This window comes from Tachypleus tridentatus, chromosome 4 (assembly GCF_004210375.1).
Source record: "Tachypleus tridentatus isolate NWPU-2018 chromosome 4, ASM421037v1, whole genome shotgun sequence".
Taxonomy (NCBI): Eukaryota; Metazoa; Arthropoda; class Merostomata; order Xiphosura; family Limulidae; genus Tachypleus; species Tachypleus tridentatus.
The window spans coordinates 25,347,169-25,807,085 of NC_134828.1; the positions used below are offsets into that span (position 1 = coordinate 25,347,169).

Below are 459,917 nucleotides of genomic sequence, written 5' to 3' on the forward strand. Positions count from 1 at the left end.
ATCACTGATTATTAGAGTAATAACTATTGAATAATATCACTAGATAAGATAGCCGTTTCAAATACATATGAGAGACAAATAAACTATACTACAAGTTAAAGAACTGAAATGACCTTTATGTATATCTTGCACATACACAATCAGCAGAATCCATCCACATAATGACCAAAAATCGTATTTACTGTCAACCATGTTATTTTAGCAATATAACCAATGTTTGTTTTTGAATTTCACACAAAGCTACTCGAGGGCTATCTGCGCTAGCCGTCCCTAATTTTGCAGTGTAAGACTAGAGGGAAAGCAGCTAGTCATCACCACCCACCGCCAACTCTTGGGCTACTCTTTTACCAACGAATAGTGGGATTAATCGTAACATTATAACGCCCTCACGGCTGAAAGGGCGAGCATGTTTGGTGCGACGGGAATTTGAACCCGCGACCTTCAGATTACGAGTCGCATACTTTAACCCACTTGGCCATGCCGAGCCCCCTAATTTAGTAGTGTAAAACTAGAGGAAAGGCAGCTAGTCATCACCACCCACCGCCAATTCCTGGGCTACTTTTTTACCAACGAATAGTAGGATTGATAGTGACATTATAATGCCCCAACAGCTGAAAGGGCAAGCAAATATGGTGGAATGGGGATTCGACCCCTCCAACCCTTAGACTGTGAACTTGGCCCAAATTTTGATTGATTTAAATTAAGCACAAAGCTACACAATAAACTATCTATGCTCTGCCTACCATCGGTTTATGACGTTTTTAATCCGTAAACATGCTACTGTGTCATGGGGGGTTGGGGGCATATAACCAGTGATAGCGCTGATAAACTAGTAACGGTGCAACAAAAAATCGTAAATACATTTAAGTTGTTTTAACATACGTAATTTTAAAACAAGTGGATTGTATGCTGTTTGTTTACTGTTGAAATTTATTGCCAACAAGGCACAAACACCTACTGTAAAGAATGTGATCCATACATATGTACATAAAAATATTCTAACACCTACAAATACAAATGATAAATACTTATATTTATTAATCCAAAATAGTTCAACACAAATATAATTTCAATTTGATGTCTTTGTATCTCATTAAACATTAAGAGCATTTTTACACAAAATTACACGTCTAAAAAGTAACCATGCTCAGTTGAAATGTTCACACTAACATGACAAGAGTTATACATTTTAACAAAGTGGAATATTAACAAAGTTGATATTATAATATTACTCAAGGGAAATTTTCCAATCAATGTCATACATTTTTCAGATTTACCAAAAGTTATACATGTATTAAATATATATCATAAAAATTAATCCATGTTATACAACAATAAACACTACATGTTTAGCAAAGAACCATTAGACTGTGCCAGAACCACCAAGATCTTTTATACTGATTCACTTGGATAGAAAATCTGTGACCAGATGGGCAGTAAACATGCTATAATAAAAATTCAACTTTCTAATTGTTGGGCTTTGGGACATTCTAGAGACATGTTCTCACCATATCAATTAAAAGGTTTGGGATATATTGTTTTGATAGTGGAACCAGACATAACTTCAAGTGTTTCACAGAGTTGCTCACCTAAAGGGAAAGGGAAAAAAATCATGAGGTGAGCTTAAGAAATAACATGCTATATACTATGACTAGAACACATGTACTACTGATCGGCACCTATGAAATACACACATTAAATATCCTTCAGAAATAAAAGTTTCTTCATGAAGAATACAACAAAGCAAAATTCATAAACATAAATACATAATAAATATAATTTTCAATTAAGTCCACTAAACACATAGTTGGCAAACACAGAAAATACTGTCATAAAGACTATAATATATTGTACAGTTACTCAAACATTCATGTGCAATATGTGTGTGTGAAAACATGATGGTTGTACTCCTACCCTGGACTAACTGTCTTAATTACATATTGTTATAATTATGTATATGTAGTTTTACAGTCTCATTCTGTAAACATCTGAAATACTGGTTTTTGTTGTTGTTTTCTAGTTCTAACTGGTTGAGTAATGTTTTAAAAACAAATATATCTCTGTAAAATGCTTTAATTTTACAGATTCATTACTTCAGACACATAAATGCCCTTTTTGATTAATCAAATATTATTATTATAATTCATTTATCAGTTCATATAGATCATTTGTATTTAGAAACAAAAGACTTTTCCAAAATGGTTCAAGCCTTTACCTTATGTACATGTTTTATAGATAATACGCTCCAACATACAAATGAAAACCTTTGTCATAAAAACATGTCAGCTGTACTTTGTAAAATGAGCAAGCTTATATATATATATTTCACTAAATTACAACTTTAGAGTTCACCAAACACATACAATGTTAGGAATACTAGATAATGTGTTATTTAGGGTTAGTTTCCAATGTTTAAATAAATATCCGCATTATTCATAACGTTCTATACTGAACAAAAAATGTCGAAACATTTAACACAAGGTGTTCAATTATACATTTCTGAAGTGTAGTAAAAACTGGAATACTACTGCAACAAAGCAAATATCCAGTATTTATATACATTTAAAAAACACATAAATGGGACACACTCTGGTGAAGACATCAGCAATCTTTGTCCAATAGGGAACAAAAAAAAACTGTGGATAAAGCTTGTGTTATTAATTAGAAAATTGTAAAAAAGCAGATGTGGCATCTGTTTATCTTTTCCAAAACAAACATTTTAACTTTAAAATGCATGCAGGGTTACTGAAAATATGTTAATTAAAAGTCTAAACTCTCAGTGTCTTTGGAAGATGAACCTCTCCTCTTTGTAGTTAAGGAAAGTCCACCATCTGAAATACATCAGTTTAGAGTTGCTCTTTCTCTCATGATATCGTGACATGTTTCTCACAATGTTAAATGGCTGGATGTTGGAAATAAAAACAAAAATAAGATAAACAAATCAATTTGTATTGTCACTTAAACTCTAGGTTCATTCAAAACAGAAATTCAAAATCTTTATGTGTTGAGAATAATATAAACTTTAACAACATAAGGCAACATACACTTTAGTAAAAAGACGACAAATAACAAGTGTATCTGTCTATTTAGGATAAAGTTATAATAATGATACTTATATATTTAAAAACGGCTGGTATGGGTAGAGAAAGCACTAATAGAGGAGCAAACAACATTTTGACCTTCTCAGGTCATTGTCAGGTTCACAAAGAAAGAAAGGGTTACTGACCGGTAGCTGACCACATGTTTGATCCACTTGCATGATTACAATAATCTTTAAAAGCACATTTTAAACTCAAGGAATGAAAATCAAGAAGTTTCACTTAAGAGTTCTCGTTGGTTTGGAGCAGCTAGTAGAAGTAGCTATGAAACCAAGCTTTATTAGTCCTCCCAATATATTCTGTGTGTTTTCTTATAACAAAGCCACATCAGGCTATCTGCTGAGCCCACCAAGGGGAATTCAACCCCTGATTTTAGCGTTGTACTAGAGATGGGCCCCAATATATTGTCACAGATGAAATGAGCAGATAGATTTCTATTGGAATTATTGTACATTTACTGAACAGGTTACATTCAGAAAAACTATTAAGAAGTTAAAGCATTATTGTTAATGTAACTTACTTCTTCTCAATGTATCTTTAACCTAACAACTCTAGCAATAATAGCTTATTATATGTAAAAACGGCTCATTTGGGTTGAGAAAATATTTTACGTAGAGGAACGAACAATGTTTCAACCTTCTTTGGTTATCGTCAGGTTCACACAAAGAAAGAAGAATCTGACGATGACCGAAGAAGGTCGAAAATGTTGTTCGCTCCTCTACATAAAATATTTTCTCAACCAAAATGAGCTGTTTTTACATATATATTTTTCTCTACAAGTGGGTTTTCTCGACATCACTGAATAATAGCTTATTATTTTTATATGATATGCATGTTGTTATAAATTAGACAACAAAAGTTGGGCATGATACCAAAAGGTAATTAATTTAATATCAAAGCTTACCTTTCTTTGCTCAGAATGACAGTTAAAGTAAGTATTCTCATTGGGATGATGGCTAGATGCCCGAACTACAGATGGTCTGCTTCCAACATGCCAAAACATTGGAGGGTTGAAAAGTCTATAATGATCCGGAAACGTTAATCAGTTAATATTTTAATACAAGTTGGTACTTGATTCAAGTAGTTTTAAATCCTAATTTCAGGAAGGTATTTTCACTCTGTATGAATTATATAAACTCTTTTGAATCCTTCTATGATTTGTAAATATCTCTGTGTCACAATTTAAATACACTTGTCATAACTCTATATTCATTCATGGTTTTAACATTTAAAATATAATAAACACTATTTCGTTCTAAACAGGAAAGTAAAAAAATCCATGTTTCATAATTGCTCTTTCTCAGTAAAAGCTGATACCAAAGTTTTCAGGCATAAAACCCATACGTCTTGAGGGAAAACTTATGTGGGTTTGGTGTTTGCCAACACCAATTCAGCTTTATTCATTTGAAAGACAGATATTACTTCCATACTGCAAGTGGCTAAAATAAAAGCTTGCACAACTATAATTGACCACAAACACAGAAGTATATATAAACATCTCATCTCTATCTTTGAACAAACAGATTACATGTCAAAAAGTATGTTCCCCTGATTACCTCCCAAATATCAGAAATAACAATAAACCTAAAAATACTGTTGTTCATTATGCACATGTATCAGTGAAAAACTATGGAGGAGCACTTTAAATATAATGTTGTAATCTATATTTTCAATATTATAACTAAGTTGTTTTCTAGAGGGAGCTGCTACATAGGATGATGGTGATACTAGATTTAGAGTATTATTAAAAATTATTCTAAAATACTGAGTTCATAATGATGTAATGATCTAGAGATGAATTTAGAGAAATGATATAACATTACGAGGTCTGTTCAAAAAATACGCGGACTGTTTGAATTGTGCGGCTCCAGTTGGTTCCAGGGGAATCCGCTTGGTGTCGCTAGGTTCACACAGATCAGCTGATTACGATGCCATTTCCCGATTGCAGATATCTTCATTTGTGTATTAGCTACGTGGTTTTAAGTGAAGTGCGATTTTTTCGTTTGGCGGATTTCAGAATGAATGACCTGAAGGAGCAACAACTTGCTGTGAAATTTTGTGTTAAACTTGGAAAATCTGCGACTGAAACATTTGCTATGCTTAACACGGCTTACGGTGATGTTGCTATGAAGCGTACGGCATGTTTCAAGTGGCATGAACGTTTTAAGGATGGTCGACAGTCCATTAAAGATGATGAGCGTCCTGGACGTCCTTCCACATCAACTGACGACCCACACGTCGACAAAATCAACACCCTGGTGCAGGCAAATCGACGTCTGACTGTCAGGGAGCTTGCTGAAGAGTGTGGGATATCAGTTGGATCTTGTTACGAGATTTTGACCGAAAAATTGAAGATGCACTGCGTTGCTGCGAAATTCAGCCCTCAGAACTCGTGAGTTTTTGGCCAAACACTCGATCACTGTTCTTCCCCCCCACCCCCTACTCACCTGACCTTGCTCGTTGCGATTTTTTCTTGTTCCCCAAACTCAAAAGACCCTTGAAAGGAAGAAGATTTGAGACGATTCCCAAGATTAAGGCAAATGCGACGAAGGAGCTGGAGGACATTACAAAAGAAGCGTACCAGGACTGTTTCAACCGTTGGGACAAGTGTGTGCGTTGGGGAGGAGAGTACTTTGAAGGGGTCCCAGACCTGTAACTTCTAAATAAAGTACATTTTGTTTTATGACGTCAGTCTGCGTATTTTTGCTCTTTGACTTATCAGCATCTAACTGATGCTATTAATTGCCACATTCCGAGTATAAATATTTTCGTAACACATCTGATTTTTTGTGTACAGCAGACGTATATCAATTACTAAAAGCTTGACACATTTTGTGTAGGTACACGAGGTATATTTGAAACTATTCAACATTCTTTGTTCAGTATGGATCTGCTCTAATGGACCAGCTCAACAAACAAATATTACTGCAATTAACATCACATGATACAAAAAATTAACAAACTTATATGAAATTGAACATTTACATTTGGTAAGTAATACACTTTGCCATTAAGAAGTTTAAAACATTGTACATTGAAAACATCAGCAGAGACGTAGTTAGGGTTTTCCGCACCCGGGGACAAAGTCAGTTTTCACTCCCCTCGTGACAAAATGTAATCCATAATTCCTAATTATGTAACATCAATTTGGCACCCCCAACCCCTGATGCTGCACCCAGGGACAGATGTACCCCCTTGCTCCCCCTAGCTACACCACTGAACATTACTAAATTTGATGGATTTATTAAGTTTTCTGATAATTGTATTGACATTTTCAAAATAAATCTTCGATTAATTTTTAAAATAAAATATAATAAATTTTTATTTTATAAGTATTGCTAAATTCTTTGATGTTCATTTCAAATTTGAATATCTTACATTAATAATTCCACTGATGTAAATTTTATTTTACAAGAGACAAGTAAAGAGTTAGAAAAATATGTCCAGAAATAATCTTTATTGGCAGTACAAGTGGACTTTAATGAAAACAAAAACAAACTATTAACAAACATGAAAGAAGGCAAATTACGAATATAATAAAAAAAAGTACAATGAAGTCATTTTGAACGAAAATATGTCTGTGATACAAGGACAGAAGTTATGGTGACTATAATTTAAGACACTTTGAAATATACAGTTTCAATGGCTTTAAAGTTGGACTGATTTTTGTCCTTAAAAACAAACTTGTTTGCAATCTTTAGTTTTACTTCTATATTAGTGATTTACTACTAAGATACAAAATTCAACACAATGTAAGGTATAAAAAATTAATTCAAATTATTTTAAACTTAATATCAATAAATACATAACAGTTTTAACCCTAAGATACAAAAGAAACAAAAACTACCTGTTACCTTTTCTTAAGTAATTTTTCTTCCTACCCTATGTAGGTAACCATAAATTCCTGTTGCAAAATTAAAGGAAAGTTTTGTTATGAAAACAATTGTCAAATATGAAAAAGTACATATAGACATCCTTATATGTTTATACACTAACAATCTCATTTCACATTATTTCAAGCTCAAAGATTTAACTTGTAGATAACTATCTGTAAAAGTCTACATCAAATGGTGAATATGAATGTTTGCTTTGCTTTTAATTAGGTATTTATTTAATGAAGTTTAAAATGGATTGTTTGTAATACTTTGTAAACAATGTATGACTTGTGTTTAAAAAAAATAACAGGAGACACATTTTGTAGAGAATATAATAATCTAATGTAATGAAGGTAACCAGGGCCAAATAAAATATTAACCTTGATAAAAAAAGAAAATGGTGATTGTTGATCAAAGTACCTTCCAGATATATACACACACAACAGATATATCAAACTACCATAGCTGGCCAAACATCGACATTCTGTCTGCACCAACAGACACGCTGTTAAAGCAAGACCTTTACATCATAGACATTGTGACAATGCTAGAAATAGTTCTATGAAACAAAATCTCACAACAAATTGAACAGCACAACTGTCAACACAAAATTCCAAATTATGGTGCAAAAGCAGATTTAATGTAAGGTCTTCTGACCCTTGCACAATGAAAGGTGGGAGGGTGGAGAAACATGGATGATGCATGCTCTGCAATGCCTACAGGATATTCTGAAAGGATAACAAGGATAAGCTTCAAATAGTTTAGAGCAGTGTTTCCCAAAGTGGGAGACATGGTTATCTGATGGACATGTAGCTTTTTGTAGGGGCTCTCCAAAAACAGGTAAAAAACAAAGATGTTGAATGAATTAAATGATACAGTATATTGAAAGGGAAGTTACTGTTTTTACTATAGCACTGGTTTTCAATCACCATGCTAAAGTTATAGGTTGGTGGGGCCTTAAACTTTTTTATCCTTATCAAAAGAAGCCTAAGAATAAATAAATTTGGGAACCATAGATTTAGAGATAAGTAAACATCATACTTAAATCTCACATTCACCTAAATCAAAAACCATACCAATCAATGACACCTAAGCAAAAGCTGCTTTACTTAAGAAAGTACATTTCAATTCAGAAGTATAAATGTTTTGTACTTTAAAATATGTTTAAAAATTTGCTTTACAAAATATTTAAGATAAAAATAAATTTTAACATGGTATGTAAGGGAAAATGAACTGTAACACTCTTTCTTGTAATACCTACTTAAATCAAGTTTCCAAACCATATGGGTAGAACACATATAATATTCACATACAGACATCCCCAATTTAGACAACAGAAGGGAAGGTGGACAGTCAATTAACATCCACTCACTGATACATGGATATTATCTGACTCTTAACCAAATAATGAAGGTAACTGTCATTTTTTATAATGCACCCAGATGAATGCAAGGTCTGCATCACCTCTTCAACATTTTCAATCTGTAATCTGAAATGCTAAATCCCTAAGCACAATCCAGTCCTTTAATAGTTAATATCAAACTAATCCCGTTGGTTTTTAATTTACTGCTTCCCTCATAATGTTAGCTCATTCTCACTAGCAGTCTTGACTTATTCTGCATCAATTTCATAGTTTGCTATCTCTGAAATCACCCTGACAAGGTAACAAAAATATTTTAATGCACACACATGTATATATATATCTCAGTTAAAAACCAGTGAAATTACAATAGTTTTAGAATATTATTTTCTATTAAATATTAATAATTTCTAAGTTGCATCTATAAAATAAACAAAGATTAGGTGAAGCACAACCAACATCCCTATAAAAAAAAAAAGGTCATTAACCTTGATTGAGCTTTTGAAAGGAAAAACGTACAAGACCCACATATAAGAACTAAATTCCTTCTTTATAATGTATTTTTCAGTTATTGTTATAAAAATGACTAAAATGTAAAAATTATAAGTTTATTAGGTTAGATAAGAAAAATTACATAAATAACCTTTACCCCAATAGCACATATTATGCACATGAAGCAACTTATTATTTGGTGAAGTGTGCTAGTAACTCAATGTTGCATTTACCATAGCTTTCCCACTGTGACAGGTTAAGTTGGCACTATGTAAGAGACTGAAAAGCAATAAATCTCAATGTCCATGAGATCTGAGCTGTAATAGTTTTAGCTGTTAGAATAAGTAGTGTATAATTGTCTGTAACAATATGGAGTCATTCAAGGTAGAAGTTAGTTTGTTTAAATTTATTCCTGTTTTTATTGTGTGGTGGTTACAAGGTCAGTCAAACGAACAGAGTAAGTACACAACATTAAGACAGAAAAACTAACAGAAAAAATATAAAGTTTTACTAGGGGGTTTTAGAAGTTAAATAAATGAAATTTGTAAAATATAAAATAAAAAAGTAGTTTTAACCTCAATATGAAACTCACCTTGCACACTAAACAAGGCACACTCTAATTCCATAAATCTGAAGAAACATTTTAATAGAAAAACTTTATTAAAAAAAAAATCTGACTTTTGTGTACATAAGACTTGAAATGTTCACTAAAAACTTGCCAAGTGTTGTAGAGGTAGAGTTATTATATTAAAATTATATATATGTAGTTTCACAGATCGATCAAAATGACCAAGTCCATATGTGAAGAGTTAAAGGGTTAATGTGAAAACTGAGAAAAAACAAAGAAACTAATTGCACTACATCATGTGACTTACCTAGGCTTCCAAAAAACAAAGTACCACTTGAAACTGCCAATACCAATCCCAATTGTACTGAAGGAAACAAATCATGGATTCTATGTTCAGGATCAAAAAATGGCTAGGAAAGAAAACAAAGATGAAATTTTAAAAATATATAGTATGAAGACATATAAAAGAAGATTGTTTCAGCTATTCTTATATATATATTATAGGGTGTCATGAGATATACCAAACATAAAGTAGAATAACTATTATTTAATACAACAACACAATTCAAAACAAAATATCCTCTGAAGGCTTGTAAATTATATCAAAGCTAATTGTTATTGTTATTCCTTCAATTACTTATCATTATTATTCATGAATGTATTTTACTTCAGATTTCAAAACTGACCCAGTTTTTGAGTTAAATAACAACTTGTGGATAGTTCTCCAAATTTAACCCATTTAAACTTTTTGAAACCAGAAGTCTACTATAACAAAACAAGAAGATCTCGAGAAATTGAAACTTTGTATCCATGATGTTGTTTTATAAATCCTTGTTGCTGTATTGGAAAATGTGTTTGCAAATGTGAACCTATAATTAGACTGATTATAGTTAATAATGGAAGACATGTGGAAATTTATTAATTACATAAAAGTTACAAGTCTTCAGAAAATACCTTGTTTTCAATGTTGTTGTTATATCAAATAATACAAATATTAGTCATCTTTCTTTTGGTATAAGTATTTTGGGACACCCTGCATATAAACCTAGAATTGCTTACAATGAACCCTAGAATTCTAAGAACTTATGAGTGACAGAAAATAATATGTAATAATGTCAACCACATTAAATCTGTCATGTACAATGCCAACAAGACCTTTCAACAAATGTGATAATGTAATTGTTAAATTATCTCATGCAAAAAAAAAACAGATTGGTTATGACAGGGGTTCCCAACCTTTTGGCACTCGCGACCCCTTACCTAAAAGTTTGAAACCCATGTGACCCCCTACTTAGGGCTTACTATCAACAGCTTAATTTTTCTTTTATTTTCTGTGAAGGAGAGGGAAAGAAACATCTAAAAAAAATATTTAAAAATTCTGTAATTATTTATTAGCAAATTAAATCACATTGGTCCAACTTGAATTCACAAAAAAACATATATTTCTCAAAATAATATTAACATAGGTTTGAACAGCTATCCAACCCAGCTAGTGAGATGCCTGATGTTGCATTTCAGCAGCAAGCTTTGAAATTCGTGGCCGAGCGTTTGTTAGAGCCAGTCTCATGTCATCTCCAACATCCAATCTGTTCCTATTCTTTGTTTTTATATTGACAAGAGTGGAAAATCCTGCCTCACACAAGCAGGTAGAAGCAAATGGAACAAGGACACATAAAGCTATCATGCTGACTTTGGAGTATGACTGATACATAGCGCATCAGAACTGAGTCACGGATTTTACCTTGAAGAGATCACGAGCTGAAAAGTCGTTCCTTAGATCCAGAAATTCATCTTGGATATCATCTGGGATGCTGGATACATCAAGTTCAGTACAAAATGGGTTCCTTACCAGGGCCTCCTGTTCCTGTGATAGCTCAGGAAGTAACGCCGACTTCCTTTTCTAGAGACTGAAGATGTTCGGTAATCTCATCCTTGAGGAACTGATCCAGTTGGATCCGAGACTCATCCGTCACTCCACAAAGTTTTTCAAACATAGCGATGTTTCCAAGATTGGTTTTCCGATGCCAGTTCTGCAGTTTGGAAACAAAGGCCCGAAGACTATCTTGAAAAAGGAGAACATGTGTTTCCCTTCCTTGAAGCTTCAAATTGAGCTTGTTCAGCTGGACAAAAATGTCAGCTAGGTACGCAACCCTTTTATTCCATGTTTCATCTTCGAAGTGAGCTACAAGATCTTTCCTTTCTTGAGTCTCCAGGAATAGCTTCATTTCATCTTTCATTTCAGAGACACGATTAATAACGTTTCCTTTCGACAACCAACGTACTGCTGTGTAGAAGAGAAGGACTTCGTGGTCAGCATTCATGTCTTTGCATAGTTCTTTGAATAGGCGAGTGTTGAGTGCTTGAGTCTTCACATAACTTACAATTTTGATTACAGATTAAAGCACTTCCTGCAGAGAGGCAGGGAGAGTCTTACTGGTGAGAGCATATCGGTGAATCATGCAGTGGATGCCCTTTGCTTGAGGTGCTAGCTTCTTCACTCTCGACTCGAATCCTGATTTCGATCCCAGCATAGCCGATGCCCCATCCGTACAAACCCCATACACGTTTTCCCATTGAAGATCTTCATCTTGAAAATAGTTGAAACTTTTTCCATGACATCATCAGCTTTTGTTGTGGTTTCAAGTGCACTGCAGAATAAGAATTCGTCTTTGATGTCACCTGAATTAATGTATCTCACAAAGACAAGCAACTGAGAACATGAACTTACATCTGTTGACTCGTCGAGCTGAAAGGAGAACAAAGGGGAACCCTTGATTTCAGTCAAAACCTGTTCCTTCACATCCATAGACATTTTAGAAATGCGCCTCTGTATAGTATTATTTGACAGGGATACTTGCTGCATCTTCTTTGCACTGGCTTCTCCAAGAATAAGATTTACTGCTTTCATCATGCAGGGTTTCTCAAATCGTTTGAGGCTTTTTTGTTTAGCAATTTCGAATGCAATCTCATATGAAGCTTCCACTACGGCTGCACTCTGCTGCTGAAACGACCCATCTATCGATTCTTTGGCTTTTAAGACACCGTTCATGCCGTTTGAAGAAATCCAAACCCTTCTTTGAGTGTTCTGGATGTTTCGTCTCGAGATGACTCTTGAGTTTTGATGGTTTCATTGACTCTGCACTCAGGACAGCATGGCACAAAACACACTGTGGTTTCTCGATGCCGTCGTTGGCGAGCACAGTGGTGAAGCCAATGTTGAGGTAGCATTCTGAATATCTGCGCCGTTTAGCCATGGACACAACTCACCTCTACTGATTACTTATCTCCTTGTTAAAATAAAATAAAAATGTTGAATAATGAACACTTTGGCAACTGTAGATCTTACACTGACTACTTGTGGGGGGTGCAGGTAGAGTAATGATGGGGTAAGTATTGGGAGGGAAGGGAACGTGGCCAGTCGCGTGATTCGTCATCCACCAGTCAGCAACGAACATGTGACTCACGTGTCGACAGCGAGCACACACACACTTAATCACAGCTAAACAGGCACACAAGCATACGTACATGCGCGTGCACTCACATACTCGCTACTAACTAGTACACACATACATACAGTTGCAGACACATACACATTCACTCACAGGCACGCATACATACACCCATAATATCACCTAATGACATTGAACTAACATAGCACACATTTTGCTTTGCACCGAAACAAAAAAATGTAAGAGCATGAAAATGTAATTAATGAAATAAAATTAATGTTATCCCAAGCTACTTCTAACAAGGCTACGCGACTCCCCTGCCAAGGCTTCCCGACACACCAGTTGGGAACCCCTGGGTTATGAGGTAACCACTTGAGTGTTATTGTTGAAAATAAAATGTATAGCTACTCTTTGCTCATTACATTGTCTCTGAACAGGATTATACAGAGTACATTTACAAGAACACTTATAAAGTATTTTCAAAATATATTAATGACGGTTTGTGAAGTAAATTATTCCCATGACATTGTCATTACATAAGTTTTACACTTACAACTTACAATTTTCACATCATACTTACTGAAACAGTTTAAATCTTCAGCAAAAGGAAAAAAAAAAAAGAACAGATGACATGTTAACTCAAGAGACTATACTATTTTCACATGCAAATTTGTATATTCTATGCCTTTTATTCAAACAAAAATGACCAGTTCACAGTTTAGATTTCATGGTTTCCAACTGATGCAACAAAGCTGAAACTTAAAGAAAAGGCCTACTGAATAACATAATTCACTTAACAGCATCAGTACCATTTGAAACTTTAATACATTTCCAGGTCTGTAATAAGAAACATAATACATACAAAGATTAGCACAAAGTGCAAATTTCAATAGGTTCTCATGTTATTCCAAGTCACCCACATAAATACAACTTTCATTTATCACATCTTATCATTTTAACACTTGTTTTATGATGAATGCAAAGTCCACACATATCAGAGGAAAACTTATTCCAAACAAAATGTAAAAGATAAAATAAAAACATTTTGTCACAGCATGATGACACGACAATTATTTTATATTACGAGTATCAGCAAACTTCTTACCAATAGATGTTGGTTACACTTTATGCATGCTAGAATATCAACTGTGTTAAATGAGAATGTGGTAAATAATCTAAAATTTGTGCATGTGTGTGTGTATAGTGGTAGAAATGTACTAAATAAGGATCACTACTTGGGCTTAAACATTTCTTGAAATATCACAAGTCAGTCGCAGCTAAATATTATTAAAATGATTTAACACATTTTTTGTACTATACATAAAGATTATGACATTTAATCTTGGAGCAATGAATGATAGTTTTAAGTTTGGTTATAACAATTATCATAAATACCAATACACTGCCCATTGCTAGATCAGATCTACTAGATATGAAATACTAGCTTTCATGTATTTTTATTATTTTATTTGAGTTTTCAGTGCTGATTGAAAAATGAAGTATTTTCAATGAAGACAACAAACAACTCCAGATAAATGTATTTTTTTCTTTTTCGAGGGCCTTTGAATATCACATTTTGTAACTTTGACATCCATAACCTCTTATGAAAAGCATAAACCAAAACAATGAGTGGAATAAAGACCTTTTACTTGAAATTGTTTTTGTCTTCATTGAAAACACTTTAACACTTCTCTTTTCACCAGATAAATAATGCTCCATTCATACAAGTAGTTTATACCATTCATAAATTTAGAAATATTAGTGTTCAAAACCTGTTAAAATAATTAGCATATATATGTATATATATACACACACTGAACAAAAATCATAAATATTACAAAGTTATAATTTTCCTATACTGAATATGTATTTCTAATAGGCACTTTTATTCCCTTACAAGCTTATTGTTGCCCTCTTTATGTGAGCTTTTTTACCATGTATGCCACAAGCCTTCCACACCTTCTTTCTGAATCAAAGGATTCCAATGTGTCTCTCATGCAAATCATCATATGTCACTTCTCCACCAATGAGAGCATAGTACACTCGTGATGCACGACTCCCTCTGTGAGCCTTTACCAAAGAAATATGAAGTTTGGTAGATGACAGAAGCACAAGAAATAAAGAGGGAGAAAGTGTGAGAAGAGGGAAGTAGCTTCGAAACTACATTTTCAATATGAGAAAATTATAACTTCTGATACAGTACTCACAAGATGAGCTAGATTCCCACATTTATTAGGAGGAGGGCAAAAAACATCAGAAGGATGCCTCCACAGAAAGAAAGTCAGATAAAGACCTGAAGAGGGGAACTGCACCATTTCTGATCCATATATACTCTCTACTAATTTGTGTAATGTCTAAGAAAACAAGATGGAAAATGAGAGAAGTACATCTGAGTGGGAAAGAACATGGTAAAAAAGTGATTCTTACTGGATAAAGATATAGCAACTCAATCCCACAGTAAGAAAAGTGGGTAAAAATGGATGGGTCATATGGTGTTGCAGATCAAACTTGACAAGTCAACTACATTAAAAACTTCCTTGTGGGTTATCAACATTTGAGTTAGGGTAGGACAAGGATCATACCCTCTTCATCTCAAACTCAAGAACCAGAGAATGGGAAATCACTCAGATTCCTGAGCATGACACAGGATTTGCTCTGAGCTATCGATCCTGGAACTTCACATATGGTATCTAAAGGAAGTTTATTGCATGCAATCAACTTCCACAACTGTGACACAAGTTGGAACCAACCAAAGGGCAATAACATTCACATAATAAGAGAGAATGAGAGAGAGAGACAAAGATAGAACTTCAAGCCCTAAAATTGGAGATGTGAGGAAACAACATAGTTCAGGGCATAACATTGAGCCAGGGATCCATGAATTTGTTATCCCATATGAGAAAGAAGTCCAACAGATGCAATCAACCCTTGTAACTATGAGACTGGTCTGAAATTTCCAAATACCAATAACATCACCATTGCAAGAGAAAATGAAGGAATACCCAAGACAGAGACAGAAACTGCCCAAATATACCCTCTGTGACTCATCACACAGTGGGAAGAATCAAGGGAGGAAGAAAGACAACCTGAAACCTACATGAGGACTTACGTTGACTGGTTCATTCTTAATACAAATGCAGTCAGCAGGGTGTCGATATCCATGCAAGGGTAGGACAATGGCTCTCACTCAAAGGGTGAACTGCATTTTTGACATCTTACTGCAGTGTTTGATTAATTGCAGATCTGAGAATATTATACCACCTACACTGACAGAACATCACTGCTTTACTCTGAAATGAATGGTTCCAGCTTCTTGTGTGAAACCTATCCAGCAGGGTGCCTCCATGATTGACCATCCCAGTGACTTGGAACTGATAAATAATAGGGACTCCCAAACTAAACTAAGACAAATGGGGGGGACTTACAATGCATTAGAGAGCCTGGAGGAGTGCCAACACTCAAAACTGTGCAGTAAGTGATCACAAAATGCTATTTTGAAAAGAAGACAATACAGATTTATTCAATCAAAAAATTGCAGGGATGGGCACCTATTCCTTTCTGCTTTACCCATGAAGTCCATGGGTGGGGTGAGTCTATTTATGACAAAAATCTTGAAAGGTTATTCAGCTACAAGCAATCTTGTGAAATACCCCATTTCAAAGGTGAATGTGAGAAGCCATGGAAAGGAATGTGCTAGTCAACATGTCATACAATTCAGAATTTGTATCAAGGAGTACCTCGTAAAGCACCATTTACCCCAGAGAAAGATCCAAGTATTGAAGGTATAAAGCATAAGCCCCTGAAAGAAAGGAAAGCATTAATAAAGACTTACCAATTGTCAGAGCCACACCAAAGTCTGAAGCACAGCCACAAGTGGAAGGCAAAAACTCAAGGAAGCTGAAACCAATACAGTGTAAATAATGGGAGATGAACATGTTAGGGTTAATCCACATGCCTGATTGTAGATATTTCTCCAATGGATGATGAAGATGAAAAGCTAGGGAAAAGATGAGATGTCAGATTTGGTGAGATGCAACATGAAACAATGTACGTTGGGAAGGAGACAAGAAGGAATAACCCAACTTGATCAAATAATAAACCTAACTGGTGAGAAATGAAGGAAAAGGTCTCTGGATGAAGATAATTTCCATAGGGTTGAGGAAAGAATGAAAATCACAGACAGAAGCTGTTAGGCAATATAACAATAAAGACTATACACAGAACACAGAAGCCTATCTTGATCAGTACAGGGTAAACATGAGAAATAGAGGAAAGGGAACTGGCTGAAAAGAAGGAGTTACCCTCATGAGTCAAAGAGGTTTTAGGAAGGAAGGATTGATCCAGATAAAGAAGGAGACATGTATAGTAGTAAAATGTGCATGCCAATGGCTAACAAATCAGACTGTCAATACCTACAGGTCAAAAGGAGAAGGAAATAAGAACAGAGGAAGCAAATAACATGAGGAAATAGGTTAAAATATATGTAAATTAAGGGAATGGAGGATCACATTAATATCCCAATTCAGAAGAGCAAGTTACCAAATCTGGAAGGAATGAATTAACATGCTAAGTACAGGTGAGAGAAAAACCTTGCAGTGATGGGAAGGACAAAAGGCACAGGATAAAGCTGCCCAATAACCAGAAATTGAGGAGACTGAATGACCCTGGTTGAAAAGCCACACAAGAACTTTGGACATACCAGCAATAGTTTAACAAGCAACAGGAAATCCCCAAGCCTGGGTCACAGGTGAAAGACCTTCCATTTTTGCTGATACACATTGACAGAGGAAGGATGGATGGATTTAGCCAAATGAAAAGCTACATAACAGGAGAAACCAGACTTCCTCACCTAGGACTAGAAATAAAGCCAGGTGTGAAAACAGAGGATGCAGAACTGGTGATTATAGTTGACAAGGGATGTCAGGTAATAAGGAAAGTGGCATAGGAGGAAATGACTGTAGTTGGAATAAATAAGGAAACCATGCAGAAAGTAATCAGAAGGACCTGGCACAGAATGGCATGGATAGAAGGATAAACATATAGGAATTTGTGTAACCAATCCTGACTGAAGGCATCTTTTGTCAAAGGCTGAGAATGAGGTATTGGGGACCAAAGGAGGGGTAACTGGTGGTTGAAGGCAGTGGTGAATGCATCAATACGAGGAAAACCCCACAGATTGTGAAACTACCTGAAAATGATAGGATGAAACGACCACTTCATCGAATAAACCTTGCCTGGGTGGGTTGAAAGCACCTGGAACATAATAGGCAATTAAAAAATGTGCTGCACATAACCCAATATAAAAGATCCAATAGATGAAAACAGAGATCATGACTGAGTGGCTCCTTGGTGATTGATATAAGCTACAGCTGTTAAAGTGTCAGAATGGATCATTATTAAAAAACATCTGGTAACAGGAAGAAAGTAATTCAAAGCCCAGTAAATGGCAAGGAGCTCTAGGATGTTGATAAATAAGACTATTCTTCAACAGACCAATAACCCAAAACTTTCTGGTGATATATGTGAGAACCCTAGTCCTAAAAGGATGCATATGTAAAGACATGAAAATCCAGATGAGAAGGAGGAAGTAGTACACCTGTCAATGTTTGAGTATTGTCCAACCACCAAAGGAGATCACCTACAAGAGAGGAAGGAATGGTGATGGGAGCACCAAAGTGATCCAAAGAAAGGTTCCACTGATTGTACTGAGTCCACTGCAGGGAGTGCATATGTACATGACTGACGGGGATTAGCAGGGTCGTAGAAGACCACATCTCCAAAAGTGACAGAACTTCGCAGGGAGCAGATAGGACATGGCAAACTGATAATTCCATTGAACTAAGTTGAAGAGGATAAGGTTGGACCCACCTGAGGTGAGTGGTGAAGAAGACACCCAGATGCACAAAGTATTGGGTAGGACACAGAAAGAACTTCTCTAATTTAGCCCACCAGCCTACCCAAGCAGCTTTGAGAAGAAGTTGACAACTCTGTCTCACTGACTTCTGTTCAGAATGGGCAAGAAGTAGTCAGTTGTCCATGTAAAAATGGAAACACAGTCACAGAGCATCAAGATAAAGAAAAAAATATCTCACCAAAAAAAAAAAAAAAGAGTTGAAGTCAGCCTGAAGGGGGTGGCACGAAATTGGTACACCACCACTTGATCGATAAACTGAAGATAAGGACAAGGATATACAGACATGTGAATATGCAAAAACACATCGGAGATACCCATTTTGGTCATCCACAGACCCAGAGAAAATACCCACCAAAAAAGTAAGGTAGAACTTCATGGTGAAACGTGGGAGGTGAACAAAATGATTGAGGTTGGAGAGATCAATGACAGACCTCCATTCCTGTCTTTTTTGGAACAAACACACAAAAGTAAAATCCCACTAAATGATATGGAACAGGTTCAAGAGCCAATTGGGTGAATAGGTCCTAAACCACCTCTAGACACTGACAAGTTATGGGATCCTGAGGAGACAGAAACAAATACCTGGGACAAAGGAGGTGGGACAAGAAATAGAATTTTGAGTTCCTTTGAAAATATCTGAAGAACACAAACACTGGTGGTGAAAGGAGTATATGAAAAAGTCACATGCATAATGTGTGTGTACTATGCTCCTATTGGTGGAGAAACATAATACATAATGTGTATGAACTATGCTCCTGTTGGTGGGGAAGTGATGCACACTGGAATCATTTGATTCCAATAATAAGGTACAAAAAGATTGTAGCACGTGTAATAAAGAAGTTCACATATAGAGATCAACAACGAACAAGAACAGATAATCTCGAGAGGGGAGAAAAGTTCCGTATTGGTAAGCCACATAATCTTATGAGCTCAGAGACTCCTTCATACACACTGAAGTAACCAAATAAATCATCAAAACAAAATCTACATATACTTCTTAAAGTCCCCATACCCACCTGATGAACAATTAAATGATACTTCTTAAAGTCCCCATACCCACCTGATGAACAATTAAATGATACTTCTTAAAGTCCCCATACCCACCTGATGAACAATTAAATGATACTTCTTAAAGTCCCCATACCCACCTGATGAACAATTAAATGATACTTCTTAAAGTCCCCATACCCACCTGATGAACAATTAAATGATACTTCTTAAAGTCCCCATACCTACCTGATGAACAATTAAATGATACTTCTTAAAGTCCCCATACCTACCTGATGAACAATTAAATGATACTTCTTAAAGTCCCCATACCCACCTGATGAACAATTAAATGATACTTCTTAAAGTCCCCATACCTACCTGATGAACAATTAAATGATACTTCTTAAAGTCCCCATACCTACCTGATGAACAATTAAATGATACTTCTTAAAGTCCCCATACCTACCTGATGAACAATTAAATGATACTTCTTAAAGTCCCCATACCTACCTGATGAACAATTAAATGATACTTCTTAAAGTCCCCATACCCACCTGATGAACAATTAAATGATACTTCTTAAAGTCCCCATACCTACCTGATGAACAATTAAATGATACTTCTTAAAGTCCCCATACCTACCTGATGAACAATTAAATGATACTTCTTAAAGTCCCCATACCTACCTGATGAACAATTAAATGATACTTCTTAAAGTCCCCATACCTACCTGATGAACAATTAAATGATACTTCTTAAAGTCCCCATACCCACCTGATGAACAATTAAATGATACTTCTTAAAGTCCCCATACCCACCTGATGAACAATTAAATGATACTTCTTAAAGTCCCCATACCCACCTGATGAACAATTAAATGATACTTCTTAAAGTCCCCATACCCACCTGATGAACAATTAAATGATACTTCTTAAAGTCCCCATACCCACCTGATGAACAATTAAATGATACTTCTTAAAGTCCCCATACCCACCTGATGAACAATTAAATGATACTTCTTAAAGTCCCCATACCTACCTGATGAACAATTAAATGATACTTCTTAAAGTCCCCATACCTACCTGATGAACAATTAAATGATACTTCTTAAAGTCTCCATACCCACCTGATGAACAATTAAATGATACTTCTTAAAGTCTCCATACCCACCTGATGAACAATTAAATGATAATTCTTAAAGTCTCCATACCCACCTGATGAACAATTAAATGATACTTCTTAAAGTCCCCATACCCACCTGATGAACAATTAAATGATACTTCTTAAAGTCCCCATACCCACCTGATGAACAATTAAATGATACTTCTTAAAGTCCCCATACCCACCTGATGAACAATTAAATGATACTTCTTAAAGTCCCCATACCCACCTGATGAACAATTAAATGATACTTCTTAAAGTCCCCATACCTACCTGATGAACAATTAAATGATACTTCTTAAAGTCCCCATACCCACCTGATGAACAATTAAATGATACTTCTTAAAGTCCCCATACCCACCTGATGAACAATTAAATGATACTTCTTAAAGTCCCTATACCTATCTGATGAACAATTAAATGATACTTCTTAAAGTCCCCATACCTACCTGATGAACAATTAAATGAACTTAAGCTAGCACAGTATTAAACTAGACACCACATTCGCAGGCAAACATTAAAAAGTTTAACTGTAACAAAAAGAGAGAGACATTTCTGTCAAAAGAAAAGGATATGAATCTGATGTTATAAGGACTAAACTTGTACTACCTTAAATAATCCAATCAGAAATTTCAACTTTTGCCATACAATATAAGACTAAAATTTGTTGGAGAGTTCATAAACTTTGTACAAAACTTATTAAAGAATAAATGGCACAAGTGACAAAATCTTAAAATGACAGTACAATGCCTAGTGATTATTCAAGGCAGCTAATGCATATAAATTGTCTAGATTACACTTTTTCCATTTCCACAGGATTTTCCCAAGCACATCACACCTGATATATTTGGAAACCATGAGTTATAAGACAAATATGATGGTTTCTTCTCTTTATTTAGTTCAGTAGTGGTTTGTACCTTTTAAGTACCCCAAATTTTCTTCTGAAATGCAGAAGCTTAATTCTGTGAAACATTTAAGCATGTACATAATACTCACCAACAGCAGAAACCATACAGTGAAGTACAACATTGTGGTGGTTCCTAAAATCACAAGTAATACCCCAACCAGTCGATCATTTCCAATCATGCTGCAATCTAAACAAACATTAAAATATTAGTAAAAATATAAATTTTGCATTTTCTATTCAGTATTACATCACAAATTATCTTTTTAAATATAGGATTAATCATAACTTTAGCATGTTGTATGTAAGCACTTTAACACATTATTTTATATTAGAAAAAATTACAACCAAACTTTATAGCATTGTTATAGTGTTCTCATTACAATACAGTACATTGAATGAATTAACTTTTTTTACTCATATTTTCTATAAAACAAGTTTTAAATACTATAACTATAGACAATCTTCTAATGATGATTTAAAGTAATGTATAGATGACACACCTTTCAAGAATATGTCTGAGGAAACATTTCTAAACTTGAATGTTAAAAAAAAAGCTTGTTTTCAAATTTTGCCACAAAATATTACTAAATAAGGCTTAGAGTTCCAAAATGAAATGAAAGAAAAAACCAAACAAACCATAAATATGGTTTATTTTTTAATTTTGTGCAAAGCTACACGAAGCCTATCTGTGCTAGCCGTCCCTAATTTAGCAGTGTAAGACTAGAGGGAAAGCAGCTAGTCATCACCATCCACTGCCAACTCTTGGGCTACTCTTTCACAAAAAATAGTGTGATTGACCATAACATTATAATGCCCTTATGGCTGGAAGGGTGAACATGTTTGGTATGACAGGAATTCGAACCCATGGCTTTCGGATTATGAGTCGAGTGCCTTAACCACTTGGCCACATCGGGCTGCCCTAAATATGGAAAAACATTCTATGTATGCACTTTAGAACTTCTTTGGAACACTACCAATATTGAAAAACTTGCTACTTATTGATATAAACAGACATGTAAAAAGTAACTAATAAGCATATTTAGGGGAATCAGGTCCCACTGAATAAAATAAATTTGTAATTTTATGATGTTTTTTTATAATCCACTGTAATACAAGATTCAATAGAAAATATAGCTGATTAATTAAGAAAATTGCTCTCCACTGATAAACACATTTGAACAGACGCACTGGCAATATTTTATGTTTGATTCTGTAACAGTGATACCACAGAGCCTCCATCATTTTGTTATACAATTTTACAAAAAAAACACTACAACTTCTACAAAATTATGAAAACAGGTATCACAAGCCTTAAAATACATTTTGGCTACTTCTTTCTAGTATCATGTACTACCTTAACTTAATTAATAAACTTCCAGTACATTTGTTTTGTGTACCTTATATATTTCATAATCCTTATAAATAATAAAAGATATGGCATGGTGTACAGTATTTAACACATCTTTTTCTATAACATGCCCCCTTTGAGACTAGTTTTTATCAGTCTTTTCGATTTTTCCTCATATTAGATACTTAGCATGAATGCCGAGGTATCCATTATTTTAGTGTTAGATTACAGCAAGTAGCATACCAATATTAGCCTACATATGAACTTTTTTACTTTAAAAATGCATACTGTAAAAATGAAAACTTCACCAGCTGGCCTATGGTAAAATTAGCTGTTTAGTGTGTAGATAAATTTAATTGGTGTGCCATGACAGACCTCTGGATCATCAAAGGAGAAAAAACTTGGAGCCAGAGTGCCAAAAACAACCAAACTTAGGTTGTTAACATTAGACTTTGCCAGAGCAGTTTTGTTCTTATTTACTGAATACATTTCCTTAGTTGGTGACTTGAATTATGATTCAATTAATTGATTGAATTAAGAAACAATTAGTGTTAAGTATTACAAAAAGATTATAAAATTTAAAAATGGTCCAATTTAAAGCTGAACCTAAATTTGTAATCAGTCTGATTTGTTAGTTGTTGGAAAATGGCAAATTATTTGCTTTTTTGGCATGCTACCTGACACCTACACAGATTAGTCTATTACAACGCAAGCTATACCTTAACTGCAAAATCGTAATTCACTGCGAGATTGATACCAACTGCATGAAATATAAACTATAATAAAAGTTATCTCACTAATAAGTAACATGACATATGATAAAAATATAATTGCTTATTCTTTTTATTGGTGACCAGTTAGAAACTCGAGAATAATTTCACATATCTTACAAAATAATACGTTATTTGATTTATATGTTAAATACTCACGTGGCTTTAAGTCAGGCTTTTGGGTGATATAAATCATATATTTACAAAGGAATCCCATAAATTTCTTTTTTCATTGTAGTTTAGTTACACTTGTCTTTTCCTGAATTTTAACCACTGAAGAAGTGAACTCCTTAAACCTTGAACTTCAAATTAAAAGAATACACTGATGACAGAGCGTGGAATTGAGAACAAAGATAACTCAAATATATAATAAACTAGCAGACTCACAAAACATTTACTGCCAATTTAGTATCTTTATTCTAACACAGTGCTTCTTTAAATACAGGATTTTTAACATATATTTACAAAATTCTTATCGTAAACTGAAATATGTAAATCTAGTTCTTTAGACCTAACATAAGTTGAACATATATTTAATAACATGGATACGCTTTTTGTTTTGGTTTTTATTTACTGTATTTACAAGTTACAATCAATACTGCCACATGCATTATTATTAATTGTTTGTTTGTTTGTTTTTTGAATTTCGCACAAAGCTACTCGAGGGCTATCTGTGCTAGCCGTCCCTAATTTAGCAGTGTAAGACTAGAGGGAAGGCAGCTAGTCATCACCACCCACCGCCAACTCTTGGGCTATTCTTTTACCAATGAATAGTGGGATTGATCGTCACATTATAATGCCCCCACAGCTGAAAGGGCGAGCATGTTTGGCGCGACGGGGATGCGAACCCGCGACCCAGGATTACGAGTCGCACGCCTTAACGCGCTTGGCCATGCCGGACCATATTATTATTAATACCAATACACTTATGTTATCTTACGACCTGACGTTGGAAAATTTCAAAACTTTAATAAGTTTTTAATATGTGTACAAAATCTCTCATTAAAATGTGGTTATATCCGTCTTTTGTTTACGCCATTAGAAATAAGTGCTCGTGTATGTATATTGAAATAATAAAGTGCACACATATTTTCATTTTTCGGACACACATAAACAGAGATAAAACGACGACGATATTACGTATCTTAGAATAATGTTTCGAATGAAGAATAACAAACTTGTCAACAGAATATACGTGCATCAGTTACTTAATTGTAATTAATTTACGCGATGTTATACACGCTTTTATCAAATAACTTAATAAATCATCTTACTCTAAAAATCAAACGTTAATGTGCTCATTAACACATGTTAAGCAAAACTAATTATGGCGTTTCTTGTTTAGATAAAATACAGTTGAGACATTTGAATCAGCTTCAATGATTTTGTTGTATAAGTATCAGTAATGTCAGCTGAGTACGACCGTATTAAAATATGAACGCACTGCCACTTATAAAATCAATATATCAAACTGTTGCTGGTTGCCTATTTGCTTTTAAGTGCAAAACCCTATAGAATGAGAAGTAGTTCCTTTGCACTTTCCATTTTGCACTGAAAAAATAAATCAAACGTCAGTAGTAAATTCGAATATTTGATAAATCGGACCATTATAAAACGTGCGCATGTGGATTAATATACTGTATCTAAAACGTTACTTCAACCAAACATCCAACGAATGGAAACTGCTTCTCAAACTTACTCTAAAACAGTACATCTCAGTGGCAAAGCGGTATGCCTGAGAACGTACACTGCTAGAAACCGAGTTTCAATACCATTGGTGAGAAGAGCACAGATAGTCCATTGTGTAGCTTTGTGCGTAATTTCAAATAGACACTGATACAGTTTGGACAAAGGTTAAAAAATATTTTTTCATGTAGTGTCACCCATACCATCAATTCATGCGTCACGTTTATCAATATTAGTACATATATTATTATTAAGAAGCGATCCCGGTGACAAAATGTCGAGCTTGTACGTTATAAATTGCGACTGGACATCAGGAGAACACAGCGGAAATCACCCATTGGGCATCTTTGTGCATAAAAACAAAGAGATTATTACGAATTTCTGGCCGAAAGTAAATTTACTACGTGTGGTCCTACAATGCCCTTGCTTACTTTGTAGTAAGCTGAAAGACATATAATATTAAAACCGAAGGTTTGAAACCTTTGCCATACAGAGCATGTGTTACCTGTATATGCTATATTCCCCTCTACTTCAGTTTAAAGTAATTGTCCCAACTGTCAGTGGCAAGTTGAAGGACTTTAAAAATTCAGAATTTGATTCCCCACGGCAAACAGATTACAAATAGTTCGTTGTGTAGCTTTACACTAAAAATACAATAATAATAGCATCAGATAGTTAAGCTGTTTAGTTTAACAAAATTATCAAAACAATTATTTTTGAGCACGTGTAGACTTCCACATATTGGGAATCAGCCTTTTGCAGTACTTATTTTGAGTGCTAGTTATTTATGTTCAAGGCTAGTGATCAAATATAATGGACCCGACTAGATGGTTAAGGCACTCGACTCGTAATCTGAGGGTCGCGAGTTTGAATCCCTCTGACACCAAACATGCTCGCCCTTTCAGTCATGGGGGCGTTATAAAGTGAAGGTCAATCCCACTATTTGTTGGTAAAAGAGTAGCCCAAGAGTTGGCGGTAAGTGGTGATAACTACCTGCCATTCCTGTAGTCTTACACTGCTAAATTGGGAACGGCTAGCGCAGATAACCTTCTTGTAACCTTGTGCAAAATTAAAAAAATAAACAAATAAATATAATGTTTTTATACGTTTCTTGGTCCGGCATGGTTAGGACGTTCGACTCGTAGTCTGAGGGTCACGATTTCGAATCTCCAACGCACCAAACATGTCTGTTCTTTCATCTGTGCGCCATTGTGAAGGTTAATTTCACTCATCGTTGGTAAAAGAGTAGCTAATAGTTGGTGGTGGGTGGTGATGACTAGCTGCCTTCCTTGTTGTCTTGCATTACTAACTTAAGGACGGCTAGCGCAAATAGCTCTCGAGAAGCTTTACGCGAAATTCAGAAAAACAAACGAACAAATTACACGTTTCTAACAAACAATGCTGCAATTTACACTTGGGATAGCCATTAATGCTGGTGACGCTTGTGCTTTAAGAGAGAGAAGACGTTTGTTCTCCTGTATATAAAATGCTTTACTCTTTCAACACACGATTGATTAATAAGTAAAAAATTATATCGTTTTTCTGAGGTAACACATCTGTGAGTATAATTATCGATGCTGAACATGAACCTTCTTTTTCATTATAACAATTATATTGTCGTACATATATGGTTTCAATAAACTCTCACTTGCTAATTTATTTGTATTCAGATTTCGTAGAAATTGTACAATAAATAAATTTCAGGTAACTATAATTTCGTAGAGGGCTCTAGAGGATTAGAGGAGGTGGCTTAAGTCAGCCGTAACCTGTAATAAATGTAATTAGTAGGTTAGAAGAATTGGTAAGTTTATTCATGATTTTTTTTTTTTTTTTACTTACTTTGTTGCAAACATTTACAATATAATTTTGAACAAGCCGATTTTGTTAAATATTTCTATGCGGTGTAAAAATGTTGTACAGGCATTGTCTTGTTACATTCACACGGAGATTTTGAGAGAGTGATATTGAGTTGACTAAATTTGCTACAGACTAGCCTGTATTACTGGCAAAAGCAGTAGTAGTACAGAGTATAGAAGCTCCAGTAGTAGGGTTGATAAGTGTAGCAACCGTACCAGTAGAGCTAAGCGTACACTACATTTCCAGAAAGTAAAACTTAAGATTATTAGAGACAGTACTTCTACCAATTATACTTACACAGGCTACATTATTACAATATATAACTATTTTGTATTTATCTTCTCTATTCATGTTTCAGTTTAAATGTTAGAAAAATAGTTTAAAATATATTGGCTGTATGATTCTCTGGGCTTCCACTAGAAAAATATCTCTTAGCTATTGTTGTTAAACAAAGTAATTTTTCATTTAGCCACAGTGACAGTTGTTTAGCCATAATTTTAGGTTGCCAAAAACTGTGTGGTGCTTGACTTTTAATATGCATCAGTTCCATTCAATAAAAAATAGTTGTAATTATGTGAAAATCTACAAGACATTAAGTTTTGTACTATTTTTTTATTCCCCAGCATTCTTCCCTGCCAAAAAAAACAAAATAACAAAATAAACATGATAAAGAGGAAAATAAAGAGATACATTTTTCAAAATAACACAGAAACAAAAAATGACTTAAAACTACAATACGGTAGCATGACTAGTAAGTAGATAAATCCAATGGCAGCTCTTCAGCCAAATCACTTTTAACAGATGTGGTAGAAGTTGATGCCTGAGGTTTCGAAGCACATTTCTTCAACAGGGAATGGTACCCACATCTGTCTTTGTCAGTGACCCAGTATCTGAATGCAGAGTTGAAGTTAAAATGATCTAAAGGTTTGAACTCCTTGGATAAGTTCAGTAACATTTCTGTTTTGGCCACAAACAGACTGCTCCTGGCATCTGTTTTGATGCTGTTGTACTTGCTAATTCCCTGCCCACAGTCAACAGATGTAACTGGAATTATTAATCCAATTTCTGCAAGCTGAGACAGATTTGGAAAAGTTTGACAGGTCTGGTGGATGTATTCCTTGTGGAAGCTCTTCATGTTTCTGTTTTTATGAGCATCCTGTTCCATTATGTTCCTTAGTAGCAGCCATTCAGTCAGTGCCTTAACCTCATTGACAAAAGAACAGAAGTGCTGCATGAGTTTCTTCAGATCATCCTCATCAGATTCTGCTCTGCTGTGACATGGGCTAAATATTGAAAACAATGACATGATGTTAGTGTCTGGGAATGCTACTTGTAGTCTTGTGACCACCTCTTCAACAAATGACTCAGCTGCTGATCTGTACTTTTCACATTGTTTATCAATATCTTTGATGTCATGGTCTCTGTAAGAAGTGTAACCACTAGCATCAGGAGCTTGTGGGAGTTCCTTCAGTGCAGTCCATGTGTAAAGACCAGAGATGTGTATCAGCGACTGAATTGACAGAATTGACCCATCAATAATTGCTTTTGCCTGATCATAAGATAAATCAGCTCTTTGTAGAGATCTTGACAAAAGTCCAAGAATGCCAACAGCGTCAGCCAAAAAAAATGTGTCATCATGACAAAGCTGTAACATGACATTTACTGAACTAGACCATGTCTCAAGGCTAGGCCTGGAGTACCACGTTCCATTGCTATGACCTGCAGACAGCTTATCACAGATGTAATACAGTTGACTAGTGTTTGGACAGAATTATTAAAAGAGAGCCATTATGTGAAGAACACTTGCTTGATTTTGTTGCTTTTATCTCCATGCAATGCTTTGCTCTCTTCCAGAACACGACACAACTTGGGAGAATATTTCAGGCTTTTTGCAAACTGGTTCAAAACTGAAATGTACTTCACAAGGTATGGCATCTGGTTTGCTGCCTTTTCAGCTGCCAACTGTAATCTGTGTGCCACACAATAACTTCTTAATATCCAGGGGCATTCTTCCTTAAATTTTGTAGCAACACCTGTTTTTATTCCCACCATGACATTTGCACCATCAGTTGCAAGTCCAACCAAGTCAACATCAGACAATCCTCGATCTGCCATGACTGTGTGCATTGTGTTGTAGATAGAATCAGCCCCAGTGTTGGTCAGCTCACATACGGCAAGGAATCGACTTGTAACCTCACTTAATGATGAAAGATACCTGATATAAATTATCAGTATAGAGGTGTTTCCTGCATCAGTTGCTTCATCTGCTTCAAGAGCAAAAAATGGAAAAGGCGATGCCCAAAAGTCTGCCTGTATTTCATCTTTAATTACATGATTTAAGGCACTGTACACATAATCCAGAGACTGGCTGTGGGTGTATATGAAGCTCTCTGTTCCACTTTGTGACTGAGTCTGTAGTTTCTTTAGAGAGGTCACTCCCTGTTAAAAATATATAATAACTTGTGTTTTGAAATAACACCACCAATTAAAGTAATAAACAAATATATTTGGAATAGTTGGCTAGCTACTTAATTTTTGATAGATATTTTCAAAATGTTTCACTTTTAGAAAATTGTCAAATTGCCTTTTATTTTAAGAAAATACTATAGAAAACAGAAAGTATCTTATTAATACTAGAATGAATAATATTCTTACATTGAATACTTGTAGTGAAAGGAGGGAATGAAACTTCACAGTTGGGATGGCTTCCTTTGTTTGTACAAGTAATGTGGCCATCTGTGCCTGAATGCCACCTTTACACCCCACATACACATTCACAGCAGCAGTTGACATGTCCTTCTTCAAAACTTGTGATGCTACTGCACTACAATGATCTTCTGACTGTGCATCTTCACCAAGTAGTCTTTTTTTAGGCTTAGTAGCAGTTTTCCCAGTGGTAGCATAAATATTTGTCTTCTTGTTGTCCGTGCATAATTTGCAATGAAATGTATTTTTTGGGAAACTGTGAAAACCAAGTTTCTTGAACAACTCTGTGAAAATCGTGGGTATATTTTTTTTTGCACCGACAGTCTGATCATTGCTGTAAGCTTCAGTTTCTTCAGAGCTGTCTTTTCTTTTGGAAGTGGATTTCCCACTATCAGTTGATGTTGTTGCTTCAACCTTCTTTTGAAAAAACTTGATATATCTAACTGTTTAGATGTCTTTTTATCTGATCTAGGAGTTGTCATGATCTCAATTCAAACACATGTCAAACGAAACTTAGGATTTCTACTTTGATACAGATCATATGTTGGTTTGACGAAAGTCAGTTTTTCTCTGATTACTGTTTGTGTACCACGGGCAGAATCAAACATGTAGCATAAGAAATGAAAATAAAAGAAATCATTAGCACAGCTAAGTAATAACTAAAAAAAAATAATTTGTTAGTTGTCATATCTCAGAAATAATAAAAATACATATATAAAGAAAATATAGATTAGTCAGTGGTAGTTTTTAAAGTCGTTTCTCGTTTCTTCAACTCACTGGGGGGCGCCTCTGGTCATTTGTCATCATTAATGGCGTGGATGGCAATAAAAACCACGAAAGCTGTTAAGACTGAAACTTGAGCAGAATAAATAAAGGAAAACCATTCAAGACCAAAAAGGTATTATTTTTTGCCACTGTGGTGAAACCAACACTAGATTTTTTAGCCACAGGCTGTTTCATTTCGCCAATAGTGATGTGGCTAATGGCTAGCGGAAGCCTAGATTATGGTTATATTAGAAATTCCATTCTCCCCTTCATGTTGCTGGCTAATGGAAATTGTAAGATGTCTTCAAAATCTGAACTTAGTAATGAGCAAGTTGTTCTACTCTGCACTATACCAGAATTTTAAAACAAGTGTTTATGTAAAAACTAATTCATTGGTTTCGTAACAGAACTTATGGCTTCTGGTGAGAGGTTGAAGGAGAGGCTATAGATTCCTATTGTTATAAACATGGAAGTTTAGTTAATATAATTTTTTTTAAATACAGATGGATTATGGGAAAAAGTCCCTTGAAATTTGGTCTAATATGGTTTATAGGGGTAACTATATATAAGATGTAGCAAAGTAAGTGTCTTGGGTAGAATTATTTAACAGTTTGAATTTTCAACTTTTGAAACATGTTTGTTTGTTGCTATGGTGTCTGCTAGTGTTTTATTTTATATTGTTGAATTAATGTATAATATTTCCCTAAGTTAGATGTGCTAAAATGTTTCCTCCCCTCATTTGGAATTTCTTATGTTCTTCAAACATTGGAATTTAGTTGTTTGATAACTAGAATCATTTAACCGTTTTTTTTTTCTTTTTAGACAGGGAATTTAAGAAATTTTATAAGTCTGTGTAAGTTGGATAAAAAACTGAAGGATTATCTGGAGAAACTGAATCATGGAGAATACAACAGAAAGTCTAATAAAGTGGGTAAGTTAGAGGTGTTTATATTCACAGTATAATAAAGATGTGATGTTTCTTTCATCGTGCAAAAGTTTTGAAGAATTAAAAGTTTGTCACTTAATGTATTAAAAATATACACTTAAATGATAAGTTGGCATTGGTACTCATAAACTCAACACTGTCCAGGTTTTTAATTACCCTTCCAAGCTTGGGAGTGGTTTTACTACTCATGTAAATTTAAATCTGACAATTTGAAAATAATTTAGAATTTATAGCAAAATTGCTGTAATTTTAAGTCCTAAAAGAGGCTTAAAAATGTCTGCATATCTGAAGACAGAAAATGTGTCTATATAGTATGCATGTATATAATGAATTCAAAATTAACATTTGTGATACATTTCATGTGGGTTTTTGTACTTTGTTTTATTTACTGGGTTCCCAGAAATATTTCACAGTGCATATACAGCACCAGATTTTCTGTGCTGACCTCTAATTTAAGCATCTTTGGTCTGACAATTCTCATTAGCTCAGAGCTTTGTAGAATACTACTGCTGGACATGTAAGGAAAGAAACTCAATAAATCAGCATTGTTATAGGTTTTTAAACTACCGACTTTTTTAATTATCTAAATAGAAAAATATAAGTGAAAACACTTGTGTAAGTTAGGACTTTGGGAGTTAAAACTATATCCATATGAATGAATGGAATTTACATGTTTATCTGAAGTCAAGAATCACCAAACAGATGTGTTATTTGATTTGAAATGTGAAAGTCAATGAGGCATTCAATGGTGAACACTTTGATTTTGGGACTTCTCACTGACATAATTATTCACCTTGGTTCCTAACTCATACATGACATAAACTGCAAACGTATGCTGTTCACCCATAAATTTAGAATACTATAAAATGTCTAGTAGAAACATATGACTGCATTGAAGTTGTACCTTGTTTGTAAATAAAATGAATGGTTATCAAGATATTAAAAAATTTATTATAATGAGTTTTATTGATCCAGACAATAAACTTTGTATATCATTAGTTTTTTGATAAACATATTCCTTGTAATAGTTGCAGTGATTAGTAGTTTACGAGTTATGATTCATGTATTGTGTCTCTCATTTTTGATTTTTTATTAGTACATTTTTGTTGAGTTTAATTTTTACTAGTTGGTTGTACATTTCAAACACTTATTGTTCAGGTTATAGTGAGTACGTAGTGCTTGTAATTTTTGGTAGCTCTTTATCTCTTGGTAATTCTAAACATCACATTTATGTTGTACTACAGAAAATGAACTTAAGTATTTTTTGACAATAAATAAATGAATTGGTTAGTAATATGACTGCATTTATTTGCACAAGGCACAAGAGCTGAGAAATTGAATTGGTTAGTGGTAACATTGGTTAGCATCATATAAACTAATTGACTAATCAAAATTATGAATCAACCTGCACAAAATACACATATGGTGCAAGATTTTTTCATGATAAATTTCTTTCATCCATAGTTAAAGACGTTTGATTTGGAAGGAAACCACAAAACTGCTGAAGATCTATGTGATGGTGTGGTAATGGCTCAAGCTTTGGCTCAGATGTAAGTATCCAAATTCTCTGATACATGTTGGTCGTGTTTGGTTCATATTCTAATAATTGTGATAATTGCAGTATGTTGAGTAACATACATACAACTAGGTGTCATCTTCTAAGGATGACCTTTCACACTCACCTTTAACACGCCGGCTCCCATATGATGCATCAGTGAGTTGTGCTCTATTTAGTTTTTAAAGACCTGACATGGCCAGGTGGTTAAGGCACTCGACTCGTAATCCAAGGGTTGCAGGTTCGAATCCCCATCACACCAAACATGCTCGCCCTTTCAGCCTTGGGGCATTATAAATGTGACGATCAATCCCACTATTCGTTGGTAAAAGAGTAGCCCAAGAGTTGGTGGTGGGTGGTGATGACTAGCTGCCTTCTCTCTATAGTCTTACGCTGCAAAATGAGGGACAGCTAGCCCAGATGGCCCTCGTGTAGCTTTGTGCAAAATTCAAAACAAACAAACCAAACCATTCTTTTTAAAGGGACACTTATTGACTGGAACACAATAGCTACATATACACTCTTCCTAAAATTACTAGTGGGACTCTGGAAAGTATCAACAAAATAGGCTTGGGGCTCAACATGCTGAGAAAGAGAAGAGTGAAAAGTTGAAACTCACAATTCACTATTTCACAAAATCATCAATTTTTCTTTCATAAATTTACTGTCATTTATTCCATGAGTCAAACACTCTGCTAGAAAAAATAACTTAACTGGAGCTTAACCTGTTTTATCTCAATTATACACTTATATCCTGTTGTTTTGTGAACCATGGTAGTGAGTTCATAATAAAGATTCCCAATTTGTTCTTCTTAAATATTATATACTATTGTTCTGCCAGTCTGTAGAAAAATATCTGCACTTATTGTAATAAAACCTGGGCAGTATTAACAAATGCATCATTGCACATTGTGCAGGGTGGTTTTAAAGTTTAATTGACTACCTAGCAAATACCTTCCTGTGTATTTGTTGACACTAAATCATTATAATGTAGCCTGTGGTTCATATGGAGCCTCATAATCTGTTATATCTATATAGTCACATGCAGGCTGTGGATGTAATTTAATGTCTATATAGCAAGCACGATGCATGTACCATAGTGATTATTAACTTATTGTTGAAACTGTATTTCTGAACAGCTGGTATGGGTGTGGGTTTTAACACTAGGTTAAGAAAAGATGACCTAGGAAGGTCGAAATGTTGTTCTCTCCTTATCAATAAAAGTGTTAATACACATACCAGCCATTCTGAGATACATTTTTTATTTCAAGTGGGTTTCTCGTTATCAAGTGTTGTTGCAACTGTTATTAATGTCATGTATCATGTATATAGGGTTCCTGCCCTTTGGAGAACTTACAGAATCAGTTTTCTACCACTACGTGATTGATTTTGGCCATTTTACACAAACGTCTAAAACGTTATACAAATGCGTAGCCTGTCTCGCACAACATAAATATTTTAAGTCATAGTTTAAAAGATAACATGTGGATATGCATATAAAACTCATGCTGTTCCAAAATGTGGTTCAGGCATCTTTCTGTATAGTTCAGTAATCCCATGTAGCTACAGGGTACAAGTGTAGTTGCCATATATATTTTGTAAGAGTGTACGTAACGTGATGTGTTGATCACTGTGCATCGCAGAGATTACACATACAGTACCACTACCAATGATAATATTGAGGAGACATTATTAGGAACAATAACTATCATTTTGCTTGAAGCCAGTCCAGAGGTTGTCAATGTTTCCTGAAAAAGCATCATACACTATGTTTTCATTAAACAAAAATGTTTCAAATAGATCAGTACTGCTATTATACAGGTATATATATCCATAATGGACACAAGAAAGCTAAAGAATCAACATTGTTAAAAATTGTTAATTTAGGAAGGAGGAATTAGGGACCTTAAACATAATACCAATACAAGATAGGTATCTTAAAGTGAAAATGCAATCTCAAAATAAGTAAACAAACAGGCTTAAGGTTTGAGACATAGTGTTGGCATTATTTAGCTTAAGAAAATAACGTCAGCACTGTGTCATATCTTAACCTGTTCAGTGCTATAGATGAGATAACTCGTCCAAGCCAATCGGTAACACAGTGCCACGGACGAGTTAATTCGTTCTCAATAATACCAAATTTCAACGCTAGATGTCAGCACCATACAAACATTGACCTACTTGCAAATTGTTTCACTTTTGATCCAAAATGGCGTCACGAAAAAAGTTACAAAATGAAGAAGCATTAGAGTTGTATTGTAGCAGCTGTAATAATTGGCAGTCAACAGGTTAAGCCTGTTTGTTTACTTATTTAGGATTGTATTTTCACTTTAAGCTACCTGTCTTTTTTGTGTATCTTTCCAAAGATCTCTATTCCTCTTTTTTAAGTTAACAGTTTTTAAAAGTCTTGTTTAGAATACAGTACAAAGAAATATAGTATGGGATAGTGAGGTGTAATGACTTGCTGGATTTATTCTAGTACCTTTTACATCTCAGAACCAGTTCCACCTTACAAAATAAAACCTGCAGTATCTCATGTTTGGTCTCCATTAGCAAAGATGATGTAGAAGGAAATTATCTGTTCCAAGTTTTTAGGTTTTTCACCATGAGAAAATATTCTGTCACAGTTGTTACATAAGCGTCAGTATTATTTGATTGTATTAATGTCATCTGTTTCGTAGATTAGTTCTGAAAAATAATATATTTAGACAGTTACTTAAGGGTGTTATGTTACATTTCTAAATACAATTTTATTATGTGTTGAAATCTGAAACTTCCCTACTTTTCCAAATGGTAATTAATTTTAAGTTTTAAAATTAAAATAATCAACACCAGCTGAAAAGATATTACAAAACTCGTAAATACTTGTAACAAGATTTCTATGTGAAAATATGTTGGTATAATATTAAGCCAATTTGTTTAGTGATTATTAGTGTTTTGAAACTTTGCAAGAATTAAAAAATATTGAAAGAAACAGAAGTCATTCTTAAAGAATGTGGAGGTAGTTCTGATTAAATTGGATTTCTAACTTTTTTTACATAAATTATTATTCTTTCTCTTCAATTTATGTTTTAATGTCTTGTGTTTGTTTTTTCAGAGCACCAGAATATTTTAATAGTGGATGGTTAGCTAAGATAAAGTCTGGCACAGGGAGTAACTGGAGGCTTAAGGTTGTGTATTATATTGTCTAAAAACAGTTTTGTACGAGTTTTAGGCTGAGTTGTTATTTACCATATTTTATACTTATTTTATGTTGTTTTGCATAATAGTAATAGTTTTCATAATATCTATTAACAAAGTGAAGTAAGTTTTTTTTAAAAAGTAATATAAACAATGGAAACAAGTGGTTAATTTCATTTAACTATGTTTTATTTCTGTAGGCTAATATTTCACAAGGATTGGATGGTGATAATGTTAGTTTAATCCACTGGACATATGAAAGTGATATAGCTTAAAATTATAGTTCTTAGTTGGTTATGGAATTTTGAAATGTCTTTTACTCACACACTAATTTTATTTTTATATAAATAGAACTTTGTGATTAAAAACATTTCAAGACTTGTATATTTCACCATAATATTATTTTGACTTGCCCTTTTAGGATTACTGATGACAACAAGTTGGCGATGGTTTAGGTTTTGTTATTTACAGTAACATGAACTAGTGTGCTTTATATTGTAAAGAAATTCAATTCGTGTGAAGTTTGTGATTTTTACTATTTTCTATGAAAAAAAAATGTCAAATTCTAGATTATTTTCTCAAAGTTCTAAACTTTACTTTTGTTGCTTAACATTTGGTACTTGCATTTTGCCCCCCAGTGGCTCAGCGATATGTCTGCAGACTTACAATGCTAAAAAAAACGGGTTTCGATACCTGTGGTGGGCAGAGCACAGATAGCCTATTGTGTAACTTTGTGCTTAATACAAAGCAACAATACCTGCATTTTTGAAACATTTAACGCATGTGCACTAACATGATTCTGAGTAGCCCACATGTTTAATTTCTTCTCTGTATATAAAGTTGTAAGGAAACATTTATTTCTTGTTCATGTTTGATTTTCTTATATTTTTTGTACAGGAAGTTTAATGTTTGGTCTTTCAAATTTAAAACCACAGGTATTTTGTTTTACAGATATAAAAATTATTTCACTCTACAGATCAACAGTAGTTATTAGTTAAAGTAGTTGTGCAATATTGTAATGCTATGTATGTTTGTACAGGTTGGTCCAAATGTTAGTTGTCTCACACTTAAGTTTCTTCTATGGAAAAATTACTTGAAGCATTTAAACGTGTTGGTGCTTTGACATTCATTATTCTGTGCTTATTTGCTGCCAATACAGATTCTTAAAAAGGAAACAGTATAAATATTTTTATTAATATATCTGTACCATAAGCATACAATGGTGTAGAGTCCACTTCTAAGTGCTTTTCTATATTTGACTGATTAGTTTTAATACAAGCATTAAAGTTAACTTATTGATGTTACCACAGGTCAGCAATCTAAGGAAGATACTTAAAGGAATTTTAGACTACTATAATGAGGTAAGTTTTTTCTTTTTGTGTGCAAAAATATATATATACATATCTTTGTTTTATTTAACTTTAAAATAGTATATATTTAAAAATGGCTGCTATGGATCGATAAAATTTTTATGTAGAGGAGCGAACAATGCTTCCATCTTTTTCGGTCATCATCAGGTTCACAAAGAAAGAAAGAGGTAACTGACCGATAGCTGACCACATGTTTGAAGGGGTTGTGTAATTGAGTGTAGGAATGTGAAGGGTGTGCTTAGATGTTTGATTATATTTATTAATATAGGTATAAAGGTGTTTCTTTGTATTGGTTTATTTTGGTCTTGAGTTGTTGTGTAAGTAAGGCTTCTTTAATTTTGTGTTTGTTTATGTTTGTTTCTTTATTTAGTATTTGGGTGTTTTCTATGGTTATGTTGTGTTTATTTGACTTGCAGTGTTCGAAAACTTGTGAAGGTGACTTTTTGTGTTCTTTGAATCTGGTTTCCCTTTTTCTACTTGTTTCTCCAGTATAGAAGTCGTGGCAGTTATCACATTGTATTTTATTCAAATAAGATCAAAATATAAAAACATTTGTGTTTAACCCAGTTTTGTATCAAAAATGTTCACTTTATATATAAGTAACATTTATTTTTTACATTAATATGGTTTGTTAGAGTTATTGTGACTGATGATATATGAAGGATAATAAAAAAAAGTTACTTTATTATTTCAGAAAGGAAACCGTTTTATTTCAGACAGTCCAATAATTACTAAATTAATGTAATTTCTTTTTTATACTTCATGCTACTGGGAATCACTAAGATATTTAGTTAAAGTTTTGAAGTTGAAATCAGTGTTAACTTCAGTTGAACATACCACAGTGGTTTGATTCATTAAAATTATGAACATGAACTCAGTATTAACTTGAGTTGAACATAATACAGTGGTTTGATTCATTAAAATTTTAAATATCAGTATTAACTTCAGTTGAACATACCACAGTGGTTTGGTTCCTCTCTTTATCTTGTTATCACTTGAATTTCACATTTTATGCACTTAGTGCATTGTAATGGAAATGTGATTTCATTTTTATTTTGAAGGCACTTGGGCAACAGATAATAGGTTTTAAAATGCCTGATGTAAATGCCATAGGAGAAAATAGCAATCCAGTAGAGTTGGGACGTATGTTACAATTGGTATTAGGCTGTGCAGTTAACTGTGACAGGAAACAAGGTATGTTATTTTGTGTGTGTGTGTGTGTGTGTGTGTGTGTGAAGATATGTGACATGTAATTATAAGGTGGTTATGATCTTAGGGAAAAGAGAATGAAAACAATTTCATTCTGAGAAGCTCAGTGTGTTGTTAAGAAATGGCTTGCTATTAAATTTTGTTTGGTTTTTTTTTAATTATCTATGTGTAGTCAAAAAAAAATTTTTTTATTTAGTGAATAAACATTACTTTGAATAATTATGAATTTTATTATGTATATTTGTGTAAAGAATTTTTTTTTTACAAGTGTTGTATAATTAAGGAGAACATTTCAATTCATTGAAAAACATGGAAACTCCTATCTCATCTACTATTAGAATCTGGTAGGAATGTATTACAGAAGTAGTGAAGTATGTCTTATCATAAGTTGTAAAAATAACATGAGAAATTATATAAGTTATATATATTTACACATTCGTACATAGACACACACAGTTATAATTTTGTGATAATCTACAGCAGTGACTTTTCCAGATTGTTTTTATTTTAATTAATATCATAATGTTGTTCAGTTAGGGTATTTTAATATGTATTACTAAAGATTAAGATAATTTAGTAGACACTTGTAGCTGTATTTGTTTTACTTGTTTGTAGAATATATAGAAGCAATTATGGAATTAGAGGAAGATGTTCAGCATGTCGTGATGAATGTCATACAAGAGGTACGTTTTACCACAATCATTCTGTTTACTTTCTGCATATGTTTTACCACAATCATTCTGTTTACTTTCTGCATAAACCTTTTCTTTTAAACTATTAAAGCAAAAGCTGTTCAGTGGTACAGAAGTTGTTTTAAAGGAGAATTTCATCTGTAAAAAAAGATAGTTGTGTCTTAAGTTGCTACAGATGTGAAACCAAAAATCATATCAAAACTACACACAGCTATCTATGACTAGTAGTTGTTTCAATTTATTTCTGGCCATTAGAACACATGCTTTCTTTATTCAACCAGACTGAGTTTAAGACGATTTTTTATCAGGATGAAAGATACAAAGTTATGCTTTTAAATATCACATAGCAACTAGGATTTTCTTTTAAATAATATATATATATATATATATATATACTATATTTATGATTTAAGTTACATTTATAGGTAAGCTAGTGCATAATGTTTGTTTTTCCATTTGTTTAATAGATTAATTTTACTAATAATTTTTATTTATTTTTAACCAACTTAGAGTTGTTTTTTTTTAATGATTACAATTTCAAACACTTTTATGGTTATAAACAGGTTGTCCATCTCATGTGAATTTTTTTATTTCTTTTTCAAAATTTTTGTGCCAAGCTTTAATAGATTTAACTTTCATATTAAACTTTGTATTAATTTATAGAAATGTTTAATGAATATTAAATTTTTAATTTCGTCTTTTGAAGTTTATATGCCAAGATGAAATGATTTAACTTCTTTGACGATATTAAACTTGAGATTAATGTGTTGAAAAATTCAAAAAATATATTTTTGATTTTTTTTTAAATATCCTTTTTGAAATTTTTACACCAAAGTGAAATACTTTTCTTTTCTGATGATATTAAACTTTAGACTGATTTGTGTAAAAAAATCAATGAATAAAAATATTTTTATTATTATTATTTAAAGCATTGAAATAACATGTATGGTTAAAAGAAAAATTTGCTGTAGTTTGATCATGTTACTGAACTTGATTTTTATCTTTATTTAATGATGCTGTTTATTAGTGTAATGGATAAAGTTACCCGTTATTTATTGTGCCAAACTGTAGACCTAAGATTCTGTGGTTTATGTTCCATTGTTACAAAATAAAATGTTTCTCTGTAGTTTGAGACTTGTGAATGCATTATAATAAGAGTGTGATGGCCAAATATTAGTATTTGGTTTAACAAGAGTAACCTAAGAGTTGACAGTAGTTAATCAGTTGCCTTTCCTCTATTTTATTATTTTGAAATTAAGAATCAGTGATGTATGTAGCTTGGAAGTGGTTTTGTATGAAATTAAAAAAATATGAAAAGTATTACAATTTGTAATATGTTAATCATATTATAAAATGTCCATGTTGTTGAGTCTGAAGATAAATCAACAAAACCTGAAATTGTGTTTTAATGTAAATTAGACATCATTTTTAGATAATTCTGTTTTTATAGTTATTTCCTTAAGTTTTCTGAAAGTTTTGTTTCTTTGTTTTTAAGTTACAACAAAATATTAATTAACAGTGTAACATAAATGTCCTTCGTGTTAGCTAATTACCAAGGAAATACCTACCAGCTACTCAGGAGACTCTTATGCTGAGCTCAATGAACAACTAAAAAAAACTACAGAAGAACTCCAAGCAGCATCAGAAGCCAAGGAACAAATTAGCCAACGTTGTCATGAATTAGATATGCAAGTAAGAAACATTTAAAAATATTTAAACAGAATTCTTTTAAAAAGATGTTTCGTCATAATTTTTTTTTCCCTGAAACAATTCTATTATTGTGCTTGATGTATTGACTCTCATGTCAGGCAGATATTTTGATAACGTGTTGTGTGACAGAGGATAAAATGAGAAAGCTTTGATTTGTACATTAGAAATATGAATATGATTCTTATTTCTGAACGTTTAATTTTTCTCATATTCCCGAACAAAATGAATCACTGTTAACTTAGGTTGTTTTATACATATATATATATATATATATATATATATAAACAACCTTTAAAATAATATATTTGGATATTGTATTATCTATGGTTATCGTCATAAGCGTGTGCAAGTATCTTTTACTGGTGATTTTAACTTAAGGCATAAAGATAAATTATTAAATATTCAAGATAAACATATTTCTATGATGCCTTAAGTTAAAATTACCAGTAAAAGGTTGTTTTATATATATATATATATATTATTTTAAAGGTTGTTATATTATTTTACAGGTTGTTTTATATATATTATAAATTTAGATTAACAGCATTAAGAGTATAATTTCATTTGCTTTGGTTTTGGTTTTGTTGTCCAGGTGGCAGCATTACAGGATGAGAAGGCAACTTTAATACAGGAAAATGAAAAACTTTTAGAAAGATTAAACAATTCTGAGAGTTTAGAAGATCCAAGGTAAAATTAATTAATTATTTTTAATGTCCATGTTCTTCTGGTTAGTTATGGGTAGCACTGGTGGGCAAAATACAAGTTACAGTAAAATTCCAAATGCATGGAAAATTTTCTTGTATTTGTAATTGTTCCTATTAACTACTGTTATTCAAAAAACTTTATCAAAATGGTAATCAGATTGAAAGTGAAGCGATTAATGATTTATTACAAATAACAAGGAATAAAAGTACATATATATGTTTTTGTATTATGTTTAAATATATGCACATGCACAGAAAGGAGCTTAGTGTGTTGTTTTACTTCTAGAGATTTGAATGAATATTTTGCTAATCAAATTATTAGAGTGATCAACATCACAGTTTTATAACTTTGTTAACACTTAGCAGTAGTCAGTTATGTTACATTTAATGTTTTTAGACTTGAAATTTAAATTCTAAGAGTTAATGTGTGTGTACATATATTTCTTCAGTTGAACTCCCAACTTATAAATTTGCTTTAGTATCCTTTATTTAACTTGTGCTTCGCAAACTCTCGCTTTAATTTTGACACTTAGTATTCACTACTTAACATGGTTTAAAATTATTCATTATTTCCCACAGGAAAATAAATATTAATTGGTATTCTTGAATCTTTACTAGAATAAATGTGTTATGTGAAGTAGATTAGATGTTTGGACACTAACTACTAATTAGATAACTCAAAAATAAATTTTGTGTCCAAAGTATATTTTTAGTAGAATTACTTCATTTCAAACTAAACACATTTTATTCTCAATTTGTAGCACGGTAGCAGGAAAAAGATTTCAACAGATGCAACATAAGTTGGAAATACTGCAGGATGAAGTATATAAACTTGAAACAGGTAAAGTTTTAAATTATATTTAATATTTTTGGCCCGTCCTATACTTTCATGCCTTTTGTGCATTATACTCAACTGCAGTTTTTAGTCTTCAGATTCAATACTGTTGTAGCTAACTAAATAAAAAAAAACATTTTGTGTAACTGTGAAGCTTGTATATAGCAATAATAGTTTTAATGATAAATGTATGTTTGGGATAAAGTAACAGTATAACAACATCAGTTCTTGTATGTCAAGTACAAGTGTGTAATTCTTATGGCTAAATAATTTTTGGAAGTTCTGTTGGGTAGGGTGTAGCCTAGTTGCTACTTTAAAGGACTGTGAATCTGAAGATCTATGACTCATAACCCATTGCTACAGAAATTGTACTTTACATTTTAGGGCTGCAGATGCATTGTAAAATAGTATGTTCAAATCCCACATCTTGATTAGATTAGCCAAATAGTTGACAGTACCTACTGTTTGCTAGCTGCCTTCCTCCATGTTTTAACGTCGGGATAAGCAAACACGTGATAAGGAAATAACTGTAATTGTATATTGTATGACATTGATTGTTAGAGTGTTTTAATATTTTGGCTGACCAGATGTTTTTAACATCTTCTCCTTTCTCTTCTCCTGTTTTTAACATGAACATGCATGTATTCCTCATTATCATGATGACAGAAATATGATAAAACATTTGTATTTTTTGCAATGGCACTTTTTTTTTTCCACAAAACAACTTAATATGATTCCATGTCAAAAACTTTGTTGTACGTATTTCTGTATTACAGCGTATAAAACTGTTGTACATACTTGTGTACTGCAACATATAAAACTGTGTTGTACATGTTTCTGTATTACAGCATATAAAACTGTTGTACATACTTGTGTACTGCAACATATAAAACTGTGTTGTACATGTTTCTGTATTACAGCTCGTGATGAGTTTAAGATCAAAGTTGATCTTCAAGAAAAAGAGATATTAGATCTTCAACAAAAGGTAAGTAGTGGTCTTTCTCACATAAATTAAGTTGTGCAGCTGTAAGTGCTAATGTTTCTTTTATATTTAAACTATCAGTGAAGAAGACAATTTTATACAGGAACTATTGAAAAGTAGCTTCAAACCATACCAGTAAGTAACACATTGCCTGCTGATTCACTGTGTAGAGTATGGCCTACTTCCAGCAGTTGAACGTGTGTGTGCCGTACATAGTGAGCCTCACAAATATTCAGTGTACTTTTAAAGCAGCTGCAATCATGGGGTTAATTGTAGGTACTGAGCAGTTTTTAAAATTATGGTTAACTTTTGTTTTGTCCTTCAGTTAACATTGATGTAAACCTAGATATAGTCTTGTTCATTGTAACTTTTGTGTCTGTAATCACAACTTTTATTCATAGTTTCAGTTATTAGTGTGAAAATGAGATAATTTTCAAATTATTCAATAAGATGAAATTTTAAAACCCATTTATTCCTTTTTTGGATTGGCTAGAGTGGTGACATTGTTTAACATGTATAAACAACATATCTGTACTTTATTTTTCATATGGTAGGTTAATAAGTAAGATATATATATATATATATATCAGGCAGGTGGCAGCACTGCCTCTGTAGTGCTGGCTTGGATTATTCATTGAAATGGTATTTTAAATATCACCTCAATAGTTCATCAGAACCCTACAATACCATAGAGTGTTTCTTTTTATAACAACCTCTATGTAATAGCTGAGTTACGAATTCTGGTAGTATCCATAAATATCATAACAAAAAACGTTTAAGTACAGTGTGAATCAAGAATTACAAGCCAACCAGTAATAGATAAACAGTAAATATTACAGTTGAAACCTTACTATATACAGAACTTGGTTATAAGTACAACCTTCCTATGTCTATTGAAATGCTGCATTAAATAAATTGAAGAAAGAAATGTTTCAAAAAAAAAGGAAGTAAAGGTAGGGGGAGCTAAAATCAATCCTTTACAAACGATATAGTTGGAATGGTAATGACACAAGCAATAATTAACATATAGCATCTATCGAAGTTTTCTCTGTTAACATTTTACTAAACTGTTTACCTGTGATATTATGTAGGTATGATGCAAAAGTCATCCCTGATATCATGTTTGTTGTATTTTTAAAGGATTGATATTTGCCATCACTACATTTACTCCCCTTTTTTTTTAATGGTTAGTTTACTTTGCACAAACAAGCATTTTTTGTTTATAAAGTAAAAATAGCACATTAAGTGACCATGTTAGAAACTGTATATGTACACGTGTGTATTATGTTTGTGAAAGCTTCCAAAGACCTTTTTATAGTGCCTGTAGCCGAACTTTTATCCAGTGAACACTGTAGATAAACATTAATCACTATAAGTAATTATAAAGTTTTTGTAGTATATATGTGCTATTGAATTAAGGAAACCTTAAGGTATGATTTAGCAATCAAAAATAAGTTGGCAAAATATTATCTTTAAAGTGCCTTATAGCACTTGACCTATTAGAATATGAAAGAAGGAATGTGAAAGATACAATGTGCTTTGTGATGACGTATCTTTCATTTCTTCTGAAATAATAACTAAAATTCTATGTTTAGAATAAAAGAACTTTTAAAAATAAACATCGAATGGAACAGAATAAAACAAGTATTGTGGATACTTATCATATTCTTGTTCTGAAACTATTTTATTACTATGATTCATTTGTATTTTGTTTTATATGTTTTTCTTGTGAAATTATCACAAGATTTTGGGATATTTTTATTGAAGTGTGAAGAGAAAGTTTCCTCTGTTTCTGTTTTTCTTCTACATTTTCAAGATTTCCTTTGTTGTTTCTGTGTTTTTATGTATTTCATGAGTAACTAGAAAATTAGATTTAAAAAAAAAAACAAAGACACTAATTTTACCAACTTTAAACTTGTCAGGTTTTAATAATGTTTATACTTTCTCAGAATGAAGACTTGCAGAGGTTAGCAGAGGAGGCACGTACTCTAAAAGATGAATTGGATGTCCTAAGACACAACTCTGATAAAGTCGTAGGTGTTTTTAAAATACTTATTGTCTGTTTCATTAGTTTCCTTAAAATGATTGTATGGTAGTTTAGTTAAATAAAACAAGAAGGAATTGTGTCAAAGTTTAATCATGGGTAACTCCAGAATTGATGGTTTTTTTTACTGTCCTCAATGATATTTCATTGTTGTCAGAATATTTTCTTAACTCTTATCCTAATATAACTACAAAGTTTAGCTAAAGCAGTTTGGACATAGTCATAAGGAAAGTGTGGTTCAAGAAAGTGTGTCAGTTAATCTCATAATATTTAGAAAGATAAGAAGGAACTGAGTAAATTATTTCTCTTCAAATGTGTTATACAGTCTTTTAACATGTTCTAGAAAGCTTTAATAGCATCACATATAAGCACAGATTAGTTACTGGACTATTAAAAATTTGTCAGTTTTGTTGTTTAATCCAATTTTATACTGAAATGTTTCTCATGTAGAACTTGAAATAAAATGCGATTTTTCCATTTATATTATAAAAAAAAATTGAAATATAATTTTTTCTTTGCTGCTACTTCAGGTTTGAATACAGTTTGCATGTTGATCTGATAAACAAGTATTGATATTTCTTGATGTGATGGGCTTTGATAAAGCTGTTGTGAATTTTACTTTATTTCTCTTCCATGTTTTTTCGTAACTTCATATTTATTACACTTTAATAAAAAGGTCTAATATAATGTGAACATTTATGTGTAAATAAATATTGTATTAATTAATGGTTTTTTGAATTTCTTAGTTATAAATAATTTTTGTAATTTATAAAAAAATTCTTTTTTGGGAATACAAATGTTTCATTTCTATGGTAAGGTGTAGATACAAAAAAAGTTAATTTAATGCTAACTCCATAAAATAAGTTTAATATTTTTTTGGTTTTTTATTGATATTTTAAGGTATCAATACCTGTTGTTGTCACATGATGTTTTTAAGTTTTATTCTAAACTCTCCATTTTTCCACTGATAAAATTTTATGCACTTGAAGGTTAACATGTACAATAATTTATTTGTTTAATGACCAGTTATTGGCCTTTCTGTTATACAGGAACAGTATGAAACAACAATTGAAACATATAAAAAGAAATTTGGTAAGTAAATATAGTATTTAAACGTTTTTGTTGTTTTTTTCTTCTGTAGTTCTCTAGGTAAAACGAGTCAATATGCAACATGAAATATCTTTTAAGATTCTCTCTTTCTATAAAATCACGTTGTTGTTTCTTCAGTTATTTTGTATTTTTGTAAAGAAAAATCAAGTACTAAAGATAGTTAAAGATATAATTATAATGGACATATGTGAAACAACTGTATTGAGTGACAAAATAAATGTTGCATACATGAAAAGGCAATTTGATAGCTAGAATTATTTCTATGAAATGATAATCTAATATTGGCTGTTTGTTGCCTGTATTATAATGCATGCATGATCTGTGTATTTGTTAACTGGAACCCATGATTGGATTCAAAGTTCTATGGCAGTTTTGATGATATATATAAATGGTTGCATATGAGTGAGTTTCTTTTTACTTTCAGAGGATTTAGTTGTTCTTAAGAAACAGTTAAAAGTGTTGGAGGACAAGAACACTTCTTATATGCAACAGAACATGGAGTTGGAAGAGGTAAGATGTGTTGAATTATTCAGGCCTACAATGGTTATATGGTCTTGATATTTTTACATGTTCTACAATAATTCCTGTAAGTTGAATCCAAAATCATATCCATTTTTCTCCATCACGTATGGGTTTCTAACAAATGATCATATGTACTTTTACGTCAGTGAATCATTTTCATTGAAATGGATCACGTTTGGTTATGTTTAAGGTACTGACAGCCTCTGGCTATAGATTTCTCTAGACCAATCACAATGTGAAAGTCTTATTGATTGTTTTAGAACCCAAAGATAATAATAAAAAATTTTCATTGTGGTAAACAAAGTAATAATTCAATTGAAGTAAGAGTTTTTTTTTCTTCCCAATTTATAAAACAAATTCTTGTGTGATACGAATTAGTGAATGTTATTTTTAAAATCTGTACAGCTGAATTATGTAAATTCTGTTATAAAAACAAAACAACTTTTATGAAATTTAAATTCACAGCCCTGTGTTATCGAGGTGGTTTCCTGTATGTGGGGAGGGGACCTCCCAGAGAAGGTACTGTACATTTAGTCTAACTCTTCTGAGATCTCAACATCCACCCACATGTTTGCTGTATGTGGTGACCCATGAGGGGTCCAACTCCAACACACCACTTTGGCCTTGAATTCCTATGGATGAGCAACCTGAGGTGCTTCCCATCCTCCCTTCCAGAGTCAATGAGCTGGACCACTTGGGCTAGGGTCAACCAAGTACCAGTGTTGGATGTTCTCAGTGGGTGCTGTGGACATTACGTTTGATACTGGTTTTCGGGTATAGTGCTCACAAAACCCTGGCATTGCAGTAATGTCCTTGTTTGGCATTGTAGTGTGCCCCTTTGTAATGCTCTATGATGGGTGGAGTCAGTGGGCACTGAAATGTAATGTCTTTATTATGGATACCCTCATTTATAAAAAAAAATAAAAAATGAAAAACAATATCGGAATCAACCATGCATGGATGACTGTTTTACAGGCAACATCACAGTCAGATTCTATACTTCAATTTCTAATTATCCATTCCTTATCCAATAAATCCTTAGTACAGATGTTCCCCCTTTTGAATAAAAAAGGGGTTTACTGGCTCCCCTAAGTCAGTGAAGAAATTGTGCTCTGGAGACATTTTGGTGGAAACATCTTCACCAAAACATATGAAACTCCTCTTGAAATCAAAGATCACTGGGGATATACTCATTGAGGTTACTCCTCATGCAACTTTGAATTCTTCCAGAGGAGTTACAGTGGAGAGGGATTTAAAGAACATTCCTGAGTTGGAGATCCTCGCTGGTTTCTCCATCTAATGAGTATCTGTGGTGCTCTGAATCTCCACTTGCAAAGACATAATTATGGTGTGTTCTGATAATGGTCTGATATTGGTGCTTACATCTCATCCTCCTGCCACAGTCAAAGCAGGTTATATGAACTTTAAGGTACAGCCATACATTCTCAACTCTCTTGGGTATTTCCAATGTCAGTGGTTTGGCCAATCAAAAATATCATGTTGTGGTTCTTTAACATGTCCTCCTTGTGGTGGCAAAGACCATGACGCTAGAACCTTACTCTGTTAACTGTAGCGGTCAACACTCCTCTTACTCTATATTTCTTACCCTAAATGGGTGGAGGAAAAAGAGGTGCAACACATGAAGACTATAAATACTATCTCCTACCCAGATGCACAGAAATTGTCCCCAAATCTATCTTGGACACATACTGCTGCACTCCATTCCACTGCCACAGTGCGAGTGCAGACAGATCTCTCTGTGCCTTTAGCAGAGTCATTTACAAAAATCTGGAAAATCTTTTGCCCTCCGTGATTAAGAGAGTTGATGAATCTATGTCTACTTCCATCTCTGTCCTTACCATTCCTTCTATTGACTGCCTGGTTTGACTTACTTTGTCTTCAGTTCAGGTGTTTCCTTGGGTCCATCCTCTTCTGCAGCCCATAGATGTAAAATGACCATTTGTTTATGCCCTCAGTTGCTGGAATCTTTGTCTATAGACAGAGACCTGCCAACTCTTCCCAGGGCAGGATCAATGGAGGTTTATAGACTTTCATCCAATGTGGTCAAAGACAGAAGAGCTCCACGTAAGTAAAAATGGCCACTCTGATCCAGTGGAACTGTTAGGATGTTTGTTCAAATATAGATTACATTCAGGATTTGATTTATTCTTACCATCCCCTGTGTTTCTGCTTACAAGAAATGTTTCTGAAACTTGCCATACAGTTACTCTTAGGCATTTTTCTTTGTATAGAAATGACAGATTGCATGAAGGATGAATGCATGGTGATGTGGCATTGCTGGTTGATCAGTATGTGCCCTCCCCTGTTTTTTCCATTTGATACACCCTTGGAGGCTGTAGTCATCTGTGCTTTTTTTGGGTTGTACCATCACTATTTGTTCTCTCTACCTGGTTCCTGAAGAGACCTATGATCAGTTAGACCTCGATGCCTTCATTGAACAGTTACCATCTCCCTTTTTAATACTGGGGGAACTTAATGGACATAATCTACCCCTCTGAGTTGTGCTGATATTGATGGGAGGGGTTGATCCACAGAGCATGTGCTCTCAGATCACAACCTTTCTCTCTTCAGTACTGGTTCTTATACTTATTTTCATGCATCTCTTCAGTCTTTTACTGCTATTGATATCTCTGTCTGGAGGGTTGACAGTAACCCATTGGGCAGTGATCATTTTCCTATCATTTTGAGAGAGACTGGCTGTGGTCGATGCCATCTGACCCACGTGCCTTGACAGAAGTTGGACCAGGTCAACTGGTCCTCTTTCAGTGCTCTCACAGAACTTGATCCTCCCATTGTCTATAAGCCATCAATAGATGATTGTGTGGCAACAGTGACTGACTGTATTGTTCAAACAGCTGCTCAGTGTATCCCTAAAATCTTGACACGTTTCCCACAGTATCCTTGTCCTTGGTGGAATCCTGCCTGCCACATGGCAAGGAAAGCTCTAAAGTGGGCTTGGGATACTTTTCTTGGGTATCCCACACTTTTAAACCACATTGCATTTGAGTGGGCCTGTACACATGCTTAGTAAGTCAAACATCAAACCAAGAAGGAATCTGTGATTAAATACACCTCTAGCATCTCTTCTACCATTAGTTCCAAAGTTATGTGCAAAATTTGAAAGGTTAGTGGACAGTATACTTCTGCCCCCTTTTGATTTTGCTCTCTGACGGCTAGGAAGTGTTTGGTGAAAGCTTTTCTTGTGCATCTAGCACTTCTGCTTTATCCTCCACCTTCTTAGCTATCAAGACATGGGCAAAGTGATCACCCTTTTCCTTTTGGGCTGATCATCTCTATGACTATAATTGCCCCTTTACAATGGTTGAACTGAAGCTTGCTCTTCATTGGTCTAGCAGTTCATCAGTCATACTTGATGATATTCATTATGAGATGCTATACCATCTCTCTCCTGCCTCTCTTGCTATTTTTCTGGTTGTTTTTAACTGGATCTTGCAGGAGAATGTTTTTCATGGTGCTTGGCATCATGCTATTGCACTCTCTTTTCCTAAGCCTGAGAAGGGTGCAAAGATTCCTTTGAACTATTGTCCAGTTGCTTTAACAAGCTATCTTTGTAAGATCTTAGAGAGGATGGTTAATACTCATCTTGTTTGGTTCCTCAAATCAAACAACCTCCTCCCTTCCATTCGGTATGGGTTTCAAAGATAGTGCTCCACGATGGACCACCTGATTCAACTTTACACATCAATCAGGGAAGCCTTTCTCATGTGACATCTCATTTCTGTATTTTTTTACCTTGAGAAGGTTTATAATACGACATGAAGGTATGGCATTTTACGAGACCTCCATAATACAGGTTATGGGGCCATTTACCCATTTTTATTAAACATTTTTTTAATGAACTGATGATTCTGAATCTATGTGGGTTTGACACTTTTCCATTCTTTCCCACAGGAACTTGGAGTCCCTCAGTGCTGTATCTTGAGTGTTGAACTTTTCATTATAAAGATTAATGCCATCAGTGGACAACTCCACCCTACAGTTACAAATGGTATCTATGTTGATGACTTTCACATTTCATGTCAGTTGTCGAGCAGATGGTTTATGGAATGGCAGCTACAGACTGCCCTCAATCGCTAATTGAAGTGGATCACAGCAAATGGTTTTACCTTTTTTTGACCTTAAGCTGACCTTTATTCCACACATTAAGCAGCTACATGTCAAGTGTACAAGGGCATTGAACATCCTGTCCTCTCTTTAACCTCTTGGGGAGTGGGTCGATGTTCTATGCCAAAAATCTATCATACCCTAATTTAATCAAAACTGGACTACAGATTTCTGGTCTATGGCTCTGCCTTGAAGATGGTGGACCCTGTTTACCATCAGGGGCTTAGGCTCTGCACAGGGGCCTTCTGCACTTCTCCAGTCCAGTGTTTATGCACTGAGTCTCATGAACCTCCTCTCTACATTTGCCACTGTCTTCACTGTATGCATCAAAACTTTGATCCTCACCACAGCATCTCACCTGGGGTTGTGCTTTCCTTCCTCAGTGGGTCATGCTTTTTTAAATTAGATGGTATGTCGTTGTTCCTTTTGGCTTTTGTATCCAGGCACAGTTGAATGAATTGGGTGTGTCCTTGGTTAACATAGTTGTGTCCATTGATCAGGCCATCCCACCATGGTTAATTACAATTTACAAATGTGATCTTTATTTGAGTCATCTGAAGCAGTCAAATGCCCCCAATTGGAATTATTTGTCAAACGTCTTTCAAACCATCCTTTCATATACATTTATACGTATGAGTTGAAATTAAGTGACTCTGTGGACTCTGTCATGGTTTGTTGTGATTCAGTTGTTGCACAAAGAATCCCCTCTACAATATCTTTGCTCACTGCTGAATTGTACTCCATTTCTCTTTCCCTGGAACACATAGAAGCTGTGCAGTACACAAATTGTACTATTTATACCAACTTGCTTAGCTCTCTGTTGGCCCTGGAATTGCTTCACATTATATCTCGCCCTGTTCTTGTTGATATTCAAAACCGACTGGCACATTTCTCTCTATCATCTATGTCTATCCAATTTTTCTGGATACCAGCCCATGTCAGTATTCAGGGGAACACATTTGCTGAAATCACAGCCAAGTCTGTCTGCTCTGGTGCTATCACAGCCGTGTCTGTCCCATACATGGACTACAGTCCTGTATTCGAGGCTTGGCTCTGCAACAGTTGACCGTTGACTTGGAGTGAGCAACGGAGGGAGCAAGTTTTTTTCAGATCAAACCTTCTTTTGCTCTTTAGTTGTCTTCCTTGCATAAGAATCAGAAGGAGGAAGTTTTTCTGACTAGGCAACACATTATTTACAGTTTTTTAACTGATTACTTTCTTTGATCTGGTACTGATGCACCTATGGGGATACTTGTGTCAATATAGTCCACATTTCACTGTCATGTTGTTATTATGATTGAGATGACGGCACCATTTTCAAGATATTTTTACCATTGGTTCACTTTTGATGTTGGACATTGGCATTGGTGACACTGTCCACCTCAGTTGTGTTTTTAAATTTTTAAGGGCCATTGGTCTTTTTAACTCTAAGATTTTAATATGAATATTAGACTATTTTGTTTTAGCATGACTCCTTTTTACATATTTTAATGATTTGACCTTTTAACTGGTTGTTTGGTACAGATAGCCCAGTTGTTTTGTATCAATAAACACTAAACAACTGACCAACCAACATGGTTTTTTTGGGGTTTTTTCCATGTCCAAATATCACTTTGTAATTTTGAGTAATCTGAATTTTGTAAGGAACTGATTAAAAGAAATTAAACTATTTTAAATGTAAGAGAACCATGAATAAAGCTTGTTTTGAATTTTTTACTACAGTTCATTTGTGTTTGACCTTAGACTTGTCTGGTATTTAAAAATGTATTTCAGAAAGGCTGGTATGGGTATTAACACTTTTATTGATAAGGAGAGAACAACTTGTCAATAAAAGCGTTAATACCCATACCAGCCATTCAGAGATACATTTTTATTTCAAATGGGTTTCTTATCATCAAGAATTGTCTAGTATTTAGATGACAATAAATCATGGTTGTCTCCAACAGGAACTAAAAAAAACTCAGACACTCAAGTCACAGGTGGACATGTACAAGAAACGAGTTCAAGAACTTCACAGTAAGCTTAGTGAGGAGACGAGAAAGGCTGACAAAGCTGGATTTGAAAACAGTAGACTGTCAGAAAAGCTTTCATCTATCCAGAGGGAAAAAGAGGTCTTTCTTTTTTCCTTTCATGTAACATGTGAAATTTGTGACATTGTGAATATAAGCTTTCAAAAATGTGTTTGTTTGTAAATGGTTAAAATCAAGGGTACTTGTTAAAATATATATATATATATATATGTGTGTGTGTGTGTGTGCATGTGTAAATAAAATGAACTGATAGCTTTTACACTTGAATCAAACTTAGATTGCTAGTGATACAAAGAAATTCTGCTGACATCAGCTCTGTATCATACACTTTAATGATGAAATGTGGAAATTGTTTTAATTTTTTTTGCCAGCTTTGAACATTTAAAAATGGAAAGCGAATTAAGTTTGTTGTACAAAAGTTCTCTGGTGGTTTTTGGTAATTTCAGTTTTTATTTTAAAATAAAACTTTACCTTTCATTATCTGTTTAATCCTTCCTCTGAAGAAAAATAAAACCCAAGAGATTAGGACATTACCAGTATTATATCTTACAGTTGTACAAGTGATAGAATAGTGATTTAACTAGTTATGGTTTAGCAAAATTAATTCATATTACTGGATAAAATAATTGTATTATTGGAGTGTTGTAATAACCTTCAAATATTTATTATATTGATTTAACTAGTTATGGTTTAGCAAAATTAATTCATATTACTGGATGAAATAATTGTGTTATTGGAGTGTTGTAATAACCTTCAAATATTTATTATATTGATTTAACTAGTTATGGTTTAGCAAAATTAATTCATATTACTGGATGAAATAATTGTGTTATTGGAGTGTTGTAATAACCTTCAAATATTTATTATATTGATTTAACTAGTTATGGTTTAGCAAAATTAATTCATATTACTGGATAAAATAATTGTGTTATTGGAGTGTTGTAATAACCTTCAAATATTTATTATATTGATTTAACTAGTTATGGTTTAGCAAAATTAATTCATATTACTGGATGAAATAATTGTATTATTGGAGTGTTGTAATAACCTTCAAATATTTATTATATTGATTTAACTAGTTATGGTTTAGCAAAATTAATTCATATTACTGGATAAAATAATTGTATTATTGGAGTGTTGTAATAACCTTCAAATATTTATTATATTGATTTAACTAGTTATGGTTTAGCAAAATTAATTCATATTACTAGACAAAATAATTGTATTTTTGGAGTGTTGTAATTACCTTCAAATATTTATTATATTTTGCATAATTCAACCAAGCTTGGGAAAGCTAAAAAATAAATGTATATAAAGTAAATGTACATTTAAACTAATGGACTTCTCAAACCTAGTCTTAATCATAGAAAAAAAAATTTTAATGATGTTTTTTAATTGTTAAAAAATAACTAAGAGAATGCTTGGAATAAAAGATATAATTTTCTTTTTAAATCTCTAATTGGAGAAAGTAAGGAACTGAATATGTCAAATTATACTTCACACAAAAATATACAAATTATTTCTTAGTTTACTTGTAAAAAGGAAAGGGAGTCATCTTTACTTTTAGACTACACCTGGAAAAATGTTAGAAATGAAAAATTTAGGCTTGAGAAGCATATACAGATTTTGTAAAGTGTGGTTGTGAAAATATGTTGTCTCTAATTAGAATTGATGCAGCCATTGTCATAAAAAATCTGTAAAGTTTTTGTGATAAGAATTTTTATGTTTGTGTTAATACTTTTAATTGATATTTTAACAAAGAGAAACTCGTTGTTAGGGCTCAATGAATAAACCAACCTTGTGGCAAAGTAAGCTAGGCAATTGCTTTTGGTCCCAAAAATTGAAATTTGAAATCCAATAAAATATCCTGAGTTATATGCTATAACCAATTGAAGAGGATATAATTTGGTTATACATGCTCGAGTTGATATGATAAATTTGACAAGTGCATGATAGCCTTTAAAAAAAAGCTTGTATATTTGTTTTAACCAACCAGAAAATGGTATCATGAGCTGTTCTGCTTCTGGATTTCTCAAACCTTAAGCTGAGATCTTATTGATAATTATCCAACACCCCTTCATGAATAATCATTCTTGTTGCCCAATACTACTTTAGTATATTAATGACAAAGTTGTTTTGTGGTACTCTTACTGAATCATACAGCTGTATAATAGTTAACTTAGAGTCTTGAGAATAGGTGTAATTTGATTGAAAAAACAAAACAGAATACTGTCTTCCCTGTGTCTGAAGTACTTAAACTTAACGTGTAAAACGTAGGGAGTCTTCCACACATCTAATGTGCAAAATGTATCAGTCTTCTGCCGAGATAGGCCATTGTGTTTCTTTTTACTTGACAAATGAACATAAGTCATTTTGTTTTTGAAGTTGTGTTATCATTGTTGTTTTTTTTACCTGTTTTGAACCTTATGGGAGCATTTTAAAAAGTTGTTCCAAAGAAAGAAGGCCTGTTAGTATTGTGCTGTCTCAAAAATGTGATATTTTAAAATATAATATATTTATAATATTACTTCAGAGTTTATTTTATACTAAGAATTGACAAAGCAGCACATACATGATATTTTTAGTCAGATAAATCTTGCTTAAGTATCAAAACTATTTCACTGAAATTGTGCCTTTTGTTTTGTTTTACTATCATCAGAGGTTAGTGGCCGAAAGAGATTCGCTGAAAGAGACAATAGAAGAACTTCGATGTATGCAGCTACAGAAAGGTAGGTGGTTTTAAAGAATGAAGATTTTTATTATTTTTCATCATAAGTTATCCCTAGACTCAAGATTAGCTGAAGATTTTATTCAAGGAAGAAGGAAATGTTTCAGTTCAAAGTGAAGAAGTATTGAACAACTTTTCAGTTATTTATTTTCATACTTTTTAGAAAAAATAAGTGTAAATTTAAAATAACAGTTTTTTAACAATTAAAAATAAACTTTTGTTTCCACAAGTCCATTCAAAGGTTTTCTAATGTAACTGAGTGTGTGCATATGAGAAAAAAAACAAAAAAAAGTTTATTTATTTTTGAAGTAGATGGCGCTAAAATTTAACCAAAGCAGTCTTCAACAATACATAAAACATAAGTACAGGACCATCGTTATTTGATGTAGAACATTCTTAATAAAATTACCATGATTTATTTATGGTTAAGGTTTTTATGTGATTAAAGTTTTGGCCTGAAACACCATGTGGTAAAAGTAATCTTATGAAGGTTTACTATTTTGTAATTATGTTCAAAATAAAAATTGTTATATGTTTTTTTAAGGGAAGTTTAATTACTTTTAATTTTTGTACATATTTTTACTTGAAGTTCATTTTTTACTGATGCTGTTAAAACATTGTTTTAAAGATCTAACCCTCCTCGATTGTAATAAATTAGTTTCGAGATATAATTTTTCTTGTATCATTTCAATCATGGTATTTACTGTTAAATAAAACATGAGCTTTCAAATATGTAAATATATATATTCAGTAGTTTAACCCTATCTGGACCACATTTTAAAATTGAAGTAAAGATCATAATTTTATCTCTATTACACTAATTAAAATATTTCAGACTTGGTATTTTAGGAATTACTTATGTTGAGAAACATAAATTCCTTGAAACTATGACAAATTCTTCTCTGTTGGTAGTTTTATTACTATAACCTTTTATTTCAACCTTTTTATTTTGTCACAGCATATGGTCTGAACAGATACTAATAAAGTACAGCTTTAACAGTAACTACAGGCAACTTTTAAATATGATTGTACCTCATACATAATAAACTATTTGTGTCAAAACAGTCAGTAAAGTGGTTTGGGCAATGATTTATGGGTTCTATAAAAAGTTACTTGCCATTGTTTCTGTAGCATGAACAAAGGAAATGATGTTTAGAAATCTTGGGGTTAAAAAAAAATTACACATCTGGAAATTTTTGTATAGTTCCTTTATTGTTTTTTTTTTGTATTGGTCCTTTGTTTTTGTTTTCTTTTGTTCTTTTTATTCCTGGTTTAGTGATTGGTGACAATAAAATATTAGATGTGAATTAATCTTTGCAAAGAATATTTTGAACAACAATAAATAATGTGATATTTTAGATAAAAGGAAGTATTTTTCATGTTTTTTTAAAACTGTGTATCACAGAATAATTTTGGGAATTCAAAATTATAAAAAAGTGACAGTTTTGTTAAAGAAACTTGTAATAGTACTTTTAACTCTTCTTTAGCATGGGTGGCCCAGCTCAGCCCAGTGGATAAGGCACTCAATTTATAATCTGAGGGCTGCAGGTTCAAATCCCTGTCGCATCAAATATGCTCACCCTTTCAGCTGTGGGGGCATTATAATGTGACAGTCAATCCCACTATTCAAAAGAGAGTAGCCCAAGAGTTGGCAGTTGGTGGTGATGATTAGCTGCCTTCCCTCTAGTCTTACACTGGTAAATTAGGGACAGTTGGTGCAGGTAGCCCTTGAGTAGGTTTGCGTGAAATTCAAAGCAAATCAATCAGCATGTGCTTGGTCCCTGGGACTGACCTTGTAACCATTTCCTGCTTGTTGTAGTTTTCATTCTATTACTTTTAAATTAGTAAGCATGTGTTCACAAACTTTAGCAGATTATCAATAAATGTCAGTTTTTTTTATTCAGTCTTAAGGTTTGTCAAGCAATGACTTTCTCATGCTCTTGTTTAGTTTCACATGTTGCATATCTAACATTTTGTATTCAGTTGCTGATTGTTGTAGCTTGCTAAGCTCACAGTCTTTGTATTCAGTTGCTGATTGTTGTAGCTTGCTAAGCCTCGATAAATTTCACATTTTGGAGGATGTGAAACAAAAGTAATTTTTTAGGTTTTATATATGCCTTTGAGTAACCAAAAATCATAAATTGCTTCATCAGTGCCACAGAATTCAATTATAATTTATCAACTTTAGTAACTAAGCTGTATTTGGGTCTAAATAAATATGAAACTTTGAACAGGCTAAAGACTGAACTTACTAGCACTAAGGTTTATCTTGAAAGAAAGAGAGGGCACTGTTCTATTTGAAAATGGCTGAGGAAGCTACTAGGAGGACATTCTGATCTTTCGATTGGTTATTCACATAACATATGTATGTATATATAATAAGTGTATGCAAGAGACCGTTTCAAAAAATAGAGGTGAATGGAGATAGTGTGTTTGATTTAGTATATGAGTGATATCTCAGCAAATAGAAAAAATAGAAGGTTTTTATTTAATTTTAATACAAAACAATAAATTTTGTATTTTGACATCACAAGTTTTTAATTTGAACCAGTTCTGCATTCAGCATACCACACGATACACAAAAATCAGTGTTTAGGTGTGTTTTTTTAATATTTACTTTTAAGTTAAAAAATTAAGTAATGTATAATACAAAAACCTATGTTATAATAATCTTTAGTTTGATACCATACATAATGACATAAGTTCATAAAATTGTAATTCAATAACATGTTTAATGCGAAGCAACAAGCAAATTACATGGCCTTTGACCTGAGACCTGTTAGGGTTAAAGCTAAAACTAGATGCTATTCAGTAACTTTTAACTACGTTTCATGCAGTTTAATTAAATATTCCCACTGTGAGAAGGAAGAAAATTGGAGTACACGAGTGACACCCCTCAAGTTCGGGAAAGGTTAATCTTTTGTCAGCTGTTTACTTTTTAAAATAAATTAATGTAGTATAATTACTCAGATTGTAATAGCTACGACACTGTGTGTTATATTAATATATTTTAAATATTATCCATGGCTGTAATCTATATGTTGCTTTCTTTTAACACTATTTGAGTATTGTTGAACAAATGTTTTTTAGACGTGCCTTCAAGTTTGATAAAAAAAAACAACCCAAAACTACTTTGCATTCACAAATCCAGACTACATTATTGAAAAAATACAGAAAGCTAGAAATGATCTAACAGATTCATAGGTTCATACTGATTTTTTTAATAATCAGTTTTATTTTTATGCTTGGATATCAGTGTAATACCCTGATGATGAATCATTATGTGGCTACTCTTCTTGATGGTTTTCTTCAGATCAGAAACAATAAAATATGTTATTATTGTAACGTGAATCCTGCTGTTTGTTTAACATCATAAAAGATAGGCAGTGGGTGCTGATAACTGATAACACTATGTAACAACAAATTTTGTTTCTGGATAGTATGTGTTATTTCATAGTCGCTTATGTTGTAAAACTACAGAAAATGTCCATTATTCCCTTTAAACTTTGCTTTTGTGACCTGGATAATGAAATTTAGAAATTAACCTATTTTCTATATAAAAACGGGCAAATCTGCACATTTTCATTTACATAAGGTCTGAATAAAACAACATATGAATCAATATGTACATGTATTTACACTAAAGTTATACAAAAATGAACAAAGTTGTTTAGAAATGAGTAGTGTTTCGAGATTTGTGACTATAATATAAATCACTTTCACGTATCAACCCCCAAATATAATCTCTCATCATGTTTTCATTATATACTCCCAGATCATAAAAACAAAATTTGAAGAGAAAAATAGGTCTTTTCCATTTACTTTAGGCATAAGCAATTGGGAAATAACACTTTCTGCCCAGGAACAAGAAAAAGTAAACATTTTCTTACATAGTGTTATCCTTTCTCTGGTAAGCAGGTTTATATTAGAAATGGCTTTGTTTGAATCTTAAGAGTTTCTAACAAAGCTATTTAGCCATGTATCTAAACATGGAAATTCGGAAAAGATTGTATATTCAAGTTGAACAGACATCTTATTTTACAGTGTGTGAATGATATAATCAGTGTTAAGACTGAATACAGAACTTATTTTCTTACTTTTAAACCACTTTGTGCTTTTATTAACAGATTATTTCTTTGTGATTTCATTTTTCTCCTCTCACCTATCTAGAAGAAACTGTAAGTCCACATGGAGTCAGTTCAAACAGACCATCTGGTGCCTTTTCCGATACTGATATGCTGGAATCTGTTCCACCAGAAATAAGGTGAGCATCCTACCAAAGACTGTCAAAGTAATGCTTTAAAAATAATTTGTAATATAAGAAAAATGTGATATTTACATAAAAAAATGTTTGAAGCAGTGTTGTCATAATTACATTGTAAATGGTCCGAATTTTAAGAGTACTTGAATAGCAATGGGATGTAAATAACTGCATTATAAAAAGGTTGGTTGTACAAAATGTTCTGAGTTTTACACTGAATTTATCAGGGAAAAGTTGATACGTCTTCAACACGAGAATAAGATGCTGAAGTTAAAGCAGAATGGGTCCGATGAAGAACAAACAGCTTTATTGAAGACCTTGTTGGATGATGCGAAAGCTCGTCAGAATGAGTTAGAAACTGAAAATAGGTGAGTTGGTACAGTATCTTTGTTCTCTTTTCTTTTCTGTGCTGTTTTTTTTTTTGTCTTAATGGTTTTCTTTACTTGGATTAAATAATGTTTCAGTCACACAGACAACAGGATAGGAGCTTAAGCCACCATGATGTCTTTGAGTTTTGTGTTAGTTCAGAAGGGCTATAAAAGATGTTGCTCAATGACTAGTGGAGATCTGAAGTACCACAAAAATTTCTTCAACTTGGTTAAGTTGGACATTAGAAAATATTGTCCAGTTGAGTTTCATCATGTGTTTTACTCTCATATTAGGACTTGTTCAACCATAAATGCTAAATGAAAGTGAACTGAATTTCAAACATGCTTGTATGTAGTATAAAGTTAAATCTTTGTGTATGCACATATATATGGATATTTGATTTCCTTGAACTGGGTGTGGCTTAACAGTTAGTGTGTCACACTACACATGAGAAGATCCATGATTGATGCTGTAAAATCCTCTTCATCTTGGAGCAATGGGTGCATTATAAAAGAAATGACCAAATCCCATAATTTGATCAGAGCATCCCATGAGTTAGTGGTAGATAGTGTTGCGTGGCTGCTTTTCCTCTTCTCTATCGATTCAAAATTCGAGGTGGACAGCATAGGTAATCCTTGTATATCTTTGTACAAGTATCTGAAATAAATAAACTGTAATTTCAATGAAAGAAATTTGTAAGTGAAATATTAACATTTGAGATGGAAATAAAAATATTTTATTCAGTATATTTTTTAAGACCTTGTGAACAAGTTCTACAACTGTAAGCCATTTATCAGTCAGCTATGTATGTAAATCAGTGGATTTTTTTACACATGTGTAGATTAGCCAATCAGAGAATACTGGAATTAGAAGGTCAGCTTCAAGATCTACAAGAAAATCATTCTCAAGTAAGTAGCCAAGAAGGAAAAGAACTTCGCTGGAAACTAAACATGATGGGAAAGAAGCAGAAGGAAATAGAAGCTGAACTTCAGAAAGGAAAAGTTTCCGAAGAAGCCTTGCAGAGTCAACTAGAAGCATCTGGTAACATGTATTCTTTAAGTATCATGCAAATAATTTCACAAATAGTTGTTGGAAGAAAATATCTCAGAAAGGCTGGTATGGGTATTAACACTTTCACTGATAAGCAGAGAACAACGTTTTGGTCTAGGAAGGTTGAAACATTGTTCTCTGCCTATCAGTGAAAGTGTTAATATCCATACCAGCTGTCCTGAGACGCATTTTTATTTCAAGTGGATTTCTTGTCATCAAGAAATATCTTTGTAGATCTACTTAAAATCTCGTGTTTTCTTTCTCACAGAAATATTCTTACTAAGTGATTCCAGTCATTCTTAATGAGTTAAACATTTTCTTCTTTTAAAAGATAAACATAACTCCAATAAAACTAAATGTTATCTTCTCACTCTTGCTAGTACAAAAAGCTCACCAACTACAGGAACTCCTGAGTAAGAAGGAAGGAGAAATGAGAGCAATGGAAGAAAGATACAAGAAATACTTGGAGAAAGCTAAAAATGTGAGTATAACTAAAACATTCTCTGTCATAAGTGTAATGCAATAAAATATTACTTTTTTAAAAGTTGCACTATTCATTGTAATTTTGTTATGCAAACCTTTAGCTAAACGTACAACTTGCAGCAGCCTGTGTCATACACTGTGACAGACTGTTAAATATTGTGTGATCATAAAAGATGGAGGGAAAAAAAACAACAGTCAAATTTATATAGTGGCTTCATCATACCTCCTGTGACAAGTCTTAAAAAAATATTCACTGATTTTTTTTGTGGTTTAAGTTCAAAGCTACATAATTAGCTGTTGGAACAATGCCCACCAAGAGTGTTTGAAGCCCAGTTTTTAACATTATAAACCCAGAAACTTACCACTGAGTTATGTTTATTATCTGAGTTTAACATTTGTGTGTAACCACAGTTGAGTTTTTAGTTGTAGCAAACTTTTTATTAATATTTATTTTAATCTACTTCTTCTGTTACTGTGATTTTGGTCAGCCTTTCTTCACAAAAGCTTATTTAAGTATTAATAGGTACTAAAGTATTAAAATAGTTTCTACTATCAATAAATTAATAATAGGTCTTCAAAATATTGAAGATGCCTCACAGTGGGTTATTCTACCATATTTACATGGTTAGTTAATAAGTCTTGTAAATGTTAAACTGATTTTTTTATATTAATGAATTTAAACTAGATTACCTTGAGATCTTAATTAGGTAAGTAATAAATGATAAATTGTGATATAAGCCTTTTGTACATTTATTGATTAACCTTCAGGTTATCCACAGTTCATGAACTTTTATTGTACTGTCACAATTACCTATTAATATACATATAATATTTTACCATAATTTCAGTTTTATGTATCGATATGAAGTAAAATCTTTCTTGTGATTATATTAATTCTTTTTTTATTGTGTAGAAACTAAAGGTTCTAAAGAAATTAGAGAGAATTTGTTAGAAATTTTAGCTTTAAAATTAAATATTTATTCTTAGGTGATACGGACTCTGGATCCTAAGCAAAGCACGGGCTCGGGACAAGAGGTTTTAGCTCTTCGTAATCAACTTCAAGAGAAGGAGAAGATTATTGCCAAGCTGGAGGTATAAGTCATGTATAGATTCCATGTTCTAAACACTTGTATTGAAATTCATTTCCTCTAAGTGTTATAACATAACATATCTATTACTAAACCCTGAAATTGATCTTAGTATAATATTTTCTGCCCCTACTATGTTTATTTTGTGGATAATTTATTAAATGCTCCATTAGGATATGTGTTAATGTAGTTTGTGTAAGGTGGGTCTATGCAAAAATATTTTACATACATTGTTTTGAACAACCTTTTACCAGTTGTGTTGTGAACCAGAGGAACCAGTAATTTTTAAGATCTAAATGTATTTATCTTAGTTGTTCAAGTGTTTTGATACTAAAATTTGTATAAAAATATAGACTAAATCCTGAGAGCTTACTTGTGTGTTGGCTCAGAATTTCCTGAACATTTACTTAGATTGTCTGCTGATATTTTTTTCAAGTAAATTGGTTCCATAAAACATGAGAAATTTCAAAATCTATAAGGTCATATCAATTATTTTTTTTCTGCCTGTGTTCTTTATCAGTCAAAAGTCTACACAAAAAAATATTGAACATTTTGTCAAAATTTGGGGTAGAAGTTTAGCAGCCAATTAAACTCTTCTTTTTGTTGTTCTAAAGAAACTTTTTGTTTTAGGAATATAAAATTTTATTATTTGTTCATGCAACTTTAATCTAGTATCTGATGTTCTGTGTTGCTGATTAAAATAACACTATGTAACACAAATTTTGTTCCTGGATAGTATGTGTTATTTCTTAATTTCTTATGTTGTAAAAGTACAGAAAATGGCCATTATTCCCTTCAAACTTTGCTTTTGTGACCTGGATAATGAAATTTAGAAATTAACCTATTTTCTATGTAAAAATGGGCAAATTCGCACATTTTCATTTACATAAGGTCTTAAAAATCAAGATTTATGTGTATTTATACTAAAGTCATACAAAAATGTTTAGAAGTGAGTAGTTTTTCGAGATTTGCAATTGTAATGTAAATCACTTTCACGTATCAGCCTCCAAATATAGTCAAGTTTTCATTATACGTTCCTTGGTAGCGGCATTCAATATCCAGTATATCTTGGTGGAAGTGCTCACCTTGCTCCTCTGAGTATGCTCCCATGTTCTCCTTGAATTTATGAAGGTGAGCGTCAAGGATGTAAACTCTCAGGGACATCCTGCAGCCCATATTTCTGTAGTTCTTCACCAGAGCCTCAACTGGTTCCAAATAATTTTCAGCCTTCTGATTGCCCAATAAACTCTGAACCACTGCAACAAACTACCTCATACTATTTTCCTTCCTACTGAGGTTGTTGGGGAATTCTATGTACTACAGGATCTTCTTTATTTGTGGTCCAAGGAAGACACTAGCTTTGACCTTTGCTTCAGACAGCTTGACGAGTGAAGAAGTGTGAAAAATGTTGGTGATCCTTCTTCTGACTTGTGACTTGCACACTTTTATCTAACAAATCCCAATCATTGAGCCTAGATGTCAAAAGCTCGGCAGTTGAGTTTGTTAGACCGATATCTCTGATTAAGTCATTGAGGTCTCTTTGGTTGGGGTGGTATGGGTTTCTCTCACCAGCTGCACCTCTGAAATTATAATCTGGATCTTCAATACCTACCTCCTTTTCTGATTTGCTGCTTTCTTCTGAGGATGGCTGCTTTCTTTCTGGTGGAGTGGGTACAGGGAGCTAAGAGCAGTGTGGCACTGGGGGGTGATAAATGATGGAGCATCTGGATATATGATAGCAGATGCATTTTTGCCAGCCCAACGTTTGGAAGGATCCACTGTTCAGAAGTAGCAGTTGCTTGAATGGTCAGTGGGTTCACACCAAATTCTTGGAATACTGAACTTCATGGCTCTCTTTTTCCCCTCTGTACCATCCTGCAAAAGAGCAATATAAAATTGTTATTATGAAGAATAACTTTATTTCATCAACAACTAATGTGTAAGACGTTCATGCAAAATATTTCAAATGTGATATTTTTTCTCTACTATTGGAAATTAAAAAACAAAGTAGAAGATATTTAAATTTGAAAAGTTCTAAAATTTGTGAACTATAAAATCTTAATATTCAAACAAGCAAAAATTGTTCATCTTACCTTCTAGTTTTTTGTTTTTTTTTTTTCAGTGCTTGCAGGTAAAATGAGGTGCCCAGGGTTTGTCTTCATCCCTGGCAAGCATGCCAAAATATGCCTTGTAGGCTTCATACATTTTAGCAGATGCTGTCACAGAGTACTTTTTTGCTCTTGTCTTGATAAATTGGCCACATACATAGCAGAATGCATCTGGAGAATGCTTGCAGCTTCTTGATGCCATCTCTGATAAAATCAGATAAGTCTGTGTGTTCAGTTAGGCAAGCAGTACTAAACTAAAGTGGTGAGTGATGAGCCCTTGTATATATATTACTATGGAAAGTTCTAGAAAATTCTAAAAGATTTTTTGATAATTCTCATAAGTTCTACAACATTCTAGGAATTTCTTGGATGTTCTACAGCATTCTAGAAAGTTCTTGAAAATTCTTGTAAGTTTGAGAAAATCATCTATCAGCTGCTCAGCACTGAATATATGTGGAATGTTCTGCAAAATGGGTAAATTTGGAAATTTCATTACCCAAGTCACAAAAGCAAAGTTTGAAGAGAAAAATAGGTCTTTTCCATTTACTTTAGGCATAAGCAATTGGGAAATGATACTTTCTGCCCAGTAAGAAGAAAGTAAAACTTTTGTTACATGATGTAATTTATTACCTAGTTAGTGCATTTTGACCATTTGTTAAATATTAAAATCTAGGGAACAGAATGTTATAAACTGTAGACATGAAAGTCTAAGGTTTGTGTTGTGATGATGCTGCACTTTCAGCCATGGGTGCATTATAAGTAGTTAGTTAATCCTATTATTTGTTTCAAAGCCAGAGAAAGCCTTAGTGGTGATAGGTGTTGAGGAACTTCCTCTCATCTGGTCAGTAGTTTAAGATTAAAGATGGTTGTATCTGAATGGTAAAGGTGTCTCAGTTTGCATAAGATGTCATTCATATTGAAAGTAGCAATATAAGTTTGGAATGATCAGTGTCTTATGTGTTACACTTTCTTGGTACAAATCTGAAAGTAATACTGTTAGTGAATTATATTCAAAAATATTTTTCGTTTAAAACAATTATTATTGTTATAGCAGATGAAGTTTGTTAAAATGTGTTATTTCATGAATACGTTAATGCTACAAGTTGTAGAAGATTGTTAAAATGTATTATTTCACGAATATGTTAACGCTACAAGTTGTTGAAGATAATTAGCTGATGTACACTTACAGTTGATGCATACAACTGTGTGAAGATGTGCGAGTTTCAGCTTAATTTGTATAGATGTGTGGATTTATTATGAAAAGATTAAATACGGAACAACCACATTTGTTTTTTGAACATCATTTGTTATGCATGTTAATTGTTTTTTATTTTTTTTCAAATTTGGAAATGATAAACCAATCATGAAACGTCCTTCTCTCTAACATTTTAGTTGGTAAGACATATAATTGACATCTTTTGAGAGACATTCAATAACCATCTCGAAGTTTGAATTCTAGCCTAAAATCTGTCCTTTGGAATTGGAAATGATTTTTTTCTGCTTAGTTAATTAGCCTTTTGTGGATGACCAGATTAGTACAACATTGCTGCACAAAGTTTATTATTTGTTTAAAAAAAATCTATCTAAACTTTGCTCCATCTTTATATCAGGAATAACAAAGAAATCAGAAGACAGAAAGTCAAAGTTTATGAACATTTAGTTATTTTTAATTTTCAGGTTTCTCTACTGATTGGAAGTCTGATGAAGAGAAATTATTGGCTTTTCTTTTTGTCAATATTAAAAATTGTCTTTTCGTGATAATATAGCCTGAGAATCTTGTGAATGGTAGTTCTTTTGTGGTCTCCTCTTGCAGACAAATCTTACTTGAAAATGAGCTGTTTGGTCTATTTGTGATAAGATTCTTTTGCAAAGTAATATGTGTATTAAAGACACATTTTTAGTATTAAACTAATCAATATACATCAGAAGTCTTGGTTGTAAGTACAAGGTTAGAAGGTGTGATGTTAAGCATTGTGGATGCAGTCATGATGGATTTTTGTTGAAGGTAAAGAGATTAGAAAGATAACACTATGTAACAAAATTTTTACTTTCTTGTTCCTTGGCAGAAAGTGTTATTTCCCAATTGCTTATGCCTAAAGTAAATGGAAAAGACCTATTTTTTTTTCAAACTTTGCATTTTGTGACCTACATATAACAAAACATGATGGTTAATTTCTATAATTATATTCATTGGAGTCAGGTCACAACTTTTAAGCATTTTGTTCATTTTGTATAACTTTAGTAAAATAATGGCTCTTGATTTATATGTTGTTTTATTCAGACCTTATGCAAATGAAAATAAGAAATAGGTTAATTTCTAAATATATATCCAGGAACAAAATGGCCATTTTCTGTACTTTGTTACATAGTTTGTAATTGTAATTCATCTAAAAACATAAGAATCCAATTATAAATGGATAAAAAAAACTATGAAGCAGAAGGAAATGAAAGAATAAAATGTTGTAATTATAACCACACTCATTATTGCAGAAGGTTGAGATCATTGTTTTAATTCTAACCACACTCATTGTCTTAGAAGGTTCAGATCATTGTTTTAATTCTAACCACACTCATTGTCTTAGAAGGTTCAGATCATTCTGTTCTAATTCTAACCACACTCATTGTCTTAGAAGGTTCAGATCATTCTGTTCTAATCATTGTCTTAACAGATCATCCTGTTCTAATTCTCATCATGTTTTAGAAGGTTCAGATCATTCTGTTCTAATTCTAACCACACTCATTGTCTTAGAAGGTTCAGATCATTCTGTTTTAATTCTAACCACACTCATTTTTTAGAAGGTTCAGATCATTCTGTTCTAATTCTAACCACACTCATTGTCTTAGAAGTTTCAGATCATTCTGGTGTAATTCTAACCACACTCATTGTCTAAGAAGGTTCAGATCGTTCTGTTCTTATCTGAGGGTGGCCCAGCTGTAGCGTTTAAGGCATCCCTGTCACGCCAAACATGCTTGCCCTTTCAGCCATGGGGGCGTTATAATGTGACGGTCAATCCCACTATTCGTTGGTAAAAGAGTAGCCCAAGAGTTAGCGGTGGGTGGTGATGACTAGCTGCCTTCCCTCTAGTCTTACACTGCTAAATTAGGGATGGCTAGCACAGATAGCCCTCGAGTAGCTTTGTGCAAAATTAAAAAAACAAAAAAACAACAACAAACATTGTCTTAGAAGGTTCAGATCGTTCAGTGATATACATTAGATGTACCTAGGTTTGATTGATCAGACCTCAATCAATCTAAAAGAAATAGTTAGTGTTTCTACTAACTGTGTGGATGCTCTAGATGTTGTGAACATTTTAAAACTTTCTTACATGGCAAATCAATGTCAAAATAGAATGGTCCTAACAAACACACACTTAGAAAGACTCAACACTAAAAAGTAACACAAAAGTATTGGGAGTTTCATTCCATTTTTGAAAGTTAGAAATTAAATCCAAAACTTGTACAAAATTATATTTGAGAACACTAACAGATCTCTTGTTGAAATTTCTGTATGATCAAATCACAATTTTAGGGTTAAATGGTGTACAAATATTAAAGTTCTGTTAGGCCATAGTTGTTTTTTTAAACCTCCATTACTGCATGTATTCAGAGGAAAGTCATTTTCATTATTCAATGTTATAAAACATGTTACAAGAGGCAAATGAAACAAATGAGTAATACACATTAAGTAAAAATAAATTTTTATCTGTTATGTATAATTTTGCTTAGAGTTCCTGATAATTGGCAACATTTTTTAAAACATAATTCGTTCATTTTTTCCACCCATTTCTTGAAAGAAACTAAAGACACATTCTTATAAACATGAATTTGTGTATTTTCTTAATGGAATAAAATTATTTTTAATGCAGATTTTTTATTTTCTGTAATTAGAAAGATGCTGAAAAATCAAAAGTGGTACAGGAAATGGAAGAGAAACTTCTGTCAACGGCTTTTTATAACTTGGTATGTTGAAGAGTTAAGACTTTTTATAATTTGGTATGTTGAAGAGTTAAGACTTTTTTTATAATTTGGTATGTTGAAGAGTTAGGACTCTTTTCTAGAGTTACACCAAATTTTCATTTGTTTTATCCATTTATTGCAGTAAAATGATCTTTTAATTGTTTAAAACAGATGTCTGTATTGTGCTTTGTCTTTTCAATTAATATACATTTTTGGTACATAATGATAATTCTGATTTCATGGTGCAGGTTTTACTTTTGTTTTATTGAGAAACATTTCAATGTAGCAGAAAATGATAAAGCTATTGGCCATGATATTTAGCAACTTCATTAGAAGTTTATATAATAGAGACTATCTAATTTTTCAAGTTCAAGACAAAGTGTGAGGTTAAATCATCTTATCAGAAAATTAAAAATATTGTGATTTGTGATGACTTCAGAATGACTAGATAAATTTGTGTAACTAATCTGAGAGTTGAATGTAATAAGATCATTGTAACATTTATCATTTTATTTAATTTCTGAATTCAAGCTAAACTCATTAATGAAATTAAAAATCAGCTATGCCCTGCTGTGTGATATGTCAACACAATAGCTGAAGGAAGTAAACGTTAGAATCTCAAGAACCTTTGTAGTAATTTTGATTTTGGATGACATTTAATCGATATAAGTAAATCTAGAATGTGAGTTTGAGTGATATAGGTTGTGGAAGATGATTTTACCTTTTATCTTTTTAAGTAAGAAGATCTTTTAAAAGTTAGGACTTAAATACCAAAAGCTTGTTAAGTAATGGAAATCAAGCCCAAAAATTGTTATAAAAACAGGTTAAAATGTAGATTTTTGTTTTTTCACATTTCTCTTAATTTGACCATTGTGGCTCAAAATCAGGAGGGTGTAAAAAAAATCTATTTCTTGCACAGCTGTTTTTATAGCTTTCAGATTTTGAGGGCAATTGATAAATTAAGAACAACAGGCAGAAAAAGAAATCGATACTTGTTTTATAACAAGAAGTTCCTTCAAGTGTGAAGGTACATTTACACTTATTACATGTTTTGCTAAATTTTTGATTAATGGTTATGAAATTCAGTTTCAGTACTGCACGTAAGAAGTGGTGTTATCTTCTACTCTGAAGTTTTGGTATAGAATGTCAGAGTTAATGTTATTTATGTTTTACAGATGACCTGTTTGCAGGTTTCATTTGAGTAAATAAATAAGAAAAGGTGAATTTGAAAACCCAAATAATGTGTATGATTGTCATTAACACTATTCTCTTATTATCGGTGAGAAAACTGATGTTATACAGCACCCTTTAATGTCTCAAGACCAAAAATTTATCTTTACGTATGTTTAGGTATGTCTACCTAGAAAAGTTTGCTCTGGTTAGTACCGAACCAGATGAGAGTATAGAGATCACACAGTCCCATGTTGATAAACTTATACAAGTTTCTAGACGTTTTAACTTTCTTAGAATTTTTGTTTGTTTGTTTGTTTACAATAGGGAGCTCAATTGCAACGGAAAACAGCAGAAGAAAGATTGTTACAAAACCCGACTACACAGTCTTTCCTTACGAGACAGCGACAAGCCACAACGAGACGACTTACTAATCCTGGGGTATCAACCAGGTAAGCTACAAAGGTTGTTGGTTAACTGTAAAAACATGTTAACTAGAAAGTAAAATAATTTTCAAAGAAAAAATTTGAGAAGAAATTGTTTTAATTTGCTCTTCATAGGATGTCATTGCACATTCAATCATTTGTAATGATTAAAAAAAAAGGAAATTATTAAACACCATCATGCATGTATAAAGTAAAACAAAACACATGCTTATTATAATTTTTGTTCATTGAAATTTTTATTGCTATCACTTTGAGATAGAGTACACGATTTTGGTCAAAGTAAATGGCCAGTAGGGAATTCTTTTACAGTAAAGGAATGGTGGAAGGGTGCATATTGATTAAAGTCAGTCATGCTTAGGAAGATTTGCTCTGTTTATTACAGTATTTAAGTGTTTGAACTAGTTGAGGGTTGGGATTTTTACTGCAGTCCCATGATGAAAAACATTTGAAGTAGCAGGTGAGGGTATAAATTATTACAGTTCTATGACAGGATTATTTTGAAGTAGTTGGTGAGGATATGGGTTACTGCAGTTACATGACAGAGGATTATTTTGAAGTAGTTAGTGAGGATATAGGTTACTGCAGTCCTGTGATAGAATATTATTTTTAAGTTATGTTAATATATTTGTAAAATAAGTTTGTTATTTTGAGATTTTATAGTGTTTGAAATTTAATAATAATTAACAAGGAATGTAGAGATACAGTATTCATAAAAATCATGACTGGAAATAGAAAATGTGTTTATTAACCCTAACTACCCTAGTGTTTTAATGTCTTACATTCAAACTTTTATTAACTTTTTATTTATGTTATTTCAATTAGAACAGCAGAAAATCTTAGCTAATAATTGATATTCTAATAACATGTACATTTTAAATTCTTAATTCTACAAGGCAATAATTTAAATTGTGAATAGTGTTAACACATTTACTCATAATATGTCATCATTCCTATATTATCCACCACCCCTTAAAAAAGTATGAAATTAAACATTAAATACTGTATATAAAATCATCACTGCTCAGATAAACCACATTTATTATAGGTTTCAACTTTGATTACAGAGCTATCAAATAGAAAATCACTCTCTCCTGTCACATCCTCTTTCATGATTTGTTAATAGTTCACCCTTACATTTAATTATATCTTACCTATAACCAATAGGATCTCAAGGTTTTCCTATATCAAATGACGTGCTATATAAAGTTATTTTCTTAACGGTTATATGTCAGTTTCGCTCTAAGTACAAACAGCGTTCCTGTGACAAATATAATATAATGGCTAGCTTGGATGAATTTGTAACAAGTGTTGTCACAGAGCTAGGAAGCCAGAAAATTTTTAGGAGTAAGGTAATTTGTCCACCTTTTGCAAGTTATTAGTTTATATTGTTTGAAATATTATTTATTTCTTGTTTTTCAAGTTTATTTATGTATAATTATAAAAGCAACTAAAATATAAATATAAGGATATTTTTAGGTTTGTTGGAATCAGATTAAGTGAAATAAATAATAATAAAAAACTAAGAATGTTTCATGAGGCACATACGCGAGTTTCTTGTACTAATTATAGTGTAAATTGAGCTGCAAATTCTTTGAGTGACTTACAACTTTATAATATAAGTGCATGGACTCCAGTTAATCATGGTTCAAAGGGTAATAAAATCTCATAAAAATATATGTATAATGTTGTGAACTTAGAGATAATTAGGACAATTGAATGTGGTTTTATATTGTAATATGAAGTCATTATAGAAAGCTAAAAAGGTTAATTTAAATTCATTTTGATTTTTTGTTTTCGTGGTCACAAGGTCAGTCAGATTTATCATTCCTGTTGTGGGTTAGGTGAGTAAAAATGACATAACAGATAAGTTTTTCTGCAAAAAAGCATCTTAAATGTATTTAGGAGGTCTTAGGGATCACTCAAAGGAAGTTTGAGATTTCTAAGATAAGGAAAAGTATTTTTAATATCAAGATGAAAATTAGTTTGCACATTGACTATTCAAAACAAATACTCAGTATATTTATAAACAAATCTATATTTCTTTTGTTATAAATGCTTCACAAAAAATATTTTTTCTGTGTTTGTGAAGATGTAGACACTATATTGAAAGTTTAGAAGTATTAAATGTACAAAGACTTTAAATGTGTGAAAAAAGGTCACATGGGCAGTCATATAAACTGACCCATATTGAAAGAGTTAATATGAATTACAGTTTTTTTGCTTTTGAGTCACCATCATCCTTTTTCAGGAATGTTAATCATAAATTTGAGTAACATCTTTAGGTCACTGTTTGATCATAAATATAGTTAACTGTGAGACAGTTCCCTATTTGCCCAGAAACTTAGTAGTACATATTTCAATAATAATAATAATCTTTGGCATGATTATGTAGATTTATTACCAACTTTGATTACTTCTGTCATGTTATGTGTACATAAATACTTTAAATAATTTCATGAAATGAAGATTTGAATTATTTTATATTTTTCAGTAGTTGTGATAGAAATATAAAAACTTGCATTAGAATTTAAAATTACCATTAAAATGTAGATACAGGTGAATAAGTGCTCATGATAAACATGACATGACTATAGTGATTTATATCTTTTTCATCAGAAAGTTCACAAGTTATTGTTTCTTGCTTACAAAGCTTTACATAAATCAAACATTGCTTATTGTCATGTGGATAGAGTGGTGTTTCACTTGAAAAGACAAACGAAACGTGATATATCCTCCTCAAAAAGACAGACAAAACCTGATATATCCTCCTCAAAAAGACAAACAAAACCTGATATATCCTCCTCAAAAAGACAAACAAAACGTGATATATCCTCCTCAAAAAGACAAATGAAACGTGATATATCCTCCTCAAAAAGACAAACGAAACGTCAAAAGACAAATCCTCCCTCCTCAAAAGACAAACGAAACGTGATATATCCTCCTCAAAAGACAAACGAAACGATATATCCTCCTCAAAAGACAAACGAAACGTGATATATCCTCCTCAAAAGACAAACGAAACGTCCTCCTCAAAAGACAAACGAAACGTGATATATCCTCCTCAAAAAGACAAACGAAACGTGATATATCCTCCTCAAAAAGACAAACGAAACGTGATATATCCTCCTCAAAAAGACAAACGAAACGTGATATATCCTCCTCAAAAAGACAAACAAAACGTGATATATCCTCCTCAAAAAGACAAACAAAACGTGATATATCCTCCTCAAAAAGACAAACAAAACCTGATATATCCTCCTCAAAAAGACAAACGAAACCTGATATATCCTCCTCAAAAAGACAAACGAAACGTGATATATCCTCCTCAAAAAGACAAACAAAACCTGATATATCCTCCTCATAGTCTCTAGGGAAAAGAAAATCCAATTTTATAAAAAAATAAGAAGAACATACATTCTGTGTAACATTACGTAGTTCCTGTAAGCATTTGTCAACCTTCAATAAGGTATAGCTTAGTACACTGGTTTTATGTATATGATAAACACTTTTTCTAAAACACATGTTTTCTGACAATTGAGTAATTATAGCTTATCTAAATAGCATAGTCTGTCAGTTAAATGTAACGTTTGTACTTTTCATTAACAATTATCAGTGGTCTTAAGATATTTAACAAAAACTTTTTACCATTATTTAAAAAAATATTTTTCCCATTTAATGTTTACTGAGGGACCCACTGAACTTGTTAAGTTATGGTAAAATAGAATAACAGCAACTTTTACAGTAAGCAAGTTCTGACTTTAATAGTTGTAATGTTTTATCGAGGGACTCTAGTAACCTATGATCTTCTGAACCATGGTACTGAATCATCATTCTGAAAGGGTATAGATTACCAGAGTCCTCTGACAAAATATTATAATAATTAAAATCAGAATGTGCCTCCTGTAAAAGTTGCTGTTACTTTATTTTTGAATTAATTATCAACTTCTTGCTGTTTGATTTTTGGCAAGTACACTGTTAATGTGGTATCATGTTCTGAACAAGTAACTATTCTGTTGAAGGTTTTTTTCCCATGACTTCTTATTGTACTGAGTGTGTGTATATGAAACAGTTTATCATATATATGCTGTAATTTTTCCACTGAACAAATTACTTAAGGTTTTGTAGTTGACAGGTATCTTTCAACTACAGTGTGGGTTTTCTTCTGATATTTATCCAACTGTCTCTTTACAATATTTATGTGTGAAAGAATAGTTTTCTTCTCGATAGGCAAATATTTTTTGAAAGTGCTAACTGCAGTATCGAAAAGATCGGCTACATCTTGAAAATTATTCTCTATAGGCTCACACACTAACAGTTTATTATAGGTGTGAACAGATTCAGTGTGTTTCCAGCATGGGAACTTACAGCTCAAACTCAGTTCATGCATGTGTCAAACAGTGTTTACTGACTGCAGTTAATTAAGTTATTTTTTGCATGCTCAGTTTTATGTTTTTAGTTTGTTTTTTTTCAGTCCTGATATTACTTTATCAAAATACAATTTTGAAACTTTAATAGTTTGTTCTTTTCGCATGCACTAGAATTGGCTGATGTTTGATATATAATTTTATTTATTTATTTTTCACTTAAAGTGAATGAATGTGTTAAACATACAAGAAGCTGTTGTATCATGCTTGAATCAGTAAATGCTTTGTATTAGATAAACTAACTTACTCCATTAGTAGTTGTTAGTTATGTAATTAAAAGAACATAATTATTGTGAAGGTAAATCATTAGCTGGCGAGTTGTAAGTTTAGGGTTAATGAACAAACACATACACATGTGTGTTCATTAGTTGTGAACTTAAAACTCACTAGCCATATGTGTATATAATTTTTTTTTATGATTTCACTATCAACTTAGCACTTTAAAAAGAAATGTTGCATTTATAAATCTTCTGTTGTTTTAGACATCAGGCTGTTTTACATCATGGTAATATAATTACTGAACTTTTATTTTTTGGTTCTGAATGTAATCTTGTGTTTTTTGTTTTTTCTTTCAGTGAATTTTTTGACTGCTAATCCTTTGCATGCAGACACAACACTCGAAGTCCTGACTATATGTTTCAATACAACACTTGTGTTTTTAGAATACTTGTGTGGTGTTTTCAGACAAGCATCTAATATTTATGTGCATCTTTAACCAGTGGCAACTACACTGACATTTTAAATGTTTTGTTTTTAAGAGTACTTTGTAAAACTCAGTTTTATAGTCTCAAGGTGTAACAATTAATGTTCCTTTGATGGGTTGTTAATTTTAGTTGTTTATGGGTATTCTTCTTTATTATTACAGGTTTGTTTTTCAGGGATTGTTAACATTCTTTAATTCTTTTGTTTTAGCTGTTAGTAAAAAAAAATCGTACTTTTATAGATAAGTTCCCAAGATTGAAGAAAAGCTTTACTTGTGAACAGCTTTTAATTATTTAATGTAGGTTATTTATATATATATGGGGTGGGGGGCAATGCACGAAATACAGTTTTATCGAAAATTATTATAAAAGATGGTTTTTTGTGTAAGGACTTAGGCTTACAAAGCATTTTGTTCGTAGAGTTGAACTGAGCTTCACACTGCATGACTATACATTACTAACTTGTTGTGAGATAACTATTAGTTGCTGTTTTTTGTTTATTTGTCCTTGTATTCATAATGTACATCAGATCAAAGTAACTTTATTTTATCATTTGCATACACTGTAACATCTGTTTGTTCTATTAGCTATACATATATTACCACAGTTATTGGTTAAATTTCCATTTTATAATGATCAGTTACATTGGTTAGTTGTGGTTTTATTTTTTTATTTTATGTTGTTTTTGTGTGAAAGCTTTGGGTATCCTTGTTTTTATGACGTCAGAGATGACCGCGCTTGTGAAAGCCACGTCACTAAGTTCATTATGAATATTATCAGTAATTTATAAACAAACAAACACCAGCATCTGAAAACGTATTACCAATTAATATTTAAAACATGTTTACTTTAATGAATACCCCTTGTTTGTATTGTTTTCTCTGTGTTGTAACCACACTTAATCATCTCTTAACTGAGTGAGTTTACAGGACTAACCAGAAAGTGATATATTTTAACTCTCTTTTATCTTATTTTATAAAGGAATAATACTGAATCAGATGACAGTTACATTTAAGTAAGGGGCCAATCTTTATTTTTGAAATTTAGGAAAAAAACAGACTTTGACAGACAGATCTCAGGATTAAAATAACAGTAAAAACAACAGTTTGTTTGAATTATTTATAACATTTAGTAACCACCTTTCTTTAGATAACAATAAAAAATATTAGTGGTAGTTTATAGAAGTTATATGTTTTTGCTAGGTATTAGCATAAGATGGTTAGATTTTTGCTGTGATATTCAATATAGGGAAATTAATCTTAGCACAATGCTAAGAAAAAGTTGTATAGACTGAAAAAAAATATATATGGATAGCAAGATATGTCATAAAGAACAGTGCACAGTGACCTTTATGAAAAACTGTGGATATGAAACTCCCTAAAAGACAATCAACAGAACATATAATACATGTTTTTAAGAGAACTGCTTAACTTGCGTAGAAGTGTCTTTGGATGTGTTTAATTAACATTTGTCTAAAACCAGCATTTCAAATATCTTCTGTTCTTAGATTTGATAGTTCACACAAACTTGTATTCTTGAATAAGGATTTTGTTTTAAGATATAGGAACAACTTATTTATTTACAGTGTTTTGTGGAATGTATTTGACAATAACACATTGTTTACTTCAACCACTGAGAGATAAAAGTATATCATTGTGAAAAGTGCTGCAGTCCTGTGGTATTGTGAGGGGGAGGTGATAATCCTCTCGCTTCACGTGCAAGGGGAACCCCATTCCCATACTTCAGAAGCATATTGTCTACTATGTAACTTTCTTATACATTTCAGATGTGGATCAGTAAAGTAGTAATAAGGTTGCTAATATTGGAACACAAAATGAAAAGTTTTATCATGACCTGAAAGCTTTCTGGCTTTGCATTAATGTGTGTTAAGTGATGTTTTTCTGAATTTTCTTTTTATTAGCAAATATTGTAGCCACATCAAATAATCAACTAATTATGAGAATGAAACTAATTTCAATCTATTTTACAGCATTTTTGTGAGCCAAAAATAGAAGACCATTGAATGTTAATTTTAAACAAATTGTAAACATTTTCAGAAACCAATATTTTTTCAAAACATATTTACCATCCACTGACACTGTAGTTATTTCTCAATATCCAGAGTTTCCTTTTTTTTTTTTTCTCAATGCTTGCTCTAGTGGGGTATAAAGGACTGTAAGTTTCTCCATCAACTTCAGTTTGCCCTCTATCTAAGTACTGTATACAAGCACCTCATTCTGATAATGTAATTGCTTTTTCTTGACAAAGCATTCTTGTGATTATTTACTATTTACATTGTGATTTTGGATGTGGTTATCTTTTTGTTTATACTTATACATTATTTAACCAAAAAAACAAACTTACTGATGGGTCTGAATTCTTAAGTTAACATTTCTACAACAGCAGTCACACAGACCTCTTCTTTTGCACCTCTGCTATCTGGTGTTTGTCAACAGCTGGGAGAGGGGTCACTCTCAGTCGAAACGGATCATGGGTGTCTCTCTGGGGAAGTTCTGAGGTGACTTTTATAAATAACCCAGGAACGACTAGTGAGAATTTAACTTATTTTTCCAGCTCCTTCTTTTACCAGATCAGCCTCAACAGAGGATCATTTTAATCAGTCACCTCCAGCCCCTTTTTGTCACTTGGTTACTTGGATTTATAAAGTTTTGGGGTCTCTCCAATTGCATTTGACTCTGTTACTTCCTTCCTTGTTAGTAGAACAAACAAGTGACTACATTGTTTTTTCCTTCATCTTCTGATATTACTGTTCATGCTAGGAGATTTGCCACTCAGTTTCACAATGGGGTAGCTATGCCATGTCCCCTATGTCTATCAAATCAGCATACATTTAATTATCACCACTAGAGGGTCCTGTTTAGATTCTCAATGGATGAGTGCTTCTTTGGACCTTTGTGGATCAAGATTGGAACATAGTATCACATTAAACAGATCACAGTTTTCCTATTTTTGTTACTCTCATGACTGTTCTGAGATATTTATCTTCAATATAATTTTTATCTGAATCTTATTAATGTTCCCAGTTTGGGGGCAAGTTGGGGATTTTGCTGATGTATATCTCAGTTAGATTATCATCTTCTGTTCCTTTGGTTTACTGGCTGACTTGTTGTTGGGATTTTTTGGATAGAAACACTTGGCTAGAAGGAGTTTGTTTATTGTCCTCTGCCCTCAGGGAATTATGGAAGATTCCTTTTCTCCATCCCTTCTTATTTGTTTGAGTTTCAGATATATTAAAACCCTGAATTGATGCAGCCCATTTATATTCTTTGTTATCATCAGTGACTTCTTATATACCAGCTCTAACTTGGGAGTATTGACCCATGTTATTTCCCAAACTTTTCTTTGGTTCCCCTAATAGGGTCCATCAATATTCTCTAGGATTTTTGGCTTGGGCAGACCCACAACAATGGCATCGGTGACTGTCTCGGGAGTAGGGGAGCATGATTACATCACTTCCTGGATATCTGGAGTTCTTTCACCCAGGTATCCCAGGTTTCTCCGTATTGTGGCTTTAGGATTCGTCATTCAGTTTATTTTACCTCCATTATTGTGTGCTTAGCTTGTTGCCATTACAACTCCAACAGATCCATGATGAGTGTAGCTTTGTTTCCAGGCCATTTTTCAGAAGCATATTATCTACTGTGTTTACTTTCTTATACATTCGAATGTGGATCAGTAAAGTGGTAATGAGGTCTCTAATATTGGAATGTCGAATACAAAATGAAAATTTTTATCATGAGCTGAAAGCTTTCTGACAAAAAGACAGTAAGAGAGGATTGAGTCCTTTTTTCTGGAATATTATTCCCATTTATGTGCAGTACCCAAGAAGACATGAGATTGGCATACAATCGTTTATCTATCTCACCTCAAACAGTTTTTAGATCCTCCTCACTTCATAATGGGATTTTTTCCATCAGGGCTCTGGATGACCAACTTCCTTGTTGCTGATGCTTAACTCCATATTCCCATAGCAGAATCTTTCCAGCTATTTTTCATGTTTGTGCACAATGGTCATGTGCTAGAGTTCTGGGATCTTCCTTTTGGTTTTGTATCAGCACCTTATGTCTTCTACAGAGTTGTTTGAGTTTTTTCTCATCACCTGTTGTCCTTGGGTCTGTGTACACATCATTATATGGACAATTGGCTCCATCCTGTCAATTAGCATAACAAGATTCTCAGTTCCTCTTTTCAGAAGCTACAAAAGTGAGCTTACTTATCAGATTAGAGAAATCTATTTTTTCATTGACATAGTATCTTGCCCATTTGGTTGTTTTCTCAATACTCACTAAAGTTACCCCAACTAACCCCTATCAGGCTCCAAGCCATGGAAAGAGCCATCAGGCTTTTAATACTGTCTCCTTCTTTTACTGTGCAAATAGTTCTATCTCTTTTGGGGATGTGGGCATTCCTTGAGTCTTTCATTCCTTTGGGACAAGAACATATGAGGTCTCTTCAGTAGTTACAGCATGCTAATGGAGTATTCATTCCAATCCCTTGTATGATCCTGTCTCACTACTCAGGACCAACATTGTAAATGGCTGTGGGATCAGAGCAACACTAATATTGGGGTATCCATTCCTCTCACCTTATCTCAAGATGCATCTCTTCAGAGATGGGGAACTTAAGAACTTGGACAGCAAACAAGTCTACCCTCCATATCAACGTTCTCAAACTTTTTGCAATACACTGGGCAATGGTTTAAAATCTGTCTCTCTTGGGGAGGGGGGGTAATTGTCATAATAAATTCTGGTAATTCCATGGTAGTATCTTAAGATCTGTCTCTCTTGGGGGGGGAAATTGTCATAATACATTCTGGTAATTCCATGGTAGTATCTTAAGATCTGTCTCTTGGAGGGGTAATTGTCATAATACATTCTGGTAATTCCATGGTAGTATCTTAAGATCTGTCTCTTGGAGGGGTAATTGTCATAATACATTCTGGTAATTCCATGGTAGTATCACAGGTTACTCATCAACAAGGCACTCATTCTCAAGACCCTTATTTTCATACCTTTTATCTTCTTCACTGGGCTCATTCCCACTGTTGGTGGATAAATTTGTGTCTTTTAGCATGTCATGTTCCAGGAATGATGAACTTAATTGCATATCACTTGTCTTGACCCAACTGTATTTTCCAATGGAGTGTATGCTATATTATGAGGTTTTCAGTGGATTTGCTCTTAGTTCTGGTCTCACCATATTTATTGGATCAGCATGCTATGGATTATTTTTGCCAGGATATTAAAAGGAATTATCATTACTTACCCAATTGAATTTCTAAAGGTTGCAACAGGCTTTATTGAAGTGGTGTGTTACATAAGACCATCTAGTCACCCATTGTCTAGTTTCCAGTCACTTGGGTGGTGAACAAAGGCTTTTCCTCCAGTGTGTTCAAATGTGTTCCATCACTCTTAGATAAGAGGGTGAAGTTGAGGATCTTCTCACCAGAATTTCCAGGGTGTTTTTTTACCAGATGTCAGTGGGAGTGACACCAGCTTCCAAGGGAGCCCATTAATATTTCTGGTACAGATTTTAGATGAAGCTATCTGGTTGAGGGGTACATGGCCCTTCTTTTTGATCAGAGTTGTTTGCATATAATGAGATATTGGTACTATGACCCCTTAATTCCAACCCCAAGTTATGGAACCTTTGCTGTGTGGTTGGGGCTAGCCTGTACTGATGATTACTCATATTCTAGTCATTAATATAGGCCATGTTCCAGGTGAAGAATATACGTGTTCTGGATGTATTGTAGTTACCCACTATTGTACCATTTTGTCTCATATGACACTCCTGTTCTATACAGACACTTCCTGTATAGATCACGTCTGTACTGTCCTCTCCACCTTCTCAGTGTGAGATTCTAGCTATACTGTCAGCAGATGGTAAGTATGTTTTGGAAATTAACATTTTTCTAAACTGCAAATATATTTCCAATAATACTTACTTCCCCTACACTCTCCCACCCTGCCTTCACACTAAAGAGCCAGTTTATGTCTTGAAAAAGTGATTACATTATGAGGATGGGATGCTTATATAGAAGACACATTGAAGTTGGTGGATAAATTTGAAAATTAGATTTTCCCTGAGGCATTTGAGTGAGGTATAAAAGACTGGAACAAACTTTTTCAATAATTTCATGGGCAAAGAGTGGAAACCCTGGAGACAGAAGTAGCTATAGTATCACAGGAGGTAGGTATTTTTGGAAATACAGTTTCAGTTTAGGAGGATGTTAACATATTTACACTTGTATAAAATATATGCTGCTTTTTAAGATTCTCACATGTAATGCTTTGTTGGCACTTTCTTTTTAATTAAAAATTTGTCAATGTCATACCCAAGTTTGATATTGTAAATAATAGGTTGTAGATATTTTTTAGAATAAATGTATGTTGAAGTATATGGTATCATTGGACTTTTGATATATGCAATTGAAGTGAATGAAAGCTGTACACTCTAAATGTTTAGATTTTGAAGTTTAGGGCAGTTAGTAGTGTTTTTGTATTGTAACTTTTTACAAAGGTTTGTTTGTGTCATGTTAGAAATGGATCATATAAATCATTATCTCTAAGCACTTCCTTGCTTTATGGATGAGCTCAAGCTTAATTTGAGGGTTAGTTTTATTTTGTGCTTTATTATAGACTTTTACAAGCATCTTTCAATTAAAGTTTCTTTAGTTTATGGTAACTTTAAATAACAGAAGTCTTAACTTACAAGGTACCTCATTTTCCTGGTCTTTATATTCCCACTATGAAGCAGAGAGGGTGATTATATCAGAGAGGGTGGTTGTGTTGGTTTACTCCTCTTCATTTACCCCAATCTTTCAAATAAGATATCTCGAGATTGGATGTAGGGATTTTGACCAAACTTGTGCAATAAGTACTACATACAAAGTTATAGGCCTAACAAACTTTTGAAGGTCATGGATTTAAGATGTTAAGGGTAGAAGTTTGTAACTTAAATGTGACTTCACTTGGCTGATTTTTATGCTTCCAGTGTAAAGCAGATTGGGCATATTTGTTTACTTTTATCTGTTTATTTGTCTGTCTGTCATGATTTTGTAGACAGGATATCTCGACATTGGATGAATAGATTTGAACTACATATGTACGGAAAGTACTACATACAAAGTTCTAGGCCTTTTTGGCTGTTGGAGGTTGTGGGTCAGAAGTCAGTGATAGAAGTTTTAACTTGCAAGTTATATGGCTGATTTTTAACTTTTTATTTTTTTTCTTATTCTTTGATTTCAAGAAGCTTCTCATTTACATAATATCACCAGGAAATATTTTTTTAAAGTAACTTATAACATTTTTTTCCAAAGTATATTTTAATCTTGTACTTCCTTATAATGCCTTAAATTTCTAAACCATCCTCAAGTTTCAAAGAACGCTTCCCTGATGTTTGGCATGAAGGTTTATTCCTGTCATTGCACATATTTTTTGTTTGCTCAAGTTTACTTGCAGGTCTGATAATGAAGATGAAGACAGTTTATAAAACATTTTTATTTACAAAGTTCGAACTTTTTGGAATAAACTCATTCCATCTTCAGCGAAATCTGAAAATCGTATTATGAAGATGGTTATTCAATAAAAGTATAATATCACAATCACTAGTTTACTTAACTATTTTAAAAAAATTATAAACAGAAAAATAAGACAAAAAATTAGATATATTTGACAATGGTTGAGTTTAAGTGTGAAATTTTAAAGACCTTTGTGAATCAGGTGTTTAGCTATGAGTAAGCTTTTGTTAGCATAGAGGTCAAGCTCTGAAGATCCTGTGGTTATAAGAGAGAAATAATTAAATGAAATATTGTGATCTGTGGTTTCAAAATGTGAATGAATGATTGAGTGGTTAGGTTTTGAGTACTGAACAGTTGTTTCTGTTAGATACTGCTAAATGCTCACAGACTCTAATATTTAAGTGATGTTTTATTTTGCCAATGTACATGATTTTACAGTCAGTGTGTGTATTTATAGAAAAGCTGTGAATGTAGAAGTTTAGGTAGTTTATTTTTGTATTGAAATAAGTTTTTAATGTGAGGTCTAGATTTGTGAATCAATAAAAGGAAAGGAGATAATGAGAGAAAATTTGTAGACAGTGTGGCAGGCAGTGGAAATTTGTTGTTTAAAAAGTTGCAGTGGAAATTTGTTGTTTAAAAAGTTGCATGCTATCTTTGTTAGAAAATCAACTGGATGGCCATTACTTAACATGTTTGTATAGAAAGGTAACATTTGTGGGAAAAATAAAATAATTCAAACAAGGATTTAAAATTCTGTTTAACAATGATGTGACCTGATTATGTTTGAAGAAATTGGGATAAAACTATTAAAATTAGTGTAGAGGCCATTAAAAGTTCTTTTCGATAAACAGTGTGTTTACCCTTTCTTTGGTATCTCTGAGGTTTAGGTATGGAAGGGAATTATTCTCCTCAAGTTTGGACCTCAACTTGATGTTCACAGTTAAAATCAAATCAACTGTAATCCTTTGTATTTGTGTTTCATTATGCCATTGACTGCTTCTCTTCAAAACTAACCAAACTAGTTATTGTAATATTTCTTCAAAACTAACCAAACTAGTTATTGTAATATTTCTTCAAAACTAACCAAACTAGTTATTGTAATATTTCTTCAAAACTAACCAAACTAGTTATTGTAATATTTCTTCAAAACTAACCAAACTAGTTATTGTAATATTTCTTCAAAACTAACCAAACTAGTTATTGTAATATTTCTTCAAAACTAACCAAACTAGTTATTGTAATATTTCTACAAAACTAACCAAACTAGTTATTGTAATATTTCTTCAAAACTAACCAAACTAGTTATTGTAATATTATAGTTATTACTCATCGTCATAACACAATTTTCAGATTTGACTGAAGATGGAACGAATGTATTCCAAATTGTTCAGATCTTATTAAACTTCATTTTCCCCATCACAAATCCGTTACTTGCATGTAGCCTTGAAGTTACAGATTTGTAGTTCTCACATGCAGTGTAGCTGTCTTTTTTTTTTGCAAGATAAGATATGCTTTTATTATTATGATTTTTACGTGTGTTTTACATTATGTTCATTGCCTTCAATTGTTATGAAGAATTTCTTCTGTCCTTTTTTTTTTTCTTTACTCTTTCTCATGGCCATGTATCTTAAAACATGTTTGATAACTGTCTTCTCCTGATGAACCTTACAGTATTGTGTCCAGTTGAAATGAATGAAAGTTCTATTATCAAAATGAATTGCCTTTCTAGTTTTGCAAGGTACGTTTACTAATTTTCTCATATCTTGGCTATCCAGTTGTTGTTTTATATTCAGACTTTTTTATTGTATTTATTATTTACTTGATTTGTTTTATTTATTCTTGCACAAAAATATTGTCTGATGTGGTTTTGCTTCTCTCTTCCTTTCACCATCTGATCGTTGTTCTAGCAGTTATATGTTTATTTACCTCTGTTGTTTGAATAGTGTGAACTGGAACCAACTGATGTGACACAATTGTGTCACCTATTAAATCTTCTCATTTCCAGGTTTCTCATTCCATAACTGCAGTAGTTCCACTGATATTACTTAGGCTAAGTGTGACCTAATGAATAACTTTTCAGGCTGTGGATCAGAAGATCCAAGCTCACACTACACACTTTCAGATGTTTGTACATTATTATATTGACAGTCAATCTTGGTATTCACTGTGGAGTTCAAGTGGTAACAGGTGTTGCTGATTTTCTGCCTTCTTTATAATTAGAAGTTTAAAATAATGAATTGGTGTACCAGAATCTTAAGGGTCTCTGACCTGACTGTTTTTCCAATATGTGTATTAAAGTACTTTCCATGTTGAAATTACTACAGTCAGTTACCACATTGCTTAAATGCACATAATTAATAACAAGTCCTGTCTTCAGTCAAGTTTCGGCTTGTCATTTTCTACTGTCAAGCTATGAACATTCCTTTTTTAAACCCATTTCTTTAGTATTTTGGAACTTTTTTTTTTTCCAGTATTCACTGGATTATAGACCATCAGTCATTCTCAATATATATGTTCCACAGTAGATTAATCCCCAATTTATACCAACTTGTACAAATCTCTATTCTACTTCTTGAAATTATTCTACCCTCACTCCAGTAGGGCATGACACTGAGTCAGAGCCAAACAATACAAGTCTTATGGAATGACCAGTCAAAGAATTAATTGAAGCATACAACCTTCTTGCATCAAACTTTATAATAATTTACTGACGACATCAGAACACCTGCATGAAAAGTGAATTATAGATATTTTTTATTGTGATGTCAGAAAAACATGTAGGTTCAAGAAGGTTTAATAGAAGATGATGAAACCCCATAACATGAACACTTTTAAAAGATGGACTTTCTTCTGTGTGGAATGATGGTTTAATTCTTCAAGTTGTATCATCATTCTCAGTTTATCCTTGCAAAAGAAAGGTTCACCTTTCAAAAGTGCTCAAGTTACAGGATATTTCTAACCATCGTTCAGTTATCTGTAGTTGCTTATCAAGTTCTTCAAAGTTGTTTCAAAGTCTGTTGAAAATACCTTTCTCTTTGCTCTCTTATAAATGAAAGAAAATGTTATCTACAAGCCCATGGTAGCTTTTAACACTCCTACGAAAAGACGTTTCTAGTCCTGATTTCTCCAAGCCTGTTCCCCTGGCTGTGGTTTCGCTAGATAGTAGATAGGGACAGTGGGAATCTCGTTAATCCATTCATTAATGGATTTAAATGGCAATTTCATTTAAATACAAAATTATTAGCCTAATATTAATAACCTTTCAAGTTGCTCTGGGGCCTATTAGGTCCCACTTTTCATAGGAGTGTTAATCAGCTAGGTATATTAACTGTACAAGAACATTTCTCCACTTTATTTGGTATCTTTATGTTTTAGCTTTTTTGTTTATAAGTTATTTGCACTTTGTGTCTTGAAATTTGAAATGAGAGACAAGAGAGAATGTAAACATCACCTATCAACAAATCTTTAGCTACTCTAACAAATAGTTGGATGTCATAGTTACTCTTATAATACAGCCCAAAAGTGCAAAATGTGATTTTGTCGCAATGGAACACAAACAATGGACATTTAGATTTACAACTCTGGCAGCTTACCACAAAACTTCACCTGGCCTAATTTTATGGTCAAATGCTGACAGGCAATTCCTTTTTATGCATGGATTTTCTTTGTGGCTCAATCACGTATACATCTTAGTTGAACATGTGTTACTATCACGTGTACCTATTTTTAGTTAGTTGTAGTTTTTTTTATTGGTATTTGAATGTCCTAGTTAGTTGGAAATGTGTATTATTCATGAAATTGTTTTTAGTAAGTGGCAAGACTATTTTTCTACACAAATATTTTATTTTGTTTTTAGTTGTGGTTCTTCACTAGCCAACCTTATACTTGTTTTGTTTTTTACAAATTAATTCATGTTTATTTCTTGTTAGGTAATTCTTAAACAATCCTTTACACCCAGAATCCTGGACCTTTTCTGTTTATTTCTGCTCCTGCACCTAATATTATTTCTACTCTCTTTCTAATTTTGACTTTCAACTAATTTATTTTTAATATTTTCTTTGTTCATTTTTGCACAAGTTTAAACTGTCACTTGAACAAAATTGATATTTTAAGTTCTTAACTAGACTTACTACTTTTTGAGAACAGCTGTTTAATGAGATAGTGTTATAATCTTTCCTTTCACCAGAACTTCTTGTATGCCATCTCTAGTTCAAAATGCTTCTTATTTTATGCTTGTTGAAACTGTGGCTTTTATCCAAATTCTATAAGTTTAGAATCTTCCATGTGTTAGGTTACAACATTAGTAGGACTAGCAAATTACCTGTGGTGCAAGTGCATTAGATCTGCATGCAATGTATTCAGGCCTTCATATGGCAAAATGGGAAAATCATGACCGCTATTGCAAATCTACATGCACACAATATAAAAATTTTACTAAGTTGGGGGTTGCATATTGCATAATAAAAACGTTTTTCCAGTATCATGCATATAAGCAAGAGCTTCATCATTGTATGATGTTTATCAGTTTCTTTCCTTTCTGGTTGACATCAGTAAAACAAAAAACTGAATTTCTCATGCTGCCTTATTTGTTGTTTACTACATTATAAAATCATCCACTCCAGATTCATCAAGTGTCTGCTTCTCTTACAGTAATCAACAGTAGATTTCTAGAATAAAGTTATCTTCTTTAACCTTCCCAATGGCTCAGCTATGTCTACGGACTAACAATGTTAGAAACCGGGCTTCAATGCCCATGGTAGGCAGAGCACAGACAGCTTATTGTGTAGGTTTGTGCTCAACTTCAAACAAACTTCTTTAATGACAAAAAGAGCAACAACTAGTATCAGAAGTGGACATAATTTTAAGTGATCTTTCCATTCCTACTCCAGGTGATGCATGACCAAAACCCTCTACTTTCTTTTTTATTCAGTTAAATGAATGAGTTTGTTACGTAAATAAAGCTGTGCATTGGCTTGTGTATTTTAAATCACACCCTCTTTCCTTTAAATGAGGGGGAAAGAAATGATCTTAAGTAATATCGTTGTCATTTATAAAGAATGAATTGTAAAATAATGTGAAGTGACAGCTAAGATGAAAAATAGGAAAATTGCTTATGATATGAAAGTTTGGATGCTTATTTTCAGTTCCATTTCTGCTGGTGACAGTAGCCAAACTAAAACTGAAAAAGGAAGTTTTTTTTTGTGGCAACATCATTAAAACTTCCACTTGCAAACTAATATAGTGACAATATGAAATATGTGTTAAAACATTTTGTGTTGAAAACAATAAGTTTTATTATGAAATGTAATTGATTTAGTTGATATTTTAGTTCAAAAGTCTTATTATGTTCTAGACCTTATTTTAACTTGATTTCCATAATTGTTAAAATGTTTGTGATCTTAACAATATTGAGTGTCCACGGAAATCTGTTTCTTTTTTTGACCATGTAAATTTTTTTTTCTATTTTATTTCATTTTCTTTAGTTGTGTGCTAATGTTAATGATTCTTAATGTGAATAAAAAATTATTGAGTGAAATATTCTTTCATTATAATTGAAGTTAGAGAAACTGATAGTTTTCATTCTTTTTTTTGGCATTTTATAATGTTTAGTTTACCCTCTAAAAGACTTAAGCTTGGTGGTTACACTTCTCGCATTTTTAAGCCTACTGTTAAATATGTTTGGAAAGAAAATGCAAATAGAAATGTTGGGTAAAAGCAAACTTTTCAGGAGAAATATTTTGTATGAATTATACACCTGTGATCTACTATAGTTCATTGTAATCTTTACTGTGGTTTTCAAAAGTGCATGTGATTACAGAGTTTAAGGTTTCATTCATTCAGAATGCATGATTTTTAATGACCAAACAGAAAGGGAAGTTATTTTATTTAGATAAGGAAGATTTCTACAGTTTTGTAATTCATACAGGTGTGGTTTGAGAAAGAAATAATCTGGCTGGTCAGCTTTTGGTCTTCCATTCTCACCTCTTCAGTGGATCTCAAATTTTTATAAACTCCTGCCAGCTCAGACATATTTACCATAACATTTGGACTATAACAACTTTCCAGCCATGAGCTGAAAATGTCAAACAAATCATGTTCGAGTTAACAAAGTGTAGAGGTATATTTTAAAACCTTTATTATAATATTAAAATTATAAAACAATAAAATTGTATATTTTAAAACATTTTATTCTTTATAAACAGTTCCACTCTTGTTGACATAGACTGTATTTCCTTGTTTATTTATGTAAATAAAATTATGGTATGTATGTTAAGAAATTAAAATCTTTCCCTGACATAACCATTCTCTTTGGGAGTGATTTGGTGAAAGTCCAGTTTGCTTCACTAAGATACAAGTTTCATATTTTCCCCATTTTTAAATTTTACTCTGCAAACTTTATGAGAATATTATTATTTTCTCTGTGAGATGGAACTGTGAGAATAGGTATGTGTTTTATGAGAAATATAATAAAAGTTTATGAAAATTATTGATTTACCTGACTATTTTCACCTTACGAAGGTCACTGACTGTTATGTATAAAAATCATTACTTTTGACATACTATTTATGGGTAAAACATTTGTAGTTTCAGTCACTAACTACTAAATAATGGTAATCATAAGGTTGATGTGTCATTTTTATCTGCAAACTTTCACTATACCACGCATAATGTCATAAAAAAAAACTGATAAAAGTCCACAGTAATGCAATACAAGAATATAACTTGAAAAATGCATACAGTATAAAGCCCTATAGTTGGTAGTTATTAATAGTTACCGATAAAGTAAATAATCAGGTAGGCATTAGCACTGCCTATGTAGGGATGTTGGAATTTTTTATTCAAATGGTATTTTAAATATCTCCTCAAATAGGTCATCAGAACCCTACAATGGCCAAGCATGTTAAGGCGTGCGACTCGTAATCTGAGGGTCGCTTGTTCTCGAATCCACATGACACCAAACATGCTCGCCCTTTCAGCCGTGAGGGGCGTTATAATATGACGGTCAATCCCACTATTCGTTAGTAAAAGAGTAGCCCAAGAGTTGGCGGTGGGTGGTGATGACTAGCTGCCTTCCCTCTAGTCTTACACTGCTAAATTAGGGACGGCTAGCACAGATAGCCCTCGAGTAGCTTTGTGCGAAATTCAAAAACAAACAGAACCCTACAATACCATACAGTTTCTTTTTATAACAATCGCTACGTAATCTCCGAGTTACGAATTCTGGTAATATCCATAAATATCATAACAGAAGTTTGAATTTTTGGTTCTCGTCTCTTCTCTTTATCTTTTATTACATGATAATTCAAAAAGCAAAACAATGGCACCAACTAATTTCACCGAGGTGGCAGTTTTAAATGGAGTATCTGTTTTTATGAGTATTATTAACTAGTAATTTTAAAAAAAATCATAGTACTAGTGTAAACGATGTTACCATTACCCCTTGAAGTTAGCTTTCTTACAGAAATTGGTTGTTTCTTTAAAAAGCTCAAGTACAGGGTGAAATGAGAATTACAAGCCAACCAGTTATAGATAAACAATAAATATTACAGTTGAAACTTCAATGTATTAGAACGCGGTAGGGACGATGCAAACGCCACCTCTACACATACTTCCTTTTTTGAAAAGTTTTTTCTTAACATTTTCAGAAGATAAAAACTACGCGTTGATGGAGTCAGTCCTAGATAACAAGCTAAGTCTACTCACATGAGAGAAAAACCCGTAAAACTGCATTAAATTGTCAGATGCCTTATAAGTTCGGTACCATTAACAGTATCGTTGTCTGTAATATTTAATATTTTCTACCTTTAACAGCCGAGGATGTACTTTTTATGAAGGCTCATTTATAACCAAAAATCGAAGGCAGTCGAGAAGGCCCCTTGTGTAGCTATGCGCTTAACAAAAAAAAAACTTTCTGAAAGTACTTACAAAGATGTGACTGGCCTCTTACTGAACAGTTGTATGTTAATAAAAATTATTTTAAATAATTTCATGTTAATACTAAAACCTGTACGCAATTAAGATTATTGTATTCTAATTTCTTATAAATTGAGGTATTAGTAAGTGCCCTTTAGAATTGGAATTTCAAAAGACCTTTGGTACTGAGTTCTGGAATTTCACACTTGAATCTATTTAATCATGTTAATAATAATTGTCTAAAATTTTGTCGACAGCCAGGTTACCCAAATGATGATCAGTATAGGTTACATTTATTTTGGTTTATTGATATAACATTGTGTTAACTGATTCTTTATTGTGGTAGAAACTGAAATTGCAAGGAGAAACAGCTGTATATTCAATAAAACTAAAATGAAATTTGACTTAACTAGTTAAAGATATGAGGCTTTACATAGTCTTAACTTAAAGTAAAATCACCATTTAGTTATCAAACAAAACAAGTCGAAGGATGAATTCATATCCACTCAGATACTATTTTCTATAATAAGGAAGAAAAAAAAAACGAGGCTCGAATTCTTTATCTTAATTTGAAGATATATTTTGTAGATATTTTTTCCTACACTAAAAGCACGTGGTATTTCCAGGTAAAACGAAATTAATTCCAGAACAATATGATAGGTCTACTTTATGAAGAATACTCAGACAAGATACGGATTATGAAATATTTAATATTATATCTCTAAGAAACTGAATCGTGATAATGAAGGAAAACACGAGATTGGGCACGTGGTGAAACGTAAAAAACAATGTATATTTAAAGAGACTTGACATAAATACGGTGTAGGCATTTGTTTTTATTTACAAGGAATAATAACTTTTACACGATCTTCTGTTTGCAACCAGTTAGGTGAAATTCACATACCAGACTGTCTACATCCAGCATTCTTTACTTTATACTAAAAATATTTTTGTACCTAGAGTTTATTATATTATTCATGTATTTTATCGTCTTTATTCAAACGTAGATGGTGCAATAGCCACCTGGGTGACGCTACTATTGACAACCTGGAATAATATGCAGTCCTGCCGAAATAACCCACTTTTTTGGCAAAACTGCTTTGTTCTTGTAAGAATATCCCGGTTGCACCAAGCATGCTCGACCTTTCAGCCGTGGGGGCGTTATAATGTTACGGTCAATCCCACTATTTGTTGGTAAAAGAGTAGCCCAAGAGTTGGCGGTGGGTGGTGATGAGTAGCTGCCTTCCCTCTTGTCTTACACTGCTAAATTAGGGACGGCTAGCGCAGATAGCCCTCGGGTTGCTTTGCGCGAAATTAAAAAACAAACAAACTTGTAAGAATAATAATAAAAAAGTACAAAGACACTTAGAATTAAATCAGCTAAACGGCTTTCTCAAATATGCGTTATATTAAACCCGCACTCATAAAGAATAAACGATAAATGTAGGATATATATATGATATTAATTCAATAAAAAAAACGTGCTGCAATTTCCTCGCTTTTGCACTCCAGATTTGTTCACATAAATCAATAAACTTTTAATTCACATTATGACCAACGAATGCACTAATTTTCTCTATGTTGAAAACGCATATCACACATACGTTACGATTCTTGAACAAAGAAAAGTTAAGTAAAAATATCATTAGCCATTCAAATATTATGGCCAGGTGGTTTAAGGCGTTCGACTTGTAATCTGAGGGTCGCGGGTTCGAATCCCCCTTGCACCAAACATGCTCGCCCTTTCAGCCGTGGGGGCGTTATAATGTTACGGTCAATCCCACTATTCGTTGGTAAAAGAGTAGCCCAAGATATAGCAGTGGGTGGTGATGACTAGCTGCCTTCCCTCTAGTCTTATACTGCTAAATTAGGGACGGCTAGCGCAGAAGAAGAAGAACGGCTAGTTGAAGAACATATATTGTAATACCTTTCAACTGAGTTTCAAACTCTTTTTGTCAACAGCTTCAGTTGTTCAAATTGTTGATGCACTAAATAACCATCCTAATTACATTAATCAATCAATTATAAGTATAATCAAAATCCTATGGATATCTCGTATAGTGAAACTCTTTTCTGTAGCTAAGAAACAAAGGTTCAATTTCGCACAAAGCTACTCGAGGGCTATCTGTGCTAGCTGTCCCTAATTTAGCAGTGTAAGACTAGAGGAAAGACAGCTAGTCATCACCACCCACCATAATTCTTGAGCTACTCTTTTACCAACGAATAGTGGGATTGACCGTCACATTATAACGCCCCACACGGCTGAAAGGGCGAGCATGTTTGGCGACCCTCAGATTACGAGTCGCACGTCTTAGCACGTTTGGTCATGCCGGGGCCCGAATGGAATAGTAGTCCTGTAATTTTGAGAAAATTTCCAGAATCAAATTAAATATTGTGCACCACCATTATAATGTTACGGTCAATCCCACTATTCGTTGGTAAAAGAGTAGCCCAAGATATAGCAGTGGGTGGTGATGACTAGCTGCCTTCCCTCTAGTCTTATACTGCTAAATTAGGGACGGCTAGCGCAGAAGAAGAAGAACGGCTAGTTGAAGAACATATATTGTAATACCTTTCAACTGAGTTTCAAACTCTTTTTGTCAACAGCTTCAGTTGTTCAAATTGTTGATGCACTAAATAACCATCCTAATTACATTAATCAATCAATTATAAGTATAATCAAAATCCTATGGATATCTCGTATAGTGAAACTCTTTTCTGTAGCTAAGAAACAAAGGTTCACAAAACCCTTTTGACCTCATTCATCTTGCAATTATAAATCATCCATAGATAATCAAATGGCAATCATACAATATATCTTACAATACCAACCAATAACTCAGAAAACAAGGGTTGTAAAATCCTTTCAGCTAAAGTTTTGAGTTCCCAGCTATCATTTCCAGTTCCACAAATTGATGATACATGAGGCATTTACATCTACTGCCACCAGCTATTCTAGCTTTAGGATTCATAAGTGGAAACCCCGTAATATAATGTATACATTGTATGGTGAACACCATTTGATAACTGAGAAAGAAGGAATTATTACTTCTTTCAATTAGTGTTTTTAGAACCTAGTAGAACTAAGAAAAAAATATAAACTGAATTTTTTTGGCCAGTCAATAGTGTCACCTCGGGCCTATATCTTCTCTCAGTACTGATTTAATGTATCGTACACACATTATCAATTTGGCAAATCAAAGTACATTACAGTTGGTGATCCTTTCAACATGGATATACCATGTTTCTACAGTATCCCTCAAGTAAAATTTACATAATATACTATAGAGAAGAAAGAAATAAAGCAAGTAGAGCAAGAAAGTATGAAAGATTTCTGGATTATATTTTTATGACAGCTGCATAGAAACTAAATAAACGAAAAAAAAAACACTTTCTATGCACTACATGGTATAGTTACTGCTTAATTATTGACAGTTAGGAAAATTACTCATCTGTATGATCATGGACTGAAAAGAAGTAGCGCTTCTTTCTTCCTAAGCTAACAAGTGGTACTGAAATGCAACGTATGAAGTACTTTGTAGAATTACCACTCGATAACTGACAGAACGATCATTTGATTGAAAATTAATAATGGAAAGGTCACTCTGACTCCTTGCTGTCCAAGTCACTGAGTGAATTTTATAAAAGGAAGCACTGTCTGATGTTTTTAGAACATCACCCCAGTAATCTAGCTGAGTAGTGAGAACTATATGGAGCATATCAGTTGGTACATTTTAGATTATTCATCAATATTCACTGAAAATATGGTAGATTATGATGAATGAGTGAGTCCACATTTATTTGAAGAGTACAGTAGTAACAGCACGAAGTTTGATCATGATAAATAAATTTTAACTCAAAAATATTGATTCACCTGCATTTTGCAATTAATTGTTTATTTCATGAAGCCCAAATAAAAATGAGTTGATTTTAGGAACTCCTGGTAAGCATAACTTCGACAGGTAACTTTAACATTACTGAAATAATTCATGAAGTAATCTATACTAAGTACTAAAGCACACGATATATGTATAAACTATTAGAGCACTTGATGTCTGTAAAAACTATTAAAGTACTTAACTTTGTGGAGACAAATAAACGAATACACTTGCGTAGAAAATACAACATGGATCTATTCATGGGTGTTTTAAAGATAGATTCACATACAGAATTAATTAGAGAAAGAGAATGATGATAAATAAGAAAAAATATTGAACGCATTGGAAAAAGGAATTTGAACCCAACGTTCAGAATCGATGAATAAGAGATTAATTAAAATGAATAACCTTGAAAGCATTGTTGGAAAAATGCAGTGTACCTGTGATTTTCATCAGTACCTACCTAGCAAATGTTTCAACTTTGATATGGAGATATTTTGCAGGTAATGAGTTTTTTTTTCATAGAAGTAACAATAGCAACAAAGAGATTCAAGTTATGGCAAGAGAAATAAAAAAACGTTTTACACCAAACTGAAACATTAATGAGCAAACAAAATTGTCAATAGTCATGAAATTTGTTGATAATGGTTCATTTATTATAACGAATGTATACATGTGGTGTAACTGGTGTTTTATTTTTTGTTGAATATTTCAGCTATAAAAGTTGAGCTATGTTTCATAAAAACACATTTCCTTAACATTGTTTCAAAGGAAACTACATTTTGAAGCATGAAAATGTATGCTCTACATGTAATGAGAACTGTTACAATTTTTTTAAATGGAAGAAAACCCCGAGTAAAGACAATAAAAGTGTGGGCAAAAATTAGAGGTCAAAGGTGAGATCAGTGTTAGCTAACTCAAGGCAGATAAACTGCACAGGACCTGATCAGCGTCAAACCCAGTTTCTTCCTACTGGAACTGGGTTTTATCTACATGACAATCCATAGTAGACTAGGGATGAAAATGAAATGGAGAGTTTGCATGTTTTAGTTGTCTGGAAGAGGAATCAGAGGGCAGCAAAGCTGTAGATAGTTGATCAAATTAAACCCAGGGAACTCATGGATTTCAAAAAGTTCTCATATTCCCTGAGCACATTTTTTACGGATGAGAATGGACGTCAGTACACGTTAAACCTATAGATATGTTGTTTGATCAACATCTTGTTCACAGTTGTAACCGAGCTTTACAACCACACCTAACCTATGAAATTGTCCGAACCTTTGACCAATTAAAATTCAGCCAGCCTTTGCATTTGAATCCAGACTTTCAAGATCTAAAGTCAAGTTTCAACCATAGTCCTCTTTCATCGAGTCGCCAGCGTTTTTCTGTGCTGCTTTATTCCAATAAACAATTTTATTACCAAGATAGACCTTTCAAATTCTTCTAGCTATGAAGCTCATGAGTTCCTAAAGAATGCAAAAGACGTCTTAAGTGAGTGATCGAATGACATTGCCAAAGATGGAATGTTCAGGCCTGACCTGACTTACATGGAGTATGAGCCCACAAATGAAGAAGCACTGTCAACAAGCACATCTGACTTGGCAAAATTTGCATCATTTGTGTATCTGTAACCAAAAACCAATTGACAGCAATCCCAACTACGACTCTAGAGAACCCTAGCCTTCAGATCACCCAGCAATTTATTTATTGTCACTTCTTACACTACCAAAAGAATATTTAAAGCCTGAGAAATAAAAGATCCTGATAATCTGTCTCATTTGAGAATGTGCCTCTTCACTAGAAGACATCATTAAATGTGCTCACAACTTAGGAAGGACCACTACATCCCAAAGCCGAAAAATAACTCTTGGTATTAAGTTCATCCCAAGAAGATAGAGATGAGGTAGGTTCAAGAACAACTACAAAACATAACACTGCAAAGATAACCATCTAGATAAATTAACCGATTTTTGAACCAGCTCCAACCATCAAAAGGGAATCCTCATTGTCGAAGACGAGGACATCAACTACTGCCTTCCCAAATAGAACGAGTAGAGTCATCATAAGCAAGGAGTCATCCACAAAAAGATATCAAGGCCCATTCCATAGAGTGGTGGGAATAGAATCCCCCCCCCAAAAAAAAACACACTATACATGAAAAAAGCTGCTCGATACTTAAGTGTATTTTGATATTGAAAATGTAGTGTCAAGAAATGATCACTGAATAGGTAAAGACATGGGCTCTGTGTAACACAGGGAAAGGTTAGCTAAGGTGGGCGGCAGCTTCAATGACACAATATGAAGAAGTGCGTCATATGTTTTATAGTTGAATCTGCTATTAGTAGCGGACATGTCTGATACTTATAAGGAAATCAGTTGAATTTAAAAATATCATACCATTTTTATTGTGATGCTTCTGATGAGTGGGAAGAGCTGTGAGGCAACCAGTTAGTTTACCCATTGTTTATACAGAAGCAATTATGAAAAGTAAGAGGTAGCTGGAGATAGTTTAAAAAATATCTTCAGACAAACAAAATGCTTTTATTGTATACTACGGACTCTCCGTGAAATGGAACAATTATTTTCCGCCAATTTTCAAAAACTGTCCTCGTGGTCAAGTTCCAGCCCCCTGGAGGGTTTGAGGTAATTGGAGATGACCTTTAAAATGTCTTCAGATACAGGAAATGCCTTTTAAAAGCTGTTTTTTTTTTCTTATAGCAAAGCCACATAGGCTATCTTCTGAGCCCACCGAGGGGAATCGAACCCCTGATATTAGCGTTGTAAATCCGTAGACATACCGCTGTACTAGCGAGGGGGGGCAATTATAAAAGCTATTCCCAACACCTTGGAGATCTCAAACTCGACCCAGGGGACAGTTTTCGATAAAACATTTTTTGTAAACACTTGTACTACTATGCGGAGAATCCGTAGGTATGTGAAAGAGGAATTGCGTTTGTCTGAAGATATCTTAAAACATACTTCCGACTTTTAGCCACATCTCTATACAGCAGCTGCTAACTAAATAGTGGAACACCATACAACGTGGTGCTATGGTCACTTAAATTCATTTTCAAACAGTTTGTTTTAAGTTAAAGTTTTTTAGGGTAATAAAATTTATCACCATTAAGGAGGGTTGTTAGAAATAGTGAAACTGACTGAAAGAGTAGAACGTGTTCAGAAGCATATCGCGGCTCTATATTTAGCTTCTTTGTTTGTAGTTAAACAAACAAACAAACAAAAAACTATATGTGCTGCGCCTATCATCGATATCGAATCCAGAGTTTTAGCACTATAAGCTTCCAGACTTACTGCTTTACTACTGGCGGTGTCGAAATTTAGACTTAATAATTTGAAGTCCAGTGCTCTAATAAGTTCAGTCTCATCGATGGGACAGCGATAAGTCTTCGAACTTATAACGCTAAAATCAGGGACTCGATTCCTCTCGGTGGACACAGGAGATAGCCCGCAGTGGCTTTGCTGTACAAAAATACACATACACTACAGAGAGATTAAGTGTAAACCATCCTCACAGTACTTGATATAGTATTTGATAAAATGCAATAAATAAAACATCGTGTGTCAATTTTCATGGTGGGCAGAACACAAACAAATCAAAAATAAATTATCTAAGTCTCACTATTTCTTTAGTTTTAGAATATTTTTATATTTATTTTGATTACATTTCATTTGCTTTAAAAGTTTGATTAGAGACATATAATTTTCATGATTTTCGAAATAAACTTTCTTTCGTGCGATAAATATATTTTGGGTATAAAAATTAAGAATAATGAGATTGTTGGATTTTATCTAACAAATGTAAATAATAATGGCGTCGTCGAATGAGAGAAGCGAGGGAACAGTATTAGAAACGACCGAAAAACAGAGTGGACAGCTGTTAAAAACAACAGATACAAGTAGTAATTTTATGATAAATATTGAGTGATAATATCATATAGTTTATTGTGCAGTTGAAGTAGACATATAGTAAATTATGTTGTTATATGTAGTTTTAAATTTGACGTACAAAACGTAGTTCTAAATTTTATAATGTATCATTCAATAATATCGATCCTTGAGTAAGGAATCACGTTATGCTAATTTAATAACACCTTATTACGAGTCATACCTGAAAAAGACAGACTAGAGTTTTGTCAAAAGATGTAATGTGTTCCACTATTAATAAAACTCTTCCTTATAAGTTCTTATTAGTCTACCTCTTACTATACTTTAATCTGCTGATAATTCTGATATTGTCTAGTCCAATTTTTTGTTTTACTCTGAGTGAGAATTAGATCACATTCAATAACAATATCAGAAAACTGGGTAAACAGATGTGTAAAGTAGTTTAAATTTGTTGTTTTTTGGTTGTTTATAAAATCACTTAATTTTTTTAGTACTTTTGAATGTTTATGATATTTATTAATTGTAAATATTATGTAGAATTGCAAATGTACTTTGTTCTACATTAAAATACTTTACTAAGATTTTTGATGTTCTTGCCAGATCCTTTATCAGGCAACAGTGCACAAAGTGAAAAAAGTCCTTATGAATATTAAGCAACAATTATAAATACTGATTAGTGTTACTAATGAATAATAATAATTATTATAATACATGTGTTAATCTGTTGCTTTTCATACTGTGAACAATATGAAATGACACAGCACTGTGTCTGTGCACTTACAATATTAAAAACTGTGTTTCAATACTCATGGTGGGCAGAGCACAGACAACACATAGTGTAGCTTCCTGTTTAACTACAGACAAACAACATAATTTAAACACCCACAATGGTGTTTCATGGAAACAAAACATAGGAAAACTTGAAATGAGCCAGTTTATCAAAGATGGAAATGAGTAAAATTGAAAAACTAAAATAAGTTTCAAGTTGTTAGACATTTTTTATGTGTGAGATTAGAACTCTTAATCTAATTAGCTTTCAAAGTCATTCTATACATTTTTTTTTTTCCAAATACAAACCTTTAGCTCTTATTTTCATCGTTTCTTGATCAATTTGAGATTTAGTTACAGTTTTCAACTCTGTAGCTCAAACCTTTTCAGTTGATGTATATGACCACATTGAAGGTCTCGTAGATTAATTTATTCTAATCCTGCCTAAAAGAATTTTAGTTATAGGATCAGCTGGTAGAGATCCAGATGAATAATAAAAGTAAATCAGTTTTCTCAAAATGAATATCAAGTGTCATGACTTTTGTGAATTCACTCTTTTTGTTGACTGCACAGTATATACTTAATGGAAAAAACTCATATTTAATTTATTGATTTGTTTATTTGTATATCACTGATGATATCTGTTATATCCTAATCATCTTCAATTATTTTGAAACTCAGTAAATGAAAGATTGGACACCCAAGTAAGCTTGCATATACCTTCAGAAGTGTTGGAAGCTACAAATAATGTAGACGAAGGAACATCAAAAGACATTGAACAGTGTTGTCATGTAGATGAAAGTACTGGTAGGTGTTAAATACGTTTTTTTAAAAAAAAACAATAACACAAAAGTAATAGCATATATACATTAACCTGTTCAGTGCTGTAGACGAGATAACTCGTTCATCCAAGCTGATCAGTAACACAGTGCCACGGACGAGTTAATTTGTGAAATACTTGGCAGTCAACAGGTTAATATATAAACAGTAGTATTGCTGTGTGTGTACCGAGAACATAACAGGGCTTAAATATTTTTCTACTGACTTCATGCAACCAACAGAGATGTTTATGTGCATTTTTTAAACATCGTAATAATTATATTGAACAACATTACACATGAAATAACCAAAGAGAGGTTCTAAAAACTGGTACCAATTACTCAAGTAAACTTATAACAGATTCTTAATAATTATGATAAGTTAGGTTACAGCCTGAGAATAATAAATTTTAGAAACATAATGGCATACGTTTTCATTCATATCACATCAAGGTAAATGATAAACTGGTAAATGTTTTTAAAATGATATTAGATAATTATCAAAACAGTTTTTACTTTAGGTTTTAGTATTTGTCTTAAACAGATTCTTCTTCATGAAATTGGTAGTAAACTCATTATAATTTTAACAAGCGTCTGGAAATAATAGAAATTAGTTTTTAGGTTTGTTAATTCTACTGTTATATTACAACAAATTTTACAGGAATGGATGGAATCTTAAAGATTCGAAGTGTGTTATTACTAAATCTGAAAAGGGAGATGAATTATTTGTTTTAATTTGTTTCTGAAAGAGGGATCTTTGATTCATAAAGGTCCTGTGAATGTTGCACATGCTACAGTTTCTAACCTTTTTGCACCATTTTCCACCCATTATTCCCCATGTCCTGTGCATGTGTTTACTTCTTCAAGGATGATTCTATGATCACATGCCAGTGCTTGTGGGAACTACTGCATGTGAAGTTTGTGTTATGAACTCTAGTGATAAGAATAATATGTTAATGTCAACCTATTAGAACCTGTTAACTTTGTATGCATTAACAGAAATATGTAAAACATACACCTCTCTTACACCAGTTGTTTCTGAAATTTGTCCTTCTACCCAATTCGCTACTAAATGTAGCTTGTTTGTTAGCTTTTCTTAATAACAACCAGCAGGGTATAGGAAATGATGCCTTTTAGTTTGTTGATATAATTATTACATGTAATAATTTTACAATTTTTTTGTTTGTAATTAAAGCACTATGTTAACTTTGCCAATTCAATTTGGTAAAATGGTTTTGCTCTATTTACACCTTAGTTTGACAGAAATAGTTTGGAATATAAATAAATCATCATTGGTATATTGTGCAACAATGTGTTTATCCACCTGATAAATGAGCTAAATGTTTCATAAATCAAAACTGTTGAGATTAAAGTCTTTTTTTTTTGTATACAGATGAAAGTGTGACTTAAATTTTTGAACGATATTTGTCAAGGTTGCAAATTTAACACAAAAAATTAGATTTGTGTTGTGACCATCTGTTTTAGGTTGAAATCTTATTCAAAATTCTAGAAGAGGTGACTAAGTTGTCACTTAAATAATCTAAGTTTTGTGTTTTAAGTTATTTAACATGTTTAATGACCTGTAATTCAGAGTAATTTACATGTGATGTTGTGTATTCAATGTGAAATTGCTCACTTAAGAACATTTTTTAAATATTAGCAGGATTTCTTTCAGTTGCTTCAATAAATACATTTTTTTCTATCACGTAAACCAAAAATGATCAACATTTTGAAGATCAAAAAATGAATTATAACCAACAAAGAAAGTAGAACTTTCAAAAATATTTGTATCCAGGTGGACTTTTGTTTTTTGGTGACAAGTGTTTGATGTGGTTTGTCTTTTGCTGTATACCGTATATGTTAGTAAAGTAAAGTATTAGTATTGTTTATAGTGTGTTGTGGATGTATTTTGTACTTGTACAAAACTGATTGTTATTAAATTTTTGATACATAAAACTTCCTTTTACAGATCTGCTAAGGTCTAATGATTTTCTTAATTATTATTTTGTAGAGGCTAAAGTCTGTACCCTTTCACATTTTATTAATTTGTTTAGCACCAGCAGATAAAGAGAAACCAACGTGTCCTGATAATGGCTCAGAATTTCAAGATCTTAACAGAAGACATTCACTGTCAGCCCCTCAGTATAAACCTAGAACCCTGGATGAAGAAATTCAGGCAACTCCAAAAGTTAATTGCCCTGAAAAAATTGTAAGTTGGCATTTATAAATCAAAAATGGATTTTTTGAGTTTTACATAATCCAGAAAGTTGGTTTCATATCTTACAAGCTGTGGTACTTGTCCTTTATCTGGATCATGAACTTAAAAAAGTTTGGGAACTCTTCATGTCAGCTTTATTGTAGTTTTTGGAGTAGACATTTCAGCTGAGTTTATGTATTATAGCAATAGTGGTGGCCTTTTCTTTACTTGAATTACTTCATTGATAGTGCATAAAGTATATAAGATGTTTGTGTGGAATCCTTCATGCTGTGTTATAGAAAATTTAATAAAGTTTTTCTTTTTTGTCGTATGTGGTGCTATCTGTTATTGTAGTTAACTTAATCAAATATAATAATAAGTGCTCAGTAACAGTAATAATGGGGAGGTGGGAGTTGTAAACCCCTTCATTAACATGTTCTTTGTTCAAAACTATTATCCCACAATGTTTGGTTTGGATTGGCCCAGTAGCCTAGGAGTAGTTGGATAACAGACAGACGGACAGACAGGCAGATACCTTTCGATAAATAAAGATTTTGAAAGAAGTAATAAATTAAGGTTAAACCCATTTTGGGATATTATCCATTTTTATGCTCTTATTGTTGGTGAATAATATTACAACCATGAATATTTTTATACTTTTTCATTTATTCTGTAAGGTAAAAACTTTCATTCAGTTAAATACAAAATGATTCAGAAGTCTTTGAAAAACAACAACATACAACAGTAATACTAAGTTAAAAAACTAATTTTGAATCAAAGAGAGAGAGAGATAGAAGGATTATTTTTTATTAATAACAAAAAAGTATTTACATTAGTGTGAGTTAATTTTGTGTTTTTCAGTGATTAAATACTGAATAAAATCAGAAGCATTGAGTACTGTGTTAATCAAAAACTACATACCATACACTCTTACAGTATATATTTCTCATGTCTCAAAATGTTACTTTTTTGTAGCTTGATTGGTCAAGATAGGTGTTTATTGTTTCATGGGATATTTGAATTGTTTACTAACATTGTGTGTCTGAACACTTTCTGATTTTGTGGCTCCTTTTTTCTGATTGGTCATCTACATGCACTTTCAAATGAGACTTGCTTTAACTTTTGAAGAAAATATTTTGTTTCTCTGAGAGAGAGGATTACTCTGGAAGCTGTATCTTAATGTCACTGTAGTTTTTCCTGCTGAGAAGGCCAAAACTGACTGTGGAAGTTCTGTCTTTATGTTACTATTTATTCACTCTGAGAGAGCCAAGGTTTCTCAAGACAGCTGGTATAGGTATATTGGTTTATCCATATTAGACATCTTGAGATACATTTTTACTTCAAGTGGGTTTCTCGTCATCACAAAAGCCAAAGTTTGCTGTAAATTCCCTGTCTTTGTGTCACTATTTATTCACTTTACAAGAGCCAAGACTTGCTGTAGATGTCTTGTCTTTGTGTATTTCTCCATATTGCTTGTGTGTTCTGCTTTATTGTATTTATTCTTTAAATTAAACATTCATGTACATGTGTTTAACTAATTTTATTTGTAATAAATATACTACTATTTAATGGTTAGTAACCAAAGACTTTAATGAAACAAATTATTTTGTTTTGGCATCAACATTGTGTCTTGGCTCTTTTGTTTCACCTATTTTTCTGTATATATTTTGTTCTTGTGGAAAAGAGTGACTGTGAGCTAGGTTTATTCTTGAATTAACTTTAAGTATATGAGCTCAGTCATTTTGACCAACCTTGTAACCAAGATAGCCAGGAAATTGTCTGTACTATTATTTTTATATAGTAAGTGTATCTTCACAAAATTTGGAAAGTTTTTAGTAACCATTACAAATCTTTTGTACACACAAAAAAGTAAAATTTTTAAATTTATTTTTACTACAGATTTGTTTGTGAATTTATAAAGTCAGAGTGTAACTCTGACTCTCATTAGTCTGAGTACAAGATGATTTTCATGCTGAGATTAAAAACATTTTTTTTCACTTTTACTGTTTTTAAGTTACATACATATAATATCTGGAACCTCTTAAATGAATATCAAAAGTTTTTCATTAAAAACTTATATTTTATCATTTATTTTGTCTACCCAAATGGATTTTTTTGTTTTGACCAACTTTATAATCATTCACACAAAAAAAGAAAATCTGAGTTTCCCTTTTTTTCTTTCTAGAATGACTGTAGATTGTAACAGTTAGTCATCCTAAACAACTCAAGACTCATAACAGTTTACATCTAGTTTTATTATTGCTCTTTGAACTGTGTCTGACAAATGAACCCCCAAAACAAATGTAAATCACAGGGTGAACGTTGAACTGAGCCCTCCAGTGGCACAGCAGTATCTTTGTGAACTTACTATACTAGAAACCAGGTTTTGATACCTGCAATGGGTAGAGCACAGATAGCTTATTGTGTAGCTTTCTGCAAAACTGTAAATAAACAAATATTAAACTGAACTTATGGTATTGAATTAGGTAATGGATGAGCTGCTTGCAAGCATATGTCATGGAGAAATTTTTTATTATTTTTTTGTCATTGCACAACGTAACCTGATTTGATTCAAAATATTTCTAGTTTTTACATTTTAGCTACTTTTACAACAATAAATAAAAACACACACACACACACATATATAGAACACAGAATATTTATTACAATTTTTTTTTTAAATATTTTTTTGCTTTCTGCTGCTATCTAAACCTAACCCCATTTTCTTGTAATTACATTAGTAGCACATAATTTTATTTATTTAAAATAATTACTTAAGAACACAGACTGAGTAGCTGAGGGAAGTATTATAAGACACTTTCACTTTAGTTAGGAAGCAAGTTACATTACCATAATTATTATATATTGTATGCTACATCTGTGTTATCAGTTATATAAACCACAGTTAAACCCATTTGCTTCACTTTATAATCCCACTCTCTTTTTCACAAAGCATCGATAATTCTTTCTAGCATTTGCTTTTACATTATTTTTACATAAACAAAGATGACAGTGGGCTATAAAAATTAGACCATGCTGTAGTAATATCTATGCTATAATCTTTCATTTATGTCAAACTTGGAACATTGTAGAGGGGTGTTGAAAAAGAAAAATAATGGGCAAATTGAACAAACAAATGTCACATTACACAAACAAGGGGAAATTGGGAATATTTTATATAATACCTTTTGAAGTTAAGAAATCAAAACTTGTATGCTATTAGAATTATATTTAAGTATGGTTTGATGCCAGTTTTATTGTTAAGCTCAATTAAATTTTGAAAGTAACTTTGTAGAAATTCATGACTGGCTCACTGTTTTTCTGTCCTTATTGAGAACATTAAACAGTACTAAAACCACAACAATTTTAATTCTTTTGTACAGCATTGCTTTACCATGTGTCTATTTTTCAGAAATTGTATGCTTATTTCAAAATGCATAAACTTTATGAACTTAAATTGCAATCATAATGAAGCAGACTGAATCATCTCATTTAATTCAAAATATGTTGAGCCTTATGTTGTAAGAATAACATATCCAGTATATGCTGATTCACTTAGTCTGAAACTATATTTCAATTACTATTTCAGATTATTTGTGTAGATTTGTCTTCAGAGATGGAAAGTTCACCATTTAAATTGGGAGATGGGTGAGTATGAACACCTTTCTTGCACTCTTCTGGTGAAGGACATGTTTGATAAGAATATATTTTTTAAAGTAAATGTTAGAAGAAATATGTAAGATAATGTGTGAAACTTCTTTACTGTGGTAACTGTTGTTTCTGATGATGATCTGGTGAAACTTTATAAACACTGAAATTATATTTTATATATCCAACAGTAAACAAGTTTTAAGTATTACATGACAATTAACAGGCTACTTCCTATAATTATCTGATACTTTTTTTTTGGGGGGGGTCTTTTTAGTGAACAGTAATTCTGTCGTATGCACCATTAAAGCTAACCTGATCTGTGGTTGAGCTAAGTCCCAACTGGAACCTTAATCTCCAAGTTTTTTTATTATCTGTAAAAGTTCTTATACTATCTTTTTTAGCATTTTTATTATTATTTTTAATCTGAATGTCACTAGCTTTAAAAGCAACAATCCACGTCACTCATGGACTGTGCTGAAGGGCATGTCACCTCGTGAGAGTTCGACTCAAAACAGTGATGTTTGGATTTAAGTAACTGACAGTGTGACTTTTTATTTCAGTTTAATGTATTATATATTTTAAGTTGAATTTAGTTTTCAACAAATTATAAAACATTGCCATAGTAAGATAATATTTTCTGTATTGTATGTTCAACATTATTTCAAGTCTTAGCTTGCAGCATTAATCTTGCAGGTGAACACTTTTGCAGAGGGTTTGACCTGTGGTTTGGATAAAACAATTTGTTGTAAACAAGATAAGATACTGGTATTACTAAAGATGAATACAGACCGAAATATCTCATTTTACAGCTCAAAATGACAGATTATTTGTACGTGATCCAACAATGAGAAATATGTTGTTTTTCGTTAAGCAATTTTTGTTGTGTTAATAAATCACTTTTAGCATTCAAAACTTGAAGATTTAGTACTTGTGTTAATACTCATAATATGTATTCATAACAGCTATATGAGATATTTAAACTGAAGTATTTTAGACACGTAACACATCTGTTATATGATTGTTCAAGTATCTTAATGATTCATATTAAAACATTACGTTTTAAACTATAAATTGAAAGTGTTAATAAGAAAAGTTACAAATTTATCCAGAAGTGTTCAAGTTTAAATATATTTTTATGTGCAAGTTTGAAATTTAAGAATGTGGCTGTGATAATTAAAGCATAAGTTATCTAAGTTGAATTCAATTCATAAAGATTGTTACTTATTTTTAAGAAACAGTGGATATAATATGGAAACTATTTTAAAATTAGCTCAAGACTTTCAGCTCTTGAAATGATGAAACGTACCTTGGAAATATTTGTCCACAGTAAACACAGAATAGACAAAAGACATCAGTTTGTTCTGACTATACTCCATGAAAATACCCTATGGGTAAGAACTGTGTTCACAATCACACAATGTATGTATAAAACCAATCTTAGTAAAACGTTGTTTTGTACATCATTCATTTTCAGATCTCATCTTTGCAAAATCTGTCTTTCAGTTTTTTCTTAAGAAAAAAAGTTAACCTTATTTCAGTTATTCTTTAAATAATGGAAAATTATTTAATTGAAATTTGTTATGGAATATTTTTCCTTGTTGAAAAATTGTAATAATAACAGCAAGAAATAATAAATTTATGTTTTTTAAATCTTAAAAAACTTAGTTTTAAATCTCTTACAATAAATTATTTTTTATAAATACTAAAACTTCAGTTTATCATCTGATGATGTTTCTATCAGTAAACTATCAGTCAACTGTGTGTGAGGAAATGCAAAACCAATCAAAAAAGAAAAATTTCAAATGAACTTAATTCAAGGCCCAGCATGGCTAGGTGGTTATGGCACTCGACCCTTAATCTGAGGGTCGCGGGTTCGAATCCCTGTTGCACCAAACATGCTCGCCTTTTCAGCTGTGGTGGCATTATAATGTCACGGTTAATCCCACTCTTTGTTGATAAAAGAGTAGCCCAAGAGTTGGCGATGGGTGGTGATGACTAGCCGCCTTCCCTCTAGTCGTACCCTGCTAAATTAGGGATGGCTAGCACAGATAGCCCTTATGTTGTTTACGCAAAATTCAAAACAAACTTAAACCAAACTTAATTCACAGTAATCATAACAAAATAAGAAATATAAAATAACATATGTTATTATATTGTATCTTTTGAAATTAATTCCAGAAATATTCATATTTGTTTTTCTGCAGCTAGGAGATTTTACTTCAGATCCTAAAGAAATATGTGGCATGTTAGAAGACTTGAATGAAACTAAACCATGTGAAGCTTGTAGTATCCTTTTATTATGATCTTAGTTTTCTGTTTAGACTGTGAAAGACCTTTCTTTAACAAGATTTTTAATTTCATCATCTTGTAACCACATTGCATATGTTACCATTTACAGTTGACCCTAAAATTTATTTTTGATCAAAAAGTAGTCAGACATGGAAGCCTAAAACACTGAATATGCCATTACAAAAAAATGTTAATGAAGTATTAAAAAATCGTTAGTTTTCAAGCAATACTTTAATTTTTTCTTTCTTTTCTTGTTGAGATGATGTAGTTTAAATAATTTATTAACATGTAAAACCCCATATGACACTCAGAATACTTGATCTTATGGTTTTTCCAAAAGCATGTACAAAACCTGAAGTCTTTGAATTGGGCTTAGCAAGTCTTTGCACTAGAAAGTATGTAATTTTCCAAACAAGTAGTGCCATGTTGGGAATATCATGGAAAACATTAAAATCTCTCAGTAAAATATTTTTCATGTATGCATTTTAATCAACTTCATCACATGACACGTTTACCTTATAATTTAATAATTGAGTGGATCCAATTCTTTGATGATTGTTTTATACAGGCCATATTTATGTAATCACAGTTTGTAAAGTGTGTTATTTTTTGAATTACATTCTTCTCAGGAATGACTTATGTAATCTCACCACGTAGAGAAGTGTGGCATATGGCTACTAAAGAAATGTGAATTAGGATCATTGTGATAGCTAAATTTTGTTGTTTATGTTCCATGGTCTTGAAAAAAAAAAAAAGTCCAGTTTACCTTTTGACAAAAAAAATCTTCAAGAGTTTATGAAATGAATGTTGCTGGATCACAAGTTTTATGTGTATATTAGTTGTTAGTTTTGTTGCCTTTGTGTTGTGTCTTCATAAATTAAGTTATTCTGAACGCAACATTCAGATTTATCATCTATTTTTGAAATTATGTAAGTACAGTTTTACATATGTCTGCTGTGTGGTTTAAACCAAGTTGTAGTCAGTTGTTTATGTCACACATAAAAGTATAGAATATAAAGTAATCACCATTCAGAATCAAAGATCAAGGATGAAGTCCCTATATTTGGGGGAGGTGCTTGACTGAATTTTTCAACAAGATATCTGAATCACTATATAATTGGTATTTCTGTATATTCTCAAGCAGAAAATGTATTGATGAAGATAAAGTACTGTGAGAACTGTAGACAGTCTAGTATGTCTACCACATAATTTACTTTGGAAATTTAATGCCACTTTTCAGACACCAGCGATTTGTCTAAAAATTTGTGATGACAATAATAAGTTATTTATTTTCTCCCAAGACTCCCCAAAAAAAAATTGTATACAGAATTGTATACAATTGAATTAACAAAAATGGAATTGAGCCCTTACACCTGCAAAAATTGGAATTTTGAGGGACAATCCCTATTTATTCTTCTCCACCTGCAAAGTTTTCTTATACCGAAAAAATGGAATTTTGGAGGAAGTCCCTTGCACACCTGCAAAGTTTTTTTGTTTGTCTAAAAATTTGTGATAACAATAAGATGTTATTTATTCTTCTTCCAAGACCCCCCCAAAAAAATTCTATACAGAATTAACAAAAATTGGACTCGTACCGAAAAATGGAATTTTGGAGGGAAGTCCCTTTGCAGACACCTGCAAAGTTTTCTTGGTACTTTTATTGTTTGTCTAAAAATTTGTGATAACAATAAGACGTTATTTATTCTTCTCCCAAGACCCCCCAAAAAAATTCTATACAGAATTAACACCTGCAAAGTTTTTCTTGCAGAACTTTTTTTGGAACTTTGTCTTTGTCTAAAAATTTGTGATAACAATAAGAAGTTATTTATTCTTCTCCCAAGACCTCCCTCAAAAAAATTGTAAAAACAAAATTTGCATCCAGAATTAACAAAACCTGCAAAGTTGGTACTCTTACTGAAAAATAAGGACCCCCCAAAAAAATTTTACAGAATTAACAAAAATGGACTCAGTCCCTTTGCAGACACCTGCAAAGTTTTTCTTGGTACTTTTATTGTTTGTCTAAAAATTTGTGATAACAATAAGAAGTTATTTATTTTTCCCACAAGACCCCTCAAAAAAAAAAAAAAAAATTGCATCCAGAATTAACAAAAAATTGGGCTCTTACTGAAAAATGGAATTTTGGAGGGAAGTCCCTTTGCAGACACCTGCAAAGTTTTCTTGGTACTTTTATTGTTTGTCTAAAAATTTGTGATAACAATAAGACGTTATTTATTCTTCTCCCAAGACCCCCCCAAAAAAAATTCTATACAGAATTAACAAAAAATTGGACTCGTACTGAAAAATGGAATTTTGGAGGTAAGTCCCTTTGCTATGACCCTGCCAAAGATATACAAATGATAAAGATTTATTAGACCATTCTGAATATTAGTAGAGGCCTATGAATAAGTTTCCTTATTCTTCCAAAAGAATTTCTCCAAGCCCATTCCCTTGGATGTGATTTCGCTAGATAGTAGATAGGGACAGTGGGAATCTCGTTTAATATATTGCGCTTAAGATAATAAAATGGATCAATAGCTCTTGACAAGTAAACATTAAGGACATTAATATGTGTGGTGTTTACTATGAATTCTTATTTAATTATATTTAACTTTTGTTAAATACATTCAGGAGAATTAGAACAACATGTATATTTCTTGGAAGAAACTCATCCTCAGTATGAGATAAAATGCCATTTATAAGAACAGCACTATCATTTAAACCTTTTAACGTATTTGGTTAGATTAGAGTCGATTATTCACATACTTAAAAGATTTAGATTACACAATGAACAATCATGTAATTTGTACTTGAAGCTTTCAGTACTTGGTGAAACACTATAATTACAGAACTGAAGGGAAAAAAAGTTATACATTTCACAACAATGTAATTTGTTACTAACAAGCTTTTTTGCAGGAAGCTATGACAAAGAAAACATGATAATAACAATGTGTTTGCAGTAGCCCATCATACTAGAGATTAAGACTGTATGATGAATTGGATAATTCTAAACTGATGGGATATAAATCATATACAACAAAAAGAGAGAGAAACAAAGTCTTCCACATTTGCCTAATTTGTAATGCCTAACACAGAAGTTTGAAAAACCTGATATCCCTCTTAAGAGCATACAAATAATTTAGTTGATTAAAGTCCAAATGAGTGAATAGCGCATTGTACTTTCTCTTGTTGAGAAGTATGATTGAAGTCTGGCCACTACTGACATAGAAACGACTGTTTTAAGAAATAACTTCCTTTAAAATTGAAGCAAAGGTGTAGAATATAAACTAGTTAGTAATTAATATCTTATAATTGAAAAATGATAACTAATTAGTAGTCGCACGTAGGTGATCATATAGACTGCTAACAGTGACAATGGTACTCGAACATGTTGTGTATCGGATAATATTTTCTTAAGATGTCATTGGATACTAAGTTATTTGTGATTATATTTAATCAGGTCGGAACAAGTAGAATTGCCAGTTCTTTCGAATCCAGCTGTTCTTCCCCCACCGTACGTGGTAAGACTTCTACTGATTTATGGTCGATCCAATACAATGCCTGAAATTCAGAGAAATCAAGAGGTAAAGAAATCGTTTGCAGTATTTTTTTTCATTGTCATTGTGTAAAATATGGAATCATTCTGTGTATAGGAGCTCCCATACTGCAAGAGTATTATAACTAGTATGAAAACACAAACTTCAACATCAGAATGAGAAACAACATCCTCTGCCACTGAAGTGCAAGATGCACAGTTCTTTATACTATTAATTAACTCTATAGTCTTCTACTGCAATTTGACCCCCCCTCTAGTACAGCTGTAAGTCTACGGACTTACAATGCTAAAATCAGAGGTTCGATTCCACTAGGTGGGCTCAGCAGATAGCCCGATGTGGCTTTGCTATAAGAAAACACACTTTTACTGCACACATGTTATCAAAGTTATGTTTATGGAATTAATAGTTTCATAGTTTATTTTATTATAAAGTCGATCTATAAAATATTTATTCCATAATTTTATAAACATGTTATCAAAGTTATGTTTATGGAATTAATAGTTTCATCCACTTACTTTATTTTATAAACATGTTTTCAAAGTTATGTTTATGGAATTAATAGTTTCATCCACTTACTTTATGTTTGCAATAAATATTTCTCTATAGATCGACTGTATAATAAAATATCTTGTTAAAACTGAATCCCTGTTGTTACCACATCACTACATACTATAACTAAGCTAACCCTAGTTCTGTTTGTTCCATACAAGTACTTGAATTGATAACTTGGCAGTAAATGTGGATGCTTATCATGCTAAAAATCAGGTTTCCATATAGACATCATGCAGAGCACAAATAACCTATTGTGGACCATTATGCTTCTAACTAATTTACGTGAATAGTTTTCACATATGTCATAATTCCTTACGTGGTGGACGTGGAATGAATAACCATTTCTTTGTGGTTACAGTTGAAAAGCAAGTCATAATATTTTTGCATGTAATTATTGCTTTTGTTTAATTTACATGCAGGATGAACAGAAGCTTTTCTGTTTGTTAATGGTTGCAAAGTCTTATGCAATCAAAATTAATTGGCTGAATAATGTTTATGAAACAAATGTGAAGGTACTTGAGGCATCTTAGAATACCTTAATATTCTTTTTCAACAAACCTACTCAGTTGTAAATAGTTTATTTTAAAATGTTAATGGTTTGACCTAACAGTAGTAACTATTCAGCTAAAGGAGACACAACAAAAGACAAGTCAAAAGTTTATCAGAGAAATTCTTTTAAAATTGTTCATGTGATTATATTAATAAACTGCTTAAATTTCTTTTTTTTTTCCAGATAGTAAAGAACTTCCTCGATTCTTGTTATTTTTTTATGGATGTTCTATATATCCATGATTCACCAAACGAGGATAACAAAAGTCAGGTATGCTAACAGAAGGTGTTTGAAGATTTTTCCAGTTTAAAGTATTTATGGAGTAATCACTTACACGGACTCTGCATATTCTAAATATGCTGTTAAAGTTTTATGTTTTCTTTCAATTTATGTATTTAATATAAGAGATGAGCTACTAAATCAAGAAACTAACATACTGGTATTTTCTTATGTATTTCTGATAATGAAATGTTTAAGGTTTGTGTCTCTTAAATGTTTTGGGCACGAGTTGGGCTTATGGTAGAACTCTGGATTTTGGGGCTAGAAAGCCAGTCTGGAATCTGTGTGATACTACAGAATATTTCTACACTTTAGTTTGTGGGTGCATTATAGTTAGTTTCTTGGTATTTGGTGAAGATCTGCCAACTTCTCTCTCGTCAGTAATTCAAAATTAACAATATTAGCAGAAAGCTTGGAAGCGTAGACATAAATTCAAGTTCTCAGAAGTCTTTAACTTTAATAAACATTTAAAACTCTCGTGCAGTGAGCCCCCTTCCCCCCGCCAGTACAGCTGTAAGTCTATGGATTTACAATGCTAAAATCAGGGGTTCAATTCCCCTTGGTTGGCTCAGCAGATAGCCCGATGTGGCTTTGCTATAAGAAAAACACACACGAACACTTGTGTAGTGTCATGGTTTTTATGTTATTAGAAAGTTGCTATTTGTATAAGTATTTTTCAAATATGTTACATCTTATAAAGTTTTATAGAGATACCAATGTAACTTGAAGCTCTGGAGCATTGTCTGCAGAAGAATTTTTAATAGAAATACTGAAACAGAAGCAATTTTAATAAATTTACTGAACTGTTCATAATACAAAAATAATACTATTTCAAAGTTGCCACAAACTTTGAAAGTCTGAAAGTCATGTGCTTTGAAAAGAGGATCTAAAAATTAGAATCCAATTTTTTTTTCAAAAATTGAAAAACAAAAAGTTCTTCTAAATTGGGGCCATGAAAAAGTACAGCTAAATAACAGAAACTTCTGAGTAACATTTGAATTTTATATTACTGTTGAAAAATTGCAACATTTCAGTGTTACAGTTGTGTGTACCGATTGAAATGTAAATACTAACTTTCATTTCTGTACCATTGAATGTTTTCTGTGTTCCAATATTTTTTTTTGGCTGAAGTTTTGACATCCTATTTACTTATACCATTTACCTGACTCATTTCTCTCAGAATTTGTTAATTAGGTTAGTGATAAATATTTATATTAATTTTCACTTTCTAAACTTTAAAAACTGCTTGAAATGACTTATATCATTTCTCATTATCCTGCTAAAAAATGGTATTTTGATTTCATTATGTACTGTGTTGTTTTCAGTTTTAAAATTAACTGTCTTGTCAGTTTCACATTCCACAGTACTAAGAAGTGATAGTGTATGAGCAAAGTTGGTATTTGATAATTTGACAAGTTACCTTTAAGTTACAAGTTTTTCTTTATTGCTAGTAATTTAGGTTATATTTGTTTCCAAGAGGCTGAAACGTTTTCATTTTGGTTTACCTGTTTAATTTCTTATCTTAATCTTGTACTTCTGTAGAGAAATTTTTTTTTCCTTCTTATATTCATTAATGAAAACGGGCTCTTCCTGTAGGCACAACGAAATAATAACATTTTCAAATATATATACGTTTGGTATAGGTATTACATCTAACTAAAACTGAGCAAAGTTTTAACTTGAAAACGAATAAAATTATTTTATCTTTTATTTAATGTCTCATTACTCACTTATTCATATTCTGTAGAAAAGTTGTATATTCACACTTCTAATGTTTAGAGTTTTAACAAAGAAACAATATATTCATTTGAATGCATAATCAGTGTATTAATGTTGTTACACTGGATTCACATATTCACCCAGATGTATTTTACTAATAATTCACCAATGAATTCACTAGGTTATGAGTTAAAACAATAGTTTGTATTTTCTGGTTCTCGTTTGCATTTCAAGTACACAAGATAAAAATGAAATAACATATGAAAAAATGTATCCTCTCAGACCACTAACTGCAAGTGTCACTTGTTATGTCAAAACATGCTTCTCTTGACTATTTTATCTACATTTTTTTACCATTTGGTTAGATGTTTATGTAACATGTCAATTAGTTCTTAACCATTTTAACCTTGGGTTTAATGACTGTTTATCATGGGAGTTACTGTTGAACAAAGTACTTAAAAGGACGCAAATTGTGTTTCTAATGAAGTTTATTATGTGTTGTTTGTGAAATGTTTTAAATGGGAATTATCTTTGGTCTATGAGATATTGTTTAAATAAATATTCAGAACATGCTACTCACCTCTTTACAGAATGAACGGCTAATACTTCTTGCCACTGCCAAAATGTTTTTGGGCAAGCACCAGGGCATTTGAACAAAATATTCGTGTTTTGGTGTGCATTGTGCAATTTTGTGATCAATCATCATTAAACTATATCCCAAATAAGAGGGGGACACATCCCCTACTCTCCTTGAGCACTTTGTGTGTAGCAAAAGCTTATTCTTTTCCTCATCACTGCAGTATTCTGCTCTGTTCAGCATTACTGAGATTTTAAAATTCAGATTATTACTGTTACTTTTGGTTACCAATTTGTTATTTTGTCTTTCTTTTAAACTAAGTTTCTTGTTTTGTACTCAGAAGGTAAACAAATAATTTTATGAATCATCTCAAAGGTAAATTTGCATATCCAGGTTTTTGACATTACCCACAATCCACTGAACACACTTTGATGGTAAGAAATGTTACAAGCATTCTGCTTTAAGTGGTTGGTTCTTTTCTTTCTAGGTACAGCATGGTCAGGTGGTTGGGGTGCCTGACTCGCAAACTGAGGGTTGCAGGTTCAAATCCTCATCACACGAAACATGCTCGCCTTTTCATCCAAGGGGGCAATATAATGTGGAGGTCAATCCCACTATTTGTTCATAAAAGAGTTGCCCAAGACTTGATGGTGATGACAAGCTACCTTTCCTCTAGTCTTACATTGGTAAATTAGGGATCACTAGTGCAGATAGCCCTCTTATAGCTTTCTACAAAATTCAAAAAACAAACAGTCCTTTCTATTTTCTTTATCTCAGATCCAGGATCCTTCATCTTTTTATAACTTTGTCAAGTTGTCCTTGCCACTTGCTTTTATTTCCTGTTTTTTCCCCAGTAAGTTACAGGAAACCCCATGTTTGCTACTTTTTTCTGGCTATACACCCCAACCTCCAGTTGCTACACTCTTGCAGACCTTGAGAATCTTATTGTATGAAATATGTTTGAGATTCTTCATTTTTTCTTAAGGTTCAATCCCTTGAGTCTCTTCTTCTAGTTTTGGGATACATTTCCTTTCCAACTTTTTCTTTTTCACTTTGTCTGCTTTTCTTCATCTTTTATTTCCTCAGCTTCTTAGCTATCTGGCTATATTTCAACTTTTTCTGAAGCTTGACATTAAAGTCTTAACAACTTTACTGAGTAAAATTAAACCTATCTGTTCTCTACCTTTTTTTGTAGTGTCCTGTTTAACTAGTTACTTTGTTTCTGGGATTTTTTTAGTTGGGGTATCTTATTTTCTGGAGATAGACTCTCTCAGTCTTATTTTGCAGAATTCAGATTGGCATCTTTCCTTTAAGTTTATGTTGGGGCAGGGGTTACTGTATAGGTTGGAAATTTGAATCATGCTAGCTTATCCAGAGCCATCTCTGTTCACTTTATTTTCCAACTTATCTTGGTCCATGAGATTCCAGTGGTTTGAAGTTTTAGGAGCCTTGTAAGATTGCCCCTCTTTTGTTCGTTGTTCACTTTGCACACTTCTGGAATCCCTTTGAAGAAGACAAGTTGCACAGATGTGTTTAAGTATCTCTCCTTGACTTCTTAATTTCAACATCTTTCTACCTCTTATTTAGTCTTTTCATCCCTCATCAGATGTCTTTGTGTCTTTGGCACCTAGACGAAGCTGTCTCTTCTTTTCAGGAAATGAATCATGTAGAATAGATCCTTGACCCCACTCCAGGATTTTACTCCCATTTTTGATAAAGGTTTGGCAACCTGTTGTTGACCTGTCACCCTTGGATCAATTCCTTGTAATCTCTCAGTTCAAGATGGAAGGCTTTCTTAGTCTGTGATGTACATTGTGTAATAGATTATGAATTACTAAAACCAATATTTTGAATATTTTTCTGCACAATCCAATTTCTCAGACTGCCAATTACTTTCCTCATTTTGCTCAGAGTAATCAGTATTTTTTTCAATTCTAGACCATTCTCTTCAGATTGGCTACAATCCTATATGTTTTCATTTGAGTCATGAAGATTTTTGCATGTGGGATGTATATATTGGATTTACATTTCCACTATTATTTTGACAATTAGCTTCTTCTTATTTTGTTCAGTGAAACATCCTATGTTGTAATGTCCCTTATATTTAGGAGTCATTTCATTTGGGTTAGTTGGTTAAGTTTCTCTTGATCAGAAATAAAACAGGGATATCTATCTTCAAATGTAGTATAGTCTGCCCTAACACTAAGGACCAAACCATTTGTATTGATTGTGACCATCCAAATGGGTATTGTGTTCTATTTTGGGTGCAGGTTTGGGATGATTCATCCTTACAACTCCATGTTCTTGTAAGTATTTAAGTATTTCTCTTACATGTTGTATGCTTTGATGTATTACCAATACCTATATCACCCTAGCTATACTTAACATACATGGTCTGCCAGTTCCCGAGATGTACAGGACAGTTCACATTTCACCCACCTTCATAACAATTTAGCTTCATACAGGATGTCCTTTTGTCAGAACCTTTCTTCTCTACCACTTGTGCTAGGCAAAGAGTATTTCCTGCTTGACATGGATTTATCTCTCACCAAGTGATGTTCTTATTGAATCCTTCCAACCCCAGGAGGAGATGCACTTTACAAATTTTGTCACTATGCCCTTAGAAGGAAGACAGTCCTTTGACTTTCTATACATTGGCCCTTCCACAATATTCTCATTGTGGGGTTCTAGCTCTTTGTTCTATGGAGAGGTGAGTTTCTATCTGAAATACATTTACAGTGAGGGAAAAGTTACTATTTAGAAATGGTATGACAAATACATTTCTCTCTTTCTTTAGGAGATCTTCGATGTTTTCTGTGACATCGATAAAAGGTCAACATTTTATATCTTTGAGGTAGCACACAACACAACCAAATTTCACAATTGTATGGCTAAGCTCTTAGCTCACCCGCTCCAGCGACCTTCTCAGATGGATACATTTTACAAAGTGGACTTTTCAGAAGATTAGTTTTAAGGCTATTAAGCAGTACAATACTGCATAACTATTAAAGGTTTTTGTGCAAATGTGAAAACTTGTAATCATGGACCTTTGTAGATAATTACAAGTGAAGCTGCTGTGTTTTATATCATTAAAACTTGCAATAAAAATCTGTTACCTAACTTTTCAGGAAATCCAAATAATTCAATCAGTTTGACTTCTAGCTGTGTTATTAAAAATACTGTATTTATTACATCAAAAATTTGTATTGAGTATGTATGTAAACAGATAGGATGTTACTGAAAAGTATTTATCATATTTATCTGTAATATCATTGTGATGGATAATGTTATATACAATTTAATCATCTTTTGTAATGTAATAAAATGAACATCATACTGTTTATAACCTTTTTTTTTTCTTTTCGGAATCATACACTATCGTATGTGTACTAATTCTGTTAATTTAAATGGTGGCAGAACTTCTGTTAACAGTGGATGTTTTAATGCTGTTTACTGTCAATTTATGATTAGTATTAACAGTTGTTCTTAGTAATAATTTTAGATATCATGCAACATGTATTTACTAAAGAAATCATCTTCCATTGCCAACCAAAGAGCAGTTATATTTATAATCTTTGATTATGTTACTTTCAATACTTGGTCTAAAGAAAGCAACATCTGCTATCAACAAAGAGATGATAGTTAGGTTTTTAGTTATTATACTTTAACAACTGGCTAACCATCGAGATTAAATAAATTCATTACTGCACATAAAGCTGGTTCTTTTTTGTTTGCTTATTGCTTTGTTCCCATTTTATTATTTGAAGTATTTATTGGTAAATAATTTATTGTTATATAATTTATTATTTGTTTTTAGGTCTAGAGTTTCAGTTCAAACAAAATTAAACTCATTTTGTATCGTTACACTAATGTTTGAAGCCATTATATATAGTCGATTTAGTTGACAAACTTGATAGGATAACAACTCGTTTCAGGATTGAAGAGCAAGATAACAAACATATTTTTCTGGTATCAATTTTTTGTCAAGTATGTTCATGCCATAAACCCATCCAAAACAAAAGAAGCATAGATCAGTTTTATGTTCCCTGGCTGCAAAACTCAACATAACCCAAGTTCATTATGAAAGGGTAATGGTCATTTTAAATATCTTCATCATTTAACTTGGCTAATGATAAATGTATTTCATTAAAGGTTCAAGATAACTGTAAAGGATGATAGTCACTTAATGTTAATTACCCAAATATTTTATGTCAAAATTTGGTAAATTTGGATTCCTTATTTAGTACCCATATATGAAGGTTGAGATGGCCTTAAAAACGTTTTTGATTGGCTTATAGTTTCTGCATTTGTTTAAAGTTGAGAGAGTGTTTTGTACTTTTTTAATTTAGCACAAAGCTACCCAAGGGGCCCCCCGCTAGTACAGCGGTATGTCTCCGGATTTACAACGCTAAAATCAGGGGTTCGATTCCCCTCGGTGGGCTGAGCAGATAGCCCGATGTGGCTTTGCTATAAATAAAAACACAAAACACGCTACCCAAGGGTTGTCTGTGCTCATTATCCATAATGTAGAAGTGAAAGACAAGAAGGAAGGCAGCTAGTCATCACCATCCACTGTCAACCTTTGGGCTAAACTTTCACAAACAAACAGTGGGATTGACTGTCACTTAATAATGCTCTATGACTGAAAGAGCAAGCATGTTTGGTGGGCTGTTGAAACAAACCCACATTCCTTAGATTTGCTTCACAAAATTAGTATTTTGCAGTGAGAGTAATGCAATAAGTGCAACCCTATTGAAGTGGTTAGACAAATTAAGAGTTTATTAACGACTCCACACTTGTCAGCATTTGAATCATGTGTGTAACGAATCGCCTCCCTTGTAGCACAGAAGTATATATGTGGACTTACAGTGCTAGAAACCAGGTTTTAATACTCTTGGTAGGTAGATCACAGATAGTCTATTGTGTAGTTTTATGTTTAACTACAAACAAATTCACCACTACGTGTGTCCAGTCTTGCCTTGTCTGTCACCTTCACGCCACTTTCAGATTTTGTTTACCTGTTAGGTAAGACCTTAACTCTTACCAATAATTCACATCCAACCTCCATGAATATTAATACGTACAATCTAAATTCACCATTACTTCAAGCTGGACAAAGGAAATTTGCTTAATCTTCGAATACCCCTAACGGTTAATTATTTTTTTCTTTATAAATTTTTATCATCAAATTAACTACCAGATAGACAGAACCATAATTCTGTTATTAGGGCGAAGAGAAGCAATTGTTTAGGCACCACTGATTATCCTTCAGGCTTCTTAGAGGCCTTAATGATTTAAAATCGAAAACTACTGAGGACTGAATTGAAATTCCAGCTCTCTTCTTCTTCATGCCGTCTCAGTACCACTTAAGTTTGATCAAAAACTTCTCAGGTAGGTTATTTTGCGCCTTTTCAGTGAAAGTGGATTTTTCAGGTAATCTCCCCCATACGCAGCTAAGTCTCCAAGCTTAGACCCTCACTTCACGAGCGGAACGAAGAAAGGAAATTACCAATGGTCACCCCTGGGAGAATTTAAATAGAAAGATTTGCCACAAAAAAACAACAAAACTTTAAAACATGGTACTTCAATCAAATTTTCGGAATGACGCTTAACCACAACTTCACTTGACATTCACACATGGCCAAGCGTGTTAAGGCGTGCGACTCGTAATCTGAGGGTCGCAGGTTCGCATCTCCGTCGCGCCAAACATGCTCGCCCTTTCAGCCGTGGGTGCGTTATAATGTTACGGTCAATCCCACTGTTCGTTGGTAAAAGAGTAGCCCAAGAGTTGGCGGTGGGTGGTGATGACTAGCTGCCTTCCCTCTGGTCTTACATTGCTATATTAAAAACGACTAGTGCAGATAGCCCTCGAGCTTTGTGTGAGATTCAAAATCAAACCAACAAGCATAAATACAAATGCCCACATCCGAGTGGCAAAGGCCCAGCGTGGCCATGTGGTTAAGGCACTCGACTCGTAATCCGAGGTTCACGGGTTCGAATACCTGTCACATCAAACATGCTCGCCACATCAGCTGTGAGAGCGTAATAATATGACGGTCATTCCTATTATTAGTAAAAGAGTAGCCCAAGAGGAGGCGGTGGGTGATGATGACTAGCTGCCTTCCCTCTGGTCTTACACTGCTAAATTAGGGACGGCTAGCACAGATAGCCCTCGAGTAGCTTTGTGCGAAATTCAAAACAAATAAACATTCACATATAAAAGAAATTTACAAAAACTGCAGTCACGAAAAGCATATCTCAAGTAAGCCACCTAATATGCAGTTGTGATTCACAAATTATACTGTATATTTACAAAACATTCATTAGACTCGTTAAGGAATACGAATCCATGATTATATACAACATGAAAGAACACTTTCGCTAAACTTCAAAACTGGACTTCACGACCAGCATAACACATCTGATACTACACATTATCGTACTATATAGAACACTACGCAGAATTACCTCCCATTAAGACAAGATTAATCAATCTTGCTAGTTAATACTATAAAATCGCAACTCACTCTTCCACTCTATAGCTGCTACCCGACAAGTCTGGAGAAAACACGCAATGATGAGAACATGCCACAACATTAAAGGGGAATACGTCTTAATATTTGTAGTTTTCAGGTCTGTCAGAGCCAACTTAACCCAAGACTGCTCTTTATCTGGTCGGGCTTTAATTTGATCAGTGAAAGTGAATTTTCTCCGGATACTTCACTGGTCTTGTAAATTCCAGTCAGGCCAATTTGTCTGACAATTTTATAGTATTTTGTAGACAACTTCTCCTTGGATCTTTTCACCACTAGACCTTCCTCACTTTTACTTTGCCAACTTCTCGTCCGTTTATTCTTCTACTCTAAAGCTCACACACGGGTTCCTTGTAGCTTTACAGTCCACGACATTATTCTCAAACGCCCCCAATATGTAAAGACCAACTCTCCCTGGTGTTGGTCAGAGAAGGATTTAATAATATTCAAAACCCGGATGTCAAGTGGTTTGAAATTTTAAACACTGTAATCCAAACTAGTTCCAATCTAATTAACTGCTTTTGTTTCTCGGGTGTCTTGAAGCCTCACATCAACGCTGCATTTGGCAGTCGTGATATATGATCACTCATCTTCACTTTAAGGACTTCTCTGTCACGAACTTTTTCAAGCGTACCAAAGTCCGATCAATTACCCCAAAAAATCGCCTAAATTTTACCAAACTCCGTTAGCGGCGTGAAGAGAAATAATTTCTCAGAGCCCTTGATGATCTCTCGGAGTCCTACGGGACTTGCAAGATTAAATTAGAACTGTTTGCTTCCTGTGTTGGTGTTGAATGCCACCGCAGTGTATAGAAAGTGTCCAACAGGGCTTGATGGTTTTGTTTTATTTTCAGTATTAAAGTTTTATTCTGCAATACATTTTGGCATTGTGCTATGTTTTAGTTTTATCAACTTTTGTACAAGTGCCAATTTAATTTATCATGGATAATGTAATTAATTAATTGAAAGTGATACTAAAGTGCAATAAAAGTTTTTAAAAAATAATTTATCAGGCACAGTTCATAATTAAGTCATTGAATTAAATGGCCATTGTTGTCATTTTGATGAAATAAAGATAATTTTCTGTAATTCAACTATTTAGCATCAGTGGGAGGTAAAAATGAGCAATTAAAAACATTTTTAAGTTGTTTATTTAAACTTGAATTTTTTATGTGTAAATACAAACACTTAAATTGTGAAATACACTACTTTGAAACTATTTATTGAAACGTACGATGAAATTGCAAAAAGCTGAAATTTTAAAATATTTTTAAACTAGTAAAAACTTTGGTAGCATCATGATGGTCTTTTAAGGCTTATTTTTTATTTTTACAACAAGAATAAAGAATTCTGCATAATACAGTAAACTGTGAGTATACATTGAACTACAATTGAACTTTTATTAATAAATTGATATATTTCAAAATATTTATTGGTTCATAAACCATTCATTAAGGCCAAACAAGTTTCATTGATATGATCCTATTATTAAAAGTATTAATTTTATTACCTGAACTTTTATAAATTGCTCTGAACACATTATGTGCATGCAATATGACTTCTATTTTATCGATGTAATAATAATTTTTATTTCTCAAATAATACCAAATTGAATTATTTGTTAGCTTTGCTGCTTTTTATTTGAGCAGTTCAATGTAAAATTATTGTCAAATGCTTGCATAGAACAAAAATTATAAGACAAACACACGTTGTACAGAAAATGTACCGAGTTCACCCCGTAGTAGAGTTTGAATTATCTGAACTTGATCGGTAATTAGAATTGTTATCTGTATAATAATAAAGTTAGTTTTCAGACTTCTAATCTTTTATGCATTAAATATAATCTGGTTCGTGCTAAAGTTGAAAACTACACTCTGCCACAACTCTTAATTTTGGAGCTGGCAAGTCTAGTTCGAATTTGTGTAAAAACGCAAAACATTCCTTGCGCTTTAAGCTGTGGGTTGTGTGATGCTGTTGATTGATTATTCTCCCTTTGTTCAGTATTGCGGCAGATAGCTTTAGTAGTTTTGATACAAATACAGAGCCAGGCATGGCTAAGTGGTTATGGTGTTCGACTCGCAATCTGAGGGTCGGAAGTTAAAATCCCCATCACATCAAACATGATCGTCCTTTCAGACGTGGGAAAGTTATAATGTAACAGTCAATCCTACTATTCGTTGGTGAAATAGTAACTCAAGAGTTGGTGATGAATGGTGCTGACTTGTGTCTTCCCTCTAGTCTTACATTGCTATATTAAAAACGACTAGTGCAGATAGCCCTCGAGCTTTGTGTGAGATTCAAAAACAAACCAACAAGCATAAATACAAATTCCCACATCCGAGTGGCAAAGGCCCAGCGTGGCCATGTGGTTAAGGCACTCGACTCGTAATCCGAGGTTCACGAGTTCGAATCCCTGTCACATCAAACATGCTCGCCACATCAGCTGTGAGAGCGTAATAATATTACGGTCAATCCTATTATTCGTTAGTAAAAGAGTAGCCCAAGAGGAGGCGGTGGGTGATGATGACTAACTGTCTTTCCTTTAGTCTTACATTGCTAAATTAGAGACGGCTAGTGCAGGTAGCCCTCGTGTAGCTTTGCGCGACATTCAAACCAAACCAAACCAAACCCAGTGAAAAAGCGTTATGTTTGTGAGCATATAATGCTAGAAACTGACAGAGCACAGATTGTGCAACTTTATGATTCAGTACGAACAAATCAACTCCCCAGTGGGTCAGCGGTATGTCTGTGGACTTACAACGCTAAAACCGGGTTTCAATACCCGTGGTGGGCAGAGCACAGATATCCCATTGTGTAGCTTTGTGTTTAATTCAGAACAAAAACACACACAAACAAATCAAGTTATGCATTAAAAAATTGAAATGAATTAGTTTTTTTCTAATTGTTGATTGATACTGATGTATTCTCAAGACGGCTGGTACGGTACTGAATTCATTAGTTTGTTCGTAAAATGTTTTGCATCAATTTTTGTCCCCCGCTACTTCAACGGTAGGTCTACAGATTTACAACGCTAAAATCAGGGGTTCGATTCCCCTCAGTGGGCTCTGAGATAGTTCTTTGTAGCTTTGTTACAAGAAAATACACACACACGCCTCTCAATATTTTACCTTTTGCGAAAATGGTTTATTGAGTATGTCGCCATGTGGCATAAAAATGTATTTATTTTTATTTGTATAATTACATCATTATAATATGTGATGTAATATATACAGAGGGCGACAAATTCATATGTTTCTATTTGCAATCGTCACTGTGCAAGTCGGGCCTAGTGAGAGACATACAAGATACAGTTTAGTACTTAGAACGCTTTTATTAGTTATAACGGAAAGGAAGGTTTTATTATGGCTGAAAACAAAACGAAGTAGGTTTGGTTTCATTTTAATGGAAGTTATACGTGTAATATAATTTTAAAATTTGGAAGTGGTTTGAATGAGTAATGGAAAGAACCTTTAGTACTAATACTAGTAACAGTAGAAACTATCGTGTCGTAAGCTTGTCGAAACTGTAATTTTACAATAAAATTTCTTTCGCTACCCATTTAATTTGCGAACCGTTTCTAAACTTTATTTGTTAAAAGTGAATTTCTTGTAATTAAATTTTGATTCGTCACATAATTCATAATTTTTTGTAAGCTGTCGTATCTCCACCTGAGTGGAAATTTGTAATTTTGCACTTTATAAATTATAACTAATAATACCAATTTAACAAGTTCATGCTGTAGCTTTTATTATAAACGGTTTCATTAGTTATAAATTATAACTAATAATACCAATTTAACAAGTTCATGCAGTAGCTTATATTATAAACGGTTTCATCCTTAGGGACTTTTGAAATAAGAATGCAGAATATACTTTATACAGTATATTGGAGTAAGCACAGCTTAACTGTAATGATACTTTAAGATTGAAATAGTGATAGCGTTAAATTAGTTACTTGTTAGTGTTATATTTTGTCATGGTTTTCTTACCTTAAATAGTTGAAAGTACATTTAGTATAAATATGAAAATACCTCCTAATGTTGCAATGCTGTCAACAGTTAAACTGAAATTTGGCTTCAGAGCTAATTCTCTAAGCATATCTCAAAATTTAAGGTCTACTTTGATAAGTTTGAAGTTGTATATATATATATTTTGCAAGTGAGGGGCAGGGGAGAAAACCAGATGAAATGTAGACTCTGAATTTTGGGTTTCCTCTAAACCATCCTCTAGTATAAGTCTTGTAGCAAATACCATTCCATGTTTTAGTAATTAGCAATCTAATTAGCTATCTGTTTAACAAAAATTAAAGAAAACAAAACAAAGATGTTAAATATGTAAATATTTTATTCAATGTAGTAAACAAGCATTAAGAACCCAACTTGTACATTAAACTATTTCCTAGCCTTAATAACATTGGTTACAAATAAAAAGCAGTTTTGTCATTGTGATCATCTTCACTGAATGTAAATATTGTAAATTGACATTTATTTTGAACATAATTAACTTTTTTTTATAATGCAAGATTATTTGAATGCATTTTCACATTTTTTAAAATGACAAATACTCTATAAATTATCAGTCAAAGAATACATCATTTGAAAGTTAGATTGGACCATGATAAGGGAATTTGGAACCTATAATAATCATCTGATGGTTAAAGTTAACCATATGGCCTTGGTAAACCGTTAAGCTTGAATCTGCTAAAATTTCCCTTTATGACCCAGTTTTGTTGTATACAAGTACAAAACTTGTTTAAAGTATTTTCCATATTTATCTAAAGTTCTGTGATATTAATTTTTTGAATATTTTAAAAGATGATTTTTGTAGTTTTTGTTTTAATATCTGCTTGCTTATACATAGCATTTTGCCAGTTGCATAGCCCAGATGATATAATGTTCTAATATATGGTTTTAGAACTTGAAATTCAGTTACTGCTGTTATTTTCTTACAACTTAAATTTAAATTTCAAACTTTGGCACAGTAGAACTTTTTTTCTTTAAACTTGGGTCAATAATGAATAAACAATGTTCAGTTTCAATGCATCTGAAATAAAAAAAAAATATCACAGCATTACGTTGTTAGTAGATGTATTGTTAGAATAATTATAATGAATTTAGATGATTTGAAAATATGTCTGCATTACTGGCTTAAATATCACTTTCAAAAGTAGCATTTTATTACCTTTCATTTGAATTCTTTGCTTTTGAAGTCATTAAAGAAAATGGTTTAATTTCTAAAATGTGGATTCCTAGAATATAAACGTTTCATTCCGAACTTTAATGAAATTGTAACTTTTATCTTAAAGTATAGAAGGAATTAGTCTGAAAAATTGCAACATAAAAATGTGAGCTATCCTGCTTGCTATTTAAATTTGGATTTTGGTATGTCTTGAAACAATAGTTTGGAAAATACATCTAATTACAGATAATTTTGTTAGATTTATCTAAATTATATCAAGGTATTTGTGACTGAAATAACAGTTATGGTGTAGAACAAACTAGGAGTGATAAGTAAAAGTGAAAAACAAAATTTTATTAAATAGGTAATATTTTTCAAACTTTTCCTTTGCATTGATTAGTGTAAAATTAATATCCAAGTATCATTTATAAATACTTTTTCAGGTGATAAGGAGAAGACATTTGTCTTATCTATATTATTTAATTTTCTACCATCAATTCCAAGCTACATAAATAACTTCCTTTTCTCTTATCCAATCATAATTTCCAAAACTCAATCTGATTTTGAACCCCTTTAATGTTTAAGCTTTTACGATATCTGAAGATAAACTGTTTCATAGGCCAGTTACTATATCAGAAAAGTAACACTGCTTTAACTTGTCATGTTTGTTTTTTATATCTTATACTTGTGTCCTCTAGTTTTACTGATAATAAATAAAATGTCCCCTGGATTTATTTGTTCCTTACCTCCCATAGTCTTAAACACTTCAATAATGTCCTTCTGATCTTTTCTTCTCTTCTTTGAACTTGTATCAAGATTTCAACTGGTCTTCCTACAGCAACTTCTCCAATTCTGGAATTATTCTATTAGCTTTTCTCTGGATGTTATTTAACAATGTTATGTTTTCATTTCAAGTAAGGTGGCTTAAACTGAATCAAGTATTTCAAATGAGGTATAACCAGTGCCAAAGAGTGAAATTATGACTGACAATACTTGCACTAAATATTTCTATGCGTAAATGCATACACAAATTACATTGTCCAAAAGTTTATGGATAATTTGTAGTAGTTATGGTGAGGCTTTTTCTATTTCACGTTTAGCTTTTTCTGCAAAACATAAGAATAATTAATATAACTTATGATATCCAACAAATGTTAACACTGATTAAATTCAGGTTTAAGTTAATCATACTATTAATAACCAAATGATGTTAGGAAACTCAAAGGTATCATAATCTGATGGCATAACTGTTGTGTGTGCCACAAAAATACTATTTTGTGAAACAGATTTGGTGTTCTGTTTTGGTGAAGTAGTACATATTTTATAGCATTTTTTTGTTGTTGAATTACACGTGTGATTGCTAGGGTTTTTGTTGAGTAAGTTTCTGAGAAAGAAAAATAAATATAACTTTTTTAAAATTTATTTATTGTACTTATGAGTTATAACAGCTCTATTTTATGATGCAAACTTACGTCTAGTTTCTAAGGTGCTATAACTAGTGTGATTTTATTATATGTACAATTAACGTACATTGATATATAGATCAATCATTTTAAAGATGCATTGCAGTTATAGATCAATCATTTTAAAGATGCATTGCAGTTAAAGTTTACACTTTTTAAACTTATTTAAGTTTAAGCTGTTTCATAGAAATCCAATACTTCCAGTAAACCCTCCCCCACTATTAAGAAAAAAGAAATGTGAATGTTATTTTACCATCTAATGTGTGATAACATTGTCTGTTTATTTTTATTTTACTTTGTTGTAGCCCCGATGACCTTTCAACAGCCATTTTGAAAACTAAACAAAAGCCAAATCGGTTGTTAGTAGAAGAAGCAGTTAATGATGATAACTCTGTTGTGGCCTTATCTCAGGTATTGTATGCTCGTGATAATGTTTTTAGTAAAACAATTTTCAAACTCTGCTCTCCTCTAAAATGTTGGAATTATTTATGCTTATGAATGTTAGCTAGATCATTAATTATTTTATTATTCTACTCATTTAATTAATTTATTTTTTTATCTGGAACAACAACTCTGATTCCCACATGCATGCTCAGTCCACAAACTTGTCTTTTGCAGACATGAACAAATGTTTTCTAGTTTTTTCCTTATGTTTATTAAAGACTGCTGTTAGCAACCACAACATTCTTCTTTGAGATTAACTGTAACTGTGTCGTTATTAATTAGTTCTTGTATTAAATGCTAATAATGTTATACAAGAAACTGTTTGTAGTACCCCACAAAAAAAAAAATTAAAGTTCCAACTTGCATGATTCTAATGCATCATCATTTTAAAGATTTGGGTAAATTCTACAAGGTTATGTCTATCTTTTCATTGTGATTAAACAACTTTGATATGGTAATCTATTATATTTGTGATTTGAAAGGTTCAGATTTTTTAGCTTATATATTAATTGTAAATTACTACTGATTTGTATGGCATAGTATTATTGTTCATATATCCTATGGTTATATATAGTAATCACAATATTAACTGTTCAGTATATGAAATTGGTTTGTGAATGTTCAGTCTCCACTCTGTTCATCACTATTTGTAGTTTTTCCAGTACCTACACTATCAAATGGAAAGTATTTTGCTTTCACTAGAATGAACACCAAAGAAGAAAAGCAAATGTTTAATCTGAACCATTAGCCTTACTAAGAAGACAATTCGTTTCTTACTTTTGGTGATAATACTCAAGTGACTAAGCTATGGCTTCAGTAGCTTGAAATGTATTATCACAATCAATGCCAATATTTCTTGTATCATCCAAGCCTAAATGAAGATAAATCTTATTACACGTCACTCAAACTTAGTTGTATAAAAGTTTTTTTAAGCTTTGTACATACCTGTTATGATAATAAACTGTAGTCTAGTTGTACTAATGACCAGTCAGATATTTTATATCACAAACAAGTTTTTTAGCATCTCTTGTTTTCCTTTTAAATCTTCTGTCATTACTTAATTCTAGCCCAACAACATTGGTGAATGTTGTATCTATTTTAAACCTTTTTACTAATTTTCGAGTATTTTCTTAATTTTAGGCTAAAATGGATGAACTTCAACTCTTTCGAGGAGATACCGTACTTTTGAAAGGGAAAAAGAGGAGAGAGACAGTTTGTATCGTCTTATCAGATGATACTTGTTCAAATGAAAAAATTCGAATGAACCGTTGCATTAGAAATAATCTAAGAGTGAGATTAGGGGATATAGTAAGGTAAGTAGAATTCTACTCATGGTGAATCATTGCTTTTACCTTATGAAATAAAAGAAACGAATAATGGTTTTCGTTAACACTGGAAAGGCATCTGAAAAAAACATTGCACAAAAAATTATAAGCATTACAAGCTATTCTATTAAGTCTGACATTTTTTTATGTAATGCTGTCTTTGTGCTTCACATTTGTAAAAGGGCTTATTTTTTTAGGTTGCATATTAGAAACAATTTAAAAATGTGGTATAACATCATTGTATTTTTCTATTTTCAGAGTGGTACTAGTTGTCTTCTAACCTTACAAAAGGATATCTACTTAAAATTTTAAATGTACATATAAAAAAATTGAAAATAATAAAATATTTACATTTCATTTCAGGACAATTCTCTTGACTACTGTATTGTTCCGATAAAAGGTTTTTAGTGTTAAACTTGCTAAATACTAAATTGGTGCTAGTTTCTCTTGTGTAATGATTACAGAAACAACTATTTTCTAAAGTTAGATACAGCATGAAGTAAAATAATGTGAATTTAAACAAGTTTTCTCTTTCAGAGTACATTTATGTGCTAACTTGTTCTGTTGAAAATTAATCAGTCGAAACATTGCCAACTGTGTCTTTTAAAGATGTATATATTTCACTGTCATTGAGATATTTGGTTGAAGTTGTTGTTGGCAGTGGAAGTTTATGTAATGGAGTTGTTTCATTATGGTTTATGATGTGTGTTGACTTAAGACGTCATTGTTGTACTTCTCGGTTTATGTAGTGTTCAAGCTTGTCCGGACGTAAAGTATGGGAAACGAATACATGTTCTTCCTATTGATGACACTGTAGAAGGTTTGACGGGGTAAGTTAAGTGAGGTGACTCTGGATTGTTCTCAGCATCTTTTGATACAAACTATTTTCTCTTCTTTTAAATTACTCGTGTTGGATCTCATTTTGCTAATAAAATTTAATTAAGAATAAGAAACCTATTAACAAGTTTACAATAAATTTGTTAAATGTATATACCCTTTTTGTTTTATTGTTTGCATTGAAAATTTATTTTCAATTATTATATTGTGTGACATCATACAAACATTGTTAATTGCATGTTTTATATTATTAGAAATGTGGCATAATAAAGTTCAAGGAATTCATTTTTATCAATAAATAAATAAATGAAAAAACAATTTAATTCAACAACCAGAACAAAAACGGAACTTTTAAAACCTTTAAACAATTTTTGCTTAGCTGTATGCCTTGTACCAGTATAGTTTTTCATTAAGAATTAATTTTAGTAGCTTGTTAATTATAACTATTATATGAAAGCCATTTTTAAAATTTGTTAATAAAATTAACCACATATTAAGTAATTGGTTTTGAAAGCATAAATCTTCAAAAATGTTTTTTTAAATATATCTTCCAATCATGTACTTGTTCTGTGTTATCAAAACTCAGTGAATGGTGCAGTTTTGAAATTAACTAAAATGTAATGTGAGTAATATTTTTTGTGATTTCAGTGCTAGAGGTTGTATATATAACTTCATTACTGTTTGTTTATCTATTTTCATAATATAAGTGACTTGTATACCATGCATTAAATTTTGTTTTGGAAGGTTTTGGAATCAAAATATAATTTATACCATTAAGTATATGTTTAGGGTCAAAAGTTTATAGTATACCACTAAGTTATGATTTTTAGTGCATTTTCACGGGTAGTATTTAACTATACTGTCAGCTTAGTACTGGGTTTTTGGCAAAACAATTATGTACCCTTAATTAAACTGTGTATTGAAAAACTGGTTTTTGTCAAGAACTCCTAATATTTTGTGATATATTAAAACTTCAGTTTCATTTCCTGTTTTTTATCTGTCAATTAAAAAAAATTTTAATAGTGTTGTCACTTAGTAACCAACTTCTAAATTTATCATAAATTCCTATAAATATATTAATTTTAAACAAGTTGCCCACTCTTTGAATTTACGAAGTTTAGTAGTTGTGTACTTTTGTATCAGCTTATAAATGCTTGTCAGTAGTATTACAAAAATCAGTGACATAAAATTTACATTTTTGCAGGAGTCTTTTTGATGTATATTTGAAGCCCTACTTCCTGGAGGCTTACCGGCCAGTTCACAAAGGAGACATGTTTGGTGTCAGGGGTGGAATGCGTGCTGTAGAGTTTAAGGTGGTTGAAACTGACCCCAGTCCATACTGCATTGTTGCTCCTGACACAGTTATTCACTGTGAAGGGGAACCTATAAAAAGAGAGGTAAAAACTTCTCTTTGAGAACATTAGTAAATTGTAGAATGGATTATAAAAATATATCTTCGTTTCATAGTAGGTGGTTGAAATTTACATGATTTGTGAATGAATTATTGATAAGCATATATGTGGTACCAAGAACACCCACACACAGTTTTTGTTTGTTTTCATTTACATCAGAAGCTTAGGCATTTTTGTAAATGAATTTGAAATTGTCTTTCATAGTTTGTTTCATAAAAAGTGGTATTAAAGTAATCGAATCATTAACAGTGAGATAACCTAAAAGTAAGCCTAATGGTTGTAACAGAATATGTAGTTAATCACAAATATGACAACTATGTGTAAACACTTCCTGTACTTACCAACATACAGGAAGAAGAAGAGACGCTAAATAGTGTTGGTTATGATGATATTGGAGGATGTCGGAAGCAGTTAGCACAGATAAAAGAGATGGTGGAACTTCCCTTCGTCATCCAAGCTTATTTAGAGCCATTGGAGTGAAGGTATGTTTATTGTCTGTGATACTCAGGCACAGATGGAATTCTACTTTACTGTTTCTGTTTTAGCTAAATTAATTTCAGAAACAATGTTGTGCAAAGGCTGTAAGTGGTACTGTGATTAAAGTGTTCAGATTTTAAATCCAAAGATTTATGGTTTGCTGTCTGTTGCAGAGAAAACTTGCCCTACACTGTGGGGCTCTACAGACACACTATAACAGTGGTAGTCAAATTCCACTATTCAGTTGGGTAAGAGTAGCCATGAGTTGGTGGTGGGTGTTTATAGTTTTCATATTTTGTTTCATATCCTGGGAGTAATGTTGGTAACTAACATTTTATGAAAGAATAAAGATCAACACATTGTTAGCTTGCCCATTATTCTGTTTTGTTCTTGTCTAGATAAATATTAAAGATTTCATGAAAATTTGACAAATATACATGAAATCTTTTACCCTAATAGATATCATTTCAAGTCATCAGTTTATGAACATCAGAAAGAACATGAAAAATATGAGATTATGTTGTGAAATATTTTTAGCTTTGTCTGTAACATATCAAGTAACCAGTGAGTTGTAAACTTTAAACCATTCAAAAAATATTTTATTTCATTACCGTGTTAAATTGTTTTTAGGTGAAGTATTTGGTCAGTTCTTATTGGTGATATAAAATTCATTTACATTTTTTTTACTATTGTTTTAAATGCCTTTGATAAAAAAAAAACTCATAAAAGGTTTTTCTCTTAAGTTAACAGTTTATCTTTGCCTTGAAATTTGAATATATTAAAACTGCTGTTTAGTCATTTTCTTATGAAAGAACATTGTGTTTTCAAGCCTCCGAGGGGTATATTGCTTTACGGACCACCTGGAACAGGCAAGACACTGATTGCTCGGGCTGTTGCAAATGAAACAGGGGCTTTTTTCTTCCTTATAAATGGTGAGTTTTTGTATTTTGATTTTAGCTGGATTACAGTGATTGTTGTGCTAGAGATGTTGACTCTGTCTGGGATAACTGTATTATTATTTATAATTTTAAGTAATACTTAAACACAGGCTACTACTACTTTGTGTTGGTATTCTCAATTTTGTATGTATAAGTTTTTTCATGGCATATTTACATTTTGAGAAAATGAACACATTTTGTATTATAACAGTTACTCATGGTCTTTATGGATATTTTTGGGAGGGCTTTTTATGTAAATATTTTTATGATAAATCTACTTCACTTTGTGTTTTTAGATAATCCATGCTTAAAAAAAGAATTGAATGAAGATGTACTCACTCAGGAAAGAAAAAAATTTTATATCATGATTAGGAACTGGTAATGTAGTTTATTTGATAAGAGTAAACTGTATCCTGTTGTTCTAACACCTTTTAATTATTTGTGGTAAGTTTTGTAGAGTATTTCCTGTTGTATACATGCAAACAGCATATATGTAATTTTCAGTTTTGTTGTTCTTTTTATCTGTTATTAATAAATTCTGATCACATACATCAAATAACAAAACTGAAAACTAGTTTATTAAGCAATGTAATTCATTTAGTATATTGGTCTAACCTGCAGTATCATAAAAACCATACCTGGTGGTAAATTAGCTTGACTCACAATCTGCAGATTGTGTGTTTGAATCCCTGTCACATAAATACACTTGCATTTTCAGCCTCAGTTGTATTATAATGTGACAGATAATCCCATTGTTTATTAGTAAAGGAGTGCCCCAATAGTTGGTGGTGGATAATGTTGACTAGCAGCTTTTCTTCTTGTCCATCATTGTTAAATTGGGGAAGGCTAGCATAGGTAATTCTTATGTAGCTTTGTGTGAAATTTAAAAACAAGTCATAAAACTATATAGAGATTATAATTTATTGTAATGTCAGTGGGGTGACTTCATCTCTTTGTACATGCTATTCAAATCTGTGATGTTTTTATTTATGAAATGTAGAAGCACTCATTTGAGATTGTTGATCACTGATGTTCTTAACTTTACTGCAGTGGCTTCATTTTTAAGTGTTGTTGATGGGCAGTCAGTATGTGATGTTCATAAATTGTCTACTAGTCTCCTGTGTAGTTTGTTTGAATCTAAGACTCATTAAATTGTGGAAACTTGGCCCTAGTGTTCTGGGTTTAGTATCTCATTGATGTTAAAAATTTACAAAAAAAAATGAATAAAGCCTATTCACAAATTAGGCTTAACTGTGTTTTTTTTATCCCAGTGTAGACTAAAGTTTTTGTATCTAAAGACCAAATCAGTTCGTTTTTTGACTCCATCTTTATGACTGTTCGAAGTTCAAAACATTAAATGAGATCCTAAAAGAATTAACTAACTTAAGTTTCAGACATGTAAACCACACAAGCAACAAAACAAATGATAAACCACCAACCAAAACTTTGAGATATTTCTTAGAGCACAAGGTGAGATGAATTTATGTATTCTTAAAACCATCAAGAAAATCAGAAATCAATAATTTGGAACAAGGGCTTCCTTTTGTTTGTTAGAACTATAAATGAACCATAATGTGATAACATTTCTTCAGGCCCGGAAATCATGAGCAAACTTGCAGGAGAATCGGAAAGTAATCTTAGGAAAGCATTTGAAGAGGCTGAGAAAAATTCTCCTTCCATCATCTTTATCGATGAACTTGATGCAATAGCACCAAAAAGAGAAAAGGTAAGGACACAGTCTGAGAAGTGATTCTCTAAATTTGTATGAGTTTAAAACACTGTTCCAGTGTCAACATCACTAATGCATTTTATTAAATTTGCTGTAAAGTATGAAAAATTGTTTGTAAATCTCAAATGAATACAGTTTTTCTTAACACCTCTGTATACATGCATATTTTTACTCATCACATGTAAATATAAGGTTAAACAACTTTAGAATATTACCAAGCCCGTGTTTTGAGATACCAGTTTTTCCCTATGTGTGTCTGTCCATGTAATGGAGTTATATTTAATTAATGGCACAGATATCTGACTGATGAAAAAATGCATTATTGTTTTGTAAGCACGAATTTAATAAAGGCATATTTAAATAACTGTACTCTTTTTGTGAAGTTGCTATCTAGTTTTCGTACAAGAAAGTATCTTGCTCCTCAAAAGCCCTAAATTAAAAAAAATGCAAGAAGCTGTTTGGATGCATAGGACCAAGGTATAATCCAACCAAGTTTGACAATCTGCTGAGAAATGAATGAATGACAGTTGGTTGAAAAGTGTTTAGAAGAAGAGTGAAAAAAAGGAAGAAACAGTGGAAAGCTAGTGTTTTAGCAGAGACATAATTAAACTGCTTTGAAATATTACCATACAACCTGAAATACCAATCCTTTATCCAGGTTATGAACTTAAAACTATGGTAAATAACACTATGTAACAAACTTTTACTTATTCCTGGGCAGAAAGTGTTATTTCCCACTTGCTTATGCCTAAAGTAAATGGAAAAGACCTATTTTTCTCTTCAAACTTTGCTTTTGTGATCTGGGAGCATATAAGAAAAACATGATGGGAGACAATATTTGGGGGCTGATACATGAAAGTGATTTACATTACAATCTCAAATCTCGAAAAACTACTCACTTCTAAACATTTTTGTATAACTAGTATAAATACGTATAAATTTTGATTCATATGTTGTTTTATTCAGACCTCATGTAAATGAAAATATGCAAATTTGCCTGTTTTTACATAGAAAATAGGTTAATTTCTAAATTTTATTATCCAGGTTACAAAAGCAAAGTTTGAAGGGAATAATGGTCATTTTCTGTACTTTTACAACATAAGCAATTAAGAAATAACACATACTATCCAGGAAAAATATTTGTTACATAGTGTAATACAAAAATCCAATTTGTTTGTAATGCAACTTGTTATTGCATCATTTATTATTACCTCACCAAAAGTTTTTGTATAAGCTTTAAGAACCCATTATGTATGTATATGCTGTGATGATCAGAGTGACTTTGGACAAAGAGGAAGTATTACTCGCTTTCAACATCCACATCATTATTTAATTGATGGTCATTGGTTGTAGAAGTGTTTTGTATGAAGAGGGTAGGACTTGAGAAATGGTTCTTCATATCAGCCTTATGGTGGTTGTGGGTGTAGAAACTTCTTCATGTTAGTGTATATATTATTGCATTAATGGCAGCCATTTTTTCTTTGCTTTCTTTCATGGAGAGTGCTAACACACACTTGAGGTATGTAAGATGTTTGTGTTTTCCACCACACTGTGCATGTTGTGTTATAAAAAATTTAATACTATGTTTTGTGTAATGATGTTGTGCCATTTGCGAGTGTATTTAACATTTACTTATGTCAAAGATAAGAAATGCTCAAAAACCTCAATAATGGGGAGTGGATGGGTTGTGAACTCTCCATTAATATGCCCATGTTTCAAACTATCATCCCACAAAGTTTGGTTCAGATTGACCCAGCGACTTAGGAGTAGTTAGGTAAGGGACAAACAGATAGACACACAGTTTTGTGTTCCTTCTGTGATACAGAGTAAATAGGTTTTTGGTGTAACAGCGTGATGCCATTTATGAATATAGTTAATGTTAACTTTCCTCAAAGATAATTGCTCATTCCAATATGCTACTTACCTCCTCTCACAAATTAGCTATTCTCATTCAGTGCTGCTTTCTACATGAGAACTTTTTTTTATGCATGCCACATGTCTTTTGTTCCCCTCTGTTGGAATAAAATGATTCCAACATGTCTCTCAGGCAAATCATCATTATATATTTCTTAGTTTTACATTCCTAGTATTTTTGTTATCAGGACATTAGAAATCATTGTTATATTGGTTTGGGTCCATTTACTCTTGAATTATCCTCAGGTTTTAAGTAGTGCCTCCCTTTTCTGTGACTTATCTTTGATAGAGTTCCTGAAATTACTGAGTCTTTGGTGCTGTTGGCCCTCCTACATTCCACTCTTACTGATACTGTAGCTGTTTGTTTCAGTTTCCTCCCCCTCCCCAAATAATTTCTGGTTTTTTCTTTTCCTCGTCCACGAGCTTCTGGGACCAACCAACACTTGTTAGGAGTGGTTCAGTAATTGAACCTGGCATTGGGCATTCAAACTTGTTCCCATCATTCCTAGAATTTAATAACCTATGATCAGTTGTTCTTACTTCAACCTTTTCATGTCAATATCTACGCTCATCTTGAAGTACTTTCCCTGAGATATGTGTTTTCTCTGGGTTGTGGATATTGTCCATGGATGTCTCCTAAACTTCTGTTATATGATGATATTACCTCTTTCTTGTCCTTCTCTTTAGTTTTTTCTCTCTTGGGTTGGTTATTTAATCTCAGTTCTTCTCTTTGCTCTGTGGACTTGTTTCAATGCCTTACATGTTTGGTTGAATTGTACGGGCTTTAGCACATCATCTCTGTAATCTCCTTCCAAACTGGAACTGACCACTTTTACTTGACAGCTACTTTCTTTGGTGACTTGGATGGGCTGGCTGATTAGTATGCAAATGTCCTTCTCCTGACACACTCACTATCTTGTCCAATTAGGGGTCTTTTTTGACTCAAGTATCTTTCAGTCTCTGCCTTCTCCCTCACAACTTAGTTTAATGGAATTTACATCACCATGCTTTTTTGGCTTAGTGACTTACTGCTTTCATAGTTTTATTGCTTTTGTGGATTTGGACATCATTGCCCCTGCAATGTTGCACAGATAGGTCTGTGTTACCAAGTTAACATCAACTACTCCCCCCTCCAGGCATTCATCTGCTTTTCCATTCCTTCTTTACCTCCATTTGTATCACTTACTAATATTTTTAATGATATATCTTTCTTGAACTACAGTTCCTTCATGTAATTTGTGGATGTTGATGATTGGATTTGTTTACCATTGTCATTTCATTTACCCTTTTCCCACTACTTGTCTTTTCTCTATTTAGTTCATTCCTCCTCCTGCAGACCTCTGCAGTTCAGGAGGATTGTTCCTCGTATTCTTCTCTTTCCCATCTTTACTTTTCACTAAATCTGGATAGACTTGTGTGTCTGGTCAGGGTTCTTTGTTCTTCTAGAGCCTGTTTTGGAACCTTCCAGGGTATATGATTCTGGCTCTCTCTCTATCCCCTGGCTATCATCATCCCAGTTTGATTATCATCTTCTCCATCTACAAATTGGGTCCACCTTTTGGTTCAAGTTTTACATGAGTTAAATAGAATGGGATTGCTGTCCGACCCTGCCATGCCTAGGGTGAATAACTCAGTTATGGTACACTTTTTAAAATAAGGTCTCATGGTCACCTGTTGCACAGATTCCAGTGATAATGTTCCTCCAGACTCTCCAATGCATTTGCACCTCTTCTTCAAGTGGAGCATGGGAGTCCTTGTCACTTTCCATTTCTAAGTTGCTGTGGTGGTTAACCATGGAGGCACACTCCTGAAGGAGTTCCACAAGAAACAGATTAGATCCATTCAGTTGTGAGTAGCATGGTGGTGTTCCACTGATGTAGAAATACCATGAATACCACAGGAATTGAGTCATTACCTTGTTAGTTCGCATAGCTTTCTGATAACATTTACACAGCAACTAGAATTGAGAGATCTCCTTCCTGGATGGCACGGCTTTCTGATTCCTTTTACATAAACAATGGAGTTGAGCTATTGCAATTGCAGTTCACCCCTTTGATTGGAAGTCCTCATCCTACGTTTGCATGGAAGTCAGTTCCCAGCATTAAAGTTTTTGATTTGATGAACCAATTAGCTTGATCCTCACACAAGTTGATTCCATGTAATAGACACTCTTGATACCAGATGAGAACACTCTGATCAATCGATTGGTGACAATTTTTGTGATGTACTCAAAAATCAGTGTAGGTTTTAATCCCTGATTCTTAGGCTTGTGATGAAGACTGTATAATCCTCAACCTACCCTTGCATGAATGTTGATATCCTGTAAGGAGGTTCTGAATGTAATTGACAGATTGAGTATGCTCCACTGCACCCTACCCATTCTACACTTCAAATTTCTGCCCTTATGTATTACACACACTAAACAGGGGTGAAGAATATATATCTGGCTCAGAAGTGGTGCAGTTCTCTTCTGATCTTCAGATCTCTTTCTTTCATTGTCAGTGGTTTCCTTCAGGTGTTTTTGGGTTACTTCTGTTGTTCCCTCATACTTGTCCTCCCTCCTCAATGTGGGATTCTACTTAATCTTGTCAGAGGAGGTAGGTATCAAAATTTATAGTTTTCCTATACTGAAAATGTATTTCTTATAGGTACTTACCTCATTCAGTGCTACTCTTTATATGCAAACGTTTTTCTTTATTAATGTCTTGTTGGAATTGGGTGATTCCAAAATGTCTCTCATGCAAACCATCATTTCTGATAGGTACTTACCTTCTTTCACTCTTCTAACTTTTCTCCCTACATTTCTTTAGTGCTGACATTTTGTGCCAAACTTCAACCCTTCGGTGTGGATTCCTGTACGTGGTGAGGGGACCTCCCAGCGAAGGTTCTTTTCTTTCAATTTACCTCCTCTGGGACCTAAACATCCACCTATGTGTTGGCTGTGCCTTATGACCTATGAAGGGGAGGTGAGGATCCTGTGTTGTGGATGTATGCACAACCACTTTGGCCTTGAATTCCTGTAGATGGGCAGCCTTGGGGTGGCCCCCTTAGGGTCAATTGGCTGATCCACTTGAGCTAGAGTTAACCAAGTACCAGTGTTCTCAAGAGGTATTGTAGGCATTGTATCTGATGCTGATGTTTGGATATAGTGCTCAGAAAAACCTTGACGTTACTGCAATGTTCTTGTTTGGCAGAGCTCCATGCTGGGTGGGGTCAGGGGGTACCGAAATGTAGCTTCTTTGTTATGGATACCACTCTTTCTAACAAAATAAATAAAAACGAAATTGAAAAAAAAAACAGATAATTGGAAAACGACTATGCATGGATGATTCTGTTGTACAGTCACCATTACAGCCAGATTCTACATCTCAATTTCTGATTTTCCATTTCTTATCTGAGAAATCCTTGGGGCAGGTGTCTCCATTTTTCATTCAGAAGGGATTAGAAGGACTTGCTGGGTCCCCAAAATCAATGAAGAAGTTGCATTCTAGAAATGTTTTGGTGGAAATATCTTTACCAGAGCATACCAAACTCTTCTTGAAATCAAAAGCCATTGGAGATATACCCATTGTGGTTACTCCCCATGCAACTTTGAATTCTTCCATAGGAGTTATAGTTGAGAGGGATTTAAAGAACATTCATAAGTCAGAAATCCTCACTGGTTTCTCCAGCCAAGCCATTACTACTGTATGCTTGAATCTTCACCCATGAAGACAGAATTATGGACCCTACTAATGTTTACACAACCATGTCCTCCTGCTATAGTCAAAGCAGGTTATCTGAACTGCAAGGTATGGCCTTACATTCCTAACCCTCTCGGACATTTCTAGTATTAACGGTTTGGTCACTAAGAAACATCATATCGTGGTTCTTTGGTGTGTGCTCATTGTGGTGGTAAAGGCCAAGGTGCTTACGAGTGCAACCTGGAACCACCCTTTGTTAACTGTAGTGGCCCACACCCCTCTTACTCTATTTCTTGCCCTAAAGGGGTACAAGAGAAAGAGGTGCAATGCTTAAAAACTGTTAATAATATCACCTACTCAGAGGCTGGGAAATTATTGTCCCCAACTGTCTGTTGGACATGTGCTGCTGCATTCCATTCCACTGCTACAGTGGGAATGCAGCCAAATCTTTCTGTGTCTCCAACAGAGTCGTTTGCAAAACATCTTAAGAATCTTTTACCCTCCATAATTAAAGTTGATGCATCTATGTCTACTTTAATTTCTGTCCTTACAGCTCCTTCTAGTAACTGCCCAGTTTCACTTCCTTCAGGTTCAAATGTTTCCTTGGGTCCATCCTTTTCTGCAGCCCCAGAAAGTAAATTAACCATTCGTTCACACTCTCAGTTATTGGAATCTTTATCCACAGGCTGAGACCTGCCTATCTGACCCAGAGCAGGATCCATGGAGGTTGATAGATTTTTGTGCAGTAAAGAAAAAAAATGTGGTCGCAAACAGAAGATCTCCCTGTCACATTCTACTCTACATAAATTACAATGGCCACTCTGATCCAGTGGAAGTGTTGAGGTTTTGATCAAATTTAGATGACATTAAGGAATTCATCAATTCTTCCCATCCTGTGTGCCTCTCTTTACAGAAAACATTTCTGAAACCTGCTGATATGGTCACCCTTTGGCAATTTTCCTTGTATAGAAACAACAGGTCATGTGATGGATGAGTGCATGGTGAGGTAGCATTGCTGGTTGATCAGTGTGTGCCCACCCTATACTTGTCACTTGATACACCCTTGGAAGCTGTAGCCATCCGTGTTTCCTTGGGTGGTACCATCACTCTTTGTTCTCTCTACCTGCCTCCTGAAGAGATCTGTAATCAGTCAGACCTAGATATCCTCATTGAGTAGTTACCATCCCACTTGTTACGAATGGGGATTTTAATGGATATAATAGTCTTTGAGGTGGTGCTAGTATTGATAGGAGGAGGGGTCATGCTATAGAGCATATGCTTTTGGACCACACCCTGTCTCACTTCAATACTGGTTCTTATACTTATTTTCATGCACCTTGTCAGTATTTTAATGCTATAGATCTTTCTATCTGCTTCCCTTCACTTTTCTTGGAGGGTCGACAGCAATCCATGAGGTAGTGATTTTTTTTATTGTGAGAGAGACTGGCCATGGTCAATGACATCCGACCCGCATGCCTCAGTGGGAGTTGGACCAAGCTAACTAGCCTTCTTTCACTACTCTCTCAGAACTTGATCCTGACATTGAGTGTAAACCATCGATAGATGACTGTGTGACAGCAGTGACTGACTGTATTGTCCAGACAGCTACTCAATGTATTCCTAAAACCTCATCACGTTTCCCACAGTATCCTTGTCCTTGGTGGGAAATCTGCCTGCCACATGACAAGAAAAGCTCAAAAATGGGCTTGGGATACCTTCGTAGGTATTCCACACTCTTGCACCTCATTCCTATCCAGCAGGCCCGTGCACATGCTTGGCAGGTAAAACGTCAAAGCCAGAAGGAATCTTGGATTAAATACACCTCTAGCATATCTTCTACCACCAGTTTCAAAGTCATGTTGGACAAAATTTGAAAGGTTAGTGTCAAGTATCCTTCTGTCCCCCTTTCAATCTTGTTCTTCGATGGTCAGGAAGTTGCTGATACCCAGAACATTGCCAGTACTCCATATGAAAGCTTTTCTCATGCATCTAGTACTTCTGATTTATTTCCCATCTTGTTAGCCATCAAAACTTGGGTTGATTGTCTCTGTGACTATAATCACCTGCTTAAACTGGTGGAATTTAAACTTGCTCCTCATCAGTTGTACTTGATGATATTCATTATGAGATGGTGCGTCATCTCTCTCCTGCCTCTCTTGCTATTCTTCTAATTATTTTTAACCAGATCTGGCAGGAGAATGTTCTTCCCAATGCTTGGTGCCATGCTGTTGTATTTCCTTTTCCTAAACCTAGGAAGGATCTCAAGGTCCCTTTGAACTACAATTCAATTGCTTTGACGAGCTGTGTCTTAGAGAGGGTGCTCATCTTGTTTGATTCCTCGAATCAAACAACCTACTCTCACCCACTCAGTGTTGGTTCCAAAGACAGCCCTCCACCATGGACCACCTGATTTGACTTAAAATATCAATCAGGAAAACCCTTCTCAAATGACAACATTTTGTTTCTGTATTTTTTGATCTTGAGAAAGCTTATGATACAACGTGGAGGAATATGTTGCAAGAACTCAACTTGTATGAGTTGCATGGCAATTTACCAGTTTTTATTAAATTTTTAATGAATCAACTATTCCAGGTCCATGTGGGTTTGACACTTTCCCATTCTTTCCCACAGGAACTTAGTCCTTTAGGGCTGTGTCTTGAGTATCACACTTTTCATTATTATAAAGATTAATGGCGTCTGTGGATAATTACCCCAATACAGTTGCAAACGGTCTCTTTGTTGTCAACTTCCACGTCTCATATCAGTCGTCAAATATGAGGTATGCTGAGCAGCAGCTATAGACTGCCCCTCAATCATTTACTTATGGATTGCATCAAATGGTTTCAACCTTTTTCTCTCCAAAATTGTCTGCATGCACTTTTTCTGTCAACTGGGTATTCACTCTGATCCTGAACTCTATATTAGTGAAGCTGTGCTTCCTGTTGTCCCTGAGGCAATGTTATTGAGCTTATATTTGACCATAAGCTGATCTTTATTCCACACATCAAGCAGTTACGTGTCAAGTGTACAAGGGCAATGAACATTCTCTGTGTCCTCTCTTTCACCTCTTGGGGGGTGGATCGGCATTCCATGTTCAAAATCTATCATGCCCTTATTTGATTAAAACTAGATTATGGGTCTCTGATCTATGGCTCTGTTGTAGATGGTGGACTCTGTTCCCCATCAGGGGCTCAGGCTCTGCAGAGGAGCCTTCTGCACTTTTCCAATCCAGATTTTGTGCACTAAGTCTCATGAACCTCCTCTCTACCTTCACAATTTTAAACTGTCTTTAATGTATGTTTCAAAACTTCAGTCTTACCACAGCATCCCACATGGGGTATGTTTTCCTTCCTCGGTGGGCCACACCTTTTCATAATAGAATGTCTGCCACTGTTCCTTTTAGCATTGGGGTATCCATATATCAGCTCATCCCACCATGGCTAATAACTACCCCCAATGTGACCTTTTTCTGAGTCATCTGAAGAAGATAGATACTCTTGATTGGAAGTATTGCTTTCTATTTGCTGAACATCTTTTGAACCATCCTTTCATTCCTATTTGTACAGATGGTTTGAAACCAGATGACTCCACAGTTTCTGTGTTCACTGTTTATTGTCATTTCTACGTCATTTCTCTTGCCGTGGGTCACATAGAAGCTATGCAATACATGAACTGTACTATTTATACCAATTCACTTAGCTCTCCGTAGCCCTAGAATTGCTTCACATCAGTTTTCACCCTATTCTTGCTGATATTCAAAACTGATTGGCCCATTTTTCTTTAACATCTTCTATCCAGTTCTTCTGGATACCAGGCCTTGTTGGTATTCATGGGAATGAGCTTGCCAACACCACACCTATGTCTGTCTGCTCTGGCACTGTCACTGCTGTGCCTGTTCCACGTATTCAAGGCTCAGTTTCGTGCCAGTTGCTAGTCAACTTAGAATAAGCAACGTGGAATTAAGCTTTTCCAAATAAAACCCTTTATTGGACTTTGGGCACCTTGTTTCCACATGAATCGGAAAGAGGAAGTTGTCCTCACTAGACTATGCATTGGTCACTGTTTTTTAAATCGTTTTTTTCTTTTATCTGGGACTGATGCACCAACATGTTGTCTGAGTGACACTCAGGTCATAATAAGCCACATTTTACTGACTTGCTGTCATTAAGACTCTCAGTGATAGCACCATTTTTGACATGTTTTGCCACAATGTGTACCCTTAACAGTGGACAGTGTCATCAGTGATGGTGACACTGTACACCTTACAAATGTTTTTAGTTTTTTAAAGGCCATTGACCTTTCTGACACTAAGTTTTTAATTCATAAATTAGACATTTTTTGTGATTCCTTTTTGAATTAGTTTGATATGAATTTAGAAAATGGCCATAATGTCAAATAACTTGAAACCAGGACTGGAAAGGCCAACTTCAGGTGACTAATGCTGGTGTTTGTACTTATGTCAGTCATCCTGGCAAGTTATGACCATTCAACTTATGCTACAGTGTCCTCTAAAACTAGTATTACTGTAATTTCTCTCTTAATGCTGTATACTAAATATAGAAATTGGATTTCATGCTGTTTAAATTTTAATTGAAAAATTCAATTTTGTTTTGTTTTACTTTTATTCATTTTTACAAATGTTAATACTTTTGCATTACTTAACTTTTTACTGGATGTTTGGCACAGATAGTCAGTCTAGTTGCTTTGTGTCACAAAATGCCAAACCCACCCACCCACCAAAACTACAAAGTAATAGTGTGGTAAAGTGGTGCGGAGGGAGCTATGTGCATCACACAAGCATGTCATTGCTCCTATTGGTTGAGAGGTGATACATGGTGATTTGCATGGGAGATATGAACAAGAATAACTAATCTTTTGAAAAGAAGGTATCTATTGAAAATACATTTTAAGTATGGGAAAATTATATCTTAACAACAGTAATGGAAGTGGAAGGGGTTGATAACCTCCATTAACATGCCTCTTGTTCCAGGCAGTCTTCCCCAAATGTTGGTTGAGAATGACCCAGTAATCTAGAAGTAGCTATATAAAGGACAAACAAACAGACACCCAGATTTCTGTGTAGTGTGTTAATTAGGCATCGTACTCTGATTAGAAGTTAATATTGGTTAAAGAAGCCAACATTGTGGGTGAATAGAACTTGTTGATGCTATGCAATTCCAGCATATTAAGTTTTGATGCCAAAAAAATCATTAAAAATATAAACAATTGCACTGTTTATATAAATTCTTGTAGGGAAATATCTTTGTACCTGTTACCATGAAAATTGGTCAAAACAAGGGTAAGTAATTGACCAAATCCTTTAAAATTATGGATTTACTTGATGTTTTGACTCCATCCTAAAATGGCCAAAATTGACATATTCCCAATTTATGTATATTCATGTATGGGATCTTTAAAAAACTACTTTTGTAGCAAATCCTGTTTAAATTGGCCAAAGTATGAGAAAGTAATTGTAAAAAAAATCATAAAATTTTGTTTTTGTGGTATCTTGGACCCTTTATAACTGACTCCCAGTGACTGGGTTTAGATACTATTATAGGGGGTATGTACAGTCCTTTGTAAGATTTCTGCTTAATAAGTGATAACCTCTGTAATTAACAGAAATGGGTAAGCCCATTATTTTTGTTTGTCAGTGTTTGGAACTTTTAGAAATCTTTGTACCAAATCTCATGTGTATTGATTAAAATACAGCCAAGCAATTGATCAAATACCCTAAACCTATGTTTCTTTTCTGAAATCTGATCCTTCTAAGTAGACTTAAAATGGGCAAATTCATTTTTTTTTTTCATGTTATTGCTGTAAATATGATTGCACAGAATCCCAAAATATACATTTTGGGTTGTTTTTTTTATATTTGAACCCACAACATCCTTAAAAATTCCTAAATAAAAACAATGATAAAGATATCTAGATGTGTTGGACCAAGGTATGCCACAGAATTTCACATCTTTCTTGCCATGTGATGAAAGAGTGGTGATTATTTGGAAAGTGTTTGGAAGGAAAAAGAAACAGTTGAATAAAGTATGTCATCTGTGAAGATGTAATTAAACAACTTTTAATTTGTTTTATTCCAAGAAGATAATTTACTCTGTTTAAAAATTAATATTAATGAAAAAAAACTTTGAAATATTACAAAGCCCATGTCTATATTTGATGTACGTATTTTTGTGTATATGTAGTACCAGGTATATAGTAACTTTTGTTCTACCCACCTGTATACATATGGATTATATGTAATAAGGTATATAGATGTTTGTTATTATTTAATATAGTTCACATAATTGACTGAAGTTTAGTTGTATATTTTGCATTTACTGAGGTTACCGATATGTTTCAGACTCACGGAGAAGTGGAAAGACGCATTGTTTCGCAGCTTCTCACGCTAATGGACGGTTTGAAACAACGTTCCCATGTCATTGTTATGGCAGCAACAAATCGCCCAAATAGCATTGATCCTGCCCTTCGACGTTTTGGTGTGTTTTTTAATAGTTTTTGTTCCTGAGAATATAAGATGATTATAAAAAGAAAATGAAATATTGAAACAAAGCTTGTTTTTTATTAAACTAGCAAGCTACAAACAACAGGATGTTTAAAGTATTATCCACGTGTAGGTACTGTCATTATCTTTTGGCATAAATGAAGTGTCAAATCTATAGGAAAATTTTTAAGATATGAACACATTTGATTTTATGTGATGTCATACTTTGTTTTTGGAATTACTTTTTTTATTCAGTGATTACAAAGGAAATTTTATTGTTAATGTCAATTAGTTTATGAAGTCCTTTCACTGAAAGATAGATTAAAGAAGAGTTTGAATCCCTGTTGCACCAAACATGCTCACCCTTTCAGCTGTGGGGGCATTATAATGTGATGGTCAATCCCACTATTCGTTGGTAAAAGAGTAACCCAAGAGTTGGTGGTGGGTGGTGATGACTAGCTGCCTTCCCTCTAATCTTACACAGCTAAATTAGGGACGGCTAGCGCAGATAGCCCTGGTGTAGCTTTGTGCGAAATTCAAAACAAACAAATTAAAGAAAATAATTTATCTGATTCTATATTGTTGTAGCAATCATTCTTCATTCAATAAATGTTAGTAATATGAAAAACTTGGTAAAGAAACATGCTTCAGTGAAGAAAAATAATTATATGAGTGTGGTTTTATGTTATAATATTAGTAATATAAACAAGATACGAATTGTTCTCAAATGGACTGTGAATGGTTATTTAAAAATAGTGGTTTAAATTATTACATTAGATATCTTAGATGCTTTGAAAATGAAAACTAGTAGATACTAGTGTACTTAGCAATTATTATTGAAATTATACTTAAATAGAAATTTATTGTTTCTAACTCTTATGGCATTTTGTTGATTATATTTTTCTCTTTGAACCTCAGTCATGTTTTGTGAACATTGATATACCTGTGAGTTCTATGTATGTGTAAGCTACCATATGTAAAACGTCTTTTCTTTTTTCCCTTCAAGTGATTCTCTACAACATTTACCACAATACGAAACAAAAGTGAGATGAACCGTTTTAGAATATAAAAATTGTTTTAGATTGTGTAATCATTTCTTTGACATGGAAATAGATTTTAAATTTCAGAATTCATTGTTGGGAAATGTTTGTTCTTTTCTGTGCACTAAATGGTTTTTATTTTCCTTTTTTTAACAGGACGGTTTGATCGTGAAGTTGATATTGGCATTCCGGATTCTACAGGAAGACTAGAAATTCTTCGTATCCACACAAAGAACATGAAACTGGGAGATGATGTAGATTTAGAAAAGGCTAGTTTTTTTATGTAACATTAGGAAGTCCAGATGCATTTTACTGTTACTGTCATGAGGGTATTTTACAGAAATTCAGTATATTACAGTTTGTCTTGTTTCATGTATTTGGAAGTATAAGTTGTCATGGTAACGTATCTGAACCATAACATTAGTTAGACAGAATTTTATGTTTGTTTACATTAACCCTTTCGCTCTGGGTCACGAGTTTTTTTTAATTTGTCAGTAAGCTTGAAATCAAATTGTAGATTATAACTCAAACTTTAATATTATGTGTGAGTTAATTTCTTAATCTAAATGTAGATATTAAAAGAACACATTTAAGTATAACTCTTAGTGAGTCACTTGTTATGTTGAATGCAGCACTGTTTAAAATTAGATGTATGTGGTGTCAAAATACTAAGTCCAAATTTTGTACAAATTAGGAACTCATATTACCAATATTGGCAAACTAGAATATAAAATAAGAACCTTGTATCTTTTCTGTTTTGGTGAGATATGGTTTATGTACTGAATCAAACACAGTGGCCCTGTTCGCCTCTTTCAGTTTTTGGAAACTGTCCATTGTATACAGTTACTTCAATGTGCGATGTGAATTACCAATCAGTAGCTTAGAATGTATCCCTAGTAGTTTTCTCAGATATTTCAATCTGTAAAAAGGCTACCATATTTTTTTGAATCAAGATTTCAAGAAGGTAGAATGTGTTGTTAGTCTGCTAGAAGTTTCATATTTTTAAGCCTAAATGCAGCTTAGTTACTCAGCTTAATAAATTATAGTGGAATTTATCGGTATTATTAAGTTATTTATGATTTTTTGGTTATTCAGCTGTTATTTATAACCTAAAACAAATCTTGTTTAATGTCCTCCACATGCAAAATTTTAAAAGGCTTAGCAACCTATGTTCAGCAGCAACTTAACTCAAATGTCACAGCTAGAAGAGATAATTATTTGCTTTACTTCATTATTTATTGTTCCATATTTTAACGAAAATTAATTTTAATAGCTTATTTCTAAATAGTCATAATCTATATACACATATATAGGAATTGAAATGTGTCTGTGTATATCACAAAGTACTAGCCCACTGAAACACAGCTAAGACAGGGAAGACTAAAGGTCAGTCTTATATTACTGGATATGTAACATTAATGCACATGCATCACATTAATGCAAGTTATGTAATGTTAGATAGGCATGGCTTGAAGGTTATCATAAAAAAAATATATATATATAAAGTAGTGTTATGAGACTTCAACTACTGAGACTAAACATTTGTATTTTTGTGTTATGATATGTAATCATTTTCATAAAAAAACTTAATTCAATTATTTTTCTATTTTTTTTATGATGGTAATGAGGTTGGTCAAGTGACAGACCCCACATAGTTAGTGTATAGAAAATAACAAAATATTTCAAACAAACGTTTGAAATGTATTTAGAAGGTTTTGGAGATTTTCAGATTTTTGGGATGCAGAGTGTTTTTAATTATAACATGAAGTTACTTTACATTCAAACTAGTAATGAAAGACTCAATATTTTCTTTAAATATTTCATTTAAAAAATTTGATATTTTGTACACAATCTTGTGATCTTTACTAAATCTAACAGATTTTGTGAAGATACACGTGTGTTAAAAGTTATAGTGCAAAAACTTAACATATGCAAGTGTATTGATGAACATATGTGTATAATACCAAGCATGTTGAGAAAGGGTTATGAGTTTTATATTTGTGAAAACTTGTAGCCTATTTTAGTTAGTTATTATTACTCTATAAATATTATTTGAGGAGGAACATTGGTTATAATTCTAAATATGCTACAGGTGTGTGTAAAGTATTCATAAAATGTCGCACATATTACAAAAGTCTGTGTATTCAAGATGAATCGTTGAATTGACAATGTTAGTGTGAGGTAGACAACAACCCGAAGTGCAATGTGATGTTCGTGTGAAGATTATAAATAACTTTCTCCACTGTACAGTTTGCATATTATAATTGTATAACTCCAAGAACCTACAAAATGCATATTTATAGCATTTTTTTCAGCATCTGTTGTTTACCCTTCTTCACCACAAACTCTTGCTAAATCAGCATTGTAGGATAAAATGAATAGTTCATAACTTTGACGTAAATTATGTAACGTTATGCTGAATGGCACTCTGTGAAAGGTTGTGCATGTGCACTGTGATCAAATGTATGGTTCAGAAGTGTCATGTTTTAGCACTGATTTCATTGTGTAATTGCACTAGAATCTTTATTTTTGGTTTAATTTCTATGTAATCCCTGAATCATGATAAGCTGTGTTTATATTTCTTGGTATTTATTGTTAAATTCAGAATTCACTTCTATATTTGTATTTGTAGATTTTGGACAGCTTACTTATCAGTTTTTGCCATTGTTTCTTACATTTAAAACAAACAACACCCTAATATGTAACACAATAAATATTTTAATTGCTTGAAAAATTATTAAACTATAAAAAAAATTATGTTTAAACTTTAAAACTTGTAATTTTAGATTTTCCATACACACTACAAGGGTATTATAATTATTATCAGGTTACAGCTTTAACACTTTTAAACACCCATTGAAAATATCTGTAAATCTAAACAATATTCAGGTATTTACTGTGCTATATTCAATAGCCGTTTTACTTGTTTTAAAATTATTTTAACCTCCAGATTGCTGCAGAGACTCATGGTTTTGTAGGTTCAGATCTCGCTGCCTTGTGTTCCGAAGCAGCGTTACAGCAGATCAGAGAAAAGATGGATCTGATTGACTTAGAAGATGAACAAATAGAGGCAGAAGTGTTGAACTCTTTAGCTGTGACTATGGAGAACTTTAGAGTAAGTTGGTTGGTTAGCTCAACATAATAACTCTTCATAAAATATGTTTAAAGTCCGTTATAGATCATTTGTGACAGTAAATAACATTTGTTAATACTTAACTGTAGTTTTAATTATAAGAATATAACAGGATAGCTGTAGAGTGACATAAGTGTATATTTACAAGTTAAATAAGCTGCTTTTGGTAAGACAAATTAGAGATATCAGACATTATTTTGGCTGTGCTTTACAATTCTGTTTTCGTGCCTTCGGGTGATTAGATTTGAGTCTGAAGGAGCTTATGTGTTTATATACCTATATACATTAATTAAAGATGCATGCTCCTAATGATATGGAGAGAATAGAACTCTGTCCAGGTATTTTTCTACATAAATAATTTTTTTATAGTTTTTTTTAAATCACATTTGAAATTCTCAAAACTTATTTTTTAAAACTTAGAAAAATTAAATATTGGTCTGTATGATTGTGTAGCCTTGTTTTTTTTTATTAGATATTGGTCTGTATGATTGTGTAGCCTTGTTTTTTTATTAGATATTGGTCTGTATGATTGTGTAGCCTTGTTTTTTTATTAGATATTGGTCTGTATGATTGTGTAGCCTTGTTTTTCATTATGATTTTCAGTTTAACCTGAGCCACCAGCTTAATATTCTTCTCACGTTACTTTCAACCTAAATAAGTGTTTTTTCATTGTCAGTGGGCTCTAGGAAAGAGTTCTCCAAGTGCTCTACGTGAAACAGTGGTAGAGGTTCCTAATGTCACATGGGAAGATATTGGTGGCCTGGAAAATGTTAAGAAAGAACTACAAGAAATGATACAGGTAAATATATATGGATCAAAAATCTCAGTAAAGTAGAACTCTCTTACTGTTTAGATGATTTCACTTTTAGTTTATCTTAACCCTCATATTGTGGACTTGTATTGAGTACGTTCTTTGTTCAGTTACTTTCTGTATGAAATGTTTGTCTTTTAAAGAAGTTTCTATGTATTTTCTACATAAAGTTTGTACATAGGAACTGGGGTTGGGTCTTCGACACCAGGAAAAAAGGTAGATTGATTTCGAATATAACTCATTAAAATATCATGACATACACAGAAAAAGGAGTAAAAATAGAAAACGTTTTGGATGAATTAAGATTAGATTGGGTAAAATAAGTGTTTTTCATGAAGTATACTCACAGTTAGTTCATGCATAATGCAGTTCAGTAGTGTAATGGGAGCTGCATGTCCACCAATTGATTTACAACTTGTAATGGTGTGAACAGTAGTTATACCTAGTTCAAAACAATAAAATTTCAACATGAATGGACGTGTGCTGTTACAGAGATAAACAAGTGTAGTTTCATGTTACAACTTGAAGTCATTCTAGAAATAATTTTGGTGGTTGAGGTTGGTAAAATTTTCCAACCTTATTCAGAGTTAGGCTGAGTAAATAATGGATTAAGTATAAAGTGAGTGAAAATAACATTTGAAATTTACTTAAAAGGTTTTATAGATAAATTAAACTTGAGATTTTGGAGATGAAAAACATTTTAAACCGTAACAAGAAAATTGCTGTGCAATCAGACTAATCAGAATATATATATTCACAGATATATCTTTTGCAAAAATACTTCAGTATTCTGATTTTTGACTTAGTTTTGTGGGGGAAAATTATTTTATGAACAATTCTGTAGAAGAAAAGTGTTATCACTAGTCAATAGTTAATATTGACAAGAACTCTTTAGAGTAAGATCTCTGGCAGTTATCTATGGGGACAATTATGTTTAAAAACTTGTCGCTTGTAGTTTTTCTAAAGAAAGTTAAATGTTCTCAATTTTTTAAATAGAGAATTATGTTTTTATTAAACAAATATCATTTTAACTAGTTATTATTACTAGCATTTAAATAAGCTTCATGATTTTAAAAGTTATACAAGTTAATTCTACTTGTATATAAGGTTTGAAACCAAAGATATCATTGTCTGATGTGTTATTTTATTCTTTCACAGTATCCAGTAGAATTTCCTGACAAGTTTTTGAAATTTGGAATGACTCCATCTAAAGGTGTACTGTTCTATGGGCCCCCTGGTTGTGGCAAGACACTTCTAGCCAAAGCAATTGCAAATGAATGCCAAGCTAACTTTATCTCCATCAAAGGGCCAGAACTTCTCACAATGTGGTTTGGAGAATCAGAAGCTAATGTTCGGGATGTATTTGATAAGGTAAAGTTTCAGTTTTGGCTTAAAGCCACGTAGTTTCATAGTAAACTTTCACGACAACATATTTCTTTAGTACAACCTAGTTTGGAAGAAACCATAGGCACTGTTTATTACCTCTGTGGCATAATTTCTTGCATTATACCAAAATCAAAGTATTACATTTAACGTAAACTGAGCAAAATTTAGTGTGACATATGAAATTAATTTACTTGTTGGTTGTAACTTAAGTGTGTGAATTGTTGTGAAACTGTACAAAGGATCATATATTAAGTTAATAGAAAGTGTGGTAACTAATTTTAACTGTTGTATTGATAGCACATGAAGTTTATGAAATGTGCTTTAATTGTGTGTATTGGTAGGCAAGAGCGGCTGCTCCATGTGTGCTGTTCTTTGATGAGTTAGATTCCATTGCCAAAGCAAGAGGAGGAAGTATTGGAGATGCTGGTGAGTTTAAGTCCAGAAATATTTTACTGTAGTTATTATCTGGACTTGTTAGAGTGAATGTTTTTAACCCCTTAAGTATGCAAATGTTTTTGTAGGGATGTGACACAAGCTGCAAAGAAAATTGGTAAAATATGTGATTTTTAAAATTAGTTTTTTACATATGTTGACAAGACATTTGTAATATATTTTATAAATGATAATTTATGTACTTACCACTATTTAGTAGATTTTTGTTTGGGTATGATATATCTCAAAGAAATTCCCTGGGAATAGACCTACTTTGCACTCAGAACACCATGTTGTTGTGAATTTTCTCAGTTGTTTATGTCGTTTGGTATTCACACATGCTACACATGTTACCCTTTCTTTATTTGCTCTTGTTGGAGGCACCTGCTGAGTAATGTCTTTCTGTAGCATTTACAGAGTAGTCTGTCTGTGTTTTAGGTTGTCGTTCATGTCGTTTCACAGCTAATGTACAGTATTTTCCAAGCAGATGGCTAATTACTTTCCTAGTGAAATTTTTTAGAGCTAATGCATTATTTTCTTTTTTACCAGATATAAATTATATGAATTTAGCATCACAATATCAATCATGTGAAAGAAACATTTTTTGTACCATTTTACAGATTTCTTAACACATTCCACTGTATTTATTTGTATGTTTGCTTTTTCAATGAAATGCATGTTATGAGTGTAGTCTAAATCAACATCAGGTTTCCTTACTGGTTCATTAGTTTTAAATCTGATTTTGTCAGTGTTTTACATATTTCCTCTATGAAAAGTAGTGAGTGTGCACATATCATGTTTGTCATGCCATCTGAGTGCCAACATATTTCTGCATTTCTTTTTCTAACTTTCACCAAATAACAATTTTTTTCTCAAAACTTGAGAAATGTTTCCTTTTTTTACTGTGCCACATGATCCAGTTTTCTTTTTCTGTAAATAATATGACAGTTTAGGGCTTGTTTTAAAGTTATCTGTATAAAGATTATGGTCCTTGTCTTCGTATGGTGTTATAAGTTTCTTTATGTCAGTCCCAGGTAATCCACGTGGGTCATTCCTAGGCACTTTAGTGTCTGACCCTGTATATATTATATCCAATACAATCCCAGGTTCACGATCACATAAAACAAATAAATTTATGCCAAATCTACGTGTTTTTGGCTGTATGTACTGTTTGAAGGATGGCCTACCTTTCAACAGCAACAAAGACGCATCCATAACAAGTTTTTTGAAAAGGGTAGCAAAACTTTGAAAATTTGCTTTGAGATTAATATATACGTTTCCTTATTTTACATAGCCTATCATTTCTATCTTGACCTGGCATGGCCAAAGTGGATTAAGGCATTCCATTTGTAATCTGAGGGTTTCAGGTTTGAATCCCTGTTGCACCAAACATGGTTGCCCTTTCAGCCATGTAGGTATTATAATGTGATGGTCTCTCCCACTATTCATTGGTAAAAGAGTAGCCCAAGAGTTGGCAGTGGGTGGTGATGACTAGCTGCCTTCCATCTAGTCTTACACTACAAAATTAGGGATGGCTAGCACAGTTAGCCCTCATGTAGCTTTGCATGAAATTCCAAAACAAACAAACATTTCGATCTGGTAGCACATAAAAAAAGGTTGAGTGAATGAACCGTAATAACAAGATAACCGTATCATGTGTCATGTATTTACCAAAAATTTCAGAAGCTGTCATTAGATCTCGTGACCAATACTCTTTTATGGAGTGTTTTATTACATGAAGCATTAACAGCACTAACACTAAAAATGAATATAATTAATAAACTGTGACACTGCACCATTGCTTTCCATGGGAAATAGGCCTAAGGCCATTTTCAGTCACTACATAAAATATTTGATTAATGATTGTTGTTATAATTTCATTATCAAAAATGCTATTAAATATTTATATTTTTCATCAGATTATTTGATCCCACACTTTCTGTAATTCCAGAATTTGTATTATTAAAGTTGTAAATATTAGGCAAAAAGTTATGATTTTCCCAAAACAGGTGTTCTGCACTGGTGTTTCTGAGATCACTTATGTCACAGGTATCACTGTCACTTGAACTTTCACTGTCTACATTTTCACTTTCATGGTTGCTGTCACTGTCAGATAATTCTTTATCACTAAACTCATCTAGCAAATAATTCGTATGTGAAGGGCTTGAAAGAGGTCTTTTTTCTTTTATTCCTAATGTTGGATGTTTACTCTGCATCCTTCATGATCGATTGTTGCAATGGCTAAAGCATGCGACATATGAGATAAGGGCATACAATCCACTTACTACATAAAAAAGAGAATATAATCTACTTACTAGCATGTATAATGGCATGTAAACCTCTTACTAATATCAGTAAGATCATATAAACCACTTATTGGCAGGGATTATGACATTAGCATAAATATATAATAGTCCACTTATTATTGTATATAAAAACATGCATATAATTCATTAACACGTGAAACAATATACAAGTTTTAAGCTAATATTTAATTCATTGACATCAAACAATAGCAATGTGGATCAAAAACTAGATATTTTTCTAGTTGGCTTTTGCCAAAAATTAATGTTTTACGTTTACAGCATATGTGAATTATTAGCTTACATTGTTTCTTAGGCTCATTTTTTGCTTGATGGTAATGAAGTATTGTAATATTTTCTTTTATAAAACCATTGAGAATTAAGTGCTGTAAAAAGAGAAAAAAAAATTCAGACTTTGCTTTTCCTTAAAAATACATTACATGAGATTATATCAGAATGTAGTGATTGTATTTTAACATGCATCTAAGTCATTGAACCTTTGACTTTTTAATTATAAAACAAGGACTTTTTTTCATATTTAGGCTTAGGTTTCCTCTTATTCTACTGCAATGAATTACTTTCTTAATTGAAGTGTTGGGAGTTTTGTTATTATAAAAAATTCTGTTTTGTATTCACTTTTCATTAGAAACAAAACTAATGAAATATCAGTATAATCTATAATGCCAATTTTGAAACTTGATGTGTATTGAAAATATTGTGAAACATGGATGAAAGAAATTATTTTATTCTTGTTATGCTAAACATTTGTGAATGTTTTACATTGCAGGTGGTGCAGCAGATCGTGTGATTAACCAAATTTTGACTGAAATGGATGGAATGAGTTCCAAAAAGAATGTATTTATTATTGGAGCAACTAATAGGTAAGTTCTGTGTTTTTGAGTAATGTTTGAGGGAATCATTGAGCCACTGCATAATGAGGCAGTTAAACATGTATACATTAAAGAGATAAAAAACTTGTATATCAGAACGGCTGGTATGGGTATTAACACTTTTTAACTGATAAGGAGAGAACAACGTTTCGACCTTCCCAGGTCACCTTCAGGTTAAGAAAATGAGTTTGAATACCACGGTTAATGGTCACACATCTTAGGGTTGAGAGTATAAACAGGTAGGGGGCGTTGCAGGTGGATGTTAGGTTATTAATTAGTGTAGGTATGAAGGTGTTCATTTATATTTTGGTATTTATGAAGGAAGACAAATATGAACAAATGCAAAATCAAAGAAGCCCTACTTATACAGCAGCTAAAACCAAAATTAAACCAATATAAAGGAACACCTTTATACCTATGCTAATTAATAACGTAACGTCCACGTGCAATTACCTACAATCCCGTACCTGTTTATACTCTCGTTCCTATAAACGTGTCTGTCAACGATCACATTCAAACTCTCTCTTTCTTAACCTTAAGATGACCTAGAAAGGTCGAAAACGTTGTTATTTCCTTATCAATAAAAGTGTTAATACCCATACCAGCCGTTCTGAGATATATTTTTATTTCAGGTAGGTTTCTTGTCATCAAAAAAACTTGTATGTTATGGGGTGTAAGTATATTAAATTAAAAAGTTATTTTACATTTTCTATAGAAACATAATTTCTCTGTTTTTTGAAGGATTAGAAACTACTTACATTAAACTTGTGTAGCCTTAGCTATCTGAAATATAAATAAGTCAGTCATCAAGGAAAGACTAAAGCTTAGTTTTGTCTTTTAGCATTGATTTAGGTATTGGTGTTCATATTGATATAGAATTTGTGATGTACATTTATAATGCTATCAGCAGTTTTAGTGACTTGGTATTGTTATAGTATTTTCTGTTATAGGTCTACTTTATGAGTAATTTTTATCTTATTTTCCATTTTAGCCATACTTTATTATCAGTCACTTCATTATAAGCTTCCTTTATATCAATAATTTCATTGTAGGCCTACTTTGTATGAATGATTTTGTTGTGTAGTAATGTTTTCAGTAACTTTAACTTGAAACTACTAGTGTGTGCATGACACATGGTAAAAAAAGACTTTGATAAAATATTGATTTAGTTTTCATCAAGTTTCCAGAAGATTGTTATTTTTGTTTCTTAGACCAGACATCATTGATCCAGCTATCCTGAGACCTGGGCGTCTGGATCAACTTATTTACATCCCTCTACCTGACGAGAAGTCCAGAATTTCCATCCTTCAAGCCAACCTTCGAAAGTCTCCAGTGTCTAGGGTATGTAGGCTTTAACTTCAAAAGCCAAAATTTTTGAGGTTTTAATTTCTACCATTTCTTATTGAGATAACTCCTAATAAAAACATAACTGTGATTTAAAAACCTTTCATAGTCATCTGTGTAAATGGAGCTCAGAATCACAAGTCCAGGTTCAATTTTCTTTAATGTTAAGATCTGGATATATTTTTTTACTTTTTAACAGTCTTTCTAATGCTCTTTGTTAAGATCTGGATGTTTTGTGTCTTACTACTTTTAATCATTTTGTTTACTGTATAGGATGTAGATCTTGGTTACATTGCTAAGGTATCACAAGGTTTCAGTGGTGCTGATTTGACAGAGATCTGTCAGAGGGCATGTAAACTGGCCATCAGAGAGAGCATTGAAGCTGAAATTCGTAAGGAGAAAGAACGAGAACACACCGAAACTGAAATGGTAGGTTTCTTTTGATGCTGTTTGTGAGTCAACACACCGATACTGAAATGGTAGGTTTCTTTTGATGCTGTTTGTGAGTCAACACACCGATACTGAAATGGTAGGTTTCTTTTGATGCTGTTTGTGAGTCAACACACTGATACTGAAATGGTAGGTTTCTTTTGATGCTGTTTGTTAGTTAACACATCGATACTGAAATGGTAGGTTTCTTTTGATGCTGTTTGTTAGTTAACACATCGATACTGAAATGGTAGGTTTCTTTTGATGCTGTTTGTGAGTTAACACATCGATACTGAAATGGTAGGTTTCTTTTGATGCTGTTTGTGAGTTAACACATCGATACTGAAATGGTAGGTTTCTTTTGATGATGTTTGTGAGTCAACACACCGATACTGAAATGGTAGGTTTCTTTTGATGCTGTTTGTGAGTCAACACACTGATACTGAAATGGTAGGTTTCTTTTGATGCTGTTTGTGAGTCAACACACTGATACTGAAATGGTAGGTTTCTTTTGATGCTGTTTGTGAGTCAACACACCGATACTGCAATGGTAGGTTTCTTTTGATGCTGTTTGTGAGTCAACACACCGATACTGCAATGGTAGGTTTCTTTTGATGCTGTTTGTGAGTCAACACACCGATACTGAAATGGTAGGTTTCTTTTGATGCTGTTTGTGAGTCAACACATCGATACTGAAATGGTAGGTTTCTTTTGATGATGTTTGTGAGTCAACACACCGATACTGAAATGGTAGGTTTCTTTTGATGCTGTTTGTGAGTTAACACACCGATACTGAAATGGTAGGTTTCTTTTGATGCTGCTTGTGAGTTAACACACCGATACTGAAATGGTAGGTTTCTTTTGATGCTGTTTGTGAGTTAACACACCGATACTGAAATGGTAGGTTTCTTTTGATGCTGTTTGTGAGTTAACACACCGATACTGAAATGGTAGGTTTCTTTTGATGCTGTTTGTGAGTCAACACATCGATACTGAAATGGTAGGTTTCTTTTGATGATGTTTGTGAGTCAACACAACCGATACTGAAATGGTAGGTTTCTTTTGATGCTGTTTGTGAGTCAACACACCGATACTGAAATGGTAGGTTTCTTTTGATGCTGTTTGTGAGTCAACACACCGATACTGAAATGGTAGGTTTCTTTTGATGCTGTTTGTGAGTCAACACACTGATACTGAAATGGTAGGTTTCTTTTGATGCTGTTTGTGAGTTAACACATCGATACTGAAATGGTAGGTTTCTTTTGATGCTGTTTGTGAGTTAACACATCGATGCTGAAATGGTAGGTTTCTTTTGATGATGTTTGTGAGTCAACACACCGATACTGAAATGGTAGGTTTCTTTTGATGCTGTTTGTGAGTTAACACATCGATACTGAAATGGTAGGTTTCTTTTGATGCTGTTTGTGAGTTAACACATCGATACTGAAATGGTAGGTTTCTTTTGATGCTGTTTGTGAGTTAACACATCGATACTGAAATGGTAGGTTTCTTTTGATGCTGTTTGTGAGTCAACACACTGATACTGAAATGGTAGGTTTCTTTTGATGCTGTTTGTTTGTGAGTCAACACACTGATACTGAAATGGTAGGTTTCTTTTGATGCTGTTTGTGAGTCAACACACTGATACTGAAATGGTAGGTTTCTTTTGATGCTGTTTGTGAGTTAACACACCGATACTGAAATGGTAGGTTTCTTTTGATGCTGCTCGTGAGTTAACACACCGATACTGAAATGGTAGGTTTCTTTTGATGCTGCTCGTGAGTTAACACACCGATACTGAAATGGTAGGTTTCTTTTGATGCTGTTTGTGAGTTAACACATCGATGCTGAAATGGTAGGTTTCTTTTGATGCTGTTTGTGAGTTAACACATCGATGCTGAAATGGTAGGTTTCTTTTGATGATGTTTGTGAGTCAACACACCGATACTGAAATGGTAGGTTTCTTTTGATGCTGTTTGTGAGTCAACACACCGATACTGAAATGGTAGGTTTCTTTTGATGCTGTTTGTGAGTCAACACACCGATACTGAAATGGTAGGTTTCTTTTGATGCTGTTTGTGAGTCAACACACTGATACTGAAATGGTAGGTTTCTTTTGATGCTGTTTGTTAGTTAACACATCGATACTGAAATGGTAGGTTTCTTTTGATGCTGTTTGTTAGTTAACACATCGATACTGAAATGGTAGGTTTCTTTTGATGCTGTTTGTGAGTTAACACATCGATACTGAAATGGTAGGTTTCTTTTGATGCTGTTTGTGAGTTAACACATCGATACTGAAATGGTAGGTTTCTTTTGATGATGTTTGTGAGTCAACACACCGATACTGAAATGGTAGGTTTCTTTTGATGCTGTTTGTGAGTCAACACACTGATACTGAAATGGTAGGTTTCTTTTGATGCTGTTTGTGAGTCAACACACTGATACTGAAATGGTAGGTTTCTTTTGATGCTGTTTGTGAGTCAACACACCGATACTGCAATGGTAGGTTTCTTTTGATGCTGTTTGTGAGTCAACACACCGATACTGAAATGGTAGGTTTCTTTTGATGCTGTTTGTGAGTCAACACATCGATACTGAAATGGTAGGTTTCTTTTGATGATGTTTGTGAGTCAACACACCGATACTGAAATGGTAGGTTTCTTTTGATGCTGTTTGTGAGTCAACACACCGATACTGAAATGGTAGGTTTCTTTTGATGCTGTTTGTTAGTTAACACATCGATACTGAAATGGTAGGTTTCTTTTGATGCTGTTTGTGAGTCAACACACCGATACTGAAATGGTAGGTTTCTTTTGATGATGTTTGTGAGTCAACACACCGATACTGAAATGGTAGGTTTCTTTTGATGCTGTTTGTGAGTCAACACACCGATACTGAAATGGTAGGTTTCTTTTGATGCTGTTTGTGAGTCAACACACCGATACTGAAATGGTAGGTTTCTTTTGATGCTGTTTGTGAGTCAACACACCGATACTGAAATGGTAGGTTTCTTTTGATGCTGTTTGTGAGTCAACACACCGATACTGAAATGGTAGGTTTCTTTTGATGCTGTTTGTGAGTCAACACACTGATACTGAAATGGTAGGTTTCTTTTGATGCTGTTTGTTAGTTAACACATCGATACTGAAATGGTAGGTTTCTTTTGATGCTGTTTGTGAGTTAACACATCGATACTGAAATGGTAGGTTTCTTTTGATGCTGTTTGTGAGTCAACACACCGATACTGAAATGGTAGGTTTCTTTTGATGATGTTTGTGAGTCAACACACTGATACTGAAATGGTAGGTTTCTTTTGATGCTGTTTGTGAGTCAACACATCGATACTGAAATGGTAGGTTTCTTTTGATGCTGTTTGTGAGTCAACACACCGATACTGAAATGGTAGGTTTCTTTTGATGCTGTTTGTGAGTCAACACACTGATACTGAAATGGTAGGTTTCTTTTGATGCTGTTTGTTAGTTAACACATCGATACTGAAATGGTAGGTTTCTTTTGATGCTGTTTGTGAGTTAACACACCGATACTGAAATGGTAGGTTTCTTTTGATGCTGTTTGTGAGTCAACACATCGATACTGAAATGGTAGGTTTCTTTTGATGCTGTTTGTGAGTCAACACACCGATACTGAAATGGTAGGTTTCTTTTGATGCTGTTTGTGAGTCAACACATCGATACTGAAATGGTAGGTTTCTTTTGATGATGTTTGTGAGTCAACACATCGATACTGAAATGGTAGGTTTCTTTTGATGATGTTTGTGAGTCAACACACCGATACTGAAATGGTTGGTTTCTTTTGATGCTGTTTGTGAGTCAACACACTGATACTGAAATGGTAGGTTTCTTTTGATGTTGTTTGTGAGTTAACACACCGATACTGAAATGGTAGGTTTCTTTTGATGATGTTTGTGAGTCAACACACCGATACTGAAATGGTAGGTTTCTTTTGATGATGTTTGTTAGTTAACACATCGATACTGAAATGGTAGGTTTCTTTTGATGCTGTTTGTGAGTTAACACACCGATACTGAAATGGTAGGTTTCTTTTGATGCTGTTTGTGAGTTAACACACCGATACTGAAATGGTAGGTTTCTTTTGATGCTGTTTGTGAGTTAACACATCGATACTGAAATGGTAGGTTTCTTTTGATGATGTTTGTGAGTCAACACACCGATACTGAAATGGTAGGTTTCTTTTGATGATGTTTGTGAGTCAACACACCGATACTGAAATGGTAGGTTTCTTTTGATGCTGTTTGTGAGTTAAAACACCGATACTGAAATGGTAGGTTTCTTTTGATGATGTTTGTGAGTCAACACACCGACACTGAAATGGTAGGTTTCTTTTGATGCTGTTTGTGAGTCAACACACCGATACTGAAATGGTAGGTTTCTTTTGATGCTGTTTGTGAGTCAACACACCGATACTGAAATGGTAGGTTTCTTTTGATGCTGTTTGTGAGTCAACACACCGATACTGAAATGGTAGGTTTCTTTTGATGCTGTTTGTGAGTTAACACACCGATACTGAAATGGTAGGTTTCTTTTGATGCTGTTTGTGAGTCAACACATCGATACTGAAATGGTAGGTTTCTTTTGATGCTGTTTGTGAGTCAACACACCGATACTGAAATGGTAGGTTTCTTTTGATGCTGTTTGTGAGTCAACACATCGATACTGAAATGGTAGGTTTCTTTTGATGCTGTTTGTGAGTCAACACATCGATACTGAAATGGTAGGTTTCTTTTGATGCTGTTTGTGAGTCAACACATCGATACTGAAATGGTAGGTTTCTTTTGATGCTGTTTGTGAGTCAACACATCGATACTGAAATGGTAGGTTTCTTTTGATGATGTTTGTGAGTCAACACACCGATACTGAAATGGTAGGTTTCTTTTGATGCTGTTTGTGAGTCAACACACTGATACTGAAATGGTAGGTTTCTTTTGATGCTGTTTGTGAGTTAACACACCGATACTGAAATGGTAGGTTTTTTTTGATGATGTTTGTGAGTCAACACACCGATACTGAAATGGTAGGTTTCTTTTGATGATGTTTGTGAGTCAACACACCGATACTGAAATGGTAGGTTTCTTTTGATGATGTTTGTTAGTTAACACATCGATACTGAAATGGTAGGTTTCTTTTGATGCTGTTTGTGAGTTAACACACCGATACTGAAATGGTAGGTTTCTTTTGATGCTGTTTGTGAGTCAACACACCGATACTGAAATGGTAGGTTTCTTTTGATGCTGTTTGTGAGTCAACACATCGATACTGAAATGGTAGGTTTCTTTTGATGATGTTTGTGAGTCAACACACCGATACTGAAATGGTAGGTTTCTTTTGATGCTGTTTGTGAGTCAACACACCGATACTGAAATGGTAGGTTTCTTTTGATGCTGTTTGTGAGTCAACACACCGATACTGAAATGGTAGGTTTCTTTTGATGCTGTTTGTGAGTCAACACACTGATACTGAAATGGTAGGTTTCTTTTGATGCTGTTTGTTAGTTAACACATCGATACTGAAATGGTAGGTTTCTTTTGATGATGTTTGTTAGTCAACACACCGATACTGAAATGGTAGGTTTCTTTTGATGATGTTTGTTAGTCAACACACCGATACTGAAATGATAGGTTTCTTTTGATGATGTTTGTTAGTTAACACACCGATACTGAAATGGTAGGTTTCTTTTGATGCTGTTCCTGAGTTAACACACTGATACTGAAATGGTAGGTTTCTTTTGATGCTGTTCCTGAGTTAGGGATTGAATGTACTTAAATTTTAAGTAAAAACTGTTCATACTCAGGTTATATGTTTACCACAATACATATGAAGGATCAAATATGTGCAGTAGATCAACACAGTTTTGTTACTCTGTATTTAATGATGCAAAACATTGACATATCCAGCATATTTATATCTGAAGATTCAAAATAGTTAGTGTTTGAAAAAGAAACTAGATTTTTATTACTTTCGAATTTATCTACTTTTACTATTTAGTTTAACGTAAAACCTTGTCAAAATGTTCTTGCCTTTTCTGTTTTGTGGAATATTAATGATAGCATCTGTTTTAATAGAATTAAGGTCAGGGGTGAACATTTTGGAACAAAAACCTCGTAACATCGTTTCTTTCTGATGATAGTTTCACTGTGTGTTCTTTTTCTGCAATAATCTTGTTTAAAACTGTTTTACTTCTTTTTACCATGTTTTTTTAAGCCTAACTTGGTACCAAGAACAACACTATTTCACAAACTTTAAATAATAATACAGTGTGGAATTCTCGGAGATTTCTATGTTGGCAATAAAGAACAAAATGGTGTTTTTTTAAGTGAATTTTGAAGAGTGTTTGCAGTAAAGATAATGCAAGTTTGATTACAGTTTTATATTCTAGAAAGAATGGATTATTATTAAAACTTTGCCAAGAAAAATAGTTGATACTTAGAGACTATAGTTGTTGAAATGGCCATGAAAAAATTTGTGATGAAAACACTGAACATGAAAAGTAATTACAGTGTTGAGTTTATGTACAGAACTGTCAGGAAGGTTTAGTATAATCAGTTAATAGTAATTAAATGATCCAATCGTTTTTTTTAAATAATTAAAATGACAATCAAGGCTCTGTTATAGTGTTGGTTATGTTTCAAGTAAGTTTAAACTTCTCTGCTAGCCCTCCTAATGTTTCAATAACACTCTTGTGTACTTGGCCAAAGAATGCTAAGTTTTTGTATTATATTTCTAAAACACACACACATTTCATCAGTTTTATCTTGTTCACACTGCAACTGCTGTTGTCATATTATTTGCTAATAAAAATAGTATCTCAACCACTGTGTCTGTTACATCAGTGTTTCCCCACTTGACTTTGCTCACACATTTCTTACTGATAATTGTTAAATGCTGGTGAGAAGATTGGTAGGTGATGTTTTTCAAGGAACAGAACTGTTTTGAAATAGGATTTTGAAGAATCTGACCCTGTGCCAGAGATTCGAAGAGACCACTTTGAAGAAGCTATGAAATTTGCACGCCGATCGGTTAGTGATAATGACATCAGAAAATATGAAATGTTTTCCCAGACTCTCCAGCAGAGCCGTGGGTTTGGTACAAATTTTAGGTAAGATTTAATATGATTTCCTTTTCCATTAAACTTATGAGTTGTAGGTATTCCATGATGGAAAATAAATTTGCTTAAGATGTTAGTAATTTAAATCATTTTACAAAGGTCAGCATTTGTCGTGTTTTTTGCACTCTTAAAAATTATTTCGTTTTTGCAAAGTGTTTTAAAGTGTTGCAGTGAATTATTTTTGGCAACAGATACGATCTTTAAATGGAACATATTGCTTGTGAAATTTATATTCCATAATAGTAATTCTCTACACACAGGGATTCAGTTACTTTGGAACATACATTGACAAGACAAATCGATCTTCCTGCTCTGTTATTACAATACAGTCTGTGATAATTTCACTTGTTTTTGTTACATGGGATGGTGTGTATATATACTTAACTACTATCAACATATGTCTTTGTAGGTGAACCTGTTTTTTTGCTGTTTTATAGCATTATACACAGCTCTTTAATAAAAACAAATAAATGTCAACATTGAAATGTTTTTAAACACTGTATTTTCAATCAATATGTACAGTGAGATTGCAGCTTAAAAATAAGACAGTTCAGATTTTTTTTTAGAATTGTTGGCTTACAGTTATGTTTTTAAACATAAATTTTTGCTAATGAAACTTTTGGTTTTTAAGTGAGCAGTTTCTGTATCGTATTGTTGCCTAAATACCGAGAAACAATTTTTTATACAGATTTCCAAATACACAACCATCTGGATCTGGAGGATCTCAAGGTCCTGATCAAGGGAATTTCCAGAATGATGGAGATGATGATGATCTGTACAGCTAAAGACGTCACTCCAGTCTTGTATTTTAGGAATAAATGCAAAATAATTTACATTCTGTGAAGGAAGGTATTTTAATAAAGTTAACCCTTTTGAAAGACCTTGTTCTTGTCTAGCATGCAGATGGAACATGTTATATAACCAGATAGAAGAAATGTTTACTGTAATTTTGCACTTCTACTTGAGTGACGAGCATTTTTATTGTTCACCACTGCATGTAAGGCATTAACAGGGAGTATTAGGAGATGTTAATTGTACACATATTCAGGTTTGTTTGTTTTTTCTTCCAGTTTTTTTCAATAGATATAAATATTCCCCATCAAACTGGATTTTGTTTTATAAAGAAATTGTTCTGTAATTCCTTTTCTTTGTAATATTGCTTAGTCATTAAAATACAGAAAAACCACTTTATACAGTACAGCTTAATATGGTGTGTGAGGGGACATGTTTTAATTGGTCAGTGTTTGAGGAAAGTTCTTGTAAATTATATAAATTTTATTGGTAAATATAGTGATAATTCCTATTTCTCAGTTGCTAAATGTAACCTATACTGTTATTAACTTTGGTGACAGACACATTTTTGCAGTTCTGTTTTTGAGTGGGTTGGTGTACAGACACTTTTTTTTTAAATCTGTCCATTTTTAAACAACATGGCACAAAAGTTGCAACCCAGAGGGATTGTGGATAACATTGAAAAAGTTTTTTTTTGTTTATTAAAGTAAATGTTCAAACTTCTGGCCATTAATTTCAAATCAATATTTGCTTCAAAGTGAATGACCAGCAATTTATACATTCACTGTAATAGACAAAGAAACAAGTAATTTTGTCTTATTTTTATTTACAAAACGTTTGTCACCATGCACACTACTTTATAGTCTTACTTACACTGATACTTTGGAAACTTTCACACCCTAAAATGTCCAGAATAACATTCATTTTTGCATTTTTATGCCCTGATTCCAAAAACCAGCTTTTCCCTCTGTAGTGTTTGAGGAGAAATCATGCCCTAAAGTTGGGAACTTTCATAGTCTTCAAGTATATATATATTGGGAAATTCCCACCATCTTTAAACATGAACCAGTGTGGCCTCATCATGAAATCTGGCATGTTTTATTTTGTATATTGAGAGAGAGAGAAAATACATGACACTGTACATAGAGATACAAAGTCACATATAAGCTTTGATGTAGTTAATGTACAGAGTTAAATAATTTATTTTTTTGTTAGAGTATATATACACACACTTTCAGAACAACACAAATTGTTTTTCTTTCTCTGTTATTACAATGCTGCCTGTGATAATTTCAATTTAAAATTGCCACAGTAACTTTTGGTTACCACAGTTGTATCCAAAATTTAATTGTGTCTTTTGTTCATTAACCTGTTGACTGCCAAGTATTTCAGCTGCTACAACTCCAGAGATGCCAACCATTACAATTCGAGCGTTATCATTACGATTTTGGTGTATACATTACGACTATACAGACAAATATTACGACTTGTTGCAACTCACAAATTATTATATATTATATAGGCCTATATAATAAAGTGATAAATTGTTCCCCCAGGGCTTAAAAGGGGTGAAAAGAAAATTTCTACTGAGATACAAATAAATTTTGATAATAAAAGACACAGTCCAAATAGCTACTTGCAATAATCATGTTTGTGCTTGAAATAATAAAAAATATTTGTATCTTCAACGTCTACCAATAGTTTGAGTGCGGTGCTTCTCCATACTGGGTACGTGGGGGAATCCAGAGTTATGTCATCAGTGCTTGTCAGCCAATCAGCACTTGCGTAGATGGATATTTTTCGTTTTCTAAGCGGCACAGAAACATCAATGCGATCGTTCATAAGATGGAAAAAAAGAGGCCTCGTTCACCAGATTGTCTTGTTTTTGGCAAATCTAAAAGGACTAAAACTGTGAAAGGGCTCTGTCTACAATCATTATGCTCAGTCATTTGAAATAGTTGGCATCTCTGCAACTCTAACACTTCTTCATTTCGTAATTTTTATCGTGAAGCCATTTTCGATTGAAAGTGAAATAATTTCTAAGTAGGTCAAATGCATGTATGGTGCTGATATGTAGCACTGAAGTTAGGTATTATTGAGAATGAATTAACTCGTCCTTGGCACTGTGTTACCATTAAAGGTTAAAGTTCATGTGGGCTGGTTCAGTTACTTTAGATCACAACTGGACAAGGTAAATTAACTAATAAATTGTCTACTCTGTCATTACAATACTATTTCTGATACAATTTTACTTTAAAATCACCACTACATGTTCTTTATGATTATACTAAGATTGATGCAGTCCAGATGTAACTATCCCTATCTGAGTCGAACTACATTTTGGTTGTAAGTTTAAAACCTGAAGGAAGTCTAGAATGTGCTACACACTGAGATATTATGATGATATAAAACTAAATCAAAACAAATTAGAAGGTTCTAGTAACATCACACAATAATACAACAGCTGAACTACAAAACCTATGATTCGTACACAGTTAGACACAAACCTGAGTTATTGAAAATATTTCTAAAAATAACTAAATTCAACACTTGCACTGTACTTAAACTATCTAAATCATAACTCACATTACATTTAAGCAGTCATACATTTCTAACAGTGACTGAGAAGTCGTGAATCATATTTAGTTGTTATCGAAGTATGCATAATCTATTGTGTAAAATTTAAAGTTCAAAGAGAAGTTAATAACTACACAAACTAAAGTTTAAAAATTGTGACTTTCAAAACTATTACTATTCTGCATCATTGTGTTTCATGGATAAATATTGTTTTTAACAACTGAATTCAGAAACTACTTGGACGTTTCATATTCTGATTAATTCTTGTAGTATGATGTTATAAGTTTTAGTACAGTTCTCTTTCATTTTTTATCAGATATTTAGTGTATCAGGAAAATTTATCTGGGTACACAGTCAGTATCAGTGATACTGAGTATATCATTGTCGTCTGAGACACTCAGTTTATAACAGTATCAGTGACAGCTAATATGTAATGACAGTCAGTTTATAACAGTATCAGTGACAGCTAATATGTAATGACAGTCAGTTTATAACAGTATCAGTGACAGCTAATATGTAATGACAGTCAGTTTATAACAGTATCAGTGACAGCTAATATGTAATGACAGTCAGTTTATAACAGTATCAGTGACAGCTAATATGTAATGACAGTCAGTTTATAACAGTATCAGTGACAGCTAATATGTAATGACAGTCAGTTTATAACAGTATCAGTGACAGCTAATATGTAATGACAGTCAGTTTATAATGCCATAACTGAGAGTATGTAACAGTATCAGTGACACTGAAAATGTTATACCATCAATGACAGTGTGTGACACTATCAGTAAGTGTAATATTATCAATGACAGTGTGTGACACTATCAGTAAGTGTAATATTATCAATGACAGTGTGTGACACTATCAGTAAGTGTAATATTATCAATGACAGTGTGTGACACTATCAGTAAGTGTAATACCATCAATGACAGTGTGTGACACTATCAGTAAGTGTAATACCATCAGTGACAGTGTGTGACACTATCAGTAAGTGTAATATTATCATTGACAGTGTGTGACACTATCAGTAAGTGTAATAAACTGCTATCCACAACAGTAAGTGTATCATAATTAAATATTAATTATTTTCAGGTTTTCGTCTTCATCTTGTGCTGATTTCTTTGTGATTAGTTAATAACCAGTGTGGTTCTCATTATTTTAATGAATTTGTGTGGTTAGAAAATATTTACACAAACTGTTTTAACTGTGACTGTGGAATTTGTAGCACTACATTCACTACCTACAATACAAACAAAATGTTTATTGTAATTATCTTTGGTTTCCGGAATTTGTACTTCGGTGACAAGCATGTTGTATACTTAGCTGTAGAAACAATTCGTGTTCACTATGTAAGCGAGACTTTTTCATTTTGGGGAGACCGGATGAATGGTTATAGTTTTGTTATAAGAAATAAATACACTTAACTTTCCTTTGTTTAGGACATTAACTGTCCACGGCATACTTAAGATGTTTCTCTGTATGAATTCTACTGGCTTAAAATGTGAGAATCCAAATGGTTAAACTTTGTTAAACATTCATTAACATTCTTGCTACATGTTATGGAGTATTCGGTTTTACAGAATATCACAATCTTTTAAAAACTTCCACGTCTACTCCTTATTTCATGTAAACATTGATTAGGGTAACAGGGTTTTGAATTTCGCTCTGAGCTACAGGAAGGCTAGCTGTTGCTTAGCAGTGAAAGACGAGATGGAAGGCAGCTTGGCATCAGCCATCGTCAATTTTAGGGCTACACTTGTGTCAACGAACAGTGGAATTGACTGTCACTTTATAATGCTCCTTCGGCTGAAAGGGTGAACATATTTCGTAGGATAGAAATTTAAACCTGCAGATTGCGAGTCTTAGACACTTGGCCATGCCAACCCGAGACAATAACGAACCCTTGTAATACACTGACCATCATCGGTTTTCTCTCTCATTATATAAAATTAAAGGTTCTTTATATGAGTGGTACTGCATCGTTATTTATATGTTACTTGTCGACAATTAATTTCTTGTCTATTGACATTCAACTCGTAATCTGAGGGTCGTGGGCTCGAATCCCTCTCATATAAAACATTCTCACCTTTTCAGCTATGGGGGCGTTATAATGTTACGATCAATCCCACTGTTCGTTGGTAAAAGAGTTGGCGGTGGGTGGTGATGACTAGCTGTCTTCCCTCTAGTCTTACACTACTAAATTAGGGATGGCTAGCGCAGATAGCCCTCGTGTAACTTGATGCGAAATTCAAAAACACACAAAAATTAACATGGTAAACAAAGGAATCCAAATTCAAGTTAATAAAAGAACTGGTTTCAACTGAAACCGCCAGTACTATATATTGACTCGCCACATTCTCCCCTTTACACAAAGCGACTATTTTTTGTACGGTTTTCAGTAATTTCAAGTCGAAAATGTGCATTTGTACCCAGAACAAGTATGGCTACAAGGAATTTCTCAAAGCTAGTAAAAATATTCACTTAAAGAGCCGGTTTCCTGAACATTTCATTTTCGTATTGCCGGAAATCTATATTTTGTTAAGATGACTTCAGAAGATTTTATTCCCTCAATTGTGTAGTGAAAAGAGAGGTTTAAAAGCCTCACCATTTTCGTCATTTCCTGTAATATAGGGCCTGGCATAGCCTAGCGCGTTCAGGCGTGCGCTTCGTAATCTGAGGGTCGCGGGTTCGCGCCAAACAGGCTCGCCCTCCCAGCCGTGGGGGCGTTATAATGTTACGGTCAATTTCACTATTCGTTGGTAAAAGAGTAGCCCAAGAGTTAACGGTGGGTGGTGATGACTAGCTGCCTTCCCTCTAGTCTGACACTGCTAAATTAGGGGCGGCTAGCACAGAGAGCCCTCAAGTAGCTTTGTGCGAAATTCCAAAACAAACAAACAAAAATCCTGTAATATAAACATGGAATAATCGTCGTGAACATTTACCCTGAGAAACACCAAGTTTCCGCTTTATCAAGAAGCGATATTTCATTTCTTTTAAGTATGTAAATATATTTCACTGTGTTAAAATTTCGGGAATGCTTTAGTAAAGATAGTTTTGTTCAAAGTTGCAACATATGATGATTTTGTTATTCCAAAATTTTATAATTAAAAGTTTGTTGATTTTCACGCAAGAGGGCGCTGCTCTCCGTTAGCAGTCCCTAATTTTGCAATGACAGTCTAAGAGGGAAAGCAGCTAGTCCCTACCATTCATCGCCAACTGTGAGATTAATCTTTCTTATCAATTGAATGTTGATTTAACGTTATAACACCCCCTCAACTAAAGCACAAGCAGTAAGGGGATTCAAATTCATGACACGCTGATTGTGAATCGAAGCGATAATCGCTTGACCTTGCTAGACATTCAGAGGAACGTTTGAGGCCTTATACCGCTAAAAATCGGGTTTTTATATTTGTGGCGAATACACTACGCATAAGTCACTGCGTAGCTTCGTGCTTAACAACCGTAAAATATATATTACTACTACTAAGTACTGTTGAAATAAAGAACCCAATTATGAAGGGCTGGTTCTGGACCAGAAGTTAGCGTAGTGGTAGATTTGTTCGTGACGGGCTTCGCACTTTGAGCTCTGGGTGCGTTATAAACACTAAAAGTTTATATTTAAGTATTCGGTCCAGCTAAGATAATCTTTGTCGCATAAATTACTGCTGGCTATATTTCATCTAGGCACTAGTTCTAAATTAGGTGAGGCTGTCCTTGAACCATCTGTTTGTAGTTGAATTAGAGTACACGAGAGCTAGCCGCTCCTAATTTGGAAGTTAGAGAACAGAAGGAAGGAAAGCAGTTAAAACCCCCCACTCCAACTCGTTAGCTACTTCAACGAAAGAGTGGGAACTGGACCTCACTCTTATAATGCACTCACGGCCTCAAAGTGCGTTTTTATCTTGTTTTATTTCTATGGTAACAAGTCGCTCACTGAGAAACCTCGAATCCATAGTCCGGCACGATAACTGCTTGACCAAGAAGTCTCTGACCTTGCCATCAAGCCCATGCACGTGTAATGTACTGTTAAACTTGAAAACTCAAATTTCAGTTTTAAAAAATGGTTCAGTAGATTTAGCACAATAAATAAATTATATTTAAATGTTTCACAGGCCAGACGTGGTCCAGTGGTTAGCAGACAAACGTCCATATCTGAGGGTTAATGGTTAGGAGCTCGTTACTACTAAACTGCGATCCGAATTAGTGCATTTTGGATGACGATTAAGTCCTATTAATCAATTCGAGTACCTGTTGGGCAGTTGCTTTCCATCTTGTTCACCAATTGTAACGTCGTTCTTGGGTTGGAGGCATTTCAAATTGGTGGTAGTAAAAAAAATTCGTCGTGGACAGGGATGGATACAGAGGGGAGGGATGCATCCCCCAGTGCCCATACCAAAATTGTGTAAATTAATGGGAGATCATCAATATAAAGTACTGATCATCTCAATTAGAATATTTTTGCTGTATGTTTACTTGTAACATGTTATTTAGGGATATATGAAAGTTCATTGTCACATGTTGTGTGATTCAGTATAGTGCTGTACGATTACTTTGTAACTTGATATTTTAGAATAAAATCAATAAATGAGAGTTCAGAGTCATATATGTTTCTCTTCTTTGTTTCTAAATTAAATTCCATGAAGTTTACGTTGCAGTAACAAGGAAAAGTTTACTTGGGGTCGGGTTTAAGTCACTGTTACTTAGTCGATCATACCCCCCACCCCTTACCAAAAAATCCTGTATCCACCACTAGTCGTGGAATTCACAAATCTTTCAGAAGAAATTTACACGTTATTTCAAATATTTGTCTTCCTTCCATTAAGTGTAGTTTGTGACACACTGATGAAGAAAGCTCTTGAATAATTTGATATTTTAAATTACTCTGATGATGCGAGTTTCCTGAAATGGTTGATTTGTTTAAATGGAAAAAGATAGATTCGAGGATCTTTCATTCCGAAATTAGAGATAAGATAATGTTAGTGTTTACACTGATATCACTTTTCACCTGATTTAAATTAAAATACACAAAAACCACTTCGGGAAGTAGCCTTATTTAATAAATCAGGTATTTTATCAATAATAGTAATATAAGGGAAACTTTTTCTTGAAACAGTTGTTTCCAAAATGAGAGTATTTGCATAAACAAAGACATTTTGGTCACGTGTACCCGGTTTTGTGCCACTTAATATCCAAACTTCGAATGTATGTAGAAATCGAAATGTTTATAAGAACTTGATAGAGGAATGAAGATTACAATATTGGTCCTAACCTGATGAATTTATTATATATACAGACAAGCTGTATTGCAGAGGGTGTCCAAGAAAAACCTTGAAACCACAGCCACTACATTGAATTTTAGTGAATATGTTCTACAAGTGTGGATTAACTCTACCTGCTGTTATAACAACAATCAGTCACGTGTTTGAAATCAAGAAACGCTGTTGTTTCTGGACTTTTCGGGCATACTCTATTCTGTTTCGAGTTTCTTTGCAAAACTTTACGAGTGAGTGGTCGTTCCTAAACTTCAACTGAAAGGTTATAGGGCAGCTGTTCAACAACTCTTACAGCAAGTTATTTTGCTGATCGAATGGTGGTATTTGATTGTTGTAGAGAACCCACGGCCCCAATTTGAAGTGCAGTGTCAGTGGTATGCGAATCAAAAACACTCCTATTTATCGTTCGAGCACTTTACCCACTACGTTACCCCTAAAAAAGATGCAGCTGATGACATGCCCCGAAAAGCAAGTTTCTTAACTGTCCTCACACACATAATTAATCCCGTTTATCCTTCATTAACGACTCCCACAGACATGATATATATAAACCAGTCCTTGGGTGGGAGGCGTTTCTCCCTGCAAACGCCGCTGTTGGATAGGCTTTTTAAATCTGGACAGCGTTTGGCCTTGACCCGAAGAGGCAGATTCAAAACTTTAAACTGAACATTTTTTTTCAAGCAAACTGTCCAGCTGGGAAGTTCACACAAAATAGCATTATTTAACAAGATACAAAACCATGAATCTTTTTAAAATCTTATTTAGACTAATTCCCATTTTGGGCTTTATTAGAATATACACAGTGCACAGTTAGCTACTAAGGTAAAATCATTAATTTGATATGTTTGACTTTTAAGTCGCCATTATCTACAATATTTCTTACAATTATTATACATCAGAAACGAAAAAAACAAACACAAAACAACAACAACCAATAATGGGATCAGTTAATACCAATTTTGTTTTTAAAGTTACAATAAAATAGTCTTACAGAACAGAGCACTTATTTTACAAAATAAATAATATTTATCGTCCCAGCTGATAATCGAAACTGTGTCAACTTCAGCGACGTTAATGCGTTGAAAAACAACCGGGTGTTTCCTCCTTTTCCACTCGATTCGAATTTAAAGGATCTCGTTTGTAATATGAAACTCTCACAGTTTTTGTATTCCATGGCCAAATCATTTGGTATTCATTTATATATATTATTCATTATATTGTTGTCGTTCATTCAGACAAATAGATATTTTGAACACTCGTGCTTACACCGATTTCCTCAAAAAAATCTACTTCTTGAAAATTCCGTTGGAGGTCACTACGTGGTCTCAGCTTTTTTTGTTTTCGAACGATGCGACAGTAAAACACAAAGATGTTCATTCAGAGAGCAACATTTCCAAACGAGTCACTGATTATTGACCGAAATTCCGCGAACCTGCGATACATCACTCGTGGTCTGTCCTCGCATAAATATAAAGTACGCTTCTTCAAATATATAAACGCATGTAAAAGATTTTTTTCTTCTTTTGAGCAAAAGACGTTTTCGAAACGAAAGGTCACTCGACGACAGTAAGTCTTCTACGTTTTTTCACAACTACGATATAATACTATTTGCCGTGTTTAGTTACCTATTTGTATTTACTACGTTATGTTATGAGCAGAGATATTTGTTAAACTATTTATAGATACGATTAATACTGCTCAAACTCCAATTGTCTGTGACGTCAGATGACAATTATATATATATAGAAAAAGAAAATTACAAAAAAAATGCCTGAGTGTTGCTCTAAGATTCAGCTTACATCACAACTCGACTAACGAAAGTTTCCCAATTTTAAAACGTTTTTTTTTTTTTCGCTCACAAGTCAACAAACGACACGTGACACCAGTGAGGCAACAATCGGTGATACAGATGGATCACTGTTCCATTTTTATATCGTCGTCAGACTGATAAAGTGAAGACAGTTGTCAGACGTGTAAAACTATGAATACATAACAACAGTGGAGAACTTTTTGGTTCGACAGACTGGACAGCTCCCTCGTGAAATACACCAAGCGTGTTAACCTTTCTCTGTCATACAGCTTAGCACAACAACCTTCAGTGGAACCATGGTCATCTTTTTATACACATCAAGGCTGTATGTTACAGTGCGGCATGATGCAGTACCGATGCTGTTGTTTTTCATGTACAGTCATATAAGTTAATTCTGGGTTATACAGCTATAAATATGCATACGTCAGAGTATGGAGTTAGTAATGGTCCGAGTTGCCACAGCAATATCATACAGTTGTTTAGCACACCGTGTTTCTGGAGATAAAAAAAAAAAAAATGAAACCATTATTTACGGTTGATATATATATTTTAGGTTAAATTCAAACTTATTGGATCATATTTTATCACACGCCAACGTAAAAATAAACTTACGAGTTTTACGCAACTCATCATTGCGTTTCAACTGTCAAGATTCATCACTCCCAGAAAATATTCTGGAAATTTCACTCATAACAAACGCCCCCTACCATCCTGTACCCGTTTATACTCGCGTCCCTAAGACATGCGTTAGGCAACGATCAGTTCAAACTCTCTATTAACCTGAAGATGACCTAGGAAGGTCGAAACGATGTTCTCTGCTTATCAGTAAAATTGTTAATACCCATACCAGCCGTTCTGAATTAAATAATAATAATAAATATTCCAATTTCACGTAGAAATTATCAGTTTTCTTTAAAAATGCCTATTAAATTGGATACAGTATACTGATAACTGAATTAATTTATATGTGTGTTGTGTGTGTGTGTGTGTGTGTGTGTGTACATTCCATCTTTAACTACATTTTAACCAACTGGATAAAATTAGTTAGTATACGATGTATGTTGCTTTTCTTGTCACATATTATTAAAACTGTTCTCTTCTGCCGTACAATTGTTATTTTTTCATCTAACTTAGAAAATATATAAATGTACCTAGGACTTGGAATTACTACTCAAATCAGTGTCTCCATCACTTTGTCGGGAAGAACTTCCTTCTCTCCGTCTTCGATGTTTACAGCTATGCTGCCTCTCTACCGCCCCTGTTAGAATAGGTCGTTTAATAAATTTGTGTAAACAAGAAACAATGTTTCATAATATATTTTTGTAAATTTAAAATTGGAAAAAAATAAAATTATTTAATTTTTAAAAATAAAACCGTTGTTTTAAAACGTTATTTTAATGACAAATTCAATGCAGTCCTAAAATTCGAACTCTTTATTTTGTTTCTAAATAATTTATTTTATTGTCATAAGATGGCGCTACAAATTCGAATAAACAAAAACTGTAGTTTCGCTGGTTGATTTTAACAATATATACTTTATATGATTGAAATATATATAGAATAATAATATAAAGGCTATCCACTAAAAGCTAAAGAATCTAGCACTCAGGTATCGTTTTACAACAAATTCCCACCTGGAAGAGGGGTGTGCACCTCCACTTTCACTTTGGCGGTGGTGGTGACTTTTGTTGTAACAGCCGTCTGCGTTGTGTTTGTATGAAGAACTCGGGAGCAAGAATCGGTCGGACTTGCAGAGCAGCTGCTGGTATGTGTGTTATCTGATGACACACACGTGGTGGTGAGGTTTGGACCCTAAATTTCAAGAACAAGTAATTATTATTTTTACCAATCAAATCTAATATCGGGAAGACGCACAACACATAAAGAGGTTAACTTTTGTAGGCTTAGCTAAATAGTCTTATTTAAATAAATTTAAGCTTGTTGGGGAAACAAAAACGTCGTTTCGATATAGTTAAATGATATTATAATATTTTTTTTTTTCGTTTTCCAGACAAAATAGCACACACTGGTGCCAAAACTTTTATTGTATCTACCGATTTTATTGTTTCGGTGCTTACATTTCCGCCAGTCGTCGCCGTTGTATTAGTTATAGTTGTCGTTTCTACCACTACTTCCGGCTGCACGACAATTTCGTGAGATGAATGGTAGGACTGAGGTTCCTCCGTGATAGTGCTGAGGGAGATCTCAGAGTTGACCCGGGGGTACACTCGCCGACCACTAAAATGTTGAGATGTCCGTGCCCTAGGTCTTGGTGGAGAGGGTTCTGGAGATGGAGTAGCTATTCTGTCTGGATCATCCTTAGGAATCACCTATATTATTAAAAATGGTTTAACAAAGAAGAGAAATCGATTAACAAGTATTTGTATTTTAAGAGATTTTTTTTTGCCAAAAATGTTACACGTTTGCGGTGACATTACTAAGACGAAAGTGTTGTACGTTTACAGTTGCTAGTTACCAACATGGCTTTACGAATAAAACTACTTTAAATTTGCAAACTTCCTACTCATAAAACAAAATCAAACTAATCACATTTTTCCACTTATTTAACTCGACGTTTTAACAAAACTTAATTAATTAGCCTTTAAGGAACCTCAAACAAAAATGATATAATGTAATTATTGTGCTTCTTTACCTTTGTTTAGAAAATCACAGTTCACAAATTTTCACTTAGGGGTTTCTTTATTTTTTCTTATTAAATAAACGACACAGAAATAAACTTACAAAAATACAAGGTTCAGGAAAAATTCCAACATCTTACCACTTGTATTAGCTTTTACAGTTGACCCTTCTATATGCCATACAATCTTTATAATAATAATATTATTATTACATTACTATTATGAAGTTTATACAATTGTAATATAAAAACAAATATACAAAAAAAAAAAACACTACTGCATCATTTGAACATATTTTTTGTATTGAAACAATAAAAGAAACAAAAACCCGATACCTCGCCAGGCGGTCCAATCAAGGAAAGCAACACGGGCAAAAGCAATAATCCGTTTATTAAACCAATGAATACAAGGGCAACCAGGACGTAGAAGAAATACCTGAAATAAATTTAAAATATTTCAAATTGTTCATCCAGCGTTTCTGAATAAATCTAACACTAGCCATCTGTCGGACGAAAAGGAAAAATTCAGTAATTAAACTGTGTGAGTTTGTTTTCTCTGAGCCTGACATAATAATATTTTTTTATTTTTTTAAGAAATAAAATTATACGCATAACATATTGTAGTGTACATGTTACTGACGTTCTGGAGCTGTGGTGGGCAATGTGCTGCCCTCTAGGTATCAACCTGATCCTTCCGTGCATCAAAAACAGAATATCAAACACTGCGAAGGTTAGGTTTTCGTTTGTTTTGGAATTTCGCACAAAACTACACGAGGGCTATCTGTGCTAGCCTTCCCTAATTTAGCAGTGTAAGACTAGAGGGAAGGCAGCTAGTCATCACCACCCACCGCCAACCCTTGGGCTACTATTTTACCAACGAAAAGTGGGATTGTCCGTCACATTATAACGTCCCCATGGCTGAAAGAGCGAGCATGTTTGGTGTGACGGCGATTCGAACCCGTGACCCTCGGATTACTTTAACCACCTGGCCATACCGAGCCGCCACTGAGAAAGTTGACGCTATCTGTGAACAGTGACAACGAGAAAAAAGCCGACGTGCATCAGTGCTAATTTAAACTATTAAAATGTAAACTGTGGTAAGTTATTTTTAGTCGTATTATCTACAACGCTACACAATAATCGAATTATGTTATGCTCATCACTAGTACAGAAATCAAAATTTTAGCGTTGTAAGCCCTCAGACTCACCGCACGGCCATCAAAGGGTCTTTTTTATTTTTGTATGCTGTAATATTTCAGTCATCAGTATCGAATGCTATTTAAAACTTTAATATGTTATATGTATCTCATTTTTATTCAAGCATACAATTTTTGGTTTATGACCGGTAACGGGGGCTTGCACCCCTCAGGGTGTTTAAAATCTTCATGTGTGGCTCACGGATAGTTTAGATTGCCCGTCATTACTTTAGACTATTGCAATATTTTAATTCAGAGCAAGAAACCCAAGAATACGGGTAAGGTGGATAATTTAATATATTATGTAGCAATACTGTGCACTTTAATACAGCCTAGGGCATTAACAGAAAATCCTAGCGTAAGCCTTACCACACAATGACAATTAACTACACCAGAAACACAGCGGCTTTCGTTTTGCTTTTATAACAAATGATTAACATCTTACAAACGCACATTTCAATATATAAAAAAATAATATTAACACATCGCTCAAGAGTTCAATTCATTAAAAAGTTTCTTTCGGGCTACTATACGTTAGTTATACGTTAAAGTATTAAAAAAAGACATTATTTTAGCTTGATTCAGTGGAATGAATAACGTCCCACTGTGAACGTATAGACTGGAACATATAAAGTTCCTTTTTTTTTTTCCAACTCTGATTTTGTTTGCCACAGTCACGGGTGAAGCCCTAGATTCAAGAACCCCTTAGTGCGAGTGTGGGTCTCTCCCTAAGCACCTGCACACTCTATTCTTCACGTTTTTGCCCACCCCCTTCCCTTTCGCCCTGGAGCCTCTGCGTGATGGTGGCCCCAAGTCGGCCTTCCTATGTGCAAGCAAACAGTGCAGTTCCAGGTTCTCATTACCACAGATTTGAAACGGCTATCGCTTCGGGTCAAACTTCGCTAATGAAATCAGCAGCGCTGGACAACTTTATTCACCTGACAATATTATAACTATTTACATACTGTGGTGTTGGGCGTGTGTGTGTGTGGACGTTGAATACAACTATTTATGTCGCACTTTCCACACGTTCAAGAACAAAAACGGCAAGAACATTCAAAAGAAAACTAAAGCCACTGAACAAAAGACAGCTGAGCCCACCTCTTCCACCCACTAAAAGCGACAATTCCCTTCCACCACCAGAAACAAACAGAACTGGTCACAAGGTATATGGGGGATAGATGGGGAGTTACAAGGGCAGGATAGGCTGTGCCCCTGTGGTTTAACAGTTGATTAGAGGCGACCGTCTTGGCTTTATGGCCCACCCTGTTCGAATGATAATACTTGGATTAACATTAGCCTTTAAGATTGTTTATTCAAAGGTTTGTGTTGGCGTGGTCATAGATGGTATCGAGCTGGGTCGCCAATGTGTAAGGACCTCCCATAAGTAACAACTAAAAATATCCATTACATTAGTAATTCCGTATTTAAATCCATTCGATTGGATACTTTTGTTTATTAATCATGAAACGTACTTTTGTATTTTCACCTAAGTAAATTAGAAGCTACGAGTGACCTTTTTTTTTTTTTTTACAGCGTAAAATTCTTTTTACATACGGAACATTGTGACAATTTACAAGCGCTTGCGTTCCTTTAATAGCGCGGGGCTCTCGGGACTTTTATTACAAAGAATCGGGTTTCGATACCCGCGGTAGGCAGAACAGAGGTAGTTAACCGTGTAGCCTTACGCTTAACCAAAAAAAAAACAACCTTGAATCAAATATACTGTTGAAGTGCACGTGCTCTGTAGTCACCGTGAGATAAACCTATACACTGGATAAGTGAAGAAAAAATGTCACTGGCCATTTTTTATTATATAGTCGCACAATATAACAAAATTTTCAAAATACTACATTTATTTCTGAAGTCTTAGAATAGTGTAATGTAAGCCATTACCGGACACTGCTATTCCCCCAGTAACACCGTTTCCAATCCTAACTTACTTAACTTAATGACTGAAGCTGTGACTGAGAAAAAAACAAAACGTATTTTTGATGATGACAAGAAACCCGCTTCAAAAAAAAAAAAAAAATAAAGCTAAATAAAACAAGATACAGAACATTTAACAACAGTTCTATGTAAAATATTTTCTCAACCCAAACGAGCCGTTTTCACATATATATTTCTTAACAACAGTTGCTAACTATCTTCGTTAACCTAAGGATAACCTAAGAAGGTCCAAACGTTGTTCTGTACGTTATTTTAATTAAAGTTTCAATACCTATACCAGCTGTCTTTAGAATACCAAACGAACGCTTACATCTGGTGATTTTTTATTTCTGGAAATTAGGAAAAAGGAATTGTTTTATAATATGTTTTATAATCAGACTGATCTAATTTCTGATCAAAGACTGGAAATAATTCATCCACTCTCTTCAGAAATTTCCACAATTTCACCTCTGCAGAAGATTTCCTCTCACCAGAAAACTGATTTCAACCAAATTTCTCAACAGAAGATTTATATTAACCGTTTCCTCTTCGCAGTTTAACAAGTTTTGTTTCTTTTCCCATTACAAGTTTCATCGAACATTTCTCTCAGGTCTCTGAAGAATGAAGAGAGATTTACGATGTCAATAAATCCTCCTCTCATACTGTCTTCTATCTTATCCCTAACGTGTAATAGTATTCGACGTAATACCTCGGCCAACCAATGAATGTTGGTAAGCAGTAATGCGAAAAAAAATTAAAAAAAATCAGTATTTTGCAGAAAGAATTACTGTGGCTGGTGGCTTAAGTTACATCTGTGACAGCGATGCGTCGTCTTCCATGTTTTAGGAAGTTTTTACCAGTAAAGCACGTGATTAATATTATAATAGACCACACATAATGAAATGTTAAAGTACATACAAGGGATGATATTGTTCTCACTACTTCAAGTGTATAATATTGAAACTATTGACCTAGCTTATATCTGTAGAAACTAAGTGAAGGTGCAGTTATATGCAAAACTATATATACGCTGATCTGTATTTATTAAAATGTTCATAACACCGATTATTCGAACAGGAATCGACTTGGCTTTCTATCTTATGTGTACCAGAGTTAACTTAACCCACGGTCTCCCTAGTTTCCTCTACCACGCCCCTACATTCAAAGAAAGTCTTTCCTTACCACACGTATAAAGTACCCTTTTTTGTCAGTGATGTACTCTCCACATTAATGTCCCAGACACTGTGGTTTAAATAAGGTCACATTTTTATCACAGTATGTAGTTCACTCTCAACTAGGTTCACGTGAGATACACGATTCATTTTTTTAATGTATTAAAACACTCCTTACCACCAGCACCACCAGTCCTTAAAGTCACTCAACATCCCTGCACAGCTTACCTGATGATGAAGTCAAACTCTGAGAAAGCCAACATGAGGACACCTAGAAGAGTGGACATGGCACCATGGATAACGGGAGCAAACATGTGTTCTAATGTCATGGCCATTCTTCTGTTCCTGTCTCCAATACTGGTCAAGAAACCCTACAAAAGTAGACACTTGCTACGGAATCAAGTAATTAAATATAGCTTCGCTAAATGTTAAATATAAACACACAGAAACAGAAGCAACAAACCAAAAAATGGGGTTGTACTACGAACATAAGAGGTTTCTTCCTAGGGTCCTTCGGGTATCATAAAAACAACAAACAAACAAACAAACAAACAAAAACGTGATGTCTAAGACATGGTGATATGAGCTGTATATTTACTCACCATGGTGATATGAGCTGTATATTTACTCACCATGGTGATATGAGCTGTATATTTACTCACCATGGTGATATGAGCTGTATATTTACTTACCATGGTGATATGAGCTGTAAAGTCCATTCCAACCCCAGCAGCCACTATCAAAATGACAGCAGGGACAGCGCTCAAACGGATTCCAAGAATTCCCATAAGACCAAAAAGGTCCACAACCATGACGGCCAAAACAGCAACCTAAGACGACAAGTTTGTATTAATAGTCCAAAAGAACAGTTGTAGATGTAAATTCATCAGCAAAACAACAACTTCTCATAATTCTACAAGACAAAAAAATCGACAAAAAAACAAAACTTCTTACCATAATTGCAGCAGCCCAGAGATTTACCAAGATAACAGAAACTACGAGGAATATAGCTGTCAGGACACAGATTAGAGCCAGGGACAGATAGAACCTCAAGCCAATATACTGCTCCCAGAAAACAAAAGGGATCCCCGTGGGGAAGTTTGGCAGTCCCTTCTCTTCGTATTTCTGGCACAACATCCGAATGTCCTCGATAGTTTTCGTTATCTTGTTAGTGTCTCCCATGTTATTCAGGTAGAATGGTATCTGAGCGTAAACTAACGGTTGGGATTTAGGGATCTTGAGGTCCACATCCTGAGGTTCGTGTCTCCAATCCCGAGGTTCAGGCTGGAGGTTGGCTTGAGAGGCTGAGTAAGCGAGGGCGTCATTAGATACCCATGCCGACAGGTAGTTGTAAAAAGCCTTTGGGTTGATGATTCCTTCTTTGTCTACAAGACGCGCTGTGGTAACCTTAAACAAAAATACAACATTCTATTACGGTTCGCTCATTTAAAACCATATTTTGAATCACCAGGCATAGTTTTCCTATAAATCTTTTGCGAGTGTTAAAAAAAAGCAACAGTTATATTTTATATTTAGTGCATTTTATGCAGCTCAATCTTAAAATATTGAAAAACAAAAACGTATTAAACTTACTGGAGATTTATTAACAGGAATATCTACCATTCCAACAACGTAATAAACGTACTAAAGGATTATCAACAGAAACATCTACCATTCCAACAACGTAATAAACGTACTAAAGGATTATTAACAGGAATATCTACCATTCCAACAACGTAATAAACGTACTAAAGGATTATCAAGAGAAACATCTACCATTCCAACAACGTAATAAAGGTTTATGAAAAGATTTATCTACCATTCCAACAACGTAATAAACGTACTAAAGCTTTATCAACAGGATTATCTACCATTCCAACAATGTAATATACTTACCAGTGATTTATCAACAGGGTTATCCACTCTTCCTGTTTGAACCAGTAGCTTATAGGCCAAAATGGCCTCATCGGTAGCATTAGGGAACCAACGTTCTTGAGTGATACAGCCTTCTTTCCAATCCTTTTCGAAAGCTCTCTGTAGACCTAAGACACACGGGCATTTTTATCAAACTGCGTTAGTTCAGATTTATGAAACTTGCTAACAGCTAAAACTGTGTTAACAAATAAAGCAACTAGCGACAATACTGACATTTCAACAAAGAAAAATACGAGTATATTAACATATAACACATACATTTCATTGTTGCAGGTGTTTGTTTGGAAGCTCATAATAAATCCTACGCTGTTCTTATTAAATATTCGATGTAGAGAAATAACAACACAACAATAAAAACACGAACAAACATTATTTGCATTAACAAATAGAGTAAAAAAATCGGTTTAAAAAGCCGATAGTTTCTGAACCTGCTGGTAATTCTAGGGTTAACCAGTTTTAAGCAAATTCAACATAAAACATAATATTTCATATTTTCAAATAAATTAAACTATTATAAGACGGTTTATGAATAACAAAATGGTGACGAATGTATCGACTGAGATCGAAGTATTAAAAATTTCGTGTTTTATAAAATTTGTCTAATTTAAAAGTTCAGAGATGTGTTTACTTCTTTTATCGTACTTTGATTAATAAAGCAATCAAACATCCTGTACACGGTAGAAGAAAAGCTTCGTTCTCAGTGCACAAAACAAAATAAAACAACATATTTACTCATTACAGTCTGTTATGATTATTTAATTATAATTTCTCCGCGAAGCGCACTACAAGTCTTACCAAGGGCAGACAACGAGCACGTTAACGGCATGTACGCCGCATTAGTGAAACAGGACGATAATTTACAATCCGAAAATTGAAATACATGCAGGAGGACATATATGCGCATTCGGTCGGTAGACTTCAAAGGAATGTTAACTAAATAAAACATGAAGTTAAGACTGTTCGTTGAATAGTTGCCAAGGTTCTTTGACAGCCGATGTCTTCATCTCGGTTCAGGTGATTAGTACAGTGACTCATCACTAGGGGATAGAGAAGTTGAAACGGGGGACCATTACAAATATTAGTGCTTCGTAATTTTTTTTTGTTCGGCTTGCAGAAATAACCATTAAAAGTAGACAAAATATGAATGGTTCTCATATTTTAATTGCTGGCCTTTTGTTCATATATTTGAAGTGTGAAACAAAAGCCCAATCAACATGAGTAACAAAGTTAACTATGCTGCGTACAACTACGAAAACTTTTTGTATCCCGTTACGCCTGATTGTAAACAGTTTCATTGAGAGGAAAATAATATTTCAAATTAAAAAAACACAAAATAAAGATTAAACACTTCTATTACCAAGATATACATATATATTTAAACGTGTGTAGACAACGTGGATATACAACTTTATTTACCAATGGAAATACTAGAGTATGACAGATGGGTTTTACATTATAAAACTGGTCTTATAATGGAATGCTACTCTTATGCTATGGAACAAAGTTAAAGTTGAGTTGACAACGAATGATTTAAGCACGAAATAGAAAGAAACTATGACTACTGAACAGTTGTCTTTATATCAAGTTTTCTTCACGTGCTATCAGGCGTGGTCCTTGTTTATTATCATGTGACTACGTGATAGTTCCACCCACAATCTCACGTGCCAGTGGAGCAAACTGTGTACTGAAAATTGGGGTTATTATGGTGTATATGCTCTTTTTATTAACACCAGTTGCACACAGTACACTGTAGGTCTTTACTAACACTAGTTGTACACACTATTAATGTGCAAACACTACCTAAACGTCAGGAAACTGAAAAGTTTCGTCAAAATTCTCCCATATTCTGCAATTATTTGTATTGTCGCTTGTTTCCCACAAATAACAAATGTGAGGTTATTAGTATTTTCGTATATTTCTTCCTTATTTCACAGGTTATTCGTTAGTTAGTGTTTCGAAAACCTGAAGTGAGAAGTTGACTGGCAACATATTATTGTTAAACATCACAATTCAATGTACAAATGGAAACTCTTAGAGAATAATCTCTGAACTAAATAGTATTCAACGTCGACCCCAAGCGACCTCATGTTATTTAAGGGTTTAGATCTCACGAAATACCCGTGCCCTTCTCACTGCTGCTGAGAAACCCGTGTTTCGACAATCTCCTCTCGCTCAACAAGCGGCGTTTTGCCCGCCCCGAGGGTATGGTTTGAACCTGGTGGCTGTTAGAATGAATGGTTAGCAGCATGAGTTATAGCTTGCGGGAAATACTGCCTCGTAACACAGAGAATGACTTAATTACGACAGGCGTTGCTTAGTGGTCTGTCCTTGCTTGAGGGACGTACTTTAAAACCTTAGAAGAATGCATTGATCAAATACGTTCGTGCGAACAGGCGTTGCTTAGTGGTCTGTCCTTGCTTGAGGGACGTACTTTAAAACCTTAGAAGAATGCATTGATCAAATATGTTCGTGCGAACAGGCGTTGTTTAGTGGTCTGTCCTTGCTTCGGGACGTACTTTAAAACCTTAGAAGAATGCATTGATCAAATACGTTCGTGTGAGGGTGAAGTAGAAATAATTCCGTTCTCTTGACAAACTGTGCAGGGAATTTTGTTTTAAAACATTTGCAGCTAGAAAGGGGATCTGTCCCCCCTTGTAAAAACAAGCTGCACGATTCAAAGTTCGTGAGTCTGATGAAAGCTGTACGTAAGTCCATCATCAACGGATCCATCATACAAGAGTTTTCTCACGTTCTTGGTATGAATCACTTTTAGGGTTAGGTCAGCATATTGTTCACAGCTTCCAACTGGCTTTAAGTGTGGTACTGATATTCAAGCAGAGACAGCTTTTACATCTTGGGTTTACGACACACTTAACTCCCATACTTCAAAGACAAACCATCCTAACGACCTCACAACTTAAGGTTCACACACGTATGCCACAGACTTTCTTCATTTATACATTGTTTGTTTTTGTTCAAACTTGTCGAACACAAGTGTTATATATACTACACTGATAGTGTAATTAGGGCAATTCGGCAAAAATATTTAATAATGTTGGTTTTCTGCACTGTAAATAGCAGTAAAATTAGCACCAATTTTAAACCTATGCAATCATAATGCGTTTTTACTTCTTTTACAGTGAATATTTCCGCCAAGACCACTGGTTTCAACGAAAATGTTTTATAACTAATTCACAGTAAATATAAAAGAAAGCATAACAAATTAAATCCAACACGTACTACTGTGGTGCAACGGTCCAAAGTGAACGAATTCTAAGTGTATCAGATACGATCGCAATGTCAAAAGTCCAGACTATAAGTTTAGATGTACCAGATTAGATAGCAGTTTGAAGATCCTGTGTGAAAAACGTATTTATGTACCATACATGGTCGCGATGTCAAGGTCCAGAACAGAAAAATCTAGATGTATTACCCAGACATCTTTACCCGGACATTAACCCTCATAACCGTTCTTTAGTTTTATTTGAAATGTGTCATTCAAGCAAAAAAAAAAAAAAAAATACATATATGAAAAGCAAGAAATGTCTAGTATTAGCTTATTTACACTGTCTATTGCAACCTATTTTCATTATAGGTAAGAAAGGCCAAAAGTAAACCTATAAAGAAATTATAAAGCTTGATAACTTGTATTATTGAACATAGGAAAAAGTACACAAAATATATTTAATACTGCATCAGAAAATAAAAGATGGTTAAAACAGATACCTACTTAACAGCCAATCCCTAAAAAGTGACAACCAAAAGTCTGGGAGTCCACCATCATCGTTTTTAATAATTTTGTTCACTCTAGTGAATGCTGCATGGTATTCGTAAAGCAATTTTTGATTGGTTGGATACTCAAAATTTCCCTTGGTGACAGCAAACATGTTGAAAAATCCAAAGTACTTGCTTTGAAAGTGAAGAAAATTGTGCTCGTTGGTGTCACGTGGTACAATATCTGTGATGTCGAGGCCATCTTCGACACGAAACAACCCCCAGACACTTACAACAGTAACCACAAGGAACAACACGACAGTGAGAACCTGGAATTAAAGTTTAAAAATTGGTCAGGATTTTTGTGGGCACCACCAGAATACTGTTTTTATACGTCTATAATTTTTAATTTGATTTTTGCACGGTCATTTGCTAAAGGAAATATCCTCATTTGCCAAAAAGTATGACTTTCCAAGTTGCGCAATTTTAACGAAGCACTTCTTTCTTACAGTGCGATTTTATAAAGTGTTTACAACTTTCTAGTATTTGTTAGCACACACACCTTCACACAATTCTTTTGCAGAAAGGGGGCGTATCGATGCGTGGCAAACGACGTCAGGGACCACCCGATACACCCCTGCCGATCCCCAGTACATGTCTCGATACACTTCTGTCTCGCGCTCTTCTTGCTGTCTTCAACAAGTTCCTTTGTTGACGTAGAATTGGGCAGATGTTCCGTTGAACCTGGTGAAAACAGTGTAGTGAAACATCAAATGTATTGTAAAAACCTGTTGAAAACAAAGTGAAGTGAAACATCAAATGTATTGTTTTTTTTTTTATTTTACGCAGAGCTACACAAGGGCTATGTGCGCTAGCAGTACCTAATTCAGCAGTGTAAGACTAGAGGGAAGGCAGCCAGTCACCACCACTCACCGCCAACTCTTGGGCTACTCTTTTACCAACGAATAGTGGAATTGACCGTCACATTATAACGCCCCTACGGCATGTTTTGTGTAATGGGGATTTGAATTCCCGACCCTTGGATAATGAGTCGAGTGCCTTAACCACCTGACCACGCCAGGCTCAGATGTATTGTAAACGCGGTAAAAACAAAGATAAGTGAAACATCAAATGTGAAACATCAAATGTATTGTAAAACAAAGAGAAGTGAAACATCAAATGGTAAAACAAAATGAGAAACCCGTAAAACAAAGAAGAAACATCAAATGTATTGTAAACCCGGTAAAAACAAAGAGAAGTGAAACATCAAATGTATTGTAAACCCGGTAAAATCAAATGTATTGTAAACCCTGTAAAACAATTGCATCAAATGTATTGTAAACCGTTGTTTGAGAAGTGAAACATCAAATGTATTGTAAACACTACCAAACATCAAATGTATTGTAAACCCGGTAAAAACAAAGAGAAGTGAAACATCAAATGTATTGTAAACCCGGTAAAACAAAGAGAAGTGGTAAAATTGGAACTATAATGATTTGACTAACGCATTATTTAACTCACTACACATTCTGCTGTTAACTGAACTTTCACCTCTTCAGGGCGCATCTGCACAACTTGGATAAGCACACCAAGAAACAGAGTTAGGCATTCGAAGAGACTAGGTAAGCGAAACTGAAGTCCAAAGTAGAAGGGGGGGGGGCGAATCAAAGATGGCGTTAGGTCTTTACGTTACCCTTTATATTTTCTTTGGTGAAAAAAAAATCTGATACAATCCTTACACATTTGGTACACTATACAATACCTAATGATACATTTGGTGTAATGGCCTAATACTATTCACACACCCAAATTAATTTAGGTTACTATACGGTGAGATGAAAATGGCTCGAAATCCCCATAAATATTATGAAAAGATTTTATTTAAATTCCTGACTGGAAACCCGAACGTCAAGTAAAACGAAGTAGCGTCATAAAGCATAATGTTTACAGCAATTTAATAATAAGTAAATATATTTAGCATTCGATGATATATAACGCAACCTAATGCACAAAAAGAGTAGACTTAATAAATATATATGGAGACAATTATTGGTGTAATCTTTTAGAAAGATGTTGTTATTTGTTTGTTTACAAACGTTTGGTTGTGTACATATATATTAATGTACTTCTGTAGGGTCTCCGAAAGTCTTCTGTTTCAAGAGTGAATAAAACCAAAATTAAGAGAAACAAATATTTTTATTTCTTACTTTTCAATTTTATATGTCATGCTGCGTTGCAGTCTACAGAGCGCACGTTAAGCGCTCTTTATGAGACATCTCAGTAACTAACTATTGACTTACTTTACATTGGTTAAAAGTTGACCCTTCCAGGCGACCCTCAGCCCCCTATCGGGTAAATAACACGTTTGTTAAGTGTACAATTTCCAATTTTAAAACACTATTTTACTACGGAGACAAGTAGCAGTAATATAAAATCTTATAAATGTTTTCGAAATAAAAAGTTTAATACTTCTTTAAGAATAAAACTTTTTATTTTCCTTTAGCTACGTTGTTCCAGTTTGTAAAATATACATTTATTAAAGAAACGCCCTGAAGCTAATGTTACAAAGGCGAAGTCTCCTTTAAAAATTTTGTTGCCTTACAAAACTAGAAATGAATACCTGTGTTATTGTTGTTTTCAGTCCAACAATTAGGCGTTTGATTTCCTGTAGGGGGCGCTAGTACCGTAACAACATGATTCCGATCAGGAGGAAGTGCTCTGGTGACGGCCTGACGTTTTGGGATTTCACTGGACGAAACAAGATGACATAATGATGACGTCGATCCCAATCTCGCGGTGTCACGTAAGCTCCCTCTTCTGCCTTCTTCTATGTTGCATATGGGTGACACTTGCGTACTCCTATGGAACACGTTCACGGTATTTTAAAACATGCTTATTAAGTACAACAGACAGTTATCATTATTATTACTTTACATAATCTCAAACCAAGAATCATTTCAACTCCTGACAAAAACTAATCTGGACTCCCCGTTCATGAATTCTTACTCAAATAATACTAATGATCCAAATTTAACACACCCAGTAAAACAGCAGAAGAAATCCACTCGTTTGGCTTCTCGTCGTCGAAGGTCCAAACTGACGATTGCTGGGAAGACCAATAACATGGCAGCTACGTTGAAGATGACCAAAATGGCTGTTTGAAGAACAAAGGCTCTTAAAGCTGGGATCGGAATGATAGCTGCAGCAAAAAATGCACACATGTTGCTAAAAGAAGTGATTAACACATTGACACCACTTCTCTTCAAGCATTCTCCGGTCCGGTCCTATAAGAAGTGTACATATAAAAAAAATACATGGTTGTTACTCATTTAATGATTTCATAACATGTGTAAGTTAACAGAGGAAGTTTCCCTTCAACCTGGGTTTCTTAATATAGAAATATATCACCAAGATTACAAGCACCTATTATTATCCAAATCTTCGTACGATTAAGCTGTGGTTTAGTTTTAGAATTACTTATTGTTGTAAATCGCTCGGTACTAGAACGAACTGTGTAATCACCGTTCTAAGAATTGTTGAAAACAGTGTGCCATTCTTTTCAGTACTGATACTTTTATGTATTTTTTATTACGCTTATAATATTTATTGTGGTAAGAAAAAAGAAATAAGGATCATAATTTCCTACTCATTGTTACAAACGAGTTTTAATTTCACCCTTCCAGTGATTTCAGAAGAATCTAACAATGTATAACACCCAACAAACTCTTCATATGAAAGTTCTCCAAATCTAAACGTAGTCAGATATTGAAAATGAGCAAATTAGGTCTATCACGAAGTCTCGCTAGCCGTTCCTAATTTAGCAGTGTAAGACTAGAGGGAAGGTAGCTAGTCATTCCCACCAACCGCCAACTCATGGGTTATTCTTTTACCAACGAATAATGGGATTGACGGTAACTTTATAACGCCCTCACGGCTGAAAGGGCGAGCATGTTTGGTGCGACGGGGATTCGAACCCGCGACCCTCAGGTTACGAGTCGAACGCCTTAACCCACCTGGCCATGCCGGGCCTTTATAAACGTGCTTTAATAATAAAGTAAACACGAAACCTAAAAGCAACGTAATCATAATACATTATACAAATTTTTCCCATTTTATTTTCTCCAGTTTTTATACTTCTAAATCATAACAGTAAAACTGAAATTTGGATGGTAATAAACAAAAACTATTTACAAACGATCAGGGAGAAATAACTCTTTGAAGCGTTGATACTTTGCGTAGTCCGATTTAATAACTTTATTTCGATACCGCTAAAAGACCACACAAATTTTAGCACAACCGTGCTCTCACTAAAAACGTGATATTACGATAGTTCAACGGGATTTTATTCATGGCAGTATTTAAATTACATCTGCTGAAAAACTTACCTTGTCATTAATATTTATCGTAAACAACGCTCAAAGCATTAATTAAGTTTCATTTGCCATGCTACAGAGATGCCGGATTCAACCCGTTCAGGAAAACGAAATTTAATGTTTATGCTCGCACGGAAAGTTCATACAGTGACACCTACCGTGACAAATATTTATTATTTAAAAATATACAAAAAAAAAGTGGTGCATTTTCATTGGTTGCAACTATCAAACCATTTTATTAGTATTACTTTTATTCCTTCTTACAGCAATATAATATCCGAATCTGAAAGTATAATTTTATTTACGTCGGCACGAAACCTTCCCGAAACAAGTAGTTAATAACAAAACATTTTGTATTATATCTTCTTGAAACGTTAATTGGCGTGAATAAGACCCAATTAGGCTGAAAATGCATTTAGAAAGATTACAGGTTACGGATAGCAGGTAGTGAAATATAATATGTACACACAGACACACACACATACGTATATTACCCATGTACACACACACACACATACGTATATTACCGAATTAGCATTCATTTTTGTTTCTTTACATCTGTATATCAGGGCCTTAACAGAGGTTATTAACGAACGAGTTTACGAATGACAACAATCTCCTATCTACTTGTTACTTAACTTTACATTAGTATTAGACCTATTACATTATGCAAAGTTCCCAGCTTCCAAAGTATGATACATACTGAATCTAGCTGTACAGACAACTAGCTCAAGTGAGGGTATGTGGAAACTGCAGTGTTTGGTCTTTTAACACTGATTTACCAGAGGCTCATATATTATCCTAAGATTGTCAAAAATAAACTACAGTACTTATCATAAATAAACAAAAACCTACAATCCAAGCGCTTTAGAAAAGGTGGACCTTTCTTCTTCAGGGGCAAACTGAGAAACTCTTACTGGTATTGTTTGAAAAATGTGAAATACATTCTGCTTTATGGCATTTATTAATAAAACTTTTTACATTAAAAACAACCTTCAATGGGCGCCGAACCTGACGGACTGAAGGAACACTAGCTCCCCCTACGCTTGACTCAGTTCACCAACAACAAAGCATTTTGTGCTGTGTTAGTTCGGTTTGTCTTGAATTTCCCGCACGGCTCCACAAGGGCTATCTGACTTAGACATCCCTAATTTAGCAATGACAGATTAAAGAAAAGGCAGATGGTCATCACCAACCACACCCAACTCATAGGCTACTCTTTTACAAAAACGAATAAAGGGATTGACCATCACTTTATAATGTCTCCACCCCACGGCTGAAAGGGCTAACGTGTTAGGTGTGACGGAGGTTCAAGAGCCCTACCCCCAGACTTTTTACTCTGTTAATTCTTTTTACTTAAATTATGCACAAATTTACACAATGGGCTACCTGTGCTGTACCTACCACAAGTATCTAAACTCAGGTTTTTGGCGTTTCCAGTCTTTGCACTTTCTGCTGAACCACTGAGAGGAGTTTTTATTTTTTTACCGTGTTACATAAAATACTAAAATTGTTTTCAAGAACTCTTGAAGTTTGTTTGTTTTTAAGTTAGAAGATTACAAATACGATTGGAAATAAGACCCTGAGAATTAAAATTGTTACAGATTTTTAAACCTCGAATTATTTTCAAACCAGGTTACTTGTGTGTGTTTTAACCAATACCGTCTACAACGTGGATATAATTCAAACAAAGAAAAGGGAGATCGGTTTGTAGTTAAGTTTAAATACACTACATCACTTAGGTTTAAAAAACTTCCCCTATTCTTCCACATCAGTGGATTTAACACAGCTTTCTATGATGAGGAATTGATGTTTAGGATACAAAATGGCTTATTAATCACATCTGGGATAAAGACCAGTGACTGTGGTTATTTATTACACATGCCCTTGTTAATGGAGACATTGCTTTCTTGGTTGTAAGATGCAACGTGTCATCAAACGTACACGGGTAATATCACATAAAAACTGTCATGGAGATAGACATGGCCATTATCCCCACCCCTTCCGCCCTTGAAAATCATTAGTCATACAATCTCTTCTGCTGTCATCAAAACACACGTGCACTGCACCAAATCTGACGTACAACGACAAACTACAGGTGACTAGTTTAGGTGAAACGTCAGCTTGATAAGATACTATCAGGCTGTTGGGATCATGTGACTTCAGACATGACAAGACTGTGGCAAGGATGATTGTTTTTTGTACTAAACACATTGTTCACCAGCGTGTTTATTTAACAACCATAAACAAACCAAACGCCTTGGAGACGGGTTTGACTTTTATTTTATCATCGATTGATTTTTATGCGAAGAGTTTGTTTATTTAAAGGTAAGCACATAGCTACACGACGGGTTCATCAGCTACGGTTATCGAAACCCATTTTCTATAATAATAAGACCCCACTGTATACGATTAGCAATGCTTTTGATATATAACTTTATATCCATTCAGCAGAAATGAATGAAGTAACCCCAGGAATCTATGTTCGACCTTTAAATTATCGACATTTTTTAATACCATTCACCACCGGTAGGGACTGCATATTACATAATATCCAGTAATTTTAAGTTTTTATATAATTACTACACTCAATAGAAATAATTCACAAAAACTGCGTGTAAGTAGTAGAATTAACTTCAGTACTGATGGGGTTTTTTTTTCACTTGTTTGTGTCTCATCTGTTATAAGAAGTCCTGTTACACCGATCAACAAGTGACTAGGTCTTTTAATAATTTACTCAAATGTGTTTAGAAAACCAAGTTGTCCACTTTCTCAAATAAAGAGTAATTAAATTTGAAATACAAATTTATCCCACAGCTGGAACAGTCTTGATGTTTTTAGCTCAGGTTATGTAACTAAGAATACAGACTGCGCCAAGTGCTGGACTTATCTTACCTCAAACGGGATGTTCGAACGAAAGTTTTCTGCGTAAGTGTGGGCCATCAAGAACATGTCATCCACTCCAAGACCCAAGGCCAAAAAGGGGACAATCTGTAAAAAAAAAAAAAAACAGCAACAACAGGTAAGTGTGGGCCATCAAGAACATGTCATCCACTCCAAGACCCGAGGCCAAAGAGGGGACAATCTGTAAAAAAAAACCAGCAACGACAGGTAAGTGTGAGCCATCAAGAACATGCCATCCACTCCAAGACCCGAGGCCAAAAAGGGGACAATCTGTAAAAAAAACCAGCAACGACAGGTAAGTGTGGGCCATCAAGAACATGCCATCCATTTCAAGACCCAAGGCCAAAAAGGGGACAATCTGTAAAAAACAACAACAGATGTGGGCCACGCCATCGAGAACATGTCATCCATTCAGAGACCTAAAGCCAAAAAAGGTAACAATCTGTATTTAAATAAAAAGAAAACCACCAACAACAAATAACACGTAAGTGTGGGCTATCAAGAACATGCCATCCACTAAAAGCCCCCAGACTAATGAAGAACAATATGTAAAAACAGACAAACAATGATCGAAAAATTGTGCATATATTAAGGTTATTACAACTTAATTCAACACTAAAATTTCATTATTAAAACTCTTAATAACAATTCATTCAATTTGCATTTTTTTTTCAAAGCTTCATAATTAGGTTACTATAATTTAACTGTTTCCAAGGGAGACCTAAATACTGTTTGCTCAAATGATACAGGTTCAAAAGAGGTCTGACGTTACTTCCTCTTTAAATTTAAATGTATTTGTCAGTCAGAACGTTTATGCATTATTTCACTGTACAAGTTTGTTCTTTTGACTTGACCAACCTATGTACGGTAAGAAACTTAATATAGCGATTTAGCAAAATCTTGGGCTTAAAAATGGTTTTCAGCTGCTTATACTGTATTGTATAGGCACAAAGTAAACATTATAATAGTAATAATACTGATTGTGCTTAAAAACTAATCAAATTGGAGAAAAAGTTCAGTATTTTAAAAGTTCTGTATGAATTACAGGTAAAGTCAAAATTTCAAACTGTATTATGAATAGATGGAGCCATTATGAACGTAATGGTTATACTTATTTATTTACAGAGTTATTACTGATGAAAACATAATTGTTAAGTCGTGGAATGAGATTACAAAAAACAATACAAATGGAGACACTTTATAGCAAGTATTACAGGCCAAAGCTATTTTACAGTGTTAAATAAACCAGTGCCTATATATCTCTTTGTTCGTTCATCCATTTATTCATCAACACAAGGGGTTTCCAAACTATCCGCAGCAATGGCTCCCTCTCCACCCACTCACCACCTCCCATTGCACTCCGCATCTTGACAAAGGCCTACCCATCCCAGGAACCTAAAGATATACCAATATCACTTTACTTTAATCGCTAATAACGTTTAAATTTTGGTTTAATTTTTTCATACGCTACTTTCCTTTATTAAATTTTGTGTTAACTGCTATGCCATCCCCTGAAACATACGATACCCTGCGAGAAATAAAACTAATTTAAACAACTAAATTAGACTTAGGTGAAAAGTGGTTTCATAATCTTTTAAGAGAAACCTCTATAACGGTTTACACGGAAAGTGGACTGTACGAAAACTAATGCTAATTTTTCTTTACCGATTCTTGATTTCTTTGCAACCTCTTGCACTCGAATAATTGTGACTGAATACTCGTTAGTGTACGGGTTTGTCTGGATTTTATTCATTTTTATTCTATAAGGCCAACTAACAATCATGCAAGTGTAGGCCTCAAACTGCCCATCCTTAATCCACTTGTTTCTTATATCACTGGTAAAATATACTATAAACGAATCACTCTACGGACATCTCAAGATGCAACCCTATAAACTTCCAAGTATCACTTAGCTTTCAGTAAGAATGACGTAAGGGAAAAAAATGCACACGTCTTCAATTTTAACACCACCTCTCGGTAGAAACTAAAAATACAATATCACATGGATATTAAGCATTCAGTAATTAAACATGCCAATAAACATTTTTCTAACATTACACTGATACACAGTGTAAAATAAATTAAACAATGTACACGACTAGTATTAAATTTACTTTATATAAGTATTACAAATTCCCGACCAACTGACTGAAATTTTATGAATGCTTCTCGAATTTCAATCCAACAAATCAGTAATATGATTCAGTAATTTGTCAGCAGTAAATATTAAATTATTGAAATAGTTTTGTGATGGGTAATATAGCGCCATTACTAAAACCACTTTAATATTCCCCCCCCCGGTGGAACAACAAAGTTTTTGTTTATGTTTAGAGTTCTGGACTATTTGCTGTGCCCACTGCGGGAAATCAAACCACGAATTTTTGTGCTGCAAGTTTGTAAACGTACCGTTGGCCCCCCGAGGGGAAATAGCGTTAAATATACCTATTTACAACACTAAAATTCTGTGTTTGATTCCACGCGGTTGACAGAGCGGATAGTCCCATATGACTGTCTATAAAAACAAACCAAAATAAAAGAATAGGGGGTTAGAAACCACACAAGTTGTAGAAAACTAAAATACACGAGACTTTTACTTCTGACAGGAAACACCTTAGTTTTACGTGGACTAGAACAGTCGTTAATTATTTTAAGTAGATTTGACTTTAATACAAAAGGCTCAACAATATCGTAAACTATGGCAGAGTGTAAGACTTAACATTAATTCTTATGGAACTTTCTGAACGAAGCTAGACGGTAACAGCGAAATGGAAGACGGTATTACAAGATCAACGTTTGATACAGCGGTTGTGGCTGAAGGATGAAATTTATGAGGCACATCACGTGCTTGTGATTTTAGGCGCCACGAGATTCTCTGTTCGTTCGATGAATATTCAGAGAGGCTGACGTGAAGCGCCTCACGTAGCAGTCTAATGCTACACTTGATGTGTCGCCTGTGGTGAAGTGGCAATATTTCTCATATTTCCTTATCCCACTGGGTGTTCTCTAACATCAAAGGCCAGTTTGTCTGCAGCTTATAACAATAATTAATATTAATAATATAATAATAATAAAAATGAAGATGACGTAAAGTTTCACGTGACCTTCATAACTACTGTCGAGTGTTTTCTTAGCATATCAGCTCACTTCAAGTAGTAATGAAACAAACAGCAAGGCCAAACAAACACACGTTTTTACTTGTGTACAGACGACTTAGTAGTCCCTATACTCTTTTTATTACAACTTAGTTTTCTTCCGTAATTCTATCCAGATGAAAAGAGGTGTACAGCAAGAGCTCGTATCAAATAAAAAAAGATTAAAATGTTTAAAAGTAACGGCTGAAATGACGATTTATCTAACCTCGACCTGTTTTCCACACGTACCATCCTCTTCAGATTACAGACGATTCTCTTCATGGATTTTCACACTGATACCGAATAGTTGGCATCATTGAGAAAAATGTTTCCGTTTCTAACAAAATGGGGCGATTCATCCTTTGTTTATTAGCATCGTGCCGGTTAGATATCAAATCCTTCTTCTTGTGATGTAAACAAGGCCAAACGATCAGTTTTCTCTTCCCTTTTGGTTAAACAATATCGGCCTACAACAATTATAAAACACCATTTTTATGGTTCTCCCTTTGGGCAGATTGGTTAGATCGATTGTTTAGTTCATTTGCTATATCTCCTCGGTATCTTGTTGACAAGCGACGACACACGACTTGGATTTCACAACTGTACAAGTCATTGTTACCAATATCGGATACCTGTATTGTTTACTCTCTGAAAATGACACAAATAAATAGATATTGAAGAAATATAAATACCGAGCACCATTTAATTAATCGAATAACAAAAACTGAATTATTTGGGTTCCTTGACGCTAGGAGGACACAAAAGAAATACTAATATTTATAGCTTTAAATCTAGCAGATAAGGGAAGTGGTCAGGTATTAATTAGGCTTTTATTATATCAAAGAAACGCTGGTTCGTAACTGTTTTTTGTTTGATTTAAAACAATAATAACAAACAAACAATTTGTTAGTACGATTATTTTTTTGAAGCTGTTAAGTCTAAAAGTGAAACACAACAATTGGTAGATGTCGGTAAAAATAGGATATTATTTAACCCGGCTTTTCTCGGCTAGATAAATAATACAAAATTCTACAATTTTCTGCAAATGAAATAGAGATTTCTACCTGTTAAAACTGAACTATTACCCATCCACGCGTTATTATGGTAATTAATCGCGTCACTGATTTATTTATTTATTGTTTATTTGTATTCCAATAATCTGTTAATAGCAGCACTAAGAAAAAAAATCTATTGTCGGCTACAAAATACAAAGTCATCCATCATACCACAAATTCATGAACGTGTCAAAAACTCGCACATGACTACCACACTTATCGGTAAGCTACACAGTTTAATACATTTCTATTGTCTACGGCATTTAATCAGTGAAACCACCAAAGTTCAAAATATAAATTGAACACGCCCCCTTTTCTCAGCTATTTACGTGACTTTTTATTTGTTTTTGAATTTCTCGCAAAGCTACACGAGAACTATCTGCGCTAGACGTCCCTAATTTAGTGTAAGACTAGAGGGAAAGCAGATAGTCATCGCCACCCACCGCCAACTCTTGGGCTACTCTTTTACCAACGAATAGAGGGATTGACTGTAACATTATAACGCTCCCACGGCTGAAAGGGAGATAATATTTGGTGCGACGGCGATTCGAACCCGCGACCCTCGGATTACAAGTCGAGCGCTCTAACCGCCTGGCCATGCCGGGATTATGACTTTTTGATATACCTTATCTGTTTTCTCAGATTTACACGTTTCTGTCCAATACTGCAAGGAACTGGATGTCATTAATTATTCTATCAATATATTCCTATGGGGAGCACATCCTCTCTCAAGACCTCCTAATGGGCACGTGCTCCTGTCATACGCATGTCTCTTTTTCTGTTTGAAAAGTTGATAAACATACTTCTTCCTTTCGTTGTTATGCACAAAGCTACACAATGTGCTATTTGTGCTGAGACTGATTTTTTTATTTTATTTTTTATCCGAGAGCTAATGTATATATATCGAATATAGGCCAGTGGGGAAGGACGGCAAATGTTATGCAAAGTCTAAAACAATAAACCGTCTACGTGATATTATTTTTGGGCCTTTTAAAGGCCGAATCCCAAAATATTTCGCGACATCTCCCTCCCCACCTTGTGTGTGTGTGTGTGTGTGTGTGTGTTCTTATAGCAAAGCCACATCGGGCTATCTATTGAGCCCACCGAAGGGAATCGAACCTCTGATTTTAGCATTGTTAATCCGTATACTTACCGCCATACCAGCGTGGGCTCTCCTCACTTTATTACCCACTTAATTATGTCACAACTGGATTTATCTTTGTTTGAAATGACACCTCAATCACGACGTCAAATTTCACTTAATAAAATAATGATTTTATTACGACACACAAATTATGTGTGTGTGTTTACCAAACGCTATTCGGGGGTTGGGAAACAATGAACATGTAAATAATGTTACTACCCAATTTCCCATCCACCTTCATGGAATATAAAATAACTAAATTCATAGAGGCACCATGGTTCAGTCTCACAGTGAAAAGCAGACCGACCTTGAAGCCCTAACAAAGGAACGAACAGATGGTGCAGGTGAAGCCTGACTAATTACTGATCGTATCACTAGTTCAGATTGTCATCCTGAAGAGGTCACGGGTCCAGAAAACCAATACTGGAAACCCCACTTACTAATGGGTCTCCACAAGGCTTCATTCAAGCTTAGATTTTTTTTAATGTTCCTTACACGGTTTATCAATGGGTAATAGACCACGTGAAAATACAAAAAAAAAATAACTAAAAAAATTGTAAATGAGTCATCAACTGACTGGAACCCCTGCCAAGTGAACAAGCAATATATTTATACGCACACATTAACTCCGTGATGAACAACAAACGCCCTCTATCCATCCAACACTGCTACTGCTACTACGAGTTCTGTGTTCGAAAGAACAAATTATCAACAAACAACTTACCTTTATACCGTTAGGTCACACCTTTTATCCACCAATCAGGTAACACGTTTTGTAAACAAGTATTTGAGACAAAATTCTTCTTTTTACTTATAATTCTGGCACAAAAACTACCGAGTTAACAAACGTCACAGAGGAATGAATGGAAAGCTCAAGAATAATAATTTTAATTTAGTTTTTCACGAATAACTTGAAAGCAACAAACTGTCGAATATTCGCAGATTGTGGCTGTTGAAACTACTGTGTATACTACAAAGTTCCTAATTCACGCTAAAGCCAAGACAGACTGTAAAATGAAAATACAGTTATTTATAGGCACGCTAGTCAGATAAATAAAGGTTTTTCTACCTAATTTATTCAGTAAAAGGAAATATTCCAACTTGAACCACTTTTAAAATCACGGCATTACTGAACAAAATAGGATTACTTCGTTTTTTTGGCAAAGAATATTTACCAATTCATCGGTTTTTTTATCATAGGTTTTGTTTACCCTTAAAGTGAAGTAATGCATGCTTTTTAATTCCAAAGTCCTGTTGTTAACATATTATTACGAAAACATACGTTCAAAAATATAGCTTTCTATACGTTTTACATATCATTTCTTCCGCGAAAACAAATAGGGCCACTTTCAAAATAAAGAATTTTAGTAGGTTTTTCTTATAGGTTCACTAATATCAGTATATTGCCTTCTCAATATGAAAACAATCATATTCTTCTAATCCTAACAGTTACACACACCAAAATTTCGGAGGGGGCTTTTTTTTTATCGATGAAAGAAGTACCACACTTGTTTACCTGAGTAGTAGAAGCGTTGAATACAATGCCTAGAATGGCACATAAACCAAGACCTGCTGCTACTGACAAAGTGACCAGCATGACACCAGCAAGTCCAATTCCACTCTGAGAATTTACAGCGTCCGTCCATTTCAGTAAGGACATACAGGCGTAAACCAACTGTTGGGTAAAAAATAATTACAGATTGGAATGTTTAATTTCTAACTTGGGGAAGTCAAACTTATAAATATCTACTTTTAAATATGGCTGAATAAATTATTATTTAAGAAAGGCCATTTTAACTCCAATCACTTAAATGTAGAACTTGAATCTTATATATGTATATAATTACATTAAATATATGAAGCAAATTTCATTACAGTTATAATATACACGCGCACTTTACTAGTGACTTAAAACGAGATCCTAAAGCTATATTTTTATTATACGATACGATGCTAGTCTTCCAAATAGGTTCGCGTTCTTATAAGTTGAAAGAGAGTTCTATCCTTACCATCAGGATGTACCCTAGTGCTACTCGAGTCACGCTCATTTCAGAAAAATCTTTCAGAATATCAGCCAGGGAAGTTGTAGAGAAAGCATTGATGCTGTAATGTCTGGTCTGATTGGATGCCTTCGTGATCTCAGCCACCTCCTATCAAAAAGGTAGAAGATATTAAAACATCCTACATATTACCAAACAGTTTTGTAGTAGTAGTAGTTTAGGTCAGACATACGTTATAGTAATAAATTGTATTACTCCTTTTTTAAATGCTAACGCTAAGCACAACATATAATTACACACAAGACAAAATATTATTTTACTCTCTGTTTCTGTTTCACCTTAAATACGTAAATTTGTTTTGTAAAAGGTGTAAGATCCACTTACCGAACTCCCACACAGCGTGCATAGGAACACAGAAAACAAACATTGGTTAGGCTTAGATCCACGAACATCGATATTTACAGTTCACAGTAACCAACTGATATATAAGAATTTATTTATATTCTTCATAACATTACGGACACACCAAGTAACATTTTCCTATATTATAATTTTACGTACCACAAGAAATAAAGAAAAAAAACTAAAAACAGAGATATTTTTAATTACCTCTGTAAACTTTCTCTGCCAAGTTTCTAACACTAGTTTCGCTTTAGCTACGTCCCAGCCAAGATTGTGTACTTTGTAATGATCCTTCCAGAACTCGTGCATTTGTTTCTCACCCATGAGTTGCACTACTGATTGTAAAGCTGCCGCTCTGGCGACAAAAACAAATAATAACAATGATTTACTAATTTATACGAAACATATGATTAATATAGCTATAAAAACACAATAAAAAAATTAAAACGTTATAAATAATGCTAGTTCTTTTGTATATACTTACACTTATCACAAGTTTATTAATTTCAAGCATTTAAGAAAATACACATTGTAGAAATAAAATAATAACACTTCTGATCTTGTTAAATCCACTTTCGTTTCGTAGATTTACAAAAAAAAATGTTTGGATTTTGAATTCCGCGCAAAGCTACACGAGGGCTATCTGTGCTAGCCGTCCCTAATTTAGCAGTGTAACACTTGAGGGAAGGGAGCTAGTCATTACCACTCACCGCCAACTCTTGGGCTACTCTTTTACCAATGAATAGTGGGATTGACACGGTCATTATAATCTGGGTGCGACTGGGATTCGAACCCGCGACCCTCAGGTTACGAGTCGAGTGCCTTAGCCACGTGGCCATGCTAGGCCTAATCTTAGGAACACGGAATAAAACATGGACTCACTTTACGATGTATCCACTTTTGTTTTTCACGACTCCTCCGACAAGCAGATCTTCCGGCCAGTGCATATACTTTGTAGCAAACCCGTAACACCCGCCAGTTAGTTCGTAACCAATATCTGGGACCTGTAACAGTTAGTTGACAATTTGAATAATTTCTTTTAAAAATGCGTGGTACGTAACTAGACAACATTTAACATAAAACTGTTTATTACGTTTGATTCAAAGGATTATTAATATTCTTGGTTCTTTTTAATCCTGCACTTATTTACTAATAAAACTAATTCTCCAATGGACTAGGATTGTCTTGATGTATATCACTATGTAATAACAATTGAACTATCTTATTTATGACTAGATGTACTACTGCAGAGTTTTTCTATTTATTCTCTTCCAAGAATAAATAAAATCAAAATTAAGAGAAATAAATATCTTTATTTCTTGCTTTTGAAGTGCGTATGTTATGCTGTATTGTAGCCTACAGAATGCATAATTCTTCTCGTGATTCACGAGATGCGTACATTTTACTGACGTCATGACAGTACAAATTGCAACGTGAAGCTTTTCTTACGTGATTTCATTTTAGTGTCTACTGACTGACGGACAGACAAGGCACTGCTGTATAGTAGTGACAATGGTTCAACAGGTGACCCCTCCAGGGAAATAGTATCTGGTTTACGTTTCTCAGATGTTAAAATAAGTCGCAAGTTTTCGTCAAAATTATGGGGTTATATTCTGCATATTCTTCTCTACAATCCAATACCACGCCTTACCCAGTCCCTAATTCTAACGTGTTGCAACACAAAGAAAACTGATGAAAAATATACTTCACAACTTAGTCCATGTTCACACCGTAACAGTTGTTATCAAGCGACTTGTTGATGTAAACTGTCTCTCAATCGCTCATGGGTTTATCTTATCACAATCGACTTAAAGTACCATGGTATTGAACGAAAAGCTCGTTACAGAAGGTAACGTAGTCGACATATTATTATACACACTTCTTTCATTTCACTCAGAAGTCCTTATTAAGAATTAATCCAAAAATCAAACTACAAAATATGAAAAAATTGTAACCCTGACATGTGGTGAGTGTACTTTTCTCCAAACACCAACTGTAAGGACATCTCATGTGCTCACTCAATTATATTATTAAAATTAATCAACATACAAGAGTATTAAAAACATTGAGTTTTAAAATGAAGTTTAAATTATCCTATAAAAAGTAATGAAATTCGTGGTGACTAAAAAAAAATCTAATCCTTACTTTGGCCTACAGATAACTGTATAAAGCTCCTAAAGTAGGGGCTAAAGTTTACAAATTTCGTTAACATTTTAGTTCTTGCTTCATTATATTTTATAACAAGATCCATACTTCATTTTAAAATTCACAATTTTTAATTCTTTTGTTTGTTTACTTTTTACATTATACCTGTATAAAGTATATACTGTATCTTTATAAACTGTCATGTATTTATCAATCAGTATATAGTAGCAACATCAGTTGAGTTAAAAAGCTATACAAATAAGTGCATGATATGTATGCATATGCATATATATTTTGTAGCGATAGTTCGAACCTTCTAGGCGCAAGCCCCACTGACGTGATCAAGTAGGTATGTAATAGACGAAAAAGTTGCTGTTTCAGAAACTTTTGAATTGTTATGCCGGGAGTATTAGCAAACTTTTTATTCTATTATTAGCATATATGAGCATAATATATCCGTAACCTATACTTTGAATGGTCGGTTAGGAATTCGACAAGAAGATTTTTTTTGGCGCATGAATGATTTGGAATCTTTGTTGATCCTTGCTATTAAGTACTACCTACCACACTTAAAGATTATATTTTATAAGCCGTAAACTTCGATAGCAAGTATTGTTTTCTGTGTTCAAAGAGTTCGTTTTTTATGTCATTCTCACGTAACACGGTTGTTTTATTAACTTGTAGTTTGCTAAACCTCGCAGTAAATTACAATAACGTAAATATTTACAGTTCGAAATAATCTTTTGAAATTTCAAAATGACGTTTTCTTCACTTTGCACACACAAGAGAAAAATTACAAACCAATTTGGTGAAGCGTTAAAAAATACCACTAGCAAGCACCCAGTACGAGTTATTTGGTCTTTGACCTTATTAAGTCTTTCTTTAATATCGTGACGTCTTAATGTTTAACTCTTTCTAGAACAATTATTTTTTTTGTAATATCACTGATTACTGTGTTTTGATTAATATAGAAACGTATGTTATAAACCTAGAAATCATGACCTAAAAACTAGTAAGAATATTATATGCTAGATATTAAAAATGAATATTAAAACTGTAAGGTAACGAACAAACCTGGATATATTTGAAAGTGGAAATACATTTACAATTATGTATATATATATTAAATATTTAAAAAAACAACTGTGATCTGTGTTTAGTATATCACACTGTATATCATTAACTATTTACATAAAAACATACAAGCTGGTTAGACTTACAAAAAATTAATCTTAGCACTTTGCCTCACAGCGCAACATAAATGCTTTAAGTATAATACAATCAAAACTTCTGGTCAGAGCAATGTATGTGTTTCGAGTGAAACTAAAATCAATCTGGCAACCAGTATAGTTAGTTATTTAATTTTTTCCTGCGTTTCTACTTAGATTAAAATGCATTATTTAATGACTTTCGTTCCTTCGCTTAGAATGCCTTAGATTTAGGTTATTCCTAAGAACGTTTATTAAGTTACCAACGTAAACAAAAAACAACTATAATAAACGTATAATAACATTCGATACACTAAACAGTTTAATCAGTATTGTTACTTCAGTAACAATACACAAATAAATAAATAAATAATGTAGCTTACCTTACTTAACAAACACATACACGCATTTAACTGCAGCTGTTTTGAGTTACTGTTGTTTAAAACCACTTATAAAAAATAGCATTTCACTTTATTTCGTGCAAGATGTTAGAAAAGGATCAAAACAGAGAAAGGCCGTTGCATTTTATTTTCTTAGACTATTTCTTTAACTGCCTTTATATTTCCTACCTGACGTGACCGCTTATTGGGAGCCGATTCTGGGCAAAATTCATCTGTTGGGTCTAAACATGGTTTTTCTTGATACCCTGTGGTAATCCCTGCCTGATTTTAATAAATGTAAAAAATATTAATTCCTCATACCAAATTTAAAAAATAACTTAGAACGTTTTTAACTAAGACGTCAGCAAATTAATTATTAAACAAGTTAAAGAACAGAGACAAAAACTGATAACCAAACGCATCATATAATGTTTAACTGCTAAGTTGAAGGTCGATTTCTATTTCAACCGTGATATCGCAAGTACAGTTTGACATATACTTCAGAATTTAGCATTACTTGCATATTTCCATTTCTTATTGAAATACTATAAACCGAATTTTGCTCTTTAGTGTCCTAACATATCCAAACACGTAATTTTTATTTAAGATGTACATTTAATATCTGCAGAGCAGTGTTACGTTTGCTGACCACAGGGAGGGCAATTAGTTAGGAGTACCCTCCGCCTAAGCATGTTCAGTGGCTTATTGTGATTCCAATTCTAGACATCTGATCAGCAGGTCAGAACACTAATCATTAAGTCATGACTTGGATCTCTTCCCTCAACTGTGTATATCACAACTTGGATCTCTTCCCTCAACTGCATATGTTACAAATCACTATTCGGTCAAGCATAGCCCAGTGTCAGCGTGAGAGCATGTAAATGTGATGTTCCCCTGTTCGAGCCCCGTTAGTGTCGAAAAAAAATCGCACTCCGTACTTTCAGGCTGTAGGTTGTGTAAAATAGTGAAGGTCAAATCCTACTATGAAATTTAAAAAGCCCACGATTAAGCGTTGACCACCCACGTATCTTACTTTAGCCGTCATATAGCCGTGTGCAAAATTATACAAACGTTCTGTTTTGTTTTTATTTCGCGCAAGGCTACTCGAGGACTATCTGCGCTAGCTGTCCCTAATTTTGCAGTGTAAGACTAGAGGGAAGGCAGCTAGTCATCACCACCCACCGCCAACTCTCGGGCTACTCTTTTACCAAGGAATAGTGGAATTGACCGTAATTTTATAATGCCCCCACGGCTGAGAGGGCGAGCATGTTTGGTGCGACGGGGATTCGAACACGCGACCCTCGGATTACGAGTCGAACGCCTTAACCCACCTGGCTATGCCGTGCCATATACAAACAACTACAATTCATTACAATTTTGACAGAACAGCTTCACTGACATTGTTTACATAACCAAACGAAAGACCATTTTCGAGAAAAAATCCCTTTCTGTGTGACGTAACGTAAAACCAAAAAGAACAGTTTGCATCATGCACAACTTACCTTTAACAATGCAAGAAAATAGAATACAATGTTTACTCACAAAAACGTTTCATTCGAACATATCCCATCATTCGATATAACACATCCTGATGTAAAATAACCTGTTTGAATTTTTTTTAACAGTATGTAGAAATACTACTATTGGAAGATGTCTTCAGTATTGTCCAAATTTGAACAAGAAAATGGTAACATCCTTCGTTCGTTCTTTTACCATGAATAAAAGACTGAAGATGTGGAACGAGAATCATATACCAAGTATGCATAAGATTTTAATTATCTTTAATATATCATGTTCCTACTCGAAGTTTGTGAGCGAATGAACTCGTGAATGAGTTGATAACGTAAGCTTCGGTTCATCTTTCCATCGCTTGAACCTCGACGTCTCTGTAACTTTTAGTTAACACAGCTGTCAGAAAAAATTCAAGGTCGAAACTTGCCATGATAAGATCCACTTTTGTTTCTTTGTAGTTAAGCACAAAGCAACACAAAGGGTTATCTGTATTCTGCCCATCACGAGTATCGAAAATCGGTTGTTTTTTTTTAGCATTGCAAGTCTTCAGACATATTACTTCTGGAGGAAGAAAAAAAAAAAAGACAGCCTTTTCGTATTACTTCCCTGAATAAGGAGACGTCAAGGGTGATATGTTAGAATGTTTTAACAAGTTTCCTAACCAAATCCACTTTTAGTAGCTCATTACAAACTTACGGTTTGTTTTTATTAACACAGGTTGTTTTTTTAATTCGAAACTATCACTCTAATAAATAAGCTTCCTCATCCTATTCTTTCGAATTTTTCGCGAATTGAATTTACGATTTTTTTTATTTTTTTGCTTACTGAAAACACATTTTTTAACTTTATCATCAACGAGTTTGGGAAATCTTATTCAACTTTTTTATATAACATTTGCCACCAGCCATACGCCACCCTAAGAGATGGATAAAATAACTGGAATAACCTTAGGACGGCTATAGTTACCAGTGGAAATTAAATACCATTTTTCTTTAGTGGGTGGTCTCAGCCTCTCCCACCTTTCGTTGCCTCCTCACGCACAAGGAAGAAGGGGGGGGGGAAGAGATACATTCTTCTAGGGCAAGATCTAGAGGGACACACATAAGAGTCGACGTCACCAGGAATGTCATATTCAACTTGACTGCCTTCTTCCTGTTTATTCTTCTGAAAAGCCATAATTTATGGGAAACTGAGAGTAAATAAGGGGGGAAAGGAGTGTTTCCTTCCCTCTTTACTCAGTGCGATCCTACAGAATGTATCGTATTTGACGTACTAGTTCCAGACACTTCGATGAAGTTTAAGTAGGCTATATGAACAAATATATTTAAAAGAAGCTACTCTAAAAGAGAGACATTGTCTAAAAGTATCTGTAAAAAACTGCACACTTAATTTTGGTAGAATATGGAAAACACCATAAGTAAATACCCCACCTGTTGGCGTTTTTGAGAACTAATCGTATAAGTTGAATTCAGTAAAATTCGAATAGTTTAATACTGACTTACAAAGACACCACACTATAATTAGAATGGTCCATTTGTGGCTGAGATAATCTAGTTTCTGTAGAAATATTGCATACTTTCATAAACCTCCACTGGCGCAAGTGTACGAAGGTCGAATTAAGAGAGACAAAATAATACGACGTTAATTTTTAGAACAACAACTACAACAGTGGTTCTCAGCTTCCTTGTTTTTAATTCATGGACTTATCTACAGACTAAACCCTCCACTTTGTTGTATAAACGCATTTAATAGAATACAGTTCCCCATTTATAATTTTATTATAATACCGACACTCGATCTTTACCGTTGTGGGTCCACTTTATAATGTTAAAGAAATACTGACCTACTGAAAACGGAGTCCATAGACTTTGTGTATACTTATCGCTGTGCCACCAGGGGGACTTGTACGAAAAATACTCTCTGTAAAGAACCTGAAAGTTGTTTAAACGATTGTAACAAGTTAACATTCGTCCTCCGCTGAAGGAGAGTGGCCATTATTGAAAATACAACTACCAGCATGTTTTTAGTTGTTTTTTTTCTTCAAAGAACTATATTGTCGAAATGTAATTAAAACAATGTTCCCATTAACTTTTGTAATCATGCGCTTTTCGATTTAGAAGAAACAATTTTACGATAAAAAAAGAAGGAAGGTGACAAGAGTATATCAAACTGTTTAGGCCTCACTGGTTGGCTAATATAATCAGGAATCAGGAATGAGTAATACTACTGTTTTGTTTTGCATAAGCTTAAAGCCATCCTTTCGATACAAACTAAGTTATACCAAGAGCCAAACCGCTCGTGAAAGTCGGTTACAGACTACTGACAGTGTTTCAACACAATGCGTACAAATCATTCTTTTCGTTACTGTTTACCACGAAAACATTTAATAAAACCAAACCTGGATTAGCTTGAGTATTACACGTCCCGTTCAACAGAAGGAAAACCAGTAAAAAAATATGTCAGAAAATTTCATTATTACGTTCTCTTCCAAGCTTTAGAAATTCTCTTCGTTATATTTCTGTATTATTGTCTCGATGCTGGTTTTTCATTTCATTCATCCTTTTATTGATACAGGAAAAAAAATAAACATAAAAAAGATGTGTGATAAAAATACAGACAATTTTCTTCTCAACATAGAAATATAATCCTACAAGTGCTTAAGTAAAGTGTGTGTGTTTTCTTGTAGCCAAAACACATTGGACTATCTGTTGAGTCCACCGAGGGGAATCGAACCCCTGATTTTAGCGTTGTAAATCTCTGGTCTTACCGCTGTACCAGCGAGGGCTAAACAGAATCAAAAAAGACTTGAGATACGTTAATTCGTAGCTCCAAGACTTACTTTTGTGTGTTCACAGAATAAATAGAACAGTTGAAAGTATTGGCTAACTTTTAAAGAACAGTTGTAACGTGTATAATCGTTCTTAATAAAACAAAATGAACAATGAAGGAAACGTGGACTGTTAAATGCCTTAACACCTTAATCTAGCGGTGCAAAGATAATGAAATACCAATTAGTAGAGAGTGACATTAAGATGTCTGGCACAAACTATTTTTGCAAATAGAGAAAAATAAAAAAGACATTACTTATATTAATTGTAACCAAACATATTTGATTTTTAGCTGTCCAGTAACCATGACTTGAAGTCATGGAAAACAGCTTGATGTGGATAAATTAAAACTCTCTTTCTTTGAGTGTAAACTAAACACCAAGCCATCTTCCACACCTACAGTTATATAAAAGTTCTACTAAGTTACAACCTCTACTATCAACCCAGCTATACTGGCAAAAACTGACCTTGCCCCAGAGTGGTCTTTACTGGGTCATGATAACACCTTTGTTGTGTCTTTTGTAACTTTACATGTTCTTCTCATTTTATTTTAAAAAAAAGTTGACCTTTTTTACTTTTGGTTTCATATACAAATTCTACAATTTTGTACTAATGTAACTTTAATTTGGTTAACAGAAAAGCTTTCAAATATATATTTTAAAGAACTGAAAACTAACTTCACATTAAAGTAGAAAATCTGATCTTTTATTTTATTTTGTTGTAAAATTTATACCTTCAAAGAGTCTAAGTTAATAATTATTTCTGATGGAAAATTATATCGTTGACAAACACAGAAAATACTTACCCTTTTCATGAAGTTTTCAATGTACGGGAAAGGAAAAGAATTTACATAATTTTGAAAATTTTTCATTGTCTCTACAAGCCGACGTGGATTTAAGTTTGTCCACTTCACACTTAAGCCTAATCCTCTGAAAAAAAGCAAAAAAATTGATAATTTAAAACACTTTTAATATTAAGACTACATATCAAAATAGTACTGCGATTTGAAATTATAATTGTTAAAACTAAAAATCAAAGCAATTTTATTACATATTTAAAACTCCACTTGATAGTAGTTAACACAGATTGCTTGAAAACAATAATTTTAGGAAAACATGAAACAAAAATTAAAAAAAGAGAGCTACAAAAAGTCAAATAATTTATTTTGACCTTTAATTGCATTTAAATTACACCAGGGTAATTGAAACATTTTGACTTTGAATTAAAATTACATTTTTATTCTTTGTTTAATTAGCATTCAGTTTTTTGTTCATTCTGTTGTTTTAATTTGTAAAGATAACTGAACAAGTCGAAACTTGTTTTCTACAGAACAAGAAAGTAGTTTTGTAAATTACATAAAAATTTTGTACTTTTGTAATTGGGCTTCCTCATCATAATTGCTACAAATCAGTTTATTTTCCTAGAAATGGAAATTACTCAAACTCTAAATCAAATAATGAAGTACTGGGGGTGAGAGGACGTTTTTTTTTTTTGGGGAAGAGTAATTCTCTAAGTACAATCCCCTACCACCACCACAAAAAATAAAAACTTTGTTACAGCCTTGCCAATAAAATGCATCAGAAAACATAAATTTACACAATAATCTAAAATACATAGATAAATAATACACCAACTACAGATAACCCACTAATACATATATATATTATAAACACAGACAGTTAAATAATACACCAACTACAGATAACCAACTGATACACACATACATATATACAAGTGACCTACTTTGTTTTCCTTCACTGCTGTGTGGGAGAATCAAAACTATCTGCCAACACATATAACATACTTAAATCTTAGAATATTATTGTCTTTGGCTTTCACATTACCACCATAAAATGACCACTATATATAGAAATACTGGTTCTCCTCCATTCTCCTCATAATAAACTAGATTTATCTCCTCCAATGCAGACTTCCAAATTTCATCATCTGTTAATATTTGGTAATCACATAATTTAGGTAAATCAGTGAGAAGATTTTAATATTTCTCAAAAAATACTCCACATTTGTCCAGGAACTTTCACTCTGTTTACTTCATGAATCCACTTTGCATTTTTAAGAAATGTATCATACAGAGAAAATTTTTCTTGAACACCGAAAAGTTCATATTTGAAGTACCAATTGAAAGGTATAAATTTTTTGTTTAGAAATTAATTCAGAAATTCACCCCTACTGAAGAGATTTGACAGCTTTAATTTGGTTGTCAATCTACACAGATAAACTTTCTCAGTTGGTTTAAATAAATCAATGTCTGTTATTAAAGTAGTTGCTTTGAGAATTATGGATCTGATTACTCTTGAGAACAATTTCTTAGAAAAGCTGATCATAGTATCATGTAATGTGTAAACAGCAGGCTCAGTGCACTGTAAACATTTATTGAAATCTGTAAATAATTGTATTAAGGAGCTGTGAGACAATAGTAATGGTTCAAGTAAATAATTTGAAAATGCTTTATTTAATCTCTGGAATTGTTCGTCTGCAAAGGTCTCCAAGAAGAAATATGATTTCAGACGAAGGAGTTCTTGTCAAATGAATAATAAAAGTTTATTAGGATGTCTTCAATATTTATTCCAATAACCTTGCGCAAGGTGTCATTAGCTTCAAGTAGGTTTATTGGCAAGGGCACCCAACAACATAAATACTTGGATTCTTATCTAAACATCTTGATGCAACAGAGTTTTTGCTGCCAATCACTGCATTGATATTGTTGACATCAAAATCTAACTGCATAACTCCAAGGAACCGAGTCCTTCTGAAATTTTTCATTAATACTGTCAAATATGGCACAGGCTTTACCACAGACATCTCCAGTTGTAAGACACAAATCATAAAGTGACGATTTTGAATCTTCAGATGTCAAACAGAAGAATGCTTACTGGACTCATTTTATGCAATCCAGGATCATTTGATGTATCCATGTCCAAGCTAAAGGGATGCAGTATTCTACAAGGACTATATAGCAACAGGGGTCTATAGCAGCATGTAGTATAGATGAAGATTTGGTATGAGAACAAGAATATTTGGAAGCAATCTTACTGTGTGGAAATACAGCTTTGAATGAAGACCCCAAGTGATTAACAGTTGCAAGAAGATTTTGTTGTATCAAGAACTTTGTTTGTTGGTTTGTGAATTTCACTTAAAGCTTCACGAGAGCTTTCTGTGCTAGCCGTCCCAATTAAGCAGTGTAAGACTAGAGGGAAGGCAGCTAGTCATCACCACCCACTGCAAGCTCTTGGGCTACTCTTTTGCCAATGAATAATAAAATTGACCATAACATTATAATACTCCCAAGGCTTAAAAATTCAGCATGTTTGGTGTGATGAGGATTTGAACCCACAACCCTCATATTACTAGTCCAGTGAATTAACTACCTGGCCATGCTGGACCATTGAAGAAGGTGGTCACCATCACTTTGGCTTTTAGAGTCATTTGGTCTGTTAACTTTCCCAAGGTTGACAGAAAAGCATTTATAGACCTTTGATTTTTCAAACAATTCATATTTGGTTTGTGGGTTTCCCATTCTGAGTGAAATTTTTACATCTCTTAACCTTTGGTGACTACAAAGAATGATTTTATCATCACATATACAGTGGAACATGCTCTTATTGAGAGGAACAGCTCTAACGGGGTAATCCTTAGCTCATGCATTGTTATAAGTACAATAATATTTGGCTGCACCATTGTACTTCGGATTGAACATCAGCTCCTGAAGCTTCATCGATGCCACTATCATCCTCTTCTCTCCATTTCTTGGTTTCATGTCTCTTCTTCATTGTCATCTTTGTTTGACTGTAGAATTACGAATGTCTTGATATGATGAAAATAACCAATCAAAACCAACTTGCGATTTTTGTGCTGGACTTTGATTGGGTGCAGGTAGAGAGTCTATTTACACTTTCCAAACAACAAATACGTGAAAACTGTGCGAAATTTATCAGGCAGAGGAAAAATTACTAGTGGTTTTTATTTTTCGTTACAAAAAAAGTGAAAATTTAGTTCTGTCCTGAGAACTGGAGGTTAAAATCAAAACTATGCAAGTTGGTAGGTATGTTTTTAATACACAAACTGCAGCCAATGAGCTAAAACATACAGATATATAATACATAAATTACAGCCAATCAGCTGAAACATACAGGTATATAATACATAAATTACAGCCAATCAGCTAAAATCCTTATTCAACAAGATAACTAAGAATGACCTTTCACCTTTACAGTTTGTTGTGGTTCCTTTTTATGTGGATTAAAAGTTATCGACTTGGTGAGATAATAACTAAATGTATATTTTAAGGCTCAATGAACTGCGATCTGTTTGAACCTAGCAGACGGGGAGAATTAAGCCCGCGTAATAATATTCAAAATGATAATTTCATTCTTCGCTTGTTACCTGTTTTCCTCATACGGCAAACATGACCATGAGTAAGGAAGTGCTCTCATACATAGAAGATAACGCCGCCAAGTAAAAACAATCCACATTTTACGATTCTAACCAAGGCCACCACGAGAGCCACCAGCCCCCCACACTGTGCAGATGTTTCTCAGACTGCTGTAGGTAGACACCAAAGTAAATTTGCCAGCATGCTAGTGCTCGCATTTTCAAGGGAAATGTATGTATATACATATATATATAGTGAGTCACATGAATATAAACTGAAAACTACTGACCGCATCAGGCAGTGTCAGAAGATGTTGAATTATAGAAACATAAGCAGAAAGGTGGAAGACATACCATCCCAGCGAGGAGGACAGTAACTAAATATGTAGCTTTATTACTAGGTTTCGCTGAGGGGAAGGGGGGGCCCAATGAAGCTTCTTGATAAAACCGACTGACAATGAAGAATGAGATGTCTCTATTTATTCCTACAAAATGAACTTTAACAAAGAATGATTTTTTATTCGAAGATGTACTGTAAATACTGGGTGAAATAAATGATTTTTTTATTAATTAAAATAGAGCATCCTAAACAAAAAATAAACAAGGTTTATGTCATATGGAGTTTCTTCCTCAAGAATTAGACCAGCCAGAATTCTAAAACAAAGATAATTAATAATGATGCTAAAAATTATTATTTTTCTTACAAGTTACAACTTTTACAGTTATGATTATTATTTTTAAAGCAGATAATAAAACTAGTGCACTTGAAAATGATTGCGCTAGTAATCTAAACAACGCACCTGTTTTGAAAACAAATCCTATTTACTGTAAAAGCTGTAACTTGTAATAAAATAATACTTACAAAGAAAGTACACAAAAAACAAACTTTCTTGTGCTTTCTGACTGTTAAAACTCTGAATGAAAAGTTGAAAGAAATAAAAATACAGGCGCGCAGTCGCCGGTGAAGAAATGGATGAATGACATGCGTACTCAGTACTTAGCGGTTGGTTACAACTTCTGCAGTTGACGTTGAACTTTTGGAAAAACGTCAGTTTCAATTACACTTTTATTTTTATCGTTTTCTTCCAGGAACAAAAACATACTTGATTACAAATAACTAATTAGGTTTATAACACTGATATGGAGCGCGACTAGCTTGATTTACGTTAATTATAAACTTTCATTAATTGGTTTACAAATCTACTATAAAATCAATATGCAATTTCCTACTCACATGTATGGAATCTGGCGAACAATGGTTTAAAAGTACAAAGGGCCACGTGACTTAATTACACAGCATAAATGAAAAGTTAATTGGGAGACAAATTAAACATCGTAGTAAATATAAAGCGATAATGGTTCTTCATAATCAGTAACTGAATTTCAGCTATAAAAAAAACACAAAAATATATACATAATACAAAAATTAAAAAAAAACTGTCAAAATTGTTAGAGGAATCTAACAAGCGCACTTGAAGCTTTTTTAAAGAGTATATATTATTAACAAACGCCCTTCATAAAATCAACCATAGACACAATAAAAATGTTCAACGCCATCTAACGTCGGCACAAGTCAATCAACGATTTGTGTTCTTCGGTCACACATTCCACTTTGTGGAATAAAGTTAAAATATAACTACTGATTTATTATTATTATCTAATCTCAGAAAACATTAAAAAATCGGGTACATGTCACCAGGTGGCAAGTTTCCTAAATGGTTTTCAATAGATATAAATAAATAAAACTTTTTGCAATGAAATCCGCTGAAGCTATAAACCACGGCTCAACCTAAAACGGCTAATCACGGCTCGTCTGCTGGGCGAATACTGACATTCAACCGACGATGGAGGAACTACCCCCGTTTCATTCCCCCTGACGGCCCGCAGGCACGGGACCTCCCAGGTAGACACGGGCCAGAACTATGCTGAATACTGGCTCACCACACTGGTGGTACACCAAATTTGAAAAAGCGCTCAACAGGCTGAATCGCTTTTATCTGATGAATAAAATAAAACCTTATGACATGTGCTTGCTTAGAGACAATAGTACTTACATATATCTATTTACAAACTGCATTATTACTTTTCATTGTTTCAAAGCATGTTACTGTAAAAACTATTACCTTCAGATAAAAAATATCCACCATTTTGAAACAAGATTATTGGTATGAAACTAGTAACCGTGGTATATGTACTATTTTGGGTTAGGATAAGTAAGTACCACACAGTTAAGTCAATTTATGTGAAACAGGTTAACCAAAGTACCACTGTCAAGTTCCAAGCTAAAATGCATCTCTCTTCTCTCTCTAACTGTGGCTCAGCTTGAATGTATTCTCAGAAACCAAAGTTGTTCAATAACATTTGTGAGGTTATTACCCAATAGAAGTATCCAAGAACCAGTTTAATAAATGGAGATTTTTTATAAATTAAGTATTTCCACTTTACCTACTATACGTTTTTACAGCTAGCTAGCATCTTGTATATGCTGAAAACGTAGGATTTTGGTAAAGTAAGTAACCTTACTCGGTGGTGAAAAGTTACATTGTTGTAGAAGACACGTATTTTCAGTAATTAACAGTCTTTTAGTCAGTTTCAGTCTAACTGCTTACAGTAAATGAATCTATGTTCATATATTTTGTTTATTTGGAATTGAGCACAGAGCTATACAATGGGCTATCTGTGCTGTGCCCACCACGGTTTTCAAAGAAACCTGGTTCCTAGCAGTGCGAGTCAACAGACATGCCGCTGTGCTACAAGTTAGTTGGCTTAAAATTGGTATCACGTGATCTGAGCGTTCAGTTACCTGCATAGGTATTCTATTGTTTCATTCTAGTTTACAACAAATTACTATATGTATACAAAATCATGTTTCTGAGAGAAATAAATGACCCAAAATAAACTTGGGGCAACATAAGCTACTGGTTTTAGTCCCAGAAGTTTAGCTTTCAGCACTCAACCCAAAGGTATCTTTAAACAGGCGTGTTGTAACCCGCAACTCCTTCAAGTCCATCATCACCACGACGTTCCAACACGCGTTTCAAGCTCCGACCAGAAACTATATAGTTTTCTGCACAGCTGGGAAATATAGGAACAGGCGTGGCTATGGTTGGGACGGTGAAGAAATCTGTTTTTTTTTTTTTCTGTGGCCCTTGTAACTCAATTAGCAAACATTTACACTGAATTCACTCCCTCTATCTCACACACTTATCCTGAAATATCGATTTCCATACACGTTGGCCTCGCGTTAGGACATAATTTCTTATAGTGTTCACTTGTTTTTAGGGTTAGATATTGGCTTGAATATACATTTTCGTTTTGTTCGTTGTTAATCACACAGCTAAATAATGGGCTACCCGTGCTCTGTCCACTACGGATATCGAACCCGGCGTTCAGCATCATAAGACCCCCATACTTACTGGGGAAGAGAGGTTGCCGTTATTTACTAACAGATACATAATATAATTGCGGCCATTATGAAATGCTAATTGTGACCCTGAGAGGTAATTTTAAGGCGTTTTCTTTTGTACGTCTGCCGACATTTAAATAATGTTTATCACATGGGTTAAAAAAAACAACCCTTTCAAAGCTTTATCACGTGTTGCTATCCGTCATTAGGAATAACGTATCGGAAGCGATTACTTTTTGATGATTCTGGGCCTTCATGAACACACACAAACCGTCTACAGTTAATAATAAAAAAAATGTTTTAACGATTTTTTCCCGAGAGCAGGGAGGGGAAAACCTGAGTCATAGAGAGGGGTAAATGGGAGGAACCGATTTACCACCCTTCAGTTTGAACACTTTGTAAGACGTCATCCTCATATGGAAGGTAACCTTCGAATGTTATTCAACACAAATGTTTCTTTTTTTAACCCTCCTCTCAAAAGAACTTCTATCAAATTCACTTCTTAATTTTTTATCTTAAAAGAGAATCATTATTTTCTATTATGGAAAACACATTAAAATATTTTATGTTTACTACTTGATTTCCCGTGGCGCTAGCCCCTGAGAAAGGAGAAAAATAAAGTTCTCCGTGACGGAAAACGGATGCCAAAACGGAAAAATCGTGACACCTATTGCAAAACTACATGCACACGGAAGAAACTTTTCGCAAAGTTAAAGGTTATACATCGCGTAATAAAAAATTTTTCTAGTATCATATAAGCAAAAGTTCCATTATAGTGTGATGCAACATGGTTTGATATTTTGTTACTTACGGTATAACAACGGGAATTTCAGGCCCAACAAGTGTAGCTCCTTCCCAGAAGCAATCTAGCGGAGTGATAATGGCACATGGAAATAAATTTTCTAAAATCTACAAAAGAAAAAATAACAACAACAACAAAAACATCAACAAACTCTTATAAATTTAAAAAACATAACGAGAATACTAGTTCTAATTATGAACTAGGGCACTTGGTAGTTTCAAGTTTAAACATAAACTGATATTTTGACAGCTCTTTATTTGCGTAGCTTATTTTGTTTTCTACAAAACCAATATTAAGATGCAAAACATTTTAGCGCTGGAAGTGGTTTTTAGGTGGTTAAAATACTTGGGCCTCGAGTCTATAGGTGGGGGAACTTTCGCGCCTTTTAGTAGGATATCGATGTTTTTATATAATCTGATTTTTCAAGACACCAGCTGTAGGATCGGAGCACTGTCAAATAGAATTGGGGCGCAAACGACGTCTCTGCTCATCAATAAAAATGTTAATACCCATACTAGCGGTTCTGAGATATATGAACACCAGAGAGTTAAACTTATTGTGCAAGGACGACGTCGAGAACGACGACTTTTCAGACAATTGTAACATTATTGTAGGGAGGGAGAAATAATGAGAAAGCAGAAAAACAATTAATGACTGGATTGTTCATTATTTCTATTTTTCCAATTATTTCGTTAATAATTTATTACTTTTTTAACCAAACACTTTTGTTTGCCTCACATGAGGAACACACACATACTGTTAAATGAAGCAAAAGTACCAAAACTCAACGGCATTTTGAACATTTGAAAAAAATTTATACTTAAAAAGAACGTGACTTTATTTATTTATTTATTGTTTCCATTTTACAACCAGAGGGCAGTGTAAATATTTTTGGGCAGTTTTTGTTTGTCGTTAAGCGTAAAACTACGTAGTGGATTATCCGTGTTTTCTGTACCCATCACGGGTATCGAAACCTGGTGGTTGGCGTTATAAGCCATTAGACTTACTTTTGATGTACTGGGAGAGGGGGGGCTATTTTATTGGAGTAGTGCGTTTGTGTCTGAATAATAATTATTGAAGTGAGCAAAAATATCAATTTCAATAACGCATGTATGTGAAAGTGAAATTATAATTTTGTTTGATAAAAACTTACACGTAAACTCGGGCACGCACATTGAGGTCTCGAGGCGTGTTTGTGTGTTTTCTTATAACAAAGCCACATCGGGAATCGAAATCCTGATTTTAGCGTTGTAAATCCATAGACATACCGCTGTACCAGCGGGAAAATTGGTCTCGCGGCAGAAACCCGTATGTGTAAGAGAAAGTCTGTATGTATCGATGTCATAGTAAATGCGTTTAAAACTAAACTTTTATTTTTAAATTACACACAGCTGTTTAATAAACGATGTTTAATAACAACCATTTTAGAAGATCGTGATGAAGCGTAAATATCTTGTGAAATAACGAAAAACGATTACAATAATGCTAAGAATTATATCAACTTACTTGTTCAACGTAATGCGTGTCAAACTTAGGAATACTAGGTGAATAACAAAGATCCTTTAACCTCCACGATCTGAAAACAAGAAAAGAAAGAATATTTTACGAACAAACCGTTACTTGTTCACAACTTTACTCTCGCGTGCTATAAGGCACGTGCGATCAGTTTCTGACGTCACAAAACGTTTTTTTTTTCTTCCCTTTTCTCTTTTCATTTAACATTAATACCAACTGATATTTGATAACGAACTACAGCTATACTGAGTAGGAAATATACTGAAATAATTATGTTCTAAAATACGTGTGTGTGAGTAATTAATTTATCTTTAATTTACTGTGCATACTATCAAGTCTATACTCACTAAGGGAAATTTTTAGGAAAATTGCACGACTCATGTTAAAAATAAAAGTTTTTGGCACAGTGAAAGGTAAAATATTTATTATTACTTACAGCTGACTGGTTTCAGTCATACAGTTACCATCATCAGTCTCAGCTTAACCCACATTAATAAAATGGTTTAAATTACATTGCGATAAAAAACGTCGGTTTTGTTATTATTATTATTATTAACACAATACCTATATTAACTCTGTTAGAGTGTTCTATTGTTATATATTCAGGGGAAGGAGGGCAGCAGAATATAATCTCTTAACAGGAAATCTTGCAAGTTTGGCCTTGCTTTCTAAAAGATGAATAACGAACTGAGCAAGAGAAACAGAAGAATCAACAAGAAGGAAACGGAAATGTTTAAAATTGAACCAATCCTTCTTATTTGTTACAAAACAATTAATATAACGAGGTATTCATACTGGACCAATGGAAACAAATAACAATAGATTCCATACAATGAGGTATTTATTCTGCACCAATGGAAACGTATAAGAACTAATAGATTTAATACAATAATACATTTATTATTCTCCAATGGAAATATATAACTAAACTATTCAATACAATCACATAAATTTCCATTGGTTCAAAATAAATACAAGAACTAATACATCAAATACAATCGTGCATTTATTTATCTTGCACCAATTGAAACATAAAAATTACACTAGCCACGTGTGGCACGAACAATTTTAAAATTTTCTGTTTCACTTCTCAAGATATAGAAATCATAACCTTCTGTTAAAGATTATTGGAGAAGCCGGTAAACCAATAAGATTGGTTTAAGATACACTTACAGGTCAAACATCTTGACAGTGACTTGTGTGGCTGCGCGAACTGCATACAAGTGTAGTAAAAGTGCATCGACGTGAAGAATGTTAGCTTCTTGTTCCTTAGGAGTCTGGATGATCAGTTGATGAGTGCTCCCAGAGCCTTCTCCTAAGATACTCCTGATAAACCTTAACTCCTTTTCCAGGCGCCCTCCCTCTGGAGAAAATGAAAATTCAGGTTAATTACACGACGAAAAAATAATGGTCAACATGAATGTTAAAACGATGGCAAAGCACTCCCCGCTCTCTGAAAATCCTTTGAACTTTAGGCTTAAATTCTTTTTTTTAAAGTTGAATAGCTTTTCCGATTTACAGGTTTTGGTTTTAATTATCTGTGTTTTGTATAGTTTAAACGTAGATTACTAATAATATATACAAAATATTACTAAAGAAAATTCTCTTGATAATAACTCGTTGCGTATATGATTTGAACTGGACAATCCATGCCAAGAAACAATGTGACGTCATAGAGACACTGTTAAAAGGAGGAAGAACCTCTTTCGACGATTAGAATATGAAATGTTTGTTTGTTTTTTAATTTCGCGCAAAGCTACACGAGGGGTATCTGTGCTAGCCTTCCATAATTTAGCAGTGTAAGACTAGAAGGAAGGCGGTTAGTCATCGCCAACTCTTGAGCTATTCTTTTACTAACGAATAATTGGATTGACCGTGACTTTATAACGCCCCAACAGCTAAAAAGGCGATCATGTTTGGTTCGAGCACGATTCGAACCCGCGACCTCCATATTACAAGTCGAATGCCCTAACCCCCAGGCCATACTAGGCTTAGCATAAAATATCAGATAAATTGTGTAATTATGCTCCTTCGTTCGAATTAAGGCCAGTAATATCCCTGAAAGAGGAGTTAGAGGGTGCCTGGAGTGATCACTTGTTTCAACCGCTATACTATAGTGTTGTCAGTATATACTAAAGTGACGTCACATAAGCGATGCTCAACGTTGCAATCTGTGCTGTCGTGACTTCGATAAAAACGTTTCCCTGCCATAAATCACGAGATGAATTAAGCACTCTAAATTATCAGATGTTAAATTCAAAAGCAACAAATAAAAATATTCATCACTCTCAAGAACGACTTCGATGTTCGATTAACAGCATAGCTTAAGAGAATGACCACTGCCCACCAGATGTGCTCTGGAAACATGCTGCACCAATGAAAAATGGAAACGGATAACAATTAATACAGCCGATGATTAAATGCAAATCCCAGAATGAAGTATTTGATAAAACTTATCTAACTTGAGTTTATAAATCAAGGACAATATTAAAACAAGTTTTAAATAGCAACTGAATATTGAAACTTCTATAAAACAAAACAAAACTTAAAAGGTAGTTAAAGTTATATTAATCAAAGCCATTACGAGAAATGCTATGGAATTCTTCTATGCAGGTATTATAGTTCTAAACATTTGCGTAACTTTTTCTGGGGGGGCGTGACTCCCTCCGAATTTTTCCAGGAAATAACACGTTTTGTTTGTTAGAATATTTGTTATGCACATCCTAGCTAAAGAAATTACCTCACCCCTTTGAATTGTTTGTTTTGGAATTTCACGCAAATCTACCCGAGGACTATCTGCCCTAACCGTCCCTAATTTAGCGGTGTAAAACTAGAGGGAAGGCAGCTAGTCACCACCACTCACCGCTAACTCTTGGGTTACTCTTTTACCAACGAATAGTAGGATTGACCGTCACATTATAACGCTCCCACGGCTGAAAGGGCGAACATATTTGGTGTGACGGAGACTCGAACCCGCGACCCTCAGATTACGAGTCGCGTACCTTAACCACCTGGCCATGCGATCGTTTCGGTCGAATGATAAAACTAACTCTCTAATGTGGACACGGTTTTAAAGCGATTAATCGACCAATAGAAGCACAAATGACATCATAAAATTCTATCACTTGTAGGTATCTCTTAAATCAATACATGTTAATCGGTTCTGTTAACAATAAAAATCTGTTATGTAATATTCAGGAACTCAATAAGGTAAAAGAACAAGGGAAAACGACTGTATTATGATTAAAAGAGATGCAAGTGTCAGAGCTATATGCTACAAAAACCTCTAAGCCTAAAAATTGTGTAATGTCGTACAGTTTCACGAGTGTAATACGTGCTAGCGATTAATTTCGAAGCAACAGATTGAACGGCAGGCAGCAACACCACCTCCTGCTAACTGGTGGGCTACTCTGATCGAATAGTAGGATTTAATTATCATAAGGCACCCACAGTCCCAAAGTTCAGGGCGCGATTTTTCGTATAGTGGCAAAGGAACCCGTAGCGTTTATTAATTGTATTAAACAAATGATTTGTTTGTTTGTTTGTTTTTTTGGAATTTCGCACAAAGCTACTCGAGGGCTATCTGTGCTAGCCGTCCCTAATTTAGTAGTGTAAGACTAGAGGGAAGGCAGCTAGTCATCACCACCCACCGCCAAGTCTTGGGTTACTCTTTTATCAACGAATAGTGGGATTAACCGTAACATTATAACGCCCCCACGGCTGGGAGGGCGAGCATGTTTTGGCGCGACTCGGGCGCGAACCCGCGACCCTCAGATTACGAAGTGCACGCCTTAACGCGCTAGGCCATGCCAGGCCCATTAAACAAATGAAATATTATTGTCCAGAATATTGGGAACATGCAGAAAATTGCAGTTAAAAGTTGTTTGTTTTTTAAGAACGCCCGGCTTAGAAAGATAAAAGTAATTTTTTTCGTAAATTTTAAACGTTAGATTTAGATACAAAACATAGTACATTAAGAAAATAAATTCAAACAATTAATATTAAAAAATAATTATTGTTCTTTGGGTCTTACTTAAAACTGTAGATATGAACTTGTCGATTTGTTTTTTCATCATCAGTTTTGTAAACGAAAAAAAAAAAAAAAAGGCAAAACAGGTTTCACGAATCGTAATTCATCGAGTTTTATACCTGAACTGGAGAAGGTTACGAAAGATACAATGGAACTTCCGCACTAATTACTAACGAATTATTTGAAAGTTATGTTTATTGCTAGCATACTTGGTCAATACGTCAGAAACATCGGCGGTACCAAAGTTTCTTTCGAATGGAACGGTGCAGGGGGACGGGCTTTGCTACGTATTCCTCTGACTGAGTGGTTATCTATTTTAAAGAATACTCCTCTCACTGGTTCCTGTAGAGTGCAGTAAGATGTATTACCTCTGTAATTGCTAATCTATCTATTATCTTAACCAGTAATAAGTAGAAAGGTAATAACAACGCACGTGTTTCCGTGAGTTTATGTCATATACATAATGGACTAAATTACCTTTAGAAACATCATCCTCAGCCAGCTATAGATAATTTCCCGGCTATAATTTTTTTCCCATTTTTATTATCTCAGACTTAAAAAAAACAAACTGAATAAATCTAATCCATCATAAACAAGACAACACGATAAACTCTATTAAGAAATTAAAAGTGAACTTGATAGTTGATTTATTAATTTCACGTCATTTCAAAGTTCATCATTCTAATGATAACTGAAACAAATAGAATCATTACATGGGCATGCTGCAGGCGTTGTAGTAATTACTTCTAAAAGTAATATATACAGACTATTAATATCACACGTGATTAAAATATTTTTTAAAAGCCAGATAACACTGACACGTCGATCCTCATATATTAATCAGGTGCTGATAGGATGGTAGCGTCTGTAATGTTATGGTGAATAAAAGGTAAAAAATAAAATAAAAGAACAGTCGCGTCTCAATTTACAATTAACATTCCAGCCACAAAAACAAAACAAAAAGCCATTACAATTATATATATTACTGAATAGTTAAAGAAAGGAATTATCAAAATAGCTTAAAATTTCCCCGCCAAGTTATGACATCCAGTAAGTGTTCATATGGAACATTCTTTCAGTATTAGAATGTCTGTAACTGACGTTCAAGTAGTTTCGATATTTTAGCCTGAAATCGAAACTGGTTCTGTTTGGCGGCTGATTTGGTCATTCTGATATTCCCAGAATCTTCAAACCACTATGAAGCAACATATTAAATACGTTCGAAGCTGTTTCAATTTGGCGAGTTCCAGATATTCACGCAATGCTAAACAGGAGATAAACATCATTAATTTTAAAGTAATAAGGTGATGGAAAGATGTTAGTCAACTGTATCCACCATCACCAATTCTTCGGCTATTCTGACTAAACAATGGGATTTCACATTCACTCTTATATCGCATGTACGGTCCGAACGTAAAATCTATGTACGATTTTGTGTGCGTGTGTGACAAAGAAATGTGAACTTTGGACCTTTGGATCCACTATACGCTACGCTAACCAATCATAGGCCATGTCCGACTCACAAAGCTGCTTTAAGAACATCATATGCAAGCGAATATTCGCCGCCACATATAAACATTTTCACTTTTTAAGGGAAGAAAACATTTCATGTGATGTTCATATCTACAAGTCGAATGCTACCTTTGTATTTCACACACACACACACAGAGAGAGATACTTTTAACACTCAACGCCAAGTGATTAAAAATGATGCATTTCATGCGTTAGAGAATAGAGACAATTTAACGACACTGCTGTTGTTTGGGTTTTTAACGTTTGTCATTTTTACTGGTTTTTTTTTTTGTTTTTTTTTTCTAATTTCGCGCAAAGCTACACGAGGGCTACCTGCGCTAGCCGTCCCTAATTTAGCAGTGTAAGACTAAAAGGAAGGAAGCTAGTCATCACCACCCACCGCCAACTCTTTTACCAACGAATAGTGAGATTGACCATCACATTATAACGCGCCCACGGCTGAAAGGGCGAGCATTTTTGGTGCAACGGCATTTTTTTTATTATCATTTCTTATTGCGTCTTGACGAATAGTTATTATTTATTTCGAAGTTACTATTCTTAAAATCTGTTTCCTTAAGTAAATGCAAACTACACTATTAAACAATTCCCGTGTAGTGTTTTTGTGCAGTTTGTTTTTTATTATATGATCAGATAAAATCACCGATTTCTACAGACACACCATAAATAGATTACACGTAGTTAGTTAGAACAATAAAACTGTTATGGAACGACTCATCTATGTAGTAAGAAGTCCAAATTATATTAGACTACTTTCTAGAGACTATTATTCCAAAATCTAACACTAACAACCATTACTCTGTATTTAATTAAGTTTTTTATGCCCCTAGTGGCAAGCACGCGCAACAATAGCTATTTCACGTCCTAAGCTTATCCACTGCGAGCATGTGTTAGTACTCTTGAGGCAGGTACTGATCGCCTTAGACCTCGAATTGTATCTTTATCTCCGCTTATAAAGCTGTGACTATAGCTAATCACTATTCAAATTGCACTGCATCACAATACTGTTCGTTCACTTTTACCACGTCGTTTACTGTAAAATAAAATAAAAAAGAAGGGGCGTCAAGTATTAAAAAAAGATTGGGGGGGGGGGTGAAACGTTGTGGGTGGTATAGTTAATTACACGTTTCAGCGTTCCAGAACTAAGTCATAACAGCATGTTTGTTGTGATACTATAGTCAGCCTGCCAAATAGAGGTCGTACGTCTTTGTTTTTTTCTGTTTTTGAGTGTGCATGGTCTGTTTCATCTCACATATTTTCATCCAAACCACATGCAACATAAGGAGACCATATCAGCGTCTCTTTTGGGACTATATTACATAGTTTCAACCAAAATTAAGGTTGAGAGTTCCCGGATAAATGGCTTCTTTTCGACAGGTATATTGCAGATGGCGCTGTCATTAATTCCGTGTTGAAACTACTGAGACCTTCGGATGGTAAGTTACTAACTGAACTCAAGGAAAAGTTTACTTACGTTATTAGTGTTCAAAGACGGAGTTACCAACGATAACACCACGTGGAAAAATAACTGATTAACGTTTTCACTTATTTCATAAAATCACTGCTCGCCAAAGACAGATTATAAAAAACTGACACAAAATTCGAGTACATATAACTGGATGTCTAATATGTCAAAAACAAAACGATTATTTAACAAAAATCTCTACTAGGATACAATATTGTAAAGACAAATAATATTTTAAAAAGATCGTTAATAAACACTAAATCAAATAACAGTTTTTTAACTCTTCTGTAGAATATCTGTGACATTCATCCTACGTCATACACTAAAACTTAAGTATCTCGCACCTCCATTGTACTTTAATACAAAACTGAGTACTTCAAGACAATTTTTCAGTGCTAAGACCAAGTTATTTTTGAACTGCAAGTTTAATTTCTCTATTGGAAAACTTGCATGTATGTATACAAACTCCACGTCTCGTTTCTTTAAAAAAAAAGAAAGAAAAAAGGAAGATGTTCTCGCACACAAAATGGGTTGTTGAATGGTACGAGCAGTGGAGTTACTTCGAGCCGGTTTTTCTCACATCGTCCGTAGGACATGAATGGTTCACTTTGTTGCGCTGTTACGCATGGCTGGCTGAGTAACCAATAAACCACGCTTGTCACAAGGCATTTGTAACGAAGGAAAAATCGAATTACTCGTGATGGCGGTTTTCGAAAGACGAGAGTTAAGTGACCCGGTGAAGGGGGGGAAACACGTGCGAAGTAACAGCAGTAGGTTTGACAATCCTCTGCCTCTTGTACGCGAGATAATTAGTGTTCGTTCTTCCTACTTTGTTATCAAAACCTGATAAAATATAATTTAGAATAGTAGAATTTCAGTAACGCGGAAGTTTTAAAATAAAACCAAATAATGTTCAAATATATAAAACTCATTAAGTCACCAAAAAGCATGAACTTATGGAACGTAATTAATAGTTATTTTTACTCCTAACACAAAACGTGTGGTAGAAATATTAATAAAAAACACAGTGTTATATGTTTAGTCTAATTCACTGTTTCCAACAGTGTGAGAGATAAGGGTGTTATAAATTTCCAAGCTGTTTATGCAACGCACGCTGTATTAAACCATTACTTAATCGATTACAAAATTCCTAACAACGTACAAGTGTTTGTTTGTTTGTAATTAAGCACAAAGCTACACAATGAGCTATCTGTGGTCTGCCCACCAAGAGTGTCGAAACCTGGATTATAGCGTCGTAAGTCCGCAGAAGTACCGCTGTGCGACTGCAGAGCACGTGCAAGTCACACACATAAAGTGACATCAGTATTGTTATTAAAATTATGTTTGAGATCCTCTGTGTACTTTTACACAAGAAAATGAATAATTTCACCATGTTTACCTTAGTTCTTCACGTTTAGTGTAGTAACAGGCAAATACGTAAAAATACTCAACATGGTGTAATAAAATGGATCCTACCGGTAGAGGGCAGTACAAAAACAAGTCAATAACTATGAGGTGAAAATTGTTATAGCATGAATATTATTGTTCACTACAGAAAAATAAAGACATTTCCAACAAGTAACAAAGATATTGTTACTTGCATTTTATTGTCACTCGACTTTATAATACAATATAATTGACAACTATAAAAACATAAAATTAAATGTTACGAAAGTAAGAGATACTTGACAGTAGGCAAGTTTAACTTCCCACTTTATGCAATTCATGCAGGTGGGTGTAGCAGACTTTCTCGTGATGATGGAGAGGGAGGGAAGACATGGAAGTCAAGGACAAAAACAGTTTCCATTACCTGTAAAGCATGTTCCGGAAAAAAAAAATACAACAAAAAGGAGAAAGGACAGACACATGGCACGCTACAACCTTGACAATGACCACTCCTACTTCCCACTCGGTCATTTGTACTTGATATAGGGGCGCCATCTTCAAGTTCTACATTTAACATAAACGTTTCATAAAGTTTAAAAAGAAAACCAAAAATACTTTAACTGTAGCGTTTGGAATACAAACGTAAAATACTTCAATGGTTGAACATTTATCTTTCTTGAAGTTCAAATCGTATTAAACTATTCCAGAAGTAATTTTCTGATAAGTTAATTGCCCGGCATGGCCAGGTAATTAAGGCACTCCACTCGTAATCCGAGGGTCGCGGGTTCGAATCCCCGTCACACCAAACATGTTTGCCTTTTCAGCCGTGGGGGCGTTATAATGTAACGTTCAATCCCATTATTCGTTGGTAAAAGAGTAGCCCAAGAGTTGGCGGTGGGTGGTGATGACTAGCTACCTTCCCTCTAGTCTTATAGTGCTAAATTAAGGACAGCTAGCGCTGATAGCCCTCGTGTAGTTTTGCACGAAATTCAATATAAATCAAACCAAAGTGATAAACTACTTCAGAAATAATAATACCAATCAAAATGGTTTTAAAAATAACTAAATCAACTCCTTAGTCTGGGTGGAAGAGAATACAGACTCCACAGTTCGAAAAATATACAAGTTTGTAGTCAACCCAAAAGTTAGTTATTACTTTATACACGAGTCTGTATGTAAGCCAAAAGTCGATCATACTGTTCTGTTTTGTGAATCTGTGGATACATGGAAGTGGCAGTTTATTTTGTTTTTAATTTCCTGCGAAGCCACTCGAGGGCTATCTGCGCTAGTCGTCCCTAATTTAGCAGTGTAAGACTAGAGGGGAGCAGCTAGTCATCACTACCCACCGCCAACTCTTAGGCTACTCTTTTACCAACGAATAGTGGGATTGACCGTCACATTATAACGCCCTCACGGCTGAAAAGGCAAGCATGTTTGGTGTAACGGGGATTCGAACCCGCGACCCTCGGATTACGAGTCGAGTGCCTTAACCATTTGGTCATGCCGGGCCAGAAGTGGCAGACAAAATGTTATATTGTGAAAGTTCATTAGCGTTGACAGATATATTACTATGTTTTAATATCTATACAAGAAACGAGCAATGTATTTAACTACAGTACCAGTATTTACATTCCTGCAATTACATACGGTGATACAAAGACCAAAACAAATATTTATCTTTTAGAACAATTTCCCAAAGCTACACACAAGGGCCATCTGTATGTAGTTGTCTGACCGAATATTAATTATGACTTGACTTTTACTCTTATAACGCATCCACGATTCCAAAGTGTAAACGAAATTATCTGAAATCGAGAAATATGTTGACTGGTCGGAAACGTCATGAATGAAAAACAGTTTTCCGATGTATCTATTAACAATTAACAACATGAAGATGGTTGGAACCTTTCTGCATACGCTTCGAGCCAAGACCTTGACAGATTCCAAATGGAACACCTTATTTTTCTGATGGAACAAATCCATTTTCGCCATGTTTCCGATTTCACTTATCCACACATCTCTGCACAATTCCCAGTGCATTGAGCTTATCGAAGAGCTATCTGGTTTGTAGAGTAGAAAGTGTCACGATCAGACCACGTCCGATACCATATGTTCCTCATCAAGCATGCGCTGTCTGTAATGATTGATCATCCTCTCGAATACACACGCGCACTATTTGTAGAAAGTGCCAGACTAAAATATCACTCGTAGCCTCCTATTGTGCGAGCACCTCAAAGGTAGGAAGATGTAAACCTACGTGTGTCACACATTTTGTGAAGTGCAAATGGAGTCATAGTGACATAGTGCTTAGCGTGCCGAACTGCGAATCCACTTTATGGCCAATGCTGCGTTATAACAAAGACAGTTAAATCCGACTATTTGATTAGAGAAGCCAAACAGTTTGGTGGTAGGTACTGTTTACTACTTGTTTTACCATGAAGCTGTCGAAAATCCCAAACAGTTTTATGTCCTGTACATAGTAACCTTAAATATATCTATACACAAATTGTGGTAAATGTCACAAAACATTTCACTGCTGATATGTTTTAAAATAGAAAAAAAAAAGTTATTTAAACTGTACTGGATTTTGAAAGTGTTTCATATCTACAACAGATAAGGATAATAAATCCTTAAGACACGAAAATGTTAAGACAATAACCCTTAACACATGATTCTCTCTTTGTATACTTAACAGGGTTAGAAGCCCGAATATTATTTCATAACGCCAACAGCTTCAAAAAAATTTAAGTCGTGATTATCCTTTTAAAACTTAATAAAAAACGTGTCAAAGTACATCACTGATGTACGATTACACACTCAGAAACATTACTCAGTCCCGAGAATCTAACACTACCATCAAATGATAAATATTACCACTAGGGCGCAGCACCATCATGTACAGAAACAATAAACGTGAAATTTGCATTCACAACTTGTGACGGAATATTGTACATATCGCACTGCAATTAAAATTTCACGGAATATAATAGGTAAATATAATATTTCAAGGTTCATTATTAAGTGTTAAAAACTGTAAACGAAAAACGCAAGTCGTGAAGTTTAAATCTAATATCATACGCAGTTTCATAATTATGTCTGAAGAACTTGTACTACGTCACGCACACAAGAGCGTCGGCAAACATTCCACATCTGGCGAACCACAGCTGAGGTACAACCTCGAGATGCAATGGATGAACCCCAGAGGGCGCTTTGCTTTGTGTACATTAAGTTTGCTCGTGAAAACTGCTGTGCCTCACTTTTTTTTCTCTCTCTCTCTCTTTCTATCTATCTGCATCAGTGTTACAAAGCTTTGACCACGTTTTAGGTAGTGACGGTTCATTTTCAATACAAATCAAGTACTCTTTTATGTAGGTACCCTCATAAAGTCGAAATAAATCACGAGATCTCCCAACACTTGTATAGCCCCTGGTCATTTTTTAAAAAACAGGAGGTAGGCCTATAACTAGCGTTAGGTACTCATAATAAAATTTGACAAATCTATCAGCTTTAAACGCTTGACAGCCGAGTTTAAAGGAACTGGAAAGTGATATGATCTTGTATCCTAAACAAAAATCGAAACAACTCCATTTTTACACAGCATAACCTTTTCAAACGAACAGTAAGATACCATAAGTACTTAACACATTTAGTTTTCGCGAGTCTTTTAGAAAGTAATCTTAAACAGTAAATAGATGAATGGTGAAAATGATTTTTATCGTTTTGCAAACCGGATATGATTTGGTCATTTCGTAGATGGAGGTATTCCTACAGAAAACGTTTTGCGAATTGTTCAAGGAAAATTACACACACATATATTGCTTACTAACGCTTCTCTTATTTTGGTGTTTAAACCCTAAATTACACAGGCCTGAGAAGTTAAACTTCAGAATTCTGGTTTTAGTAACGGATTCTCCATAATTCAGCTACACAGATTTTGAAAATAATACTTGTTTCATAAATCGGGAAGAAAAAAACAACTCTTAGATCAAATTGTTATTTTAGTTTACCACAAACATTTTTTTATTATTATGTTTAGGTTCTAAAACGATCGATAAGATTCTTCGTCGTGATTGGTCTAGAGAAATCTATAGCCAGTGGTTGTTAACATTTTAAACTTAGCAAAATGTGACCAGATTTCAATGAAAATAATTCACTTATGTAATCGTACACATTGCGATTTGTAAATAAACAACAACAAATGAATAAAACAAATCTGTACGTGATGGAGAAAATGGATATAATTTTCGAATTCAGCGTACAGGAATTACTGTTTAACATGTAAACACCTCAAGGCAATGAAACCATCGCATGCCTGTGTTATTAATAATATTGCTTTTTATTAGAAAACAAAACACTATATTTGTAGTTTAAATTAAATGTCACTCTCTTAACTCATACAGAATAAGGGCCCGGGATGGCCAGGTGGGTTAAAGCGTTCGACTCGTAATCAGAAGGTCGTGGGTTCGAATCTCTGTCACACCAAACATGCTCGCGCTTTCAGCCGTGGAAGCGCTATAATGTGACGGTCAATCCAACGATTTGTTCGTAAAAGAGTAGCCCAAGATATAGCAGTGGGTGGTGATGGCTAGCTGTCTTCCCTCTAGTCTTACACTGGAAAATTAGGAGCGGTTAGCGCAAATAGCTCTCGTGTAGCATTGCGCGAAATTAAAAACAACAAACAACAAACAGCGAAATTGTCAAAAATAATATTAAAACGGTGTTTTTCTCAAGGTTTTGAATAATTAATCAGGAGTATGTTGAAAATAACTTTATTAGAATTTCACCTGACGTAAAACAAGTGTTGGTAAAATAAACACGCAAGAAAGTTTGGATGACGTACGATTTTAGAGCACCCTCTACCCATTCCAGTGGCTCAGACAAAAATCACTTTTTGATACTTGTAATAGGCACAGCACAGACAAGTTCACTATGTGGCTTTAAAAGTATAACAAAAAACAACAGAAAGTCATACATTTTTTTTTTTACAACTAAGCAGCCTGTAGATCCTACTTCAAGTTAAAATTACGTCACAAATGTTTTACTTGAAGAACGAGTGTTTTCAAAATACACTAACATGCAGTTTATTAATAACAGACGCAATTATGTATTTAAACTACACTAAACTAAAATTCTAATATGTATATGGTGGCGTTGCAAAACAAACACACTTACTACAAGTTATATGGAACCCCACACACACACACTTTTAAAAGTGAATATACACATAATCGAGGAACAAAATTTCACCACAGACGTATCCAGAATGGCAAGTTTTATTCAGAAACGTCTGTACAAAGCGTTTTAGAAACTGTCGAATAGTGTAAGGTATTTCATACATTTTCCGTCATTTTTCACTCACTATTTCAATCCTATCCGTATAAATGAAGTTACTGCAAACACCATTTGTTCTGTACAATTTATCAGAATTTCCTATACAACGACACACGTTCAAATCGTTTATTCTGTATTTTTCAAAGTGAATGAGAGAAAGAAATAAAAATTATGATACTATGGAAAAAAATAAAAGTTGTTTGAATATACAACACGATATTGTTTTGAAACATTGTACTATTTACACACTTTCCAGACTGACACTTGTGACATTCATTATGCTTCTGGTGAAATTTTGTTGCTCTATTTTTTAAAAAAATTTTAAAACTAACGAGTAATGTTTTTAAATACGGAGTTTTCTTTATATTGACCCTATAAAATTATATTAAGATTATTTTTCGCTATCAGTAATCAAATGAAAATGAGAACTACAAAAGTTTCATTTTTAGTTTTTAAACATCTATTCAAATTAATAATTTACCTTCCACCCATAATTTTTCAACGTCTGTTTGCATACTTGCTGACTTGAGGCCCACGCAAAACGAGGAAAACACAAGTAGTCCCACAAATAACACCTTTCCAGCATTTTTTTGTATAAAACATCCCAGTTGGAATAAGTGTACCTGTAGCTTAGTTCGCAGCCACAGAGCTGCCCTGTTTCCTGAAGCTTTACCCTGGAATAAAAGTGGGAAATAAACAAACTGTAACAGTCTAGATTTTAATTTTCAAAATTAAGTAACAACAGTTTAAGCTTAACTAAATTAAATAGTGACTGACTAGGCTTAACAACTAAATTAGTTAACTAGGCTTAACTTGTAACAATTAAAGAGCGTAAGACAAAGAACCCTTAACGATAAATACCGGTAAAGCGTTTAAAATAAAACCTTTTAAACATAATTTTCAAACGTATTACGCCCGTTTCAGTATTTTGTTGTTGTCTTTTCTACTTAACAGTAACAATTCTAAATAAATTAAATTCTGTTGTGGATCAAAAAATTGTATTCAAAAAAAGAAAATTAAGGTCTTTCCAAAATAAAAAAATGCAGTAAAAATAAGTTTTAAAATCACGTTGAATAAGACAATTTCTATAACAATACACGAAGAAGCGTATTCGTTTCTAGTAATCTATACTAAGTGCTTTTTATTTACTTCTATAATTATCAAATTAATTTCGTGTTCGATTATAATTCTGCTTATGTTAGAAAGTTACTCAATTAAAATTGATTTCAACCTCAAGTAAGTGATCTATCACCGTTAGAATGACAATTCTATTAGTTTTTTTATTAATTATATTGGAATCTCAGCCGAGTAAATATACACAACACTCGTTAAACATTTAATATGTGTCTAGTAACAAACAAAAATAAATACACAAAACCCTCAGCAATAAACGAAATCAGCTAAAACTCTTAAAACTACTATACGTTTTTCTTAATATTCAACAAAAGTGGGAGTTTTTGTACGTTCTTAACACACCGGAACTGACTTTGAGCACGAGAATAGGCATTCACGTGCCACAGACTCGCAATGTGTACTTGCAAAGACATAGAATCTACCAGACTCGCTTATAATTTTAGAGAAAACCTACCTTATTGATCTGAGATAGTGCTGTTTTTGCATCCGTCCAACTTGTCCTAGTAAGAAGGTCAATATCTGGCTGTCGATGTGTCCTTTTCTGTGGAACAGTTGTTCCCTGTAACGAGGTGAACGTATGTTTCATTGGAATCATGATGGTACAGAGGCCATGTTGAGCGAGACGCTCGCGGCCTCAGTTTGACGCAAAACACACAAAAAACAACAATAACAACAACACTCACACAACACAGTCAAGTTTTTCAGCCTAATTTTAAACTTTCTAACTAACCTCAGAAGGTCTGAAGGCTGGATTAAACCAGCTATCCATATTCTAGGCTTCATAAATTGTGCATATCAACAGACGTATACACACACACGCGCGCGCGCATACAAACTACCACGTTGGAAGCCATCGGCCACGAAGTTGAAAACCCTCTACCGACTATTTGCATGAAACGCTCCGCCTCCACTGAGCCCTGACTCAAGATGGATGAAACTCGCGGGTACGCTGCGATTGGCTCGTGGCTTTCTAGCTCCTCTCGTAATAGCAAGCTTTGCATTAGTTGCCAAGCAACGGTTTACTAAAGTATAGAAGACCACACACATCGCGGGGACGCCGTTGAGAATCTAGGGAAGCTAGTGTATATGTGCCAGCAACTATAGCGGGTTCGTTTAAAAACATGCTTTACCAATACAGGAAAATAACACGTATAACAGCTGAATGGTTGCGCCAAGTCACTGTATGTTGGAGATCTCTCAAAGCCTCTACACACGTGACATTCTAGCAACTTTACATGATCCTGAGAAAGGTATTATTTGAAATAACGATTCGTTAGTGTTTCAGCTGTACGTTTTTAATAATGTGCTTTAATACAAATAGTTCATAACAAAAGAAAATGAAATTATGTTGTTTTCTCCACATATTATTCTTAAAACATTTTAAATTTGTGCCTCGAACCCTCGGATGATAAGAACAGCAGTGGTTGTTCAGAATAAAAATAAGGCTTAGTCAAAACAATACTAAAGTATTCATCTAGCCCCATACCTGCTACACTAACGTAGAGTCGACATCGTGAAGCAAACGTAATACGAAGTGTCGAATGAATAAAATTATCAAGTTAATTTATTTTAAAAGAATCAGATATTTAAACAAGATGGTATAAATGCGTTTAATTTATTCACATCTTGTAGAAAATCGGGGACATTTGTTTACAGCTCTTAACGAAGTAGCCCACTGACTGAGGTGAAGTTCTACTCCGATCGAACCGTCGGGCACCCCAGAGGCGGCACGGCAAAGAGAGCGCGACTTCCCTTTCTGGGTGGTCTAGCCATTAAATCACGCGGTTCTCCACGTCAGCTTTTGAGCCGGACCATTGTGTGTGGGGCTATTCTATTTTCATGTAAGAAAATAACCGAAGCTTGAACTTCAATGATGTAGGATTCGAATAATTTCTTAATGAGAAAATCCAATGAATTTCCGTAGTTCGCAGTTTCACGCATGTGCTAAAGCTTCACGTGATTCGTGTTGTTATTTTTTATACATACATTTTTTGTCAAGGCTATGTATTGAAAGATATACATACAACTCACGTATCAACTGTGGGTTTGGCTACAAACACCGAAAATGCTCGAATTCTTGACCCATCTCATTAAGCTTTAAACTTGTTTTCTTTGCTTAAGAACTTTGTCAAAAACCACATTAAAAATAAGTGTCCGATAACAGTATAATGTTTTAAGTATTAACAAAGAATTATTAAGTCATACATAACGGAACGTGATATTTGAGTTTTTAAATCAAAACTCCATCTTGTGTTTGTTTACTATTTATAAAATATTCTATAGTTTGTTTATAATTAAGCACAAAGCTACACAATGGGTTATCTGTGCTCTGCCCACCGCGGGTATCGATAACCAGCTTCTAGTGTCGTAAGTCAGCATACATAGTGCTGTGCTACTGGGTGGTCAGTCTACAGTAATCAATGTTATTGTATCAGTGCAAAGTTACATAATGAACTGTGTTTTTTTTCCGGTGAAGGAAATTGAACCCAGAATTTCAGCTTATAAGTCCATAAACTTACTTCTGACCAACCAGAGGACAAACGATAAATAATGGCTTATAACTATAACCACATGTAGAATGAAAATGGATTTTGAGAAGCTTTTATTTGTACACGTACCGGTAGTCTAGGAAAAAAACAAGTATTTAAGATTTAATATTATTTTTATTATCATGTGCTTAACGTGTGGCCTAATTTTTTATGTTTAATTTTGAGGTGTTTATGGTGTACAACCTAAATTAATTTGCAGGCCATACCTTCAGGCCTCAAACATCCTTATGAGCCGATTTTTTATTTTTTATCATCTCAGTTAAAGAGCCAAACATAATTTATTTGAATATAAACGCGCTCAAATTGTATTATTTCCTTCTCCCTGTTGGTGATTTTCAAAAGTATGGTAGTAATAATAATAATAATAAAAATCAAACTTTTCGTTCTGATATCGAACAATTGCTGGGTTTGTTGTCATTGTATACAGATAATTAAATTTTAACTCTTGCAAACCGCTCGTGTTGTTGAACTGTGTAAACCACTTGTATTGTTGTAACAAGTTATTTATTTTTTCTTTCATGCACAAGTCTTAAAGTTGCCCTTAGGGAGTCGCATGTAACCTGTAAACCGCGAATTGGGAGATATATCTATTTTTACACTTTTATTGCATTGTTCGAACCCGGTATTACATACAGACAAAATGTCGCTACTACCATTCTTATTTGTTCGGACACTCGTTTGGATCATATGTGCTGTGTCCACAACGGGGATCAAAATCCGTGTTTTAGCATTGTGTAAAAACCATGCGAACAGACAATATATGACATCTTTCCGCATGTGTATTATGGCGATCTGATCGTTTTAAAAAAAGTATTTGTTGTGGTTTTTTTGTGTGAAGATATATATTATTTTCCTAGTTTTCTTAGATATTAGTAGACAACGAATAGTTCATTTGGTTGCTCATGTTTGTGTTAATAGAAATGTGTTTATATTTTGTAAGCAATCCTTTTTATAAATGCTTTGGTCACTCACTCAACAGATGCAAGAACTTTATCAAAGTTAGGTGGTAGCTAACGCTGACGTGTATTTGTATTCACATCTGTGGCAGGTGATATTTCATTGACTTATGGATGATGGTTCTACACATTAATACCGAGCTCTTAATCTTCCTTTAAAATTTTTTGGCAACTACCCAGTTAAACTGCAGATCAATACAGTGTGAACATTAAGGAGTTATCATGGTTTAAACAGATTAAATTTAGGCTTCGTTGGTTCAGGAATTTTTATACATAGCAAGAAATCTAAACAAGAGGTACAAAAGAAATCGAACAGGATCTGTGAGAACATTAACATTTTAATCGATTTGTGATATTCATTTCCTGTACTGATGAAAAGTTTTCACAATTTGCTCTCACATACTTAGAATTTTAACATAAATGAAACCTTTCATTTTCTATTTTTGTACTCACGAAAAATATATTAGCACTATATTCTTAGCGCCATCTAGTGAAAGTTGTTGTAATGCTTCTAATTTAAAACATTTGTTTTGAAGCATTCATGTTTAAAATTTATATTTTTATAATCAGCTCAATAAAAGGAAGAAATAAATTAAGCTTTACTGAATAATTAGAAATTTAATTACTTATTATTGTTCCTCACTATTTTTAAAAACATTGTTTTCGTATATCTTTATAAATTAAAAAAAAAATTGTTTTATCATCTGTATGGTTGGAAAAACATGACAAGCCAGATGAGTTAGATTTCACCGTCAGTCAAGAGACACGGGATGATTGTTTTTTGTGTTTATAAACAAAAACTAAATACTTGTGATAAATTTTGTTTGTTGAGTTTCGCCAAATCTGCGTTAGCCGTCCCTAATTTTGGAGCGTTAGATTAAAACCAACCCATCATCATTTCTTGAGCCACGCCAATCGAATAGCGGAATCTGACTGCCACTCTTATAACACATCCACACACGCACCTATTGTTGTTGTTTTTTAATGTAACTTGATATGAACTACGAAACCTAAGCCTAACCACTGGGTCGTGATAGGCTCTTTAAAGTAAATAAAATAATTGCATTATTCTGCAAACAAACGACAAAGTAAGAAATTAGTTTTCTTTTAAATGGTGTCTTTAAAAACGAAAATATCAGGTAAACCTTTAAAAAAGCGTATAATAACTTGATTTAAATTTATTACTCTTATAAAAAACATGGTGACTTGTTAAGTAAACCCAAGTAAGATTTTCTTAAGAAGTGCAAATTTCAACAGCATTGCACGTGCTTGTACAAGTGATATATAGATAACCGGAAATGTCTTTATTAACTTCATTAATCTTACATAGTTTCCTTTACCTGTGTGTTAAAAACCTTTTTTTCCTTATTTTTTTATATGTGCGGAAGTTTAGAATTCTCTCGCTCATGCACGCTCTACGATGTTCAGCAACACGTGCTGTATTATACATGAATATTAATCACTATACTTGATACACGTGCTTTTCACTAGTTGCTTGCTCATTTACAAGTGCAGAATTGGCTTCTCATGGGAACACATAAGCTCGCTTGCTGGGAGAAATGAAATAATGTAGTATCCAACTCCTAAAAAGGCAACTTTTCCCCTGGGGTGATGCTGTAACAACCGCAGGAACCACGAGGTCTCTAGAAATTTACAGAAGGAAGCGATGTAGGTGGCGCGAAGGAAGAACACAAAATTCATCGTGTATACCTGTAGTGTGTTCCATATGGAATACTTTTTAATGGGGTTCGTATACTTTCCACAATTCCTCCACCCCACCCCGTTTCCTTCCGCCGTCTTAAATTGTAATACTAAACTTTCTCTCAACTTTATTATAATTGCATTCTTTATACTTTCTAAGGTTAGTTAATTTTTATCTTCAGTTAATCACCGTCTTTTTCACAAGTTTTATGATCTTTATTTACCGTTTCTTACCATAACACCATTTATATTTTTCTCTCTGTCTCAATGATTTTTGTTTTTACTTACTGGCGACTATTCCATTGCATTGTTTATCTCTTCTATGCACTATTTGTTTTAGATACACTATGTTTAAGTACGCTATATTTTAGATCACTATGTTTAAATACGCTATATTTTAGATACGCTATTTTTTCAGATACGCTATATATTAGATCACTATGTTTAAATACGCTATATTTTAGATCACTATGTTTAAATACGCTATTTTTACGTATTTTTTCAGATACACTATTTTTAGATACGCTATTTTTTACACTTTCGATATATATTACTTTTATCTTTTACAATATTCAGTTGGCTTTCTTCAAGACAGAATGTGGCCTGATAGTTAGCAAGCCTTGAGCGTGTATCGGATTGTTCAGGGCTGGTGGTTAAGACATTCAACTCGCAATCTGCGGGTAGCGGGTTCGAATTCCCGCCACACCAAACATGCTTGCCCTTGTAGTCGTGGGGGCGTTATAATCCCACTATTCGTTGGTAAAAGAGTAGCCCAAGAGTTGACGGTGGGTGGTGATGACTAGCTGCTTTCCCTCTGGTCTTACACTGCTAAATTGGGGACAGATAGCACAGAGAGCCCTTGTATAGCTTTGCGCGAAATTCAAAACAAACTGGTTGTTCATGGTTTGCGCCCTATTTCTGTTATTTAGAAGAAAAAACCCAACAACAATCAAAAACATACTCACGCAAATAAACGCGCTCCGCACTTCGGGGCCAAGGATGCATTGAAAGAGGGATGGCCATTTCCAATTACTCGCTGAAACAAAACAAATGTTGTCGGTCGGTGTTGTTCACTAGCTATCTTCTCTTTAATTTATCAATTTATAATTATAAAGATTATGTGTGGATAATTCCATTGTAACTTAGCGCAGATAGCCCTCGAGTAGCTTTGCGCGAAATTAAAAAAAAACAACAAAACAAACTATTTTAACTTTGCGAGAAATTCTAAAACAAACAATCATCAAGTATCATCCGTGGATCGATTTTCGTGATGTTGTTGCACAAATTTACCACTCTGTAGTTTTTCTCTTGAGAACGAACAACTATCAGTGTCATTTTATGGCAGGAACATTACATAGATGTCCAATACATTTGTTCGCAGCACGTGCGGATGTCTCGAGAGTATGGTCGCTTGTCTCATCGAAGTAAGAGGAAAGTAAGGAAATGAAGAAAGAAGATATCGCAGAATGAAATGTCAGCAATATAGAATTTAAGTAATTTGAAGAGAAATGAACCAAACAAGCTGCAAAAGAAGCGTTCGTTGAGTTTGTTTCTATCAGGATTTCGCACAGAGTTACAATGGAATTATCCACACATAATTCTTCATTTAGTAGTGTAATAGCAGAGGGAAGGCAGTTAGCCATCACCACCCACCGCCATCTCTCGGGCTACTCTTTTGCGAATGAATAGTAGGATTGAACGTACCATTATAACGCCTCCACGGCTGAAAGGGCGAGCATGTTTGATGCGATGAGGATTCGAACTACGCAACCCTCGGATTATGATTCGAGTGCCACTTGACCACTTGACCATACTTACTGATTTCATATTCTTACTTCACAATAAATGTTGGTCTTCACATCTGGAACTACACATTTAAAATATCTGAGTGAATACAGATGTGTTGATGGAGAATCAGATACGCAAACTGTACGACGCGTAGTGTGTGTGTGTGTTTTTGTATAGTAAAGCCACGTTGGATTATCTGCTGAGTCCACCGAGGGGAATCGAATCCCTGATTTTAGCGTTGTAAGTCCGTAGACTTACCACTGTACTAGCGGGGAACACGACGCGTAGTACCACAATTAACATCGAAGATTCAGTTGGACGTTCGGAAAAAAAAAAATCCGAAAAACAATAACTGTAATTTAATATGTGGGTTCAGTACTGAGTATTTATTTATACATGCAGGTTAGGCCCGGCATGGCCAACTGGTCAAGGCACTCGACTCGTAATCCGAGGGTCGCGAGTTCGAATCCCCGTCACACCAAACATGCTCGCCTTTTCAGCCGTGGGTGAGTTATAATGTGATGGTCAATCCCACTATTCGTTGGTAAAAGAGTAGCCCAAGAGTTGGTGGTGGGTGGTGATGACTAACTGTCTTCCCTCTAGTCTTACACTGCTAAATTAGGAATGTCTAGCACAGACAGTCCTCGTGTAACTTTGCGCGAAATTCCAAACAAAAACTATGCAGCTTATGTTATATTGACCAATAAGGTAGATAAATAGATAGATACCTTTTTTCTTTAATACTTTATACATAAAACATTAATATACTTAAGACTATTGTATTTTTTCTTTCCTTTAAGAATTTTTTCTAAAGGTTTCGTGACTTTGAAGGTCACTCTCCAGAATGATGTTTTACATGAAAACATTCGTCCCACGTTGGGACAGCGGTAAGTTTTAGGATTTACAACGCCAAAAGCAGGGGTTCGATTCCCTTCGGTGAACATAGCAGGTAGCCTGATGTGCCTTTGATATAAACAAAAAATATTCAAATACCATTCGTCACATGAATAACAATAACATAAATATATAACCGTAAAATATTTTCCTTTATATGTTCTGTACCTTCGTCTGTTTTATTTCTTCGTATTTTTTTAACTTTTCTTATTTTACATTGAATCTGCTACTCTTATTAATTTATTAGTGTTGATTGCTATTAAATATAAAGCTACATAAGTGGCTGTCTGTGCTCTGCTCAACACAGGTATCGGAAACTCGGTTTCTACATATTCAGCATCACTTATTGCTAATTGCTGAGCTACTCTTTATCAAGGATAGTGGGATTGACCATACATAACATCATAACTCCTACTTGAAAGGGCGCGTATATCCAATGGCGATATCTTATATCGTGTTCTACTTATTTTATACGTTAGAGTTAGGTGTTATCTGTGTCAATACATTTCATATTTATTCATCTACGCTCAGAAGTGGAGTAACACATATTAAAGTAAGTAGTGAGACGCAGAATGCAGGAAGTTATTTACATACGAGGCCTGATCAAAAAGTTCTTAGACTTACTTCTGCTACAGGTGTCAGTACAGAGGTAGTGAGGTTCACTACAAAGTACAAATAGTCATCTACCCCACGATAAGCCATTTCTTCAGACCTTATTTATACCTGTGTTGTGAAAACCGTGTTCAAAGACAGACGTATCTCTTGTCCCCTGTCGTAACAAAAATGAACAGAAAAGATGAACAACGTGTTTGCATCACGTTTTGTGTGAAAAATGGTAAAAAAGGAACAGAAATCCTCGAAATGTTAAGAAGTGCCTTTAGTGATGACTGCTTAAATAAGGCTGTCGTTTATCAGTGGATAAAACGCTTCCAGGATGGCCGGGAATCGGTCAAAGATGACCCACGTTCTGGGCGACCTTTGATACATGTCCACTGACGATACACTCGCTAAGGTGAAATAGAAAATTCGAAGTGATCGACGACTAACTATCCGTGAAATTGCTGACGAGTTGGACATTTCCTGTGGGTCGTTATTTCCTGTGGCGATTTTAACTGAAAAACTCTGCTTGCGTCTTCATCAATGACGACGTGCCTTCACACATTGCTGTGTCTGTTCAAGAATTTCTGGCAGATAAAAACATCCCTGTGATACCTCCCTCCCCCCGTATTATCCCGATCTCGCCCCGTGTGATTTTTTTCTGTTCCTAAAAATCAAAATTAAGTGGAAAGGAAGGATTTTATGGCATTCCAACTATCCATAATAATGTAAAAGCAGAACTTGGTCACATAATAGTTGAATACTTCCAGCACAATGGCGGGAACGTTGGAACAGGCGTGTATTAGCTGGGGGAGATTACTTTGAAGGGGATATCATATAACAGTGATGTATGTACATTATTCTTCGGAATAAAAGTGAAGTCTCAGAACTTTTTGATCACACCTCGTGCTTACCGCGCCACCTTTATGGTCTGCATCCTTTTGGGAGAGTATAATCAGTCCTTGTTTAAAAAAACAAAGGTCGTGACCTTTGACTGACCACTCATAACTGTCTCTAATGTTGTGCATTATGTACATCTTAAACTACACATTTAAAACATCGGCATGAATATCAGACCAGGCGTGTTAATAGAGAATCAACATTTACGTCTTTCTTAAAACATTAGTGAACAGGTGAACGGAAGATTATAAAAGATGTCTTTAGTTTCTTTCTTAACTGTACCTGCAGAATTTTGACTACATTGTCGCAGTTTTCCAGTAACGAATAGAGAGAAAAAAAAAAAGTCACAGAAATAAAAGATATTATTGAAATGTCCTCATATTAAGAGCTACAAGTCGTTTTGATAATTTGGTTTGTTTTGAATCTCGCGCAAAGCTACTCAAGGGCTACCTGCGCTAGTCGTCCCTAATTTAGCAGTGTAAGACTAGAGGGAAGGGAGCTAGTCATCACCACCCACCGCCAACTCTTGGACTACTCTTTTACCAACGAATAGTGGGATTGACCGTCACATTATAACGCCCCCACTACTGAAAGGGCGAGCATGTTTGATGTTACGAGGATCCAATAAATTGGTGCTAATTATGAGGACTGGGAAGCAAAAACAGTGCTCTGGTTTGATCGTTGTTAAACACAAAACTATACATTAAGTTTGTTGTGTTTTGCCACTACAGGTATCGAAGCCATATTTTCAGTGTCGTAAGCCCGCACTTTTAATGCTGAGCCATTGGGAAGCTAAAAATAATACTTTTCTCGGAAATATGGAATGTAGTGGTGTTAGATTGTTTATAAACCTAATGCTTAGTGGTGCCATCTGTCGCCAACTATTAAGGTAAAATATTACTTTAAACTTACAGAAAATTATTTAAATTTTTGCTACAGTATTGAGAGTGTTTCGGTGGAATGTGTACAAGAAACATCCGTGATACAAGTGGGTTTCGTGACCTTTCTACTTGTCGAGTGAAGTGTGCTTCCTATCTTGGTTCTCTGTTTTTGAAGCCAAATTATACACTTGTCGGACGCAAAACGCATGTTGAGAGCGATTGTTGTGTGCATGCGGAGTGTAGAACTTCGTATAGTGCACGACATTCTCAGACATATTCCAAAGACACTTAGAGACAACAACGAATTAATCACACGTGGAAGTGAGTATGTTATTTTTCGTTTCGTCTGTGATGTTGAGGAATAGATTACTATGAACGTTATATTTTAAAAAACAGTCAACGATAAATGCATCTTCAAAGTAAGAACTATGTGAGAAAATTCCGAAACGATTCTCCAGTTTTATCTTAACTGTATCTGTAGGATTTCGGCTGAACTGCCAGAGTTTGCTTCAAGAGGAGAAGCAATTATCTAACTCTGTATTCATCCATCAGCTTTGAAAAATATAAATATTAGAGTAACTCAGAATACGAATGAAATATAGTTATGTAATTACAGATTTTATAAGGGGTTATATTCAGAATGAATGTTAAACCAAAGTAACAAAACTGTCTTTGAACACTTTACCGAAAACTAAAGAAGAGTCTTTAGGTGTTCCATTAACCCTTACAGAAATGACTGCTGGTTGCCAATCATTGGTGTGAGTAAGTTTTCTATGACTAATGGAATAACGGTCGAGTGATTTGTAGAATTTAGGTCTAAGATAAATAATTCTTGTTAATGGATCTCTGGAGACAGGTGATTGTGATATAACTATAAACAAGAAGTAATAATAAATTTAATACCTAAATATCGAGAAGATGTGACAGAAGTAAGACTTTAGTGACCAGCAGTACCACTTCTGTGTACTGATTATCAAACATTAGTGACCAGCAGTACCACTTATATGTACTGATTATAAAACATTAGTGACCAGCAGTACTACTTATATGTACTGATTATAAAACTTTAGTGATCAGCAGTACTACTTCTGTGTACTGATAATAAAACATTAGTGACCAGCAGTACTACTTCTATGTACTGATTATAAAACTTTAGTGGCCAGCAGTACCACTTCTATGTACTGATTATCAAACATTAGTGACCAGCAGTACCACTTCTATGTACTGATTATAAAACATTAGTGACCAGCAGTACTACTTCTATGTACTGATTATAAAACTTTAGTGACCAACAGTACCACTTATATGTACTGATTATAAAACATTAGTGACCAGCAGTACCACTTATATGTACTGATTATAAAACATTAATGACCAGCAGTACTACTTATATGTACTGATTATAAAACATTAGTGACCAGCAGTACTACTTCTATGTACTGATTATAAAACTTTAGTGACCAACAGTACCATTTATATGTACTGATTATAAAACATTAGTGACCAGCAGTACTACTTATATGTACTGATTATAAAACATTAGTGACCAGCAGTACTACTTATATGTACTGATTATAAAACATTAGTGACCAGCAGTACCACTTCTATGTACTGATTATAAAACATTAGTGACCAGCAGTACCACTTATATGTACTGATTATAAAACATTAGTGACCAGCAGTACTACTTCTATGTACTGATTATAAAACATTAGTGACCAGCAGTACTACTTATATGTACTGATTATAAAACATTAGTGACCAGCAGTACCACTTCTGTGTACTGATTATAAAACATTAGTGATCAGCAGTACTACTTCTATGTACTGATTATAAAACATTAGTGACCAGCAGTACCACTTCTATGTACTTATTATAAAACATTAGTGACCAGCAGTACTACTTCTATGTACTGATTATAAAACATTAGTGACCAACAGTACCATTTATATGTACTGATTATAAAACATTAGTGACCAACAGTACCATTTATATGTACTGATTATAAAACATTAGTGACCAGCAGTACTACTTATATGTACTGATTATAAAACATTAGTGACCAGCAGTACTACTTCTATGTACTGATTATAAAACTTTAGTGACCAACAGTACCACTTATATGTACTGATTATAAAACATTAGTGACCAGCAGTACTACTTATATGTACTGATTATAAAACATTAGTGACCAGCAGTACCACTTCTATGTACTGATTATAAAACATTAGTGACCAGCAGTACTACTTATATGTACTGATTATAAAACATTAGTGACCAGCAGTACTACTTATATGTACTGATTATAAAACATTAGTGACCAACAGTACCACTTATATGTACTGATTATAAAACATTAGTGACCAGCAGTACCACTTCTATGTACTGATTATAAAACATTAGTGACCAGCAGTACTACTTCTGTACTGATTATAAAACATTAGTGACCAAGTACTACTTCTATGTACTGATTATGAAACATTAGTGACCAGTACTACTTCTATGTACTGATTATAAAACATTAGTGACCAGCATTACCACTTCTATGTACTGATTATAAAACATTAGTGACCAGCATTACCACTTCTATGTACTGATTATAAAACATTAGTGACCAGCAGTACCACTTCTGTGTACTGATTATAAAACATTAGTGACCAGCAGTACTACTTCTATGTACTGATTATAAAACATTAGTGACCAGCAGTACCACTTATATGTACTGATTATAAAACATTAGTGACCAGCAGTACCACTTATATGTACTGATTATAAAACATTAGTGACCAGCAGTACTACTTCTATGTACTGATTATAAAACATTAGTGACCAGCAGTACCACTTCTATGTACTGATTATAAAACATTAGTGACCAGCAGTACTACTTCTATGTACTGATTATAAAACTTTAGTGACCAGCAGTACTACTTATATGTACTGATTATAAAACATTAGTGACCAGCAGTACTACTTCTATGTACTGATTATAAAACATTAGTGACCAGCAGTACTACTTCTATGTACTGATTATAAAACATTAGTGACCAGCATTACCACTTCTATGTACTGATTATAAAACATTAGTGACCAGCAGTACCACTTATATGTACTGATTATAAAACATTAGTGACCAGCAGTACTACTTCTATGTACTGATTATAAAACATTAGTGACCAGCAGTACCACTTCTATGTACTGATTATAAAACATTAGTGACCAGCAGTACTACTTCTATGTACTGATTATAAAACATTAGTGATCAGCAGTACTACTTCTGTGTACTGATTATAAAACATTAGTGATCAGCAGTACTACTTCTATGTACTGATTATAAAACATTAGTGACCAACAGTACTACTTCTGTGTACTGATTATAAAACATTAGTGACCAACAGTACCACTTATATGTACTGATTATAAAACATTAGTGATCAGCAGTACCACTTCTATGTACTGATTATAAAACTTTAGTGACCAACAGTACCACTTATATGTACTGATTATAAAACATTAGTGACCAGCAGTACTACTTATATGTACTGATTATAAAACATTAGTGACCAGCAGTACTACTTCTATGTACTGATTATAAAACATTAGTGACCAGCAGTACCACTTATATGTACTGATTATAAAACATTAGTGACCAGCAGTACTACTTCTATGTACTGATTATAAAACATTAGTGACCAGCATTACCACTTCTGTGTACTGATTATAAAACATTAGTGATCAGCAGTACTACTTATATGTACTGATTATAAAACATTAGTGACCAGCAGTACTACTTCTATGTACTGATTATAAAACTTTAGTGACCAACAGTACCACTTATATGTACTGATTATAAAACATTAGTGACCAACAGTACTACTTCTATGTACTGATTATAAAACATTAGTGACCAGCAGTACTACTTCTATGTACTGATTATAAAACATTAGTGACCAGCATTACCACTTCTATGTACTGATTATAAAACATTAGTGACCAGCATTACCACTTCTATGTACTGATTATAAAACATTAGTGACCAGCAGTACCACTTCTATGTACTGATTATAAAACATTAGTGACCAGCAGTACTACTTCTATGTATTGATTATAAAACATTAGTGACCAGCATTACCACTTCTATGTACTGATTATAAAACATTAGTGACCAGCAGTACCACTTCTATGTACTGATTATAAAACATTCGTGACCAGCAGTACCACTTCTATGTACTGATTATAAACCATTAGTGACCAGCAGTACCACTTCTATGTACTGATTATAAAACATAAGTGACCGTTATCTTTGTATTGATTATAATTTATTGTAAGGCCCTAATAAATGTGCCCCGCTGGGACAGCGGTAAGTCTACGGATTTACAACGCGAAAATCAGGGGTTTGATTCCCTCAGTAGACACAGCTGATAGTCCGATGTGGCTGTGTTATAAAAACACACACCCTGACAAGCAGAATGAAACCTGTTACTTGGTTCATGAGATCCATATTTACTCTGTTCCAGGTTGGTACATTTATAATGTGATACATGTTATGCGTAAAACAATTAATCTCACAAGCCATAAGTAAAGAACGTTTGGCTATTGTGAATGTAAATGTTTAAATAGCACACGTTCATACATATATATATTATAATTATTTTACGTTTGTTTTGAATTTCTTGCAAAGCTACACGAGGGCTATCTGCGCTAGCCGTCCCTAATTTAGCAGTGTAAGATTAGAGGAAATGCAGCTAGTCATCACCACCCACCGACAACTCTTGGGCTACTCTTTTACCAACGAATAGTTGGACTGACCGTCACATTTTAACGCCCCCACGGCTGAAAGGGCGAGCATGCTTGGCGTGACGGGGATTCGAACCCACTTTCCTCGGATTACGAGTCGAGTGCCTCAACCACCTGGCCATGCCGGGCCAAATTATTTTAGGAAGCTACTAAAATGTTTTGGTGGGAATACTGCAAGGGAAGTTGACGCAATGTATGAAAATACCATATTTTATGTAGTACACGGGTCGGTTTTAACTTCGGCTGTGCCTTTTAAGAGAGATGTGATACACGGAGTTCAAATAAAACGGTTGTTTTTATTTACATTGACTATAGAACATTTATTTTAGAACGTAAAAAATAAAATAAGTTTTTTTTACGAACAATATTAAGGAATGGTAATTATCAAAGACTTGATTTATCTTATAATAAATAAACTTAATATTCCGAAAATTGTTAAATCTTGAAGTCTATGTTCAGGGCAGGCTGAATTTAATCTTTACTTTGATCAACATGTGTTATTGGGTTGTACTAGTTTCGGAGAATACCACTTCTCATCAGTAACCCTGAACACAAGTTAACCAAGACATTGTTGGCGTGCACGCGTTTTGTAGTAATTACGAGAAAAACTGATACACTGGATAGATGAACTGACGAGAAACTGTCATTGGCACATAATCAGTTCTTCACATTGTATAGCCGTACAGCAGTAGGTATAATAAATAAAATTTGTATTCTGAAAATTGTGCCTCACCTCCCAGTGGCACAGCAGTGTCTGCAGACTTACACCACTAAAAACCGTGTTTCGATATCCGTGGTGGGCATAGCACAGATAGCCCATTGTGTAGCTTTGTGCTTAATTCTAAACAAACAAACTGAAAATTGTTTAATCCCGAAGTCTAAGTTCAAGGGTGACCCAGTTCAACTTACATTTTGATCAACGTGTGTTATTAGGTTATACCACTTCGGTCAACGTGTGTTATTAGGTTATGGTAATTTAGGAGAATACTATTCCTAATTAGTAACTCTGAACACAAGTTAACCACAGATAGAGAGAATTAAGTTAGACCTATATCTCAGTGGGTATCAAACATACTGTTGACGTGCACGTGTTTAGATGTCACAACTGTATATGCGGCTATATAAAGAGAACTGAATAGTGGCCAATATCAATGTTTCCTCATTTCACCTATACTGTGTAATACAGATTTGAATCATAGCGTCTACGAGATACATTCACATCAATATTATATTTGCTTTCTTGTCTTATGGCGATGATCTAAATATTTACATTAGACAGGAACAAATGTAATGTTATAGAAAACACAACAAAGAAATCATTCTGGTTCAAAGTTTAATAATGATAAATTTCCGGTTTACACTTTGGTGTTTGGAAAATGTTCATAGAAGGTTAACTTGGTTACAAAACGTATCTGGAGTTTATTTATGAAATTACCTAATATGGATTCATATAAACTGGAATAAACTGAAAGAGATACGAGGTAAGTTTATTACAACTTGTAAGCCCCCGTCCTACACTCAATTACACAACCCCCTTCAAACATGTGGTCAGCTATTGGTCATTTACCTCTTTCTTTCTTTGTGAACCTGACGATGACCGAAGAAGGTCGAAACGTTGTTCGCTCCTCTACATAAGAATTTTCTCAACCCACACCAGCCGTTTTTACACATATGTTTTTCTCTACAAGTGGGTTTTCTCGTCATCACGGATTGGTATTTCCACAGATTTACAACGCTAAAATCAGGGGTACGATTCCCCTCGGTGAGCTCAGCAGATAGCCCGATGTGGCTTTGTTATAAGAAAACACATACAAGTTGGAAACGTTTTTAACCCTTTTTATCATTAAAAGGTGAAGTATTAGTTGTTAATCCAAGTGTCATTAACAGCATATGCATAGATTTCAGGTATTAGAACCTCCTAAACCTTTGATAACTAATTTTGAAAATGTTTCTATACAATTTGTTTGGTCAAAGTTCATTGATTCAATAGAAACACCTTATATTTATCTATCGAAGAATATGGATTGAATCTTATATCTACGAATGATAAACCAAATATTTTCAGAATTCGTCATTTCGAATGTGTATTACATAAACTAACTAGTTCGTCCATTCAAATTGAATCAATTGTTATGCAAGTTTTCCAAATTTTAATTTTTTACAGTTTTTCTGTGCATACCCTTCTTAATGTGCCCCGTTTATTCAATTTGTATTTTCTAGATAAAACTTAAAATTCGTTTTGTTATATTTCACGGTTGATAACTGATGTTACATCACTACAAGATATTGTAGACAAGCAAACAAATGAACAGGAAAATACTAGATAAATCTGACTTACACGTATACTGAATAATAAGAAAGAAAACTGTTTGGAACAGCTCGTGACTGATATAACAACACATTTTAAACAAATTGTTAATTCTGATGGATCAACTAGCAGCTGTGGAAATATATTTAATAACAAACAAGGATATATGTCTAACTTAAAACTACCAGTAATAAACCAGTGAACAAAACGTTGCACAGTAGAGAAAATCTGGTTTTGAACGAACACTATCCTAAATTACCTTAAAAACACATATAGAAAATAACACCTTGAAGTCTGACAGATATGTAAAGATACAGTGGAGATACTGTATGATAGGTAATAATTGGCACATATATTTTAGTTATGTTACAAATGAACTTTTAGTGAATCTAATTTTCAAATTATATTCAAGTATTTATAGGAAGGCCGTATACATTGTTTGATAACTGGTGTTTATATGCGTATTAGAAAGGTAATTCTAAAGTGATTAAGGTGTGTACTTTTATTATTACCTTAGGCAAAATTATCATATACAGTTATTGGTGCGAGACATAAAAACCAACATATTCTACAAATTAAATTAATTAAAGATTCAATGATACATAATTTCATTAATAGACTAAAATCATGGTAGTTTTAAGATACGTGCGGGCTAAACAAAATGGTGAACTAAAATCAGCAAAAAACCTGGATTCAAGACTGTCTATGGTTTATTATAGAATGATATTCTATTAGAATTCCACATTCAGAATAATATTACCAAACCGTTTTTCTTAGTATGTGATATTAATAAGTATATAATAATTATTAAGTCATATACTGTATTAGTTAAATAATTCAGTTGGCACAACAGAAGTTTATAAAATTAAAATCCAATATTTTATAATTATCGTCTTAATACGAGAGATTATGAACGAAAGAAATTATTTTAATAATTTTAACATATTATCAATTTTAAATGTTTGTATGTAATGTTATTTATAGACATTACGTTGATATATACGTATACGGGTATAACGGTTATTTACAGTAGGTGATTTTTTTCGTTCTATAACAACTGTTTGTTTGGTGTCAAACTTGTAAAGATACTGGTTTGGGCCCCTCAATGACATAGCGGTATATCTGCAGAGTTACAACGCTAGAAACCGGGTTTCGATACCTTTGGTGGGCAGAGCACAGATAGACTATTGTGTAGGTTTGTGCTTGGCTTTAAATAAGCACTGATTTGTTTATTTTAATAGAATATAACCATCTATCTGCCTCCGGGATTTCTTTTTTTCTTCCTTTAATTTTACAGTTCATATTTGAAAGCAAAATTCAGGCTTCTTAAGCCCCTGAAATCATAAACGTATTACAAGATACTGAGTATTAGTATCAATTAGTATCTATGTTTCAGTGACTTTCTTTGATAAGAAGAAAATCCAGTTACATCCAACCGCCAGGTTTCGGGTTCTACCATGTTCAAAACCTCAGAATTATCAATAACTCTAGCAATATATTCTCAGATTTAAACACCAGAATTCACTGTACATATTTCAAATACGAAAAAACAAACGTTTTCCAGCTGCTTATAATGTTGTTGATATCAACTGAGCTGTGTAGGTTAAAAACAACATGAGTGGCACGAAACAACTACTAGAGAAAACCGACAATAAGGTAGCTTCTAAATCTGTAACGAGCACACGTATTAGTCTACCCATGAAAAGATATCCGTTGGTAAAACACAGAAAATCATCAAATACGGGAAAAATCATATTTAATTAACTATTTAAATACAGCGTAGACAAGTGAATACCTTGAGTAACTGTCCAACAATAATTTGATGACATAAGGAATGCATAATCCCTAAATTCAGAAGAGTTAACGTGAAAAATTCATTGAACATGAAAATTGTTCAATCAAATACATACGATAGTTGCAGGTGTTTCTAAAAGAGGTGTGGAGAGTCAGAATTTTTATAGGATTTTCTCGTTTTTACTTCGGGCTTTTACTGATGAAACAGTCCACTACTTTTTATTTTATTTTTGCCGCTTATCAGCCCCAGAGATTCTTTCGTTACGGTTATCCATCAGTGGTCGAGCTTTGATAGAATGCAGCGTAGTAGTGTTGAAGCCTACGAACTACGCTAGAGGGCTAAGAGCGTATATAATTGGTGAACTACAGAGCCTTTAGGTAAAGTCTACCCGTACAGAGTTGCCAAAGTTTTTAATTCTCCGCAAATTTATATATGTCTATGTATACTGGACTATTCAGTTTGCTGCCTCACATAAATTAATCCTATTTTTTCCTCTATTATTGCTTTCATTCACAGTTTTCGTTAGGATGTTTAATTTTATTATAGTTTGTTTTGAATTCTTAGCTTAATATATGACCTTAGGACTAACTTATACCTCCTAGGCTGACTGAACATTGTATTTAGAGCCAGAAATATTATTAACAGCGAGGGCGCCAAACTCATGAAGAATGTGCATTCTAATCGGTAGCGTAGGAAATACAACTATACTAATTTAGTAATATATATTTAAAACTTTGTCACAAGATGGCGCGACACTACGGGCGAAGTAGCATTGTTAACACAGTACAAGCAATGCAGTGCATTTTGTTATTGCTCCAGTACGACACGACAAGAACGAAACGTCTGTATGTTAATTTATAAAAATATTAAATATTTAATATACAAATACACTATAATATACATTTTCTGCAACACATTAATGCGATTAAAAATCACAGTTTTTGGTTCAAATACTCAATTTAGAAAACATCTTAAATAAAACGATTTACAACCGCCTTAGGATCACTGAAGTAAGCACCTGTAAGTATAAACTGAAAATCAACAGTATTTATATACCGTTGTCACATCAACAATATCTTCGAAAAGATAGTAACCAATAGGCGTGTGTTACGTCGTGTGCTTACGTAACGACACTTTCTACCTTCATATTTTACACGTATTCTCTCTGTTTTAAGATGGCTTAATTAAATTACTTCCTGTTAAATGCCACAAACAAAAAAAGAAAAAAGCTAAACACGACAAACTGGGTCTCTGTCAATAGAGGAGTTACATTCAAATGTTTCCTCTCTTGGACAGTGAAGCACGCATTGCTGCTAAGACACCGACCTCAAATATAGCCTGGAGTTACTTTCCAAAGGCTAGCATCTTGAAGTAGTGTCATGGTGCAGAGAGCATGTGCAGGATAGACCGTGACAAATTCAGAGATCTCGGTTAGAATTCCTCTATCAGCTCAGGGTCTGAGAAGGCCGATTTCGGAGCCTAGCCACGTTCAGTTCAGCACGTCAAGCTGCCGGGAGCGGTGTTCAACCACTGAAGTTGCTATATACTGTGCTACCGAAACCAATTTGATATTTAGGAAAGACTCGCCAAAACCAGGTGGTCCAAATAACGGCCTTCCTTACTGAAATATAACCCCGCCCCGTCGGTGCCTTTGATGTCCAGTAAGGTTAAAGAAGACATTAACTATGATTGACTCCGCCTCTGTGACACGTGAAAAATGGACGCCAGATTTCTTTTATATACACATATACGGAGGTGGGTAAAAAAAAAAAAAAAACTGACAAAGAGAGATGGAATCTGTTTAAATTACTAGTTACAAATGTATATCTTAAGAGTGAATTAACTGTTTTGTACAAGTAAATTATGATTGGTTTGTTGTAACACCAGACTGTAAATGTTTTATAAATATAGAAAAAAGAATTCCTGTCCTGATTTTAAGATAAGACCTACAAAGATATTCAGTTTAGTTGACTTGTGAATAGAAAACTGCTTTAAAGTATGTTGAAATTACACCACGAGTTATTAATTTGTCCTGCTATGTCTAGAGGTCGAACTTCCATTCGTAACACTAGTTTTCAAAAAATGTCCAGCATGCTGTCAATCTTAAAGCAATCATAAAAATAGGATGATTTGTTTAAATTATATTATTACTTTTGCTCTGAGGTTTAGTATGTGTGTGTATGTTTAGAAATTATTAAGCCTCCCGTTGAGTCAGTTAGTAAGTTTGATTGTTTGTTTTAGAGCAAAGCCACATTGGGCTACGTACTAGGTACAATTCGAGGAATCGAACCCTAGATTTTAACGATACAAGTCCGTAAACTTACCATTGTCCCACCGGACAGTTGGTCATGTTAGAGATTTACAATGATAAGATCTGGGGTTCGGTTCCCCGCAGATAGTTTTTTTTTTTTTTAATTTCGCACAAAGCTACTCGAGGGCTATCTGTGCTAGCCGTCCCTAATTTAGCAGTATAAGACTAGAGGGAAGGCAGCTAGTCATCACCACCCACCGCCAACTCTTGGGCTACTCTTTTACCAACGAATAGTGGGATTGACCGTCACTTTATAACGTCCCCACGGCTGAAAGGGCGAGCATGTTTGGCGCGATGGTGATGCGAACCCACGACCCTCAGATTACGAGTCGCACACCTTAACACGCTTGGCCGTGCCGGGCCTTCCCCGCAGATAGTCCATTGAGTAGCTTTGCGTTGACAAACAGAAGAATATGAAATGTTTTAAAATACGGCATATCCTGTAACACGTTAAGTGTAATTATTTTATTCTGAACGTACCCTGTAACTCGTTAAGTGTAATTATTTTATCCTGAACGTACCCTGTAGCACGTTAGGTGTAGTTAGTTTATTCTGAACATACCCTGTAGCATATTAGGTGTAATTATTTTATTCTAAACATACTCTGCAACATGTTAAGTGTAATTTTATTCTGAAGAAGAAATGTATTATGTTCCTCTACATTTTTGATGCAGGGCCGAATGTGGCATAGTAGTTAACCTGCCGGTCTGTGAAACTGAAGATGTATGGTTCGTGTCCCGTGGGCGAGTTTAACAGTAAAACTTTTCGGTGGTTGCTGTTAATTAACTACACTATCAGTCCTAAACCAGGGACGCCTGTCGCAGATGAATCTCGTGTAGCTTTGTGTTAATAGCCAAAACAAATAAACAAGCGTTTTATATACCGTGTTTCTGATGTGAGTGGCCATTTGTTTCTAAGTTTAACCTTTTTGTTTATGTAAGTTTTGATCAAACACGAATAACAAATCAAATAAACGTAGCTGCAGAGTGACAAACTCTCAAAATATGAAGAATTGGTTAAATTATTTCTAAGAGAGAGGAAGAGAAAAATTGTTACGAAGATCTTTCTTGATGACGAGGAACCCACTTGAAATAAAAATATATCTCAGAACGGCTGGTATGGGTATAAAACTTTTACGTCGTTCTCTTCTTATCTGGCCAGGTGGGTTAAGGCGTGCGACTCGTAATCTGAATGTCGCGGGTTCGCATCCTCGTCGCACCAAACATGCTCGCCTTTTCAGCCGTGAGTGAGTTATAATGTGATGGTCAATCCCACTATTCGTTGGTAAAAGAGTAGCTCAAGAGTTGGCGGTGGGTGGTGGTGACTAGCTGTTTTCCCTCTAGTCTTACACTGCTAAATTAGGGACGGCTAGCGCAGATAGCCCTCGTGTAACTTTGCACGAAATTCAAAAACAAACAAAAACACATAGGTCAAAGTTCAGACAATATACGGTCTTGAGAAACTTCTTAAAATTCTGTTCGACTCACATGTCCTAAAATTACACCCTTTTGTTCAGTCTTACGCTCGTTAACGATATATTCTCGCGGGTAAAGATGTATGATTTTTTTGTTTTTGGAGAAGGAGTGAACAGTTCAGGTTACAGTTTTAACTTCAAGTAATTAATAACAGTTGTTTATGGATTTTCTTCCAAGTTGTTGTAACAGCAGTTTTTTAGTTTATCCAAGTTGTTCTGATGACATGTGCTTACAGTTGATCCATATCGTTCTTAACATCAGTTCTTTATTGTTGATACACATTAATTTAACATCAGTTCTTTATTGTTCACACATATCATTCTTAACACCAGTTCATTGTTGTTGATACATATTAACTTAACATCAGTTCTTTATTGTTCACACATATCATTCTTAACACTAGTTCTTTATTGTTGATACACATTAATTTAACATCAGTTCTTTATTGCTCACACATATCATTCTTAACACCAGTTCTTTATTGTTGATACATTAATTTAACATCAGTTCTTTATTGTTCACACATATCATTTTTAACACCAGTTCTTTATTGTTCACACATATCATTCTTAACACCAGTTCTTTATTGTTGATACACATTAATTTAACATCAGTTCTTTATTGTTCACACATATCATTCTTAACACCAGTTCTTTATTGTTGATACACATTAATTTAACATCAGTTCTTTATTGTTCACACATATCATTCTTAACACCAGTTCATTGTTGTCTAATTAAAGAATGGGATTAATTGTAACATGGTAATGCACCTACAGCTGAAAGGGTGATTATGTTCGGTGGTGGGATTTGAAAATCTGAGTCTCACAGGTTGCGAGTAGCGTTTCGCGAAACCCAAATTCTTCAGGTATGGTTAATTTAACAGCAGTATATGATTCATCCTGCCCGTTCTACTAGTTTTTGCGTAACGTTGATTCAGGTGGTTATTATAGAATTGCTTATTCTTGTTCCAAATTACCCTAAAGTTATTTCCCGGTTATTTCAACCTGGGACTTTTTAACACAAACAGTTCTGATTTTTGGACTCGGTACTTTCAAACTTCAGATGGGAATTTGTTTGATCCCTATATCAACATCTTTGATGTTACATCATCTCATTTAGGAACTTATCAACGCCAGTAATACTTAGATTAGATACTATTAAACACCGAGCTGTATAAGTCTATCTTATTGATTAAGACGTACGTATATTCCACAATCTTTTTCCAGTAATCTGTACAGGAAAACATAAGTACTTTTTCAGTCAGGATGGTGTTAAGATTCCTCCAGGCGGATTGTTCTGACCCACATACCTGGGGGTACAAGTTAAAGCTATTAGACATTATAAAAGCTGAATAGCTGTATGTTGAAGGCATACATTAATCGCAGGTACTAAGGCTAGTTGGTTATAGGGTACCACAAAAAGAGTGAGTTGGTGGGTGGGTGAAAGACATTCTGAAAACAATCAAAGTATTCTGTTGCTGGCGGTCTCTTTTATCTCAAAGGCAACATTAAATACGGCTAAAATGAGTTTAATGGCTAATTTGAGTCCAAGTAAAAGAAAATGGTCAAGGAACAATGTTTACAATTACATTTAATATCATCATTATATTAAAGATTTCTTTTATTTTACCAAAGGTAATACTCAGAATTTAATTTGTGACGTAGAGCCTACCGCATTCTTAGATTCGTCTTCCCCTACTGTGATTAGCCTTGAATAGACGAAACTGCAGTTCACACACAGTAAAGGAAGGCAAATCAAAAAATACGTTAAGCCTCTGCGTCACATATTATATTTAAATTTTGTCATTGTTGACAAAGTAATAATTAATAACTGGTCCTCTGTGTAATATTAACTAATAAATTAGGCACAAGGCAAATCAAAGAATGCGTTAGGCTTCTGCGTCACATATTATATTTAGATTTTGCCTTTATTGAAAGAATAATAATTAAATAACTGGTCCTCTGTGCAATATTAAATAATAAATTAGGCACAAGGCAAATCAGAGAATGCGTTAGGCCTCTGCGTTACATATTATATTTAGATTTTGTCTTTATTGAAAGAATAATAATTAAATAACTGGTCCTCTGTGCAATATTAAATAATAAATTAGGCACAAGGCAAATCAGAGAATGCGTTAGGCCTCTGCGTCACATATTATATTTAGATTTTGTCTTTATTGAAAGAATAATAATTAAATAACTGGTCCTCTGTGCAATATTAAATAATAAATTAGTCACAAGGCAAATCAAAGAATGCGTCAGGCCTCTGCGTCACATGTTATATTTAGATTTTGTCTTTATTGAAAGAATAATAATTAAATAACTGGTCCTCTGTGCAATATTAAATAATAAATTAGTCACAAGGCAAATCAAAGAATGCGTTAGGACTCTGCGTCACATATTATATTTAAATTTTGTCTTTGTTGACAGAGTAATAATTAATAACTGGCCTTCTGTGTAATATTAAATAATAAATTAGTCACAAGGCAAATCAAAGAATGCGTTAGGCCTCTGCGTCACATATTATATTTAGATTTTGTCTTTATTGAAAGAATAATAATTAAATAACTGGTCCTCTGTGTAATATTAAATAATAAATTAGGCACAATGCCATGATATTATTCCCATACCTAAACTGATTCATTACTATACAGTGAATTTAAAAACACAACATTAATCGTTCTTTTTTAAGTCTTACAGTTTTGATGATTTACAACAGGAGAAAAGTACATCTACACAGGTTAAGAAAATGGAGTCTTTTGGGAACAATGTTTTGCGTCGTATTTTACTCACCAAAGTGAATCTATATTTATATATGAATTGAAAAATATGTACCACTGATGGTAATCGTCCGTTCTTCTGAGTTATTCATGAGACAAGCTGTTCAAATATCAAAATATACAAAACATTGTTCTCTTACAGTTGTCTAAATCACCCATAGTTACTGAACAATCGACATGTAATATTGGTTGTTTCTCTGTAGTTAATCACAAAGCGACACAATGGCCTATTTATGCTCTGTCCATCACGGGTATCGAAACCCGATTGTTAATCCGAAGACATACCGCTGTGCTACTGTGTAGTACAAGGGGCACTAATAAAAGAAAACCCCTCTTGGTTTTTCTGTTTGTTCTCGTCCAGGGTTACTGGAACAGATATAAATCGTGATGTACAGTGACGTAGCCAGGTTTTCCATTCAGGGGAGCAGAACATTTTTAGGATGACGAATAAAGAAAAATTGTAAAATTCATATAATTTTTAACAAAATTTCCCTTAAAACAAATCAAATCAAATGTAATGGTGTTTATGGAAGTTTTACTATTTTTTTATTAAATGATACAAAACGAGTTTATAAAATATAACAGTTGAAAAATAATATGTGATCACCAAACCCAGATTTTTCAGGTGCCCGGGCCCCTTGACTACGTCTCTGGTGGTATAACTCAATGGAATAGTAAACTGGGCTTTATATTTATCTCAATATCTTAAGCCTTATCTTCAACTCTTGTAGACCCGGCATGGCCAGGTGGTTAAGGCACTCGACTCGTAATCCGAGGGTCGCGGGTTCGGATCCCTGTCACACAAAACATGCATGCCCTTTCAGCCGTAGGGGCATTATAACGTGACGGTCAATCCCACTATTCGTTTATAAAAGAATAGCCTAAGAATTGATTAAATTAGGGACGGCTAGCGCAGATAGCCCTCGAGTAGCTTTGCACGAAATTCGAAACAAACAAATAACTCTTATAATATATGCAACTTAAAACTATTTGGAAATATAAATCATATATATATATGATTCGTAGATACTTCAGAAATAACATATGATTTAGTTGGTTTGTTGTCCCTTTTATTTGGTTTGTCGTGTAATCTCGATTTTGATTAATCTTTTATCACCTCTTAAATCATAAAAACATTAACTTTTCACCCTTCTAAGTTAATTTAAGTTACAGGATATTTAGTGTTAAGTTTTTGTTTGGAAGTTCTCGGAAAGCTACACAATGGCTATCTACGCTAGCCGTCCCTAGTTTAGCAGTGTAAGACAAGAGAGAAGGCAGCAAGTCATCACCACTCATTGCCAACTCTCGAGCTATTCTTTTACCAACGAATAATGGGACTGACTGTAACATTACAACGTCCCCACGGCTAAAAGGACGAGAATGTTTGGTGTGTCGGAGATTTGAACCCGTGACCCTCAGATTGGGAGTCGAGCACCCTGGTCATGGCGGGTCTGCGAACTTATGAAGCCAAGTATCTGGTTAAATAATAGCTAAGGTACATTAAAGTAGCCACCATTCGAAAAAAAAATCTAAATGTTTGCGTATATTTCAATATATCACAACAGATGAAATGCCAACTCTCGAAAGATCCATTGTTCTTTGTTCCTAAATAATTTTAATATGAACTGAATAATATAAGACATCTGTGATCGGTAATAAATACGATTTGGCATCAGATAAAGGAGTGTGTGTGTGTGTGTTTTTTTATAGCAGAGCCACATCGGGCTTTCTGCTGAGTCGACCGAGGGGAATCGAACCCCTGATTTTAGCGTTGTAAATATGTAGACTTACCGCTGTACCAGCAGGTACTCGTTTTGTTCTCAACTACTCGCTTTATCAGATTTATTACATTAGAATATTACAATCATTTATCAAATCAAAAATCTGTGATTTTTACAACAGGTGACCGGTTATTTGACACTCAGTGTTTTAATTCCAAGTACTTTCACTCCCTATGCATTGCACTCCTTGTAAATCCACTCCCTGTAATAATTTATGTCAGATAATAATAAAAATAAAAGTAATATCCATTAAAATTATTAAAATTCATACAAGTTATAAACTATTTCTCGTCAGTAAACAATCATATTTTCCGTATTATATCTAGCAAGAAGAACTTACATTTTGTTAGGTTAAGGTTAGGTTATGTTCGGGAACTTCACTAATCGTCCCTAATCTTGAAATAATCGTCTAAATGAAAATCACCGTGTCAACACCACCAACTCTTGGGTTACTCTTTAATAACGAAAAGTAGGATTGAGCGTCTCATTATTACACTTTCACGGCTAGAAAGGCTCGGTAATTGAATGTAAACTCACTACCATAAATTGCGAGTCGAGGGCCCTTGTCACTTGGCGGCCATGCCAAGCCAGAAACTTCAGGATTTGTTTGTTGTAAACTAAAAGTTACAAGATAACTAACTGTGTGTGTTCACTACAGGGACAAAACCCCTGAAGTTTGGTGTTAGAATCCCTCAAGTTCAGCGCTGAGCCACCGTGGGTGCGCCTTCAAAATGTAGTTGTTTGTTTTAAGCGCAAAGTTACTCAATAGGATACCAGTCACAGGGATTGAACCCAGAATTTTAGTGTTATATGCTCTCGACCTTAATGCAGAGCCATCAAACTCAGGAATGGTGAGTCTAGAAAACTTTTATTAAATTATATTGAATTTGCGTAACTCACTAGAAATATAGCGGAGTAATACGAAGTTTGTGCAATTAGCTTTCCTTTTGTTAAGTATAAAAAACCTAAATAATCAGTTATCACTGAGGAAAACAAAGCCAAGATTACAAAGTCGAAATCTAAATCATATGTATCAGTGAATCTAGAGGTTCCAGTCAAAAACAAGTGAAATTATTTTATTAAGAAGGGGCGAATTAATTTTTCAGCTAAATCCAACGACGATATGGTTTTGGTTTGTTTTGAATTTCGCGCAGTTACACGAGGGTTATCTGCGCTAGTCGTCCCTAACTTAACAGTGTAAGACTAGAGGCAAGGCAGCTAGTCATCACCACCCACCGCCAACTCTTGGACTACTCTTTTTACCAACGAATAGTGAGATTGACCGTCACATTATAACACCCCCACGGCTGAAAGGGCTAGCACTTTTGTTGTGACGATCAATCCCACTATTCGTTGGTAAAAAGAGTAGTCCAAGAGTTGGCGATGGGTGGTGATGACCAGCTGCCTTCCCTCTAGTCTTACACTGCAAAATTAGGGACGGCTAGCACAGATAGCCCTCGAGTAGCTTTGTGCGAAATTCCAAAAACAAACAAACAAACAATTTCCCGTCCCCCTGGTGGGTCGGAGGTAAATCTTCGGAGTTAAAAAGTTAACTTAGTGGTTTGATACCCCTCGGTGGACACAGTAGATAGCTCGATGTGGTTTTGCTATAAGAAAACCCACAATCATTAAATTTTCTATAACATAACACACACATAGTATGATGGGAGGGCACAAAACGTCCTCCATATCTCGCTATGGAGGAACACATTGGAAAGAAATCGCCGCCACTTTTGAAATAATATATAAATTCAGATGAAGCTGATGGACAACAGACACCATAATGTTGATATGAAGAGCCGTTTCTTGAGTCATAGCCACTTCGTACTTTGACCCGTGAACTCAGACCTTAACCCCATAAGACATTTCTGCGGCCAATGACAGTCAATTAATTAATAACGTGAAATAGCGTTTGTCCGCGAACTCTTCATACGAAATTACCATAACCATCACACAGTGTATTCCATGTAATAGTTATTACCAAGTTTTCAGTAGCACTGAACTAAGCACTATGTGCAGTTTTCTTACATAATTACAAATATTTCAATTTATTTTATTTTAAAGTGACGCGATTTTATATATTTTAAAAATCTAGATCGTTACATTTGTACTGAATTGCTAAAGACTTAGTGTGTATTTTTTTCAAAAATATTTATCCATTTAAGGTTAGCACTTAATAGGTTGTTTAAATCCAAAAACTAATTCATAAAAACAACAGCAGGAGGAGTCATTATTCGTATGAAACTAGGCTAGGTGAAGTCACTGAGTGGAGAGCCTAGTGCTTCATTAACGATAACAAATGTAACTTGTTAATATTGGCTAATTAAATCACATGCATAAATTCTCTCTTGGTTTGCCAACTATTACGAAGAAGTTGGATGCAGATGATGTTAGTACGTGCAGTTTTATTACTTGTGTGAGATTCACGTTGTCATCTTTACTGTCAAGATTTCCTAACGAACTGCTGTATTCCAAGGACTCCACACATGGCACCGCCACCATGTAACACAGGAAATGACGTCATCCCTGCAGCAGAGACACGAAGGTATTTTAACCAGTGTCAACTGCACGTGGGCGCTCATGCCGCTTTTCCAATCGCCAAAGATTGCAAGAAGGTGGTCGAAATGTGATGGCCACCCAAGTCGCGAAGCGAAGGTGGCGACCTTTAACAGATAACAGAAGGGGCGTATATTTCTTCCCCCTTTTACCCAAATAATCCCACATCGCCTAAATCAGCGTAAACATTGTAAAATATGAGGTACTAGCGTTATCATATCTTGTTTAAAATATTTAGGCACGTGACAGTGAAATTTAGAATATCAGTACAGTATACAAGTGGTAGTGCCTGAGTCAGCCAAGGTGCCATGGGCGGGAAAACATAGCCCCAAGGATGTCTACGGAGTATGTTACACTAGAATGTAAGATATCATACCGGGTCTCACGCGCCTGGTTCACATCTTCAGTCTAAAAAAATTCTGATTAACGTCTTATAATCAACGACAATCAAAGTAATGCTTCCACGACGGACACGTGCGAAACACGTGCATGATGAAGGCAGCAAAGAGTCTTTATCATTACAATCAGTTTCTAAATAAGGTTTATGTACAGTACAGTGCAAAAATGTTAGAACAAAGTCTAAAATTAAATTTCAGGCTACTTGCAAAGAACAATGGAAAATAAATCACAGGTGAAACATCAAAATGTTATTTATCTTCATGTTTAGTACAACAGAAACTAAGTGGAAGTGCTTGTGTTCAGTAAACAGTTGATATTTTAAGTGTCCCCTTTTACTTTGATAACTACTGACAGTCTTTCAGGTACTGTTGGAACACATTTCATCAAAGTGTCCTTTGGGATTTTGCTCCAAATATATCTAATACACTCTAGAGTTTCTTTGTAAGTAACTTTTGATTTATCAAGTTTCTGATCTATCAAATCCCACATATATATCAATTGGGATGAGACTGATGTTCTGTCGTGGCCATGACATCATTTGAATGACTTCAGCAGCTTCTTTCTTAACTAAGTAATTTCTGTATGGGTTGGATGAGTATTTGATGTCATTATTTTTTTGGTAGTTAAATCCTTTACTAATAAAACATAAACCACTGTGTATACCATGACGGGCTAGTGTCTGATGGTACCTGTGATGGTACATTATTACATTTATTTGACAAATATCTCCTGTCGCCTCAACAGAACAATACCCACAAACCAACACACGACATCCCTCATGCTTCATTGAAGATACTATGGTTTGAGATAAGTATCTTTCACCTTTCTTCCACCGGACATACAACTTACGCTTTGAACCAAATATTTCAAACTCGTGTCCCCTCTGTATTTATTTACATGCCAGCTTCTAAAGAGTAGATCCGGTATGATCAGGTGGTTAAGGCACTCGACTCGTAATCCGAGGGTCACGGGTTTGAATCCCTGTCAGACCAAACATGCTCGCCCTTTCAGCCGTGGTGGCGTTATAATGTGACGTTCAATTCCATTATTCGTTGGTAAAAGAGTAGCCCAAGAGTTGGCAGTGGGTGGTGATGACTAGCTGTTTTCCCTCTAGTCTTACACTGCTAAATTAGAGACGACTAGCGCAAATAGCCCTCATTTGGTGTAACGGGGATTCGAACCCGTAACTCTCGGATTACGAGTCGAGTGTCTTAACCACCTGGTCATGCCAGATTAATGACAATGGTTTCCAAATATCTAACAAAACGTGACATTTTATCACACACGCTCTACCATTCCAAACTCGATCAGGAAATCACACACCTCGTTTTTGATAATGATGAAAACATTTGGTGGTTTTATATGAATTTTTGCACAGAGCTTCACAGCTCTCATTAATTTTGAAACTGATACGTTAGAGAGAGAGGGCAGTTATAATGAAAGGCGCCCAATACCAACTTTTGGGCTACTCTCATCTATTTTAAGACAGCGGTTTTTTGTTTTAACCCTCGCGCAAAGCTACACGAAGGCTAGTTGCGCTAGCCGTCCCTAGTCCCTAATAGCGTAAGACTAGAGGGAAGGCAGCTAGTCATCATCACCCACCGCCAACTCTTTTTACCATCGAATAGTAGGATTGACTGTAACATTATAACGCCCCCACGGCTGAAAGGGCGAGCATCTTTGGTGCGACGGGTATTCCATTCCACGACCCTCAGATTACGATTCGAACGCCTTGACCCACCTGGCCATGCCGGGCCCTTATGATAGCGGAGTTTGACTGTCACTTTTATAATGTACTCGTTGTCGCATAAACTCTCCACGTCCTTTTAGATTATGACACTTCTGCACAAACTTTCTCCATGCGGTGGGCATGGACTACTTGTTCGTGTTCCCGAATTGTAAATATTAAAGCTCATGGACAAAGTTGGTGTATAAGTGTTATTATTAAAGTAACGTATACCAATAAATGTATACTGGGAAAAGCAGACGCAATACAAATGAGAAGACAGATGTGTGGAAAGGAGTACATGAATATATACTGTACGTTAGATTAGCAAACTTCACTCTTTGGTTGCTATAGTGCCTGTTGATAGACAGGGAACATGAAGCGTTCTAGTTCATGTTCCCTCTTGGTTTCGCTTCCTTATCATGATGTTCTAACTTCAAGGTCTCTATGTATCCTTAGTGTCACATCACTACCCATGTTGTGTAGTTATACGTATGCCATTTGTATTTCCTTTGCTTTAAACAGAGTATGGATAATGAAATTGAAGCCTTGTTGTTGTTGTTTCATCTTGTTCGAAACTGTTGTCATAGTTCAATCAATGTAAGTACTTTTTATATGTCATATTAATCTAATTATATGGATTACTTTCCACTTTACAATTTAATGTTAAGTATGTTTTTTTTTAACTCGGTATAAGCTACTTTACTTATAGAAGGATATATTCCCTTTTTGATGGTTGGTGTCCAGGCCGGACAGTGATGTAGTGACCATCAAGATTAAAACAACAAATAGTTAAACTAACCCTCTTGACAATTGGGATCCAGGCGGGACAGTGATGTGGTGACCACTAAGGTTAAAACAACAAATAGTTAAACTAACCCTCTTGATGATTGGGATCCAGGCGGGACAGTGATGTGGTGACCACTGAGGTTAAAACAACAAATAGTTAAACTAACCCTCTTGATGATTGGGATCCAGGCGGGACAGTGATGTGGTGACCACTGAGGTTAAAACAACAAATAGTTAAACTAACCCTCTTGATGATTGGGATCCAGGCGGGACAGCGATGTGGTGACCACTAAGGGTTAGACAACAAATGGGTGTACTAACTTCTACAGTTTAGTTGTAACGACACAGCTGATATTTCTGCAATTTCTTGATGCAATTTGAAAACAAATTGTGTTGAAAATGAACATCTGTTATCATATACTGGACAATGTAGTTTAACCATTTCACTCGAAAAAAGTTTCACAGCTTAATATATTTTGGTTATTCCTAATTTCAGTGATCAACATATTTTACTGAACATAAAACCCAGCAGATTCTTTCGAACACTTCAACATCTCGTGGAATACTTGTTTTTAATTTGATACATACGTATTCCGCTATAAAATCAGATGTTGAAAAAGACTTGTTTATAAACCTCGTTACGTCTTACGTTTATCTGTACAGAATACATATTACACTTCAGATATATAATATAAGGATTCTTTTTCATTTTTTTTTCTGTCTCTCCACTAATAATCCCAGTTTATATATATATAACCAGATCACAAACAAGTCTCAACTGTGTATGCGAATAACAAAACAATATTATGTTTTTCTACAATAACAAAACAATATTATGTTTTTTTTCTACAATAACAAAACAATATTATGTTTTTTCTACAATAACAATAGAAATTATAACCAGAATAAGGTTTTCATTAAAAATAAAAACATGTTTGATAAACATTTACCGGTTTGTGTTTATTTTTGAACAATTTTACATACATACTTTAACTACGGAATACTATGGTTTGTATTTTATGTTTGTACATTTGGAAAATATATTTAATTTTTCATATTTAAGTTCAGTTGAAATACGGTATTTCAAGGTTTTGATATAGATTCTTTGTAACAATATATCATGAAGAATATACTTGAAGTGACGAAGTCCGTCGAAGAAATGAAAGTAAAATAGTTTCACTCCGAGATGAATATAAGAAAGCCACGTTTATTTTTCTCTCTTTTTTGTACCCAGAACATAAATTTAAATGTTAAAAATGAAAACAAAACATTATTAAATGTTTATATATCGCTTTTCAAAACCATTTTACTGTTTGCTGGTTCTATAGTTCTTGTAGTGAAGAGTACCTCGTGGTACTACAAAACTGGTTAAATAATGAATTTATCAAATAAAGAATACTGATAAAGAAAAAATGATTCAAACTGTCTTTATATATATGTAAGTGTATGTGTATATATACATATTTGTAAGTATATATATATATATTACAGTATAAATAAAGTAACCGGACAATAAGAACTAAATCTTCAAGTAAAACTGAAATTGTGGGGTTCGTTACAATTGACATTTCGATTAATAAAAACAGTCCATAACAATTGTTAAATATCAATGACGTAACATCTGAGTGTTCTTCAGTCACATGGTAGATCTTTTTATTTCTTTATACGTTTGCACTCGTCTGTAAAAACCCGTCAACGTGAAGCTCACATCGAGTTATGATGAATGGTAGCTTATTCATCATGAACTCGATCTGATTGTTTAAACACCATATATAACAATAACCTAATAATACATTATTACATTAATACTTTTAATAATTCTAACCATGACTAGGTGATTAAGGCACTCGACTCATAAGCCGATGGTTGCGTGTTCGAAACCAGACCACACCAAACATGCTCGCCCTTTCAGCCGTGAGGGCGTTATAATGTCACGATCAATCCCACTATTTGTTGGTAGAAGAGTAGCTCAAGAGTTGGCGGTGGGTGGTGATAACTAGCTGCCTTCCCTCTAGTCTCACACTCCAAAATTAGAGACGGCTGGCGCAGATAGCCCTCGTGTAGCTTTGCGGGAAAATTCAAAACAAACCACACATAACCTAATTGTACATCAATATTTCTAAGAACCTTCGTTAAACCTTTAACGCACTGCGTCATAACTTACATATATTTTTCTTTATTCTTGCATACAAAAATGCCAAATTAGGTAATGATTAGTTTCTTTCTTGTTGAGGACTGAGCGATAAGCGCCAGGAATAATCTAAATTTTAATTTATTTTCAATAAATAGAATAGGGTGATTATAGATCAGCTTGTCAGACCTGATCCTGCTGTTTATCCGGTTTAAAATACAACCAACGTTTACTATTAATTTTTTTTTTTTGTATTCTGTATTTTGTGCTAAACTGCCAGGCTTAGTGGGTCCCGAGTTTCAGGTATAGCGGTCCACAAACGTAAACTACTGACTAGAGGGAGCTTCCGTCACCACAAGGGCTTTGCTTGGGTTTCAAGCGAATAACATCATCGAATGTCGATATTTTAACAGCTGAGAGTGCATTACATGTTCAGTACTCTCGCCGCGAACTTCAGACCTTCCGACTCGCAGCCAGGAACGTTAAAGACAAGCCATACCCATCCTTAGTTTTTCAAACTATTGTTATTTTTCAATCACTAACCATATACCTTAAATTTAACTAACATTTTAAATATTTTTAAAGACGATCTTATAATAAAATGAAGTGTCACTTCTAATTGTGCATACGATACTATATTACAGTCAGAGCACATTATGGCATGATTATGATTAGCTATTTATATTATATTTAGTTAGGCATAATTATTTGTAGCACCAGCATATCGGCTCGTTGAACGACTCTAAGTTTCTGTTTTTCCTCCTAAGTACAAACTTTTAGCTCACAGCTCCGTCATCTCTTGATCGATCTGAGATCTAATTGCAGTTTTAGACTCAGGAGGTCAAACCCTTTCGATTGACGAATTTGATCACGCCCAAGGTCTCATAGATTAAGTCGTTCTAATCCTGTCTAAAATAATTTCAATTTGAAGATAGGCTGGTGGAGATCCTGATGAATTTGTTTGTTTTTGGAATTTTGCGCAAAGCTACATGAGGATTATCTGTGCTAGCCGTCTCTAATTTAGCAGTGTAAGACTATAGGGAAGGCTGCGAGTCACCACCACTCACTGCCAACTCTTGGGATACTTTTACCAACGAATAGTGAGATTGACCGTCACATTATAACTCACCCCCCGGCTAAAAGGGCGAGCATGTTCGGTGCGACTGGGATTCGAACCCGTGACCCTCAGATTATGAGTCGAGCGCCCCCTACCACTGGGCTAATCTTGATGAGTAATGAAACCTAATCGGTACACGCGCGCCCACGCGCTATGGTCAAAAATACCTAATATAATAAGATATGTTTGTGTCTGTTCGTTCGCACCCTTCAGTCCCGATAAGAGTAGACCTATAAAGATATAAAACCATCGTATTCAGATTCAGCGTATGTGACGTCATATTTTTAGTGTCAATGAAAACTTTGTAACCCTTTTTTTTTTTTTCCACAAAAGATGCGAGTTTGTTTCTCGGGGTGTGCGAATCTCCATCCAATTTCATATCTAATTTCGGAAGAACTTCCAATTCAACACAACGTTACACAGTAGCACAGGACGACATGAGGAATGTCGTAGAGAGGGTGGGGGTTGGAGGGAAAAAGATCTGGTAGATTAATTTACTCTAACCCCACTTAGATGAATTTCATATGCCCCGGTTATTCAGGATCCTATCTTGTTTATTTTTTGTTGTTTAATTTAAGATAATAAATTTCTGTTTTCGAAATTACAGAATCGTCTTGTTAGTAATTGTTTAGTTTTAGATTTCTCCAGCCCCTAGTGGTTCAGCAATAAACTCGATGACTTATAACGAGGTTCGATTCCTGCTGCTGGTATAGCACAAGCAGCCCACAAACAAAGAATTTCAAAGGTACAGTGGAAGAACACCTCAGAGAAACAAAGACAAGAACTTAACGAACAAAATCTCACAAATATTGTTGCTAAATTAACAATTATATAAATATACTAACTTGTAAGAAGGGAACTTAGTTTGGTTTGGATTTCACGCAAAGCTACACGAGAGCTATCTGCACTAGCCGTCTCTAATTTAGCAGTGTAAGGCTATCTTTGATGACGAGAAAACCCACTTGTAGGAATGCAGAGGGCGTGCTTAGATGTTTGATTATATTTATTAATATGGGTATAAAGGTGTTCCTTTGTATTGGTTTATTTTGGGCTTGAGTTGTTGTAAAAGTAAGGCTTGTTTAATTTTGCGTTTGTTTATGTTTGTTTCTTTATTTAGTATTTGGGTGTTTTCTATGGTTATGTTGTGTTTATTTGATTTGCAGTGTTCGAAAACGTGTGAAGGTGACTTTTTGTGTTCTTTGAATCTGGTTTCCATTTTTCTACTTGTTTCTCCAATATAGAAGTCGTGGCAGTTATCACATTGTGTTTAATAAATAATGTTGGTGTGGTGTTTGTCAGTGTAGTTTTTACATAGTATAAACCTTAGTTTTGCGCCTGGTTTCGAATAAATTTGGTATTAACCGGAATGTCATATTTTGTTACTAGTTTTTTTCGTGATTTTTTAAATCGTGGGGTATATTTACTTCTGTCACTTGATTTTGCTTTTTGTTTTGGTGTGTGCGTATAATGTTTTCTACGGTTTGTGAAGGAAACTTATTGATGTTGATGAAGTATTGTTTTATTTTGTCTAATTCATCGTTAATTTTATCTGGTGAACATAATTTTATGGCTGTGTTTATTTGGTTTCTTAGTATGTTGAGTTTTTGTTTTGTTTCATGTGCTGAGTCCCAAGAAATGTATAGTCCAGTATGGGTGATTTTTCGGTGGATTTCTGTTTTAAATTGTGTGTCGGTTCTTGTAATTTTGAGGTTAAGAAATGATATTTGATTGCTTTCTTCCTGTTCACATGTGAAGTTAATGTTGAGATGTATAGAGTTAATGTGATTGAAAAAATTAAGTGTGTGTCCTGTAGATGTGAATCCCGCAACCGTGTCATCTACATATCTGTACCAGTATAGTGGTGGATGTAATGCTGTGTTAATTACTTGTGTTTCAACTTGTGTCATAAAAATATTGTCTAGAACTGGTGATGCTGAGGAGCCCATGTTTAGGCCATTTGTTTGTATATAGTTGTAGTTGTTCAACATGAAGTTTGTCTTTATCGTGGTGAATTCTATGAAAGTTGCTAATTGGTTGCTGGGAATGTCTTTAGTTGGGTTAGGGTCTCGGATAGAGATTTCTAAGGCTATCTTGCAGGCTTCAGTGGTTGGGACTTCTGTAAAGAGGGATATAACATCGAAACTGGCCATTAAGGCTTTATGATTAAGTTGATTTAGATTAGACTTGAAATTAAAAAGAGTCTTTGATGAATGAGCTGGCTGATTTTACATATTTGGAGGATGCCCATGCTATGTATTTACCCAGATTGTAATTAAACGATTCATATGTGGACATTATTGGTCATAGTGGACAATCTGGTTTATGAGGTCTGGGGATGCCGTATATTTGCGGTGTGCGTGAGTCGGTCTTGCGTAGGTAGGAATAAAGTGTTTGTGAAATTGTGATTAGTAGTATTTTGTGTAGTTGCGTGTCGTGTGTCTTTGTTGGATTTGTGTGTATTGGTTTAATAAAGACGTGGTCAGCTATCGATCAGCTACCTCTTTCTTTCTTTGTGAACCTGACGATGACCGAAGAAGGTCGAAACGTTGTTCGCTCCTCTAGAGGACATAGTGCTTACTCTATCCGTACCAGCCGTTTTTACATGCGTAATAGTGTAAGACTAGAGGTAGGGCAGCTAGTCATCACCACCCACCACCAACTCTTGGGGTACTCTTTTACCAACAAATAGTGGGGTTGACCGTAACATAACGCCACCACGGTTGAAAGGGCAAGCATGTTTGATATGACGGGGATTCGAACCCACGACCCTCATATTACGAGTCGAGTACCTTAATCACCTGGCCATGCCAGGCCAAAAGGAACTTACCGAGTACAAGAAACAAAACTTATCTTAAAGGAGTCTAGCAGTGTTTGTATGCTGTTCTAAGTTCTGATCGTACTATTTGAAATGTAAAATTAATAGAACTTAGATTAATATAATATATATATATAAGATCTAAACTCTCTGTGTGTGTATTTCAAAAATTTCATATAAATCGTCACAGGGGCTACTTGCATATAACCGTCCTTAATTTTGTATCCACCACAAGTCTTAACTGACAATATTGTGGGATTCTACATTAATCACCCACAATCCCAATGTGTGACGGAACGCGAACCATAAGTCCCCGATTCCTAGACTAACAACCAGGCCACGCCCGATTATTATGTATGCTCGCGCATGTGTGTACATATCAGCCATGACGCATGGCTTACAGAAAATCATACAGTAGATTCGCAGGCCCTACTGTCTTAGATTTGACTTACAGTAGACTGCTGTTCCTCTTATTGAATCTGTAAAGTTATAATTATAACATTGTACGAACTGGAAAACTCGTTTCTGGTTGATCATTGCGTGACCTCGCGCATAGAAGCGCTGGCTTGTATTGTGCTGGTTCGTGTTTATGTCCTTCGAAACGTGATATAGTACATTACATTGAAGGAGTATCATAACATGTAATTAAACCAAACCGACAGAGGGCCAGTCTCGATTTAGTTGTAATTTACTTGTTATTAGAATAAGACAAATCGTCATATTGTTATACAACATTTCCTTCGGAAACGCAGACACACGTAAGTTATGTTTAACTGGTAGTTTACAGTCTCCAATACAAAAACATTCACATTCATCTCAGTGAAAGAACGTGCCCTTAAAATCGGCTTATTTTAAATTCAATTTTTAAAATATTTGTAAACCAAATAGACTTTGCTGGCTACATGTTTCCTAATTATACACGAGTGATACTTGTGTTACGTATTTAAGTACTTTCATGTCTTGCATGTTCGCTTGTAAGCGCGAAGCCACACAATGAGCTAGCTACCTGTGAATATTGTAAATCTACAAAGGCTTCCTGACAACGTTCTGAATTCTGAACTAATGAAGACAGCCATTCAGTTTTATTTGAATTTCGCGCTGAACTACACGAGGGCTAACTGTGCCAGCCGTCACTAATTTAGGAGTGATATACTAAAGGGAAGGCAGCTAGGCAACACCACCCACCGCCAACTCTTAAGGTAATTTTTTTAAAACTACGAATAGTGGAAATGACCGCCATATCACAGCGCCCCATGGGTGAAAGGGTAAGGATATTCAGTAGTGACGGAGGTCTAACTAGCGGATCTCAGCCTTAACTACTAGGCTGTCTTAATGAAGACAGCCATTCAAGCATAGGCAGCCATTCTGCCGCACCGTATCACCAATTGTCCACGTTAAGGGATTCACCGTCTCTCTTATCACGCTGTCAGAACTTAAAGTGTGAAAATATTTTGTAGCACCATACGGATTCGAACTCGAATTGCCACTTCTATACTATATATAGTTTAAAACCACAATAACAACCTGTGGTCTATACAAGTCACACATACACAAATTAAACAAGTGTATCTTCAAAATTGGAATTAATTCCACGTCATTTTACATGAAAAATTAATGTTTTTCTTCCATTTTTATTCGGCCACTCCTTTGCACCAGGCTATAATACAAACGTACTCAATGTGTTGCGTTACGTGTGTGGAACCTGCTTTATTTAAAGGCATAAAATCCGGTAATTTATGGTTTAACCTTCTACTCGATTTAACACTAGTAAATATTAAATACTCGATTACTTACAATTAACAGTAATATTTCATAACTTGAAGACTATTCCTTTCAAAATTAACTGAACAATCTCAACTGTCATCTCGTTGGGAGTCTGACTGGTTCTTATGGAATTTATTGGTTTATGTTGTTCAGGTATTCGCGCAAAGCCGTTCCTAACTTCCAACTGATAGACTAGAAGGAAGATAAGCAGTAAACAGAATCCGTTGGTAACTCTTGAGCAATTCTAGCTAAAGGAACAATAGAATATGACTTCACTCTTATAAAGAACCTACGGGCCTAAAGTGCAGTAATTAGACGCAAACCACTGGTCCTTGGATTTACCGTCAGACATGCTAACCACTCAGCGACTCAGAAGAATTGTTTGTTTTTTTTTAATATTGGCACATTATTATTACGCGCTCGACCCGTAATCTTATGAATCCCCGTCACACCAAACCATGCTTTTCCTTTCATCCATAGAGGCACTATAAAGTTACGGTCAATCCTACTCTTCGTTGATAAAAAGAGTAGTCCAAAAGTTGGCGGTGGGTGGTGATGACTAGCTGCCTTCTCTCTAGCCTTACACTGCCAAATTAGGGATGGCTAGCGCAGAGAGCCCTCTTGTAGCTTTGCGTGGAATTGAAAAATAAATAAATATTATTATTGTACTTTCAAACTAATTTTCGGAACCTATTTTTGCAATAACAATGAGTATTTGTCTATGAACAGGATTGATTGTTACTCTTATAACGAACTCATAGCTTTACATGGTGTGCATTGTTTCCCACATGGGACAGGATTATTACAACTTATGAAAACGTATTCAATTATTAACGGTAGGGGGTGGAGAGGAGGTATGAGTGATGAAAACATTAAAATTGTAATCTCTAGAAACTATACATTCGACTACTGGTACGTGAAAACATAGTAATAAAACGAATGACGCCGGCCGTAGCACGTGGTGATCCATCTACGTAATGATTAAATTTAGAAAAATGCTTTTACTACAGCTTTTACAACAATATTTGCAAAAACGTTAGCATAAAACGTTGAAAACAACAAACCAAAAAATAAGCCAGGTTATCTGACCCAAGAGGCTTTTTAAACTTTCATACTAGGAAGAAACCTTTCTTCCTGATGTTCAGCTAATACTTCAACGTAAAACAACCTGTGTCAACTAATACTTCAATCTAAAACAACCTGTGTCAACTAATACTTCAAAGTAAAACAACCTGTGTCAACTAATACTTCAATCTAAAACAACCTGTGTCAACTAATACTTCAACGTAAAACAACCTGTGTCAACGAATACTTCAAAGTAAAACAACCTGTGTCAACTAATACTTCAATCTAAAACAACCTGTGTCAACTAATACTTCAACGTAAAACAACCTGTGTCAACTAATACTCGTAAAACAACCTGTTCAATAATTCTTAACTAAAACAACCTGTGTCAACTAATACTAACGTAAAACAACCTTTCAACTAATACTTCAAAAAACAACCTGTGTCAACTAATACTTCAATGTAAAACAACCTGTGCCAACTAATACTTCAAAGTAAAACAACCTGTGTCAACTAATACTTCAACGTAAAACAACCTGCGCCAACTAATACTTCAAAGTAAAACAACCTGTGTCAACTAATACTTCAACGTAAAACAACCTGTCTTCAACGTAAAACAACTGTGCCAACTTCAAAGTAAAACAACCTGTGTCAACTAATACTCAACGTAAAACAACCTGTGTCAACTAATACTAACGTAAACAACCTGTAGTAATGTCAAAGTTAAACCTGTTCAATACTTCAACGTAAAACAACGTAATGTAAAACAACCTGTTAATACTTCAACGTAAAACAACCTGTGTCAAAATACTTCAACGTAAAACAACCTGTGTCAACTAATACTTCAACCTAAAACAACCTTCAAACTAATACTTCAACGTAAAACAACCTGTGCCAACTAATACTTCAAAGTAAAACAACCTATGTAAACTAATACCAACGTAAAACAACCTGTTGCCAACTAACTAACTTCAAAAAACAACCTGTGTCAACTAATACTTCAACGTAAAACAACCTGTGTCAACTAATACTTCAACGTAAAACAACCTGTGTCAACTAATACTTCAACGTAAAACAACCTGTGTCAACTAATACTTCAACGTAAAACAACCTGTGTCAACTAATACTTCAACGTAAAACAACCTGTGTCAACTAATACTTCAACGTAAAACAACCTGTGTCAACTAATACTTCAACGTAAAACAACCTGTGTCAACTAATACTTCAATCTAAAACAACCTATGTCTAATACTTCAAGTAAAACAACCTAATACTTCAACGTAAAACAACCTGTGTCAACTAATACTTCAACCTAAAACAACGTGTGTCAGTTAATACTTCAACGTAAAACAACGTAATACTTCAACGTAAAACAACCTGTTAACTAATACTTCAACGTAAAACAACCTGTGTCAGTTAATACTTCAACGTAAAACAACCTGTGTCAGTTAATACTTCAAAGTAAAACAACCTATGTCAGTTAATACTTCAATCTAAAACAACGTGTGTCAACTAATACTTCAAAGTAAAACAACCTGTGTCAACTAATACTTCAACGTAAAACAACGTAAACAACTTCAACTAATACCTCAACGTAAAACAACGTATAATTAATACTTCAACCTAAAACAACGTATGTCAGTTAATACTTCAATCTAAAACAACCTGTGTTAACTAATACTTCAACGTAAAACAACCTATGTTAGTTAATACTTCAATCTAAAACAACGTATGTCAGTTAATAACTTCAACGGAAAACAACGTATGTCAGTTAAGACTTCAACCTAAAACAAGGTATGTCAGTTAATACTTCAATCTAAAACAACGTATGTTAGTTAATACTTCAATCTAAAACAACGTATGTCAGTTAAGACTTCAATCTAAAACAACGTATGTCAGTTAATACTTCAAAGTAAAACAACCTGTGTCAACTAATACTTCAAAGTAAAACAACCTGTGTCAACTAATACTTCAAAGTAAAACAACCTGTGTCAACTAATACTTCAACGTAAAACAACCTGTGTCAACTAATACTTCAATCTAAAACAACTTGTGTCAGTTAATACTTCAATCTAAAACAACGTATGTCAGTTAATACTTCAATCTAAAACAACGTATGTCAGTTAATACTTCAATCTAAAACAACGTATGTCAGTTAATACTTCAATCTAAAACAACGTATGTTAGTTAATACTTCAATCTAAAACAACGTATGTCAGTTAATACTTCAATCTAAAACAACGTATGTCAGTTAATACTTCAATCTAAAACAACGTATGTCAGTTAATACTTCAATCTAAAACAACGTATGTCAGTTAATACTTCAATCTAAAACAACTTGTGCCTGTTAATACTTCAATCTAAAACAACGTATGTCAGTTAATACTTCAATCTAAAACAACGTATGTCAGTTAATACTTTAATCTAAAACAACGTATGTCAGTTAATACTTCAATCTAAAACAACGTATGTCAGTTAATACTTCGATCTAAAACAACGTATGTCAGTTAATACTTCAATCTAAAACAACGTATGTCAGTTAATACTTCAATCTAAAACAACGTATGTCAGTTAATACTTCAATGACACCGATGCATAAATCATAAGGTGGGTCATCTTGTAATGTTACCAGGTTTTGGAGGTACTGGTGGATGTAAGATCCAAACTGTGTTGGGGATACATCGTCTATCCAGTTTAGCTTCAACTTTGGTAATAATCTAGCCCACGATAGCCCACTGTTTTATCAGCTTACATTGTCTGGAGCCAGATGTGGGAAGGTGGTTGCTCATAACACATAAACAAATGAAGCCAAAACAATAACAAGAAAGAAGTAATAGAATACAAACCATTACTGTACTGATAGAAAGTCATACAAATGTGCTGTTAAAACAAGCCTATATGCAGAATTACGGTTTCTTTATGTCGTACCTAACTCTCCCAACATATTTCATTTTATTTATAATTCACTAAATGCCGTACTGAAAACAACAGCAATAACTGTATTTTTAATAAACAAATTACAACAACGTGCAAATAATAAACCATATTTCTGGATGATTAAAATTAATGATTCTGTCTTAAAAACTCTAGAGAATTTAAATAAAACACAATTAGCGGATACAAGCTAAACATACGATTTCACATTGTTACTTACGACGAAACTACTGAACGATAATGGTGATAAATACATTAATAGATCAATTTATAGATCTACACATTAAAATAGAAAGACAAACTTTTACTGTTAATAATATTAAAAATATAAATTCAGTTTTTGCGCATCTAATAATTATATTAATTTTTATAAGCATATTTATAAACTAGAAGTGCTCTCAGTAGAGCGCATACCTCCGCCATGTAGCGTTGATCATATTTGGGTCTAAAAAAAATACGAAAATGTGTCAGTATGTCCGTTGTTGTCAATGGACTCTAACCATTCTCAGCAAGACAATGAGGAATAATATTAAAATATTTTTACTACGTTTCTCCAAATTTTGATCATTTTTAATGGAGTTGTAGAGCAAAATAATGGTAAAAATTATTACTCATATAAAGAAGTAATGATTTGTTTTTTGTAGATTTTCGTGATCATATTGTAGCTTTGATCCTCCAAAAGCTAATCACTTCTAAGTTGGGCCATAGTCCAAATATATAACATTTTTCGTCTAAATCCATCCAGCCGTTTTTAAGAAATCCAGCTGACAAACACACAAGGGTGAAAACATGACAGGTAACAAACAGCAGACGTACCAATTGGTTCAATTATTCCAGCTTTGTTGCCAATTAAATCTTTGTTATTAGACAAATAAATTTATACATAATTTTCCAAAGTCGGAGTTATTTTCCTTAATACATAGATACATACACGATTTCGACTTAATTAGTGTTAATATTCCAGTAGTAGGTAATTATTTTGGTAACATTTATCCTGTATCTCTACAACACTTCTGTATCATATACTGTAATACAGAACTGTAACTTTTTTCGTAACTAATTTCCGGCCACTTATATTCACAGCGACTTAGGTATTTTATACAATTTCCAGCAATGTATAGTTCTTAATATCTGGTATTAATACACGAGCATATAAAATGATTTTTAAAAGATTTGACGAGAAAACTTTAATTAAATATTTTGTAATAAATATAGAAGGTATTCATATAAATTTTAAAATTGTGATTTAAACAAAATTATAATAAACACAGTAAAAATCGTTTCTAAAATGTATTGTATGGGAAATAACTGGAATTACTTATCTGGATATTTCATATCTTATGAAGGTGGATTAATGTGGTTATATCACATTCCCTGTATAAGATCTCCTACTGTGTGGATATCTTTAGTAACATTGAAGATCCAGATAGTAGTATGGAAGGGTGGAGGTTTATACTAATAATTTAAGGTAGGCTTAGCATAATAATGCCTTAATATGAGACTGGAGGCCGGCACGATAACTTAAAGAACAAATTTTCTGTGTTCCGTATTGATGTCGTGTATTCAAATTATTTCTTTCTTATTATTGTTTTTTTTTTATTTATTCATTTATGCTTTGTGAGCAACCACCTTCCCACATCTGGCTGCAGACAGCAAAAAATGGTGAAAATGTGGGACGCTGTGGACTAGAATACCCACAACTGCTACTTTTTTACCTCTTTTTGTTTTTCTAATCATGTGAGGCAAGCGAAGTTAAGGTTAAACTGGATAGACCAAGGCAATTTGGGTCTTACTTCCGCCGGTACCTAAAAACAACAACAACACGAAAAACAAACAAAAAAGTCATGTTATATAATAATTCACCTAATGATTTATGTCTCTTTGTTGGATGTTTGTTTATCGGATGCAGGTTTTTTTCCTCTCTCTATATAATTACATTTAATCTAAGGTTTAGATATGCTACGTAAAATTCACCTTGTCTTTTTTTCTTTTATGTACTCTCTCTTTTATAAAATATATATTTTTTTAACTTATGTCCAAACAACATATTGAGTGAAGACTAACCTGAAACATAGCTAGTATTCACACAGGCTGAACGTTGACTCGTCTTTTAGTCACTGTGGCACAGTTTTAATGTAATGACAAAAAAGAGTTTATATAGTTTTATAAACTTACACTTTACCAGTTTGGTGGCTAGAACACAAAGGAAAATGTGAAAACTCACCTTCAACTTTTTCCACGGCCAGGTCATTGAAGGTCAATTAAACGTTCTGACTGTGACTTCATAGGAAAAAAAAAAAAAGGAATCACCACCGAGGTGTGACACACGATCAATTAGACTACCACAAGTCGACGGTCATCACCGAGGTGTGAAACACGAACAGACAGTCTACGACAAGTCCTCGGTCACCACTGAGGAGTGAAACACGATCAAACAGTCTATCACAGGTCAACGGGACTCTTTGTTGAGGACCAGTTTCTAACGCTGTTGACGAATGTAAGGCATGACCTAATAGTGGACACAGTATTGGTGGATTATTACCCCACCGATACCACTGTGGCCACGAGTTCCGTGTTTCCAGTAAAAACTACAACCGAGGAACACTAACCCACCGTGTCTCAAGCAGGAATGAGAGACTTGCTGTTCCCTGCTGACTTCATATAGTTTTCTTAGCCGTCGGCCTCTCTTTGCTCTAGTGCACAGGCCACTGAAACTCAACCGTTAGTGGGTTTTGCCTGCTATCGTCGCTACTATAAGCAGCGCCACCACAACCTGGGTGGCCCAACAGTTTACATGGGTTGGCAGCAACGCCAGGGCAGGCAGGGGCCCAGCCAGGGGCGAGACCCGCGGCTAAGGCTGCCCTTTAATAAACTATACGAGGCTAACGAGCTGGACAACCTCTTCAACAGAATGTTCACCCATCAATTGACCCACTCCCTCTTCAAAATGAAAAATTGAGCTGACATATATAATGCAAATAAACATCGAATAAAAAATTTATGTGCGACAACAATTTTTATACGTACCAGAAATAGCAATAAAAACTAAAACTAGTTAAGAGTACGTCCATTAATTCATTTTTTGAGTGCGTCCAAAATTATTACATGGAGGCAGTAAGGTAATTCTAAGAAGCTGATATTGACTCCTACTGTAGAATCGGTGCTCGTACTGAACTAGCTAATGTAGTATTTCTGGTACACAACTCAACGACAATATGGGCACATAGTACCTATAATTAATTCATCAGTACTTCTAAAAGAAAATAACAAATAACTAAAATTACCGAAGACTATAAAAGAGTCATTGGTAAATAGAGCGCTAGCATGGCCAGGTGGCTAAGGCTCTCTGCTCGTGATCTGAAGGTCGTGAGTTCGAATCCCCCTCACACCAAACATATTCGCCCTGTCCGTTGTGGGAACGTTATAATGTCATGATCAATCCCACTATTCGTTAGTAAAAGAGTAGCCAAAGAGTTGGCGGTGGGTGGTGATGACTAGCTGCCTTCCCTTTAAGTTTGCACTGCTAAATTATGGACGGCTAGCGCAGAGAGCCCTCGTGCAACTTTGCGCGAAATCCATAAACAAACAAACAAACATTAGTGAATATACGTATTTGCTTTCATACTTGTAACTGATTAAATTTTAACTCTTTTACTGACTTTTCTTGACGCTAGATGGTGCTGCTTCAACATATGAGCTGCCAAAATAGAAAGATGGAAATAAGGAATTTTGGATTAAGTTACATGAGCGGGAAATCCCAATTCTTTAAGATACTTCATTAATGTACTGCTTATTTGTACATTATATGTGTAAAATATTTAATTATCGTACTACACACTCGTAGATTATGGGTGTAAAATAATTCTTCAACGTTCTGCTCATTCGTAAATTATGTCTCTAAGTTAATTCATTAACGTGCTGCACATTATTAGATTAAACGTTTGTTTATAGTCAAGCACAACGCTACACAATAGGCTACCTACTATGGGTATCGAAACTCAGTTTCTAGTGGCGTGAGTCCACAGACATATCGCTGTGCCAGTGAGAGGCAGATTACACGTGTAAAATATTTATTGCGTTCAGACATAGTCATCTATAATTTAGAACTACTGACCATAAAGGTGACTGGCAATCAGTCAGCTACTGTTAATCGTTTAACAGAATTGACTATCATATTACCGTCCCTACAATTGAAAGGCTGGATCTCGTTTAGCGAATATCTCGTTTCGAACCTTGAACCTTTCAATTACCAACTCGGTATTTCATCCACTAAACCGTATCCGACTTATGGATCAAAATGAGCTAGTAAATTTTAAATGATGGGTTATTACTTGAAACACTATGTAAAAACAACAATATACTTTTAAAACTACTTGGAAATAGTAAAGAGTTATTCAGTATTACAACGTCATAAACAAAAATATATCTAGTTCTGTTAATTACCTGGTCCAGCATGGCCAGGTGGTTAAGGCACTCGACTCGTATTCCGAGGACCGCGGGTTCGAAACCCATCACATCAAATACGCTCGCCCTTTCAGCCGTGGGAGGGGGGTATAATATGACGGTCATCCCTCTATTCGTTGGTAAAAAGAGTAGCCCAAGAGTTGGCGGTGGGTGGTAATGACTAGCTGCCTTCCCTCTAGTCTTACACTGCTAAATTAGGGACGGCTAGCACAGATAGCCCTCGAGTAGCTTCGTGCGAAATTCAAAAACAAAACAAACTAACTGCCTTCTCTCTTAGACTGCTAAATTGGGAACGGTTAGCACAGAAAGCTCTCGTGCAACTTTGCGCGAGCGAAATTCAAAAACAAACTGTTAATTACCTAGTTGGCAAATTGAATTTGAAATGATGTCAGGTGTATTTTCTGTTTTCATTACAAGGGCAGTTTCTGAAAAAAATATTATTCCATAAACAGTAGTTTTAAGTAAAACATGTCGCGAAGCGAAATAAACAAGTTGATGTTTCATTTAAATTATAGTGTCAAGTGAATAGGTGTTTTATTAAAATAGGGCACTAAATAGTCTAACTGTATTCCACAATTAAGTGTTTAAAGTCAATTGTGACAGTAAGTAATTAAATGAAGTACAGCGGTGGGTGTTTTCTAACACGTAACACGAAGTTGTCTGAATGCATTCCAGAAAATAAGTGTTTTAAAGTTAATCCTGGTACTAAATATTTTAACAGAAGTTTTTTTTTTAGTCATAACATTAAATATACTCAATACATTAAACAGTTAGATTTCCTAAGTGAATAATAGAATATAAAGTGTTTTATTAACTAGAAGTATTACATTACATGTTTTGACTTAATCACAAGGTATGAAAAAACAAAACAAAACAGGTGTGCATGTGTGTTTCTTGTTATCCTTTTAATATTTTAGTTTCAAAAGAAATTATATATGTATTTTTTGTTTTCTAGCTATCCTGGTCTAGTGTCTAAAGTATCAGATTATGTATCCCGAGGTCTAAGGCTTGAGTAGCGATTTGCCACTAACGTGTTAGTTACAAAAGTGACAGTCAAACCTGCTATTACATGAAGAGTAACAGTAGATGCTGACTGGTTATGACTGGTTGCTCTATTTCTGTTCAGCAGTTCTAAGTTAGGAGTGACCTTGTTGATCAGCAGTTCTAAGTTAGAAGTAACCTTAATATCAGTAGTTCTAAGCTAGAGATGACCTTATCGTCTGGCAGTTTTAAACTAGAGATGACCTTGTCGTCCAACAGCTCTAAGCTAGAGATGACCTTATCGTCCAGCAGTTCTAAGCTAGAGATGACCTTATCGTCTGGCAGTTTTAAACTAGAGATGACCTTGTCGTCCAACAGCTCTAAGCTAGAGATGACCTTATCGTCCAGCAGTTCTAAGCTAGAGATGACCTTATCGTCTGGCAGTTTTAAACTAGAGATGACCTTGTCGTCCAACAGCTCTAAGCTAGAGATAACCTTATCGTCCAGCAGTTCTAAGCTAGAGATGACCTTATCGTCCAGCAGTTCTAAGCTAGAGATGAACTTATTGTCTAGCAGTTCTACGCTAGAGATGACCTTATCGTCCAGCAGTTTTAAGCTAGAGATGACCTTGCCAATTAGCAGTTCTAAGCTAGGAGTGAGCTTGCACTTTAGCATTCGTATGTTTAAGTCGACAGACAATACTAGATATCATAAAACGTGTTCAGAGAAAGGTTTATTTCTTTGTAATTCAGTATAAAGTTACATAATGGGCTATCTGTGCTTTGCCTTCGACCGGAGGGGGGTAGAGGCTCGGAGAGAGAAAGACTTAAATGTCACATTTTTTAATGTGACAAATATTCATGAGCATAAAAACAAAATACAACGTTTTTTATGAACAGGATCAAATTAACAACAGTTCTACATGTTCTACATTCATACATGAAAAATTCAAGGTCAAACAAACATTTGTGTTACGGTTGTTCTTTTTATCAAATTGGAGAAATGTTTTTCTTATTATTATGTAACATACTTATACCTTTTAAACGATGCATAATAGAAAGTCACACGTTTATTTTGTTCGTTTTATATGTACATTTTTAGCAATCTTTTCCTTTTGAAAAGGGCCAGGCGTGGCCCGATGGTTAGTGTGCTCTGATTGTGAATCCAAGATTTAAAGGTTCGCATCTCCTCACCCACCGCAAATGTGAACTCCACACTTTCGGGTTCACATGTATGTTATAAGAGTGACGGCCAAATCTCACTATTCGGGCCAACAAGAGTAGTCCAAGAGTTGGCGGTGAATGTTGTTGACAAGCTACCTTCCCTCTAGTCTTATCAGTTCAAAATTACGGACGGCTATGCGACGCACGTAACCATTGTGTAGCCTTGCGCAAAAAAAAAAAAAAAGGGGAAAAAAAGTCTTAAGAGACAAACCTTTTGGAGTGGTATAAATCAGCACGCGGAGAACCATTCCTGTTATTTGGCTATGCTCCTGAGCGACCAGACTATATCTAACATTATACCAATAATTCATCTGTAAATTTAATTTTATGTCTCTTGTCATCCCTAAATCAATTACTTTTTACACTAGCTAAGACATCCTTAATCGATTCCAGTATATAAGATATCGGTCACCTAATTTGCAATGCAGGAAACCTCACTCGACCAGATGATCTTTCAGGTAGATAACGTTCTTTGTGATTTTTATTCGTTAGAGCAAATTGCATTCCGGTTTTTGACATGTTATACAGATAAAATGGAAGGCGCAAAATACAGAAACTCTCTTCTTCGAGGTAAAAAAATTGTTTCTTTTAGGCGCTTCTAATCTAAGACAAGATACACAGTTTCAAAGATACGATGCGCGAGGACCCGTAGTAAACCCACGTAGTTAGTATGTGTAAGGTTAGATAGCGTTTAGCTTTGCGATACTACCTTGGTGTTTTCAACCTGAACATCGCTTTATGCAAGATATGGACCAACTAGATAGGTTGTGAGACCACAGTGTTCGGACTGTTGACCAGAGAGAAGGTAATCGGTCAGAACACTCGTCATTTGTACAACAATTCTCAACCAACTAATACGAACCTTGGACCTTCGGATGCGCACATCAGAAGGCCACGCCCGACCCTTAAACGTTAACAGACACAATTAAGTGAGCTTAATAATAATTTTATGTCATATTTTTGAAGATATAATGTGCAGTTTCTTTGTTTGTTATGAATTTCGCGCAAAGCTACACGGGGGCTATCTGCGCTAACCGTCCCTAACTTAGCAGTGTAAGACCAGAGGGAAGGCAACTAGTCGTCACCACCCACCGCCAACTCTTGGGCTACTCTTTTACCAACGAATAGTGGTCATTGTGATGTGTGAGGAACATGGAGTAAAACTTCGTAGTTAGTATGTGAACGGTTACATAGCTTTAGCCAGTTTGTGATTAAGACTGAGCTTGGGGTAAATGGGGTCCCCTCTGTATTTACTAACATGCCAGCCCCCTCTGTATTTATTAACCTGCCAGCTTCTAAAGAGTAGATCCGGCATGATCAGGTGTTTAAGGCACTCGACTCGTAATCCGAGGGTCGCGGGTTCGAATTCCCCTCACACCAAACATGCTCGCCCTTTCAGCCGTGGGGGCTTTACAATGTAACGATCAATCCCACTGTTCGTTGGTAAAAGAGTAGCCCAAGAGTTGGCGGTGGGCGGTGATGACTAGCTACCTTCCTTCTAGTCTTACACTGCTAAATTAAGGACGGCTAGCGCATATAGATCTCGTGTAGCTTTGCGCGAAATTCAAAAATAAAACAAACAATCTAAAGAGTACACGTGACAATGAACATTGTAAATATAATTTATTTTTCGTTCAGCCAGTGTTGATTTTTATTCAGGTACAACGAGAGTGAAAACATTCTATAAACTGTATGCTCCAGTTTTAAAACATTCTATAAACTGTATACTTCAGTTTTAACGTCCTTATTGCACATTCATCCCGTGAGCCGTGGAACTAGTTTAAAAACACTACACACTACGTTGTTTAGACCCTGAAGATCGGTGATGTTCTTCCGAAACTGAGGCTGGTGTTTGGGTGTGTCCGTGATAATATCAAAGCTGTTAAAGATACCCCCCATTTTCTGTTGGCTAGAACATTGCATTTCGTCTGTTTTAACATTAATTTATTAAACGTTTATTACCCCTAATGCATGAATCAGGAACAGAATCCACAACACAGTTAGAAGTAGAGAACCCTAATACACGATATGAGAATGGAACTCGCAACATACAAGTAGAGACCTCCCTAAAACACGATACAAGCACAGAAACCATGACATATTCACCAGTACAAAAATTCTCAAACAAAAACAAAAACAAACACCATAGCATAGTTACAAGTAAAGACCCACTAATACACGATACAATAACGGAAATCACCACATATTTACATGTAGAAACTCCCTAAAACACAACACAATAACGGAAATCACAACATATTTACATGTAGAAACACCCTAAAACACAACACAAGAATGGAAATCACAACATATTTACATGTAGAAACTCCCTAAAATACAACACAAGAACGGAAATCTCAACATATTTACATGTAGAAACCCCAAAACACAATACAATAATGGAAATCACAACATATTTACATGTAATCCGTGATGACATCCTAAACATCCTAAAACACGAAACAAAAACGGAAATCACAACATATTTACATGTAGAAACACTCTAAAACACAACACAAGAACGGAAATCTCAACATATTTACATGTAGAAACCCCCAAAACACAACACAAGAACGGAAATCTCAACATATTTACATGTAGAAACCCCCCAAAACACAATACAATAATGGAAATCACAACATATTTACATGTAATCCGTGATGACATCCTAAACATCCTAAAACACGAAACAAAAACGGAAATAACAACATATTTACATGTAGAAACCCCCTAAAACACAACACAAGAACGGAAATCACAACATAGTTACATGTAGAAACTCCCTAAAACACGAAATACTAGCAGAAATCAAAGCATATTTACAAGAGAATCTTTGATACACGATACAAGAACGGAAATCACAACCAAATAGTTTCTAAATAGAAATTGAGAATCAGTGAAAACTGTTTTACGAAATTGGCCGAATGGAAGTTAAAAAGCTGTTGGCTATTTTCAACATCAACAGCACCTGATACAGTGACAAGAGCCTAATGGGTGAGGTAAAATGGTTTTTAATACTGTGAGTCTGGCCTTTTGAAAGGAAGCCAATCAGCAGCATCCGCCAACGCAAGGATTCCTTCCGACTTCTGACCCGAAGGCCTGGCATGTCCAAGTGTGTTAAGGCGTTCGACTCGTAATCCGAGGGTCACGGGTTCGAGTCGCGGTGGCACTAAACATGCTCGTCTTTTCAGCCGTGAGGGGCGTTATTATGTTACGTTCAATCCCACTATTCGTTGATAAAAGAGTAGCTCAAGAGTTGGCGGTGGGTGGTGATGACTAGCTGCCTTCCCTCTAGTCTTACACTGCTAAATTAGGGACGGCTAGCGCAGATAGCTCTCGAGTAGCTTTGCGCGAAATTCAAAAACAAAAAAATCTGACCCAAATAAGGACTGACTGTTGCTTTTCTGACGCACCCACAGCTGAAAAGTATGGAGTTGGTGCTCAGCATTACCGCGATACGACTGTGAATACGTTAATCACTGGGTCCATTAAGCCACAAAAAGAGCAACAAAGTAAGTGATCTGTATTTCTTATTCTTTTTAAACGAAATAAATATAGTCTTTTTATTATCGAGAAAAAATATCTTAACATTCACATTAAAAAATAACATCAATTTTTAGGTGATAATAGAATTTGTATGTTTTGTGTTTCAAAAATAATGAAAAACATAACAAATTTTTTTATTTTTAAAAGAATGTAAAAAATAGATATTTTTAACAACAGATGTGTCGTAATTTTACAAATACCTCTACGTCTATAACAATAGCGTAATATTTAAGTTTGTGTTATAGCCCGACAATAAAACTATCCATAACAAATAGTGTCACTTATAACTAACTAAAATATTATTTCGTCTTTACACAATATAATATAATGTTACAGCTTGGGGGTGGTACTGAATAACTATAGTACCTCTAGTTACCACCCTATGTGAGAGTATTGCAACGGAACCCGAGTGTATGCGTGTTTGTATATCCATGAACATATTTCGAAAACGAAACTCTTGCACAGTACGGAAAGTCAGTACGAGACAATTATACATTTAAAAACGGCTGGTATGGGTAGAGAAAGCACTAATATAGGAGCGAACAACGTTTCGACCTTCTAATTTATTCAAAAACCAGGCACAAAACTAAGGTCTATATTGTGTAAAAACTATACTGACAAACACCACACCAACATTATTTATAAAATACAATGTGATAACTGCCACGACTTCTATATTGGAGAAACAAGTAGTAAAATGGAAACCAGATTCAAAGAACATAAAATGTCACCTTCACACGTTTTCGAACACTGCAAGTCAAATAAACACAACATGACCATAGAAAACACTCAAATACTAAATAAGGAAACAAACATAAACAAACGCAAAATTAAACAAGCCTTACTTATACAACAACTCAAGCCCAAAATAAACCAATAGAAAGGAACACCTTTATACCTGTATTAATAAATATAATCAAACATCTAAGCACGCCCTCTACATTCCTACACTCAGATACACAACCCCCCTTCAAACATGTGGTCAGCTATCGGTCAGCTATCTCTTTCTTTCTTTGTGAACCTGACGATGACCGCAGAAGGTCGAAACATTGTTCGCTCCTCTATTTGTGCTTTCTCTACTCATATCAGCCTTTTATAAATATATAATTTTTCTCTACAAGTGGGTTTTCTCGTCATCATGGATTAGTATGAGACAATCCTCTCCGAATTTGGTCCTGATTTGAAATCAAACCGAATAGTCTGTACCACTCTGAAGAATTTTTTTTTATAGTGGGTTGATGGGAAATTTTGGCGGTTTTCAGTTAAGAAGTCTGTTATATGTGACCAGATTAAAGTTGAATTTACTGAGTTTTCGAAGGTGACATTTGACGTCATTTAGCATAAACGGGAGCAAACTCCGAAAAGGCGGGGTTACGCAATCTCTCTTATTGCTCTTACTTTCAGTGCACTCAGCTCCGAGTCCTCTAAAACTATGGTGTGCAAATTGTGGGGCATTCCCCCAAAGGGAGTTTCGGCGTAACTACGACCAAAGGAGATTTCGAACTATGTTTGAAAGCATAAATTTAAAAATAGAGACATTTTAAGAGTACAAATAATACCAATGTTAAATAATTAAATAACAGTTAACGCGGGAAAATAACACGTACAGCATATACATAAAATAGGTTATACAATGTGCAGTAGAAGGGGTTTCAAAAAGTGGACAAATAACGTTTGTTTACAAAAGGAACGCCATAAAAAAACACGTTTTCTAAAATACGTCCCCAAAGCTACAAGAAGTTTATCTGCGCCAGTCGTCCCTAATTTAGCAATGTAATACGAGAGGAAAGGCAGCTAGTCATAATCATCCACCGCCAACTCGTGGGCTACTTTTTACCAACGAATGGTGGGATTAACCGTCATATTATAACGGCTAAAAGGGTGAGAATGTTTGGTGTCACCGAGATTCGAACCCACGACCCTTGGATTACGAGTGGAGTGCCTGAATCACCTAGCCATGCCGGACCGTTCCATAAACCATAAAGCGAAACGTTTTTACGGAGAAGAAAGATCTCCCGTCCTAGCGGAAAAATACCCATTTATTCTAAAAATAAAACTTGTAGAATAAAATTATAACTGAGGCCAGTTTCCTGGAACGAGTTATTCAGGCATCGTGGAAATATTCCGTAAAAAAAACAAACTTCTTCGGGTTGTATTTCACATGCTTATTTTTTAAGGTTCGTCGTTTCCATATTTGTCAGGATAATAAGGGTTTTAAATCGACATGTATACTAACACTTTAATTTTCTCCACATGATACGCAATTTTGAAGCATGGAGAAATTCGAACATTGTATGCCCCCTCCCCGTCTTTTGACCCTTCAACGGAAGTAGTTAAGTTAGTCAGTGGTATATAATATACATTGTATATACACATATAAGGGTCTAGCTTATAACGTACATAAACGTATCTCATTATCAGCTTATACAGGTAACGAGCTTTTTTCTTTACGTAGAATGAGATAATTTTATAATGAAAACAAAACAAACCACTCGTTTTACTCTACCTAGGTGGCCCTTGTTAGCAGAAAGCAAGATTTACGTCACCGGAAAGAAACTAAGTCTGTTTCGTTTATTGTTATTACAGATGTTGAAATCTGTTTTAGTTCCAAGTAGACCACAGTCTGCCAACTAAGTGAACAATAACAGACTGTTTACAGTTCGTCCTCCCACATTTTAACATTATACCATTTACTAGCAACACATGTGGGTCTTAGGCCTATATTTACATGGCTGCTAGAATGCAAATTTAAGTTACGAACGATAATTAGTAGGCCTACTTATTTACGTTCTCTAGTGTAAAATAATACCAAATTTGGAACCGCTTTCGGGGAATCCACGTGGAAATGTTTTCGCTAAATACTAATGTTACCTAAGGGGTTGGGTGAAAACCTCGGAGCCAAGACAATTCGTTTGATACCATTTATAAGTTGGTGGTGAGTCCATTGGTTTAGAAGTTATGTGAAACACACACATAAATCTATTACACAGGACCACGCAGAACAAGGTTATCATATGACAGAGGTCTGATTAGAGATACTTTCTGAAGGTCTGAGGAGTATTGCTACGTAACCAGGAACGCTGTTCCAATTTGATGAAAATTGCAAAGAAAAATAAAATGAATAATAAAATGAAAACACCACAACAAAGAACTTTAATATTTATACATTAAGTTTTGCAAGTAAAGTCATGTTTGGTCTGATAGTTGTAAATTAGTAAAATACAGAGAGCTTGTAAATATACATTTTTCAATTCAATAAATTAGCAAATAAGTTAGGTTTGTTTTATTTTTGAATTTCGCGCAAAGGTACACGAGGGCTATCTGCGCTAGCCGTCCCTAATTTAGCAGTGTAAGACTAGAGAGAAGGCAGCTAGTCATCACCACCCACCGCCAACTCTTGGGCTACTCTTTTACCAACGAATAGTGGGATTGCCCGTTACATTATAACACCCCCACGGCTGAAAGGGCGAGAATGTTTTGGTGTGACGGGGATTCGAACCCGCGACCCTCAGATCACGAATCGAGTGCCTTAACCACCTGGCCATGTCGGGCAGTAAATAGGTATAACGCTTAGTTAACATCTTAAGACTATAACTACCAGATAGAAATACTGCTTAACCTAATGATCGTAACATAGGAAAGGAAACAGACTTTCTTGTGGGTATTACAAATAATAAAAAACATTTTATAAATGCTAAATAATGTAAGGATGACAGTGCCAAAAATAATAGAAACACGAATGTAGGGATAATAAAACTAAACATAGATCATCCTTAAATTGTTATTAAAACAATACGTCTTTAAACACAATATATCTAGAATAATATGAAAGAATTCTAACCACAGATACCGAAAATCATAAGTTCACTTTTCTTCCGATTTAAAATGCTAAAATCAGGGATTCGATTCCCCTCGGTGGACACAGCTGATAGCCCGACGTGACTGTGCGAAAAGAAAAATGCACACTCAGGCCTAACAATGGTTAAACCTTCAACAACTACGAACTATACTCAATAAAAAGATTAATTAACACTCTACCTTATGTACATGTTTAGCTTTACTTTAGTTACAGTCAAACTTTACCATACATAATACCATTAATAAATAAACTTAATATATTATCCTACGACCCAACGTTAGACCTGATCAAAAACGTTGATAAACTTTTAACATGTTGTTGTATATAATGTATTTTAAAATTTATTTACGTCTGCATTGTGTTTACGTCCATTGAAGTCAACTGCAGGCACACGTACATTTAGAAATTAAGGTGTGCGCATTTTCAACTGAGAAAAACAACAACACAACTTCATATTGATATAAGATATTAACAAAGTAGACACAACTTCAGTGTTTATTGCTATATGTATGTAAGTGCTATGTTGGTAAGTATTTAATAATTGTTATTGTATGTACATGCTATGTTGGTAAGTATTTAATAATTGTTATTGTGTGTACATGCTATGTTGGTAAGTATTTAATAATTGTTATTGTATGTACATGTTATATTGGTATTTAATAACTGCTACTGTGGGTACATTGAACACGGGTTACTTTTAATTGCGCACTAGATAAAACCTTTATCAAAGTTGAAAATTTGTCTGTTGTTAGTTATACCTTCATCTCTCACCCTAACTGATACATTATCACTGAGTTAAATATTTATCTGTTGTTAGTTATACATTCATTTCTAACACTAACTGATATATTATCATCAAATTAAAAACAGCCTGTTGTTAGTTATACCTTCCTCTCCAACCCTAACCGATACACTGTCATGTAGTTAAAAACAGCCTGTTGTTAGTTATACCTTAATCTCTAACCCTAAGTGACGCATCATTAATAAGTTGAACGTTTGTCTGCTGTTAGTTGCACCTTCATCTCTAATTCTAGCTGATATAATAAATTTGTCTGTTGTTAGTTATACCTTCATCGCTAACCCTAAATGATACATTATCATTAAGTTAAAAATTCCTGTTGTTAGTTATACCTTCATCTCTAACCCTAACAGATACATTATCATTATGTTCAAACTGCCTGTTGTTAGTTATATCTTTATCTCTGATACATTATCATTAAGATAACAATTCCTGTTGTTAGTTATACCTTCATCGCTAACCCTAAATGATACATTATCATTAAGTTAAAATCTTGTTTGTTCTTATTCATGCCTACATTTCTGATGTCAACTGATATGATGCTATTTGTGGGTAGTATGTTCAGATGTCAGTTTTACATTGAATAACTGACTTAAGCCATAAGTTTCAAGTATAAGGAAATAAATACAATATTTTTTTGATTTCCACAAGAGTATATCAAAGTTAACTGATATTAAAGTTTCTAAGTACTTAGGACGCTTGTTTGTTTGTTCAGAATTAAGCACAAAGCTACACAATAAGTTATCTGTGCACAGCCCAGCACGGGTATTGAAACCCGTTTTTTAGCGGCGCGAATCCGCAGACATAAAACATTATGTGAGGTTAAGGAAAATACGGTCAGAATGTGCAACTTTCTGTCCATTGTTAGGTATGACATACGTTTAATTATTACCCGAAGGTCCAGTATGAAGGATTTGTAAAATAACTAGTCGTTTGTGTGTGTGTGTGTAAAACGCAACTATTTGACAGGCAAAAAAGGACACGTGTTCCTATCTCCTTTGGCAAAAGGGACTCAAGATAACGATTTGTCTTTGTGGTCGTCCAGATGCGACAGGACACGAGCCTCATCACCACCCACCCTGTAAGAAACGAGTTTCGGTGTTTTTATATGACCTCACCCGCGACCGTAACAAGATTTCCTGATGAAATCGGCTTTCAGGCGCGCATTTCCAAACAACACGCATTATTCTTATCGAACACTCTCTGCTCGTTTGAAATTCTTTCAGAACGATTGATGAAATCATAAGGGAGGTTAAAACGTTCTTTCCATGAAAAAGGGTATAAGACAAAGATCAGGAACGGCACAGGATTTTCGCGGAGACTGAACCCATAAAGGTGATGTTTATTGCCAGCTTTCCTCTTTGCTTTTTATTATTATTATTATTTCGTTATGTCTTGGCTATGAAAGAACAATCGACAGTTTGATCTGGAGAGCTGAAACCCAAAAAGATTTGTTTGTTTCATCGTCAATGTCAACAGGATCTTATATTCTAAAACCAGGTTCGTAAATTTTATTTTTAAAGATTAATCAGTTTTGTTTACGGCATTTTGAAGCAGAAGATGTTCAGATAAGGCTTAGCAATTCAAAGTTATTCTGTTCAGTCAATTCAAGGACAAGTTCTCGAGAAAAACTCTGAGAAGATAAGACGTTTTTCGAGAAAAAAAAAAAGAAAGAAAGAAAAAAGAATGAATGAAAACTTCAGTAAATATTTCTGCGAGTCCGAGGTTTACTCATGAAAAATGTCATTAATAATAGAAACAAATAAACACAGGGATGACATACGTTACTGTGAAGTTGGTATTGAAGAAAATGTCACGAACGAAACCCAAACCAATTAGTTTATTCCTTGTAAAAGAAACAACTTTGTCTCATCAATTGTATGCGTCTTAGGTTCTAACCACAAATGAATTGAACTGATTTAAACCATCTAACGTAACTTTTTTTTTAATGTATTCAGTTTGAAGATTGAAGTTGATCGTAAAAAAAATTGATACTATATAATTTAGAGTTAAACTTGAAAAGGAAAAAAAAATGTACAAAACGAATCATCAGGAATTTGACAAATGGTATTAATAATTTTTTACCTTCATGCAAAAATAAAAACCAATCTCGCTTCGAGACTATTTGATCAGTATAAGATGAAGATCTCCCCCTCTCCGATACCTGTGATGGGCAGAGCACAAATAGCCCATTGTGTAGCTTTATGCTTAACAGTAAATACAACAAATCACAAGAAGACAGAGAAATTACTAGGTGATATATAATATACAATAGATCCTAATTCTAAGAACAATGAAATTAGTTGTCTCGATTGTCACTTATCCATTAGATGGAAGATGGATGAGCTGAGTTTGATTCTTTCCACCACAAACGAACAACACGTTCTGCTTGGGTTGTCTCCGTTGTTACACAGATCTTGAATTCTAAATTGGATGTGGTTCTAATACATGCCACTTGGCAACTTAACAGACGTCAGGACTCTAAAGTACAATACAAGTCATTTGACAACTTAAGAGGCCAAAGTACCCTAAGATACATTGAAATTGTTTGAACTTGTTTAAATTAGCAACTTTTAAAGTTATTTTACTATTGTTTTATTTGCGTCGCCAAGCTTTCAAATACAAAACACAATATGAAAATTTACCACGAACCAGCCACTAGTTGGACTGGACACACCCCTAACTTTGAAATAGCCACCATTCAGCTCCAGCTTTATAACTTAAGCACGCTACTGTTTTAACTCGTACCAACCAAACTTTAGCCCGAGTTACCCAGAACTTTAACTCGAAGTAGCCAATGTTAATTCGAGTTAGCCTCCACTTTAATTCAAACGTGAATTGGCTACCATATTAATTTAAGTCGGTCATCGCTTTAAGTTGGGATGGCCACCATCATAACTTACGTTTGTCATCGTTTTAACTTGAGCTGGTGTCCATATTAACTTTAGTCGGTCATCCCTGTAACTTGGTCGGCCATCGCTGTAGCTTCAATCAGGCATCAACCAGTACACAAAGCGTTGTGTCCATCGTAGGAATTAAATGTCCAATTCCAGCGTTTTAATCCCTCGAGTTGCGCACTTTATCATATAGCCCTTCGATAACCTTTTATGAGGTCGGTAAACAGTGGCTCAGCATGGCGCTCGACTCGTAATCCGAGGGTCGCTGGTTCGAATTCCGTCACACCACCAAACATGTTCGTCCTTTCAGCCTTAGGGGTATTATAATGTGACGGTCAATCCAACTCTTCGTTAGTAAAATATTAGCCCAAAAGTTGGCGGTGGGTGGTGATGACTAGCTGCCTTCCCTCCAGCCTTACACTGCTAAATTAGGGACAGCTAGCGCAGATAGCCCTCGTGTAACTTTGCCCGAAATTCAAAAACAAAACAAACAAAGAGCAAGCAGTGCAATATAGAATATAACATAGAATTATATAAACCACACTTTCCAGTCAACATTATGAACAGCAACACTAATAATACAAATGACCACAATACCCAACTACTTACCAAAAGAATCAAACAAAATGAACTTGAACAAGCAATCAAAAATACAAAAAACAAAGCGCCGGGAAATGATGGAATACAAACAATACTTCTCAAAAAAGGCACTCCAAAATTATTTGACCACCTATTAGCCATATTTAACTTATTTCTATACTCTGGATACATCCCAGATTCTTGGAAGCAAGCTAACATTTTAATGTTCCACAAAGACGGAAAACCAGCCAATAAACCAAACAGTTATCGACCGATCAGCCTGACCAGCTATGTAGGCAACATTCTCGAAAGAATAATAAGTAATAGACTCTCCACATTTTTGGAGATTAATTCAAAATTACCAGAAAAACAAAACGGATTTAGAAAATATAGACAAACGACAGATCACTTAATTAGGTTAGCTGAAACAATAATAAGCTTTAATAAAAAGAATGTACTGTCGCTTGTTTCCTCGATATCGAGAAAACATTCAACACTGTATAGCACAATGATCTTCGGTTCCGTATGTATGAAATGGGACTACCGTGTGGAATTATTCACTGGTCATCAAACTTTTTGGAAAATAGAAAATGTAAAGTAAACGTAGAGGGAACTTCTCTTCACTCTTCACTCCAGAAGCTGGAGTCCCTCAAGGAGGGGTGGTTAGTCCTATTCTCTTCATCATGTACGTAAATAATATGCCACTCAAAGACCCAAACCATGGATACGTGTCACAGTTTCCTGATGATGTTGCAATTTGGAAAAGTGCCCCTAGACCAGAAATAACAGCCACTAACTTACAACCATAACTAAATAGATTATGTGAAAAATATAGAATTAAAATTAATAGCGAAGGCACAATTAGTAATATTTTGAAAATCAACGAAACATTAAAAAGTTCAACCTCAGATCTACGTGAACGGAAAGCTTCTCCAAACTACTACATCTTCAAAATTTTTAGGATTAACATACGATTCTAAACTTACATGGATAAAACATGTAAACTTAAAAACAAAAATTTGGCGAAGAATAAATTATGCTTGGACTCTAACTGGTAAAAACTACGGAACAACACCAGAAAACATCATTAAAATATACAAGACATTCATTAGACCAGTAAGTAATAGACTATGCAGCTCCTGCATGGATCAATGTAAGTGAAAAACAATTACAAACCAAACTCCAAACATTACAGAATACACCAATTACATCAGCATACAGAGTACCTAAAACCACTTCCTCAAAATTCATGAATAATTACTCAAACATACAAGCAATACCAGATAGACTTCTACATAGTACAATAAAATATTTTGATAAAAATTGGCGAAAAAATGAGTTGTTATGAGAACCAGACAGATATTGCATATATGATAAAGAGAGACCGAAACACCTCTCCCCGTTAAACTTGTACATTAGATCATTAAGATAAAATCATTTAAAATAATAATAATAATAGTAATAATTAAATAGAACTAAAATAAAACAGGCCACCTACGTTCTAGACTTATTCAAAAAATAATAAAAAATACGAAAGAACAATATAAACGGACATTGTCCTGAAAAGGACCAGACTAAAGTTATCATATTATTCCAGCCATTAAGTATTTACTCGTAATATATTAATCAGGCCACTCCAACAAAGTTATAAAAGGAGGAAGAGGTCTAATGTACCTGACCCTCCTGGGTATACAAATATTTCTATCCAAACACCAGAGAGAGAGAGAAGCAGTACATGATTTGATTACTATTATTGTCATAATAAAATTCACGTTTAAAAAGTCGCACAAAGATTAAAATTAGTTTTGTAATTGAAAGTGACACTTGATAATAATTCACAATGTGTCAATGTGTAAATCAAAACTGAAGTATCGCATGTGTGTGTATGTATATATATATATACACTGCTGGCCAAAATCTTAAGACCAATAAACATAAAGAAAAAACACGCATTTTGTGTTGTTAGACTCAACCACTTATTTGAGTAGAGCTTCGAAAGATGAAAATAAGAAAAGGGAAAATAAAAATAAAAAACTTTTTTTAGCATTTAATAGGGAAAATGTGAACACTATGAAATTAGCCTAAATACTAGCTGGTCAAATGTTTGAGACCACACTGAAACGAAGTGTTAATCAGTAAACACGTAACGAAATTTAGTCATTTGTGTTCACGCATTAGCGTTGTCAACATCTCCCACTGACATCTCCTGTGTTACATTGGGTAAAAACACGGCAAAGGTTAAAATGTTGACAGAGTTTGAACGTGGCAGAATTGTCGAGCTGCAAAAGCAAGGTTTCTCTCAACGTGTCATCGCTGGTGAGATTGGACGTAGTAAAACTGCTGTTGCAAATTTCTTAAAAGACCCTGAAGGATACGAAACGAGAATTTCAAGAGTTCGGCCCAAGAAATTTCGCCGGAGTTGAGCAGGAGGATTCGACAGGTTGTTCGGCAAGACACCAGCCGATCGTCGAACTAAATTAAGGCCCTTACGGACGCAGAATGCAGCTCAAGAACAATAAGACGGCATCTACGAGAGAAAGGCGTTAAAAACCGTAAACGTCTTCAAAGGGCACGCCTCGTTCCACACCACGAATCAGCTCGGTTAAACTTTGCTGAGAAGCACCAAACATGAGACTTAGAAATGTGGAAGAAGGTTTTGTTCTCCGTTGAGAAAAAATTTAACCTAGAAATCCAGATGGCTTCCAACGTTACTGGCACGGTAAGGATATCCCACCAGAGACACTTTCTACACGACACAGTGGAGGAGGTTCCATCATGATCTGGGATGCTTTCTCCTTCCATGGAACAATGGAGCTTTAGGTTATACAGGGGCGTCAAACAGCAGCTGACTATATTGGCATGTTGGAGAGAGCATCCTTATTGACTGAAGGCCCTAGCTTGTGTGGAAATGACTGGATCTTTCAGCAGTACAACGCTGCAATCCGCAATGCCCGCAGGACAAAGGACTTTTCCATGGCAAAAAACGTGATTCTTTTGGACATCTAGCGTGTTCGCCCGAACTGAACCCCATTGAAAATGTTTGGGGTTGGATGGCAAGGGAAGTCTATAGAAATGGACGTCAATTCCAAACAGTGCATGATCTTCATGAAGCCATCTTCACCACTTGGAATAACATTTCAGCCAGCCTTCTGCAAACGCTTATACCGACCAGGCCAAAGAGAATTTTTGAAGTTATTCGCAATGATGGCCGTGCAACTCACTACTGAAACCTCTTGTTGGGCATTTCCTACCCTGTTTAGGACTTCTTTTTGGTATGGTCTTAAACTTTTGACCAGCTAGTATTTAGGCTAATTTCATAATGTTCCCATTTTCCCTATTAAATGCTAAAAAAGTTTTTTATTTTTATTTTCCCTTTTCTTATTTTCATCTTTCGAAGCTCTACTCAAATAAGTGGTTGAGTCTATCAGCGCAAAATGCATATTTTTCTTTATGTTCATTGGCCTTAAGATTTTGGCCAGCAATGTACACACATACACACACAGAAAGAACTGTTCTGGTTATAGATATTACACCCTGTCACAACAGTCTGTGTCTAAGTTAGCAATATTAAGATAATAAATAAGTAATAAATGAACCCCAGTTATACAGACTGGCCCTCCAGTGGCTCAGCGGTATGTCTGCGGACTTACAACGCTAAAAACCGGGTTTCGATACCCGTGGTGGGCAGAGCACAGATAGCCCATTGTGTAGCTTTGTGCTTAATTCAAAAAACAAAAACTACACAGACTGCGGACTTATACTGCTAGAAACCGGATTTTGATACCCATAGTGGGCAGAGTATAGATAGCCCCTTGTGTAGCTTTGTGCTTAACATCAAACAAGAAGTAGTCAAAATCACCCTATACCAAGGGTAGTAATGTTTTTAGTACAACTTTGGTTGATCAAGATAGAAATATCAAAATGGACGCGCTGTAGCCAATGATGACACACAACAAGTTAAGTTGCTCCAATCCAATGGCTCGGCAGTATGACGCTAAAAATTGGATTTCAATACCTGTTACGAACAGTGCACAGGTAGTCCGTCTTTTATGGTATATCTTACATTATTAAACGACAAACTTGGATCATTTAGAGAGAACACAATGTCTTTCTCACAAGCTAACTCGTATTTTCTTTTCTTTCGGGCTAGGAGTTGCTTTGTGTGCCTGAATTGAAAATCGGGGAGTTTCTGGGTCGTGGCCCAGTTTAGAGTTTTCGTACGCTGTAAGTGTGACGCTCAAATCCCATTATGAAATCAGACAAGGATCTCCCAAGATGTTGACTAGCTACCTTACCGCTTGTCTGTTACTTCTAAATTAGAGACAGCTATTCATGAATAAAGAAAAAGGCTTCGTCTTTCTTGTAAGTATACACAGCATACAAATCATAAGTTTCTAGACTCGTGCTTTCTTTGTTTTCTTCTTAATAGGGATTGTTTGTTTGTTTGTTTGAATTTCGCGCAAAGCTACACAGTCTATCTGCGCTCGCCGTCCCAGTAAGTAGAGAGAGGAGATAATAACAAAAAGGTATTTGTTGTAGAGCGTTGCTCCTCAGTGTTCTGTGTATACAATAATACATCAAATGAGTTTGGGTATACATAGTTGACATACTATTGCCTCCCAGTAGCATAGCGTTAGTTCTGCGGACTCGCATGGCTATAAATCGGGTTTCGATGCCTGTAGTGGGCTACAGCGTAAATAGTCCAAACAAAAAATTCCATATCTTTTGATGTCCTTGTGTCTGCTGTGTGGTCAAGTGTTGTTTGTAGCATATTCTGACTTTAATACCATTCCATTTTATGAGATACTGATTTATTCTCTTCTCGTTTCAGCACAACATAAATGAAAATTTGCCGATACAAAACGTTTTTGTAAAGTCATCGATAGCTGATTCTTGCGAGTACAAGCAAGAAAACCGTAAGATATGGATGAAACAAGTCTATTTGAAGGAGTTTGCATGTATGTTTGAGAGAAAGCACCAGGTTTTTTCAGTTAAGGCTAGTTACTGAGTACACATGTATGTGTAGAAGAAACAGATGGGGAGAGAGAGAGAGTATAAACAACAGCTCCAGGAAATGTTTAAAGTAGTTTTAATACGTAGCTGATCAGGGAGAGAATTATCAGGAGAAGTCCTCACACAGAGAAGAAACGTAAAAAAAAACCCAGCCCCCCTCGATCACACATTACAAAAAAAAAAAAATCCGGCCTTTTCAATTTGAGATCAATTGGTCATCCTGCTTACAAAATATTGCTAACTTTGCTGCCTTAAAACAATTTATGAGGCCGCGGCCACATAGCCCATGTTACTTCTCGTATATGGATGTATCAGAGTTTGGAGTTTTAAAGATGTGGCTGTGGGTAAGGAACAGATCCGCACAGTGAGAGATAAAGTGAAACATTCGTGCTTATATTTAGAAATTATAATGCGTAATAGTTTGAAACAACATTTAGAATATTAGGGTGTGATAAAGAAACGTATGCACCTACAACTTGATGTAAAATAAATATAATAGTTAATGTTATAGTTAAAGATGGCCCACAACGAATATAAAATGACTAATCGTTTAAAACACTTCCACTTGCTACTGACAAAATATATTAATTAAGATACTGTATAAGTTGTTATAAGTCAAATTTGACAAGACGTTCGGAGGCAACTTTTTTTATTTCAAACCATCCCAATATACATTGGAACCTCTCTAAGTAACCACCCCTCAGATTCGGTTACCCCTTGAAAGCGGTCATTCAATCACAGTCCCTTTTTGTGCTTACATAATCCCTAATTATGTACAATGGAACCCCTCTAATCAGGCCAGTTTGTCTCAGTCCCGAAGGTGGGTGATTTAGAGGGGTTCCACTGCACGTTGGTTTTGTACATTATTCTCACTTAAAAAAAATCTCAAAATTCGGACAAAATTATTCCTAATTTTAAGATACTGACTAAAAACGAAAGGTAGCAGCACTCGCTGCCACACGGACTTAAGTCCAAACCGGTATTGACTCTACGTATTATAACACACTTTAATCTGAAAGTGTAACGAATGTTCTAGTGTCATCACCTCTCGAACCATGGATTCTTCAGTCCGCAGCTGGATTATACGCTAACCATAAAGAGACATCAGACTAATTTTGCCCCTTTAGTGGTACAGCTACACCCTTGTGTTATAGTACTTACATCCTTGTGCAAATTAAATCAACAAGACGGAAAATTACGATTTTTTCAAATTTTTTTGCGTTTTATTTCTGAGAATGCAAAAATTACACACAAATTAATACATGATATGACCGCCTTTATTTTTCAGAAGATCATTTATCCACCTTGTCATCGAGTCCACGAGTTGACTGAATTCTTTACTAATTTTTGAATTGCGGTTCCACACCTCAATTATGGACTCAATTAGCTTATCTTTCGTAGTACAGTCTTTTTCCCGAAGTCTTTTTTTACAAATCGCCCAAAGATTTTCAATAGGATATAAGTCCGGAGAGTTTCCAGGCCAGTCCAGCACCTTCATTTGTGTTGTAGTCATAAAATTCGTCACAAGTTTTGATGTGTGGCACGGAGCCAGATCTTGCTGAAAAATGCCAGATCCATCTGGAAATCTCTTTTTCACTTCTGGAACGACTCTTCTCTGCAAAACTTCGATGTACTGTGGTCCTCGCATCATACCTTCTACGATATGTAAGCCTCAGACGCCATAGTAGCTGAAAAAGTACAAAACATCTTCTTCAAGTGATGTTTTACAAACTGACTGATGTGAGATTCTCGAAGTTTCTCACCTGGAGATCTGTAAACATGCAGACTTCTTTGACCCTATACGAAGAAATGAGTCTCGTCACTGAATAACACCTTCCTTCATTGTTCTTGCGTCCAGTTCTTGTATTTCAGATCCCATTGTTACCGTTGTTTCTTCATTGAATTGGTAAAAAGTTGTTTTTTGACTGGTTTCCTTACCCTTTGACCGACATCAAAAAGCCTACGACAAACCGTTGAAGAGCTGACTTTTATTCCTTTGACCTCCAAATCTCTTTTTATGGCGTCACTTGTCTTTTGTGGATCTTTCACACTCTCCTAACCACGTACGCGTCGTCTATTGGCGTTGTTTTCCTGTTTCGGCCACATCTTCCTTTACGTTTCGGACTGATAGATCTGGTACTCACCTTGGCTTTGATCACACGGCTGACGTTCGATAGGCTTACACCAACAACGTCCGCGATTTCCCTGTAAGTCATGCTGGTGCACTCGTGCAGTGTCACAATCTTTGTACGCTTTCTAGGAGTTACGTCCATTGTGTATGACGGCTGAAAGACGACTGATTAGCAGTAAAACAAATAGCCTCATTTTTGAGAAAAGTTTAACGCAATTTCGAATGACGTAATATTCCTCAAAACTTCGTCATATATCCCAAAAATAGATCCACCGTACTGCAAAACACAGCTGATGATGCCGTCTGTGTAAAGAAAATGACTATTAAAGGAAATCAGCGGGTCCAGCAAGCCTACACCGGCCGCCATGCTGAAAATATTGTAAAATGACCATTTGTTTCAATTAATTTGCACAAGGGTGTAGTGTACATGTCCCCGGACTTCGATAGTCGTGGGGATAGAGCACAGATAACCCATTGTTTGTGATTCACTTTTAACAAACAAACAATAAAATAAATTCAAAATCTGTGACACAATGTAAGAAATGTAGAGCACCCAGACGTTGCAAAGCATGTGTACTTTACAGACGTTTGTTTGTTTTTTGAATTTCGCACAAAGCTACTCGAGGGCTATCTGCGCTAGCCGTCCCTAATTTAGCAGTGTAAGACTAGAGGGAAGGCTGCTAGTCATCACCACCCACCGCCAACTCTTGGGCTACTCTTTTACCAACGAACAGTGGGATTGACAGTCACATTATAACGTCCCCACGGCTGAAAGGGCGAGCATGTTTGGTGCGATCGGGATGCGAACCCGCGACCCTCAGATTACGAGTCGAACGCCTTAACCCACCTGGCCATGCCGGGCCACCACGTAGGCGTAGCAAAGCATGTGTACTTTACAGTTTCAATGTTAATTGTGGCAGCTACCTCGAATTCAAATAAAACAATTTCAGATCCGTAAAGAGAGGTGGGGGTCAAAACACTTGAAATTAGGACTACGTTATAGTTACTCAAGAGACCAGTAAAACTTAGTTTTTTGAGTACTTTGATGTCAAATATTTCGCTGCTAATAATTACATAGATCTTTTTCAACAGAAAATATATCAGGAATTAATGTCTATTATTGTTTTGTTGATCCGGTTATATTGTTTTTATTGTATTGCCATGGTTTAGAGGTTAGCTAAACACGAACATTAAGATTCTTTCTTTCAAATAATACTCAGTATCACAGCGTTTACAAGGACTGAAAACGATATGGTGCGGAAATGAAATACGTGCGAACTAACGTAGCTTCTAATGCGTTCTCGTCTCTTACAACAACGTTCTTTAATATATCACATTGAAAGAAATTAAATGTTTACAGATAGTGTTAGCAACTCATGAATGGGCGGCAAATAGGAAAAGCTTGTGTAAACGGCCCGGCATGTCCAGGTGGTTGAGACGATCGACTCGTAATCCGAAGGTCGCGGGTTCGAATCCCGTCACACCAAACATGCTCGCCCTTTCAGCCGTGGGGGCGTTATAATGTGACGGTTAATCCCACTATTCGTTGGTAAATAGAGTAGTCCAAGAGTTGGCGGTGGGTCGTGATGACTAGCTGCTTTCCATCTAATCTTACACTGCTAAATTAGGGATGGCTGGCGCAGATAGCCCTCGTGTATCTTTGCTCGAAATTCAAAAACAAACAAACAATCTATTTATTAAAATAAACTGTGATTAAAATTAAGCTGTGCACGTTTTATTAGATAAGTTCCAGTTAGTATAACACAACAGCTTTGAAACCTGACAGTTTAATGCTTCTATTAAAATAAACAACAACTTTGGAGCTATTAAACATACTTATTTGTCATGTTCTAATATTACAAAATGATGAAGAAATTAAATAAAAAATCAACAGAATAAATAACATTCAGGCTAACCCTCCTCTAAGTAGAAGCGTTTAATTATTTCTAAATCGATCTGATAAGTGTTTGGTTGTGTTTGTAGCGACTTGGAAGCAGAAGGGGTCAAGTGCCATAAAGACCTTTTCCTCACTACTTATTTGTACGTCGCCCCCCAGTGGCTCAGCAGTATGTCTGCGGACTTACAGCCCTAAACACCTGGTTTCGATGCCCGTGGTGGGCAGAGCACAGATAGCCCATTGTGTAGCTTTGTGCTTAATTCAAAACAACAAAATTATTTCTACGTCAGGATCTGGTCCATGTTTGGGCCAGGGACGGTCAAGTTCAGCTTTGACGTCTTTGATAGGGAGGATATCAAAAGTTATTTTCTTTGAACTAAAATTCACTTGTAGTTAAGATCTCAATCACTACTTTAGTCACGGTATGTTAAATAGTGTCCATTGTCGGTATTTATACAAATTTAACATACCCTTTTTAAGCCTCATAAGGTTATATTAAAAAGTATATTTTCACTGAGCTTCGCTAATGTTTTGATCGCACTATTAGTCCTGTTCTCATGATACTGTTCCACTTAGCACTCGTACACGCACATATATAATTCTATTTTAACCTACAAAACCCTTCTAAACAAGAGCTACATTAGTATCCAAGATTCACTAAGCCTAACACTGTAAGGTTCTTAATTGTGATGTTTAGAGAGTCGAGGTTCTCAGGGTTTGGTTCATCATGTATCATGTAATTCCTTAGTTTGCTCATCAGTTTATTGACATTTTACTCATAACATTGAAGTTAGTTATCCAGGAGTCTGTCTGGTAGTGTTGGCATGTCTGAATAGTCGTGTAGAAATACAGAATTTGTTGATAGTGGGATTCTATATAGTTGCATCAAAATATAGTTTTGTATTTACTGTAGTTTGTTGATGTATGTTTTTAAAACCTTTATCCATGTTATACAGACATATTCCAAGACTGTTCCTATGTACGTTGTACAAATTTTTAATATTTTTTTCTGTTGAAACTCCTTGGTTGTTGCCAGTCAAACTCCTAAGGTAATTCGCTCTTTTTCAGACACTGGATTTTATGTTATTAATGTGTGGTGTCCATTTTAATGTTGAGTTAAATGTAATCCCTCTGACTTTTGCTGATGTTGCTACAAAAGGGTCCCGTTTAGGTATAACTGTGGTGTTAATTTGCTAGTTTTGTTTGAGTTAGTGAATAGTATGACTTATTTTTTATACGTGTTACTGTTAAATCTCTACTTATTTCAGTACAGTTCCATTTCTTTTAGTAGTAGTTTCACATCACACACTTTCTATTAAACACCTACACATAAAAAAAAAATAACTTATTACTACGGCATAAGATTTAATTTATTTTGAAGTTTGTGCAGTTACTCACAGCGCCCTCTCTTAATTATTCAAGTTTTTTAAACAAAAGTGTTTAGTATTTTGAACACAAGTTATAAAGCACATTAGGCCGGCGTGTCGGTTGAATTAATTTTTCCTGCTTTTAATACACAGGTTATCCTATAAGCTATCAAGTCTTTAAATCAAAACAAAATTAAACTTATTTGCAGTTACATTTTGGTTATAAACTTCAATCAATAGTTGAAAAGAGAGTGATAAGACAGGGCTGTATATTTCAGTTTATGAAAAATATGAAGTGAGATCTTTCAGTGGCAAGAACGCATGTTTTTTCTTTCTTTTTTCTATTGTTTTTCTGTGCCAGAATCGTAATGAATACGTCGGCTTTTAGGAAGGGCTTTGTGCGAAATCGATGTTTTTTCTTAAGCTGTGAATTCATTAGTAAAACGAGACGCATGTTCAAACGTTTCTAATTGCGAATTCTTTAGGAAATTGGATATAAAATGCAGTCAAGTCACGTTGTATATAGGCACTATTTAACTAGATATCATTAACTCGTGTTTTGTAACTACGACCCGTTCTTTGCTCTGAAGGCTAGGTTTTTCGTAATTCTGAAGAAAACATCTACAAATATATTGAAACCATCTTTACTGTAAATCTGTATCAGATGCATTTATCATAGCTGTTTTGATGAGTGATATAGAAGTCTATGTATTTATTATACTTTCATCAAGTCATCATTCTTCGTGGTGACAAGAAAACCACATGAAGTGAAAATGTATTCTTAAGACGGCTGGTATGGGTATTAAAACTTTTATTAGAATAAAGTACAGAACAACGTTTGACCTTCTTAGGTCATCTTCAGGTATTCTTGAGAATATAAGCCTTTGTTGTGTTAGTTTTCAGAACAGCCGTTGATGACGTGTTGCATATCTTTGTCGTCATATTCACTGGACAGGTGTTTAAAATCTGAAGATTTCAGAGACAGAACACCCTAAAGATTATATTTTTTATACTTTGGCTTACAATCCTAACATGTTAACTTGGCTTTTAGTTCTAACAGTAAACGTTAACTAGGCTTGCAGTTCTAGCACATAGCCAGGTAGTTAGGGCACTCGACCAACCCCCCCCTGTTAGAAACATGAAACTGTCTTAATTGAATATGACTCTTATCATGCCAGAATTTATATGTGTCCTCTATTCTCACTCTTCAGTGTGAGAAAAGAGGTGGATCAACACTATCAATTCCCTTTACAATCTTAAACCCCATTACTCTTCGTTTTTCAAGAGAAAACAATTTGAGAGATTTCAGCCTCTTCTTCTATGGCAACCCCTCTATCCAAGATACCATTCTAGTAACCCTACTCTGAACTCTATCCAACAGTTTGAAGTCCTTCCTAAGGTAAGGAGCCCAAGACTGAACGCGATATTCCAAACGTGGCCTAACCATTGACCTGTCCAACTAAATTATAACCTCTTTACACTTGTATTCAATATTTCTGTAGATACAACAAAAAATCCTATTTTCCCTACTACTAGCTTGAATGACTTTAGTGAATGATCAACCATTACACCAAGATTCCTTTCCTTCATAACACTGTTAAGGTTGAGAAATTTATATGCAAAAACGGCTCGTTTGGGCTGAGAAAACACTTTACATAAAAAGAGCGAACAACGTTTCGACCTTCTTCGGTCATCGTCAGGTTCACAAAGAAAGAGGTAACTGACCGGAAGCTGACCACATGTTTGAAAGGGGTTGTGTAACTGTGTGTCGAAATGTAGAGGGCGGTATTAGATGTTTGAATATATAATTTTATTTATTATATTAATATAGGTATAAAGGCGTTCCTTTATATTGGTTTATTTTGGGTTTAAGTTGTTGTATAAGTAAGGCTTCTTTAATTTTCGACACACAGTTACACAACCCCTTTCAAACATGTGGTCAGCTTCCGGTCAGTTACCTCTTTCTTTGTGAACCTGACGATGACCGAAGAAGGTCGATACGTTGTTCGCTCTTTTATGTAAAGTGTTTTCTCAGCCCAAACGAGCCGTTTTTGCATATAAATTTCTCAACAAGTGGGTTTCTCGTCATCACTGATTACTGTTAAGGTTGCTCCTATCCAAATTACGATAACCAGTATGCATTATTTTGCATATATTTCAATTAAAACCCACCTGTCATTTATTTGCCCAACTCATCAGATGATCTAAATCTTTTTGTGAAGCAGCAGCATCCTCTTCACAGCTGGCAACATCCAAGACCTTTACACCATCTGCACATTTAAGTAATTTATTAACTATTCCTTCATTTGTCATTGATATAAATCAAAAAGAGCAAAGGTCCTATACTCCTGAGGTACCCCACTTATAACATTAATCCAGTTTGACTAAGCTCCATTTGTAACAACCTTCTTCTTTCTTCCATCCAGCCACTCATCTATCCAATTTGCCAACTTATCCCCCACACTTATAAGGATAATATTTTTGCAAGCCTTTTATGAGGCACCTTGTCAAATACTTTCTGAAAAGCCACATACACCAAATCTACACCCTTACCTTCAAGTACATAAGAAGTAACTTCTTCAAAGCATGTTAAAAGATGTGTAAGGCAAGATTTTTCCCTAGTGAAGCCATGTTGAATATACAATAAAATTATAATATTTGTTAAATGACTTTGCAAAACATCTTTTTAACAGACTTTGCAAAAATAGTTCTCACAAATAATGAAAGACTAATGAGTCTAAAATTACTGGGACTATTTTCATCAGCTCCCTTGAAAAGAGGACTTACATTAGCTACCTTCCAATCCTCTGATACCTTCCCACTATTCAAGGATTGATAAAAAAAAAGTACCAAGTGCTTCACATATCCAATATTTAACCTCTTTCAAACCATTGGTGAAATATTATCTGTCCAGGAGCCTCATCATATTCTAACTTCCCCAATTTTGTTCTTAAACAGCTCAGAATTAATGCAGTCATTTTAAAAATCTCGTTTTCATCGTATGTAGCATAGCATAAAGTTTTGGAAGAACATGGGACCTATTGGTCCATCTCAGCTATTTCATCTTCTAAACGAAACTAAAACTATAAATAAATAAATAAATCTTAAAGCCAGCCTTTATCGTTTATATACTTACTAAGCTTTCTCTTAAACTGGATAAAAGTTACTATCTCCACAACATCTGAAGGTAACCTATTCAAAAGACCAATTACCCTGTTAGAAAAATAAAACCTTCCTACCCTGCCAAAATGTATTTGTTTTCCCTAGTCCTACCATTTCCACCGATAATTAGAAGAAGAAAAAAAGAGTGATGCATCAAAGCTATTAATTCCATTAACAACCTCAAACATGTAATTAGACTCCTCTAACGTTTTTTCTTAAGAGAAAACAATTCCAGAGATCTTACCTACTCCTCGCATGACAACCTTCCATCCATGACACCATTTTGGTGACCTCCTCTGAACCTTTTAAAAAAATTCAGCATCTTTCCTATGGTAAGTAGTTCAAGACTGAACAATACTCCAAACATGACTTAACCAGTGACCTATAAAATATAATTATAACCTTTTCAGGTTATCCTGGGTCACATGTAGATATGGTCTATAACCTACCAAGTTCCAGTTTAGTTGGTTCTGGACGATATTAAATTATTATCTAAGACCCACATAGTTCTTACTTTTATTTATCCTGGATCATATTTAGATAATGCAGATATAGTCTGTAACCTACCAAGTTCCTAGTTTAGTTGGCTCTGGACGATATTAAATTATGATCTAAGATCCACAAAGTTCTTACTTATATTTATCCTGGGTCATATGATTGTTTGTTTTTGAATTTCGCGCAAAGATACACGAGGCTGTCTGCATTAGCCTTCCCTAATTTAGCAGTAAAAGATCAGAGGGAAGGTAGCTAGTCATCATCATCTACCAATAACTCTTGGATTACTCTTTACCCAATAGTGGGATTGACCGTAACATAATAACGCTTCAATAGCTGAAAGAGCGTGAATTCGAACACGCGACTTCCAGATTGTAAGTCAAGCACAATAACTACCTGACCAGGATATATGAAGCTGTGGTACAAAACCTACAAAGTTAAAGGTTTAGTTTATCCTAGGTCGTAAGAGGCTATGGTCTATAACCTATGTTGTTAACAATTTACTTTCTTCTGGGTACTATAAAGCTATCTATAACCTACAGAAATGTTTTGCCATAAGTTGTTTTTTTTATATAAGAAAATAAAAGTTTTCCAGTACCAGTATTATGAAACATTCACCATTTTCAAACATTTAAATCTAATTTCTGCTTTCTTCCACACAACTGATTAAAGTCGAAAACAAAACTCCAATCTCAATGATTTATGGGACGAAATAACGAAGTCAGAATCAGTCAGCTTTATAGTATTGAATACGAAATAACGAAGTCAGAATCAATCAGCTTTAAAGTAGTGAATACGAAATAACGAAGTCAGAATCAGTCAGCTTTAAAGTAGTGAATACGAAATAACGAAGTCAGAATCAGTCAGCTTTGTAGTAGTGAATACGAAATAACGAAGTCAGAATCAGTCAGCATTATAGTAGTGAATACGAAATAACGAAGTCAGAATCAGTCAGCTTTCTAGCAGTGAATACGAAATAACGAAGTCAGAATCAGTCAGCTTTCTAGCAGTAAATATGAAATAACGAAGTCAGAATCAGTCACCTTTATAGCAGTGAATACGAAATAACGAAGTCAGAATCAGACAACTTTAAAGTAGTGAATACGAAATAACGAAGTCAGAATCAGTCAGCTTTATAGTAATGAATACGAAATAACGAAGTCAGAATCAGTCAGCTTTATTGTATTAAATACGAAATAACGAAGTCAGAATCAGTCAGCTTTATAGCAGTGAATACGAAATAACGAAGTCAGAATCAGTCAGCTTTATAGTATTGAATACGAAATAACGAAGTCAGAATCAGTCAGCTTTATAGCAGTGAATGCGAAATAACGAAGTCAGAATCAGTCAGCTTTATAATAGTGAATACGAAATAACGAAATCAGAATCAGTCAGCTTTATAGTAGTGAATACGAAATAACGAAGTCAGAATAAGTCAGCTTTATAGCAGTGAATACGAAATAACGAAGTCAGAGTCAGTCACCTTTATAGTAGTGAATACGAAATAACGAAGTCAGAATTAGTCAGCTTTATAGCAGTGAATACGAAATAACGAATTCAGAGTCAGTCACCTTTATAGTAGTGAATACGAAATAACGAAGTCAGAATCAGTCAGCTTTAAAGTAGTGAATACGAAATAACGAACTCAGAATCAGTCAGCTTTAAAGTAGTGAATACGAAATAACGAAGTCAGAATCAGTCAGCTTTAAAGTAGTGAATACGAAATAACGAAGTCAGAATCAGTCAGCATTATAGTAGTGAATACGAAATAACGAAGTCAGAATCAGTCAGCTTTATAGCAGTGAATACGAAATAACGAAGTCAGAATCAGTCACCTTTATCGTAGTGAATACGAAATAACGAAGTCAGAATCAGTCAGCTTTAAAGTAGTGAATACGAAATAACGAAGTCAGAATCAGTCAGCATTATAGTAGTGAATACGAAATAACGAAATCAGAATCAGTCAGCTTTATAGTAGTGAATACAAAATAACGAAGTCAGAATCAGTCAGCTTTATAGTAGTGAATACGAAATAACGAAGTCAGAATCAGTCAGCTTTATAGCAGTGAATACGAAATAACGAAGTCAGAATCAGTCAGCTTTAAAGTAGTGAATACGAAATAACGAAGTCAGAATCAGTCAGCTTTATAGTAGTGAATACGAAATAACGAAGTCAGAATCAGTCAGCTTTAAAGTAGTGAATACGAAATAACGAAGTCAGAATCAGTCAACTTTAAAGTAGTGAATACGAAATAACGAAGTCAGAATCAGTCAGCTTTATAGTAGTGAATAAGAAATAACGAAGTCAGAATCAGTCAGCTTTATAGTATTGAATACGAAATAACGAAGTCAGAATCAGTCAGCTTTATAGTAGTGAATACGAAATAACGAAGTCAGAATCAGTCAGCTTTAAAGTAGTGAATACGAAATAACGAAGTCAGAATCAGTCAGCTTTATAGTATTGAATACGAAATAACGAAGTCAGAATCAGTCAGCTTTAAAGTAGTGAATACGAAATAACGAAGTCAGAATCAGTCAGCTTTATAGCAGTGAATACGAAATAACAAAGTCAGAATCAGTCACCTTTATAGTAGTGAATACGAAATAACGAAGTCAGAATCAGTCACCTTTATAGTAGTGAATTCGAAATAACGAAGTCAGAATCAGTCAGCTTTAAAGTAGTGAATACGAAATAACGAAGTCAGAATCAGTCAGCATTATAGTAGTGAATACGAAATAACGAAATCAGAATCAGTCAGCTTTATAGTAGTGAATACGAAATAACGAAGTCAGAATCAGTCAGCTTTATAGCAGTGAATACGAAATAACGAAGTCAGAATCAGTCAGCTTTAAAGTAGTGAATACGAAATAACGAAGTCAGAATCAGTCAGCTTTATAGTAGTGAATACGAAATAACGAAGTCAGAATCAGTCAGCTTTATAGTAGTGAATACGAAATAACGAAGTCAGAATCAGTCAGCTTTAAAATAGTGAATACGCCTTTTTTAATTTCTAAAATTTCAAAAATCATGTTTTCCTAAACATTCAATAACCTTCATTTTAAATCTTTGTTTGGTTTTGAAATAAATACCCTTTAATTGTTAATATTAAATTATTGTTATGAGATATTGGTGATCGAAAGCTATTCAACAATTTTCCATTTAATAATGGAAGAAAAGCACTCAATAGGATAATAGCAAATTTAGGCACTTAAGACGATAAGATATGGTTTTTAAATTCCCTGGTAGAACAGAGCGCTGATAGCCCATTATAAATCATTTCATTAAAAGAAAGAAACAAAACTCAAAGACACATTAAAACTGTAAAGTGATTAGAAACGTAAATTCACTATAGAGAAAACTGTTACGATGGTGAGAAAAACAGTTTATCTGACGTGCCATTTCACTTAAGTTGTAATAAATATTATGGAAGCAAAATTCCGTTGTGATATTATAAGCAGCAGTAACGTCATGAAAACTGCATCGGGCATGGCTCAGAGATTAGTGTTGCCGGACTATGAAATTGAGGATTCGTGGTTTGTGTCCCATTGATACAAAATCACGCCTTGAATTTGGAGTCGTGGGTTCGCTGTGATAGAGGTTGTTCGGTCAGTCAGGAGTAGTCCAAGGGTTGATGATGGGCGCTGTTAAGTAGCTGATTTCCATCTAGTGGTATCATTCAACCGGCCTAAGATAAATGCAGTTTATTGTTAAGCATAAGGCTACACAGTGTGCTTTATTCAGTACAGATATCTAAAAGTCCACGGACTTTGCAGTTTAAGCTACGTGCCAGAGCTGTTATTCCACTTCTAGCGTGTCTATAATGTTCACGGATTATGTCAAATAGGACAGAGAACAGGACAACAAATGATTGCATTTTTTTTTTTATATTTCTAAAAGACTAAGTACCTGTCAGGTGAGCGACACTGTTTTTGAGGAAATTAACATTGTGTGGGAATTTAGACCAATTATCGTGCTGGTGGTGTCGTTCGAGAAACGGCATGCAAAAAACAAAAACAAAAAAAAACATTTTTTAAAATGAATCTTTCTGGGTGCTCTACTGTATAAGTTGAGCTTCTAGAACCCCTGGTGGGTGATAAATGAGGGTAACCTTTGATCTCGGAATTACGCAGCATCGACAATCACGATTGACAACCACTGTCATTCAAGGTAATTCGGGTGCTGGCACCCCGTGGTTAAGTAGCATCAGCGGGAGGAGGGTTCCAGGCCCCTTCGTCAAGGAAGTATACAGGAGACTAAGTGAAAACTACAGTGATGTAATTACATATTTGGTTATTTAGGATAATTTCTCAGTACGCACTTGTCTGAGTACGAGAGTTTCCTCGGACCAGGGATATGTATATATATATATATACCTACCCAGGCACTCCCTTCACTTCGTAACAATTTTAAAAAATTGCTGACAGAGTATAGAGCAAGCTCTTACAGACATTATTCGTCATGGGAAAATCAGGAATATTATTCATTCTTCTTCTACGTTGAGGTGGGTGGGCTCCTATTATGTTATTCTTTTAAACATAATTTTTATAACTGATACAGTGAAGCACGAAACACTGTATATCTTAACCAAATAGCTGGAAGATCACACATTGACACACGTTTCTATACGCAAATTAAAACAGAATAAGGGTAAAGTTTAAGGAGATCGATCAGGAATCAGACTCGTAATTTTGTCTTCACTGGACAGTAAACTGTTCAGTTGTTTTCCTTCTCTCTTTACAACTATCTTGAAATGTTTTGGAAATATCAACTGTTAAGAGAAACAAAATCCGACCAAAACAGTGATCAACATTTTGACGGCCAAAGCAAAAAGATATGATTATTAATGAAGACGAGAAAAAAAAACTTTGAAGTACAAGTTTGTTTATTCTATCCGACTTTTCAGCTTACGTCTTTTTTCAAGGGTCTATGAATATCACAGGTTACAAAACTGATTTTAAATTATGATAACCAGGATGAGTACCGAACTTGTTTGTTCTTTGCATTTCGCACAAAGCTACTCGAGGGCCATCTGTGCTAGCCGTCCCTAATTTAGTGGTGTAAGATTAGAGGGAAGGCAGCTAGTCATCACCACCCACCGCCAACTCTTGGGCTACTCTTTTACCAATGAATAGTGGGATTGACCGTAACATAATAACGCCCCCACGGCTGAAAGGGTGAGCATGTTTGGCGCGACGGGGATGCGAACCCGCGACTTTCAGATTACGAGTCGCACGCTTTAACACTCTTGGCCATGCCGGGCCCAGTACCGAACTAGAATAATACAATGGAACGGTGCAAAACATACTAAAATTTTTTTTGGTGAGAAAGTTTCGTAAGAAAAACGCAACAAAAACCTTTACTCTCCAGATATTATATATATTCTAATCAATGGATCGTCTTTGTGGTTTCCTGAGGGTTAATATACACAACTGTTTAATATTACAGTTGTGTATACTAACCCTCAGAAAGCCGTAGATACGAAACGTTAGTTAGAATAATAAAAATTATATATATATATGGAGTGTTAAACTTTTAAAGAAAATGTCTAAATCCATAAAGTTTGCTCTACACATGTTGAAAGATTTCTTAAAATATTGTTGAACGAGTGTTATTTGAAGTTGTTTGTTGTGGACATCGAAAGTTTTAATAATTCATGAAGGCATGTTACTATTATTTTGTAAGTAAAAATCTTAAGAGAGACTGTTTTAATACGTTCAAAACATGTTGGAAGTATCAGCTCAACTAAAAACAATACGTACACAACCAAACAGTATGACAAGGTGTTCTATTTAGTTAGAAATGAGGTTACTGTTACAGCTGTTTAAATGAGAGAATGACAGGTGTTGGTTGTTTAATCCTAACAGCATTAACATTACTGTACAAACAATACATTCAGACTGACAGTTGTTATACAACAAGGTGAACGTAATACATGGAGAAGATTGATATTATGGAGAAAGTTCATGTGTGGTGAGGGGTGGTTATCAGGATGAAAGTATATATGTGGTGAGGGTTGTTATCAGGGTCAATGTATATATGTGGTGAGGGGTTGTTATCAGGGTGAAAGTATATATGTGGTGAGGGTGGTTATCAGGGTGAAAGTATATATGTGGTGGGGTGGTTATCAGGGTGAAAGTATATATGTGGTGAGGGGTTGTTATCAGGGTGAAAGTATATATGTGGTGAGGTTGGTTATCAGGGTGAAAGTATATATGTGGTGGGGGTGGTTATCAGGGTGAAAGTATATATGTGGTGAGGGGTTGTTATCAGGGTGAAAGTATATATGTGGTGAGGGTGGTTATCAGGGTAAAAGTATATATGTGGTGAGGGGTGGTTATCAGGCTGAAAGTGTATATGTGGTGAAGGGTGGTTATCAGGGTGAAAGTATATATGCGGTGAGGGTAGTTATCAGGGTGAAAATATATATGTGGTGAGGGGCGGTTATCAGGGTGAAAGTATATATATGTGGTGGGGTGGTTATCAGGGTGAAAGTATAAATGTGGTGAGGGTTGTTATCAGGGTGAAAGTATATTGTGGTGAGGGTTGTTGTCAGGGTGAATGTATATATGCGGTGAGGTTGTTATCAGAGTGAAAGTATATATGTGGTGAGGGGTGGTTATCAGGGTGAATGTATATATGTGGTGAGGGTTGTTATCAGGGTGAAAGTATATATGTGGTGAGGGGTGGTTATCAGGGTGAAAGTATATATGTGGTGAGGGATGGTTATCAGGGTGAAAGTATATATGTGGTGAGGGTTGTTATCAGGGTGAATGTATATGTGATATTAGGATGAAACCGTGCACTTGGTGAAGGTTTAGAAAGGAGAAACCATGCACTTGATGAAGGTTTAGAAAGGAGAAACCATGCACTTGGTGAAGGTTTAGAAAGGAGAAACCATGCACTTGATGAAGGTTGAGAAAGGTGAAACCATGCACTTGGTGAAGGTTGTGAAAAGAATAAGGACACTTCTCATTTTGTGATCTTTGTTTGAAAGCTCAATCTGTTAAAATATGGAAGCCAAAAACTAAGAGAGAAAGCAAAACAATATCTGTAATAATAAATCAGACACAGAATGCCGACTATATACAGTGTTGACGTTTTCCTAATACCAGGGTTCATTAAGGTGGTTCTCGCACGACAGGCATAATAGTGGTCCAAGGTCCTATTATATAATTAATGTCCAAAACATCAAATACTATGGTGTGAACCACGTTAAGGACGTGAAACGAAATTATTGTCAGTGTGTTTATTTGATTCATAAATAAGTATCTTTTGTAATGATTAACAAAACGTTAGTATTTATTAATTTATACCAAGGATTTTTTAGTTTTAACTTAAATTATGTGTATCATCGACGCGAAGCACTGGCTTCAGATTTTGTGCTTCCATCTTCCTCGAGATCTAGGGGGCGCCACGTTCGAACGTTTTTTTTTCATACCCCCATTTATAATCTAGTGGGATTTACGTGAACAAGCGGGTGTCGCAGCGGAGATTGTTTTCGGGTACGTGAAAAAACTGATTGTCTTGTTGCTTTGATCATAGGCAAAGATGGGTAAGGGTTGTTATCAGGGTGAAAGTGTATATGGGGTGAGGGGTGGTTATCAGGGTGAAAGTATATATGTGGTGAGGGGTGGTTATCAGGGTGAAAGTATATATGTGGTGGGGTGGTTATCAGGGTGAAAGTATATATGTGGTGAGGGGTGGTTATCAGGGTGAAAGTATATATGTGGTGGGGGTGGTTATCAGGGTGAAAGTATAAATGTGGTGAGGGGTTGTTATCAGGGTGAAAGTATATTTGTGGTGAGGGGTGGTTATCAGGGTGAAAGTATATATGTGGTGAGGGTTGTTATCAGGGTGAATGTATATGTGATATTAGTATGAAACCGTGCACTTGGTGAAGGTTTAGAAAGGAGAAACCATGCACTTGATGAAGGTTTAGAAAGGAGAACCCATGCACTTGATGAAGGTTTAGAAAGGAGAACCCATGCACTTGGTGAAGGTTTAGAAAGGAGAAACCATGCACTTGGTGAAGGTTTAGAAAGGAGAAACCATGCACTTGGTGAAGGTTTAGAAAGGAGAAACCATGCACTTGATGAAGGTTTAGAAAGGAGAAACCATGCACTTGGTGAAGGTTTAGAAAGGAGAAACCATGCACTTGATGAAGGTTGAGAAAGGTGAAACCATGCACTTGGTGAAGGTTGTGAAAAGAATAAGGACACTTCTCATTTTGTGATCTTTGTTTGAAAGCTCAATCTGTTGAAGTATGGAAGCCAAAAACTAAGAGAGAAAGCAAAACAATATCTGTAATAATAAATCAGACACAGAATGCCGACTATATACAGTGTTGACGATTTCCTAATACCAGGGTTCATTAAGGTGGTTCTCGCACGACAGGCATAATAGTGGTCCAAGGTCCTATTATATAATTAATGTCCAAAACATCAAATACTATGGTGTGAACCACGTTAAGGACGTGAAACGAAATTATTGTCAGTGTGTTTATTTGATTCATAAATAAGTATTTTTTGTAATGATTAACAAAACGTTAGTATTTATTAATTTATACCAAGGATTTTTTAGTTTTAACTTAAATTATGTGTATCATCGACGCGAAGCACTGGCTTCAGATTTTGTGCTTCCATCTTCCTCGAGATCTAGGGGGCGCCACGTTCGAACGTTTTTTTTTCATACCCCCATTTATAATCTAGTGGGATTTACGTGAACAAGCGGGTGTCGCAGCGGAGATTGTTTTCGGGTACGTGAAAAACTGATTGTCTTGTTGCTTTGATCATAGGCAAAAGATGAGTGAGGTAGTTATCAGGGTGAAAGTGTATATGTGGTGAGGGGTGGTTATCAGGGTGAAAGTATATATGTGGTGAGGGGTGGTTATCAGGGTGAAAGTATATATGTGGTGAGGGGTGGTTATCAGGGTGAAAGTATATATGTGGTGGGGGTGGTTATCAGGGTGAAAGTATATATGTGGTGAGGGGTGGTTATCAGGGTGAAAGTATATATGTGGTGGGGGTGGTTATCAGGGTGAAAGTATAAATGTGGTGAGGGGTTGTTATCAGGGTGAAAGTATATTTGTGGTGAGGGTTGTTATCAGGGTGAATGTATATATGTGGTGAGGGTTGTTATCAGAGTGAAAGTATATATGTGGTGAGGGTGGTTATCAGGGTGAATGTATATATGTGGTGAGGGTTGTTATCAGGGTGAAAGTATATATGTGGTGAGGGGTGGTTATCAGGGTGAAAGTATATATGTGGTGAGGGTTGTTATCAGGGTGAATGTATATGTGATATTAGTATGAAACCGTGCACTTGGTGAAGGTTTAGAAAGGAGAAACCATGCACTTGATGAAGGTTTAGAAAGGAGAAACCATGCACTTGATGAAGGTTGAGAAAGGTGAAACCATGCACTTGGTGAAGGTTGTGAAAAGAATAAGGACACTTCTCATTTTGTGATCTTTGTTTGAAAGCTCAATCTGTTGAAGTATGGAAGCCAAAAACTAAGAGAGAAAGCAAAACAATATCTGTAATAATAAATCAGACACAGAATGCCGACTATATACAGTGTTGACGATTTCCTAATACCAGGGTTCATTAAGGTGGTTCTCGCACGACAGGCATAATAGTGGTCCAAGGTCCTATTATATAATTAATGTCCAAAACATCAAATACTATGGTGTGAACCACGTTAAGGACGTGAAACGAAATTATTGTCAGTGTGTTTATTTGATTCATAAATAAGTATTTTTTGTAATGATTAACAAAACGTTAGTATTTATTAATTTATACCAAGGATTTTTTAGTTTTAACTTAAATTATGTGTATCATCGACGCGAAGCACTGGCTTCAGATTTTGTGCTTCCATCTTCCTCGAGATCTAGGGGGCGCCACGTTCGAACGTTTTTTTTTCATACCCCCATTTATAATCTAGTGGGATTTACGTGAACAAGCGGGTGTCGCAGCGGAGATTGTTTTCGGGTACGTGAAAAAACTGATTGTCTTGTTGCTTTGATCATAGGCAAAGATGAGTGAGGGTAGTTATCAGGGTGAAAGTGTATATGTGGTGAGGGGTGGTTATCAGGGTGAAAGTATATATGTGGTGAGGGGTGGTTATCAGGGTGAAAGTATATATGTGGTGAGGGGTGGTTATCAGGGTGAAAGTATATATGTGGTGGGGTGGTTATCAGGGTGAAAGTATAAATGTGGTGAGGGTTGTTATCAGGGTGAAAGTATATATGTGGTGAGGGTTGTTATCAGGGTGAATGTATATATGTGGTGAGGGTTGTTATCAGAGTGAAAGTATATATGTGGTGAGGGGTGGTTATCAGGGTGAATGTATATATGTGGTGAGGGTTGTTATCAGGGTGAAAGTATATATGTGGTGAGGGTGGTTATCAGGGTGAAAGTATATATGTGGTGAGGGTTGTTATCAGGGTGAATGTATATGTGATATTAGTATGAAACCGTGCACTTGGTGAAGGTTTAGAAAGGAGAAACCATGCACTTGATGAAGGTTTAGAAAGGAGAACCCATGCACTTGGTGAAGGTTTGGAAAGGAGAAACCATGCACTTGATGAAGGTTTAGAAAGGAGAAACCATGCACTTGATGAAGGTTTAGAAAGGAGAAACCATGCACTTGGTGAAGGTTTAGAAAGGAGAAACCATGCACTTGATGAAGGTTGAGAAAGGTGAAACCATGCACTTGGTGAAGGTTGTGAAAAGAATAAGGACACTTCTCATTTTGTGATCTTTGTTTGAAAGCTCAATCTGTTGAAGTATGGAAGCCAAAAACTAAGAGAGAAAGCAAAACAATATTTGTAATAATAAATCAGACACAGAATGCCGACGATATACAGTGTTGACGTTTTCCTAATACCAGGGTTCATTAAGGTGGTTCTCGCACGACAGGCATAATAGTGGTCCAAGGTCCTATTATATAATTAATGTCCAAAACATCAAATACTATGGTGTGAACCACGTTAAGGACGTGAAACGAAATTATTGTCAGTGTGTTTATTTGATTCATAAATAAGTATTTTTTGTAATGATTAACAAAACGTTAGTATTTATTAATTTATACCAAGGATTTTTTAGTTTTAACTTAAATTATGTGTATCATCGACGCGAAGCACTGGCTTCAGATTTTGTGCTTCCATCTTCCTCGAGATCTAGGGGGCGCCACGTTCGAACGTTTTTTTTCATACCCCCATTTATAATCTAGTGGGATTTACGTGAACAAGCGGGTGTTGCAGCGGAGATTGTTTTCGGGTACGTGAAAAAACTGATTGTCTTGTTGCTTTGATCATAGGCAAAGATGAGTGAGGGTAGTTATCAGGGTGAAAGTGTATATGTGGTGAGGGGTTGTTATCAGGGTGAAAGTATATATGTGGTGAGGGTTGTTATCAGGGTGAATAAATCATAGAAAGGATCTATGCAGGGTGAAGAGTATATATGTGGTGAATATAACACAGCCAATGTTAGTGGCCCCTTATCTAATTTCTCCAAGCCTGTTCCATTGGCTGTGGTTACGCTAGATAGTAGATAGTGAAAGTGGGAATCTCGTTAATCCAACCGGTTGGATTAGAACTGGTTGGGAGGAAAACTGGGAGCACGCCTCCTCAAATTCTGACCTGCCAGCAAAGTGACCCTTTGGATGGAGAATAGCGAACTGGGCTTAATTATCAAGGAAAGCCGCTGATTGAACTACTGCACGTGTTTTCATTGTTCAATTAAATTCAGATAACATTACACTGTGTGATTCAAATATTTTATTGTTAATGTTCAAAACGTGGTATTAGTGGCCCCTTATCTGTCTCTTCTCAGAAATCAGTTGGCGATAGCGCAATCAAACCTTATTACTGATACATACTTTGATCAAAATAAAATATCTTAACCACTACGTTTTAAAAACAAGAACTTATTTTTTATCACAATTTTCGTAACTCTGATTTATTTTAATAACTAATCGATATTCTATTTACCATCTGACCGAGCAGTCGATTTATCTTTCTGCACTAACATCGTGTAACTCTGCGATAGCTACCACAGATATACACAAATTCATCGCGACTATTGACGCTTCCTTCTAATGAGCATGGTGTGACTTTCCACGTTTAACCAGATTAGAAACAGAGAACTAATCATAAGTGTTGAAACACAAAAATAATTGAGGCCTATTTGTGCGCGTTTTCGATTGGCCATTTTATTACAGGAGTGAATGCATATGTATGTTATGTTGTTATATAAGTTATGTTAAGAAACTACTACTTGTTTAGATATACGTATATACTCTCGTTTGTTTCTAACTAAACGGTATGTCACTCAGCGAGAAGCTGTTTATATAAGCTTAGCAGCTAGCCAGAGTAATCAAAGTGACAAGTGCGTCACCTAGCGACGTGTGTGGTCCTACAATACAAGAGGTTTCATTAGAGAGCGAATTGGAGAATTCACCAAGACCAAAACAACGAGAGAAAGACCGCAGCACTCGACACACTTATAACTCAGTTCCACTTGTACAGTCTACTTATGTTAGTTATGCAGTGCACACAATAGACAATGAATAATTGAATTAAACTTTGATAAAAACCACGGGCACCATTCGCGTTAATCTAATCCCCATGCGAGTATGTCACCCCCACATAAAAACATAAATATTTACGTTTACGATATTAAACATTAAAACTTAGAAACAGATGTTTGCTTTATTTTAACCTTCTTATGGTCGATTTCGTAAGAGTAAGAAGAAAACATGTTACATATAAGTGGTGAAAATCACATTTTTTTTAATTAGAAGGCTTTCATAGTAGGGTTAAAAAACAAATACTTTGTAAATTAGACCTACTTAGCAGTATTAAAATCAAATACCTCGTAAATTAGACCTACTTAGCAGTATTAAAAATCAAATACCTCGTAAATTAGACCTACTTAGCAGTATTAAAATCAAATACTTTGTAAATTAGACCTACTTAGTAGTATTAGAAATCAAATACCTCGTAAATTAGACCTACTTAGCAGTATTAAAAATCAAATACCTCGTAAATTAGACCTACTTAGCAGTATTAAAAATCAAATACCTTGTAAATTAGACCTACTTGGTAGTATTAGAAATCAAATACCTCGTAAATTAGACCTACTTAGCAGTATTAAAAATCAAATACCTCGTAAATTAGACCTACTTAGCAGTATTAAAAATCAAATACCTCGTAAATTAGACCTACTTAATAGTATTAAAAATCAAATACCTTGTGAATTAGGAGTCACTAATGAAACGGTTGCTCTCATATCTTAACGACTACTCCGGGTGTTTGTCATGTAAAAAGTAAAAGTTTAATTTGTATTTTCATTTATTTAAATATTTTTAATTTATTATTTTCCTTATATATTTTTAAGTTATTATTTCGAATTTGTACTGCAATTCATTTTCATTTATTTTGTCAAGCACTAGTTGTTTCTATTGTTTTTATGTGTTTTATTTATATATCATTTTGTACTGTATTTTGATTTAATAAATTCAAAAATAATTATCCATAAGAAAACCTTTACGATTTAACCATTTACTGGAGAGTACTAACAACTGCATAATAAAATTATTGATTTTAATGCATAATTTGTGCACATATAACTGGAAAATTAATATCTTCAATGACCAAGGTCAGCACTCGATGTTTGACATTACATTGTTATTATTGTTTGATTTTTAAATTTTCAGCAACTTTATATCTTGAGGAATTTGTCGACATTAATTGTAATGTTTTTAAAGTTATACGCTTAAATGTTGAGTTTCCAGCAGTTGAAGTAAGATGTGCAGTGAAAGCTAACTTTAATTAAAATCGCAATGGATTTTTTTTTCTTGGATCAGCACATAATATTCAAATAACAGTATTCTTTTGACGATCATCCTAATACATGGATAACTTAAAATAAAACTCTGAACACATGCTGTCCAAAATAGATTAATTTGTTGAAACAAACAACAACAAGGGGCGGGAATCAATGGATGGATTTATCAGACCACTAGCAAATTCCCGGAGAACATTTGCGGTCGAATTATTACCTTTATTACAGCAGTACGTCTCTAAATACAGGGTTTCTATATTAATACTAAAGAATAATAGTTAGAGACACCTAAACATATTGCAAGTCCGATTGTCCTAGGCCTAACATTGGTTAAGCCTCGATTCGATATAGAGAATTAATACTGTACCTTGCTCTAGTTAGGGCTAAACTGTACCTTACTTAACACTATCAATACAAATAAACTTATACTTTTATTTCTCCAATCCAATGTTATATCTTTATTTAAAAAGAAACTTTGATAAGTTTTAATATGTTGCACAAAATGTCTACTAAAGTATATTTATTTCCGCCTTTCGTTTATATCCGTTACAGTGAGCGCGCATACGTATTTAGTTAGGTGTGAGTACCTTTCCGAGATAGACAAAAACTGAATATTATTATAAAAGATTTGCAGTGTAGACACGACTTTAATGTTTATTGGTATATGTATGTATGTATGTGCAATGTTCAGTGGTGGATTTAAGGCTGTGTGGGCCTATGGGCTAATAATTCTTGTGGGCCCTACATCCCATGTAATATTACATAAAATATAATTATCAGTGGGCCCGCATTAAGCCCACGGGTCCTGGAGCTAAGCCCCTACCTAAATGCGCCAATGGCAATGTTGATAATACTTTAATAGCTGTAGTAATTGTTTAACAGTATGTTCATGGAACGTGGGCGAACTTTGTCGTTTCATTGTACAACCTTTATTTTAGCGACTTTTGCCAATATTACAAGGTGATCACGTAACAATACGACACTTGTCACAGAGTTCAGCTAAGTGGTTATTTAAGATAAACCTTGAAAATTGTTATAGCTTCATCATAACACTAACTGATACGTAATCAATAAGTTGAAAATGTGTCTGTTGTTAGTTATACCTTCATCTGTAATGTAACTGATACACTGTCATTAAGTCAAAAACTACCTGTTGTAAGTTGATCTCTGAGAAATGAATCTTACGCTAACTGATAAATTGCCATGAAGTTGAAAATGTGTGAATCCAGTACCGTGAAAAATTGTAACTACAAAGTCAAAAATTAGATTTCAGGCTACTTGCAAAGAACAATGGAAAATAAATCACAGGTGAAACATCAAAATGTTATTTATCTTCATGTTTAGTACAACAGAAACTAAGTGGAAGTGCTTGTGTTCAGTAAACAGTTGATATTTTAAGTGTCCCCTTTTACTTTAATAACTACTGACAGCCTTTCAGGTACTGTTGGAACACATTTCATCAAAGTGTCCTTTTGGATTTTGCTCCAAATATATCTAATACACTCTAGAGTTTCTTTGTAAGTAACTTTTGATTTATCAAGTTTCTGATCTATCAAATCCCACATATATATCAATTGAGTTGAGACTGAAGTTCTGTCGTGGCCATGGCATCATTTGAATGACTTCAGCAGCTTCTTTCTTAACTAAGTAATTTCTGTCTGGGTTGGATGAGTATTTGATGTCATTATCTTTTTGGTAGTTAAATCCTTTACTAATAAAACATAAACCACTGTGTATACCATGACGGGCTAGTGTCTGATGGTACCTGTGTTGGTACATTATTACATTTATTTGACAAATATCTCCTGTCGCCTCAACAGAACAATACCCACAAACCAACACACGACATCCCTCATGCTTCATTGAAGATACTATGGATTGAGATAAGTTTCTTTCACCTTTCTTCCGCCGGACATACAGCTTACGCTTTGAACCAAATATTTCAAACTTGGACTCATCTGTCCATAACACCCTTTTCCAATCGTCAATAGCCCTGTTTTGTACTTTTTAGCAAATTCCAGTCTTTTAACAATATTTGAAAATCAAAGTAAAGGCTTTTTTAAATTACTACAAGACCACACGTTCCATTCTCGTTCAGTCTTTTTGATACTATACATCTGGACACTTTTCTGTCATTTGGCACATGGTTGTTTACCTCATTCTTGAGATCAGTGGCTGTCTTCCTTCTGCCCCAAAAGCTGCATAAACGAATATACTTAACATCAGTATCATTGAGTTTAGGTGTTTTCTCTCTTCCTTACCTGTTTTCAAGTTTACCTGTCTCGGTTTCATAATCTGAGGTGTACTTGACAACGTTCGGGAAACATTTCAAGTCTGAAACAATTTGTCGGAGAGACAAATCAGAATCACGTAAAACTTTCACGAGAACTCTCTGATCTACTGACAGTTGTCTACGCTTTTCGGGCCGAGACACGACAGCATAACTTCATGTGTAATGGTAGACACTGTTTGTATCAAGGTTTATTCATGGAGTGTTATTAAATTGATTTCTTCTATCATATACTGGTACCATATGATAACTCTTTACTTGCTTCTTTCTATATATAGCTAAGACACTGCATGGGTACCATGATAGGTATATCAGATACTAAATTTGACCGGTATGTTCATTCAAGTGGGAGCCTTATAGCATGTCCTTGTTACAAGCATATAGGAAATTTAAAGAATCATTAGTATTCTTACCCTGGTTCATTCAGTTGTCAACAGAGAACACTGAGGTATTACCATAGTGTTGAAATATACATTCTGTAACAGTATGGAAGAATTAGTCTTATAAAATGGAAAGAATGACAGAATATTTTCTAGTCCTAACACTTTTGCACAGCACTGTACCTTCATTTCTAACACTAATTAATATAATTCTACTTCTGGGTAGTGCGTTGAGGTGTTAGTTTTATATTTAATAACGGACACTGGTTTTGGTTTTTGGAATTTCGCACAAAGCTACTCGAGGGCTATCTGTGCTAGCCGTCCCTAATTTAGCAGTGTAAGACTAGAGGGAAGGCAGCTAGTCATCACCACCCACCGCCAACTCTTGGGCTACTCTTTTACCAACGAATAGTGGGATTGACCGTTACATTATAACGCCCCCACGGCTGGAAAAGCGAGCATGTTTGGCGCGACTCGGGCGCGAACCCGCAACCCTCAGATTACAAAGCGCACGCCTTAACTCGCTAGGCCATGCCAGGCCCAATAACGGACATAAGTCACAAGTTTCAAATATAAAAATAAGTAAAATATTTGTTGGTTTTCGTTTCTTTTTTTCTCTTCCTATGCTTCAGTTTATCAGAAACTGAGTATTATTATAACAGATTAGTTTAAGAGCATAGTGATGGGTTTATCAGACTTTTAGTTCCAAAGGGCACTATTCATTCTTGCTTGATTTTGAAAAAAATATTTATACATACATCTTAAATAATTAACTTAATTAAGCTTACTATGCTGTAATCATTTTATTCACTAGCTACAGTTATTCAGTAAATCCTGTATTTTACGAAGGTTTCACTTTTTACCGATGATTTAGGTCACACGAGAAAACGGTGATATATTTGTATTCACGGATAAAAAACATGCAATCTTTAAAACATTCCTTTCCACTTTAAACCTTCTTATGACCTTGACTTTTTAACCTACTGTCAAAACTGTACTGTAACCTTTTTGTTTCATCCACTGTCAAAATTGTAGTGTAACCTTGAGCTTTCACCTATTGTCTAAACTGTGACGTAACCTTGCCCTTTCACCAACTGTAAGAAAATCTCAATTCAAAGATAGCAATAATGATATTTCTAATTAAATATCGTCTAATGAGACGTCCAGGTGGACCCACTTGCCCCTGAGAAATATAAAGGCTCAGTTGGTGTTTGTTTTAACAGTTATAAAGTTTTAATAATTAAGTGGTTTACGATGACTAAAAGTGTGCATAGACCTTGAAACTTCAAACAATGGTAAATTAGTAATTATAACAATGTCGCATTGATTATTAGTAGGAGAAATCTCTTCTGAAGTAATTAAAATTACTTATAAATGATCATCAAAGTTTTAAAATATTTAAATTTTAAATAAACTACTTCTGCCTTACCTCTTAAGTAGGACGACGTTTCGATCTCTATGTTTGGTTCCTCAGATAACGTAGGACGACGTTTCGATCTCTACGCTTGGTTCTTCTTCAGATACCGTAGGACGACGTTTCGATCTCTACGCTTGGTTCTTCTTCAGATACCGTAGGACGACGTTTCGATTTCTACGCTTGGTTCTTCTTCAGATACCGTAGGACGACGTTTCCATCTCTACGCTTGGTTCTTCAGATACCGTAGGACGACGTTTCCATCTCTACGCTTGGTTCTCCTTCAGATAACGTAGACGACGTTTCGATCTCTACGCTTGGTTCTCCTTCAGATACCATATTTTTGCACACCTAATTTTATTTAAATATAAAGAAATCACCTACTTTTAGTTCGAACATCGAATGACTCAAGTAAAAAACCACAGTCATAGAATTCTGCTAAAATAAGCTTCTTTTGTGGAATATTCAAGCCAATCGTTTTATGATCTAATTTATCAAATTTTGTTTTCACTCACACACACAAACAACTGATAAATTTATCTTTAATTTTGTTTGCATTAATAAAATAAACGACCGAGAAAGAAACTGAATCCAAGATAGTTTCTAGCCTCGGGTAATAGAAAAAGTTTTGGTGTGTGATATGTAAACTTGAAAGTTAATACGAGAAGATGTTGGTGAGAAATCGTGACGAAACTTGGGTGAAGTTTCTTTCAAGGAAACATTTTCGTTATTACGGACAACAATTCAACCACAAAGGTTTGTGAAACCTAACTAACTACACACTACTATTATTTTTCTCAAGGCCACGACAAACTGAATGAATCACCCAACTAATCGGCCAAGCATAGACAGGTGTTTGGGACACTTGACTTGCAATATGAGGGTCGCGGTTTCCAATCTCCGTTTCACCAAACATGCTCGCCCTTTCAGTCGTGGAGGCGTTATAATGTTACCATTAATCCCAAATTGTATGAATCACCAAACTGATCGGCCCTGCATGGCCAGGTGGTTGCGGCACTTGACTCGCAATCTACAGGTCGCGGTATCGAATCCCCGTCTCACCAAACATGCTCGCCCTTTCAAGTAGTGGGGGCGTTATAGTGTGACTGTCAATCTCAAACTATACGAAGCAACCAAGTAATCAGCTTATATAATTCTCTGAAGTTTCGTCGAACCTCTAAAAAAAAAAAAAAAAAAGAGAAAAAATGTTCCTGCTACTTCTGTCCTATCAATTTTGATAAAGTAAGGTTCGGTATGTATAACAGTACTATAGTTCGTGTAATAGAGTTGTTACTATGGTAAGACTTTTGGTTTTGTAGAGTTGGGTTGTTTTATGTCTTCCTTTCAAGTATATAGCAATAATATCCGTTTTTCACATCACATAGTAATTGTTGTTGTCGCTGTGTTAATATTCGAGGTATGTATACATTTGACGATATAATGACAAGTTTTATAGCTTACATTATGTTTGTAATAATGGTAATCGTACATCATGTTCGGCAACATAATAATGATTTTATACTGTACCATTCGGGTCGTAATAACAGCTTTTTAAACCAAATAATAACAGTTTACGGATCACCTGGTCGAAGAGAAATCTCGCGCAGCCGCACAAGTCACCAGAACACACTAAACAGCGTAGCTAGCGATCACCAAAAAGGAAAGAAAAAAATCGATTTCAAACATTTTAATGGAACAAAATTACGCCTTATGGAAAGCTTTACTTTGCAATAGAACAAAATCAAGCCTTATGGAAAGCCTTACGGTATAATAGAAGAAAATAAAGCCCTGTAGAAAGCCTTACTATACAATGAAAAAAAAAAATTTATGGAATTATTTAAAAGTAAGCTTGGGAAACCTAGAGTGAGACTGTTTAGACTCGAATCTCTTATTGGTACTTTAAATTTCCAAATCAACGTACAGAGGAGAAGCAAAATTGTCACCCATCCCCTGTGTTAGATCGCAGACTTCTGATGTTTGTGTTATCCCTCTATATCCCCAACGTCTTGGTAAAGAAGAACTAAAGTTCCATATTTCACAGTGAAGTCTTCAGTTCCTTATATTGAGCCCCTGTCTCTTGATGTCATGGTAGCGAAAAGCTACAGTCCCATATGCTAACTTTCTATTTTTTATTCTCTACGAACTTTGACTATATATCAGTAGAACAGTCTTGAATAATCATCTTAGATTATTTCTACGTATATCATATGGTTCTACTGTCATGATAATTACTACGGTATCACTAAAATCCACTCTTCTGTCTCCTTGAAAAAGCCCACGACAAATCATTCGAAAAGTTTATTTGTTTTGGTTTTAAATTTCCCGCAAAGCTACACGAGAGCTATCGGCGCTAGCAGTCCCTATTTTAGCAGTATAACACTAGAGGGAAGGCAGCTAGTCATCATCACCCACCACAAACTCGGGATACGAGGTCTCTTAAAAAAATACGCGGACTGACGTCATAAAACAAAATGTACTTTATTTAGAAGTTACAAATCTGGGACCCCTTCAAAGTACTCTCCTCCCCAACGCACACACTTATCCCAACGGTGTTTCCATTTGTTGAAACAGTCCTGGTACGCTTCTTTTGTAATGTCCTCCAGCTCCTTCATCGCATTTGCCTTAATCTCGGGAATCGTCTCAAATCTTCTTCCTTTCAAGGGTCTTTTGAGTTTGGGGAACAAGAAAAAATCGCAAGGAGTAAGGTCAGGTGAGTAGGGGGTGGGGAAGAACAGTGATCGAGTGTTTGGCCAAAAACTCACGAGTTCTGAGGGCTGAATTTTGCAGCAACGCGTTGCATCTTCAATTTTTCGGTCAAAATCTCGTAACAAGATTCAACTGATATCCCACACTCTTCAGCAAGCTCCCTGACAGTCAGACGTCGATTTGCCCGCACCAGGGTGTTGATTTTGTCGACGTGTGGGTCGTCACTTGACGTGGAAGGACATCCAGGACGCTCATCATCTTCAATGGACTGTCGACCATCCTTAAAACGTTCATGCCATTTGAAACATGCCGTACGATTCATAGCGACATCACCGTAAGCCGTGTTAAGCATAGCAAAAGTTTCAGTCGCAGATTTTCCAAGTTTAACACAAAATTTCACAGCAAATCGTTGCTCCTTCAGGTCATTCATTCTGAAATCCGCCAAACGAAAAAATCGCACTTCACTCAAAACCGCGTAGCTGATACACAAATGAAGATATCTGCAATCGGGAAATGGCGTCGTAATCAGCTGATCTGTGTGAACCTAGCGACACCAAGCGGATTCCCCTGGAACCAACTGGAGCCGCGCAATTCAAACAGTCCGCGTATTTTTTGAACAGCCCTCGTACTCTTTTACCAACGAATAGTGGGATTGACCGTCACGCCCCCACGGCTGAAAGGGCGAGCATGTTTGGTGCATTCTAAAAGTAAACAATAGTTTTACTAAAGTTCATATACCGGTTCTGAACTTCTGAAACCATGTATGTTGTTGTTTTGATATACATAAACAGTGAGTTTCATTGGGTATGTATCATTTCCCAGATGTTCTTTGTTTAAACCTAAAAAAAAAGCTATTTTAACATCAACAAAACAATCAATGGTTTTATAAACTTCTAGATATTAAAGAAAATCCCACACAAAATATTTTGTTAAACAGTTTCAGTTTTGTTTTCAAAACACATGTAATTAACCCCCCTTACTCTCGACTTACCTAAGACGTCTTTTGACCTTTGTTTCCAAACCAATTCAGGCAATGGTTGTAAAATTGTTTGTATTTTTCATATTCTTACAGCTTGTGGCTGCTGTATATTATTTGCTATTGTGAAATATCTTAACCAGTTTACTTCTCAACTAAAAATTACAGATATAAAAACAACAACAAAACGGAAATTGAATTCGTTATAAATGGGAAACCAGAAACAAAAAGTTATATCTCAATGGGTCAATCAGTTAAAATAGTAAAACAAACAAAGGAAAAAAGTTTAATTAAGAAAATCGTTTCCAAGGTTTCAATTTTCTTGGTAAACCATTAAGAAACTTGGATAAACCCACGTAATAGCACCTCTGGACGGTTTCCAATTCTGGCATTCTCCTGCTAGTTCTAAGCATCACTGAGTTTGCTAATTAAAAGTTAACGCATGGTTTCCCATGATACATTGCATACTCTCCCTCTAGTGGTGAAGATTGGCAAGATACCCTGGTGGTCATAGGGAGCAAGACATAAAGCGTAACCGACATTGTTTAGCAAGCCGACACGACAACGATATATTATCTTATCACCATAATGTGTATATATATTCTCGATAACAGCGACAACGATAAGTCCATAAGTCGAATACTGTTCGCTAAAAAATCACATTCACAAATTTATTTTCTTCCGTTTAACAAGCAACATCCGGCCACAAGTCAAAATATGTCCAGCTTACAGATCTCAGGGTTTCATAATTTTAATATCATTGCAATAAACTGCCATTTATCACCGAATTTTATAACTGTAACGTGTTATCAGCATATACTCTATATATACTTCAAGGCTCAAAAAAAAAAGTCTTGAAAAACCATAATTAGAAAGGAGATCAGTGCGGGTTCATGCGTCTTTTGCGCATACTAATTTTAGCACGTTGGAAGTGAGTGCGCGTACATACTAAAATTTATTTTAAACAATTGCAGAAAGGAATAATTGTTTATGATGACATGCTATTAAGAGTAACCAGTGATCAGATGTTAATTTGAAAGATCAACCAATGAATATGTGCTAATATGAAAGATCAAACAGTGAACATATACTAATCTGAAGGATCAGCCAATGAACACATACTAATATAAAAGATCAACCAGTGAACAGATAATACCCTGAAAGATCAACTAGTGAACAGATGCTAAAAGATAAAGACGGTGTTGAAAGCTATTTGCTTGTTATATAGGTTAGGTTTAGAACATGTATCATACATTTTATTCCTGGAGTACGTCTTGCACAATGCGGACGTAATAAATTCAAAAACACCTTTATTTTATCTCTGACCGTTTTGTTTTTACGACATTTGACTAAAAGACCAACCAGTAAACATGCATTAACCGAGCAGACGGTACAATTGGAGCTATCACACTGGTTTGGTTTGGTTTGGTTTGAATTTCCCACAAAGCTACACAAAGGCTATCTGCGCTAGCCGTCCCTAATTTAGCAGTGTAAGACTAGAGGGAAGGCAGCTAATCATCACCACCCACCGCCAATTCTTGGGCTATTCTTTTACCAACGAATAGTGGGATTGACCGCAACATTATAACGCCCCCATGGCTGAAAGAGCATGTTTGATGTGAAAGGGATTCGAACCCGCAACCCTTGGATTACGAGTTGAGTGCCTTAATCACCTGGTCATGTCAGGCTGACATTATCACACTGACATTGTTATTAAGAAAATTTCTTCGTAACAAAGATTATGAGAGTGAACCATATAACAACGTCTTCTCGGCTGTAAAGAAATCATTACAGTTATTATAACAGTAATTGTGTGTAAAATCTTGTATACTTAAGTCAGTAGTTTTATATATTTTTTACTAGACGTCGTTTGTCTTCGAGAATCAAGTTTCGTTCTCAAACGACCCGTAAAAAATATACAACTTCCTCGTAACTGATATCAATATCCTAAACTACATTTTAAAACACGTTTACTTGAAAATACTCCTCAGAATTAAATAGGCAAGTAGAGAAACCTGCTTGTGGTGATTCGGTTTCCGAACGACCCACGAGTTGCTTTAAACCGAGGATTCGACACCTGCTAGGAAAGTGCTCTCTCCACCGACTCAACTAAACAGTTAATTTACTGGCAATCGCTGTTAAGGCACATTTTAAAAAATAGGGCAGATACGAGAAGGTAGCTGAGGCCGTTCGTGTACCCCCTAATTTCACTCTGACCTACCAAAGTTCATTCTCCCTCGCGATTTAAAAATCATATTATCGATTTTACAAAAACCGTACGACTTGTTATCGTTTTCTGGTTGTCGTTGCTGTTTTTTAAATCATTAGGACTCAACAAAAGTTTTATTGCTCCCACCCCTGAGGGACAAAAGCAGGAGCTGAGCCTGTTGAGAACTGAAATCGATCAATGCAGTTCATGAGGAACTGTCCTAATTTCCTCGAAAACCAAATTAATTTGGTTTGGTGCATAGATATAAAAACGTATTTCGGAAATGTCTTAACTGTTGTTTTTTCTTGATACAAATGAAGAACCGAGCATAATAAACTAGAAAAACGTACTGAGACTAAACACATGACGTAGCGAGCGCTACATTGTTATCACATAGAAGGACTCTCCGTGTTGTGCTTAATACTGATATTTAGAGTTATTCTGTGTTATAAAGCTTGCATCCTACATTCTTACAGAACCTGTTATTTCTAAAAGTGCGCAGTCTTGACTCTCCTGTCGTTACTATATATTATTATCAACCTCACACCAATCTTAACTGAATTTTCAATTAATGGAAAAAAGTGGTTTAATGGTTAGTGTGTTGGGTTGTGTTTTGAAGAGTTCGAGGTTCGAGATGTAATGCAGCTGAAGACATCCCACACTTGTTTTTATGGCATAGACTTAAAAACATGACTAACATTAAAAATAACAACATTTATCGAATTAAACCCACTGAATATATCAACTATTTAGAATATCCTAGTGGAATTTGAAATGTTACAAAATACAACTATTAATCATTGTAATAAGTTCTGATCAAAAGTGAGGTACCTGTACAAACACAATTAAAATAATTTAGGTTAAATGACAAAAAGATTGCTTCGAAGTAATTAATAACGTCCTAAACCAATATACTTGAAAAATCAATCCTAAAATGGCTATAATACATTGTTAGGTATGTTTCCTGTTGTAGACATATTCGGCCACAATCCCAATAATACATTACGAACCTCGGGTAGCTTTAATCTATTCCTTAAAAAACACATTAAGCAACAATGCTTAATAATCTTCAAGTGCAATTGTAATTTAAGAAAATGGTTATAAACACTTTAGCCAATAAGAATTAATGAAATTGCTTATAGGAATGTAATAGGTTGTTATTTACCATATTAACCGCTCAAACCCAAGCCATGAAAAGATGCCATTTTACTTTAAGAATGTCACAATTAAAACTGTTGGTCAAAACAGACTAAAATGTCACTTTCAGTGATTCTAATAATTTCTTGCGGACATTATAGGTTATGTGGCATTCACTAATTTACAATATGTTACTTCAAACCATTGAAATTATAAACATGTTCTTCTTACTGTATTTATTCTGAGAAATATGAAAACAATAGTGACATCATCTGGTTACAGCTAAAAATTCGTAGGAGGCTTTTACTTTGAAAGCATTTAAAACACGCAGGTTTCCAGAAAATTCTATGTCACATCCGATACGAGTGATGTCATTTCCTCTTGAAATTACTTACTTTTTTAAGACTGTATAATAGAATTTCACACACACACAGACGTACACGTGTATACATCTGTAGTTCATTCACAGTCTTTGAATTTTACCCATTTATCCATTTCTAATGAAAAACAAAGTAAAATGTTTGTTTTTAAATTTCGCGCAAAGCTACACAAGGTCATCACCACCCACCACCAACTCTTGGACTACTCTTCTGTCATCGAATAGTGGGATTGACTGTCACATTATAACGCCCCCACGGCTGAAAAAGGCGAGCATGTTTGGTGTGACGGGGATTCGAACCCGCGTCCCTCGAAAGCTATTTCCTTGTTATATAAATTAGAATTGAACATATTTCGTTGATTTTATTTTTAGAGTACGTCTTGCATAATAAGTTTAAAATATCTTTATTTTGTCTTTGATCTTTTCATTTTACAATATTTAACCGAAATAGATTTGGATACTGTCTACGTTACAGCATAAATAAAAACTGAAGTCATTGCTTATTTACTTACTCGACGTACTTAACCCTAAGTCATGAAAAAAAAATATTGGAATATCATACAAGTATATACTGATATGATTGTAACCGTTAGTGAACGACTGCGTTATAAAAACCATATATTGTAATTAGGTTCCGTCTCACTAAATATACTTTAATTACATGTTTTAGATTTTTAAAGCCTGGAGTGGCTAAATGGTTAGCTTGCCGAGTTATAAATTCATAGGTCCAAGATTCAAGCCCGTGATATGCCACTGAAAACGCTATACAGTTTGATCTATGGGCGTTTTATGAAAGCCATAGTGAATACTGCTATACAGCTAAGCAAGTGGCGAGTGCATATGGGAGGATTTAATGGTGACCGAACCCTTCTTTTGTCCAAGCCCCTTTATAAATGTGTGCGCGTATATATATGTTTTATTTAGATATAAATTACTTTAACCCTATTTTATTTTATTTATTAAATCTATCAATTTATTCACCTGTCTGTTGAAAGTATTTGCTTTCGTTTGATATATAACATTAGTATGAATATAGTGTTGTTGTTTTTTGGTTTTTTAAAGCTGCATAGGCATTTAGGCTTAAATCCGCCCCTGCGACTGCAGCTGTCTTGTTTCCCTCCCTCTAGTCAGCAGTTTAAAAGTAGGAACAGATAGTCACTAAACAGGCAATGAACAGGTTTTAATCTACAATCAAATTCAAGCTTTCGGCTGATTTACTGTAGTCGCTGTTAGGCTGAAATGAATACAAATGTTAAGTCCAACTGGCGTAATTGGAGGGTAAGACGGTATATATTTGTTGAAAACAACATAGTTTACACGTTTTTAATAAAAAGTATTTGTAACAAATAACAACATAAGGAACCTTAGTGAATTATACAAGGATAATCACTCAATTACAACACAACTGAAAAAAAAAAAAACACTTGAATATGAGAAAGAAAGAAACGGAAACGGAAACTGTCACGAGCGGCATTTTAAATACGAGTTCTCCACGTTATTTACGTCAAGTGTTTAAGTGAACACGTAAGTACTGTCTACATTATATACACAAACATACCAGCATGTATGCATACAAGTAATACATAAATACACTCAGACACACACACATACAGTTATATATATATTAAAGAGGCAAATACTTTATCCATTGTCGGCCCTACAATATACTACTCCACTCACACTTGGAATATCATAACTGTAAACCCATGCTGAACAAGAAATGGTGAGTTGACAAATATGCTGATGGTCCATCATATTTGGTGTTCGAAAATAAGTCACGATTCGTTGCGTTCGACGTTATATCCCGCAGAAATGAAGCACATAAAAATGCTATTGACCGAACATGAACAAAGTCAATAGCAAAATACATCAAATTATTCTACTGAAGGAACGATTCCTAGTATAGTGGAATGCACGTTATTCTACAGAGTAAACAGTCTCTAATATAGTGGAATACACGTTATTCTACAGATTGAACAGTCTCTAATATAGTGGAATACACGTTATTCTACAGATTGAACAGTCTATAATATAGTGGAATACAAGTTATTCTACAGATTGAACAGTCTCTAATATAGTGGAATACACGTTATTCTACAGATTGAACAGTCTCTAATATAGTGGAATACACGTTATTCTACAGAGTGAACAGTCTCTAATATAGTGGAATACACGTTATTCTACAGATTGAACAGTCTCTAATATAGTGGAATACACGTCATTCTACAGATTGAACAGGTCTAATATAGTGGAATACACGTTAATCTACAGATTGAACAGTCTCTAATATAGTGGAATACACGTTATTCTACAGATTGAACAGTCTCTAGTATAGTGGAATACACGTTATTCTACAGATTGAACAGTCTCTAGTATAGTGGAATACACGTTATTCTACAGATTGAACAGTCTCTAGTATAGTGGAATACACATTACTCTATAGATGGAAAGGTCTGTAGTATAGTGGAATACACATTACTCTATAGATGGAAAGGTCTCTAGTATAGTGGAATACACATTACTCTATAGATGGAAAGGTCTCTAGTATAGTGGAATACACATTACTCTATAGATGGAAAGGTCTCTAGTATAGTGGAATACACATTACTCTACAGATGGAACGATCTCTAGTATAGTGGAATATATTTTAGAACGACAAAAGAACTACAGGGATACCACCCGTTGATATAAACATATCTGAAATTTAAAAATCAGGACAACACTGGAAGCAGAAGAAGAACCCAGTTCTAAAGGTTGGAATACAAACGTTAGCGATACGTATGTGTCCGTGTCAGCGATACGTATGTGACTGTTACGTGATGGATCTGTGCTTCATGTACCTACTGTCAAACATGTCTACGGTGCTATAATGAAACTCACATCAGGGATTAATAATGACACCCTATCTTCTCATTCCTGGATCCATCCAAGATGTCATTCATCTTTACTGGATTCTAAACGATTAGAGAGAGTAATGTAGCAAACAGTGTTATAAAAACATACAGATACACTTTTCCCGCCATCGAATACTGGTTTGTTTTCGATTATTTGCGCAAGCTTGCACAAACGACCCGTTTCTAACTTTGAGCTTATAGACTAGGAAAAAGGCACATCTAGTCAAAAATACCTCCAACTCTTGAACAACTATAACTGAATTATGGGATTCTACATTATGGGATTCAATGCTATACCACTTTTATAGCACAGTCTGAATGAGTCAACATTAGCCCATGCCCGGCTTGAACTTACTGAATTTAAATTAAAATGAACATAATATAATCGTAGTTACTGCAAAAGACTTAATTCAAGATGGATGGAACCAAAGACCGATCGTTAAAACTCACTATTATTCGATCTTCAGTACAAAGATAATGTCTTCTTATGTAAAACCTACTAATGAAAAAAAAAATACCTTTGTTGTCGAATTACGTAACTTCAGAATCACGTGCTCAAGACGTTGAACCACATCCCGTCTAAGAGCTAACTGCGCGATTTTTGTAAGAAAATAAAAAAGAAGAAATCATTTGTTCTATTTTTTAAGGTTACATAGGCCTTTTATTTAAATTAATGGTGTGTTCGCAAGTGTTTAACCACCAAATTGATCAGCGATAAATTTACATATTTACAACGCTAACGTCCGGGATTCGATTCTCTGGAATAGACAGAATGTAATTAGCCCCGCCAGTGTTTAACTTTGTACTTTAACAAAAACAGTGTTCTAATATACGCTTTATTTATCTCTGCACTTTTTGTTTTTTATCTCCGTCATAATGGCTCATATAATGGGTTTGAATTTTGTTTTGTTTTCAAGTGCAAACTTTTAACTCATAGCTTCATCTATTCATCGATTTGAGATTTAATTACAGCCGTCACTACTAAAATTTCTTGTTTTTTCAGAAGAGTTAGAAAATAACAACAGAATCGCCACGACTAATCTCAAGAAGGCCTAACGGTCCTTTCTCCCCGCCAATACCCAAAACTATAGCATTATCTATATTTCATAAATTCCAACGTCAAAATGTCTACACTTAAGTCACCATCTAGATATAACAGTTACTTAACTTTACGTAAAGGATTGATTCCAATTAATGACAGACATTGACATAAACGCCCTGTTTTTTTGGTTGTTTTGTTTTTTTTTTGGTATCACCGAAATCCACCAGACCTTAAGCTAATTCGTAAGCCGTGTGGAGTATCTTCCCATCAAAAACATTAATATTATTACAAGTCTTTTGAAGTGTACATATTTCAACGCCAGTGCCCATAGCTCTAATTACAGTTTTGGGTTTCTCCATGAGTCAGGACAACAAAAGAAAGAAAGAAAGAAATTTTAACCGGAATGGAGTTCATTTTTGTCCTATGTCCCGCCTACCCCCCCAGGTATGTGCCTAAGTAATAAAGATTGAGTGGGCATCTGTGCCGGAGACGTTTAACCTTCTATTCTATCAACGGACGGACCACACACGTTGATGGTTGGTAGTAAAAATACTTGAATGTCTAACCGTAACAACATGAAAAAGTTAATTTTTAAACTGTATAAATCCAAGTCAGGCTAACAGTGTGAATATTAGTGGTCCAGATGTGTGCGACCTCTAATGGGCCAAATAAAATGATCGTCACGATCTGCGAATAAAAGACTTGAAGAAATGCATTTAACAGCTTGTTTATCAAAAGCAATGGACAAAATGCCATTTCAAGGTCTTTCAAGTACTTCGAAGAGGTAAAAATACAAAGCAATTAATGTGTAAAAAAAAAAAACTACGATTTTAAAATGACCGACGTCGGCTTGCCTGGTTTGGGTTGAAATAACACTTCGGACCCCTTATCAACTGGGAACATTTTTGTAGTTATAAATGATACATTTGCATTATAATATACCATTAAGTTCCAAATATTTATTTATTTGTGTTTCAAATAAAAAAAAATTCAAAGGTGCAACATTTTAGAAGATAAGATAACGTATACGATTAGAAACTTAAAGGTTCGTCGGATTGGTGTACGAGACATCGGTATGTTAGCAAGAGTGTACATTCTGTGTATTAAGCTCTTTCGATCTAATCTGCAGAGCGACTGGCCATTTGTTGTTTTGTTAGCGAGACGATTTGTGGACGGAGAGGCGTGTAGTAACGAGAAACATTCATACCCTGATAACTTCATGACTCGTACAGCATTATGTCAAGTGAATAATTTGTGAGTAAACTACCGGGGAAAACAAGAGTGAATATTACAAAGATTTGAATGTTCTCAAATATGGCTCTTTAGTTCTATGAAAGTCGAACACATTATCATCATTTAGAGACAAACCTCAAGCCTGTAGTGGGTCCGGCGAGACATAATAGTTAGCTTGTCTAGAGTATGAATCCGAGGGTTCACGGTTTGCGGTATGTACCAAAAAAACGTGCTCCTCTTTTTGGGGCCTTGGGTGCGATATTAAAACAACGTTAAATCCCACTGTTCGATGAAACAAGAGGAGACATGAAAAGCTGGTGCGTTTTATTGTTTGTCAGCTCAAAGTTAGGGATGGCTAAACACAGAAAGTCGTTTGAATAACTTTACACAAAAATTCTCAAACACTTCTGTATCAGTCTTTAAAGAGTCGTCTGACCACAATGGTTAATCTTAAATCACAGAACAGTGTTTTGCTTAATCAGTATCGCAAACAATAAGATCTCATAAAATTAAGTTTCGCGAAATATTTCCAACATGTATAAGTAACACAAAAGTTTCTAAAGTATATAAATATAAGAAATTAGCGCAGCCTAGTGGTTTACATGTGAATTACGAACCTGGATGATTTTAATAAAATATAAAAACAAATTTAAGGCTCACCACCAGGGTGCCATAAACCTTACGATATGTATTCTGTTCTTTGTTACTTACAGTGGTGTTGTGTTCTTCATAGAGCAAAGGTTAGTTACAGCGGAGTTGTGCCCTTCATAGTACAAAAGTATTATACCATCAAAAGTATCTATAATTATGTTTTATTCATTTTACTGTTTATTTCATAAAGGCTTCAAATACATTTAAAAATTTAAACTTTATTACATTATTCAATTACCTTTCACCTCGATCATATTAAATACAAGCAAAAGTACCCGCCCCGAGTGACAGAAAAACGTTTAAGTTAACCTATCAATTTAAATTATTTCATGGACTTAAAAAAAAAAACATTAATGTTTATGCACTCTCAGAACCAAAGGTCTCAGCTACACATGTTACCCATCATGGAAAGTAATTATTGGGCATTTCCGTCTTGCTAAGAGCAACCCAACAATAGCATACGGTAAATGTGAATGCTGAGCTTTGCCTGCGTACACAGCTTTTCAAACGGGACAGACGAGCGCTGGGACAATTTGTTTGTTTTTGTTTTTTCAATTTCGCGCAAAGCTACACGAAGGCTGTCTGCGCTAGCTGGCCCTAATTTAGCAGTGTAAGACTAGAGGGAAGGCAACTAGTCATCATCACCCACCACCAACTCTTGAGCTACTCTTTTTATAACGAATAGTGGGACTAACCGTCACATAATACCTATCATTATGCAAACTATACACCTTGTTTAGTTTAGATGTATAGAACCCATACTCACCTCTAATAACTAAAGGCTAGATGTTTGGATAACGTGTGACGCACCAATTAATTAACCCATTCAGCCAATCAGCTTATAAAACCAACAACTTGGTTACTATCAGTATCTTAAAATAATAGCATAACGACTCTATTAATTTGTTAAATCAACAACGTAACGACTCTATTAATTTGTTAAATCAACAACGTAACGACTCTATTAATTTGTTAAGTCAACATCATAATGACTATTAAATTGTTAAGTCAACATCATAATGACTATTAATTTGTTAAATCAACATCATAATAACTATTAAATTGTTAAGTCATCATAATGACTATTAATTTGTTAAGTCAACATCATTATGACTATTAATTTGTTAAATCAACATCATAATGAATATTAAATTGTTAAGTCAACATCATAATGACTATTAAATTGTTAAGTCAACATCATGATGACTATTAAATTGTTAAGTCAACATCACAATGACTTAAATTGTTAAGTCAACATCACAATGACTTAAATTGTTAAGTCAACATCACAATGACTTAAATTGTTAAGTCAACATCATAGTGACTTAAATTGTTAAGTCAACATCATAGTGACTATTAAATTGTTAAGTCAACATCATAATGACTATTAACTTGTTAAGTTAACATCATTATGACTATTAAATTGTTAAATCAACATCATAACGACTATTAATTTGTTAAATCAACATCATAACGACTATTAAATTGTTAAGTCAACATCATAATGACTATTAATTTGTTAAATCAACATCATAATGACTATTAATTTGTTAAATCAACATCATAACGACTATTAATTTGTTAAATCAACATCATAACGACTATTAATTTGTTAAGTCAACATCATAATGACTATTAATTTGTTAAGTCAACATCATAATGACTATTAATTTGTTAAGTCAACATCATAATGACTATTAAATTGTTAAGTCAACATCATAATGACTATTAAATTGTTAAGTCAACATCATAATAACTATTAAATTGTTAAGTCAACATCACAATGACTTAAATTGTTAAGTTAACATCACAATGACTTAAATTGTTAAGTCAACATCATAGTGACTTAAATTGTTAAGTCAACATCATAGTGACTATTAAATTGTTAAATCAACATCATAATGACTATTAAATTGTTAAGTTAACATCATTATCACTATTAAATTGTTAAATCAACATCATAACGACTATTAATTTGTTAAATCAACATCATAATGACTATTAAATTGTTAAGTCAACATCATTATGACTATTAATTTGTTAAATCAACATCATAATGACTATTAAATTGTTAAGTCAACAACGTAACGACTCTATTAATTTGTTAAATCAACATCATAATGACTATTAATTTGTTAAATCAACATCATAATGACTATTAAATTGTTAAGTCAACATCATTATGACTATTAATTTGTTAAGTCAACATCATAATGACTATTAATTTGTTAAGTCAACATCATAATGACTATTAAATTGTTAAGTCAACATCATAATGACTATTAAATTGTTAAGTCAACATCATAATAACTATTAAATTGTTAAGTCAACATCACAATGACTTAAATTGTTAAGTCAACATCATAGTGACTTAAATTGTTAAGTCAACATCATAGTGACTATTAAATTGTTAAATCAACATCATAATGACTATTAAATTGTTAAGTTAACATCATTATCACTATTAAATTGTTAAATCAACATCATAACGACTATTAATTTGTTAAATCAACATCATAATGACTATTAAATTGTTAAGTCAACATCATAATGACTATTAATTTGTTAAATCAACATCATAATGACTATTAAATTGTTAAGTCATCATAATGACTATTAATTTGTTAAGTTAACATCATTATGACTATTAATTTGTTAAGTCAACATCATAATGACTATTAAATTGTTAAGTCAACATCACAATAACTATTAATTTGCTAAATCAACATCATAATGACTTAAATTGTTAAGTCAACATCATAGTGACTATTAAATTGTTAAATCAACATCATAATGACTATTAACTTGTTAAGTCAACATCATAGTGACTCTATGGTCTCATCAAACAAAGTTAGAACGTGCTTCAGTAGAAGAGTTGATCCCAAGATTGTGACACTAATCGTACTCAGGAAATGATGGAATTTTAACCCTATCGTACACCAGGATACTCTAACCACACGCACACCATCAAGAAAAATCATAAAGTATCCTTTCTATGCAATCGAGCAGCAAATATACAGAAAACTGAGAACTGGTAACAAATTCATGTACTTCTTCAATGTCATATGTTGACATAAATTTTAAGTTTCTATGGCAAACAAAAATTAATCTATCTTGAATTCTTTATACATTAAAATGTATATGGAACATTATGCATACAGGTGTGACTTTACGATGTTATATTTTTCATTCCATCAAGTGATAAGAAAGTTATTTATAATCGTTCAAAATATGTTTGTACTTTAAATAAAACATCTCAAATAGCATTTGATATCAGTTAACATGAAAAGACCTTTTTTTAATAACAAGAAAACGCGACCACACAACATATATTCTGTTAACCAATTGCAGTCTCTAAGGTAAAATCGTAAGTATATTCGTGCAGTACTACCGTGTTTCTCCGAAAATAAGACAGGGCTTATATTAATTTTCACTCCAAAATATGACACTAGGGCTTATTTTCGGGCGATGTCTTATTTTGATATATTAAAAAAAATGAAGTTACAAAGTAAAACTATTAAACTAACCATTTAAAATAAACTATTATTAAACTATTAAACTAACTGATTAATACTTAAACAAACTAATTAACTAACTATTAAACTAATTAATAAATTAATTTTTTTTATTTCTTTCCTCTTCCTGCCACTCTTAACTAGGGCTTATTTTAAGGGTAGGGCTTATATTAAAACTATCCCAAAAAATCACACTAGGTCTTATTTTATGGGTAGGTCTTATTATCGGAGAAACACGGTACGATCACTGGGTATCTGAGTAAGTTGTCACACGACCAACCAATTGCTTTAAAAGACTATCAACAGGATAGAATAAACCAATAAAATTTTGCGATGTGGGTTTCTTGGCAAATGTGCGTAATAATACATTTCCGTTTCTCCTTTACAGTGGGTGAAAAAAAAACAAATAAAAAAACACGTACTAATGGTAGAGAAACAATTCGATAAATTCCTAACTAACCATTCGATTAAACGAGTTCTTTGGGAAAATTCTTCACTAATTCGGAGTTAATAAGGTGGTCCTGGGGAGTGTCCTGAAGGACCGAAATAAGTTCAATTAATCATTTTGTTAGCAGGTTCCTTTAAAAGGACTTCAGTTGCCAATGTCCGTTTTTGGAAAATATTTTTATCAAAGAAAAATAATTAAGGGAACCAGGAAGGGATTAATGATTTGTTGTAGTTAGAGAATGTGGTTAATAGAAAGTACTAGATTTTCGAACCATATTGCTGTGCAATATGCTTGTAAACAGATATGTAAGGCCTTGGAGATTTTTCTTTACATTTAGTTTGCTTGGGGGAGAGAGGGGAACAGGTGGAGCTTGATTGATGGGCAATTTTCTTCACAATCAGGTGCCACTTGGAGGTAACTAACTATGAACTTGGAATGCCCTAAAAGATCGAGCTTCTATAAAGTTAACTTTCTTCTCAAATTGAGAGCATTCAAAATACATAGTAATTGCTGAAACGATTCGAAGGTCGAGGCTTTGTTTCACTGTGTACATTCTGCTGGAAGGCCGGTGTAACTGTTTTGACCGGAACAAGGACAGAGGGAAACAATATCACATTGTAGAAACAAAAGGCACAGACGGAGACGGCGGTCTGCTCAAAGAAACACTAGAGAGGTCCAGGAGTCATTACAGCCCATTACATCCGTAATTATGTGGGTTGGAAGGTGCAATTAATTAACACACGGAAATTCTTGGGTATTCAGTGAATTTACGCAGCCGTGGGGAACTTTAGTCATTTGGGTTTCCTTGTTCTAATCTCGACAGTACCGAGAACACGCGCCACGTGTTTTTACTCTATGGCTGGGGTCAAAAGTTAATGTTGAGAAAGTCCGTTTGTCGTTAGCTGTTTTAATTCGTTAATCAAGTTTAATTACTACCAGAGGGACAGACAAACACTAGTAATTTGATTATATTCTGCTATAGTTTATGATAAATCGTGAATTGGGGTTTTGAACATATCAGAACATGTTTATGTATGTATATAATATGGTAATGAATATTTTATATCATTGGAAGAGACATTGCTGTTTAATAGCATAGTATTACCATATTACCAAAGCATTCCTTTCTATAAAACTGACGTTCTAATCTCTCTCGTCTACAGAATCGGATGAATTAATTAAATTATCATAAAACTGCCTTTTTTAATGCAGAGGACAAGTAGTGATATTTCAACTTATCCTGTTTCATTATCAAACATGTCGTTGAACATAACCTTTAAAATGAGGCAAATCGCATTAACTACTTGCAAACATTGCATCCACACAAGTTAGGAACGTAGAAAATCATATTTTGAGTTTACACAGATAATCCATAAGTTAAAGTAGCTAAAACAACTGACTTCTTAATAATCTAAATAAAACTGATTATAATTATAATTCATGTGTTTAATCTGATTCACAACCTAACAGTTATGTTCCTGAACACTGATTATAAACGTCATGCTTAGAACACTACTGTTTATCGTGGCCCAGCCAGCCTGATAAGGCCTATGGGAATAAGGGTGTGTGTGTGTGTGTGTGTGTGTGTGTGTGGGTGTGTGGGCAGGGCGTTGGATGTAGTGTGGTTGACATTTTATGACTTCCCTTCCTTTCACGAATAGGTTTTTTATAATATATTTACATGGTGGTAAGACATAGTCTGATACAAGGTAGTAAGAAATACATATATATATATTACATACGAATTTATGCAGGTAATCCATTTGTTTACACAGTGGTAAGACACAGATATTCTGTATATTTAAACGATGGTGAGGTATATATATAGCTCGTTACAGGGTGATAATAAATACATATGTATTCCGTAGATTTATGCAGGTAATCCATATGTTTACTTAATGGTAAAACACGTATCCCACACATTTATACACGATAAGACAGACATTCTGCACAGGCCATTAATTCTAAAAGTAGACTATATGATTAGAAACGTACTGTCTTCTAACGAACAGATAATAACACTATGTAACAAAATTTTACTTTCTTGTTCCTTGGCAGAAAGTGTTATTTCCCAACTGTTAATGCCTAAAGTAAATGTAAAAGATCTATTTCTCTCTTCAAACTTTGCTTTTGTGACCTGGGAGCGTATAACAAAACATGATGGGAGACAATATTTGGGGGCTGATACGTGAAAGTCATTTACATTGGAGTCGCAAATCTCAAAAAACTATTCACTTTTAAACATTTTTGTTCATTTTGTATAACTTTAGTATAAATACACGTAACTCTTGATTTATATGTTGTTTTATTCAGACCTTATGTAAATGCAAATATGCAAATTTGCCCGTTTTTACATATAAAATAGGTTAATTTCTAAATTTCATTATCCAGGTCACAAAAGCAAAGTTTGAAAGGAATAATGGCCATTTTCTGTACTTTTACAACATAAGCAATTAAAAAATAACACATACTATCCAGGAACAAAATTTGTGTTACGTAGTGTAATCTTTGAACTGCTACGTTAAACAATGCACTTCAAGACGGTGGCGGATGGAAGACTTGAACCCTTAATAATTTCCCATGAATTTCGAAAATCTCAAAGAGGATAACATGCATATTGTTTCGTATGTTTCCCATTTTACCATCTCACCTACGTTTGTTCACTTTCAGTTTCCCATTTTACCATCTCACCTACGTTTGTTCACTTTCAGTTTCCCATTTTACCATCTCACCTACGTTTGTTCACTTTCAGTTTCCCATTTTACCATCTCACCTACGTTTGTTCACTTTCAGTTTCCCATTTTACCATCTCACCTACGTTTGTTCACTTTCAGTTTCCCATTTTACCATCTCACCTACGTTTGTTCACTTTCAGTTTCCCATTTTACCATCTCACCTACGTTTGTTCACTTTCAGTTTCCCATTTTACCATCTCACCTACGTTTGTTCACTTTCAGTTTCCCATTTTACCATCTCACCTACGTTTGTTCACTTTCAGTTTCCCATTTTACCATCTCACCTATGTTTGTTCACTTTCAGTTTCCCATTTTACCATCTCACCTACGTTTGTTCACTTTCAGTTTCTCGAGTTTCATACGTCATATACAGCCAGCCTTTGGACTGTTACTGTTTTACCGAATACTGAGGGAGCCAGCATGGCCAGGGTTCGAACCCGCGACCCTCAGACTACGAGTCGAGTGCCTTAACCACCCGGCCATGCCGGATCCACGTATTTGGTACGGGCATTGCGAGTCGCCGTAACTCAGTGTCAAGCATTGACGGTAAAAACCAATTTTCATACTCTGTGATGCGCTGTAAAGCGAAAACTTGCTAAGCAGGTGATCTACGAGAGATACAGTTGTGCATTCATTGTCTGTAGAAGGCATTTGGCTCACATTCGATACATTTTCACAATGCTGCTGTCGACCACAGTGACGTAGCTTGCTATATCCAATGCTTACATTGGCAAACAACTTTTGATCTTCATAAATCTGCTTGTTACAGTATTTGTCCACAACAAAATCAAGATATTTCAGAATAATACTCAGTTCCTTCTTATTTTAAACATCGGTAGTTTTATCATAATCAGTATAACAGTTCTTAGTAATGCTTTTACGAATTTGGACATCGATAATATGGACCAACTTGTTCTGATCTTTAAGTACCTGTGTAAGCAGCATAAACAGTTGCAGATTTCCTCTGTTCACTTGTGTGTAGCGTGTCCACGCTTCGCTGAAAAAAATAGTGTGGACAGAAAGTTTCTATGGTTCGCATAAAAAAATGTTTTACTTTTTTTTTTTAGTGTTATAGTGAATGTGATGGTAATATTTTGGCGACCACAGGGCAGTACCACATCATTAAAGTTCTTTAGCTTTAGACAGGTGGCAGCAACTCTTAGGCGAGTCCTTAACAAAAGTTTTTTGCTTCCTTTGCATCACATCAACGAAACTTTCTGCCATTTTTACTGCTACCAATAACTATCTTTTTGTTCAGGTTTGGTCAGTGTCCAAAGGACTTTTGTGAAATTGATAGTAGAGTAGCTGACGAGGTCTTCGAGGGAAGGCAGCTAGCCATCACCACCCATTGCTATATAACCATGGGCTACTCTTTTACCAACAAATAGTGGGATTGACCGTCACATTATAACGTCCCCACGGCTGAAAAGGGCGAGCATGTTTGGTGTGACGGGGATTCGAACCCGCGACCATCGGATTACGAGTCGAACGCCTTAACCCACCTGGCCATACAGGGCCAGGCCATTGTCATCCTGATCTTTTCCAAACACCATTACCAGCGGTAATCATATTGTCAGACACTAATGACAAGTCATTTAAATCTATCAAACCAGTCAAATTAGAAGTAATTCGTTTTTTAGTATCCTTCTGTGGACGTAAACTTGTATTCATGACCAAGTTTGAAAGTAGAGCCATAAACAGAAGTTTGTCTTTATCAGTATCATATAGACCTTGTCTAACATTAATATCAGTATGGTCTATCCGAAATAAATTAAGGAAGGCAATTTACTCTATCTAGTATTACACAAAAGAGGTCAGTAGTAATCAATAATGTACAAAGGACGTTAAAAGGACAGGATATCGTTGACAAAACGTGCGCTTTGAAGCAACTTAAAGCAAGCTTTTGTTTGGGGAGGGGTATCGGATGAGATTATTGGGACTGCTGATTGCTGTTAGTGCACATCAAGTAAAAACACTTAAAAAACATAGAGATTCTGTTTTATTAGTATTAACTTTGTTTTATAATAACTCTTATTTTGATGTAAGTCCCCCATTGGCACAGCGGTATGTCTGTAGACCCACACCGCTAGAAAACAGGTTTCGATACCCGTGGTTAGCACAGCAGACATAACACATTGTGTAGCTCTGTGCTTAATTTTAAAAAACAAACAAAACAATTTTAGTGTAAAATCCTACAAGTTCCTGTGTCCCATTTATTTTAAAGTTTAAATAGTTTATTTTTCTTTCTAATAACTTGCAGCAATCAAGATATGGAATCAGAGGTATCTCTTCATAATTGTTGACACTTTTTTAAACAGAAAAAAAAAAGAGGCACTTTTAGGGCATAATGCTTTAGCCCACCCAACTCCCTGTGCACGTCATTGGTAGGCCTACCAGTAGTCTTATATTTGTTTGGACCAACTTTTTAAAATTACTAAAGATTATAAAACAGATCTAAAGTGTAGAATTTTGTACCCAAACCCCTTTCAGGTGGATGTTTGTTTGCTTCTGAATTTCGCGCAAAGCTACTAGAGGGCTATCTGTGCTAGTCGTCCCTAATTTAGCAGTGTAAGATTACAGGGAAGGCAGCTAGTCATCACCACCCACCGCTAACTCTTGGGCTACTCTTTTACCAACGAATAGTGGGATTGACCGTAACATTATTACGCCCCCCGGCTGAGAAGGCGAGCATGTTTGGTGTGACGGGGATCCCGCGACCCTCGAATTACGAGTCTAGTACCTTAACCCACCTCGCTATGCCGGGCCCTTTCAGGTAGAACATGAATATATATAGAATATAACAACAGTAGGGCCGAGTAAGCATGTCAACATTACGCTTCATAGAGTCTATGTAATAACAAAACTTATTGTATGCTTAAGCCTACACTGTAGGGCTGAATTAATAATAATGCTTAGATATCTAGGTTAGAATTTACATGGTTATTTATGTTGTTGTTTTTTTGTATTGCTCAACCTATTTCAGAACAGGACCGTTTATTAAAAAGCTTTAGCGTTAATTTGATCTGGCATTTAGGATGTGCAAAAATACTGAGTAATTTAGCTACCATTATTATTAGCCTAAAGTTATTTGTACATGTCATAAAATTTTAATTTACCATTTGGTCCTGAACCGCTTTTAGACGTTTCGGCATGTGGCTGCTCTGCAGAAAAGTAACGTGGTCGACAGTGGCCAATCTTGTTTGTTTCCATAAGAGCTGAGAAAATCTGGATTGATACGCCGCAAATTAAATATGGAGAAATATGAAGCGATGATTTTCCCTAAATAGGCCTTATCATGATGACGTCACTAGTTTATCTGGTCAATTAAACACATACCAAAAACGATTCATAGACAGAGCAGCTGTGGAATATGTAAAAAAAAAAAAAAAAATAAATCGATTTCTTTGTTGTTATGTTTTAATTTATTCCAGTGCATTAGTGATTTGTTGCCCTTAATCTGGAACAAAATTTACAATAGTTATTTCACTAAACAGAATCGTGCAAGTCCCTATGTGAAATTAGGGTACACGTAGGCCTACAGTAATTACCATCTAATATAGCCCACAATCAAATCTATCTGGCCTGCGGCTGGGTCTGTGGGAACTAGTATATTTCAGGCCCTAATAAAAATCAGTGCCACTGTTTAATCTGTTTTTAATTGTAAACATACAATGTTCTAACAGATTTTTAAAATAGCAAAAATAACAAAATGGTAGCAAGTATTTCAGAGTTTAAAGTGTTTACATAACACATAAATATTAAACGTCCTCTTCGTCAATGACGGCCTAATCATTGTGGAATCAATGTATGATGCTTTACGAAGCTTTAAAGAAAGTCAGTTAGTAACCGTCTCATTCTCGATTTCATTTATCAACATTAGGTTTCGAATAATTAAACTCACCTTAAGTTCGAGAGTTTTTGGAAGGCTTCAATAGGAACCAAAGTCACGCAAAGACGATTTTAATGTTGTTCAGAATTAGGTACGGCGGCAGAAATCCCTAGTTAGCTTTGCCATGAATACGAACTGAAGATTAAAATACCACTAATACGTTCAGTGAGGATAACGACACCTACACGCACAGTTCTCAGGCCAATAAAATTGTTGATTAAATTAATTGTTTCACGCAGTCAAGAAACACATTGTATCTCGTAGCGATACAAAAACAATTAATTAGGGTAATTTAACTCGCCTTACGAAAACTTTCTCATTAATTATCTTAAACCTGTTCGATTGACTAATGGTGGTAGTGGCTAGTTGTTAAATTAATTTATCAAATTAAAAGCATTCATGATTCATCACGCACTATGCCGAGGTACTTTGGTATTCTTTTATTAATTCGTTTTAAAAATCGCATCGCTAGGTTTTGCTGCAAACTGAAAATACTTTTTTATTTTGTTCTTTATTCTCAGAATTCTCCGATTATAATATTATGATTATTTAGAGACAAATTTAAGTTTTATCGATCTTTATACATGGATTTTTTTTTTTTTTTAGGTTAAAACGTGACGGAAATAAGTAGCAAAGATTACTAACAACTTGACAGAGGAATAGTTACGAATGAATTTGAAAAGAGGTGCGCTTTATGGACTCGCTCTTAAATTTATTTATCTTCATAACTGGGTGAACAGCGCAACGAGGGATGCGCCCAAAAAGTATATTCAATATTATTTAAAGTGAAGGTGCACTAAAGATGCACTCAGTGGATGACATATTAGTGATAATACTTGTGAATGCAACACAACAGCGAAACGCATCTTTAAGCTACCTATATTGTACCTTAAATAATAGCAAGCGTAATATAATATAATATTTTGACAAATTTCCCATTTTATTTATAATGAAGCATTTAATTTAAACTGAGTAGAGTTTATAACATCAATCCGCCCTCTATTAGGCCTAGAGTGACAGATGTCTGAATTTTAGAGATGGAGAGCTGCGACACCACAAATTATCTCTCGTACTTTAATTTGTGGATAAGTTATAAATGCGACAGTCAATCCCTTAACATGGATGGAAATTGCTGGTGACTACCTTCTTTCTGGTCATTAGCTCAAAATCAATGACTGCGACAGGTGACCTAAGCAGCTTTACTCTAAATACAAAACTTTAGATTTCACACAAATGCCTGAAAAAATGCTCATAACAAGTGAAAGTAAGGACTAAAGTGATGGCTATTAAAATATTTTGCTTGTTGTTGTTGTTTAAGTAACCAGATATGAAAAGCTTCCTTAAAGCAGTTGGTGGAACATTTAACCTTTATGTGTAAATGAACAACATTTGGCACAAAGTGGCTCCCACAGTGACAAAATGTAATGGCTGACTTCACCATTATTGTGTATAATAAGAATATACTTCAGCACTAACTTTAATATAATGAAATAATTGCAGCTGACTAAATGCATAGTTTGATATGTAGATAATATTGTTCGGTCCTGTTATGATGGCAGTCGTATTCCTCTTTATTTATTTCATGAAGTAATTAAGATACAGGAAGTTGATTATTGCTTCCAAGTTTGCCGCTGTTTTCAGGAGCCACTTGTAGTATTTTAAGGCTGATACTTTTCATAGGTCATTACAATACTAAGGCTGGTACTTCTCATAGGTCATTACAATACCAAGAAAAGGAGAATCAAATCTCCACTCACACAGGTTCTCCTTCAGTTCCAGTTTTACTTTCCTGACAGTTTCTATTTGCCACGCGCAGTGAGGCGGACACAAAGGCCGGTAGATGTCGCCGCGAGCACACGGCGTGACGCGTGTGCCCACCAGAGTGCCCTGAAGCAGGCGCTATTAAGTGGACCACCCAAGTCGACTCTACAGAATGAGGTTTACAGCGATCAACATGGCTCGCGATGAAAATATCCGATATCAAATTACAACGTAAGGAACACAAAGCTTATAAGGATGCATCCTACTGTAGGTGCTTAACAGAACAGTCTCTCTTATGTCTGTACGGGTGACGGACAGAAAGAGCATGTCACGTGCAAATTGTCACTGTCTGTCATACATCGGTTGAGTAATAACCAGTAAAGGGCTTCGGTGGTGTTTCAGATTGACGCGTAATATGTAAAATATTACATGACCCACAGTCAGAAATTGCCTTCTCTCTTGAGCTGCTAGACAGTGCTGTATTACATTAAGAGAGATAAGTCATTTTCTGTGCTATTGAAATTAAATGAATACCTTAAAAATAAATGCTAGTGATAACAAAATATCCGATGTTTAGTCTTTGAATACAAATTTCAAAAGAAAAAATAAGCTTTTGATAAATTTCCCATTGATAGTATATATATAAATCTAGGTTTATTTGAAAATCGGAAGCGAATATTATTAATATTTACTTCCAACCATAGCAAGTTAGTTTGTTTATTTATATTGAAGTACAAAGCTACACAATGGGCTATCTGTGATCTGCCTACCACGGCTATCGAAACCCAGTTTACAGCCTTGTAAGTTCACAGACATACCGCTGTGCCACTGGTAGGTTACTTATTACGAACGAAGCTAGAAATCAACTTGGTAGCGAGTGAAGCTAATTAAATATACTTTTTTTTTTACGTTCTTATTTGTAAAGATTGGAATGCATTGTTTCATCAGTTGATACCCTCGCTGTTGATGGTATTCTTGACCGTAAATTCAAAATCTTCCAAAAACTCGTCCAGATTAGAAATTTGGTTTAGTTTGTTTTAAATTTCGTGCAAAACTACACGAGGGCTATCTACGCTAGCTCTTCCTAATTCAGCAGTGTAAGACTAGAGGGGAGGCAGCTAGTCATCACCACCCACCGCCAACTCTTGGGCTACTCTTTTACCAATGAATAGTGGGATTGACCGTCATATTATAACTATTTCTTGATGATAATGTAGATGGTACGACATATTACCAAAGTATTTCACATTTTGCTCCATGTGTGTTTTGTTTTTAATTAATAGTGTTAAGTATTGGGATATAACTTTAATTGTTATTACACTAACAGCATCTTTTAATTGAGTCTTTTCCCAGTGGTACAGCAGTATGTCTGTGGACTCGCACCGTTAGAAACCGGGTTTCGACACCCCTGGTAAGCAGAGCACAGATAGAAATGTATCTCAGAACTGCTGGCATGGGTATTAACACTTTTATTGATAAGCAGAGAACAACGTTTCGACCTTCCTAGGTCATCTTCAGGTTCTCCGCTTACTAGTAAAAGTGTTAATACCCTCACCAGCCGTTCTGAGATGATTTTTATTTCAAGTGGGTTTTTTGTCATCAAGAAAAGCACTGATATCACTTTCTGTAGCTTTGTGATTAATACCGAACAATCAATCAATCTCATTAAGTCTATGATGCATTTTTATAAGCACTTTGTACAGAGTATGAGAATGTTAATGAATGTTGAAAACAACCATGGCAACTTGACTCATTTTTCTGAGACGTTGCGTCACTTGAATATAAAATTACAATGTTAGTAGTAGCGAGTGTCATTTAAAGGTAGCCTATCACATATTGGACAACAGTGAAGGTTTTGATTGACTTGTTACTATTGTTGAGATAATTAACATATTCAGTGTTACTGACGCATGTAACACATGATATACAACTAATTGTTTTAGGCTTGAAAAAACAAAAGTTCAACATTAACTTCGTATGAGTTTGTAGTTTTGTACCACTAGGAGGAAACTGTACTCCCCTTAACTCTTTCCATCGTTTTGTTTTTTTTCAGATAGGTAATGACATATTAAAACATGTATAGTTCTTTTTTATTAATTATTGTGTATCTTAAAATAAACCTGGCACTAGGGGGCTTATTTATCTATGAACGCGGCAATAGAAAACTAAATGTCATTTCGAAAACCAGAGAATTTCAGATTGAGTAAATTGTTATTCACGTACCTTTTGCAGTACAACAGTAAAAAACAGCTTATTTGATAGTTTCCCCAAAATAGATGTGGTTTGTGAAACCAATTACAGAAAGGAAATCATCGTGTAAGGCGACACCTATTGGCCGTTCCCCATTTATTTAAATCTGTAGTCTTTAAGTAATTGTATTTTGTTCTAAATCATATTAAGTGCTTTAACCTTAATTTGTTATTTACTCATCCGAGTAATAAAAAATAATTATTGGTCTTACAGTTAGAGGGCTATTCATTAACTATTTTATATCCAACTTTCCTATTCATGGTGGACAGAGAACAGATAACCCATAGAGTAGTAGCTTTACGTTTAACAACAAAAACCAAAGGTACTAATTTTCAAATGCTAATGTACTGTTACCTTCAGAAAAATCCTGATAATGGTTATGGTTGATGTGGTAGTAGTCAGGTTTCAAACCTGGGTCCTCTTGATTCAATTGATTAAAGATATTTATAAAAAAAACAACAACCAACAAACGTGTAGGCTAAAACTAGAAACTGACCAATAAATAATTATAAGTGTGTGATAATTAAGTGTGGTCCTAACCTCCAGGACAGCTGTAAGTCTACAGATTTACGATACTAAAATAAGGAGATCTATTCCCCTCGGTGGACACAATAAATAGTCCGATGGGGCTTTGCTATAGGAAAAACACACAAACACACACGATTAAATGCACTACACTTTATACATATAAAATCTTATAGACGTCAATATCATAAAATATATTTAGTTCTTAACACACGCTGATACATACAAACAACACATATAAAGAGTAAAAAGACTTAACACACACTGATACATATAAACAACATAACACGAATAAAGAGTAATAAGACTTAACACACTGATACATATAAACAACATAACACGTATAAAGAGTAATAAGACTTAACACACACTGATACGTATAAAAAACATAACAAGTATAAAGAATAATAAGACTTAACACTCACTGATACATACAAACAAAATAACACGTATAGAGAGTAATAAGACTTAACACTCACTGATACACACAAACAAAATAACACGTATAAAGAGTAATAAGACTTAACACACACTGATACATACAAACAACACGTATAGAGAGTAATAAGACTTAACACACACTGATACGTATAAACAACATAACACGTATAAAGAGTAATAAGACTTAACACACACTGATACGTATAAACAACATAACACGTATAAAGAGTAATAAGACTTAACACTCACTGATACATACAAACAACATAACACGTATAAAGAGTAATGAAGCTTAACACACACTGACACATACAAACAACACGTAAAGAGTGGTAAAACTTAACACACACTGATACATACAAACAACATAACACGTATAAAGAGTAATAAGACTTAACACACACTGATACATACAAACAACATAACACGTATAAAGAGTAATAAGACTTAACACACACTGATACGTATAAACAACATAACACGTATAAAGAGTAATAAGACTTAACACACACTGATACGTATAAACAACATAACACGTATAAAGAGTAATAAGACTTAACACACACTGATACGTATAAAACAACATAACACGTATAAAGTGTAATAAGACTTAACACACACACACTGATACATATATACATATAAACAACTTACGTATAAAGAGTAATAAGGACTTAACACACACTGATACATATAAACAACACACGTATAAAGGTAATAAGACTAACACACACTGACATAGTAATAAGACTTAACAAACACTGATACAGACAATAAGACAAACAACATACGTATAAAGAGTAATAAGACTTAACACACACTGATACATATAAACAACATAACACGTATAAAGAGTAATAAGGACTTAACACACACTGATACGTATAAACAACATAACACGTATAAAGAGTAATAAGACTTAACACACACTGATACATATAAACAACATAACACGTATAAAGAGTAATAAGACTTAACACACACTGATACATATAAACAACATAACACGTATAAAGAGTAATAAGACTTAACACACACTGATACATATAAACAACACGTATAAAGAGTAATAAGACTTAACACACACTGATACGTATAAACAACATAACACGTATAAAGAGTAATAAGACTTAACACACACTGATACGTATAAACAACATAACACGTATAAAGAGTAATAAGACTTAACACACACTGATACATACAAACAACATAACACGTATAAAGAGTATTAAGACTTAACACACACTGATACGTATAAACAACATAACACGTATAAAGAGTAATAAGACTTAACACACACTGATACATACAAACAACATAACACGTATAAAGAGTAATAAGACTTAACACACACTGATACATATAAACAACACGTATAAAGAGTAATAAGACTTAACACACACTGATACATATAAACAACACGTATAAAGAGTAATAAGACTTAACACACACTGATACATATAAACAACACGTATAAAGAGTAATAAGACTTAACACACACTGATACATTTCAACAACATAACACGTATAAAGTCTAATGAGATTTAAACAAACACTTGTGTATGTGCTGTGTGTACATGTGTTTATTTGTACACGTACGTGCACATGTGTGTGTGTATGGGTGTTTAGAACATACGGTTTTCACTTTTTTGTTTGTTTATTATTAGAGCAAAACCACATTAGGCTATCTGCTGTGCCCATCACGGAGAATCGGGTTCCGTAATCTAGGTTGTGAGTCCTAAACTAAGGGTTGTTCTACCGAAGGACAGGTTTGACCCATAATCATTGATAATGGATTATTATAAACCCTCACTTTACGTTCGTTTAATTGTTTAAGACGAGTAGTAGTTTCCACCTATATGATATCCATTTCATTATGTGAAGTAGAGGATACCCACATTATTATAAGACTTTTGTTTGAAGTCCATATTTGCAAAAGATTTTGTAACTAACGTTTTTGCTTTCAGTTGGACCTTTAGGTCGTTTGATGTGTTCTATCTTATTGCTTTGTAGCTTCTGATTTCTGTTTACATACCTTCCATACCTAATGATGTAGATTAGGGCAGATTCGTGTGCTCTGCTATAGTATTACTTCTGAAGTGGTGTAAGAAAATATTCTTTAAATAGCCTATTAAGTGACATCATTTTACCTCTAAAATATGTATTTATAATAGATGTGCTTCCGTAAGATCTTCGAAAATGTTCTATTTCAAGGGTAAATAAAATCAAAATCAGGTAGTAACATATAATTTTATTTCTTGTTATTGAAGTTAATATGGCATGTTGTAATGTAGTCTACAGAGCGCATAATTCTTCTTGTGATTAACGGCAAGCGCACGTTTTACTGACTTCGCGAAACAATACAAATTGCAACTTTAAGCGTCCCTTGTGTGACGTCATTTCAGTATCTACTGGTTGATTGACTGACAGACAGACTACACATTACTGTTTATAAATGTCAAAACATTTCATACACAAAGCTGATAGTTCCGTTGGAGACACCAAAGCACACAAGCTCATTGGTTGTTGGTGGGTTTTCTTCAAGGCAGTCATGAAGAAGGGATGCGATTCTTGGATAGATAGGGTCAACCCTCATTGTGAACAAAAATAAAGTGCGTTCTTTCATTTAAAGCGAAAGAGTATTTGAATCATTAGAATAGAACGAAAACGTCACACAACTGAGATGTGGCATGTTAGGAAACTCGGCTCGCAATCTGGGAATACCGGGTTCGAATCCAGAAGTTTTTGCCGTAGAAACATTATGATTTGACGATCAATCCCACTATTCGTTGATAAAGAAAGGAAACAGCTCAAGAAGTGACGGTCGATGGTATTGACTATCTGTCTTCCCTGTAATTTATCACTGCTAAATTAGGGACGGCTAGTGCAGAGAGCCATGCGAGAAATTCATAACAAACTATTAAAGAATTATTTTTTCCTAAACGCCCTAAAGTCGAGCCTGTCTATAGTCGGATCAACTACAGATCGGAGGGCAGATTTTGTTTTATTAAACTTTTCACGTCGATTTTCGAGTTGATTAAACTTTAGGTGACTCTAGCTTTTTTTAAGGTCACAAATGTTACATTTTTTGTTTCAATGCATTTGACGAAATTTCTTATAAGAGTCTCGATGCCATATTTTGAACATTTGTGATAGCAAAATGCTTGCTTGATTATATACGTCAATATACGAAATGAGTGCTTGAATAACATGTAAGTATATATAAAAAGTTCATTGATTTTTGAAGACGTTTTGCAGATCAGTGGCGATGTTTGTTTATTTGGAATTAACTACAAAGCTACACGAGGGACTATGTGTACCCCACTGATCACGGAGGGGCTACGTGTACCCTACTCATCACGGAGGGGCTATGTGTACCCTACTCATCACGGATGTCGAAACCCGCTTTCTAGCGTTATAAATCCGCAGACATATCGTTGTGCTACTGGGGCGCCCTAAGGGCGATCAACCTTGTTTCTCCTGTACAAAGCGAATTCTAACCATTACCTATCGTAACAAAACCGCACAAATCCCGCTAAAGATATGAACAGAAATTCATCTCGTCAAATCTGTTTATAAAACTTTTAATTCGTGTATTATCTACCATATAAAACAAAGTTCGGGGAGTAGCTTTCCATTTAAGTGATATGTGAGTCCAGTCTAATAACATAAGGCTTAAGGAGTCTAACTGTTTATAAAAAGTTCTCGGTGCTTTAAGTTAGGATAACCCATATTTTTAAATAGTAAAATCGGAACACACTGGGAAACCACACTTGTAAGAAAAATTTTTGAAAGTCATTCAATTATACAAATATATTATCACGCGTAAAGAATATTACTTTACTTCTGTGATTATTGGCCCGGTGTGGCCAGGTGGGTTAAGGCGTTCGACTCGTAATCTGAAGGTCGCGAGTTCGAATCCCGCTCGCACCAAACATGCTCGCCCTTTCAGCCGTGGGAGCGTTATAATGTGACGGTCAATCCCACTATTCATTGGTAAAAGAGTAGCCCAAGAGTTGGCGATGGGTGGTGATGACTAGCTGCCTTCCCTCTAGTCTTACACTGCTAAGTTAGGGACGGCTAGCACAGATAACTCTCGAGTAGCTTTGTGCGAAATTAAAACAAACAACAACAAACAAACAAACAAACTGATTATTTCTCTAAATATCTTTTGAACTCGTTTTTTTTCTTTCTGTTGGCGAGCTCTCACTAAACTGTTCACTCATGAGTCGCATTAAGTAAATGGTTCACGACTTTTAAAGTTGAAAATCTACTGTAAATACAATTGTCATCTGTATCGCAATACGTCTCTTGTTCGTCCCTCGAGTCAGCGGTAAGTTTAGAAACATATAACGCTACAATTTGAGGATTGATTTGCCTCTGTAGACAGAAAGCAGAGAATCTATTGTGTACTTTTGTGCTAGAAGAATAAAATAAAAAAGAATCGACTCTCTCTCTATTTTTGGCGGGTATAAAATCACGTGCTCAGTGACTTATACAATTGGTGTTTGAAAATCTTACGCAGCTAAAACAATCGTATCTTCTGATTCCTACTTATAAAAGACTCCAAATACTGCTTGTTTAATTGAGCACAAGGCCACACAATATCTGTGGTGTGTTTATCACAGTTACTGAAACCCAATTTTTAGCGTTATAGGCTCTCAGGCTTACAGTTATGTCACAAGGGGATCAAAATACTGAATGTAAGTATAGGCTTCAGAATATTTCAATGTTTTGTTTTGCTAAACACAAAGATATTTAACGAGTATATAACTCTCACTTTTTAATATATTTTTTTTCTTTTTTAAAATCTTGTAGAGGCATTCGTTAAACCTCCAACCCAGCAGTCCCTAATTTAGCAGTGTAAGACTAGAGGAAAGGCAGCTAGTAATCACCACCTATCGCCAACTCTTGAGCTACTCTTTTACCAAAGAATAGTGGGATTGACCGTCACATTATAACGTCCCCATGGCTGAAAGAAGGAACATGTTTGGTGTGACGGGAATTCGAACCTGCGACCCTCGGATTACGAGTCTAGTGCCTTAACCACCTGGCCAAGTGGGGCCATATTTCACGTTTGCACGGATTAAGTTTTGCGTGTTTTAGCCACGTTGGGCCATTTGCTGTGTCCGCTGCGGGGAATCAAACCTTGGATTTTAGCGTTGTAAGTCCTTAAACTTACCACTGTCCCACCGTGGAACGACGTTAACACTAATAATAGTAGTTAAACCATAAATACAAACTCATTTGTTTAGAACTTTTAATTTAAAGTAAATTATTTGTAGAAACATAAAAAAGCGAGGTCATTTTGCTCAGTTTTTTGTTTTTCTGTTTCCACGCTAAACATACACGTACAACTAGATTCAATCATGTCAGATGAATTCTTGTAAGGTCTATTATACTGCTTTCTAGTTAAGTATGTTCTTACTTTCAAACAAGTTTAACACACAACGTTAAACCTTTTACGACCACCCAAGTTTAAAACTAAGTCTGGTGTGGTTTGTGGGAAGTTAAGTCCCGTTGCAAAACTATTAAAGAAAAAATATATTTACCTAAGCTTTAAAAAAATTAAAATTATTTGTTAATTAAAATGTCAAATAAGAAAACCATTATATGTCTTGAACACAGCTATTAATTGTTTGTTTGGAAATTTCGCACAAAGCTACTCGAGGGCTATCTGTGCTAGCCGTCCCTAATTTAGCAGTGTAAGACTAGAGGGAAGGCAGCTAGTCATCACCACCCACCGCCAACTCTTGGATTACTATTTTACCAACGAATAGTGGGATTGACCGTCACATTATACACCCCCACGGCTGGGAGGGCGAGCATGTTTAGCGGGTCGCGGGTTGGCGCCCGCGTCGCCCAGCTATTAATGACAATGATTACTGTGATTTCAGAAGTACGAATGTGGCCCAATGATCTACGACCCAGTTTTCTTTCTTTTCGGTTTTTTTTTTTTTTTTTTTGGATCTGTAATGCTTAGGTAGTTAGAGGACTTAAATGCGAGTTCGTTATAATGTACAATCAATCCCATTAAAAGAGTTGGCAACGGTGGGTGGTGATGACTAGCTGCATTTCTTCTAGTCTTTCATTGGTAAATTAGGGACGGCTAGCGAGGATAGCCCTTGTGTAGCTGGGTGAGAAACCCGAAACAAAACAGTTTTTTTTTTAATTATACAATAATTTGAATAATTTTACAGTCAAATTTAATTACACAGGCTCGTTTATATCTCAGTGTATCGAACTGTGTTTAGAGAAAATAAAAATGAAGGAACATTTTGTGAAACGTCATCTGAAACGATAAGAAAATAAACCAATATAAGAAAATAAACAACAAAACTGTTGTTAGAAAATAAATATTCCACGTGTAGTCAACTTACATTTTTTTGTTATGAATTAACATTCAACTGATTTTAAAATGACAGACAACAATAACTAATGAAAGGAAACACAATTTGCCTGAAAACTAAAAAAGATGTGTGGTATTTTCTTTTTAAAACAACGCCTCAAGCGACACGTGAGCTGCAAGGCAAGGTCAGTGACCTCAAATCGCAGACACAGTCAGTTTGATTCGCTGACGTGAGTCAAGGAAGCCATTCAACAAATCCTACCACCTACACAATTATTCTTAATCCAATGGAAAGATCACGTGATTTTCACGACTATTACTCTAGTTTAGCTGATTATCATGGGTATGGGGGAAAAATTGTTCAAACGTTGATACAAGTATAGTATTTAGATCATTTCACAGCGAACAAAATTTAACCACCGATCTGACTTCCATTTTTCGAGATGGTCACCATTGTGTCGCTATTAATGTTCATTTTCAACAGAGAAATTGATATAACTGTCCGGTCCGAATGAACTTGTTGTCTGTTTTTACGTGTTTGACTATGATTAAATTAATTATGTTATCTCTAAATATTTTCAATGCTCCTGTGACGTCATATGAGCATAAAATGATCAAAACGAGTCCCATCATATCTATATGCAAGCACGCTGCTTAAAATTTAGATTTTTTAGTTATTGGGCATATTTAATTTATCATTTCTTGCTATTCTGTACTTGAAGTGATAATGCTAAAAGATTAACCAGAGAAAGAGTACATCGCCATAGACGATTCAGTGTTTGTGAATATCTTGTTACCTGCACATACAAAACGTTTTATGACTGTGCCATAGAATACGTTATTCACAAAATGGACTCAGACCGCACCAAGTACAAGATAACTGATATTGAGTTTAAAGCAAGATTCAAGAGTGGAAAGGAAATGAGGAGAGTTATTGAGACCAGCAGAACCCTAACAAAATGGTGGGTCTTCTGCGAGATGATAACAACAAACCAGAACTGTTCAACTTTCTGGCATATAAAATAAATACAATAAACTCAGTCATCGTGACAAATGGAGAAAATCACAAGAAACTAAATAATCAGCCAGAGGATATCTGTAACACTGAAGAGGCAGACATCGTTTCTCAAACTTATCAGACGTGCAGCAATGGATGGCATTAAGGTGCTCAAGGACAATGCCAATGACACAGCAATATATATATTCTAACATCTCTCAAGAACTTCTGACGTGAGAAACTGCGGATTGTCTTTGGTCAAAGAGAAGATTTCCAGTGGGTTCAAGTACATGAAATAATGTCTACAATAGGGCCATTAAAAGGAAGCGAAATACCATTTTTCCATACATTCCAAAAATTACGATGTTGATTTTGCTTTCTATAGCAAAGAGCAAAATATTCATGGAACATGGAAACCTGGAACGTGTTAGATGAAGGAATAAACATCTTCAGGGAACTTAGTGTCCACTACAAGATGATGATGAATACTTATATGTCTTGGAAAAGTTTATTATCATATTGTATGACATGCACAGTGTAGCTACTACTGTCAATGATTCAAAACTAGATCTGTTTGTCATGAAGTAGAAACCTTGTGATTCCCCAGCATTATTATTTAAATAAGAATTACGTTATCCAATCAGCTAGTCAAACTGTGTTCAGCGACATATTAATTAAACCTTGAACTTTTCAATTCACTGCAAGTTTGGAATCAAACAAACAATTGTAGTTAGGTCAGTAATAAATAAAGATAAAAATATAAATTTTAGTTGGAGATATAGCAAAACGCGCACTTTAAGATTTGTTTTCACAGAAAGGATTCTTGCATTTAAATTTTACTTAATTAGGGAAATTTCTTTTTGGGAACATTGCTCTAAAATTAGATAGTAATCTCTCTAATTTTTTTTTGTCATCTTACCACCCGTATAATTCAACTTTGCTTTTTTAAATAAAATTATCCTAGGCGATGATGGTATAACACTCAAAAGTTAATGAACGTAATTTGATGGCATTATGGAATAGCTGTGTACAGACATCTCTATCGGCCTCGAAGATTACAGTTTAGATTTGTTCAGATGAAGTTCCCGAACTGAGGATGCCTGCATTGATCGAACTGTCTGTAAGTAATAGAGCTAATGTTCTATGGTCAAACTAAGCGTGAATATGTGCAATCCATAGAACTTGGTAAACATTTTGTTTTACATTTTGTTGTCACACTTTGGTCATAATGGGACTTTTCAGTAGAAAGCGGTTTTGTATCCAAGCAACAACGACTTGAGCACGCTCACTTGGCAAAGTTTCTCTAACAAATTGGAATTCTCTTTGATTCAGAACTGTGTATCCTGACTTCTTCTATCTAAGATCAAATTAAAAACCTTCTGGCTGTCTTGAGCTTTCAACTTGCTAGTTGATAGGCCTTATTCTTGTTGCTGATCGACTCCTAACTTGAGAAGAAATCATGGACGGGGCTGATAGTGAGGATTTTGATTTTAAAGATGTAGAGTTTTCAGTGATGCCTTCCATCTCTAAGGTTAGCTTGATGCTTATGTCATCAGAGGCGGTGAATGAAGTTGTATCGCTAGCCAATTCATCTAATATAAAATTTGTGATTCTACCACTCCACCAGCTACCTATTTATTGAGTGTACCGACCACAGAATGAATGAGACTTTGTTCAGCCAAAATCATGATGTCAAACGCGTTAGTCATTGGTTTGTTTTGTTTTGAATTTCTCGCAAAGCTACACGAGAGTTATCTTCGCTAGCCGTCCCTAATTTTGGAATGTAAAACTAGAGGGAAGAAAGCTGATCATCCCCACCCCCGCCAACTTTTGGACTACTTTTTTTTTTTTTCACCAACGAATAGTAGACCTAACACACATGTGCTATGTGTGAACTTCTGTGATAAGATCATCTCATAACATGGCCAGGGAAAACTTTCCTCTAACCGAAAGCCCTACTACACAAAAGCTAATACAACAGTAATTCTAAAGATTTAAGTCCAACATCTGTATCAGCACCAAGAATAGTTGGTTGCGTGTATTCTTGTTTTAGCAAAGCCCAATTAAGCTATCTGCCGTGTCCACCGAGGGGAATCGAACCCCTGGTTTTAGCGTTGTAAATCAGAAGAATTACCGCTGTCCCAGCGTGGGATGGACAGTTTGTTGAGTAGCAGCTGCTACTATAACCACTCGAGTTGTGGTTTCAGTAGTGACCACAACCACGACCACCATCACCAATATAACCATCTGCGCTGGAGAATCAGCCTCGACAAATCCCTCCAACAACTCTGGAGGTAAAGTATGAGAGGATAAAGTTTATAACTGAAATAAAAGACCAACACTTTTTGGTGCAGATAGTAATATTAGAATATCATTGCCAATATAAGGCAGCTAGACGGATGTAGACCTGAACACTTCATAATTATAGCACAGTGACCTACCAACACAACTTGAACAGGCCATGTGTCTACTCCATGAAGATTTACCACATGCTTAGAAAGGTCTTGCAAGAAATATAGATATAATTTGCTAGATCGCCATGATACGCCAGAAACCTTCAGCCGCATTGAAGGATATGCTACTGTGGTCCCTCTAGTTGGGTAAGTCCAACTTCTCGCTTATATACACATGTGAATGCAATGAATTATCTACATGTATTTATGCATTTAATGAAGTATTATTATTTATTATTGTAAAGTGAAAGCATGTCTAGGACCGAGGTTTAATTTGTAAGATGTATGCACTTATAGTTTTAGATCGAGATTTAGCTATAAGGGTTTTCCGTTCATTTCTGTAGCGTACATACGTGTTCACATACATAGTTTATCATGGAAATTTTGGCTGTACTCTATATACCAAATTATTTTCTATGACTTTATTTTGCTTTTATGTGACAGCCACATATTAGAGTATAACTTTAGAGGATCTATTTGTTTTCTTTATTGTTCAAGTGATTACTTTATAAGGGACTCATTTTATTTAACTACATGAATATAGTGTTGTTTTATAGTTTTTATGTTAAATATATTTTTTTTCATTTTCTTTATTCAAAGGTCATTTAATTGTTTTGTTAAGTGCTGTATAAGTAGTAAATGGACTAGTATAATGGTACTAATGTTAACATTTAAAGTGTGGCATTCATCGGCTGAGAGATTTTTTATGTTTTTCTATATTTCCTAAATTGTATCTAGCATTCTTGTAAGGGCCCGGCATGGCCAAGCGTGTTAAGGCGTGTGACTTGTAATCTGAGGGTCGCGGGTTCGCATCCCCGTCGTGCCAAACATGCTCGCCCTCCCAGCCGTGGAGGCGTTATAATGTGACGGTCAATCCCACTATTCGTTGGTAAAAGAGTAGCCCAAGAGTTTGCGGTGGGTGGTGATGACTAGCTGCCTTCCCTCTAGTCTTACACTGCTAAATTAGGGACGGCTAGCACAGATAGCCCTCGAGTAGCTTTGTGCGAAATTCAAAAACAAACAAACAAACAAAAGCATTCTTGTAATTATGTATAATTTGTTAAATTACCCCACCTTGTAAACCGTTTTTTTTTTTTTGTTATTGTTGTGGGTTACTTGAGTTCTATTGTTTCTCGAGTCATACATGCTTAAAATTTAATCTTTTATAGTTCTAGATGTTTGGACAACCGGGTTAGATTTCAGGTAAAGAGGAGAGAAGATGTAGTAAAGTGATAGTTGTGAGCTACCCCTCAGATGAGTTTTTTTTTCTAACTTATTGTGTGTTTCAGAGTTCCCAGTTTAGATACAGAGATTCTCTAAAGTAACACTTGAACTTTCTTTGTTTTGGGAATACAAAATGTAAATTCACTAACTGGCAATCGGCCGAATTTCTTGTAGAGAAAATGGAAGACAGCATTCAGAAACAGAAAGCTGTTTTGACTGTCAGGGGACGGATAAGAGTCAAAGATAGCTAACCCTAAGAATTCAATTTCCAGATCTTGGGAGTGATGCGCATTTTATGTGCAAGCTTTAATTTTTCAGGTTAAGAGATTGAGATGAAGAATTAAACATGAACTTTTCAGTTATTTTAACAGTTTTCAACAGTGTAATACTACAGTAAGACCTAGAGTAAATATTTTAAAATTAAATTTTGATCTGTTAACTAGAACTAGTTTACTAGCGTTTTGTATTTATTATGTTAACTTTTAACTGTTACTTGGAGAAGTGAGTTGTTTACTTAAAACAGCAAAAGTTTAGAAAGAAGTGAAGATAAACTTTAGAGTTGTGTTTGAAATTTTTATGTGTAGTTTTGCTAAAGCTTTAAACTTAGTTGAAACTTAATATTATATTTTGTTTAAATGTAGTTTGTGTAAGTTGATTTTGTTATTGATCAGGGATTAATATTCATTTCAAGTTTAAAGGCTAATCTAACTTACAGTAAGAGGGATACGCCGATAGAATTTGTTGTTGTTTTGTTATAAAGTACAATGCTACACAATGGCTATCTGTGCTCTGCCCACCACAGGCATCAAAACCTGATTTCTAGCAGTATAAGTTTGCAAACATACCACTGTGCCACTGGAGGGGGACAAACAGATTTTAAAGGAGGTATTTATTTTACTTTTATTAGTTCCACGCGCACCATCGAGAAAGTGTAGCTGCTTTGTTTGTGTTGTGATTTATTTTAGTGAATAAACTTCATGTATTGATAATTTATACCACTGTCGAGTCCTTCTTCTAGACGATCCAGTGATTTCTCTATAGTAAAATCGCTTTACCTAGAATATCATAGTTTAATAACTCATTTGAGTTTGAACAAAATGCTTTTATGTTATAAATGTTGTTTAATTTTATATGGTTATTCATAATTGCATTTAAAAAAAAAAAATAGGGTTTATCAATTGAATGTACTGCGCAACTCTTCAACATTCCCATCACTACACTTGTATTGACTACACATAACATATTGTGTGACTTTGGGCCGAAACTAATCAAACAAACAAAATTAAATTAAAAACCTTCACAAAATTTCTAGATATTACGTATGATAATTTCCTTCCTTTACCAACAAAAATAGCAAGTTTATAGAAAACGTTATTGATATATTACATGAAAAAATATGTAGAAACACATAACAGGTTACTCTCATTGTGGCAGGCCCGGCAAGGCCAGGTGGTTAAGGCCCTCGACTCGTAATCTGAGGGTCGCGGGTTCGAATCTCCGACGCCCTAAACATGTTCGCCCTTTCAGCCGTAGGGGCGTTATAATGTACGGTTAATCCCACTATTCGTTGGTAAAAGAGTAGGCCAAGAGTTGGCGGTGGGTGGTGATGACTAGCTGCCTTCCCTCCAGTCTTACACTGCTAAATTAGGACGGCTAGCGCAGATAGCCCTCGTGTAGCTTTGTGCGAAATTCAAAACTAAACAAACAAATAAACAAGAAAACGTAAAGTGAACTTCCTTACATTACAGTTTTAATCCCAGTTTATTCTATTGTTTACAATAAAAAAATAGATAAATCTAAAAGAAACACGTGATCTATAAATAATTTTAAATGATTTGTGAAGACAGTGAAAATTAATATTGAATTTTAATTTCATAATGTGTATAAAAACAACAACAAAATAATTATTTTCTTAGCTGAAAGCACGCCGCGATGAATGAATAATGATATTAAGTTTTCTTAGTCCTTTTCTCTCTGTGGTGAGGACTACCTGTAAATTATGCTGTCTTAACGATTGAACTTGATTTCAAGTTATATTAACACTCCTACGAAAAGACGTTTCTGGTCCTGATTTCTCCAAGCCCGTTCCCCTGGCTGTGGTTTCGCTAGATAGTAGATAGGGACAGTGGGAATCTCGTTAATCCATTCATTAATGGATTTAAATGGCAATTTCATTTAAATACAAAATTATTAGCCTAATATTAATAACATTTCAAGTTGCTCTGGGGCCTATTAGGCCCCACTTTTCGTAGGAGTGTTAAAGTAACTGAGATTGTCACCTCCCTACTCAACAAGAGTGGTACGATATAAGGTGCAGTTTTGATATTTCAATTATTCGGTTATTCCTCACGAAACCTTTTTTTATTTCTACCATTTAAAGTTATACTAGACCCATTCTGTACACTAATATATATAAAAGAAGGATCTGCTAAGTTTTTGGCTTTTATTTTTGAAAGGTAAAATTCGCTTTAACAGGATAATTTTTTATGGATTGAGTACACGTTGCGTCCCATAGTGGATCAGAATAAAGTTTGACAACTTAATACGCTAAAGTCCGGATGTTGATTCTTTATAGAGGATAGTATGCAATATAGCCATTTTTGCATATAAATTTCTCAACAAGTGGGTTTCTCGACATCACTGAATATAGCCATTTATGTAGCTTTGTGCTAACAATAAACAATTAAATATGGTAATTTCTTTGTGGCTAATCAGTAAGTTAGAGTGCCTATAAGGCTAAAATTCAGTGTTTCATGCGCGTAGTAGACATATTGCAAGTAATTACTATGAAGTTTTTTGTTAAAAACAAAGAAAATATGTTGCGGAGATTATTATTTATCGCCATCTAGAGAAACATTTAAGAACTATTCTCATCATATAAGAAACAAAAGTGCTTTCATTTATTTATCCATATATATATATATACATTTATTTATCCATATATATATATATATAAATCCTTCTTAATAAGTTAAGGGAAGGGGGAAGCATTACTGAGATTTTAATTCAATCGATTTTTTTTTACATCATACCTGCAACGGAATCATACCATTAGAGAACTGACTAGCACATGTGATAAAATATTACTCCAAGATTTGTGAAGAATTTGCTTCATTGTTGTTAATCACAAAGTTACACGATGAGGCATCTGCGCTCTACCTACCGTGAGTATTTAAACCTGATTTTTAGCGTTATAAGCTCCCAGACGTACTTTTGAGTTAGTGGGGGTCGTTTGTAAAGAAAAGAGCTAAATTTAAGATATTTTGAGAGAGTTGTGGTTTATTTTTTAAAAGTTATAACCAAAATTATGAGTTATACTTTTCGTCATAAGAAAATCATGAAATTTTAAAACCACAACAATAATTTATTTATTATCTGTTGAACCCACCGAAGGAAATCAAATGGCTGATTTTTGAATTGTAAATCCGTAGACTTACCGCTGTACTAACTGGGAGCAAAGTGGGGGATGAGGAGATAACTTTTACTGAAGGCTTTGATAAGTGTTCAAGTTAGTTGAAATATTAAAAAGGAGAAATACTATGAAAACATTCTTGTGTTTTTTATTTGTTTTCTTGTGGCTCTTTTATAGCTAAGTGCACGCAACAGAAGATAAATTCTATGAATCTAATTTTTTTAATTACTTAACATGTAAGATCATAAATGAGCTGTTATAAATTTACTTATAGAAGTATTATAATTTATTAATTCTGTTTTTGAATGTATTTACTCTATTTTCAAACTATTTATTCACATGCACAGTATTTCCAATGATAATTGGTTTTGTTTTGTATAGTTTATTGATTATTTTACGCAAATGAAAAACTACATGTTTACTTTCATATTTGTGCACGTGAGAAGTAAATATTTCTAAAATACTGCTGATTTTAAAATTTGTTAACTTACGTTAAAAGCAAAGAGTAGGGATTAATATAAAGTTAAAATTAAATTGAGAATGTTCGAATGTGTATGTTTTTAAATGTTTTAAAGCAGAAATTACAGAGGGCGCTAAGTAAATAAGACAATAATGTGGAGTGTAATTAAAGTTGCGACGATTTTAAGATTATTGCTTCTAGTTTTACAGGTATTATGAAGGTTTTAATTCTATAATAATACCTGTTCCATAATGATCACCTTCTTAAAAGCTTGTTTTGTTACAGATTTTAAACATAAAAGTCGTTTTGCTCATTAAACCTACAATTTTATGTTTCGTCGATACATTCAGTCTAATGTCAAATTGACTGGTATTGGTGCTTGTAACGCTGAATAGTAATACGTTTAACGCAAACTTCATTTTTTATGGGCTTATTGCAACTGGAATATTTGAACTTATTATTTTTAACAGGTCAAAAGCAAGTGGTTGTGGACTACTTTGATAATTTGTGCCATCTAATAAAATTCAAGTATTTTCCATCCACGATAAAATATATATAACTAATCTTGGTCTTACTAATTACGAGTTGCGCAGTTCATCCAGATATTAGCTTATTCATATGTATTTATTATCATGTAGTAATATTCCAATATTCATTTGCAAAAAATCTGCCCTAACTACAGCGAAATTTGGACTGTTATTTTTGTAAATCATAATTTTTCTCATTGTAGTTTATAAGCATTAGGTCTTAAATTAAAGATTGGACTAAACAGTAAATGTATTTAACACAGAGAAAGTTAGTTTTACATGGTCAAAATGAGTTATTGTGGTAGCCATAATTTGCATTAGAGACGTATCTAATACAAGTTTTCATGTATCATCAATAGTGAACTTGTAAAATAAAGTACATGCATTTATAAAAGTTTATTTTAGGTGTAATGGTTCATTCAGTTTTTTGTAGGATAATGAGTACAACATATAAGACAAAAATAAGTAAAACAGCTTGTTTCGTAGCAACAACTTTTGGGGCGACAAGACACTTTTCAACAAAACACAGTATAGGATTATTTACAGATATTTAAAACACCATAATATGCATAATTGATGTTTGCTATCATATAGTAAACATGTATTGTGTAAGGGTATGCCAAAATTCATGTGAATCATGTAACTGTCATTTCCTTTTTGCTGATATAGTATTTGACAATGACACTGCATATGAAGTCCTTTATTAAGAATGAAGGTTCAATAAGTGTTTGTTGTAAAGAAACCCCATTACTTAACACTTTTCTTATTATATATATATGTATATAAACTTTTTAATAGAATATTTAATCTTATAAAGCTTGAAACAATTGTTCAATAAATGTTTGAAGGTGAGGAGAATCTATTAATTAACATTTTTGTTTATTCCATTTAACAGTGTAGCAATACAAGGCACAAGCCTTGTATGTAGACATTTTAATAGAATATTTCATTTTATAAAGTTTGAAAAAATGTCATTCTTTTGTTTTTTAAATGTTGTTTAAAATGCAGTTAAAAATATCAACTTTCACCCTGTTCATTTGTTATCAGTTGCTTAAGGCAGAATTATTGAGGTAGAGAAAAAAAAATTTGTATCTAGGCCTACATGCCTGTTGTCTCTGTAAATGAACTATAGAAATATGGTATTGGGTGAGATTTTTACAATTAGTGATGTAAATAGTATTTTGAATTACTTAAGTTATTTGAAATTAGGATGAATTTTATAAAGAAGCTTAAAACTAGTTCTGTAATTTCATTTGTAGATAAGTTTTGTAGTTTTTACATTGATTAGAAAAAGAAATGAAAAAAATTTGTTTCCACATAATAACACTCTACATGCATACTTGTTTTAAGCTTAAACCTTTCAATATGTTGATGGCAAATATTATTGTAAGAAAAACTGAGTGTGAATTTTGCACATTGTTTCAAGATACAACAAAATAAAATGTATAGATAATTAAAATGATGTTAAGATAACTTTTGAATATGAATTTTACTGTTTTAGTAAGAAGTTGTTTTCTGAGATTTAGAAGTAAATATAGGAAAAAGAAAATACTGTTATGATAATTAAATTATTACAGTTATTTGATAATGCTACTAGTTTTATGGTTGAAGATTCGGCCATGGATATTTTTTTTTAAACAAAAATTTTAATTTTTAAGCTGCATGCTTATGGAGTTGATAAAAAAAATAAGGGAAACTGAATTATTATTCGTATTATAAAGCAAAAAATTGTGGTATATAGTTTTCTGAATAGAAGAAAAAAAACAATCCAATAGTGCATGAGGTTACTAAAGTGCCATAGAAACCTGTTTCTGAAATTGTTTGTCATTTGTATGAATTATCCTCCTAGCAGCTTAGGGTTTAATTAGTTCAACTTGCTGGATAGTGTTCATACTGATAATTTCAGTAGACTAACTGATTTGTAAACTTTGAAATGTATGAAGTTGTATACAGAAATTTGCAAAAGAAAACTCTTCTCTGAAAAAGAAATATAGAACAGAAGAGGGACCTTAGGTCATAGTTGTGGTGACTAGAACCAAGTATCTTGAGATTCATCTTTAAATATTTGGAATCTGAGAACATTAATCCCTAAATTACTGATCTGAACATTGTTGGCTACCAGTGGAGTCTATATATATAAATTTTATGTTTATGTCTGTCATGTTGCTTATTGTATAGACTGGCCAAAAGCATCTGATGTAATTGCTTATTCTCTGGTCAAACACGTAGGAAATTTCAGCATTGATTAATGGGATTAATTACAAATATTGATGGTATTTTTCTTTGTGTGTGTGATCTACAGAATTTCCTTAACCCAAAGATCACAAACTCTTGACCTTCTAGACCCTGCCAATTATGGGGAAGAGACTTGTACACTTCAAGTTAAATAAAACAAGGTTATTTTTAACTTAATGTTTGCTAGAGATCTGTACTATAAAACCTTCATGCATACACACACACACATACAAGTAGGTAAAGCAATTACGTTTACAGATATTTTGCATTATTACACTATGTAATATTACTAGAGATCTGCAAGTCACTTCTATAATTTTTAATATAAGATCTATTAGGTTTTTCAGAAATAAATGTCATTTTTGGACTGTGATGTTTGAAAAATATAAACCAGTGTTGTAAAATATGTTCTAACCAAAATAAGCACCATTTGCTTCAACATACTTTTGCCAATGTGTAACGGTGCTGTTTATGTCTTTTCTGTTGCTGTAGAAATCAGAGTTTCTATGGTCGATGAATTCCCTGAAAGCTTCTTCTGCAGCTGCCTGGTTTTGAAAGCATTTATTCTTCAAAAAGTTGTCAAAGTCCTTGAAAAAATGAAATCTGTAGGGGAAAGGTCTGGAGAATAAGGTGGATGAGGCACAATCTCAATTCCCAATTCATTCACTTTTTGGAGCATCATCCTTGACACATGGGGATGAGCATTGTCATGAGGAAAATAGGACCCCTTTGGTTGACCAGAGCTGGTTGTTTCTTGCACAACTTTTGATGCTTTTTGGCCAATTCTTGACAGTATTTGTCCTCTGTGATTGTTTCTCCTGGATTAAAAAAGTTGTAGTAAATGATGTCAGCTGCAGTCTACCATACAGTCACCATGACCTTTCTTTGGTGAAATTTGGGCTTTGGGATCAAACCATTATGCAGATCATTTCCTATTGTTGTATGGAATCCATTTTTTTTTCATCACATGCTCTGTTCAAGAAATAGATCATTTCAATTCCACATTAGCAGCATAGAACAGGTCTCATATTTTTGATTTTGTTGATTTTCAGTCAGCTCATGTGGAACTCGCTTATCTTTTTCATCTTTTCAATCACATTCAGGTGGTTGGCAATGCTTGATTTGCTTGTGCTTAGCTTTTCTGCAAGTTCATGTATTGTTGTACGAGTGTCTGTCTCAACTGCTTCCCTTAATGTGTTTTCATGGGAGGATGGCTTCCTTCCACAACCTTCGTGGTTTTCAAGACTTTCATCTCCATGTTAAAACCTTTGGAACCAACACTGAACTGTGCATTCAGTAACAAATCCATGGCCAAATGTCTGGTTGATGTTCTGTGTAGTTTTGGTAGCTTTTCATCCAAGTTTGAAGTCGTAGAGGAAAACCAGATGAAAGTCCTTCTTGTCCATGATGCCTTGGGGGTTGCAAAACTTTCTCTGAGTAGAGTTGAAACAGCAGACAATTAAGGCAACTTGTAAGCAACAAACGTTGGATTAAACCAACCAACCAATGATAAGTTACTTGATATTCAGCTTCTAAATGTCATCATGAGAGTTCCAACATTTATATCTGCACAATCTAATATTCTGTAGATTAGTAGTTGCATGAACGAAACAGGATGTTACTGTTTGAGGAGTGTAGCAAGATCCTACTCAGGTTTTTGTTTGCAAGTGTGTTAATAATTGTGATTTTGTTTTGTAAGCTTGGAAATTATCACCCAAACTTCTAGTAGGTAGCACTATTTGGAATAGCTTATTAGAATTGAGAATGGTATATATTTCTTATTTTGTTAATGTGAAAATATTTTACTCCTGAGGGAAATCTTCACCTGTCAATCCAAATTTATTGGTGTATATTGTGCTTGTTTTCACAAATCTTATTTCTCTGCCTGTAAGTTAAATTGTGTGACTGTGAGGCATAAATAGTGTGGAAAGTGTTTTGAAACCAGTCAGGTTCATGCATTTCCAATTAGTAATTCTTCTTAAAAACCAACAAGGTCAATATGTGTTCCATCAGTAATTCTGTAGTTAATGACAGCGTTTATAAAGCTGTAGCCAGACTTCTTTTAGTTGTATTACTGTGTTTATATTTTGTCATGTTATGAATGGAACAATGTTGAGCTGACAAAAGAAATTTCTAAAGAGGAGATACTGGAATGTTCATAGCTTAGAATTTATTTGTGTGTCTGTATGAGAAGATATTTTAATAGTTGCATCTGTTTTAGCTGAAGACTAGAAGAATTATGGATATCATTAGAGTTGGTTTTAAAGTATTCTTTTAGATGCTATGTTCACTTGTTGACTGATGCTTTAGGTAAATAATGGAAACTTGAGTATAATTAATGTAGGTCATGGTGACTTGTGTGTAGATAATATGTAATGTATTTCATTGTTATAGATGTTTTGTAAAGTCCACTTAAACTTTTATTTAGCTGGATGTCTTTTTGGTTGTAAAGTGCTAAATCTAGTTTGTATTGGTTGGTGGAAAGGGTGGTATATCATATGGACAACAAGGAACCATTTGTTCTTTCAAGGATCTCCTTGCACTCTTACCCTTGATAAAAGTAATAATTTAAGTCACCCATTATTTTCAGTAAATTCTTGATTCCTCTCTCAAGTTCTTTAGTAACTCATTCTAAACCTATCAGAAAAATTAAACAATACATCAGTTGCATGGCAGTCAGTGACAGAAAATGATACAAGCTGTCCAAAAAAACATCATTAGGTGGCATATTTGTCATCAATTTTAAATTGTACCAAATTCTTACTTGTATATCCATGTATCTAGGTTGATTCTAATAACTTCATGTTGTGTCTTAGTTTTGAAAACAAAGACAGTTATGATCTTTTTCTTTTTATCATAAAACTTCCAAGCTTAATTACCACAGTGATTCATACCTTTCACAGTGACATACTTCTGTTTTACACTAGGGAATACAATTATTTTTTGTGTAAAGTAATAGAAAACAACAACATGTGCTGTACTTTTTGAAGTGTAACACATTTTAAAATGACCTGTTAATGTAATTGACTCTATAATTTACTATTTGGACTTGTGTGTTTTGTTTAATGTACAATAGATACATAAGATCTGAAATATCTTAAGTTGTAACTATTGTTTAATTACAGTGGATCTTCAACCTTCTACCTGACCTTGAAAGTGATGTCTTTCACACCGTTGGTCAAGATGATGTAACTTCAGGAGATAAAATAGTTTCTTTCTTATTTGGAGGCTTCAGACAATGGGATGCCCAGTACTTTATCCATGTTGCACAGTACGGTTATACGTATGAAAACACGCTGGTTTTTTTTCCTCTGTTTCCTTTTTTGACATACTATTTATCAAAGTTATTGTGGTGTTTGTTGCCAACACTATTCAGTCTTCATAGTGTCATTTTATTAGTAGGCATTTCACTCAATTTCTTCTGTTTTGTTCTTGCAACTGCTGTTTTATACAGGTTGGGAAACTTGGTCTTGCACGATAGAGAAGTTTCTTGGATTGCAGCATGCATGTTTTGCCTTAATCCAGCATCTGTGTTTTTTAGTGCTTTTTATTCTGAATCATTATTCTGTTTGTTGACTCTCTGTGGGCTTGTGTGCGTAGAGAGAAAGATGATGTACAGTGCCTGTGTTCTATTTGGTTTAAGCACAATAACTAGATCAAATGGACTTGTCTCATCAGGCTTTGTTCTTTATGCTGAAACTAAGGTGATTGTGGGGCTATTGCAGCTTTCTCAAAAGAAGAGTTTAGTATGGAAAATTAAATGTGTGTTTAATTGGGTGATGTCAGTTTCTCTCAAGTTAGTTGTTTGTTTTCTACCATTTTTTATGTTTCAGTTTTATATTTGGTTTAGTTTCTGTGTTTCTAATGACTTTGAGCATTCGTGGCCGGCCTCTGTAACTGACTTAGCTCACAGAAAAGGTTATAAGATTCTTAATAAAGAAAGGTCAGATTGGTGTTCTCACAGTGTTCCGTTGTCCTATAGTCATGTTCAGAGCTCACACTGGGATGTTGGATTTTTACGTTACTATCAGATGAAGCAAATTCCAAACTTCCTTCTAGCTGGTCCAGTTGTCATACTAATAATGTATAGTGCGACACAGTATTTGGTGAAAAACAAAGACTTCTGCCTGCATCTTGGTCTAAACTCGTGGAAATTCAGAAAAGAAGATTTTCAAACAAGGAAATACGTTTTGGATAGTGCCCAATGTTTTGTTTACATGGTTCATGCAGTAGCTTTAACAACATTTTGTTTGCTTTGCATTCATGTTCAGGTAAGGATTATCAGGTGGATATATTTGATATTCTGTATTCCAAAAAAATCACAAAAGAAATTTAAGATTAGAATTACTTTCAGTGGAAGAAACAGTATTTCTCATTAAAACACCTAAACAATGTTGCTTCAGTTTATTTATTAATTGAATAATTAAACTTCAGTTAAGAGAATAATTTAAAGACATGATGAGTAAGAACTAATAAATGTATTTATTTTCTCTCTCTCTTTTTTAACTGCAAATATAATTACTGTATTTTTGTTTTTCATGAATTGTGTTTTTATTAGAAATGCCTATATACCTTCACTACCAAATGTATAATCAATACTCAGTGTGGTCAGCCATAAGTGATTTTATTTACAACCAAATGTTAATTCCTTTGTTTTATCATCCCTGATTTGTTTAAATTGTAGTTAAGAAAGTAACAGCTTTTTATGTGAGATTTATCTGAAAGTTTACAATATGTGGACACACACTTATAGATTTGTGGTCTGTATGTATATAATGGCTTAGAGTGTTAACAGCTAATTATTTCAACATATTTTAGAGGTGTTTTAAAATAATATCTCTTTGTGTCTTCGAGTATTATGGTGTTAATAAAACTAAAAGGACATTTTTAGAATAAAGAATAGAGTTATACATTATTTTCCTTGGTAGCTTATCTTGCATGTTTGTCTTTACAGTACCAATGTCAAATTCTGTTGTTAGAGAGTTTCACATTGTAGTTACTTATCTTGAATGTTAAACTATTCTTAAGGTTCATGGTTAAAGCTTTGCAATAGGCTTTATTTGATCAGTAGACACTGTTTGGGGGATTGTATAGTGTTTTATGTACACTGTTGTCATGCTTTTCAGTTGACGGGGAATTTGTGATTATGCATGAAACAAGCAACAAGTTAATTTTTTTTCCCAAGCCTATTATGATTATGACTAAAGACTAAGGTAAAAAAAAGACTAAACCTCATAACATGCCTTTTTCTAACCCTAACTTGAGGATACAGCCCCAACAGTCCTGTCTTAAACTGCTCTTGATTTTAGTGATGTTAAAATGTTTAAAACATACATATATTTAATTTTATTATGTATTATTATTATTATTTTATATATGGGATATAAGACTAACCTTAAACCTCCGATATTGTTCAAACCTGGTGAAATAATTTTAGATTATGGTTGGTGGTAGGATTTTCGAGGCCACATGTGGGGGGTCAGTTAGAAAGCCTCCTGTGTGACCTTTGTGCATGGTCCATTCACAATCTACATGGCTAAATTATAAATGTATGAGAAGGTAAGTCTCCTTACAAGGTTTTATGCACTAACACTGGGGGACCTGCCTGATGAATCACTGCATGTAATTACTACAAATAGGAATTGGTTTCTGATATATATGGGCAGGTAGCTTTCTTTGATCAAGAACTGGTAATAATAATTTTGTATTTTGTTATAGTATTTCATATGTTCTTCAAAACTTAAGGCTTCTATGTTCTAGTGATAAATAGCTATAACTTATTTGTGTGATTAACATCTTTTGAATATTAAAAAAAAGTAATACTTTTGTTGTTGTTTTTTCATCAGGTAACAACAAGAATAGTGGCATCTTCATGTCCAATTTTATATTGGGTGGTTGCATCACATCTTGTAGAAAATAAACTGATGAGAGCTAACCGTGAGAAATGTAGCCAGGAAATCTCTCATAAAACCTAGATCACAGTGCTTTAATAAAATATTCTTCATACACTGTTAATGGTTTTTTCACTTTCCTGAAAGAGCAGTTTCAAAATAGCAATGCCTTAAATCAGTTGTTAATTTTATATTTTGTTATGTATTTTCTGCTTGGTACAATGTTGCATATCAATTACTATCCATGGACATAAACATAGTGGGCTAAATGTAGAAAGTTATATGATCAAATTGATGAATATCCGTAATCTTTCCTATATCCCAGTCTTAAAAATAACAGTGTTCACTGTTTGTTATAAGTAGTTGTGTACAAAGTGAGTACTTTGAAATGGACTTAATCATGTAATGTTGTTCATAAGTTTAATTTATACATTGTAGTTTAGTTCTATGTTTAACAACCATCATCACAAGCATTTTATCAGGTGTAGGATTTTATGAAAACAAAAAACTGACAGAATATTCATATGTAAATTGCAAGAGGTTTTTAGTTGTACTTGCATTTTAGCAGTTTGTGACACATTAGGGAGGCGGTATGTAGGTCCCTGATATTGTAAAGGTTTGGGAAATGCTAGTTTAAATGATTTTGTGGAAACTTATTGATCTCATTTGGATTTTCAACTATCTGCAACAATGTATATAGTTTTGTATTATTTGATTTTGAATATTAACTATAAAAAGTGTAATATATGCTAAAAACACTTGTAAAATATTCATTTTAAAACTACAAAGTTTTCCACATTATATTTTCATATGATACAAAGATATTATGTTTGTTATCTCAAGTCCAATAATTTAGGTTCTTGTTGGAGAAGTTATTTGACTTAATATAACTTTTGTAACTGATATAACTTTGAAATAAATAAATATATGTATATATGATTATTACTATATCTTATGTGCTGTTGGAGGAGTCTTTTGGGTTATTTGAGTTTTAAAAAGTTCAAATTCTAGTCTATTTACTCATAACAAAAAATATTTTCTTCCTTTAGCTACAAGTTCTTCAAGTTAACTGTTCACTAATAGGCTTCAGTCCACAGAATATACCAATACAAATACCACTATTTTTTTTTTATCTTGTACTCTACACAATATATATATATATATGATCTTCACCCTTTGATGGAAAAAAAAACAAATTGAAATTTCTGTCAATGAACTGACTGGCTAATTGGTAGATAAACTGACCAAATCATGTACTAGCTGCTAAACACAAATATCAATAATGATGTACTGTATGTTAACATGCATTTTATATTACTGAAACTGTGAAGAAAATTCCAAACATTAAGTCACCTATCATTCATTCTATATCAAAACTCCACTGGCTAATCAGCAATACATAGTAGCTTAACTGGGAAAATAAACATTCAACATTCTTTTATTATTGTTTTTTTACATATTTTAAAAAGCTTACAAACATAAAATGCTTTAATCACTTTAAAATCAATGTTTCTGATAAACCTGCAAATTAAAGCACTTGACTTTGTATACTTATAAGCTAATATCTTCAAAGCCCTAACTATTAAAAAGAATGAATTTTTTTTAGATAGTAATATTTAGGTTTAAAAAGGAGTTGTAGCAAATAATCTTGACTGTTTTTAAAGAGATAATACTGATATTGCTGTGTCCATAACAACCATATCAAGAACTTGGATAGTATAGGTATATGTGTCATTTGTTCTGAAAGATTTAAACTCTTTTTGTATCACCACTTATATATTGTAACATCTATTTATTTATTTCAAGCGGTTTAAATTACATCCAGAAGACGTTTTGTCCTGAATAATTCACATTAAGTGTGACGCTGTATGTAGAAAGCCATTGTTTTGTCGTGTTGTGTGCTGTAGTAACCCATAAAATTGGCTTTATCAAAGTTTAGTAAGTATTCTTTAAAGGAATCATGAAACTGTACATGAATTTGGGAGAAAATATAATTGCGTGTTTGCTACACACCAGATGAAATTTTATATCTGACAAAACTACTTTATCTGCAGCCATCCCTAATTTTAACTACTGATCAGAAGAAGGAAGGCAGCCAGTTATCAACACACTGCTATCAAACTAAGGAACTGAAAGTCGCTGTTATAGCACACTCACACTTAAAGTGGAGTGAATACTTTATGATTAATGTATGGTTTCAAATTCAACTTGCTAGAAATTTAAAAAAAAAATGTACGAAATGTCACTGAGTTAAAAGAACTATGGTATTTTGTGGGAACAAAGTGGTTCAAGTTTTACTGAGTAAAACTAAGTAGATGTTAAAAGAATGATATAGCAATCTTAAAAATATTATCAGTAATCTGTTTTTTTATTACATACAAGAATTATAAAAAAAAATTGTACTCCTATTTTGAAAGATATAACTTAATATCAGTGCATGTAGATAGACATCTATTGGTATTAAAAGTATTTTGCATGAAATTATCCATTATTGAAAAGTGTTTATTTTAAATAATTTGAAGAAATAATAGAGATAAACATTTAAACCTTGCAAGAGAGCTCGTATTATTTTTCTTACGAGGGCATTGCCGTATCGTTGTTTTTCATTCACAGCATCTGACACTGTAAGAGACAGACATTTTCCACTCAACCGGCAAAAGATGTCGCAATTGTTGATCCTTCTGATGCGCAAAGCGGCTTATACTGTAACGTTTGTTTGTTTGTTTTTTGGAATTTCGCACAAAGCTACTCGAGGGCTATCTGTGCTAGCCGTCCCTAATTTAGCAGTGTAAGACTAGAGGGAAGACAGCTAGTAATCACCACCCACCGCCAACTCTTGGGCTACTCTTTTACCAACGAATAGTGGGATTGACCGTAACATTATACGCCCCCACAGCTGGGAGGGCGAGCATGTTTAGCGCGACGCGGGCGCGAACCCGTGACCCTCGGATTACGAGTCGCACGCCTTACGCGCTTGGCCAGGTGGTTAAGGCACTCGACTCGTATTCTGAGGGTCGCAGGTTCGAACCCCCGTCGCACCAAACGTGCTCGCTCGCCCTTTCAGCCGTGGGGGCGTTAGAATGTTATGGTCAATCTCACTATTCGTTGATAAAAGAGTAGCCCAAGAGTTGGCGGTGGGTGGTGATGACTAGTTGCCTTCCCTCTAGTCTTACACTGCAAAATTAGGGGCGGCTAGCACAGATAGCCCTCATGTAGCTTTGCCCGAAATTCTAAACAAACTAACGAAACTTCTCGAGAAAAATAGATACAATTTAATATAAAGATTGTTTTTTTTTTTGTTTGTTTGGAAATTTCGCACAAAGCTACTCGAGGGCTATCTGTGCTAGCCGTCCCTAATTTAGCAGTGTAAGACTAGAGGGAAGGCAGCTAGTCATCACCACCCACCGCCAACTCTTGGGCTACTCTTTACCAACGAATAGTGGGATTGACCGTCACATTATACACCCCACGGCTGGGAGGGTGAGCATGTTTAACGCGGGCGCGAACCCGCGACCCTCGGATTACGAGTCGCACGCCTTACGCGCTAGGCCATGCCGGGCCTAATATAAAGAACGAAGTCAACTTCAACCTTTTTTGAACAACGTTTTTACAAAATAAATAAAAAATTAGAAATTTAAAAACCTGCAAACAGGGATCGTGAAAAAGAAAGTAAATAAACAAGGCTAGAGATACTTCAGGTATTATTTACTCAAACTATAAGCCCCTATTTCGGTTTCATGTAGTTATCTAGAATTCATTTTATGGAATCGAAATACGAATTTGTAGTTTGAATAAATAATGTCTACAGTATCTCCGGCCTTGTTTTCTTATTGTTTTACGATTCCAATTTGCAAATTTTTAAATACCCATATTGTTATTTATTTTGTTTATGGGCAAATGATAACTTAGAATGGTAGCTAACCTCATACATTGCAGCATTAATAAACATACGGAGTAGCTAACTAATACGGTTCATGATGATTTACTGTAGTTATTGACTATTTGATATTATTCGTTTGAGATGCAAAATGTTAAGCGTTAGCTGGTGATTGCGATGAAAGTTCGTTTGAAAATATATTGAGTATTTATAGTTTCTGTGTTACTAAATTCTGTATATGCCAAGACAAAGATACAAATCTCTCGAAGTACGTATAAAATTTTATATGTAGAAAAGCAGCCTGTTCAAATAAAACATGTATGTCTAATATATTGCTTTAAATAAACCTTTGTGTTCTTTAAAGTAAATATTATACGAAAGTGTATTATAAAATTTACTATTATATGTATTGATTTCTTTCTACTCCTTCACTTCATACATAATACAGGGTTTGGCTCTCGAAGGTACCATTTGTGCAGTGTACAAAACATTGAGTACCTGCGTATTATAGTCATCTTATGTCCATCTATTATTTGCTAGTAATTTCCTGTTTCACACTATATTTAAGCTTTTTAAAGGAACAACTTATATGTGTAAGAAAGCTAACTTCAAGGGATAAAGATAACATCGTTTATGCTATAATTATGATGTTTTTAGATTATGTAAAATATAAAAGAAACAAATCGACTTTTCAATACACCTACGATTTTTGCAGTACCTTATTTAATATTCTGCAAAAGGTTTGAGTGCAATACATCAAACTACTTTTGTTGTTGGCTGGCAAGAAAATAAGATTTACAAAAGGGCCGTTTTACTTTTTGTAAGTCTAACAAGTGTGCTTTTTTGTATATTTCTATGTGCCCAGCTTTAGCAGCCAATAGCAACGTTTTTAAAATGTTGTTTTAACTGAATCTTTACTATTTAATTAATTTTGTTCTAACTTTTTATTATGGTTTTGTGCAATTCCTTGCGACTCATATTATGAATCACAATCATGGGTCACGACACCAAAACCGCATGGAAACTAAATAAAAGACAATTTTTAATTGTTATGTTACTGAGAGCAGGTAATAGACACATATGCCAGCTTATCATATTAAGAATACTGGTTTAAATTTTTAATGTATCATCTATTTTGTTCCCCCTTGTAAAAAAAGAAATGTTCTTCTTTTAAAGTTATTTATTAGGGATGACAGCTTGATTTTAAAAATTACAAAGATGGGAACTTATTAAAAAGTCAATAATTGGATATCTTGAATTTTAATAACAGTTAAGTTAAAAGTCAATTGTATTAAAAATTTTCAACAAAAAATACATTTTTCTCTAAATTATTGGGTCTTGAGCTTTGATGTATTGACAGAAACCCACATCACCATGAGAGTGATGTCACAGCTAATTACATTATTTTAGGTTGTTTTATTAGTAAACTTCAGTGTTATTGTTTTAACTGCGCAGGCTTGGTATGTCTGAGGGTTTGTGTGCTCAGACTTTAAATTAGATGGTTCATGGTTAGTGGCCCGTTGCCACAAAAACGAGCTATCAAAGTGACAGTCAAATCACAAGAGTTGGTTGTGGTGTGTGGATGCTGTTGACTAGCTTTCTTCTGTTTCGTCTTTGATGTTATAAGACTGCCGTACACTGACAGATCTTTGTGCAGCTTTGCACAGAAACTTTAGGTTTGGTTTGAATTTCGCACAAAGCTACACGGGGTGTATTTGCGCTAGCCGTCCCTATTTTGTAGGGTAAGAGTAGAGGGAAGGCATCCATCACCAAGTCTTTTACTAATGAACGGTGTAAGATCGACAGGTCGCGGATATTTGGTGTAACGAGATTTGAACCCGTGACCCTCATATTGCGAGTTGAGTGCCTAAACCAGCTGGCCTTGACGGGCCCCTAAAACTTTAGAACAAGAAACTTAGATACGGTTACATAAAAAAAACTAAAAATATGTTAGTGTAAGCTTTAGCATATGCTTGTAAAAATAATTTTAGAGAGAGTAAATATTACGGGTAGTAAAAAAATTAACCATAAAATATAAGAAGCAATATAACTTCTTAAAATTTTCACTGACTCATCAAGAGAATAAACCAAAACATATTTTTAATACTTTACAGTTACGCTTAAACATACCTAGAAATTGTAAAATAAGTGGAACATCTATGCGATATTCAGAAAGAAAGAATATTAATCGAAATATTTATCAGAAATCTCTCTACACTTCCTCCAAATCATTTACCACAGATGTTTTGCGGCCTCTGGTGGGTTTATCCTGTGAAATGTGGGAAGGAGGCAGCATTGGAAATACGTTGTGTGTATTTTCAAATTCATAGTAATATTAGTATTAAATTTAATATTATTGACACTTGCAGTCATGTCTATGTTAGCTGAACCTAAACGCAAAGTTACATGGAGTTTAAATCCTCGTGGGAAACAGTGGTCTGAAGGTATCAGTATTATTATTACAATTATGAAATATTATGTACTTTATTTTACTTTCAGCTTATGTGACGATACATGATGTTATTAAGCCAAACTCAATAATTGGTTAACTTGGATAAGTTGTAAATGTTACTGTAAGCAGTCTATAGACATAGTTTAAAAAATACTTTCATTTTCAACTATAATTTCTGATTTGTCCATGTGTGACGCGTGTATTATGATTGAAATATACGAGTTTCTGTTTATTGACAATGGTTTACTGTTGTTTCTCATTTGTAATTGTAAACAGTTAAATGCGTTTTGAAGAAACTGGTTCGTACTCGTATTAACACTCATTAGTTGTTCAGGAAAAATTATTTTAATTGATAAAAATGGTGTTTAGAACACATATTGTGGTAATTGTTGTGTTCCTACTGGCTTGGTGGGTGTCTTGTTGGTACTGAATATGGTAGATGTAGTCTGATTAACATAATACATTCTTATTTGATTTTGTATTTTAAGAATTAAAATTATTGCAGTTGATTGTTTGGAAATAATGTTAATAGTTTGTTCTGATATTATATAATACTGAAAGGTTTTTACTAATGGACTGCACCTATCTAGGAAGTGTTTGATGATATTTTGAGCTACTATCACTGATTTTTGTCAGGGAAAGATATGCTCGAGCAGCTGAGAACATTGTACAAAACTTCCTATAAAGATGTAGTCAGTTGTACTTTAGTTTTTAAAATATACTCCTCTATTTAAACCTTTTCTGAAACAAGATGTTGTATAATTCTTGCAGTTCAAGTTTATTTGGGAGTAGATAGAAAACTGGACAAGCATATTATTACCTTAAAGGGGAAGTTAATGCATAATAACCTATTTTGGGACAACATAGCACTCACAGGTCCATTTTGAATGCTCCATACTCTAAATTAGCTTAAAAACTTAAAGCCATCCATTATCATAAACAGTAAAACCTGTCTAAGGCAGAATTGCATGGGATCAAGTAAAATTTCCAGCTGAAGCAGGTTTTCTGGTTTAGACAGTGAATATGCATTTCCTTAATTATATATAATTTTTGAGCCGAACATTATACTTTCTTGACTCAAGGTAAGTAAGACGTTTATGAATAAAGTTATTATACTGTTTATGCTATATTTATTAGAATAAAAACAAAAATAGACATTCAAAATATATATAAGTACACAAAATTTTAAATTTATTTGAAGAAAGTATCTAATTTCAACTGTTTTTTTAATGGGCTCTCTAATGAGGTTAAAAGAGAATGCCAATTCTATGGCCTTTTCAGGAAGTTTATTTTCCCCCTTCATTTTTGCATACAATTTGATAGCATTAATATAACTTAACATTTGTGATGAAGTTCCTCACCATTTTGTTTATTTTCTGAATCTCTCGCTCTCTTACCATTTTACAATTCTATTATAGATTTCAAATCAGTTTCTGTTAAAACATTCTTGTCAATGTTCACAAAACTTTCCACATTTACAGAATCATCTGCATCAATCTTCTCAAATCAGAGTTTGGATTTCGCTAGAATTGTCATAACAAACAACTTCTCCACAATCTCTGCCATTATCAAGAATAAACCCACAGTTTCAAAAGCACATTCGTCTTTTACACATTTGATTAAATGACTTAAAAATACAATTGCATCTAACATGTCAATTTTCATGGTAATTTCAGATGCTCTCTTACAGTGGTCCATGTTTGCAATAATATGCTGAAGCATCAATTTTCTGTATTTCAATTTTATACGCTGTGTAATTCCATTATCTAGTGGCTGTAGAACTGATGTTGTACATGGAGGTAGAAAGACTAAATAAACATTTGAAAGTTGAACTTTTGGGTGACAATCAGTGATGTCGAGAAAACCCACTTGTAGAAAAATATATGTTTGTGAACCTGACAATGACTGAAGAAGGTCAAAACGTTGTTCACTCCTCTACGTAAAAAATTTTCTCAACCCAAACGAACCGTTTGTATATATATATTTTTGGGTGACAAGTTGTATTATCTAGGAAAAGTAGAATGTTTCTATTTTCTTGTTCCATTCTTTTGTTTATTTGAACTGCAAAAATAATAACAGCAGAAAAAAGAACAAAATATTTAACTAATGTCCAAGAATTTATTAATATTTAAAGAAATTATTAATTAAGTAAATTAATATTTAATCAAAAATATTTTTTCCAGCTTACTCAGGTTTTAACCCTACTTGTTGATAGATGAGGTAGGTGAAAGAGTTTTCCATCTGCATTATGCAGGTTCTGCCATATAGAGGGCCTTTCATAACAGAAATTTTAAGCTAATGCTGCAAAATTTGAATATTTGTGGCTTGTAAAGGTTTTTGCCCTATGCAGTTTCCAGCTTAGACAAGTTTTACTGTATATACTAATCAAGCATTTTTTAAAACTTGCTTAAATTTACTGTTTCTACATCTGATGGCATCCTATTCCAAAGGCCAACCACCATGTTAGAAAAATAAAACTGTCTTAGCTGGAGATAATTCCTACTCTGCTAAAATTTATACTTGTGTCCCCTAGTCCTGCTATTTTTAATGTTAAATATAAAAAAAACAACAATGATTCATTAACATTGTCAGTTCCTTTACAACCTCAAACACCTTAATCCTGAGGTCCTCAAACTGTGGTCCATGATAGTACTTAAGGGGGCCTGCAGTAATACATCAAATATATATATTAGTTTTATAATGTCTTAGCATTTTATTTATTACTTTTTCAGTAAATGGTAATTTCATAAATTTGACTTTCATTCAGTATATCTGTAGATAAAACCCGTTTGCCCTACTGCTAGCAAAAGCAGCACACTGTTAAGGTTATTCCCATCTAAGTTATAATTTAAATGTTGATAAGTCATATGCATTATCTTGTATATAGTTTAATGAAAAATCCATCTGTCATGTAATAGTCCTTGATGGTGAGAAAACACTTGTAGAGAGAAACATGTATATGTAAAAGTGACTGGTATGGGTTAAGAAAATTCTATGTATATTTATTTGCCCAACTTATCTAAATCCCTTTGTAAAGCAACATCCTCTTTACAGTTAGCAACACCTAATACCTTAATTCCATCTGCAAATTTAAGTAATTTATTGACTGTTTTTTATGTCATCAATGTAAATCAGAAAGAGCAAATGCCCTAAGAATGAGCCCTGAGGCATCCCACTTGTGCCATTAATCTAGGTTGACAGAACTCCATTTGTAACAACCATATGTGTCTTCTGTCAAGTTATTCTTCTATCTAGTTTGCTAACTTATCCCTCACACACATATATAGACAAACTTTTTTACAAGCATTTTATATGACACCTTGTCAAATGCTTTCCACTGTTTGAACTATCCGTTTGAACTACCTGTTAGTGTTCCTGGTGAGTTATTATTATAATTTTGCTACACATCTTTTAAACCTTTTTATTACTTTCCTTTTAAAAATGGCCATAATATCAAATACCTCGGAATTAGGACTGGAAAGGCGAACTTCAGGTGAGTGATGGTGGTTTTTGTACTTACCTGTTAGTCTCCCTGGCAAGTTATGATAATTACAATTATACTACAGAAAGCCCTTTACAACTTTAATTACTGTAGTTTTCCATTAACGTTGTAGACTAGATGTAAACATTGGTCTTATGCTATTTATGTTTTTGTTTTACCTTAATTTCCTTTCATGAATTTTACTAAATTTACTTTTTACTGGATGTTTGGCACAGATAGCCTAGCTGCTTTGTGCCATAAAACACTAAATCAACCAACCAACCAAATGCTTTTCAAAAATCCAAGTTCAATAAGCATATACATCAGCAGTAACCTTTTCAAAGAACATAAACAGGTTTGTAAGACTTGATTTTCCCTCAGTGAAATTGTATTAACTATTTAGTAAAATTTTAAACTTTGTTAAATGACTTTGGAAAGCATCTTTTAACTGACTTTCCAAAACTTTTTCTACAACTGATGTAAGACTAATGAGTGTATAATTACTGGGACAATTTGTATCACTTCTTTTGTAAAGAGGAGTTACATTAACTAACTTTCCTCTGGTATCTGCCCACTATTCTAGGACTGAAAAAAAAATTGTAGTGTCTCACGTATCAAATCTATAATCTCCTTCAAAACCCTTGGGGAAATATCTGACCCAGGAGCCTTATTATTCTTTAAAATTATTCGCTTTATTCTAATCATTTCAGAATTAATGTAGTTATCTTGTTTGAATTTGTTTCCATTTATCAATCATTCAAGATATGGAATACTGCTTAAATGTTGTTAGTAAAACACTGAAGAAAAAGCAAAATTTAAAAACCCAACCATCTCAAAATCATCATATTCTAGGCCTTCCTTTCTTATTTCTCAAGGGTCCTACCACAGTAATAATATTTTGTTTACCCATAATGTACTTAAGGAAATCCTTTTAATTTTTACAATTTCAGCCAACCTTTTCTTATGCATCCTTTTTGATGTTCTAATTTCCCATTTCATAAACCTTCTTGATATTCTATAATCTTTTAAGTCTCCTTTCACATCATTTGTCATTTGATTAATCCAGCTTTTCACCTACGATAATCTGTAAAATATATTTCCAAATCTGTTAGTTTTTTTTTCTAATAAAGAATATCTCCAGACCAGCACTCATTTGTTTGTATTGGCACTTAAGTAAATGTCGCATTTTGTATACTACTTGATTACTCCATTTCACCTTTAGAAGTGAAAAAAAATTGTTTTCAAGTCTGTCAGAGGTTTTCTGTTATGTAGAGTAAAATAATATTAAGCTGTCGTATATTTGTTAGAGGCTGTTAATTGAAATAGTGATATTTTATATAGCATTTGATTAACCCAGTTTTTTTGTATACAAACCTAAGACAATTGTTTTTAAATCTATTATAGTTTTTCTTTAATATAAGTACAATAATTCTGGACCACCATATATTTATCCAGATGGGACATTTAATGAGGACTGACTGTCATATGTGATTTGATAATTTACTTTTTTTTGTATAATGCTTAGGGAAAATTATTTTGTGATATAAAAAAAAAAAAAACTTCCAGACCAGCAAAAACTTACTTGGAGAAAGCACTTAATCAGTTGTACATTAATCAAGAAAGATATTAAACATAATTTTACTACCAACAACAAAGCACTGAGTCAGTTATCCACCACTATGCTAAGATATTTTTGTTTAAGTGCAATATTGAGGGTGTTTTAATTAAGCATGGTATTCAAATACTGATAATTCACATATATTATTAGAGGTCATTTACTAACTACTTGTCTGACTTACCAATTGATCTATAATACTTTAATAATATTCTCAGTACAGCTAGAAATACCTAGGAGTTTAATGTGGCCAGCAGTCATTACCAAGTTATTATGTCCATATGCATCTTATCCACTTATAAATAGCAAGCATTTGCTATCAAGTTAATAACAAGTGTCCAGTTTGTTTGGACTCCATTCTTCTACTTTTTTCTGTCCAACCAGTCTTTCCTCAACATTTATTGATATGATTTTCTTAATCTTTTGTGTGGCACCCATCAGACCCTTTCTGAAAATTTAAATACATCATATTAACTATCTTTCTTACAGATTATAACATTCTCAAAAAATGATAAATTAGTAAGACAAGAGCTCACTTTGGTGAATCCATCTTGGTTTTTTTATGATATATTTCACTAAGTTATTTTATAAAAGTTCTTTGTCAGAAGATGGAATTTTTCCTACTGTAGAAATGAGACTTGTTGACCTAAAATTTCCAGGGCAATATTTATCATCCACTTTAAATTGTAGTAATATTAGTAACTCTAATCTTCAGACATCTGCAAACTGTATGCTGGCCTACCAGAATGAGAGGGGGGGGGGATGTTATATGTTATCTTTGACCTACTTTAAAACTCTGAAGGAAACTGCCTTGTATTCATGTCAGTGTATATTTTATTGACTTTCTTGTTGTATAATAAATAATATAGTTTCATTGTACAAGGTTTGAGGTATATTCAGAAATTTTTCAATTAAATGAGACAAAAGACACTGATTATATATGGTGATTTTTAGTAGTCTTTTATTCACCAAAGTGAAGCTATATATATATATAAGATCTGAATTATTCATTGGACTGTTTAAGATACTTAAAGTAGATATGAAGTCCAATCTATCATTCAATTCACTGCTTGTCGTTGATTTATACCATTTTCAGGTAATTGCACCCCTCATCAGTATATCTTAAAAGCATACTGAAAAAACAGGCCTAGGATTCTTATAGGATAAATCAGTTCTTATACACATCTCCATTCAAATATAGAAAAAGGTTTTATTTGTAGATGCTGTTGTCATGGAACTAACAGAATTGTTATAAAAAAAAAACTTGGGTGGAAGTTATTACAAAATATTGATATTTATTTTGCTGTTTATGTTGTTGATTTTGTATACATTTTTATCTGATGTCTTTTCAGTTAAGTTTACTAAATGTGTTTTGGTTACTTTTGATTAAAATTGTAAATTGATAAAGTTTATAATAATTCTGTCTCACATAACTTACTCTGGTTTTAAAATTCAGTTGTAGTTTTTGAAATGAATTTGTTTTTATATTTTAAAATTAACAAAAAATGGATGTCACATGGTTTTTACAAAGTTATAAAATGGTTTGATGGAAATTATTTTTCTAATATTTCAATGTTAATGCACCATGTTGTTCAAGAAACAAAATTTAGTATTCAGCAGCAAACTGTTCTGAATGACCAGTATTAACCTACAACTGTTCCTACAGGTTCATAATTTGCATATAAACTTAATGGAGGAAGAGAGTTGTCAAATAGTCCATCCTTATTCTGCAGTCAACTAGTGCTACCAATCACTAGCAATTAGCTCATTTAATATTCTTGAAATGGGAAAAAGTTTATAAGAGTCCTAATTAACAGATTGAGGCCATATCTCAATGGAAGAACTTCAGTAATTGTTACCAAAATGCTTTGTAGATGTTTCATATTGAAGCTTCAAACACAAAGTACATTACATTAGTTTATCAAGTGTTTTAGGATGTTACCATGGAGAGCTAATTAATACTTTTACCTTCTTGTCATATATTGACTGCATTTTTAACTTTAAAACTAGTTCAGATGTCAAGGTTTTTTGGTTGAAAACTGTAGTTATGGTATAGAGTTGAGTAAATAAGAAATCAATATTGAATGTTTTGCCATTTTTAAATACTAATTTGGAGTATACACATGATATTAAACAAAAAATTGGTTTATAATTAATAAATTGTAATAACATATCTCATTAACTTTGCAGATAATTCTAAGTTTGGACAAAAGCTTTTAGAAAAAATGGGATGGACAAAAGGAAAGGGACTTGGAAAAAATGAAGATGGCAATCTGGAGCATATCAAAGTCTCGTATAAAAATGACAACACAGGTAATATGATGACTTTCAACGTATCAAAGTCTTGTATAAAAATGACAACACAGGTAATATGATGACTTTCAACGTATCAAAGTCTTGTATAAAAATGACAACACAGGTAATATGATGACTTTTAAGTATGTTGTTAAAACTTAGAATTCAAAGGTGAAAATTAGAATAGTAACTAAATTATAGCCTAATTTTTCATTACAGGTTCATAATCAGCAATGTTATAGTTTCACTTTCTGTTCACATGTGGGCTCAAAGAGTGCAAACCACAGTCTCATACAAATTACTATTTAACATGGTATTGTGTACTTGATGTCAGTTATGAACTATTCATGTTATCCTACATTGCTGATTTAGTGACAGTTCGTAGTAGATTAAAAACCAGAGGCCTAAAGTGGCCAGGTAGTTAGGGTGCTTGATTTGCAGTCTCAGGCTTGTGGGTTCAAATCTTCTCACCAAACATACTTGCCTTTTCAATCATGGGTGTATTATAATGTGATGGTCAGTCCAACTATTTGTTGGTAGAAGAGTAACCCAAGATTTGGCATTGGATTGTGATGACTAGCTACATCTTCTCTAGTCTCTCATTGCAAAATTAGGGATGGCTAGTACTGATAGCCCTCATGTAGCTTTGCTCAAAATTTGAAATAAACAAAACATTAAACACTGCATACAACATACAGAGAAAAAGAAACAAACTTAAAATTTGAAGGTTCTAGAGATTATGCAAACTATAAGATGGGCAAAAAATATTTTTTGTCATACAAATGTCACCTTGTTCTCTGACACGTCAGAGTCCAAATCAAACTGGTGTTATTAATTAATTCATTATCTTGAGTACAAATGCTTTTATAATACATCTGATTTTTTGTGTACAATAGATTTGTAGAACTTATTAAAACCTAAACATATTTTGTGTAAAAACACTTAGTGAATGTGGAATTACAATCCATGTTTCTGTAAAGGACCCATGTTGCATCGTATCAAAATTCAGGAACACCCTTGGAACTTATTGTTTATCACATTGAAATATATTACTATGGATAAACAATTATATTTAGTTTATGGAATAAGATTGTTAGCACTATGTTGCTAATTTCTTGGATGTTGAACAAGTTATTGTAATGATTCTACAGATATTTTAAGTTTATAAAGGAAAATCTTTAAGTAAAGCACTCTGCACAGATATGACACATTAGAGATGTGTTAATTATCTCAGCTTAACCCATGTCATCATGAGTGGATGAATCACTAGCACACCGAGATTAACTTCGTAAGTAGCAAATGTATGGAGGAGGCTTCAATGGGTAACGAAGAAAACTTTTAATATATATTTTGACAAAATTATGCCATTATTAGGCTTTGCCAAAACATTGTTCCTTTATTACACATTCAAGCCCATCTTCAAACTTTTATTTGCCAAAAAAGTAGGTTCTTTTTTATTAAATTCAAATTTTAATTCAGAGTTTGTTTTGGGTAACGTAATATTGTGTATATTATGAGTAATGTAACACATGTTACAAGTGCTCTTATCATTTAATTATCTTCTTGTATGGGAAGACTTGCATTAATGATCTCTAAACAACACAAAGAAGTGTAAAAATAGTTATGCTCTTGATCATGGTCAGTGTGGCTGGTGTCTCAGTTATTTACCATAAGAGTGAGGCTTGCTATATCGTTATATACATTTTACCTTATTTCAGAGCTAGTATAATTCCATGCATGTAGCCCTCTGATTGGTTGAAAGTGAAACAAATATATTCATGTTTATTATTTAAAACACAGTTTTATTCAGCCTATGTCTGGAAACTTGGATTTGTAAATTTATAATGATAGACATGTCACTAAGTCTGCAATGTGCTGTGTGCAGAAGGACAGATGTGAAACTCCAATCCCACAGTCTCACTAAAACACTGAACTTGAATTTTTACTTGTAAATGTAGTGTGTGAAATGCTCATAAAAAAAACATATCTTTATTATTTGGGTATCTGTATGACAAACTAATAACTTTAATGCAGAAAGTTTAATATTTTACGTTTTTGATAACATATTAACTGTTTGTAATTCATGTTGCAAGCACTAATTCAAAACTACATGCTACTTTCCAGTAGTTGACTTAGGTAGTAGGATTCTTTTTGTAAAATAGAAAACTGAGTGATTTCAAATGATTTATAGCTATATTTTTATTATTGTTTAACAAATGTTAAGCCTACTTCATAATTTAAAGCTACTCGATTTTTTTGATATCTTAAAGCCTGTAAAAAAAAAATGAATTAGGTTTTCCAGATATTGATGTTTCTAACAAGTGTGTGGAAAACAATATGATTAAATTTATAATTTTATTTAGCAAACAAAACTTTGTTTTACAATTTTTTAAAGTTTTAAATATAGTTCCTGACTTAATTACAGCCAGTTCTCCACAAATTATTGCAATCATATTTTAAATTGTTTAACTAATATCAAGTACTTGCCACAATTTCAAATTTTTTGAAATTTATTTTACTAATTCATGCACACAAATGTACTAACCTTTGTCTTTCTAACAGGTATTGGCTACAGAGGTTATGATGACACTTGGGTCACTTATCAAAGTGATTTTAATTCAGTTCTTGCAAATCTAAATGGACATGAATGCAATTCTTCCACATTCTTCTCTGATGGCATCACCACAAACAACAAATTTCCAAGTCTGGAATCAAAATCCAAGAAATCAAGAAATAGAGTTCAGTAAGCTATGAGATTTAAAATTTTGTTTTGGTTTTCATGTGATTTTTTGTAAATTATGAAAAAACAAAAATGTGACTTAAGGACAAGCAGTGTTAACCATTCACTCTCCAAGTAACCATAAAGATCACCAACGTAGTCTAAACCTTTGATACTTGTGATAGGCATAACACTGATGACCTGTTGTTTAGTTTAGTACGTGCAAACTAACACTCGTTCAGTTTTTTCAGGTGTATGTACCACTCCCTATGTTTATAACTTTAATTTAATTATCGTTCTAGGGGAGTTTAGTATTGGCCTTCCTTCCTCCATTTACAGTTGGTAGTGTACATGAAGGTAGTGTGGTGCCATTCCTAATTTGAAACTGGAAATCATTTTTAATTTTTACTTTATTATTACTCACAGCTTTAACATTTTTGGTTAAAAATAAACAAGTATTCAGTGCAAATAAGATGTTAATACTATTACATCTGCTACTATTATGTGATTTAGGAAAGATTCTTTTATGACTATTAATAACTTGAGAACAGATTTTTTCCTCCTGCAAAATTCTCAAGGTTTTTAGTTATTAGTCCTAGTTCATTTATGTTTTAGTAGCTCCTGTTTTTTTCACCTTTTAAAGACGAGGGAAATTAACTAAGCCAAAATTCATGTTTTCTCGATTCACATGTTGTGTTATACACTAAATATTACATACTGTACTGTCTGTTAAATATTTATCTTTTAAGTGTTATAATGATAAGTAATAAGATTTTCATTTTATAGATTGAATGTTTAAAAATTACCAAATGTATGATGATTCTGTGTGTTAAATGTCTGTTTAGAAAAGTATTAGATTTTGCCTAAGAATAAGTGACTTGACAATTTGGTATTTATTTATTACATTATTTCATTTTTCACTGCCTATACCTACTCCCAGTGGCAGAGATGCCAAAAACCAGGTTTCAATATTTGGGCAGAGCACCAGTAACTCATTGTGTTGCTTTGTGCAGAACTACAAACAAACATCATTTTTTTTTGTTCAAACTGATCTCACATGAGCAGATTTAGTCAAGAGAATCAAGTTATCTTTAGTTTGTCTACACTTGAGGTAGGAGTGTAAAATTAAAAAAGCAAACTCTGAACTAGTAGCATTGGTTTGATAGTTGATGTTGATTACAGAATGAAGATTATGATACTTACCTGGTGAGTTCCAGTATACTGTCCAGAGGTAAAATTCAGGTACTTTTCATAATAACAATTTTAAGTTCAGTCATTAATTACTTTGATAACTGTCTCTTGACGATAACCATCTGTAACAGTTGTTACATTTTTATTTTATAGTAAATTTAGATATAGAAAAACCTACAGGTTCGGATAAAAGACATTATGCAGCTATGCATTTGGTACTATACAGTTAGTATCATTGGTATTATACAGTAGGTACTATATGGTTAGTATCATTAGTATTATATAGTTGGTAGTATATGGTTAATATAATTAGTATTATATAGTTGGTAGTATATGGTTAGTATTATTAGTATTGTACAGTTGGTACTATACGGTTAGTATCATTGGTATTGTACAGTTGGTATTATGCGGTTAGTATCGTTAGTATTATACAGCAGGTACTATACGGTTAGTATTATTGTATTATATACGATTAGTATCATTCTGTCGATATTCTAGATAAAAAAAATTTCCAATATTATTATCTGTACAACCCTTCAGAGGAGGGAAAGAAGAATGTACGAATAAAAAATGTACATTCTTAAAAAGGACAAGAAACAGCTTTCTACCAATAAAGCCAATTCAAAGAATGCTTCTAACAGCATTCCTTTTTGTCATAAAGAAAATGTTAAACTGTTCACCAAAATCCCTTTATCTCCTAATGAACAGCCTGAAAAACACAACTAATACACTTAAGCCTTCTCAAACTAACAGATCTGTTGAAAATAACAGTAACCTTAAAATGTGCAAATAACAATGGACAACTCCGACATATCTCTAACATTGTTAATATTTCAGACATAACTCTCTCCAAATGAGAACTCAGTCTACTTAGTAAAGGTCTCGGCTTCTGCCCAAATAATGTCTATATTAATGAGCTCAAACTTTTCTCTGACTTTCATAAATTTTCTAGAAAATTAAAGACTTTGTGAAGTTTTTCACAACAAACCCAACTGAAAATCAACATTCACCTAACTTTAAAGAAAGGTCCTTATGGATACCAGCACCAAACAGAGAACCACTTCTCGAGAGCTATGTTAAAGTTGTAGAAAATGACATAATACAGACCTTAAAATCTTCCAAGCAATGTGTTAATAACGTTAACCAAAATAAAAGAAATGCTTTAAACAATCTTAAATCGAACAACAATATCATAATAGAGCCAGCAGACAAGGGTGGAGCTATTGTTATTTTCAACAAAGATGACTATCATGGAAGCCAACCAGCAACTAGAGGATATTAATTTCTATAAAAAACTCTTGCACGATCCTACAACTCAGTTGATTAAAACCATAACTGATAAACTTAAAGAACTCCTCAAATACAATAAAATTAACAAAGAAACCTTTCAGTATCTGGTATTCAGACAAACTTTTCCTGATAATTTTTCTCTTACCTAAAATACACAAACCAAACAATCATGATCAACCCATAATTTCAAATATAAACATGGCTACTGAAAAGAGAACATTTTAACAGTCATAAGTCTTCTATTAACATCGATAAAGATCTCCCTGTCGCTCAACACTTCAACCAACATGGTTACTCTATTAACAATGTTACCCTCACTGACATTGAAATAGGATCCAAAACTAAAGCAGATAAAGAAACTTATTGAATTGTCAAGCTAAACACTGATCAAACTTTCAGAATTATTCTAGATCCAGGAATCAGTGATCTCTGGTGGTCATTAGTTTCATCTCTGTTAGAAAAAGAAAAATAACTTTTCTTATTTTTGTCATGAAATAGCAAAGTTGATTTTTTTAATTGATTAATATAGCATATCTTTTTCAATCACTCTCCAGGTATTATCTTTATTTTATTTTACTTAAACACCTAAGTTTATTTAAAACAAAACAATAAACATACATTTTGCCATTTCTGAACTAAAATATCACTAACACCTTTTCACATACACACTCGCCATCAGCTATATTGCACCGGAAATGAGACGCTCACAACAGTACACAGAGAAATAAACAATTCCTGAAAAACCGTATTACCCCCATGGTGTCACTAAACACCCTCTATATATATTACTCGTCTAATCACGCTACCACTCCCAGTTTGCGCCTGAAGAAGAAAGGTCCATATTTTGAAAGCACTCTGGTTATAGGGTTTCTATTTCATTTTTATCAAGACTTCTTGGATTTATGTGTTTTTAGAACATCATGGTAAGTATCATTAGTATTATATAGGTAGTAGTATATAGCTAGTATCATTGGTATTGTACAGTTGGTAGTATATTGTTAGTATCATTGGTATTATACAATTGGTACTAAAGAAAGTATTGCAAATTATAAGAACTCGTGGAGCATATTAAAAATGAATGTAACAACGTTTCAACCACTATACCTTCTATATTCAGTGCTGAGGGGGGTGTTTTAACCCATTCATGACAGGCTATATCATCATAATTATTGACTCCCATTCAAAATTTTATTTAACTATTATTTTATAAATTAATGTCAGTAAATTTGGTATCAAATTATAGATTATGATTCAAACTTTAATATTATATGAGTTAACTTCGTAATTTAAAAGTAAATAGTAAAATAACACAAATATGGGTTTCAGTGAGTCACATGGTATGTTGGATGTTGCACTATTTAAAATTAGATGTTTGTGATGTCAAAATACTAAGTCTGTGGTTTCATACAAATTAGGAACAAAAATTACTAGTAATATAAAGTTAGAATATAAAGTAAGAACTTCATATTGTTTTTATTTTGTTGAGATATGGTTTATCTACTGAATCAAACACAGTTGCCCTGTTCACCCTGTTTCATTTTTGGAAATGGTTCCTTATATACATTTACTTCAATATATGATGTGAATAACCTATTGAATACTTCTAATCTCTCCTTTGTGGTTTTATCTGCCATTTTAATCTGTCAAAAGACTACCATGTTCTTTCAAACCAAGATTTAAAAAGGTAGGTTGTGTCTTTAGTCTATTTAAAGTTTTGTATTTGTTTGATCCTAAAATACAACTTGGTTATTTAGCTTGATAAATTTTTATGGAATTCTGTGGTATTGGTATAATAATTTATGATTTTTTGGTTATTCAGATATATATACAACCTAAAAAATATTTCGCATTCTGCCTGTGCAAAATTTCAAAAGGCATAATGATCTATGTCCAGCAACAACCGAGTTCAAAGGTCATAGTTAGAAGAGATAATTGTTTACTTTACTTCTTTATTTATTGTTGTTATATTTAAAAAAAAAAAGTTTAATTTATTTGTAGATAGTAATAATCTGTGTATATATGGAAGATATAATAATTGAAATATGACAGTATATCACAAAATACTGGTCTACTAAAACACAGCCAAGAGAGGTCAGTTGTGTATTATGTGACGTGAGTGCGTGCGCACCTCATCAATGCAACTTACGTAATGTTAGCTAGATATGACTGGAGGGTAAATATAATAAAAATATACAAATATATAAGGTTATGAGACTCAAGCTATTTAGTTTAGACATTTGTATTTGCATAATTTTTAGACATTCTAGCATGAAAAAAAGCTTAGTTTATGCTTCTTTCTTAATTTTTTATGATGGTTATGAGGTCGGTCAAATTGACAGACCCACACAGTTCAGGGAGAGAAAATAACAGTCAAAATCTGAAGCTTCACTCAAAAGAAACATTTGAAATGTATTTAGGAAGTTTTAGAGAGTACACAAATAATATTTGAGATTTTTGGGATGAAGAATAGTTTTTAATCATAACATGAAAATCACTTTATACTCTAGTAACAAAACAGACTTGATATTTTCACAAACAAATCTTTAGTAAAAATACTTTGGTAAAAATTATGATTTTCTATCTACAAAAAACTTGTCATCCTTACTAAAAGTACACAAAATTTTGTGAAGGTACACTTCCTGAATCAAAAGTTGTAGTGTAAATATGTAATGTATGCAAATGTATATACAAAGTTGTGTATATTATACTAAGCCCATTGTGAAAGGGATGATACCACAGTTGATTGGGCAGTATAGGTTAAGATGCTATTTATATAATCAGTGTATAGCATGGCAATGTAACTTTGTGGACATTAATTTGGAAGTTAGTGTTGGAAAACTACAATATTTTAAGTTCACCCTAAGATATCTGATAAACTTAAGGCCAAGTATGAATACATTTGGATTGTAAAATTACCAAAAGTGAAGTTTATCATATTAACTTTATAGGATCAAATATTATTTGTTACACAATATTTCATTTGTGTATATTTTACATTTAAAGTCACTAACATGTTTTGAGCACCTCCAGTGACACAGTGGTATGTCTTCAGACTTGCAATGCTAGAAATAGGGTTTTGTTACCTATGGTGAGTGGAGCACAGATAACCCACTGTGTAGCTTTGTACTTTAAACTAAAACATATTACAGATATTGATCAGAATCAGAAGTACTTGGTCTGGCATGGCCCATTGGTTAGGGCACTTGACTCAGAATCAACGGGTTGTAACCTCAAATACTGTTTGTGAAAGTGTTCACCCTGACAGGTTTGGGAGCATTATAAGGTGATGGTCAATCTAACTTTTCTTTGGTGAGAGAGCAGCCTAAGAGTTGACAGTGGATAGTGTTTACGTGCTGCCTTTCATCTAATGTATCACTTCAAAATTAGGGACAGCTTCTGCAGATAGAACCCTTTGGTAGTTTTTCACTAAATTCAACAAACAAATTATCAAGATACTTGAAATCAATTTAATTATTGTTTTAGAGTGATAGCTAGAGATTAAACTATTTTCTAGGTAAAATTAATGTACGCTATCTTTTGCCAAATCCTGTATATCCATAGAATATTTGAAAGACCATGAAAAAAGTTTCATATTGTTATTTTTAAATCAGATATTGAGCTTACAATTGCACTTCATCAGAAGTTGTTTTAAACAATATTCTTTTGTCCATTTTATAAGAAAACATTTATCATATTATTAAAGTTTTGTGTGTGGAAAAAACGTGTAACAATTCCAAATGAGTCTTTTTAACCCCTCAATTATTTTCAGTTTAATTTTTAAATAGATATTTGAGTAAACATCCCCTGAAGAGAAAAAATTTTTTTTCAGCTACCACAAGTTTATTAAGGGAAAAGATGTCAGTCAGTACAGTTCAGATGACATTGCATCAATTTTTGGAAACAAAAAAAAGAAAGCTGTTGATTCTGCCTTTGAAGAATCATCAAAGGTATGGCCTCTCTCTTCCTTTTTTTCCCTGACAGAATATGTTATTTCTTGTGTGTCTATTTTAATCCACATTAGTGTCACCACGAAACTAAAAGTTTGTAAAGTTGGTATGAACTATTTCATCTGGTGATAATTTATTGATTCATTGTATTTCATGATATGTTACACCAAGTTAACTTTATTAGTCAGTTGTATTTTGTTCTTTACCTCAAGTTGGCCTAAGGTGGAAATGTTGCAAAAGTAAATCCACCTAGTCTGAAGTAAGTTTGCTGTGAAAGCTAGTGGGATGTTAATTTGCTAGAGTTGTGAGGAAGCCATTGAAATTACAGTCTAGAAGACCAGGAATCTTGCCTGGGGAAGAATATGATCATCTTGATCTCTCTTTTTCCATAGTTATGAATTAATATTCATAAACAGTTTTAATTGGTTATAGCAAACCTATTAACTAGTTAGGAAAGGTTTTAAAAATTTCCATGTGTGATTAATTTTATTTTTTTGTGATACATTTTTTTTCATCAGGATAACTCTGATGTAGAAAATATATCAAATGGAATGGAACTCCAGGATAACATTAAGACCTTTCACAGTGGGACAAGTGTTCAAGATTATTTTGCTAAGAAAATGGCAGAAATTTTAAAAGGAAAAAAAGAAAAAGCTGGTAAGAATATGACTAACATGTCTTTTTGTGCCTATACTTCAGGGGTTGATTGTGCTTTGTGTGTGTGCGTGCGTGCACATACTTTTCAGGGGTTGATCGTACATATTTTTTGTGTGAGCACTTACCCACTTCAGGGACCAATTGGGTAGTTTTTATTTGTGTACATTTGTACTTTGAAGAGAGAACAGAAAATATTAAGATGGGGAACCTTTTGTTTTGAAAGAAGAAACAGTAATACTTCTAAACCTGTTTTAAAACCATGTCAAATAAGTATTATGTATAAAAGATTTATTGTGATTTTTATATATACACACACATACGCACACAACTTTTGTAGGTCTTAACAAATGGCAAAATGCATTTTGGTTACAGTTATTTAGATCAATGTTCTGTTTAGTTATTTTGCTTTTGGCAGTTCCTTATAATTTTAAAACACCATTTGAAATGTATATTCAGTTTTTCTTTATTGTTTGTTTTAGCGTTTTAATTCAGTGTTTAACATACATTTATGTAGATTATATCATATATACCAAATCAGTTAACCTCTTTAATCAATAATCTCACTGTTACAATTGCAGAACTCTGTTCAGAAGAAAGAGAGACAAATGGAGTGGGAGCAAACAATTCCGGAGATGATACATGTAGCGATGAACATTTAAATAGATCTCTGGAAGCCAGTTATGATGGATCGATGAAATCAAACGGAGAAAAATTAAATGTGCAGAAGCAAAAGAAAAAAGTGAGATTTCTTGATATCTACTTACAGGAACAAGAAAACAATAAGAAATTAACCAATGAAATACCTACAGAAGAAATTACTGACATGAACATAATGAAAGCAGGACTTAAAACTGATGACAGTGAAATCTATACTTTCAGCTCCAAAGAAAATTCTACTGTGTTACAGACTAGTTTAATTCCTACCTCATCCACTTTATCTGATTTACAAAGGAAGAAAAAAAGGAAAAAAGAAGCTGTTGAACCTGAGTTACCGAGACACGAAACATCTGAAGAGCGTAAAGAGGGTGTGGAAATCACCGACGATCATAGTTGTAGAACACAAAATAAAACCTTAAAGGAGACTAATGACTTTAGTGAAAGAATTGGAGAAAAGAAAAAGAGTAAGAAAAGAAAAGAATCATTTGAGGTTAGGCCTCACAAAGAAGACGTAAAAGAGATTAACAACTTGAATAGTGTGATAGAGAGAAGTGAAGCTAAGGATAATGCAGAGGTCATGGGTGATGATAACACTTTTTCCAGTAAAAAGAAAAAGAAGAAGAAAAGTGTAAAAGATGTGGAAGTAAAATCTGATCAAATACACAGAAATAGTAATGAATATCTGTCAGTCACCCAAAACCAGATACCAACATTGACGTTGGAGAATACTGATAAAGATGTTATTGGAAGTGGTTCTTGTAATGCCAAGAAGAGTAGGAAACGAAAATGTATTAATGACAGCTGTGAAGATATGGTAAACGTTGAAACTGGTGAGACGTGTGAAATGCCAGTTTCCTCGGGATATTCGTGTAGTGAAAAGATGGAGAGTGATGATTTAACTCTCACAGAAAAACAAGATGTGTCCACTGTCTCTCAACTTTCAGAATCTAGAATCAACAAAAAATCTGTTAATTTAGAGCATGAAAGATTCACCGGGGTTAATAAAAATGACTTTGAATTTTATACAAAAGTAAATAAATTGAAATCTGTTGATAAGTTGTTGAAAATAATAAAATCAAATAAGGTGCTTCAAACCACAAACTTAATATCAGTCAAAGGTTATGGTATATGACAAAAATTATTCAGTTTGTGCACTGTATCAGCTGATTAATAATCTATAATTCTTTTGTATCATAATATTATCAGTTTAAGTGATTTAAGACCAATATATAGTAGTAGTGTATATTTTATTTTAAGTTTTGTATTCTTAGAATTGTACCTAATCATTAACAAATAAGATGTTTCTGATTGGATTAAGTTCCATGGCTTGTTGAAATAGTCTATGTAGGGTTTGTCTGATTGGTACGTTCAGTATACAAAATCTGAGGTTTCTTCTCGGAACTGAAATTACTATATACTGCAGTTATTTGTCTTTCACAACTTAGTAATGTCATGTTGGCAAACATTTTAAAAACAATGGCTAAATACATGTTGATTATTGGTCCATTTTATGTAAATGTAAATTTGTGAAAAGCATAATTCTATTGTTATTTTTCAAAACAAAAAGAAAGAGGTAAGTTTTGTGTAAGTTATGTATTTGGCCTGAGCTGTAATTTCTATAAAACTGTAGGAATATGAATTTGAAATTATGTATTAGCTAATTGTAGCATTTAAGTTCACCCTAAAATGCCTATAAAAATTTAAGGTCAAACATGAATACACTTAGACTGTAAAAAATACCAAAACTGAAATAGTGAAGTTTATCAGACTTTATAGATTCAGTGATTATTAGTTATGTGTCATGTCACTTATGTTAGGGTACCCAACTCTCAGTATGTGGGTTTAATTCTGTCATCAGATTTACTCACTGTCTTATGTATAGGGAATTGGTGTTGACTGTTTTTCCTCTGATCTAAAGTAAGGAGAGCTATTGCGCATAGCACCTAGAAGCTTTACATAAAATTCGGTAAAAGAAATAGACTTCTCCAGTGATATGTTACATGAGTTAGAGAATAACTGATGTATCATATATGTTCAAGATGCCATGAAAGAAGTTTAATGTGCACTGCATTGAAATACCCCAGTTGCACCTTTTCCTTGATGGTACCAGCGACTAGTCTGTAACGGACTGACGCACATGCTTATCAAAAGGTTTGGTGACTGGATTGGATCTCGACACAAGTGAACAAAAAACCGGATAAATCCTGGTTTTATCTGTCTTGAATAGTGATCGAGGGTTAAGCTCTCATCTCAAATTGGCAGGTTGACAGGTAGTTATATATACTCATTGTTTTATGAATCTAGTACTCTTGTATTCTTATTTCCCAAATTCTGGGCCAAATTTGAGCCTTGAAGGCTCTGTTGAATATTTTGGTTTGGTAAATGCAGTGAATTAACACTTGCAGGCAACAGTTAACACTATATGATTGAACTGTGTGATGAGTTTCAGAGAATTCTTTTTAAAAATGAAGACAGTTGGCTGCTGAGGAATTAAAGGTATGAAATATTATATTTAGAATAACTTGCATTATTTCTACAGTACAAACTTTTTAAACATTTGAATTCAAAATGAAGCCTTTGTTAGTGTTAACCTCTCAAAACGTGGAGGAAAAAAGTCCAAGTAACTGGATGTTGACTTAATGTATATCAACTGGTGATAGAATCGGCTTTATTAAAAATAAACTAAAAGATCAACACACAGCTTAGCAAATTGAATACAGTTTGACGATCTTTCATTCACATGTACTAGAATTAACACTTAAAAGAGCTATTCCGTAAGAGCAGAAACGTTCATCCATTAGAAACGGCCATAGACGTGTGTGTTTCTGGTAGTTTATTGGACACTGCAGTCAAGTTTTATACATATTAGCGCTCAGTACTTCGTACGTTGTTTAATAGCAAAAATTATGATTTCTAAAGTTAATAATTTTTAATAAATGTTTACGCGGTTAGTCTACTCAGTGTGAAGGTTTATAATGTTAGTAAGTGGGTTTGGATAACCCGTGGTGGACACGGCATAGATAAACAGTTGCGGATTTAAGGTTGTGTAGGCCCAGAGGTTAATAATTTTTGTGGGCTTTACAACCCATGTAGTTTTACATAGAATAAAATTATCAATGGGGCCTGGGGCTGACCTCCATCTAGCCCCTACCCAAACACGCCACTGCAGATAGCCCATAATATATCTTGTACTTGATAACGAAAATTCGGTCTGTTATTCGGACAATTCAAAGTTTCGAATGTAATCTTTTAAAATATTAGATTGTCTTCTGAAATTGGACAAATGTTCCCGACAATACTTGGTGTTAGCTATTAGTCTTTCTTACTCATAAATGTATGACTTGGTTGCTCGTATCTTTTTTATATTTTGTTATTATTAACTAGACGAATTTTAGGTGTGATGAAACATGATTTATACAAATTTCACAAAACAGAAGATTTATCATACTTTTGGTTCGTGAATTAAAGTTATAACTTCTAGTATAGAGTGAAGGATACATCTAAGTGGAGCTACAATAACTACAAGCTAACATTTCTATAAAATATAAGTACTATTAAAACAACAAAGTACTTTGATGAACTGGCAGGAATAAATATTTTAAGGTAATTGTTGAATGTCTCGTACGATGGCGACACTGTAGTCTTGTATGTTTGTTAAAATTGTCATTGTTGGTGATGTATACAATCATCTAAGCGTTATTAGTTAACTGTCAACAAATAATTACTGATTTTATATAACCTATGTTTTCGGAGAAGAACTGGAACCAAGCCCCTAACACCTTCCTGACAGTACGATTATTTGACTTGAACTAATAGAAAATGGGGATCGTGTTTATATTGTTGAGATAGTTTTTGTTTAGACTACTAGGTGGTGTATTATACGTCTTATTCATCGTACAAACGTTAGAAGTAGCAAGCAATAAGTCTTCAAAATTACAGTGTAAAAGATTAAAATTAAGCCACTAAAATATATACAAACTAAGAGTTGAGACAATCTACTTTGAGAGTGGCAAATATTGGGTATTTCCAGTGACCTACATGTGAACAAAATTTAAACCGTTTAAAGTAACTTTTTATGGAAATCAGTGCGCGCATGTTTCCGTGAAAATAACGGACAATTCCTACATACTTCAAAGAAGGAAGCGCATGGAAACTCGAAGAATAATTTTAAAATTGTGGTAAGTTAACGACAACATTACAAATTCAGAAATTCGACACGATTATTAGGCTTAGCAGAGTGATTAAAACAATTTTTGAATATACAAAGATATTTATTTGTATATATGTTCTGAATTAATTACCTTCAGGTTGCAAACGACGATTTCTTGTTTGCAAGTGATAGCTTCATGATATTTCCAACCATTTGTGGTTGAAGGCTTATATCACTAAAATTAGTTTAGATACCCGCGGTGGACAAAGCAAGAATTGCTTATGTGGCTTGGTGGTTAACAACAGATCTCCATATACTTTCTAACATTAAAATAAATGTAAAGAATCTTGGTAGGACAGCAGTAAATTGACGGGCTTGCAACCATGAAACCGGGGGCTCAATTCCCTGCGATGGACACAGCAGACAGCTTCATGTGGCTTTAAAACAAGTAAGTGAACGTAAAATGATAAACTAAATGAAACTATTATAGAAATTCTTTAGGTTTTGTTCTCCGATATTAGTGTGTGTGTATCTTTGAGGCTTGACTTTTTGGATCTGAGTTTATTCACATCTTGCGAGTATGAGGATGATGTGGTTTTAAGTATTTAAAAATGGGCCTGTTGTTGTTTAAACATGTAATGTTCTAAATTTGGATCAGTGTCAACTTAAATTGATGAGAGGTGTAACAACGCTGGAAATGTTTGTAGAACATGTGGGGATAAAGGTTGAGCTCATTAAAGAATAACATTTATACAGTATTACAGATGCATCGTGTGTTTTCAAACTGAAACCCACTAGTTTGTTTTATTGTGAATTTTGCTCAAAGCTACACGAGGGCTATCTGCGCTAGTCATCCCTAATTTAGCAGCGTAAGACTACTGGGAAGGCAGCTAATCATCACCACTCACGCTAATTCTTGGGCTACTCTTTTCCCAACAAATTGAGATTGACTGTCACATTATAATTCCCCCACGACTGAAAGGGCAGGCTAGCACGTTTGGTGTGATTGAGATTCGAACCCGCGACCCTCAGAATACGAGCCGAGTGCCTTGACCACCAGGCCATGCTGAGCTAAATAAAACCTTCTTGCTGTTACTGTACAAAACGATGCTTCGTACTTGCTAAACCCTAAGTTAATATGCAATTTTTCTTCAAAATTATTGATTCTCAAAGTCATAAGTTTGTATATTGATATTTGTTCAAGCATCATCTTTTAAAGTGTGCCAGTTGTTGGTTCGCTAACTGGCAATTTAACTGACTCTCCTGCACGGGAAATAACACGTGACGTTCGGAAACAGAAAATTTATCTTTCATGTTGGCGTATCGGATAAGGGTCAAAAGCATCCAGGCACCAGAATTCAACTCTCATAGAACACAAATGTTGAACTTGAGGTATGGTTCGTGTGCAAACATGGCTTTGTGCTTTTTTTTTTTTTTGGTATTTAATGACAGGTTTGCCACTGAAGGCGTATTATTGAAGGATTTTTTGGACTTGCATACAAATATAACCTTTAAATATATTTTAGCCATTTCGCATAGCTTTTTAGCTTTTGCAAGTGTGTTTTTGTCTTGCGGAAACGTTTGGAGTTAGCTTTTGTGTTCCTGTTAGAGTAACTTATGTTGAACTTGTAGTTGTCTTATGAGAATCAAAAACTTATTTGGGTCTTATTTTCACTTTCCTATAAAATTAGCCTTTAGTCTAAACTAATTCTGAGGCTTAGGTTTTAAATTAGCTTTCGGATCTTAAACCTCCTTTTATCACTTCTATATGTGCCTTTATACACTTGCATTTTTTAACAGTTGAGTGTTTTGTGAATGAACATAATTGTCGATCCTTGCATCTGGACGTTGTGGATATGAAGGACCACAGTAAGGTTATCGAAATTAACTGAAAAATGACCTGCGACAAAACCAGATTTTGATTTAAACTCCTAAAGATATCGAAGTATTATAATCTAACAGACCTGACATTTGTGATAAAATTTCATGTAAACTCATAATTCTATTTCTAACATTTTTTGTTAAGTTTTTCGTTTCGTATTCAAACGGATTAAATGTCTTTAATTCTGAACACGAAATGAATAAATTAAGAGGAACGTGAAAAAAATAATAATTGCATTTTACGTAATGTTTATTACTGTATTTCATATGATAAAAATTATAAATAATTTATTCAGTTTACTGTGCTAATGAATGCACCTTGCGTATTAAGTTAATATACCTAAAAGCCATACTCGATATTTGGAATCAGTTTGTCAAAATCATTTGAACAGAAATAAGCTCTGAAATGTATATATTTAGAAAATTGTAGACTTTTTAGATATCTCGAGAAGTTTCCTTCGCGCTATTGTCAAAAAATGATTAGAAGTTAATTAGAAATCTTCCGTGTTTGATAAGCCACGTGAATATGAAAAGCTGCCTAATTAGATATAATTTTAAGTGAATTATGGATGTATTTTATCTTGTTTAATTTTGGGAAACTGAGATGTTAAGCCTCGATGGAAAGAGACCACATTTAAGATTACTACTGACGAGTCACAATTACGTATTTTCTTTATTTCGTATTTGAGTGTTTTCTATGGTTATGTTGTGTTTATTTGACTTGCAGTGTTCGAAAACGTGTGAAGGTGACTTTTTATGTTATTTGAATCTGGTTTCCATTTTTCTACTTGTTTCTCCAATATAAAAGTCGTGGCAGTTATCACATTGTATTTTATAAATAATGTTGGTGTGGTGTTTGTCAGTGTAGTTTTTACATAGTATAGACCTCAGTTTTGTGCCTGGTTTTTGAATAAATGTGGTATTAACTGGGATGTCATATTTTGTTACTAGTTTTTGCGAAATGTTGGTTATTTGTCTGCTGATGTCGGGAACATATGGTATGCAGCAGTATATGGTTTCGTGATTTTTTTGATTCGTGAGATATATTTACTTTTGTTGGTTGATTTTGCTTTCTGTCTAGGTGTGTGCGTATAATGTTTTCTATGGTTTGTGGAGGAAACTTATTGATGTTGATGAAGTATTGTTTTATTTTGTCTAATTCATCGTTAATTTAATCTGGTGAGCATAGTTTTATGGCTGTGTTTATTTGGTTTCTTAGTATGTTGAGTTTTTGTTTTGTTTCATGTGCTGAGTCCCAAGGAATGTATAGTCCAGTATGGGTGATTTTTCGGTGGATTTCTGTTTTGAATTGTGTGTCGGTTCTTGTAATTTTGAGGTTAAGAAATGATATTTAATTGCTTTTTTTCTGTTCACATGTGAAGTTAATGTTGGGATGTATAGAGTTAATGTGATTGAAAAAATTAAGTATGTGTTCTGTAGATTTGAATCCCGCAACCGTGTCATCTACATATCTGTACCAGTATAGTGGTGGATGTAATGCTGTGTTAATTGCTTGTGTTTCAACTTGTGTCATAAAAATATTGGCTAGAACTGGTGATACTGGGTTGCCCATGCTTAGGCCATTTGTTTGTATATAGTTTTGGTTGTTGAACATGAATTTTGTCTTAATCGTGGTAAATTCTATAAGGGTTGCTAATTGGTTGCTGGGAATGTCTATAGTTGGGTTAGGGTCTCGGATATAGAGTTCTAAGGCTATCTTGCAGGCTTCAGCGGTTGGAACTTCTGTAAAGAGGGATATAACATTGAAACTGGCCATTAAGGCTTTATGATTAAGTTGATTTAGATTAGACTTTAAATTAAAAGAGTCTTTGATGAATGAGCTGGCTGATGTTACATATTTGGAGAATGCCCATACTATGTATTTACCAAGATTGTAATTAAACGATTCATATGTGGACATTATTGGTCGTAATGGACAATCTGGTTTATGAGGTCTGGGGATGCCGTATATTTGTGGTGTGCGTGAGTCGGTCTTGCGTAGGTATGAATAAAGTGTTTGTGAAATTGTGTTGGCTTTTTTCATTTTTAGTAGTATTTTGTTTAGTTGCGTGTTGTGTGTCTTTGTTAGATTTGTGTGTATTGGTTTAAATTTGTTCGTGTCTGATAGGATGTTCTTCATTTTTTGGATGTATTCATTCGTGTTCATTATGACTATAGCGTTGCCTTTATCTGCTTTTAGAATTTTTATGTTTTTGTCTTGTTTTAGGTTTTTAATGGAATTAATTGTCTCTTTTTGTAAGATTGTTTTTTAGTTTTCTGTTTTGTGAAATTATGTTAATGGTTTTGTGAGAAAATTCTTTGAAAAAATCGTTTAAAATATTGTTTTTAGGTGTTTCTGGAAAATATAAATTTTTAATTTTACCTGGGAAGTTTGGCTGTTGGATGTCAATAAAATTATCTAAGTTGTATTTTCTATTAAAATTATGTGCAAATGTACAAAAGCACTAAAAAGGGCTTTAATATTCACTCGATAAGAAATCAGTATTGGAAATCTTTGTTGTTGTTTTTTGTTTGTTTGTTTGTTTTTTGAATTTCGCGCAAAGTTACTGCACTAGCCGTATCTAATTTAAGTGCAAGACTAGAGGGAAGACAGCTAGTCATCACCACCCATCGCCAACTCGTGGGCTACTCTTTTACCAACGAATAGTGGGATTGACCGTAACATTATAAAGCCCCCACGAGCATGTTTGGAGCGACCGGGATTCGAACCCGCGACCCTCGAACGCCTTAACACACTTGACCATGCCGGGCCATATTGGAAATCTTAACATAATGTATAGAAATAATACTTTTATAAGAACTTCAATACTTCTGTAAGAATAATTTCCAGAGAGTTTTACAATATGGCTATTTATTTTATTAATTCATTTTATTATTGCTGAACTGCTAGTCACTGCAATCGAAACCACGTATTTTTTTGTGTTTCTTAAAAGCTCAGAGTTATATCTGCGGATTTACAACGCTAAAAACCGGGTTTCGAAACCCATGGTGGGCAAAGCACAGATTGCCCATTGTGTAGCTTTGTGCTTGATTCAAAACAACAACTTAAAATCTCATATTTCACTTGAAGGGACCAGCTTTTAAATATTCTAAATATAGTATAAAATCTCAGTGAAACTAATTTTCTCTTCCAGTGATTTTATTAACCTATCATCGTATTTAGATGTTTTCAATACTTCGTTTTGACACTTCTTATGATTCTTTGTGACAAGAAACGGTTTGTAGAAAAAAATGTTATGAATATAAATCATGAACAAAGAAAATATTCCTTTGGTAAGAAGAGTATGTAGTGACATCTATACTCAGGGAGCGGCAACATCACACTAGTAAATCAAAAAGTGACATTGTAACGGAAGAAACAGTGATAGAGGTGAGAGTAGGGTAGATCTCCTCAATACACCATGACGGATAAATAAGGCTCTCGACTCTTAATCTGAGGGTCACTGGTTCAGATCTCCTTCACACCAAATATGATGGTCAATCCCACTATTCGTTGTTAAAAGAGTAGTCCAAGAGTTGGTGGTGGGTTATGACGACTAGACGCTTTCTCTCTAGTCTTACACTGCTAAATTAGGGATGGCTAGCGCAGATAGCCCTTGTGTAGCTTTGCATGAAATTCAAACCAACCCATACACTATGAAAATTATAAAATTTTGGTTCACAACTTATATAATTCACTGCAAGCTATGGCTTTTTTTTTTAACAGAGCAGTTTAACTGAGGTCAATTTTATAATTTTCACTAGTGATAAATCAATTTTAGGTGGTAGGACTATGTCATACATAATGAAGAATCAATAATCATGTGTAAGCATGCGCATAGACAGTTTTACCTATTGGACAAACCGGGGGATTGCCCAGGGTACCACAAATGGAAGGGTTCTCGATGCTATACCTTTTAATCTGTCTTTGAGTTTTCTTATCAATATGGGTTCCCTTTTAATGAATTCTACCTGGATCTCCACAATGACCAACGCCATCCATGAGTATGCCATAATTTTACCTACTTCAAAAAAAAAAAAAGTTATATATGTGTGTGTGTGCGCATAAGAGTAACAGAATTTAAACAACGTTCCATCAACAAGCATAATCAAGACATTTCGGCTATGTTCTTGTTTTGGTTTAGGCCTACTTCTAAACACAAAGGCAGGTCACATGTATATGGACTAACAACACCCTATTACCATTACCACTAGACTAGAGTTGTGTTCTCCACTCTTCTCGTTGGGTGGAGGGGGCGACGGAGCACGTAATCGGCTGTGACAATGGACACGTTGAAAACAAGCAGTTAATGACAAATGTTCGCTGGCTCTGATTTTGTTAATGTAGAAAGACAATGATGTGACCGTACTTGTGACAAGAATATAGTTTCAACTTCTTTAATTTTCTTCGAAGTTCTGATTACGAACTGTTGCTTGGTAGGACGTATACTATCAAGTATTGAAGGTTGCAGAACATGGCCCAGTGGTTAGTGTGAAGATATAAAAGTGTAGGCCGAACTTTGGGACTATGGGTGCGTTAGAAGTATGACAATCAGATTCGACTATACGGTAAGACAAGAGTATTTCAAAAATTAGCAGTGGGCGCTGTTGACTAGTTTGCTTTTGCTCTTGCCCATCAGTTAACAAAGGGAACTTCTCAGTAGCTGCGGCTGTAGTTAGATCTCAGATCAGTCAAGAGATGGAGCTATGAGCTAAATGTTCATACTTGAAAATAAGAGGGAATCATCAACACTCGTGGCTGTAGTCAGGTCCCAAATCGGCCAAAAGATTGACCTTGAAAAAAAACCCAACTCGGAATCATTCTATGAACTGCTATGCCGTAACTAAAGAGCCGGGACGATTAGGGTGGGTAGACGCGCAAATATCAAACGGTAAGATTATTATAATCGGGTTTTCGTTTGTTTTTTGAATTTCGCGCAAAGCTACACGAGAACTATCACAGCCAACTTTTGAGCTACTCTTTTTACCATTGAATAGGGGGATTGACCGTTACATTATAACGCCCCCACGATTGAAATGGCGAGCATGTTTGCTGCGAAGGGGATTCGAACTTGCGACCCTCAGATTACGAGTCGAGCGCTCTTATCCCCTGGCCATGCCAGGCTTTAAGAATTATATATCCAAAACCAAATAAACAGAAAATGTTGAAATACTTTATACAAGCCACTTGTTACAATAATAACTATTATCAAAAATGTAACCCAAATAAACTAGATTTTTGACAAGGCTTAATAATGAAGCAAATCTACAGATAAAACGAAATTAGTCGTGAAGAATTTAAGCCTTATAGTAGATACAGGTTTCTTTGAAAATAATTACTTTTTGCTTCATTAACTTGAAGAAATCGCCTTATGGCAGATTGGAAGTATTTCATTTTACACTTGTTTGAGAAATAACTGGTTATAATTATATACATCTTAGGAATGATAATAATACATATAAAAAATATATAAACTGCTATTTGTCTAATGCGATCTAACCCTGAGACATCAACTGATAGAACTCTTGCCTGTCACTCAGTGGTATGCCTGTCTAAAATGTTAAATTCATCCGCCAGGAATTGTAATGTAAAAAAGTTATATAACACATGAACAGTTCGGCGGGAAAGGCTTGCATCTCAGTAGGGTTAACAAGCAATTAAGCTAAATAATTACCTTGATTATTACTAGTAATTATAAAATAAAACTGAATTATAACACTGACTGTTATTAATAATTAAAACTGAATAACTTCACTGAACATTATTAGTAATTACAAAAATGAATTACTACTCTGATTATTATTAGTAATTACAAAAATGAATTACTACATTGATTAATATCAGTAATTACAAAAAATGAATTACTACCCTGATTATTATTAGTAATTACAAAAGTAAATTATTACATTAATTAATATTAGTAATTACAAAACTGAATTGTTACCCTGATTATTATTAGCATATCATTTGATATATCTCGCTATACCTGTAAAATTATTGGTATACAAGCCCGACTTACCGCGGAGTAAAAACTTATTTTTACAAGTAGCAAACTGCTTGTGACACATCAATGGATAAATAGATACAATATTTCTTGCCTTTTAGAGACGGCAGAAATCAAAGCGAGCTTCAACTTCACATAATTCTGCCAACACAATGGAACTGAATAGCTACTAAAACAGCTTGTATTCAGCAGGTGTAATATTACACTTTGTGTTATTATGACCCGAGAAAAAGTGTAAGGGTTACCAGCTGTTCCTTGTTGATATATATATATATCAACATTAAACCATGTGAATACACGCAAAAAGTATTCCAAAATTCGAAAGTAAAAGCAAAACAAGTAATCGTTAAAAGTCTGATCCGTTTGTGAGTTCTGACTAAAATCAAAGGTTTAGAATTAAATGTGTCTTTGTTAAATTAGTTGCTGAAGTCAGGGTGGTAATGACTAGTTGCCTTCCCTCGAGCCTTACATTGCTAAATTAGGGACGCCTAGCGCAGACAGCCCTCATGTAGCTTTGCGCGAAATTCAAAAACAAACAAACAAGTCAATTGTTTCTGACCTGGTAGCTAAGGCGTTTCATTTGCAATTTGTAGCTAGCGGTTTCAAATCCTGGTTTCACCAATTATGCTCGCTTCTCAGCCGTGGGGGGCGTTATAATATCACACTCAATCCCACTATTCGTTAGCAAAAAAGAGTATCACAAGAGTTGGCGGTGGGTGGCGTGCAGCTTTGCACGAGATTCAAACCAAAACCAAATCGTTAAATTACCTTCGAGATAAGAATTGAACGTTCTTCAAATACATTAGTTTAGTGCAGTTTTGTTTAAACTTGCATCTGTGTGTGTGTGCGTTGTTATTATTGCATCATAATTACATATAAATAAACTGATAACTTGAAATACACATACGACATTTAAAAGTAGTTTCTCTTCACTTTCCAGTTAGGTTTATTGTTGTACGAGAAGACAGTAGCAACTCATTATAAGCAACAAAGCCCTGATGATGCCAAGCTGAGTGACGGTGTAAGGTTTAGTGAACTAATGCATTTTAGATTAAATTAGTGTGATAGACTGTAATTAATTTTACATTATATATTTCCCGTAAGTATGAAACGGTTCTTAGGGCGAAGTAACATAAGCTTACGTGATAATATATTTACTTAGATTTTCCACGATACATTATGAAATAAATGGCTTTTTGAGTTTAGAAATATAAGGAGTTAGTCCTAACCTTTTGTGCGCTATATATCAAAGAGACAAAAGTATGAAAAATGTGGTTTTGAATTTCAAGCTCCTGTCCCCGTCACACCAAACATGCACGCCCTTTCAGCCATGGGGGCTTTATAATGTGATGGTCAATCCTACTATTCGTTGGTAAAAGAGTAGTCCAAGACTTGACGGTGGGTGGTGATGACTAGCTGCCTTCCCTCTAGTCTTACACTGCTAAATTAGGGATAGCGCAGATAGCCCTCGAGTAACTATGCACGAAATTCAAAACAAAACAAACCAATCAAGCTCCTACTATGCAAATAAGGAAAAACTTTATTCTTCAGATATTTTACATAAATTTAAATTGTTTTTTTATGTAAAACCATTTCACACAATCACATATATACACACAAATTTTGTTATTTTTAAATATTTACGAGTTTATTAATTGTCAAAAATAAATTTAATATAAATGTTTTTCATTTTTAGTTACACTGTGTTTGAAACATTATAATGTTACACACATAATTCGTAAAATTCCTAACTATTTATAATACTCCAACCTTTTTTAATGTACATGTAATATGATTTTGTGCTCTACAAATGAATGTAAAGTTGATTTATATAACTATCCCCATACTAAAAGTCTACAATCTAAATAAATTGTGCTTAAGCATAAGAAACCATTTTTAAAACGATCAACCAACAAATTTTCTTATGTAATACATTTTGAGAACTAACATTTTGTTTTATTATGATATTATCAACCAGTGGTTTTGAGTTAACTTTACAACTATAAATTCCAATATAATCTCTTTATTCTACCAAAGTATAAAATTAATATACTAAGTTTTCCGAACAATTAAAAATTAAATAGTTATTTATAAATAAATTCTTATTTTTATCCACCCGTCCTTTCTATTTGTTTGTTGGTTTTTGAATTTCGCGCAAAGCTACACAAGGGCTATCTGCGCGAGCCGTCCCTAATTTATTAATGTCAGACTAGAGGGAAGGCAGCTAGTCATCACCACCGACCGTGAACTCTTGGGCTACTCTTTTACCAACGAATAGTGAGATTGACCGTTACTTTATAACGCCCCATGGCTGAAAGGTCGAGTATGTTTGGTGCGACGGGGATTCGAAGCCGTGACCCTCAGATTACGAGTCGAACGCCTTAACCACCTGGCCATTGTGGGCCCTGTGACCTTTCTAATAGAGAATATTTCCTGAATATGTTAAAGCCGTATCAGCTATGAAGTTCGAATTCCCGTCACACCAAACATGCTCGTCCTTTCTGTCGTGGGAGCGTTATAATGTTACGGTCAATCCCACTATTCGTTGGCAAGAGTTGGCGGTGGGTGGTGATGACTAGCTGCCTTCCCTCTAGTCTCACACTGCTAAATTAGGGACGGCTAGCGCAGATAGCCCTCGAGTAGCTTTGCGTGAAATTGAAAACAAACTAAATTCTATTCGGGGTTTCACCTTCCAGCGGTGTGTTGCGCGTGTGGTTCCTTAACTACTGATATTCAGTAGTAATATTTTATCAATTGTTACATTTTACTTCTGATTCATTTCTTTCTAGTTTTTCCATTAAGAATTTATGTTTTATTGTGTCGAAGACTTTTTATGTCTAAGAAATTCATCGAGGATATTAAATTAATCATTAATTTTTATGAAACTATAGAAGTAAAATCTCATATTGCATTTTCAGTAGCCGTATGTTTTCTAAACCTAAATTGGTTAGCGGAGAAACAGTTAAAAACACAATTTTTCGTTTAACAACTTTTTCAGTCATTTTCAAGAAAATCGAGAAGGAGAATGGTTGGTAACTTTCTAATAGTTTAGTATCACCTGAGTACATTAACTTTATATACAGGAATTACTATGTCAGTTTTTAAAATGTCTTTCTGAATGGTAAGTATATACAAAAGAATTATGTTCTTTTGATTTACTGATATACAATTATTTATTTATTATAAAATCCGTTATCTGATTCATTCCAGTTGCCTTTCCAAAGTGCAACTGCCTTAACCTCAGTTTTAGAAGAAATATAGAAATGGTTATTATTTCAACATGTTATCTTTTCTTAAATAAACTGTATCAAAATTATATACCCACAATACTTCCCTTACTTTCATATAATCTTCACTAAATGCTTTAATGTTTACTGGTGTATCTCTTTCCTAAGACTTAATTGAGATTTTTATACAATATTTCATTAGGAAAATTATAATTATTTTTAGGTCGACCGCAAGCTTTCCATTATTTGTTTGTTTGTTTTTTTGACGTACCTCGTATTGGTGTTTTCTAAATACCAAGGTTTAATCGTGGATCAATTGATAAAATAGTTCGTCACTCGTAATATTATTACACGAGATGCTAATAATTTTATTATACAAGATGCTAATAATTTTATTATACAAGATGCTGATAATATTATTATACAAGATGCTAATAATTTTATTATACAAGATGCTAACTTCTTAACTCAAATCTTCTTTTACGCTGAAAGGGCAGAGCATGTTCGCAACTTATCTAACCTTGGATCTTTTGATCCGCAGCGTGACACATTTACCACTAAACAGTTTTGTCAGTATGTAAAACTATAACTTATTATAACACTGATTTGTTTTTCTCACTATAAATTTTGACTTGTGTTGTTGTTTTTTTCAGTGCAAAGTTTCACAATGGACTATTTGCATTCTGTCCACTACAGAGAACCACAATTTGGATTTTTGAGCTTTGAGTCCGTAAATTTACCCGTGATAATCTGTGGAGATTGTTTCACCAGATATAAGGTAGTGTTGCTGTATATATTATCGTGGTAATGTGGCTCAGATTTATGCCGTAGCTAGAGACGAGACTTGGAACTATCTTAAACGTTTAGTCTTTTCTTATGTTGTAATTAACCCTTTGACTCATTTGGCCCCAACTTTTAACCTTCTGCAATCTTGGTTTTCAAACTGTTTTCTATTCTGAGTTTTTGATTCTTTGAATTTTGTCATTACTTTCTTTAACCTTTAATTCCAATTATATAAGTAATATTTTTAAAACCGGTTTAAAACGATACATGCACTCAGGTTTGAAGTTCTTTACATCGTCTGTTCTCTAGTGGAAAATATAGACTACAATGTGTTTCTGTATATCATGTACGTGGATTTGACGTAATTTTCAATAGGTGAACATTTTTTATTATCCAATACGAAATATAAAAAAAAAATGGACTGGACGCTACCGTTGCATACTGAAGTGAAACTAACGTTCTTTCTACATATGTGCCCCCGACCTTACATTTATGTTTGTACTCGGTGGGACAGTGGTAAGTCTATGAACGTATAACGCTAAACTCCAGGGCTCAATTTCTGCGGTGCCCACAGTATATAGCCTAATGTGGCTTTGCTTTAACGAAACAAATAAATAATTTGTTTTTTTGATCAGCTGTTTTTGAGGTTAGAGTGTTATCACATTGTGCACATGTTAGTAAAGTTTACTTTTTATTGAAGATATATTACGTAAATAAACACATATACTCTTAATGAGCGAAGATATCACTAATTATCTCCACGTGCCTTCGTTTTGAACAGCTTACCAGTCTGTGTAGTCGTTTCATTTTTAACTAAAACAAAATTTCCACGCAACCGACTTTTACCACTTTCAGTCTTCTTAGGCCCGGCACGTTCAGGTGGGTTAAGGCATTAGATTCGTAATCCAAGGGTCGCGGGTTCGAATCCCGGTCGCACCAAACATGCTCGCCCTCCCAGCCGTGGGGGCGTTATAATGTTACGGTCAATCCCACTATTCGTTGGTAAAATAGTAGCCCGAGAGTTGGCGGTGGGTGGTGATGACTAGCTGCCTTCCCTCTAGTCTCACACTGCTAAATTAGGGACGGCTAGCGCAGATAGCCCTCGAGTAGCTTTGCGCGAAATTCCAAAACAAACAAACTTCAATCTTCTTTTTTTACAGTTTGTTATTGTAGTATTTTAATATTAACTAAATAAAATATGCATTGTATAACGTAGGGTCGTATATGCTATTATGTTCTTTTGTCATATGTATTCAAAATATATACACTATTACGGGCGTCATACTTTTAAATGTATTAGTTAAAGTTACAATGCAGATAAACACATTAAAGCTTTTTAAAAATACTAGTATATCAAATGCTACTATGAAACATTTGTAAACATTTGTTTAATGTAAAAGGAAAAAGACAGAGAGTTACATTTTGAGCGCAGAGCTACACAATGGGCTGTATGGGCTGTGCCTGTTTTGAGCGTCATGAGTTTTCAGATTTACTGCTAAGCCACTAGGGCCAAAAGAAAAAAGAAAGAAACAAGCGTTTGCTTATATTTGTGTACATAGAAACACAATGGGCTATCTGTGTTGTGCTCGGAACCCGGTTTTTAACGTTAAAAACCCTTGGATTTACTAATGAGATATTCTGGGTACCAGAGAAGGAGATCACAAAAACAAATAATATCCTAGTATTTAAACATAAAACTATATACATCATGTACTTTCATACTGTGGTGCACATAAGAAGCTCTGTGAAAGTGAAATAAAAACTGAACAGTGTTAAGTAATTTAAAGTTAACAATTTATCCACCAGAGTTCGTGGAGCTTAAGTATGAAAGGAAGAACTTGTTAATACTTTAAAGAGTTACTACCGTTTAGGTTAGATAATTAATTTTTGACAATAACGCAAATTTAGAGTCATTTTTAGTTTTGTTCATAAAGGCGGTAAGTGTTTGGTGTCCAGAGCTCAGTGGAAAAAAAAAAAAAAGTCAACTGTAAATAAGTGGCGCTGCCGATGTCACTGTCAGTAAGCTATACATTTATTCTTTACTACCAGAGGACGCTAGAAGGCATTACACAAACCCATACCTATCATTAGCATGAATGCATCAACCTTCTTTGAAAGCCTAAAAACTTCGCTGTTCATTCCACATATAATCGTTAAACTGTCACGTACAGATTTCCTTTTGTAGATTTCGAGCTGATTCGAATCTACTTCATGGTTGTTTTAGTCGAACCGAATAAAAGGCTGGAGCGTTGGAACAACTAGCAGACGATTAACGGTCGACTTATCATGAGTTTGTTTTAAAATCTTCCAAATAAAGTTATATTAAATGAACGCTTCTTCTGACGGTTAGGTACACACACAAAAAATTACTTCGTTAAAGCTTTATCCGAAGTTCATTAGAACGTAATCAGATAACAGCATCTTATTATTTATCTTTGTCTTGGCTGTAAAATTACCGAAATGAAAAACAGTAACTTCGCGTATCTCGAGACCTCTGTAATGATTTTATACGTTAACTAATTAGACTTTATCGTAATCACGTTCCATTATTTGGATTAACTGTTGAATATTTTTATTGTTTTGAGAATGTTTTATTGAATAGACTTATAATTATCTCATGAGAAAAGTTTTGATTGTTGTGTTTTTGATTTTTTATAATAATTATGCTTACAAGAGTTTTTATCTTTAGCCAATTTACAGGTTATGAAGTCGTTTATCACACTTTGACAATGAGTAGTCTGGGTAGAGAGATAAAACGGGTTAGAACAACCTACTGTTATTTTTTATACACGATGTTTAAATTCATTATTAGTTCTTGGCTTGGTGGTTAAGGTACTCATCTCGTAATCTGAGGGTTGCAGGTTCGAATCCCCCTCACACTAAACATGCTCGCCCTTTCAGCCTTGGGGACGTTATAATGTATGATCAATCCCACTATTCGTTGGTAAAAGAGTAGCTCAAGAGTTGGCTGTGGGTGATAACGACTAGCTGCCTTCCCTCTAGTCTTACACTGCTAAATTAGGAACGACTAGCGCAGACAGCCCTCGTGTAGCTTTGCGCGAAATTAAAAATACGAACAAACAATCATTTTTAGTTTATTTATTATTATAAAACCTCTTTACACTAAGTTTACAATGTAGAAATGAGAGAACTGCTGTGCTTGAAATTAAGAAACAGAGATCAAATCTGCAGACTGTGTGTGTGTGTGTGTGTGTGTGTATTTATTATACCAAAGGCTCGTCGGACTATTTGCTGTGTCTATCAAGGGGAATCGAGCCCCCACTTTTAGTGTTGTAAGCCCAAAGACTTAACGTTGTCTCACTACCGATCAAGAGTGCAGATCGTTGTTCGACATTATAACAAAGCAACCAAACGCAAACCAAGCCTGGCCATAGCAATCTAGTATATGGTTTCCGAAATAAGCACATTAACCTAAGTTAACCATTGAGCTTAATTACAATATTTATAAAAAGTTAATATTAATTGTAACTTTTTTTTTCAAATTAAAGTTGTTAAGAAATAAATCCTATAAAGGCAAAACCAGATGCTTTTTATCTTTTAAGTGCAATATATTTCTGTTTGATTATTGTACCCAAGTAAAGGGACATTTTTCTGTTTGATTGTTGTCGCTAAGTAAAGAGGTGTCATTTTGTTTTATTATTGTAGCTGATTAAAGGGGTACCTTTTACTTCAGTATTTTTGTCTGATGGTTAAAAAACAAAAGTACATTACATACCTTTTAAATTCAATTTCAGTTTCTACCAAACTGCACCATAGATGAATATATGAGGTTTAATATCATCAGTAAGTTCGTACAGTCTGATATACATTTCTGATTTAAACTGGCAATGTTTCAGAGAAAAAAGATACAGGATTGGAAGTCTTAAGAAAACATGACAATCTCACGAGACATGCAAATTCTACTCAGTTCTCATACATCTTTAAATTCATTTTATTCCAAAGTGAAAAGAAAAGACGACAGAGTCAATCTGATACAATACGCCCCCCTGGTGAAACAGCGGTACGTCTGCCAACTCACACCGCTAGAATCCTGGTTTCGATATCCGTGGATGGCAGAGCACAGATAACCCATTGTGTAGCTTTGTGCTTAATTCTAAACAACAGCAAACAACAACATTGATACAATATAACTATCAAGGCAAAAAAGATTGTAGAATAAAGATAATCCTAGGTTTTCGACCATATAATTTTTTGCATTAAAAGTTGTGAAACTGCAAAAACAACCGGACCATTTAGATAGAATACGGAGGTAGTCATCTGACTTGACCCCAATTTGTCCAAGCTCGTGCTGAACCAAATACTGAGACCCATTTATGTTCAGCACGGTGAGATTTTTAAATCAATAAAATACACTACTTGAAGGACCCAATATACTGTGTCGAGGGACCCCACTGGCACAGCGATATGTCTGCGAACTTACAACATTAAAAACCGGGTTTTCATACCCGTAGTGGGCAGAACACAGATATCCCAGTGTGTAGTTTTGTGCCAACAAACCAATATACGGTATGGGCATTAAAAAGTAGGGTTAACAACAGTGTAGTTTATGTTTATTTGAATAACTGTTTCTACTTCGTTTCTTAATTTAAGGTTACAAGGAAACAAACAGCTTTTTGTTTGTTTTTAGTTAACCATAAAGCTACAGAATAAGCTATCAGTGTTGTACTCACCACGGGTATTGAACAGGTTTTTTTCAGACTTATGCCTTTAGTCTTACGGCTGAACCACTGCGGTCAAACAGTATTTGTTTTGTATTTTAATCAAAACAAGTGTTTTCGTTGGTTTATTTTTTTCTTAGAAACGTTACAATTTATTATTCAGAATGATTAAAAGATGTGCAATGTGTACAAATAGATCCAGTGGCTTTTTTTTTTTTTTACAATTTACTTGAATATAAACGGCTAAGCCTTACAAGCAGTTTATTTCCAAGTAACATCCAGAGTTCTTATATTTAATCATAACGATGGGTAATTTACCTGTACATGTGATTCGATCCGGAAGAATTTCTTTTAGGAACACGGTCATTGAACTGGTGATTGGTTCGCCACTGGCTCCTCTTGACATTTTCTGTGGATCCGGTTTTTATTCAAAACAGTAGGATATCTTGTGACAGCCATTCACTCAGCTAGGCTGTTTACACAAAAGCCAAACAAGATCTGGAAAATGAGCATTTCCTTTAGACATTCATAAAACCGTTTGGTTTTCATCCAGTCACGTTTTCCTGTTGTTTAAGATTGAACATTAGTTTTATAATTATAATATCCTTTTTCAAGGATTTATCAATATTAACTAATTATAATATCCTTTTTTAGGATTTATCAATATTAACTTTAAGAATGAAAACAAATTTTATATACTAAAGTAGGGTGGTTTCCTCTAAAAATTTGGTCGCACCAAACATGCTCGCCCTCTCAGCCGCGGGGGCGTTATAATGTTATGGTCAATCCCACTATTCGTTAGTAAAGGAGTAGCCCAAGAGCTGGCGGGGTTGGTGATGACCAGCTGCCTTCCCTCTAGTCTTACACTGCAAAATTAGGGACGGCTAGCGCAGATAGCTACCGAGTAGCTTTGCGCGAAATTCAAAACAAACCAACCAAACAAACAATTTACTATCGCATTGGCTTTTTTTTTTCAACCTAACCATTACTTACTGATCCAGGGGAATTTTTGCGTGAGGTTTCCTGTAAACACATGTTGGAAAAGCCAGGTACGGAAGTCAGTAGAGTGAATCGTCACTCACAACAGTTGAAAAATATAATATGGTAATCGTCTGCTGTTAGAAACAGTCACATAAAACCACATAACTACAAAGTACAGCAATGAACTCGAGAAATGATGAATTCTCAACTTGACAATTCCCAATTAGTGCGCTATAAGTTGCAAAACGTATTCTCCAATCAATGTCTGTTAGTAAAACACGGAAATATTTCATTGGCAGAAAGTGAAGGGCAGGAAAAAATTCTGTAGGGAGAAAAAAACTAAGACCCTTGAATTAATTTCAAAACTAACCTATGACATACTCAGTACTATATTTATTATTATTGTCCAGGTTTTAGTAAAATATTCGTAGCCGTTTTTTATTTAGCGACTTGTAAAACTGTCATAAGTAATAACTAGGCTGGAGATACTGATATAAATATGAACTTCATTTACTCTAATATCGGGTCATCCCATAAGTAATGTCCGAATATTTAATACAGAAAGTGCATCATCATTTCTGTCTTTGTAGAAGGCTTTAATGACTAAAATATGTAGTAGGACGTGTATAAAAATGTTCAGACAGATAAAATAAACTAACCCAACTCCACGTTTTCAGATTAATAACCAAATAAACCTTCATGAAGATGAATGTACTTGAGTAGCATATTAGGCATATAATGTTTTATGAGTTTAAAAAGGCAATAGTGCAGCAGAAACTACACGAAACATTCAAGGTGTTTCTGGTGCGGAGTCTCTCAATGAAAGAAAATGTCGAAGGTGGTTTCAGAAGTTCAGATCAGGTTAGTACAGCTTAAGTGATTCGCTACATTCAGGTCATTCTGTTGACTTGTTGCTGGCTGCACTTGATGAAGATTGTGCTGTAACAGTTGAAGAATTCAAACCTTTCAACAGTTCACCGTCATCTACAACAGCTTGAAAAGGTGTCAAAACTTGGGAAATGGGTCTTCCATGATTTGACAGAAACCAAACTTAGAGCAAAAGTGGACATATGCAATTCTATTCACCTTCGTGAACGTAACTCACCTTTTTTGGACAGGTTAGTGACTGGAGATAAAAAATGGATATCTTATAAAAGTTTAAACGCTGAAGAGAACAGCGTAAAGCAGGTAAACTGGCTAAAGCACAGCCCAAAATGGACCTCCACCCTAGGAAATTCTTGTTAAGCGTTTGGTGGGATATTGTTGGTGTGATCCATTTTGAGTTGCTGCCACTCAATGTAACGTTTACATCAGACTTCTATTGCCAACATTTAGAGTGCTTGAATGTCGCACTGAAAGAAAAGAGGCCTACTTTGATTAATCGTAAAAGTGTTGTGTTACACCAGGATAATGTACGGCCCCATACAACAAGGATCACATCTGCAAAGATTGAAGAGCTAGACTGGGAAAACTTCCTCATCCTCCTTATTTTCCAGACCTTGTCACATCTGATTATCATCTATTCCAAAGTTTGCAGAACTATCTTGATGGAAAAGAACTTGGAACACATGAAGATGTCAAACTACCCTCTCTACATTCTTTTCCTCCAAACCCCAAGAATTTTATAGAAGTGACATTTAGAAGCTTGTGAATCGTTGACGGGAAGTAATTAATAATAATAGAACATATTACTGATTAAATAACATTAAAAGCGTTTGAAATCCTTTCTCTTTTTTGAACCTAAAATCGGACATTACTTAAGGGATGAACTGATAAAACAAAGTGTTTCCGATATGTATCGAATGGAACATTTTCAGTTATTATAACGGTGCTTAAATGGCTTCAAATGTTTATGTTGGTAGTGAAGAAGAACTTAGAAAATTTTAGAGGATGAAAACATCGACTTTCAAGAACCAGCTTAAAAATAGCTGTACAACCTTCGCAGGAGTTTGTTTAGTCGCTGTGCATAGGTTTAACTCAGTGTACCGAGCTGATTTTGCAGTATGTCTCGGTGCTTGAATGGTTTTGAAGAATAACTTGGTCAGTAGCAATGGAAAATAAACTATTAAAATCTTTCCCCGTGTTTCAAAAATTGGCATAAAATAGTCCTATAACCTGCACAAGAGTTTTTTTTTTATTGGGTTTGGCCAGGTCTAAATAAAATATTCATAGCCGTATTTTTTTTGTAGGCTCGTGAAAAAAAAATGAATATTACTGATATGAAAAACAAATGGCTGAATATTGTCTAACAATCATATAATTGATGTATTTGCTATTAGCAGTATTTTAGCATTTTTAACCATAAAAATAGGAGGTCTTGAGTGTTGTTTCAGGAACAAATGTACTTGTTAAGATAATCTTTGCTCGTATATTCTATTAACATTTGTGTGATGTTCTTGGGCGAATCCTATTAAACACTACTATTTAATAATGTATTCATTCTGAATATTTTGTTTGTTTGTATTACGAATCCATTTTCACAACATGTTTATATCAATGGGCAGACTTACAAAGATAATTGAAGGTATATTAAAACAAATTAAAATGTATTTGCGTAATATTCTACACTGGTCCTGTGTTGTTTTCCAGTGGGTTAGTGATGCCTTTACAATCTTACAACGCTAACATTTGGGGTTCAGTTTCCCGTGGTGGGCACAGCGTGGATAGCCTATTACAAGTGTTTGAACTTAAGAAAATTCGACTCTATCAGACCGTTTTCTTCTGATATATTAACGGTTTTTCTGGTAGTGACAACGGTCTTTTGCGATGTTTTAATGATTTCTCACTTTTTAATGATTTTATTTCCATGAAATCAATAGAAACTGAAAGGATGATTTAAACATGCAGCTCAAAGTGATAAAATTGCACTAGGAATGCAAAATCCGAACAACTAGCTTTCTTCTTACAGAAAAAAAAAAGACAAAATATTGATTACATCTATTGCAGCTCACGTGTAGTTTGCTCCATCGGTCTAACCTTCAGGTGCATTACAATCTCTGAAATGATGAAGCAAATAGTACCTTGTAAACATTTAGAATTTCAACTTTTATCGGAATTTTACGGCAAATATTGTTTAAGGCTTTGAAAAGTTCAAAGGTTCAATATTGCCGCAGAACACGACTTTACATGGAACGTCTAGAAAACTAAAGATGGAGAGAGTTATCAAAGTAGCCAATCAGACACATTGGTTAATTGAAAAGTTTTAGCCAGTTAGAACACAATCTTTTATAAGCACATCTATAAATCGATGGTGACAAAGTCTAAATCATACACCCGATTATCCAATAATTTCAAGATGTTCCAATGGCAAGAGATACAAGTCAATGACGTCATCGACTTCTAAATATTTCCTGTGTAATTTCTATTGTTCTCTACCGTACACATTCAGGCAGATTGTTTCGAGTTATCTCAAGAAAAAATATCCACAGTTTATTTAGTATAACACTGTTAAAAGCATAAACAAATGAGACTTTGTAAGGACACAGGTCATGCACAACTTGGTGTACATCTTACTTGTTATAAACGTCATATATATATATATAACTTACAATTAGTAGAGGACGTTTACTAGCTTACTTGTAGGCGAGAATTTGTGGTTTGCACCCCGTTGGCTCAACAACACACTCTGCGCTTTGGGGTCATAGGAACGCTCTAATAATGAAGGTCAAATCCCACAATTCGATCACGTAACAGTAGTCAATTATTGGCAGTAAGTACTGTTAACTATCTGTTTTCTATCAGATCAACACGTGCAAATAATTTACTTGTGTTAACTTCTAGGCCACATTTGGCCCACTTCCAAAGAACAAAAATTGCATATAGTTCCGACTTATGTAATGTGTGACATTTGTTTCATGGGTCTTGTCAGGTTTTTGTATAGGGCCAGATTCTTTACAGTAGGTATCTGTGATCTGCTGGCGATAAATTTCAACAACAAACGGACAGCACAAAATCTATTTGTTTTAAAATAATATGTATTCAAAACAACTCAAATGTATGTACAAAAAATTCGTTACACTGTTGTTTACCACAATTGAATCTAGAGTTCTAAATGATTTAACTGTTCGTCAAAAGTCTACACTGTGGTTTAATTACTTTAGAACCTCATTGAAAAGAAGAATTATTCTTCCTGTAACAATACAGTCTGTGATAATTTCAGTTCAGAAGTTACCCGTTACAGCTAAACTGGCACTCACGCAGTCTATCTTTACGTTTTGCATTTTTACTTTCGCTAACTTACCTTAACTTCTTCCTTGTATTTGCACGTATTTATAACATGCAACAGAAAAATCTAGAAATATCTAGCCCTCTAGTAACAACAATAATAAACGTAACGAGAAAAACTTAGAAGCTACGAGTAAGATGACGTCATCAATATTACAACAGTCTAGTAAAACAATCAAACTGAGCACGCAATGTGCGATTCTTATAGTTACATGACGAAACTTGCCATAACTATTACTTTCAAAATAATTAACCTTTAATACGTATTACGTATCTAAATACTTATTTAGTATTAGATCACAAAATAAACTAAGTAATAGCTATTCAACTGAACAGTTTTGTATATCCAACAGGAATTATTCACTTTCCGCCCACAAAGTTATGTGAATTTTAATACAATGATTTTTTATCTACGTGTAAGTGTTTTGCGTTATGGTCAATAACACTTGTAGTTAAAAATACGATATTTTTTTCATAGGACAAATTTCTATATAGTTTTTGTGTATTCGATACATAGTTGCATTTGTTCAATGAGAAAATCATAGCCAGCCATATTAAAGTTTCCCGCAGTCTTCTGTTACATTTTGAGGGTATATATATATATATATATAGCGTGGCCAGGATAGGCATATATGTTGTTGTTTTTTCCTTATATTAATTAACGAAATATAAGTATCCTTTAGTTTTACGAAAGTAATTTAACGGTTTTATTACCTCGTAGCTAAATGTGGTATTTAGGTACATTTTAAACATTTACACGCTGTTTCATTAACATCATAAATTTGTATTCGCCAGGTGACAGCACCATAGTGCAGATTCCAAAGGGCAGCTGATACTACTTTAACGTGCAGAATGTGTATAGTACTAGTTATGCGTTTCAAACTCTACACATTTAATATCTTAGTTACTCTGAAGCATACAAAATATAAGATAAAAGTTAAAACCTCTATTTAGTGAGATTATAGTGTTTATTTAAAATAGCGTGTAACCCCAACAGTACCACAAGTCAAACACAACAAAGATCCGTTTTGAAAAGGTCACTCACTGTCCACAGAAACTTCTGTAAACATTGGTTTCTGTTACATCCATTACACGGTAAACCAGGCAGTGGCAAGACTAGTCAGTTAACATCTCAGTAGCATGAAAATAAACGCCGACAAAAGAAAAATTGCTTGTCATCTGATTTCCAAGGAAAAAGAAGATAACTGGGAAAGAGGTCGATAAATAGGTTAGGGTTAGTGACCTGGCTCTGAACAAGAAAACCTAGCCTGAAGAATATCAGTTTAAAAATGGGCCTTTGTTTATGTCGTCGAGTGAAAAAAAAGTATAGCATTTTTTGTCTAGTGACATACAAATAAATATTTTACATGAAGCCCTGGTATGGCCAGATGGTTAGGGGATTCGACTAGTAATCTAAAGGTCGCGAGTTTGAATCCCCGTCACACCAAACATGCTCTCCCATTCAGCCGTGGGGGCATTATAAAGTCCCGATCAATCCCACTATTCGTTGGTAAAAACAGCCCAAGAGTTGGCAGTGGGTGGTGATGACTAGCTGCCTTCCCTCTAGTCTTACACTGCTAAATTAGGGACGCCTAAAGCAGATAGCCCTCGTGTAGTTTTGCGCAAACATTCAAAACAAACAAACTTGTCAGAGGTATCTGTGCATAGTCGCCACTAATTTTAGATTGATAGCCTAGAAGAATTTTAGATAATAAAACAATTCCCACCGTTAGTTCCTGGACTACTCTTGTATGATCGAACAGTGGGGTTCGACAGTTACTTTTTCAGCGTATTCACACGGGGCACGTTCTTCTTGCAATGAATTACTAAGAATGAGCTATTTGATTCATAGTGCGAGCAAACTAGAAACTAGGGTCACGCTCTCCTTATTGTAATTTCAACAAATGAAAGTTAACTCTTGAATGATCTGACCAAAAGAGAAATCTCCACAAATGAGACAACGACGTGTGAGAACTAGACACTCTGTAACACACCAATAACCCAAGAAAATTATTAACTTTCACTTATAGAAAGACAGAAACACAGGAAAATCAGCCCATATTAATCACCCTAAATTGAGATAGACATTGTTATGTAGTTTAACGTATTTATTATCATATATGTGTGTTGAGAAATTCCCGCTCATTCTCTAAATCTTTAGATTTTCGAGTGCAAGAATCAGCAATATATGTTTTACGAAAGCACTAGCGTATCTTCAGTATTGTTGGGCCAATTAAAATTTCTAGAATCCTGTTTTAATGTATATAAACCGACTCGCCAACGGGCAGTTTATATTGTTGGTTTACTACAGTTAGTAATCTATAAACCTCAGAAGCTATAACGCTGATTAACGGTTATAAGATGGGAAACTACAGATATTTGACCAGGAATGTTTAAAGATTTCGAACATTACAAACCGTTTAACTTCAGTAGATTACCATTGGATATTAGTATTCTACTGAATATTTTATCATGGGTTCATAATGAAGAGATATATTGGTGAAAAAAATTACGTTTGCTCAGTGAAGAAGCTAGTTAGCTTCCCGTTAAGTGAAGTGTACTTATATCAACACAAAATATATCTCTTCATTATGAACCCTCGATAAAATATTCAATTTCAGACCAGATAGAAGACTCAGTATTGTTTGTAAGTTTGTAAGACGTTTGTATATAAATCGTTATTTCTAACAACTATTTGTAATACCCGTTACTATAAGTTGTATTATTACTTGTATATTAGAATATATTTGTGTTAAGAAAGAAAATTCTGTGTATCAGTTGTTGGCAAGAATCATAAATTTGATACATATTGACATTCAATTATCTGTTAAATTAAAATTCAAATTTCAGGCTATTTCAAATTATAACATGTAACAGTATTAACATTATCCAGATTTAAATACATATCACTTGAGACTTAGATATACATTTTTATATTAGGCAGGCATAGAAATAACTGGAAAATCATATACAATGTATTATAACAGAGTTATAAGCACAATAAATAAATTCTCAAAAAGCGTGTGCATGTGTGTTTTCTTATAGCAAAGCCACATCAGGCTATCTGCTGAGCCAACCGAGGGGAATTGAACCCATGATTTTAGCGTTGTATATCCTTAGACTTACTGCTGTACTGCTTAAGCGGGTGGCTCTCTCGAAACGAAATAATCAAAATGAGTCATTCTTAGTTTACGCGTATTTCTCTTACGTATATCAGACACAAGCAGACTAGAAAAAAACACTTCAAAAGATTTGTTGTTTGTTATTAACCACAATGTTACACAAAGGACTGCCTGTGTTTTGTCCACTACGGATTTCGAAACCCGGGTTTCTGATGGTATAAGTCAGCCACTGAGGACCTTGCAAAACATTAAAAAAAAATGAAAAAGCAAGACAAATTCATGAGTGTAAATTCTTTAGCGAGATATATTACATGTTTGTATTTCGATAATTATACTTGGTGCATCCAAGTAGTTTGTGTTCATCCAAACGTTCATCTCTTGTATGAAAATTCCTCTTTTTTTGTTTAGTTTATTTTATACTATTAATTATAATCATGCCCACTGGTATAACGGCGTAACTAGAACTCGGTAAAATATTGGCTACTTCTTTATAAATTATTACTGATTTGTTATCTTAGGCATAATGAAGTGTTAAAAACATGCTGTAAAGTTTGGATTCGTTTAAGGGAAACAACATTGAAATAACAAATTATCTGAAAATATAGATCTCTGTGTGGCAGTGTTTTTACCAAGTGGAGATAATAACTTTCAAATTTGTTCGTAAAGCTACATTATTTGTTATACACACGGTCGTATAAGCTTATAGAATTATGTACGAAATTGATATACTTGCTAGGACTAATTAAGTGAAAATATTCAAATAAAATACATTCAGTTCTAAATAAACTCGTCTGGAGATATTCTCTCTTTGCATTGCTCCCTCTACCCTTCATTTCTCCATATTAAGTAGTGTTATTCATCAAAATTTATCAATATTTGAATAACTCCAACACTGAGTTAAACGTAATTGTGATACGATATAAATTGTCTAAACCAGTCGCCAAAGGTGCCAGCATATATATTCTTATTAAAATATTAAACCATTGTAGATCGGTAGCAGTTAATTAAACACTTTTTAAGTTTCACATCTGATTTACTAAAATTATCTATCTTAAACTAATTAGATCGTAAAATAGTTTCTGTTTTTCGGATGATTCATTGCATCTTTCAGAACATAAAAGTTCGATTTCACCATTATGCTCTATACATTGCTGTTTTATCTTCTTGTAATGTTGTAGTATTTGTAATGGATTTAATTGATTGTTTTTTATGTGTGTGGAAGTTTCTACATAACATTTTGTTGAGTTAGTGGTAAAACTGGTTACGTTGTAAGCTACTTTTGTTCCTTTGTTATTCTCATAATGGATTATACCTGTTATCGTCCAGAGAGGATGTTTTTCAATCCGATAATATTGTGGAAGCATGTAGGTAACAGTTTCCTTCAATAGTTAGAGCCTGGCTTGGTAAGATGGTTAGGGCGCTTGACTCACGGGTTCGAATTCTTATCCCACCAAACATGCTTGTCCTTTCAGCTGTGTTAACGTGATAATGTTACAGTAAATCTCACGATTGATAAAATAGTAGCCTAAGAGTTGACGGTGGGTGGTGGTTACTAGCTAGTGTAGATATCCCTTGTGCAGTTTTTCAAGAAGTTCAAGCTAAATCAACAGTTATTCAGGTGATGTCTAGAGATCACGACCTCTATATGTTCTAAAGAGAATGATCAGTCACATGGGTAGCTCTAGTCATCCTAAGTAAAGTCCGTTTTGTTTTGTTTTCGTCTGGAATATATCTTGAGTTAATTTAATCATGATAAGAAAAAAGTCAAATAAAAGAAAGTATTCAGTCAAAGCGACAGTCTGACGTGATTAATATTCAACCAAGTACACACACTATTCTACTATTATCTAACAGATCTATCCAGTATAACTCTGATGTCACTTCAGTTTCACCCGGATATGCTACACTAACAGGTGGCGCCATAAACAAAACTACAGCTAATGAGACTTTAACATTCTTCAATTATTTGTACAAACATAATTCTCATGCACCAATGAAACAAGTGGACTTAAGTTAAAATAATAAACACGAGAGGGCGCTAACCTTACGAAATACACAAATTGAGCTACTTCTATGTTAATCACTTAACTGTGGATTTGCAAACAAGATTAAGAATTTATTATTAAGTCTTATAGCACCTTATTAGGCCCTCTGGGGACATTAAGCTCTGCGAATTACTATGTACTGTTTTAGTTGTAAAGGTCTATCAAAAAACAAATGTATGTTTTGTGTATAAAATATAAAGTTCCGCCCAGTGATAAAACGAAGTAAAATCCAAGTTTAAATTATTACAAATCCCCAAAAATTTTTACTTATTCATTCATTCAGATTATATAAGTATAATAATATATTATAGGCACCTTTGTTAAGACGGAATTGAGAAATTAGGGCGTACGAAGTAATACATCAAAATATAAGGAATATTCAGTACTACTACAACCCGTAATGAATAATTATAATCAAAGTAAATGCCGCGATCTTATTCATAATTGGGTATAATAGCTACATAAATAAACTAGTGGACCAATCGCGAGCTGGGGGAGGGGCGGGAATTGAAATATTCCTGATTTGTTTTCCTGGTTGTGTAAAAGGTTTGTCAAGGCTTGTTTGCTTACAAATAGACGAAGTAATTAGAACTGTCGTGCAGTTTTCAAGGTTATGTCATCGTCCTGCTTTCGTCAACTCCAATAACCAAACTACAAATTAGGGTTCGCTAGAGTTGTTCGAGCAACACCTGTATCTTTTATTACTATAATATATCATTGATTATTGCATTTTAACGTTTCTCCGCGTTGCGAAGGTCGTCTCGCTCTTTCATACTTTGAAAAGCCCGCTTTTCTCTACAGTTAAGAAGGTTGAGCTTGTTGGATGTGTACAGTTTGATATTCGACTTGTATTTGTTGACAGCCAACGGTGTAGGTGATGTGTCCGTTACCATCCGTTTGTTTATCATCCAGTCTCTACACGATAACCATCAAACAATAATCTTGAAATTAATATTAGAATCCTAGATCCTTTTATATTATTACTATATTTGTATTTATTTGCAAACAATAGAGACTTCGCCCGAATATTTTTGGACCAGTTCTTCATGCTTTGTGTTGTAAAAGACAAAATCATAAAATCAATATGTGATCAGTATAAAAAAAAAAGTCTTAATTTGAGAGTCAAAGGTGGCGCTACAAATCCGTCATAGAAATGGTTGTTGGAATATCTTAAAATGGAAAACATTCATAGAAAGCATGAAGATTTGAACCTTTCGTCAACTTAGTTTGTTTGTATATAATTTAAACTCTAAACAGTAAGGTTTGATCGAGAGATAATTTATGAGGATAGAAAGTTTTAACAATAAATGTCACTTTATGAATTTGTACCTAACACACTTGTCGACATGAAGGTGTGGGTCTTAACTTTATTAAGTTATTACCTAACACACTTGTCGACATGGAGGTGTGGATCATGACTTTATTAAGTTATTACCTAACACACCTGGCGACATGGAGGTGTGGATCATGACTTTATTAAGTTAATACCTAACACACTTGTCGACATGGAGGTGTGTATCATGACTTTATTAAGTTATTACCTAACACTCCTGGCGACATGGAGATGTGTATCATGACTTTATTAAGTTAATACCTAACACACCTGGCGACATGGAGGTGTGGATCATGACTTTATTAAGTTATTACCTGACACACCTGGCGACATGGAGGTGTGGATCATACACACTTAGCGACATGGAGGTGTGGATCATGACTTTATTAAGTTATTACCTAACACTCCTGGCGACATGGAGGTGTGTATCATAACTTTATTAAGTTAATACCTAACACACCTGGCGACATGGAGGTGTGGATCATGACTTTATTAAGTTAATACCTAACACACCTGGCGACATGGAGGTGTGGATCATGACTTTATTAAGTTAATACCTAACACACCTGGCGACATGGAGGTGTGGATCATGACTTTATTAAGTTAATACCTAACACACTTAGCGACATGGAGGTGTGTATCATGACTTTATTAAGTTAATACCTGACACACTTAGCGACATGGAGGTGTGTATCATGACTTTATTAAGTTAATACCTAACACACCTGGCGACATGGAGGTGTGGATCATGACTTTATTAAGTTAATACCTAACACACTTAGTGACATGGAGGTGTGGATCATGACTTTATTAAGTTAATACCTAACACACTTAGCGACATGGAGGTGTGTATCATGACTTTATTAAGTTTTTACCTAACACACCTGGCGACATGGAGGTGTGGATCATGACTTTATTAAGTTAATACCTAACACACTTAGCGACATGGAGGTGTGGATCATGACTTTAAGTTAATACCTAACACACTTAGCGACATGGAGGTGTGTATCATGACTTTATTAAGTTTTTACCTGACACACCTGGCGACATGGAGGTGTGGATCATGACTTTATTAAGTTAATACCTAACACACCTGGCGACATGGAGGTGTGGGTCATAACTTTATTAAGTTAATACCTAACACACCTGGCGACATGGAGGTGTGTATCATGAGTTTATTAAGGTAATACCTAATACACTTAGCGACATGGAGGTGTGTATCATGACTTTATTAAGTTATTACCTAACACTCCTGGCGACATGGAGATGTGTATCATGACTTTATTAAGTTAATACCTAACACACCTGGCGACATGGAGGTGTGGATCATGACTTTATTAAGTTATTACCTGACACACCTGGCGACATGGAGGTGTGGATCATGACTTTATTAAGTTAATACCTAACACACTTAGCGACATGGAGGTGTGTATCATGACTTTATTAAGTTTTTACCTGACACACCTGGCGACATGGAGATGTGGATCATGACTTTATTAAGTTAATACCTAACACACCTGGCGACATGGAGGTGTGGGTCATAACTTTATTAAGTTAATACCTAACACACCTGGCGACATGGAGGTGTGGATCATGACTTTATTAAGTTATTACCTAACACACCTGGCGACATGGAGGTGTGTATCATGACTTTATTAAGTTAATATCTAACACACCTGGCGACATGGAGGTGTGGATCATGACTTTATTAAGTTAATACCTAACACACCTGGCGACATGTAGGTGTGGATCATGACTTTATTAAGTTATTACCTAACACACCTGGCGACATGTAGGTGTGTATCATGACTTTATTAAGTTATTACCTGACACACCTGGCGACATGTAGGTGTGGATCATGACTTTATTAAGTTAATACCTAACACACCTGGCGACATGGAGGTGTGGATCATGACTTTATTAAGTTAATACCTAACACACCTGGCGACATGGAGGTGTGTATCATGACTTTATTAAGTTATTACCTAACACACCTGGCGAAATGGAGGTGTGGATCATGACTTTATTAAGTTATTACCTAACACACCTGGCGACATGGAGGTGTGGGTTGTCAGGTTAGTACTTCACACTTGCTGCCGTCCCCTGTGGTTCAGCGATAAATCAGGTTTTGACGGCTTCGGTGGAGACAACACAGATAACTCATTGTTATGTACTGTACTGTTTATTTGAGGGACATTTTGATATGACGTAGGGATAACGTGTAACGCCAAAAAAATTCCTAAATGTCTAGATTTGAATCATGTGTAAGAGACGAATAGAATTGTCTACGTATGTATTTCAAAGAGGATATTGTAGTGATATCGATTTAACAAGTGAGTTAGTCAGCCAGTTTGGAGATCACATTATAATAATTAAGTGGCTATATAGTTGTACTTGTCAATTAGGCTTGTTAAGTTTGTAGAACTTGTTATAGAAAAAATAAAACACCTTCCCTTTCATACAGTGAGTTGTACTTTCAATTATACTTACTGAATACCCGAATAAGAACTACTTGAACGATAGAAACAGTGATTTATTTTGCCAAAGCTACATAAAGGTTATCTGCACTACACGTTCCCAATTTAGTAGTGTAAGCCTAGAGGGAAGAAAATAAGTCATCACCACCTACCGCCAACTCTTGGATTACTCTTTTAACAACGAATAGTGAGATTGACCGTCACATTATAACTCCCCCACGACTGAAAGGGTGAACATGTTTGGTGCGACTGGGATTCGAACCCGCGACTCTCGGATAACGAGTCGAACGCCTTAACACACTTGGCCATGCCGGGCCGCCGCCAGATGGAATTCAGATCACAATTTGCTGTCTGTACATACTGACGTTTCGAATATTCTACTGAGAAATAGATGGTCCATGATTTGTGTTCTACTATACTACAAAATCACATTCTGCACCTTGGATTCTAGTGGCTGTAAAATCCCATTATTTTATTAGAGTAGATGGTTGGTCCTGTTGATTAGGTGTCAGGTCATATGGACATAAAATTCAGGCACAGCTGTCGTCACGTTCGTCATGCTCTTTGAACTATCACGACGTCAATTATCGCATTCGTTAAGTACTAACGGCTCACACATTGGACCTGATAGGTCTTTGTCAAGTGTTTAAAAACTGCAAAGTTTAATCGCATAAACATAACTTTCTAGATTCATGTAGTTATATAGTATTTAAGACAAGGTAGGTACGTTATGCATGCTATCAATAGGCTTATAACTCTAAAATTTGAGGGTTGACCATGCAGTAGACACAACACATTTATAACCTACACCGTTCAGCTTTGCGATAAAACAAACAAACCTGAATTGCTCATTAGTTCCATTAGTTATAGTTGCGTTTGTTTTTAGGGCTGGCATGGCCAGGTGGGTTAAGGCGTTCGACTCGTAATCTGATAGTCGCGGGTTCGAATCGCCGTCGCACCAAACGTGCTCGCCCTTTCAGTCTTGGGGGCGTTATAATGTTATGGTCAATCCCACTATTCTTTTGTAAAAGAGTAGCCCAAGAGTTGGCGATTGGTGGTGATGACTAGCTACCTTTTCTTTAGTCTTACATTGCTAAAATAGGGAGGGCTATCGCAAATAGCCCTCGTGTAGCTTTGTGCGAAATTCAAAACAAACAAATGAACAAGTTGTGTTTTTTAATAACAACTTCTGAGGGTTTGTTTGGAATTAAACACAAAGCTACAGAATGGGATATCTGTGCTCTGCCCACGACGGGTATCGAAACCCAGTTTCTAGAGATATGAGTCTGTAGATATATCGCTGTGCTACTAGAGGACTCCTCTGAGGAAGACTAAAGAAGAGTGTATAATTATATGCCAAGCACGCCACATCTGCTATAGGCATTGTCGACGAGGCTTTTCGCACAACACCAGGGCTCTTCATGTTGGCTAAAATACAACAGACAAAGCAGTGCTTGAAACGTTATTTATATCAACAAATAGTTTGAGAACAACTCTCATGGTATAACCCGGATAAAGCTGATGGAGTCACATCAGAATTATGGATAAGGCTTGTTTAACGCAATATTAGTTATATGTTTCAACACTACGTATATTTAGTTGAAACACTGTTGGATTGGATACAGTAGAAATATATATATACATAAACATATACTGTAAGTAAGTCAATATTTTCCATGGCTACAAAGCTTGATATGCCTCTAAAAATGTCGATCACTAGTGAACTAGGTTATCTCCATAAATACTACAGTCGAGACCACTGATTAAGTCTCACTGGAGGAAATTGTCAGTGAATAACAATATGTAAACATACATTCATGCTCTGTTTCAATCACCAAATGTTGAGAGTACAAGTTAGAGGAAGTTAGACAGACTTTAGTCTGCCGGATATAAACCTGAAACGTAAAGCACTGAACAAAAACGAAAGAGTTAAGCCTAAGTAATAATGACTCGATTTCTGATAGTTGTCACACGATCAACAACTAATAATGGGCGTGGCAAAATCCGTATGACAGTGCATAAGGTTTTTATGTGCATAAAAAGATTTAATACAACTCAGGAAATACCAGCCAAAGTGCATTCCGTACATTAATACAATCATTTTAAAAAGAAAAGAAACGGTGACCCTTGTTTTTTATCTTTGGTAAAATTCGTTCTCTCCTTTCGGAAGTGGGCTTGGCAAGGTCTGGTAGTAAGGATACTGGACACAAAGTCTGCGAAACGTGAGTTCGAATCTTGTCACCGAACATGTTCGTCCTTTCAGTCATGGGAATGTTATATTGAGACACTTAATCCCACTATTCGTTGGCAAAATATTAGTAGATGTGTATGATTTCATGGTTCACTGTGGATACTCAGAGAACAACGTTACATGGTTTTGTTCGGTCTTTTTGTGAACAAAATCTACGTCATCTTTTCTACTCTAACAGAAAGTTAATTAAACTTGTGAATTCAAATTTTAAATATGAAAGTTTAATCTTAATGTCTATTAATTAAATTCACAAACTAGAAGTTTAAACAGAGACAAAACCGTATGCTATATTTCTACACAGTGACAGAATCGTGTACTACAGGTTTACGTAATGACAGAACTAAGAAACCAAATAAATACAGCCATAAAACTATGCTCACCAGATAAAATTAACGACGAATTAGACAAAATAAAACAATACTTCATCAACATCAATAAGTTTCCTCCACAAACCGTAGAAAACATCATACGCACACACCTAGATAGAAAGCAAAATAAACCAACAAAAGTAAATATATCTCACGAATCAAAAAATCACGAAACCATGTACTGCTGCATACCATATATTCCGGACATCAGCAGACAAATAACCAACATTTGGCAAAAACTAGCAACAAAATATGACATTCCAGTTAATACTAAATTTATTCAAAAACCAGGCACAAAACTGAGGTCTATACTATGTAAAACCTAAACTGACAAACACCACACCAACATTATTTATAAAACACAATGTGATAACTGCCACGACTTCTATATTGGAGAAACACGTAGAAAAATGGAAACCAGATTCAAAGAACATAAAAAGTCACCTTCACACGTTTTCGAACACTGCAAGTCAAATAAACACAACATAACCATAGAAAACACTCAAATACGAAATAAAGAAAATACGTAATTGTGACTCGTCAGTAGTAATCTTAAATGTGGTCTCTTTCCATCGAGGCTTAACATCTCAGTTTCCCAAAATTAAACAAGATAAAATACGTCCATAATTCATTTAAAATTATATCTAATTAGGCAGCTTTTCATATTCACGTGGCTTATCAAACACGGAACATAAACAAACGCAAAATTAAAGAAGCCTTACTTATACAACAACTTAAACCCAAAATCAACCAATACAAAGGAACACCTTTATATCTATATTAAAAATAATAAAATAAATAATATAAAATTGTATATTCAAACATCTAACACAGCTCTCCACATTCCGACACTCAGTTACACAACCCCTTTCAAACATGTGGTCAGCTTCCGGTCAGTTACCTCTTTCTTTCTTTGTGAACCTGACGATGACCGAAGAAGGTCAAAACGTTGTTCGCTCCTCATCGTAAAATATTTTCTAAGTAAAAGAATTGTTCTTAGTGACAGAACTGTGACCCCTGGTGTTAGTTCATTTCTCCAACCTGCGATGAAGTATTGTAACAAACTGTAACTGATACAATAGATGCTTTAATAACATTTCTTTGGATACTTCTGAGATTCTATCAATCAGAAACGTTTTGTGTGGACAGGTACCAACTGGCTTAAAAATCAAATTTAGGTTTGTTTGTTTTAAAGCGTGTGTGCGTGTGTGTATTTTCTTATAGCAAAGCCACATAATCTTATCTGCTGAATCCACCGAGGGGAATCGAACCCCTTATTTTAGCATTGTAAATCCTAGACTTACACCAAAGGGGACCGTTTTTAAGCGATTTGTTTGTTTTTGGTTTGAATTTCGCGCAAAGCTACACGAAGGCTACCACTGCTAGCCGTCCCTAATTTAGTGTAAGACTAGAGAGAAAGCAGCTAGTCATCACCACCCACCGCCAACTTTTAGGTTGCTCCTTTTTACTAAAGAATAGTGGGATTGGCTGTAACATTATAACGCCCCCAAGGCTGAAAGGGCGAGCGTGTTTGGTGTGAAGGGGATTCGAACCCGCGACCCTCGGATTACGAGTCGAATGTTTTAACCACCTGGCCATGCCGGGCCTATGGACATTACGATAAATCTGGTTTACCGTGAAACATAAATCGCTAACAATGAGAAAAGCTCTAGCGGACACATTTCAAATGAGGAACGTAGACGATGAACACCTTTCAATAAACAGAAATATGATAATCATCTTCCAGTTTAACTAGTATGTGTCTTATACAGTGATATTGTTTTAATTATTTCTAGGCCCTACATGGCACGTGTTAAGGCCCTCGACTCGTAATTCTCACTATTCATTGGTAAAAGAGTAGCCCAAGAGTTGGCGGTGGGTGGTGATGACTAGCTGCCTTCCCTTTAGTCTTACACTGCTAAATTAGGGACGGCTAGCGCAGATAGCCCTCGAGTAGCTTTGCGCGAGCTTCAAAACAAACAAACAAACCCTCTAGCGGGTGTTCTTATACAGACGATACAGTTATTTTTTCTTCCTAGTTTTCTGATCATCTGAAATCGAAACATTTAATTCTTTAATTTCCTGTCCAATGGAGCGATTTTTAAAGAATGTTGCTTTCCTTTTAGTTCGTTTAGTACAAATTTATCTTTTGAAAACCAAATATTTTAAACTTGTTCTTGAAAACGGATATTCCTTATTCACTATACACCAACAAATAACTCAGAGTAAATAAATAACTAATGGACATTTTCCTTTTTTAAAAAAAAAATATGAATTGAAAACGTTGTAAAGACTGTTGTAACACACAAGATCTACAATTAGAATTGTGCCTTAGAAATCTGTAGAGTGAATAGATAAATGGATTTTTTATATAAGGTGAACTGGAAGCATTGTAATGACTGCAGCATACCGGATTTATAATTAAATTGGTTCCTCACAATGATTGATTTCAGTACAAACTTTAGCTTCTATCTGTTCTCTATGGAATTTTAAATTTGATGTTTCTTGTTTTTTATACCTTTTAGTTCCCTTTCAAACTCTGTTCGTTATCCTTTTACCAGACCAGTACTGATTAAAATATATACGAACCCATTTCAAACAAACCAGGTACCAATAAGTCCAAACTGGCTGAATTATGGACCTCTTCAGAATTGATATACGCAATACTGTAATACATTTATTACCATTATTTTGCAAATGCTGTAGTATATTTATTACCATTATTTTGCAAAACTTTGTTTCTCAAAATAATTACAGATAATTCAGAAGTTTAAGAAGTCTCTTTGATGCGGGCCCGGCATGGCCAAGCGTGTTAAGGTGTGCGACTCATAATCTGAGGATCGCGGGTTCGCATCTCCGTCGCTCCAAACATGCTCGCCGTGGGGGCGTTATAATGTTGCGGTCAATCCCACTATTCTATTCGTTGGTAAAAAGTAGCCCAAGAGTTGGCGGTGGGTGGTGATGACTAGCTGCCTTCCCTCTAGTCGTACACTGCAAAGTTAGGGACGACTAGTGCAGACAGCCCTCGTGTAGCTTTGCGCGAAATTAAAAAACAAACAAACAAACTCTTCGACGAAGACCTGCTACACGAATGACTAACTACGCTTTGTCTGCTACGTAGAATCGAGCTATGGAATTTTAGTGTTGTAAATCCGTAAACCTGAATATGGTGACCTGTAAAAAAAACAAGTTTCTATTTCGTCAGAGGAATGGTGGTACAAAAATTAAAGTCTGTTTTATATTCTCACATATTATCAAAAATCAACTGACCACCATCTTCTCTGTCACCGTCTCTTCAGTAGTTTCAATATTTTAGAGTGGTTTCTCATTTTTCATCAGTATCATCTGACTTAAAGGTCGTGATGATGATTCGATGCTTAAAAATGTGAACATGATAAAACTTTTGACACAATTTTCTGTCCACATTTTCTAAACAAAGAGGAAAAAAGTAAGTTAGTCACCAACTTTCTCTTAATGTGACAAACAGATAGACTAAAGTAGACGTTGGCTCAAACATCATCCAGACCACGTCCAAGGTTAAAGTTTAGTCGTCCCTGAATTTGAACTACTGATTAAATAAAGGCCAATTAGTCAGTAGCACCTGCCGCCTATATAGCTATTCCTAGGTGAATAGCGGTACTGACTTTAACTTTTACAAAATAGAGAGGAACGTGTTCACGTGGACCTTCAATTTAACAGCTTAGCCTCTTAGCTGCAGATTTAATTTCTGTCGGACCTCAGTTTTAATTCCTTCACATTGGTTAGAGCGATCGACGCGCAATCTGGTGGTTGTTGGATAGAACCCAATAATTGAATTTGCTCCTGGGGATTGTTATAATATGACAAATCAATTTCATTAGTCATTAGTAAAAAAAAAATTAGCCCAAGGGTTGGTGGCGTATGATATCGACTAGCTAACTTCCTTTTCTGGTTTGTCATTTCAAATTAGCGACAATCTGAGTAGATAGCTTTCAAGTAAGTTTTCGCGAAAACCAACAAAAAGAAAAGAACACTTTCAGAAGCAATGACTTCTGAATGGGGAGGGGAGGGGGACATCTGTCCCCGGGCGCAGCATCGGGGTTGGGGGCGCCAAACCGATGTTACATAATTAGGAAAATGTGTAACGTGGGGGCGCGTAAACTGACTTTGTCTCCGGGCACTGAAAACCCAAGCTACGCCTCTGTTCAGAAGGTAGACCTGAATTTATAAAACGGTGTTTTCTCTTTAAAAAATCCACGGTGGCCGGACCGACTTTCGTTGTATAAAACAGCAATATTTTTTAAATGTGAAACAACACACCGCTGTTTGTCTTTCGCGACGCTTGATGTGTAACAAACTTGATCTGACTCGAATACGAGGGCTGTTCAAAAAATACGCGGATTGTTTGAATTGCGTGGCTCCAGTTGGTTTCAGGGGAATCCGCTTGGTGTCGCTAGGTTCGCACAGATCAGCTGATTACGACGCCATTTCCCTATTGCAGATATCTTCGTTTGTGTATTAGCTACGCGGTTTTACGTGAAGTGCGATTTTTTCGTTTGGCGGATATCAGAATGAATGACCTGAAGGAGCAACGACTTGCTGTGAAATTTTGTGTTGAACTTGGAAAATCTGCGACTGAAACTTTCGCTATGCTTAACACGGCTTACGGTGATGTTGCTATGGAGCGTACGGCATGTTTCAAGTGGCATGAACGTTTTAAGGATGGTCGACAGTCCATTGAAGATGATGAGCGTCCTGGACGTCCTTCCACGTCAACTGACGACCCACACGTCGACAAAATCAACACCCTGGTGAGGGCAAATTGACGTCTGACTGTCAGGGAGCTTGCTGAAGAGTGTGAGATATCAGTTGAATCTTGTTACGAGATTTTGACCGAAAAATTGAAGATGCACCGCGTTGCTGCAAAATTCAGCCCTCAGAACTTGTAAGTTTTTGGCCAAACATTCGATCACTGTTCTTCCTCACCCCCCTACTCACCTGATCTTGCTCCTTGCGATTTTTTCTTGTTCCCCAAACTCAAAAGACCCTTGAAAGGAAGAAGATTTGAGACGATTCCCGAGATTAAGGCAAATGCGACGAAGGAGCTGGAGGACATTACAAAAGAAGCGTACCAGGACTGTTTCAACAAGTGGAAACACCGTTGGGATAAGTGTGTGCGTTGGGGAGGAGAGTACTTTGAAGGGGTCCCAGACCTGTAACTTCTAAATAAAGTACATTTTGTTTTATGACGTAAGTCCGCGTATTTTTTGAACAGACCTCGTACGTTTATGCAAACTACAAACATTTTCAAAAGTGTTACGCTTATATTTTAATAAAACAATAGTTTGAAAATGTGTCTCTATTTTCTATTCTTGGAGACTTTGCTTGTTTGTTTGTTTTGAATTTCGTGCAAAGCTACACGAGGGCTATCTGTGTTAGCCATCCCTAATTTAGCAGTGTAAGATTAGAGGGACGGCAGCTAGTCATCATCTCCTCGGCTGAAAGGGCGAGCATGTTTGGTGTAACGGGGATTCAATGACGAATAATCTCACTTCGTATGGTCATGAATAATAAAAGAGAGTTGAAGAAAACGTGCAGGATACGAACAACAACACAACAATATTGATGTGTAAGATACAAAGTGGAAATCTTCTGGAAACAACTTCAAATATACGAGACTTGGTTGTACTTGTTGTGACTCCACTGTCAACAGGCGGTCATGACAAGGTTATTAGGGCGCTGGACTCACAATATAAGGGTGGCGGGTTCGAGTCCCCGTCTCGCTAAACATGCTCATCCTTTCAGCCGTAGGATCGTTATTACGTAACGGTAAATTCCACTATTCTTTGTTAAAAGAGTAGTCCAAGAGTTAGTAGTGGGTGGTAATGATTATCTGCTTTCCCTCTAGTCTCACACTGCTAAATTAGGGTTGACTAGCGCATACAGCCCTTGTGTAGCTTTGCGGGAAATTAGTAACAATAAAACAGTCAATTCAGCGTAGTGATATCGACTATTTGCTTCCTTTCTACCAACAGGGGCCCGGCATGGCCTAGCGGGTAAGGCGTGCGACTCGTAATCCGAGGGTCGCGGGTTCGCGCCCGCGTCTCGCTACTCCTCGCCCTCCCAGCCGTGGGGTGTATAATGTGACGGTCAATCCCACTATTCGTTGGTAAAAGAGTAGCCCAAGAGTTGGCGGTGGGTGGTGATGACTAGCTGCCTTCCCTCTAGTCTTACACTGCTAAATTAGGGACGGCTAGCACAGATAGCCCTTGAGTAGCTTTGTGCGAAATTCCAAAAACAAACAATCTACCAACAGGATTCCAACTCCAGATTTTAGCGTTGTACGATCGTAACTTACTACTGGCCTACCGACAGCGCTTCGTTTATTACCATAATTATCCATAGAAGTATTGATGAAATGTTTTTGAACATGTCTTAGAAAGCTATTTATTAACCCTCAGGTCATAATTTTGCTGATTACAAAGTTTGTATTTTAGAACCACGTAAAATAATTCAAACAACCTTTTCACTGATATTATAATTAATCCCAGTATTATTTCTGGAGCTTAATTACGAGTGCTTCTCGATGTTTAATAATGTGGGCGGAGCAAAACGTTTAGTCAATCTGACATAACTCCAGATTATATAGTACGTGCACTCTACTGAAAAAAAGTCTGGAGGACTTGCCCCTTCTGCCATGTGTTCCTTATCTTACTTATACGCAGGAAATGAGTCATCTCACCCAGTTTGTTTTCGACAGTTCTTTACACTGAGTGTTGTAGCAGGAAACAAAACGGTATAAAAACGAGTCAGGATCTTTGGGGTTGATAAGAAAAAAAAGACCGAATAAAACTGTTCTCGCTCTGAACTAGGTAGACATGTCGGAAGTAGGTAGACATGTCTGATCATTCAAGGAGGCAACGGAAGGGACATGTGTGAATGTTTCTTGGATATAGCACACTGAACACACAGGTTATATAGAAAAATATCACATCGAGCATTCAGGTTTGTGTAGAAAAACATCAAAAAGTGCATAGGGTTACGTAGAAAAATATCATATAATGTGTATAGGGTTATATAGAAAACATACTACACAAACTATATAGTTATATAGAAAAATAACACACCGAAAGAGTACACAGGGTTATGTAGGAAAATAGCAGATTGAACATACAGGCTTATGTAGAAAAATATCATACCGGACATACAGGTTATGTACAAAAATATCATACCAAATATACAGGTTATGTAGAAAAATAGCACACCGAACATACATGTTGTGTAGAAAAATAGCAGATTGAACATACAGGGTTATGTAGAAAAATAGTACACTGAACATACAGGTTATGTAGAAAATTAGCACATCGAACATACAGGTTATGTAGAAGAATATCACACCGAATATACAGGTTATGTAGAGAAATAGTACACTGAACATACAGGTTATGTAGAAAAATATCATACCAAACATACAGGTTATGTAGAAAAATATCATACCGAACATACAGGTTATGTAAAAAAATATCATACCGAATATACAGGGTTATGTAGAGAAATAGCACACTGAACATACAGGTTATGTAGAAAAATATCATACCGAACATACAGGTTATGTAGAAGAATATTACACCGAACATACAGGTTATGTAGAAGAATATTACACCGAACATACAGGTTATGTAGAAAAATATTACACCGAACATACAGGTTATGTAGAAAAATATCATACCGAACATACAGGTTATGTAGAAGAATATTACACCGAACATACAGGTTATGTAGAAGAATATTACTCCGAACATACAGGTTATCTAGAAAAATAGTACGCTGAACACACAGGTTATATAGAAAAATAGCACACTGAACATACAGGTTATGTAGAAAAATAGCACACTGAACATACAGGTTATGTAGAAGAATATCATACCGAATATACAGGGTTATGTAGAGAAATAGTACACTGAACACACAGGTTATGTAGAAAAATATCATACCGAACATACAGGTTATGTAGAGAAATAGCACACTGAACATAAGGTTATGTAGAAAAATAGCACACTGAATATACAGGTTATGTAGAAAAATGGCACATCGAATATACAGGGTTATGAAGTAAAATATTACACCGAATATACAGGTTATGTAGAAAAATAGCACACTGAACATACAGTGTTATATGATAAAATAGCACACTGAATATGTAGTGCAAGCACTCCAATTACAAACGAAATTCTGAAATGTGTTTAAGATAAATAAATTTCCATTAAATATATGGATTAGCATTAAGTAGTTGAATACAATTTTACAATAAAGAAATACAAACACATATCTCTTTCTGCATTAATCGATCAAGATATGGCTTTATGTTGGTGCATCTAACTGCAGATTGAAACGTCCAAGGCTCGAGTCCGTAATATGATACTGAGAACGTTCCGCACCTTTAGCTATTACAGCCACCTATATAGGTGGTGGACTGCTGATCTGTCGATTTTGTGGTGAGAAATTTTAAATTAGGGACAGGTAACCCTAATAAACAATGTCTCTTACCTGCCCGTTTATACTACGTATTAGAAAAGAGACGTTCGGGTTGAAAATGTCTCTCGCTGTAACGCTCTATGTATATTTAAATATCTATTTGCGTAATCTTAATTTACGAACCTATTTTATACAGAAAAATGAATATTATATATATTTTTGTGAATATACTATTTTGATTTCGTACATTCTTTCGGTAGTGTATGTTATTATACGATAAAAATTTTTCGTTTAAAATATGTTAAGTTTAGTAAAGAGAATAACGCGATATCTAATTTATGAAAAACAAAATCGATCAAAGTAAATGAGGATAATATGAGGATTCTAGGTTACAGATTAAGTTAGTAGATGTTAAGAGTAATACGTGATCCGAGCTCGTATACACTCCCCCTCTTATTAATTGGAACTTAAGATTAAAAATGTTTCTTCAGATTTGATAAAGCAGTTGTCACAGACAAACATATCAAGCCAATACTTGTAAGTCGTACGTGTTTGTACCCTAAATAAGTCCATTATCCACCATGTTCCTTTTCCTGTATGTATAGTTTACTGGTTGGTTGTTTCTAGCGTGAACCAAGAACAAAATGGGCTACCTCCCCTATGTCCACCGCGAGGAATCGAATCCCGAATTTTAGAGTTATAAGTCTGTACACTTACCACTGCGACCCAACGGAGGAAGCTTTTTAATTATTATTGTTGAAATGACGTCACATTATTTTGCGTCGTTTTACTCTTTTGACTTTATTTACATTAGGAGTTCCATGTTTAACGTGTTCTAACATTAGGAATTCCATGTTTAACGTGTTCTAACGTTAGGAGTTCCATGTTTAACGTGTCCTAACATTAGGAGTTCCATGTTTAACGTGTTCTAACGTTAGGAGTTCCATGTTTAACGTGTCCTAACATTAGGAGTTCCATGTTTAACGTGTTCTAACGTTAGGAGTTCCATGTTTAACGTGTTCTAACGTTAGGAGTTCCATGTTTAACGTGTTCTAACATTAGGAGTTCCATGTTTAACGTGTTCTAACGTTAGGAGTTCCATGTTTAACGTGTTCTAAGCTATGACGTCAGTGTAAATAAAATAATTTTTCTGAACGTCGTACTGAATGACAAACTTGTTCAACGTCCAATCATCAGATGGGAGAGTAAACCTTTAAATACCCGCTCAAAAACTGTAAACGTTTACACGTTGTTAAGCACAAACCTGCATTTTGGGCTATTTGCACTATGCCTATTGCATGAATCTAGCTCCGAATTTGTAGTCTTCAAAATTACCACTAAACCACCCCGAGAAATTTAAAAGAAGGTATTTGAAAACACACACATAATATTTAAAAAAAAAACTTAACTCTAGATATAATTGGTGGGTACATATGGATCCAACGCCTGTCATGCAGTTTACTAAACTATTTATAAATCAAACTGTATCTGAAAAGTGCAACTGATGGCGCCAGTTACTGCTGAGGTACATGGAAAACGAGTAACTTAACCCAGTTATTTTGGTCATTTCATTATTTTGAGTGCTGTGACAAGCAAAAAACATGAAGTCATTATCATCATAATGCATTATGTGGACCCTATCTGTCGTGAACAGTATAAAAACAAAATCGGTAACTTGAAGTTCAACTGAAAATTTAAATAGTATTTCAACTGTGTTTTCTAAAAGCAAAACCACATCAGGCACTCTGCAGTTTCTACCGATAGGAATCGAACCCCTCATTTTAGAGTTGTAAATCCGAAGACTTACCGCTGTCTCAGCAGGGAACTAGTGTTTTAACTCCTGAAATTGACCTTTGACCTGTGTATGAATTTATTTCTTCATCATAAATTACGAGACAAATTACGTGTTGATTTGTTGGATTACCAATCATATATCAGCATTTGTTTTATTGTTTGCCCAAAGTAGGGAAAACAAGTTGCGATATTAATATTGTTCCTCGCGGCTCAGCTAAAATCCGGTATTCGATTCCGAAGACACCCAGAGCGCAGATATTTAATACTGTGTAGTTTAGTGTTAAAACGTAACAAAGTTTTAATATTTACTGCGGAAAACAAACAAGCAAACAAATAATGCAGGTTTGTGAATCCTTCCGGCACCTTAATTTTTTTCTCTATAGAAACGGTACTGACACTTTTCACACACACAATTTCACTTTCTTTCACATAAAAAGGTGCTTATTTCATCAAGTTGTCAGTCTTTAATGACCTAGGAGGTGGACAAAACAGGTAACCATTATGTTTAAATAGCGTCATTCATCATAAGATAGTAGGTGCCATGACACCAATTGTAATCTAACAACACGTCAATTCGGTCCTCCTATCTTATAGTTTCTTTTTCACATCATGTCATATTAAAGTTAATGTTAAACAAAATGTTACAGATGTTCTAACGTTCATTATAAAAACTGTTATAAAGACATTATTGAGTTGAGTAATATTACAGCTACATTGGTTGCTTATTGAAAGAGTAAACAAAGCAAAAAATCACGACATTTGACAGAGTGTTACTTGTATTCTATAAGACGATATAACAGTGCTGACAGTCTGACAATATTACCTGTGTTCTATAAGACGATATAACAGTGCTGACAGTCTGACAATATTACCTGTATTCTATAAGACGATATAACAATGCTTGACAGTCTGACAGTGTTATCTTTATTCTAAAATACCGATAGTTTGACAGTGTTACATATATTTCTATAAACGATATAACAATGCTGTCAGCTTTCCAGTGTTATCTATATTCTTTAAGACGATATAATATTGCTGATAGCCTGACAGTGTTACCTAC

The 459,917-nt window shown here is 34.3% G+C and overlaps 6 protein-coding genes, 1 long non-coding RNA gene and 1 pseudogene across 23 annotated transcripts; 6 read left to right on the forward strand and 2 right to left on the reverse strand.

Annotated features, from left to right (window-relative positions):
• Positions 1–1,012: 1,012 nt before the first annotated feature.
• Positions 1,013–24,797, reverse strand: LOC143248713 (dolichol phosphate-mannose biosynthesis regulatory protein-like). 11 transcript variants are annotated; one of them, XR_013027156.1, is made up of 6 exons: positions 24,092–24,482; positions 21,904–22,001; positions 9,701–9,803; positions 6,953–7,002; positions 4,003–4,117; positions 1,013–2,902 (listed from the first exon to the last, which is right to left on the reverse strand). XR_013027156.1 is itself a non-coding variant. In XM_076497368.1 (5 exons), exons 3-5 carry the CDS (start codon positions 21,991–21,993, stop codon positions 1,513–1,515), a joined length of 270 nt encoding a protein of 89 aa, XP_076353483.1. In that variant the 5' UTR covers positions 21,994–22,001; positions 22,451–22,733; positions 24,092–24,797; the 3' UTR covers positions 1,013–1,512. The 11 variants fall into 11 exon arrangements, 5 of the variants coding, with proteins under 5 accessions (XP_076353483.1, XP_076353482.1, XP_076353481.1 ...); XR_013027152.1 differs by lacking the exon at positions 6,953–7,002 and having other exon boundaries at positions 1,013–1,589; positions 2,775–2,902; positions 24,092–24,471; XR_013027154.1 differs by having other exon boundaries at positions 1,013–1,589; positions 4,003–4,216; positions 24,092–24,468.
• A 2,533-nt stretch (positions 24,798–27,330) lies between these two features.
• hook (hook microtubule tethering protein) lies at positions 27,331–90,796 on the forward strand. 2 transcript variants are annotated; one of them, XM_076497371.1, is made up of 24 exons: positions 27,331–27,419; positions 31,769–31,877; positions 33,357–33,442; positions 36,545–36,617; positions 37,938–37,988; positions 39,059–39,191; positions 39,822–39,889; positions 41,444–41,590; positions 42,201–42,295; positions 43,074–43,153; positions 44,068–44,132; positions 46,079–46,162; positions 47,223–47,265; positions 47,708–47,793; positions 53,898–54,062; positions 56,641–56,710; positions 60,880–60,973; positions 61,198–61,338; positions 62,181–62,380; positions 62,770–62,870; positions 63,860–63,964; positions 69,957–70,028; positions 71,523–71,647; positions 90,236–90,796. In XM_076497371.1, the coding sequence occupies exons 2-24, from the start codon at positions 31,845–31,847 to the stop codon at positions 90,255–90,257; spliced, it is 2,139 nt and encodes a 712-aa protein (XP_076353486.1). In that variant the 5' UTR covers positions 27,331–27,419; positions 31,769–31,844; the 3' UTR covers positions 90,258–90,796. The 2 variants fall into 2 exon arrangements, with proteins under 2 accessions (XP_076353486.1, XP_076353488.1); XM_076497373.1 differs by lacking the exon at positions 90,236–90,796 and adding an exon at positions 76,641–76,801.
• A 9,067-nt stretch (positions 90,797–99,863) lies between these two features.
• Positions 99,864–120,673, forward strand: LOC143248708 (BRISC and BRCA1-A complex member 1-like). Of its 2 annotated transcripts, XM_076497356.1 has the most exons (10): positions 99,864–100,015; positions 101,454–101,579; positions 103,645–103,799; positions 107,377–107,435; positions 108,709–108,829; positions 109,643–109,724; positions 110,632–110,656; positions 113,185–113,308; positions 114,567–114,653; positions 119,756–120,673. In XM_076497356.1, exons 1-10 carry the CDS (start codon positions 99,928–99,930, stop codon positions 119,924–119,926), a joined length of 1,038 nt encoding a protein of 345 aa, XP_076353471.1. In that variant the 5' UTR covers positions 99,864–99,927; the 3' UTR covers positions 119,927–120,673. The 2 variants fall into 2 exon arrangements, with proteins under 2 accessions (XP_076353471.1, XP_076353472.1); XM_076497357.1 differs by lacking the exon at positions 101,454–101,579 and having other exon boundaries at positions 99,900–100,015.
• A 6,042-nt stretch (positions 120,674–126,715) lies between these two features.
• LOC143248716 (transitional endoplasmic reticulum ATPase-like) lies at positions 126,716–169,508 on the forward strand (annotated as a pseudogene). Its single transcript, XR_013027157.1, has 19 exons — positions 126,716–126,872; positions 130,436–130,541; positions 131,715–131,887; positions 132,649–132,729; positions 133,941–134,133; positions 134,500–134,630; positions 135,455–135,557; positions 137,156–137,289; positions 149,248–149,383; positions 150,585–150,697; positions 153,379–153,543; positions 154,238–154,360; positions 155,531–155,743; positions 156,100–156,184; positions 159,281–159,374; positions 160,595–160,724; positions 161,001–161,156; positions 168,136–168,293; positions 168,991–169,508. The product of XR_013027157.1 is annotated as a transitional endoplasmic reticulum ATPase-like (transcript).
• Positions 169,509–177,704: 8,196 nt separating this feature from the next.
• On the reverse strand, positions 177,705–286,912 carry LOC143248717 (protein patched-like). 3 transcript variants are annotated; one of them, XM_076497375.1, is made up of 26 exons: positions 286,443–286,912; positions 239,866–239,970; positions 238,759–238,951; positions 225,709–225,898; positions 224,527–224,596; positions 223,030–223,127; positions 215,226–215,349; positions 210,270–210,362; positions 207,230–207,351; positions 206,555–206,702; positions 205,955–206,095; positions 205,462–205,620; positions 198,607–198,702; positions 194,378–194,622; positions 193,959–194,197; positions 191,901–192,082; positions 191,355–191,667; positions 187,586–187,731; positions 186,644–187,096; positions 186,382–186,519; positions 185,918–186,060; positions 181,729–181,828; positions 180,833–181,084; positions 180,389–180,566; positions 179,906–180,012; positions 177,705–179,249 (listed from the first exon to the last, which is right to left on the reverse strand). In XM_076497375.1, exons 1-25 carry the CDS (start codon positions 286,467–286,469, stop codon positions 179,906–179,908), a joined length of 4,062 nt encoding a protein of 1,353 aa, XP_076353490.1. In that variant the 5' UTR covers positions 286,470–286,912; the 3' UTR covers positions 177,705–179,249. The 3 variants fall into 3 exon arrangements, with proteins under 3 accessions (XP_076353490.1, XP_076353489.1, XP_076353491.1); XM_076497374.1 differs by lacking the exon at positions 286,443–286,912 and adding an exon at positions 240,142–240,306; XM_076497376.1 differs by lacking the exons at positions 198,607–198,702; positions 286,443–286,912 and adding an exon at positions 240,142–240,306.
• LOC143248718 (uncharacterized) lies at positions 259,884–261,765 on the forward strand. The gene is made up of 2 exons (XR_013027158.1): positions 259,884–260,329; positions 261,560–261,765. It is a non-coding gene; the product is annotated as an uncharacterized LOC143248718 (long non-coding RNA).
• Positions 286,913–378,374: 91,462 nt separating the features above from the next.
• Positions 378,375–387,848, forward strand: PIG-V (phosphatidylinositol glycan anchor biosynthesis class V). Its single transcript, XM_076497358.1, has 3 exons — positions 378,375–378,458; positions 384,137–385,282; positions 386,858–387,848. The coding sequence occupies exons 1-3, from the start codon at positions 378,402–378,404 to the stop codon at positions 386,984–386,986; spliced, it is 1,332 nt and encodes a 443-aa protein (XP_076353473.1). The 5' UTR covers positions 378,375–378,401; the 3' UTR covers positions 386,987–387,848.
• Positions 387,849–393,027: 5,179 nt separating this feature from the next.
• Positions 393,028–430,825, forward strand: LOC143248720 (uncharacterized). 2 transcript variants are annotated; one of them, XM_076497379.1, is made up of 7 exons: positions 393,028–393,223; positions 400,518–400,640; positions 403,185–403,365; positions 409,652–409,769; positions 410,288–410,426; positions 411,005–415,681; positions 427,000–430,825. In XM_076497379.1, exons 1-6 carry the CDS (start codon positions 393,151–393,153, stop codon positions 412,213–412,215), a joined length of 1,845 nt encoding a protein of 614 aa, XP_076353494.1. In that variant the 5' UTR covers positions 393,028–393,150; the 3' UTR covers positions 412,216–415,681; positions 427,000–430,825. The 2 variants fall into 2 exon arrangements, with proteins under 2 accessions (XP_076353494.1, XP_076353495.1); XM_076497380.1 differs by lacking the exon at positions 427,000–430,825 and adding an exon at positions 396,949–397,067 and having other exon boundaries at positions 393,069–393,223; positions 411,005–413,781.
• Positions 430,826–459,917: the final 29,092 nt, after the last annotated feature.

Coding starts and splice junctions, on each gene's coding strand:
- LOC143248713 (XM_076497366.1), bottom strand. CDS start 24,149: ATGGGATTCCTTTGTAAATATATGATTTATATCACCCAAAAGCCTGAC. Junction 9,804..21,903: donor CTGTATGGTTTCTGCTGTTG/GTGAGTATTATG, acceptor TTTCTTTCCTAG/CCATTTTTTGATCCTGAACA. Junction 1,590..9,700: donor TTTGTTTTTTGGAAGCCTAG/GTAAGTCACATG, acceptor CTTTCCCTTTAG/GTGAGCAACTCTGTGAAACA.
- hook (XM_076497371.1), top strand. CDS start 31,845: ATGGAGAATACAACAGAAAGTCTAATAAAGTGG. Junction 60,974..61,197: donor TCTGTTCCACCAGAAATAAG/GTGAGCATCCTA, acceptor TGAATTTATCAG/GGAAAAGTTGATACGTCTTC. Junction 62,381..62,769: donor GAGTCAACTAGAAGCATCTG/GTAACATGTATT, acceptor CACTCTTGCTAG/TACAAAAAGCTCACCAACTA.
- LOC143248708 (XM_076497356.1), top strand. CDS start 99,928: ATGGCGTCGTCGAATGAGAGAAGCGAGGGAACAGTATTAGAAACGACC. Junction 108,830..109,642: donor TCCATGAAAATACCCTATGG/GTAAGAACTGTG, acceptor GTTTTTCTGCAG/CTAGGAGATTTTACTTCAGA. Junction 113,309..114,566: donor AAATTCAGAGAAATCAAGAG/GTAAAGAAATCG, acceptor TTTTTTTTCCAG/ATAGTAAAGAACTTCCTCGA.
- LOC143248717 (XM_076497374.1), bottom strand. CDS start 240,180: ATGGATAGCTGGTTTAATCCAGCCTTCAGACCTTCTGAG. Junction 210,363..215,225: donor TTGAAAACTTCATGAAAAGG/GTAAGTATTTTC, acceptor TATTAAAATCAG/GCAGGGATTACCACAGGGTA. Junction 206,096..206,554: donor GGCAGAGAAAGTTTACAGAG/GTAATTAAAAAT, acceptor CCTTTTTGATAG/GAGGTGGCTGAGATCACGAA.
- PIG-V (XM_076497358.1), top strand. CDS start 378,402: ATGTGGAGTGTAATTAAAGTTGCGACGATTTTAAGATTATTGCTTCTA. Junction 378,459..384,136: donor TATTGCTTCTAGTTTTACAG/GTATTATGAAGG, acceptor GTTTAATTACAG/TGGATCTTCAACCTTCTACC. Junction 385,283..386,857: donor TGCTTTGCATTCATGTTCAG/GTAAGGATTATC, acceptor TTTTTTCATCAG/GTAACAACAAGAATAGTGGC.
- LOC143248720 (XM_076497379.1), top strand. CDS start 393,151: ATGTCTATGTTAGCTGAACCTAAACGCAAAGTTACATGGAGTTTAAAT. Junction 403,366..409,651: donor AAATCAAGAAATAGAGTTCA/GTAAGCTATGAG, acceptor ATTTTTTTTCAG/CTACCACAAGTTTATTAAGG. Junction 409,770..410,287: donor CCTTTGAAGAATCATCAAAG/GTATGGCCTCTC, acceptor TTTTTTCATCAG/GATAACTCTGATGTAGAAAA.